The following is a 576716-nucleotide window of genomic DNA, read 5'->3' as shown; positions in this document are numbered from 1 at the left end:
AATGTGAGAAAGTTACTTTTTTTCAAATTCACATAGATGAAAACCATAAAACATCAATAATTTGATGTTGAAAACCAAGAAAACATCCAATAAATCGAAAAGAACACATATCCATTCAAGAAAACAACCATAAATGTGACAAAATTCCTGTTTTTCCAAGTAAGAAAATTCCTGTTTTTTCATTCTCACTGAGAAAACCATAAACCACGTGGTAATGTCACGAGTCGGACCCCCTCCTCTACTGCTAGTTTTGACTATCTTGGAAAGGGGTTAGGTTAGGAATATGAAACTTTCAGGAATAGGTCTACAGGTTAAAGTTTGTCCTGATGAGGTGCTACTACTTCTTCTCTACTGCACTACTTCTCTCTCTAGAGGGTTCTGACGTTTGATGACCTTTCGAAATATGTGTCTTATAAAAGTAGAACCTTGAAAAATAGATCTTCTGCTTAAATGAAGTACAAAAAAATTGTTTTCAGCGTCAAAACTTTGCTCAATCCCAATTTATAAGGTTTTAAAGATATGCTAATAAATTTCCTAAATTTTGAAGAAAAAAAACAACATTGATATGGCTTAAAATTCTTTTCAAAAAACAGGAATTGAATTTTCAGAACTAAAGCCAGAGAAAAAGAAACTGATAACTGAAAATTAAGGGAAAATTTCGTTTTCTCAAAATTTAAATAGGTATAGACCTGTCATGTAGGAAAATTTGAGGACCCTCTAGAGGGAGAAAAAGTGGAGGTAGGTACTTCAAAATACCTTCCCATGAAATACTTTAGCCTTTAGACCTATCTCTGAAAGTTTCATTTTCCTGACCTAACCCCTTTCCACAATAGCCAAAAGTAGCTAAAGTCGAATTTTATCTTGAATTCATTACTTGACGTCTTTTTAATGCTCATTAATAATTTAATAATTGCTTCCGGGGGAAGTTGCATTTTAACCCATAATACACTAAAAGAGCTCAAACCAGCCCATAGCAGCCAAAGGTTTTAAAATTTGTTAAAAAAAAAAAAAAAAAAAAAAAAAAACTGAGAAAGCATCGCAATTTGTAACTGATTCAGGAGTAATTATGATTTTCATTTATCTTAATAGTTATGAAAGCAAATGTGCAAAAAGTCTTTAAAAAAAGCCATAAGCCCATCAATTTTTCAGTCAGTTTTGTTCTGACTTGATTTTTGAAAGGGTTCAGGCTGAACAGTTTTTTTTCTGAACAACTTTCAAACAGTTCGCGGTAACGAACTGAAAGTAAGGAGCGACCTCACTCAATAGTAACCGAAACTCTAAAAAACAGAATTTTGAAACCAATAGATATTTCAAAAGAATCAGATTTTTATGCTGATATCAAATATACAAGTTTTATCAAGTTTAATGTTACTCATCAAAAGTTACGCCCCTGAGAAAATTTGCCTGATTTTTGAAAAAGGGGGAAACACCCCTAAAATATATAGAAACGTAATGAAAATCACACCATCAGACTCAGCATATTAGAGTACCTTACTGTTTAGGTTCCAAGCTCCTATCTACAAAAATGTGGAATTTTGTATTTTTTTGGCAGAAGAAAGGTCACGGATGCGTGTTTTATTTGTTTTGTTTTTTTTCGCAGGGGTGATCGTATAGACCCAGTGGTCCTAGAATATTGTGGGAGGGCTCATTCAAACGGAAATTAAAAGTTCTAGTTTCATTTTTAAGTGACCGAAAAATGGAGGGCAGCTAGGCACCCTCCCAAGCTCGTTTTTTCTCAAAGTCACCCAATAAAATTCTGAGATAGCAATTTTGTTGAGCATGGTCGTAAATATACTAACTATATCTTTTAGGATGACTTAATCCCCAAAGTTCTCGGGGGAAGGGCTGGAAGTTATGAACTTTACCCAATGTTTTCATATAGTATTGCTTATTGGGAAATATACAGACGTTTTCACGAAGAATTTTTTCTGGTAGTGGGGGTGGGGATGGGTTGGGGGTTACGTGGGAGGATCTTTCCATAGACGAAGTTTTCATGGGGAAGGGGCATTGCTATGAAGGGGGCGCTAGATTTCCCTGAATTATTTAAAAAAAACGATCAGAAATTTAATATAAAAAAACAAGCTTTTCAACTGAAAGTAAGGAGCAGCATCAAAACTTAAAATGAGCAGGAATTATTACGTATATGATCGGGGTTTGCCCGCTAGTCAATACCTCACTCTTTACGCCAAAGAGTTTTTAGAGCTTTCATAAGAGCTATTTATTCTAATTAACGGCCTTTGTGATTAAGGGTTATTTTTAAAGAATTGGAACAAAATTCGAATTTTAGCGTATAGACGAGGTATTGACTAGGGGGGGGAACCCTCTAATATACGTATTCAAAATAAATGAATATAGAAGTTCGTTACGTAAGTTAATTCGTAAGTTATGTATATTTATTACTAATAAAAACATTCGTAAATAAAATTAAACAACTTTCGAGGAAGCCATTTAACCAAATAAAAGTAAAATTAATATTCAGATTTCGTTTTAATTATTCATGTACGTTGAACCAAAATCAAAACCTGCATTAATTTAAAAACATTCAGAAATTAAATAAAAAAAACAAGTTTTTTTTAACTGAAAGCAAGGAGCGACATTAAAACTTAAAACGAACATAAATTATTCCTTATATGAAAGGGGATGTCCTCTCCTCAACGCCTCGCTCTCTACGCTTGAGTTAGACTCTTTCTCACCACTCTATCTTTTAAAACAATAAAACACTTTAGCGTAATGAGCGAAGCGTTGAGGAGGGGGCAGCCGCTTTCATATACGGAATAATTTCTGTTCGTTTTAAGCTTTAATGTTGCTCCTTACTTTCAGTTATAAAAAACTTTTTTCTTTTATTTAATACTATTAAGACTAAAATCAAAATTTTAGTTACTATTCCAGAATACACTGCAAATAGAATTTTTTCTCACGAGACAATAATTTTTTTTGTAGTGTGTTTTTGTACTTTTGTTTACTATGAACTATTTTACTTCCCCCTCCCTGAAATTTATTTACTCGTAAATACGTAATAAAGCCCATTAAAATTATTTTTATTTTTGTAAACACCTCTTCCTCCCTCCTGAAAAAAAGAAATTATGAATACGGTATTGGTTTATAGTGAAGTATTTTTATGATATTAAATTAGAAAAAAATTGTTTTGGTTCCAGTCTAGTGGCTGGCCCCTCCAAATTGAAACAGTATACAATTCTGAGAGTTAAAAAATCTAAAAAAGCTTACATAGGCTATAAAATTCATAAAACAGTTCAATCTACTGAGTGAGGTGTTGAAAACTGAGCAATCCACTCAGACTTTATTTCTCAAAATCTTAGTTCAATACAGCTGCTCTTCTACTTTATTTAAAATATTAAGGGACTTTTTTTCGGGAAGGGGTTGTTTACGCTAAAAAAAAAGGAGAAATCAGTAAAATTCTAGACTAGGACTTTTCCGATCTTGGAGAGAAGTTAGGTTAGTTGATGATAAACAGATGTATTACTCAAATGAGGCTCAAGAAAAGTGTTAGGGCCTCATGCCGTTGCTCAATTTGGATTGAAAAGGCCCTGAAGATTTTTAAGTTTAGATATCAAATTTTGGAGAAAACTAGGAACTACACTCTAAAAACTAGGCCAATAAAAAACATATTAAGAACCGAAAATTAATTTAAAACATTCTGTATAAAAATTTATGGTTGAAAACACATTTTAGGAGTGACTTTTGAATGATAATGACAATAAATGATTGATCAATTTTATTCATTTGGCGATAGAAAAAACTATGCACTGTGATACATACTTTCGTATCAGCTATTCATGAGCTGATACCAGGAATAATCCAACAGGAATAATTCAAAATATGTTGACATTGAAATCTCCAGGGAATTAAACCTATATATTAATAGTTGGAAAACACATAACCTGAATAAAACACCAAGGTGAGTATTGAGTAACTATAATTTAACACTTTCGGGTCTAACCCTAGAATTGGAAAAATGTCTTAGACACTCAGTTTAAGTCAATAGTTCACAGTTTAAATTTCACAACATCACATGGGTTTGTTGATCAACATTGACAACTTTTGCTACTTTTGGTTGTTTTGGAGGGGGGTTGGGTTGTGAGGGTGAGGGTTTCAGGGATGGGTTTACGGGCTAGGGTAGCGTGTTTCCCGGAGGGGGTGTTTTGAACTACCTACCTCCACTCCTTCTCCCTCTAGAGGGTCCTGATCTTTGATGACCTTTAAAAATATGTGTGTTGTATGTGAAGCCTTGCAAAATAGATCTTCTGCTTAAATGAAGTAGCCTACCACAAAATTGTTTTCAGCTTCACAACTTTGCTCAATCCAAATTTATAAGGTTTTAAATATATGCCAATACATTTCCTAAATTTTGGAAAAAAAAACCATTGACATGGCTTAAAATTCTAAACCAATAACAGGACTGGTATTTTCAGAACTAAAGCCAGAATAAAAGAAACTGATAACTGAAAATTAAGATAAAGTGTTGTTTTGTCAAAATTTCAATAGGTATATACCTGTCATGTAGGCACGTTTCGGGACCCTCTGGAGGGAGAGGGAGTTGAGGTGGGTGCTTCGGTGCTTTCCCCGGACATGCTTTGGCCTGTTGACCCATCCCTTAGACTTTCTTTTTTTTCGCCTGAACCCTTTCCAGGATAGTCAAAAGTAGCTAAAATAGAATTTTACCTATGAATGACAGTATATATATATGGAATCTTTAAATTAGCTAAAGCCCTTTAAATCTTTAAAGCCCGGCTAGCTCTGTCGGTAGAGCATGAGACTCTTAATCTCAGGGTCGTGGGTTCGGGCCCCACGTTGGGCGTATTTTTCTGGCCTCCCCCAAGCCATTCAGCGTGTCCCCAGGTGGCGATAGGGGAACGCTCTACAGATATGTAGGGTACTTCCATAGGAGGCACGGACCAAGGGTGGGACGTTGTTCCTGGGGGTCCATAATAGAATCTGGGGAACCCTCGCCCAGAATCATAAATACAGGCGGAGGAGGAAGAAGGCCCCTCAAATGTATACTCAAAAGGGCCTAAAAAAGTCCCATGAGTTGCAAACCTTCTCCCAGCAATGGGTTTAATTGCATGGTGATGCAGAACACCATCGCGAGAGGATCCTCTATAGGAGGACAACTGTGGCAGGGCGTAAGATCCAGATCTATGGACAACGGCTTCTGCAAAGGGCTGCCTCGACCTTTTCGGGGTACCTGCAAGACTGGGGACCATGCGGCCATCTCTATTCCCACTTGAGGAGTGGCACCCCTCGAGGAAATTATAGCCTAGTAAACGACACAGCATTCGCACGGGATTCTGACTAATGGACAATTCTTCTGGGCTTGGTATGTTTTGATGGGCGTCTTTGGGCTGAAAAACCTCTTACTAGCTAATTTATCTATTATGGGTTGCCTCCCCGTAGTAGTATAATATTCGTAGGCATGAATATATAATGAGTCGGGGGCAATAGGCTTGAGACTGTCTGTGCAGTATTTCGACTCTTGTTGATAGAAGAGCATCGCCAAGTGCTGAAAACCATGTTGTGACCAAGATGGGTCCAAGATTGCACAAAGCCTCCAGTCATGGAGGTCCCAGGGACTTTTTGCTGTCCAGTTATAAGTTGGCTTTAGCACTTCGGTGTAGAATTGAGAAGATATGTGATCTCCGTCATGCATTAGTATCTGAGATCATTGCTTTTCCTGATGCCATAATAATTTCAATGATTTAAAGAACATTAAAATTGGAACTTGGGATGTTACGGCATAAAAAAATGACTATCGTATCGATATTTTGACTGACAAATTCAGACGATTCGAACTGGACTTATTAGGAGTTTCAGAAACTTATATCCCAGGGGTAGGAAGCATGAATTTAGGTGATGTAGAATTTGTTTATTCAGACAGGAAGGATGGGGACATAGAAAGGGATTAGGCCTCATGATGAATAAGGAAGCTGAAAAGTCTTGTTTAGGGTGGGAAGGTACTAATAATAGAATACTAATTGCTCATTTTATGACTAGAAAGTTCAGGGTATCAGTTATAGTAGTATAGGCCCCTGTAGAACCGACTGACGGAGATACTAGTGACTCAGATGAATTTTACTTACAGTTACAGGAGCAAATAGGCAAGGTCCCTGGTACAAATATCATGTTATTACTGGGAGATTTTAATGCCCAGGTTGGTAGAAATAGGGATAGATGATATCCCAGCCTAGGTAAATTTAGTGTAGGAAAAGAAAGCAGTAATGGATACAGACTTTTGCAATTTTGTAGGTATAACAATCTAGTTATAACCAATACGGTGTTTGGTCATAAAATAGCTCATAAGTTAACAAGGTATTCACGTGATGGTAAGACAGCCAACCTTATTGATTATATTATAGTAAACCAAAAACTGGCAGGATCAATGCAAGATAATAAAGTATACAGGAGTGCCTTTATTAGGCTAATGTTAAAAGTAAAGATCACCTTCTAGTAGGGTCAAGGATTAATTTAAAGCCGAAATATCAGAAGGGTAGCTACCTCCCGGGAAGTTATGATGTTGGTAGACTCCAGGATGAGAATTTGAGAGATACTTTCCAGGAACAGTTGAATATTAAACTTAAGAGTTTAAAATTTGATAATGTGGAAGATGGTTGGAATAATTTTAGAAAAATAATTTGTGAAGTTGCTGAAGGTGTATTAGGGAAGAAAGCTAGAACTGCAGCTAAAAATATTATTGAAAAAGCTTTATGTTTAACAGAAAGGAGAAAGGACTTGTACAAGAATTATCTGAGTAATAGATCGTATCAAAACAAAAGGAATGTAAAGAAAGTGGAGAAACCATTAAAATATGAACTAAGGAGGTTTGAAGTGGAGGCCATGGATAAAATTGCCGAGGATCTGGAAGATGCAGATAGACGGCATAATAGTAAAATATTGTACTGGCACGTTCACAAATTGAGAGGGAGTAGTCAATCCGGACTTGTCCCAGTTAAAGATAGGAATTGGGTCCCAATTAGCGATAAGGAAAAAACTAAAAAGAGATGGGCCGAATATTTTGGGAATTAGCTTAACCGAGATAGAGTTGCAGGAAAAAATATAGAGGAAAATGAAAAAGTTTGTGATACCTTGGATGTGAAGGAAGATTTGTTTTGTGAGGAGAAATTAGCAACTGTACTAAAAGGATTAAAAAATAATAAGGGTCAAGGTGCTGATAGGGTAGTAAATGAGTTTCTTAAATATTGTGGCTCTGAGGTTAGAAATAAGTTATTGAAGATTATGAATATGATTTTTGAAAAAGGGGATTTACCTAACGATTTTAGGAAAATCTTAATTAAGCCACTGTATAAGAAAGGTGATAAAGTGAGTATGGTAATTATCGAGGCATTAGTCTGATCTCTGTAGGTAGCAAATTACTTAGTATTATGATACTTTTTAGACTGAGAGATGCCGTAAACAAAGTTTTAAGAGAAGAACAGTGCAGTTTTAGAAAGGGTAGAGGATGTGTCAACCAAATTTTCACTCTTAGACTAATAATTGAGAAGCGCCTGAGTGTTCAAACACCTTTGGTCCTCAGTTTTATAGATTATGAGCAAGCGTTTGATTCTGTTGATAGAAGAGCTTTAGTAAAGGTTTTATCCTTGTATGGTATACCAGAAAAATACATTAAAGGGGTTAGTGCTATGGACGAGAATAACACTTCTGCAGTCAAGGCAGGAAATGAGGTTAGCAGCTGGTTTTGTATTAAATCAGGAGTTAAGCAGGTTTGTGTTCTATCCCCCTTTATATGGATTATTTTGATGGACTTTGTTTTAAGGAGCACAGGAAAGGCAATGGGAGACAATGGAATTATATGGGGAGGAAAAAGTCTCCTGGACTTGAATTATGCTGATGATTTAAGCATCCTAGATGAAAGTCTGAGCAAAATGAATGAAGTTTTATAGGTTTTGTGAGTTCAGGGTTCTAGAATTGGTTTGAAAATTAATGTTAGGAAGACTAAGTCACTAAGGCTAGGAATAAGTGAAGATGAAAAGAAGGTTTCATAGCCTTTCATAGGTGTGTGCTGTCAGAAAATTATGATTTGGGATTTGTAGTTTGCTTTTTGGACTTGTCATAGCTAGGGTTCTTAGTCCTTCATACGTGTTTGTTGTCTGAAACCTATAGTTTGGGATGAATAGTTGGATATTTCAGGCTTTTTTTAGCTAGGTTTCTTAGTATTTCGTAGGTGAATGTTGTCAGAAACTTATCATTTGGGATATGTAAATTACTATTTCGGGCTTTTCTCAGCTAGATTTCTTAGCCTTTCAGGGGTGTGTGTTGTCAGAAAATTATGATTTGGGAATGCGTAGTTTGCTATTTGGACTTTTAAGAGCTAGGGTTCTTAGTCCCTCATAGGTGTTTGTTGTCTGAAACCTATAGTTTGGGATGAATAGTTGGCTATTTCAGGCTTCTATGAGCTAGGTTTCTTAGTATTTCGTAGGTGAATGTTGTCTGAAACTTATGATTTGGGATATGTAAATTACTATTTCGGGTTTTTCTGAGCTAGATTTCTTAGCCTTTCATAGGTGCGTGTTGTCAGAAAATTATGATTTGGGAATGTGTAGTTTACTATTTGGACTTTTCAAAGCTAGGATTCTTAGTCCATCATAGGTGTTTTTTTGTCTGAAACCTATAGTTTGGGATGAGTAGTTTGCTATTTCAGGCTTTTATGAGCTTGGTTTCTTAGCCTTTCGTAGGTGTGTGTTGACTGAAACTTATGATTTGGGTTATGTAAATTACTATTTCGGGCTTTTCTAAGCTAGATTTCTTAGTCTTTCGTTGGTGTTTGCTGTCTGAAACCTATGATTTGGGATGTGTGGGTTGCTTTTTTTTACTTTTCTGAGCTAGGTTTCTTAGCCTTTCATAGGTATGTGTTGACTGAATCCTATGATTTGGGATGAGTGGTTTGCTATTTTTGACTTTTCTGAGCTAGATTTATTAGCCTTTCAGATGAGTGTATTGTAAGGAAATTATGATTTGGGATGTGTAGTTTGCTGTTTGGACTTTTCAGAGCTAGGATTCTTAGTCTCTCATATGCGTTTGTTGTCTGAAACTTCTAGTTTGTGATGAATATTTTGCTATTTCAGACATTTCTGAGCTAAGATTTTCCAGTATTTTGTAGTTGGATATTGTCTGGAAATTATGATTTGGGATATGCAAATTACTATTTCGGACTTTTCTAAGCAAGATTTCATATTCTTTCATTGTTGTGTTTTGTCTGACACCCATGATTTGAGATTGGTGGATTGCTATTTTTGACTTTTCTGAGCTGGATTTCATAGCCTATCATAGGTGTGAGTTGTCTGAAACCTATGATTTGGTATGGTTAATTTGTTATTTTTAACTTTTCTTAACTAGGTTTCTTAGCCATTCATAGGTGTCTGCTGTCAGAAAATTATGATTTGGGATTTGTAGTTTGCTTTTTGAACTTTTCAGAGTTAGGATTCTTAGTCCCTCATAGGTGTTTTCACGATGTACATTTTTCTTAAAAAACTGGTGTGCTATAAAGTAGTCAAACATGTTTTGGGGGCATGCACGAAATTATGTAACTCAACTTCCGTTTTTATTCGTCCTTGAAATTCCGTATAAAACTTTTTATCTTCATATAAAATAATCACAATCATGATATAACTTTTCATTTCTTCTAATGAAAAATTTATAAGTGAACTTTAAATTTTTTATGTCTTGGGCCCTTTCTTCTTCCGGGAAAATATTTGGAACAGAACTTTAAATTTGACTCTTTGAGAAAGGTCGGAATTGAATTTAAGAAAATTTTGAATTAAAGTGAAACTTTTTATCCTCATGGAAATAATCACAATCATAGTATAACTTTTCCTATCTTCTACGGAAAAATTAAGAAGTGAGTTTTAAATTTTTTATGTCTAGGTGAACTTAAAACTGAAGTGGAAGCTTTTTATTTTCTATGGTGAAGTTAGAATTGAACTGTGTTCCTTGTTAAAATTCAAAAGAGAACTTGAACTTTTTTATCTTCTATGAAAAATTGAGCCTGCTAGAAGTATCATTATCTCTAAAATTTTTGTTCTTAAATCTCTGACCTTTTTAATAGATATTCTGAACGTTTGGCGTTACAGCATACCATAAAATAATGAACACTTAACAAAATAATGCATAAGATATTTTCAATGAAATAACGACATGTAGAATATTAATATAAAAATACGTTAAATAAACTATTATATATTATTATTACACTTGCGCTTCACTTTCCGTCAATTCATCTTTATATTCATTGATGATATTGTCTGCTAATGTCCTTTTTATTCTGCCGGCGATTTCACAGTCTATTGTCACATTATTTTTAGATAGATTGCAGTTTTGGCATATTGATAAGATATGATTTATTATGTTGGTGCGGGAGTAAGCATATCTTCTTTTTTCTTTTGCTTTCATTCGAATGCTAATACCGGAAAGATAGCGAAAAACTCTATCAACGGCTAACATGCTACCAGAACCATTAGCTAGAAATTGTCCCTCTTCATCAACTATTATTTTTAAGTTTGAATTCTCTTTGAGTATTAATTTCTCTGGTAATGTTACCCTCGCATATCCACCGTTTACACGATTGAAATTCTTGGGTACTCCAAAGAAATCTAACTTCTCGCTGTCATGACAACGCATGCATACATTTCCAATAGTGTTACCACTTGCACTCGTTTCATAGTTCAGGTATTTCTCCATGTCAGCATTCAACACGACGATGATTTTATCATGTGCACATACTTTCGTCGAATAATTCATCTTCACTTTTTTACAGATATGAATTGTGTGTTTATCCTTCCACTGCGTAAAAAATACTGATTTAATGCATGCAATATACTAGGTAGTGTCGATAACCTGCCATAGAGTACCAGTGGGAAAGACACATCATGTCTATGAACAAGCACAGAGTACGATATTAGAGCCGTAAGCATATTTCATATCATTTTAAGATTTAAGAAAATTTAGAATTAAAGTGAAACTTTTTATCATTTTGGAAAATAATCACAATCATAGTATAATTTTCCTATCTTCTACGGAAAAATTTAGAAGTGAACTTTAAATTTTTTTATGTCTTGGGACCTTTGTCCTTCCGTTAAAATCTTTGGAAAAGAACTTTAAATTTTCCATTTCTTTGAGAAAAGTCAGAACTGAATTTAAGAAAATTAATAATCAAAGTGAAACTTTTCATCTTCATAGAAAATAATTACAATCATACTATAACTTTTCCTATCTTCTATGGAAAAAAATTTAGAACTGATAGAAAGTTATGTTAGGTTAAGTTAGGTTAGGTTAGGTTAGCCTACGTACGCGCGCGTACGTAGGCTAACCCAACCTAACCTAACTTAACCTAACCAAAACTAACCTAGCCTAACCTAACCTAACCGAACCTACCATAAATTAATCTAGCCAAACCAAACTTAAACATGTAGAGATGTTTACTAGCTAACTTAACCTCCCCCGCGGCCCCGGGGAGGGGGGAGGGACACCGGGACCCCTTCCCTCATTTTTTAAAATAATTTTTGAATTTTTTAACATGGTATGTTTTAAACTTTTTTACGTATCTTAAAATGACATGAAATATTCTTATGGATTTACCAATCGTACTCTGTGCTTGTTCATAGACACGACACGGCTTTCCCACTGGTACTCTATGGCAGGTCATGGACACTACCTAGTTTATTGTGTGCATTAAATCAGTATTTTTTACGCAGTGGAAGGATAAACACACAATTCATATCTGTAGAGAAGTGAAGATGAATTATTCGACGAAATTATGTGCGCATAAAAAAATCATCGTCGTGTTGAATGCAGACAAGGAGAAATACCTGAACTATGAAATGAGTGCAAATGGTAACACAATTAGAAATGTATGCATGGGTTGTCATGAAATCGAGAAGTTAGATTTCTTTGGAGTACCCAAGAATGTCAATTGTATAAACGGTGGATATGCGAGGGTAACATTACCAGAGAAATTAGTGCACAAAGAGAATGCAAACTTAAAAATAATTGTCGATGATCGAGGACAGCTCCTTGCTACTGTTGCTGGTAACACATTACCAGTTGATACATCCTATCATCATATTTCCGGTATTAGCATTTTAAAGAAAAAAAGAAGAAGACAAGCATACTCTTGCAATAAAGTCATTAATCATATCTAATCAATATGCCAAAACTGCTGTCTATGTAAAAAAATAATGTGACAATAGACAGTGAAATCGCAGGCAGAATAAAAAGGACATTAGCAGACAATATCATCAATGAATATAGAGATGAATTGACGGAAAGTGAAACGCAAGTGTACTAATAATGTATAATAGTGTATTTAACGTATTTTTATATTAATATTCTACATGTCGTTATTTCATTAAAATATCTTATGCATTATTTTGTTAAGTGTTCATTATTTTTGAAGATAGAAAAGTTCAAGTTCTCTTCTGAATTTTACCAAAGAACATAATTAAATTCTAATTTCTCCAGAGAAAATAAAAAGCTTCCACGTCAGTTTTAAGCTCACCAAGGCATAAAAATTTAAAGTTCAGTTCTAAATTTTTTTCCATAGAAGATAGGAAAAGTTATAGTATGATTGTAATTATTTTCTATGAAGATAAAAAGTTTCACTTTAGTTCTAAATTTTCTTAAATTCAGTTCCGACTTTTCTCAAAGAGATGAAAAATTTAAAGTTCTGTTCCAAATATTTTCCCGGAAGAAGAAAAGTCCCAAGACCTAAAAAATTTAAAGTTCACTTCTAAATTTTTCCGTAGAAGATAGGAAAATTATACTATGATTGTGATTATTTTCCATGATGATAAAAAGTTTCACTTTAATTCTAAATTTTCTTAAATCTTAAAATGATATAAAATATGCTTACTGCTCTAATATCGTACTCTGTGCTTGTTCATAGACATGATGTGTCTTTCCCCCTGGTACTCTATGGCAGGTTATCGACACTACCTAGTATATTGCATGCATTAAATCAGTATTTTTTACGCAGTGGAAGGATAAACACACAATTCATATCTGTAAAAAAGTGAAGATGAATTATTCGACGAAAGTATGTGCACATGATAAAATCATCGTTGTGTTGAATGCTGACATGGAGAAATACCTGAACTATGAAACGAGTGCAAGTGGTAACACTATTGGAAATGTATGCATGCGTTGTCATGAGAGCGAGAAGTTAGGATTTCTTTGGAGTACCCAAGAATTTCAATCGTGTAAACGGTGGATATGCGAGGGTAACATTACCAGAGAAATTAATACTCAAAGAGAATTCAAACTTAAAAATAATAGTTGATGAAGAGGGACAATTTCTAGCTAATGGTTCTGGTAGCATGTTAGCCGTTGATAGAGCTTTTCGCTATCTTTCCGATATTAGCATTCGAATGAAAGCAAAAGAAAAAAGAAGACATGCTTACTCCCGCACCAACATCATAAATCATATCTTATCAATATACCAAAACTGCTATCTATTTTAAAATAATGTGACAATAGACTGTGAAATCGCCGGCAGAATAAAAAGGACATTAGCAGACAATATCATCCATGAATATAAAGATGAATTGACGGAAAGTGAAGCGCAAGTGTACTAATAATGTATAATAGTGTATTTAACGTATTTTTATATTAATATTCTACATGTCGTTATTTCATTAAAAGTATCTTATGCATTATTTTGTTAAGTGTTCATTATTTTAGGGTATGCTGGAACGTCAAACGTTCAGAATATCTATTAAAAAGGTCAGAGATGTAAGAACAAAAATTTTAGAGATAATGATACTTCTAGCAGGCTCAATTTTTCTTAGAAGATAGAAAAGATCAAGTTCTCTTCTGAATTTTAACAAGGAACACAGTTCAATTCTAATTTCACCATAGAAAATAAAAAGCTTCCACTTCAGTTTTAAGTTCACCAAGACATAAAAAATTTAAAACTCACTTCTTAATTTTTCCGTAGAAGATAGGAAAAGTTATACTATGATTGTGATTATTTCCATGAAGATAAAAAGTTTCACTTTAATTCTAAATTTTCTTAAATTCAATTCCGACCTTTCTCAAAGAGTCAAATTTAAAGTTCTGTTCCAAATATTTTCCCGGAAGAAGAAAGGGCCCAAGACATAAAAAATTTAATGTTCACTTATAAATTTTTCCTTAGAAGATATGAAAAGTTATATCATGATTGTGATTATTTTCTATGAAGATAAAAAGTTTTATACGGAATTTCAAGGACGAGTAAAAACGGAAGTTGAGTTATATAATTTCGTGCATGCCCCCAAAACATGTTTGACTACTTTATAGCACACCAGTTTTTTAAGAAAAATGTACATCGTGAAAACACCTATGAGGGACTAAGAATCCTAACTCTGAAAAGTTCAAAAAGCAAACTACAAATCCCAAATCATAATTTTCTGACAGCTCACACCTATGAAAGGCTAAGAAAATTAGCTCAGAAAAGTTAAAAATAGCAAATTAACCATCCCAAATCATAGGTTTCAGACAACTCACACCTATGAAAGGCTATGAAATCCAGCTCAGAAAAGTCAAAAATAGCAATCCACCCATCCCAAATCATGGGTTTCAGACAACACACACCAATGACAGAATATGAAATCTTGCTTAGAAAAGTCCGAAATAGTAATTTACATATCCCAAATCATAAGTTCCAGACAACATTCACCTACAAAATACTAGGAAATCTTAGCTCAGAAATACCTGAAATAGCAAACTATTCATCCCAAACTAGAAGTTTCAGACAACAAACGCATATGAGAGACTAAGAATCCTAGCTCTGAAAAGTCCAAAAAGCAAACTACACATCCCGAATCATAATTTTCTGACAATACACACCTATGAAAGGCTAAGAAATCTAGCTCAGAAAAGTCAAAAATAGCAAACCACTCATCCCAAATCATAGGTTTCAGTCAACACACACCTATGAAAGGCTAAGAAACCTAGCTCATAAAAGTAAAAAAAAGCAACCAATATCTCCTAAATCATAGGTTTCAGACAGCACACACCAACGAAAGACTGAGAAATCTAGCTTAGAAAAGCCCGAAATAGTAATTTACATAACCCAAATCCTAAGTTTCAGTCAACACACACCTACGAAAGGCTAAGAAACCAAGCTCATAAAAGCATGAAATATTAAACAACTCATCCCAAACTATAGGTTTCAGACAAAAAAAAACATATGATGGACTAAGAATACTAGCTTTGAAAAGTCAAAATAGAAAACTACACATTCCCAAATCATAATTTTCTGACAACACGCACCTATGAAAGGCTAAGAAAACTAGCTCAGAAAAACCCGAAATAGTAATTTATATATCCCAAATCATAAGTTTCAGACAACATTCACCTACGAAATACTAAGAAACCTAGCTCATAGAAGCCTGAAATAGCCAACTATTCATCCCAAACTATAGGTTTCAGACAACAAACACCTATGAGGGACTAAGAACCCTAGCTCTGAAAAGTCCAAATAGCAAACTACACATTCCCAAATCATAATTTTCTTTACACACCTCAAAACATAAGTTTCAGACAACACACACCTATGAAATACTAAGACACCTTAGCTCAGAAAAGACTGAAAGAGCAAACTACTCACCCCAAACTAGAAGTTTCAGACAACAAACACCTATGAGGGACTAAGAATCCTAGCTCTGAAAAGTCCAAAAAGCAAACTACAAATCCCAAATCATAATTTTCTGCCAGTACACACCTATGAAAGGCTATGAAACCTAGCTCAGAAAAGTCAAAAATAGCAAATTAACCATCCCAAATCATAGGTTTCAGACATCACACACCTATGAAAGGCAAAGAAATCCAGCTCAGAAAAGTCAAAAAATAGCAAACCACACATCCCAAATCATAGGTTTCAGTCAACACACACCTATGAAAGACTAAGAAATCCCGCTCAGGAAAGTCCAAAAAGAAAACTACAAATCCCAAATCATAATTTTCTGACAGCACACACCTACGACATACTAGAAAGCCTTAGCTCAGAAAAGCCTGAAATATCAAACTACACATCCCAAATCATAATTTTCTGACAACACAGACCTATGAAAGGCTAGGTAACCTAGCTCAGAAAATTAAAAAATAGCAATCTACCCATCTCAAATCATAGATTTCAGACAAAAAACATCTCTGAGAGACAAAGAATCCTAGCTCTGAAAAGTCCAAATAGCAAACTACACATCCCAAATCATAATTTTCTGACAACACACACACCTATGAAAGGTTAAGAAACCTAGCTAATAAAAGCCGGAAATAGCAAATTAAGCACCCCAAATCATAAGTTTCAGACAACACACCTATGTGCGGCTAAGAAATCCAGCTCAGAAAATTCAAAAATAGCAATTCACCCTTCCCAAATCATAGGTTCCAGACAACACACACCAACGAAAGACTAAGAAATCTAGCTCATAAAAGCCCGAAATAGTAATTTGCATATCCCAAATCATAGGTTTCAGACAACACACACCAACGAAAGACTATTAAATCTAGCTCATAAAAGTCAAAAATACCAAACCATGCATCTCAAATCATAAGTCACTTACAACACAAACCACTGAAAGGGTAAGAAATCCAGGTCATAAAAGTAAAAAAATTGCACCCCATACACCCTAAATCATAGGTTTCAGACAAACCACACCTATGAAGGACTTAGAAATCTAGCTCAGAAAAGTCCAACTAGCAAACTACACATCCCAAATCATAATTTTCTGACAACTCACACTTATGAAAGGTGCAGAAATCCAGCTAATAAAAGTCAAAAATAGCAACCCAGCCACCCCAAATCATAGGTTTCAGACAACACACACCTATGAAAGACTATGAAATCCAAGTCAGAAAAGTCAAAAATAGCAACCCATACACCCCAAATCATAGGTTTCAGACAACACATATCAACAAAGGACGGGGTCCGGGGAGGGCCTTTGAGGGTCTGAGGGGGCCCTTGAGGATTGAGTGGTCTTTTTGGGAGCCCTGTGGACCTTTGGGGACCGGGGGAGGACCTTTGGGGGTCTGAGGAGGGCGTTTGGGGGATAACATTTCGAAATTTTTACTTTTTAGTTTACTTTTTTTTTTGCGGCGCATCCTTGCGCCGTGCGGCCTTTCCTGCGGTGCCTCCCTGCGGCGCATCCCCTACGGCACTTTCCTGACCCGCGGCGCATCCCTGCGGCACATCCTGCGGCGCTTTCCTGGCCCACGGCGCATCCCTGCAGCGCTTCTCTGGTCCGGGGGACCTTTGGGGGCCGGGGGGGCCTTTGGGGCACAGGGAGGGCCTTTGGGGCACAGGGAGGGCCGTGGGGGGTCCGGGGGGGCAGTGGGGGCCGGGGGGAGGACATTGGGGCCCCTGTTGGGCCTTGGGGCGCTGGTGGGGCGTTGGGGGGGCGGGGGTTTGGGCGGTGGGGGTGTGGGGGGGTCTTGGGGGGGGCCGGGGGCCCTTGGGGAGTTTGTGGGGGCCTTTGAGGACCGGGGGCTTCCTTCGGGGTTGGGGTAGGAGGATTGGAACCCTTTGGGGTTGGGTTAGAGGACCTCACAACACTGTTCAAATGAAACTTGTGTATTATAACGACCACAGAGTTTCACCATTAAATTCTCTTCTAAAATCTCTTCAAAAATCATCTTTCAAAATGTCTCTAACTGTTTCGCCGAAATAGTTCCATAACCTGTCTAAAACAGTTTCGCCCAAATAATCCCTAAACGTAATTTCAGCGTGTTACTTTTGTTTTTGGCATCTCTGCGCTAATGTATTTCAAATTAATAAGAAACCTGATTCCCGCGCTAAAACAATTCATCGCTAAGATGTTTCTTGGAGAATTGTTTCCATGGCCTTTGGCTATTAATATCCTTTGGAGTTCGACCAAAAGAGTTGTTTCCGAGGCAATGAAATTAATGACTTGGATCTATTCCTGGAGAATCGTTTCTAGGCGAACATTTTTAAAGTCTGACAGATGATGTCATTGGTTGATTGATCTGTCAAGAAAGGGGAATTAATTTGTTGTTTCTAAGGGGAATTATTGATTCACGATAGGTGAATTGAGGTCGACAGCACAGGTGTTCCAAGGTCGATGTTGTTGTTGTTGTAAGTGCACGCTCTCAGCGAATGTCAAGGTCGATGTTGTTGTTGTTGACTTGGAAATTTAGGTCATTGACCCCATTAACCACGTATTCTCCCCAGTGACTCTATGCCCATATTTGGACTCCCGTCAGTATTCTACGCCCTTATAAGGAGTCCCGTCACGAGTAACACCCCCCATTCTACTAAAGCAAGAAAACCCATGCTCCTAACCATGTACATTCGTGGGATTTTGTTTCAAGATAGGGGGAGCTTTGAAATTAAAATTGGCACATCACACAGAATATAACTGTCCTTGACCGTTAAATTCGTTATTACAGCATTTTTCATTTTGGGCTGTCTCTACATCACACTGGTAGTATCAAGATAGTAAATGACAACAATAGAATCACAATATCCAAAATATTAAAAAAACCAACTAGCATCCCTTTAATATCCCAAGTAAAATATCACTGAATTACCACAAAAACTCCCAGAATCCCTATAACCCTAGTATCTCAAAGATTATCCCTTAGAATAATTATTCTTAATAAATACGCTCAACGGGCAGCCAATTCAGAATCTCCTTTAAAAAATCCTCATCCAATAAAACACTTTCAAGTTACGGCTTTCCCGTCATCCAGCATAAAAAGAAGATCAACTCTTTTTCAAAAGAAATAGCAATTTTGAAAATCCAATATAGCTTTGAGGATACTTGAGATGCATTTTTTTTATTTGATATTGTATAGCATTTATTAAAATATTTGATGTTATAATAACACATAGGCAGTTTACTGATTTATGTCCCGGTGCTTCTGTTTTCAAGCCATAAAATAAATTGGTATTTTTTAAACAGAAAACTTTTAAATTCAAAAATGATTAATTGACTTTTTTCATCCTTGGGATATCTTGCTAATATGCTTTTATGAAGAGTAGCACTTGAAAGCTTTCAGTGAGGAAGGTTTTCCATTCCAAAGGATAATGTTTGGCCTTACGCTTTAATCTCTTAGAAATATTTACTGTGCAGATACTGAAGGCTTTTCCCAGACACTAGTGATTAAATGTGACATTATCTTTGATGGTTTATTGCAAATTGTCAAAACAATATCTTAACTTGATTAAAGCTGGTGCATTTGCGTGGCTACATTGACTTCAGGGAAACCGTTGGTTAATGTGCTGAAAACATGTTTTGAATCAACTTAGAGTTTTTCGGCAACATTAGGGAAATATTGATGTTTTAAGCAAGTCAAACAGAAAAGAAAAGTTTTGCAATGAAAAGTAAATAGCTTTTAAAAGGTAAACAAAAATATTTAGCTTGAAATCGAACGCAAATTAACGTAAGGAATAACTAATAGCGAGCAGATCTGCCGCAAATCAAATTAGTGTGATAATGCTATCCCTTAAACCTAACACCCGTCCTTCTTCACCAAAAAAGGCAGATGTATCATTTGAGCTTCACTGAAGAATATATATGTTTCGAACAGTTTAATTTTTTATGATAGTATTTGAAAATCCAAAATTAATTAATTTTAGTCTAATATTTTATTGGTCTTGTTAGTCTAAGAAAATTAATCAATCAAGATTTATAATTCTAAAATGGAATAAGAAATAAAAGTGTTCCTAAATGTATTTTGTTAAATTTACTTAAGCAATAAATGTGTTCTTTCTTCTTTTCTAGTCCTTTCCCCTCAAATGAATTCTATTTGTACCTTTTTTGTAACTATTTTTTTGTGTTCAGTATAGCACAAAGGATAAACTATTCCCTTTTTGGGTAGGAGGAGGAAAGGTTCAACATTGTAACAAATAACTATGTTTGGCAAATTCGCGATCGTGTTCGGTTTGACTTCATTATTTAATTCAATTACTGTTTGTTTTGATTTTATTTCATTATTCACAATAAGTTTTGCTCGTTTTAAATTCGGTCTTGTATACTATCTAATTTCTGCTCGCCTAATTTATTGTTGGACTTCATGGAAAACGTATATTTAATGTTGTTTTCGGTTTTTAATTTGCATAGTTCCTATGATTCTGGTGGAAATCAAACAGCATTTGTGAATTATGTACTTAGCTTGCATTGATTTTTAACAGCTGTTTTGTAATCATAGTTTTTTTTTTTTTTATCATTAAATAATTTAGGACCATTTCCTAAATAAACTATGAATGAGCATTAGTCAAAAGCGGTTAAATTAGTCTACGTGCAGAATTTCTTAAACCACATTGGCCTGACATCACATAAACAAAGAAAAAACGAACAAAAATGGGGTTTTTTATAGGCCAAATGAAAGTACTGAAAAAAAACACAACAAAGCGAATATTTCGAGAGGACAAAATCATCTCATTTTCAGCGCGAAACGAAATAATGTATCCAAAAACAAACACGGAAAGTCAATGTGAAAAGAACCAAAAACCCAAAGAAAAAAACCAAAAACTTAAAAGATGAATAAAATTAAATAAAAGCCAAAAATTAAAAGAATTAAAACCAAATACCTAACAACCATAAAAGCGAGCTATTCGTCAATATCTGTGATTTGCACAAAATCCAAAAAAATATGAACTGCCATCGACGAATACTAGCTAACAGCTGAGAGAGAAAAGAAAATAATTCATTCACTCAAAAAGCAAAACGAACCAGCACTTAAATAAGTTGGAGAACTATGTCATCTGACTTCGGGTTTTAATTAATGCATTTCTTGTAGACACCCTTTGAGACCTAAGGGGTTGTTCACGTGTTTGATTATATGACTGGGAAAGTGGTTCAAGGTTTATTTCAGGGATTACTAAAGTATCGGCTTCTCTTTTGAGAAAACCGAAATATGAGGAAACACAACTAGCAGTTGATATTTATTGCGCAGAAATTGGACATGCCCTTCGCTGTGCTGAAAAAGCTGCTGTCCCTCTAAGTAGACCCCGTCATCCTATCCTTCCTGGCTGGTGTGAAAATCCAGATTTAGTGGATACCAATTCTAAGTCTATGTTTTGGCTTAAACTTTGGATTTCTTGTGGACGACCCCGTTCAGGGGTAGTCAATTCAATCCGCCTGCTCACAAAAAGAAAATTCGCGAAGGAGCTAAAAGCTCACAGAAAAAAGATGATTGATATCGAATTCACAAGGGCCAAAATTAATCCTTCTCTCCTTTGGCGTTTTCTGTCTTCTAAAAGCGATGAGTCTTTGTCCGCATCTGCTATCCCTGATTCTGAATGGTTCGCGTACTACGGGTCAGAATTTTTATCTCCTGGCCCAGCCCTCAACGAAAGATATGAAGCTGAGTTGGACGACATCTTAGATAATTGTCCTCAGGGTGATTATGTTGTAACAGAGGGAGCTGTATGCAATGCCATCTCTCGCCTCAAACCTAAACAATCTTTCGCGATTGATGAGATCAGTGCACTCCATCTAAAAAGTGGTGGGCCCGCTCTCATTAGTCACGTTACGCCAGTTCCTAAAAAAGGAAAAATCACCATGCAATGCTCCTCTTTCCGTCCAATCACGATTGCTACTTCTCTTTGCAAGTTATTTGAATTTTTATTCGTAGATGAGTTTGAGAAACTGGTTTTACAGTCAACCAAGACAATTCGGATTCCATCGTGGAATTGACTGTGCTGAAGTACTCCATGTCGTTGCATATGAAATCCTGAATGCACGAAAATCAGGAGAAAGCCTAGCGATCGGCGGCTTAGACCTGCAGAGAGTGTTTGATTCATTGATTCATGCGCTTATGTTGCTAAACTCAGCTAAAAGAGGAATGAACTTAATTATCATTCGGGCTTTCTGTGATCTTTACTCTCGCCTTCGCGTGTGACTCAAGCTCCCTATCGATAAAGGCCTTCCACCAGCCCAACAGTCAGCTTTGATACCAGTCCGTAAAGGTGCCCGTCAGGTGGCAGTTTTATCCCCCAATTTGTTCAACAACTACATTTTTGAGCCTCAAGACAGCTGTACTTCGTCATGCATTCTCGGTTCCATTGACATCTCCCTATTATGCTATGTTGATGACCCGCTGAATATCAGCCGGACGCTTAACCGCCTTTCAGAAATATTCTCATGTCTGCAGTCCAATTACGAGAAAGTCGGTCTAAGACTTAACTCCAAAAAGTCAGAAGTCTTGCTTTACAATTGGAAGAATGACCCTCCTACTAATGTCACACTAGGTGATTGCTCAGTAAAACCAGTTGACAAAATAGTATATCTTGGGCTGCCAATAGGTATCTCATTACAGCATAGCCGCTCCCTCCTGATCTCACACCTTGAAAGGTGAATTTCCAGCTCCTATGCTTTGATCGTTAAATCCACTCTGAGATTTGACCGTCCACTACTGGCAAGTATTTACAATGCTACCACTCTGCCACATATATTATATGTGACCTCTTTCTGGAAATTATTGGCAAACCGTGAAAAGTCTAAAATCCGCTCTTTATTTTTCCGTTTTGCCAAGTACCTACTAAAATTGCCACATTAGACAAAAAATAGTTTTCTGATTCGGCGCTACAACCTAGCCGACCCAAATCTAGCTGTTGAGACCCTTATTAGCTGGCAAAAAAACAAAACCAGCAATTCTAAAGCACGAGTGGGCAAGTTTGTTTGTTTAATTTTCCCTCTTGTTTTCCTTTTTTTTTCTCCTTTCAGAAGCTGTTGTCCTTGTTGCTATTTTCGAAGAAGTTGTTGTTTCTGTTGTAATTTTTGAGTATGTTATCTTTCTGTTTCCTCTTCTCGTACTATTTTGTATATTATTTAAGAAGTTGTTGCTTTTGTTGTTATTTTTTAGTAGGTTTTCTTTTTGTTTCCTCTTTTCGCATTTTTGTATACTCTGTTATTGTACATTTATTGTATACGACGGGTTTTCAATATATTATTATTATTATCATAATAACCAGGATCACTGAAAAGAATTAACACATATAGACCTGCTGTCTAAATGGATAACTGGAAACATCTGGGGGGGGGGGGCATGGGAAGCATCGGATGATTTGCCCCTAACAATGCATTTCATTCCCAGCTGAAGGCGAAAATGAGCATATTGGTGTTTAGGTTAAGTAAGTTTCATACGTAATGACAATTATCCCTGAAAGTCTCAACTATTTTGGATTTATTAACGCTATAAAACGAAAGCGTCTAAAATATTTATTTTCAGTAGAGCTCAAAAGACGCTTTGGCCTTAAGAATGGTTGGTTAGCGGCAGCTCTACTAATGTTTGTAGTTATTTATGTTCGTTTAAGTCTGACTCGATTATTCACTTTAATTTCTGTTCGTTCTTTCGTCTCATTTATTCATTGATTAATGTTTTGGTTCGTTTTAAGGCTAAATTGTCATTTGACTTTCACATTTGTCATGACTTTCACTTTGTTTCAAAATATACTCTTTTTTCCACAATGTAAACCCTCCTCCCCCCCCCCCGAATTTACCATTTAATTCCTTCAAAAAAGAAATTATTTTACTAAAAAAAAAGTGTCTTTTCTCATCATGCGTTAAAACCATCAAGACAAAGGCATATCTCTCTTAGAGGTCCAAACAAAACCCTGTGTGATTAAGGTTGTAATCTCCAGCAAGAGAAGAGGTTCGTAAACAAAATCTTTTCGCGCGTGTCTTGTCTAAATTAACAAAACAAGGGTGCTATTCCCACCACAAGAAAGGGTTATTGTTAAGCTTACGGCTTCGCAGAATTCTAGACGGTCTGAAAAAGGGACGAATTTCCACAAAATTAATGCGTAAAAGATATTTTAGGACGTGGAAATTATGTAAAAGGCGAGGGAATGCTAACAGCCCTTTAGTGTGAACATTTTTAGGTACATCTTGAAATGATTTGCGGGAAAACGAGAGCCATTATTCTTTTTCTAGCTTTACTATTGTCTATTATTTAATTCTATACCTTTCTTTCGAAAAAGTTTCTTTTATATTCGCAGGGGAAACGTGAAAACTAAGGTTTTTTTTAACTTTTTCTCCAAGGCTAGAAAGCAATGCCTTTAATTTAGGGAGGTTGGTAAAATTATTCTTGTGTCTCTTGCACTCTAAACGAAAACATCTATTATTAACAAAGCGGAAGGGTTACTTTTGCAGTCGATTATACCATTTGAGGGGGGTGTTCTATTTTCAAATGGCTTTGATGAAGGCAAATACTTCCTTTATGAAGAGAAATAATGGTTTAGGTAAATCTCTGTGTAAAACAGTTATTAAAAATAGATGCAGAGAGGTGATATGTACCCCCCCTTAATAGGGTCACATTCAGACCGTGGCTACAGATAAATTATTCTCTAGCATTTTCCCCTTTAGTATTCGTTTTATTTTTCATTTTTAAAATTCTTATGTGTAAAGAAACGATTTAATATTATTTCTAAGCCTGTTTTTATGCTTTCTTGAAAGAAAAGAGGAACTTATTTAAAGGTGGGATGGGGTAATAACGAAACTATGACTTCCAAGTTTTATTTTCCCGGAAAGGAGAGGGCTGTATATTTTGGGACCTAGATTATTCGGTAACTATTTTATGTTTTCTTGAAAAAGAGAGGACTTATTTTAGACAATTTTTAAATATTTATAGCTTCTGTTTTTCTTCTCTAGAAAGGAGGTTACTAATTTTTCTCTTCTATAACAGGGAGTCATTACTTTATACTAAATTGTCTCTTCTTTTCAGAATTTCCCGGCCCTCACTCCTCCCATCAACCGAGCAAGAGGGGGCGAGGCAACACCACTAAGGCCATCAGTAATTGAATATGCTCCATCCTAAAGGCTCCATCGCAGCGTTCCCAAGGAACATCTGGAAAGGCTTCATCGCTGCCTGCGCAAGTCCCATCCGGAAAGAATCCATCGCTACCTGGTAGAAAATTCAAAAGAGAGTGGGCGGGTAACTACAAAATGGCGACCCCCGCTGGCTCATCTGTGCAAGACAGTGACATCGCTGCCGCATCAACATAATAATAATATTTTTCACTAATTTCTAGTTTACTCTTAGAGAGCTTTTTATCTCGTCAATTCAAGCTAATAATGCTATTTTGCTAGAATATTATAGTTTCCCCCACTCATTGTTTTAAAGACTCTTAAACAAGACTGTTTTTCAACGTTTTTAGCCCTATTTCTTTTCACTATTTTTTTCAACATAATAAAACTTGTCAGCGACATTAAAGGCCCTTTTTCTTTCCTTTTTTAGCCCAATATAGACATTTCCCCCCATCTTCGAGCTTTGAAGGGGATTTTTAAGCTAATAAAATCCCACCAGTTTTATACGTATGGATTTTCGCTAGAATATTAAGGTTTCCATCCTAGTTTCAAGGGTGTTAGAAATAAACTTTTTTTCATCTTTTAAGCACCTACTCACGAGTTTTTGGGGTCTTCTGTGCCTTCCCATAATAAGGCTCTTTTTTAGGATAATTTTTCACATTGTCAGCTTTTTTTTATTCATTTAAGACAAAAGTAGTATTACGGGCGTGAGAGGGGATAGTCTCTAGGGAACATTCATTTTTATAGCTAATATTTATTTTAAGCCAAAATTGAGTGGCTCATGGCGCAATTTATTGGAACAAGAACATTCGAAGAGGCCTCTGACGTTTAAATACAACCATAAAGGGTCTTTCAGAGCCTTGTAACATATATAGTGCTAGTGCGGGCAAACCTTTCAATGCTTCATAATACATACAATAGGTACCCTATGGAAGGGGCATTCTATTTATATTAGTAGTGGGGCATAGGACACCTTTGCATTTAACGAGTAGTGGAGGGCCTACAGTTCTAAGAGGGCATGGGACCCCATCATAATGCAATGATACATTTCAATGAGTATTGGGATGGTCACGGTTCCAAGAGGGCATGGTACCCCTTCATAGTGCTATGAGTTTTAGGGTTCCAAGAGGGCATAGAAGTCATAACCGTTCTCTCTTTTTCATAGGGCAATAGCTTCCAGTGAGCTAATATGCTCTTATTATTTTTCTAGGTTCAAACAGCGACATCGCAGGAGAATATATTATCGTCACCATAACAATTTTGCGAGAATACAAGAAAAAGTGAACACGAGGGTGGTTTAAGTGCGGAGGTGGTTCCGGCTAGTGAGTTTTTCAACATTGATTCAGACACTTTTGTGAGGAATCTCAGCCTCAGAAATGAATTTGTGGACAATTTGTTACATCAATTACCAGCTAAAGACGTCGAGAGGGTTCTAAAAGATGTAGTACACGCCCCTTACAGTGATATGGGACAAAGTGGAGCTGGCTCGCCCCCAGTGTTACCTGATTTGTATTAGCAGATATCGCTTTGCGCAATGTTCATGTCTATAGGGCAAATTTTTGTGACCCATTCAATTCCCTGTCATGTGGTACAATTCAAATGGACCCCATAGAAACCGTACACCTCTACGTCAGCATGATTCGGGCACTTCTCGCAAAACATTTAAGGGATGCGGGAGGGCGAGATTTTTTAAAAGCATCCATTACGTTTGAAATTATTTTTTTTATTGCAAGTCTGGATGTTTTGCGTGACCACCATATTCAAACAAGAATACAGACACTACACCCGACCTACATATTTATGAGGGTGTCTTTTCGGATTGGGTGGGTGACATTTTTAATAGGATGAAGGGGTATAAGCAGAATGGGAGTGGGTTATCAGTATTATTTTTAGAAAAATAATAATTAAATATCACTAAATTTAAAAGGGAATTTGCATTAAGAGGTGGGAGGGAGGCCAGGGGGTTGCAAAATATAATAGTAATTTAAAAGGTACTAAAGGTGTACAACGATTCTCTTTCGATACGGGCTTGGAGTGTTTCAAGTATTCCGTCCTTTTAGCGGGTCATAAACCCCTGCAAAAGGACAACAGTAAGACAAACTTGGAAGATTGGGCAGTAAATGGGAAAGAGGGATCAGATTTTCCAAAAGTAGATTTTAGTTGTTTAAGAGGAAAGTATCCAATAACGCTTAAAGGGATTGACATTTTTGAAAAGGCAAATGAAAATTTAAAAGTTGGGGTTACAGTTTTACAATTTGACGAATAATTTGAAGATGGGAACTTAGTGAGAAAAAAGTGGTAATATATTCTGTAAGGGCACACGTGCTTGAATAAAATCCGTTTCCTTGATTCTTTTAGTTTATTCCCTAACTTCCTGAGCCAATGAATTCAAGTACAGAAAAGTGACGACTTTAATAGTTTCTCCTCCCCAAACAGCACTTTCCAGATGACAAACTGTATGATTTTTTAATATCTGAGGGCATATACCTGTACGAGTACTACAGCTCCGCCTCAAAACTAAGTGATGAAAAATTACCACCCATCCCAGAGTTTTAAGATTCACTTCAAGATCGTCAATGCACCACTTCCGAATATGAATTTGCCTAGAGGGTTTGGGCAAAGTGAGGGTGTAAAAATGGGTGGGATTATTATAAAATATACCTGGCAAGTGATGTATTGATATTTTTGGATATTGTCTGTAAAAACACGGTCAAAATTCATGAAGAATTCGGGTTGTATTTTGGTTATTATTTTTCCACTCCTCATTTGTTGATGGATTTAACTCTTAAAACCAATGGAGCAGAAATAGGTCTGGTCGCCGACGTGGATCAGTACCTGTTTGTAGAGAGATCAATGCGGGGAGGGTAGGTTTTTCATGGGGATCATATCCTTGAAACGGACCCGAATGGACAACGCAGTGATGAAAAATCGGATGCCGTTTTCTTGGATATGAATTCCCTTTATCCGTCGGCAATGTCTCGCTTTGATTTGCCATGTGGGAATTACCAATGTCTTGACAATCCTTCTGCTCCAGATTTCGTTTCACACTGTTGAGGAAAATCGACCACATGGGATGGTTTTTCGAAATTAATGGTGAAATTCCTCTGGAACTTCATGACTCGGTAGAGGAATGTGTTTTCCCGTGCATTAATAGACCGGTGCATAGGGACTCGCTAAGTCCCTACAACTTATCATTAGTAGAAGATAAAGGCATGCATTGGACACCTTCAAAACAAAAGCTTATTGCCGATCTGGAGCCGAAACGGATTATTTTTGTACACCAAGTTATTTTGCTTTGGATGCTTGCCAACGGTTTCAATGTCACAAGGATTCATAGAGCCCACCAATTCGATCAGAAACCTTACATGAAGACGATTGTTGACAAAATTGTCAGCAAAAGGTTTCAAGCAAAAACAAAGGTCGAAAAAGAGATCTTTAAACTCATTTTAAATTCGGCATTTTCTACGATGTGTGAGAGTGTGCAACAGGAGTCGTTGTGACGTTGTGACCGACCCAAAAGAATGTGCAAGAATCATTGCGGATCTAAACTTCACATCATTCACGATCATAGACTCCAATATGGTCCTTTTACATAGGAAAGTAAGAAACGTAATTTTAAATAAAAACACTGCCGCTGGCATTGCCATTTTAGAAATATTAAAGAAACTCATGTTGGATTTTTATTACAATGTATGTAAGCGCCAGCGTAAGTTGAACTTGTTCGGAGGGACAAGTTCAAGTTTATTATGGGGATAGAGATTCTTTATTTTTAAAAGTTAAAACAGATAATTTATTGGAAGATTTGGAAAATGGAAAGTATATTAGCTTTCGGATGGATTACACGAGACGGGATGAGTCCCGCTTTGATTTCCCATGTGGGAATTACCAATGTCTTGAAAAATGTCTTAAATTCGGTCTTTTCTACGATGTGTGAGAGTGTGAAACAGGAGTTGTTTTGACGTTGTGACTGACCCAGAAGAATGTGCAAGAATCACTGCAGATCCAAACTTTACATCATTCACGATCATAGACTACAATATGGTCCTTTTACACAGGAAAATAAGAAATTTAGTTTTAAATAAAAACATTGCCGCTGGCATTGCCATTTTAGAAATATTAATGAAACTCATGTTCGATTTTATTACAATGTATGTAAGCGCCAGCGCCAGTTGAACTTGTTCGGAGGGACAAGTTCAAGTTTTTTATGGAGATAGAGATTCATTATTGTTTAAAGTTAAGAAAGATAATTTATTGGAAGATTTGGACAATGGAGAGTATATTAGCTTTTGGATTGATTATACGAATTGGGATGAGTCCCGCTATTCGGAGCTGGTGAAACGCCAGGTCCAAAATTAGTTGTTAAAATTAAAATCAGAAACGGGAAGTGATTTGGTATCCCATGGTGTATTTCCAGGTCCGAAGGTGTACTGCGTGGAAACGCACAATGAGACTACCGAAAAACTCTGCAAAGGGGTACCATCATACTATATAAAGGAAAATTTCAACATGAGTGTTTATAGGAACTGTATAAAGCAAAATGTAGTCCCAAAATCGAGTGTCATGGCCATTCGCTCTTTAAAATACAAAAACTATACAGTTCGAGTCGACAAAAATGCCATTTCGGCCATATCGGATAAAGTCTATGTACTCGAGGTTGGTGTGAGAGTACTACCACATGGCCATTATCATACTTCAGATCGAGTTGAATGAGTAAATTATGGGAAGCAACTCGGTCTGGAGAAAGTTCTATAGTTGTGGGAGGGGGGAGGGGGCCGTCTGTTAGGGGAGGGGGCCGTTTCCGTCAAACAGCTCAACACTGCCTTTTTTATATCTATAATTTTTCCATCATAAGCTTGGCAGTGCCTAATTTTTGTTAAATTTCATTGCGCAAAGCGGTAATTTTCAAGTTATTATTTTATCTTGTCGCCAGCTCGGCCGCTGGCCACCATGGGTGCCGGCCCGGCCCCTGTTACTGCTGGCTGCCCGATCGTCGTGTTTTTAAAATGTTCAAGTGTTTATTTTTTAATATTGTAAATATATTTTTTTAAATGTTTGTATATTTTTATCTGAATTAAAGAAACCAGTTATTCTATTTCCTTTGAATATTTATTCAGCACATTGAGGTTAGGATACATCAGTTGAATTTTGACACTTGAAAAGTATGTATCAATTTAAAACACCCTTCAGATCATTTCTTTGCGGACCGTCCATGTCTGGCAAAACGACACTTTTAACAAAAATCATTCAAAACCGTGATAAAATGTTTTTAAAGAATCCGAAAAATATCTATTATTGCTATAGTATATGGCAAGAATCTTATGATATAATAAAGAAGATTGATCCAAGCAGAAAATTTATACAAGGACTTGACGTCTTTACTAGTATTGCATAAGCTCGTTGTTGACTATTGACGATATATCTGAGTCTATTGAAGAATGGTAGCGGGAAATGTTACAGTTGTCTACTGTCCGGTCCCGTCACGAAAATATTTCTGTAACTATTGTTCTCCATAATCTTTTTCATCAGAGTAAATGCATGAGAACACTTGCTTTAAATTATACATACTGCAGCATCTATAGAGTTGTTCGTGATTAAAGTTCCCTTATACCTATCAATAAACAAATTTATCCTGGTAAACCTAAATTTTTACTTTCCGCATACAGTCAAGCAACTAATAAACCTTAGGGATACATATTAATGGATCTGAATCAAAACAGACCCGAAGAGTTGCGTGTAGTCACTGACGTTTTTGATAATGAAATTACTGTATCTACCCGTGAACAGTAAAAAAGGTCATTAGTCGCAATCATGACATTGAAGAAGCTACATGAGAACCGACATTTATTTTTCGTGCTAGCCAATTCAAAAACACAACTTGGAAAAGCAATCCTCAAGCATGGTGTTGACAAGGAATTTATTAATCTCTTGTCAGAACTTTGTTTAAATTTAACGGAGGGTAGTGTTCAGCTGTCATATTGTGTTAAGCAACAGACAAGGCAACATCGATCACTTTTACGTTCTTTAGCTTGCAAAAAAAAAAATTTTTTAAAACGTCTTGTTCAAGTGGGTGGTAATTTATTTTCAGTCTTACTACCAATAATCGCAGGACTTGTAACGACTAATCTCTAGAAATGGCTAAACCCTATAAATTGTCCCCAATTGAGCTTGCTCTTTCACCGAAACAGCACTTTGAAGATAATCTTGATAAATTTCTTAACAATGAAACAATTACTGATGATGAAAAGTTAATTTTGCTTCGAAATGTCCTTCGTCGTGTCAACAAACATAAACCTTATTGTGAAAAACCACTTAAAATTAATGTCATTGATCAACCTTCTGATAACAGAGAAACACACAAAAAAGGAAGATTTAATAACAAGTGTTGTAGAATTGTTGCCTCAATCCTATCGTGACCAAAGTCAAAGACTCTTGATGTATCTCGCTGAAAATGAACAAATTGATGAGAAAAAGAATGAAGTTATAATTCAGGGCAAACCTTAGAATTTAATTGATTTATTATCGGATCTGATTACAAATCGTAAAAGAGTCGAATCGTTTGATAGTCATTTATATAATTTTATAAAGTCGTCAAATTTCCGTCAAATTAAAAAAACAGTCCATTAAAGGCAGAAGATGATTTTAAATCTTTCATGGAAAGCACACCTAGTGGTGATTTGACACCGGTAACTAGACAAAAGCGAAGAAATATTGATTAGTCTGGTAGCATAAAAAAAGGTAGCGGACGGTTACGATCTAAATGGATCAAATTTTGAAAGGTGTTTATGAAAATATTGGAGAAACAGGAAGTTAAATTTCTCCAACTACACTTGCACAGGTTACCGGAATTAAAAAGTACCTGCAAAAGAGTATTTACAAAGGGAATCCAGTTAAACTCTTCATCGAAATCATAGGGTTTATGGTAATCACTATCGAAAAACTAAAGCCTTTTACCCTCGGCATATATTACAAGCGGATCTTTTGACTCTAGACGCGATTCAAAGACGTCAAAACAAACCCTACAAGCCTATTTTACTCACAATAAGGTTTATTAGTCGGTATGCATATGCAGTTCCATTGCAGTCAAAGAGAGGTGTTTAAATTGCTAAAGCCCTTAAATCCATCTATGGACAAGATTCGTATAAGAAAAATTCAAACAGACCGTGAAAGTGAATTTGTTAATCTCCATGTAAACAAAGTTTTATTAAAATATAATATAATACTCTATCATAGTCATAGTCCTATAAAGACAGCATTGGCAGAACGTTTAATACGAACCATTCGACTTTTAATTTCAATATATTGTACATTAAAAAATACAGCTGCATTTATTAATGATTTAGATACAATCATGCAAATATACAACCAAGTCCTCATCGACCCTTTTTCAATACTAGCCCTCAGAAAGTTCATCATACTGGCAATACACATTTCCTTAAACCGTATTCCAATGAAAAGGCAGGAAAGAAAAACTTAATGTTGGTGTAACTATTTGAATCAATCGTACAAGAGATATTTTTGAAAAGGGTAATTACTTGTGGTCTACTGAACTATTTAAAATGGCAAAAATCCTAGACACTAAACCTATAACATATCGGCTTCGTGATATAAAAAAAGAAGAGATTCTTGGCAGATTTTATGATTATGAAGTGCAAAAAAATTAAAACACTGGAATGTATCAGATTGAAAGGGTATTAAAGACTCGTACTCGCCAGGGTAAGCGACAGTTACTTGTTCGCTGGCTAGGATAAACTCTGATTTTGATTCTTGGATACCTGCTGAAGACGTTCATAATGTCTGAAGGTTTTTATGTGACATTCATGATCCTCATTCATGAGTTTCTGATCCTCTATATGACGATTTGAATAAAGCGGGTGATTTTTGGACAAAACTTTCCCCGGCTATTAAATTTGAGGGAAGGCATGAAGTGGCTCTTTTAGATTGTATTCTTAAAAACAGATATGATATCCTATAAAAGGATCATACTTATGAGATAAAAATTAGACCCCATGATTGGCCAATTGTTGACGATCAATATGTGATTCAAAATATGAATTCATTTGAAAACCCCTTTGCCAAATTATCATATAAGGAGTTTCGGAGTATGAACAAATTGTGTCTTGCAATCAACAAAAAAAAATTTCGATCGTAAAAATGGTGCATTTCAATTCAATTATTCAAAAGAAGAGGGGAAAATCTACATTAGTTCGCCCATTGACAATGAAAAGGTGGTTATTCTCAATGATAATCTAAGAGAAGTGCTTGGTTTTAAACATAACGTAATCAACGGTAAGAGTGCAGGAAGCGCTAGTGGGCATGAATCGTGTCATTTTCACAAAGTATCCGCCCGCCTTCTCTTCGGGTAGTTGTATATTTCTTTATGCATCCTTTGTTGAGAGATCAAGAGTTGGTAATAACAATGTCCCCCTCCTACGTGTTCTTGCACGAAAAACATCTAATGACCATATTCAGCACTACAATCTAAAGCACCTTCAATACGTTCCAGTCAACACTTCGTAGTTGGACTCATTCGGTGAAATGGCTAATAGAACTCAGTTTGTATGTCCTGATATTGATTGCTATGTTGCTACTCTTGGACCACGCCAGTCGTGCCATGGAGTTGAATATTACAGGGGTTGTTCATCAGCGTATGGGTGCTATCTCGGCTATTTGTTTTCTAAGCTTTTTTCGCTCTGCACTACCCTTGGCTAGAAAATATATTGCACCGGTTGCAACAGATTTTGCGTCCACTACATTACAGGATTGGGGCTTTGGGAAAAATATTGAAGAAAGTATTTCGCAAAATTTCAGGTCGAGTGCATGATCCCTTGGCGAGCGATTGAAACAACGGGGGAAAGCTTTAAAAAGGAGGAGAAAGACCCCATCACTCATCGGTCTAAAGTCAGGCGGGAAGCATCAAAGAAAGTAAAAAGATCCAAAAATGATTTCTTTTTCTAAGATGGCATATCTACCACATAAAGATTCTCACCCTTCAGTCACCTCATCTATAAATCATTTCAATGCAAAAAATGTAGATTTCAGTGTAAAACATGGATACTATGAGAGAAATTATCCGCAAAAACCGCTCTCTGAAAATGTCCATTTTCAAATTTATTCTAATGAAGACTACTTTATCGATTTGAATTCGACATTTATAGATTTAAATGTCATGGATAAACAATCGAACAATGAAAAAACAAGTGCCGCCGAGGGGTTATCCTATGAAAATTGTGTACTACATAATTTATTTCGACAAATAAGCGTCTACATAAATGAAACATTGGTGAGCATAAGCAATAGTCTTTCAAATTATGCAAGTTATATAAAATTCATGTTGATGACACAAATATCCTATAAGCAGTTGAGAGGTATGACTATTGGACTAAAGATTTGCATTTAGTTGGGAAACTAAATTATGAGATATTTAATATATCTACAATGGTTGCCTCCTAATGTAAAAGATTGATATAAAACTACAACTCGCGCCGTCCAATTATATTATACGAAAATTACTGGACGCTGCACCCGATGTAACAGTCTCTCTTACGTTGGCATTAACGAAAACAACATGTTATGAGTCCTGTGGCTTTGGCAATTGAAAAATTTAAAGCTAGTGGTAACAATATCAAATTGCTACTCATACAATCATGAACTAGCGTCATATTGCTACAGGTATGCGAACCTATACCGATTCGTCATTTATCAATGGCGAAATTCCTTCAAACATGGCATTGGCTTTTGTAAAAAGTGCTAGGCTGTTGGATCATGGACAGATTCCCCGCATAAATATGAAATATTTGGCTTTCATCGCTTGTATTTAAAGTAAACCGAATCCCACTCTACAATTTATCCTTTGATAAATCCTACAGGGCCCTATATGAATTGACAATGCAATCCCTAGATCGAGATTCACAATTTTTCGAAAATGGTATAAGTGAAGAAATGTTTGAGAAAACGCATGGAATATTGTGTTAGATGTGTCTGGTACTCAAGATATGAGTATTGTCCGGACGGGAAATGTGCGGATAGAGTGTATATTTGCTAAATAGTTGGAGGAAAGCATTGCATTAATCTCGCTAAATCAATTTGAAACCTATTGGTAAATTACTCCTGATGGCAGTGTTTTATTAGACATGGCGGCATGAACACGAAAAAAACAATTTATGTATGTAACATGGACCCCTATATGTCCAAATATAAACCTTATTGCATACCTTCAAATTTCCTGGAACTCATTCAACATGTTGACAATACCCTACTTATTGTTAATAGCAGCCCATCGAGTGTAAGGACGGGGCATTGGTTATACATCCTCCAAACAAGAATTAATATAGAATTTTTTGATCCACTTGGCTTGCCGTATACATTCTACACAGCTCATATTAATTTTTTTCTTGCGCAGAGCGGAAAATCTATTATTCAAAATCGGAAGCGGGTACAAGATTTATCAACGAAAAGCTGTGGTTTTCATGCCCTACTATATTTTATTTTTCGAAGTCGTGGACATACTTACATTGAATTTATCAAGATTTATGGTGGTAATCCTCGATTAAACGACTTTCTAGTTGAAAATACTCTTTCTTGCCTCTATAATATAAATTTTGGTGCCCTAAAAGTGAAATGCTTTAAGAATGTATATAAATTTTTTTATTGATAAAATTTGTATACAAAACACTTTGTCCTTTAGATTTCTTATTCTACGTAGAGGTTATCATCCGAAACGATAAGTGATGGTAGCTCGTCAGGATTCAACTTGTATTCGTCTTGACGTGCTAAGTCAAGGTCAAATTTTTTACAATATAGGGTAACTTTAATTTTATTAAATCTCTTTGTAAAGTCAATAATACTACTATGATTCATATGACAAATTTCACGTGTTTCAATTTGCTTATTTGAAGCATTGTTGCATACAAAATTCTCGTATGAAGAATCACTTGCTGTAACAGCCAAATAAAAGTCTGTAGGTTTATAATTAAAGTAGCTAGTATCTTCACAGCGATGTCGTGAAAACCAGATTCTTTTATTATTCCAGCAATTGAAGCGTAGACCAGGTTCTTCTTCCCAAAACAATCTAAAGCCGTGACGATACCATCTCTTAAAAATAAACTAAACTCACGCTTAGGGTTTTTCGTGATCAGGCCAGGATAAGTATTTTCCCACTGATCACATTTATCATAGTAACAATTGGAGGATAAGAATCCTGTATTATGAGACTCACAAATCTCTTCAAGACAAGAGTTACAGTCTTTAATTTGCACAGCATATCCTCTATGCCATTTACACGGACTGTATTATTTACACTTTTCATTATAATCATCAGCAAAAGTACAGTTCTCACAGGATGACCAGCTGCCAAAAGTATACAAGCATAATGGACATGTGTAAAACATGTTTCGATGTTGACACTCTCACTTGCAAAAACAAACTGACTCTCAAACAAGAAAAATGTCACATAGGAGCGTTACAAAATGGCCAACTATGCAGTGGTTAAGAGCAAAACCACAATATCCTTTTGTTTTGTCTTAATCAATATATCTATAAATTGAGTAAAAGCCTGGGGACCACAACAACAGGGACCACGACGACAAAGTTTCATACAATAGTCCAAAGAAGGGGAATCGGTTCCCATTTTATGGTTAAGCATTTCTCTAGAAAATATGTTTCTTTGAAGAAATAATTCCAGAAAGTCATCATCTAAAACTAACCACATTTCCAATTTTACTAGATTACGTATGATTTTCTGTTACTCAAATCTATACATTTTAACACTCTCACTACCAAATACAGGCTTTTTTCTATAGATTGTTCTCTTCAATATATTTCACCAGAGTATTTAATCCATCTTGTAGTCTCTGTATATGTGCTATATTCACCTTAGGTGCGAAACACAATTGTTCTTCCGACTTGAATTTGCTAAATGTTATAACATATCCATTATACATCTTGTCCCATTCTAGGGTTAGTCGGATACCCCTTGTAATTTCTACCGCCACCTTACGCACTCTAGGTTCCATTTCATCAACACTTTTAATAATCAATAATGTATAAGCATTCATGTTGACTGTCCCACTTCTAGAAAGAAACTGATCCTCGATCAATAGTTTAAACCACCTGGGAACGTGTCTAGACATGATTTTGCTTAGTAACATGGAAAAGGGTGTGTCACCTAACCTTTGAACTCTTGCCAAGGGCGGAAATGTCGCCTAGAAACAGGGATGCCGTGACGTCAGAGGACTCCACTAGAAATTCAACGTTATTTTCCCTATCTGTGCGCTTGAAATCCAATGCTATTTTTCCTGTGTTAATTTTCCTATCTGACCGCTTGTATTCCGTGGTACTGACGGCTTGAAAGTAGTAAGGCTCCACTACTGATTCTATATCTTTTGGGATCGAGGGGCTGTTAAGCAGAAAGTGTATAGGACAGATACTCTTCAATTACTTTCGAATTTTAAATGGGCACTAAAACTTTCAATTTTCAATTGAATAAGCCCTCTTAAAGAATTTTAGGACCACTCCTTCCATACGAAGTGATATGGTAAAAAAAAAATGTTGAAGCCATATCGCTCTTTGTTTGGGCAGCGCTATTGCGCTACTTATGGTACGTCAGAAATGAATACTGTAAAACAATATCAATGGCTTATGGATGCACATTCACTTTAAACAGTAAGAACTTCAGTTGAAAATATTTTGGAAAACGATCGGCGATTATAACTCTTATGGTATAGTTAACATTTGGCAATATTGTGTTTGTACTCAAAAATGCTTACAGTGTGTGATTAGCAAACTCTTAGCGTCCCCACCAGGGGTTATGACGGACATCTCCCCTCATCTACTGGAGCCTTTTTTATTCGTTTTAAAGTTTCATCTATCTTCATTTGAAGAACTTTTATTTAATATTCAAACAGGAAAGACTGTAAAAACGTTGACCCAGTCTATAAGCTGAGGCCTTAAGTCAGAATTGCCGTATTCCATATCTAGTCAGATTTCCATAAATTAAATAAATTAACACTTTTCTAATATAAAAGATAGATTGAAAGAAAAAGCTATTGTCCCTTTCAATTCAATTTCATATTTTTAAATATTATATAAAAAAAAGTTTTTTTTTAATCAAAGTAAGGATCGACCTTAAAATTTAAAACGAACAGAAATAATTCCGAGGGCTGTCCCCTCCCCAAAACCTCACTCTTTACGCTAAAGTTTGACCCTGTATCGCAAATTTATTTTTAAAACAATAAAAAAGTCTAACGTAAAGAGCAGGCACTGAGGAGAGGACAGCCCATTTTATCTGTTCGTTTTAAGTTTTAATGTTGCTCCTTACTTTCAGTTAAAACAAACTTCTTTTTTATTTAATTTTTGAACATCTTTGAATTAATGCAGCTTCGATTTTGCCTCACCGTACATGAATAATTCAAACGAAATTTGCATATTAATTTTACTTTTTTGGCCAAATGGCTTTTTCGGAATTTGGTTCTAACGTAACTTACAAACTAACTTACGTAACGAACTTTTATATTCGAATGTTTTTATTACATATACTAGGGAGTTCGCCCCTTAGTCAATACCTCGCTATTTACGCTAAAGTTCAAATTTTGTTCCAATTCTTTAAGAATGACCCCTTAATCACAAAGGCCGTTAATTAGAATAAATAGCACTGACGTAAGGACGAAAAGCAAACTTTAGCTTAAAGAGCGAGTTAATGACTAGGGGGTGAGCCCAATCATATACGTAATAATATCTGTTCATTTTAAGTTCTGATGTTTCTCCGTACTTTCAGTTGATTTTTTTTTCTGTTACGGTTTTTAAATAATGCTGGGAAATCCAGCGCCCGTTTCATAGCAATTTCCCTTTCCCCATGAAAACTTCCTCCATGAAAAGATCCTCCCACGCAACACCTGACCCCTCCCTGCCCCCAACTACTAGAAAAAATGCCCCTGAAAACTTCTGTATACTTCCCAATAACCAATGCTATATGTAAACATTGGGCAAAGTTCATAACTTGCAGAACTTCCTCTGGGAACTGTGGGGGATTAAGCCATCCTCAAAGACATAGTTATTTTATTTCTAGACCATGCTGAACAGAAGGGCTATATAAAAATTTTTATCTGGTGACTTTTGGGAAAAAATGTGTGTGGGATGGGGCCTAGTTACCCTCCATTTTATTGGTTACTTAAAAAGGGCACTAGAAATTTTAATTTCCGTTTGAATGAGCCCTCCTGCAATATTCTAGGAACACTAGATTGATACGATCACCCCTGGAAAAAAAAATAAACACGCATCCGTGATCTCTCTTCTGGCAAAAAATACAAATTCCACATTTTTGCAGATAGCAGCTGGAAACTTCTATAGTACGGTTCCCTTATACGCTGAATCTGATGGTGTGATTTTCATTAAGGTTCTATGACTTATAGGGGGTGTTTCTCCCTTTTTTCAAAAATTAGGCAAATATTCTCAGGCGCGTAACTTTGGTTAATTTTATATTTTAAATCAGCATAAAAATCAGATTCTTTTGATGTATCTATTGATATCGAAATCCGGTTTTTTAGCGTTTCAGTTACTATTGAGCCGGGTCGCTCCTTACTTACAGTTCGTTACCACGAACTGTTGGATACTTTTTAATGAACATTTTTGAGAAATATTTGTGACAAGATTATTAAGTGTATATTTTTTTTTCTGTTGTATTGCACAGTATACCTTAAAAATAGATTTGTAACCTATGAAATGCATATAATGGCAGTCTTTACGGTGGTTTGGGACAGGGTGTTCAAAATAGGCGATATTTTCTATTATAGTAGCACTGGGAGTACGTTCGTGTCCAAGATTTTGTTTTGGGGGGATTTTTTACGAAGGGGGTGCAGAAAAAACTTTAAAAATGCAAAAACAACTGTTTGCATACATTTTTGTTACGTTTTTACGAGTTGGAGACTCATTTCGGGGGTGAGGAGGTCAAACCCCAACCCCCTCACCCTGAATAGGCCTTATCTGGGAGTGTTATAGACAATAAATTTGATTTAACCTTCACCAAGTCGACAGAATTGGCTTAAATACGAGACGGAGAAATTGTTCTTTATTTCATTATAAAAACCTAGCAACTCTAACTATAGTTTATTAAAGCTTTGGCGTCTTGGGATACCTTTCTATGTCAATTTCGTAACTTTGCATTAGCGTTACTATTGCAACATAATGTTTAATTACCGATGAATTCCGCTACAAAAATTGGATACCCTGGTAAAAGCTTTAAAGGACTTTTATCTTTATGGACCCATTAATGTGGCACAGAAAGGACAAAGAAAATTCCCTTAATGTTTTTTTAAATGACAAGTTTCTTTATTCAAAAATAATACTAATTTTTACTTCAGACTAAAAAAAAGTCACAACATTAAATTTGTAAAATTTGTATTCATTATAAGTTCATTATTTTGAGCTTGATTAAGCTTCAAATTAGCTTTAGCTGGTATTTTACTTATTCTTTAGAGTATTTTACAAGTGGTTCGGTCAATCTCTGCCAAGTTTGTTTGACGATTCTAACTCTATTTTCCTAATCTTCAAAATGTGTTTATACTAGTCGTTTCTGTGCGTGAACAAAGACTATATATATATATATATATATATATATATATATATATATATATATATATATATATATATATATATATATATATATATATATATATATATATATATATATATATATATATATATATATATATATATATATATATATATATATATATATATATTTATATATATATATATATATATATATATATATATATATATATATATATATATATATATATATATATATATATATATAAATCCAGAAGATTAAAATCTTACTTAAAATATCTATTTTGACTATATCAGAAAGGCTGCCACAGTAGAGAGGACCCTATAACTACAAGGGGGACTCCTTATATGGGCATAGAGTCCCTAGGGAGATGGTTTTTGTCAGGGAGAATGGAAAAACAGTATTTTTCTCACTTGAAAAAACAGGAATTTTCTCACATTGATGGTTGTTTCTTGGACGGTTATGTGTGTTGATCAATTTATATGATGTTTTTCATGGATGTCAACAGCAATTTATGTCTGTTTTATGGTTTTTGTAAGTGAGAATGGAAAAACAGTATATTTCTCACTTGAAAAAACAGGAATTTTCTCACATTGATGGTTGTTTCTTGGAGGGTTATGTGTGTTGGTCAATTTATTTGATGTTTTTCATGGATGTCAACAGCAATTCATGTCTGTTTTATGTTTTTTGTCAGTGAGAATGGAAAAACAGGAACTTTCTCACTTTGATGGATTATTGAGTCTAATGGTTAATGTGGTCAATGACCTCTTTCTCCAGGGGTGTTTTTGGCCAAGTGCCGGTTAGGGAAGAATGTTATGATGTCAGGAAAGAGTATTTGTTGTTTTAAGCTCGAGGCAAATGTTATGAGTTTCCAGGAAACAGTTAGATCCCGTGTTTCCTTCTCAGCCAATCAGCGAGTCGGATACATATCCTTTCTCAGCCAATCAGAGGGCTTGTTACATATGGTTTTCCCTTGAGATTTCGTATATAACGGGCATGCAATGTGATTAAATTATCAGAAAGTATTTTGACACAGTGCAAACAACTAGAATCGATAAATTTGATGAATTAGAAGCCATGCCAACTTCAATTTGCAATGTAAGTACATTTTTTTTATTTTCAAATAAAATTATTTTCCTTGGTCACCCTCCAGTATATTCAGGTAAATCCCCCCCCCCCTCCCACTCTAATACAAACATCACTATGCAATCTTTATGCTCGATAGAAAACATAAAATATGTTCTTTTACCCTCAAAACCTAATCCCCTCCCCCATTGTTTTACAACCAAAATTCTCGCAAAAAGAAATAATTATCTTTTCGATAAATTTAGCTTTTCTCTATTGCGATCTTTTCTCTAACTGAGACATCCGTCACTGTTTTTATTAACCCGCACTGGTTTTGACACAAGGCTCTATGCAAGGCCTAAAATTAGCTGTCACCCCTTTCCTGTTTGAATACATTAGCTGGTTTTAGGCAAACTAGGTTTTCAGTGCTTTTACGTAATTCTGTGTTTGTCTGAAAATATCGGACAGCTAATTTTGTCTGCAAAATTAGCGATAGATATTTAGGACATTGGAATTCTATGTATGAGCGAAACGAGATTATTTCAAGCTTTCTTTCGATAAAGTTTCTTTTATAGTCCCGGGAGGGGGCGTGAATCCAGGATTTTTGTTGGGGATGAGGAGGTTAGCACTTTTAATAGTGACAAAATAGAAATGAAAAGATAATTGTTTCTTACCTTAATTGCTTCTTCGACATTTAGTGATTTTAGCTATAACATTTGAATAAAAGGTAGTAAGATATATTCTTTATTGATACGCCTTTCGCTTTAATATATCGCAAGATTAACTCAATGAGAGGGCAGACCTAGGGGGGTTAATTTTCCTAAATTTAGGGGAGGGGAGCGTGAATCCAGGATTTTTTTTGGGGAGGGGGTTAGCACTGTTAATAGTGACAAAATAGAAATGAAAAGATAACTGTTTCTTACTTCAGTGTCTAACCATTTCTCTTCGACATTTAGTGATTTTAACTACAGCATTTGAATAAAAGGTAGTAAGATATATTCTTTATTGATATGCCTTTCGCTTGAATAAATCGCAAGACTAACTCAATGAGAGGGTTGACCTATATGTATTTTTACTTTTTGCTTTGCTGAAAAAGGGTGGAGGAGGGGGGCTTCTTTGAGATAAATACTTTTCTAGACAAAATTATATGGATGAGGGTACTAACTTTCTTTCTGTAAAAAGGGGGAAATTATTTATCATACTGAATTTTTTCTCTTCTTTAAGGACAATGGTGAAGAATGTGCCCCACCTCCCAGTAAGAAGGCACGGGGTCAAGATAAAACTTCTGCAACAGTTGTTCAATATGGCTGTTGGCCGAAACCCCCCAGATCCACATTGCCGGCCCAAGTGCAACCATCGGTGCAAGCCCCTCTTAATCAAGCCACAATGCCGCCTCGTCAAGTTGCAGCCTCGGCTGCACGAGCCCGGTGTATCGCTAGCCCGACTGTGAAAGTTAGTGATGGACATGATATGATCCATTTGAACCCCAGTCATACAGCAGGGCTTTCAAGACAAGATACAATGCCTGGGCCTTAAAGACAAGCCGTAGGCCAAACATAGGCTCCTTCTCACGCAATATCTGAGCTATCAGCTCTCCATCAAGTTTCAGTGCGCTCTCCTCAACTGTCTCCATCAAGTCCTGAGCCTTCCCAGAAAGATAGAAGGGTTGGCTCCTTCAGGCAAGTCGTAGACCAACCAATGGCTACCTATAATGTAACGGCCAAGCCTCCAGCTTCCAGTCAAGTGGTCGATCAATTTGAAGAGTTGAGTATTTTTTCAATCAAATAAGCTATTTTTTACCTGTTAGAGAGCCTTTTACTCTCTACTTTTGTCTTTTCACTTTAAGAAATATCTAAACAAACAGATTTTTCAACCTAATACAACCTTGTCGAAGACATTAAAATGTTATTTTCACTATAATCCCCCCCCCCAACACCTCATTTTAAATTTCACTGTTCCATCCACTCAGAGATAGCTAAATATAATTTTTTTTGCTTGTCAAACCACTCTTTTCTAATCTTTCCTATCGCCCTATTTTTTCTGCCAACTGTAGTCATCTTCGCCCTTTTTTCAGCCTCATAATAATATTTTTAGGTACCTTTGAAACTCTGTGAATGCTATTTTTCACATAGTTTTAAGAGAGAGATTATTCCTTTTATCTATTGCACATGTTGGCGTTCTAATTTGCACTGAATATTTCTAAATAGCTTACAAACCATTGCATAGATTTTAGCGAGGGGAAACCAAGTTAACGGTTCTCGACATTTAATTCTTGTATTTTCCTACCTGTTGAAGTTCAGTCTTGGAAATTGGAACACTCGCGCGCGATAGGTTACAATAATTGTGTGATGAGTTCATCGAACCAATATGGAATTAGAGAGAAATAGTGACTTATGCAGTCTAAGCGAATATTCCAACTTTTGACGGGCATTATGTAAAGGGGCTGGGAACCACGTGGTGGGGGTTGTGAAGCGCTGCGGGATGTGCCACGGCCCGAAAAGCACCGGGGGAAGCGCCGCGGGCCCGAAAAGCGCCGCGAAAAAAAAAAAAAAAAAAAAAGCATGACATGACACATTGAAAATAAACTATTTTTTGAACAAATTGTCGCCTTCTATGTAAAGCGATGTTTTAGATTGTAAATATATTAAGTTGGAAATTGACCGCTTTCAGTTGAATTAACCAAATGCTACTACTAAGCGCTGACTTTAAATAATAATCCAAATTTTAACAGTAGGGCTGATTTGAACACTTTGAATATAAGCTATTTTGTCATTTATAGGTTGGAGCATTGGTCCCTTATTCACCATCGAGTGAAGGAGAAACAGGTCAAGAACTCATTGAAGGGGCAATGGAGTTTCATGACATTCAGGACAATGAAACATCAGCTATCAACGATAATGACTGGCATGGTATTGTTAATTCCGATGAAATGCCTTTTAATATTGATGAGTTTTTAGTTAATTATTTTAATGTAGAACCTAGCACAGTTGAGCATGGTAATGTTCCTAGTTCAGAGGGGGACTTGCCATTGCTAAGTCCGAACACTTTACAAATTTTAGAGGATTTTACTGGGAACCCTCCTCTATCCCCCACTGATTACCTACTTCCACTTCAAACAACTGAAGTGGAGCATAGCCCAAATATTGTTGAACAACTTGGGGGAGGGGGTAATATACAAGAGGAGGTTACAAATTTTCCCGATTTTCAATTGACAAATTCAATATTAAATAATATAGTTGTTTTCACTGCGACTTTTGGGGATCCTTTTAATTCACTTATGGGGGGAAATTTTGTGTTTGATCCCGTAGAAATTAAATGACTATGTAGATAAAATTCGTGCACTACTGGAGAACCAAATTCAGTTGTGGCGAGGTAGGGATTCAATTAAGGTTTCTATTGTTTTAAAGGTGTTTTATTTAAATGAGGGGAAAAGTGAAGTTTATTATCATTATATACATTCCGAGATGTGCGTGATTTATCCAAATTTTGAAAATTCCGAGGGAGCTTTTTCCGAGTGGGTAGGACGAATTATAGCGCATCTTGAGAACTACTGCGAAAATAGTAGTGTGTTTGTAGTTTTATTTATTGAACATTTAAGCATAAATATTTGTAAATTTAAGAAAGATTTTATGTTAAGAGGGGGGCATAGGGATAAGGGCACAGTTTTAAAATATAACCCAGATCTAGAAGGTTGTCAAGGTGTACAGCGTATTTGTTTTGAAACACGTCAAAAATGTTTCATGTATGCTTTCCTCATGTCAGCTTTCCGACCATTGAAAGATGAAGCTACCAAGATGAATTTAGATCACTGGGCTGTACATGGGAAGGACGGGTTGAATTTCCCAACTGTAGATTTCTCATGTTTAGAGGGAAAATATCCAGTAACGCTACGATATATTGGCATTTTTGAAAGGGCCAATGCCCATTTAAATATTAGAGTTACTGTGGTACAATATGAAACAGAAATTTAAGATGAGACTCGTTCAAAAAAGAAGGGGGTGGTCTTCCCCGTGAGGGGCCCGTCAGTTGATTTGGCCAAACACTGGGTATGGTTGTTGTACACACCACCTAGTCAACCGAATGCAATTGGCCGTTTTAATCCGAGTACCGACCTTAGTATAGTTCTGGGGGCGGGTACACAGGGGCGGGGGGTACGTTTCTACTGTCCAACATGCCTCTCTAGATTTTGGACTGAATTAAAGCTGCAAAATTATATGAGAAACTGTAGACGGCATGGCTACCAGACAGTGGAAACGGTTTCAGGGGATAGGTCCATTCTACGTTTTAAAAATTTCCAGAATACCCTCCTCCAATGCAACAAAATATCTTTAGACTGTGAAGCTAAGCTGGTGGAGGTGAATGATCCCCAATATCCAAACCGAATCAAAGAACACCAAGCTATTGCAGTGTCCTATGCTCATGCGCAAAGAGACAGTTCTAACACCATGCGGTTGTTAGAAATAGTAGAAACATTGGATGAGGGGGAGTGTATGGTCAGGGCATTGACTAAACTACTTGGCACAGCTAATGGTGCTATTTCTCGTTTGAGAAATACGCATTATCCAATGGTGCTGTCTGCAGAGGGTCGTCTCGCGATTAAAAATCAAACAATGTGTTGGGTTTGTAAGGGGGAGTTTGAAGAGGGGGATAAAGGGACTAAAGGGAAAAGAGGGGGAGGGGGAAAGTCAGAGACCATGATCACTTGTGGCAGGAAATATCCTCGGGGGCGAGTAATTTTAGGGCGGTCGCGCATCAATCGTGTAACTTAACTGTTAGCCAACAGTTTTGTATCCCTATGTTAATCCACAACTCTAACTATGACTTAAAATTTATTCGGCCTACACTTACATGTAGGCACAGGGTGAGATTTGGAGTAGACAGTCCATGGGTGAATAATTCATTTACCTACAACATTATTCCCAAATCGGCCGAGAAGTTGTTGCTTCTCGAACTGAAATGGCAGGTAGTAAGTAATGGACATACGTGCTGGAATAAAATCAGGTTTTTAGATTCTTTTAGTTTTTTTCCCAAGGCATTGAGTCAATTGATTCAAGCGCAGAAAAGCGACAATTTTGATAGCTTTCCCTTGCTTAAACAGCACTTTCCAGACAGTGAAATGTATGACTTATTAACCTGCAAAGGCGTATACGCATACGACTACTACTGTTCTGGCGTTCGCTTAAGCGAGGTGAAAATACCTCCAATTGAAGCTTTTTACAATTCACTGACCAACAGTGAATGTACAGCCGAGGAGTATGAGTTTGCCAAGAAGGTGTGGTCCAAGGGGAATTGTAAAAATGGGTGGGATTATTGTAGACTGTACTTGGCCAGTGACATTCTAACTCTGTTGGATATAGTCTGTAATAATACAGACCAAATCTATTCATGGCTCAGGTTAGATATAGGATGTTATTTTTCCATACCCAATTTAGTGTTGGATTTAATTTTAAAAATTAGTAAGGAGGAAATAGGCCTAATCACAGATTTAGATCAACACCTTTTTGTAGAGCGTTCAATGAGGGGAGGGTATGTTTTTCACGGGGACCGCGTCTTGTCAACCGATCCGAGCGAACAAAGCACCGTTGTAAAGTCAAATGCAGTGTTCTTGGACATGAACTCGTTATACCCCTCGGCAATGTCCCACTACTCTTTGCCGTGTGGGAACTATCAATGGCTTGAGAATCCTTGTGAGTTCTCCGACATTAACACCGTCGAGGACAACGGGCCACAAGGATGGTTCTTTGAAATTGACGGTCACATTCCGCTGGCGCTTCACGACTCAGTCAAAGATTTTGTTTTTCCCTGTATCAATCGACCAGTGACCAGGAACTCGCTGAGCCCATACAATCGATCATTGGTTGTGGATATGGGGATGCATTGGACCCCCTCTAAGCGGAAACTGATTGCTGATTTGCACCCTAAGGAGACTTTCGTTGTTCACCATGTGCTTTTGCACTGGATGGTGAACAATGGTTTCAAAATCACCAAAATACACAGGGTCCTACAGTTCAATCAGAAACCTTATTTAAAGACGTTTATTGAAACTTTTGTCGATAAACGCTCAAGGGCAAACTCCAAGGTAGAGAAGGAAATGTATAAACTCATTCTAAATTCAGCGTTTGGCAAAACATGTGAAAGCGCACGCAACAGATCTCGCTGTAATGTTGTGACTGAACCCCTAGAGCGCGCACGAATTATTGGCGATCGCAATTTTACATCATTCACGAGCATAGAGACTAGCATGGTTCTTCTACACAGGAAAAAGCGAAATGTGGTACTGAACAAGAATAAAGCGGGGCGCAGTTCAGTACTAGAAATTTCCAAAAAGCTCATGTTGTCGTTTTTTTACAATGTGTGAAAGGTGCAATGGTCAAGGGAGGGGGAGGTTCAAGTTTACTATGGGGATAAAGATTCTCTGCTGTTAAAGGTAAATGGGACTGAAGATTTATTGGGTGATTTAGAAAAGGGGGAGCACATCAGCTCGCGGATGGATTTCACCAACTGGAATCCATCCTTCTATCCCGAGATGGTGAAACGTCAAGCCCCCAACCAACTATTAATGTTAAAATCAGAGACGGAGAGCGATTTGAAATCCAGGAAGTTGGTCCCGGGTCCCAAAATTTAGTGTACTGAAACACACAGTGTGGAAGAAAACCAAGCGTGCAAAAGGGTACCTACGCATTGTGTAAAGAGCAATTTTAACATGAGTGTGTACACAGACTGTGTAGAGAGTAGCCTAGTGCCGAGAGCAAAAGTGCTTGCAATTCGCTCTCTACAGTATAGAAATTATACTGTGAGAGTGGAAAAAAATGCAATGTCATGTATATCTGAAAAGGTCTATGTGCTCGAGAATGGTGTGAGTGTCCTGCCTCATGGCCACTACCGTATTTCAGACCGAGTTGAATGCATAGACTATCGTAATCAACTTGGTCTGGATAAATTAACCTAACCAACCAACTAGCCTGCTCATAAATTAACTAACCACCACTGACCCAACTAACTAACCCAACCACTAACCTGTAGCAGTGACGACAACTATTGTTTTCGCCCCCGCGGCTCCCGGGGGTTGGGGGGCCCTTCCCGGGGCCAGCTCCCGGGGGGGGGCACCTTTAAATTCACTGTAATGTTCAACTGTGCTAGTTAATGTTCCAAGTGTTTTTTGTTGTTGTACAGAAAAGTGTTGTACAGAAAAGTGTTTAAAGACGCTAAGTGCTGCTGATGGACAAAAGTGTTGTACAGAAAAGTGTTCTTGCTGTTGATGGACAAAAAGTGTTTTTATTGTACATAAAGTGTTATCATTGTTCATGTTGAACAAATAGAGTTTTCATGTTGACCATGAAATTTTTTCAGGTTCTTGTTGAACAAGTGTTATTTTTATCATTGTTCATGTTGAACAAATATTTGTTTTCATATTGCCGAAATAAATGCTGCCATGAAATATTGTTTTTTGTTGTTAACGTACTAGATAGATCAATGGGAAAACTACTACTTATTCATTGGACACATATGGTTTACAATTAGTCGTAACCTAAATGTTGTCAACAGTATGTATCAATTTGAAACGCTATTCAGATCATTTCTGTGTGGGCCCTCAATGTCTGGGAACACCACGCTTTTAGCTAAAATAATTCAAATTGCGATAAAATATTTTTGGAAAAGCCGAAAAAAATCTACTATTGCTATAGTATTTGGCAGGAATCCTATGATCAAATAAAAGCTATTGACTCAACCATACCAACAAAATTCATACAGGGACTTGATGTTTTCAATAGTATTGAATCGAACTCGTGGCTGATTATTGATGATTTGGCTGAATCCATTGAACAGTTCTCACAGAAAATGCTACAACTGTTCACTGTCCGATCTCATCATGAACACATTTCCATAACCATGGTTCTACACAATCTGCTTCATCAGAGCAAATGTATGCGAACCCTTGCCTTGAATTGCACTATCTATATTATCTATCGAGTTGTTCGTGATTCTAGCTCACTAATAACTCTCAATAAGCAGATATACCCCGGCGCCCCAAAATTTATGTTGTCAGCGTACACTCAGGCGACTAATAAACCCTATGGTTACATTTTGCTGGATCTTAATCAGAGCACGCCCGAGGATCTACGTGTAGTCACCGACATTTTCGACAATAAAATTACAGTATATCTTCCGGTGAACAGTAGAAAAGGCTATTAGTTGCCATTATGACACTGAAGAAACTACACGAACAACGGCCTTTATTTTCCCTTTTATGCACTTCAAAACCATAACTAAAAAAAACTAACTCAAACTAAACTAAACTATACTAAAATCTAAACTAGAACATTGAAATAAAACTAAACTAAAACTCTAAACTAAACTCTAGCTAAAATTCTAAAGTAAAATGAGAACTCTTAACTAAAAAAACTAAAAGTAAACTAAAACTCAAACTAAAACTCATAGGTAAAACTCTAGCTAAACTAAAACTCTAATCTAAAACTAAACTAATTAAAACTAAACTAAAAATAAAATCTAAACTACTAAACTATAACTCTAACTAAAACTAAACACTAATCTAAAATTAAACTAAACTAACTAAAACTCTAAACTAAAACTAAACACTAATCTAAAACTAAACTAAAATTAAACTAAAACTGAACTAAGCTACTAAATTAAAACTCTAACTAAAACTCTTATGTAAAACGAAAACTCAACTAAAAAACTAAAAGTAAACTAAAACTCAAACTAGAACTCATAGGTAAAACTCTAGCTAGACTAAAACTCTAATCTAAAACTAAACTAACTAAAACTAAACTAAAAATAAATTCTAAACTACTAAACTATAATTCTAACTAAAACTAAACACTAATCTAAAACTAAACTAAACTAACTAAAACTCTAAACTAAAACTAAACACTAATCTAACTAAAATCTAAACTACTAAACTAACTAAAAATTCTACACTAAAACTAAACACAGATCTAAAACTAAACTAAATTAAACTAAAACTCTAATCTAAAACTAAACTAAAACTAAACTAAAAATAAAGGTAACGAATAAACTAAAAATCTAAACTAAATAACTAATAAAATAATAAACTAAAAATCTAGACTAAACTAAACCAAAACTAACTAAAAATCTAAATTATAACTCTAACTAAAACTCTTAACTCCTAACTAAGTAAAACTCTAAACGAAAACTAAGCTACTAAACTAACTAAAATCTAAACTACTAAACAAACTAAAAATTCTAAACTAAAAATAAATACTAATCTAATACTGAACTAAATTAAACTGAAAATCTAAATAAAACTCAAAACTAAAACTAAACGCTAATCTAAAACTAAACTTAACTACTGAACTAAAAATAAACTCTAGCTAAAAACGCTAAACCAAAACTGAACTAAAACTAAACAAAATATAAACTATAACACTAAACTAAAACTAAACTAGAAATCTAAACTAAACTAAACTAAAACTAAACTAAACTACTAAATTAACTAAAAATTTAAACTGTCTAACTAACTAAAACTAAACTCTAAACTACTAAACTAACTAAAAATCTAAACTATAACTCTAACTAAAACTTTTAACTACTAAAGTAACTAAAACTCTTAACTACTAAACTAACTAAAACTCTAAACTAAACTAAAAATCTAAACTACTAAACTAACTAAAATCTAAACTACTAAACTAACTAAAATCTAAACTACTAAACTAACTAAAAATTCTACACTAAAACTAAACACAGATCTAAAACTAAACTAAATTAAACTAAAACTCTAATCTAAAACTAAACTAAAACTAAACTAAAAATAAAGGTAACGAATAAACTAAAAATCTAAACTAAATAACTAATAAAATAATAAACTAAAAATCTAGACTAAACTAAACCAAAACTAACTAAAAATCTAAACTATAACTCTAACTAAAACTCTTAACTCCTAACTAAGTAAAACTCTAAACGAAAACTAAACTCTAAACTAACTAAAATCTAAACACTAAACTAAGTAAAAATTCTACACTAAAACTAAATACTAATCTAAAACTAAACTAAATTAAACTAGAAATCTAACTAAAGCTCTAAAATAAAACTAAACGTTAAACTAAAACTAAACTTAACTACTAAACTAAAACTATACTCTAGCTAAAAACGCTAAACTAAAACTGAACTAAAACTAAACAAAATATAAATTATAACACTAAACTAGAACTAAACTAGAAATCAAAACTAAACTAAACTAAAACTAAACTAAACTTCTAAACTAACTAACTAAAAATTTAAACTGTCTAACTAACTAAAACTAAACTCTAAACTCTAAACTACTAAACTAACTAAAAATCTAATCTGTAACTCTAACTAAAACTCTTAACTACTAAACTAATTAAAACTCTAAACTACTAAACTAACTAAAAATACTAAACTGAAATAAAAAACTAAACTACTAAACTAACTAAAATCTAAACTACTAAACTAACTAAAATCTAGACTACTAAACTAACTAAAAATTCTAAACTAAAACTAAACACTAATCTAAAACTAAACTAAATTAAACTGAAAATCTAACTAAAACTCTAAAATAAAACTAAAGGTTAAACTAAAACTAAACTTAACTACTAAACTAAAACTAAAACTAAACTCTAGCTAAAAACGTTAAACTAAAACTGAACTAAAACTAAACAAAATATAAATTATAACACTAAACTAAAACTAAACTAGAACTAAACTAAAAATCTAAACTAAACTAAAACTAAACTAAACTACTAATTTAACTAAAATTTAAACTGTCTAACTAACTAAAACTAAACTCTAAACTCTAAACTAACTAAAAATCTAAACTATAACTCTAACTAAAACTAAACTCTAAACTCTAAACTACTAAACTAACTAAAAATCTAAACTATAACTCTAACTAAAACTCTTAACTACTAAACTAACTAAAACTCTAAACTACTAAATTAACTAAAACTCTAACTAAAACTCTTTAGCAAACTGTAGCTAAACTAAAACTCTAATCTAAAACTAAACTAACTAAAACTAAAATAAAAAAACTAAACTACTAAACTAACTAAAATCTAAACTACTAAACTAAACTAAAAATCTAAACTACTAAACTAACTAAGATCTAAACTTTTAAACTAACTAAAATTCTAAACTAAACACTAATCTAAAACTAAAATAAATTAAACTGAAAATCTAACTAAAAATCTAAAAGAAAACTAAATATTAAACTAAAACTAAACTAAAAATCTAAACTACTAAACTAACTAAAATCTAAACTTTTAAACTAACTAAAATTATAAAATAAAACTGAACACTAACATAAAACAAAACTAAATTAAACTGAAAATCTAACTAAAACTATAAAATAAAACTAAACTTTAAACTAAAACTAAAATAAAAATCTAAACTAAACTACATTAAAACTAAATTAAACTGCTAAATTAAAACTCTAACTAAAAATCTAAACTACTAAACTAACTAAGATCTAAACTTTTAAACTAACTAAAATTCTAAACTAAAACTAAACACTAATCTAAAACTAAAATAAATTAAACTGAAAATATAACTAAAAATCTAAGAGAAAACTAAACATTAAACTAAAACTAAACTAAAAATCTATACTACTAAACTAACTAAAATCTAAACTTTTAAACTAACTAAAATTCTAAACTAAAACTGAACACTAACCTAAAACAAAACTAAATTAAACTGAAAATCTAACTAAAACTCTAAAATAAAACTAAACTTTAAACTAAAACTAAACTAAAAATCTAAACTAAACTAAACTAAAACTAAACTGCTAAATTAAAACTCTAACTAAAAGTCTTTAGTAAAACTCTAGCTAAACTAAAACTTTAATCTAAATCTAACTAAAACTAAACTAAAAATAAAGGCAATAAATAAACTTAAAATAAACTAAAACTAAAATAAAACTAAACATTAAACTAAAACTAAACTAAAATCTAAACTAAACTAAACTAAAACTAAACTAAACTGCTAAATTAAAAACTAAACGACTAAAATAGATAAAATCTAAAATAATAAAGTAAATAAAAATAAACTAAAACTAAACACTAGTCTAAAACTAAACTTAACTTAAACTAAAACTGAACTAAAACTCTAAAAGAAAACTAAACATTAAACTTAAACTAAACTAAAACTCTAATCTAAAACTAAACTAACTAACACTAAACTACTAAACTAACTAAAATTCTAAACTAAAACTAAACACTAATCTAAAACTAAAATAAATTAAACTGAAAATCTAACTAAAACTCTAAAAGAAAACTAAACATTAAACTAAAACTAAACTAAAACTCTAATCTAAAACTAAACTAACTAACACTAAACTAATAAACTAACTAAAATTCCAAACTAAAACTAAACACTAATCTAAAACTAAAATAAATTAAACTGAAAATCTAACTAAAACTCTAAAAGAAAACTAAACATTAAATCTAAAACTAAACTAAAAATCTAAACTACTAAACTAACTAAAATCAAAACTTTTAAACTAACTAAAATTCTACACTAAAACTAAACACTAACCTAAAACAAAACTAAATTAAACTGAAAATCCAACTAAAACTCTAAAATAAAACTAAACTTTAAACTAAAACTAAATTAAAAATCTAAACTAAAACTAAAACTAAACTAAACTACTAAATTAAAACTCTAACTAAGACTCTTTAGTAAAACTCTAGCTAAACTAAAACTCTGATCTAAAACTAACTAAAACTAAACTAAAAATAAAGGTAATAAATAAACTTAAAATAAACTAAAACTCCAAAATAAAACTAAACATTAAACTAAAACTAAACTAAAATCTAAACTAAACTGCTAAATTAAAACTCTAACTAAAACTCTTTAGTAAAACTCTAGCTAAACTAAAACTCTAATCTAAAACTAAATAAAACTAAACTAAAAATAAAGGTAATAAATAAACTTAAAATAAACTAAAAATCTAAAATAAAACTAAACATTAAACTAAAACTAAACTAAAATATAAACTAAAATAAACTAAAACTAAACTAAACTTCTAAATTAAAACTCTAACTAAAACACTTTAGTAAAACTCTAGCTAAACTAAAACTCTAAACTAAAACTAAACTAACTAAAACTAAACTAAAAATAAAGGTAATAAATAAACTTAAAATAAACTAAAAATCTAAACTAAAACTCTCAAATAGAATTAAACATTAAACTAAAACTAAACTAAAAATCTAAACTAAACCAAACTAAAACTAAACTAAACTGCTAAATTAAAACTCTAACTAAAATTCTTTAGTAAAACTCTAGCTAAACTAAAACTCTAATCTAAAACTAAACTAACTAAAACTAAACTAAAATAAAGGTAATAAATAAACTTAAAATAAACTAAAAATCTAAACTAAATAACTAATAAAATAATAAACTAAAAATCTAAACTAAATAACTAATAAAATAATAAACTAAAAATCTAAACTAACCCAACCTGCAATCCTCTTTTTCTAAAATTTCTGCCCCCCTGATTGGCTGAGAAAGAAGATGTATCCGACTCGCTGATTGGCTGAGAAGGAAACACGTGATCTAACTGTTTCCTGGAAACTCATAACATTTGCCTCGAGCTTACAACAACAAATACTCTTTCCTGACATCATAACATTCTTCCCTAGCCGGCACTTGGCCAAAAACACCCCTGGAGAAAGAGGTCATTGACCCCATTAACCATTAGACTCAATAATCCATCAAAGTGAGAAAGTTCCTGTTTTTCCATTCTCACTGACAAAAACCATAAAACAGACATGAACTGCTGTTGACATCCATGAAAAACATCAAATAAATTGACCAACACGCACATAACCGTCCAAGAAACAGCCATCAATGTGAGAAAATTCCTGTTTTTTCAAGTGAGAAAAATACTGTTTTTCCATTCTCACTGACAAAAACCATAAAACAGACATAAATTGCTGTTGACATCCATGAAAAACATCATATAAATTGATCAACACACATAACCGTCCAAGAAACAACCATCAATGTGAGAAAATTCCTGTTTTTTCAAGTGAGAAAAATACTGTTTTTCCATTTTCACTGACAAAAACCATCTCCCTAGGGACTCTATGCCCATATATGGACTCCCCCCTGGAGGTATAGGGTCATCTCTACTTGCCACTCCTCTTGGTCCATAGGCACTGGTAAGGGGGTCAGAGAAGCATTCTCTTCCCCGCTTAAGAAAAGAATAAGATTAAAATTTCAATTTGGGAGTTAGGCTGGTTTATATTTGCCACCTTTGCTCTCGAATTTCTGTAAGACTAAGCCTTTTCATTTCATTGAAGATATTGCTACCTTTTAACACTATTTTTTCTTAAATAGCGATTTATTAAATACAAAATCAACAACAGAACCGAAGTTAATAAACTTGCTTGGTTAAACATGGCACTTCACAAAACTCCACTTACTCACTCACTACCTCCAATTTAGTTTCTTACCAAGCTGAAGCTAATTGTCTGGTGTAAACACCGTGAAAACCGGACATTGTCTCATGTTTGCGATACAATTTCTTGAGTGTGTATTATATAACACATTAGTACCAAAATATCAATTAAATAAAAATATAATCAATCGAGAAAGAATTCGCGGGTAGGGATTAATATTCAAATGTAGAGAAACAATGTCCTTTCAGTTCGCCACGAAATTTATGTAGCTCATCAACTGTCGAATCAGCCTGAGCTAAAGCTTCCCACACCAGAGGACAAACATGTATTACCGTATAAGGAAAAGGGATCAATCCAGTCGCGGAACCAGAGGGGCGAGGAGACGCCCCCCCCCCCCCTAATGTAGTCTAAAATAGTGTAATTTAACTAATTAATGTTAGTTTACGTTAATTAAACTTGCTCCTAACACAAGTTTATCGGACCAACCTTTTTTGTGCCCCCCCCCCCCTAAAAAAGTCCTGGATCCACCCCTGGATCAATCAATAAATTAAGTTATTCAATCAATAGATTCAAAATTAAAAAAAAAACATGAACGTTGTCTCCCCCCGTAAGTCTTTATGGCCAGAAAACAAAAACAGGGGAGAAACAAAAAGGAAACAAATACATAAAGAAAAAAACATTTGTCATGATTTCCAACTTTAAGAGACCGAAAACGAGTGAAGAAAAAAAATTACCCACCTAAAACTAAAACAGAACCACAAACTAGGCAGAGAACCACGGCAAGAATTAAAGTTATTTCAAATCGCTTTGTTATAACCTGGGTTTGTCGAACTAGCTGCGATGATCTAACACCATGCATAAGCATTTCACATGAACACCCAGGTAAAAATTCGAGTGCATATCAAACAGTTTCGTGGTAAGTTGTTGGCCACCTCGCGGTCGTTTGTTGGCCACCATAAGGCTTTTTTGAACTTAAGAACATCCCATTGATAATCAGGCTGCTCTTAAGGTTTTATATTTAGTGCTGGATTCGTAGAAATATTTGCTGTAGTGGTTTCAACGGAATTCGACGTCCCCCCGCCCACGAAAATTTATCCCCAGAGAACACCCCGGAAAACAGCCTCCCGGAAACAACAGACACAGTGTCTGCTGTTGCTAAAGCTAAGGAATGGGCATGACATCCCTGGAGGCACAGTTATTAGACCTGTTTACTAGTTTGAACAAAGTGACAATTACAAAATGTTGACCATCATCAAGAACAGGGGGCACATAAAAAGGACAAGGAGGCTGGCTGCCCTCCAATCTCTCTTCATCTCCCACTCAACATACTCTGGAAGTTGAACCTAAGACCAACAGCTATTGCTTAGATATTGCTGATATTCATTTTCCCAACTAGCAGGGACAAAGTATGTACTTAAAAAAATTTGTAAACTTCCGAAGAGAATAATTAAGCCTACCTTTTCATCTTGTTTCTCAATAGTCATCAGTTCCAATCGTAAGACAGCCTTTTGAAGTCTTCCATTTTTAAGAGACATCAGCTAGGGAATGGCCAGAGCGTCATAGAGAGGTGTGTGATAGTTCATTCTAAAGGGAATTAAATTTGTAATTGACCGAAAAGATTTGCGGGCAAATAGGCCCCCCTCCCTACAGCCCCCCCTTGCCCCAACAAGTCGTATAAAAAAATTGAGATAGCCATTTTGTTTAACATAGTTCAAATGTCCAATATATATAGTTCTGATGATGATGTGGCCCTCCATAGTCCTTGGGGAGGGGCTGTATGTGAAATAAGGTGTATTGATATCACACGTATCGGTATCGTGCGTATTGGTATCGCATGTATCGTATCGGGAATATCGGCATCCGCTGTTGTTTTTTTTCAGGCATTAGTAGTAACCGTGTGCACAGTTTCAGTCCTACATTCACGCCTACATGAATATGCGTGTAGTTTAACCGGTACATTGGCTTGTTAGGGTCAGTCACCTATTACTATGAATGGTACTTGTATTAGCAGACGGGTTTTTATGAGGTAACACGCATTTTTTGGGTACAATCTGGTTAGGTGGGTATAATCTGGTTTGTTTCAAGTTTTTCTGACACAATTTACCGGATTTCTAATTCACGGTATACATGACCGGCGCGTCTTGTTTAGCTGCCAATATAATCAATTATTTTATTCCAGTTTTTCTAACCCAGTATTGTCTATAACTTAATTTACGTAGACAATGAACGATATTAATTAATGTTTTGAATAATAGGAGTGTGAATGATTCTAATTAGTGATTGAATTGTATGACGGTGGAGAAAAAAAGGATTAAAATGATTAAGGTAACCCCGAAGGGGTTGTTAACTCAGGTAATTTTTTACTTGACCTAGCTTTACCTCTCGGATGTGGTCTGTATAATACACAAGTAACGTTTGAAAAGTATTGTCAATTTAAAATAGGATCTAACGTTCCCTTCGTTCTCCCATTTCTGAGGGGAAGGGGAGGGTAGGAGAGGGGGAGGGGGAGTTAATTTTGGAGGTATAACAAGTACCATTCATTGCGATCGTAGCTCTATGTTGGCTCGTTTTAAATACTTCAGCTTGTCTATTCATTTGTGTTAAATAAAAATCTTGAATCTGGAAAATGAAAAAATAAGTATTTAAACAAAATGTACGTTGCTGCTAATTAAGGAATAGTAGACTACACTCAGAATTGTTTGCATGAGGGGCCTGTCTGTGTCTCTTTGAGCTGTTTGTGTCTCTTGAGGCTGTGTGCGTCTCTTTGGGCTGTGTGTCTCTTTGGGCTGTTTGAGTCTTTTTGGTCTGTTTGTGTGTCTCTTTGGGCTGTTTGAGTCTTTTTGGTCTGTGGTTGTCTCTTTGGGCTGTGTGTGTGTTTCTTTGGGCTTTGTGCGTCTCTTTGGGCTGTGTTTCTCGTTGGACTGTGTGAGTCTTTTTGATCTGTTTGTCTCTTAGGGTTGTTTGTGTCTTTTTTGGGGTGTGTTTTTCTCTTTGGGCTTGTGTCTCTTTGGGATGTTTGTGTTTCTTTGGGCTTTGTGTGTCTCTTTGGGCTGTTTGAGTCAATTTGGTCTGTGTGTCTTTCTTTTGGTTGTTTGTGTCTCTTAGGTGTCGTGTTTGTCACTTTGGGCTATGTGTATCTCTTTGGGGCATTTGAATCTTTTTGTCTGTATGTGTCTGTATGGGCGTGTTTTGTCTCATTGTGATGTGTTTTTGTATCGTTGGGCGTTTTGTGTATATTAGGGCGGTGTGTGTCTCTTTAGACTGTGTGTGTGTGTCTCTTTGGGCTGTGTGTGTCTCTTTAGGCTGTGTGTCTCTTTGGGCAGTTTGAATCTTTTTGTTCTGTGTGTGTCTCTTTTGGCTTTTTGTGTCGTTTTGGGATTTGTGTGTCTCTGTTGGATGTGTGCGTCTCTTTGGGCCGCTTGCATCTCTTTGAGCTGTATGTGTCTCTTGGGCTGTTTGATTCATTTTGGTCTGTGTGTGTTTCTTTTAGCTGTTTGTGTCTCTTAGAGGCCATGTGTGTGTCTCTTTGGGCAATGTGTGTCTCTTTTGGGGTGTTTGAATCTTTTTGGTATGTATGTGTCTGTATGGGCGTTTTTTGTCTCTTTGGGCTGTGTGTGTGTGTCTCTTTGGGCTTTGTTTGTCTCTTAGGACTGTGTGTATGTCTCTTTAGCCTGTTTGTGTCTCTTTGGGCTATGTGTGTCTCTTTAAGATGTGTGTGTCTTTGGGCAGTTTGAATATTTATGGGCTGTCTGTGCCTCTTTTGGCTGTTTGTGTCGTGTTTGGCTTTTTTGGTTTTTTTGTGGTTTTGGGATGTGTGTGTCTCTATTGGATGTGTGCGTCTCTTTGGGCCGCGTGCATCTCTTTGAGCTGTATGTGTCTCTTGGGATGTTTGAGTCATTTTGGTGTGTGTGTGTTTCTTTTGGCTGTTTTTGTCTCTTAGAGGCCATGTGTGTCTCTTTGGGCAATGTGTGTCTCTTTGGGGTGTTTGAATTTTTTTGGTATGTATGTGTCTGTATGGGTGTTTTTTGTCTATTTGGGCTCTGTGTGTGTCTCTTTGGAATTTTGGTGTCTCGTCGGACTGTTTACACGTCTCTTTAGCCTGTGTGTGTCTCTATGGGATGTGTTTGTATCTATGGACTTTGTGTCTCTTTGAGAAATTCGAATTCTCATGGGATGTGTATTGCTATTTTGGGTGGTTTGGTTTTTTTGGGCGTTGTGTCTCTCTGTTGGAAGTGTGCGTCTCTGTGGGCCGTGTACGTCTCTTTGAACTGTATGTGTCTCTATGGGCTGTGGGTGTCTCTTTGTGTTGTGTTTGTCTCTTTAGGCTGTGTGTGTCTCGTTGGACTGTGTGTCTTTTTGGGGTGTCTGAGTCTTTTTGGTCTGTATGTGTCTCTTTGGGCTGTTTGAGTCTTTTAGGTCAGTGTTTGTCTCTTTGGGTTGTGTTTCTCTTTGGGCTGTTTGTGTCTCTTTGGGCTGTTTGTTCTCTTGGGGATGTGTGTGTCTCTTTGGGCTGGGTGTCTCTTTGGGCTGTTTGAGTCTTCTTTTGTCTGTTTTTGTATCTCTTTTGGCTGTTTGAGTCTTTCTGGTCTGTGTTTGTCTCTTTGTGCTGTTTGTGTCTCTTTAGGCTGTGTGTGTTTCTTTGGTCTATTTGAGTCTATGTGGGCTGTGTGTCTCGTTGGACAGTTTGAGTCTTTTTGATGTGTTCGTGTCTCTTTGGGCTGTTTGAGTCTTTTTTGGGCTGTGTTTGTCTCTTTGGGCTGTTTTTGTCTCTGTGGGATGTTTGTGTTTCTTTGGGCTATGTGTGTCTCTTTGGGCTGTTTGAGTGATTTTGGTCTGTGTTTGTCTCTTTTGACTGTTTGTGTCTCTTAGGAGTCATGTGTGTCTCTTTGGGCTATGTGTGTCTCTTTGGGGTGTTTGAATCTTTTTGGTCTGTATGTGTCTCTTTGGGCTTTGTTTTTCTATTCGGGCTGTGTGTGTCTCTTTAGCCCGTGTGTGTCTCTTTGGGCTGTTTGTGTTTCTTTGGGCTATGTGTGTCTCTTTGGGCTGTTTGAGTCATTTTGCTCTGTGTGTGTTTCTTTCGTCTGTATGTGTCTCTTAGGAGGCATGTGTGTCTCTTTGAGCTTTTTTGGGGTGTCTGAGTCTTTTTGGTCTGTATGTGTCTCTTTGGGCTGTTTGAGTCTCTTAGGTCTGTGTTTGTCTCTGTGGGGTGTGTGTCTCTGTGGGCTGTCTGTGTCTCTTTGAGCTGTTTGTGTCTCTTGAGGCTGTGTGTGTCTCTTTGGGCTGTGTGTCTCTTTGGGCTGTTTGAGCCTTTTTGGTCTGTTTGTGTGTCTCTTTGGTCTGTTTGAGTCTTTTTGGTCTGTGTTTGTCTCTTTGGGCTGTTTGTGTCTCTTTGGGCTGTGTGGGTTTCTTTGGACTATATTTGTCTCTTTGGGGTGTGTGTCAATACGTTTAAGCAATAAATATCTTTAAGCTTAACCCGTCTTTATTCTTTAGAATAGTTCTATTGTAAGCAAGTAACAAACTCTTTCCTGAAGTTACCTCTGGGATAAACAAAGCAGAAACTTCATTGAAGACACTTTGAAAAAATTGTAAGTAAGTAAGTAACAAATTCTTTCTTGAAGTCACCTCTTGGATACACAATACAGAAATTTCATAAAAGAATTTATGAAAAAATTGTAAGTAAGTAGAGTCTTTTTGGTCTGTGTTTGTCTCTTTGGGCTGTTTGTGTCTCTTTGGGCTGTGTGTGTTTCTTTGGGCTTTGTGCGTCTGTTTGGGGTGTGTGTCAATACGTTTAAGCAATAAATATCTTTAAGCTTAACCCGTCTTTATTCTTTAGAATAGTTCTATTGTACGCAAGTAACAAACTCTTTCCTGAAGTCACCTCTTGGATACACAAAGCAGAAACTTCATTTAAGAAACTATGAAAAAATTGTAAGTAAGTAAGTAACAAATTCTTTCTTGAAGTTACCTCTTGGATACAAACTCTTAATTGTTTTCACGACTTAGATATACGATGTAGAAATTTAATTCAAGAAATTATGAAGAAATTCTCAGTAAGTAACAATTTCTTTCTTGAAGTCAACTCTTGGATACACAATACAGAAATTTCATTCAAGAATTTATGAAAATATTTGTAAGTAAGTAACAAACTCTTTTTTGATTTCACCTCTTGGATATACAGTACAGATACTTCATTCAAGAAATTATTAAAAAATCGCAAGTAAGTAACTTTTTTTTCTCTTTATCACAAACAATTTTCACTTAGCTACACGATTTAGAAATTTAATTCAAGAAATTATGAGAAAATTCTCAGTAAGTATCAATTTCTTTCTTGAAGTCAACTCTTGGATACACAATTTGGAAATTTCATTCAAGAATTTCATGACTTAGATACGCAATGTAGAAATTTAATTTAAGAAATTATGAAAAAATTCTCAGTAAGTAACAATTTCTTTCTTGAAGTCAACTCTAGGATACACAATACGGAAATTTCATTTAAGAAATTATGAAAAAATTGTAAGCAAGTAACAAACTCTTTCCTGAAGTCACCTCTTGGATACACAATGCAGAAACTTCATTTAAGAAACTATGAAAAAATTATAAGTAAGTAACAAATTCTTTCTTGAAGTCACCTCTTGGATACGATATACAGAAATTTCATTAAAGAAATTATGAAAAAATTGTAAGTAAGTAGCAAATTCTTTCTTCAATTCACCTGCTGGATAAACGAAAAGACATTTCGTTCAAGAAATTATGACAAAATTCTAAGTAAGTAACAAACTCTTAATTGTTTTCACGACTTAGATATACGACGTAGAAATTTAATTCAAGAAATTATGAAGAAATTCTCAGTAAGTAACAATTTCTTTCTTGAAGTCAACTCTTGGGTACACAATACGGAAATTTCATTCCAGAAATTATGAAAATATTTTTTATTAAGTAACAAACTCATTTTTTTGTATTTCACCTCTTGGATATACATTACAGATTCTTAATTCAAGAAATTATTAGAAAATCGCAAGTAAATAACTTTTTTTTTTCTCTTTATCATTTAGTTAAATAAATTAATAAAAAATTATAATTAAGTAACAAATTCTTAAGTGATTTCACGACTTAGATAAACTATGTAGAAATTTAATTCAAGAAATTATGAAGAAATTCTCAGTAAGTAACAATTTATTTCTTGAAGTCAACTCTTGGATACACAATACGGAAATTTCATTCAAGAAATTATGAAAATATTTGTAAGTAAGTAACAAACTCTTTATTGATTTCACCTCTTGGATATACAGTACAGATACTTCATTCAAGAAATTATGAAAAAATCGCAAGTAAGTAACTTTTTTTTCTCTTTATCCCAAACAATTTTCACTAAGCTAAAAGATATAGAAATTTAATTCAATAAATTTTGAAAAAATTTTTAGTAAGTAACAGTTTCTTTTTTGAGCTCAACTCTTTGATACACAATAAGGAAATATCATTCAAGAATTTTTTGACTTAGACACACGATTTAGGAACTTAATTCAATAAATTAGGAAAAAAATTTCAGTAAGTAACAATTTCTTTCTTGAAATCAACTCTTAGATACACAATACGGAAGTTTCATTTAAGATATTATGAAAAAAATGTAAGCAAGAAACAAACTCTTTCCTGAAGTCACCTCTTGGATACATAATGCAAAAACTTCATTTAAGAAACTATGAGAAAATTTTAAGTAAGTAACAAAGTCTTTCTTGAAGTCACCTCTTGGATACACAATACAGAAATTACATTAAAGAAATTATGAGAAAATTGTAAGTAAGTAGCAAATTCTTTCTTGAATTCACCTGCTGGATAAACGAGAAGACATTTCGTTCAAAAAATTATGACAAAATTCTAGGTAAGTAACAAACTCTTAATTGTTTTCATGACTTAGATATACGACGTAGAAATTTAATTCAAGAAATTATGAAGAAATTCTCAGTAAGTAACAATTTCTTTCTTGGCGTCAACTCTTGGATACACAATACGGAAATTTTATTCAAGAAATTATGAAAATATTTGTAAGTAATTAACAAACTCTTTTTTTTTATTTCACCTCTTGGATATACAGTACAGATACTTCTTTCAAGAAATTATGCAAAAATTGCAAGTAAGTAACTTTTTTTTCTCTTTATCACAACAATTTTCACTTAGCTAGACAATGTAGAAATTTAATTCAAGAAATTATGAAAAAATTCTCAGTAAGTAACAATTTCTTTCTTGAAGTCAACTCTTGGATACACAATACGGAAATTTCATAACTTTTTTTTCTTTTTCTCTTTATCACAAACAATTTTCACTTAGCTACACGATGTAGAAATTTAATTCAAGAAATTATGAAAAAATTCCCAGTAAGTAACAATTTCTTTCTTGAAGTCTACTCTTGGATACACAATACGGAAATTTCATTCAAGAAATTATGAAAATATTTGTAAGTAAGTAACAAGCTCTTTATTGATTTCACCTCTTGAATATTAATTCAAGAAATTATGAAAAAATTCTCAGTAAGTAACAATATCTTTCTTGAAGTCAACTCTTTTATACACAATACGGAAATTTCATAACTTTTTTTTTCTTTTTCTCTTTATCACAAACAATTTTCACTTAGCTATATAATGTAGAAATTTAATTCAAGAAATTATAAAAAAATTTCCCAGTAAGTAGCAATTTATGTCTTGAGGTCTACTCTTGGATACAATACGGAAATTTCATTCAAGAAATTATGAAAATATTTGTAAGTAAGTAACAAGCTCGTTATTGATTTCACATCTTGAATATACAGTACAGATACTTCATTCAAGAAACGCGATTAAACACGTTTTGAAACTACATGCTATTTTTGTTGCCTTTCCTTGGCACCTTTCCAAATGAGCGGGGATTCCCCACCGGCTCCTACACATTGCAAAAAAGTGAGTAGTACGAAAACTCCACGTTTTCAACCAGACTGGTTTTTTAGCTAAATCTTGGGAAACAGCTTCTATTTCTGACCGTTTAAGTTTTGATGTTAAAAAGATTGGATGGTAACTACGCCGCCTCTGACGCCTCTTTTTTCCGAAATCGTGCAGTCAAAATTTGACACGACACATAAACAGAGTCATAGTGAGAGGGATATCCAAAAAGTTGGGTTGATCTAGGTTCACTTAGAGTGGCGCGCCACTCTAAGTGAACCTAGATCAACCCAACTTTTGGATATCTCTCTCACTATGACTCTGTTTGTGTGTCGTGTCAAATTTTGACTGCACGATTTCGGAAAAAAGAGGCGTGAGAGGCGGCGTAGTTACCATCCAATCTTTTTAACATCAAAACTTAAACGGTCAGAAATAGAGGCTGTTTCCAAAGATTTAGCTAAAAAACCAGTCTGGTTGAAAACGTGGAGTTTTCGTACTGCTCACTTTTTGCAATGTGTAGGAACCGGTGGGGAATCCCCGCTCATTTGGAAAGGTTCCAAGGAAAGGAAAGAAAATAGCATGTAGTTTCAAAACGTGTTTAATCGCGTTTCTTGAATGAAGTATCTGTACTGTATATTCAAGAGGTGAAATCAATAACGAGCTTGTTACTTACTTACAAATATTTTCATAATTTCTTGAATGAAATTTCAGTATTGTGTATCCAAGAGTATACTTCAAGAAAGAAATTGTTACTTACTGGGATTTTTTTCATAATTTCTTGAATTAAATTTCTACATCGTGTAGCTAAGTGAAAATTGTTTGTGATAAAGAGAAAAAGAAAAAAAAAAGTTATGAAATTTCCGTATTGTGTATCCAAGACTTTACTTCATTAAAGAAATTGTTACTTACTGAGAATTTTTTAATAATTTCTTGAATTAATATTCAAGAGGTGAAATCAATAAAGAGCTTGTTACTTACTTAAAAATATTTTCATAATTTCTTGAATGAAATTTCCGTATTGTGTATCCAAGAGTAGACTTGAAGAAAGAAATTGTTACTTACTGGGATTTTTTTCATAATTTCTTGAATTAAATTTCTACATCGTGTATGTAAGTGAAAATTGTTTGTGATAAAGAGAAAAAGAAAAAAAAAGTTATGAAATTTCCGTATTGTGTATCCAAGAGTTGACTTCAAGAAAGAAATTGTTACTTACTAAGAATTTTTTCATAATTTCTTGAATTAAATTTCTACATCGTGTAGCTAAGTGAAAATTGTTGTGATAAAGAGAAAGAAAAGTTACTTCATTTCTATTTTTCCATAGTTTCTTGAATGAATTATCTGTACTGTATATCCTAGAGGTGAAATTAAAAAAAGGGTTTGTTACTTACTCACAATTATTTTCACAATTTCTTGAATGAATTTTACGTATTGTGTATCCAATAGTTGATTTCAACAAAGAAATAGTTACTTAATGAGAATTTATTCATAATTTATTGAATTAATTTTCTACATCGTATATCTAAGTCGTGAAAACAATTAAGAGTTTGTTACTTACTTAGAATTTTGTCATAATTTCTTGAACGAAATGTCTTTTTGTTTATCCAGCAGGTGAATTCAAGAAAGAATTTGCTACTTACTTACAATTTTTTCATAGTTTCTTAAATGAAGTTTCTGCATTGTGTATCCAAGAGGTGACTTCAGGAAAGAGTTTGTTACTTGCTTACAATTTTTTTCATAATTTCTTAAATGAAATTTCCGTATTGTGTATCCAAGAGTTGACTTCAAGAAAGAAATTGTTACTTACTGAGAATTTTTTCATAATTTCTTGAATTAAATTTCTACATCGTGTATCTAAGTCATGAAATTCTTGAATGAAATTTCCATATTGTGTATCCAAGAGTTGACTTCAAGAAAGAAATTGTTACTTACTGAGAATTTTATCATAATATATTGAATTAAATTTCTATATCGTGTAGCTAAGTGAAAATTGTTTTTGATAAAGAGAAAAAAAAGTTGCTTACTTGCGATTTTTTAATAATTTCTTGAATGAAGTATCTGTACTGTATATCCAAGAGGTGAAATCAAAAAAGAGTTTGCTACTTACTTACAAATACTTTCATAATTTCTTGAATGAAATTTCCGTATTGTGTATCCAAGAGTTGACTTCAAGAAAGAAATTGTTACTTACTGAGAATTTCTTCATAATTTCTTGAATTAAATTTGTACATCGTATATCTAAGTCGTGAAAACAATTAAAAGTTTTTTACTTACTTAGAATTTAGTATTAATTTATTGAATGAAATGATAAAGAGAAAAAAAAGTTACTTACTTGGGATTTTCTAATTATTTCTTCAATGAAGAATCTGTAATTTATAACAAATAGTTTAAATCAAAAAAAATTAGTTTGTTACTTACTAACAAATATTTTCATAATTTATTGAACTAAATTTCCGTATCGTGTATCAAAGAGTTGACTTCAGTAAAGAAAGTGTTAATTACTGAGAATTTATTAATAATTTCTTGAATTAAGTTTCTACGTCGTATATCTAAGTCGTGAAAACAATTAAGAGTTTGTTACTTACTTAGAATTTTGTTATAATTTCTTGAACGAAATGTATTTTTGTTTATCCAGCAGTTTAATTCAAGAAATAATTTTCTACTTACTTACAATTTTTTCATAATTTCTTTAATGAAATTTCTGTATTGTGAATCCAAGAGGTGACTTCAAGAAAGAACTTGTTACTTACTTACAATTTTTTCATAGTTTCTTAAATGAAGTTTCTGCATTGTGTATCCAAGAGGTGACTTCAGGAAAGAGTTTGTTACTTGCTTACAATTTTTTCATAATTTCTTAAATGAAATTTCCGTAATGTGTATCCAAGAGTTGACTTCAAGAAAGAAATTGTTACTTACTGAGAATTTTTTCATAATTTCTTGAATTAAATTTCTACATTGTGTATCTAAGTCATGAAATTCTTGAATGAAATTTCCATATTGTGTATCCAAGAGTTGACTTCAAGAAAGAAATTGTTACTTACTGAGAATTTTCTCATAATTTCTTGAATTAAATTTCTATATCGTGTAGCTAAGTGAAAATTGTTTGTGATAAAGAGAAAAAAAGTTACTTACTTGCGATTTTTTGATAATTTCTTGAATGAAGTATCTGTACTGTATATCCAAGAGGTGAAATCAAAAAAGAGTTTGTTACTTACTTACAAATATTTTCATAATTTCTTGAATGAAATTTCCGTATTGTGTATCCGAGAGTTGACTTCAAGAAAGAAATTGTTACTTACTGAGAATTTCTTCATAATTTCTTGAATTAAATTAAGGTGACTTCAAGAAAGAATTTGTTACTTACTTACAATTTCTTCATAGTTTCTTAAATGAAGTTTCTGCATTGTGTATCCAAGAGATGACTTCAGGAAAGAGTTTGCTACTTGCTTACAATTTTTTCATAATTTCTTAAATGAAATTTCCGTATTGTGTATCCAAGAGTTGACTTCAAGAAAGAAATTGTTACTTACTGAGAATTTTTTCATAATTTCTTGAATTAAATTTCTACATTGTGTATCTAAGTCATGAAATTCTTGAATGAAATTTCCATATTGTGTATCCAAGAGTTGACTTCAAGAAAGAAATTGTTACTTACTGAGAATTTTCTCATAATTTCTTGAATTAAATTTCTACATCGTATATCTAAGTCGTGAAAACAATTAAGAGTTTGTATCCAAGAGGTGACTTCAAGAAAGAATTTGTTACTTACTTACAATTTTTTCATAGTTTCTTAAATGAAGTTTCTGCATTTTGTATCCAAGAGGTGACTTCAGGAAAGAGTTTGTTACTTGCTTACAATAGAAATATTCTAAAGAATAAAGACGGGTTAAGCTTATAGATATTTATTGCTTAAACGTATTGACACAAACCCCAAACAGACGTAAAAAGCCCAAAGAAACACACAAAGCCCAAAGAGACACAAACAGCCCAAAGAGACAAACACAGACCAAAAAGACTCTACTTACTTACATTTTTTTCATAATTTCTTTAATGAAATTTCTGTATTGTGTATCCAAGAGGTGACTTCAAGAAAAAATTTGTTACTTACTTACTTACAATTTTTTCATAGTTTCTTAAATGAAGTTTCTGCATTGTGTATCCAAGAGGTGACTTCAGGAAAGAGTTTGTTACTTGCTTACGATAGAATTATTCTAAAGTATAAAGACGGGTTAAGGTTAAAGATATTTATTGCTTAAACGTATTGACACACAGCCCAAATATACGCACAAAGCCCAAATACACACACACAGCCCAAAGAGACACAAACAGCCCAAAGAGACAAACACAGACAAAAAAGACTCAAACAGACCAAATAGACACACAAACAGACAAAAAAGACTTAAACAGCCAAAAGAGACACACGGACCAAAGAGACACACACAGCTTAAAGAGACAAATTCATCTCAAAGAGGCACAGACAGCCCAAAAAGAAACACAACCCAAAGAGACAAACATAGACATAAAAGACTCAAACAGCCCAAAGAGACATAAACATACCAAAAAGACTAAGACCCCTCAAAAAAGCTCAAAGATAAACACATGTATCATAAGAGACACAAACAGACGAAATAAACACACAAAGAGCAAAATGACTCAAACACCCCAAAGAGACACACATAGCCCAAAGAAACACAAACAGCCCAAAGAGACACACGAGCTAACGAGACACACACAGCCCTAAGAGACACACAAAGCACAAAGAGACACATACATACCAAAAAGATTCAAACACCCCAAAGAGACACACATAGCCCAAAGAGACACACATGACTCCTAAGAGACACAAACAGTCAAAAGAAACAAACACAGACCAAATTGACTCAAACAGCCCAAAGATACACACATAGCCCAAAAAAACACAAACAGCCCAAAGAGACACAAACAGCCCAAAGAGACAAACACAGCCCAAAAAAGACTCAAACAGCCCAAAGAGACACAAACAGATCAAATAGACTCAAACTGTCCAACGAGACACACATCCCAAAGAGACGCACAAAGCCCAAAGAAACAGAAACAGCCCAAAGAGACACAAACAGCCCAAAGAGACAAACACAGACCAAAAAGACTCAAACAGCCCAAAGAGACACACAAACAGACCAAAAAGACTCAAACAGCGCAAAGAGACACACAGCCCAAAGAGACACACACATCCTCAAGAGACACAAACAGCTCAAAGAGACACAGACCGCCCAAAGAGAAACACACCCCAAAGAGACAAACACTGACCTAAAAGACTCAAACAGCCCAAAGAGACACATACAGACCAAAAAGACTCAGACACCCCAAAAAGACACACAGTCCAACGAGACACACACAGCCTAAAGAGACAAACACAACACAAAGAGACACCCACAGCCCAAAGAGACACAAACAGTTCAAAGAGACATACACGGCCCAAAGAGACGCACACATCCAACAGAGAGACACAAAGCCCAAAACGACAAAAACAGCCAAATGAGGCACACATAGACCATAAGGATTCAAACTGCCCAAATAGACACACAGCCTAAATAGACACACACCGCCAAAAGACAAACACACAGTATAAATAGAAATACACACTGTCCTAATATACAAACAACGCCCAAAGAGACACAAACACACATACCCAAAACACAAAAAACACGCCCATACAGACACATACATACCAAAAAGATTCAAACACCCCAAAGAGACACACATTGCCCAAAGAGACCCACATGGCCTCTAAGAGACACAAACAGCCAAAAGAAACACACACAGACCAAAATGACTCAAACATCCCAAGAGACACATACAGCTCAAAGAGATGCACGCGGCTCAAAGAGATGCACACATCCAATAGAGACACACAAAGCCCAAAACGACACAAAAAGCCAAAAAGCCCAAAACGACACAAACATCCAAAAGAGGCACACACAGACCATAAAGATTCAAACTGCCAAAAGAGACACACAGCCTAAATAGAGACACACAGCCAAAATAGACACACAACGTCTAAATAGAAATACACACTGTCCTAATAGAAAAAAAAAGCCAAAAGAGACACACACACAGCCAAAAGATAAAAAAAACGCCCATACAGACACATACATACCAAAAAGATTCAAACAACCCAAAAGAGACACTCATTTCCCAAAGAGACACACATTGTCCAAAGAGACACACATGGCCTCTAAGAGACACAAACAGCTAAAAGAAACACACACAGACCAAAATGAATCAAACATCCCAAGAGATACATACAGCTCAAAGAGATGCACGGGGCCCAAGGATACGCACACATCCAACATAGACACAAAAAGCCAAAAACGACACAAAAATCCAAAAGAGACACACATAGACCAAAAATATTCAAACTGCCCAAAGAGACACACAGCCTAAAGAGACACACACAGCCCAAATAGACACACACACACAGTATAAATATAAAAACACTGCCCTAAGATACACACAAACACAAAAGAGACACACACACACCAAAAAGAGAAAAAACACGCCCATACAGACACATACAGACCAAAAGATTCAAACGCACCAAAGAGACACACATAGCCAAAAGTGACACACACGACCCCTAAGAGACACAAACAGCCAAAAGAAAGACACACAGACCAAAATGACTCAAACAGCCCAAAGAGACACACATAGCCCTAAGAGACTCAAACAGCCTAAAGAGACACAAGCCCAAACAGACAAAAAAAGCCCAAAAAAGACACAAACAGCCCACAGAGACACAAACAGAACAAAAAGACACAAACAGTCCAACGAGACACGCAGCCCAAAGAGACGCACAAAGCCCAAAGAAACACACACAGCCCAAAGAGACACAAACAGCCCAAAGAGACAAACACAGACCAAAAAGACTCAAACAGCCCAAAGAGACACACAAACAGGCCAAAAAGACTCAAACAGCTCAAAGAGACACACAGCCCAAAGAGACGCACACAGCCTCAAGAGACACAAACAGCTCAAAGAGACACAGACAGGCCCCTCATGCAAACAATTCTGAGTGTAGTCTACTATTCCTTAATTAGCAGCATCGTACATTTTGTTTAAATACTTATTTTTTCATTTTCCAGATTCAAGATTTTTATTTAACACAAATGAATAGACAAGCTGAAGTATTTAAAACGAGCCAACATAGAGCTACGATCGCAATGAATGGTACTTATTATACCTCCAAAATTGACTCCCCCTCCCCCACTCCTACCCTCCCCTGCCCCGCAGAAATGGGGGAACGAAGGGAACATTAGATAAAATTTTAAATTGACAATATTTTTCAAACGTTACTTGTGTATTATACAGACCACATGGGAGAGGTAAAGCTAGGTCAAGTAACAAATTACCTGAGTTAACAACCCCTTCGGGGTTAAGTTAACTGTTAATCAGTTTAATCCTTTTTTTCCCCACCGTCATACAATCCAATCACTAATTAGAATCATTCACACTCCTATTATTCAAAACATTAATTAATATCGTTCATTGTCTACGTAAATTAAGTTATAGACAATACTGGTTTAGAAAAACCTGAATAAAATAATTGATTATATTGGCAGCTAAACAAGACGCGCCGGTCATGTATACCGTGAATTAGAAATCCGGTAAACTGTGTCTGAAAAACTTGAACCAAACCAGATTATACCCACCAAACCAGATTGTACCCAAAAAATGCGTGTTACCTCATAAAAACCCGTCTGCTAAGACAAGTACCATTCATAGTAATAGGTGACTGACCCTAACAAGCCAATGTACCGGTTAAACTGCAAGCATATTCATGTAGGCGTGAATGTAGGACTGAAACTGTGCACACGGTTACTACTGGAATTTTCTAGGCTCATTTTTTAAAGCATGTCCCGACAAGGTATCATGGTTGCAGCGGCAGCTGCAACCCAGTAAAGAGCGAACCATAGCCCTTAGTAACCAAAAGTTAAAATTTGCGTTTTGAAAAAAAAACTTTCTGGTGAAAAAAAAATTCCCATCTAACACTGACTCAGGAATGTTGACTATTATTTCGGATTGTCTTAAAAGTAAAAGTTTATTGCGAAAAGAAGTTTACGGTGATTTCGAAAAAAGCCTCAAACCCCTCGAAAATGGCGTCAGATCAAAATGAAAAATGCACCATTGGAGTCAAAATGGTCAAAACCTTGTACAGGCAAGTTACAGTCCCCCTCCCTGAACAACAACAATGAAAATCACTGATCTGTCTAACACTGATCTGTCTCCCGTTTTTTTTTTTTTTTTTTTTTTTTTTTTTTTTTTTTTTTTCAACAGGTCTAGCGAGCTACCAAAACATCAAAGAGATTCTTAATGGCTCATTCAAGAGTTATTTCTTATATCTACGTGCTTTAAGGTATAAGGAAATATATTTTTACTTTGAAATAAGTTTAGCTTTCTTGTCTGCAAAATGAACATGCAGAAATTTATGTAAAAAAAAATCTTTTAAATTTTACAATTGTGTTTCTTAAATACATTTTTTGTTAGTTTCTGTAAAGTCAAAGTTTATGGCAATTAAACCCCTCAAAAATGGTGTCAGATCAAAATATAAAGTATACCATTGGAATCAGCAAGGTCGAAAACCTTGTGTAGGGAAATTACAGTCCCCCTCCTTGAAAAACAAGGAAAATCACTTTTTTCATCGGTACCACTGATCTGTCTCCCGTTTTTTTTTTCTTTTTTTTCAACAGGCCTAGCGTGCTACCAAAATATCATAAAGAGATGCTTAATGGTTCATTTTAAACCTATTACTTATATCTACGTGCTTTTTATCCATTTTACGATCCATAAGTTCCATATAGCACTAAAATGACTCTTTTGGTGCCACTTCTTAAGTGGAAGAGTTTGGAAGCATAAAACGGTACCATTGCAATAATTATGGTCCAAAGCCCCTAACTGGAGGTTTATTATACCCCTCATACATACTCCCACTCCAGACCCTCTTAGTAAGTTTCATCAATCGCTTACTGATCTTAAAAGCAAAAGATTGTTGCGAAAAAAAAATTAACTTAAACTAAAAAGTTTTCAACTGAAAATCTACCAAAAACTAAGCTTGAATGATCAACAGTTTTGAATTGAACCTTTAAACTTCACTCTGCGATGAAGCCTGTTTGCTAGTTCTAACGGTGGTACTTGAGGAGAAAAGATGTTCTTCCCCCCTTAGTTTTTTGTTCCTGCCTAAAAACATCTTTTTTGGGTCATTTCATTGGAAAAGATACTTTTTTCATTAAACAAAATGGGGAAACAACCGAAAGTGGACTTTATGGGAATGTGCTATCAAGTCAAGCTTATAAAAAGGGATTAGGTATAAATATAAGCTGTTAAATGAGCCCTTAAACAGCTCTCTTTTGTTACAGTAGCCTTCTAGTTTCTGCTAGTCAGTAGGTGATTTACAAAGCCCTGTCTTCATTATGGCTTTTTCAGGGGAAGTCGGCCGATTAAAAACAGTTTTTTGTTCATCGAAAAACAAACGTTCCTGAAAAACATGTATTGTTTTGTGGAGTATGGATGATGAACTTCATGTTATAAACTGACAGTTTTTTGTAGCTGGCAAGGTTGTTTTCAGTATTTTCTATAGGTGTCATATCTCCCCTAGATCGGTGATAATTGAAACTACATTAAAATAAGTTTTCAACTGAAACTTAGGAGTTCCATTAAAACTTAAAACGAACATACATTATTCCTTATAAATAAAAAAGATAATGGCAACGTTGTTTCTACATTAAATTTTAATCATAAAACGAACAAAGATTAATTTAAAAAAACAAAGTTTTTCGAAGGGAAGTAAAGAGCGAAGTTGAAACTTAAAAAGAACAAAAATTATCACTTCATAGCCTATCTAACATATATGAATAAAATTAGTACAAATAAACCAACTAATTATGTTTCCCTATGCTTTTAGGATTATACAAAACTAGCGCTTTACTGAAAACACAAAATTCAAGTATAAAAAACAGGATTATTGATTTAAGAGTCAAAAGTAAGCATGCAGCCTGACAACACTAAACGAATCTATAAAGCTTTCCATAGTCTTACACCAGTTGTGCCATTGGTAACTTTCAGTGTACAATTAAATTATCTTACAAACATAAGCGTAAAACTAAATATGTTTTAATAACCGCAAAGTAATTGAACAGCATACAGAAATATTGGATTGATTTATCAAGCAGCATTTTGCTCTTATCAGCTATAATACCAATAGTGGGTAATATACAGTCTTAAATTGTAAGAAATATGCTTTAGTATCAATTGAAAGGGAGCTCAAATAAGACATAATATAAACTCTGGAAATCCAATTATTTCTCTCTATACAAGAGTGAATTTCAAGCTATGATACAAATTCTAAAGCTAGTCTATAGTCCTATTACTATCAAGATGACCTTACTTCGAACTTGCGTACAAACTAATCATGACAGATTGTCCTTTCCAGAACCAAAACGAGAGCCAGTCATTGAACTGAGCCATTGTGCAGAAGTGATACCAAATTAAACGTAAACTAAATAACATGCTCCTTGCCACTGATTTTTTGTCTTTAATAATACGATCTTTATAACCAAGAACCTCACCTAAATCCTCATTGAGTAATTTTATATTCTCAAATGGATTGGAAATTCTCCTCCGCTCTGCTGAATCTAGAATGTGATGCCACCCTTTTTTCGGCATTCAATGTTTTTGTTGATAACTCGAAACAAATTCGTCATATTGCTGTGTTCCCCCCATAGGGTATAATCGAAAAGGAGTAATAATCAGATTAGAAATTTGCCACCAGACCCTCTTCAGAAAAGTCAGAGGGTGTTACTTTTATATAACATGTACGATCCTTTCTTAGGATTAATTAAAAAAAAAACTTTTCCCACAAAATAGGTTTTTCAAAGAAAAGTAAAGAACTCCATTAAACAAAAAATTAGCAAAAATAAAATCAAATAATCTACCAAGCGTGAAACTACCACAAATAAGCATCGATAAATAAATGAAACCCAAAACGAACCAAATTACAATAACTAACAGAGTAAAACTTAAGACGAGCAGAAATTAACACTAATTGGGCTCAAAACCACTATGCCTCCCCAAGGCCGGAACATAATTTGCACTCTACTGGAAAAAAGTATAATTTTTTTTACTTTTATAGTTCACTCTCCACTCACTTTCGACTATTAAAAAGGGTAATTTCAATTTCCAATCAAATGAGCCTTTTTGAAATTTCTACAGAAGCTTTCTATATAAATGCCCCTTTCTAATCATATTCCCCCAGGGCATAATTTAAAACCCTTGTACTGAGGGCTCTGAGAGGGTTATTATCCTAAAAGACCTAATTTCCATAACTTTCAACTACGTTGAAGAAAATGGGTATCTCAAAATTTTGATTGGATGTGTTTGCAAAAATTGTGGGCGTGAGAGGCGGGTTGGTTGCTCTTCAATCACTTTCGACTATAAGAAGGGCACTAGCCCTTTCAATTTCCAATTGAATGAGCCATTTTTGAAGTTTCTACAAAATGGCTTTCTATTAAAACCTTATATGTCCCCTGGGCATATCGTATAAAATTTGCCCTGACGACTGTGGGGAGGAGTGATTGTCATCCTTAAAGACCTAATTCAAAAACTTTCAACTACGTTGAATAAAATGGCTGTCTAAAAATTTTGATTCGATGTGTTTGGGGAAAAGGTGGGCATGAGAAGGGGTTTAGGTGCCTTCCAGTCTCTTTCGACTATTAAAAAGGGCACTAGCCCGTTGAATTTCCAATCGAATGAGCCTTTTTTCAAGTTTCTACAACAAAGATTTCAATAAAAACCTTATATGCCCCTAGGGTATAACTTATAACCCAGTCCCTGAAGACTGTGGTGGGAGTGTCCGGCTCAAAGGTATAACTTCCTGAACTTTAAACTGCATGGAACAAAATGGCTATCTCAAAATTTTGATTGGATGTGCTCGGGGAAATGGTGGGCGTGGAAGGGGTGTTAGTGGCCTTCCAATCACTTTCGACTATTAAAAAGGGCACTAGCCATTTCAATTTCCAATCGAATGAGCCCTTTTCGAAGTTTCTACGATAACGCGTTCTATAAAAACTTTAAATTCCCCCAGGGCAAAACTTACAAACCACGATGAACAAAATGGCTATTTCAAAATTTTGGTTGAATGTTTTTGGGGAAAAGGTGGACGTGAGAGGGCTGTTAGTTGCCCTCCAATCACTTTCGACTATTAAAAAGGGCACTATCCATTTGAATTTCCAATCGAATGAGCCTTTTTTTGAAGTTTCTACGACAACGCTTTCTATAAAAACCTTATATGCCCCTGGGTATAACTTAAAACCCTCCCCCTGAGGGCTGTGCGGGAGTGTCCTCCTCAAAAACATAATTTGTATCTAGAAATCTAGAAACTACGCTGAACAAAATGGTTATCTCAAAATTTTGATTGGATGTGTTTAGTGAAATGGTGGGCGTGGAAGGGGTTTTGGTTACCTTCCAATTACTTTAGACTATTAAAAAGGGCACAAGCCACTCCAATTTCCAACTGACTGAGCCCTTTTTGAAGCTTCTACGACAACCTCTTCGATACGAAGTGTCCTGGTCTGAAGGAAAAAAATAATAATAAATTTTGCCAACATTGTTTTTATATGCCCCCAGGGAATTACTTAAAACCTTTACCCTGAGGTTGTGGGGGAGTGTACTCCTCAAAAAAAAAATTTATTTGGAAATCAACGACGCTGAACAAAACGGCAATCTCTATCTAAAAATTTTGATTGGATGTGTTTGGGGAAATGGTGGGCGTGGAAAGGGTGTCAGTTTCCTTCAATCACTTTCGACTATTAAAAAGGGCACAAGCCACTCCAACTTCCAATCGAATGAGCCCTTTCCGAAGTTTCTATGACAACTCCTTCGATACGCAGTTCCCTGGTCTAAACCAAGAAGAAAAAAAATAATAATACAGTGTGCCAACCTCATTCTTTACCTAGACAGCGCTATTGCGCTGTCTACGATATCATATGTATTTCAAATAATACAATCAACAATAGCAACTTCATACCTTTCCTCCAACTTAATGGGGAGGGAGAATTTTGTCCAAAATTACTTGTTTTATTCAAATCTTCATAGAGAGGGCCAGAGACATTGGATATGAATGTAAAAAAAAAATCATTAGACATGATGAATGGCTTCAGCGGCGATCCAAACAGAAAATCCGAGTTGTGTCCAAGCAAGAGATAAAGCACTGTCTCTTATCCGTGCGAGTTTGACTCTTTAATACATTCTTAATTTGGTACATTCAATTATTTCCAGTTTTTTGCAATTCATAATCATAAAAACCACCAAGAATCTCATCATCTTTCATATCACGGAGACGATACGTTACGGGTTTAGTGTCTAAGACTTTTGACACTTTAAAAAGTTCAGTGGACAACAAATAATTCCCCTTTTCAAAAATATTTCTTGTTTAGTTGATTCGAACAATATCACCAACATTAATTTTTTTTTCTTCCCAACCTTTTCATTAGAATAATGTTTAAGAATAATGTCAAGTGTATTATTACTGTGATGAACCTAAAGATGACTATCATTGGATAAGGATCGGAGAGTACGTTCAAAGTACAATATCCTGAAATTAAACGTCGAATGGTTCTTATCAAACGTTCAGCCAGTGCGAACTTTATCGGAATACGACTATGTTAGAGTAGTGTGTTATGTTTCAATAAAACAATTTCAGACGTGGATTAACAAATTCACCTCGTCGATCTGTTTGAATTTTTCTATCAGAATTTTGTTCAAAGATAGATTCAAAGTCTCTAGCAACTTTATCGCCTCTCTTTGAGTGTAATGGAGCTGCATATGCAAAGTGACCAAAAACAATTATTGCAAGTAAAATATACTTGTACGGTCTATTATAACGTCTTTGAATCTCGTCTAGAGTCAAAAGATCAGCTCGTAATATATGCAATGGGTGAAAGGCTTTAGTTTTTCGATAACGATTACTGCAGACTCTATGATATCAAAGAAGAGTGTAACTTAGTTCCTTCTGTAAATTAATTTTAAAAAAAACTGTCCGAAAGATAAGTTTTTCATAGTAAAGTAAAGGCCATTTTAAACTTAAGCTCAGCAGATACAAATACCTTTTAAAATACTCAAAACGACCAGAAATTACTATTAAAGAATAAATGAAACCCAAAACGAACAGAAATTAAATAAACAATCATAAAAGCATACAACAAGTAATAATATAAATGAATAATTAGATCTTAAAGCGAGTAATGTTTAGACTGAATATGAAAATCTAGCTTAAAAAGAAAAAAAAATTCCTGTTGAAGTATAAATGAAACTTCCAGACCTAATTTCCAGAACTTAAAACTACACTGAACAAAATGGATATCTCAAAATTATGATTGGATGTGTTTGGGTGAATTATGGACGTGGGGGGGGCTATTTGCCCTTCAGTCACTTTTAACCCTTAAAAAGGGAACTAGAACTCTCAATTTCCATTCGAATGAGCCCCCTTTGAAGTTTTTACAATGACCCCTTCCATATGAAGTCCCTCTAGGAGAAAAATAATAATAAATAAACGAATAATAAAACATTGGAGCGGTATGGCCTTTACTATAGGCAAAGCACTAGCGTTACTTCTGATATTCTTTTGATAGCTTCTTTTCAACTCTACTGACTTTAGAAAGTTTAGTGGGAAAACTTAAACTTCCCACTTCACCAATATTCTCATAAACCCATTTCAGAACTAATCCATTTTAAGCGTAAACACGGTATGAAGCGTCCACTACCCTTTTTTATACTTAATGAGGTGGAAAGACGCTTTCGTTTAATACCCATTAAATCATCAAGCCCGCTTGGCGTGCTATCTCTTGATATATTTTGTGATATTTCTCCAACCTCCATTAATCGTTTTAAAACATGTTTATTCCCAATACGACTTTTTGGAAAATTTGATGACGTTAAAAATTTATATAAATGACTATCAAAGGATTCAAGTCTCTTATGATTTGCAATTAAATCTAATGCTAAGTCAATTAAATTGTAGGACTTGCCTTGGATTATAACTTCAATCTTTTTCGGTTTAATTTCTTCTTTGTCAGTAAGATAAGTCAAGAATATTTTACTTTGCTCATGATAGGAATTTGGCATTACGCCTACAACCCTTTTTAAACCTTTAGATATATCTTCTTTTTGTTTTGGTGATTTCAAAGTCTCAGAACTTTCAGAAGTTGAAGGTTGATTAGTGATATTGATTTTAAGCGGTCTTTCACGGTAAGGTTTAGTTTTGTCGACACGTCGAGGGTATTTTAAAGCAACATTAATTTTTCATCATCGGTAATTGTTTCATTATTAAAAAACTTTATCAAAATTATCTTGAAAGTGCTCTTTTTGTGAAAGAGGGAGTTCAATTACCGTCAATTTGTAGGGTTTAGCCATTTCGAAAGAATGTTGTTAACAAGTACTGCTGTTATTGGTAGTAACAATGAAAATAAATTTCCACCTGCTTGCACAAGCCGTAAAAGTGAACAGTGTTGCTTTGTCCATTGACTAACACCTTCTGACAGTTTAACATTGCCTTCCGTTGTATTTAAACAAAGCTCAGATAGGAGGTTAATGAATTCATGGTCAATACCATGTTTGAGCATAGTTTTCCTAACCCGTGGTTTTTAAATACCTAGGGCAGAAATAAATGTACATTTTTATTTAGCTTCTTCAGTGTCATGATGGGACAGGGAACTAATGGATATTTTTCGGATTTTATAAAAACGTCTTATTGCGATTTTGACTTTTTTTTTTTGTCAAAAGTGTTGTTCTGCCAGACATAGATGGTCCGCAAAGAAATGATCTGAGTGGAGTTTTAAATTTATATATACTCGTCCAGTGGGAAAATACAAATAACTAAAACTAACCTAAAACGGTTGAATAAATAATCAAAAACATAATACATGGTTTGCTTTAATACATAAATAGACTACAATTTCGTAAAAACCTTAAAAGACACTTGAATATATTTACAGACATTGAAAACAATATATTTACAGACAGTTAACAGTCACTTAGAAAAGAGTCCTAGCCGAGGGTTAGACACGACCAGACTCCTCTGGGGGACGTGGTGGCCAGAACGACGGCCGGTGCGATGACAAGAAAAAATACTATAAATTTTAAAATCTATAACGCTTTGCGCAAAAAAGAAATAAATAAACATGCCTAAAAAACACGACTAGAATACACATTAAACGACTAAAAAATACATATTGCAGAGTTGGAGACTAATAGGGGGCATAAAATAGTTTCATCTGATAAACTTGCGTTAGGACCAATTATAACTAACACAAACTTGAGTTAATTAAGTAAATTGCAATACTTTAGACTATTTTAGGTGGCACGCGCACCCCTAAGCCTTCCTGGATCCATCACTTCTCCCGACCATTGGAGCTTACACATATTGTAATAAAATTCCAACATGAGTTTCTTTAATATTTTTAATATGGCACTGCAAGCTGCAATTTTTTTATTTAAGTTAATACTTCTTTTTTCTATGTAAAAGGACCATATTGGAGTATATGATCGTGAACGATGTGAAGTTCGGATCTGCAATGATTTGGACACATTCTTTTGGGTCGGTCCCAACGTCACAACAACCCCTATTGAGCACAATCTCATACAACTTACCAAAGGCCGGATTTAAAATGAGTTTAAAGATCTCTTTTTCAACCTTTGTTTTTTCTCGAGATTTTTTCGTGCCAGAAGTATTAACAAACATCTTCAGGTAAGGTTTTTTGTCAAATTGAATGGCACTATGAATCTTTGTGACATTTAAACCGTTGGCCAGTATCCACCGCAAAAGAATGCAATGTACAACAATTTTCTGTTTCGGGTCAAGGTCGGCAATAAGCTTTTGTTTTGAAGGTGTCCAGGGCATATCCCCATTCTCTACCAATGATAATTTATAGGGACTCAACGAATCCTTAGGCACCAGTCTATTTATGCCCAAGTCCCTTACCAAGTCCTTTACCGATCCCTAAGTCCTTTACAGAGTCATGAACTTCCAAAGGTATTTCGCCATCAATTTCTAAAAACCATCCTTGTGGTCCATTCTCCTCAACAGTGTAGATGTTGGGGAAATTTGAAGCAGAAGGATCGTCCAGTCATTTGTAATTCCCACACGGCAAAGAGAAGTGAGATACTGCAGAAGGACACCGAGAATTCATATCCAAGAAAACGGCATTCGACTTTTCACCGGTGCTTTGTCCAGTCGGGTTTATTCCACGGATACGATCCCGTGAAAAATATACCCTACCCGCATGGATCTCTTTACAAATAAGAATCTGACCGACGTCAGTAATCAGTCCCATTTTCTCATCACTGATTTAAGAATTAAATCCATCACTAGATGAGCAGTTGGAAAATAATACCCCAAATCCCACCCAAATTCCTCATAGATTTTATCCATGTTCTTACAGACAATATTCAACAGAGTCACTGCATTACTTGCCAGGTACATTTTACAATAATCCTTCCCATTTTTACACCCTCCTTTAGCCCAAACTTTCTTAGCAAAGTCAAAATCGGAAGTGGTGCATTGACGATTGTGAAGTGAATCATAAAACTCTTCGAGGGGCTATAATTTTTCCACACTAAGCCTTAAGATGAAGTTGTAGTAGTCGTGCGGGTATAAAGACTTGTGCTTGAATAGATTATAAATTTCATCATCTGGAGAGTGTTATTTGAAGAGGGAGAAACTATTAAAATCATCACTTTTTTGTACTTGAATGAGTTGACTAAGGGATTGCAAAAAAACTATAGGAACCTAAATAAAAGATTTTATGCAAGCGCGTTTTATCATCTTCAATTGCAGACCATTTAAATTATAAAACAGGCAGCTTCTCATATGATTTTGGTATGATGTTATATGAAAAACAACCCTCTACCCATGCGCCATCTACAATTTCACTTTTCTGGAAATGTCCCAACACTAGTAGTATGAGTTTCAAATCTTAGTTGGAATTGTGCATGTAAACCGGTAGAAGGTATTGCTGCCTAAAATATTTACATTAAACGATGTATGCGCAATCCCCTAAAGTTACTCCCTCCCGATAGAATAGGATTAATAAAATGGTTATGTTCGCGGAATTACACATCCCCATCACCCAAAATAATTTTTTTACGAACCCAAAACATATCATGATTTTTAATAGCCAACTCGTCTTCTGGTGATACAGTCACAGAATAATTTTTTGTTGCGCAGCCGTAAAATTTACTTATTCGCTGTTTTACGAAGTGCAACCATAACTGCACCTACAAAATTTTCCCTACCCTATGTCTCAGATACATCTACCAATTGCTCGTTATTACTCGAGTCCCTTTGCCTGAGGGCAAAAGAGACCGCAATAACTTTTTGCTCTTTAACTCGATTGAATTTGATGGATCACAAACATCTTTGAGTTTCGCCTTGATCTCTAATTTATCTTTGCCTCTCTGTATGTGTGAATTTTGGAAGCTTTTGAAACGCAAGGTGGCATTATCACCCGAAATGTCTCCACAGAATGGTATCCATGGCGCATGCAGTGTCTCCAGGATTTTTTTATTTTAATTCACTGTGAAATCTTGAAAGACACATTAGAGAGTAATAGCAGGTACCACTTTTGTTCCCTTTACCCTCATTTAAAATTGGATTAATATACGGAATCAAAGGCAGCGCAATCGAGCTGCCTAAGTAAAGAACGATATTGGCACAATGTATTATTATTTTTTTCTGCTTCTTCTTTTCCATGCCAAGGCACTTCGTATCGAAGGAGTAGTCGTAGGAAATTCGAAAAGAGCTCATTTGATTGGAAATTGAAGTGGCTTATGCCCTTTTCAATAGTCAACAGTGATTGGAAGGCAACTAACACCTATTCCACGACTATCACTTCCTCAAACACATCTAATCAAAATTTTGAGATTGCCATTTTGTTCAGCGTAGTTGATTTCCTGATAGATAATATGTTTTGAGGCGGTAACTCCTTCATAGCCCTCAGGGCAAGGGTTTTAAGTTGTAGCCGGGGGGCATATAAGAAAGATATTGGCACAATATATTATTAATTTTTTTTTTAGGCCAGGGCACTTCGTATCCAAGAAGTTGTCGTAGAAACTTCGAAAAGGGCTCATTCAATTGGAAATCGGAGTGGCTTGTGCCCTTTTTAATAATGGAAATGGCTTGGAAGGCAATTAAAATCCCTTCCATGCCCACCATTTCCCGAAACATATCCAATTAAAATTTTGAGATAGCCATTTTGTTCAGCGTAGTTTATATCCAGATAGAAATTATGTTTCGAGGAGGACACTCCCCACAACCCTCAGGGTAAGGGTTGTAAGTTATGCCCTGGGGGCATAAGAGGTTTTTTATGAAAGCGGTGTCGTAAAAAACTTCAGAAAAGGCTCATTCGATTGGAAATTCAAAGGGCTAGTTCCCTTTTTGTTAGTCGAAAGTGATTGGGGACAACTAACCCCCCTCTCACATCCACCTTTTCCCCAAACACATCCAATCAAAGTTTTAAGACAGTCATTTTGTTCAACTTAGATGAAAGTTCTGGAAATTAGGTCTTTGAGGATGACAACCTCCCACAACCCTCAGGGCAAGGGTTGTAAGTTATGCCCTGGGGGGCATTTTAGGTTCTTATAGAACGTGTGGTCGTAGAAACTTCAAAAAGGGCTCATTCGATTGGAAATTAAAAGGGCTAATGCCCTTCTTAATAGTCGAATGTGATTGGAAAGCAACTAACCCTCTCTCACGCCCACCATTTCCCCGAACACATCCAATCAAAATTTCGAGAGCCATTTTTTTCAACGTTGTTGAAAGTTCTGGAGGATGACAAATCCCCCACACCCCTCAGGGCAATGATTGGCAAGGGTTGTAATTTATGCCCTGGGGGCATATAATGTTTTTTATAGAGAGTATTGTCATAGAAACTTCAAACAGGACTCATTCGATTGGAAATTGAGATGGCTAGTACCCTTCTTAATAGTCGAAAGTGATTGAAGGCAACTAACACCTCTTCCACGCCCACCATTTCCCCAGAGACATCCAATCAAAATTTTGAGATAGCCATTTTGTTCAACGCTGTTGAAAGATCCGGAAATTATACATTGAGCTGGACACTCCCCCACAGTCTTCAGGGCTAGGGTTATAAGTTATGCCCTGTGGGTATGGAAGTTTTTATTGAAATCTCTGTCGTAGAAAATTGAAAAAGGGTATATTCGATTGGAAATTCAAAGATCTAGGGCCCTTTATAATAGTCGAAATTGTTTTGAGGGCCACAAACCCCCCCCCCTCTCAAGCCCACCTTTTCCTGAAACAAATCCAATCAAAGTTTTTAGATAGCCATTTTGTTCAGCGTAGTTGATTTCCAGATATAAATTATGTTTTTGACGAGGACACTCCCCGACAGCCCTCAGGGTAAGGGTTGTAAGTTGTGCCCTAGGGGCATATAAGGTTCTTAAAGAAAGCGTTGTCGTAGAAACTTCAAAAAAGGCTCATTCGATTGGATCTTCAAATGGCTAGTGCCCTTTTTAATAGTCGAAAGTGATTGGAGGGCAACCCTCTCAAGCCCTCTAAAGTCCACCTTTTCCCCAAACACATCCAATCAAAATTTTAAGATAGCCATTTTGTACAACGTAGTTGAAAGTTCTGGAAATTAGGTCTTTAAGTATGACAACCCCCCACAGCCCTCAGGGTAATGGTTGTCAAACTTAGTTGATTTCCAGATAAAAATTATGTTTATGAGAAGGACACTCCCCCCCCCCCCCAGCCCTCAGAGCAAGGGTTGTAAGTTTTGCCCGGGTGGCATGTAAGGTTTTTATAGAAAGTGTTGTCGTAGAAACTTCAAAGAAGGCTCATTCGATTGGAAATTCAATCGGCTAGTGCCCTTTTTAATAGTCGAAAGAGATTTGAGGGCAACTAACCCCCTCTCACGCCCACCTTTTCCCCAAACCCATCGAATCAAAATTATTAAATAGCCTTTTTATTCAACGTAGTTGAAAGTTCTGGAAATTAGGTCTTTGAGTGTGACAACCCCCCTAAGCCCTCTGGGCCAGGGGTGTAATTTATGCCCTTGGGGCATTTAAGGTTTTTATAGAATACGTTGTTGTAGAAACTTCAAAAAGGGCTCATTCTATTTGAAATTGAAATGGCTAGTGCCCTTTTTAATAGTTGACAGTGATTGAAAAGTAATTACCTTTGATTAGAACACTCCCCCCCTCCCCCACAGTCTTCCTGGCAAGTGTTATAAGTTATGCCCTGGGGGTATATAAGTTTTTATTGAAATCTTTGTCGTAGACACTTGAAAAAAAGCTCATTCAATTGGAAATTCAAAGGTCTTGTGCCCTTTTTAATAGTCTCGAAAGTGATTTGAGGGCAATTAACCCCGCTTTCACGCCCACCTTTTCCCAAAACACATCCAATCAAAGTTATTAGATAGCCATTTTGTTCTACGCAGTTTAAAGTTCAGGAAATTATACCTTTGAGCAGGACACTCCCCCCACAGTCTTCAGGGCAAGGGTTATAAGCCATTCCCTGGGGGCATATAAGCTTTTATTGAAATCTTTGTCAAAAAAATTTGAATTAGTGGTCATTCGATTGGAAATTTAAAGGGCTATTACCCTTTTTAATAGGCTCGAAAGTGATTTGAGGGCAACTAGCCCCCCTCTCACGCTCATCTTTTCCCTAAACACATCCAATCAAAATTTTTACATAGCCATTTTATTTAACGTAGTTGAAATTTTTTCAACTCCTCCCCCCATAGCCCTCTGGGCAAGGGTTGTAAGTTATGCCCTGTGGGCATATAAAGTTTTTTTAGATAGCGATGCTGTATAAATTTCAAAAAGGGCTCTTTCAAATGGAAATTGACAGGGCTAGTGCCATTTTAATATTCGAAAGTGATTTAACGGCAACTAATCCTCCTCTCACGCCAACCATTTCCCCAAACACATCCAGTCAAAATTTTAAGATATCCATTTTGTTCAACGTAGTCGAAAGTTCTGTAAGTTAGGTCTTTTAGGATTATAAATCTCATCAGAGCCTTCAGTGCAAGGGTTGTAAATTACGCCCTAGGGGCATTTAAGGTTTATATAGAAAGTTGTTATAGAATTTTCAAAAAGGGTTCAGTTGATTAGATATTGAAATTGCCCTCTTGAAATTAAATAGTCGGAAGTGAGTGGAGAGTAATTAACCTCTCACGCCCACCATTTCCCCCAACACAGTTAATAAAGTTCATAGATAGCCATTTTTTTCAACGTAGTTGAAAGTTATGGAAATTATGTATTTAAGGATGAGAAACCCCCAAGAGCCTCCAGGGCAAAGGTTGTAAGCTATGCCCTGGGGTTATATATGGTTTTATAGATATAGTTGTCCTAAAAACTTCAAAAGGGACTCATTCAATTGGAAGTTGAGAGGGCTAGTGTCCTTTTTAATGCTCGAAGTGATTGGACAGTAACTAACCCCCCTCTTACGCCCACCATTCCCCCAAACATATCCCATCAAAATTTCTAGATAGCAATTTTATTCAACGTAGCATAAAGTTCTGGAAATTAGGTTTTTGAGGATGACATCCCCACCCCCAGCCCTGAGGGCAAGGGTTGTAAGTTAAGCCCTGGGGGCATATAGGGCTTTTATTGAAAGCTTTGTCGAACAAAAAACTTCGAAAGAGCTCATTTGATTGGAAATTGAAAGGGCTAGTGCCTTTTTAATAGTTGAAAGTGATTGGAGAGTGACTAACGCCCCTCTCACGCCCATCATTCTCCCAAGCACATCTAATAAAAAGTTTGAGATAGCCATTTTGTTTAACGTAGTTGAAAGTCCTGGAAATTAGGTATTTGAGGATGACAACCACCCTCACAGCCCTTAGGGTAATGGTTGTAATTTATGCCCTGGGGCATATAAGGTGTTTATGGAAAGCGTTGTCATAGAAACTCAAAAAAGGCTCATTTGATTGGAAATCGAAAAGCCTAGTGCCCATTTTAATAGTCGAAAGTGATTGGAAGGCTTGACATTTTTATAGTTAAGATCGATGTGGGTATAATATATTATTTGTTTTTGTTGTTGTTGTTTAGACCAGGGCACTTTGTATTGAAGGAGTTGTCGTAGGACCTTCGAAAAGGGTTCATTAGATTGAAAATAGAAATGTCTGATGCCCCTTACAATAGTCGAAAGTGATTAAAGGGAAACTATTACCCCTTCCACGCCCACCCTCCCATTTGTCTTTATGTTTAAAAACTAAGTGTATCCTTAAGATTAAATCAAAATTCACTGTGTTAATGCTAAAGTGAATAGCATTTAAAATAGTCGAAAGTGATTAAAGGGAAAGTAATCCTTCTCCCACGCCCATCCTCCCATTTGCCTTTATGTTTAAAAACTAAATTTCCCCATAAGATTAAATCAAAATGCGCTGTGTTAATACTAATTCGCAATAAGGCATCTCAGCAGTATCCTAAGAACGACTGAGGGTATTATGTTCAAACTTTAGGGGCTACTTCTGCTCTTACCGTTTAAGCGAACCAAAATAGCGTAAGTGTATCCAAGCTATCAAAAAAAGTATAAAGATTTTTTGGTTAATGGTATCAAGTTTTCCGTTTCAGCGTCAACTAGAGGAGGTATGAAACTGAATTAAACTCTACTATTTGTGTTCAGATTTTTAAAAGGGTGTATGTTGTTAAAAATTGCTGAAAATGTTTCTCCAACATACAAATAGCAGGCCAAACTATAAAGTTTTAAAAAAACTAAAAGATTTAAAGTATTATTTTCTTTTTCCCTGAAAAGACTATGTCAAAATAAAACGAACATAAATTAATTAAAATTTCCGCCAAATACGTTTTTCAAAGAAAGGTAAAGAACTCCATTAAACCAAAAATGAGCAAAAATAAAATCAAATAACCTACCAAGCGTGAAACTACCACAAATCAACATCGATAAATAAATGAAACCCAAAAACGAACAGAAATTACAATAAATAACTGAGTTAAAGTCGAAACGAGCAGAAATTAATATAAGTTGGGCTCAAAACCCCAATGCCTTCCCAAAGCCAGAACAAAATTTGCACTTTACTGAAAAAAATACAAATGAACGTTCATTGTCAATTTAATATACGTATACTGATATTTAGTAATCAAAATTTTAATATTATTTGATGTATTAAAATTATAAAAGCAAAAACATTTATATTTTTTCAGTAATGTGCAAATTATGTTCTGGCCTTGGGAAGGAGCGATCTTTATAGGTCAGAAGTTGTAAAACAATCGTTAAGAGCCTTAATTTTTGTTTTTGCAAAAGACTTCATGTGCTATGTTTGTAAATCATATAAGCATTAAAACATATAATTGACATCATATAATTTTTTATAATTATATTATAAAAATAATATTGTTGAGTTTCTAACGCGACAGTTATTTATATAATACAATGTCTGTTGGAAGGCCCAAAACGAAAATTTGTAGTTGCAGATACTATAAATGATGATTCTTTGGAACCAACCTGAACTATCAAACGTAATAAAATGTGAAATTTGACAACCTGGACCACCAATTGTGACAATACCCATACGAACAGCAAAATCAAAGGTAATTGCTAAATTGTCTGAAGTAATCAAAATTCAAAAACTTGTCAAAAATGACATTTAGGAGCAAAGATATGGACTGTTCAAAGATATGCAAAAACGACAATTACAGCGTGTTAAAAATGAAAAGCAAAGACATGCGTGGTTAGAAAACATACGACACCAACCAAGTGAGGGAGTCAAAAATGAAAATGAAGAGCAGTGATTCATCGAAAATTAACCTGGACAGCGAGACTCAAAACGTGTCAAAATTGAAAATAATAGCAATGATGATTGGGCTTGGGATTTGGACATAGATAAGGTTATCAATGCCTACCATATCTTAGTTAAAATACGAAAATTCGGTTATATATATTTATAATGACGAAAGATAAGCCGAGGCGTAACAAAGCAAACAAATTGAAAATGATAGTGATGATGATTGAATTTTGGATTTTGACATGCATAAGGTCATCAATGCCTACCATGCCTTTGAAAATCAAAAATAAGGACCGGATAAATCGTTGGAAGAAAAAGAAATTTTCTCCCACAATCTGAACATTTAAAAGAAACAAAGGTTCGGCTATATGTCTTTCATAAAAACAAAGGTTCGGCGATATGTATTTCATAATGACGAAAGATAATCCGAGATGTAACCACCCAAACAAATTGAAAATGATAGCGATGATGGTTGGGTTTTGGATTTTGACATGGATAAGGTCATCAATACCTAACAAACTTTTGAAAATCAAATATATGGACTGGATGAATCGTTGAAAAGAAAAGACATTTTTTTCCCACAACCTGAACAATTAAAAGAAACATAGGTCGTTCATAATGACAAAAGACAAGCCAAGGCAAAAAAGGAAGTTTTGTCCTACCACCTGAACAATAAAAACAAACAAAGCTGGCCGTCAATGCCTGCCGTACCTTTTAAAAACAAAACCTGGATAGATAAATCGTTACAAGAAAAAGAAGTTTTTGTCCCACCACCTGAACAATGGAAAGAAACAAAGGTTCAGGGATATGTCTTTCATAATGACAAGAGACAAGCCGAGGCAAAAGTTAAAGGTCCAATAAAAAAATATAATTATACAAAGGCGCCATTTCAAAATTTAAGGTCCATTTGGACGTCATGACATAAAAAAAAGCCCCAAATTTTCTGCGTTTAGAAGACAAGCGACAGTGAGAATCTATATATAGAAGCCTGCCGCGTGCCGGGAAGGCTTCTGCCTGACAAGCTAAGGAAAAAGACAAGCCCATGCAAAAGAAGAAGTTTTAGTACCACCACCTGAACAATTGAAAGAAACAAAGGTTCTCTGATATGTCTTTCATAATGACAAAAGACAAGGCGAGGCAAAAATTAAAGGTCCAATAAAAAATGTAATTGTATAAATGCATCACGTCTCATTTAAGGTCCATTTGGACGTCATGACATAAAGAAAAGGCTCAAATTGTCTGCGTTTAGAAAAAAAGCGACAGTGACAATTTATATATATAGAAGCCTGCCGCGTTCCGAGCTTCTGGTACAATACTAATATATATATATAATATATAATATATAATATATATATATATATATATATATATATATATATATATATATATATATATATATATATATATATATATATATATATATATATATATATATATATATATATATATATATATATATATATATATATATATATATATATATATATATATATATATATATATATATATATATATATATATATATATATATATATATATATATATATATATATATATATATATATATATATATATATATATATATATATATATATATATATATATATATATATATATATATATATATATATATATATATATATATATATATATATTTAAATATATATATACATAAATGAAAACCCCTGCGGAGAGGGGGGGAGTTCCCCTCCTATTGCTGAGATTGTTGCTGATTTTGGATAAGCATGCTTCATTTCGAAAAGCAAATACAAAAAATGAACAATGTTTCCCAAAGAATTGTTTTGTAAAAGCTAAATATTTATTTAAATATTCAGATTCAGGGGGGGGGGGGCGTTCACTCTCTTCGCATTTAACGGTAAATCTGAGTATGATATCAAAAATGGACATAAATCATGCGAAAAAGAAGCTATTTTAAAATGAGAGTTGAGAACGATATTCAAATTAAAAGTGAACATAAATTATTTCATATAAGAGGAGTGCTCCTCTTTCCTCAACCCCTCACTCATTCCACAAAATTTGGATTTTTTGTCGTATTTCTCTAAGAATGACCGCTCAAACACAAGGACCGTTGAATTGGGATAAAAGGTGTTTTAAGACCACAATAAATATTTAATATACCCCCCCCCTCCGTGCACAGAATGATTTCTGTTTAGTTTGAGTTTTAATGTCACTTATTATTTTTAAATACAAAAAAAAACTTGTTTTTTAATCACAGTAAGAGCAAGTGAATATCTGTATTAACTAATGAAATGATATGAAGTGAAAAGAACACCAGAATCCATTTCTTTAATCTAATAACCAATTAGATAGAATATTAAATAGCCAGTCAACAGTTTTATTTTACTATATTTTTTGGCTGATGCACACTCATCTAGGAAGTGGGGCTAGCCATAAAGAGATTTCACAGCAAGATCTAAGTGGAGTTTCACATTCGTGGCTAAAAAATTAGACAAAATAAAAAGGAAATCATTTTATCTTGGGGAAGAAATTACCCATTTATTTCGTAATAGCAAGGGTTTAGAATAGGAACTGACTAAGTATGTTATCAGCCAATCAACGCTCAAGCTAGGACAGAAGAAAAATTCCCGAAAAAATCCATGAATTTCACTAGGTAGAAATGTGAAAATTGAATTAGACTTGGTAGAAAGGCCGTTTTTCAGCTTCTGGAAGGCTGGTTTAGGGATACGTAATCAAGGTTACAAGTTGTGTTTCTCAAACAATGTTAAAGGATGAGAAAGCCTTAGTGTCATTTTTTTAATCATTACAGCTAAATCAAGCATTTGTATATCGAAGTGTCTTGCTGTATCAATATTTCTATTTTGAACTAGAAAATTATGTTAGCTTTCATTTTGTCTTAAATGCTATTGTACCAGTGTCTCGCTAGGTAGAACAGTAGCAGTAAGCAGCTTCATGTTTTGCATACCTAAGATGTAAATATAAAAATACTATGCTCTTGGCAAAAATCTCCGTATTTTAGAATCAAATATCTACTGGGAGCTTTTTCAAGGAAAAGTCAAAGGATAGCCAGGCTTGGATTTACCAATAGGCCCACTAGGCCTGGGCTTATGGACACACAGCGCCAGGGGAGAGACAAATAATTACTGAGTGAGTTTCTTCTTAACGAAGACTGGACTGATGTGATTTATCGTCAAAAGGTGTACTGTTCCGCCGCACTGCCAATTCACAGAAAAGTGATTGTAAAACAATACGGGAATTTTGTGGCCACTTATAAACCGTCAGATGTCTCCCAAGAATGGCAGCTGAGGGTTCAGCATCACCTCCCTCTTTCAATACTTTTGGCTCATCAATTGCGTTCTGTTGAGTGCTTCCACTATCCCCGAATTTTCGAGGATTTCCCCAAAAATGTTGAAAAAACGGAGTGGCAATAACGTATGGGCCTAGGAGCGTCAAAACCTTAACTCCGGCCCTAGGTATGTCCTTCCTTCAAGGGGAACTAGAGGAGTAGCCTAAGTCATTAACAATTTAAAAATCAGTGAAGTAGTCGAATTTTTTATCAACTTAAACATGTGTTTGAAATCTACAAGTCTGAGTGTTTGAAACTATCTTTGTCTGAAAAATAATCTTCGGATATCCTACTATAAAAAGTTATGAACATTCAAAGCTGGAAGTGAGCTTCCAATTTTCGAAGTATATGCAAACGATGATTGACGTTTTTATGTGTACGACTCGTTCAAATCAATTTCATTTTGTTGAATACCCAAATGAAATCTTGAAATTTAAATTTTTTCAAGTGTCACAGCCCCCCCCCCCCTGATGAGGGAATGTGAGTCCTTATAATCGATGCCAGGAATTGACCAACAGTTTAATTGGAGGGACATATTGTAAACTTCATTGCTAACGGAGGTTGCACATATTAAGCATATTTTAATTAGAATTACAACGCGACAAGAACTAGTTATAGTATATTATTAAATAAAAGAAACAAGTTTTTGAACTGAAAGTAAGGAGTGACTTTAAAACTTAAAACGAACAGAATTTACTCCGTATATGAAAGGGGCTGTCCCCTCCTCAACGCCTCACTCTTTACGCTAAAGTTTTTTATTGTTAAAAAAAAACAGAGTTGTGAGAAATAGTCAAACTTTAGTGAAAAGAGCGCGGCGCTGAGGAGGGGACAGCCCCTTTCATATACGGAATAATTTCTGTTCGTTTTAAGTTTTAATGTCGCTCCTTACTTCCCGTTAAAATAAACTTGTTTTTCTTATTTAATTTTTGAACGTTTTTGAATTAATGCAGGTTTTGATTTTGGCTCGCCGTAGATGAATAATTAAAACAAAATTTGCCTATTAATTTTACTTTTATTTGGTTAAATGGCTTTCTCGAAAGTTGTTTAATTTTATTTACGAATGTTTTTATTAGTAATAAATATACGTAACTTACGAATTAACATGCGTAACGAACTTCTATATTCATATGTTTTGTTACGTATATTAGGGGGTTTGCCCCCAAGTCAATACTTCGCTCTTTACGCCAAAATTCAAATTTTGTTCCAATTCTTGAAAAATGGCCCCTTAATCACAAAAGGTCGTTAATTAAAATAAATAGCTCTTATGAAAGTACTAAAAAATCTTTGGCTTAAAGAGCGAGTTATTGACTAGGGAGCGAACCCAATCATATACATAATCAGTTCTTTTCGTTTGAAGTTTTGATGTTGCTCCTTACTTTCAGTTGAAGAACTTTTTAGTATTTAATTTCTGATCGTTTTTTAAATAATTCTGGGAAACCCGGTGCCCCCTTCATAACAAGGTCCCTTCCCTCATGAAAACTTCCTTCATGAAAGATCCTCCCACATCCCTACCCGTTCTAATTTTCGTTCCAAAGAGCCCTCCCACGATAATAGAGGACCACTGGGTCGATACGATCACCCCTGGAAAAAAAAAAAAAAAAAAAAATAAACACCCACCCGTGATCTTTCTTCTGGCAAAAAATGCATAAGTCCACATTTTTGCAGATAGTAGCTTTAAACCTCTACAGTAGGGTTCTCTGATACGCTGAATCTGATGGTGTGATTTTCATTCAGGTTCTATAACTTTTAGGGGTTGTATTTTCCTTTTTTCGAAAATCATACAAATTTTCTCAGGCGCGTAACTTTTGTGGTTGGACCAAACTTGATGAAGCTTATATAATTGAAATCAGCATTAAAATCTTATTCTTTTTATGTATCTATTGGTATCAAAATTTCATTTTTTAGAGTTTCGATTACTATTGAGCCGAGTCGCTCCTTACTTACAGTTCGTTACCACGAACTGTTTGACTATTTAGTGTTTGTTTCATATTCGCACTGTGTTACAAAAGTACAGTGTGTTTTGCATTTCAAAATGAAGCAGTTGGTTTACTGGCCTTAAATTTATATGATTCATTACTATTGTCAACTGTCATGATAAAAAATAATTTATTTGAATTACAGTCTATTCTATGGCAAATTTTTATTCCATTCATAAATAGAAAGGCAGTGTGGTTCCCAAAGAGTTTACTTTTCAAGTTTGAGTTATCTTCATTTAGCACATCCCTTTATTCCCAAAAGCGAATCAGTATTTTTAATTATGATGTTGTAATGAAACGAGGGTGATTTCCTGCTATTCAATTTATTGTTCATTCACTATTTCACTGTTTAATATTTTTTATTTCTCGTAATCAAGAGTGCTTAATTATCTTGGTGGATGAGGTTAAACGATCTAAGCATCTTTTTCTCATTTTCTTTTTCTGTCCCCCATTTATCAGCACTGGCCTGAAGGGAACGATCGCAAAAAGTATTAATAAACCGCTTAATAACTTCACTTTAGATTGGTATTTGTAACAACAGGGCTTAGCTTTTGGTTTCCTCAAAGAGTGGTAAAAAGATAAGAAAAACGTTATAACATCCTATTGAGAAGATAGTGCGAAAATCCTGAGAATGGAAAAAACAGCCAATAAATGCAAACAAAAAGGTTAGATAAATTATTTGTAAGAAGGTTATTATTTTGTGTATACGACTTGGAAAGAAAAGTAAATTTAACTTCCTTTCCTAGAAAACAAGTGCTCTGTATGGAGCCCACAAGTGAGTAATATGGATTTTCTGAACGAAGGAGATGGTTCAAAAATGGGCTTATGAGTTTATACTGAGCCAGAAATATACCACAGATTAGAAATACCACATATTTGGCCTTTTCTGGCCTTTTTAGGGCAGAAAGGTCTATTCTACACTAAATATTTCAAATATTTATATGTACGTGCTTTCAAAACTACACGGCAGGTGTTTTCAATTAATCGACAACTTCGGAGAAGCCTCTCTTTCCTCACTACTGAAGGGATTCATTACTTAGATAATCTATCAGTTTAGTTTTACTACTGAAGAAGGTCACTGCATATGTGACCAAAATATCTGGTATTTCTGTGAATTTCTATCACTGTTATCATCATCACTGTCTATTAAAAGCATTTAATCCCTATTTGAACTTCTATTTATTGGATTCATTACTCCCTTTACCTGCAACGGTCAATGCTACAGCCTGTTGCACAAACTGACTATTAACTCTTGAATGCAGGAGAAGCCATCATATGAATTCTTTTGGGCCTTTTATGGTCAGTGTTTTTAATCAATCATCACCACAGTAGTTGGGCCATAATATATTCCAGAAGAAAGGTAGTACATTTCCACAGGATTTTACAGATATCCCTAGAAAATTCCCATAGGATTTCCAGCGCATCCCAGTTTCAAGTGCATCCCTGTTTCCATGGGAGTCAGCAGGTGTTTGTTACGTCACACGACACAACCCTGTTTTAAATGGTCAGATAGGAAGATTTTAAAGGATCAATTGGTCTCACGTCACACGACACGTCCCCCTTCCCCCCGGAATACAAGCGGTGCCCTGTTTCCATGACACAGCTGACAATATTAGTAGAGTCCTATGTTCCATTTCTATCGAGACCCTAGGAATTCCCTTGCTATTTGCTTGATGCCCTAGGCATTCCCATACTATTTTCTTGCCTTATGTTCCTTGGTACCTTTCCAGAGCATGTACTTATGGATTTGCTTGCCTTATGTTCCTTGGCGTCTTTCCAGAGCATGTACCTATGGATTTGGGTGGATTATGTTCCTTCCTATGCTATTCCAGGAGCTTATGTTCCTTCCTATGCTATTATAAGGGCTTATGTTCCTTTCTATGCTATTATAACGGCTTATGTTCCCTCCAATGCTATTCTATAGTGCTATGTTCCTTCCTATGCTATTCTATGAATTTATGTTCCCTCCCATGCTATTCCAGGAGCTTATGTTCCTTCCTATGCTATTCTAAGGGTTAATGTTCCCTCCTGTGCTATTCTAAGGATTTATGTTCCTTCCCATACTATTCTATAGCACTATGTTCCTTCCAATGCTATTTGGGGACACTATGTTCCTTCCATTGTTATTCTATGGGACCTCTACACGTGATTAAACACGTTTTGCTTGCCTTTCATTGGTACCTTTCCAAACGAGAGGGGATTCTCCTCCAATTCCTAAACATTGTAAAAAAGGTAGCAGTACGAGCGGGGGATACCCCACACAAGTTTGTTTCAACTCCAAGTTTTTCAACCAGACTGTTTTTCGAGCCAATATCCATTTTTTAAGAACCAATCATAGACATCGGTAGATGCTCAATATACAATAACGCGAGTGGGCATTGATTATAAATAAAAGGACCGATTTTTATTCGTCCTTGAGATTTTGTATATAATGGCCGTACCTTACGATTTACTTTTCATAATTATTTAACATATCATGGATAGTACATTAAATATTATTGACATTGAAGTTATGGATACGTCAATTTACAATCTGAGTACAGTTTACTAAATTTCTTAATTTATGTCCAAATAAAATCATTTTACCATCCCTCCAGTAAATTCAAATTTCAGGGGCATAGTCCCCTCCCCCCAGCAATACAAACCCTACAATATGATGACTATAGTCGCTAGAAAACATAAAGTACGCTTTTTTTCTATTGTGTAAATAAAATACCTCCTCCGTCACTCCTCTGTTTACGAGTTTATTTCATTAGATGTAGTTCTTTTCCTTCAAAAATGTCAGTTTCCTCATTCGTTCTATTAAAATGCCTTTTCTTTATCTTTTTAAATAGAAGCATCTGTGTTACAAGAAACGGTCAGTTTTGGAACCACACATCGTGCGTCTTATCGCATAGATTAATGCTACATGTGTTTGTGATTCAAGACACATTCAAAAATAGAGTGTTTTTTTCGGCCAAATTAGACGAGATATTCTATTTGATGAATGCAAATGGGGTTTCATAGATGATTTAGAGGCATTTATTAAAATATAAGACGGGGAGGGATGGGGAGGGGATTCTACGTGCAGACTATTTTTTTCTTCTGTAAAAAGGGAAATCATTTTTTCCGTACTATATTTTGTCTTATTTTTAAGGAGAAAAATTACTACAATTACTCTCCTCCTCAAAAGAGAGCTAAGGCTAATGGCATTACTCCAATGCAACAAGTGGAGATAACTGGCCCATCGGGAACCACGCGAATACAGTCTGGTTAAAAACCAAAAAGAGAATGGGTGGCTGCTCACAGGATAGTGAACCCCGCTGGCTCATCTATGCAAGATACGGACATCACCGCCCCATCCGACACACAAGTGCAGTCTGAATTTGGAAATGTATGTATTTTTTACCTAATGTACTATACGTTATTGCTATTACAAATAGTTGATTTTTAAAACGAGTAGATTTGTAGGAAAAGGAATCTGATCGCTATTTTTTATGGATGACTAGATTTGTAGGAAAAAAAGAGTCCATTTTTTTTAATGAGCTATTAAGACAATTATTGAGTTGATTTTTTTTAAAATATTTTATTGCTATTAGTCAAACGTTGCGATGTGTGTGCGCGTGTGTGTGTGTGAACGTGTGTGCGCATACGTGTGTGTGCGTGTGTGTGTGTGTGCGTGAGCATGTGTGTGTGCGTGTGTTTTGTGTGCGTGTACGCGTGTGTGTGAACGTGTGTGTGCATACGTGTGTGTGTGTGTGTGTGCGCATGTGTGCGTGTGCACGTGTGTGTGCGCGTGTGTGTTATTAACAAAATTTGTAATTTATTATGCCTTTGTTTTGTAAATAATGCTATAAGCAAAAATTCGTAATTTATTATGCATTTGTTTGATAAATACGAATCCAATTAATAAAAAAAAACAACATTAAACGAGTAGATATGTAGGAAAGGAATCTGATTGCTATTTTTTAAGGATGAATAGATTTCTAGGAAAAAAAAGATTCAATTTTTTTTTATCTATTAAGACAGTCACTATTTTGATTTTTTATTTACCATGTTTTATTGCTATTAGTCAGACTTTTAAACGTGTGTGTGCGTTTGTGTTCATGTGTGTGTGTGAAAGTGTGCGAGTATACGTGTGCGTGTGTGTGTGTGTGTGAGTGTATGCGCATGTGTGTGTGCGTGTGCGCGTGTGTGTGAACGTGTGTGAGCATACTTGTGTGTGTGTGAGTGTGTGCGCAAACGTGTGTGTGTGTGTGTGTGTGTGTGTGTGTGTGTATGTGTGAGTGTCTGCGCTTGTGTGTGTGAGCGTCTACGTGTGTGTGCGTGTGTGTAATTAACAAAGTTTGTAATTTATTATGCATTTGTTTTGTAAATAATGCTATAAGCAAAAATTTGTAATTTATCATGCATTTGTTTGATAAATACGAATCCAATTAAGACAAAAAAAAAATAATTGTTTGATAAATCTGACTAAGAAAAAAATAGTGTGCTATAATTGTGATAAAACTTTCGTCAAAGAAAAAAAACTCAATCCATTCAATTTCTAATTTCAGGGGGAAGCTACAAAAACAACTGCATTTCCTTGTCCGGGACTTCAAAATATTATGGGCAACAGTCCCCTCTCACCGGATGATGTTAGTGAAGGTATGTTATTTAGTATCCCCCTGGATTTTCAATTTACAACTGAAGAAATGGATAGCCTTATGCAAACTGTTGGACCTAATGTTTCCGGGGACACTTTTGACGATGACTTTATAATTAGTGAATTGGATCCTGTGCAAATAGGTGCAGGACATGAAAATAGTGTCACGTCCCCGGAACTACGTGAATTTTATTTGTTGGAATCTGCTCTAGGTCACATGCAAACACATAGGGTAGATTTTAATCCCCCCGAGGAAAAAGTGGTTGACGGGAGCGTCATTTTAACAGACCCTGTAAATATTCTTCATACCTACATCGACCGAATTCGAGCACTTATTGTGATTCAAATTCAGAATTGGGGGGGTCTGGGGGGGATTAAGGCATCGGTAAATCAAAAAGTTTATTTACAAAAAGGGAAATCTGGGGACATTTTTATTTTCATTTTTCAACTGGCAACCAAGCTTTTTACCCTGGTCTAAATGAATTTGAGGGTAACTTTTTCAACTGGGTTAATAAATTAATATCAACTTTGGACACATTTAACGAGAAAGGAAGCGGGTCCACCATTTTATACATTGAACACATGGATCTGAATCTCAGTAGATTTTAAAAAACTTTATTTTAAGGGGAGGTCGGGGTAGAAAAATAAAATGCCACCTAGATTTGGCGGTTACCAAAGGGGTTCAGGGTTTCGGTTTTGACACAGGGCTGCAATGCTTTAAATATGAATTTTTAGCAGCTGCCCATAAAATATTAAAAAAAGATTCATCAATGAAAAATCTCGACAGACTTGCACGTAACGGCGGAGACAATTTCCCTAAAGTAAATTTTGATTTTTTAGAGGGGAAATATCCGGTGTCCTTAAAAGAAATAACCATATTTGAAAAAGCAAATGAAAATCTTGGGTTGGGGGTGGTTGTTCTCCAGTATGACACAGAATTTTTAAATGGGGGAAAGAAACCGAATAAAAAAGGGGTTTTATATTCAGTTAGGACACCGTTGGTAGATAATGTTAAAAACTGGGTTTGGGTTATTTATGAGCCCCCCAAAGATGTAAATTCCTATGGTCATTTTTTCCCCGTTACGGCAATAAGTCGACTCTTATCCCAAGATGTTCAGAAAGGGGAACGTCTCTATTGCCCCATGTGCCTTTCCCAATTTAGATATGAGCAAACATTGACGGATCACATGAGATATTGTAAAATTCATGGCAATCAAAGAATAGAAATGCCGGCAGAAGGCAAAGATATTTTACAATTTAAAAATTTCCTAAATTCCCTGCTACAAGTTGATAAAGTATCTTTGGATTGTGAATCAAGACTGTTGGAGGTATCAGACCCATCAAGGCCAAATATAGTCAAGGAACACAAACTAGTTGCGTGTTTCTATGCACATGCCCGTCGTGATTCTATTAATAAAATGCAGTTTGAAGATTTTTTTGGCTATGGATGAGGAGGATAGCATGGAGAAATTATTGATGTCTTTAATAAAAACAGCGAACGGTGCAATTTCACAATTCCGTCACACCAACTACCCAATGTCATTATCAGATAAGGAGCAACTGGCACTAGAAAAGGGGACAATTTGTTGGGTATGTAGGAGTGCTCTTGCCCCAAAAGACGCGGTCCAGGATCATAATCATCTTATTGACCCCAATTCAACGGGGAAAAGTAACTTTCGGGGGTGGGCTCACAATTCAAGTAATTTAAAAATTAAACAGCAACTCTTTCTTCCGATTTTTATACATAATTCTAACTACGATCTGAAGTATGTGCTACCAGCACTGGCACATCTTCAAAGAAATGGAACAGTGGATGATGCATGGGTGATAGACAGCTTTTCCTACAAAATCATTCCTAAATCATCGGAGAAAATGCTTGTTTTGGAATTTATGTGGAGATATGTTGAAGACGACGTTGAGTACACGAATAAAATTCGTTTTTTAGATTCCTACAGTTTTTTCCCTAAATCATTGAGCGAATTAATTCAAGTGCAGAAAAACGATGACGGCTGCAACGCTTTCCCCCTTCTCAATCAACAATTTCCAAATGATTTATATGATTTGTTGACGGTCAAGGGCATATATCCTTATGATTATTATTGTTCCATGTCGAGATTCGCCGAGGAAACTATTCCCTCGATCGATTCGTTTTACGACAGTCTACACGATCGTAGATGCACCCCCGATGAATACAGTTTTGCTAAAAAAGTGTGGGCAGATGGAGGATGTAAAAATAGGTTTGACTACTGCAAGCTGTATTTATCGAGTGATGTGTTAACTTTGTTAGACATTATGTGTAAAAATACGGACAAAATCTATGGGGAATTTAATTTTGATTTAGGATATTATTTTTCATCTCCTCATCTGGTGATGTACCTTATCCTAAAAATTAGCGGGGCAAAAATTGGGCTAATCACCGACATCGATCAGCACCTGCTCATCGAAAGGTCAATGAGGGTTGGATACATTTTTCACGGGGATCGCATACTAGAGACTGGTATACCTGAAGTAAAGATTATAGCAAAATTAGAATTTGTTTTCCTTGACATGAGTTGCTTCTACCCTCGGAAAAATAACGATATACACTACCCTGTAAGAGCTATAAATGACTAAATGGCCCTCCATCCCTCCGTTTTCCTAACATTGAAATTGTTAAGGAGAATGGGCTGATTGAATGGTTTTTTAAAATTGATGGGGAGATACCAGTTGAGTTTCACGATTCAGTAAAGGATTCTGTTTTCCCATGCATCAATAGACCTGTGACTAGGGACTCTTTGAGCCCCCGCAAAAGGGCATTTAGTCGAGGTGGATGGATTGCATTGGTCACCTTCAAAACAAAAACTTATTGCTGACCTTCTGCCGAAAAAAAATATTGTTGTACATCATTTGGCTTTAAAATGGATGTGCAACAACGGTTTCAACGTCACAAAGGTTCATAGAGCCCTCCAGTTTAGCAAAAAATCCCTATCTGAAAACGTTTGTTGACACTTTTGTCAAGAAACGTTCTGAAGCGCAAACAAAAGCCGAAAAAGAAATTTCTATGATCATTTTGAATTCTGCTTTTGGTAAAATGTGTGATAGTGCTCACAATAGGAATAGCTGTGACGTTTTGACCGATCCCGAATAAGGTGCTCGAATTATTGGTGATCCAAATTACACTTGCTTTACAATCATTGGCCTGGACTTGGTACTATTGAATAGAAAAAAAAAGCATTGTACTGAATAAAAATATTGCTGCAGGCAGTGCGATCTTGGAGATCTCTAAAAAGCTCCTGTTGGAATTCTACTACAATGTGGCTAGGGTACAGTGGCCGGAGAAGGGGCAAGTAGAGGTCTGCTACGGGGACGCAGATTCTCTACTGCTAAAAGTAAGAACCCCAAACCTAATTGATGATTCGGCGCTCGATGAAATCATCAGCTCGCGGATGGACAACATCAACTGGAGTTAGCTTTACCCAGAGCTTTTGAAACGTCGGGTGCAAAATCAAATTTAATTTTTTAAATCAGAAACGGGAAGCGACATGATTTCCCGTGGTATGTTTGTAAGTCCGAAGGTGTACTTTATACAGACACAGGACGAGGAAATCAAGAAACGTTGCAAAGGAGTACCCACGTGCTATGTGGATAAGAATTTCGACATGAACATCTATAGGAACTGTATTGTTCAAAATACAATTCCACGAGCCAAATTGCTGGCAATTCGTTCACTCAACTATAAGAACTTTACTGTAAATATAGAAAAAATTGCCATGAGTACCATTTCCGACATGGTCTATGTTTGTCAAGACGGTGTGACTACCCTCCCCCTGGGGCACTATTTGACTTCCGACCGAGCCGAATGTGTTAGCCATAGGAAAAGTCTCGGTTTGAATAAAGTCCAATACATTTTTCCCAAAACCTTTGGGGGGCCTCGCGGCCTTGGGGGGGGGGGGGGGAGCTCGCGGCCCGGGGGGCTGGACCGCCGCCAGCTGGGGGCGCACCGCCACTACCAAAGTTATCTTTTTTTTTACTTAGCGCAGATTTTTTTCTGTAAATATACATGTTACATTGAAAAAAAAGTGATATTATTTAGCGTATTTTTCATTAAATGTTGTATTTGTAAATATAGTATATTTATTAAAGTGCTTTTTCTAGTGCATTTTTTTTATTATAAATTAAAAAAGTGTATTTTTCTTGGTTTTCTGTAAAGTGTTGTTTATAATACAAGAAATATGATTCTTCATTGATTTTGTTCTTCTCATTATTATTCTTGAACGGACTAGTAGGGAAATTATTTAGCCATTAGACAGCTATAGTCTACAGTTAGTTGTCCAGGTGAACTGTTGAAGGGAACATGTATCAATTTAAAACACCATTCAGATCATTTCTGTGTGGGCCGTCAATGTCGGGCAAAACAACACTCTTAACTAAAATAATTAAAAATTGTGATACAATGTTTGTGGAAAAGCCGGAAAAAATCTACTATTGTTACAGTATTAGGCAGGAGTCGCCAAGGTGGCCGCTGCGGCGGGTCGGGGCGGAGGGGGCAGTAAATAGTGGAAATTGCTTGACCGATGAAAAATCTAAAAAATTCCTCTGGTCTTTGTTTCACCTCTTAGCTTAAACAACGAGGCATTCAATAGTCGTTCTTTTCCATGCTATTGAAAATGCATACCATTGTTGCATCTTTGACCAATGAAAAATCTCAAAAATTCCTCTGGTCTTGATTTCATCTCCTAATTTAAACAACGAGGCATTCAATAGTCGTTCTTTTCCATGCTATTAAAAAAGTGTACCATTGTTGCATCTCTGACCAATAAAAAATCTAAAAAAAAACTCCTCTGGTCTTGATTTCACCTTTTAACTTAAACAGCAAGGTATTCAATAGTCGGTCTTTTCCATGCTATTAAAACAAAATGTACCATTGTTGCATCTCTGACCAATGAAAAATCTCAAAAACTCCTCTGGTCCTGATTTCACCTCTTAACTTAAACAGCGAGGCATTCAAAAGTCGGTCTTTTCCATGCTATTAAAAAAGTGTACCATTGTTGCATCTTTGACCAATGAAAAATCTCAAAAACCCCTCTGGTCTTGATTTCACCTCTTAACTTAAACAGCGATGCATTCAAAAGTCGTTCTTTTCCATGCTATTAAAAAAGTTTACCATTGTTGCATCTCTGACAAATGAAAAATCTCAAAAACTACTCTGGTCTTGATTTCACCTCTTAACTTAAAGAGCGAGGCATTCAAAAGTCGTTCTTTTCCATGCTATTAAAAAAATGTACCATTGTTGCATCTTTGAGCAATGAAAAATCTAAAAAATTCCTCTGGTCTTTATTTCATCTCTTAACTTAAACAGCGAGGCATTCAAAAGTCGTTCTTTTCCATGCTATTAAAAAAAATGTACCATTGTTGCATCTCTGAACAATGAAAAAACTAAAAAAATCCTCTGGTCTTGGTTTCACCTCTTAACTTAAAAAGCGAGGCATTCAAAATTCGTTCTTTTCCATGCTATTACAAAAGTGAACCATTGTTGCATCTCTGACCAATGAAAAATCTAAAAAAACTCCTCTGGTCTTGATTTCACCTCTTAACTTAAACAACGAGACATTCAAAAGTCGTTCTTTTCCATGCTATTAAAAAAAAAGCACCATTGTTGCATCTCTGACCAATGAAAAATCTCAAAAATTCCTCTGGTCTTGATTTAACCTCTTAACATAAAAAGCGAGGCATTCAATATTTGTTCTTTTCCATGCTATTAAAAAAAATGTACCATTGTTGCATCTCTGACAAATGAAAAATCTCAAAAAATCCTCTGGTCTTGATTTCACCTCTTAACTTAAACAGCGAGGCATTCAAAGTCGTTCTTTTCCATGTTATTAAAAAAAATGTACCATTGTTGCATCTTTGACCAATGAAAAATATAAAAAAAAAACTCCTCTGGTCTTGATTTCACCTCCTAACTTAAACAGCGAGGTATTCAATAGTCGTTCTTTTCCATGCTATTAAAAAAAAATGTACCATTGTTGCATCTCTGACCAATGAAGAATCTAAAAAATTCCTCTGGTCTTGATTTCACCTCTTAACTTAAACAGCGATGCATTCAAAAGTCGTTCTTTTCCATGATTTTCTGCCATTTTTGCCACTAAGTGAAAAAACCAAGAGAATGTAAATTCAAAGATAACCAATCGATTGTCTATGGTCTAAACCTGAAATGAGAGGGTTTTAGCTCCCTCCTCCATACAAATCTTTTGAAAAACTACCCCAGAGTTGTGTTGTCTGCCGTTTTCCCACCAAATTAAAAAAAACAAAAGAATGGAAATTCTTTAGGGGCCGCGCAAATTTTAATGCTCTAAGCCCGAAATAAGAGGCTGTTATTTCCTCCCCTCCATACACATCTCTTGCAAAACTATACCAAAGTCGTCTTTTCTGCCATTTTTGCCACTAAGTAACAAAACCAAGAGAATGAAAATTCTAAGATAACCAATCGATTGTCTATGGTCTAATCCCGAAATAAGAGGCTGTTAGCTCCCTCCCTCAATACACATCTTTTGCAAAACTACACCAGAGCGGTATTTTCTGCCATTTTTGCCATTAATTAACAAAACCAAGAGAATGAAAATTCTAAGATAACCAAACGACTGTTTATGGTCTAAGCCCGAAATGAGAGGGTTTTAGCTCCCTCCTCCATACATATCTTTTGAAAAACTACACCAGAGTGGTATTTTCTGCTATTTTACCCACTAGGTGACAAAACCAAGAGAACGGAAATTCTAAGGATTTTCAACTAGAAATAAGGAGCATCATTAAAAACTAAGACGAATGCAAATTATCCCTTATATCTAGCGAGCTGCCTCCTCCGAAATACCTTGCTCTTTATGCTAGGCTTTGAATTTTCATCCCAATTAAATTAAAAAATAAGCATGTTGTCTCTGATCGGCCCTAAAAAAATGGGTGTTGTCTAAAAAACCAGTGCCTTGCACACACACACACACAGACACATTGTTACTTACTTACAATTTTTTCATAATTTCTTGAATTAAATATCTGTATTGTGTCTAGTCCAGGAAGCGAATCGCAAATGCTAAACCCTTTTTTTAGAGCTATGATCGCAATGAATGGTACCTGTTATCAGACAAAATGCCAATTGCCAAAAAAATAAAAAATAAAAAAAAATAAAACACGCCATGCTGGATGTGCTTTAAAAAACCCTTCTGGTTGAAAACATGTTTGTTATCGTTAACCATTTCCAAAGATTGATATTGTTCCAAATTTATAATAAATATCTCGCTTTTCGCAATGTGTAGGAACCGGAGGGGAATCCCCGCTCGCTTGGAAAGGTACCAAGGGGACATAAGAAAATAGTAGGTAGTTTCAAAACGTGTCTAATCACGTGTAAATGTCCCATAGAATAACATTGGAGGAACCATAGCTCTAGAAAATATCTTGTGAGAGAATATAAGCCCTAAGAATAGCATAGAAAGGAACATAGTGCTATAAAATAGCATGGGATAGACTATAAACCCTTAGAATAACTTGGAAGGGAAAATAGACTCCTATAATAGCATAGGAGGGAACATAATCTCCTGGAATAGCATAGGAAGGAACATAAGCTCCTGGAATAGCATAAGAAGGAACATAAGCTCCTGGAATAGCATAGGAGGGAACATAAACTCATGGAATAGCATAGGAAGGAACATAAGCTCCTGGAATAACATAGGAAGGAACTGAAGCTCCCTGAATAGCATATGATGGAACATAAGTTCCTGGAATAGCATAGGAATGAACATATACTCCTGGAATTGCATGGGAGGGAACATAAATTCATAGAATAGCAGAGGAAGGAACAGATCGCTATAGAATAGCATTGGAGGGACCATAAGCCGTTACAATAGCATACGAGCGAACATTAGCCCATGTAATAGCATAGTAAGGAACTAAAGCTCCTGTAATAGCATAGGGTGGAACATAATCCACCCAAATCCTTAGGTACATGCTCTGGAAAGACACCAAGGAACATAAGGCAAGCAAATCCATAAGTACATGCTCTGGAAAGGTACCAAGGAACATAAGGCAAGCAAATAGTATGGGAATTCCTAGGGCATCAAGCAAATAGCATCAGAATTCCTAGGGGCTCGATAGAAATGGAACATAGGAGTCTACTAATATTACCACGACCTGCCCTTTTTTGTGACCATGTGTTACGACCCATGACACACCCCTGTGGATTTCAAGACTTCCAGGTGTAAAATGGATGACACAATCTTGTTTCAGCATTAGAAGGAACACAGGTGGTAAGGTTTCCGCAACATCCAGGATTTTAAAAGTGCCCTACTTTTAAATAGTCAGCAGGTGTTTAGTAATAGGAGTTGACAAAATAGTGCGTGACAAGCTAGACTTCAGGAACCAGTGGGGAATTTCCACTTGTAACTGAGCACGGCAGACACATTGGTCTTATTTAATGACGCCGAACATCTTACGGAATGACAGCGCACAACTCACGTTATGACAGCGTACATCTTATGTAATGACAGCACACCCATCACTGTCACATAATGCTTTTTTGATATCTCATTTTTCGTCGAGACGTTCAAGGTGTTTTTTTTCTTTCAAGGCGTTTGTTTTTCTGTCCTTTCTTTCAAGGCGTTAATTTCTTTAATTCTTATGTAAGGGGAAATGTTTATGGATGATTCATCCACACGCGAACAGTTTTTTTTTCAGATTCCATGAAAAAATCCCCCACTTTTAATTGTTGTGAGATTCTCAAAGGATCATTATATTCTAATAGTTTTTGTCCTCTTTAGGACTCGAAAGATCAATTTCCATCCAACAGAACAATGCCCCGCCAGGTCTGACAGGCTATTTCCAATATTTTGTTCTGGCTAGTATATTCTAGAAAAAGACATTACCACGCAATAAAAATTCCCACGTTTCCCTTGCTAGAATTACGTGTTTCCTACACCTGCGATATTTGAGGTACAGAAGAGAAAATTTATTTCTATAAATTATTGTTTCCAAGGCAAGTATGTAATTAGGGAGACAAGACTATGCAAATGGGAAAAACCAAACATAGAAAAACCTGATATAGGATAAAATATAGACAAAAACATGCGTAAATTGAAACAAAGGTATGGGTCCTAGCAGGCAATTCCAGGGGGCAGGGTTGTTGTTATGTCTTTCTTAGGAAAATGGTTCATTATTGCAAAGCTTATCTTTAACTAGCTGAAAGAGTGAATAAATTCTTCACTTTCAGTCATATAGAACGGGTGCTTAAGGGACAGTAAATATACTTTTCTATTTTTGCGTGCGATTCTTAGGAAAATGGCCTAGCTTTGCAATACTTGGCCTTAACCAGCCGAAAGAGAAGATAAATTCTTCATTTTTACTCGTATTGCACAAATAATTAAGGAACTTTAATATATTTTTCTATTTTTTGTGTCTTATCTTAGAGAAATTGCCCTGCTTTGTTAAACAATAGCTTTTTGGCCTTCTTTCGACTATAATTGTTTTTTAGCATCACAAATCGGCTCCCCGCTTTGTAATTGCACAGTCTTTTTGCCTAAAATAAATGGTTATGGTAACTGTTTATTTCGTAAGATTAGCAGCACACTTTTGAAACGAATGCACCACTTTATGGCACTGCTGCCTCTGAAAAAGGAGGGTCTCAATATGTGTATAGATTTTAGGTAATTCTAAATCACTTGCTTATCTTAGAATATTCGCACAATAGCTTTTCGGCCTTCTTTTGGCTAGAATTTTTGTTTTGTCCCACAAATCGGCTGAAAGCGCTGCTTTGACGTGGCACAGCCTTTTTAGCTAAATAAATGTCTATGTTAACCCTTTAATTTGTAGGATTAGTAGGACCTTTTAGAAATGAACACGCCCCGTTTGGCACTGCTGCCTCTGAAACAGGAGGTTCATTACGTAGATGTTACGCACAGCGCACTCATTACGTACTGATGTGTCCGCTGTCATCACGTAAGATATGCGCTTTCATTACATAATACCCAAGTGTGTTCCATGCTCAGTTACAAGTGGGGTTCTCCCACTGGTTCCTGAAGTCTCGCTTGTCACGTACGATTGCGTCAAATCCAATTACTAAACACCTGCTGACCATTTAAAAGCAGGGCACCTTTAAAATCCTGGATTTTGTGGCAATCTTGCCACCTTTTTTCCTTCTAATAGTGAAACAAGATTGCGTCATCCATATTAGACCTGGGGGTCATACGATAAACAGGTGTTTGTCATGTGACGTAACACCTGGTCACGGAAACAGGGCTTGTCGTGGGAATCTTGCCAGCGGTGTCATGGAAACTGGTCACAATTTTTATTCCGGGGGGGCGTTTTGTGTGACCTAAGACCAATTGACCCTTCAAAACATCTCTACTTGGCCATTAAAAACAGGGGTGTGTGTTGTGACGTAACAAACGCCTGCTGACTCCCATGGAAATAGGGATGCGCTTGTAACCGGGATGCACTGGAAATCCTATGGGAATATGCTTAGGATGCGTTTAGAATCCTATGGCAATCTGCTACCTGTCTTCTGGAATATGCTATGGCCCCACTACTAACCACTGTTTTTTTTGCACTTGTAAAATAAATAGGATTTAGTCTGACTTCAGTCATGATTGTGATTTTTATTTTGTATGGATCTGATAGTGTGGCTCAGCAACTTAAAAATATCTTGAGAAATCACAGTTGCAGTTGTAGCTAAAAAATATCTTTGCCTTGTTCTGAAATAGATGCCACGACAACCCTGTAGGGGGAACTGTTTAATAAAAACAAATCAAAATAGGATTAAGTTGGAATAGTTGATTTAAATCAACTACCGAAAATCTCAGACAGATTTTTGAACATCAAAAAAAAGAAGAACAATAGGGATTTTTTTTCCTAATACGGTGGAGATAATTTAAAGGAATATTTCGGCCTTATGTCCAAGGGCCGTCCTCAGCAAAGCAAAAATATATAAATATATAAAAAGAAAGACGCACAACAAAATGCAACCAACGAAACTAAAATGCAATTTTTTTTAACTTCGCTAGAGTAAGGATGCCAGGACTGTTTTGAGTCCTGGTTAAACTTCGCTGGAGTAATGATGCCAGGACTGTTTTGAAAAAAAATCTGCATTTTAGTTTTATTGGTCGCGTGTTGTTGTCAGTCTTTCTTTTTTTTTTCTTTTTTTATGTATTTTTGCTTTGCTGAGGCCCGAAGTATTCACTCGAATTATCTTCACTGTCTTATGAAAAGAATTCACTATTCTATGTCAAGCAATCTCAAAGTTTTCTATGGCTATCTCAAAATTTTTATCGGGTGACTTTGGGAAAAATGAGCGTGAGAGGGGGCCTAGTTGCCCTCCATTTTTTGGTCATTTAAAAAGGGCACTAGAACTTTTAAGTTCCATTCAAATGAGCCCTCCCATGATATTTCAAGACCGCTGGGTTGATACAATCACCCCTGGGGAAAGAAAAACAAAAAAAAACAAATAAACACGCATCCATCATCTTTCTTCTCGAAAAAAAACGAAATTCCACATTTTTGCAGATAGGAGCTTGAAACGTCTGCGATAGGGTTCTCGCATACGCTGAATTTGATGGTCTGATTTTCATTAAGGCTCTATGATTCTTCTTTTTCAAAAATCAGGAAAATTTTATCAGGCGTGTTGCTTTTGGTGCGTAGGACTAAACTTGATGAAACTTGTATATTTGAAATCAGCATAAAAATTTGTTGCTTTTGATGTATCTATTGGTATCATAATTCTTTTTTTTAGAGTTTCGGTTACTATTGAGCCGGATTGCTCCTTACTTGCAGTTTGTTACCACGAACTGTTTGAAAAAAAGAAGGTTGTCGATTTTCCTGGATCTAAGTTTCTACTAGCCTCATAAGCAATTTTATTATTTAATATATGTGCGTTGTTAACGAAGTAAAATGGAACAGTGAGTCCCAGGATACCAAGGTAAAGTTAATTGAGGCGTGATGAATTTGATAGCGGAGCCTTGATTTTTGACAAGATTTCGCTTTGCTGGAATAGACTCATTGAAAATCAAACAAAAGTAAATTATCTTACACCTTCTTTGGGCTGTGAAGCTTAAATCCAGAAAGCTGAGGGTCATTAGAAAGAAAAATAGTAATTGTAAGTATTTGCTTAATAAATATTTAGTTTTTTCTTGCAAACAAATAGTATACATTTTTTGGTAATTAATCAAAAAAAACATTTCGTACAAAATAAGCTTACCCAAAAAAAGGACAGGAACTCCACTCCAACAAAGCTGAATCAAATTGGAGCTAAATAACCTTAAGAGCATGAAGCAGCCGCACATTAGAAATAAAAAACAATTGAAATCCAATGCCAGCAGAAATTTAAATAATTCAAACTCAAAATGAGCAGAAATTAATGTGAGGATGGTTCTAAGCCCTATGCTTTCTAAAAGCCAGAATATAATTTGTACATCACTGAAAAAATTCAAATGAATTTGCTGAAAAAAATAAGCATAGTCAGTTTTTTAATATACATTTGCAGATATTTATTCCTTAAAATCTTAATTAATTTTTTTTTTCATAAAGTTATAAATGAAAACATTTAAAAGAGTTGTTTTTCAGTAAAGTAAAAATTATAGTCTGGTTTTTAGAAAGCATAGGGGTTTAGAGCCCTACTCATATTCATTTCTGCTCGTTTTGAGTTTGGCTTATTTTAATTTCTGTTTGTTTTGTGTTTCATTTATGTATTGATACTCATTTGTGGTAGTTGTACGCTTGGTAGATTATTTGATTCTATTTTTGTTCATTTTTGGTTTAAAGGAGTTCTTTACTTTTTTTTGAAAAACTTATTTTGTGCAAAAAGTTTTTTTGATTAGTTTCTGCTCGTTTTAGGTTGAAATAGTCTTTTTCAGGAAGAAACACTGAGCCTCTTCTGAAGTTAAACAACCATTCCTTCCATAAAAACCTTTAATACCCCCTGGGCATAACTTACAACCCTTGCCCCTAAATTCTGGGGTTTGTTTCAACCCCGAAAGCCTTGTTATATGATATTTAGACTATTTCGAATGATAGATAGATTGATTAGTTTAGGAGCATTATTGCCTACGTCGTGACTCGGCCAATGGAATAGCTATCTCAAAATTTCTATTATACGTATTTCGGGACAATATAACGTGTGTGTATGTGTGAGAGGGTAGCTGCCCTCTGATCCCTTTGACTCTTAAAAAGAGCACTAGAGTGTCTGATTACCAATACAATGAGCCCCCTTTGAAGTTTACTTGACCACACTTTCTATAAAACTCTATACGTCCCCAGGACACAACTTACAACCCTTGCCCTGAGGGCTGGGAGGATTTGTTATTCTCAAAGACATAATTACCAGACCTTTTTGATAGGCTTAACAAAATGGCTATATCAAAATTTTAATTGGAAGTGTTTGGGGAAATAATAGGCGTGGAGACATTTGGCCTCTGATCACTTTCGACCAATAGAAAAGGCACTAGTCCTAACAATTTCAAATCGAATGAGCCCTTTTTGAAGTTTCTGCGACAAAACTTTCTACAAAAACGTTATATGCCCCAAGGGCATAATTTACGACCCTTGTCATGTGAGCTATGGGGGGAGGGTCGTCATCCTCAAAACCATAATATTCAGACCTTTCAACTACGTTGAAGAAAATGGGCATATCAAAATTTTGATTGGATGTTTGGGGGAATGATGGGCGTTGGGGGGGGGGGCTATTCTCCCCCTGACTACTTTTGACTATTCAAAAGGGAAATAGCCCTCTCAATTTCCGATCGAAAGAGCCCTTTTTGAAGCTTCTACGACAAAACTTTCCATATGGCATTATATGTTTCCGGGGCATAACTTACAACCTTAGCCATGACGGCTGTTGGAGGTTGTCATACTCAAAACCATAATTTCCGTATTATTTTTTCCGTACTATTTGTATCGTAGTAGGACCCCTCAACTACGTTCAACAAAATTGCTATATCAAAATGTTGATCGGAAGTGCTTGGGGAATTGAAGGGCATGGGGGAGGGACATTTGCCCTCCGGTTGCTTTTGACTATTAATAAGGGCACTAGCCCTCTCAATTCCTAATTGAATGAGTCCTTTTTGAAGTTTCTACGACAACGCTGGCAAAGACCTAATTTCCAGAACATTCATATACGTTGAACAAAATGTCTATCTAAAAAATTTGATTGGATGTATTTGGGAAAATGGAAGGCTTGAGAGGGGCGTTAGTTACCCTCCAATCACTTTCGACTATTAAATAGGGCACTAGCGCTTTCAATTTTCAATCGAATGAATCCTTTTTAAAGTTTCTACGACAACGCTTTCTATAAAACATTATATGCCCCCAGGGCATAGCTTACAACCCTTGCGCTGGAGACTGGGGGAAGGAGTGTCATCCTCAAAGACATAATTTCTGGACTTTTCAACTACGTTGAACAAAATGGCTATCTGGAATTTTTTATTGGATGTTTTTGGGAAAATGGTGGGCGTGGGAGGGATGTTAGTTTTCCTTCAATCACTTTTGACTATTAAAAGGGGCATTAGCCCTTCAAAGTTTTCAAAGTTTCTATTACAACGCTCTATAAAAACCTTATATGCCCCTAGGGCATAACTTACAACCCTTGCCCTAAGATGCTGGGGGGGTCATCCTCAAAGACATAATATCTAGAACTTTCATCTATGTTGAAAAATGCCTATCTCAAAAATTTGATCGGATGTGTTTGGGGGAAATGGTGAGCTTGAGAGGGGGCTAGCTGGCCTCCAATCACTTTCGACTATTAAAAAGGGCACTAGCCCTTTTAATTTCCAATCGAATGAGCCCTTTTTGAAATCTCAACGAATACACTTTCCATAGGAAAACTTATATGCCCCCCGGGCATAACTTAAAACCCTTGCCCTGAGGGGCAAGGGTTTTCAATAAAAACCTTTTATGCCCCCAGGGCATAACTTACAACCCTTGCCATAAGGGCTGTGGGGGAGGGAGGGTTTATCATCCTTAAAGATCTAATTTCTAAAATTTTCAACTACGTTGAATAAAATGGCTATCTAAAAATTTTGATATGATATGTTTGGGGAAAAAGTGGACGTAAGAGGCGGTTTGTCATCTTCAAAATCATAGTTTCCAGGATTTTCAACTACGTTGAACAAAATGAATGTCTCAAAATTTTGATTGGACGTGTTTGGGAAAATGGTGGGCGTGAGAGGGGCGTTAGTCGCTCTCCAACCACTTTCAACTATTAAAAAAGGCACTAGCGCTTTCAATTTCAAATTGAATGAACCCTTTTGAAGTTTCTACAACGACGCTTTCAATAAAAACCTTTTATGCCCCCAGGGCATAACTTACAACCCTTGCCATAAGGGCTGTGGGGGAGGGAGGGTTTATCATCCTTAAAGATCTAATTTCTAAAATTTTCAACTACGTTGAATAAAATGGCTATCTAAAAATTTTGATATGATATGTTTGGGGAAAAAGTGGACGTAAGAGGCGGGTTAGTTGCCCTCAAATCACTTTCGACTATTAAAAAGGGCACTACCCCTTTGCATTTCCAATCGAATGAGCTCTTTTTCAAGTTTCTACGACAAATATTTCAATAAAGGCTTATATGCCCCCAGGGTATAACTTATAACCCTTGCCCTGAAGACTGTGTGGGGAGTGTCTTCCTGAAAGGAATAATTTCATGAACTTTGAACTGCGTGGAACAAAATGGCTATCTCAAAATTTTATTGGATGTTTTTGGGGAAATGGTGGGCGTGGAAGGGGTGTTATTTGCCTTCCAATCACTTTCGACTATAAAACAGGGCACTAGCCATCTCAATTTCGAATCGAATGAGCCCTTTTTGAAGTTTCTACGACAACGCGCTCTATAAAAACCTTATATGCCCCCTGGGCATAACTTACAACCCTTGCCCTGAGGGCTGTGGGGGGGGGGGGTTGCCATCCTCATAGACCGAATTTCCAGAACTTAAACTACGTTGGCTAAAATGGCTATGTCAAAATTTTGATTGGATGTGTTTGGGGAAAAGGTGGGTGTGAGAGGGGGGTTAGTTGCCCTCCAATCACTTTCGACTACTAAAAAGAGCATTAGCCCTTTGAATTTCCATTCAAATGAGTCTTTTATGAAGTTTCTACGACAATGCCTTCTATAAAAACCTGATATGCCCCCCGGGCATAACTTACAACCCTTGCCCTGAGGGCTGTGGATGAGTGTCCTCCTCAAAAACATAATTTCTATCTGGAAATCAACTACGCTGAACAAAATGGCTATCTCAAAATTTTGATTGGATGTGTTTCAGGAAATGGTGGGCGTCAAAGGGGTGTTAGTTTCCTTTCAATCACTTTCGACTATTAAAAAGGGCGCAAGTCACTCCAATTTCCAATTGAATGAGCCCTTTTCAAAGTCTCTACGGCAACTTCTTCGATACGAGGTGCCCTGCTCTAAAGGAAAAAAAAAATAAATAATACATTGTGCCAACATCGTTCTTATATACCCCCAGGGCATAAATTAAAACCCTTGCCCAAAGGGCTGTGGGGAGTTTCCTCCTCAAAAACACATATAATATCTGGAAATCAACTACGCTGAACAAAATGGCTATCTCAAAATTTTTATTAGATGTGTTTTGGAGAATGATGGGCGTGGGGGGCAGTTGCCCTCCAATTACTTTCGACTATTAAAAAGGACACTAGCCACTCCAATTTCCAATCGAATGAGCCATTTCCAAAGTTTCTACGACAACTCCTTCAATATGAAGTGCCCTGGTATGGAAAAAAAAAAAAAAAAAAAAAAAAACAATACATTGTGCCAACATCGTTCTTTACTTAGGATAAACTTAATATTAAGAATAAGTAAATACAATAAAAATTGGAATCTTTATAGGTTAGACATAGTCTGGCTGCATGAATAAGAGATCAAGGAGATACTAACAATTTGGAAGACGAAGATGAGCAGAATACAGATCATAGGTATCATGGTTGCAGCATCAGCTGCAACTTAGTAAAGATCGACCACAGCCCATAGTAAACAAAAGTTAAAAAATATGTTTAGAAAAAAACTGCCTTATGAAAAAAAATTGCCGTCTGACACTGATTCAGAAATGGTTATTATTATTTTGGTATGTCGCAAAAATAAGAGTTGACTGCGAAAAGAAACTTTTGTTAGTTTCTAAAAAAAAAACCTAAAACCACTCGAAAATCACGTCAGATAAAAACGAAAAGGGTACCATTTGATTCAGCATGGTCAAAAAGTTTGTACAGGGAAATTACAGTCCCCGAGTCTGGTTAGCACTGATCTTTGTCCCGTTTTTTTTTTTTTTTTTTCTTTTTTTTTTTCTTTCTTTTTTTTTTACCAGGGCTAGCAGGTGACCAGAGCATCATAGAGAGATTTTTGATGGCTCATTCTCATGGAAATTAAAGCTATTAGTACCCTTTTTAAGTAACCAAAAAGATTGGAGGGCAGCTAGCCCCCTCGCTAGTTTTCTGTAATCCTACAAACATAGGGAAATATCACCAGTCGATTCGTTTTTACAAGTTTTATCGATATATGTTAGATAGGCTGTAATAATAATAATAATAATTTATTTTTAACCCGCTAAGGTAACAAAAGCGGAGTATAAAAAAGGAAAAGAAAAAATACATACAAATCGACTAAATACACAGTAAAGACACTAAATCAATGAAAAGACACTAAGACTCAATGAAAAGACACTAGTAAAGACACTAAATCACATACAGTAAAGACACTAAATCAATGAAGGAGGCGTACAAACCCATGATGAGCTGGGAGAGCCTTCACTGTCTGGGGGAGTTTGTCACCAAGCTCAACTAGCTTTTCAGTTATATCTGGAAGCCCAAAAACTGAGACAAGGTTACGGTTCCGGTACCACGGAGGCAAATACAGTAGAAAACGCGAGAACCGAAAATAATAAGAACGTAATGACCGGGTATTTTTTCGCCCAAGAATGGGATAAACACCAGAAAGGAACAAAATTGAATGATCAGTAAAAACAGAATACAATTTAGCAAGGGTCTTCCTACTGTATTTCCCCCGATTGGCAACAATTTTGGAATAAGATACTTGGATCTTTTTCTTACAATTCGCCACGGCTTGTTCTCGGAGAGATTTAAGATTTTTAGCAATATTTATACCCAACCACAGAAAAGAAGAGACACATGGGACAGAAAAAGAAGCGCAATCTAAAGGCGAGTTACAATTACTATTAAACGAAAGATATTCACATTTAGAGAAATTCAGTGATAGACCAATCTTACTAAGGTTTGTTGCAACTGTAGATACAGAAACAGAAAGACCTTTTCTAGTCCTACTAATTAGAAGTATATCATCAGCATACGCTATGTAAGAAAGATTAATCGCCTGAAAAATACAAGTGGTTGGGATAGAAGATAAAACAGAAGAAATGCAAAGTTTAAAAAATAGAAGGGGAAAGGACAGCACCTTGTCTGACACCGCGCCGAACCGGAATTTTAGAATCGGAAATAACCCCTTCAACTTTTATTCGTAGAAAAGAATTGGCATACCAATAACGAAGGAGAGAAACCAGAGAAAGATTAATGCCATGACTAAAAAGGGAAAACAGAGCTTGTGAGTGGACGACGCTGTCAAAAGCCTTGGAAAGGTCCAAGGCGCAAAGATGGAGTTCATATCCCTTTTTAGTCGCATCGATAAGAAGATTAATTAGAACTCGATGGGCTTGCTGGCACCCTACCCCAGACGAAAATCCAAGCTGATTTTCGCCAAAATGTGCACTCGATATGGACGGAAGAAGAACATATTCAAAAACTTTACTGAGATTGCATGACACAGTTATTGGCCGATACGACGAGCAATCGCTAGGAGGTTTCCCTCTTTTAAGAATTGATGTTACAGACCCACATAGGAAGCTATCCGGTACCGCAGACGCACACAAGCACATTTGAAAAAGCAACTGCAGGTGTTGAAAAAGAAGTGGGCAATCAACTTTTAAATGGTTGGCAGAAATGCCATCACAATCTAGGGAATTTGATTTCAACCTTTTTACTGCCTGATGAACCACAGAGAGCTCAACAGACAAAATCTGAGTTTGGCTCAGCGATACGGGAAGTGCGGCAATGAGAAGTTTCGAAAAAACCGAATGGACATGATAATTTACTGAACTAAAAACATTACTGTAATAACTATGCCATCCACCGGCACTAATCGGGCTTGTAGCAAAAGAATCATCAAGTTTTTCAGAATTAATTACCTTTTGCCAATCAGATTTACTTAACGGGAAATTCGATATTTTTGATTTAGTCGAGCGCAGGTATTTCTTATATTCTAATTTTGTCTTTTGCTTTATTTGATGAATAACCCCTTCAGACGGACGACCACAAGAAACCCAAATCCGCAACCAAAACTTTGCTTTATTTTTAATCGATTTCAATTCAGGATCCCACGACCACTCCGGTTTACGCGTGTTTCGCCTGACTCGCTCCTGTGGTACAGCGGTCAATTCAGCTGTTTTAAGGCAAGATACTAATTTTAGATAATAATCATTTAGAGTATTTTTATCATTTGAAGACTTACAACTAAGCTGTAGAAGGTGGAAAGGAACTTGAATTGTAGCAAGTAGCATAGCTAGCGTAGAAATATACAGCGATAAATTTATCTTATTCCAATTTCGACGGAAAACCCATCTTCGTCCTGCTTGTAAAGCATTACGATTAGTACAAATCGGTATTTGAAAAACAAACGAAATCGGTAGGTGATCTAAATCGCAATGATCTTCATGAACAGTTACAGTAGAAACGGGTAGGCCCGGAGAACAAACAACATGATCAATATTACTTTGACTACCGGAATGATGAAGATAAGAATATATACACGTTTTTTCAACCAGCTTAAACTGCGGCAGCGAATCAAATATCAAATCCGAGCGAATATTCGATGACAGCAGGTCAGCGTTAAAGTCTCCAGCGATCAAAAAACGATAACCTTGATTTGAGACGGATTCCAAAAGTTTCTGTAATACACTGCAAGTCTTAGCGAATCTGTTAAGAGACTGAACCGATTTTCTATCACAAGGCAAGTAAACATTTACGATCACTAAATCATTAATCCGCACGGCCAAAATGTTAGGATCACTGTGAAAAAGCACAGGCGAGTAGCAAGCAACACTATTTCGGTTCAGTATACAAGCAAGCCCACCCGCCGGCCGTCCGAACGTAGTTCGTGCCGCCGATACGAAAACGACGTGATTAGCACTTCTTTTTAGCAGGTTTGTATTAGCCGACGATAATAAGTGTTCTTGCAAACAGACAATGTCATAGTTACATGCAAGTTCGTCAATAACATGCTCTTTTTTTCTGGTACCATTTATGTTGTACGAGACAGCTGAAAGGGACTGCATCATTTTCGGGCACTACTCGAAACGCGAGACTTGAGCACTGGACATTTCAAACTAAAGGATGTATGATCACCGTTGCAGTTCCCCCTAAACCCCAAAAAACTAAAGTTTTTAAATTTTAGATGTTATGACGGTTAGTGGTTCTGACGGATTTTTTGTCGATGTTATGACGTTAGTGCTCCTGACGGTTAGATGTTATGACGCCTTCCCATGTGAATTGATGAAGCACCATTCGTGTTTAGATCGAGGTCGGGCTTTCAAACAAAAGCTAATATCTGACATCACAAGTTATGGAGTGCACTGCATTTATTAACCAATTTGTCCTTGCTACCAAGACTCTTTCCAAACCTTTGTAGGAAGGACTCCACTCTGTAATGACAATTGCTAATTGTATCAGGTCTGGTGTTCTAATTACTTGTATTACAAAGTACTGTGCATCAATATTAACTCGGATAATGGATTACTTTTCTACACTCCAATTCCCTGGTTATCAAAAGTAAAGGTTGTCGACCGAAACCTTAAATCAAGAAACGAAACCAAGCAAATAAGATAAGATAGTACCAGTTTAAAAAGTCTTTCACTATCTATATTAGACAGGAACTCACTCATTTTGTATAGTACCAAAAAAAATACACCCAAAAAAAAAAGAAACAACAAAAAAACTAAAAGGATTAATTAATAAAGGAATATGTCAGGTGATCAAACTATATACTAAACAAATATTTATGTCCCAAATTTTGAAATAGATTATACAATCATAAACATAATGAAAAAAGGAGGGAGAAAGAAGATGAGGAGGAGATTCACTTAGCTAACATATCAGTTATGCAGGGGAGCAGGTTTTCTATATTTTTCTTTGGAAAATCTTATTGAGGGTAAAAATGGGAGTTTTTCAATTGGGAGAGGCAAGGTCTAAGGAGGGACAAATGACTAAGGAAAAGCAATTTTTTTCCGGTGAACATTAAGCAACTATGTTTGAACTGTCAGAAAATTTTGGTACTATTTCCTAAAAGGGTAACCTGATTGACACAGCAAAAAAGTACAAGGAAGTTTTGTCTCATTGGAAGATTCTTAGGATTAGAAAAGTAATAAAATTGTGAGTTTATGAGACAATTGAATGATAAGACCTGGATCCAAAGAGTAGCTTATTTATTTGACAGCTTGGAGCAACTAAATAAGCTAAGTTTTAAACTGTAAGGTAAAGAAATTTAAACGATCCACTTCAAAGATAATATCCAGGCTTTCCTAAGAAAACAGCAAAATTGGCATCGTAAAGAAAATTTCGGCAACTTTGCCGTGTTTGAACGTATTTAAGTAAAAATTCAAGAATCGAAAACGAGAATCCTAGATAATCTAAGGGCGAAAATGAATAGCCACCTCCAAGCCCCTGAATCTTATGTTCAACGTCATATCCCGAATTCTCTGAACACGCTTCTGTATATATTTTTTTTTAATCTCTGAACGAGAAGCACCGGTTGAATCTTAAGAGCAAATAAATAAATAAAAAAGTTTTTCAGCTGAAATTAAGGAGGAACTTTAAAAATTAAAACAAACAGATATTATTACGTATATAAGGGGGTTCGCCCCCTCCTCAACACCTCGCGCTTCACGCTAGAGCTATTAATATTTTTAAAAAAGGTCCTTATTTCTCTAATTAAACGACCCTTGTGTTTCAGGAGTTGTCCTTAAAGAATTGGGATAAAATTCAAACTTTAGCGTAAAGGGTGATGGTTTGATGAGGGTTGCAACACCCCTCATATACGTAATAAATTAATGCTGGTCCTTACTTTCAGTTGAAAAAAAAACATTTTATTCATTTATTTTCTGATCGTTTTTTTTTAAATAATAGCAGGAGATCCGGCTCCACCTCCACGGAAAAATCCCTCTCCCGATGGAAATATCCCTTAGACAATTCAATACAGGTGAAAATTTACCTTGGACAACTACCCTTAACATCTCCACGCGTAAGATTGAGTCGGCAAGGGAAAAACAAGACATATAAAAAGAACTTCGCATAAGAGTTCTGGCAAATTCCCCCATTATAAAATTTATCCTAAAAAGTTCAACCCCTGGAAGCTTCCCTTCCCAATGGGGGGGGGGGTTCCCTACGGAAAATGTCCCCATGGAAAATCCTCCAAGCAGAAAATTATCTTTCTTCTGGCAAAAAATACAAAATTCCACCTTTTGCAGATAGAAACTTGAAGCCTCTAGCCTACAGTAGGGTTCTCCGATACACTGAATCTGATGGTATGATTTTCATTAACATTCTTTGAATTTTAGGTGGGGTATTATCCCCTTTTCTGAAAATCAGGCAAATTTTTTTTTATTTTCGTAGCCTTTGATGGGTGATTTTAAATTTAATGAATTTTATATATTTGGAATAAGCATAATAACCCAATTCTTTTGATATATCTATTGGAATCAAAATTCCGTTTTTTAGAGTTTCGGTTACTATTGAGCCGCCTCGTTTCTTTCTTACAGTTCGTTTTCATGAACTGTTTGAAAAAATGAATTATAAGCACATGATATATTGCAAGAAAAGTAGAATTCTCATTCTTGGTGTGCCACACCGCCACACGTCATTTGTAACACTAAAGTCACCATGTTTTTGTTTCCAAATTTGGTTGCCAGTTTCTTTTACTTATCTCTGTGAATGTGTATTTAAACTTCTCTGCAGATTAAGACAAAACAAGGAATAAGCTGGATGTTTAACATACCATATTGGCCTTGAAAGAATTAAATAATGATTAATTTATATCCTGATCAGGTGTAAACTCAATCATTACATTGCTCTGTCATTGCTATCTACTCCTCAAAAACAATTAGGCTATGTTGGAGTGTAATTTAAGGTCACGATGGAAGGGGTGCCCTAAGGGGGAAGGGCAGCCTGAGTTATCGGATGAACCTAAAAGGTATATGAAATTTGAAATGTAGTATACCTCTATTTTTATAACCTGATATATTTTGGAATGCTCAATTTTATATAAATTTAATATATGGATTTTTTTTGAAGAAGTTTTTTTTAAGAAAAGAGTAGGTGACATTAAATAAATTATGAGATACTGTTAAAGAAAATTTTAAAGTCACCGAGAGGAGAGGAGGTGGGAATTTTTTTTTTTTTTTTTTTAAATTAGGCTATGTTGGAGACTGAAACCCAAATATATCACGAGAAAAATATACTAGAAGAATAATCCAAAGCAAAGTAAAAGAATTGCAGGAAGCTTACGTAGAAGGAACATACCTTTGTCAGTTCTGAACTCAATTTAAATTGGAAACAGGAGAGTTTACCAAAAAAATTTTAAAGTCAACAGAAAAAAGATAAATGAGTTCACAAGCGCTATCTACATAGGGTGCTAATAGGCCTGAAGGAGGATATGGATTCTGGGGGAAACACATGGCATGAATATTATGAAATCAAGCAGCAAGTAAAACAAATGGAAGAACAGAATAACGACGATTTCCAGGTAAAAAAATAGACTGCAAGAATTGGAGGAGTCAGGACAGATAACATGGTCAGAATGTTATGATGCAATCAAAGAGAAATGGAAACTGAATCAGAATTGAAAAGCAAAACTGGACAAATAACGACAGATCAAGAGAAAATACTAAAAGAAAATCCTTCCTTTTACAGAACACTATGTAAGATACCTCCACTGGGAAATTATACAGAGTAAATACTTCAGTGAATTTCAGGCTAGATCCCAGGTTACAGAAGAAAACAATGTACAACTGAGTGAAGAAATCACTATAGAAGAAGTCGGAAAGTGATAAGCCTGTTATAAATGAAATATCGGCAGAGATCTATTGGTTTAGCTATTAATTTTACAAACAACTTTAGGGTCAAATTCATGAATTTTTGTAAACATTTGAATGAGTTTGGTCAAGAGGACACTCCGACAGTGAAGTCTCAGTAATATCACTATTACATAAATATGGACCCAGAGAAGACCTGTGGGATTGATGGCCAATCTCCTTAATAAGCTGTGATTACAGAATTTGTGCCAAAGTGTGGGCTAAAAAGCTGGAGAGGTTTGTAAGAAAAATAGTGGGAGACTACCAGTACGAGAGAAGAAAAGGTAAGGAATCTCATCATGTCCTGAAAGCTCTCAGATAGCTAAGCCTTCGATGGGATGCAAAAAAAAAACATGGAAAATAGAGCAGGCTGGATTAGCCTTAGTTAGCGCTGACTTGCGTAATACAGAACATATTTTGACTATTAATCCGGCTCAAGAAGAATTTGAAAAGGAATTGATTGATAAATTTGAAACAATATATTCGGCACCAAAAGTGGTTATAAAAGTGGATGGAAAACACACAACGAAAATAAACCTAGAAAGAGGTGTGCTACATGGAGACCGTTGTACTGGAACGCTATATAAATTATATCTTGATCAACTTTTTACCTATGTAGATGAGAGAATATATGGTGTTCAAGCAGGTGAGAATGTTTTTCTGAAAAGTGCAGCATTCTTGGATGATGGAAATCTTAGCACAGAAAGTGAACAAGAATTGAAAAATGTGTGTAGGGGTTTGTAGTAGTACGACTAAGGATTTTACATGCAAATACACAGGCAAAAGAGCAGTGTGCCACCCTTGAACAAGCGTGCAGATTATGATGACACACACTATAAGAGAATGTTGGCTCCTATTTCTTGTAAAAGTGCTAATTTGGGGACTTACCTCAGGAAACATATTGAAGGCCAGAAAAATTTGTAACGAGAAAGTGAATAAAATAGTCAGGGTATTAAATCATCCCTGAAAAACCTTTTCAGAAAAGTGTTCGAAACAGTGTCTTATGTCAATACATATTGCGTCACACTACTGTTTTACTCTGCATCTTGTTCTTGTATTACCTGAAAACCTTACAAACCATTTCGAAAGAGCCATCTAAAGTTTTGTTTTCGTGGTAAAACTTGAAAAGTTAAAGATGAAAAGGGTATATTTTCATTTGGAAAGGTGAAACACGGGTTGCAGACTTCAGAATAAAATATAAGTTGCTCTGTCTCAGAATTGTTTGCGAACTTGTATTTAAAAAGAAGCAAAGAACTGCAATTAGGTGGCAGTGGTTTCTCCCTTTAGTGAATGAGGATGTAAAAGAGAAGGAAAAAAAAGAAAAAAAAATCCGATCCCTCTACGATGGATTGTCAGCCCTCTGAAACAAGCAAAGGAATTGGGAGCACTGAGAAGTGAATTGGAGCAGGAGGAACTAAATAAGGTATCGCGAATCGTTTTTGGTTAGCAAAAAATAGCCAGATTATAGAGCTAGATAAAAGAAACCGTTCGTTAATTTCCAGTAATCTGTTAAAAATTAAGTGAATTGTCATTTAGAAGGAATATGTGTACTGCATGATTCATTGAATCCTACCCTTTAGTGACAGAGTTTAGTCAAACATTGAGAACCCAAGCGTCAACCTGTTTTATGTGTGGAGATGAAATGCTTGACGGACGGATGTGTGAGTTGATTCGGTTCCTCTTAATCATTGGGTTACCCATAAGATTATTGAAAATATAAGAAAATGAGAGAGTAAAACCTACGTCTATATAAGAAATAAAGAAAGCTGTAGAGCTATCTTTCTGTGTTGATGATAAACTTGGAGATAATGCTTTGTTGTTTATTACTGACTAGTGAAAGCATGCACGCGTGGAAAATGCAGAAATGGCAAAAGCATGTCAAGATTATTTTGGCGAACGCTTGGTTGAGAAGTTATATGAAACTTTTGAGAAGGAGTCGGATGTGGAGAGAGAGAGAGGTTAAATGTGGTATGGATGTATAAAATTGAATTTTAAATGGTCCTGACAAAAGAATTAATAGTAATAATTTTAAGTTTTTTGTCTTTATTTTATAGTTTATTTCCATTATTTTAGAATTCTATCAGCCAAAAGGGTATCCTAAGAAATTCAATAATGTCATTGTGGGTTATTTAAAGGACGATTTGAATAGGAAAACTAACAGTTTGTGAAAGCAAAACCTTATATACCCCTAAGGGTCGATATGGGGTTATAGGAAGACTGGGAAGATAAGGGGAGTTTTGTATTTGAATAAGAACAGGTATTTGGAGGAACAATTTGTGCATATATTATTGATTTATTTCCACGTGGAAGGAGCCTTGTGAAGGAAGAGACACATAATAAAACTGAGGAGGTTAGTTTAGCGGTTTGGTAATGCGTTGTAGTATACCTTGTATTAATCAATTATGTTTGGCTGCACAAAGTCGAAAAATATAACTGATTATTTTACGTTAGTATAGGTGGCATTTAAGTTAAACTAATTTAAATTATTAGGGCAAGCTGTGAACATCTTTCAAAAGTCTAAAAAGGGTTGCGATAAAGGAAAAGTTGGGAACCACTACCTTAGAGGTCTTAAGAGGGGAGTAGTTCCACTATTATTTATGATAATTTCTGCTCATTTTAAGGTTGGTGTAATTATTCATTTTAAGTTCTAATCATTTTAAGTTCCATCTACTCATCCTTACGTTTTATGCGATTATTCATTTTAATTTCTGTTTATTTTAATTTTTATTTATAACAATCTTTGTTCGTTTTGGGCTTCTCTTAATATCTGACATTATCTATGCACATTTTAGGTTTTAATGTTGCTCTTGATTTACTTTGGAATTATTTCGGGAAATGTTGTTTCAGCTTAATTTTCATCAAGAACCCATATCTCTGTTGTGTGCTATCTTTCTTTTTCGTAAAATTATGCAAATATTCTTATACTTACAGTTTTCGAAGGATAGCTTCAAATTTATTGAATTTTATATATTTGGAAGCAGCCTGAAGACTAAATTCTTTTAATCTATCTCTCTTTTCATTTTTTTTTTTTTTTATTTGAATCTTGTTTACTGTTCATAAAGGACATTTTTTCTGACCATTGATAGCCAAGAACGGTTTACTAAATTATTTCGAACCTACTTTCTGTAACGTGCTTTTAGTCTGTTGCACATCTTCTGTTTCTAAACGGCCAGTTTCCCTGCTCTTCTATTCTTCCAAACGTTTATATTTTAGTTCATAGAAAAGTTGTTCTTACTGTTTGCAATAAACAGCATCCCATGGGCCTATGTCTCCCCATGTCTCCCCATGCCTTGTCTCCCCATGGGCCTATGTCAATTATATACATGTATATGTTAATAATAAAATGATTGAACTTGAACCAGTTCAAAACTAAACATCCATAAGCAAATGCTCACACTCATTGCTTTTCTTTCCAAGAACGCTCAGCTTTCCCATTTAAAGTTTCAAAGCCGAAAGAAAATATATAGCAATTCAATTTTAAATGATTTTCAATGAGTTTAATCAAGCAAAGAGAAATCTTTTCAAAAACCAGGGAATCGCTATCAAAATTAATGCGCCTCGATTAACATTATCTTTGAAATCCTGGGATACACTATTCTATTTTAACTCGTTAACAACGTATATATATTAAAGAAAACAATTGCGCCTGGTGGGGCTATTAAGCATTCACATTATTCCCTTCTTGTTTTTAAAGGTTTTGCAACAAAATAAAATAAATGATTATTATTCTTACGTAATTTATAATCATTATTTTCAAAGAATTTTTGTGATTTTGTTCTGTCCACACTGTTATTACTTGTTCGTCATTCCTCTTTTACCCTTTTATTTCAGTTTAAATTATGTATTGAAATCTCTATGGTATTACTTATGGCGAAATGTTCAAGCTTTACCCTCTATTGGCCCTCCTTTGCTTATCTGTTGGCATAATGTAATGATAGTTTAAGACATATTCAAAACTCTCTCTAATGATGGTTTAAGAACTCTCCATTTTCTTCTACAATCTGTATTAAATAAAAGAAATAAGGCTTATAAATGAACTTCCCAAATTCATAATGTTTTAATTTTGATGCAGCACAGTCCCCCATTCAGTATTACCCTGCCATCTATGTCTGAAAAAGGGTAACTGGTTTGAATTATTCTTGTTTTTACTCTAGTCACTGAAAAGAAGTTCGGTTGAAGTGGTCTATTTAGAACCTTGTTTTGTTGGTTATTACTTTACTCTGTAAAGATATAGGCTTTGGTAGGATTCAGAGAGTTTCCATCTGATCTAGGGCAAGAAGGGAGGACTTTAGAAACAATGGTTTATGACCGATATGTAAGCAGAGGTGCATATTTTGTCGACTTTTTTTTATTGTTTGATATGCTTTCTGCTTTGCCCAAAAACACTAATTATGAAATTTCATATTTTTGTGAGTAATTTGCCTGAAAAGAAACTTTTGATTCAAGTTAGCAAGGATCTCAGGAAAATTACCCAAATTTGTTTGGTTAGAATTTCGATGAGAATTAAGTAAGATTCTCCCAAATTTTGCACACTTTCTAAAATCATTCTAAGATGGAAATCTCCATTGAAATTTCAGCAAAACTTCATACAACCTCATATTTTGTACAAAATGTGAAAATAAGCTTTTTATTCGAATTTATCGATGATTCTTCCTTTCATTGGATTTTTTTTTTAATTTTACATCTTACAAATTTCATATGTTAACAACAACCAAACAATTTTGGAGAGCTTACCCAAATTTTGGAAAAAATTCAAAAATCTGGGTGAAATTTAGAAGAGGAACAAATAATATTCCAGTTTTTGCCTGATCTCTTTTCGTATTTGAGACTTATTAAATAAAAAAAAACAAGTTTTTTAAACTGAAAGTAAGGAGCGACATTAAAACTTAAAACGAACAGAAATCATTCCGTATATGAAAGGGCTGTCCTCTCCTCAACGCCTTGCTCTTTACGCTAAAGTTTTTTTATTGTTTTAAAAAATAAAGTTGTGAGACAGAGTCAAACTTTAGCGTAAAGAGCAATGCGTTGAGGAGGGGACAGCCCCTTTCATATACGGATTAATTTCTGTTCGTTTTAAGTTTTAATGTCGCTCCTAACTTTCAGTTTAAAAAACTTGTTTTTTTTTATTTAATTTCTGATTGTTTTTTAGTTAATGCAGCTTTTATTGTGGCTCACCGTCATTGAATAAGTAAACAAAATTTTGTTCTAATTCTTTAAAAATGACCCCTTAATCACAAAGGCCGTTAATTAGAATTAATAGCTCTTATGAAAGAAGCCAAAGACATCTTTGGCTTAAAGAGCGAGACATTGACTAGAAGGTGAACCCAATCATATAGCTAATAATATTAATATATTATATATATATATATAATATATATATATATATATATATATATATATATATATATATATATATATATATATATATATATATATATATATATATATATATATATATATATATATATATATATATATATATATATATATATATAATCTTCCTGTGATGTCTTTAGCCCTTTCAGTCACGAATTTTATTGGAAAGGAAGAAAATTATGAAACCACCGTATTTATGGCTTCTGACGCACCGAGATGATACAGTATTTATCTCAGAATTTTTGCAACTATCGTTGTGCTTGATTTTGAATATACTCTTCTGAGGACAAAATGACACTGTTTATGTCTTCAAATACTACATCTACAAAAATCAGTGAGAAACCAATATTACCAAATACGTTCTTATGACGTACTTATCTACTTTTAAACATATTCTTATATCATTTTACGTTCATTTAAGAGTGTAAAATTTTACAAAGCATTTCTGTCTTCCTCCAGCCGTAAGGGGACCTTGCATTTGATGCAGCCGAAGCGGGTTTTCTTGACCTATTTTCGCACTATTTTCGCACCTGTTTTGACGTTTATGTTTTTTCCCACCAATGAATAAAAGAGTCAGTTTTAAAGCATTGACTTTGGAAACTTGCCTTCTCTTTAAACGATTCATTGATTTCCTCTTCCTGTCGCTGATGGAGGGGGTCGAGCTTGGCCTCCCTCGTCTCATGGGATTCGCATCTTTGCTCATAATCAGACACTTGACTACCTCTAGACGGAAAGTCAATGAATTGATAGAGTTCTTGAACTATTGGGCCTTTTGGAATTCGGTGTATTCAATCCAGCTATTCACTGTCGCCAAGTCGACCATGTGGAACACAAGCCGCAGTATCCACTTCCTGGACGGAATGAAGACTATATAATGCAAAACGGAATGATCAATCTTATTGACTCCGCAGACCGGTTATACACTACGATAGCTTCCGGTTGCCTTACCGGTACTCCAGGCTTGTTTTTTTTTTTGCACCATCTCTTCCCTTCTCCGCTTCCTATCATATTTGAGGTGGTAAGGACTGATCTGCTGTCCATCCACTTCACAAGACACAAGTTGCCACTTACTAATTCATGGTAAGGTCAACTGGCTCTTTTCTTGAGGGCTGTATCAGAATCGGGCTTTGCACCATGTACCCTGTTCGCTCTTATAGTACCTGTACCATAAAAATTCTTCTTTGCCAGTTCTTGTAGCAGAACTGTGTTTTTAAAGAAGTCATCAAAAAAAATTTCATATAAGGAAAGAGGTGCACACGATTTGCCAAGGCTAGAACCATACCTGGGCCTAATCCAAACTCTTTCTGTTCGTCAGTAAGGATACTCTTCTTCCCTTGATAGACATCGAAACTCGGGAACACTCTGTTGCTTTTTCAGCTGAAATGTGTTCAGAAAGTGTGATAATCTCAGTTTTTTGCAGGACTTGGTCAATGAAAGGTCGCACCTTCCACAACCGACCCGGGTTCTGAGGATCCTAGGCAATTTTGTCGACAAAGTGAGAGAAGTTCCGAAGTTGGCAAAATCTGTTGCAATTTATGGCTTCAGCTATAAGGGCACGTAAGTTTGGCTGCTCCCGTACATGCGATGTCTGTGATACTTGAAGAAAATCATAAAAATATGAATTCCAATAACTTTCTTTATTTCCGTAGCAGTAGTTATTTTGTTCTACCGCAAGATCATTTAAGTTTGAATGAAAATACTCATTGAAGTATTTCTCTGGATCTTCTCGTCCAACTGGCCCTGGACTTACTCCGCAATCTAGGACATATCTTTTTTAAATGTAGCGGTTTTCCATTCCGGTCGACGCACCTTCGGATTTGATGCTGGTGAGGCATTGGGTACAGCCCTTTCTTCGTCAACACTTTCTAAAAAATTTTCAGCATCATCACACTGGTTTTTCTTTTTTAGCGGTGTCAGATACTCCTCTTCATCGTAGGATTTTGGCAAGTCGGAGAGCTCAAACAAATAGGAATCTATCTCATCCACTACATTTACAATATCTGGATACCGGACCCTCCTTGCTGGTCGCATACCAGATGAACCCGGAAAAAAGTCTAAGAAGTATGTACATAGACGAGGAAAAAAACACTAAGAAACGAACTAATAAATCGGCACAAAAAAGAAGAATCCGCCAAAAATAACACGAACAAAATCTGCCGAAATTGGATGAAAAGTGGAGCGCGAGTCATACTGTCCTCAGACAAGAACATCAAACTTTGAAAAAATCAATTACCTCTGTTTTTCAGATTTTATTGCCAAAAATTAGTTCCAACAAATGGTTCTGGACTTAAAGAGAAAAAATTAGTAATTGTTTAAATAATTATTCTCACAGAACTGCAGTACGACTAGAGTAATCATACCTGGTACGCCCTTTTCCTGGCACACAATTGGAGTTAAACTTAAAAAAACCGCAACAAATTGAAATTTGACGTAATTTTGATGAAAACTGTACCACTTATGTTTTGAACATCAGTGAGTATGCAGAAAAAATTTACGAAGTGGCACCATCTAACGGGTTCTTGAAAATAGGGCATTTAGAGCATGTCCTCGGGTAAGGGCACAGTGACCAAAAGGGTTAAGACCACTTCTTCTTCTGGCCTAGGTACAATCAAATTTAGCCCCATAAGTAGAAGAATGGATGAAATAACTTTCATTATCCTTTAGTGCCCTTTATCAATTTAGAAGCCAGAAAAACTTTTTCATATGAATTTTCTAAAAAAGTTATGCATTTAAATTAGTAGCTATAAAACTATTTTTCTAAGCAGAAATCGAAGAATTATTTTAAGATAATTCTTCTTCTAAAGTGACATTTCTTCTAAATGAATATTTTAAGTTTATATCTAAACGCTGTCACTCGCAAAGCACAGATAAATATAAAATAAGACTTCTAATAAAATATGCGCCATTAAAACTAAAAAAAAAAATACAAAAAAATTAAACAGCCCTAGCATCATCACTTCAAGGAGATCCGAGAAAATTTTCATTTTTAAAAAGTAATTCCTTTTTGATTTAAGTTTTGTTATTTGTATTATGAAAAGCCAGTGTCTTCTTTGTTGTTATTTATGTTTTACTAAGCTTCCAACACTGCTGATTTCAAAATATTGTGCCCTGAATCTTTACCATGATTCATCATTCATAAAGATTACGAATCAAATTTGAACGGCAAAACTCACCAGATCGTGTTTCACTATTAACGCTTTATTTTTGCATAATTTTGATTTTGTCCACGAGTGTGATATTATGCTTTTTGGTTTGGGTATGAATCAGAAATTGGAAAGTAAATCCAAATTTGATTCTCCCCTTTGTCTTGTTTAAATCAAGATATAAAATGAAGCTCTCGGCAGAAGAAAAAAAAAGACAGTACTCAAGCTTTTCAAATTGGCATTTTACGGAAAAGAGGAAAGTAGAACCACAAATGTAAAAGGAAGAAAATTATTTTGATTTATACTTTTTTTTATTGTTTGATATGCTTTCTGCTTTGCCCAAAAACACTAATTATGAAATTTCACATTTTTTTGAGTAATTTGCCTGAAAAGAGGAACTTTTGATTCAAGTTAGCAAGGATCTCAGGAAAATTACCCAAATTTGTTTGGTTAGAATTTCGATGAGAATTAAGTAAGATTCTCCCAAATTTTGCACACTTTCTAAAATCATTCTAAGATAGAAATCTCCATTGAAATTTCAGCAAAACTTCATACAACCTCATATTTTGTACAAAATGTGAAAATAAGCTTTTTATTCGAATTTATCGATGATTCTTCCTTTCATTGGATTTTTTTTTTAATTTTATATTTTACAAATTTCATATGTTAACAACAACCAAACAATTTTGGAGAGCTTACCCAAATTTTGGAAAAAATTCAAAAATCTGGGTGAAATTTAGAAGAGGAACAAATAATATTCCAGTTTTTGCCTGATCTCTTTTCGTATTTGAGACTTATTAAATAAAAAAAAACAAGTTTTTTAAACTGAAAGTAAGGAGCGACATTAAAACTTAAAACGAACAGAAATCATTCCGTATATGAAAGGGGCTGTCCTCTCCTCAACGCCTTGCTCTTTACGCTAAAGTTTTTTTATTGTTTTAAAAAATAAAGTTGTGAGACAGAGTCAAACTTTAGCGTAAAGAGCAATGCGTTGAGGAGGGGACAGCCCCTTTCATATACGGAATAATTTCTGTTCGTTTTAAGTTTTAATGTCGCTCCTAACTTTCAGTTTAAAAAACTTGTTTTTTTTTATTTAATTTCTGATTGTTTTTTAGTTAATGCAGCTTTTATTGTGGCTCACCGTCATTGAATAAGTAAACAAAATTTTGTTCTAATTCTTTAAAAATGACCCCTTAATCACAAAGGCCGTTAATTAGAATTAATAGCTCTTATGAAAGAAGCCAAAGACATCTTTGGCTTAAAGAGCGAGGCATTGACTAGAAGGTGAACCCAATCATATAGCTAATAATATTAATATATTATATATATATATATATATATATATATATATATATATATATATATATATATATATATATATATATATATATATATATATATATATATATATATATATATATATATATATATATATATATATATATATATATGTATGTATGCTACGATCCGGTGAATGTCCGAAATATTTTTTTTTCTCTTTGGATTTAATAGTCGTTGCCAGTCATTTTTTAAAATTTAATGCAAGGTTTGATGAATGGAGGTTAGGTTAGATTAGATTAGGTTTGGTTAGACGAGGTTAGGTTGGGTTAGGTTAGCCTAAGTTAGGCTGTTATCCCATTTCTAATATTTATAACCAAATTTAACCTAACCTAATCTAACTTAACCTAATCTAAACTAACATAATCTAACCTAACCTAACTAATCTTTACCATCATAGGTTGCATAAGACTGAAAGAGCTGACTCGCAAAGCTAATTGATTCAAAGTAGAGAAAACGGAATTTGGAACATTCACCTGTGAATTTCGACATTAACTAGATTTCGGACATTCACCGTAATATATATATATATATATATATATATATATATATATATATATATATATATATATATATATATATATATATATATATATATATATATATATATATATATATATATATATATATATATATACTCTAAAATGTTATCCTTTCTCCCTTGATCTGTACTATAGGCAACTAAAAATCCAGGTCCCGACAAAAAAAGTGGTGAAGCCGTTAGATTTGTGCCAATATTGAATAATTTAACAGAGAAGACAATGCATGTAGCCTTTTTAGATTTGTTCAAATCTGGAGTCGGTAAATGTTGGGCTGATGTTGACTGGAAACTGAATTGGGACTCAAACATCAACTGACGTTGACAAAACAATACCAGCGAGAAACCTTTAGAAGATCAAGCTGCTGGTAATGCGATTTGAAAATTAATTGAAGTAATTATTGAGGTGTGACCCTTTTTGGCTGAAAATTTTTCCCGATGAGTCGATTCACCAAAAAAAGGGTATGTGGATAGAATCTAATTTAAAAATTAAGGGGGGGGGTTTGTTGGGTTTTTTTCAATAGAAATGCCAAAAATGAGAGTATTTTTCAACGAAAATACCAAAAAGGGTATCTTTCCAAATATATCACGGAAAAAAACTACAGCCCTCTCCCTGATCCCTGTCAAATTTACCTGCCTTCTGTGGGCATAAAGTAAATGGCAATGATTGCGAACTACAAACGGTTTCTAGCTATACAATGTAATGTTAAAAAATTATTAAACAAATTTAGATAATATTTTGAGATTATGAATACAATCGACTTTTATGGGGAAAATCATATTTTTCGTCAATAAAACTTACTTTGATAGGTGCAGGAAGTGTAACTATAAACATACAGTACATATTTTAAAATATCACAAAATTTAAAGGAATGGGTGAGTAAAAACTTCAGCTATAAGTTACCTTAATTACCTTAATTCGCACATCGGAGCGAAATTAAAGTCTATGCAGAATTTGTTCTACTTCGCGCCAATGATGGTGATTTGGAACGTCACTGTGTTACGAGACCAGTGACGTTGCATTAAATGGCAGCTGAGAGGGACAGGCTTGTACCATGAGCAAAATGCGATGTATTTAAAATACCAAAGTTCCTTCTTTTTAAAGATAATTCCGGCTTCCTCTAATTAAGTTAAATCTAGTTTCAAAAATGAAAAGTCCTCAATCAGCAAAGAAAAAAATTGCAGTCACCCCCAGACTAAGAACGGCGCTATCCAAGCTTTAGATTTCGCTAAGAGAGTGAATAATAAAAAATACGCTACGTACAATATTTCTAAGAAAGTTTAAACTATAAGAGCCGTGTGAACACTTGAATCATCAGAATTAATTAAAACAATTCATTGGGCGACAGGTTCACATCCTTGGTCCACGCGGGCCAATGGCGAGCCAGTTCTCACGGCGCAGGACTAAAAAGCTATGTTTGATAGTGGGGTAGAAGTGCTTTTTAAGATGATTAGTAAACCAGATTCTGGACCACTCAGACAAAATTCTTATATTCTTCCATCGTTGTCACCGTTATTGTCATTTGAAGTGACCCATTGCTGTGCACCTAAGCATGTAAGTTCAATAAATTTATTGTCTTTTTTATTTGTGTTTATTTCATTTTATATGTCTGCATCTAGTCTAATAATAGGCAATTAGTTCGCATGTCTCCAAGGTAAATGCTCCCACGGAATTGGATCCCCAAATAGCTCGAGAAAAAGAGGTTACATTTACATGGCTGTACGTTTTATTTTCTCCCAATAATTGAGCGTGGCGCAGGCCTGGTTGGCACAATCTTTAGCGCTGTAAGCAGCGCTATCGGAGAAATTACAAGGTGTAAGTTCACGACCTTTGGGCATAATATTGCCTTTGACGTGGTTAGTATTTAGTACCACATTTAGTATAGCCCACCAATTTCTCATCCCTACAAATAATAAAATTTTTCATTGCTACAAATGGCGCGAGTCGGAAATTGGAGGAAAACTGCGAACTAATTAGGCTATAAAAGCTTTGTAATTTAAATTTAAGTATTGGAGAAATACAGACATATAAATAAAGTGATTGGGCCTATAACCGCTAGTCTACGGCAGAAAACCACTGATATATCATAAGAGATAATAGCCTCCCCCAAAAGAGTTTCAGTAAAATAATAAATTTATTTCAAGTCAATATTAACAAAAAAAAAAAGTATGAAGATTTAGAAGAAAAATTAACAGTGCAAAAGTAAGTCACGAAAAATATATAAATTGCAAAATCTATCCCGGTATACAATATTCAGTCCGATATTGACGAATTTAATACCCAATTGACACAGTTCGTAAAACTCACAAAAACAGAGTTAGGAGTGTTAGTTGACATGCTCCTGCTATGATTAAAAGGCCAGGCTTTAACATTTTTGAATCAGATTGAACATACTATAGGAGACGACGCAGGCTTGCCAATAAATTCGGTTGATAAATTGTTAAAAGCATTCAAAGATAGGTTTATAGACACCAGTTCCATAAACAAATTAAAACACGGAGCAGTAAGCTTAGATTTTTCACAAAATATAAGAGAATTCCAGGATAACATACGCATTTCAGTAGAGGCAAAATATGGAAGTGGTTCAGGACAACTGTATGAAAAAATCATACTAAATACCTTTTTGCAAGGGCTACCCCCAAAACTATATAGAGTGGTAATATCCAAAAATTTTCAGACATTGGATCTTGCAGTTCAGGAGGTAGAGCGATTGATAGAAGTTGATAGGATGGTCGCTAATCATAGTAAAGCAAAAATAAACAGCCTAGACGATTCAAACACGAACCTAATTTTCAAGGGCGATCAGGCATCCCCCAATTTCTTTTCAAGGGATAACTCCCCAATGCTCCAAAGAAATAAAACGCCAGAACCCGCTAGGCAGAAAACAGTACGTTTTCAGCCTATTAGACAATCTAATTACGGAAATAACCCTACAATAATAAGGTGCTGTAATTGTAATCGTGTTGGCCATATCGCGAGAGAGTGCCATTATGTCCCCAATCGCATACCAAGAATTGCTGTCGGTAATACGCAAAATCACGGCAACCATTTGTTCGGAAGAACAAATTTTAGCACCGGTCGTGCAATAGGCTATAGCCAGGGGGGATTGCGCCAATCAGTACCTTACAACGCGTACCAACCAAATTAGTATAACCCTCCCCCCAACAGACAAATTAATTACCGATTTGAAAACCCAAATACTCACCAAAGCCAATATAATGCAAGAATACCATATAGAAAACATGGAAATTCACAAACAAGAAATAAGAATTTTGTAAGCCAACGGCATTTGTAATCAGCGCCATCGAACGGCACTGAAACGACACATCCACGTTACAATAATAAAAAATAGCGAAGGTAGACAAACGTAAATCATTTAAATATGCCTATGGAACTTAACACGTCTGAATACATATTACAGGCACTGGCACATGAAATAAATCCTTAGGGAAATGTTTCAGGCCCCTCGGAAATATAAATTGGACCCAGAGAGTGCCAGGAATATTTAATAGGTCTAAGACAATATTATTGCTGTCTTGTAGTGATAGTAATAACAAGTTACCTATATTTAATGAATTTTGTGTAGTAAATGTTTATTTTAAGGCTCAGGCACAATAATTAATATCATAAACTCTAGCGTATTTAAAAAGTTGCCTCTGTAAGTTAGGCGACCGAGGAATCCTAATAACCTCGATTTAACAAGCGTGATAGGTCATAAATTAAATGCAAAAGGTTCAATTTGCCTAAACGTAAAAAGAGACAATAGAACCTTTATGAAAAATTTTATAATATGTGATAACTTCCCATATGAGGCTCTTATAGGAGCAAATTTTCAAAGGTCTAAAAGAATACTATGAGACGTAGCAAATGAGAGGCATGTCTACCCAGCTAAGATAGGGGAAGAAATGTCTACCCTAAGAAGTCGTGACAGAGGTTGCGAAGACACAGCAACAGTAAATAAAATTTCTGGTGGTATAATGTCGCAGTATTTTGAACCTCACGTCTCGCAAAGACATGTCATAAGTGGAAATTTGTTCAATTACCCTGAGAGATATTGCAGAAATGAAGTAAATTTAAATAATAAAAGTATTGAATCTGCGAAAATAAAAATAGGAGATATGCAACAGTACAGGTCAAACGAAATTAAGAAAATAGTGTAATTGTGGAAAAACATAGTAAAACCCAACGTGACGCCGCAAGATGCCGCAATGGCGCAGCATAGCGCCAGTATGAATATAACAAACAATGAAAATAAAGAGAAATATTACCGATTCGCGATAAGGAAAACAAAAATCCCTCCCAAAACGATACAAAAAATTCAAATATCACAGATGATTGAGCAAGTGATTAGCAAATCAGAAACGTCGTTTGCGATACCATCTGAAATACCCAAAAATCTGCTATGCGAGGAAAAGATTATAACTTATGACAAAGGAGAAGGTTTTGTTTAGGTAAATAATAATCATGAAAATGATACAATTACAACTAAAATGGGAATGTGTCTGGTCCTACTACAAGTTTTAATGAAGAAGGATTTGAATAGATGGAAAAATTCTAAGGCAAACCTAGTGAAAGATATTAATGATTCAAATGACGAATATCCTCTGACCAAATCGCAACTTTTAAACAAATTTAATGTGGCTCATATTGCTGACTCAGAACTTAAGAAAAAATTATGCGAATTACTATGGAATTTTAAAGATGTATTCTCTGCATCTGAAGATAACATCGGGCTAATTCCATTTTTCTGATATTAATTTTGAACGACCGGAAATCTTGTTCCAAAACAAACATATCTTTTACCATATAAACACAAAGAGTGGCTAAAAAATAAAATTCTCGAAATAGAAAAAAGCGAAATTATACGCACTAGTATAAGTCCGTATAGTGCACCAGTAATCTTAGTACCAAAAAAGAATGGAGATCTTAGACTCGTAGTAGATTATAGAGCCCTCAACAAACAAGTAGTTAGCGATAAATTTCCTCTACCAAGAATAGATGAAATTCTTGACTCAATTTCAAGCAAAAACAAAATTTTTACTTCTTTGGACCTTACCCAGGGCTACCACCAAGTGAAAATAGCCGAAAAGGATGTCCACAAAACTGTATTTTCAGCATCCGAATATGGTTCTTATGAATGCTTAAGAGTACCATTTGGACTGAAAACAAGTTCAAGCGCGCTATGTAGACCCCTATTGCACCTGTTAAGAGGATTAAAGAATATAATTAATTTTGTTGATGATGTTATATGCGTGGGAGAAAACACTGGACAACACTTAGCAACATTAGCTAAGGTGTTTGAGTAGTTCAGACTAGGCAATTTAAAATGCCGGCCCGAGAAAGTAAATTTATTTCAACCTAAAATTAAATTTTTAGGAGTAGTAGTAACCCAGGGAGAGATATCCCCAGACCCTGATAAAATAAAATGTGTTGAAAACCTGAAGCCCCCCAGAACTATGAAAGAATTTAGGGGAATTTTAGGTCTTACTGGCTACTTTAGAAAATTCATACGCAATTATGCCCAAATTGCGAAACCCCTCACGGAATTAACTAAAGGGAACTCCCAAAATGTTACCTGGTCCCAGGAAGCTCAAACTTCCCTAGACCGACTCAAAAAGGCGCTCACTTCTGAACCAATTTTATCACTCCCTGATTTCGAAAACCGAAGATTCGTGGTTACAACCGATGCTAGTTCAAAAGGCATTGGCGCAATTCTTTCCAAATAATCCCGGTAGAAAACCCTAATCCTCTAGAGGGAACGCCTAAACAAAAACAAGTAGAAAAAGTTAGATGCTATTTGAGTAGAACTTTATCAAAAGGCGAAAGTAGTTATTCAGCCTCAAACTTAGAATTAATTCTATTATCTACCACTTGGACAAGTTTAGACATTATTTAATTGGTAGAAGATTTATACTACGATCAGACCATAAAAGCTTGCAGTACCTGCGCACATTTAAAAACCCCACGGGAATTCTAGCTAGATGGATTATGAAAATCCAAGACCTATATTATGAATTTGAACATTTAAAAGGTAAACAAAACGCAGCTTGTGACTTTTTGAGTAGATACCCAGAAAATATTCCGTCGGAAACTGAAGAAAATGAAGTTAATGCTATCAATGCTAAAAGCAAACACAAATGTAAGAAAAAATAAAGTCAAAGACACAGTAAAGGAAAATAAGATTAACTATTGTCCCTTGTCCTTTGAAAAAATAAAAATAAAGCAAAAAAGGACGAAATCTGTGTAGCACTAATTGATTATTTTGTGAATGATGATGCGTTACCGGATAAATTCAAAACTCTTAGAAAAGAGATAGATAATTTTTACTACGATCTTGAAAAAGAGATACTGTGTAGAATCATGACTTCTGAGACAAACAGAAACCAAACCTCAATAATACCTGTATTACCACAAAACTTGATAGGGCCTGCATTTGAATATTTTCATTCGGATACAGGTGGACATTTAGGAGTTATGAAAACGTTCCATAAGTTAAAACAATACTTTTACGTCCCGTCGGCAATGACAAAACTTAAAGAATTAGTAAGTACATGCGAAGCATGTAACTTGAGAAAAATCCCCCCAGCTTATCCAAATCCTCCAATGGGAAGGTTCCCGGTAGCAAAGTACCCCTTCGATATTATCTCATTTGACCTATACGGAACAAGTGGAGGCTTACCTATTTCTAGCAGAGGCCATACTTGTATTCTTTCGGTTATAGATCAGTTTTCCGGATTTACTTTTGCAAAAGCTTTAAAAAATCAAGGTGCTTATGCCACAAGTAAGGCATTAGCAAAATTATTTTTACAATTTGGCATTCCTAATAAAATTTTGAGTGACAACGGGAGCAATTTCATTTCAAATGTAACAAAAAATTTGATGAGTTTCGTTAACATAGAGAAAATGGTGACAGCACCGTACCATCCCCAAGCCAATGGCAAAATAGAAAACAGGCATATAATATTTTCGAACGTATTAAGTATTAATACAAAAGACAATAGGAGCGAATGGGATAAATTCTTACATTATTTAACTAACGTAATCAACACGGTTTATTTCGAAGCAACCAAAGACAATCCATTTTATTTACTTTTTGGTCGTGATTTCAGAATCCCGTATAATGAGATTATTGAATCTCGGCAGTATTATAATAGCTCGGAAGATTATAAACAAGAATTCATTAATAGGATAAAGAAAACTTATAAAATAGTTAGGCAAGAGTTAGAAAAATGTAAAATAAACCAACCCAAAGTCAAGGGGAGAATAGATTTCAAAGTAGGAGACTGCGTCTACCTTAAGAACGAAGCAAAAACGGAAGGCAAAAAACTTTCCAACAAATATTCTGGACCGTACAGAATAGTCAAAAAGTACGATAACGATTACACTTTTAAAATAGAGAACCCTAATAGCGGATGAACTTACAAGGTACAGGTTAGCCGAAAAAAAAGAGCAAAATTTTCAGAAAGATGGTATCACATCCCTCCTCTACTGATTCGTCAGATGCAGAAAATGAGCCCCATAGGTCAAGACTTGCAGATCTAAACCCCTTTGATTTCAAGCAAGAGTATTTTGAGAATGACAGTAATGAACAATACTTTGAAGAATTTTTAGCAATAAAAAATCTAATTGTTCCTAAGAAAAACTCCCTAATACCAGGATTCTGTCCTGAAATAAAAACGCCAAAAAGTCCAAAAAGTAAATCATCGGCGAGCGCAGGAGATTTAGATTATACAATATCTCCAAAAACCCAATTTTTCCCCGATAGAATTTCGACCCCATGTCCCCCCAAAAGATTTCTAGACGATATGGTTTCCCCTGCAACACCAATAGAAAGGCCCCTGTCTTTACGGGAAGAATTAAACAGAGCTGTAGAAACCCCCGGTATTACTGTAAAGAAAACTCCTCCCAAAGATTTAACTAAAACAAACCTGCGAGAAGCTATGGATTTCATAAATTTTCACATAAAAACGAGTCAAAGTACATTGCTCGAGAATAAAACTCCAAAGGATGACCAGCAAGATCAATATCATGATATAACGGTGTCCAAGGTCAAACCTAAACAGTGGACTTCGTGGAGGGAAACCTTAGTGCAAAGAATGCCCCATCCACCTGAGGACATGGCATTCAAACAATGAAGGAACCCCGCAAAAACTCTTGATTCCTCCCAAAGCTCTCAAGAATCTTTCAAATCTCCCGAATTGAGGACTCAAGGCGAGGACTTAGGGAATAAACTTTCTACTTCCAGAGGAGTAGAAATTTACGAGGGAAGGGCAGGTGATACCTCAAAAAGTGCCACCTCTAAAAGTTCTAATCCGGATTCGTCGGAAACTAGTTCCAAAGAGTCTGATGGCGAATCAGACCATACAGTAGCTAAAGAAATAGGGAAATCAAGACCGACCTCAGCAGCCAAACACGGGAAACAAACGAAATTAAAAGGGCAAGAATTTTTGAAAAAAACAATACAATAAGTTTGACTTTATTTCGCTAGAAAAACCGAAAAAGAAAAAACCGAAAGAACCCGAGGAGAAAATCACGACACAGTCAGGTAGAACGGTTAAAATACCAGACAGATGGAAATATCTCTAATTAATGTTAAGACAAATATGAAATTCCTTATGAGAATCAATTCGTGATCCACCGTAAAAAATTTAACAGTTTGCAAGTAAAGTTAACCAAGTAAATATTAATGAAAAAAATAATAATACTAATAATACAAGTGATGTCAAAACGTCGACGATCACAGAAAATAACCAAATGTAGGAAGCTAGTGGTCGACTTAAAACGACATGAGGTGTTGGACCATGTTTTGTGGGAAGCCTGGGGAGGAACACAAAGCCTATGCAGATTTTAATCTGTTGTGGGAGTGCTTTCCTTTAGATCTTCTATGAAAAATCGACCCATGTCCTAACCAAGATGGATATTATCCAAAACAAGAAATTATCAGTACAGAAACGTCTAATTATATGAAATATTTTGTGCTAGTGCAGATTATAATTGTTTTAGGCCTACACATAAAATAGGATACCAGTGTAAATACGTGCTGCACGCTTGCTTATTCTTGTGTTTCTTACTCGAAAAATATAATGTTTCGTACTCGAGAAATATATGTACCAATAGTTGGCTATTGGTACGTTTATATGTAGAATTTCACGGCGGATGTGGAATTATATCTCAATAATGATATTTAAAATTTTAAAACCATTTGATCAGTTAAGTTATATGGATTGAAACCCTATGTATGTCCAATGGCGACTAAGTAAAACCCACAAGGAATTCCCGATTAATGTGAAGGTGTTTTTCGCCTAATGGATCCTAATAAGACTTTAATATCACATTTATTTACTTAGTTTAGAATTATGTGATCAAACAATCGCCTTCTAAAAAGATAATGATGTCAGTTCTTCTTTACGCTTACATTCTTTCCCAAGCCTCAACCGGAATCAACGCGGGGAGACTTGGAAATCCTGCATCTAATTACCTTATTTGTAAGGCGAATATCATGCACCGACGTTGAATTCTAATTACGGAAAAATCCTTAGAATGAGAAAATGAAAACCAAGAGAAGACCACGGGGAAACAGCTAAAATGCATAGGTTAAACTCGACAACCCCTGAGATCGTCTAAGCCAAGAAATAGGGAAGACATTAAAAAAACGAGTGGGTAGAGAGGTCTCCACTCGTCCTTGTTATGTCTTGTTCCCTCATTGTAGTATCGTTTACGTAAACCTTTGTGGTTATAACGCTGCAACATGCATTTCTTAAACAGCACAGACGTGCGTGAACAATGCAGGCATGAAATATGTTGTAAAATTAGACCTCAAAAAAAATTAACCATGTAGCATAAACTCTGTTTAAATGATTATTTTAAATCTAATGTAAAATTAACTAACTGTTAAAAGAAGTTAAAATAAAGTGTATGTAGTAGTGTATATTAGAAAGTATAATAAGAGACCATACTTAAAGTTGAAGAATTAATATTTTATAAGAAACTTCTATGTATTGAATTTCCCACAATGTTGTTTTATTATAACCCAATTAATGCGTAAATTATTGTATGAGTATTTACTTCAAAGAACGTGTGATTCTGCCTCCTTATTTTTATTACAGGAAGTAAATGGACACATTGGTTATTGAGAATTACAATGAGCTGCCCAGTACAGATACAACCTAGTAGCATCTATTTTCATCATATCTCAACCAACGAAGAGTACTCACCATAGACTCCAGGCAATCTTCATCCCAGCTTCGTCCACGAAAACAACAGTTACCCTTGATCATTGTTTCTTCGACCATGAACCATATTACGTATCAGGTAACACTATATTTGAAGTTTAATTCTGAGAACCCCATCAATAAGTACAAGATAAACGATATTTAACAATATTTGAAGTTAAATGATATTTAAAGACATTTGAAGATATTTGAAGCTGAAGTTAAAGACAATTTGAAGTTTAATTCTGAGAACCCCATCTATCAGAACAAGATAAACGATATTTAACGATAATTGAAGTTAAATTATATTTAAAGAAATTTGAAGATATTTGAATCTAAAATTAAAGAGAATTTGAAGTTTAATTCTGAGAGCCCCATCTATAAGTAAAATATAAACGATGTTTGAAGTTAAATGACATTTAAACACATTTAAAGATATTTTAAGTCAAAATTAAAGACAATTTGAAGTTTAATTCTGAGAACCCCATCGATCAGAACAAGATAAATGATATCTAATTATATTTGAAGTTAAATAATATTTGAAGATGTTTGAAGTTCAAGTTAAAGACGATACGTTAAAAAAACCACTATAGTTTGATGAAAACCCATCCTAAATCCAAACTTCAATTACCCCGTGATTAACCGAGGAATCACCGCAAAGGCTAATCGACGCAAGCCATGAGCTAACAATTTTATAAAAGGCACAAATGAACAATTTTAACGCGAGAATACATTCTCTATGTGCCTCAAAAAATCCTAAAAATGATATGCTGAGAAGAAAAACACCAAGACCTGTAGTGGGAAGCATCATTTCCCAGTTGACTATTAGAGAAAACTTGTCGTGTAAAGACAACCAGGCTCGAACTGTTCCATGAAGAAACCATAACGTAAATGCTTCAAAGTTTTTGCCAAGACAAAAAGAGTGAAGGACAATAATTTACAACAGAACGGTGTAGTACACTAAGGACTCGAAGGTGATGAATAGATGTGAATCTACATGTGTTACTTCCTAATAACTTTGATAATTCAAAAATGCCAATAGTGAAAGTGTTTTAATGTTACCAGTGAATATGGTAAACCCAATATTGTTTGTTATAAATCATTCATGTATGTACCGCTAGATGTTCAAGTAGAATTAGGTGTAGTGTTATCATGTTATCCATTTAATGTAGTGTAGATAGAAAGTAGTGTACCATATAGACAAAAAAAAAGTGAATTAAAAAAACTAATGTAAAGGTAGAATAGCCCCAACCTGGTTGGAAATGTAGAATTAATCAGTGTTAGATGTAAAAAAAAAATCTTTAGTATAGTAGCTAGCCTAGAACTATGAATAATCTTAGTCCGGTAGATGTATTTTAGATAGGGATGTAGAAAGAAAAAAGAAAAACAAAAGTAATAGAGAAAATTTTTAGCCCTCCTGATTAAGCCATAACATAAATATAAAGTAATTATGTAAAAGAAATAGTTAATAAATGGCGAACAGTTAAAAGCCCAAAGGCGAGCAATTGCTAATGACGGGACGTCATTAATTGTTGGTAAGGGTAATATGTACCATGAGCAAAATGTGGTATATTTAAAATACCAAAGTTCCTTCTTTTTAAAGATAATTCCGGCTTCCTCTAATTAAGTTAAATCTAGTTTCAAAATGAAAAGTCCTCAATCAGCAAAGAGAAAAAGTGCAGTCACCCCCAGACTAAGAACGGCGCTATCCAAGCTTTAGATTTCGCTAAGAGAGTGAGTAATAAAAAATATGCTACGTACAATATTTCTAAGGAAGTTTAAACTATAAGAGCCGTGTGAACGCTTGAATCATCAGAAATAATTAAAACAAATCATTGGGCGACGGGTTCACATCCTTGGTCCATCGGGCCAATGGCGAGCAAGTTCTCACGGCGCAGGACTAAAAAGCTATGTTTGATAGTGGGGTAGAAGTGCTTTTTAAGATGATTAGTAAACCAGATTCTGGACCACTCAGACAAAATTCTTATATTCTTCCATCGTTGTCACCGTTATTGTCAATTGAAGTGGCCCAATGCTGTGCACCTAAGTATGTAACTTCAATAAATCTATTGCCTTTTTTTATCTGTGTTTATTTCATTTTATATGTGTGCATCTAGTCTAATAAAAGGAAATTAGTTAGCATGTCTCCAAGGTAAATGCTCCCACGGAATTGGATCTCCAGATAGCTCGAGAAAAAGAGGTCACATTTGCATGGCTGTACGTTTTATTTTCTCCCAATAATTGAGCATGGTGCAGGCCTGGTTGGCACAATCTTCAGCGCTGTAATTGGCGCTATCGGAGAAATTACAAGGTGTAAGTTCACGACCTTTGTGTATAATATTACCTTTGACGTGGTTAGTATTTAGTATAGCCCACCAATTTCTCATCCCTACAAATAATAAAATTTTTCATCGCTACAGGCTGTCCTATTTATATTTCCATGGCTTGTTGTTCCATTCTTTGTCAAGCCTTGACTTGAAGGAGGCACTAGTGGGTACAGTCATGATTTCGTCTTGCAGATTGTTCCCGTTGTAGGAAACACACTCGGTAAAAAAGTTTTGGCACACTCTGGCCTTCACTCTTTGGTTTGCTAACTACTGCGAGTGTCCTCTAGTGTTGGATTGACCTGTATGTTTCGTGAGGAGGGTGCTGTTTGGTTGATTATTATATTTGTAGGTCCACATCATACCACACCTACGACGTCTGAAGACCAGCATTGGTAGATTTGAGTGCTCCAGTCCCTTATCATACGGCATATTTTGTAGACCCGTGATGCATTTGGTGGCACGTCTTTGAACTCTTTGAATTATTCTGGTGTCATGCTTGTAAGAGGGGAGGTCAGGCATGTTCCAAAATCCAAGAACGGCCTAACAATAGCCTTGTAAAGTCTCATGAAGACTGCACGGGAGCGGCTGTTGATAGTGCGTTTCAGCAGGCCTAGACTTGAGTTAGTTTTCTACACCGCTTGTTGCCAATGCCCATGGGACTTCAGTTGCTCATTAACATGTACTCTCAAGTCTCGTTCTTCATGGCTGGTTTCTAGGTGAATATTGACCTGCGACTTTTCGTCACGCATGGTATACTGGTGGTGAGGATTGTTATTGCCAAAATGGTGGACACTGCATTTATTGATGTTGAACTCCAGAAGCCATTCACCGGTCCACTTCCGGATTCTCTGGAGGTCTGATTGCAGGCTTTGTTCAACGACCGATCCGTAAAGCTTGGAGTTATCGTCGTAAAGCGTGGTTTTATTTGTGACTTCCTTTGTCATCTCGTTCATGTAAATGAGGAAAAAGGTGGGGCCTAAGTCGGTACCCTGAGGAACTCCACTGACAACGTCACATAGTTTGGAGAATACTGACTCCCTAATTGTTCTTTTATACAGTACGAAAGACATAAAATGCTTTCAGTCACCCTTTGGGGTTGGAGGGGGATAGCCATATGCTTCCCCCAATCTTTATTTTTTAGCTTCCCTGCATTATGAAATAATCTCAGGAATTCATAAGGTTTCACATTGTGTAATTTCTTATTTTAGTTATTATCAATAAAAAAAACCGTCACAGTGATATTTATGTTTAGTTTATTTTCTCTGGTAATAATACTCAAGTCTAAATTTAAATACAAAAGACATCTTTATAGAGGAGGGAAGCTCACCGAGTTAATTAATGTTTTTCAGTGAAATGGAGAAAGATTTATAGTGGATATTAAACACAGTTATTGGGTCAGTGGTTCATTTTTGACTGATTTCTGGCATTTTATTTCATCCTTACCAGCGCTAGAACTGCAAGTGTGTAATTTTGAATTTGCTAAACATGGGATTGTCAAGGGATAAGAAAGCCGAACTTGGGAGACTTGTTGATGAACTACAAAGAAGTACTTAATAATAAAATCAAATAGATTCGTATCATTTTGAGAAAAATTTGTGTCTCTTTCCTGTATTGATTTTTCTTTTCAACTGAGTTAGACTAACCTTGGAATCAAGGGTGCTGTTGAAGTAGGCTAGACTAGCATCTTTTATAGTGTTACTGGATAAAAGGCTTCTTTTTCTAATATTGGTGAAGGATTTGGATAAATTTCAAGTGTTCTATATTACTTGGCTAGAATCAAGATGAAGACATTGCTTGGTGCAATTTTCTATGCTCTTTTTATATACAATACCCTAATTGGTTCCAATCCAATTACCCCACCTCCCCCCTGATAGAAAAATTTAATCCCTAAACATACATACTTGTTGTGTTTTCTACTGTGCAACTTTCTTCTTCTAATTAATTTGACCTTAAACATTATAAACAAGCCCCAGAAAGACAACATCTACAATATTGTAAATGTAATGAGTATATATAAGTTGAGCTTTATATTCTTTCATTAAGGGAGGGATTTGGGGTAATTGCTTGGGAACTAATTATTTTATACAAAAAGTGTATAAAAAAGAGGTAAAATTCTACTTTAGTTACTTTTGGCTATCTTGGAAAGGAGTTGGGTTAGGAAAATGAAACTTTCAGGGATGGATGTACATGCTAAGGTTTGTCCCGGGAAGGTACTTTGAAGTACCTACCTCCACTCATCCCCCCTCTATATAATGGTAAATTACTGCACATTACTAGTTGTTTTTAACTCATATTTCATCCTATATTACTATCATAAATATAAATCACTGCTTACCTTACACAACTTCTGCTTTTAACCTTGTTCATTAAAATATATTCCAAAATCCTATTTAAATCCTAAGCCATTTAATTTTCAAACCATGCTGACTTTCTTTATGGTATATGAAACCCGGTTAGTTGTGATGTCACACTTGCCTTATCAGACACCCTTACCCTTAAGGGTAGCAGGCACATGCAAAACGACTCTGTTGATAAGACCATTTAAACTGTATTAATTAGGGAAAGGATTTCACAAGAGAGATCAGTAAAAATAACCTAATCCTTTTTAGAGGACAAATTATGTCATAGGAAGATGTTTAGGAAGCATTAATAGATAAAGTGCTAAAAACATCAGAATCGACTTCAGAGGACACGTTATATCACGGAAAGAGGTTTTTAAAATCCCCCTTCCACCCAAACTCAAAATATAAAAAAATATAATATACAAGAATTTAAATATATCTAAAGCACTAATAGATAGAGCGCTACAAGTTTCAGAATTGACTTCAGAGGACACGTTATATCACGGGAAGAGGGTTTTAAAATCCCCTTCCCCCCTAACTCAAAATTTTCCAAAATTTTATTTTAAAAGCTTTTTAAATATTTCTAAAGCACTAATAGATAGAGTTCTAAAAACATCATAATCGACTTCAGAGGAAAATTTATTTAAAGGGTATATTGTTTGATAATCCCCCTTCCCCCCAAACTAAAAATTTTTCAAAATTATACTTTAGATGCTTTTTAAATATTTCTAAAGCGCTAAGACATAGAGTGCTAAAAACATCAGAATCGACTTCAGAGGACACGTTATATCACGGGACGTGGTTTTGAAAATCCCCCTTCACCCCAAACTCAAAATTTTCCAAAATTTTACTTTAAAAGCTTTTTTAAATATTTCTAAAGCACTAATAGATAGAGCGCTACAAGTTTCAGAATCAACTTCAGAGGACACGTTATATCACGGGAAGAGGGTTTTAAAATCCTCCTTCCCCCCAAACTCAAAATTTCCAAAATTTTACTTTAGAAGCTTTTAAATATTTCTAAAGCACTAATAGATAGAGCGCTACAATTTTCAGAATTGACTTCAGAGGACACATTATATCACGGGAAGAGGGTTTTAAAATCCCCCTTCCACCCTCACTCAAAATTTTCCAAAATTTTATTTTAAAAGCTTTTTAAATATTTCTAAAGCACTAATAGATAGAGTGCTAAAAACATCAGAATCGACTTCAGAGGACACGGTATATCACGGGAAGAGGTTTTGAAAATCTCCCTTCCCACCAAACCCACAATTTTCCAAAATTTTACTTTGGAATCTTTTTAAATATTTCTAAAGCTCTAAGACATAGAGAGCTAAGAACATTAGAATTAACTTTAGAGGACACGTTATATCACGGGAAGAGGTATTTAAAATCCCCCTTCACCCCAATCTCAAAATTTTACAAAATTTTACTTTATAAGCTTTTTTTAATATATATAAAGAACTAATAGATAGATAGCTACAAGTTTAATAATCGACTTCAGAGGACACGTTATATCACGGGAAGAGGTTTTTAAAAAATCCCCCTTCCCCCCAAACTCAAAATTTTCAAAAATTCTACTTTAGAAGCTTTTTTAAATATTTCTAAAGCTCTAAGACATAGAGTACTAAAAACATCAGAATCGACTTCAGAGGACACGTTATATCACGGGAAGAGGTTTTTAAAACCCCCCTTCTCCCCAAACTCAAAATTTTCTAAAATTCTACTTTAGGAGCTTTTTAAACATTTCTAAAGCGCTAAAACATAGAGTGCTACAGGAAGAGGTTTTGAAAATCCTCCTTCAAGGAGGATTTTCAAAGCACTCTACGGAAAGAGGTATTGAAAATCCTCCTTCCACCCAAACACAAAATTTTCCAAAATTCTACTTGAGAAGGTTTTTTAAATATTTCTAAAGCGCTAAGACATAGAGTGCTACAAATATATGAATCGACTTCTGAGGAAATATTATGTTATGGGAAGATGTTTATGAAATCCCCCTTCCCCCCAACTCAAAATTTTCCAAAACTTTACTTTCGAAGCTTTTTTCAATATTTCTAAAGCGCTAAGACATAGAGTGCTACAAAAATCAGAATCGACTTCAGAGGACACATTATATCATGGGAAGATGTTTTTGAAATCCTCCTTCCCCCCAAACACAAAATTTCCAAAATTTTACTTTAGAAGCTTTTAAATATTTCTAAAGCACTAATAGATAGAGTGCTACAAGTTTCAGAATTGACTTCAGAGGACACGTTATATCACGGGAAGAGGTTTTTAAAATCCCCCTTCCCCCCTAACTCAAAATTTTCCAAAATTTTATTTTAAAAGCTTTTTAAATATTTCTAAAGCACTAATAGATAGAGTGCTAAAAACATCAGAATCGACGAGGATATTTACATCTGTTAAGAAGCGACTATTTCAAATGCAGGAAAAACCCATACTAAGTTGACTGATCTTTCCAATATATTCATAACCCAATTCACTGTTATCTTTGTTCAACTATTCCCGCCGTTTAACAATGAAACAATTAATTAAAGCCGCAATAGATATTACGAGTTACAGCTTCAGTCTGTAAATGACAATTATTGAGATATGTCTTGCAATTTTTGTGAAATAAATTTCTGTTGTGGTATCGTTCAATTTTCTACTGTTGAGGCAGTCTTAGAGTTGTATTAAAACCATGGCATGTTATTGAGAAGCAGGAATTGCGATATTTGTGGCCAGATTTGCGTAAAATATAGAAAATCGTTCCGTTGCCAGAAGTCTAGGCTTATACCTATCCGAGGTGGCCGTGAATATTCTCAGGTTAAGTGTAATTTTTCAAAATCGATCTATGACAAAACATGGATGGCTCGTTCACACCTTTCTGAGCTAGAAAATTTCCGTTTTTTGAGGATTTGGCTTCAAATACCGCCTCCAAGGGAGGATTTCATGATCAACAATGTTACTTGTTGTAAACAAACCTTTGTGGATTGGAGCCAGTTCTGCAGAGAGGTTTGTATGTACATATGTCATTCAAACTTCGTTCCTTTGGGAGGAGAAGGAGTCATTGTTGAGATAGATGAAGCCCATTTTGGGAAGCGTAAATATAATAGTGGTCGGATTGTCAAGGGTAAATGGGTATTTGGTGGAATAGAGCAAGGAACTGGTAATTCATTCATGGTTTCTGTGCCAGATAGAATTAGTGCCGCATTGTTGGGAATTATCCAAAAGATAATCCTGCCAGGGACAACAATTATCAGTAACTGTTGGAGGGCCTACAATTGTCTGGCTAGCCAGGTCTATCAGCATTTATGCATCGACTACTGTATAAATTTTGTTGACCCTGCAACAGGTGCTCACACACAAAACATCAAAAGACATTGGTGTGAAGTTCGAGACAATATACCCAAATATGGCAGAAAAGAAGAACATATGGACGGAAATCTGGCAGAGCACTATTTAAAAAAAAAATATTCAATCTCCTCGAGAATGCACCATTTCATGAAATATATATCGGAGCTTTATAACCCCAACTAATTTGTTTTTTATGGGTATTATTTACTAATTAATGTTTAAAAATTTGTAACAGAAAATTTGGCAATTTACATTATCTAACCTCATTTGTTCTTAAATCAATTCAACTGTTTTTGTCCAAATAGTTTAGTATAGCAAGCTTTATCCTGGAAGTTACAATACGTTATTAAGGTGTAAATCGGGAGGGGGAGAGAGTGGGCAGAAGTACATATTTGACTATAGATTATTTGGTACTTGTGTATTATAAATAACCCACCACTATACACGAAAGAAGTTAAGTTTGTTTAATGTTAATGAAATAAAATAAAATAGTATGAAAATATTATATTTTAGAAACAAATTTGGTCTATATATTTGCACTTTAGGGGGTGGGGGGAAAATCATAGCATATATTAAATACGTAACCTAACCCAGGTACCTTTTTCCCTCCCTAAACCCAAAAAAACCACAGTTTGAATATTGTAAACGCAATAAGAACTCACGCTTTGCGATCCATTTGTCTAACAAATACCTGTTTGTCTGGTTTCCTTGTACAGTCTATAGTGGTGGGATATTTATAATGCACAAGTACCAAATAATATATATTCGTTTTTATTATTCTTTTTGGAAACCCCTTAACATTTTGAGTTGAGTAACCACATAAAACATATTCAAATAGCTTAATCCTATAATGTTGAAAAATTTTGCTTTTATTTTTTACATCAGCAATTTAAAATATTTAAAAAATGTTGGAACTTATATAAAAATTTTCTTTCGAGGGTGCGAAGGTTAGTTGAAAGGAGATTTGATAGCGGGGGAGGGGGTGGGTGGGGGCGGTGGTCAGCGACCTGCTCGCGGTGCCCCTGCTTATACTAATCTAAGCTGACCATGTCGTTGCAACGTGTTGCACCGGAATAATACTCTAAAATCTGGTTGATAAATTGCCTGTGTAACAAATTTGTCTGAGTTTCGTAAAAGGGGAAACAACCCCTAAAAGTAAAAGATTTTAATAAAACTCATACCATCAAATTTGTGGTTCTTGGCGAATACCCGCCGGAAAATCCCCCCGGAAAATACCTCCCCGCAGAAAATACCCCCCTCCCCACGAGAAATACCCTCACGGAAAATCCCCCTCCCCCCAAAAAAATACCCCCGTGGAAAATAAGGCTTTTCAAATTTCAAATTATCAACCAGATTTTAGAGTATGAAGGGGGAATGGGATGAATGATAAGGGGGATTTCTAAAACTTTGAGTAACCTTTAAAAATTTGTGAGTTATAGCAACGGAACCTTGCAAAATAGATCTTCTGTTTAAATGAAGTACAACAAAATTGTTTTCAGCTTCAAAATTTTTCTCAATCCCAACTTATAAGGTTTTAAATATATGCAAATACATTTCATAAATTTTGGAAATAAAACATTGATATGACTTAAAATTCTACTCAAATAACTGAAATTGCATTTTCAGAACTATAGCCAGAGAAAAAGAAACTGATAACTGAAAATTAAGGTAAAATGTTGTTTTGTCAAAATTTCAATGGGTAATGGGTATTTCAAAAACATCTTCCAATGACATAAAAAACATCTTCCCATAACGTAAATTGTCCTCTAAAGTTGATTCTGAGGTTTGTAGCACTATATGTCTTAGCGCTTTAGAAATATTTAAAAAGCTCCTAAAGTAGAATTTTAGAAAATTTTGAGTTTGGGAGGACGGAGTATATTCAAAGCCTCTTCACGTAATATAACTTGTCCTCTTAAGTAGATTCTGATGTTTTTAGCTCTCTATGTCTGTTAGATATATATATATAATAATAGAATAATATATAAAATTTTGGAATAGTTTGAGGTTGTGAGGAAGGGGATTTTCAAAACATCGTCCAGGGATCTACCGTGTACTCTGACGACAAGTCTGAAATTTTTATCCCTCTCTAGAGGCTAGGTGTATAAATATTTATATAGAGTATAAAGTCTATTTTTGGAAATTTTTGAGTTTGGGGGAAGGGGGATTTCAAAAACCTCTTCCCGTTATATAACGTGTCCTCTGAAGTCGATTCTGATGTTTTTAGCACTCTATGTATTATTGCTTTAGAAATATTTAAAAAGCTTCTAAATTAGAATTTTGGAAAATTTTGAGTTTGGGGGGACGGGGGATTTTCAAAACCTCTTCCCGTGATATAACGTGTCCTCTGAATTAGATTCTGATGTTTTTAGCACTCTATCTATTAGTGCTTTAGAAATATTTTAAAAGCTTCTAAAGTAGCTTTTTGGAAAATTTTGAGTTGGGGGGAAGGGGGATTTAAAAAACATCTTCCCGTGATATAAGGTGTCCTCTGAAGTTGATTCTGATGTTTTTAGCACTCGATCTATTAAAGCTTTAGAAATATTTAGAAAGCTTCTAAAGTAGAATTTTGGAAAATTTTGAGTTAGGGGGGAAGGGAGATTCAAAAAACATCTTCCCGTAACATAATTTGTCCTCTGAAGTCAATTCTGAAATTTGTAGTGCTCTATCTATTAGTGCTTTAGAAATATTTAAAAAAGCTTCTAAAGTAAAATTTTGGAAATTTTTGAGTTTGGGGGGAAGGGGGATTTTAAAAACCTCTTCCCGTGATATAACGTGTCCTCTGAAGTTGATTCTGATGTTTTTAGCACTCTTTGTCTTAGAGCTTTAGAAATATTTAAAAAGCTCCTAAAGCAGAATTTTAAAAAATTTTGAGATTGGGAGGAAGGGGGATTTTAAAAACCTCTTTCCGTGATATAACGTGTCCTCTGAAGTCGATTCTGATGTTTTAGCACTCTATGTCTTAGCGCTTTAGAAATATTTAAAAAGCTTCTAAAGTAGAATTTTTGAAAATTTTGAGTTTGGGAGGAAGGGGGATTTTCAAAACCACTTCCTGTGATATACCGTGTCCTCTGAAGTCGATTCTGATGTTTTTAGCACTATATGTCTTAGCGCTTTAGAAATATTTAAAAAAGCTTCGAAAGTATATTTTTGGAAAATTTTGAGTTTGGGGGAGGGGGGATTTCAAAAACATCTTCCCATAACATAATTTTTCCTCTGAAGTCGATTCCGATATTTCTAGCGCTCTATGTCTTAGCGCTTTAGAAATAGTTAAAAAACCTTCTCAAGTAGAATTTCGGAAAATTTTGAGTGTGGGGGGAAGGAGGATTTTCAAAACCTCTTCACGTAGAGTGCTTTGAAAATCCTCCTTGTATCAATATCTGGCAGAGATAATGAGAAAGAAATACCCAGCTCCTAACTGATTTTGGTAGAAACTATTGATTGGGGGGCGTAGGGGGGTTTATAAAACATTGTCACAATAGAGACCGAAACATCGGAATTCAAGTCGTTTGTTTGTATAAATCGCGGTATGATCACTTCAGACTAAGTAAAAATTTATTCTATAGTAGAAATTTGGAAAGTATTGAGTTTGGGTGGAAGAGGGATTTTAAAACCCTCCTCCCGTGATATAACGTGTCCTCTGAAGTCAATTCTGAAAATTTTAGCGCTCTATCTATTAGTGCTTTAGATATATTTAAAAAAGCTTCTAAAGTAAAATTTTGGAAATTTTTGAGTTTTGGGGGAAGGGGGATTTTAAAAACCTCTTCCTGTGATATAACGTGTCCTCTGTAGTCGATGCTGTGTTGTTTAGCACTCAATGTCTTAGTGCTTTAGAAATATTTAAAAAGCTTCTAAAGTAGAATTTTTGAAAATTTTGAGTTTGGGAGGAAGGGGGATTTTCAAAACCACTTCCCGTGATATAACGTGTCCTCTGAAGTCGATTCTGATGTTTTTAGCACTCTATGTCTTAGCGCTTTAGAACTATTAAAAAAAGCTTCGAAAGTAAAGTTTTGGAAATTTTTGAGTTTGGGGGAAGGGGGATTTCAAAAACATCTTCCCATAACATAATTTTTCCTCTGAAGTCGATTCCGATATTTCTAGCGCTCTATGTCTAAGCGCTTTAGAAATATTTAAAAAACCTTCTAAAGTAGAATTTTGGAAAATTTTGAGTTTGGGGGGAAGGAGGATTTTCAAAACCTCTTCCCTTAGCACTCTATGTTTTAGCACTTTAGAAATATTTAAAAAGCTCCTAAAGTAGAATTTTAGAAAATTTTGAGATTGGGGAGAAGGGGGTTTTTAAAAACCTCGTCCCTTGATATAACGTGTCCTCTAAAGTCGAGTCTGAATATTTTAGTACTATCTGTCTTAGAGCTTTATAAATATTTAAAAAGCTTCTAAAGTAGAATTTTCTAAATTTTTTTGTTAGGGTTGAAGGGGGATTTCAAAAACCTCTTCCCTTGATATAACGTGTACTCTGAAGCCGATTCTGATATTTTTAGCTCTCGATCTATTAGTGCTTTGTAATTATTTTAAAAGCTTCTAATGTATAATTTTTAATAATTTTTAGATGGGGAGGAAGTGGGTTTTTCAAACCAACTTCCTTTGATATACCTTGTCCTATGAAGTTGATTCGGATGTTTTAAGCACTCTCTGTCTTAGCTATTTAGAAATAATTAAAAAGCTTGTCAATTAGAATTTTGAGAAATTTTTTTTTATGGGGGAAGGGGTATTTTTAAACAATCTACCCGTGATATAAAGTGTCCTCTGATTTCGATTCTGAAGATTTTAGAACTCTATCTATTAGTGCTTTAGAAATATTTAAAAAGCTTTTAAAATAAAATTTTGGAAAATTTTGAGTTAGTGCGGAAGGGGGATTTTCAAAACCACTTCCCGTGATATAACGTGTACTCTGAAGTCAATTCTGAAACTTGTAGCACTCTATCTATTAGTGCTTTAGACATATTTAAAAGCTTCTAAAGTAAATTTTTGGAAAGTTTGAGTTTGGGGGGAAGGGGGATTTTAAAACCCTCTTCCTGTGATATAACGTGTCCTCTGAAGTCGATTCTGAAGCTTGTATCGCTCTATCTATTATTGCTTTAGAAATATATAAAAAAGCTTCTAAAGTAAAATTTTGGAAATTTTTGAGTTTGGGGGGAAGGGGGATTTTAAAAACCTCTTCCCGTGATATAACGTGTCCTCTGAAGTCGATTCTGATGTTTTTAGCACTCTAGGTCTTAGAGCTTTAGAAATATTTAAAAAGCTTCTAAAGTAGAATTTTGGAAAATTTTGAGTTTGGGGGGAAGGGGGATTTTAAAAACCTCTTCCCGTGATATAACGTGTCCTCTGAAGTCGATTCTGATGTTTTTAGCACTCTATCTATTAGTGCTTTAGAAATATTTAAAAAGCTTTTAAAATAAAATTTTGGAAAATTTTGAGTTATGGGGGAAGGGGGATTTTAAAACACTCTTCCTCTGATATAACGTGTCCTCTGAAGTCTATTCTGAAACTTGTAGCGCTCTATCTATTAGTGCTTTAGAAATATATAAAAGCTTCTAAAGAAAAATTTTGTAAATTTTTAGTTTGGGGGGAAGGGGGATTTTAAAAACCTCTTTCCGTGATATAACGTGTCCTCTGAAGTCGATTCTGATGTTTTTAGCACTTTATCTATTAATGCTTCCTAAACATCTTCCTATGACATAATTTGTCCTCTAAAAAGGATTAGGTTATTTTTACTGATCTCTCTTGTGAAATCCTTTCCCTAATTAATACAGTTTAAATGGTCTTATCAACAGAGTCGTTTGGCATGTCCCTGCTACCCTTAAGGGTAAGGGTGTCTGATAAGGCAAGTGTGACATCACAACTAACCGGGTTTCATATACCATAAAGAAAGTCAGCATGGTTTGAAAATTAAATGGCTTAGGATTTAAATAGGATTTTGGAATATATTTTAATGAACAAGGTTAAAAGCAGAAGTTGTGTAAGGTAAGCAGTGATTTATATTTATGATAGTAATATAGGATGAAATATGAGTTAAAAACAACTAGTAATGTGCAGTAATTTACCATTATATAGAGGGGGGATGAGTGGAGGTAGGTACTTCAAAGTACCTTCCCGGGACAAACCTTAGCATGTACATCCATCCCTGAAAGTTTCATTTTCCTAACCCAACTCCTTTCCAAGATAGCCAAAAGTAACTAAAGTAGAATTTTACCTAAAAAACATATAAAAGGGTATATTCACTTTGATTCTTGCTAAGTAATTCAGGGATCTTGTAGACTTTTTAAGTATAATGTCATTTTTAGATAGAAAACACTTTTGTCACTTCTGCAAATTCTTGGAACAAGATGTGGCTGCAGTGTTTAAATGAAATAATGGTAGAAATAAAATTTGACATAGAAAACAGCAAAAAGGCCTTTACTTCTTAAATGCTTTGAATTCATAGTGGGCCCTAGTTCTTGGCCAGTTTTGGAAACTTTTCCAAATGTGCCAAAGATACAAAATTGTATGTTACAAGATATAGTATAATTGGTTTTTCTTATGATAGGCAAAACCCAACTTGATTTGAAGTCCCTTAAATCCTCTTTTACTCAACAAAGCCACTCAAAAGTTTTGCCCTGCTATATGTATTAAATGTTTAAATGTTTGAATCCATGAAGTTTTTTTTACAGAGATAAATCACAGGTTTTATCATAAAGATTGAACAATATTTTCAATTTGAAAAGTATGTATTTTGTATAATCATATAAAAAATTGATGGGATACTTATTGGTTATATAACAAACACTCAAGAATTTCAATTGTGAATGATGAAGTATTTAGTTGGTATTTTGGTTAGGTTAGAATTGGTTTGTTTAGGTTATATATTTAATATATGCTATTCTTTACCCCACCCCCCTAATGTGCAAATACATAGCCCGAATTTGTTTCTAAACTATTATATTTTCATAATAATTTTGTTTTATTACACTAGCATTAACCAAACTTCACTTTTCAACTGTTTATTATATAACTGATAAGTATCAAAAAAGATGTCTTCAGCTTATATTAAAAGACTTGACTTTAATTGCCTGTGATTAGAAATATTATAATATTTTGTCAAAAGTAGATCCATGAAACATGCTGCTTTTTTTGTATTACTGTTTTTGTGTTCTAACTCAAATCCTTTGTCAAACTGTATGGTTTTCTACTTTTTTTAATGGCATCTCTACTTTTTGATCCCCAGGTAAAGCAGCAATTCACATAGGGCTTAAGCCAGTCTTTATTTGGTACTTTCTACAAAAAATTGAATTTTGTGGAAAAAGGAACATTGTCAGTTCCTTTTTTTGCCAATCCACAAAAATGGAATAGAATACCTGTTTCTACTGTAAAAGAATCTGCATTTTCCTGTTCCATCTTTGTATAAAGTGCTAAATAGAGACTGACTTTTAGGCATAGTCACAGTTGAGCCTAGATTTTAGGTTTCTTCAATGAAACACTCTAGTGATTGAACCCATATGGACAAAAAAATTTTGCAAAGCTGTAGTCATATTAGCAGCTTTGAGTATTCCTAAACCACATGTAAATTACAAGTAATGAAGAAAGTCACTATTTACTTAAACTAATATGTCAAGCCAAAGGAGGTAAAATCCTTGGTGCATTTTGTGATCTTGGACAGTAATTGAGGCAAGGGAAATCTTCAAGAGTGATCTAGAGCCTACATCATGTCCTGAAAAGGTTTTTTGAAGTATCTACTCCTATTCCCAGTGTTTACCTCTATATTTGTTTGTATTGTCTTTAAATACCCAAATTAGAATGCAGATTTCTTTAGAAGTGGCCACCCGCTAAACTGATGTAATTTTTTCAATGAACACACTAAAAACAGGCATTTTCCCATGAAAACACCTCCTCCCCCCCCACACCAACCTAAAAGTATTTTTCAAAATCTGGAGGGCCCTTTACCCAGATATCTTGGAATTGCTTACAATTTCTTATTACTTCTTGTATTTTTGTTTTTACACTTTCCAAAGCTTATGGTAAGCACCATGTTTTTTTTTCAATTATTTATGGGAGTCATTGTGTTATTGAAGGTAAATGAAAAAAGTACCATTTTGACACCCAACACTTCTGTTTGACATCTTTTTTGTCACCTATATTGTCAATATTATTGATATTGGCTAGGGGTTTAAATTCTTCATAATTTGCCTTTACAAACCACATATATTAATTTTTCACTTAAAAAGTTGCTTTGGATAGCCAAAATTATAATTTAACAGGAGCACTATCCAAATTTTAAGAAGCTGCTTTAGGATGTGCAATTGAAAATTTCCATCCCAGTAGCACACAAATTGATTTTAATACAGTCTACTGAGACTATAGCACAATCTATTTAAAGTAATCTACTCAGTTTTAACTAAGCCTATCTGCATTCTTTTATGTTCTCATTGTATCTTTGACACAACTAGTATTTACTATATATTATATTGTAGATTTGTTTTAAATGTGTTGTAAAAATATTTGTGTTCATTTACTATTTGAGTTGTTTCTTGTTTAATATTTATTATTCATTGTGCCTGTTTGATTGTGCCTATTTATTGTGATCTATTTTCATTTTAACTTTTCAGAGACTAGTGAGAAGTTCCCATCAGGAAATGCAAAACAAGCTCTTCAGTTATATAAAGACTGTCATTATCTTATGTCAAAGATTATACACATTGAAGAAGGTATTTTTGTAATACTATTTTCTATGTTATTCATTTAGAAAACAACAGTGGAACAAATACACAATAATATGGTAAAATTCCAATGGAAAATGGTATTCTTCATGTTGTTCAGGCACTCATGGAAATTTACCAAACAATAATTTGGACTTTTTGGAAATGGTTAAAAATGGTAAAATTGTCTTAATCTAATGAAATCATTTGTATATGACAAACGTTAAAAGTTTGCCAGATTATTACTATTTTAGTTATGGTTAGAATTAAGACAACTTTAAAGTAATGCAATTCTGCTTAGCAAGGCCCTATCTTGTGGGTAGGAAAAGAGGGGTTTGTTGAGAGAGTGTTGTATTAATTAAAATATTTTTCTTTTCTTTGCTCCTTGAGAGCTATTGATGTGTAATTTCTTTTTCTATTCTTTTATTGTTAGGGGAGACATAACAAGCTACCTCTCTGTCTCCATTGTATAAATTTATGTATAATGTTTTTGTTGAATAAACTTTCAATACTTTCAAATAAAGTTCAATACTTTCAATGTTTTCATATTAAGTAGTTGCTTAGATGTAATCAAGTATATATGATAAACTCTTTTATATCACAATAAATTCAAGTTTAGGTTTCACAAGAGAGAAACAGAGGAATAGCTGGTAAACATTCTTATAACTGAAAGGCATCTTGTTCGTTTTACTGGTTTGAAATTTCACATTGAAGATCAAATCAGATTGAATATAACTTTTTGTTTGTTTACCAGCTTAGGATTTCACAAAGGGAGCTTATTTGTCTTCCCATATGGACTATGCTTAAGGAATACGACAATTGACTTACAAAAACACATCACAGAATCAAACCAGTGAAATTTAATTCCCCTTACTTACCACAGAATTATAGGAATATCACCTCACTTTTTCTCTTTGGCTGTGTTGGTAGATTACAAGTGAAATAATTCTTTCAAATGGTGTGGAAACCAAAAGCCTTTTCAAAAAATTTGTAAGACTGCTTGAAGAAAATTTAGCAAGAACTCTACTGATTGATAATAATAAGAACAGAAGAGATTTGTCTCAGTAAGCCAAGTTTTCTAGTAATCAGCAATATCTTCAAACTGATTTTGATGGTTTCAATCCTTTAGGGGTAAAATATTTCTTACAGTGAGAGATTTCTAACACTTCCAAAATAGGAAATTGTGCTTTTTTTGGCATTTGTTTCAGCATTCATATGGAAGAAGAGGATGAAAACAATCTTGGGATTAAAGGGTCCCCTATCTGTAGGTATGTCATCTGTCATAACTAATTAGAAAAGGTTTTGCTTGCAACTGGAGATAATTTCTAAGAGAAATATAACCTAATTAGTATGAAATTAGTGCTGTTGAGTTTTTGGGCCCCCTCCTAAGCTAAAATAATATAACCAATTTCAAGAAAAAATATGTTTTCATAGTAATCTTTTTAATGCAGTCATTGATGCCTCCCATTTGAGACATGTCTTATTTTGATGGTTGTCTCTCATAGGTTCTAAACGATATCTGTGAAATTTTACTCATGTGTTAGGAGGATTGAGTCCTTGACGTTACTAATGTTCATTAACTAAACAAAGACAAACTTTAGAAAAGTCTCATGCTAAGCACAGTGGTCTGTTGCTCCAAAATGTGCAGTAACATTGAGTTGTGCTTTAGCAGTTTCCACAGTATTCAGTAAAAGTTTTGCCTCAACAGTTGCTTGAGGTAATGACTTTTGTTAAAGAATTTATTCCTATTAAGGGTAGCTTTGATCCCCCCCCCCCAAGTTATAAGTGCTAGCTAAATTTTTTTCAATGGCTGTTTTTTTTTGTGTCTGTGCTTTACCATTTACCTGGGGGTCTATGCTGCTATCAGAGAAGTCTATGGAAAATGTATGTTTACCTTGATAGTAGCCTACAGGTAAACTAGCCAAAAATATGGGTCAATCCCCAACATATTGCAACAGAAATGATTTTTATACCATATTGTAGAGAAAAGAAAGCTTAATAACATATCCAAAGTTGTACATTTTAGGTCGACGCAAGACTAGTTTTTTTTGCTTTTTGTGTCAATTTTTCAGTTTTTTTCTAAAGAAAGGAAATATCGGTAAATGTTCATTTTTCTGTATATGAAGTGCCGTCCTGATGTAAAATGAAGAGCTGAGCCCAAAAATGAAAGCAAATTTGATGTACAATGTACCAGAAAAAGTTTCATAATCATCAATATGTGATTTTACCCTTCTCATTGTTGTTACCTCTTTTTCACAATATTATCAGAAGGCAACTATTCTGATATAAAATGATGAGCAGAGCCCAAAAATCAAATTAACCTGATGTAATATCTACTAGAAAACCCGTTTCATATTCATCAACATGCACTTTTTTATTTTCAGTTAATGCTTAATGTTAGAAGACCAGAAGGCAACTACACCACTTTGATGACATCCGTATGCAATAAATAATATCAACGTTTTATCCCACGCTTTGTCCAAGTGATTTCCCGTATAAAGCTGTAAGCTAAAATTTCACAATTGAAAATTACCTGGAGTAATCCTTTATTAAGTCCCGTTAATGCCCATGTTTGATGTCTTGCCATCTATAGATACAAAAAATTCGATTTTTCTGCCATGTAACAAGCTAAAACGGCTCTCCACGGATCTTGTCGTTGAGCAGGAGCTCATGCGTTGTCTCAAATCGGCCGGTGGCCTTACGGATGGAAGTGGTATGACAGAGGTTCAAAGGGCTTTATTGCTTTCTGTCTCGACCAGTCTGCTCTGCACTAAATCTTTGATGGAAGGTATGTCACAAGTTATCTATGGAACTAGTTAACAACATAAGGAAACATCCGAGCCGAGGTAGGGAAAAGATTATAAAGACACCTAGATCGCTATCGATTTCTAACAAAAGAAATCGCTATCTAATGAGGATCTTTAACTAAAAAACGTCACCAACGGTCTGACAGCCTACGAATCTGGTAACATTGGTTCTTATTGAGCTTTACGCTTAAGAGTCATTTTCACCATGTCTGGAAAGCGGGTCGTTGATTTTATGTTTTGACGAAAACAACAGGCAGTTCAATTTACTACAAAGCAGAATCCAGATGGATATTGAAAAAGACTGGACCCCACTCTCCTTTTTCGGAGGTTCATCACGCTAGCAAAGAGGATCAATCTCACGGAATCTGAGTACTTTCAACACAAACTGTGTTTCTATCCAGCATCACTTTTTGACAGATCTTGCATGCTCCGGTCTCCGAACAAGCCAGAGTTTGCCAAGGCTATAGCAATGGTTTGCAATTTTGAGGAGCGCTCTACTCCTCTTCCCAAAGACATTCGATATATCATCGACGGTAGAGCTCTTTTGTGCAGAATTCCATGGGCCAAAAACGAACAATACTCCGAAATGTTGTACTATTATGCTACTTATGTAACTCAAAAGTATTCATCTGCCATTATTGTGTTCGATGGCTACGATTGCGGAGCCACCATAAAGGATAGGGCCCAGTCGAAGAGAAGTAGTATAATCGGCCTTGAGATCTTCTTCACATCAGATATGCAGCTGAAGACAAAAAAGGATTAGTTCTTGTCCTGCAAGAAAAACAAGGCCAGGTTTATCTGTGCGTTGGCTGTTTATCTCCGATCAAAGGGCTTCGTCATAGTCCAGGCACCAGGTGATGCAGATGTCCCAATTGTGCAAGCTGCTGTTGATTATTCCCGGTATTATGAGACTGCCGTCATTGGAGATGATACTGATCTTTTGGTTCTATTGTGTTATCATGGTGACATATCAAGCAAGAAACTATTCTTTGCATCTGAGCCAAAGTTGAACAAAGCTCCCCGAATATGGGTCACAAATTGAAAGAGAATCTGGGCCAAGAGATATGCCATCTGATTCTTTTTGCTCACGCCATCTTAGGCTGTGACTCTACTTCACGGATTCACAGTGTGGAAGGTCTTGCTCTGAAGAAGCTAATGACGGATGCCGATTTTCGTACATCAGCTGTAGTTTTCATGCTGAAGTCAGCTTCGAAGGAGGAAGTAAGAGTAGCTGGGGAAGACGTCTCTGGCTCATCAAAAGGGGGAAATCTGAATGAACTCCGCAGGGAAGATTTTAAAAAGAAGGTGACCACTTCTAGCACGTTCGTCCACCCAGAATAGTTACCACCAACTTTTGATGCGGCTAAATTCCACAGTTACAGGGTTTTCTACCGAGTTCAGGTATGGAGTAGAGATCCTAATTCTGAACTTAAAGTCGAGGAATGAGGTTGGAAAAATAAAGATGACTTCTTTTATCCATTGTCTACTGACGTCCTACCAGCCCCTCGTCTGCTTCTGAAAATCGTGAAGTGCTCCTGTCAACTGGAATGTAGCTCAACAAGATGTAGCTGCTTTAAAAACGGCTTAGCTTGCACTGCAGCATGTAAAACGTGCAAAGGGACAGCATGCTCTGACTCCAAGACTCGAAAGGTATAACGATGAGGAGACCGTCGAAGCTTAGATATCTGAATTAGAAGAATAAATTGTGAATAATAGTTGGAGTTTGATTCTGTCTTTCAAATGTTCATGAACTTGATTCGATAATTTTATCAGTTGTGAAGACTAGTCAGTGTGTTCATAATAGTTTATTCTAAGAGGGATTTTAAATGTCGGCTGCTGAAAACTAGTTTCATAGATGATTTCCGTTTTCTAATATTTTTAATGTTTTAATAAACATCTTGTAATCATTTTTTTTAGGCCAACCCATCAGGTGATAGAACCAGCGACGATTAGATTCAGGCCACAGTTTATATAATAATACAATAAGTGTGCCGCAGATGATTTCTGGCTTTTCATTCTAGGTACGATCAAAAAACTCTTCCCACTAATTTGGGCACTTATTGCCCACTTATTGGTGAGCTGGCCAAGTGCTTTTGTCAGTATTTGTTCCATAGGTGATTATACATTGCCTACCCATGAAAAAATCTAATGTCGCTTATGTTAATAGGTTCTCTGGAGCAGTCGCACCTCGGTCCGGGTTTTTATAATGGGTGAGATAGGGAAAGATCATACTGCTAATTATATAAACTGTGATTCAGGCTAACTAATTATTAGATCTCAAAACTGACAATTTAGCCAGCAAAAGATGGTCTGGTAAAAAAAAAAATGGGGGTCACGACGACGAGAAGCGTAAAAATCTCATGTTGATGATTATGAAACTTTTTTATATACCGTAGTAGCAGGTAGCCTACATTTTGCCTTTTGGTCAACCGAATATTTCACTCATGATACCCCAGAAGTTTCCTCTTGATAAGATAATGCGTTCTAAAATATTGCTGATACGCCTATATCAGCAATCTGCATGAACATAATATGCTTAGATTTAGTTCAACGTTTCCACTCAACGTTTCCTCAGATGTTTATTTCCATATGCTTATACTTAGCAGTACCCGCTACAGAAGAAGTAGTGTTTGTGATAGTAATAGTAGCGTGCAAATATTACCCTTTTTGTCAATTGATCATCTCTCTTATGGTATTGTTATATGTAGATTAATTTGTTTGAAAATGGATGTCTCACGATTTCAATTCGATGCGACTCATGAAACAAATGTAGTGAGCAGGGGGGGGGCCTAGTAGACCTCCATCACTTTTCGCTCTCATATGAGAACTATAACTTCCAGTTTTCAAAAAAATGAGCCACCTCTAAAGTTTATACAACGATTCCTTCCGTATAATCCTTAAATGCTCCCACGGCATATTTTACAACCCTTGTCCCAAACTCTGGGGGTTTGTAACAAGGTCAAAAGCCTATTTTGAATACATGACTGTCTCAAAATTTTTATTGTCAGCATGTCGGGAAAACAAGACGTGGGGGGGGGCGGTAAAGTAGCTGCCCTCGGATCACGTTGACTCATAAAAAAGAAAGTGAGACTTCTGGGTACCCATTCAATAAGACCCATGTGAAGTATATACGACCACCTTTTCTATAAAAAAAATTAAGTGCCCCTAGGACATAACTTAAAACACTTGAAATGAGGGCGTTGGGGTGGTTCATCCTCAAAGAAGTCAAGTCTGGTCTCTTTAAATGTGCTGAACAAAAAATTGCTATATTAAAATTTTGATTGGATGTGTTGGGGGAAATGATGGGCGTGGCTATTTCACAAATTCAATCAGATGCATTTGTTGAAAAGAGGGGTAGTCGGGGGGAGGGGGCTAGTTGCGCTTCTTCACTTTTGACGCTTAAAGGGGAACTATAATTTCCAACTTTCAACCAAATGAGACTTCTCTAAAGTTTATACAACTTTCCCTTACATTAAAATCTTAAAGTCCCCAAGGGCATAACTTAAAACCCTTTCCCCCAGACTTTCGCGGTTTGTTTCAACCCAAATAGCTTTGTTATAGGATCTTTGAGCTAATTTAAATAAAATTGCTACCTCAAAATTTCAAGTGGAATCCCTTTGGGACATTAAGACCTGTGTGAGTTTGGGGGGGGGGGAGATACCCTCTGTCCACTGTTACTCTTAAAAAGGGCACTGGAACTTCTGATTACCAATCCAATGAGCCACCTCCAAAAATAATTCTATAAAAACCTTGTATGCCCCCAGGGCAAAACTTAAAACCCATACCCTTTGGGCTCTAGGGGGGGGGGGGTGTCGCCCTTAAAATAAAATTTTCGGAACTTTCAAATACGCTGAACAAAATGACTATCTCAAAATTCAAATTGGATATGTTAAGAAAATTATGGACGTTGGGGGCTAGTTGCCTTCCAATCACTTTTGACTATCAAAAAGGACACTAGCCCTTTCAATTTCAAATCGAATGACTAGTTTTTGAAGTTTCTAAGACAACTTCTTCTGTAAGAAATGCCCCGGTCTAAAAAAAAAAATAATAATAAATAAATAAATAATACATTGTGTCAACATCGTTCTTTATTTTGGCAGCCCTATTGCGCTGCCTGTGATAAAAAGATATTAACAGATATAAAGTCAATCTACAAGGTTAGAATAAATTCAAGAGTGATAAATTTGTGACAAGATCCTGACAGAATGTGGAAGAAACGAGTTTGGCCATCTGGTGCCTTTACACAGTACTCGCTATCTTCATAAAACGCAACGATCAGCGAAACTATCTTTTCAGGGATTCCGTAATGGAGTACGATCTTCCACAGATTTTGGCGGTCTACAGTGTCTAATGCCTTCTCAAAGTCGATGAATATCATATAGATTTTGGAGCGCCATTATCTGCTTTCTTCCGTCAGTAGCCGTAGAGCAAATATCAGGTCTGCACAAATACGGTTCGGTCTGAATCCATGTTGCTCGTGGCGAAGGTGTCTGTCGAGCTGCGAGCTGATTCTCTGCAGTAAAATGTGCGTCAGCAATTTGCTGGGTATGGAAAGCATGCAGATTCCTCGCCAGTTGCCTGGGAAGGACGCATCGTCTTTCTTAAAGGTCCTCACAAGGGTGCTGCGTTTCCAATCCGTAGGTATTTTGGCGGTCGTCTGGATTACTGCGAACAGCGCTGTCCAGAACTTGAGGCAGGTCATAACAGTCGCTTTGATTATTTCCACGGATATCCTGTCTTCACCAGGCGACTTCCAATTTTTCAGCTTCTTTGCTGCTGCTATAATTTCAGTCGACGGCGGAGGATCCGTGCTGATATCTAAGGAAAACAGTGTTGTTGCTGTGATCTCTGGGGGATCGTCTGTTGGAGATCTATTCAACACCTTCTCGAAGTGAATGGCCCAAACTTCGTTTACGTCAGACTGCTGTGTTATCAGAATGCCCGAGGGGTCCGTTACTGGTCCATGTTGAATAGAGGATTTTTTTCCAATAATCCCATTAGTGATTTTATTGACGACTCTTGAATCACCTCTCTTCGCTGCCTCTTCTGCCTGCGCTGCTTTTCGCTCCAGCAGGTTTCTCTGGTCTTTTCTGGCACTCTTCTTTACCTCTTTATCCGCAGCTCTGTATTCATTGTTTCTGAGGATCTGTTGGTCGGGGGTTTGTCTTTGGATAAGTGATGATTTTACTTTTTTCCTTGTCTCTATGAGTTCCCATGTTTGGTCAGATAGCCACTGGTCTTTTGGGCTCTTGCGGTACCCAATGGTGGCTTTCGCGGCGTAATGAAAGCACAACTTTATGCTTTCCCAATGTTGATTGCTATCAACATCATCTAGTAAAGACAAGGCTTCCAATCTATTCCGCATCTCTAGTTTAAAGGCTTTGTTGAATTCTCTCAACCTCAGTTTCTCCGAGTCAAAGACTGGGTTCAAGGGAGCCTTTTTTGCGTTTCTATTTCTTTTCAATTTGAGGTGGTTTTTGGCTGCCATCAGATTATGATCTGAGCCGTCTTCAGTTCCTCTATATCCCCTTATATCAAGTAGGCTTGATCTCCACTTCCTGCTCCAAAGACAATGGTCAATCTGATTTCGGATGTGGCCATCGGGAGATATCCAAGAATATTTGTGTACATCGCGATGAGAAAATAGGGTACCTCCGATTACTAGGTTGTTAAGGAGCGCGAAGTCGATAAGTAGTTCTACGTCTTCGTTTCGCTGGCCCAGGCCATGCTTGTCGAGAACCTCTGGGGAAAATGATCGGTTATTCCCTTCTTTCGCGTTAAAGTCTCCTAGAAAACATGCTATGTCAAGCCGTGGTGTGTCGTTTGCTACGGAGTTGAGAGCTCTGTAAAATTCGTCTTTTGATTCGTCGGTGGCGTCATTGGTGGGTGCGTAGCATACTATTACTGACAGTTTCGCATGCGCCCGATGAAGCGGGCTTTCAGGATTCTATGTGACACCGGTGTTCACTGTAGTAGAGCTTGGGAAGTCTGTTTTGTCATCATTAGGGCTACTCCGTATTCACGCTTTTGCTGCGATCCACTGTGTATAATGGTCACATCTCCATCCAGTTTATTTGATCCAGATCCTAGCCATCGAACTTCCGACAGAGCCAGAAGGTCGAGGTGGTAATCTTCCAGTGCTCTTAGCACTTGTTCAGTCTTGGAGTCTTGAGACATTGTGCGGACGTATCAGAAACCAAATTTGAGGTATTGTTTCGCATTCATAAATCTTGTCCGTGGGCATGCAGAGGTCGTCATCAAAAGGGGGTTCGAAAATCCGAGGTTCAAACTTGATGTTTCGATTGCAGTTAGGATATCCCCCGAGGGCAGGCCTTTGAGGTCCCGGGTGTGGGTCGCAAGCTCACAGCCCAACCCTCCCTCTTTATCCTGGCTTGGGACAGGCTGCATACGCAGGCAAGGCACGGAAAGCAAAAAGAACTAGTTTTGCGTCGACCTAGAATGTGCAACTTCGCATATACTGTTCAGCTTTTTTTTTTCTCTACAATATGGTTTAAAAATCATTTCTGTTGCAATTTGTTGGGGATCAAACTCTAGTTTGCATGTAATATGAATAAGTTCTTGCTTTTCTTACTCTGTTTGTCCATTTTCAATTTTCATTCCTTTGGAGAAATCTTAGGGGCAAATTATAGTGTGCAACCCTGTTAGTGGTTTTTGTTTGTTGTTGCCACATGTCTTTTGCATATATTTTGTAACAAAAAAGAATAAAAAACAGAGATAGTTTATTCAAGGTCCTTTTACTTACAAGCAAGAAGACCATTTCCAATGCTATTGTTACTAAAATCTGTTATCAACTTTGTCATGAAGAATGAAAATATGATGTGCTGTACAATTTAAAAACGAAACTGAAAAATATAAATAACAAAACTATACAGCATATTACATACTACTACTTACAGACCATTCCAGCATCAAGCCGCCTAAGACCAATGCAGCTGAGTAATCTCCTCCTCCATTTCAATCTATTGAAAGCTTCCTTCTTAACCCCCTCCCAAGGCTCAACTTGCATTCGAAAAGTAAATTTGACGAGATTCATGCTAAATATATTCTGATTTGGCTTGATCATTAGCTGCCTCTTATTTGATTGTTAAGCAAAGGGTTAAGGTTACGTAATAGCACAGAGATCAGATAGAAAAAACAGAAACGAATATACCTTGAAATTCTTCGATCAATGCTCTCCAAATATAATAATCACTGATGTTGGAATTGTGTCCCAGTCACCTTTTCATGTTCCTTATAGGGTCAGTTCACTATATACAGAATTTAGCTGATTTTTTGGGCTTGACATTATTTTTGAACTTATTCCTCATCAATCGGTTCATAATTCTAAGTTAAAAAAAAAGAAAAAGATACTGAAACAGCAAACTTGTGTATTTTAGCTTTAGTATATATCAAACTTTTGTATATAATGTATATAGGCTATATATTGTCTTATTAGAAGGGCTGGAAATACAACTCTGGCAGCAGTAATTATTGTATTTGGAAAGAGAACTGAATGGGAATCGAATGTCATTTTTTTTCCTATCTGATTTATGTAGTGCAAGTAACCTTAACCAAGCTAGTGACCGAAAACAGCGAGCTTTATCAGGAGAAAAAAACAACTTGGTGGTTGTATGAATTGGATGTTTAAAAACAAAAAAAATTTTAAACAAGAAAAACGGGTTTTAATTTTCTATAAAGCAGTGAAATACAAAACAATTAATTATGCACAAAAGCTCCGAATATTTCGGCCCCACATCCGGGATCCTTTCTCAAAGGAAAAAAATAAAATAAATAAATAAAATAAAAAAACTTAACTTACCTCACAATAAAACATACTAAACACATAAAGAGAAATAAAAAAAGAAAAAATAAAAATAAATAAGAAAAAACAAAACTCACATATTAAATAAACACTTCCATGCACTGAATGTCTATAATGATTCAACTCGCCTCCTCCCAGTATATAAATGGAAATATATTAAATAAACACTTCCATGCACTGAATGTCTATAATGATTAATATTGTTGTATGAAAAATCAGGCTGTTTTATAAATCCCGACTCATCTGTCTGATTAAATTTTGGATTATCTGAAGGTTTTATAGAACATTTCTGTAAACAAAAAAATATTTTGTCAAACTGCGGAAATCTGAAGTATGATTCCACTATTGTGCTTTAATAAACTAATGTAATACCGTTTTACAGTTTATTTGTAAACACAATAGCATAAAAAAATTGCTTGCTTTTTCACAGTGACTAACAGTTTTACTAATTACTTTTAATTTTCTAATATATGTTTAGCCTTTATATTTTTCTTATACCTATTCCTTATATTCTAAAGCTTGGTTTTTAGATTGTACTACAAATCATGATTTATTCCACATGACCAAAATTCAGGTTAGTCAATATTATGATTTCCAATACCAGAGAAAAATATTGCTAACAATTGTCAGCACCAATGGCGTGGAAGATACCTTCTAATGTTTCTCTATGAAAGAATACAAAGGAGGCTTTCATGAATTTTAAACTCAGGTTTGTGAGAAGGAAAATTATTTACTCCATCCCTGATCCGAAACCGAAATTAACCAAATATCTGATCCACGACGGAATCTTTCATTTGGCAGCAGGGGTAGCAATACAGCATTTTTTAGTATGAAACACTGGTTAGCCAGGTTAGCAGGTTAGCACCTGTTAAATGGCAGTTTTAAAATTGTAATACGGCTAATTTCTATTGATTCTATGGGAGAAGGGGGGTTACCTTACTTGAACCCGTATGTGACAGAAGGAAAGCTGTAGGAGTAACTAAAGTTCTGATGGACAATGATGGATTTTGTCCAGCAAAACGACCAAACGATGTTTCTATGTGAATTTTAGCTATTACATCTGAATAAAACTATGATTTTCTTAAATCTATCTAGCATGTATCCTCTAGAACTCACCTTCCCTTCTGCAAAATGTTAAAATAATGCCTCAAATTTCGCTCTCATGTTTTGATCTCCCCCTTAAAGATTGGAGCTGTGTGAACCTATATCCCAAACCAAATACATGCCCAAACAAAGACATGTTTTATCATGTTTTTTTTCTCTCTAGAGCTATAGCAAACGTCAGATAGATTTTTTTTATTTTATTGAAGCAAAATACCTGGGCAGCTGACAAAGTAGCTACCAGGTAAAGGCGTAACAATGACAAAAAATGTTTTTGATTATTTATTTTATAAGTAAAGAAATTTAATCATGGAAAGTAGATAAGATATACAAGACAAAGTAAACATTTGTTTTTACGTTGGGTTGCTTGGGATTATCTTATAAAATTTTCTCCTTTTTTTAGAGGTTTCCAAGACGACAGACAAATGTTGTGACAGGAGGAAAGACAATGGGCAACTGGTGAAGTGGCTCCAAGATAACGGCGCGAAAATTGTTAATTTAAAAATAGAAGAATACGATGGACTAGGCAACGGACTGAAAGCCACTACAAAGATAAAGAAGCAAGATTTGTCAATTCTCATCCCTAAGAAAACTATGATTACGTCTGAAAGTGCAATCAGTTCAACTATAGGTGAGGTCGAAAATACACAAGACGTTTAAAATACACACAAAAAAAAATATTCAGGTGAATAACCTTGGATCAAATAACCAGAATATGTACAATTCCTGATAATATTCAGCCTGTGATCTGCCTTTTTAGTGTTTATCTAATTTATTGTAAACATTCATATTTGACCTGGTTTAAGCCATGTCGTTATGAACGAATTATGATCGATTATGAATGAATGATTATGAATGAATGATTATGAGATTATAAATGATTTACCCCTGTGAACGTACTTAGTGTGCTACTTAAATTTTTTACACTGGTAACGAAAGCACTAAATAAAAAGGCAAAAGTGTATCCAGGATTTTGGTTCGGGGGGGGGGGGATTAAAAAAAAAATTATGAAACACATCAAAAACATGTTTATATGCATTCTTGTTGCGTTTTTACGAGTCGAACAATTCAATTCAATGCTATCAAATACATACTATTATCCGCCGATATACTAATTTTAGCTTCAAAACTGTAACAAGTCAAATGCTTATCTAATTTTGTAATACTTGACAAATAATTTGGAGTCCGCTTCCGGCTGTATCGCCATGAATCGTAGCGTTGTTCAAAAGAGAGTCGCGTCATCTTATCAATGCATCCATAAAATTAATTTAAAAAGCCAACGAAAGCAGTCTTATTCGGATGCAGAAAGAGGTGGAAACAAAGATTCAATTATTTACCTTGTGGCTGTTAATCATGGCAGAACTAAAGTTCTGCCTAAAGTGTCTAATACCCTATTATTCTATGACATCAAATAAAGGTTTATAGTATTTGGTCGAAAACAGATTTTTGATATTTACTTTTTTTTAGTCCTGCCTCATTCCTGCACTGCCGCAGTATGTATGTCGCTTGCCGCACTGCCGACAGTCTCTACTGATTCTTTAACGCTTATTGCCAAGTCAACAAATGTCCTAAAAAACTTCAAACCCCAATGAGTCTTGAAAAGGGGTTTTAAGTTATGCCCCGTGACATATGTTTTATGAAAGGGGTGGTATATGAGCTTTAGAGGAGGCTCATTTGACTGGAGATTGAAACTTTTTAATAATCAAAGTGATCGGAGAACAGCTAGCCAGAATTTTCTGTCAGCCAGATAACAGATAGGTGGAATTTTTTATGCGGAGGGGGGGGGGCTGAAACTCTAAAACCCCCACCCTCTCCCTACGGATACAGCCTTGGATATAAGAAGGGTTCACTCATAATGGATTTGTAAAATAGGTAGGAAAAATTATTAAGGGTCTAATTCTTCATAGCTACCTTTATTACGGTATGATTATTCATAGCCCTTTGGAAAATGATATTCAGAGGGCTATAACTCAGCCTATTTAAAATTCTCTTGAATAACTCAACCTATATCAAAATGCAGAGGATGGTTCAGAAACTAAGTGGAAAATAATTGAGTTAATTTATTTTTATAGAAATTAACACATATTAATTTATATATGGTAACACAATTATTATACAATGTGAGCATCTATTTTGCTCTTCTTAGATTCACTTTGGAAGTTTTTTTTTTTTTTTTTTTTTTTTTTTTTTTTTTTTTTTTTTTTTTTTTTAGCACCGAGGACGACTTTGGTGGAGGGTCATTGTCGAAATATTTGCTTATTCTTCGTCTTCATATTTTTCTATTGGCAAACAAAATCCTCTTTTTCTCACCTATTTGATTTTATTTTTCATTTTTTATATTCTTTCCTGTCTTGGTTTCGTACAACACAATTATTGCAATAAAAATTGATTTTATTGAGCATTATAATTAAAAAGTACCCCAATTTTCTAACTACTGTCATTAACAATTTAAACGTTTTTAAATAAACAAAAAATCGCGAAGAAAGGAAACGAGGACAATTAAGAGCCAGTGAAAAAATTGAAAAATTATGCAAATATTTCGGTCAAGACCTCCGCTTGACCGTCCTCAGTGCAGAAAAAAACTGATAAAAATATAAAAACCAAACCTTAAAATAAAAACACGAAACTAAAATTGGACGACCCTTTCCTAGTAGCGGTGAAAGGGTAACTGAATAAAAAACACAAGTCTAAATGGCATTTCAGAATTTCATTTTGCGTAAAGCATTTTTAAAGGCTGATCGCTTTCCAGTTTGATTGTTATCGGAGACTCTATTCGATTGCACAATATAACTTTGTGGGTGTATGTAAAAACGATCAGAATTAATAATTTTGTCATAAATGGGACTTAGAAAAATTTCTCCAGTGTCTCTATTGAGAGCTACCTTTTGGTGAATGTGCTGTTTCAACTGCCTCCCTAAAAACTTACGTGAGACCTTTAACGGGGGCAACGATAGAGGCCTCGTCAAACAAAATGAAATGGTATGGACTCTCGTACACATGTTGCGCCAAGGCGGAATCAAAAACCTCAGGCCTTTGGAGTAACCTCATTGCCTTGTCGATTGAGGACTTGTGCTCAGATAACCTCTCCCCTAATTGCTGTTGGGTTCTACCAACATAAAAACAGCCACAAGAACAAGGAATTCTATAAACACCACTACCCAGAATGGGGCTGGTTTTATCTTTGCCGTTGTTAAAAAAGTTCTGTGTAATATTTGAATTTTTAAAGGCGACGCTAAGTTTATGTTTTTTAAGGATTCTTTTCAATTTGTCACTCAATTTAGGAATGTAGGGTAGAACAGGGAAAAGTTTCTTATCATCCACCAATGGGACGGTATCTGTTGGGGCTTGTGGACCTGATGCACTCCCCTCTGCCTTTTTTCGTCTTCTGTCTATAATGGTCTCAAGTAATTTTATAGGGTAGCTATTGCAAAATAAAATGTCCTTAATATAGTTCAATTCTGAGTCTATGTGAGGCTCTGAGCATATTCTTATTACTCGGTCAACCAAAGAAATAACAACTCCTCTTTTTATGCAGGGAGAGTGGTTGGAGGAAAAATGCAAATACCTATCGTTATGCGTAGGCTTTCTATAAATAGAAAATTCAAGGCCAAGAGACTTATTGAAAATTAAAACATCTAGGAAAGGAAGTTTGTGGTTATGTTCTAGTTCTAAAGTGAACTGAAGGTTAGAGTCCAAAGTGTTTAGATGAGTTAAAAAGAAGTTAAGTGACTCTCCTCCATGCTCCCACAGAGAAATAACATCATCCACAAACCTACCCCAGAGACGGTGTTTCATCGGAAAATTTTCCAGAGCAGAGATTTCTATGAATTCCATATAAAAAGTTGCCAAAAATGGTGAAAGACTTGTACCCATGGGTAAACCCATAATTTGGGTGAAAAATTGATTATTATATCGGAAATATGAGGAGAACCTGTTGCAAAGACGGACGAGACGCATAATAGTTTATATATCCAGTGTTTTGTAGTCTATTTGATCAATATTATCTTCTAATTTCCTTTGAAGAGCTAGTTCACATTTTTTAATATCGCAAGACGTATACAAAGAAATGGCATCGAAACTGGCCAAAATTGTATCTTTTTTTATTTCAATGTCTTTTAATTTTTCAACAAGGTGAACTGAATTTCTTATGTATGAAGTTTGTGTTTGCATAAGGGGGCGACGTTTTTAAAGTTTACCCCTCTTACTTAGACTAGCATCTCTTGCGCATGTCTTTATTTATTTCTTCAAGTTTCTCCATTTATTCATTTCTCGTCATATTTATTCTTTATTGTAAACTGTATTCTTCAGTGGTTCGTAAAAGAAAAGATCCATTAGGGATAAGCAAGATGAGCATGTTGGCCTATTTGTTTGAGATACTTCGAGCGGACCGAAATGTGTAACGAACTGCTCTTCAAAATTGTGGAAGTCTTGTTGGAGATGAAGATAATCTGAATTAGTTTGTTGTGGTAATTGTGGAGTAACTTCATACAATAACGTTTTTTTAGATGATTATCACCTGTTAATGTTTGATAAAAATTACCTTCTGTCTGCCTACTTTTGGACAACTGCGTTTCTGCTTCTTAAGAGTTCTCAGGCCAATATTTTCTAGAAAATTCTTCATTTCTTTTACTTTTTTGTCCTTCCTCTCATGTTAGTTTTAATAGTATCTAATCGAAAAGTTCAAAAGCACAAATCATTTATTTCAGGTGCAAATAGGCTATTAAATTTCAAATTTGTCAAAATTTGGAGATAATTATTGCCTGTTACTGTTCTGAAAAAAATTCCTTACTGTCAGCTTACTCTTGGACCTTAGTGTTGCTCTTTAAGACTGTTCAAATCTTTAATTTCTAGAAAATCCACAATTTCTTATTTGTTTACCTGTCCTAACTCTCAGGTTGATTTTAGCAAAGAAGCAAGTAGAATAACAGCTCAAAACCCTAAATCCGGCTTTCGCCAACGACATAATGTTCTTTTGCACTAGGGTGCAACTTGGATCCGTTTAATTTTAGGATTTTATCACCTGTTACTGAGGTGCAAAAACATATCTAATGTCAACCTGCTTTTGGACCACAGAGTTTCTTTTCAAGATTCATCAAATCTTTTATTCCTAATTTTTTTTTTTTTTTTTATTTTTTTTTGTCATAACTTTTACGTTGAGTTTTAGTAGAAAAGTGTCTAATTTTCAAGTTCAAAAGCGCAAGTCATTTGATTCTGGTGAAAATATTGGATTGTCTTGGATGCTTAGATAGACAGTTTATCATATACGTCTGATTCGTTTAATTTCAGCCCACAAGAGCTTTTGAAAAAAGCTGCATTATTTGTAACTTAAAAAGTTACTAAAAAACCACTTAGCAGACAAGAGGCTAGAAGAATAAGTCAACATTGTATGTAACATATTAGGATAAATGAGTTGTGTCGTTTAAATGACCATAATTTAGCTGGTGAGAGAAGAAATAATGAAAACTGAAACAAGTTTTCTGCACAATTGCTTCGCCTCTCCATCGATTTGTGAGGTGTGTGAAATCTATCGATGCTTCTACTTCCATACTGCTTTCCTTTTCATTGATTTCCAACCAATATTTCTCAATTAAAAAAAAGAAGTAAATTAAAAAAAATTATTTCGGTAGGGGGCAAAGCTGAATCTTAGCAACTGAAGGACTGCGAAATCGTTATGTTGGAAATATAAAGCCGTAGGACTGAAAAATACAGCATGTCAAGACTTGTAGAGGGATCATAAACCTCGAATGCTCTGTGACAGTACTGCCATCTATTTATGAAATCACAATATAGAGACGGCGTTATAATTCTGCATTGAATTGTTCCAAACGGGTTCCGTTACGCTAATAGATATTCAAAAGGAATGAGCTATTAAAACTTAAAAAAAAAAAATATAATAATAATGCCAAAGTATTGATAGTATCTTGGGCCACTAGGTGCTTTATCTCCCTCAGAGAAGCTAGAGTTTTTAGGAAAAAAAAAATTGGCAATACGGTTCCGGATGATGAATCGGACACATAACTCTTATTTTATGGCAGAAAACACACACACACAGATAGGGCCTTTGTATATAAACCACTTTCACCAGAGTGCCATTAGTACTTCCAGGGGCGCCAATACACGAAACTATAAAGGGGAGACAAGGATTTTTTTTTAATAAAGATACAAAAAAACTGATTTTTTTAAAATTCGGAAAGTGGGAATTTTTTGTTTTTCTATTTTTTCAATTGAAAAAAAATAATTTTTCAAAATCTTGGGGGGGGGGAAATTGCCCTCCTCCCTCTTTCCTTCAAATTGACGCCTCTTGGGCGCTTTGGTAACAAGAAAACGTAAATCCTTCAACACAGGGTTTACATCCTTTTACTGCTGGATATTCCAGGCTAAGAAAGTTTGATAAAAAAAAATTCCTATGTTTTTTAGGACATATAATAAAGGCAGATATTCTTCTTGGTCAAATGCCAAACGTAAGCCTAGCGTTATATCTAGTCAATGAATCGTTAGATCTAAGTTCATTTTGGACCCCTTATATTAAGACCCTGCCAAGAGAGTTTACTACAGTGTTTTACTTTGAAGAAGAGCATCTGGAACTTCTTCAAAAATCAGCCTTCTTTGGTAAGCTTTTCAATTTCTTCCATTCTTTTCTGATTAAGTTCATTGTTTTCCCTCTGTGCACGAAATAGCGTTGATTGTAAGCAGTGGCGTCGTTTGGGGGTGGCAAGGGGGGGGGGACAGTTGACCCCCCAATAAATTGGAAGCTATAATATAGCCCATGCCCCTTGAATCTATGGATGTGGAACTTTTTTGCCCCCTCAATAAAAATGCTGGAGCTACGCCCCTGATCACTCAATAATTTACAGCTAAACATGAAGTATAGTATAGGTTTGATAAATAAGTTAAAGAACGTAAAATAATAGGGTAATAGCTTGTATGAATTAGTTTGAGTTTTTTATGTATCCACTATACTCTCTCTCTATATCCACTATACCGGCAGCTACTAAAAGAGCAATTCTTCCCACTTGGAAAATCAGATGTAAAATCATCATAGGAGGTTGTTACTCCTATGCACATAATAAATAAATGAAACCGAAACAAACAGAAATTAAAATAAGTCAAACTGAAAACGAGCAGAAATTAATCTGAATAGGGTTCGAAACCCTATGATTTCTAAGAGCCAGAATATAATTTGTACTTTACTGAAAAAAAAAATTTTTCACTTTTATAACTTTAAGAAATAAAAAATTAATTAAAATTTTAAGGAATAAATATCAGCACATGTATATTAAACTGACGATGCACATTTTTTTCCGTAAAGCCGTTTGAACTTTTTTAAGTAAAGAAGTAATTATGTTCTGGATTTTCAAAAGCATAGGGCCTAGAACCTTATTCGGATTCAAATCCAATCGGTCTCAATATAAATTACTTTATTTTCTGTAAGTTTTGGGTTTTATTTTTTTGTTGACACCGATTAGGGGTTTTTACGTGCTTGGTAGATTATTTGATTCTATTTTTGTTCATTTTTGGTTTAATGGAGTTCTTTACTTTTTTTTGAAAAACTTATTTTGTGCAAAAAGTTATTTTAATTAATAATTTGAAAAGGGTAACTTTACTTTCTTTACTTATTCGTAATAATAGAAGTGATTCGAATTTTTGTTATCCAGTGCTTTGGAACGAAAATACTAACAAATAATTGATTATCGTTAATTATATATCGTGCATATTATATATCGTTAATACTATAATTACAGCAGAATAACTACCAGGAATAAATATAAAAACAATAAACTGTATTACATGGATTGTTGATGAAACATTTGGAGATAAAAGTGTTTTATAAGTTTTTATATTTAATTTACTTTTATTTTTGGCCTGTATGATTATAAAGTGGACACTCGGAGATAGGTGTTAAGTTTGAGTAGAAAAATACTATTTTTTTCAACAAAATATAGCTGCATGGTGATAGACTCCAGCACTTTCGATGCGTCCTTAGATAAACTAGATCTTATTTCGTTTTTCTAATGAATTCTCACCAAAATAAGCTCTTGAATGATATTTTTTGTTCCATTATTCTGGTTTCTTTTTATACTACAAAATTCATAGCGCCAGCCAATTCAAAACTTAGGGCCTGGTATACTACTATTCAACCATTCATCTAGTTCTTCTGTCCAAAGTTGTGTCTGTTGAAGTTTCTTTTAAAGGAATCAACAGAAGGGCTGCCTCCGGTCTGTTGACACAGCAGGGGTTGGACACGGAATTTTTATTTAGGGGAAGGGGTTTTCTTGAACCTTTACATGGTCTTGAATTGGGTATTTTCGTTTACAGTTTCGTTCATTATGGGGTTTGGATTCAAACACGGCTTTGATTATGATCTCGATTGTATGAAACAGTGGTTCCCAAACTATACTTAATCTTGACCCTTTTTGTATATTAATTAACAAACTTTTTCCACAAAATAAGTTTTTCATAAAAAAAGTAAAGAACTACATTAAATCAAAGATGAACAAAAATATAATCAAATAATAAACCAAGCATATAACTACCACAAATCGCTATCAATAAATATATGAAACACAAAACAAACAGAGATTAACAACATTTTCTATAAAAACCTTAATACCTAATTTCCAGAACTTTAAGCTACGTTGAACAAAATGCCTATCTCAAAATTTTGATTGAAAAAAGGGCACTGACCCTTTCAATTTCCAATCGAATGAGCCCTTTTTGAAGTTTCTACAACACCACTTTCTATAAGAACCTTATATGCCCCCAGGGCATAACTTACAACCCTTACCCTGGGGGCTGGGAGGGACGGGTGTGGTCATCCTCAAACACCTAATTTCTAAAACTTTCAAATATGTTGAAAATAATGGCTATCTCAAAATTTTGATTGGATGTGCTTGGGGAAATAGTGGGAGTAAGAGGAGGGATAGTTGCCCTCCAATCACTTTCTAGTATTGAAAGAGTACTAGCCCTTTCAATTTCCAATCGAATGAACCCTTTTTTAAGTTTCTACGACATTCTGCAAAAACCTTATATGCCCCAAGGGTATAACTTGCAACCCTTGCCCTAAGGGCTGTTGGGGGGGGGGGGGTGGGTGTCATCCTGAAGGACATAATTTCCAGAACTTTAAACTATGTTGAAAAAAATGGCTATCTCAAAATTTTTGATTGGATGTGTCTGGGAAAATGGTGGGCGTGAGAGGTTTTTGAAGTTTCTGTGATAACACTATCTATAAAAACCTTATATGACCCCAGGGCATAACTTACAACCCTTGCCCTGAGGGGTGTGGGGGGTTTGTCATCCTCCAGAACTTTCAACTACGTTGAAAAAAATGGCTCTCGAAATTTTGATTGGATGTGTTTGGGGAAATGGCGGGCGTGAGAGAGGGTTAGTTGCCCTCCAATCACATTCGACTATTAAGAAGGGTACTAGCCCTTTCAATTTCCAATCGAATGAGCCCTTTTTGAAGTTTCTACGACAACCCTTTCTATAAAAACCTTACATGCCCCCAGGGCATAACTTACAACCCTTATCCTGAGGGCTCTGGGCGGGTTGTCATCCCCAAAGACCTAATTTCCAGAACTTTCAACTACGTTGAACAAAATAGCTATCTCAAAATTTGGATTGGATGTGTTTGGGGAAATAGTGGGCGTTAGAGGGGGATTAGTCGCCCTCCATTCACTTTCAACTATTAAAGAGGACACTAGCCCTTTCAATTTCCAATTGAATGAGCCCTTTTTGAAGTTTTTACGAGAACACTATCAATAAAAACCTTATATGCCCCCAGGGCATAACTTACAACCCTTGCCCTTTGGGGTGTGGGGGGTTAGTCATCTTCAAAGACACAATTTACAGAACTTTCAAGTACGTTGAACAAAATGGCTATCTGAAAATTTTGATTTGATGTGTTTAGGGAGATGGTGAGCGTGAGAGGGGGGGGGGGTAGTTGCTCTCCAACCATTTTCGACTATTAAAAAGGGCTCTAGCTTCTTTAATTTCCAATCAAATGAGTCCTGTTTGAAGTTTGTACGACAATGCTTTCTATAAAAAACATTATATGCCCCCAGAGCATAACTTACAACCCTGGCCCTCACGGCTGCGGGGGGGGGGGTGTCATCCTCAAAGACCTCATTTCCAGAACTTTCAACTACGTTGAACAAAATTTCTATCTCAAAGTTTTGATTGGAGTGTTTTGGGAAATGGTGGGCGCGAAAGGGGGCGTTAGTTGTCCTCCATTTCTTTCGACTATTGAAAAGGGCACTAGCCCTTTCAATTTCCAATCGAATGAGCCCTTTTTGAAGTTTGTGCGACGACGCTTTCTATAAAAACCTTATATGCCCCCAGGGTATAATTTATAACCCTTGCCCTGAGGGCTGTGGGGGGAGTGTCCTCCTGAAAGACATAATTTCCAGATTTTTCAACTACGTTGAGTAAAGTTGCTATCTCAAAATTTTAATTGGATATGTTTGAGGAAATGATGGGCGTGGAAAGGGTGTTAGTTCCCTTCCAGTCATCATCGGCTATTAAAAAGGGCACTATCCCTTTCAATTTCCAATCGAATGAGCCCTTTTTGAAGTTTCTACGACAACTCCTTCGATACGAAGTGCCCTGGTCTAAAAACCAAACAAAAAATAAATATTACATTGTGCCAACATCGTTCTTTACTTAGGCAGCGCTATTGCGCTGCCTATGATACCAGATAAATATATTAAAGTGATGATTACTATTTACGAGAATAACATTGCTACGGTTACGGTAGGAAATGAGGTTTGCAGCTGGTTTCGTATTAAATCAGGAGGTTGGCCGGGTTGCGTTCTATCCCCATTTATATGGATCGTTTTGATGGACTTTGTCCCAAGGAACACGGCCAAGGCTAAGGAAGATCATGGAATCAAATGAGAAGTAAGACTCTCCTAGACTTAGATTATGCTGATATATATATATATATATATATATATATATATATATATATATATATATATATATATATATATATATATATATATATATATACTCAGGCGGTGTCCTAACTATCTCAACCTTTCTCTCATTATAGCCCAAGAAAACTGGATTGACCCACATTTTTCGTACAGTTTATTTTGTGAGATAGGGTCAGTCGGTTACCCAAACAATCCATAGGCAATTTCTCTTGAAAACATCTAGCAATCCTTCTCCATTGTTCAGACCGCCAACGTTTCAGAACCATACTTGACCACTGTCATCCCTGTGGCTTACAATATTCTATATACAATAATCTTGGTGCTCAGACTTATCTTCCAATTCTTCCAAACTATTTTCAATTTTGAAAAAACCCTTGGGTCATGGCTATTCTACTTTTCATATGTTCAATGTAACCACCGTCTTTACTAATAATACTACCTAGGTAATATATATATATATATATATATATATATATATATATATATATATATATATATATATATATATATATATATATATATATATATATATATATATATGATTCAAACAGAATTCATATATATATATATATATATATATATATATATATATATATATATATATATATATATATATATATATATATATATATATATATATATATATATATATATATATATATATGAATTCTGTTTGAATTCTATCCCAATTCTTTAAGAACGACTCCTGAAACACTATGTTCGTCTAATTAGAACAATAAGAAGCTTTTATATTTAACTACTAAAATACTTTAGCGACATGCTGAGGAGGAGCAACCCCCCTCATATACGTAATAATATCTGTTGGTTTTAAGTTTTAATGTTGCTCCATACTTTCAGTTGAAAAAACTTGTATTTTTATTTAATCATTTAAAGAATCGGTCTTGAGGGGCCTTAACCTTCCTCACAATTACTGCAACCCTAGGTATGGTATGAAACGGAGCAGAACATTTTTTTTTCCTTTTGTGAATTTTTATGATAAGAAAACGAAAACAGTATGATAAGAATTTACGAAAGCAGTTATGGATACAAACTTTTGCAATTTTGTTGGTATAACAATCTAGTCATAACCAACGCGGTGTTTGGTCATAAAATGGCTCATAATTTAACAGGGTATTCACGTGATAAGACAGCAAGCCTTATTGATTATGTTATAGTAAACTGAAGATTGGTAGGATCAATACAGCATACTAGGGTATATAGGAGTGCTGTTATTGATGTTAAAAGTAAAGATCACCATCTGGTTGTGTCAAGGGTTAGTTTAAAGCTCAAATTTCGGAAGGGTAACTACCTCCCGGGAAGTTATGATGTTGGTAGACTCCAGGATAAGAATTTGAGAGAAACTTTCAAGGAACAGTTGAATACTGAACTTAAGAATCTAAAATTTGACAACGTGGAAGATGGTTGGAATAATTTTAGAAAAACAAATTGTGAAGTTGCTGATGGTGTCTTAGGGAAGAAATTTAAGACTTCAGCTAGGAATATTAGTGAAAAGGCTTTGTGTTTAATAGAGAGGAGAAGGGGCTTTTACAAGAATTATCTGAGTTATAGATAATATGAAAACAAAAGGAATGTAAAGAGAGTGGAGAAACCATTAAAATATGAACTAAGGAGATGTGAAGTGGAGGCCATGAATAAAATTGCCGAGGATCTGGAAGATGCAGCTAGACGGCATAATAGTAAAATATTGTACTGGCATGTCAATAAATTGAGAGGGAGTAGTCAATCCGGACTTTGCCCAGTCAAAGATAGAAATGGGGCCACAATTAGCGATAAGGAAAGAATTAAAGATAGATGGGCAGAACATTTTGAGAATTTGCTAAACCGAGATAGATTTGCAAGAAAAGATATAGAGGAAAATGAAAAAGTTTGTGATACCTTGGATGTGAAGGAAGATTTTTTTTGCGAGGAAGAATTAATGACAGTACTAAAAGGATTAAAAAATAATAAGGATCCAGGTGCTGATAGGGTACTAAATGAGTTTCTTAAATATGGTGTCTCTGAGGTTCGAAACACGTTAGTGAAGATTATGAATATGATTTTTGAAAAAAAGGAAGTAGCAATTGATTCGAGAAATACATGAATTAAGCCAATTTACAAGAAAAGTGATAAAAGTGAGTGTGGTAACTATCGTGGCCTTAGTCTAGTCTGTTTAGGTAGCTAATTATTTAATAACATTATACATTTTAGACTAGGATGATACCGTATAAAAAGTTTCAAGAGGAGAACAGTGTGGCTTAAGAAAAGGTAGAGGATGTTTCACCCCAAATTTCACTCTCAGGTCAATAATTGAGAAGTTCCTTACTTTTCAATGACCCTTGATCCCTAATTTTATAGTTTATGAGCAAGCGTTTGATTCTGTTGATAGAAGAGTTATATAGCAAAGGTTTTATCCTTGTATGGTATACCAGACAAATATATTAAAATGATTAGTGCTATGTGCGAGAATAACACTGCTGCGGTTAAGTAGGAAATGAGGTTAGCAGCTGGTTTTGTATTAAATCAGAAGTTAAGCAGGGCTGTGTTGTACCGCCCTTTATATGGATTATTTTTATGGATTTTTTATTAAAAAGCTCAGGAAAGGCAATGGGAGACCATGGAATCAAATGGGGAGGAACAAGCCTCCTGGACTTAGATTATGCTGATGGTTTAAGCATCCTAGAGGAAAGTGTGAGCAAAATGAATGAATTTTTAGAGGTCTTGCGAGTACAGGGTGCTAGAATAGATTTTAAAATCGATTCTAGAATAGATAATGTTAAGAAGACTAAGTCACTAAGGCTAGGAATAAGTGAAGATGAAAGGTGACGTTGGGTAATGAAAAGATTGATCAAGTGGGCAGCTTCACTTGCCTTGGTAATATTATTAGTTGAGTCGGTGTGAGAAGTGAAGATGTTAAAAGAAAAATAAACAAGGTTCAGGGTGTTTTTTTCACAGTTAAAAAGAGTTTAGAAGAACAGGAAGATAAGTATGCAAACCAAAATTGGAACATTGGAAGGTACAGTAATGAAAGTAGTCAAACATGGCTCTGAAGAACGGGTGCTTTGAAAGGCGGATGAAGATTTGCTAGATGTATTCCAGAGAAATTGCTTAAGGATTGTTCATGGTACCCGGCTGACTGGCCGTATTTCAAACAATAGGCTGTATGAAAAATTTGGTTTGATACTGCTCTAGGACTATTAAAAAAGAAAGGTTGAAGTGTCTAGGGCATGTTGCGCGGACGTAGGCTTACAGATTACCGAAGATTGCTCTTTTTGGCCAACCGTCAAAAACTAAACAGAAAGCAGGTTGTCCTCTTTTAGGGTGGGAGGACGTCATAAAGAAAGATTTAAAGGAAATGGGAACTTCCTGGGAGGGTGTAAAAAGGGAGGCTTTGAATAGATTGGGATGGAGGAGGAGTGTGTGTAGCTGTGTTGGCCTCAGGTGGCTTGGTGCTGCGGTGAGTTGTTAGGAGTAGTAGTAGTATGATAAGAAAATCCTTAAATTTCACAATTTTACCCTTGAAAAATGTTACTAAACATAAATATTTTGCAGCTTGTAAGTTTTGTTGACTATATTCAGGCCCATTCGCATGACTTTTCGTGACAGAGGCAAAACTTTGCAAAATGAATAAAATTGGGTGAATTATATGGAAACTAGACCTTTATAGTAATAATCCTATAACTATAAATATTTAGATTTTTAGGTTATCTCTTTGAAGCTAACATTCCCCAAATCTCACATTACAAATGGGAGTCATTAACTGTTAAATATACTTCGTTAGATAATGGTAATATAACGAGATTTGAATGTTTATATATTAAAATGCTAAATATTAATGTTAGATATATTTTTTTTTATGGGTTGGAGGCTTATTGTAAAACTCGAATTCCGTAATTTCGAATTGTTACTTAAGATTATTAAAATCAAATATCGTATTGACGGCAATTCACTGTCAATTTTCAGATGCAAAATTAAATTTGGGTCAAAGAGGGCTTGGGGTAGGTTATAATTGGAATCTATTGAAGATAGTCATTTAGTTACATATGAATGATTAATATATAGTTATTTGGGACTACTCTCCACCCTGAATGTCCCTAAATAAGGTCCTCGAATTTCACAGACTACATCCTTATGATTGGGTTCTGATTTTACATCCTTCCCTTTTTCAACAAAGTGTAGTATCATTACTCGCTTCGTGTCATGTAGCTTGTAATTTAGATTATAGCTTTTAATTTAAACTTTTGCGGGTTGGATGGTTTCTGTAATGCTAGATAATATCATTTCTATGCTGATTGGATGAGTTATACAACCTATAGCTCCTCTAATTTTGAAAAACGGGAAATTTACATAGCTTAGGGCCTTTAGCCCTGGGGCTGCGTGTGTTTTGTCATTCTCAGAGAGATATTTATTGGATTTTCAATTGTTTGAGCAAAATGGTTATCTCAGGTTTGTTATCCGATGACATTGGGGTATATGGAGGGTGTGCGTGGGGCCTTGGAGGTTTTGGGCGTCAGAGATACATTTTACACTTTGAATAATGCGTATTCAAGTTCCTCACAAAGCTTCAGTTTTAACTGTTTAAGATATGGCTTCCTTTTCTACGAAAATATATCTATGTAAAGTGGGCCATCCGCATTGGCAGTCACCTTTGGGCTGTATGGCCATATCCCCAATGGAGGCACATCTTTGGGCCTTATAATCTTTCTCAGGGAAATGGATATCTCAAAATTTTGCACAATGCCATGGGGGTGCCAGGGGTAAAAGAGCGCAGGAGGAGGGCTATGTGCTCTCCAATAAGTTTCGGTCCTTAAAGAGAGGCTAGAATTTTGAATTGTTGATTGGCTAAGGTCACTCCAAAGTTTATACAACCACCCTTTTTGCAAAATGACCGGGGAAAAATAATATTACATAAGAGACACGTTGCTCTTTGCTTAGTCACCGGTAGTGTTTTGCTGTTCACGTATTTCTCTTCAGTCAAACTCAAGGTAAAATTAAACTGCCTTGATTTTGGCTTTCTTGCTTCTATGTAGCAACCGTGACAACCCTGTTAGTTTTGCTTTGAGCAGTTTTTCTTGTCAGATCACGACATATCCATTAGCTGCTATAATTGACTTCCTGTAATCAATGTCCGCTTTAGAGGCTAAAGTTTCTTACAGATGAACACAATTTTAAAATTATCAATAAAAGTGAAAGTTTTAAACAGCGGAAAAGAATGAGTTTTTCATAACGAAAGTTGTCAAAATAAGGTTCTTCTGTAAAAATTCTTATTTGAATTCGGTTTAAAACCCTTGGTCACTTAAAAATTTATCTCACCAAATGATACACTATAGTTCACAACGACTGCGGTAACACAAAATGTGTTACATGCTAAAAATATAATTTTTTTTCAAAACGTCGGGAAAACATTGCTTCGATTATCCCCGATTTTTTTGCGGTTGCTTTGAATTTCCTCACATGATAATTGGTTTCCTCGAAATTTTTCCAAAGATAAACGTTTGAAAACACACGAAAGCTAAAGCGAAATATAAGTTAATAGTCATTGTTAATATCCGGGGAGATTTCAGAGGTTCCCATTTTCTCTAGATGAAATCCATGGAAATCCAGAAGAATCAGGGGTAGAGGAAGTACTGACTGAACAGTGTTTGAACTGTTCTCCGGGTTTTTTTTTGGTTTTTTTTATCATTGAGACCTATAATTTGTTCAAAGAAATTTTAGTTTCAGGTACATAGAAAGGCGGAAAAAAATTCTGGTGCCAACGGCTCTGTTTCCCAACTACTTACGTGAGTAGGGAAAGAGGCTCCCTACTCAAATATATTTCGGAAAAAAATTGAAACTGCTAAATATCTGAGAAACAAAATAAAATCTTCGAAAATGTATGAGATCGGTCGGTAAAGCTTGCTTACTTGGAGGAGAATGACATTAAATTCCCGTTCTAGAAAATATGCTACAGAACTCCTTTTGAGTCACCTCAGAAGACCTTGTTGAAGAAAGCCATAACTAAAAGTCTTTTGACTTGCTTTCATTTTCTTCAACATATTTTAGGCTGATATAAGAGGATACTAATGAAGCATGGATTGCCCTGATTGGTTGAAGATAGATTGAATTTCCCGAAGCTTCGTTTGGTTGATCTAAGAATGTCTCCTTGAATCATGGATTCCCCAAGCTCGCATGCCAGATATAAACCGTTTTTGAAGATGAAGCCAGTATCTAGACGACCCATTCATTTTTAAATAATAATAACGACTAAAACTACACAAGCTACAATCAGGGCCGCATTTGGGGCCGGGGGGATCAGTTTGATGCCCCCCCCCCCGAAATGTGTCTGTGACTCATACAAAACTAACGGACATACATGTAAACAAATTTTGTTTCGTTTTGGAAAGTTTTTTTTTGGAAAAACCACGAACAAATATGCTGAATACGGCCGTGACTGCAATAATAATAATGCTAGCTTAAAAGTTTGCTTTTTAACTTGCGTGTAAATAACATGTTATGTATTACTGAAAACCTGTCAGGTTAAAACATTCTAGGAATTGCCTTATATTAATAAATTAAATTCTGATATGTTCTTTTTCCTTTTCTAGAAGAAATCGTGAAGATCTATGTAAGCATAGCTAGGCAGTATTCTTATATCTTCAAGGTTATACAGGTATGTAATATTATATAAACGTAGAGTAAAATAAGTCGCACCGTCTAGCTGTCTAATGGACTAACCCATTGTTTTTCTTGATGAAAGAAATTCTCAATCGGAATTTCGCCTTTCCACAGGCAGTTCCTTGTAGAAAGTTGTTGATCATTATGGATATCTTGTCTCCCAGTTACAGCCAGCAATATGTAGCCATCGGTATTTAGAGTTCGTTCTGCCTTAAGAACGTATAAAGTAGCCTACTTATAGTCTCCGTCACGCCTAAAGGTCATGTCTCTTATTTTTCCCTGTTCTGAAATAATTACTAAAAACCATTTGCTAAGCTGTTCTCAATATCAGAATAAGCAGTGCAATGTTAATCAGGAGGATCGGAGTTTAATTGAACATGCATTACCCTGCTGATACTCCCTCCGAGAACAACCTTGAAAATATTTTTGGCAATTATAACAAAAGTTTAAACATTTCTGATATATCTTTTAGGCGTGACAGGAGGGTTACTTTGCGTATTTTTGCAGGTTTAACATTGTTAGACGATTTTGTGATGTAATTGGGAACCCACAAATGTTTTTTTTTTTTTTAATAAAATTCTATGAAACAGTAGCATTTTTTTGAAAAAAAAAATACAAGCGTTATGGTGATCACCTTCGAACATTTTTACAAAAAAGGTTACTATCTTATAATTGTGACCTATAGGCTGTTCCTGACTGATTTTGTCTTACAACCCTTTACCTTTGCTTGCCAAGTTACTCCTTAACTTATCAGGTTACTTGTTAACTAACTCCTTTATCTGTCTCTCATTTACTCCTTTGCTTGTCGAGTATCTTTTTAACTTAGGATGTCACTTATTAACTCATTTGTTTACCTTCATTTTCTAAATATTTACTCCTTTGCTTACTCCTTTGTTTGTCAAGTTAATTCTGAACTTACCAAGTTACTTTTTAACTTGCTCCTATACCTCTTGCTGACTTACTTGCTCGTTGCTCATTTATTTTACTTGTGTTGCTTACTTGCTTTGTTTGTCAAGTTACTTCTTTACATACTCCTTTACCTGTTACTCATTTACTTATTTATTTGCTTGTCAAGTTGCTTCTTAAATTGCAAAGTTACTCATTAAATTACTCAATTACCTGTTACTCATTTTCTCCCTTACTTGCCAAGCTGCTCCTTAATTTGTCAAACGGCTTTGTAACTTGCTCCTTTATCTGTTACTCATTTACTTATTTATCCACTCCTTTGCTTTTCAAGTTACCCCTTAACTTGTCAAGCAACCTGTTAACATGCTCCTCTACTCTTACTCATTACTCCTTTTTTTAATTTGTTAATTGTCTTTTGTTATGCTTATGTATAAAAATGCAGTGATCTTGAAGACCTCATCTTCGGTTGCAAGTTTTATTAAGATAGGTAACAACCATCATCGTTTTTATAGGCAACAACCATGGACAATCGTTTTTATGAGGAATGTATGTGAAGTTTCAAGTTAAAACTAAGAAAAGCACAAAGATATGTGGCTTTGGATCATTTTGCTCTGAAAGGATGTAAATTATTTGATTTTGTTTCCTGTTTTTTTAAGGGAAATATAATAAATTCCTGGGTCACTTCGCGTTTACGAAACGACGTAAACGCAAAGTGAAAAAGAAAGCATTGTTGCACTGACCAGATGTTGGAAATTTACAGCAAACTTCGCTTTCGCAGCAAATACATGAGTTAGATGCTCAAGTTAGAATGGAATAAGAGCCAAATATAAATAATAAATCAACCATAGGCGGCTCAACAAATAAAAATAGGAATGCTTGTTTCATTTCAGTGCTACTTTTTTTTAATCTGTTATTAACACGACTTGGCGCAGATGACGTGGTTTTACCCTACTCATTGCGTCTAGTGTGAAAGAGCGGTTTAGACGACTTATGTATCTAGATTGACGGGGACCGTATACCAAAATTGCCTCTACTAAGTAGCCTGCATGGTGGTAAGAGAAAGGATGGATTTACATTATTTGTAACCATAAACCACCGATCCGTTAATATGAGTCGTTTTTAAGCAAGATTATTTCTACTTTGATAATCTCTCTCATATGACTCTAACTTCTAAAATTTTGTACTTTTCATTGTCTCGGTACATTTCAGTGTTCTGGTTCATATTGTGTTTCCCAACATTTCAGTGTTTCTTTGTTACGAAAGTCCATAACCCTTGGAACAATGCTGTTGGAAGTGTAGCTATATACTTCCCTTAGGACAAAGGGGTTGGAAGTGTATCTATAGCTTACACACATTATATAACCTATGCAGAAAAAAAAGTCGTGAAGTAGAAAAATAGTTGTATGTAACTGCACATGGAGGCTGGAAAAGTGGTATAAGGTGCATCATCATATCTGCAAGGTGGTTTGAAAAAAAGCACACCTCCCGAATTTTTCTAAGATGACAGTTATAGCTTAAGCCGTCCTATTTATTTATTCTTTATTATTTTATTCCAGAAAATTGAAAAAAAATTGTTATTTTTATGCGCCGCAATGCTTAGAAATATTTCAACTTCAAGGCTAATGCACAAATTACTGATATGTAGAGGTAACTATTCCACAGAATTACATAAATGGACAGGATTTGCTTTAACACTCATCCCTCCAATTATATTTTGAGATGTCTGGAATTCACTATTGATAATTAGTTAGCTATGAGACACTAACATAGTAAATGGAAAAGTGGAATGGAAAAAAATATTCCACGAGCCTGAGAGGAATGCTCATCAGATTTTGTGAGAGCTTAGAAGGCTTCTGTTTTCTGTTATTTGTCCTTGTTGTATTGGTGCAGGGTAAGGAGCAGGTCAGGCTTGCGGAATACCGACCTTTCTCAGAAAAGTTGAAAATTCGGCTTTTCTTTGCGGTTCATGTGTAAATTGCTCTCCTATCCCCCCTCCTCCGCAATCAAGGTGAGTCAGAACATCATTAAATAATATTCTAGTTCTGTTTCTCTGTGAATGCTCCAAGATGAAGTTAAAGAAAATATAATTTGGTTCTACCCTCGAATTATGTCATGCGCGATATTTTTCAGTAAAATCTTGCCATTTCCCGTTATTCTTGCTTAATACGCGTCTCTCCTATCAAGTCTTATTTTTTACAGATGTCAACTAACGCAGGGCTCAAAAATCTTAGGAGTGGTTTTACTTATGATCGATTTCGGTAAGTTGCTATTTTTGGCTTCCAATCGTTTTCCTTCTTTTTCTCCTCTTTTATTAATTGATGTAAGCAGGTCAGGATTTACCAATAGGCCCGGGCCTTGGGGCGCACAATGCCAGGGGGGTAATAAATTATCACTGATGGATGTGTTTTCTTAGCAAAAACTGGACTTGCCAGGTGCACTCAGCCGCCACGCAGCTTATTCACAGAAAACTGATTTTAAAACAACAGAGAAATTCCTTGCTCACTTGTAAACCTTCAGATGTCTCCCAAGAAAGGTAGCTGAGATTTCAGTATCACCTCTCTCTTTACTTACTTTTGGCTCATCAGTTGTGTTCTGTTCAGTGTTTCCACTATCCCCGATTTTCGGGGATTCCCCCGAAAATCTCGCAAAAACGGACTGACGAAAACGCTTGGGCCTAAAACCGTCAAAGCTTTACCCCTGGCTGTAAGGAGCTAAGCTGTTTTCAACACGATTTTGAAACTTAGGAAATGGGTTTAGTTCTCTGCTACTAAGGTAACCACGGCTAAATCAAGGGAAGTCTTTAGGGATAATATCATCTGTATTTATCTCGTGGGAATGTTTATTTTAAAACCCCTTCCTCCCTAACACTTGAGTTTCTATTTTCAGATCTCTACTCGCCCTTTTGTTTTGTTATCATCTTTTCTGTTTTGGGTTTTGCGTATTAAAATACAAATTAAGATATACGATACTATGTTGCTTATCTTCGGTTTTTAGTTAAGTTGTTTCTTCTTCACACTAAGCTGGATAGTAGTTTTGCAAGGGTTTTTGAGTATTATTTAGACCTCCTTTTTTCCTCTTTTTTTCTGTTATGCTAATTAGAATACAAATGAAGATTAGATTCATGATACTTTTTCGCGTGTTTTTTTAATTTTTAGTTAAAGTTTTTCTTTTTAATACCATTAAATTAGACACTAGGTTTAAATGTGTTACCACCGCTATATATTTGAAGTCTAGAATGGAATACAAACACAAGCTGCAGACAGAATAAATTATAATATGACAAAAAAAAACTTGGAACACGACTATCATTTATTTTCGGCCTTTCTTGTGCGCTATACTTGTTGCACCTATTTGTTAAAGTCAGTATCGGCTCACTGGTTTTTACTTTCTCTGCTGTAATTAACGAAAAAAAATCTCATGTGCACGTTTAAACAATTGCCAAGGACGACTTTATAAGCCACTAGAATAAATAGCAAAATACAACTGTTTCTTTAATACATATTGGTGTTGCCAGATATTGTGTATTTGTCGTTTAGGCGCTTTTAAGGTGGTCGCTTACTGGATTACTCAAGTTTGCATGAATATTTTTCTTTTTGAAAAATGGTACCTTTGGTGCGTTTTAAATAAAAAAAAATAGTGCTTTTTCGCATTTTTCATTTTTATCGCTGTGTTATCTGATACCATGCATCTGGCAACACAAATTTATATATTTATATCACAAATTGTGAGTCTTTACTTGATCGAAAACATTTTCGTCTAGTTCTAATTGGTAGTTTTGATTACATCTAAACCTTACAATTCATATTTAACCACTTAATCACTTCCAAACAGATCGCCCTAACGTTCCCCAGAAACCATTTTTCCTATAGCTAGAATTGACGTTAAATATTGTATCAGAGGTACTTGACGTCTCTGAATCACCGTTCCCTGCCAGAGTGGCATTTTCGATGGCACGCCTGATTAAGTGTGATGCCCTAACTCCAGATTGCACTTTACGGTTCCTCTTCCACAAAATTATAAATATAACTAAAAATACAACCAGTGCAAATACACCAATAGCTGAACTGGCAATAATAGCGCCGCGTATTTCCACCGGTATGTCTATAAACTTTGTTTTTTCTGCTTCGTCCTCGTCATCAAGGATAAAGTTTGTAGTATTTGGGATAGTTGTTGTCTCTACCTCCTCGCTTTCTTCTATAGAAGTAGAGTCTGTCCTATAAAAAGTCTTTTGAGTTCGATTGGATATCATTGATTTCTCGTCGAGGCGTTTTCTATGTATTGGGCGATGACTTCCGTATGAGTGGCCACGTCCAGCATCAAACTGTCCATATTCTCCAACACTACCTGGCGGACTGTACTGTTTTAGAATTTTCTTTGTTGATGAGAAATTAATTGTTTCTGTGGTTGTAGGTGATTCTTCATCTTCTTTAACTTCTTGAAAATTAGTTCTTGATTTTGTTGTATTCGCCTCAGGTTTGGTTCTAGGAGACCATCTGCTTTTATTCGTTGCTGGGATTTCAGTAGTTGTACTTATTTCATCTGATTTCAGCGTTGTTGTTGTGTTTCTGTCAAAAATTGCAGCAAATAAATTTGAAGGTTTTTTCAAAAGAATTTTAGTATCGCTACTGGACTTTAAAAGATCAGAAAGACTTACAGGCTTTATTTGTGTCATATCAAAAGCAGGTTTTTTGTTCTCATGCCTTTGTGTTGATGATTGAAGAAGCACTACAGAAGTTGATGAGTCTTCCCTTTGATTTTGTTTTTCTTTTGTTTTGGGCTTGACTCCTATTTCTTTTTCTACTTCTGTTTCGATTCTTAATCCGTTTTTTAAGAACTCTGGTAGTGATAAACCATTTCTTTGAAGAATTTCACTTAAACTTTCTCCTTGTGAACTTTTCAGTAAAGACTTTACGTCTCCTGGTTTTATAATAGTCACTTTTTTTTCTTTTTCCATCGAATGTGGCGAATGTTTCGAAGGCACTTCATTATTTTCCTTGTTAGTTTCAACCTTATCTTTCTCATCATTATCTGTGTTTCCTTCACTTCCCCCTGGTTTTGTGTCTTTCCTTGCTTTATTGTCTCCAATCCCGCTTGTATTATCCTTTTGAATGGGCTTCACGCTACTTTTTAAGAAATCTTTCATATCTTCCATGTCATCGTTTTTGTCATCTTTAGTTTCTTCTGATTCCCCGATCCGTTTACTAGCTAATTCAACGTACGCTTGAGAAGTTTTCTGTTTCACAGTAGTAGCCTCTATTTTTGGATCTTCTATTTTTCCCTCACGAGATATTTTCTTATAGTTGCTTAGATCTCCAGCTCCCCTGGCATTTGAAGGTGTTGCTGCTTTAGACTGCTGAGAGTAAATAATCGCGGCCTTAAATGTTTTAGCCAGCGGCAGATCTTCTTCATCAGCTTCTGTTAGAGAATTTATAGTTGTAGCAATGATATTAGTGGTTTCGTCTCTATTTACTCTGCTATTCGTACTTGCAGCTAAATTTAAAAGCGGATCTGTACTTGAAGATGATAGGTTCCTCATATTTTGCTCTTGTTCTTCCGAATAATCATCGTCATAGTATTCTTCTTCACTTTCCTCTTGAATTGGTTTGTGGGTATAGAGATCACGAACAGGGTGGTGAGTAAAATTGTTAGGGATTGTATCTCCTTTGATGTGGGGTTTTATTCTTGCAAAAATAGATGCTGCACTAAGTCCATAGTCAGGTCTGTGATGTCTGTTATAGTGCTCTTGATTATGTTTAGGCACCCCATTGTAAAAAGAGCCACGATTAGCTGCAGGCGGTCTTGGAGGGGGAAGAAGGGGTAGCTTTGTCCACGTAGGCGGTATTCCTGTTGCAGCTACTAATGTTGGTGACTTTGGGCTTGTCTCTTCTGAAAAATATTCTTCTTCATTTTCCTTTTCTTCGATGTTCTTATCTTCAGAGGAACCTAACTCTGTTCTAGTTGTTTTGTCGAGATGCCTCTCTTTGTTTCCTCGTTCTTGCACTGTCTCTTTGCTTGAGTTTTGCGATAGTGCTTCGTCTTCCATCATAGAGGTAGAATCTAAATCACGGTTTTCATACTCTTTTTCTTCAGTTCTGTCTTTCCATGGATTGTCTTTGATTTCTGTATCTAAGATAAACGGCTTTTCGAGGTTATTACCAACTGATGAAGCGTGACCTAGCAACTGTAAAAGCTGCCTTTCGGTTGAAGAGATAAATATCTTTGAGTTTTCTGTTTTTTGCTCATCATTTAGTTGATCCTCTAGAGATTCTATGTTTCCTGCTGTGTATAAAATTTGCCCTCTAATCCCTGGTGCAATTGCTTGTCCTGTCGGCACTTTAATCGGCACTCCGTTTTGTTGAAAATACCTGTCGTCATAGATGTCTTTCTGAAAGTCATCAAGAGGCGATGTCAGGGATCTAAAGTTGTCTCCCTGTGTTCTGTAGAAAGGACTATGCTGGAAAGTAGAATGCCAAGGGTCGATTGATTGGGTCTTCTGTCCAAATTGGGGATGGTAATAAGGTGAATGGGTTGAAGTAACTCTGATAGGCCTGAAAAGAAATATCATGTATATATAGTATGGACTAGAAGGTCAATATCATGTATATATAGTATGGAGTAGAGGGTCATTACGCCATTTTATAATGACCAATCATCATCAGGCATATCATTAATTGTAATTTATAATCGTAGTTACGAACCTTGCTTAGCGGGAGGACTAGGGGGTTTCAGAAACAGAGATGGGATGAAATAACTAAAAAGAAACTTTCGAGGCCCAATTCTTTAAATTATCCCTGGGGGGGGGGTGCATAGACCAAGGTCGTTCCTAGATGGAAAATAAACCTCTTCACCTTTTTTAAACCTTGGCCGTGGTGCCGAACAAAAAAAACAACTTATACAGTCAAAATATTCCATTGAGAAAAAAAATTATTTCAAAAAAATTGACATGCTATCCACTTTCAAAAATGATTGCTCATTTTTGCTCGGCGACACACGAAAAACAGATCAGTGCCTTAGGGAAACAAGAAAAAAAATGCTAGCCCCAAAACCAATCGGTACTATGGGAAAAAACGATCGGTTTTCCCATGGTACCGATAGGTTTTAGAGCGTTTCCCCACGCGCCTGATTGGACTGTTAATCTTATTTATGGTAATTTTTGTTTATTTTATGTTTGGCTTGATTACCGTATTCATTTTAATTTCTGTTCATTATTGGTTTTGATCTATTTGTTCATATGAATTTCGGACTATTTATTCCAAAAAACCGTTACTTTTATATTATTATTTATGTTATTGGTACTTGTCGGTTATTCGAAACACATCCAAGAAGTGAAGTTAGATTAATCCTAATGACATATAACAAAACATGATGATAAATTAATACCTTAGAAACAAAATTATGGAAACCTAACCCAATCTAACCTAACCTAACCCCCACCTCTAATGTGCAAATATATAACCCAAATTATACAAGCCCAATGCATTCTGTCTAAGTCCAATGCATTGTATCTAGACACCGGCGCCGCGCTTATGAGGGAAGACCGGCGGTGGCGGGGCCCAAAACAGTAGCGGCGGCGCGCCGCCGTAACGCCGCCGGTAAGATGTTGGCGGCGCGTCGCTCGCGCAATCAATGTTATCATCAATCTTTCTCAAATCACAGCTTAAATTGACAAATTTGCTTTCTCTACTCATTGACAGTGCACTTTCATAGGATACTCCACCTAGTAGCTACTGGTAGTAACCAAACTGTCATATTCTTGTTAACGTCTCTCACCTCCCTTCACACTCCCTTCTGTATTTTTTTTTAAAGCAGCCATATAATGTTCTATGAGATCCGTCTCTGCTTTAAATTAAAGAAATAATTAACATTTTGGCATTCCTATTTTAAAAAATAAATAAACTTGAAATATTATCATTTAAATATAATACCTCCCTAACCCCCCCCCCCCCCCTCTGGATACCACCTTGCCACCTTAATAGAATACCGTCTCTACTTTGAACTAAAAAAAAATAACTTTTTGGCATCCCTGCTTTCAAAAAAAAAATTCAAGGTACTATCACTTAAATATAATAACTATGCCCCCCCTCCCTCTGGATACCATCTTGATATGATACCGTCTCTGCTTTAAATTAAAACAAAATAATTAACTTATTGGCATTGGCATCCCTGCTTTAAAAAAAATCGAGGTATTATCATTTAAATATGATAGCTTCCTATCAGCCCCCCCTCTGGAAACCACCATGATAGGATACCGTCTCTGCTTTAAATTAAATAAAAGTAATTAACTTTTTGGCATCCCTGCTTTAAATAAAAAATTCGAGATATTATCATTTAAATGTAATGCCTCTCTACCCCCCCCCCCCCCTCTTGATACCACCTTGATAGGTTACCGTCTCAGCTTTACATTAAAAAAATAATTTACTTAATAATTAACTAGGTCAATATGGTTCAAACAAACACGCGAAATAATGTTAAACAGCTTAGTGTTCCTTGAAAAAAAAAATTGAGCGTAAGAGTAAAGGGGTACAAAGACAACAAAAAAATGTCGAAATTATTCAGAATATACCTCAAATTATTGGAAAACTGAGTCATAGACCTAATGACTCCCGTACGCACATAATTTATTCAAGGATTATCGATCGAGTCTAATGGGGTCAAGGTCGATTTATTTGTTGTTGTTCGTCTAGGTGTAATGACTCCAGGGCGAAGTTTGCACATGCGCATTGACGGGGGGAGATATGTATTGATCTAGGACAAGAGGGGGAAGTGGATTTCTGAGAAATTGATTGCATAATCGAGGGGAATTATTGATTCACGAAAGGGGAATTGATTTGCGTAATCGAGGGAAATTATTGATTCACGAAAGGGGAATTAATTTGTTGTTTCTAAGGGGAATTATTGATCCACGAAAGGGGAATTTGTTTGTTGTTTCTAAGGGGAATTATTGATCCACGAAAGGGGAATTAGTTTGTTGTTTCTAAGGGGAATAATTGATCCACTAACGGAATTAGAAATGACATCACTTGTTTCCTAGGAATTATACGGGACTCTAAAGAGATAGAAATTATATTTTTAAATATGGCTTTTCTAGCCTTTAGACTTAGTGATAAATTGTTTAATATTCTATCGAAGTCATCGGAATTGGAAATAACATCACTTTTTTCCTAGGAATTATACGGAACTCTAAAGAGATACAAATTATATTTTTAAATATGGCTTTTCTGATATTTACTGATAGAGATAAATTGATATTCTATTTTTAAATATGGCTTCTCTGCTCTTTAGGTCAGAGATATAAATTGATATTCTATCAAAGCCATAATAGTGTAGTAAGGAACACCTTCGAGATGAAGACAGATTGAATATATTTTATGCGGGAAAGGGTTTCCTAGGAATTTCAAATGTGACAGCGCAGGGATGCCGAAACAGAGGAACACGCAGAAATTACTTTTAGGGGATTATTTGGGCGAAACCGTTTGAGACATTTTAGAAGATGATTTGGCCGAAACCATTAGAGACATTTTAGAGGATTATTTGGGGTGAAACTCTGTGGTATTTATAATACACTTACATTTGAACAGTGTTGGGAGGTCCCCTACCCCAACCCCAAGTTCCCCATCCCCCGGACCCCCAAAGGGGTCCTCTCCCTCCGGCCCTCCAGAGGCCCCTAAAGGCCCCCCGGGCCCTCAAAAGCCCCCGAGCCCCCAAAGGTCCCCCGAAGGCCTGCCGAGCCCCCCAAGACCCCCCCGGGCCCCCAAAGACCTCCCGCGCCCCCAAAGGCCCCACGAGCCCCTCCCTTCCTCCCTCCCTTTTTTGAATTTTTTAAAGTTTTTTCGGACTGAATTTTTTAGACTTAGAAATTATCCATAATTTTTCCGGTTTTTTCTTTAACACATTGGCATAGAGTTTAAGCCTAGAGTATTAGCTTAGTTTTATTTAGAGTTGAAGTTTAGTTTAGTTATAGTTAATAGTTTAAAGTTTTAACTTAGAGTCTTAGATTAGAGTATTTGTTAGAGTTCTAGTTTAGTTTAGTTTTAGTTAAGAGTTTATAGTTTTAGCCTAGAGCCCTAGATTAGAGCTTTACTTAGAGGTGAAGTTTAGTTTCGTTTTAGTTAAGAGTTTAGAATTTTAGCTTATGATCTAAGCTTAGAGTTTTTGTTGGAGGTCTAGTTTAGTTTTAGTTAAGAGTTTACATTTCAGCCTTAGCTTAGCGCCTTATAAATGGTTGAAGTTTATTTTAGTTATAATTCAGAATTTAGAATTTTATCTTAGATTCATTGCTTTGAGATTTAGTTAAAGTTAAAGTTTAGTTAAGTTTTAGTTGAGACTATGGTGTCTTAGCCTAGAATCTCATTTTATAGTCTTATCTTATATTTTTTGATTAATTTCTTATTAAGTTGAGTTTTAGTTCAGATTTTAGAGTTTTAACTTAGAGTCCTAGATTAGTATGTTTGTATGAGCTCTAGTTTAGTTTAGTTATAGGTAAGTGTTTTGAGCTTTAAATTAGATTCTTACCTTAGAGTTTTAGTTAGTTGAAGTTTACTTTGGTTTTAGTTAAGAGTTTAGAGATTTAGCTTAGAGTCTTAGCTTAGAGTTTTTGTTAGAGTTCTAGTTTAGTTTAGTTTTAGTTAAGAGTTTAGAGTTTTTAGCTTAGAGTCTTAGCTTAGAGTTTTTGTTTAAGTTCTAGTTTAGTTTAGTTTTAGCTTAGAGTCTTAGCTTAGAGTTTTAGTTAGAGTTGAAGTTTAGTTTAGTTATAGTTAAGAATATAGAGTTTCAGCTTAGAGTCATAGCTTAGATTATAGCCTAGTTAATTTATATTTTAGATCTTCAAGTTTTTAGATTTTAGTCATAGATTATAGTTATTATAAGCTTTGTAGTTTAGTTTAGTTATAGTTAAGTGTATGGAGTTTTTAGCTTAGATTATAGGCTTAGTGTTTTTGTTAGAGTTCTAGTTCAGTTGGGTTACAGTTAAGAGTTTAGAGTTTTAAACTGTATCATTAGATTAGAGTTTTATTTAGAGTTGAATTTTAGTTCAGTTATAGTTAAGAGTTTAGAGTTTTAGCCTAGAGTCTTAGCTTAGAGTTTCAGTTAGAGTTCTAGTTTAGTATAGTTAAGAGTTTAGGGTTTAAGACTAGAGTCTTAGCTTTGAGTTTTTGTTAGATTTCTAGTTTAGTTTAGTTTTAGTTAAGACTTTTGAGTTTTAGATTAGAGTCTTAGCTTAGAGTTTTAGTTAGAGTTGAAGTTTAGTCTACTTATAGTTAAGAGTTTAGAGTTTTAGCCTAGAGTCTTAGCTTAGAGTTTTAGTTAGAGTTGAAGTTTAGTTTAGTTATTGATAAGAGTTTAGAGTTTTAGCTTAGAGTCTTAGCTTAGAGTTTTAGTTAGAGTTCTAGTTTAGTTTAGTTTTAGTTAAGAGTTTAGAGTTTTAGCCTAGAGTCTTAGCTTAGAGTTTTTGTTAGAGTTCTAGTTTAGTTTAGTTTTAGTTAAGAGTTTGGAGTTTTAGCTTAGAGTCTTAGCTTAGAGGTTTATTTAGAGTTGAAGTTTATTTATATTTAAGAGTTTAGAGTTTTATCCGAGAGTCTGATATTAGAGTTTTATTTAGAGTTGAAGTTTAGTTTATTTATAGTTAAGATTTGAGAGCTTTAGCCTAAAGTCTTAGCTTAGAACTTAGTTAGAGTTGAAGTTTAGTTTAGCTATAGTTAAGAGTTTGGAGTTTTAGCTTTGAGTTGAAGTTTAGTTTAGTTATAGTTAAGAATTTAGAGTTTTAGCTTAGAGTCAATGCTTAGAGTTTTAGTTAAAGTTGTAGTTTACTTGAGTTTTATTTAAGAGTTTAGATTTTTAGCCCATAGTCTTAGATTCGAGTTTTATTTATATTTGAAGTTTAATTCAGTTATAATTAAAAGCTTAGAGTTTTTAGATTAGAGCCTTAGCTTATAGTTTTAGTTCGAGTTGTAGTTTAGTTTAGTTATAGTTAAGAGTTTAGAGTTTTTAGCTTAGAGTCTTAGCTTAGAGTTTTTGTTAGACTTCTAGTTTAGTTTAGTTTTAGTTAAGAGTTTAGAGTTTTAACTTAGAGTCTTAGCTTGGAGTTTTAGTTAGAGTTGAAGTTTAGTTCAGTTATAGTTAAGAATATAGAGTTTCAGCTTAGAGTCATAGCTTAGAGTGTAGTTTAGTTAAGTTTTAGTTGAGTTTAGAGTTTTAGCCTAGAGTCTTAGCTTAAAGTTTTAGTTAGAGTTGAAGTTTAGTTATAGTTAAGAGTTGAAAGTTTTAGCCTAGAGTCTTAGCTTAGAGTTTAGTTAAGAGTTGAAGTTTAGTTTAGCTATAGTTAAGAGTTTGGAGTTTTAGCTTTGAGTTGAAGTTTAGTTTAGTTATAGTTAAGAATTTGGAGTTTTAGCTTAGAGTCAATGCTTAGAGTTTTAGTTAAATTTGTATTTTAGTTTAGTATTAGTTTAGAGTTCAGAATTTTAGCCTAAAGTCTCAGCTCAGATTATTAGATTAGAGTTTTTGTTGAAGTTCTAGTTTACTTTAGTGTTAGTTAAGATTTTATAGTTTTAACCTATAGTCTTAGCTTAGAGTTTTAGTTAGAGTTGAAGTTTACAGTAGTTTTAGTTAAGAATTTAGAGTTTTAGCTTATAGTCTTAGCTTAGAGTTTTTATTAGTGTTCTAGTTTAGTTTAGTTTTAGTTCAGAGTTTAGAGTTTTTAGCTTAGAGTCTTAGCTTAGAGTTGTTGTTGAAGTTCTAGTTTAGTTTAGTTTTAGTTAAGAGTTTGGAGTTTTAGCTTAGAGTCTTAGCTTAGAGTTTTAGTTAGAGTTGAAGTTTATTTATATCTAAGATTATTGAGTTTTATCCTAGAGTCTTATATTAGTGTTTTAGTTAGATTTGAAGTTTAGTTTAGTGATAGCTAAGATTTGAGAGCTTTAGCTTATAGTATTAGCTGAGAATTTATTTAGAGTTGAAGTTTAGTTTAGCTATAGTTAAGAATTTGGATTTTTAGCTTTGAGTTGAAGTTTAATTTAGTTATATTTAAGAATTTAGAGTTTGAGCTTAGAGTCATTGCTTAGAGTTTTATTTAAAGTTGTAGTTTAGTTGATTTTTAGTTAAGAGTTTAGAGTTTTAGCCTATAGTCTTATCTTAGAGGTTTAGTTAGAGTTGAAGTTTAGTTTAGCTTTAGTTAAGAGTTTGGAGTTTTAGCTTAGAGTATTAGCTTAGAGCTTTAGTTAGAGTTGAAGTTTAGTTTAGTTATAGTTAAGAGTTTAGAGTTTTTAGCTTAGAGTCTTAGCTTAGAGTTTTTTTTAGAGTTCTAGTTTAGTTTAGTTTTAGTTAAGAGTTTAGAGTTTTAACTTAGAGTCTTAGCTTAGAGTTTTAGTTAGAGTTGAAGTTTAGTTCAGTTATAGTTAAGAATATAGAGTTTCAGCTTAGAGTCATAGCTTAGATTGTAGTTTAGTTAAGTTTTAGTTGAGTTTAGAGTTTTAGCCTAGAGTCTTAGCTTAGAGTTTTAGTTAGAGTTGAAGTTTAGTTTAGTTATAGTTAAGAGTTGAGAGTTTTAGCCTAGAGTCTTAGCTTAGAGTTTAGTTAGAGTTGAAGTTTAGTTTAGCTATAGTTAAGAGTTTGGAGTTTTAGCTTTGAGTTGAAGTTTAGTTTAGTTATAGTTAAGAATTTGGAGTTTTAGCTTAGAGTCATAGCTTAGAGTTTTAGTTAAATTTAAAGTTTAGTTAAGTATTGGTTTAGAGTTTGGAATTTTAGCCTAGAGTCTCAGTTTATAGTCTTAGCTTAGAGTTTTTGTTGAAGTTCTAGTTTACTTTAGTTTTAGTTAAGAGTTTATAGTTTTAAACTAGAATCTTAGCTTAGAGTTTTAGTTAGAGTTGAAGTTTACAGTAGTTTTAGTTAAGAATTTAGAGTTTTAGCTTAGAGTCTTAGCTTAGAGTTTTTGTTAGAGTTCTAGTTTAGTTTAGTTTTAGTTAAGAGTTTACAGTTTTTACTTTATAGTATTAGCTTAGAGTTTTTGTTTAAGTTCTATTTTAGTTTAGTTTTAGTTAAGAGCTTAGAGTTTTAGCTTACAGTCTTAGCTTAGAGTTTTAGTTAGAGTTGAAGTTTAGTTTAGTAATAGTTAAGAGTTTAGAGTTTTAGCTTGGAGTCTTAGCTTAGAGTTTTTGTTACAGTTCTAGTTTAGTTTAGTTTTAGTTAAGAGTTTAGAGTTTTAGTTATAGTTGAAGTCTAGTTTAGTTATAGTAAGAATTTAGAGTTTTAGCTAAGAGTCATAGCTTAGAGTTTTAGTTAAAGGTGTAGTTTAGTTAAGTTTTATTTGAGTTTATAGTTTTTAGCTTAGAGTCTTAGGTTAGAATTTTTGTTAGACTTCTAGTTTAGTTTAGTTTTAGTTAAGAGTTTAGAGTTTTACCTTAGAGTCTTAGCTTAGAGTTTTAGTTAGAGCTGAAGTTTAGTTTAGTTTTACTTTATAGTTTTAGCTTAGAGTTATAGTTTAGTTTAGTTTTAGTTGAGTTTAGAGTTTTAACTTGGAGTCTTAGCTTAGAGTTTTAGTTAGAGTTGAAATTTAGTTATAGTTAAGAGTTTAGAGTTTTAGCTTAGTCTTAGCTTAGAGTTTTAGTTAGAGTTGAAGTTTAGTTTAGTTATAGTTAAGAGTTGAGAGTTTTAGCCTAGAGTCTTAGCTTAGAATTTAGTTAGAGTTATAGTCTTAGCTTTAGTTAAGAGTTTGGAGTTTTAGCTTTGAGTCTTAGCTTAGAGTTTTAGTTAGAGTTGAAGTTTAGTTTAGTTATAGTTAAGAATTTAGAGTTTTAGCTTAGAGTCATAGCTTAGAGTTTTAGTTAAAGTTGTAGTTTAGTTAAGTTTTAGTTAAGAGTTTAGAGTTTTAGTCTAGAGTCTTAGCTTATAGTCTTAGCTTAGAGTTTTTGTTGAAGTTATAGTTTAGTTAAGTTTTAGTTAAGATTTTAGAGTTTTACCTTAAACTCCTAGATAAGTGTTTTTGTTAGAGTTTTACCTAAGATGGTCGTTTTTAAAGAGTTTAGAGCTGCAACTTCGAGACCGAGCTTACAGTTTTAAATAAAAATGTCTATACCATCGGATATGGTTAAGAGTCTAGAGTTTTTGAAAGGAGTCTTAGCTTAGAGATGTTTCAAGTCCTCTATTGTAGGTTAGCTTTTTTTAAGAGTTTATAGTTTTTATCTTATAGTTTTAGCTTAGATTTTTTGTTGAAGTTCTAGTTTAGTTTAGTTTTGGTTAAGAGTTTAGATTTTTAGCTTAGATTCTTAGCTTAGAGTTTTAGTTAGAGTTGAAGTTTAGTTTAGTAATATTTAAGAGTTTAGAGTTTTAGCTTAGAGTCTTAGCTTAGAGTTTTATTTAGAGTTCTAGTTTAATTATATTTAAGAGTTTAGAGTTTTAGCTTGGAATCATAGCTTAGAGTTTTAGTTAGAGTCCTAGTTTAGTTTAGTAACTAAACTAAACTTCAACTCTAACTAAAACTCTAACCTAAGACTCTAAGGTAAAACTCTAAAATGTTAACTAAACTAAACTAGAACTCTAACAAAAACTCTAAGCTAAGACTCTAAGCTAAAACTCTAAACTCTTAGCTATTACTAAACTAAAATTAAACTCTAACTAAAACTCTAAACTCTTAAATAAAACTAAACCAAACTATAACTTCAACAACAACTCTAAGCTAAGACTCTAAGCTAAAAACTCTAAACTCTTAACTAAAACTAAACTAAACTAAAACTCTATCTAAAAGTCTAATCTAAGACTCTAAGCTATAACTCTAGAATCTTAACTAAATCTAAAGTAAACTTCAACTCTAACTAAAACTCTAAGCTAAGACTCGAAGGTAAAACTCCAAACTCTTAACTATAACTAAACTAAACTAGAACTCTAACAAAAACTCTAAGCTAAGACTCTAAGGTAAAACTTTAAACTCTTAACTAAAACTAAAGTAAACTATATTTTCAACAAAAACTCTAAGCTAAGACTATAAGCTAAGACTCTAGGCTAAAACTCTAAACTCTTAACTAAAACTTAACGAAACTACAACTTTAACTAAAACTCTAAGCTATGACTCTAAGCTAAAACTCTAAAGTGTTAACTAAAACTAAATTAAACTTCAACTCTAACTAAAACTCTAAGCTAAGACTTAAAGCTAAAACTCCAAACTCTTAACTATAGCTAAACTAAACTTCAACTCTAACTAAATTCTAAGCTAAGACTCTAGGCTAAGACTCTTAACTCTTAACTATAACTAAACTAAACTTCAAATCTAACTAAAACTCTAATCTAAGACTCTAAGCTAAGACTATCAACTCTTAGCTATAACCAAACTTCAACTGTAACTAAAACTATAAGCTAATACTCTAATTTAAAATTATAAACTCAACTAAAACTATACTTAACTATAACTCTAAGCTAAAACTATAAAATAAAACTAAACAAAACTTTAACTGTAACTAAACCTCTAAGCTAAGGCTTTAGGGAAAAACTCTAAAGTCTTAACTAACACTAAAATGAACTAGAACTCTAACAATGACTCTAAGCTAAAAACTCTAAACTCTTAACTATAACTAAACTAAAATTCAACTCTAACTAAAGCTCTAGGCTAAAACTCTAAACTATTAACTAAAACTTAACGAAACTACAACTTTAACTAAAACTCTAAGCTAAAACTCTAAATTTTTACTATAACTAAACTAGACTTCAACTCTTACTAAAGCTCTAACCTAAGACTCCAAGGTAAAAATCTAAACTCTTAACTAAAACTAAACTAAACTAGAACTCTAACAAAAACTCTAAGCTAAAACTCTAAACTCTTAACTATTACTAAACTAAACTTCAACTCTAACTAAAACTCTAAGCTAAGACTCTAAGCTAAAACTCTAAACTCTTAGCTAAAACTAAACTAAACTAGAACTCTAACAAAAACACTAAGCTAAGACTCTAAGCTAAAACTCTAGACTCTTAACTAAAACTAAAGTAATCTTCAACTCTAACTAAAACTCTGAGCTAAGACTCTAAGGTAAAACTCTAAACTATTAAATATAACTAAACTAAACTAGAACTCTAACAAAAACTCTAAGCTAAGTAAACTCTTAAGCTAAAGTAAACTTCAACTCCAACTAAAACTCTAAGCTAAGACTCTAAGGTAAAACTCCAAACTCTTAACTATAACTAATCTAAACTATAACTATAACAAAAAACTCTAAGCTAATACTCTAATGTAAAACTCTAAAATCTTAACTAAAACTAAACTAGAACTCTAGCAAATCCTCTAAGCTAAGACTCTAAGCTAAAACTCTAAGCTCTTAATTATAACTAAACTAAACTAGTACTCTAACTAAAACTCTAAGCTAAGACTCTAAGCTAAAACTCTAAACTCTTAACTAAAACTAATGTAAACTTCAACTCTAACTAAAACTCTAAGCTAAGACTCTAAGCTAAAACTCCAAACTCTTAACTTAAACTAAACTAGAACTCTAACTAAAACTTTAAGCTAATACTCGAAGCTAAAACTATAAACTCTCAAGTATAGCTAAACTAAACTTCAACTCTAACTAAAACTCTAAGCAAAGACTCTAAGCTAAAACTATAAAGTAAAACTAAACTAAACCTCAACTCTAAATAAAACTCTAAGCTAAGACTATAAGGCAAAACTCTAAACTCTTAACCAAAACTAAACTAAACTAGAACTCTAACAAAAACTCTAAGCTAAGACTCTAAGCTAATAACTCTTAACTATTAACTATAATTAAACTTAACATCAACTCTAAATAAAGCTTTAAGCTAAAACTCAAGGCTATAACTATAGACTCTCAACTAAAACTTAACTAAACTACAAATTCAGCTAAGAGTCTAAGCTATGGATATATGCTAAAACTAAAAATGGGTAAATATAACTAAACAGAACTTCAACTCTAACTAAAACTCTAACCTACGACTCTTAGGTAAAACTCTAAAATGTTAACTAAACTAAACTAGAACTCTAACAAAAACTCTAAGCTAAGACTCTAAGCTAAAACTCTAAACTCTTAGATATTACTAAACTAAAATTCAACTCTAACTAAAACTCTAAACTCTTAAATAAAACTAAACCAAACTATAACTTCAACAACAACTCTAATATAAGACTCTAAGCTTAAAACTCTAAACTCTCAAATAAAACTAAACTAAACTAGAACTCTAACGAAAAGTCTAATCTAAGACTCTAAGCTATAACTCTAGACTCTTAACTTAATCTAAAGTAAACTTCAACTCTAAATAAAACTCTAAGCTAAGACTCCAAGGTAAAATTCCAAACTCTTCACTAAAACTAAATTAAACTAGAAATCTAACAAAAACTCTAAGTTAAGACTCTAAGTTAAAACTCTAAACTCTTAACTAAAACTAAAGTAAACTAGATGTTCAACAAAAACTCTAAGCTAAGACTATAAGCTAAGACACTAGGCTAAAACTCTAAGCTCTTAACTAAAACTTAACGAAACTACAACTTTAACTAAAACTCTAAGCTATGACTCTAAGCTATAACTATAAATTCTTAACTAAAACTAAACTAAACTTCAAATCTAACTAAAACTCTAAGCTAAGACTTGAAGCTAAAACTACAAACTCTTAACTATAGCTAAGCTAAACTTCAACTCTAACTAAATTCTAAGCTAAGACTCTAGGCTAAGACTCTTAACTCTTAACTATAACTGAACTAAACTTCAACTCTAACTAAAAATCTAAGCTAAGACTCTAAGCTAAAACTCTAAACTCTTAGCTATAACTAAACTTCAACTCTAACTAAAACTCTAAGCTAAGACTCCAAGATAAAACTCTAAACTAAACTAAAACTAAACTAAACTAGAACTCTAAGCTAAAACTATAAAATAAAACTAAACTAAACTTCAACTCTAACTAAAACTCTAAGCTAAGACTCTAAGGTAAAACTCTAAACTCTTAACTAAAACTAAACTAAACTATAACTCTAACAATTACTCTAAGCTAAAAACTCTAAACTATTAACTATAACTAAACTAAACTTCAACTCTAACTAAAGCTTTAGGCTAAAACTCTAAACTATTAAGTAAAACTTAACGAAACTACAACTTTAACTAAAACTCTAAGCTAAAACTCTAAATTCTTACTATAACTAAACTAGATTCAACTCTAACTAAAGCTCTAACCTAAGACTCCAAGGTAAAAATCTAAACTCTTAACTAAAACTAAACTAAACTAGAACTCTAACAAAAACTCTAAGCTAAAACTCTAAACTCTTAACTATTACTAAACCAAACTACAACTCTAACTAAAACTCTAAGCTAAGACTAATCTAAAACTCTAAACTCTTAACTAAAACTAAACTAAACTAGAACTCTAACAAAAAGTAGAAGATAAGACTCTAAGCTTATAACTCTAGACTCTTAACTAAAACCAATATAAACTTCAAATCTAACTAAAACTCTGAGATAAGACTCTAATTTAAAACTCAAAACTCTGAACTATAACTAAACTAAACTAGAAATCTAACAAAAACTCTAAGATAAGTAAACTCTTAAGCTAAAGTAAACTTCAACTCTAACTAAAACTCTAAGCTAAGACTCTAAGGTAAAACTCCAAACTCTTAACTATAACTAAACTAAACTACAACTCTAACAAAAACTCTAAGCTAAGACTCTAAGTTAAAACTCTAAACTATTAACTAAAACTAAACTAGAACTCTAGCAAATCCTCTAAGCTAAGACTCTAAGCTAAAACTCTAAGCTCTTAATTATAACTAAACTAAAGTAGAACTCTAACTAAAACTCTAAGCTATGACTCTAGGATAAAACTCTAAACTATTATCTATAACTAAAGTAAACTACAACTATAACTAAAAATCTAATATAATAATATAATGTATACCTCAAAACTACAAACTAAAACTAAACTAAACTACAACTATAACAAAAACTATAAGATAAGACTCTAGGCTAAAACTCCAAACTCTTAACTATAACTAAAATGAAATATAACTCTAACTAAAACTCTAATCTAAGACTCTAAGCTAAAACTATAAAGTAAGACTAAGCTAAGCTTCAACTCTCACTAAAACTCCAAGCTAATACTCTAAGGCAAAACTCTAAATTCTTAACTATAACTAAACTAAACTAGAACTCTAACTAAAACTATAAGCTTATGCTATAATCTAAAAACTCTAAAATCTAAAAAACAACGAAACTTAACTTCATCTATAACAAATACTTTTAACTATGAATATATTATTAAACTATAGACCCTTAAATAAAACTTAAATAAATTGTAAACTTAGTTAAGAGTCTAATCTATTAATTTAAGCTAAGACTAAAAAGTGTTAAATATAACTAAACAAAACTTCAACTCTAACTAAAACTCTAACCTACTACTCTTAGGTAAAACTCTAAAATCTTAACTAAACTAAACTAGAACTCTAACAAAAACTCTAAGCTAAGACTCTAAGCTAAAACTCTAAACTCTTAACTATTACTAAACTAAACTAGAACTTCAACAACAACTCTAAGCTAAGACTCTAAGCTAAAAACTCTAAACTCTTAACTAAAACTAAACTAGAACTCTAACAGAAACTCTAAGCTAAGACTCTAAGCTAAACCTCTAAACTCTACTAAAACTAAAGTAAACTTCAACTCTAACTAAAACTCTAAGCTAAGACTCTAATCTAAAACTCAAAACTCTTAACTATAACTAAACTAAACTAGAACTCTAACAAAAACTCTAAGCTAAGACTCTAAGGTAAAACTCTAAACTCTTAACTAAAACTAAAGTAAACTAGATTTTCAACAAAAACTCTAAGCTAAGACTATAAGCTAAGACTCTAGGCTAAAACTCTAAACTCTTAACTAAACTGCAACTTTAACAAAAACTCTAAGCTATGACTCTAAGCTAAAACTCTAAATTGTTAACTATAACTAAACTAAACTTCAACTCTAACTAAAACTCTAAGCTAAGACTTAAAGCTAAAACTCCAAACTCTTATCTATAGCTAAACTAAACTTCAACACTAACTAAACTCTAAGCTAAGACTTTAGGCTAGAACTCTCAACTCTTAACTATAACTAAACTAAACTTCAACTCTAACTAAAACTCTAAGCTAAGACTCTAAGATAAAACTCTAAAGTCTTAGCTATAACTAAACTTCAACTCTAACTAAAACTCTAAGCTAAGACTCCAAGCTAAAACTCTAAACTCAACTAAACTAAAACTAAACTAAACTAGAACTCTAAGCTAAAACTATAAAGTAAAACTAAACTAAACTAAACTTCAACTCTAACTAAAACTCTAAGCTAAGACTCTAAGCTAAAAACTCTAAACTCTTAACTATAACTAAACTAAACTTCAACTCTAACTAAAGCTTTAGGCTAAAACTCTAAACTATTAAGTAAAACTTAACGAAACTACAACTTTAACTAAAACTCTAAGCTAAAACTCTAAATTCTTACTATAACTAAACTAGATTCAACTCTAACTAAAGCTCTAAGCTAAGACTCTAAGGTAAAACTCTAAACTCAACTAAAACTAAACTAAACTAGAACTCTAACAAAAACTCTAAGTCAAGACTCTAAGCTAAAACTCTAAACTCTTAACTATAACCAAATTCAAATCTAACTAAATCTCTAAGCTAACAATCTAGGGTAAAAAACTAAACTCTTATCTAAAACTAAACTAAACTAGAACTCTAACAAAAACTCTAAGCTAAGACTCTAAGCTAAAACTCTTAACTAAAACTAATGTAAACTTCAACTCTAACTAAAACTCTAAGCTAAGACTATAAGCTAAAACTATAAACTCTTAGCTATAAATAAACTAGAGAAAAACCCTAACAAAAAACTCTAAGCTAAAACTCTAAGGTGAAACTCTAACCTCTTAACTAAAACTAAAGTAAACTACAACTTCAACAAAAACTCTAAGCTAAGACTATAAGCTAAAACTCTAGACTCTTAACTAAAGCTAAACTAAACTTCAACTCTTAAGCTAAGACTCTAGGCTAAAACTCTCAACTCTTAACTATAACTAAACTAAACTTCAACTCTAACTAAAACTCTAGGATAAGACTCTAAGCTAAAACTCTAAACCTTTAAATATAACTAAACTTAAACTCTAACTAAAACTCTAAGCTAAGACTTTAATCTAAAACTCTAAACTTTTAACTAAAACTAAAATAAACTAGAACTCTAACTAAAACTCTCATCTAATACTCTATTCTATAACTCTTAACTCTTAGTAAAAACTCTAAGCTAAGACTCTAGGCTAAAACTCAAAACTATAAACTAAAGCAAAAGTAAACTTCAACTTTAACTAGAATTAGAACCTATAATTATAGACTAAAATAATATATTAAAACTAAACTTCAACTCTAACTTAAACTGTAAGCTAAGAATCTAAGGTCAAACACTAAACTCTTAACTAAAACAAAACTAAACTAGAACTCTAACAAAAACTCTAAGCTAAGACTCTAAGCTATGAATCTGAGCTAAAAACTCTAAACTCTTAACTAAAACTAAACTAAACTTCAACTCTAACTAAAACTCTAAGCTATGACTCTAAGCCAAAACTCTAAACTCTTAACTGAAACTAAACTAAAACTACAACTTTAACTAAAACTCTAAGCTATGACTCTAAGCTAAAACTCTAAATTCTTAACTATAACTAAACTCAACTTCAACTCTAACTAAAACTCTAAGCTAAGACTCTAAGGTAAAACTCTGAACTCTTAACTATTACTAAACTAAACTTCAACTCTAACTAAACCTCTAAGCTAAAACTCTTAACTAAAACTAAACTAGAACTTCACAAAAACTCTAAGCTACAAACTCTAAACTCTTAACTAAAACTAAACTAAACTAGAACTATATCGCAAACTGTAATCTAAGACTCTGATCTCATCAACCTAAACTCTAAAAAATAACTAAAATAAACATCCTCAATAAATAAACCTACAAGCTAAGGTTATAGGATAAAACACTAGACTCTTAACTAAAACTAAAGTAAACTACCACTTTGATTAACACTCTAAGCTCTGACTCTAAGCTGAAACTATAAATGGTTAACTATAACTAAACTAAACTTCAACTCTGACTAAAACTCTAAGCTAAGACTCTAAGGTAAAACTCTAAACTCATAACTAAAACTAAACTAAAATAGAACTCTAACAAGACTCTAATCTTAGATTCTAAGGTGAAACTCTAAACTCTTAACTATAACTTAACTAAACTACAATTCTAACTAAAACTCTAAGCTAAGACTCCAAACTAAAATTCTAAATTCTTAACTAAAACTAAACTAAACTAGAACTTCAACAAAAACTCTTAGCTATGACTCTAAGCTAAAAACTCTCAACTCTTAACTTAAACTAAACTAGAACTCTAAATAAAGCTCTAAGGTACGACTCTAAGCTAAAACTTTTAACTAAAACTAAAGTAAACTTCAACTCTAACTAAAACTCTAAGCTAAGACTCTAAGGTAAAACTCCAAACTCTTAACTATAACTAATCTAAACTAGAACTCTAACAAAAAACTCTAAGCTAAGACTCTAAGGTAAAACTCTAAGCTAAGACTCTAAGGTAAAACTCTAAACTATTAACTAAAACTAAACTAAACTAGAACTTCAACAAAAACTCTAAGCTAAGACTCTATGCTAAAACTCTAAACTCTTAACTAAAACTAAACAAAACTAGAACTCTATCTAAAACTCTAAGCAAAGACTCTAAAGTAAAGCTCTAAACTCTTAACTATAACTAAACTAAACTTCACCTATAACTAAGCCTCTAAGCTAAGACTCTAGGCTAAAACTCGCAACTCTTAACTAAAACTAAACTAAACTAAAAATCTAACAAATACTCTAAGCTAAGACTAACGTAAAACTCTTAACTCTTAACAAAAATTAGAACTAAAATTCAACTCTAACTAAAACTAAGCTAATACTCTAGAATAAAATTCTTTGCCAATAGGTTAAAGAAAACACCGGAAAAATGTTGGATAATTTCTAAGTCTAAAAAATTCAGTCCGAAAAAACTTTAAAAAAATTCAAAAAAGGGAGGGAGGAAGGGAGGGGCTCAGGGGCCCTGGGGATCTTTGGGGCCCCAGGGGGGGGGGGGACCCCTTTGGGGGTCCTTGGGATGGGGCCCTTGGGGTTCGGGGTAGGGGACCTCACAACACTGTTCAAATGGAACTTGTGTATTATAACGACCACAGAGATCCACCCCAAATAATCCTCTAAAATGTCTCAAATGATTTCGGCCAAATCATCTTCTAAAATGTCTCAAACGGTTTCGCCCAAATCATCCCCTAAAAGTAATTTCTGCGTGTTCCTCTGTTTCGGCATCTCTGCGCTGTCACATTTGAAATTCCTAGGAAACCCTTTCCTGCGTAAAATATATTCAATCTGTCTTCATATCGAAGGTGTTCCTAACTACACTATTATGGCTTTGATAGAATATTAATTTATCTCTCTGACCTAAAGAGCAGAGAAGCCATATTTAAAAATAAAATATCAATTTATCTCTGTCACTAAAGATCAGAGAAGCCATATTAAAAAGTAGAATTTCGATTTCTCGAGAGTCCCATGTAAGTCCTAGGAAACCATTGATGTCATTTCTAAATCAAATTGATTTGATAGAATATTCAGGAATTCAGCAATAAGTCTAAAGACCTGAGAAGCCATATTGAAAAATAGAATTTCTATCTCTTTAGAGTCCCGTATAATTCCTAGGAAACAAGTGATGTCATTTCTAATTCCGTTAGTGGATCAATAATTCTAATAAGAAACAACAAATAAATTCCCCTTTCATGGATCAATAATTCCCCTTATAAACAACAAATTAATTCCCCTTTCATGGATCAATAATTCCCCTTAGAAACAACAAATAAATTCCCCTTTCGTGGATCAAAAATTCCCCTTAGAAACAACAAATTAATTCCCCTTTCGTGAATCAATAATTTCCCTCGATTGCACAAATCAATTCCCCTTTCGTGAATCAATAATTCCCCTCGATTATGCAATCAATTTCTCAGAAATCCGCTTCCCCCTCTTGTCCTAGATCAATACATCTCTCCCCCGTTAATTCGCATGTGCAAACTTCGTCCTGGAGTCATTACACCTAGACGAACAACAACAAATAAATCGACCTTGACCCCATTAGACTCGATCGATAATCCTTGTATAAATTATGTACGTACGGGAGTCATTAGGTCATTCCTACTGCCGTGGCATTCAATAAGATCCAAAGAATCTAGTTAAAAGGGAGCACACACAAGGGCCAAATTAGGCCAATAGCCTATGAGAAATTGCAAAATACCCAAGACATTGAACAAGTCCCAATGGAGGGCCCTGGGTCTGTCAAAATATTTCCCAGGGAATTTGATATCATTATCTTCCGTCTGTACTTCAAATGAAAAAAACAATTATCTTTTTGGCATCCCTGCTTTCAATAAAAAAAAGAAAAAAAAAGGTATTATCATTTTAAAATGACAGCCCTCTATCCCCCCCCCCTATAGGCAATAATTTACAATTTTTTTTGAATATTTTTTTTGGGGTAACCTCCGTTTCAATCTTTGATTCCCCAACCTTGTACATACCTTATTCTATAGCTAATTTTCTCTCAATAGAAGGTTGTTTTTTTTTTTAGGGGGGTAAAAAATTTTCAGAAAGAAGATTGAATTTTCTTTAATCTATCAGGCGTTCAACAATTGTGTATTAAACATTAAGAAAATCTTAACTGTGTATATTGCAATTGCATCTGTCTGGTTTTTATGCAAAGTAACAAAAGAGACGAAAATTAACAAACAAGAGAGTAGTGAAGAATTATGGTATGCAAAGTATTATTTGGCAGGGAAAGTCACTGGTGACAAATCGCTATGGGTGGCACCGTGATTGGGTGATTTTTGAAGTTTCGGGAAACCTAATTTTTTTTCGGGATGACGTATAGATTTTCGGGAAAATACCAGAAAATTGGGGATAGTGCAAGCCCTGCTTGATTTCTAATCAGGAAAATCGAAATACTAAACCACACGAGAAAGAAAAGCTCCGACTTTGCGGTTGACGTAATAAAGAATTGCCGCAAAATTAATTCAAAGTCAGCCGAACGCCACCGCCTCTGCCGGCGGTGGCGCGCCGGTGGCGTAGCGACACTTCGGCGGCGGTCGACCGGGCTTCTCGTCGGCAGCGTTCGGTCGATCCGCCGGAACGGCGCCGAGGTTCAATTGTATCATCCGTGACTCTTTTTTGTAGCTATGAAACCGGTTTTCTGATATATAATCTAAGCGTAATTCTTTAATGTGTTTCGAATAACCGACAAGTACCATGCTATTTTAAGTTATGTCATTATTGTTATATCATCGTCATACCATCAAATTTAGTCTTACCCATCAAAAGTTACGAGTTATGGAAAATTTGCCTTATTTTCAAAAAAGAGATAAACGCCCCCTAAAAGTCATAGAATCTTAATGAAAATCACACCGTTCAGATTCAGCGTATCAGCTAACCCTACTGTAGAGGTTTCAAGATCGTATCTGCAAAAATGTGGAATTTCGTATTTTTTGCCAGAAGAAAGATCACGGAAACGTGTTTATTTGTTGTTTTTTTTTGCATGTTTTCCCCAGGGATGATCTTGTAGGCGCACCGGTTCTAGATTGTCTTGAGTGGGTACATTCAAATGGAAATTAAAAGTTCTAATGCCCTATATAAGTTACCAAAAAATTGTAGGGTAGCATGGCGCCTTTCCACACTCATTTTGCCCAAAGTCACCGGATCAAAATTTTGAGATTGCCAGTTTGTCCAGCATAGTCGAAAAATCTAATAAATATGTCTTTGAGGATGACTTGATCCCCCACAGTCCCCGGGGGAAGGACAGCAAGTTGTAAACTTTGCCCATTGTTTACATATAGTATTGGTTATTGGGAAGTATACAGACGTTTTCAGGGAGATTTTTTCTGGTGAGGGTCGGGGGTTACGTGGGAAGATCTCCCATGGAGGAATTTTTCATGGGGAAGAAAATTTCCCTCAGGGGGTGCTGGACTTTCCAGCATTATTTAAAAAATCATCAGAAATTAAATAAAAAAACAAGTTTTTTCAACTGAAAGTAAGGAGCAACATTAAAACTTAAAACAAATAAAAATTATTACGTATATGAAGGGGTTTGCCCCTTAGTCAATACCTCGCCCTTTACGCTAAAGTTTTTTTTAGTACTTTCAAAAGAGCTATCTATTCTTATTAACCGGCCTTTGTGATTCAGCGTTTTATGATTCAAAAAAAACTCAAACTTTAGCGTTAAGGGTGATGTATTAACTAAAGGAAAATTCCCCAATATACGTAATAAAAACATACAAATATAGAAGTTCGTTACTCAAGTTAATTCGTAAGTTACGTCATAACAAAATTTCGAGAAAGCCATTTAGCCAAAACAATAAAAGGGCACAAAACAAGTTTTTTTCAAATGAAAGCAAGTAGTAACGTTAAAACTTAAAATGAACAGAAAGTACTATTTATAGGTGAGGGGGTTTGTCACCTCTTCAATACCTTGCTCTATGTTTTAAAGTATACTTAGTGAACTCAAAAGATCTATTTATTCTAATTAATTGACTTTTAGGATTTTAAGGTCATTCCTAAAGAATTGGAACAAAATTTAAACTTTAGTGTAAAGAACGAGGTATTGACGAGGGGGTGAACCCCCTCCCCCTGTATACGTAATACAATTATACGAATATAGAAGTTCGAAACGTAAGTTAATTTGTAAGTTACATATATTTATTACTAATTTATTATGTATCCCAGCAAAGGGTTGACAGATTTGAAGCTGCCCTCGTGTTTGGACCATCTGATGTATTTTCACTTTTTATAATCTTTTAAATTGAATGAATTTAACTTGCCAACTTGTTTCTTCTGTAAAAGTGGCTGGTGTAATCTAGGCTGTTGTAAAGTAATTATAAAATCATTAATAATTGCTAAAACTTGCGCAAAAGTTGTTCATTTACGACTGTTATATTTTTTTTACAAACTCCTTTAAAATAAATATCATTGTTTAAATCCTTTTAGGGGAGGGGGGGAGGGTTGCTTTAAATTTTGAAAACCACAAAAACTGGTGAAGTATAGAAATTTCAGAAATTGTGGGGTAAACTGTAAAAATGTTTAAATTCTGGGTGACGGATGGGTTCTGGATCCTATATGTTTTGAACACCTTCGGTAATCATCGCACTGTAAATATATAGCATGAGCTCCGTAACTACTTGTAAATTTTCTTCTGGAAATCGCTGAAAGTCTATATGAGCTCCAAAGTTCCGTAAAATAATTACTAGATTTACCGCTATTGAAAGCCCAAGTTCCCCCTTCCCACAAAAAAAAACCTTCAGAGTAATATCAGAGGCAACACTTTAGCGCTGCCTATATTAAAGGCCATACGGCTCAAATGTTTCTTTATTTTTTTTCCCAGAGGCACTTCATATGGAAGGGTTCGTCGTATTAACTTTAGAGGGGGCTCATTCAATTGGAAATTGGAAGTTCTAGTGCCCTTTTTAAGAATCAAAAGTGATAGGAGGGCTACTAGCCCTCCTGCGCCTTTTTTCCCCGAAATACATCCGATAAAAACTTTGAGATAGCCATTTTATTAAAAATAGTCAAAAGATCATATAACAAAAAAACAGGGTCGACAAAACCCCTCAGGGCCCAAGGCAGGCGTTGTAAGTTATACCCTGGGGACATATATGGTTCTTATAGAAGGATGCTCGTATAAACTTCAGAGAGAGCTCATTTGATTGGAAATTGAACGTTCTAGTTTACTTTTTAAGAGTCAAAAGAGATCAGAGGGCTACTAGACCCCCCCTCTGAGAAGTTTTTTTTCCCCAAACCCATCTGGCAAAAATTTTGAGATAGCTATTTTGTTAAAAATACTTCAAATGTTAGATAATAAAAACTCTGGGGTCGACAAAACCCTCAGTGTCCAGGGGCAGGCGTTGTAAGTTATGCCCTGGGGGTATATATGGTTCTTATAGAAGAGATGCTCTTACAAACTTTAGAGAGGGTTCATTTGATTGGAAACTGATAGTTCTATTTCACTTTTTAAGAGTAAAAAAATATCAGAGGGCAACTAGCCGCCCAACGCCCTTTTCCCCCAAATACATCCGAGAAAAAAATTGAGATTGCCATTTTGTTAAAAATAGTTCAAACATCGTATAACAAAAACTCCGGGGTCGACACAACCCCCCTGGGCGCAGGGGCAGGCGTAAGTTATGCCCTTAGGGCTTATATGGTTCTTATAGAAGGGATGTTCATATAAACTTCAGAAAGGGCTCATTTGATTGGAAATTGAAAGTTCTAGTTCACTTTTTGAGAGTCAAAATAGACAAGAGGGCAAGTAGCCCCTCATGCCCTTTTTTCCCCAAACCCATCCGATAAAAATTTTGAGATAGATATTTTGTTAAAACAAGTTCAAACATCAGATAACAAAAACTCCGAGGTCGAAAAAAAAAACCCAGGGCTCGGGGGCAGGCGTTTTAATTTATGCCCCGGGGGCATATATGGTTCTTAATGAAGGGATGCTCGTATAAACTTCAGAGAAGGCTCATTTGTTTGGAAATTCAAAGTTCTAGTTCACTTTATAAGAGTCTGAACCAGCCCCTCTCGCCCTTTTTTCCCCAAACCCATCCGATAAAAATTTTGAGATATTCATTGTCTTAGAAATAGTCCAAAGACAAGATAATAAAAATTCCAGGGTCGACACAGCCCCCAGGGTCCGGGGGCAAGTGTTTTACGATATGCCTTAAGGGTATACAAGGTTTGTATGTAATGGGAGGTCGTATAAGCTTCAGAGGCGGCTCGTTTTATTGGAAATTGAAAGTTCTAGTTACCTTTTTATGAGTCAATATCTAACCCCCTCTCCCACACACACACGCCCTCTTTTTCACAAATGCATCCAATCAATAGAAGGGATGCTCGTAAAACAGTCATTTGATTGGAAATTGAAAGTTCTAGTTCACTTTTAAAGAGTCAAAAGAGACCGAAGGGCAACTTGCACCCCTCCCCAACGCCCTTTTTTCCCCAAACCCATCCGATAAAAAATATAGATAACCACTTTGTTAAAAACAGTTCAAAAATCAGATAATAAAAATTCCGGAGTCGACGCAAACCCCCAGAGCCCGGTGCAGGTGTTTTAAGTTATGCCCCGAGGGCATATAAGGTCTTTATGTAAGGGGAGGTCGTATAAACTTCAGATGTGGCTCATTTTATTGAAAATTAAAACTTCTAGTGACTTTGTTAGGAGTCAGTATCCCTCCCCCCTCCACACACACACCCTCATTTCCGCAAATGCTTCTGATCAAAATTTTGAGATTGCCACTTTGTTTTAAATAGTCAAACGATCAGATAATTAAAATTTTGGGGGCAACATACCCTCCTCTCCCTAGATCCCGGAGGAAGGGTTGTAACTTATGCCCTTGGGACATATAAAGTTGTTATGGAAGAAGTAGTCGTATAAACCTCGGAGAGGAATCAAACGATTAGAAATTGTAAGTTTTAATTCCTTTTTTAAGAGTCGAAAGTGATCCGATTGCAACCACCACCCCACCCCCTCCCCCCGCCAACTCCCTTTTCCCCAACTCCGTTTGACTGAATTAATATAACTATTTTGTTCAAAATAAGCCAAAGATCATGCAACAGAGACTCCAGGGTTAACGCAGCTCACCAAAACCTAGGGGCAAGTGTTGTAAATTACGCCCCGGGGGCATGTAAGGTTTTTAAGGAAGGGATGGTGGTATAGACTTCGGAGGGGGCTCATTCGATTGTAAATCAGAATTTTTAGTGCCCTTTGTAAGATTCAAAACTGATTGGAGAGCAACTAGCCCTCCCCCCGTCAAGGCCCTTTTTTATCCCAATTGTATCTAATCAACATTTTGAGATAGTCATTTTGTTCCAAATAGTTTAAAGATCAAATTACAAAAACTCAGGGGTAAAGACAGTCCCCCCAGAGCCCGGGGGAAGTGTTGTTAGCTATGTCTTGGGGGCAGATAAGTTTGATTGTAAGGAGTAGTCGTATAAACATTTGAGGTGGCTCGTTTGATTGGAAATTCAAATTTCTAGTTACCTTTTTAGGAGTCATCAAAAGTGGTCGGTGGGCATATACCCCCCAATCTACCCCCCTCTTTTCCCCGAATGCATCCGATCAAAATTTTGGATAGGCATTTTGTTTGAAATTAATAAAAAAAAAAATCTTTTTACACAAAATAAGTTTTTCAAAAAAAAGTAAAGAACTCCATTAAACCGAAAATGAACAAAAATAGAATCAAATAAGCTACCAAATATACAACTATTACAAATCAGTATCAATAAATAAATGAAACCCTCCCAAAAACAGAAATTAAAATAAATAACATAGTCAAACTCAAAACGAGCAGAAATTAATATGAGTAGGGTTCTAAACCCCATGCTTTCTAAAAGCCAGAATATAATTTGTACTTTGCTGAAAAAAATTCAATCGAATTTACTGAAAAAAATGTGCATTGTCAGTTTAATATACATTAACTCATATTTATTCCTTAAAATATTAATTAATTTTTGATTTCTTAAAGTTATAAAAGTGAAAACGATTAAAAGAATTTTTTTCAAAAATACAAATGAATGTGCATTGTCAGTTTAATATGCATATACTGATATTTAGTAATCAAAATGTTAATATTATTTGATTTATTAAAGTTATAAAAGTAAAAACATTTACATTTTTTCAATTAAATGCAAATTATGTTCTGGCCCTGGGAAGGCATAGGGGTTTTGAGCCTTACTCATGTTAATTTCTGCTCATTTTGAGTTTGAATCGATTATTTATTGTAATTTATTTTCTTTTTGGGTTTCATTTATTTATCGATGCTGATTTGTGGTAGTTTCACGCTTGGTAGATTATTTGATTTTGTTTTTGCTCATTTATGGTTTAATGGAGTTCTTTACTTTTGTTTTAAAAACATATTTTGTGGAAAAAGTTTTTTTAATTAATTGCAACAAAATGTCTATATCAAAACGTTGATCGGAAGTGTTTGGGGAAATGATGCGCGTGGGGGGCATTCGCCCTCCGATCGCTGTTGACTATTAATAAGGGCACTAGCAATCTCAATTACCAATCGAATGAGCCCGTTTTGAAGTTTCTACGCCAACGCATTCTATAAAAACCTTATATCCCCCCAGGGCATAGCTTACAGCATTATCCCTGGGGGCTGTGGGAGGAGGGGGGGGGGTTGTCATACTCAAAAACATAGTTTCCGGACCCTTCAACCACGTTCAGCAAAATGGCTATATAAAAATGTCGATCGGAAGTTTTTGGGGAAATGATGGGCGTGGGGGGGGCATTCGCCCTCTAATCGCTTTTGACTATTAATAAGGGCACTAGCCCTCTCAAATACCAAAATGAGCCCTTTTTGAAGTATCTACGACAACGCTTTCTATTAAAACCTTATATGCCCCAGGGCATTACTTAAAACCTTTGCCTTGGGGACTGTGGGACCAAATTACTGGACCTTTGAACTACGTTGAACAAAATGGCTATCTCAAAATTTGGATTGAATGTGTTCGGGAAAATGGTGGGCGTGAGAGGGGATTAGTTGTCCTCTAATCACTTTCAACTATTAAAAAAGGCACTAGCCCTCTCAATTTCCAATCGAATGAGCCCTTTCTTAAGTTTCTACGACAACATTTTTTTGTTTTTTAAACCTTATATGCCCCCAGGTCATGACTTACAACTCTTGCCCTGAGGGTTGTGGGGGGGGGGGGCTGTTGTCCTCCGCAAAGATCTAATTTCCAAAACTTTAAACTACGTTGAACAAAATAGTTATCTCAAAATTTTGATTGGATGTGTTTGCGGAAGTGTTTGGCGTGAGAGAGGGGTTTGTTGCCCTTCAATCACTTTCAACTATTAAAAAGAGCATTAGCTCTCTCAATCTCCAATTGAATCCGCCCTTAATTTCCGAAAGTCTCAACTGCATTGAACAAAATGGATAGCTCAAAATTTTGCTTGCATGCGTTTCTTGAAATGGTGGGCGTGAGATGGGGGTTAGTTGCCCTCCAATCACTTGCGACTGTTAAAAAGGGCACTAGCCCTTTCAATTTCCAATTGAATGAGCCCTTTTTTGAAGTTTCTACGACAACGCTTTCTATAAAAACCGTATATGCCCCCAGGGCATAACTTACAACCGTTACCCTGAGGGCTATAAGGGGGTTATTATCCTCAAAGACCTAATATCCAGAACTTTTAACTAAGTTGAACAAAATGGATATCTCAAAATTTTGATTGCATGTGTTTGGGGTAATGGTGGGCGTGAGAGGGGGTTTAGTTGCTGTCCAATTACTTTCAACTATTAAAAAGGGCACTAGACATTTCAATTTTTAATTGAATGAGCTTTTTTTGAACTTTTTACGACAAAACTGTCTGTAAAAACCTTATATGCCAGGGCATAACTTACAACCCTCACCCTGAGGGCTGTGGGGGGTTTGTCATCCTCAATGACCTTATTTCCAGAACTTTCAACTACGTTGAACAAAATGGCTACCTCAAAACTTTGATTTGACGTTTTTTGGAAAATGAAGGGCGTGAAAGAGGGGTTAGTTGTCCTCCAATCACTTTCGACTATTAAAAACGGCACTAGCCCTTTGAATTTCCAATCGAATGAGCCCTTCTTGAAGTTACTACGGCAACGCTTTCAATAAAAATCTTACATGCTTCCAGAGCATAAGTTACAACCCTTGCCTTGACGACTGTGGGGGGAGTGTCCTCCTCAAAGACATAATTTCTAGATTTTTCAACTACGTTGAACAAAATGGCTACTTCGAAATTTTGATTGGACATGTTTGGGGAAATGGCGGGTGTGGAAGGGGTGTTAGTTACCTTCCAATCACTTTCGACTATTAAAAAGGGAACTAGCCACACCAATTTCCAATCGAATGAGCCCTTGTCGACATTTCTACGACAACTCCTTCGATACGAAGTGCCCTGGTCTAAAGGAAAAAAAAACAATACTTTGTGCCAACATCGTTCTTTACTTAGGCAGCGCTATTGCGCTGCCTATGATATTCCAACGATCAGATGACGAAAATTTGGGGTCCACACCCCCCCCCTGAAATCCGAGAGAAGGGTTGTAACTTATGCCCGGGGGGGATATAACATTTTTACGGAAAAGGTGGTCGTGCAAACTTTGGAGGGGACTCAAATGAATAGAAATCGAAAGTTCTAGTTACCTTTTTAAGAGTCAAAAGTGGTCTGATGGCAACTAGCCTCCCCCCAACAACCCAAGGCCATAAGGCTCCAATTTTTTTTTCTCCAGATGCTTTTCATATGCAAGGGATGATGTTATAAACTTCAGAAGGGGCTCATTCAATTTGAAATAATAACTTTTAGTGCCCTCTTTAAGAGTCAAACATAATTGGAGGGCATCAAGCCCCCCCCCCCTTCCACGCCGTTTTTCCCCCAATCGCATCCAATCCAAATTTTTAGATGGCCATTATGTCTGAAATTGTCAAGAAGTTAAGTAATTAGAATAATTATTTCTCGGGGGTACAAAACGTCTTACTGACCAGAGGGCAAGGGCTGTAAGTTATGCAAGCTGTCCATTGTTCATATATAAGGTTTGTATTGAAGGGGTAATCGTATAGCTTCGGAAAAGCCTCATTAGATTTAAATTGAAAGTTCTAGCTCTATTTTAAAAAGTCAGGAGTAATCAGACGGTATGCAACCTCCCACCCACCCTTCCACGCTTTTTTCGCAGTAGGTTTTAGACCTATAGTGAGAGAGGTAGGCAAAACCCAAACTCTTGTTTGTAGTGATTTTTGTTCGTTTCAAGCTTGATTTCCAGTTTAAGTTTCACTCTTTTTAAGATTTGTTTATTCATCTATATGATGAATAAACAAATATTGAATGTTTATAAACAAACCTATTGTATGTTTGTTTGATATGATTGTTTATTTAATTTCTGTTCGTTTTGGGTTTCATTTATTTTTTAATAGTTATTTCTTTGTAATGTATTTATCTATATTGGTACTTGTTGCATGTTTTTTTTTTTGCAATAATTGTTTATTTAATTTTTGTTCGTTTTGGGTTTCATTTATTCCTTGATAGTAATTTCTTGTCGTTTCTAGTCTGAATTTTAACAGGTATTTTTATCTGCTGATCTTATGTTTAATATGGCCTTTATTTAAAAAAAAAATTCTTTTGCGGAGTTTTTTTTAATTCATTTCAAAGAAATACTTAAAGTCATACGGTGCTCTCAGGTCTGTGTTACTGAGAAGCTTAAGCTGAAATTTATGCTTAAATGCACTTTGTAATCGGACTATTTTCTTCAACCTTGACTGTTATTTATTTCTTTATCTACTTCTTTTGTACTACGTACATTTATGGAGCAGGGGCGTAATTTGCTATGGAGCAGGGGGGCAGTTCTCCCCCAGACCCCTGTCTGCTCCAATCTTATCAAAACTAAGATAGGCCTACATAAATCAAGCATCCACAGAAACAGATCAGTTTTCTTTAGTATACCTTTGTCTTTATGGTACTATATGGCTTATTTTTCATTTTCTCTGTCATTTTCACCTGACTTTAAAAAATCGGCTCCAAATTTGCCCCCTCCCCAGTGTTTTGACGAAATTAATCCACTATTAGGGAGAATGAGTATCAGTGACCATTTCCTGAATAGTTTCTGAATGGTCCTGGTTTGAAGTAGTTGTAACTTTTCTATGTAGACTATGGGGTCTGGAGAAATTCCACCCGGGAAATTCTACCAACACCCCGAAAAACTCCCTCGTGGAAACCTCCCCCCCCCCCCCAGTGAGACCCCTCCCCTGCGCGGGAAATTTCCCCCGACAGTTCATCCCTGGAAAATTCGCCCGACTTATAAAATTGATTAGCCAAAGGGAAATAAGACAAGTAGAAAAGAATGAAGAAAAGAAAGGATTAACGAAATTCTGTATATATTCCAAATTAGCCTAAATGTAAAATATATGATGTAGAATCAAATAGTTGGGGGCAACGAATTGTAAGGAAGGAGCGACTTGGGCTAATAGTAACCAAAACTCTTAAAAAATAGAATTTGGATAAAAGCTTATATATCAAAATAACTTTTTATGGTTATTCCAAATATATAAAGTTCGTTAAGTTTAATGTTACACATCAAACACGAAAGTCCGAAAAAATTTGCCCGATTTTGGAACAACTGGGGAAACACTCCCAAAAAGGGAAGTGACAACGAAAATAGTACCATTAGATTGAGCAAATTATAGAACCATACTGTTATTTTCTACATAGTCAGTGATCCACGGACGGTTATCTTTCAAGGGGTGGCTCACATTCGACACAGTTGGTCTAAGGGTAGATTCCTGGGTAATCAGGGGTGCTGATAACGAATATCGGGGTGCACGAGTTCGCACGCGTGTAAAAATGGTCATTTTGGCCTATAAAGTCAAATTTTGCCTATAATGACGTCATACTGCTTTTGATTTTTTTACACGGTAAAATAAACTGAAAACTTAGTAAACTTGACATATCCTGAATCCTAAGAACGAGTACGTTCACCTGGTGTCTTTAGTTTTTCATCACAACCTTTATTTTTTTAGTTAACCCCTATTTAATTTTGAAAACAAGGTTTTTTAATATACTTTTTATTAGTTTTTTCTGTTTTTCTTAAATTTTTGCCTGCATAAGTATATTTTTTTATGCTTTATTTGAATTCTACTCGTTTTACAAGTCAAACCATGTGCCTCTTTTCCAAAAAATCTTAATTCTTGAGCAACTATTTTGTTTTTCTAAATAACGTCATAGCTTTCAGAAATTAGCCTACAATTACCAGGTTTTTTTAATTTTTTGTTAACTATTCCAAAAAAATGAAAACGAATCAAACTGTACATCATTCGAACCGTCAGAATGTTCTTTACACGTTGTTAATGAAAACAAAATCGAGACTTGAATCTGTAAGAATATATAAGCGTTTGAACAAGAAAATTACCCCCCCCCCAAAAAAAAGAAAATTTTCTGAATTGTGGGGTTTTATTCGAAATACTCTTCAACACAACCTATAATGTTTATCTCACCAAACGGTAGATCGCTCTTTTCTGAATCAAATCATGTATTTACATTGTATACAACTAATATTTTTAACCAGGAAAAAAACTACTAAAACTATAGTAGTAGATACAATCTGGCTTACGTAGGCTCATATACAATCCCCAGCATAGCAGGGGCCAATGATCCAATTGGTTGGATCGAGTCAACGGCCACTGAGTAGTAAATGGTATCTTTATGATCAGCTGAAAGTAAGGTTTAACGACTGCATTAGCAGTTTAATATCAAGAGAAATAAAAAATCAAATATTTAAAACTGAACATGGAACGGTGGCTCAAAGCCCTTTCTCTTCTTCATTTTTGTCTTGGGACTAATTCTGATTCACATCGGAGAGTAGGCATTTTTTGGGAACAGCTCCACACTTGCATGCGCTGTCACAGAAACCTATTTTGAAGCATATGCAGCGCGAGCTGCACCTCGTCTTATCACAGTTACAAAAAGAAAGCAATGCTAGCCCATGCGGCATCACAGAAACTAGGTCTGGCTTCAGTTCATGATCTTCAACTCTCCAGCCAATATCGGTAGCCTGAGGCAAATCAATACGGGGCTTGTGGCTTTGGATCCAAATCAGTGACTGGAACATGTACCTTTTCAAATGAAGCAGAAACGAGATATCTTTTGGTGGTAAACGCTGCAAATCCTCCAATCTTGGGTACAAATGGGCTCAAGCATCATTCAGACTATTGAAGTTAGTCACACTTCTGCCATACACTGTAACTACAAGCTGCTTACAAACTTTTACTTAGTCATCACTTTGCACAGGAGATGGCTTCTCTGCAAGTGCTCAAACTTCATCACCTAAAGACCCCAACAAAGTTTCCGAAGACTCCGCAGCTCTAAAAAAGCGGACCTTTCCAAGTCCATACCGAAAGCTTTCGATGTTACATCCACTCAAGCTGTGGACAAGCGGCAAGGCGTTGCAAAATGTTACTCCTAGTTTTTGTGCTGCCGTATGAATAGGTATGCAGTAGGACGGAAACTTAACCCAGAGCTGCTTGAGCCCGAGACTAGCAAGATACTGGAAGTAGTGTGCAGCTGTATTATGCGTTGGCTTGTATTATCACAAATGTGGTCTTTCGTATTGCGGCAACTGCTGTGTGGTATAACACCCGAGTGTCTGCTTCCTCATGGCCAGACGAAAGATCGTCATCAACGGATCTTTCATGGGGCGAAACGGTAACAGCTCTATGTCGACTTTCGAAACCTAAAGCGAGGTGAACCATCAGACGGGTCGAAATTATGTACTCTCAGACCTCGAAAAGAACTTTCAAGAGTTGGCCTTTGGCTGAACGACTACTGAAAATCCCGTCCCAGACTGTTGCAACTTTGCTGGAGGAAGTGAAAGGGCTGGAAATATTTCCTCTAAGATCTCCTCTTCTTTCTCGACAGCCAGATACTTTTTTGAGGTTGAACGAGTAGTCATCACGGTTCTATTGTCACTAAGACCGTCATAACTGTCACCAATCAAATGGATAGACTGACAAGCTTTGGGTATGTTCCTAAGAATCCCACTGTAAACTCTTATTCCAAAATCTGCTAGCGTCTCATTTTGTTCTGGTCGATAACACCTTATGACACTCATGACATCAACTATATAATCAGATCGAGGAGAGTCTTCATAAAGCGTATGTGGAATCATTTTTGGCCATGACTGCAAGCCAGACTGTTGCAGAATGTAGTTCAAGGCTGTTCCCTTTGTACCAGTACGTAGCTGAGGCTCCCTAAGACTTGGTGATAATACTGTAAGTGATTATATGGCTGTAGTTCGTACTTCAGCAGCTCAAAGAGGGACGAAGTTTGTGTTGAATCTGCAAGATGCAGAGCTCGTTTAAGCAGCTCAGTTTCCCCAAAATTTTTTTTTTGTGGCTGTTTCTTTTTTCTTTTTTGGCAACAGAGGCGAAAGCTTGCACTATGCCAATTTTACTTTCGTGGATGTCTGTTCGGGATATGAGCTAAAGGCTTCGAAGCCTATGTCTCTGAAGTTCAGCAGACTATTTGCTACGGCTTCTGGAGCTCTATCTCCTGCCATAAAGCTGCGCAGCTCTGTTCTCGTCGTCTTGAATGGGTTTCCGAGCAACTCTATCAAGTCCATAACCCAATTTCTCCGTTTTATTGTCAGATTCGTAAACGCAGTGGTATCTTCATGATGCTTCATTGCTTCGTCATCCATTTCAGGTTTGTTTTCAGCGTTCTGGTGACTGCTGCGAGAAAGGGGAGAGTAGCCAGATATCGATCCCTGGCATTTTCGTTCGTTGCCGCACCAGCGATACCAGAAACTCCTCGATGACCTTTGATGTCCAGATTCACGGTTGACTCTAAAGCCAGATCACATGCAAGGCTGCAAAACGGCTTGGTTGTTTTCCTAACAACAAAGTTGCCACTTACAACTCTCTGTGAACTTCTGGTGCTTTTTCAGGCAGGCGTAGCATTTCTTCTAGGTACTTAAGCGCAGCTGCGGCGTTTTTATTTTTTGCGGGTGCGAAGAAAATCGGAATCATCTCTTTTGTGGTTTTTAAGTGTGATCCCCAGTCCGCAACTCTTTCAGCATAAAGATAGTCGTTTCCGGTATGGATAATATATAAATAGTTGGTCCAGAGGCTGTTATTCCTTATAGTAGATCTGGACTCGTTGTGCTTCGGGAAAAGCGGAACAATGCTGTCCAACGCATTTCCTATCTGTTTACATGCTTCAGAACTAGTTGTACCAACATAGGTGTGCCTCACGCAAGACAACTGACACCCCCCTAAAATCGTTGTTGCCGAGATCCTTACCTTTAGCTAGATCAGATAAATATTCCAAATCCTTTCCTTTTATGTCCTAGTGTTCAGTACTTTAAACGCAAAGGTATTCTCATGATTCTTCATTGCCTCGTCATCCATATTCAGGTTTGCTTTCAGCATTCTGGTGACTGTTTTAAAAAAGGAGAGAGTAGCGAGCTGTAAATCCAGGACATTTTCAGTCGTTGTTGCACCAAAAACACCAGTAGCTCCTCGATGACCTTTAATGTCCAGATTCACGGTCGACTCTAAAGCCAGATCGCATGCAAGGCTGCAAAAAGGCATGGTTGCAAAATTGTCCCTTACAAACTCTCTGTGAAGTTCTGGTGCTTTTTCAGGCAGGCATAGCATTTCTTTTAGGTAGAAGCGCAACTTTGGCGTTTTTATTGTTTGCCGGGGCGAAGAAAATCGGACTCATCTCTTTTGTGGCGTTTAAGTGTGATCCCTAGTCCGCAGCTCTTTCAGCATAAAGATAGTCGTTTCCGGTACGGATAATATCTAAATAGTTGGTCCAGAGGCTGTTATTCCTTATAGTAGATCTGGACTCGTTGTGCTTCGAGAAAAGCGGAGCAATGCTGTCCAACGCATTTCCTATCTGTTTACATGCTTCAGAACTAGTTGTACCAACATAGGTGTGCCTCACGCAAGACAACTGACACCCCCCTAAAATCGTTGTTGCCGAGATCCTTACCTTTAGCTAGATCAGATAAATATTCCAAACCCTTTCCTTTTATGTCGTAGTGTTCAGTACTTTATACGCAGTGGTATCTTCATCCATATTCAGGTTTGCTTTCAGCGTTCTGGTGACTGCTGTGAGAAAGGGGAGAGTAGCGAGATATCGATCCCTGGCATTTTCATTCGTTGTCGCACCAAAGACACCAGAAACTCCTCGATGACCTTTAATGTCCAGATTCACGGTCGACTCTAAAGCCAGATCGCATGCAATGCGGCAAAACGGCATGGTTGCAAAATTACCCCTTACAAACTCTCTGTGAACTTCTGGTGCTTTTTCAGGCAGGCATAGCATTTCTTTTAGTTAGAAGCGCAACTTTGGCGTTTTTATTGTTTGCCGGGGCGAAGAAAATCGGACTCATCTCTTTTGTGGCGTTTAAGTGTGATCCATAGTCCGCAGCTCTTTCAGCATAAACATAGTCGTTTCCGGTACGGATAATATCTAAATAGTTGGTCCAGAGGCTATGATTCCGTATAGTAGATCTGGACTCGTTGTGCTTCGAGAAAAGCGGAGCAATGCTGTCCAACGTATTTCCTATCTGTTTACATTCTTCAGAACTAGTTGTACCAACATAGGTGTGCCTCACGCAAGACAACTGACACCCCCCTAAAATCGTTGTTGCCGAGATCCTTACCTTTAGCTAGATCAGATAAATATTCCAAATCCTTTCCTTTTATGTCGTAGTGTTCAGTACTTTATACGCAGTGGTATCTTCATGATGCTTCATTGCCTCGTCATCCATATTCAGGTTTGCTTTCAGCGTTCTGGTGGCTGCTGTGAGAAAGGGGAGAGTAGCCAGATATCGATCCCTGGCATTTTCATTCGTTGTCGCATCAACGATACCAGAAATTCTTCGATGACCTTTGATGTCCAGATTCACGGTCGACTCTAAAGCCAGATTGCATTCAATGCGGCAAAACGGCATGGTTGCAAAATTGCCCCTTACAAACTCTCTGTGAACTTCTGGTGCTTTTTCAGGCAGGCATAGCATTTCTTTTAGGTAGAAGCGCAACTTTGGCGTTTTTATTGTTTGCCGGGGCGAAGAAAATCGGACTCATCTCTTTTGTGGCGTTTAAGTGTGATCCATAGTCCGCAGCTCTTTCAGCATAAACATAGTCGTTTCCGGTACGGATAATATCTAAATAGTTGGTCCAGAGGCTATGATTCCTTATAGTAGATCTGGACTCGTTGTGCTTCGAGAAAAGCGGAGCAATGCTGTCCAACGCATTTCCTATCTGTTTACATGCTTCAGAACTAGTTGTACCAACATAGGTGTGCCTCACGCAAGACAACTGACACCCCCCTAAAATCGTTGTTGCCGAGATCCACACCTTTAGCTAGATCAGATAAATATTCCAAATCCTTTCCTTTTATGTCCTAGTGTTCAGTACTTTATACGCAGTGGTATCTTCATGATGCTTCATTGCCTCGTCATCCATATTCAGGTTTGCTTTCAGCGTTCTGGTGGCTGCTGTGAGAAAGGGGAGAGTAGCCAGATGTCGAGCACGGGCATTTTCATTCGTTGTCGCACCAACGATACCAGAAACTCTTCGATGACCTTTGATGTCCAGATTCACGGTCGACTCTAAAGCCAGATCGCATGCAATGCTGCAAAACGGCATGGTTGCAAAATTACCCCTTACAAACTCTCTGTGAACTTCTGGTGCTTTTTCAGGCAGGCATAGCATTTCTTTTAGTTAGAAGCGCAACTTTGGCGTTTTTATTGTTTGCCGGGGCGAAGAAAATCGGACTCATCTCTTTTGTGGCGTTTAAGTGTGATCCCTAGTCCGCAGCTCTTTTAGCATAAAGATAGTCGTTTCCGGTACGGATAATATCTAAATAGTTGGTCCAGAGGCTGTTATTTCTTATAGTAGATCTGGACTCGTTGTGCTTCGAGAAAAGCGGAGCAATGCTGTCCAACGCATTTCCTATCTGTTTACATGCTTCAGAACTAGTTGTACCAACATAGGCGTGCCTCACGCTAGACAACTGACACCCCCCTAAAATCGTTGTTGCCGAGATCCTTACCTTTAGCTAGATCAGATAAATATTCCAAACCCTTTCCTTTTATGTCGTAGTGTTCAGTACTTTATACGCAGTGGTATCTTCATCCATATTCAGGTTTGCTTTCAGCGTTCTGGTGGCTGCTGTGAGAAAGGGGAGAGTAGCCAGATATCGATCCCTGGCATTTTCATTCGTTGTCGCATCAACGATACCAGAAACTCTTCGATGACCTTTGATGTCCAGATTCACGGTCGACTCCTAAGCCAGATCGCATGCATTGCGGCAAAACGGCATGGTTGCAAAATTGCCCCTTACAAACTCTCTGTGAACTTCTGGTGCTTTTTCAGGCAGGCATAGCATTTCTTTTAGGTAGAAGCGCATTTTTGGCGTTTTTATTGTTTGAGGGGCGAAGAAAATCGGACTCATCTCTTTTGTGGCGTTTAAGTGTGATCCATAGTCCGCAGCTCTTTCAGCATAAACATAGTCGTTTCCGGTACGGATAAGATCTAAATAGTTGGTCCAGAGGCTATGATTCCTTATAGTAGATATGGACTCGTTGTGCTTCGAGAAAAGCGGAGCAATGCTGTCCAACGCATTTCCTATATGTTTACATTCTTCAGAACTAGTTGTACCAACATAGGTGTGCCTCACGCAAGACAACTGACACCCCCTAAAATCGTTGTTGCCGAGATCCTTACCTTTAGCTAGATCAGATAAATATTCCAAATCCTTTCCTTTTATGTCCTAGTGTTCAGTACTTTATACGCAGTGGTATCTTCATGATGCTTCATTGCCTCGTCATCCATATTCAGGTTTGCTTTCAACTTTTTGGTGACTGCTGAGAGAAAGGGGAGAGTCGCCGGATATCGATCCCTGGCATTTTCATTCGTTGTCGCCCCAACGATACCAGAAACTCTTCGATGACCTATGATGTCCAGATTCATGGTCAGCTCTAAACTAGATCGCATGCAATGCGGCAAAACGGCATGGTTGCAAAATTACCCCTTACAAACTCTCTGTGAACTTCTGGTGCTTTTTCAGGCAGGCATAGCATTTCTTTTAGTTAGAAGCGCAACTGCAGCGTTTTTATTGTTTGCGGGGGCGAAGAAAATCGGAATCATCTCTTTTGTGGCGTTTAAGGGTGATCCCTAGTCCGCAGCTCTTTCAGCATAAACATAGTTGTGCTTCGAGAAAAGCGGAGCAATGCTGTCTAACGGATCTCCTATCTGTTTACATGCTTCAGAACTAGTTGTACCAACATAGGTGTTCCTCACGCAAGACAACTGACACCCCCTAAAATCGTTGTTGCCGGAATCCTTACCTTTAGCTAGATCAGATAAATATCCTAAATCCTTTCCTTTTATGTCGTAATGTTCAGTACTGTATGCAATAGTCAGAAATCCAAGGGTCGCTATCGTTCAAAAAAAGGGAGGGGGTGGTTCACATCAGCTGCAGTTGGTTTGAGTACGAATTCTGGGGTAATCTAAGGTGCTTAAAACGACTATCGGGGTGCACATGCTCGAACTTATGTAGAACTTGACGATTTTAGCCTATAAAGGAGAAATTAGTCTTTTATGGCCAAGTACTTTGTGCAACTAAAACCCGATATGTAAGATGCTCGGCTTTTTTTATTGCTGTGGAAACCGAATTCGCGCATGCGATCGTAGAACGAGGCATCTGTTGTTTTTTTGTTGTTTTTTTTTTCCTGGTTAAAAATATTAGTTGTATAGAATGCAAATAAATTATTTGATTCAGACAAGAGCGATCTATCGTTTGGTCGGATAAAAATTAAAGGTTGTGTTGAAAATATTTCGAGTAGAACGCCACTATCCAGAAAATTTTCTTTTTTTGGTAAGGGAGGGATTTTCTTGTTCAAACGGTTTTATATTCTTACAGATTCAAATCTCGACTTGGTTCTTATTAACAATATGTAAAGAACATTCTGACGGCTCGAATGATGTGCAGTTTGATTCGTTTTCATTTTTTCTTAACAGCTATCAAAAATTAAAAAAAAACTTGCTCATTGTAGGCTAATTTCTGAAAGCTATGACGTTATTTAGAAAAAATAAATAGTTGCTCAAGAATTGCGATGTTTTGGAAAAGAGGCACATAGTTTGACTCGTAATGACAAGCAGAATTCAAACAAAGAATAAATAGGCTAAGTTTACTTATGTAGGCGAAAATTTCAGAAAAACCGAAAAACTAAGAAAAATTACCATAAAATCCTAGTTTTCAAAATTGAATAGGGGTTAACTAAAAAAATAAAGGTTGTGGGGAAAAACTAAAAATACCGTGAAAGTACTCGTTCTTAGGATTCAGGATATGTCAAGTTTATAAATTTTCAGTTTATTTTACCGTGTAAAAAAAAAATCAAGAGCGGTATGACGTCGTTATAGGCCAAATATGACTTTATAGGCTAAAATGACCATGTTCTGCACGGGTACGAACTTGTGCACCCCGATATTCGTTATCAGCGCTCCCGATTACCCTAGAATCCACCTTCAAACCAAATGCGGCTGATTTGAGCCACCCCCTCCCTTTTTTTAACGATAGCGAGCCTTGGATCACTGACTAACAAAAATGTGGGGTTTGCAATTTTTTCCTAGAGAAAGATCACGGATGCGTGTGAATTTGTGTTTTTTTTTCCTTTATGAAGTTATTTTAATAGCAATATCATCTAAATCTGTCACAAAAAATGACCTACCATTCATTACAATTCATTTCCCGTCCTCTCCCCCCCCCCCTACAATTTTACACATCAGTTTTTCCATTCAATTGCTCCTAGACGAGTCTTAAAATAATTAAATAAAAAAATGAGTTTTTTTTTCAGTTGAAATTAAGGAGCAACACTAAAACTTGAAACAAACAGAAATAATATTATTCTATATATTCTCATATATATTCTTTATATGAGGAGGGCTACCCCTCCTCAATCCCTTGCTCTCCACGCGAAAGTTTTTTAAGTACTTTAAAAAGCTTCTTATTTCAATTAAACGACCCTTATGTTTCAGGAGTCGTTCTCAAAGAATTGGGACAAAAGTCAAACTTTAGCGTAAAGAGCAGGGTATTGAGGAGGGATCCACCTCATATACATAATAATTTCTGTTCGTTTTAAGTTTTAACTCATTGCTTTCAGTTGAAAAAAAATTGTTTTATTTAATTTATTCTGATCGCTTTTCAAATCATGCCGGAAATCCCCCCCCCGTAGAAATTTTTCCGAGACCCCCCCCCCCAGTGAAAGGTTTCTTCCGCGGAAAGTCCCTCCAACGGAAAAACCCACCAGACTTCCAACCGAGCTGAAAATTTCCCCAGGACAATTCCCCCGGAACATTTCCACATGGAACATTGAGTTACCAATGAGAAATTGAGACAATTAAAATAACTTATTACAGAAACTCTGGCAGAAACCTTCCCCTGTGTAAAATTTTCCCTGGAAATCCCACCCCCGGAAATTTCTCTCCCCACTGAAAGTTCTCTTTACGGCATAGTCAATTTTTTTACGGAAATATCCGGTTGCGTTTTTCGGCGGTAAGTATCCGGGGGGTGAAGTCTTCACGCTATGGAACCTTTAAGCTAGTCCCTGAAGTATTTTTCCAGTTATATTCTTTTCGCCCCCTGAAAGAGGAACGAGGGATGTTCAAAATATGGTGTCCGCCAAAACATGGTGTTTTACCTACTCGGAATATTAGTTTGTGAAACTCAAGATACACAATCCTTTTTATATTTGAATTACAGCTTTAGCCAATCGATTGGAGAAAATTCACTGAAAATTAGAATATATTAGTACATTAAATCAACCTTGATTTCTACCCATCCCTATGAGTTTCCAAAAATAATGTTGCTGATTAGTAGCCAAATATTTAAACTCAGGACGTAGATAGGAAGTTTTTCTGGGGAGAGGCAGAGGGTTTTAAAAGTGGTTAACGTTGAACAGCAGCAGTTGTCGAGTATGTTGAGCCTGTTACTTGATAGAAAAGCGATGTCTTGCTTAGTGATTACTGTGTGTGTGTGTTTGATGTTATGTATGCATATTTCGCTAAGAATGGTCAGTGTTGCAAACTGAATCCAAATTTTTGTAATTTTTTTAGAAAACACATTAAGCCCTCTGCACCTCCCCTCCCCCCCTAATATATGTATTTTCTTAAAGTTTATTGTTAAATCTAGTAATGTTCTGTCAAATAACAACCTCTACCATATTTCTACGATAGTTCATTCTGTTTGATGAGGTCAAGAAATAAACTAATAAAACATAAGAGACACTTTACTCCTTACCAAGTCTACACTATTGTGTAGATTAGTGTTAAAGGTATCTGTAATTTAAAAAAAAAATCAAAACATAAAATATCCAATTTTGGCATAGTTTTTACACATCAGAATGATGTTACACATAAATATTCGTCAGTATACTTACTGTGGAGTTTGGAAAAAGGCTTGTCTACCCTCATTCTCAGGTGGCTGCCTTGGCCCTCGATACCACCGGGAGAGGTCGATCTTCGATTCCTGAAAGAAAGATCAAAATATGTTTTATGGATTGCTAGGTTAATTATCTATTATTGTATGCAAACAAATAAAAAAGTCTGGCTAATTCCAGATCGTTCAAGTAATGGGATTTATTAATAATTTTGATCACTCATAGTGAGTTCCAAGTAAATGCACATCTTACAAATCAGGTACCGGATGTCTAGTAAAGTTAAAAACACATTTTTATTTTTTATACATATATACATATATATATATATATATATATATATATATATATATATATATATATATATATATATATATATATATATATATATATATATATATATATATATATATATATATATATATATATATATATATATAGGCCTATATATAAGAGAAAATAAGACAAATAAAAGAATTCCGAATGCGAATTCTGAAAAATTCCCTCTGTGTAAAATTTTGCCTTGAAAATTCCCCCGGAGACTTTCCTCCCCACGGAAAGTTCTCTCCTTGGAAAATCCTGCCCGTAAAAAATTTCACCAAAAAATGTCTGCATATTTTCCAATAACAAATACTATATGTAAACAATGGGCGAATTGCATAACTTAGTGCCCTTTCCTCTGGGGCTACGGGGATCATCCCCAGGGGCATAGTTGTTGGACCTTTCAACTATGCTGAATCAAATGGATATCTCAAAATTTTGATCGGATGTCTTTGGGTGAAAAGGGGCGTGTGTGGGGGTGGGGGGGCTAGTTGCCCTCCTATCTTTTTGGTCGCTTATAAAGGTCACAAAAACTGTTAGTTTCCGTTTGAATGAGCCCTCTCCTTATCTTGTAGGATCATTGGTTCTATATAATCACTTCTGGGGAGGAAAAAAAATAGTAAACACAAATCTGTGATCTTTCTTGTTGCAAAAAATACAAGGTTCTACAATTTTTATACCTAGGAGTTTTAATCTCTATAGCTAGTAGTTATATCCCTGGTAAAACAAACGGGTCACAATTAAAATCGTTAAAAAAGAAAATTGCCACCTCCTCTAACAAATCAAACAACTTGGCATCATAATTAAGCACAGAACGCAGGAAAGACTAAATTGTCATTTGTGCTTTACTGAAAAGTAAAGGCGCAGAACACAATTGTAAGTTGTATTTACTCATTCAATTTCCTATAGATTTAAAGAGGTTTTAGATGGACAAACATTGAAAACTCAACGTATTGATCTTAAAGCATTTAAAGTCAAACATACGAGCACTCGTGTACCCAGTGTAAATCAAAGTATAATCCCCTACGGAACAAATACTGACAAAACCTGACAGCAACCTGACAAAACCTATCCTCTCCACACAAAAAAGTGACCCTTTGTCCGCGTCTCCGGAGACGATTCCATACCTGGCAACTGAATACCGAGTTACACAATTCAATACAACTTTCCCGGTCACTCGTCGCCTGAATCACGCTCTAGCATAATTTATTGGCTCGTAGCAAAGTACTTTGGCTCGGAGCGATTAAGTAGTAAATCACTTTGTGTCTAGAGGCGCTGAGGTACGCGGGGTCACTTTTGGAGAGTTTTGTCAGTACTTGTTCTGTAGGTGATTATACTTTGGTGTAAATAAACTACAATCCGGGTTGGGACCAATACAACAGATGAAACAAAATGCTAAGCAAAACTCCCGCTGGTGGGGATTGAATCCACAAACTCTAGTGCTCGAGGTGAGGCTTCTATCAAGGTTGTGTAAAAGTGACAGAGTGGCTAGTGAAGTAGCTGAGTAAAATCAGAATAATAATAAAGTTTAATTTTAACTAAACACAATAACATAAAATCATGCAGTAAAAAGCCCAAATGTGTAAAGTGAAAAATAAACTACTTAATGATCGTAAAAAAAAACCTTTAACGATTTTTTTAAATAATTTTTACTTGTTGTCTTTTTGTCCATATCATTCACATTGAAAATTAGTTCTTTAATTTGGAAATGATTTGCAAAGTTTGTAGTTGTTTATTCCAGTTCTGTGAGCTGCAGTCCTATTTTTCTTTTTATTATTTATGTATTATTATTATGTATAATGGAATCACGCTCTAGCATAATTTATTGGCTCGTAGCAAAGTACTTTGGCTCGGAGCGACTAAGTAGTAAATCACTTTGTGTCTAGAGGCGCTGAGGTACGCGGGGTCACTTTTGGAGAGTTTTGTCAGTACTTGTTCTGTAGGTGATTATACTTTGGTGTAAATAAACTACAATCCGGGTTGGGACCAATACAACAGATGAAACAAAATGCTAAGCAAAACTCCCGCTGGTGGGGATTGAATCCACAAACTCTAGTGCTCGAGGTGAGGCTTCTATCAAGGTTGTGTAAAAGTGACAAAGTGGCTAGTGAAGTAGCTGAGTAAAATCAGAATAATAATAAAGTTTAATTTTAACTAAACACAATAACATAAAATCATGCAGTAAAAAGCCCAAATGTGTAAAGTGAAAAATAAACTACTTAATGATCGTAAAAAAAAACCTTTAACGATTTTTTAAAATAATTTTTACTTGTTGTCTTTTTGTCCATATCATTCACATTGAAAATTAGTTCTTTAATTTGGAAATGATTTGCAAAGTTTGTAGTTGTTTATTCCAGTTCTGTGAGCTGCAGTCCTATTTTTCTTTTCATTATTTATGTATTTGTTCATCTATTATTTGTTTGTATTGATGGCAGAAATACATAGATTTTGTCTAAATACGCCACTAGTATTAAATAATCATCATCTAACTATGAGGCTACTGAGCCGTTTAAAAAGCTTTTAAATTGATGCCAGATACGAATGAAAATATAAATATATGTTTTATTTACCCATGTGCAGAATACTTCTAATCTTCTATATGCCTCAAAGCCACCATCCATTATTGCTTAAAATAACCTCAGAATACTACCCAACCTCAGGTATTAGTCTTCGAGTTGAAATTTTTCAGTTTAACGTACAAAATAAAATGACGTTCGACAGACTTGCTAAAACACATTGTTTATAAGTAGAACTTTCAATTTATGTCGGATATAAATAGAAAAAAAACATATTTCTTTTATTGTAGCTGTTTCTATTCAAGCACGTAATATTTCCCTATCTTCAAGTTCATTTAATTTCTCATTAAATCACTACAAGACAAAATAACACTTTTACAATATGAATCAATGGAAAACAAAATATTTACAGAGGGTGCCTACACAGTGAGTTATACTCGAACATTGCCGTCTATCTATCTCTATCACTGCCTGAAATAACTTCCGAATACTGCCCATAGTGCCCAACCTCAGGCATTAACCTTCAAGCTGAAAGTTTTCAGTTTAACGAACAAAAATCGATCGTTGGCAGGCTTGTTTAAAGACATAACTTGTGAATAACTAGTTTTCTATCGCAGTATTTAAGATTTTCCTCTCCTAAAGCGACAGCGTCTTGATTGTCCAGTTTTTGCATCATTTTTAAATGACAGATTTAGTATCCTTGAACAGTTTATTGTACACTGATTCTTTACTAACCCACTTTATGGAGGAACAAAATGTACATCTGTGATGTGAAACTTGGTCTTGATTAATAAGCTTCCAGACGGCAATTTTCATGAGAGGTTTAGTTGTATGAAAATATAGATAAATACCAATCAAATTTCCAAGGAGTTGCCCATTTTCAAGAATTGTGTATACCATTGCGCTCTCCACGCATGGCCCGAAGTTTACCATGTGTGGTGCAAAGAGGCACAGTGTGTTGGAACAAGTGGCGCTCCAATATGTACACTAGAAGGCGGAGGGGGGGGGGGGGGTAATTCTTAACAAATTTCATATGCTTTGTGTTTTAACGAAAAGTGTCTTTGTTAAATTTGCATGTAAATTAGAAGCATAGAAAATATAATATTTTCATTTAAATACCGCTACGATTCCTGTTGGTTTTATTAGAAAGTAGCTGTCTAAACGACAAAAAAAAAGTGCAACAACTTTTTTTTAGTTGCAGAAGAATCTAAGAAGGAAAAGAGAAGTTTCTTTTATTGATTATACAGCAAACATGAACTTGAATGAGTTGTACTTACATAATTTTCCTGCACCAAGGAAAAAGCAGTCCAAAAACAACACTATCCACACAACAACCTAGGGCGGGCAAGGTCGTGCTTAATAAGTACAAATTTAGCACTTCTGCGGAAGCAGGGGGCATCAATTGGGAGGAAGTTGGAATTTTGCCTCTCTAGGTTTACTTTTCCCTCCACGAATTTGAAAATTGCTTTATTTAGTTACTTGAAAAAAAAATCGAAAACGCAACAACAATTGCCCCTCCTCCATGAGCGCCGGGAGGGGGAGGGGCCATGTCCCCTGGAAATTTGGTACTATAAAGTAATTATAAGGAAACCAAAAGAAAAAAGGCAGAATGTGGAAAACCATGGAAAAAATGTGTGTCGCCCCATTGTTGACTGCCTGCAAATAGATTTTGACCCTATAACGTAAGTGTAATAGCCTGATTATTGACAACACTAAATCAAAGAATCAGCTATTTATGGCGATCCTAAATATGTATTTGTTTACTAGTAATAAGTGCAGTTATTAGTACACAAGAAAGTTCGTAGAATTAAAGAAAACACAAGGAAAACAACTTAATAAGGGGCAATTTCGGTAAAAAAAAAAATTGCCGTCAACTTTTGCTTGCATTGCCAGAGTACCCATGAGCTGATATATGAAGACACTATAATCAGAAATGTTTTCCCTGAACGGAATGCTGGGAATTTTTGTATTTCCCTCTGAACGGATACGTTTTTTGTGTTTTGTTATCATTTATCTATTTTTCCAGGAGTGATTGTATTTATCTAGCTGTCGCTTTGAAAAATATTTAATTTTTATGGTTATGAAGTATGAAGGTATCAAATATATTGGTTGATTTTCTTCTTACTATAAGAAAGTAGGTGCTTATGGATTGGTGAACCATCTGCAATTAAGATATAAATTCTTAAACTGCCAGTTTTACTGTCAGTTTTGCCACAGCTTGCTTTTAACTTTTTTTCAATTCTTTTTTTTCCTTTTTTTCAGAGAATTACTCTTTGTTACATTTGGCTAGAATGTTTTATTCTTGAATTCCCAATATAAATTTTAATATGAAACAATGGCATTGCTTTACCCGGGTGACACTATCGCAACCATTGTCATGAATTAAATAAAAAAAACAAGTTTTTTAAACTGAAAGTAAGGAGTGACATTAAAACTTAAAACGAACAGAAATTATTCCGTATATGAAAGGGGCTGTCCGCTCCTCAACGCCTCGCTCTTTACGCTAAAGTTTTTTATTGTTTTGAAAAATAAATTTGTTAGAAAGAGTCAAACTTTAGCGTAAAGAGCGAGGCGTTGAGGAGGGGACAGCCCCTTTCATATAAGGAATAAATTATGTTAGTTTTAAGTTTTAATGTCGCTCCTTACTTTCAGTTTAAAAAACTTGTTTTTTTTATTTAATTTCTTATCGTTTTTTAGTTAATGCAGCTTTTATTTTGGCTCGCCGTCATTGAATAAGTAAACTAAATTTGCATAAAAATTTAACTTTTCTTTTGCTAAATGGCTGTCTTTAAATTTGGCTCTGACGTAATTTAAAAATTAACTTACGTAACGAACTTCTATATTCGTATATTTTTCTTCTGGCAAAAAATACAAAGTTGCAGATTTTTGCAGATATGAGCTTGAAACCTATGTTATAGGGTTTTCTGATACGCTGAATCTGACGGTGTGATTTTCATTAAAAATTTTTCACTTTTAGGGGATGTTTCCCCCTCTTTAAAAAATCAGGTGAGTTTTCTGAGGCTCGTAGCCTTTGATGAGTAATACTAAACTTAATAAAATTCATATATTTAGAATCAGCATTATAAGCCCATTCTTTTGATACATTTATTGACATCAAAGGTCCGTTTTTAAAAGTTTCGATTACTATTGAGCCGTATCGCTTGTTTTTTTTTATTGTTTTTTTTTATTACGTATATGTTATTACGTATATGATGGGGTTCTCCCCGTATTCAATACCAAGTTATTTAAGTAAAAAATAAAAAAAAAATTTAATGAACAAACACCTGAATAACACAGGTCGTTTAATTAGAATAGATAGCTCTTTTGAAAGAACTAAAAAAAAACCTGTAGCGTAAAAAGCGAAGTATTGACTTGGGGGAGAACCCCCTCATATACGTAATAATTTCTGTTTATTTTAAGTTCTAATGTTGCTTCTTACTTTCAGTTGAAAGTACTTGTTTTTTTTAGTTTAATTTCTGATCGTTTTTTAAGTAATGCTTGGAAATCCGGCGCCCACTTCATAGAAATGTCCCTTACCCCAAAGAAACATCCTCCACGGAAAGATTCTCCCGAGTAACCCCTCCTCCAGCCCCCCCCCCTCCCACCAGAAAAAATTCTTCCTGAAAATGTCTGTATACTTCCCAATAACCAATACAATATGTAAGCAATGGGCAAAGTTCATAACTTGCAGCCCTACCCCTGAAAACTGTGGAGGATTAAGTCATCGTAAAAGACATATTTATCAGATTTTCGACTATGCTAAACACAATGGCTATCTCAAAATTTTAATTGGGTGACTTTGAGAAAAAAATGAGCGTGGGAGGGGGCCTAGTTGCCTTCCCTTTTTTTTGTCACTTAAAAAAAGGGCTCTAGAACTTTTAAGTTCCGTTCCAAGGAGCCCTCATACGATATTCTAGGACCACTGGGTCAATACGATTACCCCTGGGAAAAAAAAACAAATAAACACGCACCCGTGATCTTTCTTCTGGCAAAAAATGCAAAATTCCACATTTTTGTAGATAGGAGCTTGAAACCTCTGCAGTAGGGTTATCTGATACGCTGAATATGATGGTGTGAATTTCATTGAGGTTCTATAACTTTTAGGGGGTCTTTCCCCCTTTTTTCGAAAATCAGCCAAATTTTCTCAGGCGCGTAACTTTTGATGGATAAAACTAAACTTGATGAAACTTATATTTTTGAAGTCAGAATTAAAATCTGATTCTTTTGATGTATCTATTGGTTCCAAAATTCCGTTTTTTAGAGTTTCGGTTACCATTGAGCCGGGTCGCTCCTTACTTACAGTTCGTTACCACGAACTGTTTGATATATATCACTACCACCTCCGGTTCAAAGAAAGCAAGTCCACCGTCATTTCGATCGCAAATAAACTGACAACTCATGCTGATGCTTTACATAGTGAGAGATCTTAGCCATCTTTCACCAACATTACTCTGAAAAAAAAAAAAAAAAAAAAAAACAGTGACGAGTTTTGCATCAATGTTTTTTAAAAGCATCACAGGCTTTCAGGCTTCCAAAGTGTACCAATTCGTTTTTTCGTTCTGTTCCCTTTCTTTCCGTTTAGCTGCCGGGTGTTTTTCTCGACAGTGTTTTCAAATACAAACATGAAAGACAAGACAAAATCCATGAATCTACCGATACAAAAGAAGGGAGAATACTCAAAACTTGAGATTCGAAAAAAGAGAAACTGTTTTTTTGCATATTTTAAAACTGAAAAAAAAATTAAGAAAGTATCAGTATATCCAACGTCGAATAATCTTATTTTATACTGAAAATATGCACGAGCTTTACTCGCAACTTTTTATTATTAGCCGAACAAGCCGAGAAAAATATATTGATAAAGAAGAAAAAGCGAGGATATTTCCTGCTAATGGTATTTTTCACTAGCTCGACATATTCTTGTTTTTTCTTCTTTAAGGATACCTTTTTCTCATTTTGTCATGTTAAGCCAATTAATTAAAAAAAACTTTTTCCACAAAATAAATTTTTCAAAGAAAAGTAAAGAAATCCATTAAACAAAAAATGAGCAAAAATAAAATCAAATAATCTACGAAGCGTGAAACTACCACAAACCAGCATCGATAAATAAATGAAATCCAAAACGAACAGAAATTAAAATAAATAACCAAGTCAAACTCGAAACGAGCAAGAATTAACATAATTTGTGCTCAAAACCCCTATGCCTTCCCATGGCCAGAAAATAATTTGCACTTTACTGAAAAAAATAGAAATGAATGTGAATTGTCAGTTTAATATACACATACTGATATTTAGTAATCAAAATCTTAATATTATTTGATTTATTAAAGTTATAAAAGTTAAAACATATATGTTTTTTTCAGTAAAGTGTAAATTATGCCATTTCAATTTCTAATCAAATGAGCCGTTTTTGAAGTTTCTACGACAACGCGTTCTATAAAAACCTTATATGCCTCCAGGGCATAACTTACAACTCTTGCCATGAGGGCTGTGAGAGGGTTGTCATCCTCAAAGACCTAATTTACAGAACTTAAAACTACGTTGAATAAAATGGCTATCTCAAAACTTTGATGGGATGTGTTTGGAGAAAAGATGAACGTGAGAGGGGGGTTAGTTGTCCTCCAATCACTTTCGACTATTAAAAAGGGCACTAGCCCTTTGAATTTCCAATAGAATGAGCCTTTTTTGAAGTTTCTACGACAACGCCTTCTATAAAAACCTTATATGCCCCCAGGGCATAACTTACAACACTTGCCCTTAAGGCTGTGGTGGAGTGTCCTCCTCGAAAACATAATTTCTATTTGGACATCAACTACGCTGAACAAAATGGCTATCTCAAAATTTTGATTGGATGTGTTTGGGGAACTGGTGGGCGGGGAAGGGGTCTTAGTTGCCTTACAATCACTTTCGACTATTAAAAAGAGCACAAGCCACTCCAATTTCCAGTTGAATGAGCCCTTTTCGAAGTTTGTACGACAACTTCTTCGATACGAAGTGCCCTGCTCTAAAGGAAAAAAAAAATAATACATAATATATTTTGCCAAGTTCGTTCTTATATGCCCTCAGGGAATAATTTAAAACCCTTGCCCCGAGGGTTGTGGGGGAGTGTCCTCCTCAAAAACATATTTTCTATCTGGAAACCAACTACGCTGAACAAAATGGCTATCTCAAAGTTTCGATTGGATGTGTTTGTGGGAATTATGGGCGTGGGGGGAGCTAGTAGTCCTCCAATCACTTTCGACTATTAAAAAGGGCACTAGCCCTTTGAATTTCCAATCGAATGAGCCTTTTTTGAAGTTTCTACGACAACGCGTTCTAAAGAAACCTTATATGCCCCCACGGCATAACTTACAACCCTTGCCCTGAAGGCTGTGGGGGAGTATCCCCCTCAAAAGCATAAATTCTATCTGGAAATCAACTATGCTGAACAACATGGCTATCTCAAAATTTTTATTGGATGTGTTTCGGGATATGGTGGGCGTGGAAGGGGTGTTAGTTGCCTTCCAATCACTTTTGACTATTAAAAAGGGCACAAGCCACTCAAATCTCCAATTGAATGAGCCCTTTTCGAAGTTTTTACGATAAATTCTTCGATACGAAGTGCCCTGCTCTAAAGGAAAAAAAAATAATAATGATACAGTGTGCCATCATCGTTCTTATATGCCCTCAGGGCATAACTTAAACCTCTTGCCCAGATGGTTTCGGGGGAGTGTCCTCCTCAAAACATATTTTCCATATGGAAATCAACTACGCTGAACAAAATGGCTATCTCAAAATTTTGATTGTATGTGTTTGGCGGAATGATGAGCGTGGAGTGGGGGGCTAGTTGCCCTCCAATCACTTTCGACTATTAAAAGGGCACTAGCCCTTTGAATTTCCAATCGAATGAGCCTTTTTTTGAAGTTTCTACGACAATGCCTTCTATTAAAACCTCATATGCCCCCAGGGCATAACTCACAACTCTTGCCCTGACGGTTGTGGGGGAGTGTCCTCCTCAAAAATATATTTTCTATCTGGAAATCAACTACGCTGAACAAAATGGCTATCTCAAAATTTGGATTGGATGTTTTTTGGGAAATGGTATATATATATATGTATATATATATATATATATATATATATATATATATATATATATATATATATATATATATATAATAGTCGAAAGTGATTGGAGGGCATCTAGCCTCCTCCCCCGCCCATCATTCCCCCAAATACATCCAATCAAAATTTTGAGATAGCTATTTTGTTCAGCGTAGTTGATTTCCAGATAGAAAATATGTTTTTGAGGAGGACACTCCCCCACAACCCTTAGGGAAAGGGTTTTAAGTTATGCTCTGGGGGCATATAAGGTTTTTATAGAAGGCGTTGTCATTGAAACTTCAAAACAGGCTCATTCGCTTGGAAATTCAGATGGCTAGTACCCTTTTTAATAGTCGAAAGTGACTTGAGGGCAACAAGCCCCCCCCCCACGCCCATCATTCCTTCAAACACATCCAATCAAAATTTTGAGATAGCCATTTTGTTCAGCGTAGTTGATTTCCAAATAGAAAATATATTTTTGAGGAGGAAACTCCCTCACAACCCTCAGGGCAAGGGTTTTAAGTTTTGGCCTGGGGGCATATAAGGTTTTTATAGAAGGCGTTGTCGTAGAAACTTCAAAACAGGCTCCTTCGATTGGAAATTCAAAGGGCTAGTACCCTTTTTAATAGTCGGAAGTGATTGGAGGGCAACTAGCCCCCCATGCCCATTATTCCCCCAAACACATCTATTCAAAACTTTGAGATAGCCATTTTGTTCAGCGTACTTGATTTGCAGATAGAAAATATGTTTTTGAGGAGGACACTCCCCCACAACCATCAGGGCAAGGGTTTTAAGTAATGCTCTGGGGGTATCTAATGTTGCTGTAGAAGCTGTTGTCTTAGAAACTTAAAAACAGTCTCATTCAATTGTAAATTCAAAGGGCTAGTAACATTTTTAATGGTCTAAACTGATTTGAGGGCAACTAGCCCCCCCCACGCCCTTTATTCCCCCAAACACATCCAATCAAAATTTTGAGATAGCCATTTTGTTCAGCGTAGTTGATTTCCAGATAGAAAATATGTTTTTGAGGAGGATACTCCCCCACAACCCTCGGGACAAGGGTTTTAAGTTATGCCCTGGGGGTATATAAGGTTTTTATAGAAGGCGTTGTCGAAGAAACTTCTATGAAAGCTCATTCGACTGGAAATTCAAAGGGCTTGTGCACTTTTTAATAGTCGAAAGCTATTGGACGGCAACTAGCCCCCCCCCACACCCATCATTCCCCCAAACACATCCAATAAAAATTTTGAGATAGCCATTTTGTTCAGGGTTGTTGATTTCCAGATAGAAAACATATTTTTGAGGAGAACACTCCCCCACAACCCTCAGGGCAAGGATTATAAGTAATGCCCTGGGGGCATATAAGGTTTTTATTGAAATCTTTGTTGTAGAAACTTGAAAAAGGACTCATTCGATTTGAAATTCAAAGCGCTACTACCCTTTTTAATAGTCGAAAGTGATTTGAGGGCAACTAACCCAATCAGGGCAATGAGGGCAACTAAAGGCAAACACATCCAATCAAAATTTTTAGATATCCATTTTAGTCAACTTGAAAGTTTTGGAAATTAGGTCTTTAAGGATGACAACCCCTCCCCCCACAGCCCTAGGGGCAAGGGTTGTAAGTTATGCCCTGGGGCATATAAAGTTTTTATTGAAAGCGATGTCGTAGAAACTTCAAAAGGGCTCGTTCAATTGGAAATTGAAAGGGCTAGTGCCTTTTTTAATAGTTGAAAGTGATTGGATAGCGACTAACGCCCCTCTCACGCCCACCATCTTCCCAAACACATGGAATTAATATTTTGAGATATCCATTTTGTTCAACGTAGTTGAAAGTTCTGGAATTTTTTTTCTTTTAGGATGATAACCCCCTCAGAGACCTCAGTGCAAGGGTTGTAAGTTATGCCCTGGGGGCATATAAAGTTTTTATTGAAAGCGTTGTCGTAGAAACTTCAAAATGGCTCATTCGATTGGAAATTCAAAGGGCTAGTACCCTTTTTAATAGTATATATATATATATATATATATATATATATATATATATATATATATATATATATATATATATATATATATATATATCTATATATATATATTAGACACACACACATGAATTTCCTCAGGAGATTGGGCTAGTAATCAAGAACAAGTTTTAGTTGATAATATGAGTGAGAATTGCCAAAAGTATTGGATTTCGGGGGGGGGGGGTGTCAGGCCTTTAGGCCCTTTGACTTGCTTACGTTATTATTGCATTATACATGTAAATTAACAAGTTCTAAAGTATGGTATTCTGAATTTGTGTATAGTGTTATCTTTGAAATAATAGAGATAGGAGGTCACATGTAATGGGTATAGGACCACGAGATAAGGACCCTTTACCTTCTCTCCTCGTCCTCCTTTGCAGTCTTTCCAGATTAATGCATATATTTTTCTGCATAAGAAGAGTAGGTTTTGTTAGGTTAATAAACGATTTTTGAGAACACATTGACGTAACATGACAAAACGAGAAAAAGGTATTCGTGAAGAAGAAAAAACGAGAATATGTCGAGACAGTCAAAATGCCATTAGCAGGAAATATCCTCGCTCTTTCTTCTTTATGAATATATTTTTCTCAGCTTATTCGGCTAATAATAAAAAGTTGCGAGTAAAGCTCGTGCATATTTTCAGTATAAAATAAGATTATTCGGCGTAGTATATACTGATTCTTTCTTAATTCTTTTTTTCAATTTTAAAATATGCAACCAAACATTTTTTCTTTTTTAGAATCTCAAGTTTTGAGTATTCTCCCTTCTTTTGTATCAGTAGATTCATGGATTTTGTATTGCCTTTAATGTTTGTTTTTGAAAACACTGTCGACAAAAACACCCCGCAGCTAAACGGAAAAAAAAGGGAGCAAAACGAAAAAACGAATTGGTACACTTTGGAAGCCTGAAAGCCTGTGATGCTTTAAAAAAACATTATTTTTTTTTCAAAGTAATGTTGGTGAAAGGTGGCTCAGATCTCTCAATATGTGAAGCATCAGCATGAGTTGTCACTTTATTTGTGATGGAAACGACGGTGGACTTGCTTTCTTTAAACCGGAGATGGTAATGATATATATTCATGACAATGGTCACAACGGTTGCGATAGTGTCACCCGGGTAAAGCAATACCATTGTTTCATATTAAAATTTATATTGAGCATTCAAGAATAAAACATTTTAGCCAAATTTAACAAAGAGAAATTCTCTGAAAAAAGGAAAAAAAATAATTGAAAAAAGTTAAAAGCAAGCTGTGGAAAAACTGACTAGTAAAACTGGCAGTTTAAGACTGTTAAATCTTAATTGCAGATGGTTCACCAATCCATAAGCACCTACTTTCTGATAGTAAGAAGAAAATCTCCCTCAAGATTAGCTTGAAGGCCCGTTTCAGTGAAAACTTTAAATTATTGCCTAAAGTTTCATTTCCCGATATTTCAGACCCCTCTTCGAAAAAATCTTCTACCCCCCCCATAAAATTTTGGCTGTAAATGTATACATATTCTTGCGGTCATCCCTAAAGACTGTATCCGCCATTTTCACATTTCTTAGATAAATTCCAAAAATCATTTGCTAAGCTGTTCTCCAAGGGAGGACCAGCAGTACAGTATCATGGTTGCAGCGGTAGCCTTAACCTAGTAAAGAATGAACCACGGCTCATAGTAAAAAAACGGATTTAAAAAAACAGCAAGTGAGAAAAAAATGACATTTTTAGCTTATTCAGGAAAGGTAAATATTATCTCGATTGATCTAAATAGTAAAATGTTATTACAAAAAAAAATTATATGAATCTTGAAAAATAGCCTGAAACCCCATAAAAAATGGCGTATTGAAACAAAAAGTACGCCCCATAGGAATCACCATGGGCGAAAACTCTATAAGGGAAACGTACAGCCTCCTGGCTTAAAAAAACAATAAAAATCACTTCTTTGCATGGATAGTACTAACGTGTCCTCTTTTTTCTTCTAGTTTTTCGCCACTGCCAGCTGGGCACTGGAAGTTCATAGAGAACTGCTTAAGGACCGACACTGCCCGGCTAAGTACGTTTACCCGGCTAACGGGACTGCTTACCCGGCTAAGTAAGGAGCGACCCGGCTCAATAGTAATCGAAACTCTAAAAAATAGGAATTTTGATACCAGTAGATACATCATTTAATCAGATTTTCATAGTGATTTCAAATATTTAAGTTTCATCAAATTTAGTCTTACCCATCAAAAGTTAAGAGCCTGAAAAAATTTGCCTTATTTTCGAAAAAAGGTGGAAACAACCTCTAAAAGTAATACAATCTTAATGAAAATCGACGTATCATATTCAGTGTTTCAGTAAATCCTACTGTGGAGGTTTCTAGCTCCCACCTGCGAAAAGATGGAATTTTGCATTTTTTGCCAGAAGAAAGATCACGGATGCGTGTTTATTTGTTTTTTTTTCCCAGGGGTGATCACATCGATCCAGTGGTCATAAAATATGGCGACAGGGCTCATTCAGACGAAGATTAAAATTTATAGTGCCCTTTTTAAGTGACCAAAAAAATTGGAGGGCAACTAGGCTCTCTCCAACGCTCATTTTTCCCCAAAGTCACCCGATCAAAATTTTGAGATAGCCATTTTGTTCAGCATAGTCGAAAACCTAATAAATATGTCTTTGAGGATGACTTAATCCCCCACAGTCCCCGGGGGACGGGCTCCAAGCTATGAACTTTGCCCATTGTTTACACATAGTATTTATTACTTGGAAGTATGCAGACGTTTCCAGGAGGGATTTCTTCTGGTGGGGTGGGGAGTCGGAGGAGGAGACTACGTGGGAGGATTTTTCCATATAGGATATTGTCATGGAAAAAGGGACATTTTGTGACGGGGGCCGCCGGATTTCCCATCATTATTTAAAAAAAACGATCTGAAATTAAATTAAAAAAACGAGTTTTTTCAACTGAAAGTAAGGAGCAACATTAAAACTTAAAACGAACAGAAATTATTACGTATATGAGGAGTTGTCCCCCTAGTCAAAACCTCGCTTTTTACGCTGAAGTTTTTTTAGTACTTTCAAAAAAGCTATCTAATCTAATTAAACGGCCTTTGTGATTCAGGGGTCATTCTTAAAGAATTGGAACAAAATTCGAACTTTAGCGTATAGAGCGAGTTATTAACAAGTGCGAAAGCTTCTGATTTACGTAATAAATATACAAGAATCTAGAAGATTATTCAGTAAGTGGTTTGGCAGTTTCCGCCAGATCCAAATTTCAAGAATGTTAATTAGCCAAAAAAAAAGTAAAATTAATATACAAATTAAATTTTAGTTATTCATGTACGGTGAGCCAAAAATCAAAGATGCATTAATTCAAAAACGCTCAGAAATTAAATAAAAAAAACTAAGTTTTTTTAACTGAAAGTAAGGAGCGACATTAAAACTTAAACCGAACAGAAATTATTCCGTATATGAAAGGGGCTGTCCCCTCCTCAACGCCTTGCTCTTTGCGCTAAAGTTTTTTTTTTTAAATAGAGTTGTGATAAAGAGTCAAATTTTAGCGTAAAGAGCAAGGCGTTGAGGAGGGGACAGCCCCTTCCATATACGGAATAATTTCTCTTCGTTCTAAGTTTTAATGTCGCTCCTTACTTTCAGTTAAAAAATCTTGTTTTTTTTTATTTAATTTTAAAAGAAATTGCTATATACGTGCTTTTGTAAGTACTAAAACATATTCTGACACTAAAATATATTTTTTGACAGATACAGAGGATCAATGTGTGATTGAACAAAGATTTTCCTGCTGACTCATCCTATGGGAATAGCTCGGTAAAAATCTATAATGTTAAAATATCAGAAACGGCGTAACAGCAACAATATTCTTATTATTCAACAATATGTAGTACATATAAACGTATTATTTTATTGAATGGGTATTTTTTACTTGTGCTGTACATCAGGCAGAAAAAAAATTACCGCTTGCCAAAATGAAACAATACACGTATTTTGCTAATTTGCTTACTTACTTACTTACTTACTACTTAGGAGTAATCTTGCTCTAAATAATTTATAAATATTCCATAAAATAAAGTTGAAAAACAAAAGAATATGCTTACTTTAGAATATTTTTCATCTATATAAACTAAAATCTTTATTTGAATTACAAACTTTATACTTTTGGGGGTAAGGATTTGATAGATATCTAAAATTCCAATATTTTTTATAAAGTTTTTCAGAGGAAGCACAACAGTTAAGCACCTGCTACAATTTTAAGCTTCGATGCCTATCTTCAGCACACAGAAAGTTAATATGGTCGCAAATTGTTGTTTGAATACCTGTAAGTCTGTAGGCCTAAGATTTTTGCAGATGTGAGTCAATTTTCATACTTGTACACGTATGGCTTAAATAGGACAAGACACAAATAACTCACATTATTCTTGTGAGTTATTATACTCACAAGTGTCTCACAAATAACTCACATTATTCTTGTGAGTTATTATACTCATAAGTGTCTCACAAACAACTCACATTATTCTTGTGAGTTATTATACTCACACGTGTCTCACAAATAACTCACATTATTCCTGTGAGTTATTTTACTCACAAGTGTCTCACAAATAACTCACATTATTCTTGTGAGTTATTATACTCACAAGTGTCTCACAAATAACTCACATTATTCTTGTGAGTTATTATACTCACAAGTGTCTCACAAATAACTCACATTGTTCTTGTGAGTTATTATACTCACAAGTGTCTCACAAATAACTCACATTATTCTTGTGAGTTATTATACTCACAAGTGTCTCACATTATTCTTGTTAGTTATTATACTCACAAGTGTCTCACAAAAAACTCGCATTATTCTTGTGAGTTATTATACTCACAAGAGTCTCACAAATAACTCACATTATTCTTGTGATTTATTATACGCACAAGTGTCTCACAAATAACTCACATTATTCTTGTGAGTTATTATACTCACAAGTGTCTCACAAATAACTCACATTGTTCTTGTGAGTTATTATACTCACAAGTGTCTCACAAATAACTCACATTGTTCTTGTGAGTTATTATACTCACAAGTGTCTCACAAATAACTCACATTATTCTTGTGAGTTATTATACTCACAAGTGTCTCACAAATAACTTACATTATTCTTGTGAGCTATAATACTCACAAGTGTCTCACAAATAACTCACATTATTCTTGTGAGTTATTATACTCACAAGTGTCTCACAAATAACTCACATTATTCTGGTTAGTTATTATACTCACAAGTGTCTCACAAATAACTCACATTATTCTTGTGAGTTATTATACTCACAAGTGTCTCACATATAACTCACATTATTCTTGTGAGTTATTATACTCATAAGTGTCTCACAAATAACTCACATTATTCTTGTGAGTTATTATACTCACAAGTGTCTCACAAATAACTCACATTATTCTTGTGAGTTATTATACTCACAAGTGTCTCACAAATAACTCACATTAGTCTTGTGAGACACATTCACATGTGTCTTGTCCAGGACAAGACACAAATAACTCACAAAACATGCCGAATTTTTTCAGTCCAAACTGTAAAAGACAGTATCTGTTGATGCCAAGAACTGAAGGAGGGGGCCCTTGGGCCTGTTTCCTATTCCCCTAAGGTCTAGTTTTTCCGATTCTTCTAACATTCCCTATTATTTTTCGAATAAGTCACCTACTTTGGGTGGTTTTGATGAACTCGCCTCGCCTCTTAGTGTAAGCCCATCTTCAAAATAAATAATTCTTTACGTGACTCGTCGTAAATATGTACACTACTGTATAATTAACTGTACTATCGTGCCAAAGTATTTCAGTGGTGGATCCAGGGGGACCCCGGTCCCACCAATATTTTTTCTGGGACCCTCATTCCTTGCGTTTTTCCTGTTTTTCACTCTTTTTTAAAATAAATCTGTCGATTCGGTCAATTATTGGCACCCTTGTCACATTGCCCCCCCCCCCCCCATATTTACCTCTAGGTCCGCCCCTCAAGTTTGCCTATCTAATAAAATAGCAATAATATTACAAATAATAATATAGGTATCATTAGTACATGTATTTGTGATGGGGAAAGGGTACCAGAACAGAAGAAAAATGTATTTTATATAATTTTTTAATGAGTAAACGTATTTTGCATAATTTTTTCAATATTCCTTGAGAGAGTCCTTTGATCCGATTCATAAAGCAGGAGTAGTCATTTGTAGAATTCTGTTGCCCATCTCCTGGAAAATGTTTTGTGTATTCAATTCATCATTTGTAAAAACATAAGAGATGGATTCGCGCATTTGTATCGTGATTCAATGTTTAGGTCTTAATGGGACCCAAAAGTTATTGAGCCAAAATTTGACATTGTAAATCAGTCCAAAACCAAAATCAGTCCATTTCTGAGACCATACTGGCGCGGGGTGGCTCATTCTGTCCCTAAACACATGGAAAGTCCATATAAAGTGAAGGGCTACTGCAGATATTAGATCGATAGATTCATATGAACGAGGTCATAAATTTGAGACTTCATTTATTTGTTTTCAGTATTGTACAATTGCACATCAAATTATAAGGACAGGGGTTGCCGGAAGCCTGAAAAAGAGCATATTTTGGTCCAAGGTTCCAACTCTTCAGTAAGAGGTCCTTCAGGTTAACTATCAGGAGGATAGGGGGTAATTTTTCCCTAATTTTTGCAAGTCCCGTAAAAGTAAAAAAAATTGACTTATTTGTAGAAATTATACAAACTATATGCGAGATATTCAAATAATTCAATACCTTGTAGGTATTCAAACAAGAAATTTACGACCAAATCAACTTTCCTTTCAGTCTGGGCAAGATATTAAAGTATGTTGAGAACAGGCAACCAAGCTTAAATTTTTGGCAGGTGGTTTATCGGTGTGATTGCTATAAAACCCTAAATCATAAAAATTAAAATTAAGATGGCTATCAAACCCTAACCTAAAACGGTGACTGATGTGTTAAAATGAAAATTATACATGTTAATTGAGATTCAAGGGAGATGAAGTGCATATAATTTTGCTTCTTTTTTAACGGATGTTACACTTTCCCTAATTATGTCAGACAAGCATTGTTACCTTTTTGCATTAAATCATATCGATTTAAGAGTTAGTATATTATTCTAACAACATATATACAATATATATACAGCAATATACAATCTTAAATTGTAAGAAATATGCTTAAGTATTACTGATGTCACAACCGGTGTAAGACTATAAAAAACTTTAAAGATTAGTTTATTGTTGTCAGGCTACATACTCACTTTTGAATCCCAAATCAATATTTCCGTTTTTTATACTTGACTTACGTGTTTTAAGTATGTCTTTTCAACTGGCAGTATCAATAAGGTCTACAGTGTGGCAGTGGTTAGCCTGCCATACGATTTCTACTCGGAAATATATGTCCGAGAAAATGATTTATTATCACAGGAAAGGTTCTTAGAGCACATTGCTGTGTGATGTGAATGTAATGCCGCAGGGGGTATCTTAAAGAAAATTGGAAGAACTGCTTAAAATGCTCTCTTTTTCTATGACCTTTTTGAACCCAAATTAAAATTTTTATCTAGTTTACACGCATTGTAAGATAATCAGTATTTGTAGGCAACTGGTTCATTTACAATGCGTGTAACCTAGGCATATGTTTTAATTAAGTTCAAAAAGGTCAACACATAAAGAGAGGAATTTAGGCTGCTTTTCCCGTTTCAAACAGTTCGTGGCTCAATAGTAACCGAAACTCTAAAACACGGAATTTTAATATCAATAGATACATCAAAAGAATTAGATTTTTATGCTGATTTTAAATATATAAGTTTTATCAAGTTTAATCATCTACAAAAGTTACGAGATTGAGAAAATTTGCCTTATTTTAAAAAAAAAGGGGAAAACACCCCCTAAAAGTCATAGAATCTTAATGAAAATCACACCATAAGATTCATCCTACTAGAGAACCCTACTGTAGAATTTTCAAGCTCCTATCTGAAAAAATGTGGAATTTTGTATTTTTTGCCAGAAGAAAGATAACGGATGCGTGTTTATTTGCTGTTTTTTTCCCGGGGTGATCGCATCGACCCAGTGGTCCTAGAATATTACGAGAGGGCTCATTAGAACAGAAATTCAAAGATCTACTGGCCTTTTTAAGTGACCAAAAAAAACGCAGCGCAACTAGGCCCCCTCCCACGCTCATTTTTTTCCCGAAGTCACCCGATCAAAATTTTGAGAGAGCCATTTTGTTCAGCATGGTCGAAAAATACAATTACTATGTCCTTGACAATGACTTAATTTCCCCACAGTCCCCGGGGGAAGGTCTGCAAGTTATGAACTTTGCCTAATGTTTACATATAGTATTGGTTATTTGGAAGTATACAGAAGTTTTCAGGGGGGATTTTTTCTGGTATTTAGGGGGGGGGGGGGTACGTGGGATGATCTTTCCATGGAGATAGTTTTCATAGGGGAAGGGACATTGCTTTGAAGGTGGCGCCAGATTTCCCACCATTATTTAAAAAAAGATCAAAAATTAAATAAAAAAAAATCAACTGAAATCTTATCTTGAAGAATTGAAAAAATTTCAAACTTTAGCATAAAGAGCGAGGTATTGACTAAGGGGCGAACTCCCTAATATGCGTAATAAAAATATACGAATACAGAAATTCGTTACGTAAGTCAATTCGTAAGTTACGTCAAAACAAAATTTAGAGAAATCCATTTAGCCAAAAAAAGTAAAATTATTATGGAAATTTCGTTTTAATTATTCATGCACGGTGAGCCAAAATCAAAGCTGCATTAATTCAAAAACGTTCGGAAATTAAATAAAAAAAAACAAGTTTTTTTTAACTAAAAGTAAGGAGGGACATTAAAACTCAAAGCGAAAAGAAATTATTCTGTTCTATTCTTATTCTATATACATATATATATATATACATATATATATATGTATATATATATATATATATATATATATATATATATATATATATATATATATATATATATATATATATATATATATTATATATATAGAATTATTCTTATTCTATATATATATATATATATATATATATATATATATATATATATATATATATATATATATGTATATATATATATATATTTATGTATATATATATAGATATATATATATTTAGTAGCTAGCCATCCAAATGGATAGCCCATATCTGTACCGATCCATACATGCTCTGCCACGCAATTGTACCACATCCGGAATAAAAATGTAATTAGATCTAGGAATAGAATCGAAATGAAACTTGGGCAAAAATCGGGACATAATTGAAACCGAAGGAGAACAAAAAGAATGTTTTAAGGGTGGGCGTAGGCATGCAGGCAGAGGAGGACTTCAGGATCGTACTGACTTCAGGATCAGACTTCAGGGGTAGGCGTTGTAAGTGTTGTCCTGGGGGCGTATATGGTTCTTATGAAAAGAATACTCGTATAAATACAGCCAAATTAGATGGTTTGGGGCTAATTAAAATTTGGTCTCTTTTGATTCTTTAAAATTGAACTAGAACTTTTTATTTTCAATCAAATGAGCCCTCTCTGAAGTTTATACGAGCATCCCTTCTATAAGAACAATAAATATCCCCAGAGTATAACTTACAACGTCTGTCCCTGGGCCCTAGGGGGTTGTGTCGATCCCGGAGTTTTAAGTTTTTTTGTCCCTGGGATTTATACTATATATACTCCCCGTACTGCACCAAAATTTTCGGACTTTAGCGAATTTCACCATAGGCTTTCCAAGTAATTACCATATATATTCTTCAAAATTACCATACCTGTTTTCAAATAATTCACCTGCTGCTGGAGATGTTTTACTCTTAATTCCTTCAAATTTAGGATGAGCTCCGATGGCCCATTCTGCTATATGTTCCAATGGCAAGAATTTAAGGGCCCCTCCGACATAAAGATCGTATTGGCTCCTGATTACTAAAAATATTATTAGCACAACACTTCCTATTTCTCACAAAGGTGACGTTTAGTTAATATTCGAGAATCCCTTTTGGTAAATGTCGCGAACACATATATAACGTACCCCTTCCCCACTTAGTTTGGGCAAAATCGTCAGAAACCCAAAACTAGGACCAGGAACTTTCCCATGGGGGGGGGGGGTAATCTCAGGCCTCTCCTGAAATCGTAAGTCCTGTCGAATTTTTGAACGCTCCTTATTCAAAGTATGAAATAACATTTAGTTTTTTGTATTAGTTCCCCTGACCCCCACCCGTATGTAATTCATACGGGTGGACTCTTGTAATGACGTATGTAATTCATACGTCTCAGAGTAGGACTCTTACTTTTACTTTCTTCCATGTACGGAACTGATAAACTGTTGAGATTGAGATTTGAGAAACTGTTCTTATGTCTATCTTGGAGAGCTTTTCTGTCACGTGACTCAACTAAATACTCATATCTCCCAAATAAGTTAAAAATTTAAACCAGGGCTTGTACGATTTTTTTTTTTTTAGTTTAAAAGGAGATACTATCCCAGATACATATTGATATTCTTGTTGTTTTTTTCTTCCTAGGGAGGGGGGATAAGAAGGGCGCTGCACATTCATTGGGCGTAAACCGTAGTACTGGTTGTGGGAAATTAAAATGATGATTTAAACGTTTTTCGTTTTAATCCCGCGAGATCAAGGTCAGTTTGTAATTAATTGAAAAAGTTTTTTTTACAAAATAAGTTTTTCGAAGAAAAGTAAAGAACTCAATTAACTAAAAATGAGCAAAAAATAAAATCAAATAATCTACCAAGCGTGAAACTACCACAAATCAGCATCGATAAATAAATGAAACCCAAAACGAACAGAAATTACAATAAATAACCGAGTCAAACTCAAAACGAGCAGAAATTAACACAAGTTGTGCTCAAAACCCCTATGCCTTCCCATGGCCGGAACATGATTTGCACTTTACTGAAAAAATATAAATGTTTTTACTTTCATAACTTTAATAAATCAAATAATATTACCATTTTGACTACTAAATATCAGTATACGTATATTAAATTGAAAATTCACATTCATTTGTATTTTTTTCAGTAAAGTGCAAATTATGTTCTGGCCTTGGGAAGGTATAGGGGTTAAGCCCTACTCTTGTCCTGTAACTTGTAACCCTTGCCCTGAGGGCTCTGAGGGGGAGGGGTTGACATCCTCAAAGACCTAATTTCCAGAAATTACAACTACGTTGAACAAATTGGATATCTCAAAATTTTGATTGGATGTGTTTGGATAATTGATGGGCATGAGAGGGGGGTTAGTTGCCCTCCAATCACTTTCGACTATTAAAAAGGAACTAGCCCTTTGAATTTCTAATCGAATGGGCCCTTTTTCAAGTTTCTACGACAAAGCTTTCAATGAAAACCTTACATGCCCCTAGGGTATAACTTATAACCCTTGCCCTGAAGACTGTGGGGGGATTATCCTGCTCAAAGGTATAATTTCCAGAACTTTCAACTACGTTGAAAAAAATGGCTATCTCAAAACTTTGATTGTATGTGTTTGGGAAAATGGTGGGCGTGAGAAGGGGATTAGTTGTCCTCCAATCACTTTCGAATATTAAAAAGGGCACTAGCCCTTTGAATTTTCAATCGAATGCGCCTTTTTCAAGTTTCTACGACAAAGTATTCAATAAAAACCTTATATGCCCCAAGGGCGTAACTTGTGACCCTCGCCCTGAGGGCTCAGAGGGGGGGGGTCGCCCTCAAAGACCTAATTTCCAGAACTTACAACTATGTTGAACAAAACGGCTATCAAAAAGAGCCCTTTTTCAAGTTTCTACGACAAAGCTTTCAAGGACAACCTTATATGCCCCCAGGGCATAACTCATAACCCTTGCCCTGAATGACTGTGGGGCGAATGTCCTGCTCAAAGGTATAATTTCCAGAACTTTCAACTACGTTGAACAAAATGGCTATCTCAAAATTCGATATGATGTGTTTCGGGAAATGGTGGGCGTGGAAGGGGTGTTAGTTGCCTTCCAATCACTTTCGAGTATTAAAAGGGGCCCTTTTTAATTTTCAATCGAAAGAGCCCTTTTTGAAGTTTGTGCAACAACGCTTTCTATAAAAATGTTATATGCCCCCAGGGCATAACTTACAACCCTTGCCCTAAGGAATTTTGGGGGGTTGTTATCCTCATAGATCTAATTTCCAGAATTTTCAACTACGTTGAACAAAACGGCTGCCTCAAAATTTTCATTGGATGTGTTTGGGGGAAAGGTGGGCGTGAGAGGGGGCTAGTTGCCCTCCAATCACTTTCGATTATTTAAAGGGTACTAGCTCTTTGAAGTTTTAATCGAATGAGCCTTTTTTGAAGTTTCTACGACAACGCTTTCTATAAAAACCTTATATGCCCCCACGGCATAACTTACAACCCTTGCCCTGAGGGCTGTGGAGGAGTTTTCTCCTCAAAAACATAATTTCTATCTGGAAATCAACTACGCTGACTAAAATGGTTATCTCAAAATTTTGATTGGATGTGTTTCGGGAAATGGTGGGCGTGGAAGGGGTTTCAGTTGCCTTCTGATCACATTCGACTGTTAAAAAGGGCACAAGCCATTCCAATTTCTAATTGAATGAGCCCTTTTCGAAGTCTCTTTGAAAACTTCTTTGATACAAAGTGCCCTGGTTTGAAGGAAAAAAATAATAAATAATACATTGTGCCAACATCGTTCTTATATGCCCCCAGAGCATAACTTAAAACCCTTGCCCTGAGGACTCTGGGGGAGTGTCCTCCTCAAAAACATAATTTCTGTGTGAACAAAACGGATCAAAGTGTCCTGCACAAAGGTGTAACTTCCAGAACTTTCAACTACGTTGAACAAAATGGCTATCTCAAAATTTTGATTGGATGTGTTTGGGGAAAAGGTGGGCGTGGGAAAAGGGGGGTTAATTGTCCTCCAATCACTTTCGAATATTAAAAGAGGCACTAGCCCTTTGAATTTCGAATCGAATGCACCCTTTTTCAAGTTTCTACGACAAAGCTTTCAATAAAAACGTTATTATTATTATTACTATTATTTATTGGAAAACCCGTCATACAAAAAAGGAAAAGACGGAGCAATAAGCAAAACAAAAAAAAAGCAATACACATAAACTTAGGAGCTATACATGTGGTTTGTAGTGACGAACGCTGGAGCTAAGATCTAAATCAGCACTTAAAACAAATTACACAAAACGAGAAGGAAAAACACAATTATACACTGCTCTGTAGGTACGCGACATGTTTCTTTTCTTTTTTTTAGGCTCCTAAATACTGAACAAACATACATAATATGAAAATCATTTAATAAAGCCTTATTTTTTAAAAAAAAAACAAAAAAAAAACCAAACAATCAAAAGTTGATTAGAAAAGATATAATTAAGAAAATCATATTAAATTGTCTATGTAATACAAGGACCTTTTAAAAAAGTTAAAAGAAACTTGTACCTACTGGTCTTGAACTCAGATCACTCTCAGCAATGATTGATTTACTCTTATATACATAAATAAAAGAAACAAGGAAATTATTCAATCACGGATCATTAAACAACTTTACTTAAAGAAATATGCTTAAAAGAACCGATAATTAATAAACAACTCTATTATTAGTAATATACGCAATATATTATCAAAGAAAAATTGACACCAAAATTGAGAATAACCAGCGTCACTTAAATTGGACTCATACGAAAAGAGACTAAATCATCGGTCAGTTTAAAAACTGCAACAATTACACTAACCGAGAAAACAAACACTTAAAAAAAATAAATAAAAAAACACAACAAATACATATTAACTAATGGGTTAATACTGTCGACCGGGGATGATTCAATTTCATTAAATTTGAATTATAGGCACGAGTTTGCTTTTCCACAGCTATAATGGGGTCAGCAAGGCTGAATTTTCTAATCAGATAAGAGTTGCGCGTCCAAGAGAGAAAACGTAAAAGATATTTTGCGAACCCGAAGAAAACTGAACGAACTTTTCACTTATCAGAATTTTTTAGCATTTTCCAAAACGGCGATATGTACAGATAATGTAGTAGAGCAACAGAGTTGAAGAGTTTCGAAAGAAGATGGCGGTTGAACCGTAACTTATTAGTTACAAAAGAAGCATATGATAACCCAACTTTACGTTCAACGTGAGCAATTAATAGTTGTCGCGTGTGCATTACTGACGAGCCAATGGGAAGACCGAGGTACGTGATATGATCTACTTGCTTAATCCTACTATTTCCGAGAGGAATATCCCTAGGCGACGCTTGCTTCCAATTGAAGAATACAACTTCAGACTTTTCAGCATTGAACTGAAGACCTAGTTTTGCATACTCAGATTGTAGCGTTGCGAAAATCTCGCTTATGCGCTGGATAGTGCGGCTCACATTCAGAATGTCGTTTTCATAACATACGAGATATAAATCAAGACCGGCAAAGATGAAAGATGTGGGAACAGCTGACTGTGCATCAAGAACTCCATTATTGAAGAGTGAAGGGGAAGAAACAGCAACTTGACGGGTACTTTTTTCGACATTGACAAAAATATTGGGGGTTAATGCGTACACTTGAGAGCCGTCGACTTTACTAAATAGGTGAAGTATTAGGCGAACTTTAAGACGATAATACATGTCTCGAAGGGCTCTGCTATATGAGGGGCTCACTCCACGTTTTGCTGGATGGAGTAGCATAGCGGCATGAACGAGAGAGTCGAACGTTGTACGAATATCATGCCCAGCCAACACGAGAGTTTCACCTGATGTATCAGCATCAATCAATGCGTTCGCGACAACCGACAACGCGAGGGCACAACTGAGACCTGGCTGGAATCCAAATTGGTTAGGTGGAACATAGCATTTTGCGTTCAGTTGGTCAATGAACAGAAGTTCAAAAAGCTCACAGAAGGTAGTAGGCACTGTTATAGGGCGGAAGGACGAGCACTGGGTTGCGAGTTTACCTTTCTTTTGAATTGGAGTGAGATCTCCGATTGAGAAAGAAGACGGTACAACTCCTTGGGTAACAATCATCTGCATCAAAAGATATGCCCCCAGGGCGTAATCTGTGACCCTCGCCCTGAGGGCTCTGAGGGGGAGGGGTTTTCACCATCAAAGACCTAATTTCCAGAACTTACAACTACATTGAACAAAATGGCTATCAAAAAGAGCCCTTTTTCAAGTTTCTACGACAAAGCTTTCAAGGACAACCTTATATGCCCCCAGGGCATAACTCATAACCCTTGCCCTGAATGACTGTGGGGAGAGTGTCCTGCTCAAAGGTATAATTTCCAGAACTTTCAACTACGTTGAACAAAATGGCTATCTCAAAATTTTGATTGGATGTGTTTTGGGAATTGGTGGGCGTGGAAGGGGTGTTAGTTGCCTTCCAATAATTTTCGACAATTATAAAGGGCACTAGCCGTTTCAATTTTCAATCGAATGAGCCCTTTTTGAATTTTCTGCGACAAAGCTTTCTATAAAAACCTTATATGCCCCAAGGGTCTAACTTACAGCCCTTGCCCTAAAGAATGTGGGGGGGGGTTGTCATCCTCAAAGACCTGAATTTTCAACTACGTTGAACAAAATGGCTGCCTCAAAATTTTGATTGGATGTGTTTGGGGAAAAGGTGGACGTGAGAGGGGGTTAGTTGCCCTCCAATCACTTTCGACTATTTAAAAGGTACTAGCTCTTTGAAGTTTTAATCGAATGAGCCTTTTATGAAGTTTTTACGACAGAGCGTTCTATAAAAACCATAAATGCCCCCATGGTACTGACTACAACCCTTTCCCCGAGGGTTTTGGTGGAGTGTTCTTCTCAAAAACATGAATTCTATCTAGAAATAGACTACGCTGACTAAAATGGTTATCTCAAAATTTTGATTGGATGTATTTGGGGAAATGGTGCGCGTAGAAGGGGTGTTAGTTGCCTTCTGATCACTTTCGACTATTAAAAAGGGCACAAGTCACTCCAATTACCAATTGAATGAGCCCTTTTCGAAGTCTCTTTGACAACTTCTTCGATACAAAGTGCCCTGGTTTGAAGGAAAAAAATAATAAATAATACAGTGTGCCAACATCGTTCTTATATGCCCCCAGAGCATAACTTAAAACCCTTGCCCTGAGGACTCTGGGGGAGTGTCCTCCTCAAAAAACATAATTTCTGTGTGAACAAAACCGCTCAAAGTGTCCTGCTCAAAGGTGTAACTTGCAGAACTTTCAACTACGCTGAACAAAACGGCTATCTCAAAATTTTGATTGGATGTGTCTGGGGAAATGGTGGGCGTGGAAGGGGTGTTAGTTGCCTTCCAATCACTTTTGACTATTAAAAAGGGCACTAGTCATTCTAATTTCCAATCGAATGATGCCCTTTTCCAAGTTTCTACGACAACTCCTTCAATACGAAGTGCCCTGGTATGGAAAAAAATAATAATAATGCATTTTGTCAACATCGTTCTTTACTTAGGCAGCGCAACTTTGCGCTGCCTATGAAAAGGGGGAAAATAGAAAGGTCACATTACCACTCTGTCTTGGACATCTCTTTCCCATGTGTATCTATCATTCGGCTCGAAAGGATTGCCACAGGTACAAATCTTTATTAAGACTAATACGATGGATAGATATAAATATATCATCATTCAGCCTTCAAATATAAGGATTACACCTGTTGTCATATTCTAATGCCGAAAGGGACTGAAAAAAAAAGAAAATATATTATCATACAGTATTTATCGCTCGGCTTCTTTTTTTGAATTTAAAGTTTCTAGAATGAGGTCTGTAGTCTTACTATCCCCTAAAGGAACAATTTCTAAACTTTCTTCGGTTTTTCTCTGGAGCAGTTTACTTTAACCTTTTTACATATTAAATACAAACAGGTAATTCACGAAAAATAAAAGGAACGAAAGGGAAACTTGAAAGGAAAATAAATTACACAAAATATGAGGGGATATGCTGTTACCTTCGATCCCCTGCTCATTTTTGTAAGCTTCTAGTTTTGATTATACTTTTTCGGCAATGAATGTAATTTTTCTGGTGTATTTGTTTATAGAATAAATACATTTTTTTTTGTCAAGTTCATTAACAGTTAAATTTTAGGCCACTTTTATTTCTGTTCATTTTATTTTAACGTCGCTCTTTACTCTCATTTAACAAGAATTTTTTTTCAGTTTTTTATGTGGTAATAGAACTTCAGGTAATTGTGAAAAAATAACAGCAAGTAAAATAATTGGGAATTTACCTAAGACAGTGATGTTTGTTTAAACCTTAAGAATATTTCGGCTCTATATCCATGAGCCGCCCTCAGCAAACTACACATATAAATAAAGTAAAACTTAAAACAAATGGGATCTTTAAAACTGAAATTGCAAAATAAAAACACTTTCAAAATCATTACTTCAATCGAGTTCAACCAGGACTGAAGATGAAATCATACGAAACGAGGTTATTCATTCATGTATAAATTATGAACATATTTCTAATGATCTTAATTAAAAAAACAAATTTCCACAAAATAAGTTTCTCAAAGAAAAGTAAAAAACTCCATTAAACCAAAAATGAGCAAAAAATAAAATCAAATAATCTATCAACCGTGAAACTACCACAAATCAGCATCAATAAATAAATGAAACCCAAACCGAACAGAAATTACAATAAATAACCGAGTCAAACTCAAATCGAGCAGAAATTAACATGATTAGGGCTCAAAACCCCTATTCCTTCCAAAGGTCAGAACATGATTTGCCCTTTACTGAAAAAATATAAATGTTTTTACTTTCATAACTTTAATAAATCAAATAATATTAACAATTGAATTGTAAATACCCCCTTTTAAATTTCGGACGCAAATAATAGTGTTTTATTTAGTTTCATACCTCCTCTAGTCGACCTGAAATAGAAAACTTGATACCATTCGCAAAAAAAATCTGTTTACTTTCTTTGATAGCTTGGATACACTTTTGCTATTTTGATTTGGTTAAATTTTAAGTGCGGAAGTAGCCCCGAATGTTTGAGCATAATACTCTCAGTCGTTCTTGGGATATTGCTGAGATGCCTTACTGGGAATTACAATTAAAACAGTGCTTTTTGATTTATTCTTAAGCAAAAATTTTTTTTTAAAACTTTAGGGGCAAAGGGTTGGGGGGGGGTGGGTGGGGGACTAGTTTCCCTCCAATGTCTTTTGACTATTAAAAAGGGCATTAGCCCCTTCTATTTTCAATCAAATGAGCCTTTTTCGAAGTTCCTACGACAACTCCTTCAATACGAAGTGCCCTGGTATAAACAAAAAAAAAACAAAAATAATAATACATTGTGCCCAGATGCCTTCCAATCACTTTCGACAATTAATAAGGGCAACTAGCCCTTTCAATTTCCAATCAAATGAGCCCTTTTTGGGTTTCTACGTCAACGCTTTCTATAAAAACCTTTTATAACTCTAGGGCAAAAATTAAAACCCTTGCCCTGAGGGCTGTGAGGGGGTTGTCATCCTCAAATGCCTGATTTCAAGAACTATCAACTACGTTAAACAAAACAGCTATCTCAAAATTTTGATTGGATGTGTTTGGGGAAATGGTGGGTTTGAGAGGGGGGTTAGTTGCCCCTTAATAATTTTAGACTATTAAAAAGGGCAGTAGCCCTTTCATTTTCAAATCAAATGATCCCTTTTGAAGTTTCTACGACAAAACTTTCTATAAAAGCCTTATATGCCCCAGGGCGTAACTTATAACCTTTGCCTTGAGGGTTTTGGGGGGAGGTTGTCATCCTCAAATACCTAATTTCCAGAACTTTCAACTACGTTGAACAAAATGAATATCTAAAATGTATTTTGATTGGATGTGTTTGGGGAAATGGTGCGTGAGAGGGGTGTTCGTTGCTCTTCAATCACTTTCGACTATTAAAAAGGGCTTTACCCGTCTCAATTTCAAATCGAATATGCCCTTTTTGAAGTTTCTACGACAACTCTTTCTATTGAAAACCTCATAAGCCCCCAGGGCATAACTTACAACACTTGCCCTGAGGGCTGTGGGGGGTTGTCGTCCACAAAGACATAATTTTCAGAGCTTTCAACTACGTAGAAAAAGATGGCTATCACAAAGTTTGATTTTATGTGTTTGGGGAAATGGTGAGCGTGAGAGGGGAACTAGTTGCCCTCCAATTACTTTCGACTATTAAAAAGGGGACTTGCCGTTCCAATTTCCAATCGAATGAGTCTTTTTCCAAGTTTCTACGACAACTACTTCAATACGAAGTGCCCTGGTATGGAAAAAAATTAATAAATAAATAATACATTGTGCTAACATGAAGAGCGACTAACGCCCCTTATATGTTTAAAACCAAATCTTTCAATAAAAAGGGCAATTTTCAATCGAATGAGCCCTTTTTGAAGTTTCTACGACAACGCTTTCAATAAAAACCTTATACGCTCCCATGGCATAACTTACACCCCTTGCCCTGAGGGCTGGGAGGGGGGGGGGGGGCTGTCATCCTCAAAGACCTAATTTCTATCTGGAAATCAACTACGCTGAACAAAATGGCTTTCTCAAAATTTTTGATTGGATGTGTTTGGGGAAATGGTGGGCGTGGAAGGGATGCTAGTTGCCTTCCAATCACTTTCGACTGTTAAAAAGGGCACTATCCGTTTCAATTCCCAATAGAATGAGCCCTTTTTGAAGTTTTTGCTACAACTCCTTCGATACAAAGTGCCCTGGTATGAACGAAATAAATAAATAATACATTGTGCCAACATCATTCTTTACACGGGTAGCACGATTGCGCTGCCTATGAAATGTCAAGCCTTCCAAAGTAAAATATGCTAATATTTTTTTCCGAAATACAAAAAGAATAATTTAAAAATGTAGTTGGTCTTTTACCACTTGTAGCCTATACACAGATAATTCCTGAGAACCCCTATCTTTCCAAGTATATCTGAAAGGAAACAAAATAACGAGAAGGAGATATGTCCTAAAGCTTTATTGTTGGATACATGAGTCCTATAAAGGGTTAAATATACTAATTTTTTTCCAAAACACAAAAAGAATAATTTAAAAATAGAGTGGGTTTTTTACCACTTGTAGCCTATACACAGATGCTTCCTGAGAACACCCTACCTTTCCATGCATAGCTGAAAGGAAATAAAATACTGAAAAGCCGACATATCTTGAAGCTTTATTGTTAGATACATGAGTCCTATAAAGAGTTAAATATGTAAACGAGAATATTTAAAGAAAAGGAAGCCATCAATCCGTTTCGCCCAAATAATCCCCTATTATACCGACCATCGCCTAGAAGTGAAGCTAGGTCAATCGACTTGTGAAACCAAATTATCCTATTTGTGTGGAAGGATCTCAGCCCAACTCAACCCCCGAATTCGCATCCTTCTCAAGTCTACCACATTTACAGATACTTTAAAACTCACACATTAAATATATTCAATCTCCCTCAATTCTTCTCAATCTGTTTCGTCCAAATCATCCCTTAAAATGTCTCAATCTGTTTCGCTCAAATAATCCCCATAAAATGTCTCAATCTGTTTCGCCTAAATAATCCCCTAAAATGTCTAATAATTTCTGAAGGTTCCTTTGTGTAACTACAACTATGCACAGATCCATTTAAATTCCCATGAAGCATTATTCTATGCACGCGTAAGAATCTTAATTCCTTTCCCCTTGGCTCAGTAACAACTTGATTTTTCTGTCATATGCCTATTGCGTAAATCTAGGCTAAAATTCTTGGAAAGGTGGATTCCAATCAGTATTCATTAGGCTTAGAAACATCTCTGATTGGCCTAGAAATGGGTGTGTGATCTTGTTCGCCCTGGGGTAATACCTCTCCCTCTACTATCTTTTTCAAACAGGTTCATCGATGTGATGTTTTTGGTGTATTTGTTTACAGAATAAATACAATTTTGAATTTGTATTGCGTATAAAGCATTGAGTAAATACTTCCCACAATCCCTATTTAAATAAGTATTATTATTTAGGTTAAGTTTAATTTCAGTTGCCTCGCGTATAACTTCTTTAATTCCCAAATCATTGCTAAGGAAGGAGTGTATTCAAAAGTACTTCATGGCTGCGTTTTCAAAAATATGACTGCCTAGAGAAGAATCAAAAGAATTATGAATACTATTTGCATTTTAAGCCTTGTTTACATCATCCTTATGCTGCTGCAGCCTTTTTTAAATGTTCATGGGTTATGCCCACATAGTAATTGCCTCAGTCACATGATATTTGATAAACCCATCTTTGGTGAGTAACTGGGGTTTTATCTTTGCCAGAGTTTAGAAAAGGCATGATTTTTGAAATACTAGCAAAGACTACATACATATTATTTTGTGTACAAACTTTTTTTTAATTCCTAGAAACTTTTGGAATGTACGGAAATACACCCCAAAAATGAATCTTTGGATACGTTATCTTTTGATAATGTTTTATTCTCTATTCCATTTATATGATGGCGGCATTTCATCTCGAAGTTCGAATTCTGCGTTCATCATAGACCATTAGCGTATAAATTTCGAAGGCATACATGGCAACAGAGACAGTTAGCCGATAGAAAATTCGTATTTTCAATTGCATCGATAGGTGCTCGGCTTTAAAGATTGGGTGTAACCTCGTGTTGCTTGTACTTCCTATGACGTGTCAGCTATCTATTTCATCAGAACGGTTGTCATCTCCCTAGTAGCCTCCCTACGTACAAAATTTTGTCACCGGTTTCATTCCATCGTCACTCACTACAATGAGAACAGGGCATGGGTTTGAGTCTTTTGTGGTGTGCTTCACTATTGTCTTCTTTTGAGTTATACACATGTCGAAGTTATTTGTAACAGGTTCAAATTCTGACGCTCAGGGCTCTAGATTAAGTTTCGTTTCCGCTAGCTTGTAGGACTAGTAAATGATCAAGATAAGGTTTTGGCCACATTGTAGCAGGAAGGATGGTTAATTAGAGAACTCAAGTTTCTGTCTTTTATGGAACTAATATATAGTTGTAAACGGTGCTCTGTACTTCAAATAGTTTGTCTTCGTCTCAGTTCATCCTTCTCACTTCCAATTTGAGGACAGGACTCGCGGATGGATATTTAAATACTATCAACATTCGTTGTCCTTTTTGTTTGTTTTATGTCTCCTTCGCTTATTTAATTCGTTAGCTTAAATATAAACTGTAGCATTAGACCTCAAATTCTTAAATGATTCAAAGTAGGCCTTGGGAATCCATTCCCGAGGTCACGAGCTGACGTATTAATTAACCAAGCTACCGACGATAAATCTAGCAAGAGGGGAGCAACCCTGCCAAGTACATTTGGTGAAGTTGTGGGTTCGCAAAATGACTGCCTTTAAAAATTAAATGATGAAATCTGTTTCTACTGGCTGGTAGAATTATGTGCTCTCTGGCTTTTGTGTTTGTTTTCAAGATGCTTCTTCTGTACGATACGTCCAAACAACGGTATTTAGATGACGGATCTGAGCAGGAGTATCATCAAAGGAACCAGGGTATTAATATTTACTATTGTTTGTCTGATATTTCAGCTTAGACTCTACCAACGAAAGGTAAAAAAAAAAAATACAGGAGAAACACCATTTTTTTTTTTTCCTCTCAAAGTTAAATTTTACCATTAAGGATGCCAGGTGTGGCACGGGGAAGCTCAAAAGCAAACAAAACCTGACTTGAGACCGAAAGAGGAGTGTCGGGGTTATTCGTTTCAATGGAAAATCAGATTAAAAAAAATCAAAAACAGAAGACTATGCAAAGTAACAGTTTAAATAGTAGATAAAGTAGTTTTTTATTTCCAAATAAGGATTTTTGATCACAATTTCAGTTTTTCAGCGAAATTCCGTTTTTGGTATAAATTTTTTTTCTTCTTGAAGCGGTTGACGAGCTATGAAAAACTGTGTCTTATCTCAAGATGCCCAACGCGTCTTATTGGTGTATAGCCTATCGCTATTGACCACCGATGTTTTTATGATTCCCGGTTAAATTTTGGGGGCTTTAGTTATTTTTGGTGAAATGTTGGTAAATATTTTTAGTTGTGGTGGCATAGGTAGACTATTTTAAAAACTAAAAGGATTTGTCCCTATTGAACTGTTATTTGTATGTTGTGGTGGTAACCCTGGTGTCGATACCCTACCGATTTTTTTCTTTTTAGTTGGATTATATTAAAACATCAGCTTCAATATTATAATCAGCAAACTCGTAAATCTTTCATACAAACTGTTAAAAATCAGAAGCAGCAGGCTACATACTGTGTTTGAGGATTCTCATATTGCAACCGTAAACTTTTTCTCGTAATTAAGGCTTCAAAACCCTTAAATACCAATTCAAATTAACATCATTCGTGAAATATGCACTTTCCATATTTTTATTTTTGACCTTTATTCTTCAGTATTCACCTTGTAATAAATAAGCTACAAAATGCTTCAATACAAATTGTTGCAGAACTTTGAAGCTGTTGTGAAAGGGGGGGGGCAACATATCTTGGGCGGGCTGGCTCAAGGGAGTTGACATTTTGCATATTAAGTACTTAACTGTGCTCGTATAAAATGTTGCCCGCTACACTAACTAAACTGTGCTTAACTGTGCTGTACTTAAATGTGCAGTTTAAATTTGCCCGCTTCTTCTCTCTTGCATACGTGCTCGAAGGCGGTGTAAGTAGGTATAATCATCACAGTATTTGTCTGATGTAAAGTTCCAAAAGTGTTTGAAATTTGGGTCTAAATACGAACTTTTGTTAGACACAAGTTCTTCTTGGAAAAGTCCTTTGATTCCCCTTAAACTTTTGGTAATGCTGAAGTAGATTATCTAAAATATTATCTTATTTAATAATTTGCATTGTACAGAGCTTAACACATGGGGGTTCCTCCTGAAATACACATGGGGGTTCCAACTTGCACACGAAAAGTGTGCAAGTTGGCAACCCTGCTCCCGACTTTCCGCAACCAGGTAGCCTATCGCCCTAGATATCGGAACGTCACTGGTTCCATCATACTTCGTCCACACTACAACCTCTTTGCGCCCCTCGTAGCTCTAAATTATCTGACAGAAACCGGTTTGCCTCTCTGGGATCGATCTTGATTTGATAATTTTGAGTGAAAAAAACTACGATATATGTATATTTTTATTGAATATTTAATATATAGAGGTGGTTAGGCGTTAGCTTGGGTATTTAATATAATGCAATCTGCGCGACCTGCTCTCTATAATTCTTTGTCATAGTTTCCATAATTATGTTTCGACAGTATTATACTATCATCATGTTTTGGTATATTTCATTAGGACTAACCTAACTTAAATTCTTGGGTGGGTTCTGTTTAACAGACAAGTACCCAAATTGGTTTATAGTTATTTCATATGTAGAAAAATGACTTACCCAATGCTTTGCCCCTGTGCAGCTACTCGAGCTGTGCGGTAGAAGTCAGTATTAATACTACGTATGGTAACCGATCGAAGCAGCAAACCACCTTAGGCAAACACAGCACAGCAAATTACTTTTCCATCCTAATATGCTTAGGTTTTCTGTTTTTACTCCCCCTCATAAAGGTGGCATTTCCTTAAAACACTTTCTTATCCCGTCCCATTCGAGGGCAACCTGCTTTTTGTTTGGGCCCATATGGATGGCCAAAAAGAACGATTTTTGGCACTTCTTACTTTTGATATGACATAGTCATCTTAATCTTCCTTTCAATATAGACCTAGAAAGGTGGATCGAACGAAATTTTTCTTACAGCTTGTTTTTTCATGGACGGTCATTTAAACTAGTGTGACACTATCCTTTGAAAATGTTTCTGGAAAACATCCAGCACATCCTCAACCTCTTTTCAGCACTCGGAACTCTTTGAAAAGGATCAGGGATAAAATTCTAGATGAGGGACTATTGTTTATCCTGGAAAGGTGGTGAGGAAGAGGAAGGAAATTCTTAGGAATGAATCCAGAGCCCCAATGTTCACTAAAGACAGGCACGTATGCAGGAATTTGTTTCAGGGGGGGGGGGGGACCAAATCCATCAAATACTTTATTCTTTGATAAGTTTCAGAAAATTATGGGAAAATAAAAAAAAAGTATGAGATTTCTGGGGGTGGTCCGGAGCCCCCCCCCCCACTCCCTGCGTACGTACCTACCTAGAGAGGGTATTTTGAAGTGCTACTTCCACCTGTCCCCTCCAAAGGGCACTGACTTTCGATAACGTTTTACAATCTTGTTGTATGAAACCTTGAGTAATGGATTTACTGCTGAAGTGGAGGCCCCAAGAAACGTGTTGTGAGCCTCACCTTTGGTCAATCCTGATTTATAAGGTTTAAAAGTATAGAAAATATAATTCGTGAATTTAGGGGAAAAGCCTTGACATATCTTAAAATCCTGCTAAAATAATAGGAATTGCATGTTCAAAAACTAGAGCCAATAAAAAGAGATTGAAAATCCAAAATTAAGGTAAAATGTTTTTGTAAAAATTTAGATTGTCGTCTATGCAATCCTCTAAGACCTAAAAACTAGGAAAGGGTAAAGATATCTTTATAACAGCTTCATATTGTATATTTTAGAACCTGGACCCATTCCTGAAAGTTTTATTCACCTAACTCAGCTACTTTCTAATGTATTAAGAAGCCCCTCAACTAGAACTTGTTCATGATTTAGAGGTATGCTTGAGCACTGTATTCTAATACCGCAATCTTAGTTTTAGAACGTAGGCTATCTTTTTATCCTTCCAACCTTTTTTAGCTGAGAGAATACGCTATCTGCCTTGATGAGGTGCATTTTTTGTGCCTGTTCCTTATTTTGTTTTTATTTTTCTGTCTACAAACTTTGACCAGTCCCCCCTCCCTCTACCTCCCTTGTTTTCGGTTTTAAGCATACCAATGTTTTATCAAATATACCTTGTGCTTGTGTTTGTTGTATTTATTAAGACTATATATATATATATATTTTTTTTTTTACTTTAAAGATTAACGGGAAGAAATATTGAATTTGAAGATTTTGTTTAGGCCTATTTACTTATTCATTTTCTTATCTCGAAATAGTTTAGGATAATTAATATTTACCTTTAAAACACACTTTAGTATCCATAGAACGCTTCAATATCAAACTTATTCACAAATGCAATAACAGATAACAATATCCAGTTGTGTAAAAGTGAAACTGATGCTAATTAGTTAAATTCACAAAAACGTTCTTGAACACTTACTGTTGAAAAGTTACTTGAGAACAAGCGGTATAAAGTAAAAGTGAAGACATAGTCCGCTCATATACTTAGTTATTTGAACATATGCGCAATAAGGCCATTCTTTTATATGCATGGCCAGACACAACTGAGAATGGGTATGACTTTCATGACGTATCATTACAAATTACAAAAAAAAAAAATCATTTATCCGAAAATTATGGTGAACTAGTAAGAGTGGCAACTGGTGGTGGTGTCAGCAAAATCGCCAACGCCATCTAGTGTTTGGCATTTTTTGCGCAAATCGTAGTTCTTTGAGCTTAAAACACATTACTGGGGAAACATTTCTATGAAGGGGCGCCGGATTTCCCAGCATTATTTAAAAAAAGATCAGAAATTAAATAAAAAAAACAAGTTTTTCAACTGAAAGTAAGGAGCATTATCAAAACTTAAAACGAACAGAAAGTATTACGTATATGAATGGGTTCGCCCCCTAGTCAATACTTCGCTCTTTAAGCCAAATATTTTTTAGTACTTTCATAAGAGCTATTTATTCTAATTAACGGCCTTTCAATCAATCAATCAATCATTTATTACCCACAACTAACAAAAAGTAGTACAAGTGGAGTACATAATAATAAAAAAGAAAAACAAAGAACTCAACAAACACTAGCAGTTAAATTAAACTACGAAAAGAACTGTAAAAGACCGTGGTCAGGACCAAATTTACAAAATGCATCTGCAGAAAGCTATTTGTGTAGGTCACCGAGCTTTTGAGTTACATCCGTAACATAAAATTTTTTAACTAGATATCGATTTCTAGTCCATGGCGGCAGAGAAAGTAGAAATTTGCAAAATTTGAAATATGTAACTTTAATCTTTTTCAAATCCTTTAGCTTAAGAACAGAATGAACACCCAAAAAATAAAGTACAGAATGATCAGAAAAGGTCGAGAACAAGCGCCCAAGAGCTCTTCTGTTATATTTTCCACGGTTTGCTACAATTTTGAATAACTGAACTTAATTTTTCTTACTGAATCAGCAAAAATCTGTTTACGAAAGAGAGCTAGAGAATTAGAAACAGTAATACCAAGCCAACGAAAGGAAGAGACAGAAATTACAGAAAATTCATTACATACCAGTGGAGTAGACGAAGACAGATTATAAGATAAGAATTCACACTTGTCAAGATTCAGGGATAGACCAATATTTAGGAAAGACTGAAAAACTAAGGAAACCATCGCAGAAAGGGCTGACCTAGTACGACTAATCAACAGAATGTCATCAGCATAGGCAATGTAAGAAATATCAGTAGAACCGGAAAAATAAGTGCCTGAGATCTTTTCCAGAACAGTAGAAATACAAATTTTGAACATGGTTGGTGATAAAAAACCTCCCTGCCTAACACCACGAAGCACTTTAATAGTTGTTTCTGGAGAAGATTTCAGGCGGAGGTAAGAATTAGAATACCAAAACCGTAGAAGGTAAATAACCGAAAAATTAATACCAGAAGAAGCCAAAGAAAAGAAAAGCTGGTTATGAACAACAGAATCAAAAGCCTTTGAAAGATCAAGTGTACAGAGATATACGCCTTTACCCTTAGAAGAATTAGAAAGTAGAATAGAAGAAAGGACACGATGAGCATGTTGGCACCCCACACCAGGTATGAAACCAAGTTGATTTTCACCAAAGAAAGAAATATTTCGAGTTAAATTAGGTAAAAGAATATACTCGAAGACCTTGCTAATATTGCAAGAAACAGAAACTGGACGGTAAGAAGAGCAATCTGTTGGTGGTTTACCTCTTTTTAAAAAGGTAAACCTTTGTGATTAAGAGGTCATTTTTAAAGAATTGGAACAGAATTCAAACTTTAGCGTAAAGAGCGAGGTATTGACTAGGGGGCGAATCCCCTAATATACGTATTACAAATATATGAATATAAAAATTCGTTACGTAAGTTAATTCGTAAGTTACTTATATTTATTACTAATAAAAACGTTCGTAAATAAAATTAAACAACCTTCGAGAAAGCCATTTAACCAAATAAAAGTAAAATTAATATGCAAATTTGGTTTTAATTATTCATATACGGTGAGCCAAAATCAAAACCTGCATTAATTCAAAAACATTTAAAAATTAAAAAAAAGTTTTTTTTTAACTGAAAGTAAGGAGCGACGTTAAAACTTAAAACTTGTTTACGATGGCTGCAAATCCATCATTATACAGCTTTACAACTACTATAAAAAAAAGAAAAGAAAAAATAAATAAAGAGAAATAACATACAACTTCCTAATCTTTCTCAATTATCACCCAAAAGGTAACGCTTCAATCTACTCTTAAACTGGCTTACATTTTCTGCTTGCCTAATACTATCTGGGGGGGGGGAATTCCACATCCCCGGTCCTGCAAAACGAGGCAGAAACTTAGCACGTTTAGTACTCCGGGCTCAGATGCAGGGACATATGCATTTCTTGTCTCATAACTGTGGTAAGATGAATTAGCTCTAAAACTTTCCCAAAATACCTCCGGTGAACACTTAGTCAAACATTGATAAATAAAAATTGCTAACTGGTAATTCCGTAACTAATAAATAGTTAAAATTTTCAAACTTGTAAAGCAATTCAACGTGTTTTTTTTCAAACTGAATATAATTACCTAAAATAAGAACTATTTTATTCTGTAAAGTTTAAACCTTTCTAAAGCTTGAAATAAAACTACTAGTCTATAGCATACAACCATACGATAGATAACGGCTAACAATAGAATGATACAGTAAAAGTAAAATATTTGTATCATTCAAGCATTTGAATGATCCAGTAAAAAGTAAAACAGTATCATCTATTATACTATCAACGATAGTATAAATAGGTATCATCGCTGTTACCTCTAAAGGTCTTATCAGACATTTTCAAACTTCGGAAATAATCTACAAAAATCGTTTACTGATCAGAATTCAGAGGGAGGATCAGCAGAGAAATGTATGTTGAGTCTCACTCCGATCCTCCTGATGTACAATATCCTACTCCTCCTGTCTTTGAAAACAGCTTAGGAAACGGATTTTGACAATTAGTTTAGACGTGTGAAAATGTCAGAAACGACTTTTAAGTGTAACAGCGAGGATGCATACAGTACCATAAGCTCATATTTTCTCATTCAAGGATTTCAGGTCATACCGAGCCCGAGCACCCATCTTTTGCCCCCCGTCTAGCGTCCCAATAACAAAATGCGCCAATCCAATTCAGTTCTAATTTGAAACCAAGGTGTTTTATTTTGAATAAAAGCCTATTAAGAGCCGACTTTATTTTTAGAAAATTAAAAATAAAACATTAAAATTGCAAAAAAAAGTATGTTGAGACGCATAATTGTTGCACAAAGAAAAAATTATTTTTGAAAAGTAATAATTTTTTTTGTAATCAACTGTGATTTTTTTTTTTTCTAATTACTTTGCTTCTTGGAGCACCGAGGAATCATAAAAACTTGATATTGTGTTTCCAACTAAGATCTTATCGGTATTTTGTTGAAGTGAAATAATTCTGGCAAATCTGTGTTTTTTCAAAAAAAATTCACGAGTTTTCTAACAATGATATATGTCAGGATGGCGAAATTCCCCAAAATTAGAAGAAAGGATCCCCAGAAATCCTAGATATTAAAGATCCAAATTTCAGGATCTTCAGCCCCTTCCCATTGTAAAATTTCTGATTTTTTCCTCTAAGTTAGATCTGTGTACAGCCTATCTGGATCGACAATAATAAAATCAAGTTTTCTTCGTATCTCTTGAAATGTTCAGATGGCTGTTTAGAAAAGTAAATTACGTTTTGGAATTGAAATGATATAAAGTGAAAAAAAATTCCTATTCTAATGACATGGAAAGTACACTTTTAAAATAAAGCTCGTCAAAGTTTAAATTGATGTACTTGTTGCAACGGTTAACTAGTTTATAGACATCCTCTTCACAAATTTTGCCACTTAAGATTCTATGATGAGTGGTACCAACCACCACGTGGTACCCCTGAGCATAGCGTCCAGCCGCCAGCCGTCCTGCCTAGTGTCTGTCCATGAGGCAAGGTATTTTGAGGAATATGCTGCGAGGATTGGACGGATTAAAGCCAGTAATGACTGCCAAAACCAAGCCCGGAGGTTTAACTCCCCCGGATATATGAATCCTGGCTATACCTTCCGGGAAGCTTGGTAGACTCCGGGATGAGAATTGAGACCAACTTTCTAAAGTTGAATACTTAACGGGAGAGTTTGAAATTTGACGATGTGGAAGATGGATGAACTAATTTTAGAAAAATGATTTGCGAAATTGCTGATAGTGTCTTACGATGGAAAGTTAGAAACACAGCTAGTAGTATTAGTGAAAATGCTTTATGTTTAATAGAGAGGAGGAGTGGCTTGTAGAAGAACTATTTGGGTGATATATCATAAGGAAATAAAATAGATTTGAGGAAAGTGGAGAAACCGTAAAAATATAAAGATGATGATTATGATAAAATACCATTATTTGGTCTGACTGGAAGATGCAGCCAGAAAACTGAGTGTGCTTGAGCATGTGGAAGGTGCGCGTTAGAAAACTGAGAGCGAATATTCAATCTGGAGCAGTTCCAGCTAAAGATAGAAACGGGGCCGCAATTAGTGATAAGGAAAGAGTTTAGAGAAATGGACAGAAAATTTTGAGACCGTGCTAAACCGTGATAGAGTTACAGGAAAAGATAAAGAAAAGAACAAAAGGTTTGTGACACTTTGGAAGTGAAAGATGGTTTATTTCATGAGGAAAAGTTAGTGACAGTACTAAAATGATTAAAAAAATAAGGCCGCAGGTGCTGGCAGTGTCGTAAACGAGTTTTCTTTAAAATATGGTGGTTGTGAAGTTAGAGACAAATTACTGGAGATCACGAAAATGATTTTTTTTTTTTTTAAGGGGAAGTACCAAACGATTTTAGGATAACCTTAATTAAACCTTTCTTTTAAAAAGGTGATAAAAGTGAGTGGGGTAATTAAAGAGACATTAGCTTGGTTTCTGGAAAAAACGAATTACGTGGTATGATGATACTTTTAGACTTAAAGATGCTGTGGATAATGTTTAAGAGAAGAACAGTGTGGTTTTAGGAAGGGGAGAGGATGTGTCGACCCAACTTTTTCTCCTCTCAGATTAACAATTGTAAGTGCCAGAGTCATCAAACCCCTTTCGTTCTTAGTTATATAGATTGTGATCAAGAGTTTGATTCAGCTGATAGAAGAGCTTTAGCGAAGGCCTTATCATTGTATGGTATACCAGATAAATACATTTAAAGTGATTAGTGCTATGGACCTTCCTAGCTGAGTGGTTAGGGCAATGGACTTGAAATCCTGAGAACAGGGGTTCGAGTCCCAGTGTCACTAGCTATTTGGTATGGAAGGGGGTCAATGGGTTGACTCTGTAAACTCATCCAGAGTCGACCGAGCTCTAAATGGGTACCTGGAGAAATCTGGGGAGAAAACACAGGAAGTGTTGGAGGATTTGCCCCCAACCACGCATTGCACTTCCGGCCGAAGGCAGTGAATCAGGAGATCGGTACCTGCGCTACGCAGACCATTGGTCAGCATGCGAAAAAGTTAAGTTTTTTTAAGATTAGTGCTATGTACGAGAATAATATTGCTGCGGTTAAGGCAGAAAATTAGATTGGTAGCTGGTTTTGAATTAAATCAGGAGTTGATCAGGGTTACGTTCTATCCCCATTTAAACAGATAATTTTGATAGACTATGTTTTAAGCAGGTCAGAAAAGGCAATGGGAGAGCACGGAATCTATCGGAGAAGTAAAACTCTCCTAGATATAGATTAGGCTGATGATTTGAACAGCCTAAATGAAAATGTTAACAAAATGAATGAATTTTTAGAAGTTTTGAGAGTTCAGGGTGCAAGGATAGGTTTAAAAATTAATTATTAGAAGACTAAGTCGTTAAGACTGTGAATACGTGAAGGTGAAGAGGTGATTTGCAGCAACGAGAAGATTGATCAAGTGGACAGCTTAACTTACCTAGGTAGTGTTATTTGTGAAGACGGCGGGTGCAGTGAAGATATTAAAAGTAGAACAGTAACGGCACAGGGTGTCTTTTCACAGTTGGAAAAAGTTTGGAAGAATAGGAAAACAAGTCTGCAAACCAAGATTAGAAGACTGGAAGCTAGAGTGATGACAGTGTTCAAGTATGGTTCTTGACGTGGTTACATAGAACGGTAGAGGAGAATTTGCTAGATATTTTCCAAAGAAATTGCCTATGGGTTGTTTTGGGCACCCGACTGACTGACCGGATTTCAAACAGTAAACTGTACGAAAAATGTAATTCAATCCGGCTTTCTAGGGCTATCATGAGAGAAAAGTTTTTATAGCTAGGACACGTTCTGCGGATGAAGGATGGCCCATTGCCAAAGATTGTCCTTGTCGACCAACCATCTAGGGCCAAACGAAAAGCAAGTCGTCCCCGAATGGTTGGAAGGATGTCGCAAGGAAATATTTAATGGAAATGGAAGCTTCTTGGGGGTGACTCTCCACTCTCTTTTGACGGACGAGTATTGCCTGGCCAAGTCGGTCTGGACCGGGGGGGGGATTTTTTTTGTCGCAAAAAAATAATGGCGGACGCCTTAACACTATCAAAGAGGGTTCTTTTATAAAGGGGACAACAAGATAGGAAAGCCCTATCTCAAGATACTACACCCAAGAGGCACCAATGGCCTAGCGAATATTACTATATTTTTTTGGTCGTTGAGGCAACGGGCCTTTGTTGCTTTAGCCTTGACTTTCGACTTTTGAGTCTTGACTTGACTTTTGAGCCTTGACTTTTGTGTCCCAACTCGACCGATTAATTTTTGTATGCCAACGACAAATAATAAAAAAGTTTGAGCATTGGAAAAGTTCGGATATTATCATTGATGAATAAGTATTCGATTTAATAAGCTCAGACACAAAATAGGTGACCTAAACTTCACCATTCTCGTCTCCATATTAAAACAAACTGGTTGAAGTCACAAGCGACAACATTTTCTGAAGAGGATATCAACAAGATGGTGCAACATTCGAAACGGGAAGGCGTCAGGACACCAACGCGTCAGGACCACTACCGTCAGGACATCGACAAAATCCGTCATAACCATCGACAAAAATCCTTCAGAACATCGAAACGTCAGGACATCGACAGTCACAAACGCTACCCGTCAGAACATCGACAGCCATAACATCGACAGTCACAATCACTACCCGTCAGAACTTCGACAGTCATAACATCAATTTTTTTTTTTCATAAAGAAAATCCGTCAGAACCACTAACCATCAGGGCGTCACCAGTCATAACATCGATACGTCATAACATCTAAAAATTTTTCATAACATCTAAAATTTTAACTTTAGTTTTTTGGAGTTTAGGGGGGAAAGGTGCCTAGGTTAGGTTAGGTTACGTATTTAATATATGTTATGCTTCACCCCCACCCCCTGATGTACAAAAATATAGTCGAAATCTGTTTCTAAAGTATTATATACTTATTACTATTATATAAACTTCTAAATTTTTTACATAACGAAAATCCGTCAGAACGTCGAGAGTCATAACATCGCACGTCATAACATCTAACAATTTTTTAGATGTTATGACTGTCGACGTTCTGACGGGTAGCGATTGTGATTATCGATGAACTGACGTGTCGATGTTATGGATGTCAACGTTCTGACGAGTAGCGATTGTGACTGTCGATGTCCTGACGTGTCGATGTTATGACTGTCGATGTCCTGACGTGTCGATGTTCAAACGGTTTTTCCTTGTCGACGAAATGACGTTTAGTGCTTGTGACGGTTGTTCGAAATGGTAGCACACCATTCGAAACGCGTTTCAATCTGAACAGGAACTATAATGATCTGTAGCGTAAGACCGTAACTGTAAAATATATACAATTAAGAATGATCACTTGGCCAAGTTTTCAGTTTTATTTTAAAATCTTAATTACAAATGCTTTCAAAACAACGCTCATAGCCCCCGGGTTTATGCACGATTACAACCTTTTATAGAATTACATAAACATCGGTTTAACGGAATTAAGCGGCTCAATAATAAGATACAAGAATATAATTCGTCTATATGTATATTATAAGTACACGAAGAGCATCTTTACTATCTGGGCGAAGCATAAATGAAACGAAAAATGAGTCGACACTTGCATAAATGAATCGACACTTTTTTCTTATAAGAAAAACATTTTTTTATATAAAAACGATACGTGCCAGATATACCATTGAGTACTATTAACAGTTCGTGATTAGTTGATTACTTTCTACCCAGTAAATAGCTTATAACTACTGCTCACACGAGCATATACAGTCCAAAGCAGATGACACAAAGAAGAGCTTCGTCAGGTAATATGATTCTTAAATTAGACTAGGGTGCGAATAGGACCTTAGACTAGGAATAAATGACAACGAAGAAGACATGTTAGGTAATGAGAAACTCGATCAAGTGCACAGCTTCAATTGCCCAAGTAGCATTGACGAGGGGGCGCCAACTTTCAGACACCACTCGCCGAAGATGGCGCGTGCCAAACGTGGGGCAAGTGTGCCAAGCATTGCGGGAACTTTGTCAAGCATGGAGGAGCTGGCGCCACGTGTGGCAGAAATGTGTGGCATAAGTGGTACTCCAAGATGTAGGCTACACCGGGTGGAGGAGAGTGGGTGAACCCTCGAAGGATAGTGAATGCAATGAAGACGTAAAAAGCAAAATAGCCAAGGAGCATGGTGTTCTGTCGAAGTTGAAAATTTTTATGAAGGATAGGAAGATACGTATTCCAAAAAAAGATTAAAACATTGGAAAAATGGTAATGACAGAAGTAAGGCTTAGCCCTGGATTGTGAGCGATTCGAAGCAGTAAGTAAGATATGCTAGGTGTTTCCAGAAGAATTGTGTAAAGATAGTCTCAGGTAATCGTTTGACTCACCAGATATCAAACAAAATCTCTACAAACTGGTATGTTTCAATCCGACTTTCTAGGATATTAATCAAAGAAACTTCAAGAGGGCTAGAAAAGTTTTACACAAGCAGAGTGATAGATTTTCAAAAATCCCTCCGGCCATCTATCTGGGGCCAAATAGAAACAGGTCACTTCCAAATAAGGTGCGAAGAAGTTAAACAAGGATTTAGTAGATGTTAGAACTTCGTGGAAGGGGTTAAAGAGTGAAGCTTTGAACATAATTGGGGCAGAGGAGGAGTGTGCAAAGCTGTGCTGGCCTTAGGCGGTTTTGTGCTACAATGAGTTGTTAATAGTAGTAGTAGTTGTAGTAATTAGATGATTGTTCTATGTATTAAATAAAGAAATAATTTTTTTCAATTGAAAGTAAAGAGCAGCATTTGAACTTTAACGAACATAAATTTTTCCTCAAGGGAGGTTGGCTGCCCCCTTCTTAGACGCCCCGCTCATTGCGTTAAAGTTTTGTAATTCTTTACTGAAAATATAAATTCAACTAATGCAGTTAATGCGTAATTGCAAGCGTTTTACTTTATCAATTGTCTTTTAAAACATTTCAACTGAGAAATTTATTATTCAAAGCAAATACGCATCATTAAGCTGTTCGATTATTGAAGTATTGTGTTCCCAGTCCAATTTCCCTTGTATTTGAGGATTTCTCCTTAAAGCAAGGGGCAAAAAGTCAAAACTCAGCGTTAAGAGCATGTGGTTAGAAAGGGAGGCAGCTCCTCATATAAGGAGTACTGTCTTTTTGCTTTAATCTAACTTTAATATAATTGAAGGAAATTTGTCTTTTTGTTTTATTTCTGTTTGTCTTTAATACCATACTAAGGGTTATCCTAAATATGAGGAGGGCAACTATCCTCTTTACGTCAAAGTTTTACTTTACGAGCTCTTTAAAGTAAAACTTTGACGTAAAGAGGATAGTTGCCCTTCTCATATTTAGGATAACCCTTAGTTGGCGAAGTGATCATTCTTAATTGTATATATTTTACAGTTACGGTCTTACGCTACAGATCATTATAGTTCCTGTTCAGATTGAAGCGCGTTTCGAATGGTGTGCTACCATTTCGAACAACCGTCACAAGCACTAAACGTCATTTCGTTGACAAGGAAAATCCGTTTGAACATCGACACATCAGGACATCGACAGTCATAACATCGACACGTCAGGACATCGACAGACACAATCGCTACTCGTCAGAACGTAGACATTCATAACATCGACACGTTCATAATTGTTAGATGTTATGACGTGCGATGTTATGACTCTCGACGTTCTGACGGATTTTCGCTATGTAAAAAATTTAGAAGTTTATATAATAGTAATAAGTATATAATACTTTAGAAACAGATTTCGACTATATTTTTGTACATCAGGGGGTGGGGTGAAGCATAACATATATTAAATACGTAACCTAACCTAACCTAGGCACCTCTACCCCCTAAACCCCAAAAAATTAAAGTTAAAATTTTAGGTGTTATGAATAAATTTTAGATGTTATGACGTATCGATGTTATGACTGGTGACGCCCTGATGGTTAGTGGTTATGACGGATTTTCGTTATGAAAAAAAAAATTGATGTTATGACGTTTCGATGTTATGACTGTCGACGTTCTGACGGGTAGTGATTGTGACTGTCGATGTTATGGCTGTCGATGTTCTGACGGGTAGCGTTTGTGACTGTCGATGTCCTGACATGTCGATGTTCTGAAGGATTTTTGTCGATGGTTATGACGGATTTTGTCGATGTCCTGACGGTAGTGGTCCTGACGTGTTGGTGTCCTGACGCCTTCCCGTTTCGAATGTTGCACCATCTTGTTGATATCCTCTTCAGAAAATGTTGTCGCTTGTGACTTCAACCAGTTTGTTTTAATATGGAGACGAGAAGGGTGAAGTTTATGTCACCTATTTTGTGTCTGAGCTTATTAAATCGAATACTTATTCATCAATTATAATATTCAAACTTTTCCAATGCTCAAACTTTTTATTATTTGTCGTTGGCGTACAAAAATTAATCGGTCGAGTTGGGACACAAAAGTCAAGGCTCAAAAGTCAAGTCAAGACTCAAAAGTCGAAAGTCAAGGCTAAAGCAACAAAGGCCCGTTGCCTCAACGACCAAAAAAAATATAGTAATATTCGCTAGGCCATTGGTGCCTCTTGGGTGTAGTATCTTGAGATAGGGCTTGCCTATCTTGTTGTCCCCTTTATAAAAGAACCCTCTTTGATAGTGTTAAGGCGTCCGCCATTATTTTTTTTGCGATCAAAAAAATCCCCCCCCGGTCCAGACCGACTTGGCCAGGCAATACTCGTCCGTCAAAAGAGAGTGGAGAGTCACCCCCAAGAAGCTTCCATTTCCCTTAAATCTTTCCTTGTGATATCCTCCCATCCCATTCAGGGACAACGTGCTTTTCGTTTGTCCTTAGACGGTTGATCGACAAGGACAATCTTTGGCAATCGGCTATCCTTCATCCGCAGAACGTGTCCTAGCTATAAAAACTTTTCTCTCATGATAGCCCTAGAAAGCCGGATTGAATTACATTTTTCGTACAGTTTACTGTTTGAAATCCGGTCAGTCAGTCGGGTGCCCAAAACAACCCATAGGCAATTTCTTTGGAAAATATCTAGCAAATCCTTCTCTGTCGTTCTATGTAACCACGTCAAGAACCATACTTGAACACTGTCATCACTCTAGCTTCCAGTCTTCTAATCATGGTTTGCAGACTTGTTTTCCTATTCTTCCAAACTTTTTCCAACTGTGAAAAGACACCCTGTGCCGTTACTGTTCTACTTTTAATATCTTCACTGCACCCGCCGTCTTCACAAATAACACTACCTAGGTAAGTGAAGCTGTCCGCTTTATCGATCTTCTCGTTGCGCAACATCCCCTCGTCACCGTCACTTATTCCCAGTCTTAACGACTTAGTCTTCTTAAAATTAATTTTTAAACCTATTTTCGCCCTGAACTCTCATAACCTCCAAAAATTCATTCATTTTGTTAACATTTTCATTTAGGCTGTTCAAATCATCAGCCTAATCTATATCTAGGAGAGTTTTACTTCTCCGATAGATTCCGTGCTCTCCCATTGCCTTTTCTGACCTGCTTAAAACATAGTCTATCAAAATTATCTGTTTAAATGGGGATAGAACGTAACCCTGATCAACTCCTGATTTAATTCAAAACCAGCTACCAATCTAATTTTCTGCCTTAACCGCAGCAATATTATTCTCGTACATAGCACTAATCTTAAAAAAACTTAACTTTTTCGCATGCTGACCAATGGTCTAAATTGCGTAGATATTGACCCTCTTATTCTGAGCCTTCGACCAGGAACGTAGTGTATGATTGGGGATAAATCATTTGACGCTACCTGTGTTTTCTCCCCAGATTTCTCCAGGTACCCATTTAGAGCTCGGTCGACTCTGGATGAGTTTACAGAGTCAACCCATTGACCCCCTTCCATACCAAATAGCTAGTGACACTGGGACTCGAACCCCTGTTCTCAGGATTTCAAGTCCATTGCCCTAACCACTCAGCTAGGAAGGTCCATAGCACTAATCACTTTAAATGTATTTATCTGGTATACCATACAATGATAAGGCCTTCGCTAAAGCTCTTCTATCAGCTGAATCAAACGCTTGATCACAATCTATATAACTAAGAACGAAAGGGGTTTGATGACTCAGGCACTTACAATTGTCGAATGAAAGATCTTAAGCCGAACCGGCCAGCCATGACAAAAAAAGCCATGACGTTTGTTTGTTTTTTTTTTTTTTTTTTTTTTTTTTTTTTTTTTTTTTTTTTTTTAGAGATTTTTCTCTTTGTTGGTTTTTTACTTACAATTGTTAATCTGAGAGGAGAAAAAGTTGGGTCGACACATCCTCTCCCCTTCCTAAAACCACACTGTTCTTCTCTTAAACATTATCCACAGCATCTTTAAGTCTAAAAGTATCATCATACCACGTAATTCGTTTTTTCCAGAAACCAAGCTAATGTCTCTTTAATTACCCCACTCACTTTTATCACCTTTTTAAAAGAGAGGTTTAATTAAAGTTATCCTAAAATCGTTTGGTACAACCCCTTAAAAAAAAAAAAATCATTTTCGTGATCTCCAGTAATTTGTCTCTAACTTCACAACCACCATATTTTAAAGAAAACTCGTTTACGACACTGCCAGCACCTGCGGCCTTATTTTTTTAATCATTTTAGTACTGTCACTAACTTTTCCTCATGAAATAAACCATCTTTCACTTCCAAAGTGTCACAAACCTTTTGTTCTTTTCTTTATCTTTTCCTGTAACTCTATCACGGTTTAGCACGGTCTCAAAATTTTCTGTCCATTTCTCTAAACTCTTTCCTTATCACTAATTGCGGCCCCGTTTCTATCTTTAGCTGGAACTGCTCCAGATTGAATATTCGCTCTCAGTTTTCTAACGCGCACCTTCCACATGCTCAAGCACACTCAGTTTTCTGGCTGCATCTTCCAGTCAGACCAAATAATGGTATTTTATCATAATCATTATCTTTATATTTTTACGGTTTCTCCACTTTCCTCACATCTATTTTATTTCCTTATGATATGTCACCCAAATAGTTTTTCTACAAGCCACTCCTCCTCTCTATTAAACATAAAGCATTTTCACTAATGCTCCTAGCTGTGTTTCTAACTTTCCATCGTAAGACACTCAGCAATTTCGCAAATTATTTTTCTAAAATTAGTTCATCCATCTTCCACATCGTCAAATTTCAAACTCTGCCGTTAAGTATTCAACTTTAGAAAGTTGGTCTCAATTCTCATCCCGGAGTCTACCAAGCTTCCCGGAAGGTATAGCCAGGATTCATATATCCAGGGGAGTTAAACCTCCGGGCTTGGTTTTGGCAGTCATTACTGGCTTTAATCCGTCCAATCCTCGCAGCATATTCCTCAAAATACCTTGCCTCATGGACAGACACTAGGCAGGACGGCTGGCGGCTGGACGCTATGCTCAGGGGTACCACGTGGCGGTTGGTACCACTCATCATAGAATCTCAAGTGGCAAAATTTGTGAAGAGGATGTCTATAAACTAGTTAACCGTTGCAATAAGTACATCAATTTAAACTTTGACGAGCTTTATTTTAAAAGTGTACTTTCCATGTCATTAGAATAGGAATTTTTTTTCACTTTATATCATTTCAATTCCAAAACGTAATTTACTTTTCTAAACAGCCATCTGAACATTTCAAGAGATACGAAGAAAACTTGATTTTATTATTGTCGATCCAGATAGGCTGTACACAGATCTAACTTAGAGGAAAAAATCTGAAATTTTACAATGGGAAGGGACTGAAGATCCTGAAATTTGGATCTTTAATATCTAGGATTTCTGGGGATCCTTTCTTCTAATTTTGGGGAATTTCGCCATCCTGACATATATCATTGTTAGAAAACTCTTTTCTTTGTGCAACAATTATGCGTCTCAACATACTTTTTTTGCAATTTTAATGTTTTAATTTCAATTTTCTAAAAATAAAGTCGGCTCTTAATAGGCTTTTATTCAAAATAAAACACCTTGGTTTCAAATTAGAACTGAATTGGATTGGCGCATTTTGTTATTGGGACGCGAGACGGGGGGCAAAAGATGGGTGCTCGGGCTCGGTATGACCTGAAATCCTTCAATGAGAAAATATGAGCTTATGGTACTGTATGCATCCTCGCTGTTACACTTAAAAGTCGTTTCTGACATTTTCACACGTCTAAACTAATTGTCAAAATCCGTTTCCTAATCTGTTTTCAAAGACAGGAGGAGTAGGATATTGTACATCAGGAGGATCGGAGTGAGACTCAACATACATTTCTCTGCTGATCCTCCCTCTGAATTCTGATCAGTAAACGATTTTTGACGATTATTTCCGAAGTTTGAAAATGTCTGATAAGATCTTTAGAGGTAACAGCGATGATACCTATACTGTTTTACTTTTTACTGGATCATTCAAATGTTTGAATGATACAAATGTTTTACTTTTACTGTATCATTCTATTGTTAGCCGTTATTTATCGTATGGTTGTATGCTATAGACTAGTAGTTTTATTTCAAGCTTTAGAAAGGTTCAAACTTTACAGAATAAAATAGTTCTTATTTTAGGTAATTATATTCAGTTTGAAAAAAACACGTTGAATTGCTTTACGAGTTTGAAAATTTTAACTATTTATCAGTTACGGAATTACCAGTTAGCCATTCTTATATATCAATGTTTGACTAAGTGTTCACCGGAGGTATTTTGGGAAAGTTTTAGAGCTAATTCATCTTACCACAGTTATGAGACTAGAAATGCATATGACCTTGCATCTGAGCCCGAAGTACTAAACGTGCTACGTTTCTGCCTCGTTTTGCAGAACCGGGGATGTGGAATCCCCCCCAGATAGTATTAGGCAAGCAGAAAATGTAAGCCAGTTTAAGAGTAGATTGAAGCGTTACCTTTTGGGTGATAATTGAGAAAGATTAGGAAGTTGTATGTTATTTCTCTTTATTTAATTTTTCTTTTCTTTTTTTATAGTAGTTGTAAAGCTGTAAAATGATGGATTTGCAGCCATCGTAAACAAACCTTCGGGTTTTTGTAGATGGTAGCTGTAAATGGTAGCTGTAAATAAATTAATTTGATCTGATTTGATCTGTGTGTTCTACACGGAAAGCTGCGAATTTTGAATGTTCTTGCTTTTGACAAAGATTCCCTGTGGGGGCTTTAAGTTTAATCTAAAGTCCCATTTTTCAACTTTTAAGTTTTTTTTATCTAAATGGGGAGGAGTGTTTTATTTAGAAACCAATTCACAATATACACCTTCCCATGTTCGGGCTTACCGTTTGAAAAAAGTGGGGAAAAATGCGTCAGCGAATCCCCTACTCAAAGATACTTTTTTTAAATTGTCTCTAATTGTTAATTCCGATGTTAAAATAGTTACTTATTCGAATCAGCAGATAATTAGGTATATTTTACACTAACGAAAATAAAATAATACCTCTCAAAAAAACAAAAGATAAGCGAAATATTTAATTTTGAAGCCAGGACAAAAAAAAAATTGTTTACTGAACCTATAGAATCCAAACTTCAATTATTTTTGTGAGGGAAGAGGCATATAAAATTTGATAGAAAGCTGATGCCCAAAACTAGTTCATGTAAAGAAAAAAATATTTTTGAAACATCTGAAGTCAGTATGTTAGAGCCTGCGTTTTTTTTTTAATAAAGTTTTTAAAAGGTTTTAATAATTTTTTTAGTAATCTTTTTTCCTAATAACAGAAAAAATATGAGCTCTCGTTTTTCTTATAAAAAAATACTGTTAATCCTCACCTTTTTTTCAATCTTTTATTTTCTTCTTTAGGCCCGTAATAAATGAAAAACAAAACAAAGTAATAAGTTTTGTTATTCTGGCTTTCAAATTATCTTCGTCAAGAAAAAAATCGGTGTTTTTAGTTTATTGTGAATTACATAGCCCCCCTCCCCTCCCAAGAAAAGAGCACTAGAAAATTTAGATCTTTCAAGCCCTATATTTTTTTTTTCACTTTCAACCTAATATAGTTATTTGCCAAAAATATATTATGTTTCATCAGCTACGTAATTTACTTTTTGTTTATTTGATTGTTACTTGAGGCGAAAATACTCAACCCCACTTCTTGCATATAATTTCACTCTCATATTTTATGAACGGTTTTTGTTTTTATACCAAATCTTCGCCAAACCATCAATTAATTTTAACTTTTGACCGTTAATCTTTTCTTTTTTTTCAAAATACACTTTCTTCAATATCCTAAATTACTTCTAACCCAAGGGAAAACTAACAGACCACGGTAGAGCTGACTAAAAGAGTATATTTAGTATTGGGTTATTACTTTAACTTTTGAGATAGTTAAAATAATGTAAATTTTGAGATAGATTGAAATTAATACCAAACTTTATTTGGTAAATATCTTGAAGATTACATTACGACCGTGTTTAATTAAATAAAAAAACAAGTTTTTTCAACTGAAAGTAAGGGAAATATTAAAACTTAAAACGAACAGAAATTTTTCCATATGTTAGGGGGACTGCCCCTTCCTATTCCCTTGCTCTTTACGCTAAAGTCTTAAAGTTCTTAAAAAAAATACTCTTATTCAAATTCAATGAGTCCTGTGTTTCAGAAGGCGTTCTTAAAGAACTGGGACCAAAAGTCTAATTTTAGCGTAAAGAGCTAGGAATAAGAAAGTGTTCCCCTCATATGCGGAATAATTTCTGTTCATTTTAAATTTTAATGTGGTTCCTTACTTTCAGATGAAAAAAATGTGTTTTTTTATTTAACGTCCGACCGTTTTTTAAATCGTCCCAGGAAATCCACCTCCCCCCTTGTAGAATTTTCCCAAAAACAATTCTCTCCGTGGAAAATCTTCCGCAGAAAATTAACCCGAAAAATTTCCATAAATTTCTCAAAAATAAATTCCTTTTTTTAGTTTCGGTTACTATGGGCCGTGTCACTTCTTACTTACATTAAATAAAAAAAACAAGTTTTTTAAACTGAAAGTAAGGAGCGACATTAAAACTTAAAACGAACAGAAATAATTCCGTATATGAAAGGGCTGTCCCCTCCTCAACGCCTCGCTCTTTACGCTAAAGGTTTTTTATTGTTTTAAAAAATAAAGTTGTGAGACAGAGTCAAACTTTAGCGTAAAGAGCGAGGCGTTGAGGAGGGGACAGCCCCTTTCATATACGGAATAATTTCTGTTCGTTTTAAGTTTTAATGTCGCTCCTTACTTTCAGTTTAAAAAACTCATTTTTTTTATTTAATTTCTGATCGTTTTTTAGTTAATGCAGCTTTCATTTTGGCTCACCGTCATTGAATAAGTACACAAAATTTGCATAAAAATTTTACTTTTCTTTTGCTAAATGGCTGTCTCTAAATTTGGTTCTGACGTAATTTACAAATTAACTTACGTAACGAACTTCAATATTCGTATATTTTTCTTCTGGCAAAAAATACAAAAGTTGCAGGTTTTTGCAGATATGAGCTTGAAATCTATGTAACAGGGTTTTTACATATACTGAATCTGACGGTGTGATTTTGATGGGAGGTCTTTCACTTGTAGAGGATTTTTCCCCCCTCTTTAAAAAATCAGTTAAATTTTCTCAGGTTCATAGTCTTTGATGACTAATACTAAACTTAATAGAATTTACATATTTAGAATGAGCATTATAACCCCATTCTTTTGATACATTTATTGACATCAAAATTCCGTTTTTAAAAGTTTCGATTACTATTGAGCCGTATCGCTTGTTTTTTTAATTGTTTTTTTTATTACTTATATGTTATTACGTATATGAGGGGTTCTCCCCTTTGTCAATACCACACTCTTTACGTTAAAAGTAAAAAAGAATTTTAATTCACAAACCCCTGAATCACAAAGGCCTTTTAATTAGAATAGATAGCTCTTTTGAAAGCACTAAAAAAAAAACTGTAGCGTAAAGAGCGAGGCATTGACTTGGGGGAGAACCCCCTCATATACGTAATAATTTCTGTTCATTTTAAGTTCTAATGTTGCTTCTTACTTTAGTTGAAAAAACTTGTTTTTTTAAAATTTAATTTCTGGTCGTTTTTTAAATAATTCTTGGAAATCCGGAGCCCCCATCATAGAAATGTCCCTTACCCCAAAGAAACATCCTCCACGGAAAGATTCTTCCGAATAACCCCCTCCTCGAGCCCCCCCCCACCAGAAAAAAATCCTTCCTGAAAACGTTTGTATACTTCCCAAAAACCAATACTATAAGTAAACAATGGGCAATTTTCATAACTTGCAGCCCTTCCCCTGGGAACTGTGGGGGATTAAGTCATCCTAAAAGACATATTTATTAGATTTTCGACTATGCTTAACAAAATGGCTATCTCAAAATTTCAATTGGATGACTTTGAGAAAAAATGAGCGTAGAAGGGGGCCTAGTTGCCCTCCATTTTTTTGGTAACTTAAAAAGGGCACTAGAACTTTTAATTTCAGTTCCAATGAGCCCTCCTACGATATTTTAGGACCACTAGGTCAATACGATTACCCCTGGGGAAAAGAAAAATTAGGGTCGTAACTTTTGATGAGTAATATTAAAGTTAATGAACTTTCTATATTTGGAATCAACATAACAGTTCAATTCTTTTGATGCATCTGCTGTTATCAAAATTTTGTTTTTTAGAGTTTCTGTTTCTATTGAGCCGAGTCACTCCTTCTTTACAGTTTGTTGTCTTGAACTGTTAAATAAAAGAGAAAACCTTCAAAATGTAGTAAACCTTCAAAAAAAGTGCAAAATGCTTTCTCCTTACTCCTCTTGTTGGCATTATCCTTACTCCTCTTGTTGGCAGTTTCTGCACATTCTGAGTTTGTCTTAATTATTTATTGTGATTTTCTATGTTCGTTATGTTCGGGTTTCAATTATTTATAAGGATTTATTTTTTTCTCTTGAAAAATTATTTGACATAGAAACGGCCAAAGGCACTTTAATTAAATATCGGCCAATTTTCCGATTAACTTACCAATGAGATAGCTAAGAAATATACATGTTTAGAATCAGAATTTCATCCTTAATCATAACATTCATTTTCTTTGGAAATGGCCTTTGCTTCATCTTTTATCTTCAAACAGTTCGTCAAAATAATGGAAAATTCATCGCATATATGCAATACACGGTATATATTTGCACATTGGGGGGGGGGGGGTATGCTTATTTCTGACGGAAATAAATATCATATTTGGATTCAGGATCAAATTCTGATTCTAAAAATATGTCAATTTCATGGCTAGCTCATTAGTGAGTTAATCGGAAAATTTACCTAAAAATTGCTTGTATTTCCTCCATTTTTATTCAGTGTCAAACAGTTCGTGGTAACGAACTGTAAGTAAGGAGCGACCCGGCTCAATGGTAACCGAAACTCTAAAAAAGGGGATTTTGATACCAATAGATACATCAAAAGAATCAGATTTTAATTTTGATTTCAAATATATAAGTTTCATTAAGTTTAATCTTACCTATCAAAAGTTACGTGCCTGAGAAAATTTGGCTTATTTTCGAAAAAAGGGGGAAAGACCCCCTAAAAGTTATAGAACCTTAATGAAAACGTCACAATCATAGACTGTGTATCAGAGAATCCCGACGTGGATGTTTCAAGCTCCTATGTCCGAAAATATGGAATTTTACATTTTTTGCCAGAAGAAAGATCCCTAATGCGGCTGTAGGTGTTTTTGTTTTTTTTCCCTAGGGGTGATCGCATTGACCCAGCGGTCGTAGAATATCGTGGGAGGGCTCATTGGAACGGAAATTAAAAGTTCTAGTGCACTTTTTAAGTGACAAAAAAAAATGGAGGGCAACTAGGCCCCCTCCCACGCTTATTTTTTTCCCAAAGTGACCCGATCAAAATTTTGAGATAGCCATTTTGTTCAACATGGTCGAAAATATGATAAAAATGTCTTTTAGGATGACTTGATCCCCCAAAGTCCCCAGGGGGAGGGCTGAAAGTTATGAACTTTACTTATTGTTAACATATAGTATTGGTTATTGGGAAGTATACAGACTTTTTCAGAGGAGATTTTTTCTGGTAGGTGGGGGACGGAGAGGGTCGGGGGCTATATGGAAGGATCTTTCCATGAAGGAAGTTTTCATGGGGGAAGGGACATTGCTATGAAGGGGGCGCCGGATTTCCCAGCATTATTAAAGAAAAAGATCAGGAATTAAATAAAAAAAAACAAGTTTTTCAACTGATCAACTGATTGTGATTAAGAGGTCATTTTTAAAGAACTGGAAAAAAAAATTCGAACTATAGTTTAAAGAGCAGGGTATTGACTAGGGGGCAAACCCCCTAATATACGTGTTAAAAATTTATGAATATAGAAGTTCGTTACGTAAGTTAATTCTAAGTTACGTATATTTATTACTAATAAAAACGTTCGTAAATAAAATTAAACAAGTTTCGAGAAAGACATTTAACCAAATATAATATGGAAATTTTGTTTTAATTATAAATGTACGGTGAGCCATAATCAAAACCTGCATTAATTCAAAAACGTTCAAAAATTAAATAAAAAAAACAAGTTTTTTAAACTGAAAGTAAGGAGCGACAATAAAACTTAAAACGAACAGAAATTATTCCGTATATGAAAGGGGCTGTCTCCTCCTCAACGCCTCGCTCTTTACGCTAAAGTTTGACTGTGTCTCATTAGTTTATTTTTTAAAACAATAAAAAAAATTAGCTTAAAGAGCAAGGCGGTGAGGAGGAGACAGCCCGGTTCATATACGGACTAATTTATTTTCGTTTTAAGTTTTATTGTCGCTCCTTACTTTCAGTTTAAAAAACTTGTTTTTTTTATTTAATAACATACAGGACCGGATTTAAACCTTTGACGCTTCTAGGCCGACGCGTTTTTGCCGCTCCGTTTTTTCCAGATTCTCGGGGAAATCCCCAAAAATTCGGGAATAGTGGAAGCACTGAACAGAACGCAATTGATGAGCCAAAAGTGAAAGAGAGAAGTGACACCGAACTCTCAACTGCCATTCTTGGGAGACATCTGAAAGTTTATTAGTAGTCACGGAATTCCCGTGTTGTTTTAAAATCACTTTTCTATGAATAAGCAGCGCGGCGGCGCAATGCACCTGGCACTTTGACGATAAATCACATCAGTCCAATTTTTGTTAAGAAAAAAATCACTCATTGATAACTTATTGCCCCCCTGGCATTGTGCGCCCCTAGACCCGGGCTTAGTGGGCCTATTGGTAAATCGAGGCCTAGTAATATAACCTCTACATTGGAAGTTCTTCAATATACAGACTTCTAGTTTGCAGTTATATAGCATTGTTTAACAAGAGAGGAGTTCAGGGTTGTCCGCATTATAATTTCAAATATCAATTTATTATATTCAGTGATCAAATCTTACATGCATTTCACTACTACTTTTTTTCAATGAACTTCGTTCTCTACGTTTTGATTGTTATTATTGTTGATCGGATGATTTGGCCTTTGGTGACTGTGAAATCTTTTTTTTTTCAGGTTTAATTTGTGGTTTGCATACCACAATTTATATTTTAAAACATAATTATCTGAAATTTCCATTAGTTAATGCCAACATTATGAAAAATTTAGTTTTTATTACTATTATTATTGGAAAATTTGTGGTGCCATCAGTTAGTTTATGATATTCATTGATTAGTTGTTTCTTTTTCTCTTTTTTTATGATTTGCTGCGCTAAGCATAACGAAAGCCTCCGATTAGATGCTAGGTATTTTTCTAATTGAGTTTTTCTGAGGTTTTTCTGAGGGAAGTAAAGAGCGAAATTGAAACTTAAAACGGACAAAAATTATTACTTCACAGCCTATCTAACATATATCAATAAAACTAGTACAAATGAACCAACTAGTTAGGTTTCCCTATACTACTAATAATACGACTAACAACTCACCGCAGCACCAAGCTGCCTGAGGCCAACACAACCACGCACGCTCCTCCTCCATCCCAATCTATTAAAAGCTTCCCGTTTTACACCCGCTCATGAAATTCCCATTTTCTTTAAATCTTTCTTTATGACGTCCTCCCACACCAGACGAGGACGACCTAATTTCCGTTTAGCCCTAGACGGTTGGCTGAAAAGAACAATCTTCGGCAATCTGTCATCCTTCAACCGTACAACGTGCCCTAGCCATCTCAACCTTTCTTTCTTTATAGCCCTAGAGAGCGGTATTGAACCACATTTTTCGCACAGACTATTGTTTGAAATATGGTCAGTCAGCCGGGTACCCAGAACAATCCTTAAGCAATTTCTCTGGAAAACATCTAGCAAATATTTATCCGATTTTCAGAGTGCCCATGCTTCAGAGCCATATTTGACCACTGTCATCACTGAAGCTTCTTATATTCTAATTTTGGTTTGCAGACTTATCTTCTTATTTTTCCAAACTTTTTTTTAACTGTGAAAAACACCCTGAGCCTTGGCTATTCTACTTTTAACATCTTCACTGCTCCCATCTTCACATCTTTACTAATAATACTACCAAGTTAAGTGAAGCTGCGCACCTGATCAATCTTTTCATTTCCCAACGTCACCTTTTCATCTTTACTTATTCCTAGCCTTAGTGACTTAGTTTTCTTAACATTAATTTTCAAACCTATTTTAGCACCCTGAAATCGCAAGATTTCTAAAAGTTCATTCATTTTGCTCACACTTTCCTCTAGGATGCTTAAATCACCAGTGTAATCTAAGTCCAGGAGACTTTTTCCTCCCCATTTGATTCCGTGGTCTCCCATTGCCATTCCTGTGCTCTTTAATACAAAATCCATCAAAATAATCCATATAAAGGGGGATAGAACACAACCCTGCTTAACTCCTGATTTAATACAAAACCAGCTGCTAACCTCATTTCCTACCTTAACCGCAGCAGTGTTTTTCTCGTACATAGCACTAATCACTTTAATGTATTTGTCTGGTATACTATACAAGGATAAAACCTTATAATCTATAAAACTAAGGACCAAAGGTGTTTGACAACTCAGGCATGCTTTTAGGGTTATAGAAAACTAGCGCTGTACTAACAGAACCGCGCCTCTAATAATCTAATTTAATATATTGATGTTTGTAGGACTTTAATTGCGTAGCTTGTTATGGGGGCCTGGAGGAGAAACATGTGGGAGGTGTTCATGCAAACGTCCAGTTTAGGGTTCTGGACCATAATTATTACAATGATGCTGTTTTATACTTCCAAGATTTTCCACTTAAGAAGTGTCACCAAAATTGTTGTTTTCAGTACTATATCTCACTTACGAATGGTAGAATTGATAAAAAGCACCTACATATGAGCAAAAGTGATCAAATCTGCCATTTGAAACTTGCAGATGGTTTGCACTGCACCCGCCGTCTTCACAAATAACACTACCTAGGTAAGTGAAGCTGTCCGCTTTAACGATCTTCTCTTTGCGCAACATCCCCTCTTCACCTTCACTTATTCCCAGTCTTAGCAATTTGGTCTTCTTAAAATTAATTTTTAAACCTATTTTCGCCCTGAACTCTCATAACCTCCAAAAATTCATTCATTTTGTTAACATTTTCATTTAGGCTGTTCAAATCATCAGCCTAATCTATATCTAGGAGAGTTTTACTTCTCCGATAGATTCCGTGCTCTCCCATTGCCTTTTCTGACCTGCTTAAAACATAGTCTATCAAAATTATCTGTTTAAATGGGGATAGAACGTAACCCTGATCAACTCCTGATTTAATTCAAAACCAGCTACCAATCTAATTTTCTGCCTTAACCGCAGCAATATTATTCTCGTACATAGCACTAATCTTAAAAAAACTTAACGTTTTTGCATGCGGACTAATGGTCTAAATTGCGTAGAGATTGACCCTCTGATTCTGAGCCTTCGACCAGGAACGTAGTATATGATTGGGGACAAATCATCTGACGCTACCTGTGTTTTCCCCCAGATTTCTCCAGGTACCCATTTAGAGCTGGGTCGACTCTGGGTGAGTTTACAGAGTCAACCCATTGACCCCCTTCCAAACCAAATAGCTAGTGACACTGGGACTCGAACCCCTGTTCTCAGGATTTCAAGTCCATTGCCCTAACCACTCAGCTAGGAAGGTCCATAGCACTAATCACTTTAAATGTATTTATCTGGTATACCATACAATGATAAGGCCTTCGCTAAAGCTCTTCTATCAGCTGAATCAAACGCTTGATCACAATCTATATAACTAAGAACGAAAGGGGTTTGATGACTCAGGCACTTACAATTGTCGAATGAAAGATCTTAAGCCGAACCGGCCAGCCATGACAAAAAAAGCCATGACGTTTGTTTGTTTGTTTTTTTTTTTTTTGTTTTTTTTTTTTTTTGTTTTTTTTTTAGAGAGATTTTTCTCTTTGTTGGTTTTTTACTTACAATTGTTAATCTGAGAGGAGAAAAAGTTGGGTCGACACATCCTCTCCCCTTCCTAAAACCACACTGTTCTTCTCTTAAACATTATCCACAGCATCTTTAAGTCTAAAAGTATCATCATACCACGTAATTCGTTTTTTCCAGAAACCAAGCTAATGTCTCTTTAATTACCCCACTCACTTTTATCACCTTTTTAAAAGAGAGGTTTAATTAAAGTTATCCTAAAATCGTTTGGTACAACCCCTTAAAAAAAAAAAAATCATTTTCGTGATCTCCAGTAATTTGTCTCTAACTTCACAACCACCATATTTTAAAGAAAACTCGTTTACGACACTGCCAGCACCTGCGGCCTTATTTTTTTAATCATTTTAGTACTGTCACTAACTTTTCCTCATGAAATAAACCATCTTTCACTTCCAAAGTGTCACAAACCTTTTGTTCTTTTCTTTATCTTTTCCTGTAACTCTATCACGGTTTAGCACGGTCTCAAAATTTTCTGTCCATTTCTCTAAACTCTTTCCTTATCACTAATTGCGGCCCCGTTTCTATCTTTAGCTGGAACTGCTCCAGATTGAATATTCGCTCTCAGTTTTCTAACGCGCACCTTCCACATGCTCAAGCACACTCAGTTTTCTGGCTGCATCTTCCAGTCAGACCAAATAATGGTATTTTATCATAATCATTATCTTTATATTTTTACGGTTTCTCCACTTTCCTCACATCTATTTTATTTCCTTATGATATGTCACCCAAATAGTTTTTCTACAAGCCACTCCTCCTCTCTATTAAACATAAAGCATTTTCACTAATGCTCCTAGCTGTGTTTCTAACTTTCCATCGTAAGACACTCAGCAATTTCGCAAATTATTTTTCTAAAATTAGTTCATCCATCTTCCACATCGTCAAATTTCAAACTCTGCCGTTAAGTATTCAACTTTAGAAAGTTGGTCTCAATTCTCATCCCGGAGTCTACCAAGCTTCCCGGAAGGTATAGCCAGGATTCATATATCCAGGGGAGTTAAACCTCCGGGCTTGGTTTTGGCAGTCATTACTGGCTTTAATCCGTCCAATCCTCGCAGCATATTCCTCAAAATACCTTGCCTCATGGACAGACACTAGGCAGGACGGCTGGCGGCTGGACGCTATGCTCAGGGGTACCACGTGGCGGTTGGTACCACTCATCATAGAATCTCAAGTGGCAAAATTTGTGAAGAGGATGTCTATAAACTAGTTAACCGTTGCAATAAGTACATCAATTTAAACTTTGACGAGCTTTATTTTAAAAGTGTACTTTCCATGTCATTAGAATAGGAATTTTTTTTCACTTTATATCATTTCAATTCCAAAACGTAATTTACTTTTCTAAACAGCCATCTGAACATTTCAAGAGATACGAAGAAAACTTGATTTTATTATTGTCGATCCAGATAGGCTGTACACAGATCTAACTTAGAGGAAAAAATCTGAAATTTTACAATGGGAAGGGACTGAAGATCCTGAAATTTGGATCTTTAATATCTAGGATTTCTGGGGATCCTTTCTTCTAATTTTGGGGAATTTCGCCATCCTGACATATATCATTGTTAGAAAACTCTTTTCTTTGTGCAACAATTATGCGTCTCAACATACTTTTTTTGCAATTTTAATGTTTTAATTTCAATTTTCTAAAAATAAAGTCGGCTCTTAATAGGCTTTTATTCAAAATAAAACACCTTGGTTTCAAATTAGAACTGAATTGGATTGGCGCATTTTGTTATTGGGACGCGAGACGGGGGGCAAAAGATGGGTGCTCGGGCTCGGTATGACCTGAAATCCTTCAATGAGAAAATATGAGCTTATGGTACTGTATGCATCCTCGCTGTTACACTTAAAAGTCGTTTCTGACATTTTCACACGTCTAAACTAATTGTCAAAATCCGTTTCCTAAGCTGTTTTCAAAGACAGGAGGAGTAGGATATTGTACATCAGGAGGATCGGAGTGAGACTCAACATACATTTCTCTGCTGATCCTCCCTCTGAATTCTGATCAGTAAACGATTTTTGACGATTATTTCCGAAGTTTGAAAATGTCTGATAAGATCTTTAGAGGTAACAGCGATGATACCTATACTGTTTTACTTTTTACTGGATCATTCAAATGTTTGAATGATACAAATGTTTTACTTTTACTGTATCATTCTATTGTTAGCCGTTATTTATCGTATGGTTGTATGCTATAGACTAGTAGTTTTATTTCAAGCTTTAGAAAGGTTCAAACTTTACAGAATAAAATAGTTCTTATTTTAGGTAATTATATTCAGTTTGAAAAAAACACGTTGAATTGCTTTACGAGTTTGAAAATTTTAACTATTTATCAGTTACGGAATTACCAGTTAGCCATTCTTATATATCAATGTTTGACTAAGTGTTCACCGGAGGTATTTTGGGAAAGTTTTAGAGCTAATTCATCTTACCACAGTTATGAGACTAGAAATGCATATGACCTTGCATCTGAGCCCGAAGTACTAAACGTGCTACGTTTCTGCCTCGTTTTGCAGAACCGGGGATGTGGAATCCCCCCCAGATAGTATTAGGCAAGCAGAAAATGTAAGCCAGTTTAAGAGTAGATTGAAGCGTTACCTTTTGGGTGATAATTGAGAAAGATTAGGAAGTTGTATGTTATTTCTCTTTATTTAATTTTTCTTTTCTTTTTTTATAGTAGTTGTAAAGCTGTAAAATGATGGATTTGCAGCCATCGTAAACAAACCTTCGGGTTTTTGTAGATGGTAGCTGTAAATTTTTTTGTATTTTTTATGTTAAATAAATTAATTTGATCTGATTTGATCTGTGTGTTCTACACGGAAAGCTGCGAATTTTGAATGTTCTTGCTTTTGACAAAGATTCCCTGTGGGGGCTTTAAGTTTAATCTAAAGTCCCATTTTTCAACTTTTAAGTTTTTTTTATCTAAATGGGGAGGAGTGTTTTATTTAGAAACCAATTCACAATATACACCTTCCCATGTTCGGGCTTACCGTTTGAAAAAAGTGGGGAAAAATGCGTCAGCGAATCCCCTACTCAAAGATACTTTTTTTAAATTGTCTCTAATTGTTAATTCCGATGTTAAAATAGTTACTTATTCGAATCAGCAGATAATTAGGTATATTTTACACTAACGAAAATAAAATAATACCTCTCAAAAAAACAAAAGATAAGCGAAATCTTTAATTTTGAAGCCAGGACAAAAAAAAAATTGTTTACTGAACCTATAGAATCCAAACTTCAATTATTTTTGTGAGGGAAGAGGCATATAAAATTTGATAGAAAGCTGATGCCCAAAACTAGTTCTTGTAAAGAAAAAAATATTTTTGAAACATCTGAAGTCAGTATGTTAGAGCCTGCGTTTTTTTTTTAATAAAGTTTTTAAAAGGTTTTAATAATTTTTTTAGTAATCTTTTTTCCTAATAACAGAAAAAATCTGAGCTCTCGTTTTTCTTATAAAAAAATACTGTTCATCCTCACCTTTTTTTCAATCTTTTATTTTCTTCTTTAGGCCCGTAATAAATGAAAAACAAAACAAAGTAATAAGTTTTGTTATTCTGGCTTTCAAATTATCTTCGTCAAGAAAAAAATCGGTGTTTTTAGTTTATTGTGAATTACATAGCCCCCCTCCCCTCCCAAGAAAAGAGCACTAGAAAATTTAGATCTTTCAAGCCCTATATTTTTTTTTTCAATTTCAACCTAATATAGTTATTTGCCAAAAATATATGATGTTTCATCAGCTACGTAATTTACTTTTTGTTTATTTGATTGTTACTTGAGGCGAAAATACTCAACCCCACTTCTTGCATATAATTTCACTCTCATATTTTATGAACGGTTTTTGTTTTTATACCAAATCTTCGCCAAACCATCAATTAATTTTAACTTTTGACCGTTAATCTTTTCTTTTTTTTCAAAATACACTTTCTTCAATATCCTAAATTACTTCTAACCCAAGGGAAAACTAACAGACCACGGTAGAGCTGACTAAAAGAGTATATTTAGTATTGGGTTATTACTTTAACTTTTGAGATAGTTAAAATAATGTAAATTTTGAGATAGATTGAAATTAATACCAAACTTTATTTGGTAAATATCTTGAAGATTACATTACGACCGTGTTTAATTAAATAAAAAAACAAGTTTTTTTCAACTGAAAGCAAGGGAAATATTAAAACTTAAAACGAACAGAAATTTTTCCATATGTTAGGGGGACTGCCCCTTCCTATTCCCTTGCTCTTTACGCTAAAGTCTTAAAGTTCTTAAAAAAAATACTCTTATTCAAATTCAATGAGTCCTGTGTTTCAGAAGGCGTTCTTAAAGAACTGGGACCAAAAGTCTAATTTTAGCGTAAAGAGCTAGGAATAAGAAAGTGTTCCCCTCATATGCGGAATAATTTCTGTTCATTTTAAATTTTAATGTGGTTCCTTACTTTCAGATGAAAAAAATGTGTTTTTTTATTTAACGTCCGACCGTTTTTTAAATCGTCCCAGGAAATCCACCTCCCCCCTTGTAGAATTTTCCCAAAAACAATTCTCTCCGTGGAAAATCTTCCGCAGAAAATTAACCCGAAAAATTTCCATAAATTTCTCAAAAATAAATTCCTTTTTTTAGTTTCGGTTACTATGGGCCGTGTCACTTCTTACTTACATTAAATAAAAAAAACAAGTTTTTTAAACTGAAAGTAAGGAGCGACATTAAAACTTAAAACGAACAGAAATAATTCCGTATATGAAAGGGGCTGCCCCCTCCTCAACGCCTCGCTCTTTACGCTAAAGGTTTTTTATTGTTTTAAAAAATAAAGTTGTGAGACAGAGTCAAACTTTAGCGTAAAGAGTGAGGCGTTGAGGAGGGGACAGCCCCTTTCATATACGGAATAATTTCTGTTCGTTTTAAGTTTTAATGTCGCTCCTTACTTTCAGTTTAAAAAACTCATTTTTTTTATTTAATTTCTGATAGTTTTTTAGTTAATGCAGCTTTCATTTTGGCTCACCGTCATTGAATAAGTACACAAAATTTGCATAAAAATTTTACTTTTCTTTTGCTAAATGGCTGTCTCTAAATTTGGTTCTGACGTAATTTACAAATTAACTTACGTAACGAACTTCAATATTCGTATATTTTTCTTCTGGCAAAAAATACAAAAGTTGCAGGTTTTTGCAGATATGAGCTTGAAACCTATGTAACAGGGTTTTCTGATACGCTGAATCTGACGGTGTGATTTTCATTAAAATTCTTTCACTTGTAGAGGATGTTTTCCCTCTCTTTCAAAAATCAGGTAAATTTTCTCAGGCTCGTAGCCTTTGATGAGTAATACTAAACTTAATAAAATTTATATATTTAGAATGAGCATTATAACCCCATTCTTTTGATACATTTATTGACATCAAAATTCCGTTTTTAAAAGTTTCGATTACTATTGAGCCGTATCGCTTGTTTTTTTAATTGTTTTTTTTATTACTTATATGTTATTACGTATATGAGGGGGTTCTCCCCTTTGTCAATACCACACTCTTTACGTTAAAAGTTAAAAAGAAAAATTTTAATTCACAAACCCCTGAATCACAACGGCCGTTTAATTAGAATAGATAGCTCTTTTGAAAGCACGAAAAAAAAAACTGTAGCGCAAAGAGCGAGGTATTGACTTGGGGGAGAACCCCCTCATATACGGAATAATTTCTGTTCGTTTTAAGTTCTAATGTTGCTTCTTACTTTAGTTGAAAAAACTTGTTTTTTTAAAATTTAATTTCTGGTCGTTTTTTAAATAATTCTTGGAAATCCGGAGCCCCCATCATAGAAATGTCCCTTACCCCAAAGAAACATCCTCCACGGAAAGATTCTTCCGAATAACCCCCTCCTCGAGCCCCCCCCCCCCACCAGAAAAAAGTCCTTCCTGAAAATGTCTGTATACTTCCCAATAACCAATACAATAAGTAAGCAATGGGCAAAGTTCATAACTTGCAGCCCTTCCCCTGGGAACTGTGGGGGATTAAGTCATCCTAAAAGACATATTTATTAGATTTTCGACTATGCTGAACAAAATGGCTATCTCAAAATTTTAATTGGGTGACTTTGAGAAAAAATGAGCGTGGGAGGGGGCCTAGCTGCCCTCCATTTTTTTGGTCACATAAAAAGGGCACTAGAACTTTTAATTTCCGTTCCAATGAGCCCTCCTACGATATTTTAGGACCACTAGGTCAATACGATTACCCCTGGGGAAAAGAAAAATTAGGGTCGTAACTTTTGATGAGTAATATTAAAGTTAATGAACTTTCTATATTTGGAATCAACATAACAGTTCAATTCTTTTGATGCATCTGTTGTTATCAAAATTTTGTTTTTTAGAGTTTCTGTTACTATTGAGCCGAGTCACTCCTTTACAGTTTGTTGTCTTGAACTGTTAAATAAAAGAGAAAACCTTCAAAATGTAGTAAACCTTCAAAAAAAGTGCAAAATGCTTTCTCCTTACTCCTCTTGTTGGCATTATCCTTACTCCTCTTGTTGGCAGTTTCTGCACATTCTGAGTTTGTCTTAATTATTTATTGTGATTTTCTATGTTCGTTATGTTCGGGTTTCAATTATTTATAAGGATTTATTTTTTTCTCTTGAAAAATTATTTGACATAGAAACGGCCAAAGGCACTTTAATTAAATATCGGCCAATTTTCCGATTAACTTACCAATGAGATAGCTAAGAAATATACATGTTTAGAATCAGAATTTCATCCTTAATCATAACATTCATTTTCTTTGGAAATGGCCTTTGCTTCATCTTTTATCTTCAAACAGTTCGTCAAAATAATGGAAAATTCATCGCATATATGCAATACACGGTATATATTTGCACATTGGGGGGGGGTATGCTTATTTCTGACGGAAATAAATATCATATTTGGATTCAGGATCAAATTCTGATTCTAAAAATATGTCAATTTCATGGCTAGCTCATTAGTGAGTTAATCGGAAAATTTACCTAAAAATTGCTTGTATTTCCTCCATTTTTATTCAGTGTAACAGACAGGACCGGATTTAAACCTTTGACGCTTCTAGGCCGACGCGTTTTTGCCGCTCCGTTTTTTCCAGATTCTCGGGGAAATCCCCAAAAATTCGGGAATAGTGGAAGCACTGAACAGAAAGCAACTGATGAGCCAAAAGTATTGAAAGAGAGAGGTAATACCGAACTCTCAACTGCCATTCTTGGGAGACATCTGAAAGTTTATAAGTGGTCACGGAATTCCCGTGTTGTTTTAAAATCACTTTTCTATGGATAGGCAGTGCAGCGGCGCAGTGCACCTGGCACTTTGACGATAAATCACATCGGTCCAATTTTTGTTAAGAAAAAAATCACTCAGTGATAACTTATTGCGCCCCCTGGCATTGTGCGCCCCTAGACCCGGGCTTAGTGGGCCTATTGGTAAATCGAGGCCTAGTAATATAACCTCTACATTGGAAGTTCTTCAATATACAGACTTCTAGTTTGCAGTTATATAGCATTGTTTAACAAGAGAGGAGTTCAGGGTTGTCCGCATTATAATTTCAAATATCAATTTATTATATTCAGTGATCAAATCTTACATGCATTTCACTACTACTTTTTTTCAATGAACTTCGTTCTCTACGTTTTGATTGTTATTATTGTTGATCGGATGATTTGGCCTTTGGTGACTGTGAAATCTTTTTTTTTTCAGGTTTAATTTGTGGTTTGCATAACACAATTTATATTTTAAAAAAGAATTATCTGACATTTCCATTAGTTAATGCCAACATTATGAAAAATTTAGTTTTTATTACTATTATTATTGGAAAATTTGTGGTGCCATCAGTTAGTTTATGATATTCATTGATTAGTTGTTTCTTTTTCTCTTTTTTTATGATTTGCTGCGCTAAGCATAACGAAAGCCTCCGATTAGATGCTAGGTATTTTTCTAATTGAGTTTTTCTGAGGTTTTTCTGAGGGAAGTAAAGAGCGAAATTGAAACTTAAAACGGACAAAAATTATTACTTCACAGCCTATCTAACATATATCAATAAAACTAGTACAAATGAACCAACTAGTTAGGTTTCCCTATACTACTACTACTGCTACTAACAAATCACCACAGCACCAAACCGCCTGAAGCCAACACAACTATGCACGTTCCTCCGCCATTTCAATATATTAAAAGCCTCCTTCTTTACATCCGCCCACGAAGTTCCAATTTTCTTTAAATCTTTGTTTATGACGTCCTCCCACACCAGACGAGGACGACCTAATTTCCGTTTAGCCCTAGACGGTTGGCTGAAAAGAACAATCTTCGGCAATCTGTCATCCTTCAACCGTACAACGTGCCCTAGCCATCTCAACCTTTCTTTCTTTATAGCCCTAGAGAGCGGTATTGAACCACATTTTTCGCACAGACTATTGTTTGAAATATGGTCAGTCAGCCGGGTACCCAGAACAATCCTTAAGCAATTTCTCTGGAAAACATCTAGCAAATATTTATCCGATTTTCAGAGTGCCCATGCTTCAGAGCCATATTTGACCACTGTCATCACTGAAGCTTCTTATATTCTAATTTTGGTTTGCAGACTTATCTTCTTATTTTTCCAAACTTTTTTTTAACTGTGAAAAACACCCTGAGCCTTGGCTATTCTACTTTTAACATCTTCACTGCTCCCATCTTCACATCTTTACTAATAATACTACCAAGTTAAGTGAAGCTGCGCACCTGATCAATCTTTTCATTTCCCAACGTCACCTTTTCATCTTTACTTATTCCTAGCCTTAGTGACTTAGTTTTCTTAACATTAATTTTCAAACCTATTTTAGCACCCTGAAATCGCAAGATTTCTAAAAGTTCATTCATTTTGCTCACAGTTTCCTCTAGGATGCTTAAATCATCAGTGTAATCAAAGTCCAGGAGACTTTTTCCTCCCCATTTGATTCCGTGGTCTCCCATTGCCATTCCTGTGCTCTTTAATACAAAATCCATCAAAATAATCCATATAAAGGGGGATAGAACACAACCCTGCTTAACTCCTGATTTAATACAAAACCAGCTGCTAACCTCATTTCCTACCTTAACCGCAGCAGTGTTTTTCTCGTACATAGCACTAATCACTTTAATGTATTTGTCTGGTATACTATACAAGGATAAAACCTTATAATCTATAAAACTAAGGACCAAAGGTGTTTGACAACTCAGGCATGCTTTTAGGGTTATAGAAAACTAGCGCTGTACTAACAGAACCACGCCTCTAATAATGTAATTTAATGTATTGGTATTTGTAGGACTTTAGTTGCGTAGCTTATTAAGGGGGCCTGCAGGAGAAACATGTGGGAGGTGTTCATGCAAACCTCCAGTTAAGGGTTTTGGATCATGATTATTACAATGATACTGTTTTATACTTCCAAGATTTTCCACTTAAGAAGTGTCACCAAAATTGTTGTTTTCAGTACTATATCTCACTTACGAATGGTAGAATTGATAAAAAGCACCTACATATGAGCAAAAGTGATCAAATCTGCCATTTGAAACTTGCAGATGGTGGAATTTATAGGAAGAACGTAGATATGAGCAACTTTTTTTATATGAGCTATCAAAAATCTATTCAAGATGTTCTTGTAGCCTGCTAGCCCCACCGGTTGAGAAATGGCATAAAAAGTACCATTTTTCGTGCCATATGGCACTTGCAGATGACGGAATTTATATAAATCACGTAGACATGAGAAATAGCTTTTGAATTAGCTCTTAAGCATCTCGCTATGATGTTCTAGTAACCCGCTAGGCCTGGAAAAAAAGAAGAAGACAAAAGACCGTTTTATCGTTTTTTAACTTTTAGTTACTATGGGCTGGGGTTCGCTCTTTACTAGGTTGCGGCTAATGCTTCAACCATGACAAGGAATTCATTGCAAATTCTCCCCAGAAACTAGTTAACATTGGAATCTGTGAAATCCAATAGATGGTAGAAATTTGTAAAAACCTAGTAAATATAAGCAATAGCTTTTAATTGAGCCATTAAACATTTATCTAAGATGGTGTGGTAGCCTGCTAATGTTTCAGTTGCTTACTGGTTAGCAGACGATTTAGGAAACTTACTAAGGGGGCCGGGAGGGGGACTCTAGGGTAGGGGCTCTTGTAAACCTCTAGTTAAGGATTTTGGAACATAACTATTACAATAGTACCTGTTTTGTACTTCAGAGTTTTTTCACTTAAGAAGTGGCATCAAAAGTGTTGTTTTCAGTGCTATATCGCACTTACGAATGGTAAAATTGAAAAAAAAACTATATATGAGCAATAGATTTCAAATGGGTCATAAACCCCTTTGGCAAATAGCCTTTGAATGAGCCATTAAGCATCTCTCTATGATGTTCTGGTAACCCGCTAGGCCTGAAAAAAAAGAAGAAAAAAACAGAAAAAAAACGGGAGACAGATCAGTGCTTCCGATGCAAAAAAGTGATTTTCCTCGTTGTTCAAGGAGGGGGACTGTAATTTCCTTGTGAAAGGTTTTCGATCATGCTGATTCGAATGGTATACTTTTCATTTTGATTTGAAGCCATTTTTGAGAGGTTTCAGGCCTTTTTTCAAAATCATCATAGATTTTCTTTTCGCAATAAACTTTTACTTTTAAGACAAACCGACATAATAGTTACCATTTCTGAATCAGTGTCAGATGGCAATTTTTTTTTCTACGCAGTTTTTTTAAAAACGCGTTTTTAACTTTTGGTTACTATGGGCTGTTGTTCGCTCTTTAATAGGTTGCAGCGGTCTGCCTCTACTGGAACGGCGTTCTACTGCGAGTAGGTTTTTGTTCAGAAGTCATTTTGAATGAAAAACTCCGTTTGTTTTGTAATTTTTTCCTAAATTAAACGGGAAATTATGTAAGTAGAGATGCCTCAGGAGGTCCGATCACGCACCCCTGCTGCCACCTACAACTTTTTTTAACACCATATATGGGCATAGAACCACGTGGTTTATGGTTTTTGTCAGTGAGAATTTGAAAAACAGGAATTTTGTCACATTTATGGATGTTTTCTTGGATGGTTATGGGTGTTGGTCAATTTATTTGATGTTTTTCATGGATGGCTATGGATGTTTTATGGTTTTTGTCAGTGAGAATGAAAAAACAGTATTTTTCTCACTTGAAAAACAGGAATTTTCTCACTTTTATGGTTGTTTTTATGGTTTTTGTCAGTGAGAATGAAAAAACAGGAACTTTCTCACATTTATGTCTGTTTTTATGGTTTTTGTCAGTGAGAATGAAAAAACAGGAATTTTCTCACATTTATTTCTGTTTTTATGGTTTTTGTCAGTGAGAATGAAAAAACAGGAACTTTCTCACATTTATGTCTGTTTGTTGTCAGTGAGAATGAAAAAAAAGGAATTTTCTCACATTTATGGATGGATGGATGGATGGATGGATGGATGGATGGATGGATTGATGGATGGATGAATGGATGGATGGATGAATGGATGGATGTATGGATGCATGGATGGATGGATGGATGGATGGATGTATGCATGTATGGATGTATGGCTTGATGGATGTATGTATGTATGTATGGATGTAAGGATGGATGTATGGATGGATGGATGGATGGATGGATGGATGGATGGATGGATGGATGGATGAATGGATGGATGCATGGATGGATGGATGGAAGTATGGATGGATGGATGGATGAATGGTTGGATGGATGAATGTATAGATGGATGTATGGATGGATGGATTGATGAATGGATGGATGGATGAATGGATGAATGAATGTATGGATGGATGGATGGATGGATGGATGGATGGATGGATGGATGGATGGATGGATGAATGGATGGATGGGCCCCCGGACCCCCAAAGGCCCTCCCCCGGTCCCCAAAGGTCCACCGGGCTCCCAAAGGACCATTCGGGCCTCAAGGGCCCCCCAGACCCCCAAAGGCTCTCACCGGGCCCCCAAAGGCCCTCCCCCGGTCTCCGAAGGTCCCCCGGGCTCCCAAAGGACCACCGGTACCCCTTCCCTCCACCTTTTAAAATAATTTAATTTTTTAACATGGTATTTTCTTTAAACTTTCTTACGTATCTTAAAATTACATGAAATATGCTTACGGCTCTACCAATCGTTCTCTGTGTTTGTTCATAGACACGACGTGGCTTTATCACTGGTACTCTATGGCAGGTTATCGACACTACCTAGTTTATTGCATGCATTAAATCAGTATTTTTTACGCAGTGGAAGGATAAACACACAACTCATATCTATAAAAAAGTGAAGATGAATTATTCGACGAAAGTATGTACACATGAAAAAATCATCGTCGTATTGAATGCAGACAAGGAGAAATACCTGAACTATGAAACGAGTGCAAGTGGTAACACTATTGGAAATCTATGCATGCGTTGTCATGACAGCGAGAAGTTAGATTTCTTTGGAGTACCCAAGAATTTCAATCGTGTAAACGGTGGATATGCAAGAGTAACATTACCAGAGAAATTAGTGCTCAAAGAGAATGCAAACTTAAAAATAACTGTCGATGATCGGGGACAACTCCTTGCTACGGCTTCTGGTAACACATTACCTGTTGATAAATCCTATCATCATCTTTCCGGTATTAGAATTTTAAAGAGAACAAGAAGAAGACAAGTATAATCCTGCACCAACAGCATAAATCATATCTTGTCAATGTGTCAAAACTGCTATCTATGTAAAAATAATGTTACAATAGACAGTAAAATCGTAGGCAGAATAAAAAGGACATTAGCAGAAAATATCATCAATGAATATAAAGATGAATTGACAGAAAGTGAAGTGCAAGTGTACTAATAATGTATAATACTGTATTTAACGTATTTTTATATTAATATTCTACATGGCATTATTTCATTAAAAATATCTTATGCAATATTTTGTTAAGTGTTCATTATTTTTAGGGTATGCTAGAACGTCAAACGTTCAGAATATCTATTAAAAAGGTCAAAGATGTAAGAAAAAGAATTTTTAGAGATAAAGATACTACTAGCAGGCTCAATTTTTCATAGAAGATAGAAAAGTTCATGATTTCTTCTGAATTTTACCAAAGAACACAATTCAATTCTAATTTCTCCAGAGAAAGCAAAAATCTTCCACTACAGTTCTTTATTTCACAAAGACATAAAGAAATTTAAAGTTCAATTCTAAATTTTTCGGTGGAAGATAGAAAAAGTAATGCCATACTTGTAAATATTTTCCTGGAAGATAAAAAGTTCTAGTTCAATTTAAATTATCTCAACGAAGTGAAGAAAAGTTCAAGTTCTCTACTGAATTTTACCAAGGAACACAATACTAGTACTAACAACTTATACGGAGTTCTGAAAGTGGAAGTTTATTAAATTATTAAGAAGGCTATTATTTCTTTGAAATATGCATTTACACAACAATTTCCATGTTTTTGATTTTATATTAACGTAGAATTTAAACTTAGCTTCAATTAACTATTTTTCACAATCAAACTACAAGATTACATTTTATTGAACCAGAGAAATGTATGGTCATATGATTTTATTGTAAAAGCCACTATATATTAATAAAATTCCCTTTTTCATGTTTCGTCTCCTTAACAATTCCTGAAAGTTTCAAATTAATATACCAAATCATACTTGACTTCGGGCTTCATTACGGAGTTCTGAAAGTAAAAGTAAATCTTTAGTGAGAAATAATAATAAAATTTAAACTTACATTAAGATCAGCAGCTTGCATGATAGGTTCGGACATCGCTTGACGGGGGGTTGAGGCTTATTGTGGCATTGACATGGAAGGGTAGGGATTTTCTTGATTGGTAGTCATGATAGGGCCAGAATATTTGATGACTGTTCCTCTTGAAGGGCCGGCGACTTCACCGTCTTGTATGCGGAGCATAGATGGGTTAGCATATCTAAGTAAATCTTTAGTGAGAAATAATAATAAAATTTAAACTTACATTGAGATCAGCAGCTTGCATGAGAGGTTTGGACATCGCTTGATGGGGGGTTGAGGCTTGTTTTGACAGTTACAGGGATGGGTATGGATTCTCTTGATTGGTGGTCATGATAGGGCCAGAATATTTGATGACTGGTCCTCTTGAAGGGCCGGCGACTTCATTGTCTTGTATGCGGAGCATAGATGGGTTAGCATATCTCCTCTGAAAGTAAAAGTTTATTAAATTATTAAGAAGGCTATTATTTCTTTGAAATATGCATTTACACAACAATTTCCATGTTTTTGATTTTATATTAATGAAGAATTTAAACATAGCTCCAATTAGCTATTTTTCACAATCAAACTATGATATTACATTTCGCTGAACCAGAGAATTAGGTTTAGACTTTTCTTAAAAGCCTAAACAAAAACTGAAATTGTAAAACAGCAAAATTTCGGTAACATGAGTTAATTGATTAGGTTTAGAATTTTATCAAAAGCCTAAATGGGAAATTAAAATTATGCAAAAAAAAAAATGTCACTAGTGTCATTAAATTAGTTACCATTAACTCAGGAGCTATTCAAACGGGATCACTTGCGTGAATAGTACACACTTTGTCCCCATTCCAGATCCGCCATTCAACTTCTCTCCAAATTCAGGGGTCTTATCCTGCCACCAGACACCAATTGTGGCAACTTCTACTGCAGCAAGCAATAATTAGAACCCAAGCTCTAAAATTGGTCTCAATCAGAAACCCTTATCGCTGTCTAAATTCACCAAGTGTAAAGATTTTCAAACAGAGGTCTTTATTCCACAAAGTTCAGGGAAGGTCTGACAATTTCATACGAGCAAAAATTCATTCAATACGAAACTGGCCTATATTTAATCAAAGATGAACAGAAATAATAACGAATAATTGTTCAAACGTAAACTTATGTCCAATGACATACTAGTTAAAGTGTCAAAAAACTTTCCCACAAGAGGACACTTTTCAACTAAAAGTAAAGAGCTACCAGACTAAATCAAAGATATCATGAAATAAAAACGAATAATTGTTCAAACTTGAATTTTCTGTAAAGTTATGTTTAGCGATAAACTTATTATAGTGACAAAAACTCTTTCCCACAAGAGGACACTTTTCAACTAAAAGTAAAGAGCTACCAGACTAAATCAAAGATGAGTAGAAATAATAACGAATAATTGTTCAAACTTAAATTTTCTATAAAGTTATGTATAGAGATAAACTCGTTAGAGGGACAAAAACTCTTTCCCACAAGAGGACACTTTTCAACTAAAAGTAAAGAGCTACTAGACTAAATCAAAGATGAGTAGAAATAATAACGAATAATTGTTCAAACTCAAATTTTCTGTAAGGTTATTTGTATATAAACTCGTTTGATTGACAAAAATTTTTTCCCACAAGAGGACACTTTTCAACTAAAAGTAAAGAGCTACAAGACTAAATCAAAGATATGATGAAATAATAACGAATAATTGATCAAACTTAAATTTTCTGTAAAGTTATGTTTAGCGATAAACTGATTAGAGTGACAAAAACTCTTTCCCACAAGAGGACACTTTTCAACTAAAAGTAAAGAGCTACCAGACTAAATCAAAGATTAGTAGAAATAATAACGAATAATTACTCAAACTTAAATTTTCTGTAAAGTTATGTATATATAAAAACTTGTTAGAGTGACAAAAACTCTTTCCCACTAGAGGACACTTTTCAACTAAAAGTAAAGAGCTACTAGACTAAATCAAAGATGAGTAGAAATAATAACGAATAATTGTTCAAACTTAAATTTTCTTTAAAGTTATGTATAGAGATAAACTCGTTATAGTTACAAAAAACTCTTTCCCACAAGAGGACACTTTTCAACTAAAAGTAAAGAGCTACTAGACTAAATCAAAGATGAGTAGAAATAATAACAAATAATTTTTCAAACTTAAATTTTCTGTAAAGTCATGTATAGAGATTAACTCGTTAGAGTGACAAAAAACTTTTTCCCCACAAGAGGACACTTTTCAAATAAAAGTAAAGAGCTACAAGACTAAATCAAAGATATGATGAAATAATATCGAATAATTGTTAATACTTAAATTTTCTGTAAAGTTATGTTTAGCGATAAACTTATTAGAGTGACAAAAACTCTTTCCCACAAGAGGACACTTTTCAACTAAAAGTAAAGAGCTACCAGACTAAATCAAAGATGAGGAGAAATAATAACGAATAATTGTTCAAACTTAAATTTACTTTAAAGTTATGTATAGAGATAAACTAGTTAGAGTGACAAAAACTATTTCCCACTAGAGGACACTCTTCAACTAAAAGTAAAGAGCTACTAGACTAAATTAAAAATGAGTAGAAATAATAACGAATAATTGTTCAAACTTATATTTTCTGTAAAGTCATGTATAGAGATAAACTCGTTAGAGTGACAAAAAACTTTTTCCCACAAGAGGACACTTTTCAACTAAAAGTAAAGAGCTACCAGACTAAATCAAAGATATGATCAAATAATAACGAATAATTGTTCAAACTTAAATTTTCTGTAAAGTTATGTTTAGCGATAAACTTATTAGAGAGACAAAAACTCTTTCCCACAAGAGGACACTTTTCAACTAAAAGTAAAGAGCTACTAGACCGAATCAAAGATGTGCTGAAATAATAACGAATAATTGTTCAAATTTAAATTTTCTGTAAAGTTATGTATAGAGATAAGCTTGTTAGAGTGACAAAAACTTTTTCACAAGAGAACATTTTCAACTAAAAGTAGAGCGAGGGTTGAGGCGGGGACAGCCCCATTCATATACAGAATAATTTTTGTCGGCTTAAGTTTTAGTGTTGCTTCTTACTTCCAACTGAAAACTTTTTTTTTAATTTGATGTTTTACCTTTTTCAAATCATGCCATAAATATGTTTGAATAGACCCTCTCTTATCAGTTTAATTCGATTTGACCCAATATTTTCATTGTAGTTTGTATATTTTCTTTAGAAAACACATCGAAAAGACACATCAAGAGCTAAATTTCTGAGTTTTTTTTTCACTGACAATTCCTTTTTTTTGCCAAGCCTTAACCCCCCTAATTGAAAGATATTAAATATAATCAAGGAACATAGTTCATCATATTTTACATATTTTTGGATGGAAAACAAACTGAAAAGACATATTATTTGAACTCACATCAAACGTTGGCGGGCTTGCATTTGAAGAACCTTCCATTATTTTCTATCTTGTCCTATATTTCAGCCTATACTGACTTTTAAACCTTTCAAAGCCCTAAAATATACTAACTTAACGGTTATTTATTTACGAAATCGTGCAAACTGTTGATTTTAGAACAATAATTGCTTTTCTATATATCACTTAACACTCACTAGAATTGCCACTTATCACTCACGGAGAATGGATTCAAAACAATACTTCTTACATCACATAGTCTAATTGTGTCAAACGAGAAATCTTCAATGCAGATTGATTAATTGTTTCGTTCGATTTTGTTTTGGACATAGGAAAGCATCGATGGGGGTGAGAATTTCTGTAAAACTATCAAAGATTGATCAACTCTGTGATTTCACACTTCTTGTGTAATCAGAAAGAAAAAAGAAGAAACGCGAGGGGAGGGGGAATCAGGTTTAAGAATATCCTGGATATATTATTTTATATTATCTAAGTACTCACAGAAGCAGTCATCACAGAAACTTTGAAAATGACTCATTTGATTGGGAATTAAAGTGGCTAGCACTCAGTTCACAGGAGGGGGCGTGAAAACTATGGTTTTTAACTTTGATATGCAAGACTAGAAAGAAAAGTTCTTAGGTGTGGGGCTGCCCCCGCCTCAACCCTCGCTCTTGAATTCCCCCCCCCAACTCAACTTTTCCAGAGGATTTCAAAATCCCCCCCCCCTCCAAACTCAATAATTTCTAGGAACGTATTTTCAGCATATTTAAATATTTACCTACGTACGCATCACTTAGGTTAGATTAGATTAGGCGAGAGACAGGCAAAAAGTTAGGTGTATGGTTAGGTTAGGTTAGATTATGTTAGGTTAGGTTAATTTAGGTTAGACTAGGTTAGCCTACGTACGCGTGTTAGATTATATTAGGTTAGGTTAATTTAGGTTAGCCTAGGGAAGCCTACGTACGCGCGCGTACGTCGGCTACCCTAGTCTAACCTAAATTAACCTAACCTAACATAATCTAACACGCGTACGTAGGCTAACCTAGTCTAACCTAAATTAACCTAACCTAACATAATCTAACCTAACCTAACCATACACCTAACTTTTTGCCTGTCTCTCGCCTAATCTAATCTAACCTAAGTGATGCGTACGTAGGTAAATATTTAAACATGATGAAAATACGTTCCTAGAAATTTTTGAGTTTGGAGGGAGGGGGATTTTGAAATCCTCTGGAAAAGTTGAGTTGGGGGGATTTCAAGAGCGAGGGTTGAGGCGGGGGGCAGCCCCACACCTAAGAACTTTTCTTTCTAGTCTTGCATATCAAAGTTAAAAACCATAGTTTTCACGCCTCCTCCTGTGAATTGGGTGCTAGCCACTTTAATTCACAGTCACATGACTCATTTTCCAAGTTTATGTGACGATTCCTTCTGTGAGTACTTAGATAATATAAAATGATATATCCTGGATATTCTTAAACCTGAGTCCCCCTCCCCTCGCGTCATTTAAGTTGTAATAGCTCTGATTTTGGGGCATATTTCAAAATATCTTTTATCAATTTTTCTTATTTTTTCTTTCTGAATGCACAAGAAGTGTGAAATCACAAAGCTGGTAAATCTTATATAGTTTTACAGAAATTCTTACTCCCATTAATGCTTTCCTATGTCCAAAACAAAATTGAACGTAACACTTCATTAATCTGTATTGTAGATGTCTCGTTTGACACGCTTAGACTATGTGATGTAAGAAGTATTGTTTTGAATCCATTCTCCGTGAGTGAAAAGTGGCATTTCCAGTGGGTGTTAAGTGATATATAGAAAGGTAATTATTGTTCTAAAACAAACAGTTTGTACGATTTCGTAAATAAATAACCGTTAGGTTAGTATATTTTGGGGCTTTGAAATGTTTAAAAGTCAGTATATGCTGAAATATAGGACAAGATAGAAAATAATGGAAGGTTCTTCAAATGCGAGCCCGCCAACGTTTGATGTGAGTTCAAATAATATGTCTTTTCAGTGCGTTTTCCATCCAAAAATATGTAAAATATGATGAACTATGTTCCTTGATTATAATTCATATCTTTCAATTAGCGAGGTTAAGGCTTGGCAAAAAAAAGGAATTGTCAGTGAAAAAAAAAACTCACAAATTTAGCTCTTGATGTGTCTATTCGATGTGTTTTCTAAAGAAAATATACAAACTACAATGAAATGATTGGGTCAAATCGAATTAAACTGATAAGAGAGGGTCTATTCAAACAGATATTTATGGCATGATTTGAAAAAGGTAAAACATCAAATTAAAAAAAAAAGTTTTTAGTTGGAAGTAAGAAGCAAACACTAAAACTTAAGCTGAAAAAAATTATTTTGTATATGAATGGGGCTGTCCTAGCCTCAACCCTCGCTCTACTTTTAGTTGAAAATGTTCTCTTGTGAAAAAGTTTTTGTCACTCTAACAAGCTTATCTCTATACATAACTTTACAGAAAATTTAATTTTGAACAATTATTCGTTATTATTTCAGCACATCTTTGATTCGGTCTAGTAGCTCTTTACTTTTAGTTGAAAAGTGTCCTCTTGTGGGATAGAGTTTTTGTCACTCTAATAGGTTTATCGCTAAACATAACCTTAAAGAAAATCTAAGTTTGAACAATTATTCGTTATTATTTCATCATATCTTTGATTTAGTCTGGTAGCTCTTTACTTTTAGTTGAAAAGTGTCCTCTTGTGGGAAAAAGATTTTGTCACTCTAACGAGTTTATCTCTATACATAACTTTACAGAAAATTTAAGTTTGAACAATTATTCGTTATTATTTCTACTCATCTTTGATTTAGTCTAGTAGCTCCTTACTTTTAGTTGAAAAGTGTCCTCTTGTGGGAAAAAGTTTTTTGTCACTCTAACGAGTTTATCTCTATACATAACTTTACAGAAAAATTAAGTTTTAACAATTATTCGTTATTATTTCTAATCATCTTTGATTTAGTCTAGTAGCTCTTTACTTTTAGTTGAAAAGTGTCCTCTTGTGGGAAAGAGTTTTTGTCACTCTAACGAGTTTATCTCTATACATAACTTTACAGAAAATTTAAGTTTGAACAATTATTCGTTATTATTTCTACTCATCTTTGATTTAGTCTGGTAGCTCTCTACTTTTAGTTGAAAAGTGTCCTCTTGTGGGAAAGAGTTTTTGTCACTCTAATAAGTTTATCGCTAAACATAACTTTACAGAAAATTTAAGTTTGAACAATTATTCGTTATTATTTCATCCTATCTTTGATTTAGTCTAGTAGCTCTTTACTTTTAGTTGAAAAGTGTCCTCTTGTGGGAAAAAGTTTTTTGTCACTAACGAGTTTATCTCTATACATAACTTTACAGAAAATTTAAGTTTTAGCAATTATTCGTTATTATTTCTACTCATCTTTGATTTAGTCTAGTAGCTCTTTACTTTTAGTTGAAAAGTGTCCTCTTGTGGGAAAAAATTTTGTCCCTCTAACGAGTTTATCTCTATACATAACTTTACAGAAAATTTAAGTTTGAACAATTATTCCTTATTATTTCTACTCATCTTTGATTTAGTCTGGTAGCTCTTTACTTTTAGTTGAAAAGTGTCCTCTTGGGGAAAGAGTTTTTGTCACTCTAATAAGTTTATCGCTAAACATAACTTTACAGAAAATTTAAGTTTGAACAATTATTCGTTATTATTTCATCATATCTTTGATTTAGTCTGGTAGCTCTTTACTTTTAGTTGAAAAGTGTCCTCTTGTGGGAAAAAGTTTTTTGACACTTTAACTAGTATGTCATTGGACATAAGTTTACGTTTGAACAATTATTCGCTATTATTTCTGTTCATCTTTGATTAAATATAGGCTAGTTTCGTATTGAATGAATTTTTGCTCGTATGAAATTGTCAGACCTTCCCTGAACTTTGTAGAATAAAGACCTCTGTTTGAAAATTTTTACACTTGGTGAATTTAGACAGCGATAAGGGTTTCTGATTGAGGCCAATTTTAGAGCTTGGGTTCTAATTATTGCTTGCTGCAGTAGAAGTTGCCACAATTGGTGTCTGGTGGCGGGATAAGACCCCTGAATTTGGAGAGAGGTTGAAGGGCGGATCTGGAATGGGGACAAAGTGTCTACTATTCACGCAAGTGATCCCGTTTGAATAGCTCCTGAGTTAATGGTAACTAATTTAATGACGCTAGTGACATTTTTTTTGTTTTGCATAATTTTAATTTTCCATTTAGGCTTTTGATAAAATTCTAAACCTAATCAATTAACTCATGTTACCGAAATTTTGCTGTTTTACAATTTCAGTTTTTGTTTAGGCTTTTAAGAAAATTCTAAACCTAATTCTCTGGTTCAGCGAAATATAATATCATAGTTTGATTGTGAAAAATAGCTAATTGGAGCTATGTTTAAATTCTTCATTAATATAAAATCAAAAACATGGAAATTGTTGTGTAAATGCATACTTCTAAGAAATAATAGCCTTCTTAATAATTTAATAAACTTTTACTTTCAGAGGAGATATGCTAACCCATCTATGCTCCGCATACAAGACGGTGAAGTCGCCGGCCCTTCAAGAGGAACAGTCATCAAATATTCTGGCCCTATCATGACTACCAATCAAGAGAATTCCTACCCTTCCATGTCAATGCCACAACAAGCCTCAACCCCCCGTCAAGCGATGTCCAAACCTATCATGCAAGCTGCTGATCTTAATGTAAGTTTAAATTTTATTATTATTTCTCACTTAAGATTTACTTAGATATGCTAACCCATCTCTGCTCCGCATACTAGACGGTGAAGTCGCCGGCCCTTCAAGAGGAACAGTCATCAAATATTCTGGCCCTATCATGACCACCAATCAAGAGAATCCCTACCCTTCCATGTCAATGCCACAACAAGCCTCAACCCCCGTCAAGCGATGTCCGATCCTATCATGCAAGCTGCTGATCTTAATGTAAGTTTAAATTTTATCATTATTTCTCACTAAAGATTTACTTTTACTTTCAGAACTCCGTAATGAAGCCCGAAGTCAAGTATGATTTGGTATATTAATTTGAAACTTTCAAGAATTGTTAAGGAGACGAAACATGAAAAAGGGAATTTTATAAAGTATAGTGGCTTCTACAATAAAATCATATGACCATACATTTCTCTGGTTCAATAAAATGTAATCTTGTAGTTTGATTGTGAAAAATAGTTAATTGAAGCTATGTTTAAATTCTACGTTAATATAAAATCGAAAACATGGAAATTGTTGTGTAAATGCATATTTCAAAGAAATAATAGCCTTCTTAATAATTTAATAAACTTCCACTTTCAGAACTCCGTATAAGTTGTTAGTACTAGTATTGTGTTCCTTGGTAAAATTCAGTAGAGAACTTGAACTTTTCTTCACTTCGTTGAGAAAATTTAAATTGAACTAGAACTTTTTATCTTCCTGGAAAATATTTACAAGTATGGCATTACTTTTTCTATCTTCCACCGAAAAATTTAGAATTGAACTTTAAATTTCTTTATGTCTTTGTGAAATAAAGAACTGTAGTGGAAGATTTTTGTTTTCTCTGGAGAAATTAGAATTGAATTGTGTTCTTTGGTAAAATTCAGAGGAGATCATGAACTATTCTATCTTCTATGAAAAATTGAGCCTGCTAGTAGTATCTTTATCTCTAAAAATTCTTTTTCTTACATCTCTGACCTTTTTAATAGATATTCTGAACGTTTGACGTTCTAGCATACCCTAAAAATAATGAACACTTAACAAAATATTGCATAAGATATTTTTAATGAAATAATGCCATGTAGAATATTAATATAAAAATACGTTAAATACATTATTATACATTATTAGTACACTTGCACTTCACTTTCTGTCAATTCATCTTTATATTCATTGATGATATTTTCTGCTAATGTCCTTTTTATTCCGCCTACGATTTCACTGTCTATTGTAACATTATTTTTACATAGATAGCAGTTTTGACACATTGACAAGATATGATTTATGATGTTGGTGCAGGAGTATGCTTGTCTTCTTCTTGTTCTCTTTAAAATGCTAATACCGGAAAGATGATGATAGGATTTATTAAGAGGTAATGTGTTACCAGAAGCCGTAGCAAGGAGTTGTCCCCGATCATCGACAATTATTTTTAAGTTTGCATTCTCTTTGAGCACTAATTTCTCTGGTAATGTTACTCTTGCATATCCACCGTTTACACGATTGAAATTCTTGGGTACTCCAAAGAAATCTAACTTCTCGCTGTCATGACAACGCATGCATACATTTCCAATAGTGTTACCACTTGCACTCGTTTCATAGTTCAGGTATTTCTCCTTGTCTGCATTCAATACTATGATGATTTTTTCATGTGTACATACTTTCGTCGAATAATTCATCTTCACTTTTTTACAGATATGAATTGTGTGTTTATCTTTCCACTGCGTAAAAAATACTGATTTAATGCATGCAATAAACTAGGTAGTGTCGATAACCTGCCATAGAGTACCAGTGGTAAAGCCACGTCGTGTCTATGAACAAACACAGAGTACGATTGGTAGAGCCGTAAGCATATTTCATGTCATTTTAAGATACGTAAAAAAGTTTAAAGAAAACACCATGTTAAAAAATTCAAATTATTTTAAAAGATGGAGGGAAGGGGTACCGGTGGTCCTTTGGGAGCCCAGAGGACCTTTGGAGACCGTGGGAGGGCCTTTGGGGGCCCGGTGAGGGCCTTTGGGGGTCTGGGGGGCCCTTGAGGCGCGAATGGTCCTTTGGGAGCCCGGTGGACCTTTGGGGACCGGGGGAGGGCCTTTGGGGGTCCGGGGGCCAATCCATCCATCCATCCATCCATCCATCCATCCATCCATCCATCCATTCATCCATCCATCCATTCATCCATGCATCCATCCATCTATCCATCCATCCATCCATCCATCCATCCATCCATCCATCCATCCATCCATCCATCCATTCATCCATCCATTCATCCATTCATACATCCATACATCCATCCATCCATCCATCCATCCATCCATCCATCCATCCATCCATCCATCCATCCATCCATCCATCCATCCATCCATCCATCCATCCATCCATACATCCATCCATCTATTCATCCATTCATCCATTCATCAATCCATCCATTCATCCATCCATTCATTCATTCATCCATTCATTCATTCATTAATGCATCCATTCATCCATCCATTCATCCATTCATCAATTCATTTATCCATCCATTCATACATCCATCCATCCATCAATCCATTAAAGTGAGAAAGTTCCTGTTTTTTCATTCTCACTGACAACAAAGAGACATAAATGTGAGAAAGTTCCTGTTTTTTCATTCTCACTGACAAAAACCATAAAAACAGACATAAATGTGACAAAGTTCCTGTTTTTTCATTCTCACTGACAAAAAACATAAAAACAGACATAAATGTGAGAAAGTTCCCTTTTTTTCATTCTCACTGACAAAAACCATAAAAACATCCATAAAAGTGAGAAAATTCCTGTTTTTCAAGTGAGAAAAATACTGTTTTTTCATTCTCACTGACAAAAACCATAAAACATCCATAGCCATCCATGAAAAACATCAAATAAATTGACCAACACCCATAACCATCCAAGAAAACATCCATAAATGTGACAAAATTCCTGTTTTTCAAATTCTCACTGACAAAAACCATAAACCACGTGGTTCTATGCCCATATATGGTGTTAAAAAAAGTTGTAGGTGGCAGCAGGGGTGCGTGATCGGACCTCCTGAGGCATCTCTACTTATGTACTAGCTCTTGCCGCAAATACACATTTTGCACATTTGAACTCTTTTGATTCGAATCTCCAGTTTACAATGGAACTCGAAGATTCAGGTAAGCTGCCTTTCTTAGATGTTTTGATTATAAAAACTAATCCTAGTCTTGAATTCTCTATATATAGAAAGCCGGCTCATAATTATCGATATCTACATTCCTCTTCCCATCACCCCCCTTCTGTGAAAAGAGGGGTAGTAATCTCTTTAGTCGACAGAGTTTTAAAAATTTGATCCCGTAATCATATAAATTCTGAACTAAATTATGTCAAGGATATTCTTTTCTGCAATGGTTGCCCAATCAAACTCATTGAAAATATAATAGATAGACGATTAAAAAAGATAAAAGAACAATATAGGGACCTTGTCCCCCTTGATTCAGTTAGACCGGCAATTGAGAAAAAAAGTTTCATTGCTTTACCTTACATCCCGAAACTTGGCGATAAACTCGGGAAATTTTAAAAAAAAACATAATCTCTCTGTTTCTTTCAAAACTGAACACAAAGTTGAACACTTTTTCAACTCAGGAAAGGATAAAACAGACCCTGTACTGGGTAGTGGTGTCTACAGAATCCCGTGTTCTTGTGGAAAATTTTACATTGGTAGGACCCATCAACAACTAGGTGAACGTTTGCATGAGCACAAAATTTCAATGGATAAGTCCCTGAGATTAAAAAAAAACAATGACAACTTTGATTCGGCATTGGCTTCGCATATTTTCGTAAATCCGACCCATCTAGTTCTGTTTGACGAGGCCACCTTAATATCAACTGTAAATGGCGTACCACAAACTTTTAAAGAGGTAATTGAGATAAAAAAATATATGAACCAAAATTTAGCAATAAATAGAGATACTGGAGATATTTCATTAAGCCCAATTTACGACAGTTTAATCTTGAAGGACTCAATCAATATTTTCACCTGAAAAACTTAAAACAACCTATTTGCATATCTAATGAAAACCGAAATTGTAGATCAGCTAAAACTATTGCAAGACGAAAGATCCTTGCCCAATCATCTTGGTAAATTCATTTTCATTGATTCCTGCCTGGTTTTTATTCAGTGTCTGTTCTGTCTTTGTATAGTAAACTTCGAAAGGTTAGATTTTCGTTGTTTTTTTTTTCTTTTTTGTTTAGCACTGAGGACGACTTGGCAGAGGTCCTTGTCGAAATATTTGCTTATATTTTGTCATCTTCATGGTTCGCTGGCTGACAAAATCCTCGTTTTTTCACCCTTTTTGATTTTATTTTTCATTTTGTTACTTTCTCTCCTCTGAGTTTCACTAGCCCTTGCTTATTTCCCTTGCTTGACTTTATTTTTGTTCAAACTAGAGCTTATTTGGAAAAAACTATGACGTATCGCTGTGAGTTTGACACTCTTATCAAACAGTTCGTGGTAACGAACTGTAAGTAAGGAGCGACCCGGTTCAATAGTAACCGAAACACTAAAAAATAAAATTTTGATACCAATAGATGCATCAAAAGAATCACACTTTAGTGCTAATTTCAAATATATAAGTTTCATCAAGTTTAGTCCTACCCATCAAAAGTTACGCGCCTGGGAAAGTTTGGCTGATTTTCGAAAAAAGGGGGAAAGACCCCCTAAAAGTTATAGAACCTGTATGAAAATCACACCATCAGATTCAGCGTATCAGAGAACCCCACTGAAAATGTTTCAAGCTCCTATCTACAAAAATGTGGACTTTTGTATTTTTTGCGAAAAGGAAGATCACGGGTGTGATTTTATTTTTTTTTTTTTTTTCTTTTCTTTCCCAGGGGTGATCGTATCGACTCAGTGGTCCTAGAATATCTTGGGAGGGCTCATTCGAACGCAAATTAAAAGTGTTAGTGCCCTTTTTAAGTGACCAAAAAAATGGAGGGCAATTAGGCCCCCTCCCACGCTCTTTTTTTCCCAAAGTCACCCGATGAAAATTTTGAGATAGCGATTTTGTTCAGCATGGTCGAAAATATGATAACTATGTCTTTTAGGATGACTTAATCCCCAGAAGTCCCCGGGGAGAGGGCTGAAAGTTATGAACTTTACCCAATGTTAACATATAGTATTGGTTATTGGGAAGTATACAGACATTTTCAGCGGGGATTTTTTCTGGTAGTTGGGGGGGGGGTCTGGGTTTATGTGGGAGGATCTTTCCACGAAGGAAGTTTTCATGGGGGAAGGGACATTGCTAAGAAGGGGGTGCCGGATTTCCCAGCATTATTTTAAAAAAAGATCAGAAATTATATATAAAGAAAAAAGTTTTCAACTGAAAGTAAAGACCAACATCAAAACTTAAAACGTCACAAAACATTACGTATATGATTGGGTTCACCCCTTAGTCAATACCTCGCTCTTTAAGCCAAAGGTTTTTTGTACTTTAATAAGAACTATTTATTCTAATTAACGGCATTTGTGATTAAGGGGTCATTTTTAAAGAATTGGAACAAAACTCGAACTTTAGCTTAAAGAGGAAGGTATTGACTAGGTTGTGAACCCTCTAATATACGTATTAAAAATATATGAATATAGAAGTTCGTTACGTAAGTTAATTCGAATGTTACGTATATTTAAAAAGTTTTCAACTGAAAGTAAGGAGAAACATCAAAACTTAAAACCACAGAAAACATTACGTATACAATTGGGTTCACCCCCTAGTCAATACCTCGCTCTTTAAGCCAAAGATTTTTTAGTACTTTAATAAGAGCTATTTATTCTAATTAAAGGCTTTTGTGATTAAGGGGTCATTTTTAAAGAATTGGAACAAAATTCGAACTTTCGCTTAAAGAGCAAGGTATTGACTAAGGGGTGAACCCTCTAATATACGTATTAAAAATATATGAATATAGAAGTTCGTTACGTAAGTTAATTCGTAAATTACGTATATTTATTACTAATAAAAACGTTCGTAAATAAAATTAAACAAGTTTCGAGAAAGCCATTTAACCAAATAAAAGTAAAATTAATATTCAAATTTTTTTTTTATTATTCATATACGGTTAGCCAAAATCAAAACCTGCATTTATTCAAAAACGTTCAAAAATTTAATTAAAAAAACAGTTTTTTTAACTGAAAGTAAGGAACGGCGTTAAAACTTAAAACGTACAGAAAATATTCCGTATATGAATGGGGCTGTCCCCTCCGCCACGCCTCGCTCGTTACGGAATAGTTTTTTATTGTTTTAAAAAATTGAGTTGTAATAAAGAGTCAAACTTTAGCGTAAAGAGCGAGGCGTTGAGGAGGGGACAGTCCCTTTCATATACGGAATAATTTCTGTTCGTTTTAAGTTTTACCGTCGTTCCTTACTTTCAGTTAAAAAAACTTGTTTTTATTTTATTTAATACAAGTAGCATCCAGGTCCGAAATTTTGTATTCCCTAATCTCGTGTGATTAGAAGGGATAGTCGTACTAGTTAATCATTCCCAAAACGAGGAAGTGGATGTGATCCTATTGACAGGGGCTTGCATTTACATTTATGACTAATATATTTCTCTAAATATATGCACCAATCAAAAACTAAAAACAGAAACATTAAAAACCCTGTATCTATCAGTAACTGGTGAGAAAATTATGCTCTCCTGATTATATGGATAATTAGGCTCGAACTGGTATTCAACTCAAGGGGGTTGTGTTTTTATCAAGTCTTAACGGGTTTAATTTTGAAAGCCTTTATGTCTTATTAAGACTTTCTCAGTTGTGTGTTTTTTTTTTTTTTTTTCGTTGAAAGTTCCAATGCGTAAAAATTCTTTTCTTGCAGCTAAAGTGTAGTTTTTAAGTATTATTCTTGAGGCTTCTTTTTATGCAACAAATTTGCAGCTTAATTTTGACAGTCCTTCAGTTTTAATCAAACTTCTCTAGTTCTGTATCTTCTCTTGAAAGTTCTTTTACGACAACATTCTTGTCATAGTAAGAGTTTGGTTTTCCAGTAGCTTTTTAGACCGCTTTTACATTGCACATTTGCAACTTCATTTTTAAAATCCTTAAGATTTAACCAAAGTCTCATAGTTGTACGTTTATTTATTTGTAAACAATAAAAGAAAATCAAATATTACTTGCAGTTAGCAACTGCAAGTAATATATATATATATATATATATATATATATATATATATATATATATATATATATATATATATATATATATATATATATATATATATATATATATATATATATATATATATATCGTACACTATTTATTTGAAAATTAGACACTAGAGCAGCAGACACTAGAAATGAAATATTCAATATATCCATGGCAAGGCTGTAGGTCAGGCGAATGTTGTATGGTAGCTTAAGTTGAAATATGTTTTGAACAGACAAGGACATTTTCCCTTTGTTTCTAAACACGATATGATTCTTTAAAGCTGACTCTTATTTAAGTTTTGCAATTAGCACAACTGTGATAATCAATCACAGAAGTTCAGAATGAAAAATAAACGGAAAAAGTCAAGCAGAAGAGTAAAATACTAAATTGGAAAAGAGCCATGTATAATTTAAAAATAGAATAAAAATATACCTTCACACAGGGTCTAGGGAGGGGGAAGAAGCAAGTTCCTTCCTTGGGTGGTTCACACGACGCTTCTGGATGCTTTAAAATGTTGGCTTGAAAGCTTCCTTGCTATTGTCACCCTCAGACGCTAGAACAATTCCCTGATTCACAGACCCGTGTCGACGTATGTTCAGAAAGCCTCAAAGGAGCCCAGCATCCAAAGAAACTTTTACCGAGTAAGATCAAACCACTTTATTGATAACGAGTAGCGTTTGGCACCTCATCAGTAACCTTTGTGCCTCAAATCGACGTTCAATAAACATCTCTGAAAAAAAATTCATTTCATCTTGCATGCCTTTCTTTAGTCATGGTGCTAAACTACAGTCATAATTGTTGTATCGAGTACCTTTGAGTTTTTATCTTATTCTAGCCCTTTAAGAGATTAAATAAAAAAAACAAGTTTTTTTAACTGAAAGTAAGGAACGACGTTAAAACTTAAAACGAACAGAAATTATTCCGTGTATGAAAGGGGCTGTCCCCTCCTCAACGCCTCGCTCTTTACGCTAAAGTTTTTTATTGTTTAAAAAAATAAGAGCTGTGAGAAAGCCAAACTTTAGCGTAAAGAGCGAGGCGTTGAGGAGGGGACAGGCCCTTTCATATACGGAATAATTTCTATTCGTTTTAAGTTTTAACGTCGTTCCTTACTTTCAGTTAAAAAAAACTTGTTTTTTTTATTTAATCTCTTAAAGGGCTAGAATAAGATAAAAACTCAAAGGTACTCGATACAACAATTATTTAATTTTATTTAATAACAATACACAATACTATACAATACACAATACAATAATAATTGTCATAACAATAACAATAACAATTTTATTTAATTTTTGAACGTTTTTGATTCAATGCAGGTATTGATTTTGCCTCACTGTATATGAATAATTAAAATAAAATTTGCACATTAATTTTACTTTTATTTGGTTAAATTGCTTTCTCGAAACTTGTTTAATTTTATTTACGAACGTTTTTATTAGTAATAAATATACGTAACTTACGAACTAACTTATGTAACGAACTTCTATATTCGTGTATTTTTAATACGTATATTACGGGGTTCGCCCCCTGGTCAATACCTCACTCTTTAAGCTAAAGTTCGAATTTTGTTCCAATTCTTTAAAAATGACCCCTTAATCACAAAGGCCGTTATTTAGAATAAATAGCTCTTATGAAAGTACTAAAAAATATTTGGCTTAAAGAGCGAGATATAGACTAGGAGGTGAACCCAATCATACACGTAATATTTTCTGTTCGTTTTAAGTTTTGATGTTACTCCTTATTTTCAGTTGGAAAACTTGTTTTTTTTATATTTACTTTCTGATCTTTTTTCCAAATAATGCTGGGAAATTCGGCACCCCCTTCATAGCGATGTCCCTTCCCCCATGAAAATTTCCTTCATGGAAAGATCTTCCCACATACCCCCCGACCACCCACCCCCTACTACCAGAAAAAATCACCCCTGAAAATGTCTGTATACTTCCTAATAACCAGTACTATATGTTAACATTGGGTAAAGTTCATAACTTTCAGCCCTCCGCTCAGGGACTTCGGGGGATTAAGTCATCCTAAAGGACATATTTATCATATTTTCAACCATGCTGAACAAAATGACTATCTCAAAATTTTATCAGGTGACTTTGGGGAAAAATGAGCGTGGGAGGGGGCCTAGTTGCCCTCTATTTTTTTGGTCACTTAAAAAGGGCACTAGAACGTCTAAATTACGTTCCAATAAGTCATCCCACGATATTCTCGGACCACTGGGTCTATACGATAACCCCTGGAAAAGAAAAACAAAAAAAAAACAACAAAAAAACAAATAAACACGCATCCGTGATCTTTCTTTTGGCAAAAAATGGAAAATTCCACATTTTTGTAGATAGGAGCTTGAAACCTCTACAGTAGGGTTCTCTGACATGATGAATATGATGGTGTCATTTTCATTAAGGTTCTATAACTTTTAGGGGGTGTTCACTCTTTTGTCGAAAATGAGCCAAATTGTCTCAGGCGCGTAACTTTTGATGGGTAGGACTAAACTTGATGAAAGTTATATATTTGAATTCAGCATTGAAATTTGATTCTTTTGATGCATCTATTGGTATCAAAAATATGGTTTTCTAGAGTTTCGGTTACCATTGAGCCGGGTCGCTCCTTACTTACAGTTCGTTACCACGAACTGTTTGAAAACCAAAACAATTTAATCATGACAGACCGTGATGCAGCACCTAGAATTAAAATGTCAGGAGTTAAAAGTGGACTTACATTCAGTGGTATCAATCTGAGAGTGGGCAGGGGCTATTTGCCACTCTCTCCACTCTGTCTTCTTCGCCCTTAGATTTTGAAACATATCCTCTTTTTATATTTTTATCGAAAAATGGCTTTTTTGGTATTTTTATTGAAAAATACACATTCTCGCCAACCATCCTCTCCTCTACATGTCCGTGCACTGAAGCCACTGCTTGTATTGAAAGGTTCTGGGGAAGACCCATCCTTACTCCCAATCTTTCGAGATTGTTCTATAAATCTGATCTCTGCTAAAACGTCATTGTTTAAAAATATACTTCTATTAAAGGCGGCTGGGAAAGACACAATCTCCTCCTAACCTTTCAAGACTTCTTTGCTGAATCTTTCCGTCGCTGAACTTCAAAAGTTGTGCTTATATTTAAGTGAAATGGGAAAGCTGCAACCACCTGTTAGTCTTTCAAAATTTCTTTGTTAGTCTTTCAAAATATTTTCTCTGCTAAAACGTCAAGAGTCAAAAATGGACTTCAATCAACGAAGGCTGGGAAGGCCATACCCCCTCCTTCCAGCTTTTAAAGATTCCTTCGCTGAATCTTTATTCTGCTGAACTTTAAAAGTCAAAAGACGTATCTATATTTAGGCGAAAAGCCACGTCTTTGACTTTCAAAATGTCTCTGCTGAATCCGTCTCTTTCTTTATTTTTCTTCTTCTTTTCCTTATCAATTTACTTTAATCTTGATAAAGATTAGCTTAAATAAGAGACAAAATAAATGAATTTCATTTGTCTTCTACATAATCTGCAAATGAGATCAAGGTTAGACGCTATCAAGTGTATTTCTTTGTACCTCAAGATAGTTGCCCATCACGCAATGCTTTTATTATTATTATTAGATGTTTAAGATTATTTATTGCGTGGATCAGCTTAAATGCTGGATTATATTTTGGCCTCTATCTGTGTGTATGTTTTGTTCTGGTCTATTTAGCACTGGGCGTGTTAAAATCTGGACAGAACCAGAATTTAAGTTTATTTTTTGCGAAAATGAAATTTCTTTTTCTTTGGTGTTTCTATTTTGAAAAACAAATAAATTTGAAGGTTAAGATCAAAGGGTAAATTATTGAGCTGTCACAAAAAGGAGATGGAGCAATTATGTTAATTCTAGTCTTTTGCTTTACAAATCCTATTTTAGGAAGGGCCAGACGAAGGTTAAGATGATTTTTTTTTTTAAAGAAACTTTGTTTAAAAATATGCATTTGAATTGCGTCAGTGGTATCAGGTAATTGCAGTGATGAAAGCGAAAATATGCCAAAATCCTCAGTTTTTAGCGAAATTGCGCCAAATTGTCGAACAAATTCGCTTTTAAAAAATATGCCGATTTCAAGAATCGTATGTATAAGCTCCTAAAAAGCGCCCATTATGACATAAATGCACCCCACCCGGCACTGCATTCTGAACGCTAAAGTTTTTTATTGTTTTAAAAAATAAAGTTTTGAGACAGAGTCAAACTTTAGCGTAAAGAGTGAGGTGTTGAGGAGGGGACAGCCCCTTTCATATACGGAATAATTTCTGTTCGTTTTTAGTTTTAATGTCACTCCTTACTTTCAGCTAAAAAGAACTTGGTTTTTTTATATTTAATTACTGAACGTTTTTGAATTAATGCAGCTTTGATTTTGGCTCACCGTACATGAATAATTGAAGCGAAATTTACATATTATTTTACTTTTTTGGCTAAATGGCTTTCTCGAAATTTTGTTCTGACGTAACTTACGAATTAACTTACGTATCCAACTTTTATATTTGTATGTTTTTATTACGTATATTATGGAGTTCGCCCCCTAGTATATGCCTCGCTCTTTACGCTGAAGTTCGAATTTTGTTCGAACCACAAATCCCTGAATCACAAAGGCTGGTTAATTAGAATAGATAGCTCTTTTGAAAGTACTGAAAAAAACTATATTGTAAAGAGCAAGGTATTGACATGGGGGCGAGCCCCCTCATATACCTAATAACTTATGTTCGTTTTAAGTTTTAATGTTGCTTCTTACTTTCAGTTGAAAAAAACTGGTTTTCTTATTTAATTTATGATCGTTTTTTAAATAATGCTGGGAAATCTGGCGCCCCCTTCATAGAAACGTCCTTTCCCATAAGGAAACATTCTCCATGGAAAGATCCTCCCCCGTAACCCCCTAATCCGTTCTCCTCCCTCACCAGAAAAAATCCCTCCTGAAAACGTCTGTATACTTCCCAATAACCAATACTATGTGTAAACAATGGGCAAAGTTCATGACTTGCAGCCCTTCCCCCATGAACTGTGGGGGACTAAGTCATCCTCAAAGACGTATTTATTAGGTTTTCGACTATGCTGAACAAAATGGTCATCTCAAAATTTTGATTGGTGACTTCGGGAAAAAAATGAGCGTGGGAGGGGCCAAGTTGCTCTCCAAATTTTTTTGTCACTTAAAAAGGGCACTCGAACTTTTAATTTCCGTTTGAATGAGCCCTTTCACGATATGCTAGGACTACTGGATCGATACGATCACCCCTGGGAAAAAAACACGCATCCGAGATCTTTCTTCTGGCAAAAAATTCAACATTTTTACAGATAGGAGTTTGAAACTTCCACAGCAGGGTTCTCTAATGCGTTGAATCTGATGGTGTGATTTCCAGTAAGGTTCTATGACTTTTATGGGCTGTTCCCCCCTTTTTTCGAAAATAAGGCAAATATTCACAGGCGCGTAAATTTTGAAAGGTAAGACTAAACTTGAATAAACTTATATATTTGAAATCATCATAAAAATCTGATTCTGCTCATGTATTTTTTGGTATCAAAATTTCGTTTTTTAGAGTTTCGGTTACTATTGAGTGGGGTTGCTCCTTACTTACAGTTGGTTACCACGAACTGTTTGATTTAGATATTGTTATATTGTCGTATTAGTTATATTAGTCCTTGAAAAAAAAGGGAGGGAAAAAGATGAAAGAAGTTAGGTATTTTATTTATTCGGGGTATAAGTTTACAAGTTCAGGAAGGTGAACTATCAGGTTCAAATGGCAGAAAAGGACGGACGGCCTCATGGGCATTACTGAGGAGCCCCCTTAGACATCTAGGACCAGTTCGGGTTTCTAAACAGGAGAAAAATCTAGAGAGTGTATTTGAAATTTTTAAGATTAAACAGGAAATTCAATAGTTTGGCTTTAAACAGGGGATAATTATCTTTAACTGATCAAAATAGTAAGCTTTAGGGAAAAGGTCATTAGTTTTTTTAATATTAGGTTAATGAAATGCAGCTTATCCGGACGTTTTGCAGGATAGGAGGATAAGCTCATGGACTTCATAGGCAAGATCAATTTTAAATTGTTTTGAAATAGCAGTCAGGTGTTCGGAATGAAGTGTTGGGGATAATTTAGCAAAATTAGTAAAGGATGTGTTGGAATACAAGGAGAGTATAGTCCTAGGTACCATTTCTGGGCCTTTACGTTCCTTCCGGTTTTTCTGGTAGTCCTATTCTACAGGGGCATTACACCCTTTCAATGAGAACAGGTTTTTCTGATAGGTAAAGATTTCTACAGGTCATTACACCTTTCAAAGAGACGGGTTTTCTATTGTGACATCGATTTTTTGGAAGTCAAACTCATGGATACATGTTTATTTATTTATTTTTAGTGTTAACTGGGCAATGACTAAAGGAACATTTGAAGGTGGAGAAAAAAAAGTGGTAATTAGCGATTGGATAATTTTAACAAGAAATTACTAAAAAGTGTTTTGGTTTGCACAGTGTTGTCAATTTTAAATAGTTTAGAAATAAAAAAATTAACAAGAAATTGCTGAAAATTGTTTTGAGGGAGTTGAGTTGCACGAGGGTTCAGTTACATGCGGATTCAGTTACACGGGGATTAGTTAAATGGGGTCGAGTAGCACGGAGGTTCAGTTACATGGGGGGTTCAGTTGTACGGGGTTTCGGTTATACAGGGGTTCAGTTACATGGAGGGTTCAGTTATACAGGGGTTCAGTTACATGGAGGGTTCAGTTATTTTTTCTGATTTTGTGTGTTTTCGCAAGAACATAACTGGTCTTTTAGCAAACTTAGCCATAGCTACCTGAATTGATAGGTGATTTGAATAAAAGGAATTCAAATATTTTGTCTATGAAATAGAAGCTAACTCAATTTGCGAAAAGATATTCCATTTGAACAACTCTGATCTGATTGAATTGTTGCCGACAATGAGGTTTAATCGCTGCTATGCCTATTGTTATTGCGAAAAGGGTTACTCAATTTACTTCTTAGTGTTAAATGACAGATTTCCAAATACGATCATTTTGAAAAGCAGACAAAAAAATTGGTTTGTCCCCTCATTTCTGTAGGGCAGGAGATAACTTAATTTACTTAGACTATGAATGATATTAATTAGTGATTGATTGTATCAGTGGAGAAAAAAAATGATTAAACTGATTAACAGTTAAGGTAACCCCAAAGGAGCTGTTAACTGAGGTAATTTGTTATAAATTTGAAAAATACCTAACGACGAATCGGAAACGTTTGATTAACATTTGCGAAAAAAAGGAGTAATGGGATTTGCGAATTGGAGGGGTGGGGTGGTTATGCACTGAATAATACACAAGTGATGTTTTGGAGAGTTAGGGGTCGTGTATGTTTCTTTGGGCTATGTGTGTCTCCTTGGTATCATTTGAATCTTTTGATCACTAAAGTATTATATTTTCATCATGTTTTAGGATATTTGATTAGGATTAACTTAACTTCATTCCTTGAGTGTTGTCGGGGGTAACATGTAAGTACCAAATTTTGATTTCACTGCAGGGGATTTTCCACAAGGAGAATTTTCCATGGGGAGGGAATTTTCCAGGAGGTGAATACAAGTTTCACAGGAAATCATCCGTACATAGGTTTTTTCCAAATTTTTAAAGAAAATTTTCAAATGAAAAGAGGATTTTTGCACCAAACTTATGTTAATTTCTGCTCGTTTTGGGTTTTGATTCGATTATTTCCTACATTCTTTACAGTCTCATGAAATGTAATTAAACAAATATAAAAGATTTTTCAACTAAAGTAAGGAGCAAGTTTTAAAACTCATAACAGATTTTCTTTAAGAATTTGGAAAAAAAGCCAACTTCATAATAAAGAGTAAGGAGTTAAGGATGAGACAGACTTTTGATCTTTTACATAATTAAATAAATAAAACGGGGGGGGGGGGGGTTAAGTTGTACAGGGTTTCGGTTATACAGGGGTTAATTTAAAGAGGTCTCACTTGCACGAAGGTTCAGATGCATGGGGATTCACTTGCTTAGGGTTCAGTTACACGGGGATTCAGTTACAATGGAACCCACACAAAAACAATGGGAGGCACACACAAAAGCCAAATTAGCCCAGTGCCCTACGAGAAATCATGCGTTGCATGGGGGGTTGACTTGCACGAGGGATTCAGTTAAAGGGGGTACAGTTACACGGGAGTTTAGTTAAATTGGGTTGAGTACAAATATAAAAGATTTTTCAACTAAAGTAAGGAGCAAGTTTAAAACTCATAACAGATTTTCTTTAAAAATTTGGAAAAAAAAGCCAACTTCACAATAAAGAGTAAGGAGTTAAGGATGAGACAGACTTTTGATCTTTTACATAATTAAATAAATAAAAACGAGGGGTTCAGTTGTACAGGGTTTTGGTTATACAGGGGTTCAGTTAAAGAGGTCTCACTTGCACGAAGGTTCAGATGCATGGGGATTCACTTGCTTGGGGTTCAGTTACACGGGGATTCAGTTACAATGGAACCCACACAAAAAACAATGGGGTCACACACTACCGCCAAATGAGCCCAGTAGCCTACGAGAAATCATAGGTTGCATGGGGGGTTGACTTGCACGAGGGATTCAGTTAAAGGGGGTACAGTTACACGGGGGTTTAGTTAAATTGAGTTGAGTTGCACGAGACTTCAGTAGCACGGGGGGGTTCAGTTGTACAGGGTTTCGGTTATACAGGGGTTCAGTTAAAGAGGTCTCACTTGCACGAAGGTTCAGATGCATGGGGATTCACTTGCTTGGGATTCAGTTACAATGGAACCCACACAAAAAAACAATGGGGGCACACACAAAAGCCAAATTAGCCCAGTGGCCTACGAGACATCATAGGTTGCATGGGGGGTTGACTTGCACGAGGGTTCAGCTAAAGGGGGTACAGTTACACGGGGGTTTAGTTAAATTGGGTTGAGTTGCACGAGGGTTCAGTAGCACGAGACTTCAGTAGCACGGGGGGGGGGGGTTCAGTTGTACAGGGTTTCGGTTATACAGGGGCTCAGTTAAAGAGGTCCCACTTGCACGAAGGTTCAGATGCATGGGGATTCACTTGCTTGGGGTTCAGTTACATGGGGATTCAGTTACAATGGAACCCACACAAAAAAACAATGGGGGCACACACAAAAGCCAAATTAGCCCAGTGGCCTACGAGAAATCATGGGGTGCAGGGGGGGTTGACTTGCACGAGGGATTCAGTTAAAGAGAGGACAGTTACACAGGGTTTTAGTTAAATTGGTTTGAGTAAAAATATAAAAGATTTTTCGACTAAAGTAAGGAGCACGTTTAAAACTCATAACAGATTTTCTTTAAAAATTTGGAAAAAAAGCCAACTTCACAATAAAGAGTAAGGAGTTAAGGATGAGACAGACTTTTGATCTTTTACATAATTAAATAAATCAAAACGGGGGGTTCAGTTGTACAGGGTTTCGGTTATACAGGGGTTCAGTTAAAGAGGTCTCACTTGCACGAAGGTTCAGATGCATGGGGATTCACTTGCTTGGGGTTCAGTTACACGGGGATTCAGTTACAATGGAACCCACACAAAAAACAATGGGGGACAGTTACATTTTCTTGATTTTTCAATGTTAATTTGATATTCTTTCGTTGAAATGCAAGAGTTGGAATATTTCAGTAGTGTTTGGTTGTGGTTTACCTTGTCACAGTTACCTTTTATTGATTTTTCAAAGTTCATTCTGAATATATTTCATTGAAATGCAAGAGTTGGAATATTTCAGTAGTGTTTGGTTGTGGTTTACCTTGTCACAGTTACATTTTCTTGATTTTTCAAAGTTCATTTTGAATTTCTTTCGTTGAAATGCAAGAGTTGGAATATTTCAGTAGTGTTTGGTTGTGGTTTACCTTGTCACAGTTACATTTTCTTGATTTTTCAAAGTTCATTTTGAATTTCTTTCGTTGAAATGCAAGTTGTGGTTTATCTTGTCACAGTTACATTTTCTTGATTTTTCAAAGTTCATTTTGAATTTCTTTCGTTGAAATGCAAGAGTTGGAATATTTCAGTAGTGTTTGGTTGTGGTTTACCTTGTCACAGTTACATTTTCTTGATTTTTCAAAGTTCATTTTGAATTTCTTTCGTTGAAATGCAAGAGTTGGAATATTTCAGTAGTGTTTGGTTGTGGTTTACCTTGTCACAATTACATTTTCTTGATTTTTCAAAGTTCATTTTGAATTTCTTTCGTTGAAATGAAAGAGTTGGAATATTTCAGTAGTGTTTGGTTGTGGTTTACCTTGTCACAGTTACATTTTCTTGATTTTTCAAAGTTCATTTTGAATTTCTTTCGTTGAAATGCAAGAGTTGGAATATTTCAGTAGTGTTTGGTTGTGGTTTACCTTGTCACAGTTACATTTTCTTGATTTTTCAAAGTTCATTTTGAATTTCTTTCGTTGAAATGCAAGAGTTGGAATATTTCAGTAGTGTTTGGTTGTGGTTTACCTTGTCACAGTTACATTTTCTTGATTTTTCAAAGTTCATTTTGAATTTCTTTCGTTGAAATGCAAGAGTTGGAATATTTCAGTAGTGTTTGGTTGTGGTTTACCTTGTCACAGTTACATTTTCTTGATTTTTCAAAGTTCATTTTGAATTTCTTTCGTTGAAATGCAAGAGTTGGAATATTTCAGTAGTGTTTTGTTGTGGTTTAACTTGTCATAATTAAATTTTCATGATTTTTCAAAGTTCATTTTGAATTTCTTTCGCTTAAATGCCAGAGTTGGAATAGACCAGTTGTGATTTGTTTTGGTTTAAATTGTAAAAGTTAAATTCTATTGATTTTTCAAAGTTCATTTTGAATTTCTTTCGCTGAAGTAAAAGATTTGGAATATTTTAATAGTGTTTGCTTATGGTTTACCTTGTCACAGTTACATTTTCTTGATTTTTCAAAGTTCAATTTGAATTTCTTTCGTTGAAATGCAAGAGTTGGAATATTTCAGTGGTGTTTGGTTGTCATTTACCTTGTCACAGTTACATTTTCCTGATTTTTCAATGTTAATTTGGATTTCTTTCGTTGAAATTCAATATTTGGAATATTTCAGTAGTGTTTGGTTGTGGTTTACCCTGTCAAAGTTACATTTTCTTGATTTTTCAAAGTTCATTTTGAATTTCTTTCATTGAAATGCAAGAGTTGGAATATTTCAGTAGTGTTTGGTTGTGGTTTACCGTTTCACAGGTACATTCTCGTGATTTTTCAAAGTTCATTTTGAATTTCTTTCTTTGAAATGCAAGAGTTGGAATATTTCAGTAGTGTTTGGTTGTGGTTTACCTTGTCACAGTTACATTTTCTTGATTTTTCAAAGTTCATTTTGAATTTTTTTCGTTGAAATGCAAGAGTTGGAATATTTCAGTAGTGTTTGGTTGTGGTTTACCTTGTCACAGTTACATTTTCTTGATTTTTTAAAGTTCATTTCGAATTTCCTTCGTTGAGATGCAAGAGTTGGAATGTTTCAGTAGTGTGTGGTTGTGGTTAACCTTGTCAGAGTTACATTTTCTTCATTTTTCAATGTTCATTTTGAATTTCTACCGTTGAAATGCAAGAGCTGGAATATTTCAGTAGTGTTTTGTTGTGGTTTACCTTGTCACAGTTACATTGTCTTGATTTTTTTAAGTTTATTTTGAATTTCTTTCATTGAAATGCAAGAGTTGGAATATTTCAGTAGTGTTTGGTTGTGGTTTACCTTGTCACAGTTACATTTTCTTGATTTTTCAGTTTTGCATGACGGTTATTGGCACCTTTCCAAACGAGCGGGGATTCCCCGCTGGTTCCTACACATTGCAAAAAAGTGAGCGGTACGAAAAATCCACGTTTTCAACTAGACTGGTTTTTTATTGGTTGTGGTTTACCTTGTCACAGTTACATTTTCTTGATTTTTCAAAGTTCATTTTGAATTTCTTTATTTGAAATACAAGAGTTGGAATATTTCAGTAGTGTTTGGTTGTGGTTTAAATTGTCACAGTTACATTTTCTTGATTTTTCAAAGTTCATTTTGAATTTCTTTCGTTGAAATACAAGAGTTGGAATATTTCAGTAGTGTTTGGTTGTGGTTTACCTTGTCACAGTTACATTTTCTTGATTTTTAAATGTTCATATTGAATTTCTTTCGTTGAAATGCAAGAGTTGTACTGTTTCAGTATTGTTTGTTGTTGGTTCAACGTTTCAGATTTAAATTTTCTTTATTTTTCAAATTTAATTAAGTATATAATTATATTAAATGAAAGAGTTTGACTATTTAATTAGTGTTTTGTTGTGGTTTAAATTGTCACAGTTACATTTTATTTATTTTTCAAAGTTCATTTTGAATTTCTTTATTTGAAATGCAAGAGTTGGAATATTTCAGTTGTGTTTTTTTGTGTTTTAAATTGTAAGAATTACCGTATATTTATAATTAAAAGATAATTTTGAATTTATTTAGATGAAATGAAAGAGTTTTAATATTTAAGTAGTGGTTGATTGTGGTTTACATAGTCACAGTTACATTTTCTTGATTTTTCAAAGTTCATTCTGAATTTCTTTCGTTGAAAAGCAAGAGATGGAATATTTCAGTAGTGTTTGGTTATGGTTTACCTTGTCACAGTTACATTTTCATGATTTTTCAAAGTTCATTTTGAATTTCTTTCGTTGAAATGCAAGAGTTGGAATATTTCAGTAGTGTTGGTTATGGTTTACCTTGTCACAGTTACATTTTCTTGATTTTTCAAAGTTAATTTTTATTTTTTTTCGTTGAAATGCAAGAGTTGGAATATTTCAGTAGTGTTTGGTTGTGGTTTACCATGTCAAAGTTACATTTTCATGATTTTTCAAAGTTTATTTTGAATTTCTTTCATTGAAATGCAAGAGTTGGAATATTTCAGTAGTGTTTGGTTGTGGTTTAACTTGTCACAGTTACATTTACGTGATTTTTCAAATTTAATTTTGAATTTCTTTCGTTGAAATGCAAGATTTGGAATATTTCAGTAGTTTTTGGTTGTGGTTTACCTTGTCACAGTTACATTTTATTGATTTTTATAATTTCATTTTTAATTTCTTTCGTTGAAACGAAAGAGTTGGAATATTTCAGTAGTGTTTGGTTATGGTTTACCTTGCCACAGTTACATTTTCTTGATTTTTCAAAGTTCATTTTGAATTTCTTTCGTTGAAATGCAAGATTTGGAATATTTCAGTAGTGTTTGGTTGTGGTTTACCTTGTCACAGTTACATTTTCTTGATTTTTCAAAGTTCATTTTGAATTTCTTTCGTTGAAATGCAAGAGTTGGAATATTTCAGTAGTGTTTGGTTGTGGTTTACCTTGTCACAGTTACATTTTCTTGATTTTTCAAAGTTCATTTTGAATTTCTTTCGTTGAAATGCAAGAGTTGGAATATTTCAGTAGTGTTTGGTTGTGGTTTACCTTGTCACAGTTACATTTTCTTGATTTTTCAAAGTTCATTTTGAATTTCTTTCGTTGAAATGCAAGAGTTGGAATATTTCAGTAGTGTTTGGTTGTGGTTTACCTTGTCACAGTTACATTTTCTTGATTTTTCAAAGTTCATTTTGAATTTCTTTCGTTGAAATGCAAGAGTTGGAATATTTCAGTAGTGTTTGGTTGTGGTTTACCTTGTCACAGTTACATTTTCTTGATTTTTCAAAGTTCATTTTGAATTTCTTTCGTTGAAATGCAAGAGTTGGAATATTTCAGTAGTGTTTGGTTGTGGTTTACCTTGTCACAGTTACATTTTCTTGATTTTTCAAAGTTCATTTTGAATTTCTTTCGTTGAAATGCAAGAGTTGGAATATTTCAGTAGTGTTTGGTTGTGGTTTACCTTGTCACAGTTACATTTTCTTGATTTTTCAAAGTTCATTTTGAATTTCTTTCGTTGAAATGCAAGAGTTGGAATATTTCAGTAGTGTTTGGTTGTGGTTTACCTTGTCATAGTTACATTTTCTTGATTTTTCAAAGTTAATTCTGAATTTCTTTCATTGAAATGAAAGAGTTGGAATATTTCAGTAGTGTTTGGTTGTGGTTTACCTTGTCACAGTTACATTTTCGTGATTTTTAAAGTTCATTTTGAATTTCTTTCGTTGAAATGCAAGAGTTGGAATATTTCAGTAGTGTTTGATTGTGGTTGACCTTGACACAGTTACATATTCTTGATTATTCAAAGTTCATTTTGAATTTCTTTCATTGAAATGCAAGATTTGGAATATTTCAGTAGTGTTTGGTTGTGGTTTACCTTGTCCCAGTTACATTTTCTTGATTTTTCAAAGTTAATTTCGAATTTCTTTCGTTGAAATGCAAGAGTTGGAGTATTTCAGTAGTGTTTGGTTGTGGTTTACCTTGTCACAGTTACATTTTCTTGATTTTTCAAAGTTCATTTTGAATTTCTTTCGTTGAAATGCAAGAGCTGGAATATTTCAGTAGTGTTTGGTTGTGGTTTACCTTGTCACAGTTGCATTTTCTTGATTTTTCAAAGTTCATTTTGAATTTCTTTCGTTGAAATGCAAGAGTTGGAATATTTCAGTAGTGTTTGCTTGTGGTTTACCTTGTCACAGTTACATTTTCTTGATTTTTCAAAGTTTATTTTGAATCATTCAAGAAACGTGATTAAACACGTTTTTAAACTACATGCTATTTGCATGCCTTTCCTTGGAACCTCTCCAAAGGAGTGGTCATTCCCCACTGGTTCCTATACATTTCAAACAAGTGTGCAGTACGAGAACTCCATGTTTTCAACCAGACTGGTTTTTTAGACAACACACCCACAGAGATGACACACACACACATAGAGACGAGACACGCACAGACACGACACACAAACAGAGTCATAGTGAGAGAGATATCCAAAAAGTTGGGTTGATCTAGGTTCACTTAGAGTGGCGCGCCAAGGTCACTTAGAGTGGTCACTTAGAGTGGCGTGACAAGGTAAACCACAAGCAAACACTACTGAAATATTCCAACTCTTGCATTTCAACGAAAGAAATTCAAAATGAACTTTGAAAAATCAAGAAAATGTAACTGTGACAAGGTAAACCACAACCAAACACTACTGAAATATTCCAGCTCTTGCATTTCAACGTAAGAAGTTCAAAATGAAATTTGAAAAATCAAGAAAATGTAACTGTGACAAGGTTAACCACAACCAAACACTACTGAAATATTCCAACTATTGCATTTCAACGAAAGAAATTAGAAATGAACTTTGAAAAATCAAGGAAATGTAACTGTGACACGGTAAACCGCAACCAAACACTACTGAAATATTCCAACTTATGCATTTCAACGAAAGAAATTCAAAATGAAGTTTTAAAAATCAAGAATATGTAACTGTGATTTGGTATAACAAAAACTATCACTACTGAAATATTCCAACTATTGCATTAAATCGAAACAAATTCAATCTGAACTTTTAAAAATCATGAAAATTGAAAATTGACAATTTTAAACATAAGAAAACACTACTTAAACAGTACATATATTGCATTTAAGCTAAATAAATTCAAAAATGAACTTTGAAAAATCAATAAAATTAAACTGTGACAAGGTAAACCACAACCAAACACTACTGAAATATTTCAACTCTTGCTTAGCAACGAAAGAAATTCAAAATGAACCTTGAAAAATCAAGAATATGTAACTGAGTCAAGGTAAACCAAAATCAACCACTATTGAAATTTTCAAAATCTTGCATTTCAACGAAAGAAATTTAAAATAAACATTAAAAAAACAATAAAATGTAACTTCGACATGGTAAACAACAACAAAACACCACTGAAATATTCCAACTCTTGCATTTCAACGAAAGAAATTCAAAATGAACTTTGAAAAATCAAGAAAATGTAACTGTGACAAGTTAAACCACAACCAAACAATACTGAAATATTCCAACTCTTGTATTTCAACGAAATAAATTCAAAATTAACTTTGAAAAATCAAGAAAATGTAACTGTGACAAGGTAAACCACAACCAATAAAAAACCAGTCTAGTTGAAAACGTGGATTTTTCGTACTGCTCACTTTTTTGCAATGTGTAGGAACCAGCGGGGAATCCCCGCTCGTTTGGAAAGGTGCCAAGGAACGGCATGCAAAACTGAAGAATCAAGAAAATGTAACTGTGACAAGGTTAACCACAACCAAACACTACTGAAATATTCCAACTCTTGCATTTCAACGAAAGAAATTCAAAATGAACTTTAAAAAATCAAGAAAATGTACCTGTGACAAGGTCATCCACACCCAAACACTACTGAAATATTCCAGCTCTTGCATTTCAACGAAAGAAATTCAAAATGAACTTTGAAAAATCAAGAAAATGTAACTGTGACAAGGTAAACCACAACCAAACACTACTAAAATATTCCAACTCTTGCATTTAAACGAAAGAAATTCAAAATGAACTTTGAAAAATCAAGAAAATGTAACTGTGACAAGGTAAACCACAACCAATAAAAAACCAGTCTGGTTGAAAACGTGGATTTTTCGTACCGCTCACTTTTTTGCAATGTGTAGGAACCAGCGGGGAATCCCCGCTCGTTTGGAAAGGTGCCAAGAAAAGGCATGCAAAACTGAAAAATCAAGAAAATGTAACTGTGACAAGGTAGACCACAACCAAACACTACTGAAATATTCCAACTCTTGCATTTCAACGAAAGAAATTCAAAATCAACATTTAAAAATCAAGAAAAAGTAAATCAGCCAAGGTCATCAATCATCACAAACTACTGACATATTCCAGCTCTTGCATTTCAAAGAAAGAAATTCAAAATGAACTTTGAAAAAATCAAGAAAAAGAAACTGTGACAAGGTAAACCACAACCACACACTACTGAAATATTCCAACTCTTGCATTTCAACGAAAGAAATTCAAAATGAACTTTGAAAAATAAAGAAAATGTAAATGTGACAAGGTAAACCACAAACCAAACACTACTGAAATATTCCAACTCTTGCATTTCAACGAAAGAAATTCAAAATGAACTTTAAAAAATCAATAAAATGTAACTGTTACAAGGTAAACCACAACCAAACACTACTGAAATATTCCAACTCTTTCATTTCAACGAAATAAATTTAAAATGAACTATTAAAAATCACTAAAATGTAACTGTGAAAAGGTAAACCACGACCAAACGCTAATGAAATATTCAAACTCTCGAATTTCAATTATATAAATAAATATTTAAAATTTAAATTTATATAAACATTAACTGTTAAAATTAAACCAAAAAAAATCCAATACTTAATTTTTCAAAATATTTATTTAAACCTAAAGAAATTAAAATTAACATTGAAAAATCAATAAAATCTAACTTTGACAAGGTAAACCACAACAAAACACTACTGAAATATTCCAACTCTTGCATTTCAATGAAAGAAATCCAAAATGAACCTAGAAGAATCAAGAAAATGTAACTGTGACAAGGTAAACCACAACCGAACACTACTGATATATTCCAACTCTTGCATTTCAACGAAAGAAATTCAAAATGAACTTTGAAAAATCAAGAAACTGTAAATGTGACAAGGTAAACCAAAAACAGACCCAAGTGAAAAAAGACAACTCTTGCATTTAATCGAAAGAAATTCAAAATGAACTATGAAAAATCAAGAGAATGTAACTGTGACAAGGTAAACCACAACCAAACGCTACTGAAATATTCCAACTCTTGCATTTCAACGAAAGAAATTCAAAATAAAATTTGAAAAATCAAGAAAATTTAAATGTTACAAGGTAAAACGCGACTAAACGCTACTGAAATATTCCAACTCTTGCAATTCAACGAAAGAAATTCAAAATGAACTTTAAAAAATCACGAAAATGTAACTGTTACAAGGTAAACTACAACCAAACACTACTGAAATATTCCAACTCTTGCATTTCAATGAAAGAAATTCAAAATGAACTTTGAAAAATCAAGAAAATGTAACTTTGACATGGTAAACCAAAACCAAACACTAATGAAATATTCCAAATCTTGCATTTCAACTAAATAAATTCAAATGAACTTTTAAAAATCAAGAAAATTTAACTGTTACAATGTAAACAACAACCAAACACTACTTAAATATTCCAACTCATGCATTTCAAAGAAAGAAATTCAAAATGAACTTTGAAAAATCAAGAATATGTAAATTTGACATGGTAAACCACAACCAAACACTACTGAAATATTCCAACTCGTGCATTTCAACAAAAGAAATTCCAAATGAACTTTGAAAAATCAAGAAAATGTAACTGTGACAAGCTAAACCATAACCAAACACCACTGAAATATTCTAGATCTTACTTTTCAACGAAAGAAATTCAAAATGAGCTTTGAAAAATCAAGAAAATGAAACTGTGACAAGGTAAACCATAACCAAACACTACTGAAATATTCCAACTCTTGCATTTCAACGAAAGAAATTCAAAATGAACTTTGAAAAATCAAGAAAATGTAACTGTGACAAGGTAAACCACAACCAAACACTACTGAAATATTCCAACTCTTGCATTTCAACTAAAGAAATTCAAAATGAACTTTTAAAAATCAAGAAAATGTTACTGTGACAAGGTAAACCACAACCAAACTCTACTGAAATATTCCAACTCTTGCATTTCAACGAAAGAAATTCAAAATGAACTTTGAAAAATCAAGAAAATGTAACTGTGACAAGGTAAACCACAACCAAACACTATTATATTCCAACTATATATTCCAACTCTTGCATTTCAACGAAAGAAATTCAAAATGAACTTTGAAAAATCAAGAAAATGTAATTGTGACAAGGTAAACCACACCCAAAAAATACAGAAATATTCCAACTCTTGCATTTCAACGAACGAAATTCAAAATGAACTTTTAAAAATCAAGAAAATGTTACTGTGACAAGTTAAACCACAACAAAACGCTACTGAAATATTACAACTAATGAATTTCAAAGATAGATATTCAAAATGAACTTTTAAAAATCATGAAAATGTAACTGTGACATGGTAAACCACAACCAAACACCATTGAAATATTCCAAATCTTGCATCTCAACGACAGATATTCGAAAGGAACTTTGTAATATAAATAAAATATAGGTATGACATGGTAAACCACCCCCAAACACTGCTAAAATATTCCAACTCTTGCATTTCAATGAAAGAAATTCAAAATGAACTTTGAAAAATTAAGAAAATGTAGCTTTGACAAGGTAAACCACAACCAAACACTGCTGAAATATTCCAACTGATGCATTTCACCTAAAGAAATTCAAAATGAACTTTGAAAAATCAAGAAAATGTAACTTTGACAAGTTAAACCACAACCAAAAACTACTGAAATATTTCAACTCTTGCATTTCAACGAAAGAATTTCAAAATGAACTTTGAAAAATCAAGAAAATGTAACTGCCCCCCATTGTTTTTTGTGTGGGTTCCATTGTAACTGAATCCCCGTGTAACTGAACCCCAAGCAAGTGAATCCCCATGCATCTGAACCTTCGTGCAAGTGAAACCTCTTTAACTGAACCCCTGTATAACCGAAACCCTGTACAACTGAACCCCCCGTGTTTATTTATTTAATTATGTAAAATATCAAAAGTATGTCTCATCCTTAACTACATAAACTTTATTGTGAAGTTGGCTTTTTTTTACAAATTTTTAAAGAAAATATGTTATGTGTTTTAAACTTGCTCCTTACTTTAGTTGAAAAATCTTTTATATTTGTACTCAACCCAATTTAACTAAACTCCCGTGTAACTGTACCCCCTTTAACTGAATCCCTCGTGCAAGTCAACCCCCCAGGCAACCCATGATGTCTCGTTGGCCCCTGGGCTAATTTGGCTTTTGTGTGTGCCCCCATTGTTTTTTTGTGTGGGTTCCATTGTAACTGAATCCACATGTAACTGAACCCCAAGCAAGTGAATCCCCATGTATCTGAACCTTCGTGCAAGTGAGACCTCTTTAACTGAACCTCTGTATAACCGAAACCCTGTACAACTGAACCCCCCCGTGCTACTGAAGTCTCGTGCTACTGACCCCTCGTGCAACTCAACCCAATTTAACTAAACCCCCGTGTAACTGTACCCCCTTTAACTGAACCCTCTTGCAAGTCAACCCCCCATGCAACCTATGATTTCTCGTAGGCCACGGGGCTAATTTGGCTTTTGTGTGTGCCCCCATTGTTTTTTTGTGTGGGTTCCATTGTAACTGAATCCCCATGTAACTGAAACCCAAGCAAGTGAATCCCCATGCATCTGAACCTTCGTGCAAGTGAGACCTCTTTAACTGAACCCCTGTATAACCGAAACCCTGTACAACTGAACCCCCCCGTGCTACTGAAGTCTCGTACTACTGAACCTTCGTGCAACTCAACTCAATTTAACTAAACCCCCGTGTAACTTTACCCCCTTTAACTGAATCCCTCGTGCAAGTCAACCCCCCATGCAACCTATGATTTCTCGTAGGCTACTGGGCTAATTTGGGTTTTGTGTGTGCCCCCATTGTTTTTTGTGTGGGTTTCATTGTAACTGAATCCCCGTGTAACTGAACCCCAAGCAAGTGAATCCCCATGCATCTGAACCTTCGTGCAAGTGAGACCTCTTTAACTGAACCCCTGTATAACCGAAACCCTGTACAACTGAACCCCTCGTTTTTATTTATTTAATTATGTAAAAGATCAAAAGTCTGTCTCATCCTTAACTCCTTACTCTTTATTGTGAAGTTGGCTTTTGTTCCAAATTTTTAAATAAAATCTGTTATGAGTTTTAAACTTGCTCCTTACTTTAGTTGAAAAATATATTATATTTGTACTCAACCCAATTTAACTCAACTCCTGTGTAACTGTACCCTCTTTAACTGAACCCCTCGTGCAAGTCAACCCCCCATGCACCTCATGATTTCTCGTAGGGCACTGGGCTAATTTAGCTTTTGTGTGTGCCTCCCATTGTTTTTGTGTGGGTTCCATTGTAACTGAATCCCCGTGTAACTGAACCCTGAGCAAGTGAATCCCCATGCATCTGAACCTTCGTGCAAGTGAGACCTCTTTAAATGAACCCCTGTATAACCGAAACCCTGTACAACTGAACCCCCCCCCCCGTTTTTATTTATTTAATTATGTAAAAGATCAAAAGTCTGTCTCATCCTTAACTCCTTACTCTTTATTGTGAAGTTGGCTTTTTTTTCCAAATTTTTAAAGAAAATCTGTTATGAGTTTTAAACCTCCTTACTTTAGTTGAAAAATCTTTTATATTTGTTTAATTACATTTCATGAGACTGTAAAGAATGTAGGAAATAATCGAATCAAAACCCAAAACGAGCAGAAATTAACATAAGTTTGGTGCAAAAATCCTCTTTTCATTTGCAAATTTTCTTTAAAAATTTGGAAAAAACCTATGTACGGATAATTTCCCGTGAAACTTGTAGCAATTCACCTCCTGAAAAATTCGCTCCCCATGGAAAATTCTCCTTGTGGAAAATCCCCTGCAGTGAACTCAAAATTTGGTACTTACGTGTTACCCCCGACAACACTCAATGAATTAAGTTAAGTTAATCCTAATCGAATATCCTAAAACATGATGAAAATATAATACTTTAGTAACCAAAATATTCAAACGCTCCCAAAAAGACACACATAGCCCAAAGAGACACACACGACCCCTAACTCTCCAAAACATCACTTGTGTATTATACAGTGCATAACCATCCCATCTCCTCCAATTCGCAAATCCCATTACTCCTTTTTTTGCAAATGTTAATCAAACGTTTCCGATTCGTCGTTAGGTATTTTTCAAATTTATAACAAATTACCTCAGTTAACAGATCCTTTGGGGTTACCTTAACTGTTAATCAGTTTAATCCTTTTTTTCTCCACTGATACAATCAATCACTAATTAATATCATTCATTGTCTAAGTAAATTAAGTTATCTCCTGCCCTACAGAAATGAGGGGACAAACCAATTTTTTTGTCTGCTTTTCAAAATGATCGTATTTGGAAATCTGTTATTTAACACTAAGAAGTAAATTGAGTAACCCTTTTTGCAATAACAATAGGCTTAGCAGCGATTAAATCTCATTGTCGGCAACAATTCAATCAGATCAGAGTTGTTCAAATGGAATATCTTTTCGCAAATTGAGTTAGCTTCTATTTTTCCCGTGAAACTTGTAGCAATTCACCTCCTGGAAAATTCCCTCCCCATGGAAAATTCTCCTTGTGGAAAATTCCCTGCAGTGAACTCAAAATTTGGTACTTACGTGTTACCTCCGACAACACTCAAGGAATGAAGTTAAGTTAATCCTAATCGAATATCCTAAAACATGATGAAAATATAATACTTTAGTAACCAAAATATTCAAACGCTCTCAAAGAGACACACATAGCCCAAAGAGACACACACGACCCCTAACTCTCCAAAACATCACTTGTGTATTATACAGTGCATAACCACCCCATCTCCTCCAATTTGCCAATCCCATTACTCCTTTTTTTTTCAAATGTTAATCAAACGTTTCCGATTCGTCGTTAGGTATTTTTCAAATTTATAACAAATTACCTCAGTTAACAGCTCCTTTGGGGTTACCTTAACTGTTAATCAGTTTAATCCTTTTTTTCCACTGATACAATCAATCACTAATTAATATCATTCATTGTCTAAGTAAATTAAGTTATCTCCTGCTCTACAGAAATGAGGGGACAAACCAATTTTTTTGTCTGCTTTTCAAAATTATCGTATTTGGAAATCTGTCATTTAACACTAAGAAGTAAATTGAGTAACCCTTTTCGCAATAACAATAGGCTTAGCAGCGATTAAACCTCATTGTCGGCAACAATTCAATCAGATCAGAGTTGTTCAAATGGAATATCTTTTCGCAAATTGAGTTAGCTTCTATTTCATAGACAAAATATTTGAATTCCTTTTATTCAAATCACCTATCAATTCAGGTAGCTATGGCTAAGTTTGTTAAAAGACCAGTTATTTTCTTGCGAAAACACACAAAATCAGAAAAAATAACTGAACCCTCCATGTAACTGAACCCCTGTATAACTGAACCCTCCATGTAACTGAACCCCTGTATAACCGAAACCCCGTACAACTGAACCCCCCATGTAACTGAACCTCCGTGCTACTCGACCCCATTTAACTAATCCCCGTGTAACTGAATCCGCATGTAACTGAACCCTCGTGCAACTCAACTCCCTCAAAACACTTTTCAGCCATTTCTTGTTAATTTTTTTTATTTCTAAACTATTTAAAATTGACAACACTGTGCAAACCAAAACACTTTTTAATCATTTCTTGTTACAATTATCCAATCGCTAATTACCCCTTTTTTTTCTCCACCTTCAAATGTTCCTTTAGTCATTGCCCAGTTAACACTAAAAATAAATAAATAAACATGTATCCATGAGTTTGACTTCCAAAAAATCGATGTCACAATAGAAAACCCGTCTCTTTGAAAGGTGTAATGACCTGTAGAAATCTTTACCTACCAGAAAAACCTGTTCTCTTGGCAAAGGTGTAATGCCCCTGTAGAATAGGACTACCAGAAAAACCGGAAGGAACGTAAAGGCCCAGAAATGGTACCTAGGACTATACTAAGGAGATCCAGAAATGGAGGTGCGAAGTCGCAGCATTGATGTCCTTCGGAGTTTCCTCGCGATGAAAAAAGGTCTGGGGGTGTAATGTCTATTAAAGCATGTTTAAATAGTAAAGAAGTTAAGCGGTGTATGTCAGGGAGAGATAATTTTTAGCACTTGGATAAAGAAGGAAATATTTATGGAATAAATGAATATTTAGGGATTTTTTTTAGAAAGATATTTTTCAAACAGAAAAAGATTTTTGTAGGGAAGGGGAGTGGTGAGTGCTGTAAGTTATGTTGGAACCACTATCTATCAACCTGTGTGGGGATGGCATCCATCTAAAAGAAAGGAAAAAATCTTACACATCCACGATGGCGGTATCATTTCATCAATATAGTAAAAAGAAATCTACTATGTTAATCTATCCACTAGAGTATACCTGAAAATTTAACAAAGAATATTACAAAAAGATTTACACATAATGATCCGAGTTTATAGACATGTTTAAAAAAAAAATAAATACGAAAAAATAGTCAGACCGTCCCGCAAAAATGAGCTAAATTACAAATTTAAGAAATCTATATAGTTTGTGAAAAATGTATGTTATAATATTCATATTGACCGTGTTCTAATGCATTTTTCTATAGCAATTTATTCAAAGATACACTGCAAATACCCAGGTTTCAAAATATACTTTAATTAATAATCCTTTGAAAGACACTTGGCAATGTATGCAGGACATAATTAGCACCTATTGTATATAATGCGCAACCCCTTAGCTCCAATTTGGAGTTAATGACTTTTAGAGACATCGGGATTTTAATGACAGTTTACTTACTGTTTAGGCATAAAAATTTCAAGGTTGGCCATTGTCGTATATTTTGCTTTCCCTATAATTTGCTAAAGAAAATCTACTTTACATTTATTTAGTAAGCTCGGTTGGCCAGCCGCAGAGCCTTCAGTATGTGAAAACGCAATACTAAAGAAATTTGGTTTGGAACGAGTCAGGGTACTCCCCCATATACAAAATAATTGATATTTGTTTTCAGTTTTTATGTCGATCTCTACTTGAATTTGAAAAAAAAATCATCACATCCTATTACGAATTATCTTTAAATTCCAAGAACACCAAATTAAAATACCCCCCCCCCTGGACCCATGTTAGGTTTTTTTTTTCTTTTGTTTGTTTCAAAATTCTGATGTTTTTGGGGTTGTACCCTATTTTCGCCAGTGCTGCCATGTAGAACCATGAAAAAAGACAAGCAAATCTAGTTAGCTAAATTTAACAAAGCTTTTCGTCCGTAAATATTCAAAAATTGGCCATGCGTTGTTTCCCAAAGACAACCACACTTTCAAAGAGAAGCTGCGCATTCTTCAGGTGTTTGGTTCCATGTCTTTTTAGCTATTTTTTGCTGATTTCTCATCCTCATTTTTTCTCCTTTTTTTTTAATGTGGCGCTTGCTACTACCAGAAACTACATATGTCCGATGTGTGGGGAAGATGATGAGGATATTTTTCATGTTTTGGGGAATTGTAAGGAATTGGCGGATCTTAGAAATAAGTGTTTTTCGTTAGTATTGGCAGATAGAAGGAGGGTGGAAGGGATTGTAGGATCACGAGTTAAAATGACATTAAGGAATTTGGCTAAGTATGTTGATGAAGGGCTGATACATCGTGAAAGATGTATCTCTTTATAAATATTTTCTTGAAGATTCATATATAAGTACGTTTTTTCTTTAATTTATTTGTGTTTTTGTTGGTTTTGTTATGTTTATGTTCTGTTTTTGTTTTGTTTTGTTTTTTTCCTATGGCCCGATGCCTTTTTTTGGAAATACATACATACATATTGAAGTCTTTGATATCAAAAATGAGTTCCTTATTTAGCCTAATCTATTAGGATATATGTCATTGTGTAGGTTTCCACTTCAAATTATCCACGGAGGATCCTGATCTTCTACGGTATTCCTGAAAAGCTGGTTCACCTTATCACAGCAGTGTACGAAGACACGGAATGCTGCGTGACAAACTCCGAAGGAAATACAAGATATTTCAAAGTGACGACAGGTGTCGAACAAGGGTGCTTATTGTCTCCATTTTTCCCTATCCTCATAGTGGACTACATATTTAAACAAATTGATGGATACGGAATCAGAATTGCAGGCGAACTAGTCAAAGATCTCGACTTTGCAGACGATGTTTGGGTTACATATCAACGCCCCTAAAACCAAAGCGATGTCAACCACTAACTCACCGATGAATATCCAGCTGGGGACTGAAAGCATAGAGCAAGTCACCGAATTCCGATATCTTGGTAGCACCCACTCCAGCTAAAACTTTGCCTTTTCAGAAGCAACGTCCTTTCGATCTTGACGTACGCGATGAAATGTTTAAAACTCACAGCTGAGAAAGGAAAACGACTTACTGCATATGAAAACAACTGTCTTCGACGTATCATGAATACTAACTGGAAGGATGGGATAACAAACTGAGATGTTCGCGACTAAACAAACCACCCTGATGTCACTGATGCAGTCTGGCAACAAACTTGATACTATCTTGGCCATGTTATCCGTATGCCAGGATCGAGACTATCGAATATGCTTCTCCAGTGGCAACCAGACGACACGCGTCAACGAGGAAGGCCCAAAAACACGCTTCGCGGCCATATGAGCGGGACAGGAGAGCCCTTCATGCATCCTTAGTCCCAGAGTGGGAGGACATCTACGCTGCAGCTCATTTCCGGGATGATTGGAGGTTGTTAACGGACGCCCTGTGTGCCTCTGGAGGTACAGGAGGAGCTAAGGTCTAAGGTAAGGTATATGGTATTCAGATGCATAATATGTATAACTATATGCTATGTTACTTTCTTCTTAGCCAGTTTAGCCAATTGGCTGTGTAAGTCTTTACTTAATCAATTCAAACTATCAGATTTCAGTTTTGCGGTACTTCAACGCTAGTTTGTAGGTTATACATAAACTTTAAATCTGGCTGATAAATGATTACATGGTTTTGTTTCAGATGGGCTGTATCTGTGGTGATGACTCGTCAAAATCCAATTTTAGATGAAAATGGTCAATCAATCCTGGCTTTAATTCCATTTTTTGATCTGGCAAATCATGAAAGAGGAGAGGTATGTGTAAAAACCTACTAAAATTTTCAAAGAAGAAATTCAAGCTTTTTTCTTTGAACTGTCTGTCTGAACAAGCCCTAAGTCTGGGCTCTAAATTGGAATTCTTTCTTTGTGTATGGTAATAACTAGCGTATGAAAATTGTTTAAATATTGAATTTATATAGTTCTGCCAATTTTACTTTATTTATAGGATAGTATAATAATGAAAATAATATTCAAAGTGTATCAGGTTGGCCCTAAAAGGTGTACAGTCGTTTTAAATGATAATAAAAACATTGTCTCCTAGCCATGTTGTTTATTATGAGTTGTCTCTCCATTCTAATATAATTTTTGTAAGAATGAATATATAACCTGTTGGAGGTATTCAGCTTGAGATTGTTTGCGAAGGATGTCGATTCTTGTTTATAGGAGCCTATTGTTGAGGGCGAAAAACCAATTAGTTGCCAAGGTGAATCCAAGCTTTTACACTATTATTACTTTTAAAATACTCGTGTCTTTCTGTATATGTAAAGCTTCTAAACGAATGGCCATAATTCGTCGTAATTTCTTTGTCGTTTATAATTAGTCGCTTAGCCACTAGGAATTTCTTTGTCCCTATATACTAAGCACAGTGTTATTATCACACAAAAATAGGTGTTATATCACTATCACAAAGCCTCCAGTTGACTGGCCGGGGCGCAGGATTTCTTTTCTTGTTAGAATAGGAAGGTAATTTGGCAAACTGAGATTAGAATATTGGAAGCCACGGTCATGACAGATGTCATGCTTGTCTCTGCAGCGTGGGCAGCAGGTCATCCACGAACGGGTTGATGAGAGGTCGTGATAAAGAGTTTGAATGAACTGGGACTAACATGGGATGGGGGACTGCTGTGTTGGCCTCAGGTGGCTTTGTGCTGCCGTGAGATATTAGTTGTAGTATTAGCATTTGTTATATGGCAATTAATCGCTTCTCAGAAAATACTTTCTTTAATGTTTAAGCAAACTCATACAGCAAGCCAAAGAAAAGGAAATGATCCCCTCAGTACTACATAACTTCCAATATACACTATAATGGCACAATCGTCATCTCTAAGACTTTTAACAACTGAGCAAACCGAACCTCTGTTTAATTTTGCAATACTTGAAAATTAATTTAACGCCCACTTCGGACTAAAGTGCTTAAATCGAACCATTTTTTGAAATATAGTTGCGTCGTTTTTTCTAGTTTGGAAAAATATGGAAAAATGCTCTTAACTCCGAATGTGTCTATAGCCGTATTTCTTTTGATTAGGTCTAGTATTTATCTTTACTGGATATGTTTACAAGTATTTTCCTCAAAAGACACATTTTTAATACATCAAAAAAAGAATTATCTGTGCTTATGAATCAGCTAAATTGATGAGTTTCTTTATACGTACAATTAAATTCCCATCCCCGTTTAAGAAAGAATGGTATTAACAGAGCGACTCGTTTCATTTCAGACAATTTTAATTTTACTTATCTCCCCACTTGGAATAGTAAAAGTATAGTTGTTCATAAATGTGTTGCCAACATGTAACAAAAAATTGACCACGTTGCACAGAAAGATGTTTAAAGCAAGTTTTATAGAAGCACAATGTTTCATATAAGGCCATGAAATTCTGAATCTAAGAAAATTAGTAAATCACTTAAAGTACTCTCTAAGTACAGGAGTTCCAAATGTCTCTTAAATTTTTTTTTTTTTTTAGCCGCACTCTGGAGTAATTGCGCTTTTTTTTCAAAACGCTGTCATGTTCAGTACAAAATTATGTTTCCTATTATACCTAATTTTTAATATGTCATTGATTTGAAGATATTGCTCAACTGTTTAATATAACTTTTGACTTTTAAGATGAATTGCAGAAATTCGCAAGGAAGAAAAAGAAGTATCAGAGTAAAAATACAATTCAAAATCGTTCTAGACAAAAATGTCATAGTTGAAATTTCACAGTTTATAGTTGAAATTTTATAGTTTACTATAATCATTGATATTTGACTGAATTCAATCCCAAATGATTTTTTTAGACCGTCGTTTGGGGATGAATTAAGAAAAAAATCGCGATTATAGTGAATTATTCTGAAATAAAGTTTCAATTATGAGATTTTTTGCTCTCCGAGTTTGACTTTTGTTTGACCAAGTTTATTTGACGAGTTTGACCAAGACATTCTGCCTTCCTACCAAGACAGTTTTTGAATCAATACTACGCTAATTAATACTACTAACTAGACAGAATACCGATAGACTGTTATTAAAAAATATATATATTTTCGAAAGCAAAAAGATTCCGTAATTTCTTTGTACAGTATTTTATTCGTCATTTTGACAATGTTGTATATTGGTTGCTATTTCTTTGTATCCTATGTTGACCTAATTTTGTTTGTATAGGGATATACTCGTTTTAGCTTAAAGTTAATGAAGCTCGTAAATATTGGTAGACATAATTTAAAGGGTGGGGGAGGGGGATATTACGCAACATAACTTTTACACGGGTTACCCCTTTGTGTGACATTCAACATGTGTGACATGTGAACAACACAAAAAAATAAGACAAAAAATAATGATAACTATCACAGCAAAACAGCTGAATATTACTACTGTTGCCTCATCTATTTGAATAATATTCCCCCTTCCCATCTATCCAAAATTCTGCAATAGAAGTATTATTAGAATTTATTGCAATATTGCGTCTGATAAATAAATAGCAATTCATAAGCAGAAAAATCGACAAAACTTAACAAATGTTTGTTTTATTAATGAATACAAAACCATGTCAACTAAAAGTAACAGAAATTAATTTTTAAAAGTATTTTACAAAAAAGAAGTCAAACAATAATTCAAACTTAAAATGAACGGAAGAACTATCAATGAAAAAACGAGACCAAAAACGAACAGACATTTCAATGAATGATCAGGTCAAACCTAAAACGAAAAGAAATTACCACAAATAGGAATAGGGCTAACGTCTCCTGAGCCTTCGAAATGTCAGAGCGTCATTTCCGCTTTAATGGAAAACAAAATATATTTTAAACATTTTCTTTTTTATAACGTTAATATCAAAATTGCTAAAAGTTCCAGGAAATGGATACTAAATATTCAGTCTACTTTCATTAGATTCTCGTCAGTAATTTTGGTTATTAATGTTAAGAAGACTAAGTCACTAAGGCTAGGAATAAGTGAAGATTGAAAGGTGACGTTGGGTAACGAAAATATTGATCAGGTGGACAACTTCACTTACCTTGGTAGTATCAGAGGCAACGCTGTAGCGTTGCCTATAGCAAAGGCCATACGGCTGCAATGTTTTATTATTTTTTTTTTTTCCCAGAGGCACTTCATATGGAAGGGGTCGTCGTAGAAGCTTCAAATGGGGCTCATTCGATTGGAAATCGAGAGTTCTAGTGCCATTTTTAATAGTCGAAAATGATTGGAGGGCAACTAGCCCCCCCCCACGCCCATCATGCCCCCAAACACAACCAATCAAAATTTTGTGATTGCCCTTTTGCTCAGCGTCGTTGTTTTTCAGATAGAAAATACATTTTTGAGGAGGATACTCCCCCACAACCCTCAGGGTAAGGGTTTTATCATTCCCCCAAACACGTCCAATCAAAATTTTGAGATAGCCATTCTGTTCAGCGTAGTTGATTTCCAGATAGAAAATATAATTTTGAGGAGGATACTCCCCCACAACCCTCAGGGTAAGGGTTTTAAGTTATGCCCTGGGGGCATATAAGGTTTTTATAGAAGGTGTTGTCATAGAAACTTCAAAACAGGCTCTTTCGATTGGATATTAAAGAGCTAGTGCCTTTTTTAATAGTCGAAAGTGATTGGAGTGTAACTAGCCCCCTCCCCCCCCCCCACGCCCATCATTTCACCAAACACATCCAATCAAAACTTTCAGATAGCCATTTTGTTCAGCGTAGTTTATTTCCAGATAGAAAATATATTTTTGAGGAGGACACTCCCCCACAACCCTCAGGGCAAGGGTTTTAAGTTATGACCTGGGGGCATATAAGGTTTTTATAGAAGGCGTTGTCGTAGAAACTTCAAAACAGGCTCATTCGATTGGAAAATAAAGAGCTAGTGCCGTTTTTAATAATCAAAAGTGATTGGAGTGTAACTAGACCCCTTCCTCCACCCACGCCCATCATTTACCCAAACACATCCAATCAAAATTTTCAGATAGTCATTTTATTCAGCGTAGCTAATTTCCAGATAGAAAATACATTTTTGAGGAGGACAATCCCCCACAACCCTCAGGGCAAGGGTTTTAAGTTATGCCCTGGGGGCATATAAGGTTTTTATAGAAGGCGTTGTCGTAGAAACTTCAAAACAGGCTCATTCGATTGGAAATTAAAGGGCTAGTGCCCTTTTTCATAGTCGAAAATGATTGGAGGGGAACTAGCCCCCCCCCCCACGCCCATCCTTCCCCCAAACACATCCAACCAAAATTTTTATATAGCTATTTCTTTCTGCACTGTTGTTTTACATATAGAAAATATGTTTTTTAGGGTGATGCTCCCGCACAACACTCGGGGAAAGAGTTTTCAGTTATTCCCGGGGGGCATATTTGGTTTTTATAAAAGGCGTTGTCTTAAAAACTTCAAAAAAGGGTCATTTGATTGGAAATCAAAGGGCTAGTGCCCTTTTTAATAGTCGAAAGTGATTGGAGTGTAACTAGCCCCCTTCCCCCCCCCACGCCCATCATTTCCTCAAACATATCCAATCAAAATTTACTCCCTCACAACCCTCAGGGCAAGGGTTTTACGTTTTGCCCTAGGGGCATATAAGGTTTTTATATAAGGCGTTTTCTTAGAAACTTCAAAAAAGGCTCATTCGATTGGAAATTCAAAGGGATAGTGCACTTTTTAATAGTCAAAAGTGATTGGAGTTCAACTAGCCCCCCCCTACGCCCATCATTCCCACAAACACATCCAATCAAAATTTTGAGATAGCCATTTTTGTTCAGCGCAGTTGATTCACAGATTGAAAATATATTTTTTAGGAGGACACTTCCCCACAACCCTAAGGGCAAGGGTATTAAGCTTAGTCCTGGGGGCATATTCGGTTTTTATAGAAGGAGTTGTCGTAGAAACTTCAAAACAGGCTCATTCGATTGCAAATTAAAGGGACAGTGCCCTTTTTAATAGTCGAAAGTGATTGGAGGGCAACTAGACCCCCCCACGCCCATCATTTCCCCAAACACATCAAATCAAACTTTTGCGATAGCCATTTTGTTCAGTGTAGTTGATTTCCAGATAGAAAATATGTTTTTGAGGAGGACACTCACCTACAACCCTCAGGGCAAGAGTTTTAAGTTATGCCCCGGGGGCATATAAGGTTTTTATAGAAGGCGGTGTCGTAGAAACTTCAAAACAGGAACATTCAATTGGAAATTTAAAGGGCTAGTGTCCTTTTTAATAGTCGAAAGTGATTGGAGGGCAACTAGCCCCCCCCCCACGCCTATCATTCCCCCAACCATATCCAATCAAAATTTTGAGATAGCCTTTTTGTTCAGCGTAGTTGATTTCCAGATAGAAAATATGTTTTTGAGGAGGACAATCCCCCAAAACCCTCAGAGCAAGGGTTTTAAGTTATGCCCTGGGGCATATAAGGAAACTTCTAAAAAGGCTCATTCGATTGGAAATTCCGAGGGCTAGTGCCCTTTGTAATAGTCGGAAGTGATTTGAGAGCAACTAACCCCCCTCTCACGCCCACATTTTCCCCAAACACATCCAATCAAAATTTTAAGACAGCCATTTTATTAAACGTAGTTTTAAGTTCTGGAAATTAGGTCTTTGAGGATTGCAACTTAAGAGTCAAAAGAGATTGAAGGGCAACTAGCCCCTCTCCCTCCTCCATGCCCTAAATGCATCAGATAAAAATTTTGAGATAGACATTTTGTTGAAATAGTTCAAAGTTCTTATAACAATAAACTCCGGGGTCGACACAGCCCACTAGGGCCCAGGGGTAGGCGTTGTAAGTTATGCCCTGTGGCATAACTTATTAAGGGGGGTTTATAACTTATGGGAAGGGGTTTTGTATGGGAAGAACACATAGGAAATATATTATAATTATCCAATTATAAGGTTAAAATACATACTCTGTGATAGATGCAAAATTGCTTCGGCACACAAATTCATATTAAGGTCAATTCCAAACAGTCGTGATCCCTTTGTGTCAGCAAGTGAAATGGTCCAAACCCCTTTATTGGAGATATGTTTTCAATCCATTCAATGTTGTCAATTGCTGTCAACAAGTTATGTAAGCTGTCTATTGTTCATATATAAGGTTTTTATCAAAGAGGTAATCGTATAGACTTTGAAAAAAGCCTCATTCGATTTAAATTGAAAGTTCTAGATCCGTTTTTTAAAGTCAAGAATAATCGGACAGTAAGGCCCCCCCCCCTCCCATGCCATAAAAACTCGAAACTTTTTGCAATCAAAAACGAACAAAAATTAATTGAAAAAAAAACTATCCGAAAAATAAGTTTTTCAAAGAAAAGTAAAGGCCATTTTAAACTTAAGCTCAGGAGATGCAAATACCTGTTAAAATTCAAACTCAAAACGACCAGAATTTACTATTAAAGAATAAATAAAACCCCAAACGAACAGAAACCAAATAAACAATCATAGCAAAAAACATACAACAAGTAACAATATAAATGAATAAATAGATTTTAAAGTGAGGAATGCTTAAATTGAATTTGAAAATCAAGCTTAAAACGAAAACAAATATTTTGCTATTAAAGTATAAAAGAAACTTAAAACGAACAGAAATTAAATAAACAATCAATGCGAACAAACATACAATATATATTAATATAAATGAATAAATAAATCTTAAAACGAGTGAAACTTAAATTGAAAATGCAACTTGAATTGAATAAATTGAATTGAATTGAAATCAAGTTTGAATCGAATAAAAATAACTACAAACAAGAGTTTGGGTATCGTCTCACTGCAGAAGCCTTAAACCTACTGTGTCATTGGCGCTTTACTGAAACGAATTATATTACAAATGTTTTCTTTTGTACTTAATATTGAAAATAAATGTTAAAATTACAGTAAAATTTTGAACTGATGAGTTTTTAGAAATTAATATCATTATGCATCAAATATTCAGATTAATTCATTAGTTCTTTTCAAAACTGGTCAATACAAATATAGTTTCACTACAAGCAAAATTTGGTTACTGTCCCCTTCTTTAACTGTAAAAACCTAAGGCCTTCTGTGTCATTGGTGCTTCACTGAAAACGAATTACTCGTATATTAGCAATTAATATCATTATGCATCAAATATTCAGTTTAATTTATTAGTTCTTTTCAAGATTGGTCAAGACAAATATAGTTTCACTACAAGCAAAATTTGGATACTGCCCCCTTATTTAACTGTAAAAATCTAAAGCCTTCTGCGTCATTGGTGCTTCACTGAAAACGAATTACTCCTATATTACAAATTTATTATTTTCCAGTTCTTACAGCATTGAAAATGAAAATAAAAATTACAGTGAAAAAAAATCTTGAATTGATGGATCTTTGAACAATTAATATCATTATATATCTTATATTCTATTAGAATCTCTTTATTCTCTCCAAAATTGTTCCAGGCTCAAATAAATTAGCGAATTTTTTAACTCTGCTTTTTTTTGGGACATATCGTGTTATTTGTTATGAATACGTTCTTTGACTACTAGGCATTTCTATTTGAGTGAAAAAATACACTTCAAACTTTGCAGAACGTGCATTTTCTTACCTAACATTTCGGAGCATAATACACTGTAGATTCTCGGAGTGTCCCACCAACCGCAATTATCCACTATGTGAACTTCCGAGACCGCAAATGTAATCCAGGGGGTGGAGGGTATACGATTATCTTATGCATCCCCAGTCCGTCGAGTTCTTATTAACATTTTCAACACTTGGCGTCCGGACTATCATATAATCTACCAAGCATGCTACTACCCCAAATCAGTATCAATAAATAAATGAAACCCAAAACGAACAAAAATTAAAATAAATATTAGAGCCAAGCTCAAAACGAGCATAAATTAATGTGAGTAGGGTTCAAAACCCCTATGCTTTCTAAAAGCCAGAATATAATTTGTACTTTACTGAAAAAAAAATTCAAATGAGTTTACTGAAAAAAAAAAATGTGCATTGTCAATTTAATATACGTATGCTGATATTTATTCCATAAAATCTTAATTAATTTTTGATTTCTTAAAGTTACAAAAGGCAAAATATTTCAAACAATTGTTTTCAGTAAAGCGCCAATGACGCAGTAGGTTTTAGGCTTCTGCAGTGAGACGATACCCAAACTCTTGTTTGTAGTTATTTTTATTCGATTAAAACTTGATTTGCATATTCAATTTAAGTTTCACTCGTTTTAAGATTTATTTATTCATTTACATCAATATATAATTATGTTCGTTCGCATTGATTGTTTATTTAATTTCTATTCATTTTAAATTTCATTTATGCTTTAATAGCAAACAATTTTTTTTTTCGTTTTAAGCTTGATTTTCATATTCGATCTAAGCATTATTCACTTTAAGATCTATTTATTCATTTATATTATTACTTGTTGTATGGTTTTTCCTGATTGTTTATTTAATTTCTGTTCGTTTTGGGTTTCATTTATTCTTTAATAATAATTCTTGGTCGTGTTGAGTTTGAATGTTAACAGGTATTTGTACCTCCTGAGCTTAAGTTTAAAATTGCCTTTACATTTCTTTGAAAAACTTATTTTTCGGACAGTTTTTTAATTAATTTTTAGTAAAGACGGTGCGAGCAGCGAAGATGTTAAAAGTAGAATATCTAAGGCTCAGGGTGTTTTTTCACTGCTAAAAAAGGTTTGGAAGAATAGGAACATAAGTCTGCAAGCCAAGGTAAGAATATTGGAAGCTACAGTGATGGCAGTGGTTAAATAGGGCTCTGAAGTGTGGGGGCTCCGAAAAGCAGATGAAGATTTTCTAGATATTTTCCAGAGAAATTGCCTACGGATTGTTCTGGGTACCCGGCTGACTGACCGTATTTCAAACAATAGGATGTACGAAAAGTGTTGTTCAATCCTGCTTTCTAGGGCTATAATGAGAGAAAGGTTGAGATGGCTAGGACATGTTCTTCAGATTGCCGAAGATTACCCATCTCGGTCAACCGTCTTTGGCTAAACAGAAAGCAGGTCGTCCGCAGTTGGGGTGGGAGGGTGTCATAAAGAAAGATTTAAAGAAAATGGGAACTTCCTAGGATAGAGTCAAGAGGGAGGCTTTGAATATATTGGGATGGAGGAGGAGCCAGCTGTGTTGGCCTCAGGCGGCTTGGTGCTGCGGTGAGTTGTTAGTAGTAGTAGTAGTAATAATTTTGGTTATTATTGTGATTCTCTTTCTTTCTTTTTGTGATTGTTGATGTTTTGACAGAGAAAAACCACATTGCTTTAAATGAAAATTGCTTCAGTATAGTACAAATGACGCTCTTGCCTTTAGAAGGTCTATATGGCGTTAGTCCTACTCATGTCTTTTGTGGTAATTTCTGTCTAATTTCACTTTAATTAAACTCGAACCAGTGACCCTTCACTTTTGAGTTTTGCGTGCTAATCATTCGGCCAGGACGGACTAAGGAGGGTGTCATCACCACTGTGACGCAGCAACTATTAAGAATAATGCTGCTAGATAATTAAAAGGACACAAAAATGGCAATAATGGTTATATTGTGATAATTTTTCCGTTTTAGGTGTCTTCAGAATTTGATGCTAATGAAGAGTGTTCCAAGTGCTACGCAATGAGAGATTTTGAAGAAGGAGAACAGTTCTTTATTGATTACGGAAAGAGAAGTATTGCTGAACAATTTCTTCACAACGGATTCATTTCAGACGACCAATATAATCAACTACCACTAAATGTAAATTAAGTTTTATTAGAGTTGATGACTAACTATTCACTAGGCTTACCATCTGAGGAAAAACATCCGCCCTGGCTTCTGGGAATGGCTGGGCTAACGAGCTAACAAAGTTTTTAAAGAAAGGCAAGAAAACACCTTAAAAGGTTGTTGTTTTTTTTTTTTTTTTTTTCACTAGGGAAAGAGAAGCGTTGAAGCATTGCTGAACAAACTCTTCACAACAGATTCATTTCAGACGACCTATGTAATCAACTTCCACTAAATGCAAATTAATTAGAGTTGATAATTGAGTTTTTGCTAGGCCTACTATTTGAGGAAACGTTTCCGGGCTGGGGTAAGAAGCTGAACTGACACAGTGTTTGTAGAAAGGCGGGAAAACAATTCTTTATTGAAAATTAGATATATTTTTCAAATGAAATTAAATAGCGGTATCAAAACTTAAAACGAAAAGAATTTATTCTTTATATGAGGGGGGGGGCTACCATCTTCTCAATCCCCAGCTCTGTACGCTAGTTTATAGTAGTATGCTGAAAGCAGGCCCGTACGCAGGAATTTGTTTCGAGGGGGGCCCAATTTGTTTCGGGGGGGGGGGGGAAATCCTTCAAACCCATTATTCTGTGAGAAAAATCAGAAAATTATGGGAAAATGAAAAAAAATCGTGAGATTTCGGGGGGGGGGCTGGAGCCCCCCCCCCCCCCTGCGTACGTCCCTGGCTGAAAGCCTTTATGAGTGCAACAAGTGTAGTTAATGGAGAACTCAAAGTGTTTATTTACTGATTGCCCTTAAAACGTTTGAACTAGAAGTTTTATTGTTTAAAGCAAATGGGCGTTAATAATTTCTTCCAGTCCTGAGGTATCATGAAAAATATTTTTCCCATTCCTATTGCCGTTGCACTTGCCCAGCTGTCCAAGCATCTGAGACAAAAAGTCAAAATTTAGTGGAAAGAGCGGAGAGGTAAGAAAGTGCCTCCCCCCGCCTGGTAGTACCGAAAAATGTATGTCTGTTTGACTTTTACTTTCGCTTTTTAAGTTCATTTGATTCTCTTTTCGTTTATAATACCATATATGTGATCATGTATCGACTAAGTATCATTCTGTGTCACAAGCAACAATTTTGGTCAATTATGGCCGCAATGCCATTAAGTGAAAATTCTGAGATAGTCAATCTAGCTCCGTCAATCTCAGTTCTGAGATAGCCAATTGACAGATTGACAGAAAAAATCTCAGATTTCTTTGACGATTTTTCTATAATTCCGTTTCCTAAGAAATTAACAGTTCGCTTGATGCTCTATCTAAATATTAAATTTTTTAAAAAGGAAGTTTTATCAACTGAAAGTAAGGAGTGACATTAAAACCTAAAACCAACAGAAATTATTACGTATATAAGGGGGGTTGTCCCCTCCCCAGTACATCTCTTTACGCTAAAGTTTTACTTTTTGTTCCAATCATTTAAAAATGACTCCTGAAACACAGGGGCCGTTTATTTAAAATGTTTCAAAAGTTCTAAAAAAAAAAATATGGGAGTTCAGCACGTTTAAAAATAAAATTTTTTTGTCCTCTCAAATTTATATTTGAGAGAAACAAATTGGCGTCATTAGGGAATGCCACTAGCCACTTAATTTCTATCGGTTGAATAAATCCAGATTCGAATTAAAACAGAACATCACTTGTTATCTTGGAATTATGCGAGAGTCTAAAGAGATAGAAAAATCCTTTTTTTAAATACGGCTTCTTCCATCTTTAGGTCAGAGGGATAAATTAATATTCTATCGAAACCATAATAGTGTAGCTAGGAACACCTAAGAGATGAAGAGATTAACACGGGAAAGGGTTTCCCAGGAATTTCAAATGTGACAACGCAGGGATGCCAAAACAAAAGGAACACGCAGAAATTACTTTTAGGGGATTATTTGGGCGAAACCGTTCGAGACATTTTAGAAGATGATTTGGGCGAAACAGTTTGATGCATTTTAGAAGATGATTTTAGAAGATGATTTAGAAGAGGATTTGAGGGTGAAACTCTGTGGTCATTATAATATGCAAGTTCCGTTTAAACAGTCTTGTGAGGTCCCCTACCCCAACAACCTCCTACCCCAACCCCAAAGGGCCCCAACCCCGAAGGAACCCCCCCAAACCCCAAAGGGTCCACCCCGGGCCCAGAGGCCCCCGGGACCCCAAAGACCCCCCCCCGGGCCCCAAAAGGCCCCCGAGTCCCCATTTTTTAATACTTTTTATTTGCACTTGAGACATAGAAGGGCCCCCACATTTCAAGAGGCTTTATTATATCTTTTCAGAACAAGTTCTTTACGTAATGTCCTTCCTAAACCAATTTTACAAGTTGAAGTACTCATCGTTTTCCACACAACTTTACTTTAAGGCTTTTTGAATACCCCAACGCCAAGCAATACTTTTCAAAAGACTTTTTTTATGTTATTTCAAAACAAGTTCTTTACGTAATGTCCCTCCTAAACCAATTTTAAAACTGTACTCATCCTTTTCACCCACAACTCTACTTTATGGCTTTTTAAATATCCCATCACCAAGCAATACTTTCAAAAGGCTTTTTTATATCTTTTCAGAACAAAAATCAAATATTATTAATAAAATCACATGTATTTTAAATGTTTGCATCAAAGTAACAACAATCTTCTTTAATAACACCAAATGTTTACTGAAAAAACAAAAATTTCTCTTAGAAATAATATTTTTCATCAATGATAACACTTCTTCTGTTTTAACTACCAAGTTTTCTGCCAGAGACACCAAATATTTTCTTAGAAGTAAAATTTTTTTACTTAGTTAACAACTTTTCTGAAAAAAGTAAGATATTCTGGCTAACTTTAACAAAACTTCTCAACAAAATAGCGATATTTGCCCCTAAAATCCACATGCTTTTACTGAACAAGCGCAAATTTATCGTAGAAATATTATTTTTCATCAACGATAACACTTTTTCTGTTCGAAATAGCAAGTTTTCTACCAAATATACCAAATTTTTTCTTAGAAGTAACATTTTTTTTCATTGTGATAACAACTTTTCTGTCAGAAGTAGCAAGTTCTTCTAAACACTAACAAATCTTCTCATCAAAGTATGGACATTTTACCTTAATACTACCATACTTTTAATGAACACACACAAATTTCTCTTAGAAATAATATTTTTCATCAATAATAACACTTTCTGTTCGAACTACCAAGTTTTCTACCAAAGATACCAAATTTTATTTAGAAGTAACATTTTTTTGACTGTGATAATAACTTTTCTGTCAGAAGTAGCAAGTTCTGCTTAACACTAACAAACCTTCTCATCAAAGTAACGACATTTTACCTTAATACTAACATACTTTAACTTAACACACACCAATTTTTCTTAGAAGTAACATTTTTTTGATTGAGATAACAACTTTTCTGTCAGAAGTAGCAAGTTTTGCTTGACACTAACAAACCTTCTCATCAAAGTAATAACATTTTACCTTAAAACTAACTTACTTTTAATGAACACACACAAATTTCTCTTATAAATAATATTTTTCGTCAGTGATAACACTTTTTCTATTCAAACTAGCAAGTTTTCTACCAAAAATACCAAATTTTTTTTTTTTTAGAAGTGACATTTTTTGACTGTGATAACAACTTTTCTGTCCGAAGTAGCAAGTTTTGCTTAACAATAACAAACATTCTCATCAAATTAACGACATTTTACCTTAATACTAACTTACGTTTACTGAACACACAGAAATTTCTCTTAGAAATATTATTTTTAATCAGTGATAACACTTTTTCTGTTCGAACTAGCAAGTTTTCTACCAAAGATACCAAATTTTTTCTTAGAAGTAATATTTTTGATTGTGATAACAACTTTTCTGTCAGAAGTAACAAGTTCTGCTTAACACTAAAAAACCTTCTCATCAAAGTAACGACATTTTACCTTAAAACTAACATACTTTTACTGAACACACACAAATTTCTCTTAGAAGTAACATTTTTTTTATTGTGATAACAGCTTTTCTGTCAGAAGTAGCAAGTTTTGCTTAACACTAACAAACCTTCTCATCAAAGTAACAACATTTTACGTTAAAACTAACTTACTTTTACTGAACACACACAAATTTCTCTTAGAAATAATATTTTTCATCAGTGATAACACTTTTTCTGTTCGAACTAGCAAGTTTTCTACCAAAGATACCAAATTTTTTTTAGAAGTAATATTTTTTTACTGTGATAACAACTTTTCTGTCAGAAGTAGCAAGTTTTGCTTAATACTAACAAACCTTCTCATCAAAGTAACGACATTTTACCTTAATACTTACATACTTTTAATGAACACACACAATTTTCTCTTAGAAATAATTTTTTTCATCAATGATAACACTTTTTCTGTTCGAACTAGCAAGTTTTCTACCAAAGATACCAAATTTTTTCTTAGAATTAATATTTTTTTGACTGTGATAACAACTTTTCTGTCAGAAGTAGAAAGTTCTGCTTAACACTAACAAACCTTCTCATCAAAGTAACGACATTTTACCTTAATACTAACATACTTTTAATGAACACACACAAATTTTTCTTAGAAGTAACATTTTTTTGATTGAGATAACAACTTTTCTGTCAGAAGTAGCAAGTTTTGCTTGACACTAACAAACCTCCTCATCACAGTAACGAAATTTTACCTTAAAACTAACTTAATTTTACTGAACACACACGAATTTCTCTTAGAAATAATATTTTTCTTCAGCGATAACACTTTTTCTATTCGAACTAGCAAGTTTTCTACCAAAGATACCAATTTTTTTTCTAGAAGTAATATTTTTTTACTGTGATAACAACTTTTCTGTCAGAAGTAGCAAGTTTTGCTTAACACTAACAAATATTCTCATCAAAGTAACGACATTTTACCTTAATACTAACATACTTTTACTGAACACACACAAATTTCTCTTAGAAATAATATTTTTCATCAGTGATAACACTTTTTCTGTTCGAACTAGCAACTTTTCTACCAAAGATAACAAATTTTTTCTTAGAAGTAACATTTTTGATTGTGATAACAACATTTCTGTCAGAAGTAGCAAGCTCTGCTTAACACTAACAAACCTTCTCATCAAAGTAATGACATTTTACCTTAAAACTAACATACTTTTAATGAACACACACAAATTTTTCTTAGAAGTAACATTTTTTTTATTGTGATAACAACTTTTCTGTCAGAAGTAGCAAGTTTTGCTTAAAACTAACAAACCTTCTCATCAAAGTAACAACATTTTACTTTAAAACTAACTTACTTTTACTGAACACACAAAAATTTCCCTTAGAAATAATATTTTTCGTCAGCGATAACACTATTTCTGTTCGAACTAGCAAGTTTTCTACCAAAGATACCAAATTTTTTTTTAGAAGTAACATTTTTTGACTGTGATAACATTTAATGAACTTTTAATGAACACACACAAATTTTTCTTAGAAGTAAAATTTTTTTGATTGTGATAACAACTTTTCTGTCAGAAGTAGCAAGTTTTGCTTAACACTAACAAACCTTCTCATCAAAGTAACGATATTTTACCTTAAAACTAACATACTTTTACTGAACACACACAAATTTCTCTTAGAAATAATATTTTTCATCAGTGATAACACTTTTTCTGTTCGAACTAGCAAGTTTTCTACCAAAGATACCAAATTTTCCACATCAGTTCAGATTTTTCACAAAGAGATGAAAAAATTTAAAATAATGTTCCAATTTTTTCATAGAAGATAGAAAATTTCAAGTTCAATTCTGAATTTTACCAAAGAACATAATTCAATTCTAATTTCTCCAGAGAAAGTGCAAATCTTCCACTCCAGTTTTAAGTTCACCAAGACATAAAGAAATTTAAAGTTCTGTTCTAAATTTTTAAGTAGTAGATAGAAAAGCTATACCATAGTTGTGAATATTTGCTATGAAGATAAAAAGTTCTACTTCAATTTTAAATTTTCTCAATGAAGTGAAGAAAAGTTCAACTTCGATTCTGAATTTTCTCATTGAAAAGAAATAAGTTATTGATCAATTCTATTTTTCCAAAATAATATAAAAATTTTCCAATTCAATTCAGATCTTTCTCAAAGAGATGAAAAATTTTTAAATACTGTTCCAAATTTTTCATAGAAGATAGAAAAGTTCAAGTTCTCTTCTGAATTTTACCAAAGAACACACTTCAATTCTAATTTCACCAGAGAAAATAGAAGCTTCCACTTCAGTTCTTATTTCCACAAAGACACAAAAATTAAAGTTCCATTCTAAATTTTACCGTAGAAGATAGAAAAAGCTATACCATAGTTGTGAATATTTTCTCGGAAGAAGAAAAGTTCAACTTCGATTCTGAATTTTCTCAACGAAAAAGAAATAAGTTATTGATCAATTCTATTTTCCCAAAATAATATAAAAATTTTCCAATTTAGTTCAGATTTTTCTCAAAGAGATGAAAAAATTTAAAATACTGTTCCAAATTTTTCATAGAAGGTAGAAAAGTTCAAGTTCTCTTCTGAATTTTACCAAAGAACACAATTCAAATCTAATTTCTCCAGAGAAAATAAAAAGTTTCCACTTCAGTTTTAAGTTCACCAAGACATAAAAAAATTAAAGTTCAGTTCTAAATTTTTCCGTAGAAGATAGGAAAAGTTATACTATGATTGTGATTATTTTCCATGAAGATAAAAAGTTTCACTTTAATTCTAAATTTTCTTGAATTGAGTTCCGACTTTTCTCAAAGAGATGAAAAAATTTAAAGTCCTGTTCCAAATTTTTCATCGAAGATAGGAAAAGTTATACTTTAATCGTGAATATTCAAGTTCTCTTCTGAATTTTACCGAAGAACACAATTCAATTCTAATTTCTCCAGAGAAAATAAAAATCTTCCACTTCAGTTTTAGGTTCACCAAGACATAAAAAATTTAAAGTTCAGTTTTAAATTTTTCCATAGAAGATAGGAAAAGTTATACTATGATTGTGATTATTTTCTATGAAGATAAAAAGTTTCACTTTAATTCTAAATTTTCTTAAATTCAGTTCCGACTTTTCTCAAAGAGATGAAAAATTTAAAGTTCTGTTCCAAATTTTTCATAGAAGATAGAAAAATTATACTTTGATTGTTAATATTCTTCATGAAGATAAGGAGCCCCACTTTAATTCTGAGTTTTCTCAAAGAAGTGCTAAATGCTCAAGTTCTCTTCTGAATTTTCTTAAAGAAGAGAAAAAAGTTAGCTCAATTTGAAATTTACCAATGAAAATGAAAAAAGCTTCCATTTCAGTTCTTAATTTCTCAAAGACATAAAAAATTTAAAGTTAAGTTCAACATTTTTCCGTAGAAGATAGGAATGGTTATACTATGATTGTGATTATTTTCCATGAAGATAAAAAGTTTCACTTTATTTCTAATTTTTCTTAAATTCAGTTCCGATTTTTCTCAAAGAGATGAAAAATTTAAAGTCCTGTTCCAAATTTTTCATAGAAGATAGAAAAAGTTATACTTTGATCTTGAATGTTCGCCATGAAGAAAAGCAGCTCCACTTTAATTCTGAGTATTCTCGAAGAAGTGCAAAATGTTCAAGTTCTCATCCGGATTTTCTTAAAGTAGAGAAAAAAGTTAGTTCAACTCTGAAATTTATCAATGAAAATGAAAAAAGCTTCCACTTCAGTTCTTAATTTCTCAGACATAAAAAATTTAAATTTCAGTTCTAAATTTTTCCGTAGAAGATAGGAAAAGTTATACAATGATTGTGATTATTTTCCAATGAAGATAAAAAGTTTCACTTTATTTCTAAATTTTCTTAAATTCAGTTCCGACTTTTCTCAAAGAGATGAAAAAATTTAAATTTATGTTCCAAATTGTTCATAGAAGATAGAAAAAGTTATACATTGATTGTGAATATTCACCGTGAAGATAAAATGTTCCATTTTAATTCTGAATTGACTCAATGAAGCGCAAAATGTTCAAGTTCTCTTGTAATTTTCCCAAGAAAATAGAAAGGTTCCTCTTGAGTTCTGTTGTTTTTCTCAAAGAGATGAAAAATTTAAAGTTCTGTTCTAATTTTAAATTAAATTTTAGCTCCTTTATCTTATGGATTTACCCTCAAATACGGGCCTACGTACGCGCGCGTACGTAGGCTATCCTAACCTAACTAAACCTAACCTAACTTAATCTAGCCTAGCCTAACCATACTCGCCGGAAAATCCCCCCACGTTGACTTTTTACCCTGTTTAAGTTAGGTTGGGTTAGCTTATCATGAGCGCTCATGATAAGTTAACCTAACCTAACTTAAACATGGAGAAATTTTTCTATTTATTTATTAATATTTATTTATACCTAACCTAACCTATTGTTTTGGAGGTTAGATGAACGAGTTTGAACGATTGCCTTTAATAATAGAACGAGTAACCCATTTTCTAATTTAAGAATTTTAGGGTAAATCCATAAGACAAAGGAGCTAAAATCCCTGCGTTGTCACATTTGAAATTCCTAGGAAACCCTTTCCCGTGTTAATCTCTTCATCTCTTAGGTGTTCCTAGCTACACTATTATGGTTTCGATAGAATATTAATTTATCCCTCTGACCTAAAGATGGAAGAAGCCGTATTTAAAAAAAGGATTTTTCTATCTCTTTAGACTCTCGCATAATTCCAAGATAACAAGTGATGTCATTTCTAATTCCTGACACTAAAGATCAATGAAGCCATATTTAAAAATAGAGCATTAATTTTTCTCTCTGACCTAAAGACCGTTTATCCCTCAAACCTAAGATCAAAGAAGCCATATTTGTTTCTTTATTCCCCTTTCGTAAATCAATACATTCTCCCCACCGATTATGCAAATCAATTTCTCGGAAATTCACTCCCCTCGATTACGCAATCAATTTCTCGGAAATTCTCTCCCCTTCGTCGATCGATAATCCTTGAATAAATTATGTCCCGTCGGCGTTAGATTCAATTGTAGATGGCAGCACATGTGTTCGTTCCGGAGCTCATGATAGCTTTCTACTCTTCTAAAGTAGAATTTTAGAAAATTTTGAGTTTGGGGGGAAGGGGGATTTGAAAAACATCTCCCCATGACGTAACTTGTCCTCTAAAGTCGATTCTGATGTTTGTAGCGCTCTACGTCTTAGCGCTTTAGAGATATTTAAAAAAGCCTCTAAAGTAGATTATTTGGAAAATTTTGAGTATGGGGCAAAGGGGGATTTCAAAAACATCTTCCCATGACATAACTTACCCTCTAAAGTCGAGTCTGATGTTTTTAGTGCTCTGTGTCTTAACGCTTTAGAATATTTTAAAATACTTCTTAAGTAAAGTTTTGAAAAATTTTGAGTTTGGGGGGAAGGGGGATTTTAAGAACATCTTCCCATAACATAACTTGTCCTCGAAAGTCGATTCTGATATTTGTAGCGCTCTATGTCTTAGCGCTTTAAAAATATTAAAAAAAGCTTCTAAAGTAGAATTTTGGAAAATTTTGAGTTTGGGGCAAAGGGGGATTTAAAAAGCATCTTCCCATGACATAAATTGTCCATTGTCCTCTAAATTCGATTCTGATGTTTGTAGCGCTCTATGTCTTGGCGCTTAGAAATATTTAAAAAAGCTTCGAAAGTGGAATTTTTGAAAATTTTGAGTTTGGGCCGAAGGGGGATTTCAAAAAAATTTTAACTTTGGGGGGAAAGGGGAATTATTGTAGAATTAATTTGGCCTCTAAAGTCGATTCTGATGTTTTTAGCGCGCTATCTATAAGTGCTTTGGAAATATTTAAAAAGCTTCTAGAGTAGAATTTTTGAAAATTTTGAGTTTGGGTGGAAGGGGGATTTCAAAAACATCTACCCATGACATAACTTGTCCTCTAAAGTCGATTCTGATGTTTGTAGCGCTCTATGTCTTAGCGCTTTATAAATATTTAAAAAAGCTTCTAAAGTAGAATTTTGGAAAAGTTTGAGTTTGGGGCGAAGGGGGATTTCAAAAAAATTTTGAGTTTAGGGGGAAGGGGGAATTATTGTAGAATTAATTTGGCCTCTAAAGTCGATTCTGAAGTTTTTAGCGCGCTATCTGTTAGTGCTTTGGAAATATTGAAAAAGCTTCTAGAGTAGAATTTTAGAAAATTTTGAGTTTGGGGGAAGGGGATTTCAAAAACGTATTCCCATAACATAATTTGTCCTCTGAAGTCGATTCTGATATTTGTAGCGCTCTATCTATTAGGGCTTTAGAAATATTTAAAAAGCTTCTTAAGTAGAATTTTAGAAATTTTTGAGTTTTGGGGAGGGGGAATTTTAAAAACACCTTCCCATGACATAACTTATCTTCTAAATTCAATTCTGATGTTTGTAGCGCTCTATCAATTAGTGCTTCAGAAATATTTGAAAGCTTCATGAGCGCATGGACCTATTAAAATAAAAACATTTTCTCATAACATAATTTGTCCTCTAAAAACAATTTGGATTTTTTTTATTGGTCTATCTCTTGTCAAATCCTTTCCCTAATTAATAAAGTTTAAATGGCTTATCAACACAGAGTTGTCTTCTACCTCATGGCACCTGCATGCTACTGTTAAAAGGGGGTATGATAAGCAAAGTTGTGACATCACAAACGGGTTCCATAAGAATGTCAGCTAGATAGTAAATCAAACAGTTCGTGGTAACGAACTGTAAGTAAGGAGCGACCCGGCTCAATGGTAACCGAAACTCTAGAAAACGGTTAGCTTATCATGAGCGCTCATGATAAGTTAACCTAACCTAACTTAAACATGGAGAAATTTTTCTATTTATTTATTAATATTTATTTATACCTAACCTAACCTATTGTTTTGGAGGTTAGATGAACGAGTTTGAACGATTGTCTTTAATAATAGAACGAGTAACCCATTTTCTAATTTAAGAATTTTAGGGTAAATCCATAAGACAAAGGAGCTAAAATCCCTGCGTTGTCACATTTGAAATTCCTAGGAAACCCTTTCCCGTGTTAATCTCTTCATCTCATAGGTGTTCCTAGCTTCACTATTATGGTTTCGATAGAATATTAATTTATCCCTCGGACCTAAAGATCGAAGAAGCCGTATTTAAAAAAAGGATTTTTCTATCTCTTTAGACTCTCGCATAATTCCAAGATAACAAGTGATGTCATTTCTAATTCCTGACACTAAAGATCAATGAAGCCATATTTAAAAATAGAGCATTAATTTTTCTCTCTGACCTAAAGACCGTTTATCCCTCAAACCTAAGATCAAAGAAGCCATATTTGTTTCTTTATTCCCCTTTCGTAAATCAATACATTCTCCCCACCGATTATGCAAATCAATTTCTCGGAAATTCACTCCCCTCGATTACGCAATCAATTTCTCGGAAATTTTCTCCCCTTCGTCGATCGATAATCCTTGAATAAATTATGTACTGTCAGCGTTAGACTCAATTGTAGATGACAACAAGGTGTTCGTTCCGGAGCTCATGATAGCTTCCTACTCTTCTAAAGTAGAATTTTAGAAAATTTTGAGTTTGGGGGGAAGGGGGATTTGAAAAACATCTCCCCATGACGTAACTTGTCCTCTAAAGTCGATTCTGATGTTTGTAGCGCTCTATGTCTTAGCGCTTTAGAAATATTTAAAAAAGCCTCTAAAGTAGATTATTTGGAAAATTTTGAGTTTGGGGCAAAGGGGGATTTCAAAAACATCTTCCCATGACATAAATTGTCCTCTAAAGTCGATTCTGATGTTTGTAACGCTCTATGTCGTAGTGCTTTACAAATATTTAAAAAAACTTCTAAAGTAGAATTTTGGAAAATTTTGAGTTTGGGGGGAAGAGGGATTTCAAGAACATCGTCTCATGACATAATTTGTCCTCTGAAGCCGATTCTGACGTTTGTAACACTCTATGTCTTAGTAATTTGAACATTTTTAAATAAGCCTCTAAAGTATATTTTTGGGAAATTTTGAGTTTAGGGAGAAGGGGGATTTAAAAAACATCTTCCCATGACATAAATTGTCCATTGTCCTCTAAATTCGATTCTGATGTTTGTAGCGGCTCAATGGTAACCGAAACTCTAGAAAACGGTATTTTGATACAAATAGATTCACCAAAAGAATCAGATTTTAGTGCTTATTTGAAATATATATGTTTCATCAAGTTTAGTCCTACCCATCAAAAGTTACGTGCCTGAGAAAATTTGGCTGATTTTCGAAAAAAGGGGAAAGACCCCCTAAAAGTTATAGAACCTTAATGAAAATCACACCATCATTTTCCGCGTATCAGAGAACCCTACTGTAGAGGTTTTAAGCTCCTATCTACATAAATGTGGAATTTTTCATTTTTTGCCAGAAGAAAGATCACGGGTGCGTGTTTATTAGGTTTTTTTTTTTTTTTTTTTTTTTTTTTTTTTTTTTTTTTTTTTTTCTTACAGGGGTGATCGTATCGACCCAGTTGTCCTAGAATATCGTGGGAGGACTCATTGGAACGGAAATTAAAAGTTCTAGTGCCCTTTTTAAGTGACCAAAAAAATGGAGGGCAACTAGGCCCCTTTCCCACGCTCATTTTTTTTCCAAAGTCACCCGATCAAAATTTTGAGATAGCCATTTTATTCAGCATGTTCTAAAATATGACAACTACGTCTTTTAGGATGACTTACCTCCCCGAAGCTCCCGGAGGGAGGGCTGATAATTATGAACTGTACCCAATGTTAACATATAGTATTGGTTATTGGGAAGTATAAATACTTTTTCAGAGAAGAGTTTTTCTGGTATTGGGGGGGGGGGGTGGGTGGGGGGTTATGTGGGAGGATCTTTCCATGAAGGAAGTTTTCATGGGGGAATGGACATTGCTATGAAGGGGACACCGGACTTCCCAACATTATTTAAAAAAAGATCAGAAATTAAATATAAAAAACAAGTTTTTCAACTGCAACAGCAGCAACATCAAAACTTTAAACGAACAAAAAATATTACATATATGATTGTGTTCAACCGCTAGTCAATACCTCGCTCTTTAAGCAAAAGACTTTTTAGTACTTTCATAAGAGCTATTTATTCTAAGAGCCTTTGTGATTAAGCGGTCATTTTTAAAGAATTGGAACAAAATTCGAACTTTCGCTTAAAGAGCAAGGTATTAACTAGGGGGCGAACCCCCTAATATGCCTATTAAAAATATATGAATGTAGAAGATCGTTACGTAAGTTAATTCGTAAGTTACGTATATTTATTACTAATAAAAACGTTCGTAAATAAAATTAAACAAGTTTCGAGAAAGCCATTTAACCAAATAAAAGAAAATTAATATGCAAATTTTGTTTTAATTATTCAGGTACGGTGAGCCAAGATCAAAACCTGCATTTTTTCAAAAACGTTCAAAAATTAAATAAAAAAAAAAAGTTTTTTTTACTGAAAGTAAGGAGTGACATTAAAACTTAAAACGAACATAAATTATTCCGTATATGAAAGGGGCTGTCCCCTCCTCAACGCCTCCCTCTTTACGCTAAAGTTTGACTTTCTCACAACTCTATTTTTTTTTAAACAATGAAAAACTTTAGCGTAAAGAGCGAGGAGTTGAGGAGGGGACAGTCTCTTTCATATACGGAATAATTTCTGTTCGTTCTAAGTTTTAATGTCACTACTTACTTTCAGTTAAAAAAAACTTGTTTTTTTTATTTAATAAGTTAAAGGGATGGACTTTTAAATGAAAATAGGATTTTGGAATAGGCTATATTTCAATGAACAAGGTTAAAAGCTGAAGTTGTGTAAGGTAAGCAGTGATTTATAATTATGATAGCAATATAGGATGAAATGTGAGCTAAAACAACTAGTAATGTGCAGTATTTAGCATTATATAGAGTGGGAGGAGGGGAGGCAAGTACTTCAAAGTACCTTCCCGGGACATACCTTAGCATGTAGATCCATCCCTGAAAGTTTCATTTTCCTAACCCAACCCCTTTCCAAGATAGCCGAAACAAAAGTAGCTTAAGTAAAATTTTACCATAATAATTTTTTTTCTACATTATTGGGGATAGCCCCCCCCCTCCCCACCCTTTGGATCTGCCTGTAACATAACGTTTTTTAAATTGCTAATAGGAAGTCTAAGGATAATTTAGTTTTGCCTCATTACAGCATCAGCTGTATTAATGTTCGAAAATATCAAGGGGATGTAGCTCAGATGGTAGAGCGCTCGCTTAGCATGTGAGAGGTACGGGGATCGATACCCCGCATCTCCATTTTTTTTCCAGAGTCTCATTATCAATGATATAATACCTATAAAATATTAGCAATTACATTACATCTTTTAAATATCGTAGTTCTTAAGTTGCGGCCCATTTTTTTTTAGGATTAAATATCAATATATAATTTTGTTATTACTTGCTAATAACTAAAAAAAGCTAAAATATCATCGGAAATCAGTTACCATGGAAAAGAATTTCAAAACCTAAGGCGTCACTAGGGTTTATCTATGGATATGGGTTTAGTCTGTAGGTTTTTATATTTAATAATCAAGGGGTCTAAAAAAAAAAAATACTAGTGAATTAAACATTGACTAAGAGCGCAATAACAGTAAAAAAATAATTAAAAAAGATGATTATCCAAACAGAGGTTGAACCAAGAGGAGTTGTAACCGTCTGCTTTTACCGCCTATGATCAAAGCTGTCAATAACGCATTTATGTTTCTTATCTTTTTTCCTTTTTTTAGTTGCTGACTCAATTAGAATTTCTAGGACGAAGATTTCTGTTAATAGAAAGCAAACAACTATAGAAATGTTAGCCTATCCCTTTCCCTTGTAATGTGAAAATAATAACTGCCTTGCGCATGTGAATGGGCGCAAATTAGAGAGGCAGGGTGCAATGCCCCACCCCTTTAGATTTTGAGAAATTCCTTTTTTGGCGATTGAATTTTTTGAATTGAAAAAAGTGGTCGTCCCCCCCCCCTTTCTGGATTAAAAAAAAAGAATCATCTTTTTTGTATGTTCATTAGAACCAAAATCCTTGCCCATACCAGGGGCGTAATTTGCTATGGGGCTGGGGGGGGGGGGGGCTGCCCCATATATAACTCGCCCCCTCCCCAGATCCCAGTTTATCCCCCAGCTGAAATTTAGTTTATTCTAAAATCTTGTCAAAACTAAGATAAACCTGCATAATTTAAGCATCAACAGAAACAGATCATTTTTTTAGTACATATTTACCTTTATAGTACTATACAGTACCTTTATAGTACTAAATAGCACCTTTATGGTACCAGAATGGCTTATTATTTAGTTTCTGCTGTCCTTTTCACTTGTTTTTTGAGAGTTGGCTCGAACTCCCCCCCCCCCTCCCAGGATTTTGACGAATTTATGCCGCTGTCCCAGATCTTACATTTTCGGGAATTTGCGTCTCTGCATACGTCAAGAGCTTTTGCCATTGATTGATAATTTTTGAATTATTTACACTTGTTATTTTCAGAGATTCCTAGGTCTATAATGCACTTAAACGAGGGGATCTCTACTTTCCGTTACCAGGTGTACATCTCAGAATGTCGAGTGTTTTCCGCACAGCTCAGCCATGCTTGGCACAGTTTTCACCACACTTCCGCTACACTTGGCTTGCATCACCAGTTTTGCGTGATTTTCGGAAGTGGATGCCTCTCTCACACTTTAAAAATTAGAAAAAATGGTTAACAAAGGAGTAATTTATCAGTAAAAATTCCAGTTTTGTACTTGTAATCAGTGCTCGATTGCAATATGTTTGGCAGTTTTACAATTGTATCATGGCTTTTAATATACGTATCGTATTTGAATAGACCAGGTATATGATAGATGGATAATAGACTGAGTTTTGACTTTTCAGCTTTCGGTGAATAGTTCCAGATTCCGGCTTTCATTACACACATTTCTATCTTTATTAGATCTTGCGGTAGCACAATGAATTGACCTCTGCTTGGCAACACGGGACCCTGGGATCTACCTTGGCTGTCACAAGATGGGGCAACAGGCTTGCTACCTGTCCCCAGAAAAAGATCCAGCAACTGAAACTTTGACAGTTGTCGATGCCCTGTATACCAATTTCTTTGAAGGGTTTTTATCCTTTTTTAGATTTTAGCTATATTGTACCTTTGTTTCTACTTCCTTTTCGTCATTTTATGATTATTTTTTTTTTATCTTAGACTCATAGTATCCCATTTTATGTAAAACCTTTTACATTTTTTCTTCTTTTTTTTCAGATTCCGTTAAGCAAGTCAGACCCTCTTCAACGAGCTAAAGCCAATTATATTTTGAAATTTGATCTTGGAGGACCTTACCTATTATGCTCGGACAAATCTCTCCCCTTTAGCTCAAAGTTATTAGGATTTTTGAGGATTTATGTCATGAAAGAAGGTGATAGTTATAAATAAGCTTGAACACCTTAACATACATATATTTCAAAACGCTGTTTAGCAATTGTAAAAATTTCTGTAAAATCATACGTCAGTTTGTTTTTGTTTTTTTAACACATCCATGCTAATAGGTTAGTTGGTCAAATAGAATTTTTTAGCCTTAATACTATAAATGGAATGAACATGTAGAAGTATATAGCAACAGTTAAAGCTTTTAATTAAGACACTACATAAAATACGAAAAACCGAATGTCCCAAAATCTTTATTGATCGGGGAAAAGGAAAAAGTAGGATATATAGCTAAAGTATACAAGAAAAGAGCATAAGAATATGAAAAGAGAATGGAAAGAGAGAGAAAACTAGAATAAACTTAGACAATTAGAATAAAAAGTAGAATAAACTTAGATAAAAAGATAAAAGATAATAGAAAACATCATAGAAACGTGAAAGTATCTGTATAGAAAAGAGAAAGAGATAAATAAAAACTAGAATTGAAAAACTGAAACATTCAAGGAAACAGCATAAGAAGATAAAAAGTAGAATAAACTTAGATTAAAAGATAAAAGATAATAGAAAAGATCATAGAAACGTGAAAGTCTCTGTATAGAAAAGAGAAAGAGAGAAATAAAAACTAGAAGTGAAAAAACTGAAAGATTCAAGAAAACACCATAAGAAGATAAAAATAATTTTATATAAAAAAAGAGAAGGAAAGAAAAAGAAATAATTAAAACCACATCTGAAAACTTTTATAGTTGCTGGTCAAAAGTGCTGAACAACGGTAACAAACTGAACAACCAATAAGGGTGAAACGACAATAATGCACTGTTCCAACTGAATAATCGTTCTGGACTACTTACAAACTTAAAAAAAAAAAAAATGCCATTCAGTTACCTATTTCATGAAAAATGTAGGGAGAAGCAAAAAAAATTTCGATTTTTTTTTATGAAGATACAAAAATTAACTTCTAAGTTTAGTGGGGGGAGGATGTTCAACTTTTTAAATTTCTTTTAATGAAAATACGAGAATTTGTTCTTATTTTTTGACATAAATATTATATTCACTTTTGATTGCGGGGGTATTTACCAAGTCATTTTTGTCATCAGTTTTCGCTGACAGAAATTAATTAAAAAAAACTTTTTCCACAAAATAAGTTTTGCAAAGAAAAGTAAAGAACTCCATTAAACAAAAAATGAGCAAAAATAAAATCACATAATCTACCAAGCGTGAAACTACCACAAATCAGCATCGATAAATAAATAAAACCCAAAACAAACAGAAATTACAATAAATTACCGATTCAAACTCAAAACGAGCAGAAATTAACATAAGTTGGGCTCAAAACCCCTATGTCTTCCCAGGGCCAGAACATAATTTGCACTTTACTGAAAAAATACAAATGAATGTGTATTGTCAATTTAATATACATATACTGATATTTAGTAATCAAAATGTTAATATTATTTGATTTATGAAAGTTATAAAAGTAAAAACATTCATATTTTTTCCAGTAAAGTGCAAATTTTATTCTGGCCTTGGGAAGGCATAGGGGTTTGGAGCCCAACTTGTGTTAATTTCTGCTCGTTTTGAGTTTGACTCGGTTATTTATTGTAATTTCTGATGTTTTGGGTTTCATTTATTTATTCATTTGTTTCTACGACAACGCCTTCTATAAAAACCTTATATGCCCCCAGGGCATAACTTAAAACCCTTGTCCCGAGGGTTGTGGGGGAGTGACCTCCTCAAAAACATATGTTCTATCTGGAAATCAACTACGCTGAACAAAATGGCTATCTCGAAATTTGATTTGATGTGTTTGGGGGAATGATGGGCGTGGGGGGGGGGGCTGTTTGCCGTCCAATCACTTTCGAATATTAAAAAACGGCACTAGCCACTCCAATTTCCAATCGAATGAGTCCTTTTCGAAGTTTCTACGACAACTCCTTGGATACGAAGTGCCCTGGTATGGAAAAAGAAAACAAAAACAAAAAAATAAAAATACATTGTGCCAACATCTTTCTTTACTGAAGCAGCGCGATTGCGCTGCCTATGATAGGTAAATTTAAAATATTACTAGAAGAAGGATAAGATGGCGTTTGAGCCATTGGATGAAATAAAAAAAAAAAATCACCTTCAGAATTCTTAGTGTAACAATGATAATTCTGATATACATTTTATTGCTTCCTCTTTTATTGTTATTTATTTGGTTTAACAATTATTACTATTTAAAGATAAGCTGAAAAAACTTGCATGTTTGGAAGACTCGACAACGCTTACAAGTTTAGATTTGTATGACAAAGAAACAGATGAAAAGGCGTGGAAGTTTCTTCTTGATCGGTGTAAGATTCTTCTGATGATTCATGGCATAAAACCTGGGGTAAGGTTTCTGTTTCTTCTTCTTCTTCTTCTTTGTTCCGAGCATTCTCTTATCATTTATAACGAATTATTTAGCATAAATAAATGAATTCTGGGAATGTAGGTGGGGTTTAAAACCATTAAAAAGAAGAAAACAAAAGATTGGAACAATTGAAAAATAAGAGAAAGTGACTCTGATGAAGCCCTATCGAAACTTGGAAAAGTGTCCCTGAATTTTATGAATTTTTTTCAGACAATTGGAAAACACTTTGATAATTAACTTAAAAAGTGAAAACTTGGATAATAATCAATTGTTGTCTTATCCATTTTGTCTTTTTTTAAACTGCTTCAAATTGTTATTAAAGTTGTTGTTATCATTGTTGCTGTTGTAAACTGTTGCTGTAAAGTTGTTGTAAAATTGTTATTCAGAGTTGTTATTTGTTACTTAAAGCACACTTTGTCTCTTTAAGCTGCATCAAAACGTGAACATTGTCGCAAGGTATATACAATATTTACATGTGTGTATACAGTATAAGTTCTACAAGTGATGTTTAGTACATTTTGGAGGTCAGACTTTCAAGGAAAATTGCTTTAGTTTTCGAATGATACCTCTTCTGCATCTCTTCTATGATTACTGATAAATCATATAATTTTATTAAAGCCTTATTTTGGCCATTTACAGAAGATATAGTAAGTGGTACATGTATCGACACTATATTGCTACACGCAGATAAAAAAAAAATAAGATCAGCGTGATTAGACATATATATAGAATTGAGAGCTGAGATCAGAAGATACTTTACTAAGTATATAAACAAGTGTTGGCTGGATCATGTAAATAGCAATAACTTTATAGTCCGTTCATGTTTAGTCATACATGCAATATGTGTACTGCTCAACCCGTTCTGCAGCGTTAGTGATTGTACAGCAAGACCTAACCAGAGAGGCATTAGGTCGAGGATGGGCTGCTCTGTTCAACAGATTCTGGAACGCAGTTTTAATCACGAGTAAGATACGAATCTAGGTGCTTATTTACTTTATCACTCCGTTTGACTCTATAATGCGATGCACCCAATAGAACGTCCTGGTGAAGGTCGGATTATCTGATAAGCTGATCAGCCTAATCCAGACATAGTATATGGGCATAAAAGCTCAAGTCAGTGCTGACAGAAGCCTGTCGTCACTTGTGATATTGAGCTGGGAGTAAGACAGCGATGTTTCTTGTCTCCAACCTTGCTTAACTTCATAAGAGATTGGATCCTCATTGTAATTGAGCAGTATCAAGGAGAAATGACAAGCGCTGCTCTCTCAGTAACCGATCTAAATTATGCCGATGACGTTGATATGTTTCCTGAGTTCGTACAAGAGACATATTCTATACTTGATGGTCTATTCAGTCAGGGCAAGCACGCTGGTCTCCATATAAATTGCCAGAAAACAATGCCAGTAAGGACAAGTTGAATCGGAGACACCCCTCTTTGATGGAAATCCCAGTTAAGATGTTAACTCCTTCAAATACTGAGGCTTTCTGATTCGTCCCTATGGTAACGCCTCAGACGAAATCCAAGTTAATGCTATTTCCGCTCTGGTTATTTTTCCCCTTGCGAGGAAACATCGGTAAAACGAACATTAAGTCATTATATAGACAAAACTGTGAATATTTGAGACAATGGTGGTGTCTGTACTACGATTTGGCTGTGGACAAAAAAGTGGCCGAGAAAACTGTTGGGTACCCGAGATCTGGATGTTTTCAATAGGTTCGGTGATCAAAAAAAAGTAGCAATGATGCCAGCTATAGTTGAACTGGAAACCGTTCTCCCATATCAAATGTCGGCAAATGCAGAGGCCACTGTTGGTTGGGCCACGCACTAGGACGCCCTGAAGACGCGATATCGAAGTAATCCCCTAAGTGTCTCCCTTGGTCTCGTGGAGGATGTTAGCCTTAGGTCGTAGGGTTAACTGGTCATCTACCATCAATTCTGATTTGAAGCTGCTTGGTGGGCCCAGAAGTTATGGTAGACGCTTGAATTGAGACTGATTGTCAATAGTCGAGCCATCAACTGCGAACAGAACTCCCTGGACCCAAACATGTCGCTGTATATTAGACATATTTACTAATATGTCTGTGTATATTAGTTGTCTAATGTATACTAATATTAACTAGCTAACTAGCATGCATTTTTTAAATAAGTTAAGTAACTAAGTTAAAATAAGCTAAGATACTTTTAATTAAAGGAAACCCAAAGCTTGAATTAAAAAATCACGACAAATGACAAAATAAAAATTAAGTTATCCTTGCACACGAAAAACAAAGAGGTGACTGGACAATAACCTATCTTTGCCAGAATATCTGTTATTTGATAATTTTTTTAGTCCTTTACAGTGTTTCCTGTTGTTGGTTCCTTTTTTATGGGTTCCGGTGATTTTCCCCCGAGAAAATTTCCCCGCGGAGATTTCCCCCCGGTAATTCCCCCCTCCCCCCGGAAATTTCCCCCCGTAGGAGATTCCCCCTCTGGTTATTTCCCCCTCAGAAGATCCCCCCGTAGGAAATGTCCCCCCCCGTCATTTCCCCCACTGAAAATTCTCCCCCTTCCCCCTCTCGGAAATAATCGCCACCAGAGACTACCCTTGCCTCCGATCTGGGCACGAATGCAAGAGCAGTTAGTATTTGGACGGAGACTGCAAATTCATCAAGGTGTCTGTACCTCGTCTGAAGGCCAAGGTTTTGTACTGTTCTCTTCAGTGGCTGGAAAGCTTTTCCTGAAGGAATTCTGCACGCCCAACTCGAAATCAGACAATATAGATGTTGGACCTCTAATCGTCAAATGAAACTTCAGTCTCATTTGACGGGGGGGGATTTGCAGGGGAGGGGATCTCCTATGGGGGACATTTCTGGGGGGAATCTCCTACAGGGGAAATTTATGGGGGGGGGGGATCTCCTACGGGTGGAAATCTCCTAGACCTCTTTTTTATATCACTTCTTTACTTCTTCTATATTTTTGAAATAAGGCTATGCACATTCTTCGTGTGTCTATTAGTGTTTGGTTCTTTTTTCCTATATTAAATGCCACTCATTGTTTGGGAAATATCCTATATGGTAACTTAGGAAGCCTTTTAGCTCACTTTTTCAGTCTATATTGCTACGATCGTGAGTTCTGTGTTCCCTGCACTACTCCCGGCTATGCAAAAAGATTCTCTTTTTTTGTTTCCTTTTATTTATTCTTTTTAGTGTTTATAGCCAGTCTAAGAATTCATTTATTCAAAACTACTCATGCTACAAACAGTACAGGTACTCAGTCAAATTTAACAGAATGAAATAGTCGAGTCGAATAGCATTAAACATTCTAAGTTGTGGTCTGACCGGAGTCGAACTTCAGTTTGTTTGGATCAGAGTTGGAAAGTTTTTTACCCGGTCAGTGAAACCAAGTTTAAAGGAGACAAAAGTCCTGTATATTTACTCCTAAAATTTATTATATTGGAATTCTGTTTTAGATTCTCCTTTTTTCGAAAAATCGTCTACCTAACAAAAAAAAATCTAAAAAAAAATCTCAGCGAATTTTACTCTCAATAAAAAATGCCTGTCGGATTTCTCAAAGAAAGGTTTTGATCGTTTGATACGAGAGCGTTTTCTCTTGACAAAAAAAAAATTGAAAATTTTTTTTTTTTTTTCCCCAATTGAGTTGTTAGCCACGGATATGAGTTTTTTAATTTCATCATTTTTGGTTTTTACCTTGGTGGTATAGAAACCGAAAGATTATTGATATGTTTGGTGCTGCTGATATTTAGATATCTTATAAAAACGTCAGAATGAAAGTCAAAGTACCAAAGACATTAAAATGAATACATTTTTGTTTTGTCGACCCATCAGGAGGGTCATACACCGTTCGGTCAGACACTATCGTCAAAAATGACGATAGATACCGTTTCGATACCTTTTGGAGTGGAAGACAAAGGGGTTGTCAAGGTGAAGGGAGGATTCCTCTACATGTTTTTGGCCAACTGGTTCATGGTTCTTGAAAATCCGGTAGAACTTTGCGATGGGGATCAGAGTTTAGGAATATTTTTCCAAAATATTTTTCAATGGGGCCACCATCGTAAGATGGTGGCGCCATTCAGGTAGGTTTTGAAGCCTCAGTGTCTGTAGGCTGTCCTCATATTATGTGAAGTTTGCCCCAAGCCTTGTTTAGCACGCTCATTTCTGGATATTTTCAAGCTTTTTGGTTGGATAGCAGTTAGGCCTGGGTGCCAAACTTGACAAGCCTAATCGGTTTGTGATAAGATATTCATACAGTATAGACAGTGCATATTGGAAATTTAGATGTTAAAGTGAGTGAGGTATTCAAATGATTTAAGTCAAAATGTTTTTGGATCTTTTCATTTATTTTATGTTTTTCCACTTTTTGTGTCTATAGAATTGGAAAACTTTCATCTATAGGTTTATGACACAATACCTAAATGCCTTAATCTTTCAGAAATTAACAATTTCAAAATTTCACTGAAGCTAATTTGAATATTTTCAACAGAAAAAACCTCAACCGTAGTTTAAACTTCTAAAGATCTGGAAGCCTGGTCTAGGGAACAAAGCTCTGTTGTCACTTGCTTTGACTTCCAAGTTTGCCCTTTTCAAAATCTTTAAATCTCTGAACTTGTTTCCCCTTTTTTCTTTACTTTCTCTCTTTTTTGAATCTATGGAAAAGTGTATTCTTGAGAACCCTTGTAAAGGATTGCTACTGAACCTTTATATAAAATTCATATTTTTGCAAAATGGAAATCTTTAGAACAATAATTTAGGTAATGGGTAAAGGATATGGGTATTTATCAAGGGGGAGATGTCTTCCTGCCTGTCCTCTTTGAAGTATAAAAATTTGGTGACTCCCTCCCTAAATTCATCTATGTTTCTTACAAATTCCCAATTTCTAATTTGCATTTTCAATCCTTGATACAATCAGATACTGAAAATGAAATGAAATAGTAAATACAGATAGTAAAATGGGAAACTAAACAAATATTTTAATTTAATAGATCTGTTCCTTCTTGTTTTTTCTGTTTTTTCTCTGTGTCTTATTTCTCTCTCCCCTTTCTTCCTCTGTCTCTTTTTATCTCTCTCTCCCTCTCCCTATATCTTTTTCAACCATTAATAAGTAACTGTATCCAAAGATTACTGTTCCAAAGATTTTGTTCCAAAAATTACTGTTCCAAAGATTTTCTCTCTCAAAAGCGTGAATGTTTTCTCAAAACTAATGGGGAGGTAATTTAGGAATTTTTTCAATGGATATATCAAAACAAGGTATTACTGGATTCCAGTAATACAAAGATTTTTTATCTAATGTAATGATTCTAAATGTTTTGAACTTGCAAAGTTAAATATTCTTGCATTTTTTGAACTGGATAGGGTTTTAATTGAATGGATTAAAGTTGTCCTCTCGCCTCTTTTTCTTTTTAATAGTCGAACTCTCTCTCTCTTTCTCTCTCTCTCTTCTCTCTTTCTCCCTCTCTCGCTCTCTCTCCTTCTCTCTCTCTCTCTTTCTCTTTCTCTCTTTATTTCTTACCTATTGAAAGAGAGAAATTATTACCAAAATTTTTACTGGATGTCAATAATGCAAAGATTTTTCTATCTATTGTACCGATCCTACGTTAAAAAATAAAATAATATTTTATTGGTAACTAAAATTCTACCAGAATAAAGAAATGTTGCAGCGGCTGAGTAATCAAACGAATCCAAGCAATGTTGTTTGTACCATAAACGGGTAACGCTTCTTAAAAGTTAAACAGTGCAGTGGATCATTGATACCAGTTTTAGAATTTCAAGTTGTGCCAAGCATATGTTTTAATCTAAAGTCATACTCATTTTTGTTGCAGCGGCATGTTGCAGCGGCTGAGTAATCAAACGGATTCAAGCAACATTGTTTGTGCCATAAACAGATAACGCTTCTTAAAAGTTAAAGAATACATTAGATCATTGATACCAGTTTTATAATTTCTCATCTTATTCTTTTTACCCTTAGGCATCATTTTTAGATGAAGAATTGGCAAGAATAGAAAACGAAAAGTCACCGTCCAAGAAACTGTGCCTTCGATTTTTGGCTCATGAAAAACAGCTTTTAAAACAAGTTGTGGACTTTGCCACAGACAGGCTTAAAAGTTTGTGAACTGCTAATAGCATTTGTTTTCTAATTTACACTTTTATTTGTTACCAGAAATTGGGTTGGTGGGTTTAATACTAAAATTTGAAACAGTTTATGTGAATTATGGCGGAAAAATACTGAAATGAAAATGAATTTATGCCATAACTCATTTTATTGAAAAGTGAAATAACCACTGAAGAAGTTTTATCAACTATAAGATTTTGTCTGTGTTCGTTACTCTTTCAGTTCTGCTATTTTAAATGAACACATAGCTGACAGTGATGATATTATTCGACAACCCTGCTTTTTCAAGTGATACTAACAGTATTACAAGTTCGTTCTTTAATGATTTGTCTAACAAAGCTTTTAGTAAACCATAGTGCTATACTGTTTTTATGAACGCTTTAGCTCACATGGATATTATAGGCTCTACAAATACACTATTGCTTGAACGTCTCAAGTTGTATCAGGCATATGTTTTAATCTAAAGTCATTCTCATTTTTGTTGAGACAACCTGTTCCATCTATTTTGTATACTCTTGGAATTAAAATTTGTCCCTGTTTGCCCTTAAATGAGATCCCTGAAAGTATGTTCACTCTTATCCTACGACATCACAGATTAACGTAGTTGTATTTTTTTTTATTGGGGATGGGGATTGCAGAGTCAGGATAGTTTTAAACAGGGGGAAGGGAGTGTATGTTACCCCAGAACCTTTTTATTTGCCAAGATCTCCATGGATACCCCTAACTCTGGTATAAATAAATGCTAATTACTCACCACATCTAGAAATAGTTCCTTTGGTGAACGTTATTTCATACAACCCTGTTTGAACTTGAATTCAAAAAATTCTTATATTTTTAAACAAAAATAAAAGTGGCATTGTAAAAACTAAAACTTTACACCATGAAACAAGCAACAAGTATCGAACGTGGAGAGGGTGGGGTCCCTTCCTCATAACATTTTGGTAGTTGCTTGTGCTTAAGTTGAAAACTACTAGCCTACAATACAGGAAATTCCCAATTAATAACTGTAAACACTTTATTGTTTTTCTAAAAAATGACGTATTTTCTGTTATCAACGAAAATGCCAAAAATTAAATGTTTTCAGTAAGGCTCTAGCCAGCACATGAACGTTACGAGTGAGGCTCCTAGAGGAAACAAACCCTCTTCCGTTCCAAGTATTTGTGGTTCGTTTTAAGCTTTTGCATCGCGCTTTATTTATATTTGAAACATTTATTTCTTTATTTTATATTGATGTTCGTTTTTTCTTTTGTAGCATGGAATAGGTTCTTTCCACAAAAAAGAGGGTTCCTTATTTATGAGGAACAGTCTTTTACTTTCAACTCTAAATTATCATTTTTCTGTTACTGAAAAGATACAATGGTCTCAACAAGATATGTGTTTTTTAATCTATTGTTTTAATGTTAGGATATATAATAGGAAATGCTATATATTGAAAATATGTATAAAAAGAATTATATCTTACACTTCAAAATATGGTCTTCATTTAGTCCACTTATTTATATTGAAATTGGAAAAGCAACCCTAAGACTGCCCGCTCCTTTAATAATTATGATCAAATGATTTGCAGGCCAGCACCTGTAAAATGACTCCAATACAATGAGCTAGAAAATGAGTCTACATTAATTTTGTTTTAAGTTTTAATGATAAATAATTAGAGTTAAAAAGAATAGTAATCAGAACGCCGTCCTTTTACGATATAAACATTTCATGTTTAGAACGCCTGATGTTTTAACAGCTATAACTAATTTTAGTAATTAGTGCGTGATAATCCATTGCCTGTTTTTACGATATAGAACTATGAAACTTATAATTATTCTATTAAAATTTGTATAATTATCACACACAAATTTAATGAAATACTAATTATCAAATAATAATTATGTAATAATTTTGTAAAGATTAAACCAAACTTTATTAAATATATATTTATGAAGCAAATAAAGAATTATAATTATGACACGTGAAATTTACAATTATCACATGGTAAATGTGTGATAATTTGAATAATAAAAAGAAATGTGAATATCTTTATGATATTGCTTTTCGACTTTGTGTTTCGGTTCTACCCAGCGGTGGATCCAGGATTTTAAGGGGGGTGTCGCTCAAACTAAGAAATATAGGAGCAAATGAAATTTGAATCGGATGTCATACCACCAAAATTATTCGTCAACAATGTGGAAACAGAATGTGCTGTAGCACCTAAATTTCTAGGAGAATACCTGGATCCAAGTTTCTTGAAACTTGGCAAAACTTGGCAATGTTTTGCCAATTTGGTAAAATCAACTGCGTAAAAAATTCATTTATACGAAGGTTAAATCCTTAAGCGCCTGGCGGGGTCAAAGAGGGCTAATTCCCAATAAATACTTTGTGATTTTTACAAGAGATGTATTCGTTTAATGATTAAGTATGCCATTGAATCATATGGAGAATGTAGTAAGACTAATCTTGCGGAATCAGAAACAATGCAAAATATGGCTAACAAAATTGCCCTAGGGCTTCATGCTCAGTGTCCCTCTAACAAAATGAAACACTTAACCTGTCTGGCCTCTATTTTAGAAAGACAGACTACTCTGACCATCAAATATTACAGTGAGGTACAAGCTATAAGTCACGAGAATAATATTTTTAAGCTCACATTTGCCAAAGATGGTATCTCGCATAGTTTTACATTCATAAGGTCATTGACAATATTTAACGAGCTTGTCCCAGCTTGGAAACTTGACTCACCCTGTCTCAGTCATTTTCTTGTCCCCCCCTGGATGGCAAATATCACCTCCAAGTGTTTCACTGGAGTTAATTCCCTTGCAAAAGACAAACTACCTGTCAATCGAAATTCAGGCGTTTTTTCATGAGAAAATTACCACTTTGTATCCAGATTATCTCCAAATTTACACTGACGGCTGAATCAAAGGCAGAAAATGCGGCCCTGTGTCTGTTATTCCAGGTTATTAATTGAATATGAAAATCAGACTTCCTGATAATACTTTCATCCTCACGGCAGAGCTATCGGCAATAAAAGAGGCTTTAAAGGTCATCAATATTATTCCACTGGCTTCCGAAAGAATAATATTGCTCTCAGACTCTAAAGGCACCCTTCAGCTCATTGATAATATCCATTGGATTGCAATGGATACAGAGTATGGATACCTGATATAAGGTCATCTAGGATGTCATACACGGATACCCGAGGACAATCAGAGATCAATTAATTAGTCTCCAAAACAAAGTCAAGTTTCAGCATATCCCCAGCCACCAAGGCATCAATATAATGAGGTAGCAGACCAGCTAGCTAGTAGCTCCTTGGATAATCCAATTAACCCCAATTTGAAGGCCCAGACCTTTAGAGACATATTCAGAAGAAGATTTTGTTAAAAAAAAATGTCCATTCCATCCTTATTTCCATCAAGGGCAGATAACATTCTTTATTATTGAATCAAAAGCAACTCTTTGATCCTAACAAAAGAGGAGTTTACTTGGCAGAACTGAGCCGATCCATATTGCAGACTTTGCGACTCATTTCCAGAATCCTATAACCACCTGATTTTTGAATTTCAATGCATCCAGCAGGAAGTAGCCTCCAGCCTGACATCAACGTGTTGCTGCTCTCAAGCCTACCAGCTAACACTGAAAGATATCTGCACAAATGTATTTTCGATTTCCTTAGACATATAAATATCTGCGAGTAGATCACATGATCACAGAGATGGTAGCAAGACTTATGCCTGACCCATCATCATTTGAAGGTTAAAAATCGTCGTGAAGCCAAATGGAGACCGAATTGGACTCAAGAAGGCTTGGCTTTCCAAGAAGAAGAAAAGGTTTTAGAGACAACCATGTCACCACGTAGTACTATATTCTCAAAAACTCTGATGTGAATTATACGGTGTTTCAACAATGCTGAATCAGCTGGGTATCACAGAACTTTACTGGGTGAAATTTCGGCCTTTGTTGGGCCATCTCCTGTGGGTTTGCTGTGCAAGATGGCCTATAACGACACTCATTCATGGCACAATCAATGACGATTTTGACTGCATGAATAGAAATATTAACTTTCATATTTTTATTTACCTCTCTTCGACTTTCCAAAAGCCTGCTAGATCCAGACGAAAATAACGGAGGCACATCAATGCTACTCACGGACAGAGCAATTTGCGCTGGTTCTCAATGTTGGGGACTAATTTTCCGCTGGAGGAACGATGATGACTTTGATGTTGCAGTTTTTTTACTTAGAGTCATGATTTAGTGATTACCCACTTTTATTTGAAATTACTGAAAATTTGTTTTCATAATTGTATCAGTGAAAAATTTTTTTTAATCAGTGTTAATTCGAGACTCTATTGTTACCGGACAAGGTAAGCCACTCTGAGATTTTAATTTCTCCGAATTTTCTCCTACCTGAAAAAAACTCACCCCGAAATAACTTCGTACTCAAATGATCCTCAGCTCTTTCTGGTATTAAAACATTTATGTTGTTTCGTTTTGGATCCAAATACTAGCGGATAGAAGATGTGTGGGTTAAAGTGGACTGAGAAAAGAGTTAAAGAAAATCTGTATTTTGTAAAAAGGATTCACGGTATTATTTTCCAAAAAATTATATAAAATATTTAGAAATTTTGCTTAGTTTTGAAGAGATAATATGATTATCTATCAATATTCAAAGTTATTTGATTTCTAAAAAGTTTAGCTTCGGAGCTATCATCAAATAATTTATTGAATTAAAATCAAGTAATTGTGGGCATCAAGCCACGGCTAATTGTAGAAAGTGCAAAGACAGATAGTCCGAGTGAGTGAGAGGCAAATCAGGTATAAGTCCTTTTAGGATTGTATAAAAATGATGTCATTTCGTTTGTTGATAGATAAGTCTATCATAAAAGATGAAAAGGATAGAAAAGATGGGGATTTTTTCATTTTTGATTTCTATCTCTGCAATTATTAGAGAAGTTACCAAAGCTATGTTTATCATATTTAAATAACCTTTTACTTCTAAAGCAACCCTAAATGATGATTCTGATTAACAATATAAATATATAACTATGTCATCATTATTTTTTAACTCTTTGGTTTTAAATGCTATTTTTTTTAAACTGAAGTTATATTCAAGCCTGTTAAAAAAGAAAAGAAATGTGTTCTATTTTTTTTTCAAATCAGACACTTTTCTGACATATTGTTGTTTCCTTGATTTCGTTTGGTACCAAAATTGATTTAGATTTTTGACGAATGCCCATTTTCAATACATTGTTTTTAGGTTACGCTAATGCGTCAACATGAAAAATATGCTGTTAAGCCTGTCAAACTAGTAAAATTAGAGTTGCGCTATTTGTCCAGCTTGAAGTGTTATCGCAACTTTTAATCAGCATCGAAAAAAACCGCTTGCTAAACCTAAACACGTTGGATACAATCTTTGGTGGCAAAAACAACCGGGTAAACTTAGTCTCTTAGAGGAAATCTATTAATGTGCTCTTCGGACGAGACGCAATAATAACATAAGTTTTATTACTTATCTAATGCACCCTTTACTAATACAGCCCTTTAGTAACAAATAATCTTAAAAAGAATTATATTGCGCTTCCTATATTATCTGCAATATAGATGACGTTAAAACATAGGAAATTCAAAAAGTAAAAATGCTGTAATTCTGCAGACGGAGCACGGAGATTAGAAACAATTGCAATGGTTTCAACCTGAAGACAGCTTTTGTAAAATATGGTGAAAAACAATAGGGTTCTGGTTTTTGGCTTAAAAGGCAGTGGAAAAACGACGATCTTGGAACAGTTATTATATCAAAATGTCACAAAAGACAAGGTTAGGTCTAAGTGCAGATGCTGCTTAGTAGGCTAGCTTAATCTAAATTAATTGTAGGTTACTATACAGCTCATGGTAAATATATACCAAATCATATTATTGAGTTAGGAATAAAGTGAATACACCATTTGATGCCTTTTTTATGCTGATTACAAATATAATAATCATTTCTATCGGAAATGAATTTCGGTCCCCCCCCCCCCCTATAGGCTATATGCCAATTAAGGGTATATATTTCTAAATTAGGAGTGTTGGGTCAAATTTTGTTTCTGATGTAAATGGGTGGTAATTTTAAAATTCCCCCCCCCCCTAATGTAGAAATATATACCCTGAATTGGCATATATAGGGGGGGAGGCTGAAATTCTTTTCTGATAGAAATGATTATTATATTAATAATCAGCATAAAAAAAGGCATCAAATGGTGTATTCACTTTATTCCTAACTCAATAGCCTAATATGATTTGGTATATATTTACCCAGCTCATTTCTGGTAAAAATGCTAGGTATTTAATTTTCACTATTGAAAATTTGCAGCCTAATATATTAACAATACTTTAAGGAAAGGATCCACATATAATGGTAAATTTGCAGTTTAGACTACAACATAATTTACCTAGGATGAAAGTTAATACATCACTTTATGTCTTTTTTTATGTTCCTTCACAATTCAATAATTGAATTCACAGTTCAACAATTCAATGAATTTGTCACATGATGTCTTTTTAATGCTCTTTCACAATTCAGTAATTGCTTCTGGGGCAAATTACATCTTGAGCCCTTAAAGGGGCCTTAAACATATCTTATTTTTGTATCCACACAAAGATGGTATCAATGCTAGTAAAGGTTTTGAAAAGTGGTTAAAAACACACAAGTAGTTTGTGAATAAATTGTTCAAAATTGGTATACTCCAAAGGTATCTATTATAAAAGTAAAATTCCACAAAATTTTATTTTAAAAAATGTTAACATTTTCCTAGCATTCACAAAAAAGGTACATTTCTTCTGTGTGAAAAGAAAAAGGTTACAAATCTGTAAAATTGGATATAAACATAAGAAGGTCTAGAAAGCAACAGCATGGTATTCAGCTGTTGAGTTTGTCATAAAAATCAAATCTCTAAACACATTCTGGTCACTGTTTGTTGAGATGATCCTTGCACTATCTCTTTTCACAGATACACAGATCATGGTCCTCTTCCTGTCCGGTGAACAAGGACAGAGAATATGCTCATTTTTGTGGACAGAACATAAAACTTCAGTGTCTAAACTACTTGTACACTCAATTCTAACAATATTAGACCCTAACTTTCAAAGTTTTTGAGGAAGGGAGTAAACAAATGCTCTAACCATCAAATGAGGCTTCCTAAGGGATAGTCCTAACTGTGTACATATTAGTTGGCACTAGAGTATATTTTTTTGAATTCTTGTTCTGTTGATGATTACTCCTGTATTTATGCCTACAATATCTAGCATTGCAAGTGACCAGTGGTGACATCAACAACTGAGAGGGTAGTCAGTATATATGTGATCTAAACTGTCAATGCCAGATTTGTTTACATTGTAAAACCTGACTGTCTTTGGCTTGCCTGAGTTTGCATCTATCATCTTTGTGTTGTGCATTGAAGAGACTAAAGTTACTATTTTGTCCTTCTTAGGCACATACAATAAAATAGTGTTCTTCTTAGCAAAACCAAATATTGCAGAACCAGGCTCACAATCCCTGTGTGGAAGAAATGCTGCTGGAGCTTGCTCATGTTCTTGCTGAGAGAAGGGCTACTACCCTGGGTGGCCCTTGAACACATCATAATTGTGATATTACATTGAAAGAGTGAGTATGTGAAGTTGCCAATGGCTGCTTGGACTGTTTTGTTCTGCTGTCTTTACTGATAAACATACTCATCAACTTCTACCAGCTTGCAAGAGGAACATCATCTTTGTGACACATACTCAAGGTCTGGGGTAACTGTACATCTAAAGAACAAATTTGATGGGTGTCTACCTCCTCCTCTTTGTTACTTTCTACTTCTATGACTTCTTCTTCAATCTGAAAATTAGGATCCCTATAGTAACCTACATGTGTTAGATCTAATTGATCTCCTTTGGCTTCAAGGAGCTCCATAAATTCCTCCTCAGCTAGTTTCTTGTGGCTATTCATTTGGGGTTCCTAAAAAAGTAAGGAATAAAATGGAAAGGTAAAGGAGGGTGAAAATATTCACCTTATTTGCAACAACTACTTTTGAACCAGTAGGAATGCTATATTTCCTGCTAAAAAGGTTGAAAGATCATCAGTATCTCTATATAAGAAAAGAACCCCAGTTACCTCCTTTCTGTATAGATGCTGGAAATCAGTTGACTCACTGATGATTCTTTGTATGGTGTTCAAAGATTACATAGAACCGCAATAGCATAGCCCCAAGAGTTATTGAGAAATACCAAATTCCAGCAGGGCCCACCATAATTGCCATGAAATTCCGTAGAATTCCAGAAGGATGGTCCCTGTATAAACTGGAACTCTTACCAGTGACAAATATACTAATTCAGGAGGTACACTTAGATCCCAAAGGTTATAATCTTTTATTGTTAATTTTTGAAAATAAATAACTACATAATATCTTAGCAACAGAGATATATTGAAGCCAAAACCCTGAATTGTCAAATCGGAAATGTTTCAAAGTTTGTTGTTCTATATAAGTTTACAGGGAAATTTTTACTTTTAGAGGGTATGCAAAATATTTCTTAAGATGGCTTAAGATGACTAGAACTTCTAATTTCCATTCAAATGAGCCCTCTCTGAAGTGTATATGAACATCCCTCTCATAAGAACCATATACAGCCCCAGGACATAGCTTACAATGCCTGCCCCCTGTACCCTGGGGGTTGTGTTTACTCCAGAGTTTTGTTATCTGACCTTTGAACTATTTCGAGAAAATGGCTATCTTAAAAGTTGTATTGGATGGGCTGGAAGAAAAAAGGGCGTGGTGGGGGCTAGAGGTCCTCCGATTTCTTTTGACTCTTAAAACCTGAACTAGGAATTTAAATTGCCAATCAAATAAGCCTTATCTGAAGTTCGTACGAGCATCCCTTCCATAAGAACCATTTATACCCCCAGAGCATAACTTGCAACGCCTGTCCCCGCGCCCTGGGTGGTTGTGTTGACATCAGAGTTTTTTTTTTTATTCTGAGCTTTGAACTATTTTTAACAAAATGGCTATCTCAAAACTTTTATCAGATGCATTTGAGGGAAAAGGAGCATGGGGGGATAGTTGCCATCTGATCTCTTTTGACTTTTAAAAACTTAACTTGAACTTTTAATTTCTAGTTAAATCAGTCCTCTCTGAAGTTTATACAAGCATCCCTTCCACAACAGCTGTATATGCCCTCCAGGCATAACTTACAATGCTTACCCCAGGCCCTGAAGAACTTTGTCAACCTGGGAGTTTTTGTTATATGATCTGTGAACCATTCTGAAAAAAAATGGCTCTTTCAAAGTTCTTATCAAATGGGTTTGAGGAAAATAGGATGTGGAAAGAGGGGGCTAGGCTAGTAGCTCTCCAGTCTCTTTTGACTCCTAAAAAGGGAACAAGAACTTTTAATTTCCAATCATATGAGCCCTCTCTGAAGTTTATACAAGAATCCCTTCCATAAGAACTATATATGCCCCCAGAGCATTACCTACAATGCCTGCCTCTGTGCCCTAAGGGTTGTGTTGACCCCAAAGTTTTCATTACATGATCTTTAAACTGTTTTTAAAAAAATAGTTATCTCAAAGTTCTTATCAGATGGGTTTGAGGAAAAATGAGCATGGACAGGGGGGGGGGGGGCTAGTTGCCGTCTGATATCTTTTGATTCTTTAAAAATGAACTAGAACTTTAAATTTTCAGTCAAATGAGCCCTCTCTGAAGTTTATGCAAACATCTCTTCCATAAGAACCTTATATGCCCCCAGAGCAATACTTACAATGCCTGCCCCAGACCCTGGGGGGTGAGTTTCTCTTATCTTACTTTTGAACTATTTTTAACAAAATGGCTGTATGTAAAGGAATTTTTGTTATATGTCCTTTGAACTATTTTTAACAAAATGGCTACCTTGAATTTTTTATCAGATTTTTTTGGGAGAAAGGGCTTGGGGGGGTGGCGAGTTGCCCTCCGATCACTTTTGACTATTAAAAAGGGCACTAGAAGTCTCAATTTCCAGTCGAATGAGCCCTTTATGAAGTTTATACAAACATCTCTTCCATAACAACCATATATGCCCCCATGGCATAATTTACGACGCTTACCCCCATGCCCTGGAGGGTTGTGTTGACATCAGAGTTTTTGTTATCTGAACTTTAAACTATTTTTCACAAAATGCCTATATCAAAATTTTCATCAGATGGGTTTGGAAAAAGAAGGCGTGGGGGGGGGGGATTTAACTTTGGATCTATTTTGACTATTAAAAAGTGAGCTCCAACTTTCAATTTCCAATCAAATGAACCCTCTCTGAAGTTTAGCCCCCTGTCCCGGCCCTGGGGGACTGTGTTGACACTGGAGTTTTTGTTATCTAAACCTTGAACTACTTTTAACCATATGTCTATCTCAAAATTTTTATCAGAGTCATTTAGGGCGTGAAGGGAAGAGGGGCGGGGTGCCCTCTGATCTCTTTTGACTCTTAAAAAGTGAGCAAGAAATTTCAATTTCCAATCAAATGAGCCTTCTCTGAAGTTTATAAGAGCATCCCTTCCATAAGGACTATATATGCCCCCAGAGCATTACATACAATGCCTGCCTCCAGGCCCTGGGGGGTCGCGTCAACACAGGAGCTTTTCTTATCTGATCTTTGAACTATTTTTAATGAAATTGCTATTTTAAAACTTTTATCAGATGGGCTTGTGGAAAAAAGAGTGTGTGGAGGGGGGGGGGGGGCTGGTTGCCCTCGGATATCTTTTTACTCTTAAAAAGTGAACTAGAACTTTTAATTTCCAATCTAATGGGCCCTCTCTGAATTTTATATGAGAATCTCTTTTATAAGAACCATATACGCCCCCAGGACAACACTTACAATGCCTACCCCCCAGGGAGTTGTGTTGACACTGGAGTTTTTTTTATCTAATTTTTGAACAATTTTCAAAAAACTGGCTATATCAAAATTTGTAGCAGATGGTTTTGGGGAAAAAATGGCGTTGGGGGGGGGGGGGCTAGTTGTCCTTAAATCTCTCGACTCTTAAAAAGTGAAATAGAATTTTCAATTTCCAATCAAATGAACCCTCTATGAAGTCTATATGAGCATCCCTTTCATAAGAACAATACATGTCTTTAAGGCATAACTTAAAAAGCCATCTCCTGAGCCCTGAGGGGTTGTATTGACACCAGAATTTTTTATCTGACCTTTGAACTATTTTTAACAAAATGTCTGTCTCAAAATTTTCATCAATTGGGTTTGGAAAAAGAAGGTGGGAGGGTTAGTTGACCTCAGATCTCTTTTGACTAGTAAAACTTAACTCAAACTTTCAAATTCCAATCAAATCAGCACTCGCTGAAGTTTATACAAGCATCCCTTTCATAAGAATCATATATATCCCAGGGCATAATTTACAACGCCTGCCCCTGGGCCCTGGGGGGTTATTTCGACACCTGAGTTTTTGTTATCTGACCTTTGAACAATTTTTAACTTAATGTTTATCTCAAAATTTTATCAGATGCATTTGGGGAAAAGGGGGCGGGGGGGGGGGGGCGAGTTGCGCTCTAATCTCTTTTGACTCTCAAAAACTGAACTAGAACTTTCAATTTCCAATCAAAAGTCCTCTCTAAAGTTTTTAAGAGTATCCCTTCTGTAAGAACCATATATTCCCCCAGGGCATAACTTTCAAAGCCTGCCCTTGGGCCCTGGGGGGCTGTGTTGACCCCAGAGTTTTCTTTATATGGTCTTTGAACTATTTTTTTAAAAAAAAATAGCTATCTCAAAGTTCTTATCTGATGGGTTTGAGGAAAAAAGGGCATGGAGGGGGGGGGGCTAGGAACCTTCTAATCTCTTTTGACTCTTTAAAAGTGAATTAGAACTTTCAATTTCCAATCAAATGAGCACTCTTTGCGGTTTATACAAGCCCTTCCATAAGAACCATATATGCCCCCAGGGCATAACTTACACTGCCTGCCACTGGGCCCTGGGGGGTTGTGTTGACACTGGAGCTTTTGTTATATGATCTTAGAACTATTTTTAACTAAATAGTTATCTCACTATTTTATCAGATGCATTTGGGAAAAAAGGGCGTGGGGGGGGGGGGCTGGTTACCCTCCAATATATTTGACGCTTAAAAAGTGAACTAGAACTTTTAATCAAATGAGCCCTCTCTGAAGTTTACACGAGCATTCCTTCCATAAGAACCATATATTACCTCAGGGCATAACTTATAACCCTTGCCCTGAAGACTGTGGGGGGAGTGTCCTGCTCAAAGATATAATTTCCAGAACTTTCAACTACATTGAACAAAATGGCTATCTCAAAATGTTGATTGGATTTGTTTGGGGAAATGGTGGGCGTGGAAGGGGTGTTAGTTGCCTTCCAATCACTTTCGACTATTAAAAAGGGCACTAGCCATTTAAATTTCCAATCAAATGAGCCCTTTTGAAGTTTCTATGACAACGCTTTCTATAAAAACCTTATATTCCCCCAGGGCATAACTTACAACCCTTGCCCTGAGGGCTATGGAGGAGGGGGGGGGGTTGTCATCCTCAAAGACCTAATTTCTAGGATTTTCAACTTCGTTGAACAAAATAGCTATCTCAAAATTTTGATTGGATGTGTTTGGGCAGAAGGTGGGCGTGAGAGGGGGGTTAGTTGCCCTCCAATCACTTTTGACTATTAAAAAGGGCACTAGCTCTTTTTATTTCCGAAAGCACTGAAAGCTCATAGTTCAAAATTTTACTATAATTTTAGTGTTTATTTTCAATATTAAGTAGAAAAAAAATATTTGTAATAAAATTGGTTTTCAGTAAAGCGCCAATGACGCAGTAGGTTTTAGACTTTTACACTGAGAGAAGGAGGCGATACCCAAACTCTTGTTTGTAGTGATTTTTGTTCGTTTCAAGCTTCATTTGCATATTAAATTTAAGTTTCACTCGTTTTAATATTTATTTATTCATTTACATTAATATCAATTGTATGTTTGTTTACATTGATTTTTTATTTAATTTCTGGTCGGTTTAAGTTTCATTTATGATTCAATATCAAAATATTTTTTTTTCGTTTTAAGCTTGATTTTCATATCAAATCTAAGCATTACTTGACTTAGGGTCTATTTATTCATTTATATTATTACTTGTTGTATGTTTTTTGCTATGATTGTGTATTTAATTTCTGTTCGTTTTTAGTTTCATTTATTTTTTAATAGTAATCTCTATTGTATGTTTGTTTGCATTGATTGTTTATTTAATTTCTGTTCGTTTTAAATTTCATTTATTCTTCAATAGCAAATTTTTTTTTTCGTTTTAAGCTTGATTTTCATATTCAATCTAAGCATTACTTGCTTTAAGATCTATTTATTCATTTATATTATTACTTGTTGTATGTTTTTTGCTATGATTGTGTACTTAATTTCTGTTCGTTTTTAGTTTCATTTATTTTTTAATAGTAAGTTCTGGTCGTTTTTATTTTAAAATTAAATAAAAAAAACAAGTTTTTTAAACTGAAAGTAAGGAGCGACATTAAAACTTAAAACGAACAGAAATTATTCCGTATATGAAAGGGGCTGTCCCCTCCTCAACGCCTCGCTCTTTACGCTAAAGTTTTTTATTGTTTTAAAAAATAAAGTTGTGAGACAGAGTCAAACTTTAGCGTAAAGAGCGAGGCGTTGAGGAGGGGACAGCCCCTTTCATATACGGAATAATTTCTGTTCGTTTTAAGTTTTAATGTCGCTCCTTACTTTCAGTTTAAAAAACTTGTTTTTTTTATTTAATTTCCGATCGTTTTTGAGTTAATGCAGCTTTTATTTGCTTAAAAATTTTACTTTTCTTTTGCTAAATGGATGTCTTTACAAATTAACTTACGTAACTAACTTCTATATTCGTATATTTTTCTTCTGGCAAAAAATACAAAGTTGCAGATTTTTGCAGATATGAGCTTGAAACCTATGTAATAGGGTTTTCTGATACACTGAATTCTGACGGTGTGATTTTCATTAAAATTCTTTCACTTGTAGGGGATGTTTTCCCCCTCTTTAAAAAATCGAGTAAATTTTCTCAGGCCTGTAGCCTTTGATGAGTAATACTAAACTTAATAAAATTTATATATTTAGGATCAGCATTATAAACACATTCTTCTGATACATATATTGACATCACAATTCCGTTTTTAAAAGTTTCGATTACTATTGAGCCGTATCGCTTGTTTTTTTATTGTTTTTTTATTACGTATATGTTATTACGTATATGATGGGGTTCTCCCCTAAGTCAATACCATGCTCTTTACGTTAAAAGTAAAAAAAAAATTTAATTCACAAACCCCTGAATCACAAAGGCCGTTTAATTGGAATAGATTGCTCTTTTGAAAGCACTAAAAAAAAACTGTAGCTTAAAGAGTGAGGTTCTGACTTTGGGGAGAACCCCCTCACATACGTTATAATTTCTGTTTGTTTTAAGTTCTAATATTCCTTTTTACATTTCAGTTGAAAAAACTTTTTTTTTATTTAATTTCTGATCGTCTCATGATCGATTTAATTTCTAATGCTTTGGAAATCCGGCGCCCCCTTCATAGACATGTCTCTTACCCCAAAGAAACATCCTCCATGGAAATATTCTCCAGATTAACCCCCTCCTCTAGCCCCTCCCAGAAAAAATCCTTCCTGAAAATGGTTATATACTTCCCAATAACCAATAAATAATGCTGGCAAGTCCGGCGCCCTCTTCATGGCAATTTCCCTTCCCCCATGAAAACTTCCATCATGAACAGGTCCTCAAACATAACCACCGACCCACCCTTACCACCCCCTAACCGAAAAAAAAACCTCCTGAAAACTTCTGTATACTTCCCAATAACCAATACTATATGTTAACATTGGGTAAAGTTCATAACTTTTAGCCCTCCCTCTGGGAACTTTGGGAGATTATGTCACCCTAAAAGACATATTTATCATATTTTCGACCATGTTGAACAAAATGGCTATCTAAAAATTTTGATCAGGTGACTTTGGGAAAAAAATAAGCGTGGGAGGGGGCCTAGTTGCCCTCTATTTTTTTTTGTCACTTAAAAAGGAAACTAGAATTTTTAATTTCCGTTCCAATGAGCCCTCCCACGATATTCTAGGACCACTGGGTTGATACGATCACCCCTGGGGGAAAAAAAAAACAAATAATAAACACTCATCCGTGATCTTTCTTCTGGCAAAAAATGTAAAATTCCATATTTTTGTAGATAGGAGCTTGAAAACTCTACAGTAGGGTTCTCTGATACGCTGAATATGATGGTGTGATTTTCATTAAGGTTCTACAATTTGTAGAGGGTCTTTTCTTCCATTTTTGAAAATCATTCAAAAAGTCCTAGGTACTTAACTTTTTATGAGTAACACTAAACTTAATGAAAATTATGTATTTGAAATCAGCATTGAAATCTGATTCTTTTGATATATCTATTGGTATCAAAAAGCCGTTTTCTAGAGTTTCGGTTACCATTGAGCCGGGTTGCTCCTTACTTACAGTTCGTTACCACGAACTGTTTGATTTAACAGGTATTTGTATCTGCTGAGCTTAAGTTTAAAATGGCCTTTACTTTTCTTTAAAGGAAATGGGAACTTCGTGGGAGAGTGTAAAAACGGAGGCTTTGAATAGATTGGGATGGAGGAGGAGCTTGTGTAGCTGTGTTGGCCTCAGGCGGCTTGGTGCTGCGGTTAGTTGTTAGTAGTAGTAGTAGTATAGTTGTAGGATACTAGTGGGTAAGTTTTTAGGTATTTCAGTTAATAAATTATTAGAAATGTTCAGGTAATCTAGCACTTGGTTTGAAATAAAAGCATTTTCTTCAATGAAAAATATATCTATGTTGCTGTGTCTTTGCTAGGAACTAGGCCTAAAAAGTAAACTCAATATAGAATAGAGTAACTTTTTATTTACAATAAAACTTAAACACTGTTAAAAAAAAATGCAAATGTCTTATGGCATAATTAAGCATATTATCTGTTACAAAAAAAGAAGAAAAACAGCTCAAATTCAGACAGTTCCCAACAAAAACAAAAATAGAAACATTATGAAAACATTTTATATTAGAATATTTATTGATTGTGAAATTTTATTGTTATAAATAGGTACCATCAGAATATATTACTTTTGAGCAATTTATTTATTAACTAATGGTATGTTTTTAACCTCTTTTCAAAACCATTACTAGGCTACTGTTGATAACTTTCTTGTGTGGTTACAAAAATAAGATACCTTTGGGCCCCTTTAAGGGCTCAAGATGCAATTTGCCCCAGAAGCGATTTTTAATTGTGAAAGATCACAAAAAAGACATCAAGTGATATATTCACTTTCATCCTAGGTAATTTTTTTTGTAACCTGCAAATTTACCAAGATAATACCCGTGATGCTTGAACAGTGGCTAATTTTGATTAAAATGTGTCTTTATGAACACGAAAAGCAAATTTCTAATCTTGGATACAGTTTATATAGGATAGTTGGGATTAAGATTGGCTGATGGTTGGGACTGTGCTGGTTAAGATTTCCTAACTACAATTTAGGAAAATATTGGTCTTTAGCCTATCATTTGAACCTGGACATAAGATACCCTTGTATCCTATCCTATTTAATGCGCTAAATAAAAAACAAAACTGTCTAGTGGAAAACATTCCCTAATTTGTGTTGATTTAGAATTTACTGATTTGGAGTTTTTTGTTTCAAGACTTTTTGAAATAATATTTTGCAATTGTGGAATTTTTATAGTTCTAACTATGAAAATTTCTGTGAAACTTAGGATAGAGCCTAAGACCCCTTAAACATGATAGATAGATAAAATTTTATTTTCACCAAAATCTTCATGGCACTGCCAAATTTATTCGGTATAGTCACATTAAAAAGCATTAGTCACATTATAAAAGCATAGTCACATTATAGTCACATTAAAAATTGAATATTAAAAAAAACGCTAATCAATCCTCCTGATTTTCATTGTACATATTTACAAAACTAGGTGTAAAACTTTTCGCTAACCGCTGATGGGCACAGCATACCGGCTGAAGTTTCTCGACAGGAACTGCAAGCCTGCACCGGAGTCGTTTTGTTGTGGATTCAGGGGGGGGGGAAGGGTTGGTGGATTAGGTGGATCAGAGACTGTCTTCCGAAATCCATGCAGAGTTTCTCTTCTTTTTTTTCAGAGTTTGCATTTTAAACTTTGTTAGCAGCTCTTCATACGACATTTCTGCCTGCTTTGATGCTGTCATTAGAGCTCTTTTCTAAGCTCTTTCGATCCTGGTGCTTTGCTCAGTCGTCAGTCCAAAATGTCATATAGAAGTTGCATGTTCCTGAATTGGGCGAATAAAAGATGTAAATATTCAGAGGAGACCCTTAACCTGAGTTCTACAGTCCCCAGTTAGGGCTGCAGCAATATCCATTACCTAACGACCTCACACTCAACTAAGTGGATATACTATTAATATTAGTGGTGTTTTAGATTAATGAAGCTTGAAACATTAGCTCAGATAGTAGTTATGGTTGATGCATCTTGGCTAAAAAAAATAATGCCAAAGCATCAAAACATAGTTGAAAAATATTCAAATATTAGGAAGAAGCCTAACAATACCCTTCCCTTCTAAGCCACCAAGTATATTTATTTACTGGGTAACAAGGGCATTCATATGAGAAGTAAAACAGACTTTAATCCCCTGAAAGACTTAAAATATGCCAAAAAATGCTTGCTATTGTAATATCTGGGAAACGAAAATGCTTTTTTGAACAGTTTTTTTTTAAATCCTCCCCCTCTACAATAGTTGATTAACCGCCCCCTCGTATGCCTGGGAAATACTGACCATGGACAGTTGTCTTCCCCCAGAGTTTTTTGCCTCTTTCCTTAGACTTCGAAAAATACCCTTTTTGGCATTTTTATTTCCCCCCCCCCCCCTAGACCTATATTTGTGTGGACTGACAACTGTGACCAGTACTGCTGCTGTGTAGCTTAGAAAGCAATCAAATTTCTCAAACAGTCTATTTTTTTTTCTTTTAACCATGGTTTTCAGTTTTTTACCCAGTGCATTTTCTGGCCTGAGTTTTTTCCTTCATAAAATGTGTTGTAACTTGTAATTTTTGAGCTAATCTGAATTTTGAATTAGTGAAGCACTGTGTCCTACTACTTGATAAAACAACAGAATTCTATCATTTAGATGATGCTTATACGACTTACTACCCAGGGTGCTTTTCCTATCGTTACAAATAATCTATTTTAGTTTCTTTGTTCTTTTACTTTTAGTTGTAAGCAGGCAAGAACCCTTACAATGTATAAAAGAAAAAGAATTAAAATTACAGACACTTTCCAAATAAAACAAATTTTGAGCATTGTAGCTATAAAACTACATACTGGAGATATTTGAAAAGAGTGGGTGAGTCTTCAGTTGAATTTGAGGGAGATATTCTATTCTCTAAAAAAAAGAATATCAAAAAGAAATACAAAACGAAAACTGTCTGAAGGGAACTTGGGTATCCCAAGGTTTGTGATAACCTTTTTGAGTAAACTTATTTTATTTTTCTGTCAATCCACAACTAGTTATTTTTTCTTCATTTTTTCTTTGTTAATTTATTATTTGCTCAGTGCATTAAAACAAGGAACAGGTTTTCTTTTACCATTTAGGGCTATTGATTTCACTGTCCACAGTGTTTACTGTACCTCATTTAGTGTGCCACTTCATAGCTGAAAAATGGCATGAAAAATACATATACTTGAGGGGTATCACTAGCTGTTTTACTGACTTGTTGGTCACTTTTGCTGAATGGTTTTGGTGATATTGCTGTTAAAATTGCTTATTTTTTTTTACCAACTGAGACTTCTTTCGCTGATTTTTTTTTTCCTGTATTTCAATCAATCTATTTACCCCAGTAAAGAACAATTGAGCCTGTAAAAATTAAATAAAAAAAACAAGTTTTTTTAAATGAAAGTAAGGAACGACGTTAAAACTTAAAACGAACAGAAATTATTCCGTATATGAAAGGGGCTGTCCCCTCCTCAACGCCTCGCTCTTTACGTTAAAGGTTGTTTATTGTTTAAAAAAAAAATAGAGTTGTGAGAAAGTCAAACTTTAGCGTAAAGAGCGAGGCATTGAGGAGGGGACAGCCCCTTTCATATACGGAATAATTTCTGTTCGTTTTAAGTTTTAACGTCGTTCCTTACTTTCAGTTAAAAAAACTTGTTTTTTTAATTTAATTTTTGAACGTTCTTGAATTAATGCAGTTTTTGATTTTGGCTCACCGTACATGAATAATTAAAATAAAATTAGAATATTAAATTTACTTTTATTTGGTTAAATGGCTTTCTCGAAACTTGTTTAATTTTATTTACGAACGTTTTTATTAGTAATAAATATACGTAACTTACGAATTAACTTACGTAACGAACTTCTATATTCATATGTTTTTAATACGTATATTAGAGGGTTCGCCCCCTAGTCAATACCTTGCTCTTTAAGCTAAATTTCGAAGTTTGTTTCAATTCTTTAAAAATTACCCTTTAATCACCAAGGCCGTTATTTAGAATAAATAGCTCTTATGAAAGTACTAAAAAATCTTTGGCTTAAAGAGCGAGGTATTGACTAAAGAGTGAACCCAATCATATACGTAATAATTTCTGTTCGTATTAAGTTTTGATGTTGCTCCTTAGTTTCAGTTGAAAAACTTTTTTTAAAATTTAATTTCTGATCTTTTTTTTTTAAATAATGCTGGGAAATCCGGCGCCCCCTTCATAGCAATGTTCCTTCCCCCATGAAAACTTCCTTCATGGATGGATCCTCCCATATAATGCCCAACCCCCAACCCCCCCCCCTCCCCCAACCAGAAAAAATCTCCCCTGAAAACGTCTGTATACTTCCCAATAACCAATACTATAGGTTAACATTGGGTAAAGTTAATAACTTTCAGCCCTCCCCCAGGGGACTTCGGGGGATTAAGTCATCATAAAAGACATAGTTATCATATTTTCGACCATGCTGAACAAAATGGCTATCTCAAAATTTTGATCGGGTGACTTTGGGAAAAAAATGAGCGTGGGAGGGGGCCTAGTTGCCCTCCATTTTTTTTTAGAAAAAGGGCACTAGAAATTTTAATTTCCGTCCAATGAGCCCTACCGCGGTATTCTAGGACCACTGGGTCGATACGATCACCCCTGGAAAAAAAAAACAACAAAAAAACAAGCACATATCTGTGATCTTTCTTCTGGCAAAAAAATACAAAATTCCACATTTTTGTAGATAGGAGCTTGAAACTCCTGCATTAGGGTTCTCTGATACGCTGAATATGATAACGTTTAGGGGGTCTTTCCCCCTTTTTTCGAAAATCAGCCAAATTTTCTCAGGCGCGTAACTTTTGATGGGTAGGACTAAACTTGATGAAACTTATATATTTGATATCAGCATTAAAAGCTGATTCTTTTGATGTAACTATTGGTGTCAAATTTCCGTTTTCTAGAGTTTCGGTTACCATTGAGCCGGGTCGCTCCTTACTTACAGTTCGTTACCACGAACTGTTTGAATGGCACTTTGTGCCACTATTTTTTGTTTGGTTACCAATTTTTTTCAACCAAGTTTTTTTTTATGTTTTTTTTACCAACTGAGAAAGAATTTTTTTCACTGTTTTTTTTTTATATATTTCATCAGCTTATTAACACTAATACTAATGCAAAAAAAAACTTGATTAAAAAACTTAAAATAGTCGCACTTTTAAAAATATCTTAAAATTTCCTTATAAGGGTCTAAAATAGTGTTCCTAGAAAATGTCACAAGAAAAGTTGTATTTTACTTAGAAGTAAAATCTAAGTACTTCTAAGTAAATCTAAGAAGATATTGGTACTTTGTAAAGGAGAAAAAATCTGAACTTTTGTCATCTATAAAATTGGTAAGTTAAGATTAATTCAAGAAAATATAATTAAATTAGAAAACGAACTAAGATCATCAGCTCGCTCTTTCATCCTACTGAAATTTTTTTTGTTTACTAATATTGTGTTGACATTCTCATAGGATTAAATTTTCCACAGAATTCCATTCAAATTTGTTGACCACAATTAATGGGTTTCTGAACACAGACACAAATTATGTAATGTCTAGAAAAATCAATGGAAGAAAAAATTGATGAAAGGTTGTTAGATAGAGAGGCCCATCAGTGCAAGAAGTTTTTTTTATGATTAGGTTATACTTTAGTTTTAATAAGTAGATTTAATTTAAAAAACCCTGCCCTGAAAATAGAAAATTTCCTGACCATACCGCCTAAGGCCAACACATCACAAAGCTGTGCCATTTTCTAGGCTATATTTTCATCAAGGATCACCACACTTCTAGAGAGAAGGCATTAATTGTGGCAAGTTTTAACCACAATCTCTATAATTTCTGGATGCCCCTTGATCCATTGTGATGTTACAAGGCCATCAACAGTTGTGTATTAGGAACTTTTTTTTTTATTGAACATTGGCTGTCTAGAGTAGAGCAAATACTTATTTTAGATGTGACCAGGGATGTAAAAAAAGATTTGTTTATTTTTTGGATTTTTATTTGAATAACTTAACAAAAAAGTTACATTGGAGACAAGTAACAGAGAATGTAAATAACCATTAATTGATACGTGACTACCTATATTGCAGAATGTATTTCCAGAAATTACGAATAATTTTTGCTGATCAAATTTAGAAGATAATTCTGTCCTTTCTTTTATCCTACTGAAATGTTTTTGTTCGCTCCTTTAACAAATAATTGTGACAATACAGAAGACACTGAATTTAACAAACTTTTTTAGCCATCCCCCTTCTCTGGTGTATTTTAGGGATCTTTCAAGAAAGGTTGTAGTAGTGTAGTGAATTGATGCTCTCCTGAGCAATACGGAGCCCGGGGTTCAATTCCCGCTGCTGCAAGGGTGAGGGACAGGCCGACTACCTATACCTGTAATAAAGGGCTAGGAACTAAAATGTCGATTCAACGCCCTGTGCGTCATCAATGTCCCTGGAGGATTTGTGTCTTTTTTTCCGGAAGGTAAAGCTCGTGGATTGGAAGCCCTTGCTTTAACTAGTCCCACAAATATACAAATTATATTCCTTATTTGTCTTTTCTTTAAACATTTATTTATTCACTTTTGTCAATTTTTTTCCAGGTTTTTCATCCTACAATCGAAGATACTTACAACATAATGATTATTAATGACAAAGGAAGTCAAGAAGGGATTATATTTTACGACACGGGTGGCTCTTCTGGCAAAAGTCCAGAAATACCAAGACACTACCTATCTTCAATGGATGGTTTTGTTCTTGTTTATGCTGTTAACAACCAAGAGTCATTCAATATGATTGATATATTAAAAAGAGACATAGATAAGAATAAAGAAAGAAAAGATGTAAGTCACCCTTTATAATATCGTAATGTTAAAGAATGGAAGGATCAACTAGTAGTTTTTGCTTGTATAATTACTTATTTATTCCCTTATTAATTACTATATTACTTATGTTTAGTTTTCAATTACAAAGGTTTCAATGATGATAAAAAAGGGTAACTTTCAGTGAAAATATCCCCAAGACCTAAGGAGAGGAAAAATCTGGAGTATGCTTTTCTATGCGATTTTGTGGTGCCTCAAGAAATTGATGATACTTCTGTAAAGTAGTCTTTCTTCTTATAGCGTCTGTTTTAACAAATTTAAAATGTTTGCTAAGAAAATGCTGTCTTTTCTGTGAAAACCAGTTGGTCATTTTCTATGCTCTTAAAACATTTGAAGAAAATATTGCATTTAAGCAGCAGTAGATCGGGAATAATATAGTAATTAATAAGTAATTATAATTAGTAATTATAGTAATTAATAAATAAGTAATTATAATTATAAATATAAGCCATGCCAAGAAATATCAAGATACTATAATGGATGGTTTTGTTCTTGTTTATGCTGTTAACAACCAAGAGTCATTCAGTATGATTGATATACTAAAAAGAGACATAGATAAGAACAAAGAAAGAAAAGATGTAGCCTAAGTCACCCTTTATGATATTGCAATATCAAAAATGGAGGGATCGACTAGTAGTTTTTGCTTGTATAATTTTTTCTTAATTACTTATTTTGATCGTTTATTCAATTGTTGCTCAATTAGTAATTTAACTATTACGTATTTGCTTATTTAATTTTGATTTTTAACTTGCTTAATATTAAAGTTATTTAATTAATAAGGAGGTTAGTTTTTTCTAAAACAAAGTTATTTTAATTATCTACTTTATTATTTAAATATTATTTTTATTGTTTACTGGATTGTGTTTTTTCAATTATTATTTACTTAATTTAATAAAAATCAAAATTATTAGTATGAAGTACTTTGTTTTTAAAATAAGCTGTTGTATTACGAGTCTTCCAGTCAGTAATTATACTGGTTACGTTTGCAAAGTTTTTTTTTCGCTTTATCACAGGTAAGAAGGACCAGCGGTAATTTAGGATTTATACTGTTTATGAACATATGGTTCAAACGTAGATTCATTTACTACATGCATAAATAATGCCAAATTATTCAGCAATGCGTTGTTTTTTTTTGCACTTTAAATAATATTTTTGATTTTTTGAGAGTTACTATTTATGTAATTTCATTATTATCAAAATTCTGTTAATATTAATTAATTTTATCTAAAATTAATTATTATGCTCCCAAGTGTATTCTAGTTGGGTGCTAAACACTGGTCAGATTTGTAGAGCTCTTTATTTGCTTCATTAATTTTTTTGCATCTTTTTTTTTATTTTTGCGTCATATCAACATCAAAGGTTGGTTAGACCAGCCGGAACTTAAGAATAAAAATGAAGTACATCTGACTCAAACATAATTTTGTGTATCTTTCATGCACAAATGCTACCACATTGTTTGACTTCACGTTGTAACTTTTATTGTTTAAGTATTATGATTTACAAAATTGGTTAGTTAATTAATATTTATTTAATTTAATTAATATTAAAGCTATTTCAATATTAAGTACTTTAATCTAAAAGTAAATTATTGCATTCTTAAGAGTGTTTTAATTGGGCACTAAACACTGGTTACCTTTGCAGAGGTATTTTTGCTACTTCAATGGTAGGGAAGACCAGCCGCAACTAGGGACAAAAATTTCTCTGTGTATCTCTCTCAGACAATTTTTTTTTAATCTTATATACAAAAAAAGAAGCCACATTATTTGGCTGCACATTTAAAATTTGTGTGGTTTAAGTATATGATATACTAGATTAATTACTTAATTAATATCTATTTAATTTAGATAATATTGAAATGGCATTAATATTAGGCTAAGTATTTTTTTCTCCTGAAATATATTGTTGCGCTTCCATGAGTCTTCTATTTAGTCACTAAACCGATCATCTGTACAGTTTTTTTTTTTTTTTTTTTTTTTTTTTTTTTTTTTTTTTTTTTATACCAAAAGTTGAGAAGACCGGCTGTAATTAGGGGCCAGAGAATGTGTTTCTACATCTTGTCAAAACACTATTCCGTCTCTCCGACATACAAAAAAGAAGCCACATCATCGGGCTGTACATCTTTTTACTGTCTCTCCAATTGAAATCCTAAAAAAATAAAGTTTTTGTCGCTATTTGATTACAGCTTGTTATGATAACCGCAGCTATGTGCTCCGTGGCTCTCTTGAATGGGAGGTAGGCCGCCACCCCTCAACCCCTGTTGTTAATATTCATATCATCCCTGACAGAGGTAAAAAAGGGCAAAGAATGCGGCATTGGACTTTACAGTGCCAACCGGCGATTCTGATCTCTGTTTCACGACCCTTCAACCAATGTCTAGAATTTGGGGCTGGGGACCAGCCATCTTGTAATTTTAGCACACTGTTCCTGTTTACCTTCCTCAGATTTCTCCTGGTACCCATTTAGAGCTGGGTCGACTCTGGCTGAGCCTACAGAGTTAAGCCACTGTCCGTTCCAAACTAAATAACCAGTGAGGCAGGACTTGGTCCCTGTCTTCACGGACAAAGATTTCAAGTCCAGCGTGCTAACCGCTCGGCAAGGACGGCTTTTTTCCCTGACAAAGGGGCCTATTAAAATGTTTCTTATGGGTTGGGATTTAAAAAAAAATTCAAGATGATGATTTTCAACGTTTTTTTTAGACGAATTCTTAAAAAAATTATTTTTCTTTATGGACAAAATAATTATTTTGAGCAAAACAAAACTTTGTTATTACTTACCCTGTAAATTTCAAAAATAATTAAGAAAAATTAAGAGTTAATGCCTTGATGGATAACGAGGCCTAGGAAATCAGAGCAATCCTCTATTAAGCTCTTCTATGTGTTTGATAGTTTTCACTCACTGTTTATTATTGAGAAGTGGTGTAACAATGGCTAATGTAGCCATCTCAAAGATGGCAGGTTACAAAATATAAGGAGAAATGCAAGATGTAGTACTTAGAGTAAATTGTAAGATTCTTTACTTACAACTAACTGGTAATGTGTTTGCTTATTGACTGGTGGACCAAGCTAGCTAACCTATTGAAAGGTTCACCAAAGATGTTGATGGCGTGAGGCCCTCTGTCCTAAACTAAATATTATATGTCTTTCTTCAAGGCTGGAGTTCTTTTTGTAGCATAGAAACTGGTTGATCGGACTGAAGCAAAATGGAAAATGGTTTGCGCATATATAGATACCTTAATTTCAAAATAGCATTATCCAGTGAATTCAAGCTAATACTAATCTACTATAGTTTTGACATACAATAGAGATCAGGACTATCCTGTTAGTAGCACTTCAGAACTGAGCAATTTCACCAACAAAAATTATACCACAGAACGGGTCCTTATACAACATTGAAAATTATACCACAGAACGGGTCTTTATACAACATTGAAAATTATACCACAGAACGGATCCTTATACAACATTAACGGGGTCCATGGCCTTTCGCCTACTAAGCCGAACTTAAAAAACTGATATCAATTATATTACAGTTCTGAGAATTTTTACTAACTATTCCATCCCTGTTTGATCCCTATTTAATCTAACATTACCGGTGCACCCGTAATGTTGCACTCCGGAGTACACATAACTCCCAGAGTAGGAGCACCTAGTCCTCAAATGGGGATAACGGTGACAGCCTTCTTATGGTACCCCTGAAAGGGGTAGGCACAGGAAGGGTTTGCTACTGCTAATTTCAGTTAATATCTAGCCACTGGCTGTCCTAACCAGTGTGTGACCATGAGGCAAGGTATATTGTGGAATATCCTGCGGAGATAGGATGAATTGAAGCCAATAGCGACTGCCAAAATTACACCCGGGGGGTCAATTCTCTGGAAATGTAAAACACCTACCGTTGTGAAAGAAATTATCCTTTGAGGAGCATTCCGAGCAGGAAGAAAGATGTTTTCATGCTATTACCGGTTCTGAGGATAAAGTGCTACTTATCGCTGACGAGTGGTGAGTGGCTCTCCCCTCTGTTTTGAGGAATGAGTGTTACCTACCCAAGCTGGTCTCAGTCTGGTGGATCGAGTTCTCGGGATTGGGAAAACAATGACGGACACCTTGACTACAAGGAAAGCCCTTGTCACAAAGGGGAAAAATAAAGGGATAGCCAAGTCCTATCTCAAATTTTCATGCCCAAGAGTACACCAATAGCCCAGGGGCTATTGGCGCTATTTTTTGTGTGGAGTCGATGAGCCTTTCTAGCCTGAGCCTCGACTCCGTTTTGTGAGTCTGCCCATAACAGTAATACTAGGTCTCCACCGGGGGAAGGAATTAATACATGAAAAAGAAAAGGTTTTCTGACCGCTCTTTTTAAGTTTTTCAGATAGCTTCTTGCTTGAAAAAAGTGCCTGGAAAAATGATGGACCATGTCTGAGAACTAACGTAACAATTCCAAAGAATTAAGCCAAGAAAACAATAAGACTTGGATTAAGTTAAAGGTGCTTACAAAAGAATATTCAGTGAACTATGCTGATAAAAAAAAGTATTAATTTGGTTGTATTAATAGTTAGTAGACCAGGAATAAAGTATTGTAATAAATGAAGCTCTGTCCTTTTAGTTTTCTGAATTTGTATTACAAGGTCAGATCAAACCAAATGAAAAAATAGATTTTCTAATAAGAAAAAAAATTGATTGCATTTAAAAGTGCTTTTAGCAATGATAAGACAAAAAATCGGCATCAGTGTTTGTCATAAAACTAAAATTCAAAATTTTGTTTAAAAATGCTTTTACAACTACCACTAACAATTTACTGCAGCACTAAGCCGCCTGAGGCCAATACATCTACACAAGCTGCTCGTCCGTCCCAATCTATTTAAAGCCTGCTTCTTTACAACCTCCTAAGAAGTTCCAATTTATCTTAAATCCTTCTTTAATACCTGATCCCACCAAATTCGGGGACAACCTGCTTTTCGTTTGGCCCTAGATAGTTTTCTGAAAAGAACGATGTTTGCAATCTATCATCTTTCCTCCACAGAACATATCCTAATAATCTCAACATCTCTCTCATTATAGCCCTAGAAAACAAGATAGAATCATTTTTTTCGTACAGCTTACTGTTTGAAATGCGGTCAGTCAGAGGAGTAACCAAAACAATCCGTAGACAATTCCTCTGGAAAACGTCTAATAAATACCCCCCCCCCCGTCTTTCGGAGCGCCCATGTTTTGGAACCATATTTGACCACTATGACCATTGTAGCTTCCAGTAGTCTAATCTTGATTTGAAGACTTATCTTCCCATTCTTCCAAAGTTGTTTTAACTGCGAAAAAATGGCGAATTAAATATTTAAAAGAAATAACTTCAGCATTCTGCTCCGTAAATTTTATTTAGGGAATAGAAGTATGTCAACATTTTCAACATAAATGAAAAGTATGCAAGCATTACTGCACATAGGAGAGGCTAAATTATTCTACCCTAGATTCTGTCAAAAAGATAATATGAAAAAGTAGTTTATTAATGATAATGAAATCATTATTATATTACATAAAAGATTATTTTATATTTTATAAAATAAAAGATTGTGATCCCAGAATTTTGTTTTTGAACCTGAAGAACGTTAGTTTGGCCTTACCTGAAATGTTATGAAAGCATAAATGGGAATATTCAAACATTCGAAAATACTCTAGTAAAATTAATTGAAACAATAATATATTTAAAAGTAATAAATCGAAGATAATGCTCGCTGAAAAATAATAGGCTCCCTAAAAGAATATTAGTTTAAAGTTTCCTGAAATGAAATAAAAATGGCAAGGAAGTAAAGATTTTCCAAGGAGGGGTTACGTCAATCTGAAATCCGCCTTTGCTGCTCTCATAAAAATGATTGTAAATATAATTTGGTAAAAGCAATTAAGCTAAAGATTAACCCCTCCATAGGAGCCGGTAAATTAATCTACAATTTTCCTTTAGTCCTGCTATAGAAAAAGTTATTGAAAAGTATATATATATATATATATATATATATATATATATATATATATATATATATATATATATATATATATATATATATATATATATATATATAATGAAAAAACCTTGTTTTGTTTTATTAATTTTTTCGTTTAAGTTAATATAATAAGTAATTAATAAACTATGCATTAATTTGCTGAAGAACAAAACCCAACACCTAATGGGAGTTTGCTCTTGGAAACAGGTAGATTTTCATTAGCCCTTTGACGTCTCAGCCGAAAGTCCTATTTTTTGTTGAAATATGCATTCGAGAGATGTTTTCAAACGGACATCTGTAACAGCCGTACATTTTATATAAACTACATATATTGGTTTGGGAAAAAATGGACTGCTTTTCGGCTTTGTACCTCTAGAAATTTGAAAATTTTATACAAATGTTCTTGATTGTCCTATGCTGATTTCTTTTTTTTTCGGTCGACTTATCCCCCTAAGTATATTCTGCATTTCATTTTTTTGAATATTTTGGCCTTTAATTTAATCTAGAAAATTGTAGTTCTTCTAGAGTAAAATTGGCCGTCCCTAAACATGGCTATCTCAGAATTTCGGTTCGAATTGTTTCCTTGGAAATGAATTTAGTAGAAATCACCCCAACTCAGTAGAACTATAAAACTTAAAAAAAAAAAATTCCGAATGAGTCCTGTTTGACGTGATCAAACAGCTCGTGGTTACGAACTGTAAGTAATCCCAGCTCAATGGTAACCGAAACTCTAAAAAACGGAATTTTGATACCAATAGATACATCAAAAGAATCAGATTCTAATTCTGATTTCAAATATATAAGTTTCATCAAGTTTAATCTTACCCATAAAAAGTTCCGCGCCTGAGAATATTTTGCTGATTTTCGAAAAAAGGGAAAAGACCCCCTAAAAGCTATAGAACCTTAATGAAAATTACACCATCATATTCAGCGTATCAAAGAACCCTACTGTAGAGGTTTGAAGCTCCTCTTTGCAAAAATGTGAAATTTTGCATTTTTTGCCAGAAGAAAGATCACGGATGTTTTTTTTTTCCCCAGGGGTAATTATAACGACCCAGTGGTCCTAGAATATCGTAGGAAGGCTAATTCGAAAGGACATTAAAAGTTCTAGTGTCCTTTTTAAGTGACCAAAAAAAATGGAGTGCAACTAGGCCCCCTCCCACGCTCATTTTTTTCCCAAAGTCACCCAATTAAAATTTTGAGACAGCCATTTTTTTCAGCATATTCGAAAATGTAATAAATGTGTCTTTTAGGATGACTTAATCCCCCACAGTTCCCAGGGGAAGGGCTGCAAGTAATGAACTTTGCCCATTGCTTATATATTGTATTGGTTATTGGGAAGTATACAGACATTTTCAGGAAGGATTTTTTTCTTGTGGGGGGGCCTGGAGGAGGGGGTTACTCGGGAGAATCTTTCCGTGCATGAAGGCGGCGCCGGATTTCCAAGCATTATTTAAAAAACGATCAGAAATTAAATTTAAAAAAAATAAGTTTTTTCATCTGAAAGTAAGAAGCAACATTCGAACTTAAAAGAAACAGAAATTATTACGTATATGAGGGGGTTCGCCCCCAAGTCAATACCTCGCTCTTTACACTACAGTTTTTTTTTTGTGCTTTCAAAAGAGCTATCTATTCTAATTAAACGGCTTTTTTTATTCTTGGTTTTTTTAATTAAACAAAATTTTAACTTTTAACGTAAAGAGGGTGGTATTGACTAAGGGGAGAGCCCCCTCATATACGTAATAACATATACGTAATAAAAAAACAATAAAAGAAACAAGCGATACGGCTCAACAGTAATCGAAACTTTTAAAAACGGAATTTTGATGTCAATAAATGTATAAAAAAAATGAGCTTATATTGCTGATTCTAAATATATTAATTTTATTAAGTTTAGTATTACTCATCAAAGGCTACGAACCTGAGAAAATTTACCTGATTTTTTAAAGAGGGGGGAAACATCCCCTACAAGTGAAAGGATTTTAATGAAAATCACACCGTCAGATTCAGCGTATCAGAAAACCCTATTACATAGGTTTCAAGCTCATATCTGCAAAAATCTGCAACTTTGTTTTTTTTTGCCAGAAGAAAAATATACGAATATAGAAGTTCGTTACGTAAGTTAATTTGTAAACTACGCCAGAACCAAATTTAGAGACAGCCATTTAGCAAACGAAAAGTAAATTTTTTATGCAAATTTTGTTTACTTATTCAATGATGGTGAGCCAAAATAAAAGCTGCATTAACTAAAAAACGATCAAAAATTAAATAAAAAAAACAAGTTCTTAAACTGAAAGTAAGGAGCGACATTAAAATTTAAAACGAACTGAAATTATTCCGTATATGAAAGGGGTTGTCCCCTCCTCAACACCTCGCTCTTTACGCTAAAGTTTTACTTTCTCACTACTCTATTTTTTAAAACAATAAAAAACTTTAGCGTAACGAGCGAGGGGTTGAGGAGGGGACAGCCCCTTTCATATACGGAATAATTTCTGTTCGTTTTAAGTTTTAATATCGCTCCTTACTTTCAATTTAAAAAACTTTTTTTTTTAATGTAATTTCTTTGAAAGGTTGAGAAAGATATGCTGAATGTTTTCCAGAGAAAAAGTCAAAGGTTAGTTTTCGCTAGGTCACCTTTCGCGGCCGAAGGATAGTAAAGTGCTAAAAATCATCCAGGGCTAAAGAATAAGTATGATATCCTCCAATAAAGTAGGAATAATTCAAATAAAAGTTTACAGGAACTAGGAGCTTCATGGGGAGGGGGTAAAGAGAGGAGCTTAAACTGAAATAAAGTAGAGAAGGTGTAATAGTAGTTAGCATCTTCAATAGGTAAAAATTGTAGTTTTTTTCCTTTACTAAATGCTTTGTTTTGTGAACGACTGTAAATAACTTAAACTGACATGACATCGCAAATAAATTTTGATTTTTTCCTTCGTATAACAGATGCAATATGATCCAAACATGGTGTCGTTTTTGTTCTCTTTTCGTTTTGTGACCTTTGACATCTGAATGGATCAAATAAAAGTTAGGTTTATCAACGGCATGGTTTACTAACTATTTCATACACAGAAAGATACAATTGAGAGAAATTAAGAGACAATAATATTTTGTTTCAAGAGAAGTCGCGAGGTGCAAGAAGGCCTACTTTTTAGTTCAGAAACTCTGTAAATGTTAGTCTAAGATACGGCGACTAAATGTAGGAAATAAATTATAGATTAAATCCGAGTATTATATTGCTGCCATTTTTTCTACCCGATAGAGCTTAAATATAGAAAATAAATAAGCTGCCTACATTCTGCTTATGCTAAAAAATACTCATGGTATATCCCTATCGACAGGGGAACAAAACTGAAAAAAGCTATATTTTTATTCTATTTTCATGGTATTCAGAGGTGTAAATTGGGGGAGGGGTGATTCTTCACCCCCCTAGATTTTGAAAAAAAATATAAATTGAAAAAAAAGTTAAGTTGACCCCCCCCCCCCTTTAGATTTTGAAAACACATTTTTTGGCCTTCATTAATAAAATGAACAAAAATCCTTGCCTCGCCTTAAATTTCATGTATTGGCACCCCGGACAGTCTTTCTTCTTTTGGCAAATATCCCAGGAAACCAAAGTATAATCATCTACTGAACAAGTACAGTCAAAACTCTCCAAAAGTGACCCCGCGTACCTCAGCGCCTCTAGAGGGAAAATGTTGTACTACTTAATCGCTCCGAGGCAATAAATTAAATTTAATACAGCTTTTACGGAACAAGTATAATCCCCTACGGAACTTGTGATTTAGTCGCCAGGTTCGCATAGGTATGGAATCGTCTCCGGAGACACGGACAAAGGGTCACTTTTTTGTGTAGAGAGGATAGGTTTTGTCAGTACTTATTCAGTATGTGTCTATACTTTGCAGGAAAGCTATGATACCCCTATTAACTCTTCTTATTGCTATTGCTAGTTTCTTCGCTTTAATACTAAAACCTCAACTTATCTATCACCCTCAAATAGTTTCTTCGATAACTATTAAATTTATTTTCTAGGCTCCAGTAATTATAATAGGCACAAAATTGGATCTTGTGGAGGAACGTCAAGTTGATTATAGTCAAGTCCTTGCTTGGTCTGCCAAAGAGAAAACCAAGTGCTATGAGTTATCAGTTTTTGACTTGAATTCTTTGCATGAACCATTTATACATCTGTCGTCCAAAATTAACCCACCTCAGGTCAAAAGTGGGTTTTCTCAGATGACAATGAGATCAAAAGCTAAAGATTGATGAGAGCTAGTGGTTAGTTTCAAATTTTATTGTTCTATTTATTATTAATTCCGGTATGAGAAATTAAACTATATTTAAAGATGATGAAATTGAATGGCTTAAAATATTTTGGTTATATGGATCACTTTAAGCTAACTGAGATTAAAAAAAGACACTAGAGTAGATTTACTGCGAATGGCTATTGGCCGCGCTGTGTCGACTGTTGATATGCAAGAAACTCTATTGCCTCTGATGCGATATTCACCACTTCGTAAGACAACCTCCATACCCTCTTTATAATATGCTCCTCTGATATGCTTGACAGGATTCTTAGCTCCTTGATTCTACTGAAAAGAACAGTTGAAGAAACTTTGTATTCTATGGTTTATCTCTGAAAATGAACAGTTTTACCATTGACTAGGCTCCCCTATTTACTTTATGATAAGGTTTCAAAGGCGACATATTTGCATAAATATTAATATCAAACATATTAGGAAGTGTAATGGACCTCTGTTTTTTGCTTTTTTTATATTATAAACTAGTATGGATTTATTAATAAAATTATCTGTTTTTTTCGCCGAATTTTTGAGCAGGAAGCCCCCCCCCCCCACAAACGACGCCACTGATAATGTGAGTTAATTCTATGGTACCACGTGCCTTATTATGTGTGAAGTTTTTTGTGCAACTGTTATGTTATTTTATATCATTATGTCTTAGATAGTGTAAATAGATTAAAATAGCCTTCAATGTTAGTTTCCATCAAAAGTAAATAAATCATATCCTCCTGTAGGGGTCCTACTAGGAAAGCAGAATTCAGTGATTGAAGTAACATATAAAATTTTGGTAGCCTTTATTTCTTTATAACAAATTAATATTTATCTCATTTCATCATTTAAATCCCCTACCCCTGACACCCAAAAATTCTCAGGTAATGTGCAATCAAGAAATCAGTATACGAGAATAGAATCAAGTAGATTTTTAATTTGCCAGGGGGGGGGCGTCAAATATGCAAACATGTTTGAATTATCTGAATTATTATTAGAGATTATCCTCTTTGGAGGATAATCTCTCTCCAAAGAGAGATTATCCCTGAGAACCTGTCTGTCAATCCCTTTAAAAGGAAGTTTAACTGACACAGTTCTTAGGGGAAGAAACAAATAAAAATTTAACTAGTGACTTATCGGTTCTTATTTTAGGTTCATGCATTCAGTTCTTGTGGTATGAATTTTTTCGTTTTCGATTAAATTTTTAACTTTTTGATATTGATAAAGTTTGAATTATTTGTTATTGATTGTTTTGGGTTGTAATACTGGAGTTTGTTTGGTTGTGTTACATTGTGCTGTGATTGCGCAGGAATTGGCAAAAGAACTGAACTGATTGGAACCCTTTGCTAATTTTCATTTCGCACTCAATGGTGCATGGTGCAAAAACGGAAACTTTTTTGAATGAAATAATTTAACTTTTTCATATTGATAAAGATTGAATTACGATATTTGTTATTGATTGTTTTGGGTTGTAATACTGGAGTTTGTTTGGTTGTGTTACATTGTACTGTGATTGCGCAGGAATGGGCAAAAGAACTGAACTTATTGGAACCCTTTGCTAATTTTCATTTCGCACTCAATGGTGCATGGTGCAAAAACGGAAACTTTTTTGAATGAAGCAATCAAGTCTTTTTTTTATGCGAAGTGCAATCATTGAAACAAAGAAAACACCATGAAAAGTGTTCAAAATCTCGGTTTTAATGAGCAACTTTGGCAAAGTAAGAAATATTACCAAACCTCTGAAAGTCTGCTAAAGAGAATAAAGAGCTTCTGAAATTTGTCATTCCTTATCCTGACGATGTGCCAAATTGTGGTGATGTGATCGCTGCCGCAATTATTGTAAAACTAAATGAAGCCCATAAAAAGCAGGACTGTGTTGCTAAACAGCTTTAGGTAGCCCTTACTCTTGGCCTTTCATTATGAGGCCTCTTTCCAGTGCCTCTTATCAAAAATCAAAGCCCAAAGACGTCCCTCTGCCATATCCTGTTTTCTTGGACCTATAGGCTCTAAACTTTAGCATTGCCCGGAATCATTTTAATTTGAATAAAGTTTTAGAAGGACTTTTGTGGTAAGTATATTTTCAGGGGAATGATAACACCCATTTTACTGCAGACAATTAGTGAAGAAAAACTTTCCTGGACTTAGATTATGCTGATGATTTTAGCATTTTCTATGAAAGTGTGAGCAAATGACAGTGGTCAAATGTGGTTCTGAAGCACTGGCATTTTGAAAAACAGAGGAAGATTTACTAGATGTTTTCCAGAGAAATTGCCGATGGATTAGTTAATAATTTCGGAGACCACGCTGCCTTTCCAAGACGATAAATAAAAGCTCAAATAGAGATAAAATCCTTTTAATAGCCAGTGCTTCACAAACAATGATAGAAATCAGAGGCAACGCTATAGCGTTGCCTATAGTAAATGCCATACGGCTCCAATGCTTTATTATTATTTTTTTTCCCAGAGGTACTTTATATGGAAGGATTCATCGTATAAACTTCAAAGGGGGCTCATTCGATTGGAAATCGAGAGTTCTAGTGCCCGTTTTAAGGGTCAAAAATGATTGGAAGGCAACTAACACCCTTCCACACCCACCATTTCCCCAAACACATCCTATCAAAATTTTGAGACAGCCATTTTGTTCTACGTAGTTGATTTTGACATGGAAATCATGTATTTCAGGAGGACACTCCCCCCCCCCCGCAGCTCTCAGGGCACAGGTTGTAAGTTATGCCCTGGGGGCATACAAAGTTTTTATAGAAAGCTTTGTCGTAGAAACTTCAAAAAGGACTCATTCGATTGGAAATTCACAGGACTAGTGCTCTTTTTAATAGTCTAAAGTGATTGGAGGGCAACTAACCCCCCTCTCAGGTCCACCTTTTCCCCATACACATCCAATCAAAATTTTGAGATAGTCATTTAGTTAAACGTAGTTGAACATTCTGGAAATTAGGTCTTTGAGGATGACAATCTTCCACAGCCCTCAGGGTAAGGGTTGTAAGTTATGCCCTGGGGGCATATAAGGTTTTTATAGAAAGCGTTGTCGTAGAAACTTCAAAAAGGGCTCAATCGATTGGAAATTTAAATGACTAGTGCCCTTTTAAATAGTCGAAAGTGATTGGACTAACACCCCTTCCACGCCCACCATTTTCCCAAACACATCCAATCAAAATTTTGAGATAGACGTTTTGTTCAACGTAGTTGAAAGTTCTGGAAAATATATCTTTGAGCATGACACTCCCCCAACAGTCTTCAGGACAAGGGTTATAAGTTATGCCCTGGGGGGTATGTGGTTCTTATGGAAGGGATCGGAAATTGAAAGTTCTAGTTCACTTTTTAAGAGTCAAAAGAGATTGGGGGGCACCTAGCCCCTCCCCTCCACGCCTTTTTTTCCTCAAAACCATCTGAAAAGAACTTTGAAATAGTCATTTTTTTTAAATAGTTCAAACGCCATATGACGAAAACTCTGGGGTCGACACAGCCCCCCAAGGCTCGAGGGCAGTCGTTGTAAGTTATGCCCTGGGGGAATAGACATAGACATAGACATAGGCATATAAATATACATATACATTTTTTTATTAATATATAAAAGCTTAGCAATGGATATTGTATGTCTTATTTAAAAAAATATGAGAAGAAAAAAAAAAAAAAATACAAAGAACACTAAAAAAAAACAAAAACATTAATTCAAATAACACAAATTATTGTTGTATGATTCAACGAAAAAGGGGACAAACGTGTTTTTGTAGCGGTTGGTCCTGCAGACAAGGGGTTGTAGCTTCGACTGGGATCTGGTTCTTTGGTTAACAGGAGCATCAGGTGGGAGGATCAGTCTGTGATGGGGCGAAGATAGCAGTGACTTGCCGAGGGACATGATCAGTGATAATCGTCTGTCGCTGAGAGATTCAAGGTTCAGTTCTTGCAAGAGTTTGTTGTAGTCGTCACTTCTGTTACCAACGATTATGTTAACAGCTCGTTTCTGCAAAGATTCAAGGTCATCGCAAAGGTAGTGGATGCTCTGGACAAAAGGTCCCCAGACAGCGACGGCATATTCGAGTAGAGGTCTCACATACGTAATATAGGCATTTTTTAGGCTTTGAGTGTCGCAGCCAAACCTGCGCATCAGGACTAGTGTCTGAAGTGATGCATTGCCAGCCTTAATAACCTTCTCCACGTGTTCGGTGAATGTGCAGTCCATCGATAATGTGACTCCGAGGATTTTTGCAGATGGAACAATAGGGAAAGGGACTTGCGGGAATTCCAGATCACGTTTTAAGGGGCAAAACCTGAGGATCGTTGATTTATCTGCATTCGTGTCAGCTTGTAACGTTCACAGTCCTCAGAGAAGGATGCCAGAAGGGTCTAGTTGAACTGACGTTCGATTACACCTTCTCTCACGAGGTATTTGAGGAAAAATGATGAATCGTCGACGAATTTGAGTCGCTCTTCGAAATTCTGAAGGAGGAAGTTGATGAGGGAGATAAATATGAAACCAGCAAGTCTTGTACCCTGAGGGGCTCCACAGGTAAGTTTAGACCAGTATGAGATCAAGTCACCTTCAAACAATGGAAATACACACTGCGTTCTGTCCTGAAGGAAGCTCATCACTAATGCAAGAGACCGCTTCTGTGCGCCCATTGCTCGCATATTTTTTGCTGCCGTAAGATGACAAATCAGGTCAAATGCCTTCCTGAAATCGGCGAGAGCTAGGTCGATGAAGGTACTGCCCTTGTCAAGCCACTTAAAGATAATGTCGACTAGGCGCACGAGGTATATCGAGGTATTGCAACCTTTGAGGCCGCCATACTGGTAACGGTCTATGTTTTCCCGCGTTTGCTTGAGCAATTCACGCAGGATGAATGACTCGGTGATTTTTGCAAAGGTAGATGTGATTGATATCGGTCGTAACTCGTTGCAAGATTTGGGTGTTTTAGTCTTCGGTATAACACGCACACATGCGCGTTTCCAGCACGACGGGAAAGTTGACTGGGCGAAACATTCGCTGATGATGTGTCCAAGTGGCTTGGCAAGGAAAAGAGAGAACTCTCGTATTAACCTTATAGGTAGCTCTTCAGGAAAAGAGCTACTGGATGGACACAACTTGTTCAGCTCATTGAAAACTTGATACTCAACTATTTCGATTTCACCTTCGTCAGGGCATATTGACAGTAGATTCTCTATTTCAGTGTTAGTTGGGGCAGGAAAGGATGTACAAATGTCAGTAAAGTAATTGTTGACGTCATTTGCACTCACGAGTGACCCATCATCGTTCAGAATACGGATACTGGATGATACTGTTTTTCCAGCAATCTGCCTCACTAGACGGTGCCATTTACGGGGATCCTTTTTTATTTCAGTGTCCAAAAGGGATTTTCCGAAGGACTTTCTTGCCTCGCGACAAAGGCTAACGATTTTGTTTCTTAATAATCGTAACGACGTTGCGTCACCACTTGACTGCCTTACAGTGGTTTTTTTGCGAATCAGCTGTTTTATTTTTGGAGTGATCCAGGGCTTGTCAGATTCGCTCACGACAAATTGCTTCTCCGGGAAAACTTCTAAGTATTTCTCATAGAGTAGGGACTGAAATATTTCTGCTTTCCTGTTGACATCGCTTTCGTTGTATATTTCGCTGAAGCAGTGAGTACCGACCCACATTCCGTACGTATTAATAGCAGACCTCGTGATAGGTCTCCGGAGTACTTTTATTTTCTTAAGCTTCCTGATTTCACTTTTTGCCTTCATCAGCAGAGTGTGATGGTCCGATTTGCCCAATGGCCCGTTCGAAGACACGTCTTTGTAATATGGAGCAAGGTTTGTAAGAATAAGGTCAAGGGTACTCCCGGTCACATGGGTGGGTATCTTGACCACTTGTGACATACCCAGCGCATTAGCAAGCCATTGTTTCTTTGTTTGGTTGAAGTCACCAGCTATTATGAAGCCCAGGCAGCTATACTGCTGATGTAATGTGTCTAACGTAGACTGACGGTAGGATACCAACAGCCGTCTGTTCTTGGCACTTTCAGGATAGTAGATACTTGCAATAATGATGCAAGAGACATCTCGTGGTAAATGTTTTGGCTTGCATAATGCCCAGATCGCTTCATGGTCAGGGTCATTGACGTTATCTAAATATTTGCAGGGGATATCATCGCATACATACAGGGCAACACCTCCGCCAATCCTGTCTGTTCTAGTGTTCAAGAAAATCTTGTAACCAGCCATCCTTCCACTTGTTTCGTCGAGCTGCCATGTTTCGGTAATTGCGGCGATATGGATGTTATTCTGACGTAGAATGACATCTAACTCATCTACTTTATTCGTTAGTGAGCGGACATTGCTCAGAAGGAAGTTGGGAAGTTGGTGTTTACAAGAGAGAACCTGCGGCGATAATACTGGAGGACAATCAGACCCGAAATCATTGGTAGGATCATTGTTGTCAGGGATCAGCCGGGGCGGTAGGCTCACGCGCGGGATTGAGACTAAACAACTCTCACGCTTAGGCTTTTGGCTGGCCAATCGTCTGTAGGTGACTAACACGTCAATCTTAAATTTCTTTCTGCCACCTCTGCATCCTCTTCTTGTTCGCTTGCGAACGAAGGGAACGTCATCTATATTTTTATAAATTCTTAGTGTGACGAGTGTGGCTATGACAGATGGCGCCAAAACAGCAAAAGAAATGAAAGTACCTTTTTTGCATTGATCAATCCAGTTTTCAGCAGCAGCCTCAGTCACAAAGAATAGCACTATTAATACAGTTTTTATTAATACCACTTTCATCGCAAAGGGAGGAGTATTTCAAGGCACTGAACAAGTTAAACTAGGATAGAATGACTTGCAGCCTCAACGGCGCGAGAGCCATCTATCATCTATATCTGGTTCTTATGGAAAGGATGCTCGTAAAAACTTCAGCGAGGGCTCTTTTGATTTGAAATTGAAAGTTCTAGTTCATTATCTGAGAGCCAAAAGAGATTGGAGGGTAACTACCTCCCCCCCCCCCACGCCCCCTTTTCCCCAAATGTATCCGATAAAAATTTTGAGATAGCCATTAAGTTAAAAATTGTTCAAAAGTCAGATGAAAAAAAGTAAGGTGTAGACACAACCCCCCAGGGCTCGGAGGCGGGCGTTGTAAGTTATGCCCTGGGGCATATATGGTTCTTATGAAAGAGATACTCGTATAAACTTCAGAGAGGGCACACTTGATTGGAAATTGAAAGTTCGAGTTCACTTTTTACTAGTCAAAAGAGATCCGAGGGCAACTAGCCCCCCCCACGCCTTCTTTTTCTAAACCCGTCTGATGAATATTATGAGATAGAGATTTTGTTAAAAATAGTTCAAAGGTCGGATGAGAAAAACTCCGGTGTCAATATAACCCCTCAGGGCCCGGGGGTAGGCATTCTAAGTTATGCCCTAAAGGCTTGTATGGTTGTTATGAAAGGGATGCTCGTATAAACTTCATAGAGGGCTCATTAAATTGGAAATTGAAAGTTCTAGTTCACTTTTTAAGAATCAAGAGATTTAAGGGCAACTAGTCCCCCCCCCCCACGCCCGTTATTCCCCAAGCCCATCCGCTACAAATTTTGAGATAGCCAGTTTTTTTTAAATTGTTCAAAAATTAGATAACAAAAACTTCGGTATCCACACGACCCCCCAGGGCCCGGGGGGAAGGCGTTGTAAGTGTTGTGCTGGGGGCGTATATGGTTCTTATGAAAGGGATGCTCGTATAAACTTCGGAGAAGACTCATTCGATTGGAAATTGAAAGTTCTAGTTCCTTTTTAAGAGTCAAAAAATATCCGAGGGCAACTCGGACACCCCACATACTCTTTTTTCCCCAAGCTCATCCGATAATATTTTTAAACTAGCCATTTCATTAGAATGGTTCAAAGGCCAGGTAAGAAAAACTCCTGTGTCGACTCAACCCGCCAGGGCCTGGAGGCAGGCGTTGTAAGTAATGCTCTGGGGGCATATGTGGTTCTTATGGAAGGGATGCTCGTATAAACCTCGGAGAGGGTTTATTTGAATTGAAATTGAAAGTTTTGTTCACTTTTTAAGAGTCAAAAGAGATCGGAGGGCAACTAGCCCCCCCCCTTCCACGTCCTAAATACATCAGATAAAAATTTTGAGATAGACATTTTGTTAAAAATAGTTTAGAGTTCAGATAACAAAAACTTCGGTATCGACACAGCCCCCCAGGGCCCGGATGTAGGCATTGTAAGTTATATGGTTGTTATTTAAGAGATGTTCGTATAAACTTCATAGAGGGCTCATTTGGTTGGAAATTGAAATTTGTAATTCACTTTTTACGAGTCAAAAGTGATCGGATGGCAGCTAGTCTCTCCCCACACTCCATTTATTTTTTCTCAGCGGCACTTTATATAGAAGGGGTTGTCGTATAAACTTCAAAGGGGGCTCATTAGATTGGAAATCGAGAGTTCTAGTGCCCTTTTTAAGAGTCAAAAGTTATCAGAGGGCAACTAGCCCCCCCCCCCCTTTTTAAGCCCTTTTTCCCCAAATACATATAGTAAAAAATTTGAGGTAGCCATTTTTTTAAAAATTGTTCAAAGATTATATAACAAAAATTCCTTTACGTATGGCTATTTCGTTAAAAATAGTTCAAAGGTCAGATAATAAAACCTCCTGCATTAACATAACCCCCCAGAGCCGGGGCAGGCGTTTGAGGTACTGGTTTGACGGTTTGTATGCTTCTTCAGGAAATTATACTCGCATGACCTTCGGACAGGGTTCAATTGGTTAGAAAAGAAAAGCCCTAGTTCAATCTTTAAGCGTCATAAGATATGGGAAGGCAACTAGCCCCCCCCCCTCCATGACCTTTTATCCTCAAACCCATCCGATAAGAACTTTGAGATAGCCATTTATTTAAAAATAGATCAAAGATCATATAATGAAAACCATAGGAAAACTCTGAGGTCAACACAACCCCCCAGGGCCCAGAGGTAGGTGTTGTATGTAATGCTCTGGAAGCATATATAGTTATCAAGTCAATAACCGTCGTAAAAACTTCAAAGGGGGCTCATTCGATTGGAAATCGAGAGTTTTAGTGCCCTTTTTAAGGGTCAAAAGTGATTGGAAGGCAACGAACACACCTTCCACGCCCACCATTTCCCCAAACACATCCAATCAAAATTTTGAAATAGCCATTTTGTTCTTTATAGTTGATTTTGACATAGAAAGTATGTGTTTCAGGAGGACACTCCCCCTCCCCCACAGCTCTCAGGGCACAGGTTGTAAGTTATGCCCTGGGGGCATACAAAGTTTTTATAGAAAGCTTTGTCGTAGAAACTTCAAAAAGGACTCATTCGATTGGAAATTCACAGGGCTTTTCACTTTTGGAAATTCACTTTTTAAGAGTAAAAAAATATCCGAGGGCAACTCGGACACCCCACATACCCTTTTTTTCCCAAGCTCATCCGATAATATTTTTAAACTAGCCATTTCATTAGAATGGTTCAAAGGCCAGGTAAGAAAAACTCCTGTGTCGACTCAACCCGCCAGGGCCTGGAGGCAGGCGTTGTAAGTAACTCTCTGGGGGCATATGTAGTTCTTATGGAAGGGATGCTCGTATAAACTTCGGAGAGGGATCATTTGATTGGAAATTAAAAGTTCTTATTCACTTTTTAAGAGTCAAAAGAGATCGTAGGGCAACTAGCCCGCCCCCCCCCGCTTCCACGTTCTAAATGCATCAGATAAAAAATTTGAGATAGACATTTTGCTAAAAATAGTTCAGAGTTCAGATAACAAAAACTTCGGTGTCGACTCAGCCCCCCAGGGCCCGGGTGTAGGCGTTGTAAGTTATATGGTTGTTATTTAAGGGATGTTCGTATAAACTTCATAGAGGACTCATTTGGTTGGAAATTGAAAGTTGTAATTCACTTTTTAAGAGTCAAAAGTGATCGGATGGCAGCTAGTCTCCCCCCACACTCCTTTTATTTATTTTTCTCAGAGGCACTTTATATAGAAGGGGTCGTCGTATAAACTTCAAAACGGGCTCATTAGATTGGAAATCGAGAGTTCTAGTGCCCTTTTTAAGAGTCAAAAGTTATCAGAGGGCAACTAGCCCCCCCCCCCCTTTTTAAGCCCTTTTTTCCCAAAGATATCTGATAGAAACTTTAAGGTAGCCATTTTGTTAAAGATACTTCAAAGGTGATGTAATAAAAACTATTTTACATATGTTCCTTTTGTTAAAAATAGATCAAAGATGATGCGAGAAATACTACTGTACTAACGCGACCCTCCAGAGCCCGGGACAGGTATTGGAAGTGTTATTCTGGGGGCATAGATGGTACTTTAGAAAGAGATGCCCTTGTTAACATCGGAGAGGGCTCATTTGATTGGAAATTGAAAGTTCTAATTCTTTTTTAAAGAGTCAAAAGGTATCGGAGGGGAACTAGCCCCCCTTCCATGACCTTTTTTCCTCAAACCAATCCGATAAGAACTTTGAGATAGCCATTTATTTAAAAATAGATCAAAGATCATATAATGAAAACTATAGGAAAACTCCGGGGTCGACACAACCCCCCAGGGCCCAGAGGTAGGTGTTGTATGTAATGCTCTGGGGGCATATATAGTTATCGAGCCAAGAGAGATCGGAGGGCAACTAGCCCTGCTCTCCACACCCTATTTTCCTCAAACCCTTCCGATAAGAGCTTTGAGATAGCCATTGTTTTAAATGCCTTAAAGATCATGTAACGAAATCTCCAGGGTCAACAAAATCCTTCAGGGCCCAGGTTAGGCGATGTAAGTTATCCCTGGGGGGCATATACAGCTGTTGTGAAAGGGATGCTCGTATAAACTTCAGAGAGGGCTAATTTGATTGGAAATTGAAAGTTCTAGTTCAGTTTTTAACAGTCAAAAGAGATCAGAGGGCAACTATCCCCCTAATGCATCCGATAAAAATTGTGAGATAGCCATCTTGTTATAAACAGTTCAAAGGTCAGACAAAGAAAAATCAGGTGTCGACACAACCACACAGGGCCCGGAGGCAGGTGTTGCAAGTTATACCCTGGGGGCATATATGGTTCTTATGGAAGTAATGCTTGTTTAAACTTCAGAGTGGGCTCATTTGAATGGAAATTGAAAGTTCTTGTTCAATTTTTAGGATTCAAAAGAGATCGGAGGGCCCCTAGCCCCCACGCCCTTTCCCCAAACAAATTTTGAGATAGCCATTTTTGTAAAATAGTTCACAGGTCAGATAACAAAAACTCCGGTGTCGACACAACCCCCCAGGGCCCGGGGGGTAGGCATTTAAGCTATATCCTATGGCCGTATATGGTTCTTATGAAAGGGATGCTCGTATAAACTTCAGAGAGGGCTAATTTGATTGGAAATTAAAAGTTCTAGTTCAGTTTTTAAGAGTCAAAAGAGATCAGACGGCAACTATCCCCCTAATGCATCCGATAAAAATTGTGAGATAGCCATCTTGTTATAAACAGTTCAAAGGTCAGACAAAGAAAAATCACGTGTCGACACAACCACCAATGGCCCGGAGGCAGGTATTGCAAGGTAAATCCTAGGGACATATAGGGTTATTTTAGAAGTGATGCTCGTATAATCTTCAGAGGAGGCTGATTTGATCTGAATTTGGTAGTTCTTGTTGAATATTTAGGATTCAAAAGAGATTGGAGGGCACCTAGCCCCCACGCCCTTTCCCCAAACAAATTTTGAGATAGCCATTTTTGTAAAATAGTTCACAGGTCAGATAACAAAAACTCCGGTGTCGACCCAACCCCCCAGGGCCCGGGGGGTAGGCATTTAAGCTATATCCTCTGGCCGTATATGGTTCTTATGAAAGGGATGCTCGTATAAACTTCAGAGAGGGCTCATTTGAATGGAAATTAAAAGTTCTAATTCATTTTTTCAGGGTAAAAAAAGATCGGAGGGCAACTAGCCCCTCCTGCTCTCCACGCCTTTGGGTTTATCGGATTTGTAAACCCATCCGATACAAATTTGAGGTGACCATTTTTTTAAAATAGTTCAAACATCAAATATTAAAACTCCGGGGTCGACCCCCCAGGACCCAGGGACAGGTGTTTTAAGTTATACTCTGGGCGTATATATGGTTCTTATAGAAGGGATTCTCGTATAAACTTCAGAGAGGGCTCATTTGATTGAAAATAGAAAGTTCTAGTTCACTTTTAAAGAGTCAAAAGAGACCAAAGGGCAATTAGCTCCCCCCTCCACGCCTTTTTTCCCCAGACTTATCCGATAAAAATTTTGTGATAGCCATTTTGTTAAAAATAGTTCAAACATCAGATAATAAAAACTCCGAGGTTGACACAGACACATTTTTTTACTTTGATATTGTTACTTTGATACCAGTTTTGATACTTTGATGAACATTTGATTTTTTATTTTTTAAGTTTGATTTAGAAATAAGTAATTTTTAAAAACTTAAAACTTTTGGTAATCAAAACCGAACAAAAATTAATTAAAAAAAAACTTTCCGGAAAATAATTTTTTCAAAGAAAAGTAAAGGTCATTTTAAACTTAAGCTCAGCAGATTCAAATACCTGTTAAAATTCAAATTCAAAACGACCAAAATTACTATTAAAAAAATAAATTAAACTTAAAACGAACAGAAATTAAATCAACAATAATAGCAAAAAACATATAACAAGTAATAATATAAATGAATAAATAGATCTTAAGCGAGTAATGCTTAGATTGAATATGAAAATCAAGCTTAAAAAAAAATATTTTGCTATTGAAGTATAAATGAAACTGAAAACGAACAGAAAATAAATAAACAATCAATGCAAACAAACTTACAATAGATATTAATTTAAATGAATAAATAAATCTTAAAACGAGTGAAACTTGAATTGAATATGCAAATCAAGCTTGAAACAAACAAAAATCACTACAAACAAGAGTTTGGATACCGCCTCCTTCTATCACTGTAAAAGTCTAAAACCTACTGCGTAATTGGTGCTTTACTGATAAATCAATTTTATTACAAATATTTTCTTTTGTACTTAATATTGGAAAATAAACATTAAAATTATAGTAAAATTTTGAACTGATGAGCTTTCAGTAATTAATATCATTATACATCAAATATTCAGTTTAATTAATTAGTTGTTTCTAAAGTTGTTCAAGACGAAAATTTGATGCTTAACTGTAAATATGTTCCTATAACTGTAAATATTTCCAGACGAAATGTCTGGTATTTTTTGTGAGTTTCTATCACTGCTTGTGAAACACTGTTTATTAAAAAAAAAAAATTATCCCTAGTTGAACCTTTATTTATCGTCGTGCATTAGTTTGGGTACCCAACTGACTGACCATATTTCAAACAGTAGGCTGTACGAAAAGTATGATTCATTCCTTTTTTCTAGGGCGTTCTGTGGATGAAGGATGACAGATTGCTAAAGATTGTCCTATTTGCCCAACCATTTAGGGTTAAACGGAGAGTAGGTCGTCCGCGGTTGGAGTGGGAGTATGTCGCAAAGGAGGATTTGAGAGGAGTGGGGACTTCCTGGGAGGGTGTAAAGTGGGAGGCTTTGAATAATTTGAGATGGAGGAGGAGGGTGCGTAGCTGTGTTAGCCTCAGGTAGTTTGTTGCTGCGGTGAGTTGTTTGTAGTAGTAGTGATTTGTAATGCACCCTGTTATTGCTATGAAAGCTCTGGAGTATTTTACACTGTTTGTCACTACACATCTTTGCCAGTAATCCTTACAAAATACACGAAGGTATACTGTGTCTTGTGCTCTAACAAAGCCATACAAAACTTCATTCAAAAATAACATTGAATCGCAAAGGAAAACGTCGCACGGCGAAATCTACTGTTTGAAGACAAAGCAAAATTATAATAAAATGAAGAAACTTGTTGATTTAGCGTGCAAGATTCTCTGAAGGATAAACATGAAGAACGAGCAGAATTCACGCCAGAAATATTTAATTCCATTGAAATTGCTGATTTTCACCCTAGAATAAAAAGTGTTTTTTTTAGCGTCTGCAAAGATACACAGGATGGAGAAAATGAATTAACGCCTAAAAAAATCATGTGATTGACGTCACATTTATAAACATTCAAAGCGCAAAAATTGTCATTTTTCTCCAGGGGTTGTCGTATTGTTTTTATGTCTATGAAGCATGCAAAATTGACAAAGATGATAAATGTCTCCGAGCAGTTAAAGAAAAAGACATGGAACAAGAAACAGCAAGAATCACATTGAATTTCAAACAAAAATGTTGCACAGCGGAATCTACGGTTAGAAAGTAAAGCAAGATTGCAGTGGAATGAAGGAACTTGTTAGTTCAGCGTGTGTGAGTCTGTGGAGGATAGACAGGATGAAGGAATTAATTTTTAGTATTTATGACACGTGCAAAATTACAAAGATGACAAATTACTTTGAACAGATAAAGAAAAAGGCCTGGCACAAGAAACAGCAAAATTCACATTGGATTGCAAACGAAAATGTAACTTAAAACTAAGAAATAACAGGATAATTATGCTATCTTATAAATTAGATATTTCAGAAATTAAAATGAAAAAATGAGCGTTTTTTTTTAGAGGTTGTAAAGGATAAACAGGAAGGAGAAATTAAATTCACCTGAGAGTTTTAATGTTTGATTCAGCTATTTCAGAGGGCATTGATTGGAAAATTCCTGGTTGTTTCTGAATTATGTGACAACGCAATTAAAGCAGAAGTACAACGACTGGGGAAAAGCTGGGAAAGAAGTGTTTTTGGTATCTATGACGCCATGGGAAATTAAACATGATTTTGAATGAATCTGAACAGCTAAAGTAAAGGGCACGGCAAAATGTCTGAGGTAAACATGCACGAAAATGAAGCGCAACGAGATCTGCGGCTAGAAAACATGCAACAATAAGCATCAAAACGAATCCCGGATGAAAATAATGGACAGAGAAAATATCAATTTAGAAGATAGGTGACAGGGATGATCACATCAAATCGTAAACGAAATCAATATTTAGAAGAGAAGCAACAGTGAGAATCGCAACGAGTTCCAAGACAAAACAAATCCTAATTTGATACATTTACTGGAAGGAGGAATCGAATTGCCGCGAAAATTTCTTAATTCAATTGAAATTGTTCATTTGACACCTCATGACTTAAAACTAAAGAATAACGCCATGACCTTACAATTGCGTAATTAGAGAATAAATATATACAACCTTGCCGAGTGCCGGGTCCTGGGTGAAGCCAGGGATTCCGGCACTAGACAATATATTATCTATAAATTACTGTTAAGACTTGGTTATGGTGGTAAATGTTGAATATATAACCCCTGTAAATGATATGGGGAGGGGGTTGCCCCCTCCCCATATCATGGGGAGGGGGCAACCCCCTGGGGAGTCCTTGCATGGGGAGTCCCTGGGGAGTCCTGGCAACCCCATGGGGAGTCCTTGTATATTTGATTGTGACCCTGGCAATCACTGTGCACAAAGTATCAGCAACTCAGGTAGTAAGTTGTCCGTGCAAATATACCAGTTAATTGCTAAGAAGAATTGAAATGCTGTTCATATTTTGTAATGAGATTTTGACGTCCGAGCAAAAGGTTATCCAGCTGCGATGTTCACGGATCAAAAGTTAATAAAAATAAAATTTTCAATTATTAAAAAATATTTTGAAATGTACATTAATGCAAAAACTGATTTTTATTTTCATTAGAAAAAATTATGTAATACTTGACTTTGGAACCTGAAGGTCGAATGAAGGAAAAACAGAATAAATTTGAAAAAATATCTAATGTAAAAATATTCAATTTTTACAAGGTTTTATGATTACTACAGTGCAACTCCAACTTCAGCATCTATTAATAAAAGAGTAGTCTTTGGTTTTATGATAGTTTATACTTGAACGTTACACACTGAGTCTCTGGGGAAGTGTCATAAACTAAGAAATCACTCATACTTTGCTCATTATTTTCCAAAAAGAGTGAAATGATTATCATTCGCAAAACATATACTTGGCTCATTTTAATTTGGGTGTCTATATTCCAATATTATGCTCAGAGTTTAGTATAACCCTTGCACATTCGTTTTGGTTAACAATTTTTAAAGGCACCAAAATTTTAACAGAGTCGAACTAAACCTTTATGGGGAGTTGGAGCAAGCGTATTAGTTAAGACTCTTGGGGACGGTGACTATATGCAACCTTTGTGAGGAGGGAAGAATTTATGAATTCATATCATCAGGATCTCCCCAGAAAGGACTGTTGAAAATTAAAGAAACCTGATTAGTGTCTTTAGATGAACTTCTTATAATGAAAGAGCTAAAGAAATAGTTAGGCTTTTTGTGAATTTTCACACTAACAAACTTTTTTACTGCCGTCGCCCTTTTGACAACCTCCGTCCAAATAATCTGTTTTGATGGGCTCTGTTCTTTTGTGCAATAATTTAGACAAAACCTAATGTATATATCACACACAAGAATAAGCCTTCAGCTTTTTTGTTTTTTAGCAGGAAACAATAAAGAACGAACTGGTTGCCATCACTTTTACCCAAGCCGTCCTTTAAAATGCTATGATTATGATGTTATTCTTCATCTTGTGTACGAAGATGCGTTTTTTTTTTTTTGTAAAAATAAGTGATTTTGGAAAAAGAAGGTTTCCACTTCTACCTATTTTTCGGGAGAATTACTGAAAAACAGAATATTTTACCATAGAGCCGACATAATTAATGTGCTTGAATTCTCCTAGACTGGTTTAAATTTTAAATGCAGTAGTTTTTATGAAACTACAACTTACTGCATAACTAGCCACCTTGGTGTGAAACAGTTCAAAGTTAAATTGAACGATAAGAGAGTGAACGATATACCTTGTTTTTGTCTATAATTGACTTTGTTTTTGTTTTTTTATAATCACTTTGTAGTCCCAAATTTCCAGGGGGGCATGCCCCCCGTGCCGGCGCCCATGGAGTCAATCTTATTTTAAGGGCTCGGCACACGTAGCTGAGTTCGAGAACCGATTTCAGCATCAGTGGACAAACGATAGCGGTAAGAAAAATTTATTGCGGGAGATTTTCAAAACAAAGAATCATGGACACAAATAGTCAACTGGAGTTTATTAATAGTTGCATGATTGATCTCAGCTCAGTAGAGGGGTCTTTCACCACATACATCTTTGGCTGACTATTTATTTGTATCCCTATTTTTTGTGACGATCATGATGAAAATCGGCGCTGATTTTGTAAATCGGCGCCGAAAATTAGAAAAATTTTCAAGCTCAAGTCGATGCCGATTTCTTTTAAAATCGGCGCTGATTTAGAAATCAGTTTCCGAAATCAGCTACGTGTGTGCCCAACCCTTTAAGCAAGAGGCCAAAGATTATAGGGGTTTTCCCGCCGTCCAACCGAAAACTGTTAGCTAACATTTTTCCCAACAATCGTTTTTCCGCCATCCAACTTAAAATTGTTAGCTAACATTGTTAGAGGATTTCTCTAATAAATCGAATACTTGTTGAAGGAAATCGTTTGGGAATTTAACGCGAAATATTCAAAAATAAGCCAAATGGGTACTTTTTATGGCTACAAAATTGATAAAGAATCGAGGACTGATTCTATTTATTATTTTTCTTCCTTTCCTTTTCTAGTTTTTTAGAACTGTCTTTTCTGGTAATCTCAGTGAAAAAAAAAATCAACCCTTCCGTTGAAAATATAGGAAAACAACGAAATTACCACGTAGCAATAGCAATTTGATACGATCAAATATCTAATGATTTCACTTATGCAATAAAACTATTTTTTTACTAGGTTGATCCACTTCTTCCATGCATGGAAGAATTTATGTAAATGCACTAAACAGTTACTTTAAGAAAGCTTAAACACTGGTGTTCTAAATTTCGCCTAAATTCAATGTACTTAGCCAATTAATAAAATGTTTTGTGCCTTTGTTTCTCTTGCTGGCATTAATAGTTATATTTTTTTTCTATAAGATATTAACACTTTGAAATATCCTATTCTTGAATTTCTAAGCTTTGGTGTCAGTTGGGTATTATTAAGCTGAGATAAACTCACATCTTGGTCAGAATTTTTCTTGGAATTTCCTTTTCAATATCATGTTTCTGCGAATTGTGATATTATCGCCAGCCAAATAAAGGCGCACATTTTAAATGAACATTCACGTAGTAGAACCTAGTTAGAAGAAGGAGCATAGAACGAATAAAAGCCACTACTTTTAATGTAGTAATGTCTGATTTCAGCAGTCTCAGGCGAAAAGGCTATGCTGTAGCTTTGATTTATTTCCTTCTTTATACATTTATTTATAGATGGTAACTTTTTCTTTGTAAAAAGACTTGCAAACAGGGTAGCCTCTTTTGGAAACTCTCAGGGAATGATCTGAAGTTTATATGATACAATGTTAAGATACTTTGGTAATATTGATACAGGGTTCTTTTTGTGAACTAGGTAAATTTCTACCAAATCATATTATTGACTTATGCATAAAGTGAATATACCCCTCGATGCCTTTTTTTGGTCAATATCTACCAAATCACATTATTGAGTTAGGACTAAAGTGAATACACCATTTGATGCCTTTTTTTATGCTGATTACGAATATAATACGCATTTCTATTGGAAATGAATTTCAGCCCCCTCCCCTATATAGGGTAAGACACCTAGTAGTCAGACACTTTAATCACTTTGAAAACTTTTTGACATTTCAACTACTCTAATTACTGTATTATACCACCTAGAAACTTAATTTTTGTATAAAAAAATTTCTGAAGAATTTCTGAACAAGCAGGTTACTAATTCAAATAGTTTCACTTGTACAGTGCCTCCTATTTTTGAATTTACTAACAAGTGACAATTCTGCCTAAACTTGGTCATACAAAGGGCTCATTGTAAATAGTGATTAAAATAGGCCTAGTATAAAAGATTATGTCCAAGAATAGGCAGGTGGCCGACTACTGGGTGTCTTACCCTATGCCAATTCAGGGTTAGGTATAGCCTATATAGGGGAAGGGGCTGAAATTCATTTCCGATAGAAATGCTTATTATATTTGTAATCAGCATAAAAAAGGCATTGAATAGTGTATTCACTTTGTTCCTAACTCAATAATATGATTTGGTAGATATTGACCCTTTTTTTTAAGCTGATTACAAATAGGCCTATAGTAATCATTTCTATTGGAAATGAATTTCAGCCCCCCCCCTATATATTCCAATTCAGGGTATATATTTCTAAAACCTAACCTAACCCTGAATTGGCATATATAGGGGGGGGGCTGAAATTAATTTCTGATAGAAATGATTATTATAAGCAAATTTAAACAAAAAAAGATAATAGGGGGTCATATTGTTGTTTAAAAAAAAAAAGATATAGGGGGGGGGGGGGCTTAAATTCATTTCCAAAAGAAATTATTATTATATTTTTAATCAGCATAAAAAAAGGCATCAAATGGTTTATTAACTTTATTCATAACTCAAAAAAATGATTTGGTAGAAATTTACAGTGAACTATTCTAAACACACTAATAGCAATACCATTCAGCACCCAAGAGTATCCTAGCCTACTCTAATAAGATTGCCTGCCTTTCAGCAGTTTCCATGTAGCCTAGCCAATACCAGGCTAGTTGTTAGGCTACCATGACCAATACATCCCATTACCAAAACCCCCAAATGCCTGAATATAGGTAAAAAACCAGTATCCAATTGAGTAAAATTATGTAAGACCAAAACCCTCATATTGTGCTAAAGAGGAATTGAGAAGAATTGAAGGTAATGTTTTACCAAATCATATTATTGACTTACAAATAAAGTCAATATACCACTTGATGCCTTTTTTTATGCTCTTTATTAATATAATAATCATTTTTGTCACAAAAGAATTTTCGCCCCCCCCCTCCCCTCAATATATACAAATTCAGGGTATATATTTGCACATCAGGAAGGTTGAGGAAAAGTTTTAACTTACCTCTCATTTACATCAGAAATAAAATTGATACCCACCCCTCTAATGTACAAATACATACCCTGAATTGGTATATATAGGGGTGGGGGTATAATTCATTTCTGACAAAAATGATTATTATATTTGGAAAGAGCATAAAAAAAGGCATTGAGTTGTATATTGACTTTATTCATAAGTCAATAATATGATTTGGTAAAAATTTGCCAAATTGTATATAGGCTATCAGAGAAAAGCTAATAATCTAAGCTATACATTGATATGGTTTTTATTACAATTATTTAAGATCAAATGCTTGAAATTATTAGATTATTGACTTACCTACAAGGACCTCTTTTTGGAAATACCAATCATCCTATTTTGATGTATATATCCTTTCGGTGTTTCAGTCTTATTCACATATTAACAAAAAGCGACTATCCTCTGATTCTAAAAATGTAACTTTTATTGCTTGATATTTACTCCATAAATCACAAATATTAAATATAATTTTCCTTTTCAATTGCTTGTCAAAACAGAGACAACATTTTTAATTTATGCTGACAAATTATTGGTGAAAATTTGCCCAAGAATTTGAAGTTCTTATTACTGCCCTCACATTGCATCATGCTATAGTAAAATAGGGGGTAAATTTTTACCAAATCATATTATTGACTTATGAATAAAGTAAACATACCACTTGATGCCTTTTTTATGCTCTTTCCAAATATAATAATCATTTTTGTTGGAAGTGAATTTTACCCCCACTCTTATTTATACCAATCCAGGGTATATATTTACACATTAGGGGGGTGGGGGGAAAGTTTAATCTTACCTCTCATTTACATCAGAAATAAAATTTACCCCACCCCCCTAATGTGCAAATATATACCCTGGACTATGTATATATATATAATCCATATATATGATGCATATATATATATATATATATATATATATATATATATATATATATATATATATATATATGCATCATATATATGGATTATATATACCTTTGTTTTTTAACAAAAGTATGGTAGGCATTGATGACATTATCCCTGTCAAAATCCTAAACCCACTCATCAGTGCTATCATTTTCAATTTTGACACATTTTGATTCTTACAGTCCAGGTTGATTTTCATTGACCTGCTTTTCTTCATTTTCATTTTTGACTCGCTCACATGCTTGGTGTCATATGTCTTCTAACCGTGTGGATCTTTGATCTTCGTTTTCATATTTAACACGCTCTATTTGTCGTTTTTGCATATCTTCTAACTGCCTGTGTCTTCGCTCTTCATTTTCATTTTTGACACGTTTTTAGATTTTGATTACTTTGGACGATTTAGCAATGGCCTTTGCTTTAGCTGTCTGTATTGGCGTTGTCTCAATAGATGGTCCAGGTTGTCAAATTTCACATCTTATCATGTTTGATAGTTCATGTGTTGGTTCCAAAGAATCATCATTTATAGTAACTTCAACTGCAAATTTTCGTTTTTGGGCCTTCCAATAGACTTGTATTATATAAATAGCTTATGCATCAGAAACTTAACAATCTTATTTATGCTGTGTATGACATCATATAAGAAATGCTCATTTGCAAAAACCAAAATTCAGGCTCTTAACAATATTTCTCAGACTTCTAACCTATCTAGATCATTTTTTTTTATGCAAGAATATCCCAAGATACCAATTTTCTTGAAAAAATGTGGGCTGTTTTCAAGAAATAGAATGCATACATACATACCAGCTCTTTCTGGATATGGGAAAGAGAGGTGTACCAAAGGGCATCCTACTACCCATTAAAGACATGTACGACCACCTACAGGCTGAACTCCTACTTCCTGGCCATGGTCAAGCCCTCACTGAATATACACCAGACATGATGCTGTTCTACCAAGGGAATCCTGTTGTCCAAGTAAAAAAGGGTGCTCAACAAGGATTAGTCACATCTCTTTGTGCCTTTAATAATTGTATTATTGAACCATATTCTACTAACGAGACAACATGCATAGCTCATGGCATAGACGTTACAATGATAGCCTATGCTGATGACATCCTGAACCCCAGCCGCACAGTCGCAGGTACAGAGACCACCTTCTCCACACTACAATCAAATTGCAGTCGCATCAGCCTTGAATTTAACCTGCAGAAGTCAGATATTCTTCTGTTGAACTGGCACCAAGAAGAAGTCTTGTCTGTGAGGCTGGAAGAACTGTCTGTAGCCCCTGTCCCGAAAATTATTTACCTTGGTTACAAATTGGAAAGTTTCACTCATTTTAAGATCTATTTATTAATTAACATTAATATCTATTGTATGTTTGTTTGCATTGATTGTTTATTTAATTTCTGTTCATTTCGAGTTTCATTTGTACTTCAATAGCAAAATGTTTTTTTCATTTTAAGCTTGATTTTTATATTCAATCTAAGCATTACTTGCTTTAAGATCTTTTTATTCATTTATATTATTACTTGTTGTATGTTTTTTGCTATGATTGTTTATTTAATTGTTTGTTTATTTAATTTCTGTTTGTTTTGGGTTTTATTTATTTTTTAATGGTAATTTCTGGTCGTTTTGAGTTTGAATTTTAATAGGTATTTGTTTCTGCTGATCTTAAGTTTAAAATGGCCTTTACTTTTCTTTGAAAACTTCTTTTTTGGAAAGTTTTTTTTAGACAGCCTTAGACAGCCATATAATGAAGAAAATATGATATAGGAAAATACTTATATGATGCCATATATGATGTCATAAGAAATGCTTATATGATGTACTAACATATTACATGACATCATTTGCAAAAACCAAAATTCAGGCTCTTAACGATTTTTTCTCAGACTCCTGACCTATCTAGATCGTTCTTTAATGCAAGAATATCTCAAGAAACCAATTTTCCCAAATTTTGCTTTTTCTTCTTCCATGCCTTTTTGTTTAGTATTTCAGAGTAATTTCTCATGTTCTGTAATTTTTCATGCGTCATTGATACTAAAAATCATATGGCCATTCCTGGTGAAAAAATTATGTAATTTTTGCTCTTGGTGTGTTTATAACTGTGATGTCAGTCACATGAGTTTTCTTTTCAAAACTAAGGCCCTAAACAAATTTGATCAAACTCCTGACCTATTTAGATTGTTTTTTTTTTCTGGCTAGAAGATCCCAGGGTGCCAATTAAAATAAATATGTATGGAGTCATTTTCCCATAAAATCAATGGTAGTTTACCATGTGAGAATCCTGATCAGCCCTCAAACATAGTTTACCTCCCTTATCTCCCAAAAATCACTACGAATCTTAAAAAAGTGTGCACACAAAATAATCTGTATATTGTCTTTACCAATAATTTCAAAATCATAAATGTCCTAAATTCTGGTAAAGATAAAACCCCAGTTACTCGCCAAAGAGGGGTCTATCAAATACCATGCGATTGTCACATGTACTACATAGGAAGAACTCACCAGAAATTAGATTAATGCCTGCAACAGCATAAAGATGATATTACCAAAGCTCTAAATTCTAATATTGCTTTTGTTTCTTTTGATTCTACCTTAGACAGCCATGTTTTCCCAAAATCCTAGCCACAAAGTACTTTTTGAAGAATCTGCCTTTATTAGCAATGACCTAGGCGTAAAACAGATAGTTTGAGAAGCAATTGAAATCAGACTTGAGATCAATAGAAATATTTCCTTAAATAGGGACTTAAATATAGACACCAAACTCGAAACATGTATCATTTTGGTGCAACAGAACATCTAAGAAACAAAGACGCCTCTTTACCTCTGATTCCTGAGTAAATTTAAGTTTTGGATCCAAGGAGTTGAGCAAGTAAAGAAAAGAACCCAGAGACTCGTCACCATGCTCCCACAAATAAAAATATCATCTTTAAAATGAACCCAAAATTCAGGTTTACAAAAACTTTGCAAAATTGTCCTTTCTTCAAGGTCTTCCATGAAGGTATCAGCCTGTATTGGTGAAAGGGGGCGCCCATGGAAAGCCCATATTTCTTTCTATAAAAAATGCCTCTATAATGGAAGTAAAAGATGTTCTGGTGCAAAAAAATGATGAAATGATGCATGTTTCAAGTTTGGTGTCTATAGAAAACCCACAAATAGTGACTGTTACTTAAACTATTCCTCTAATGCTGTGAAAAGAGGAGTGGTCACTTCTCTAGTTGACAGAGCATTGAAAGTTTGTTCACCACGTTTCCTGGATTCAGAGCTCGACTACCTTAGAGATATTTTATTTGGGAATGGTTATCCAATTAGTTTAATAAATTCTTTAATTGCAAAACGTATTAAAAAATGATCAGATAGTTCCACAGAAAACGCAAATCAAAGGGAAAATTCAGTTTACCTTGGTCTCCCATATGTTAAAGGGGTTTCAGACCACATTTCAAAAAGTATAGACCCAGAAAAACTATTAGTTCCCAAATTTATCTGAGGCAACGCTATAGCGTTGCCTCTAGTAAAGGCTATACAGCTCCAATGTTTTATTATTTATTATTATTATTATTATTATTTTCTTCCCAAAGTCACTTCCTATGGATAGGGTCGTTGTAGAAACTTCAAAGGGGGCTCATTTGAATGGAAATCGAGAGTTCTAGTGCTCTTTTTAAGGGACAAAAGTGATTGGAGGGCAACTAGCCCCCCACCTCCACGCCTATCATTTCCCCAAACACATTCAATCAAAATTTTGAGATAGCCATTTTGTTCAGCGTAGTTGATCTCCAGATAGAAAATATGTTTTTGAGGAGGACACTCCGCCGCAGTCCTCAGGGCAAGGGTTGTAAGTTATGCCCTGGGGGCATATAAGGTTTTTACAGAAAGCGTTGTCGTAGAAACTTCAAAAAGGACTCAATCGATTGGAAATTCAAAGGGCTAGTGCCCTTTTTAATAGTTGAAAGTGATTGGAGGGCAACTAGCCCCACCCCCACGCCCATCATTCCCCCAGACACATCCAATCAAAATTTTGAGATAGCCATTTTGTTCAGCATAGTTGATTTCCAAATAGAAAATATGTTTTTGATTAGGACACTCCCCCACAACCCTAAGGGCAAGGGTTTTAAGTTATGCCCTGGGGGCATATAAGGTTTCTATAGAAGGCGTTGTTGTAGAAACTTCAAAAATGGCTCATTTGATTGGAAATTCAAAGAGCTAGTGGCTTTTTAATAGTCGAAAGTGATTGGAGGACAACTAGCCCCCCCATGCCCATCATTTTCCCAAACACATCCAATCAAAATTTTGAGATAGCCATTTTGTTCAGCATAGGTTAGTTCATTTCCAGATAGAAAATATGTTTTTGAGGAGGACACTCCCCCACAACCCTCTGGGCAAGGGTTTTAAGTTATGCCCTGGGGGCATATAAGATTTTTTATAGAAGGCGTTGTCTTAGAAATTTTAAAACAGGCTCATTCAATCGGAAATTCATAGGGCTACATCCCTTTTTAATAGTTGAAAGTGATTGGAGGGAAACTCGCCCCCCCCCCACGCCCATCATTCCCCCAAACACATCCAATCAAAATTTTGAGATAGCCATTTTGTTCTGTGTAGTTGATTTCCTGATAGAAAATATATTTTTGAGGAGGACACTCCCCCACAAGCCTTAGGGCAAGGGTTTTAAGTCATGCCCTGGAGGCATATAAGGTTTTTATAGTAGGAGTTTTCGTAGAAACTTCAAAAAGAACTCATTCAATTGGAAATTCAATGGACTAGTGCCCATTTTAATAGTCGAAAGTGATTGGAGGGTAACTAAACCCCCGCTGACGCCCACCTTTTCCCCAAACTCATCCAATCAAAATTTTGAGATAGCCATTTTATTAAACATAATTTTACTACTACTACTACTACTAACAACTCACCGCAGCACTAAGCCACCTGAGGTCAACACAGCTACACACGATCCTCCTCCACCCCAATCTATTCAAAGCCTCCCTTTTTACACCCGCCCACGAAGTTCCAATTTCCTTTAAATCTTTCTTTTATGACGTGCTCCCACCCCAGACGGGGACGACGTGCTTTCCTTTTAGCCCTAGATGGTTGGCCGAAAAGAACAATCTTTGGCAATCTGTCATCCTTCATCTGCACAACGTGCCCTAACCACCTCAACCTTTCCTTCATTATAGTCCTAGAGAGCTGTATTGATCCACATTTTCGTATAGCCTAATGTTCGAAATAAGGTCAGTCAGCAAGGTACCCAGAACAATCCTTAGCAATTTCTCTGGAAAACATCTAGAAAATCTTCATCCGCTTTTCGGAGCGTCCATGCTTCAGAGCCATATTTGACCACTGTCATCACTGTAGCTTCTAAGATTCTAATCTTGGTTTGCAGACTTATCTTCCTATTCTTCCAGACTTTTTTTAACTGTGAAAAAACACCCTGAGCCTTGGCTATTCTATTTTTACATCTTCACTGCTCCCACCATCTTTACCAATAATACTACCAAGGTAAGTGAAGCTGCCCACCTGATCAATGTTTTCATTACTCAACGTCATGTTTTCTTTTTTACTTATTCTTAGCCTTAGTGACTTAGTCTTTCTAACATTAATTTTCAAACCATTTTTGCACACTGAACTCGCAAAACCTCTAAAATTTCATTCATTTTGCTCACACTTTCTTCTAGGATGCTTAAATCATCAGCATTATCCACATCCAGGAGACTTTTTCCTCCCCATTTGATTCCGTGGTCTCCCATCGCCTTTCCTGTGCTCATTAAAACAAAGTCCATCAAAATAATCCATATAAAGGGGGATAGAACACAGCCCTGCTTAACTCCTGATTTAATACAAAAGCAGCTGCTAACCTCATTTCCTACCTTAACTGCAGCAGTGTTATTCTCGTACATAGCACTAATCACTTTCTTGTATTTGTCTGGTATACCATACGAGGATAAAACCTTTACTAAAACTCTTCTATCAACAGAATCGAACGCTTGCTCGTAATCTATAAAACTGAGTACCAAAGGTGTTTGAAAACTCAGGCACTTCTCAATTATTAACCTAAGAGTGAAAATTTGGTTGACACATCCTTTATCTTTTCTAAAATCACACTATTCTTCTCTTAAAACTTTGTCTACAGCATCTCTTGGTCTAAAAAGTATCATATTGCTAATTAATTTACTACTTACAGAGACCAAACTAATGCCTCAATAATTGCCACACTCACTCTTATCACCTTTCTTATACAGGGGTTTAATTAAGGTTTTTCTAAAATCGTTAGGTACTTCCGCTTTTTCAAAAATCATATTCATAATCTTCAATAACTTATTTCTAACCTCAGACCCACCGTATTTAAGAAACTCATTTACCACCCTATCAGCACCTGGAGCCTTATTATTCTTTAATCCTTTTAGTACTGTTGCTAATTCTTCCTCACAAAACAAATCTTCCTTCACATCCAAAGTATCACAAACTTTTTCATCTATATTTTTTCCTGCAATTCTATCTCGGTTAAGCAAGTTCTCAAAATTTTTGGCCCATCTCTCTTTATCCAGCAATTTTATCCATGGCCTCCACTTCACACCTCCTTAGTTCATATTTGAATGCTTTCTCCACTTTCTTTACATTTCTTTTGTTTTCATACAATCTATCACTCGGATAATTCTTGTACAAGTCCTTTCTACTTTCTATTAAACATAAAGCTTTTTCACTAATATTCTTAGCTGCAGTTCTAGCTTTCTTCCCTAATGCACCATTAGTAACTTCGCAAACTATTTTTCTAAAATTATCCAACCATCTTCCACATTGTCAAATTTTAAACTCTCAAGTTTAGTATTCAACTGTTCCTGGAAAGTTTCTCTCAAATTCTCATCCTGGAGTCTACCAACATGATAACTTCCCGGGAGGTAGTTACCCTTCTGATACTTCAATTTTAAACTAACCCTTGACATTACTAGATGGTGATTTTTAATTTTAACATCAATTGCGTCGCTCTTGTAGGCCCCAATTTACTTCATTGATCGTTCAGGTGATCTGTTTACTATAAAGTAATGCGTGAGGTCTTCTTTCTTAATGTTACGTGAAGACTTAGCTATTCTATTAACAACTTAGTTATCAAGCACCTTGTTGGTTATAACTAGATTGTTGTACATACATAATGGCAAAAGTGTGTGTCTATTTCTGTTTTCTTTTCCTAAACTAAATTTACCAAAGTTAAGATATCATCTATCCCTATTTCTACCAACCTGGGCGTTAAAATCTCCCAGTAATAACATCATATTTCTACCTGGGAACTTGTCTATTTGCTCCTGTAACTGTAAGTAAAATTCATCTGAGTCCCTAGTATCTCCGTCAGTCGGTTCTACAGGGGCGTATACTACTATAACTGATACCCCGAACTTTCTAGTCACAAAATGAGCAATTAGTATTCTATTATTAATACTTTCCCAGCCTAAACAAGACTTAGCAGCTTCCTTATTCATCATGAGCCCTGCTCCCTTTCTGTGTACCCCATCCTTCCTGCCTGAGTAAACAAATTCTATATCACCTAATTTCATGCTTCCTACCCCTGGGATATGAGTTTCTGAAAGTCCTAATAAATCCAGTTCGAATCGTCTGAATTCGTCAGTCAAAATGTCGATACTATAGTCATTTTTTAATGTCGTAACATTCCAAGTTCCAATTTTCATGTTCTTTAAATCATTGTAATTATTTTCGCCTCAGGAAAAGCAATGATCCCGGATACCAGTGCAGGACGGGGATCACATGTCTTCTCAAATCTACACCGAAGTGCTTAAGCCGGCTTAGAACCGGACAGCAAGAAGTCCCTGGGACCTCCATGAATGGAGGCTTTGTAAAACGTAATTTTAAGTTCTGGAAATTAGGTCTTTGAGGATGACAACTCCCCCACAGCCCTCAGGGCAAGGGTTGTAAGTTACGCCCTGGGGGCATATAAGGTTTTGTATAGACAACGTTGCCGTAGAAACTTCAGAAAGGGCTCATTCGATTGGAAATTCAAAGGGCTAGTGCCCTTTTTAATAGTTGAAAGTGATTGGAGGGCAACTAGCCCCTCGCCAACGCCCATCATTCTCCCAAACACATCCAATCAAGATTTTGAGATAGCCATTTTGTTCAGCGTAGTTGATTCCCAGATAGAAAATATGTTTTTGAGGAGGACACTCCCCCATAACCCTTAGGGCAACGGTTTTAAATTATGCCCTGAGGGTATATAAGGCTTTTACTGAAGGTGTTGTCATAAGAACTACAAAAAGGGAAATTTTAATTGGAATTTCATAGGGCTAGTGCCCATTTGAATGGTCGAAACTGGTAAAAGGGCAACTATCCCCCCTTTTATGCTTATCTTCTCTCCAAACACATCGAATCAAAATTTTAAGATAGCCATTTTATTAAACGTAATTTTAAGTTCTGGAAATTTGGTCTTTGAGGATGACAACTCCCCCACAGCCCTCAGGGCAAGGGTTGTGAGATATGCCCTGGGGGCATATAAGGTATAAGGAAATTATAAGGAAAAGCATATAAGGAAATTTAAATGGCTAATTCCCTTTTTAATAGTCGAAAGCGATTCTAAGGCAACTGACACCCCTTCCACGCCCACCATTTCCCCAAACACATCCAATCAAAATTTTGATATAGCCATTTTGTTCAACGAAGTTGATAGTTCTGGAAATTATATGTTTCGGCAGGACACCCGCCCTACAGTCTTCAGGGGCAAGGGTTATAAGTTATGCCTTGGGGGCATATATGGTTCTTATGAAAGAGATGCTCTTATAAACTTCAGAGAAGGTTCTTTTGATTGGAAATTGAAAGTTCTAGTTCACTTTTTAAGAGTCAAAAGATATCCGAGGGCAGCTAGTCCCCCCCACACACCCTTGTTCCCCAAGACCATCCGATAAAAATTTTATATGAGCCATTTCATTAACAATAGTTCAAAGGTCAGATAAGAAAAATTCCTGTGTCGACGGAACCCGCCAAGGCCCGGAGGCAGGCGTTATTACCCCCCTTTATTGAACCAAAATCCTTGTTGCGGCACTGGTAGTAGTAAGAGGCAATTTCTAATTAAGACCGGTCATTTTTTTTTTATTATTAAGCCTAGTTACCCACTGTACATTTTGAATTAAGACCCATTATTGGATTTCTTCTTTTCACGTGTGCTGACTGGAATGCCCAACATGTGCAATCGGATTTTACGTTTATTGTGCAATCGGATTTGACCGAAAAATTAAAAATGAAAAAATACTGAAAATGATTAAAAAAAAGAATGCGATGATGTTGAAAAGAAATAAATGTTATGTTTTTATTACAGAATTTACATCCAGAATTAATTGATGTAGATCTAGAGTCGCTCTTTACATCCACCCTCGCCCCTTCCTTTGAACTAATTCTGTATAGGCTATGCCTGAATATCAATGAGAGTTAGAATGTTTTGGTATTAACACACACCTAGTAGGCATCTGCCCTCCTCCCTATCAAAAGAACAAGTCAAAATCACAAAAAAAAAAATCATATATAGCCTATACCGTGTGTCTTAACTTTTCTTGATTTCGCAGAGTTCAAATATAAGTAAAACCAATAAATCGGATCCAAACTGGATATAAGATAACAATTTGTCTTTGAAACGCTCTTTATTTCGTATTTTAAACGAAATTCTTGAATAAATACCAAAAATCACTGTATTGTTTTTACATTCAAATCGTAGTCAAATTAGTCCAAAGAAATCAATAAGAATCGAAAGTCAGAATTTAAAAAATGAAACGAAAATAGTGAAAATTTTTAGTTTATTTAGCAGTAACACAGGTCTTTAAACTCCCCCTCCCCCAGAAGTCTCCCCCAACCGTCGTAAAATTTCCCCGGGAAAATCGCCCATTGTAAAATCCCCCAATTTTCCTTTCATAAAAACAGCCTCGACCAGAAATACGAGAATCAAGAGGGATGAAATAGCACCCCCCCCACCGCTTCCTTTGAACTAATTCTGTTTATACCTGAAGGTTCAATGAGAGTTAGAATGTTTTGGCACTAACACACACCTATTAGGCCTCTGCTCTCCTCCCTAACAAGGAAAGAAACAGAGAGTGTAAGGCAGTGACGGATCCAGGGGAGGGTCGAGGGGGTGTGCGCCCCCCTAACGTAGTCTAATGTAATACAATTTACTTAATTAACGCAATATTGCGTTAATTAAACTTTCTCCTAACGCAAGTTTGTTGGATCAACCTATTTTGCCCCCCCCCCTTAAAAAATCCTGGATCCGCCCCTGGTGTAAGGGCGCTATAACTTGTAATTTGTAATTCAATGAATCCCGTTCCAAAGTTTATGCGACCACCTCTTGCACATAAAGTGTCCCTGGAAAAATAAATTCATTGAACTCACTGGGACAATATATATATATATATATATATATATATATATATATTGTCCCAGTGAAGCAGCACCGTTCATTTACATTATCATCTACTTTTCGCAAATTTGGCATAGTTGTTTGTGTCTCGCAATATTTCTTCCAACAGATCGATTAGGCTTTGAGAGATCCCATAATTTAAAGGATGTGCAAAGCGTTTTTCAACAGCTTCATCAGGGTCTAAAAAGTACATTTGACCATATGAACCTGGTTCAAAATCACCTTCAGGGGTTTGTGGTGGGTGTGCTGCTCAATTGATTTTGTGATAAATTTGTCCAGCTACTTTGAAGCTGAAAATATTACAACTGTTGTTGGTTGGATAATCGCTTTCGTTGAATGTAGCTAAAGGAAAACATAAGTTCAAGTTGGGGGTCGTTTGTGGAACTCTTTAAAGAGCAACTGACGTCCTAAAAAAGGCAAGCCAATTCATTTGGAAATTGTAGAGGTGGCCTCGTTGTCATTCTTACTGTCACATATCTTTTAACCAAATATTTCTTTGTTCTTCAGTTTTCTTTTTGATTCTTTCTGACCCTCGTTGTCGCATGTCTTGCAACCGCACATTTTTTTTTTTTTGCTCTTCAATTTCGTTTTTGACTCATTGTAATTCTCATGGTCGTTTTTTTTTTGAGTTATTATGGGTGACGAGCAACTCCGACTCCAAACATTTCCAATATACCGACTCCAACTCTGATAGCGACTCCTGAAACTTTAAACATAATTGCTTTAACTCTAGCTCTGAATTTCATATTATATGTATATTTTTCAATGATGATACAAATGATTGAATAAATTGTTTCTGTGGTAGTTCTGTCGTATTATGGTACGAAACAGTTCTATTCACTACAATTAGCCTACAGAATTAATTCCCTTTATTCACTTTTTAGTAGTGTTTAAGTATTCTTGACTTACTCCAGCCTTTTTCTGTTTTCACAGCTCCGACTCCAACTCAAAAAGGTCTTGCATTTCTGTTACTCCAACTCCATCCAGGAAAAATTTACTAAAACTCTAACTCCACCTCCACAGCCCTGGTTCAACCTCTAACCCCCCTGGATATGACCTTGTGCCCTGATATGACTTTTTGACAACTTGGATGCACCTAGTGTCTCTTGATCTAGTGTAGCCTCCCCACAATATTCCCTAAAATTTTCAACTTGATAACCTTAGCCATTCGCGACATATTGCAGATAAGCCCTTTTAACAGCCTGGATGAACTATGCTATTTTGACAAGCAGGATACAGTAAAACTCTTTTGAGATAGTTTAATAGTTCTAGTTGAATGGTAGAAGTTGCAGTAGTATTTGCAGTTACAGTCGCAGTCACAACAGTAGCAACTAACAGTCGGAAGCAGTAGTAGTTACAATCGCAATTAGTAGCAGTTTCAGTCATGAGTCGTCACACTCGCAGTCGCAAGTAGTCACAGTCACAAATAGCCACAGTAGCTATCGAGTTGCATTCATAATTGCAGTCACAAGTAGTTATAGTCACAGTCGCAAGTAGTCGCACCCTTAAGTAGTCTCAGTCACAAGTAGTTGCAGTTCAAGTCACAAGTAGTCGCCATAGCGAACAATCTCAGTCACATTTACAAGTAGTTGCAGTATAAAAAATTACATCTTTTCATGGTGATAAATCCTGCATGTAAATAACGATTTAATTGCATAATTACTTTGCAACAGTCAATGTTGAACAGAAGGAGGGGGGCCTGGTTCCCTCCATTCACTCGTCAACATACCCCTCAACAAATCCTTAAAGGTTTCAACTAAATACCCTCAGCCATTCCTCAGATTTTTCCTGATATACCGTTTTGACAACCAGCATTTACATAGTGTGTTTTGATTGTGTTTGACACCCCTCTCTACATTGCCCTAAATTTTCACCTTAAACCATAACCCTTTTTAGAACCCAAATTAAGTAGTCACATATTTCGAATGAAAACTTTATACATTAACAATTGACAATATCCATAACTTATGCATGAAATTTTCACCTTAATACATTTACCCATTCCGAACACACACAGAATCAAACATTCCCCCTTTCCTATTGATAAATCCTGTATTTAAATGATGGGTTAATTGCATAATTTACAATCCTTGCCAGGACTGTGAGGGGCATGGCATCACCAGAGCATAGTTATTAGAGCTTTTGACTTTTTTGAATAAAATGGCTTTTTCAGAATTTTTATCAGTGTTGAGAGAAAGGGGCATTTAATAAGGGCAAGGGGGCTGGTTGCCCTCCAATCATTCTTCAATATACATCCCTCAAAATAACCTGAAACCTTTAACTTAATAATTTCTTAAACCACATTGGCATGACATAACATAAAAAAAGAAAAACGAGCAAAATGGGGTTTTTGAAGGCCAAATGATAATACTGAAAAATACAATAAAGCGAATATTTCGAGGGGACAAACGCCTCTCTTTTTCAGCGCGAAACGAAAAAACATAAAATCAATGCGAGTGCCGAAGAACAAACCAAGACATAAAACGTGGAGATTCAATGCGAATGTAAAAAAAAACAATGAAAAAAAATATATATATATATATATATATATATATATATATATATATATATATATATATATATATATATATATATATATATATATATATATATATATATATATATATATGTATATATATATGTATATATATATGTATATATATATATATATATATATATATATATATATATATATATATATATATATATATATATATATATATATATATATATATATATATATATATATATATAAATGATAATAACATCATAAATAAATTATTATATTGCTTGGTATTAGGTATTCTTATTTATCTCTGCTTAGGCGTTATTTATGCTCTCACGAGATTTCTTCGCCCAAGAAAAAAGTAAAAATTCACAAGATTGACGAAATGACAGTGTGGACGAAATGACAGTGTGACGAAATGTGTGGGTGGACAGGGCTTTTGACCGGGCCCCAAGAACATTCCAATTATTGTAAGAGTTTCACCATGTTGTACTATAGTTTTTCTGACTCTGGGATTTTGGCAAACTACGCTTCCCCCTCCCCCAAGAGTAAACTGGTATACATCCAGCAGCGTCAAGTATGCCACGTAGTTCCGCCAGACATGCCACAGTCCCCAGTACTATGGGCACAGTTCCGCCATGCTTGGCACGTGCCACCTGGTGCTCTTGATTCCTGAAAACTCGTGCCCCTCGTAATCAGCCGCAATAAAAGTGATATTTTCATCATTGTTCCCAGGCAACGTTAGCATAATCATAACTATATCTGCATTTTTGTTTAGTTTACATTTGGCGCTGATACGACTCTATCTCACCAAAAGTGTGTAGCTACTGATCTGACTCTTGAATTTGTGCGTTCAAAAACTGAATGTGAATCGTTTTTTGGGGTAAAATTTGCAAAGACAGAAACGCTATTAGAAGTAGGAGCATAGCCCCCAGAGGTTTAGGTACTAACAGTTGTGTGCATATCCATCCAAGACAAATAACGTGTTGACTCATCTCTCTAATGGGAGTAGTGTCAAGTATGACTTAGATTAGCAATCTGACTTTTGGGAGTCAAGCCTAACTACTGTTTTTGTTTGGCTACTAATTAGACTGAAGTATAGTTTTTCAAAAGAAAGATTGGGGTTATTGTTCTTGAAATAAAACAGTCGCTGTTATGTTTTTCTCAAGACCATTCAATATCAAACGTAGTTAGACTTTAGACAACTCTGGAAATATCATTTTTGACAAGCTATTATTTGATCAAGTTATTATTTAATAGTGAGTACTAGTAGTGCCTAGATACGTCCCCCAAGTTCTAGGAGTGGTCCAAATCCCGTGATATCTCCCCTTTTTTCCCTTGTGTAGTAATGGATAATTCTGGGATTATAATCTGTGTTTTTGCGTGCGTTGTAATAAGCTTATCCATTTTTGTACTGCTTATTCAAGCTAAAACATTAAAGGACTCTGGAAGAAATAATGAGCTTTTACATATTTATGTATCACTTGTATGTTTGTCGAATTCTGTTACAATTTACATAAGCGCTTCATTTTTGCTAATGTGGTTCTATGAACTACCAGATATAGTTTGCATAGTTTATAAAGTGACCGAACAAATTGGGCTTATTTTAGTCCAAACATACTTATTTGGCCTTGAGTTAGCTGTGCTCTTTAAGATCTACATTCCTAGAATTAGTAGTTCTTAGACAGGAAGAAAATTTAGGGCTACTGCTATGCTTATAGGCTTTCTAACAACTCTCCCCTTTTTTGGGGGCCTCTCTATGTCCCGAGGTCAATTAGTGTGGTCACTGTGCACAGGTGGGCTTCAATCATTCCTTGATAGAAGAAAACAAGCGCAAACTGAAATCAACCGGATGTTGATTGGACTTTTTGTACCATATTTGTTGTTTTCAATAATTGCGATAGGAGCTTCTAGCAAAAGCATAACCAGATCCAAAGAGACGAGGTCAGACTATGTCCCTGAATTTCAAAAAGCTTTAGCAGTTCAAGTAACTCTCTTCGTCACATGTGTTTTCTATAGGGCTGTTTTTCTTTATATTGTACCATCTGAGATTGGTGTAAGAGGTTATAAATTCTTATTTTGGCTTGTTTCTTATAGCACTTTTTTAATACTTGGTCCAACTTCGAGTATTCTTGTGCTGATGTATAATAAAAGTTATAGGGAAAAAGTATTGAGCTCTTATAGACGTAGCAGTGTAGCCCCTTCAACAGAGACCTAGTTGGATCAACCTGCTCGACTCTGAAACCGCAAGATATTAAATGAACACATTTCTATTGCCCTCGACAAGATACCGGTTTTGCATTTCTACATCGTATGTTTCTCATACACTTTCTCTGTAACTATTTCTTCGCTTGTTATAACCTTTTGAAATTAATGTCCACTTTGAATGACTTAACAGGTGTGAAATGATAACCTACTTCTTGGTTAAGGAAATAAGCATTTCTGGGGTGATGCCTACGTTTGATAACAATGATGCCTCTCGAAAGGATCACTATGAGCCATTGTCATTGGAGGAGGGTGGACAGGGTACCCTCCAATCGCTCGTTCAATAAAAAGGGTATGAAAACTTTACGTTTTTATTCAAAGTTTATATACTGGTATATACTGTGTTCATTAAGCTTCGAACAGTTAAATTTTTATATAAAGGCCGATTATTACAAATAAAATAACTGAATTTAAATGTGTTCATTTCGAAATTAGATATAGGCTAGCAATAAACCAAGGATATTACTACTATTAGGCTAATATTACAAGTAGCGATTGTCACAAAGGATAGAAATGAAGAGGGTAGGTGATAAGGCCGTACCCAGGATTTTTTTTCGGAGGGAGTTTTACTAAAAAAAATTTTTGGGGGGGTTTTACACAAAAAAGCCTCAAAAAATGCATACGAAATTTATTTATGTCCATTTTTGTTACGTTTTTACGAGTCAGACAAACATTTCGGGGTCGGGGGGGGGGGGTTCAAACCCCCGCCCCCCTGGATACGAACTTAGTAGATGATATTGCTACCTCCCCAAAATAATGAAGTAAACTCTTATACGGATGGTTTTCGAGCTCAATGAAAATAGGGGATGGACTACTGACAGGTAGTTTTGGTAACTACCAAAACTTTTTTTTTATTTTATTATTTGTATTGAAATTACGACCTTCTTCTTTAAAACACTCGTTAAAATTATTTGAAACAGATTATTTTGCTGATTGATGCCATCTACGAAGATAGGCATTTTTCTTTTGTGTCATTAAATAAAAAAAACAAGTTTTTTTAACTGAAAGTAAGGAGCGACATTAAAACTTAAAACGAACAGAAATTATTCCGTATATAAAATGGGCTGTCCCCTCCTCAACGCCTCGGTCTTTACGCTAAAGTTAGACTATTTCTCACAACTCTATTTTTTAAAACAATAAAAATCTTTAGTGTAAAGAGCGAGGCGTTGAGGAGTGGACATCCCCTTTCATATACGGAATAATTTCTGTTCGTTTCAAGTTTTATTGTCGCTCCTTACTTTCAGTTAAAAAAAACTTGTTTTTTTTTATTTAATTTCTGGACGTTATTGAATTAATGTAGCTTTGATTTTGGCGCATCGTACATGAATAATTAGGATGAAATTTGCATATTAATTTTACTTGTTTTGGCTAAATGTCTTTCTCGAAATTTTGTTCTGATGTAACTTACGAATTAACTTAAGTAAAGAACTTCTATATTTGTATTTTTTTATTACGTATATTAGTGAGTTTACCCCTAGTCAATACCTCGCTCTTTATGCTAAAGTTCGAATTTTGTTTGAATCACAAACCTCTGAATCACAAAGGCTGGTTAATTAGAATAGATAGCTCTTTTGAAAGTACTAATTAAACTTTAGCGTAATGGGCGAGGTATTGACTAGGGGGAGAACTTGTCATATACGTAATAATTTCTGTTTGTTTTAAGTTTTAATGTTGCTCCTTACTTTCAGTTGAAAAAACTTGTTTTTAATTTTTTATTTTCTGATCGTTTTTTTTAAATAATGCTGGAAAATCCGGCGCCTCCTTCATAGAAATGTCTCTTCCCCCAAGGAAAATCCTTGTTGGAAAGTCCTTCACCGTAGCCCCCTCCTCCGACCCCCTCCCACAAGAAAAAAATCCCTCCTGAAACGTCTGTATACTTCCCATTAACCAATACTATATATAAACAATCGGCAAATTTCATAACTTGCAGCCCTTCCCCGGGGAACTGTGGGGGATTAAGTCATCCTCAAAGACATATTTATTAGATTTCGACTATGCTGAACAAAATGGCTATCTCAAAATTTTGATTGGGTGACTTCGAGAAAAAAATGAGCGTGGGAAGGGGCGAAGGTGCCCTCCAATTTTTCGGTCACTTAAAAAGGGAACTATTAACTTTTAATTTCAATTCAGATGAGCCCTTTCACGATTTTCTAGGACTACTGGATCGATACGATCACCCTTGGAAAAGAAAACAAACAAAAAAACAAAAAACAAACAAATAAATTCCCCCCCCCCCAATAATGTGGAGAAAAAATATTATACATCCCATGCCATTTGACTATCGAGATATGGACCCCTCTTGTCCCCCTAATAAAAATGCTGGAGATTCGCCCCTGCATATACGTAATAATTTTTGTTCGTTTTAAGTTTTGATGTTGCTCCTTGCTTTCAATTGACAAACTTTTTTTTTTATTTAATTTCTGATCTTTTTTCTAAATAATGCTGGAAAATCCGGCGCACCCTTCATAGCAATGTCCCTTCCCCCATGGAAAGATCCTCCCACATAACCCCTGACCCATTCCCCCCACTACCAGAAAAAATCCCCCCTGAAAACGTCTGTATACATCCCAATAACCAATACAATTTGTAAACATTGGGTAAAATTCATAACTTTCAGCCCTCCCCCCGGGGACTTTGGGGATTTAGTCATCAAAAACGACATTGTTATTATATTTTCAACCATGCTGAACAAAATGGCTATATCAAAATTTTGATCGGGTGACTCTGGGGAAAAATGAGCGTGGGAGGGGGCTTAGTTGCCCTCCATTTTTTGTTCACTTAAAAGGGCACTAGAACTTTTAATTTCCGTTCGAATGAGCCCTTCCACGATATTATAGGACCACTTGGTCGACACGATCACCCCTGGGAAAAAAAAGAACAAATAAACACGCATCCGTGATCTTTCTTCTGGCAAAAAATACAAAATTCCACATTTTTACAGACAGGAACTTGAAACCTCTACAGTAGGGTTTTCTGATACGCTGAATCAGATGGTGTGATTTTCATTAAGGCTCTATGACTTTTAGGGGTGTTTCCCCCTTTTTTCGAAAATCAGGCAAATTTTCTCAGGCGCTTAACTTTTGCCGGGTAGCCTTAAACTTGATGAAACTTATATATTTGAAATCAGCAAACAAATCTGATTCTTTTGATGTAACTATTGGTATCGAAATTCAGTTTTTTAGAGTTTTGGTTACTATTGAGCCGGGTCGCTCCTTACTTACAGTTCGTTACCTCAACTCTGATTTCTAAGTCATGTATTTATTCTATGGTAGGGATGGTTCAGTATTCGAAGAGGTTTCTAATCTTACTTGGGAATAATTGTTTTTTTTAAGCAGTATTAAGTTATGACATTGACGAAAAATGAAGTAGAAAATATCGGTTAAATTTCTGGACTGAAACTTATTTATTATGACCAGGGAGGAACATGTGAGTATGAATATGGGCAGAGAATGGAGGGTTTAAACTTTAGGTAGTTTTCTTTCCGGAGGAGAATTTATCGGCAAATTATATCGATATTGTATCGTTACGCTACCGATATATCGGTATCGGTTCGGGACCTATTTCCAAGTCTAAGTTTGTGGTTTTTTGTAGTTTCTTTAGTCTTACCGAGTATTCGTATTATACATACATCACGTGGTACTCTCCTTAGATCTGAAAGTGGCTAAAGTTTGAAACTGTGGGTAAAATGAACCCTTTATGGATTGTCTGGTGTATTATTTCTTCGATTTAAGTTGTCTTAACTCTCACTTTTGTCAAGTTTTCAAGAACATTTAAAGGAATTTTTAATGTTTGAATTTTTATCGTACAGCCTTTACAACTTTGAACAGTAGGCTACATAAATAAATAAAAAATAAGAAAAAAATAGTTGAGACCATTTTCTTTTCCCAGTAAGCAAAAATGATAAAATGAGAATCCGTAGTCTTTCTCCTTGAGAAAAAAGAGGAAAATTCCAAGGGCAGATCCAGTATTTTTTTCGGGGGGGGGGGGGGTTACTAATTTTTTAATTTTTCGGGGGGGGTACTTATTTTTGACTCAGTTTTCGACTAATTATACTGATTTTTACTTAGGTTTTACTAATTTTTGACTTATTTTCGACTCGGTCAAAAATTTCGGGGGGGAGGGGGTTCAAACCGGGTAAACCCCCCCCCCGGGATACGGCCTTGGAAAATTCCTCATATTGTAGATAGGATGTCAGTAGTAAGTTATATAAAGCTTTCAAACTTACATGAAAACTTACATTGAATTGCATAAGAAAACCCATGCCTGAGACACTACACTTACACGTGAACATTTTACAAAGCTGGCAAGGTTTTTTGTTATTGATAGGAATTGCACAATGAATCTACCGTATGACGTAAACATTTTTTAGAGCCAATGGAAGATTACCTTAATTCGAGAGTATTTTTTAATTAAAAAGTTGAATATTGCAATCGTAATTATTTGATTGAAATTTGCAAAAAAGGGGTTAGAGATTTACAGATTTGTTTGTACCTAGACAGTAGTTGTTATTAAAAAATTGGACGCTACAATCAGAATTGTGTAATTGAAATTTTCAAAAAAGGGACAAGGGATTTGCGAATTGAATTGTATGAAGGTGAAAAAAAAAGAAAAAAAAGGGTTAAACTGATTATTAGTTAAGGTAACCCCTCGGAGTTGTTAACTCAGGATATTTGTTATAAATTTGAGACAACATCAATCTATGAAAATGGTTAATGATGATAGAGTGACATTGTGAATTGACCTAGCTTTACCTCTCCGATGTGTTCTGTATAATACACAAGTTGTGTTTGAACAGTGTTGTCAGTTTAAAATAGGGTCCAACATTATAGTATACTAAAAATTTGATACTAAGAGAGATGTAGATGGCAAGAAAATAATTTTAATAAAGAAATTCAGAACAAACCTTAGAAATCCTTGCAAATGAAGTAGTAAGGTGTATGTGAGTACGAACCATCAAGGATCATAAGCACCAATGAACCTAACCAGCAGAGACATCAACCCCCCAAAGGTCCCCTATCCTCAAACTCGAAGGGTGCCCCTCCCCGCCCACTTTTTGGCCCCCTCCCCCCATTTTTTTGTTTTTTTTTTTTGGCAATTGATATTTTTTCTGATAACAAGTATAATTAATTACGATCTTATCATTGAAATATGAAAATTTAGTCCAGTTCTTGATCGAAAAATAAAATCTTTATGTAAAATCAGAGTTAGTAAGGGTTTTTGACCTTAAACACTAGTTTTTTGTAAGAAAAGTATGGAAAATACAATTCTCTGGTTCAAATGTGAAACTTAAGTTCATTTTTTGGATCGAAAAATAAAACTATTTCCGCAAAATCTGAGCTAATAAGGGTTTTTGACCGTAAACTCTAGTTTTTAATAAGAAAATTATGAAACAATACAATTCTCTGGTTCAAATCTGAAACTTAAGTCCAGTTTTGGATACTCTTAATGATGAGGACTGATGGTTCTAATGCAATATTTTTTTCATAAAAACAAACTATTGTTTTTTTTAAACTTCGAAATTATTCAACTTTATTTATTTTTATTTTTTTTTGTACGTATCTTAAAATGACAAAATATCTTTCTTGAATTCACCTCTTGGATGCACAATACAGAAATTATAAAAAAAATATTTGTAGTTTTCAGACTTCATTTTCATGCAATAGATACCGAGAGTTCTATGACTCCTCCCCGCAATGAATTCTAAGGGTTTTATGACTCCTCCCCACAATGAATTCAGATGGTTTTAGAAGTCATCCCCATATCCATAACTCCGTTCAACCTTGAGCGAAGATATAAAAATTTGATGATGTACTTCTCTACTTAACAACTACATTAATAGCTTCCAAGATGATAGAACTGTATCACACAGAATTTAATGGTTTGAAAAATACAATTCTCTGGTTCAAATGTGAAACTTAAGTCCATTTATGGATCGAAAAACAAAAATATTTCCATAAAATCTAAGCTAATAAGGGTTTTTGAACGTAAACACTAGTTTTTTTGTAAGAAAATTATGGAAAATACAATTCTCAGCTTAAAATGTGAAACTCAAGTCCATTTTTGAATCAAAAAATAAAACTATTTCCGTAAAATCTGAGATAATTAGCGTTTTTGACCGTAAACTATAGTTTTTTGTAAGAAAATTATGGAAAATACAATCTCTCTGGTTCAAATGCGAAATTCAAGTCTATTATTCGATCGAAAAATAAAACTATTTCCATAAAATCTGAGCTAATTAAGGTTTTTGACCGTAAATTCTAGTTTTTGTAAGAAAATTATGGAAAATACAATTCTCTGGTTCAAATGTGAAACTTAAGTCCATTTTTGGATCGAAAAAAAAAACTATTTCTGTAAAATCTGAGCTAATAAGGGTTTTTGACCGTAAACTCTAGTTTTTTGTAATAAAATTATGGAAAATACAATTCTCTGGTTCAAATGTGAAACTTAAGTCCATTTTTGGATCGAAAAAAAAAACTATTTCTGTAAAATCTGAGCTAATAAGGGTTTTTGACCGTAAACTAGTTTTTTGTAGGAAAACTATGGAAAATACAATTCTCTGGTTCAAATGTAAAACTTAAGTCAATTTTTGGATCGAAAAGAAACTATTTCTGTAAAATCTGAGCTAATAAGGGTTTTTGACCGTAAACTCTAGTTTTTTGTCAGAAAATTATGGAAAATACAATTATCTGGTTCAGATGTGAAACTTAAGTCCATTTTTGGATCGAAAAAATAAACTATTTCTGTAAAATCTGAGCTAATAAGGGTTTTTGACCGTAAACTCTAGTTTTTTATAAGAAAATTATGGAAAATACAATTCTCTGGTTCAAATGTGAAACTTAACTCCATTTTTGGATCGAAAAATAAAACTATTTCCGTAAAATCTGAGCTAATAAGGGTTTTTGACTGTAAACTCTATTTTTTTGTAAGAAAATTATGGAAAATACAATTCCTTGGCTTATAGGTGAAACTTAAGTCCTTTTTTGGATCGAAAAATAAAACTATTTCTGTAAAATCTGAGTTAATAAGGGTTTTTGACCGTAAATTCTAGTTTTTTGTAAGAAAATTATGGAAAATACAATTCTCTGGTTTCAAATGTAAACTATTTCCGTAAAATATGAGCTAATAAGGGTTTTTGACCGTAAACTCTAGTTTTTTGTAAGAAAATTATGGAAAATACAATTCTCTGGTTCAAATGTGAAACTGAAGTCCAGTTTTGGATACTCTTAATGATGAGGACTGATGGTTCTAATTCAATATTTTTTTTTATAAAAACAAACTATTTTTTTAAACTTCGGAATTATTCAACTTTATTAATTTTTTATCTTTTTTTGTACATATCTTAAAATGACAAAATATCTGTCTTGAATTCACCTCTTGGTTACACAATACAGAAATAAAAAAAAATTGTAATTTCCAGACTTCATTTTCATGCGATAGATACCGAGAGTTTTATGACTCCTCCCCGCAATGAATTCTAAGGGTTTTATGACTCCTCCCCACAATGAATTCAGATGGTTTTAGAAGTCATCCCCATAGCCATAACTCCGTTCAACCTTGAGCGAAAATATAAAAGTTTGATGATGTATTTCTCTACTTAACAACTACATTAATAGCTTCCAAGATGATAGGACTGTATGACACAGAATTTAACGGTTTGAAAAATACAATTCTCTGCTTCAAATGTGAAACTTAAGTTCATTTATGGATCGAAAAATAAAACTATTTACGTAAAATCTGAACTAATAAGGGTTTTTGACCGTAAACTAGTTTTTTGTAAGAAAATTATGGAAAATACAATTCTCTGGTTCAAATGTAAAACTTAAGTCTATTTATGGATCGAAAAATAAAACTATTTCCGTAAAATCTGAGCTAATTAGGGTTTTTGACCGTAAACTATAGTTTTTTGTAAGAAAATTATGGAAAATACAATTCTCTGCTTCAAATGCGAAACTTAAGTCCATTTATGGATCGAAAAATAAAACTATTTCCATAAAATATGAGCTAATTAGACTTTTTTACCATAAACTATAATTTTTTGTAAGAAAACTATGGAAAATACAATTCTCTGGTTAAAATGTGAAACTTAAGTCTATTTTTTAATCGAAAAAATTAACTTTTTCTGTAAAATCTGAGCCAATAAGGGTGTTTGACCGAAAACTATAGTTTTTTGTCAGAAAATTTTGGGAAATGCAATTTTCTCGTTCAAATGTGAAACTTAAATCACTTTATGGATCTAAAAAAAACTATTTCCGTAAAATATGAGCTAATAAGGGTTTTTGACAGTAAACTCTAGTTTATTATAAGAAAATTATCGAAAATACAATTCTCTTGTTCAAATGTGAAACTTAAGTCCATTTTTGGATCGAAAAAATAAACTATTTCTGTAAAATCTGATCTAATAAGGGTTTTTGACCGTAAACTCTAGTTTTTTGTAAGAAAATTATGGAAAATACAATTCTCTGGTTCAAATGTGAAACTTAACTCCATTTTTGGATCGAAAAATAAAACTATTTCCGTAAAATCTGAGCTAATAAGGGTTTTTGACTGTAAACTCTAGTTTTTTTGTAAGAAAATTATGGAAAATACAATTCGTTGGCTCATAGGTGAAACTTAAGTCCTTTTTTGGATCGAAAAATAAAACTATTTCTGTAAAATCTGAGTTAATAAGGGTTTTTGACAGTAAACTCCAGTTTTTTGTAAGAAAATTGTGGAAAATACAATTCTCTGGTTCAAATGTGAAACTTAAGTCCATTTATGGATCGAAAAATAAAACTATTTCCGTAAAATCTGAGCTAATAAGTGTTTTTGACCGTAAACTCTAGTTTTTTTATAAGAAAATTATGGAAAATGCAATTCTCTGATTCAAATGTGAAACTTAAGTCTATTTTTGGATCGAAAAAATAAACTATTTACGTAAAATCTGAGCTAATAAGGGTTTTTGACCGTAAACTCTAGTATTTCGTAAGAAAAGTATGGAAAACACAATCCTCTGGTTAAAATGTGAAACTTAAGTCAAGTTTTGGATACTCTTAATGAGGAGGACTGATGGTTCTAATTCAATATTTTTTTCATAAAAAAAAACAATTTTTTTTAAACTTCGAAATTATTCAACTTTATTTATTTTTCATTTTTTTTGTACGTATCTTAAAATGACAAAATATCTTTCTTGAATTCACCTCTTGGATACACAATACAGAAATTATAAAATAAAATTTGTAATTTCCAGACTTCATCTGCATGCAATAGATACCAAGAGTACTATGACTCCCCCCTGCAATGAATTCCAAGGGTGTTTTAACTCCTCGCCAAACTGAATTCAGATGGTTTTAGAAGTCATCCTCATAGCCATAACTTCGTTCAAATATGAGCAAAAATGTAAAAGTTTGATGATGTACTTCTCTTCTTAACAACTACATTAATAGCTTCCAAGATGATAGGACTGTATGACACAGAATTTATTGGTTTGAAAAATACAATTCTCTAGTTCAAATGTGAAACATAAGTCCAGTTTTGGATACTCTTAATGATGCGAACTAATGGTTCTAATCAATATTTTTTACATAAAAAAAACCAATTTTTTTTAAACTTCGGAATTATTCAACTCTATTTTTTTTATCTTTTTTTTGTAATTTTGTTAATATGACGAAATATATTTCTTAAATTCCCCTCTTGGATACGAAATACGGAAATTAAAAAATAAATTTTGCAATTTCCAGACTTCATTTTGCATGCAATAGATACCGAGAGTACTATGACTTCTCTCTACAATGAATTCCAAGGGTTTTATAACTCCCTCCCCAAAATGAATTCAGACGGTTTTAGAAGTCATCCTCATAGCCATAACTTCGTTCAACCTTGAGCAAAGATATAAAAGTTTGATGATGTATTTCTCTACCTAACAACTACATTAATAGCTTCCAAGATGATAGGACTGTATGACACAGAATTTATCGGTTTGAAAAAATCATCTTGTGGTGTTATATTTGAATATGCATTTTTATTATTGTCAACGGAACTCGAAGAAATTGACTGTTATCATTGGATACTGAACCATAACATGTTTGAGTATGATAAAAGCTTGTGGAGTACTACATTACATCTTATAAACAGACTGGGATTCTACGATGGAGTGATTACATCACTTAATAATAGTGGTCAGGAACTGGGAAATGTCCAGGAGGAAGTCAGTGACATTTTCAGCTTTTTCGGGGTTGAAGCACTACGTAAAGGGTAATGTACCTACAGATAAAGTTTTAATCCAAAATTGTGACCCTAGGATTCCACTTTTCAATCTAGAAGAATTTAAGTGTCCTAAATTTGAAGGGGTTTATCACCATCCTGAAGACGAGGTCAGGTTCTTCGCGCAGTGGATACCTAAGGACATACCTGATCGTGATAAATGCATAAGACATGGTAAAAACTATTCTATATCATGGGACCCATCGTTTCTGGATGTTTAAGAGTGAACTTGTCTATGACTATGTATCATAATATATTTTTGTATTAATATTCTACATAGCATTATTTCATTAAAAATATATTATGCATTACATTGTTATGTGTTCATTATTTTTAGAGTAAGCTAGCATATCAAAAGTTTAGAATGTCTATTAAAACATTGGGGATGTGAGAAAAGGAATTTGCATACATCTATTGTCAGACACATGGGATAACATTGACAAAATCTAGGTATCAGAATGAATAAATTCTTTATCAACATCCGTTGTTGGATATGTCATTGTGAGAAAATTGTAAGTAAGTAAGAATTAAGTAAGTAAGTAAGTAACAAACTCTTTCTTGAATTCACCTCTTGGATACACAATACAGAAATTTTATTATAGGAAATTATGAAAAAAAATGGAAGAAACTCTATTAACATTCATTATCGATTGAAGTCGCTTCCTAGACAGACAATACAACAATTTCACAAAATCTAAGTATAAGAGTGATTAAATTCTATATCAACATCCATTTCTCGCATACATAGGAAAAAGTTGACAAAATCTAATTGTTAGAGTGAAAAAATTTTATTTATCAACATCTTTTGTCAGATACATCGAATAAAATTGACAGAATCTAAGTGTCAGAGTTAATAATTTTTTTTTTCAACATCTTTTGTCAGATACATCAAATAAAATTGACAAAATCAAAATTTTAGAATGAATAAAATATTAAATGCAAATTCATTTTGATTTTGAATTTCGTTCATTTTTATAGAAACTGCAATAGTTTCCCAGGAAGCATCTTTCAGCGTGTTTTAAGTTTAAAAGAAAAGCATTGAATGGAAACTCATTTTGATTTTGATGTTGGGTAAAAATTTAGTCATTTTTATAGAAACTGCAATAGTTTCACAAGAACTATCTTTCAACGTGTTTTAAGTTTAAATGAAAAGTATTCAATGAAAATTAAACTTGATTTTGATGTTGGATAAAAATCCATTCATTCTTGTAGAAACTGCAATAGTTTCACGGGAAACATCTTCTGATTTAATACATGCAATAAACTAGCTAGTGTCGATAACCGGACAATTCTTTTTTCTCTTTTTTATCACAAACAATTTTTAATGTGTCCAAGGCAGAGAAATTTCTTCATAAATTCCACTATTTAATGCCCCTCTCCGGGCCCCCCCCGCCCCCCCCCCCCTGACCGCCGCAGCGGGCCCCGTGGTGCTTCCCGGCCCGCAGCGGGCCCCACTGCGGCGATGGGAATAACATTGACAAAATCTAGGTATCAGAATGAATAAATTCTTTATCAACATCCGTTCTTGGATATGTCATTATGAAAAAATTGTAAGTAAGTAAGTGAGTAAGTAGGTAAGTAAGTAACAAACTCTTTCTTGAATTCACCTCTTAGATACACAATACAGAAATTTAATTCAGGAAATTATGAAAAAAAAAATTTAGACGGGGTTACGTGCGCGCACGTAACCCCGCGCATGTTATTCCCATCGCGCGTGTTATTCCCATCGCCGCAGGGGGGCCCTCTGCGGGCCGGGAAGCACCACGGGGCCCGCTGCGGCGGTCAGGGGGGGACGGGGCGGGCCGGAGAGGGGCATTAAATAGTGGAATTTATGAAGAAATTGTTCGGCCTTGGACACATTGAAAATTGTTTGTGATAAAAAAGAGAAAAAAGAATTGTCCGGTTATCGACACTAGCTAGTTTATTGCATGTATTAAATCATAAGATGTTTCCCGTGAAACTATTGCAGTTTCTATAAGAATGGATGGATTTTTATCCACCATCAAAATCAAGTTTAATTTTCATTGAATACTTTTCATTTAAACTTAAAACACGTTGAAAGATAGTTCTTGTGAAACTATTGCAGTTTCTATAAAAATGACTAAATTTTTACCCAACCTCAAAATCAAAATGAGTTTCCATTCAATGCTTTTCTTTTAAACTTAAAACACGCTGAAAGATGCTTCCTGGGAAACTATTGCAGTTTCTATAAAAATGAACGAATTTGAAAATCAAAATGAATTTGCATTTAATATTTTATTCATTCTAAAATTTAGATTTTGTCAATTTTATTTGATCTGACAAAGGATGTTGATAAAAAAAAAATATATACTCTGACACTTAGATTCTGTCAATTTTATTCGATGTATCTGACAAAAGATGTTGATAAATAAAATTTATTCACTCTAACACTTAGATGTTGTCCAATTTTTCCTATGAATGCGAGAAATGGATGCTGATATAGAATTTAATCACCCTTATACTTGATTTTGTGATTTGTTCTATTGTCTGTCTAGGAAGCGACTTCAATCGATAATGAATGTTAATAAAGAGTTTCTTCAATTTTTTTTTCATAATTTCCTATAATAAAATTTCTGTATTGTGTATCCAAGAGGTGAATTCAAGAAAGAGTTTGTTACTTACTTACTTAATTCCTACTTACTTACAGTTTTCTCATAATGACATAATGACAAATCCAACAACAGATATTGATAAAGAATTTATTCATTCTGATGCCTAGATTTTGTCAATATTATTCCATGTGTCTGACAATAGATGTATGCAAATTGCTTTTCTCACATCTCCAATGTTTTAATACATTCTAAACTTTTGATATGCTAGCTTACTCTAAAAATAATGAACACATAACAATGTAATGCATAATATATTTTTAATGAAATAACGCTATGTAGAATATTAATACAAAAATATATTATTATACATAGTCATAGACACGTTCACTCTTAAACATCCAGAAACGATGGTCCCATGATATAGAATAGTTTATACCATGTCTTATGCATTTATTACGATCAGGTATGTCCTTAGGTATCCACTGGGCGAAGAACCTGACCTCGTCTTCAGGATGGTGATAAACCCCTTCAAATTTAGGACACTTAAATTCTTCTAGATTGAAAAGTGGAATCCTAGGGTCACACTTTTGGATTAAAACTTTATCTGTAGGTACATTACCCTTTACGTAGTGCTTCAACCTCCGAAAAGCTGCAAATGTCACTGACTTCCTCCTGGACATTTCCCAGTTCCTGACCACTATTATTAAGTGGTGTAATCGCTCTATCGTAGAATCCCAGTCTGTTTATACGATGTAATGTAGTACTCCACAATCTTTTATCATACTCAAATATGTTATAGTTCACTATCCAACGATAACAGTCAATTTCTTCGAGTTCCATTGACAATAAAAAAATGCACATTCAAAAATAACACCAGAAGATGATTTTTTCAAACCGATAAATTCTGTGTCATACAGTCCTATCATCTTGGAAGCTATTAATGTAGTTGTTAGGTAGAGAAATACATCATCAAACTTTTATATCTTTGCTCAAGGTTGAACGGAGTTATGGCTATGGGGATGACTTCTAAAACCATCTGAATTCATTTTGGGGAGGAGTCATAAAACCCTTAGAATTCATTGCAGGGAGGAGTCATAGAACTCTCGGTATCTATTGCATGCAAATGAAGTCTGGAAATTATAATTTATTTTATAATTTCTGTATTGTGTATCCAAGAGGTGAATTAAAGAAAGATATTTTGTCATTTTAAGATACGTAAAAAAAAGATAAAAAATAAATAAAGTTGAATAATTTCGAAGTTAAAAAAAAATAGTTTGTTTTTATGAAAAAAAATATTGAATTAGAACCATCAGTCCTCATCATTAAGAGTATCCAAAACTGGACTTAAGTTTCACATTTGAAGCAGAGAATTGTATTTTTCAAAACAATAAATTCTGTGTCATACAGTCCTATCATCTTGGAAGCTATTAATGTAGTTGTTAAGTAGAGAAATACATCATCAAACTTTTATATCTTCGCTCAAGGTTGAACGGAGTTATGTCTATGGGTATGACTTCTAAAACCAACTGAATTCATTGTGGAGAGGAGTCATAAAACCCTTAGAATTCACTGCGGGGAGGAGTCATAGAACTCTCGGTATCTATTGCATGCAAATCAAGACTGTAAATTACATTTTTTTTTATAATTTCTGTATTGTGTATCCAAGAGGTGAATTCAAGAAAAATGTTATGTAATTTTTAAGATACGTACAAAAAAAAGATAAAAAATAAATAAAGTTGAATAATTTCAAAGTTTAAAAAAAATAGTTTGTTTTTATGAAAAAAATATTGAATTAGAACCATCAGTCCTCATCATTATGAGTATCCAAAACTGGACTTAAGTTTCATATTTGAATCAGAGAATTGTAGTTTCCATAATTTTCTTACAAAAAACTAGAGTTTACGGTCAAAAACCCTTATTAGCTCAGATTTTACGGAAATAGTATTTTTTCGATCCAAAAATAGACTAAGTTTCACATTTGAATCAGAGAATTGTATTTTCCATAATTTTCTTATAAAAAAAACGAGTTTACGGTCAAAAACCCTTATTAGCTCAGATTTTACGGAAATAGTTTTATTTTTCGATCCATAAATGAACTTAAGTTTCACATTTGAACCAGAGAATTGTATTTTCCATAATTTTCTTACAAAAAACTAGAGTTTACGGTCAAAAACCCTTATTAACTCAGACTTTACAGAAATAGTTTTATATTTCGATCCAAAAATGGAGTTAAGTGTCACCTATAGGACAACAAATTGTATTTCTCATAATTTTTTTACAAAAAAACTAGAGTTTACAATCAAAAACCCTTATTAACTCAGATTTTACGGAAATAGTTTTATTTTTCAATCCAAAAATGGACTTAAGTTGCACATTTGAACCAAATAATTTTATTTTCCATAATTTTCTTACAACAAACTAGAGTTTACTGTAAAAAACACTTATTAGCTCAGATTTTACAGTAATAGTTTATTTTTTCGATTCAAAAATGGACTTAAGTTTCACATTTGAAGCAGATAATTATATTTTGCATAATTTTCTTACAAAAAACTATAGTTTACGGTCAAAAACCCTTATTAGCTCAGATTTTACAGAAATAGTTTTTTTTTTTCGATCCAAAAATGGACTTAAGTTTCACATTTGAACCAGAGAATTGTATTTTCCATAATTTTCTTACAAAAAACTATAGTTTACGGTCAAAAACCCTAATTAGTACAGATTTTACGGAAATAGTTTTATTTTTCGATCCATAAATGGACTTAAGTTTCACATTTGAACCAGAGAATTGTATTTTCCATAATTTTCTTACAAAATACTATAGTTTACGGTCAACACCCTTATTAGCTTAAATTTTACGGAAATATTTTAGGTTTTCGATACATAAATGGGCTAAGGTTTCATACTTGAAGCAAAGAATAGTATTTTCTATTACAATGTTACAAAAAAACTATAGTTTAGGGTCAAAAACCTTAATTATCTAAGATTTTAAAGTAAAAGTTATATTTTTCGGTCCAAAAAGGGACTTACGTTTAACATTTGAACCAGAGAATTGTATTTTTCAAACCATTAAATTCTGTGTCATACAGTTCTATCATCTTTGGAGCTATTAATGTAGTTGTTAGGTAGAGAAATACATCATCAAACTTTTATATCTTCGCTCAAGGTTGAACGGAGTTATGGATATGGGGATGACTTCTAAAACCATCTGAATTCATTGTGGGGAGGAGTCAAAAAACCCTTGGAATTCATTGCGGGGAGGAGTCATTGAACTCTCGGTATCTATTGCATCTAAATGAAGTCTGGAAATTACAAATATTTTTTTATAATTTCTGTATTGTGTATCCAAGAGGTGAATTCAAGAAAGATATTTTGTCATTTTTAGATACGTACAAAAAAAAGATAAAAAATAAATAAAGTTGACTAATTTCGAAGTTTAAAAAAAATAGTTTGTTTTTATGAAAAAAAATATTGAATTAGAACCATCAGTCCTCATCATTATGAGTATCCAAAAATTGACTTAATTTTCAAATTTGAACCAGAGAATTGTATTTTCCATAATTTTCTTACAAAAAACTAGAGTTTACGGTCAAAAACCCTCATTAGCTCAGATTTTACGGAAATAGTTTTATTTTTCGATCCTTAAATGGACTTAAGTTTCACATTTGAACCATAGAATTGTATTTTCCATAATTTTCTTACAAAAAACTAGAGTTTACTGTCAAAAATCCTTATTAGCTCAGATTTTGCGGAAATAGTTTTATTTTTCGATCCAAAAAATGAACTTAAGTTTCACATTTGAACCAGAAAATTGTATTTTCCATAATTTTCTTACAAAAAACTAGAGTTTACGGTCAAAAAACCTTATTAACTCAGATTTTACAGAAATATTTTTTTTTTCTATCAAAAAATGTACTTAATTTTCACATTTGAAAGCTACTATCTTAATGAATGATACTTGTTATAATAAAAATGTAAATTGCAAAAAAAAATAAAAAAAAATAAAAAAAAATGGGGGGAGGGGGCCAAAAAGTTGGAGGGGAGGGGGCCAAAAAGTTGGAGGGGAGGGGGCACCCTTCGAGTTTGAGGATCGGGGACCTTTGGGGGGTTGATGTCTCTGCTGGTTAGGGTCATTGGTGCTTATGATCCTTGATGGTTTGTAATCACATACACCGTACTACTTGATTTGCAAGGATTTCTAAGGTTTGTTCTGAATTTCTTTATTAAAATTATTTTCTTGCCATCTACATCTCTCTTAGTATCAAATTTTTAGTATACTATAATGTTGGATCCTATTTTAAACTGACAACACTGTTCAAACACAACTTATGTATTATACAGAACACATCGGAGAGGTAAAGCTAGGTCAACTCACAATGTCACTCTATCATCATTAACCATTTTCATAGATTGATGTTGTCTCAGATTTATAACAAATTGCCTGAGTTAACAACTCCGAGGGGTTACCTTAACTAATAATCAGTTTAACCCTTTTTTTTCTTTTTTTTTCACCTTCATACAATTCAATTCGCAAATCCCTTGTCCCTTTTTTGCAAATGTCAATCAAACAATTCTGATTGTAGCATCCAATTTTTTAATAACCATCTACTGTCTAGTTACACTCCATTCTGTAAATCTCTTACCCCTTTTTTGCAAATGTCAATAAACAATTCCGATTGCAGTATTCAATTTTTTAATTGCAAACTACTCTCGAGTTAAGGCAATCTTCCATTGGCTCCTAAAAAATGTCTACGTCAAACAACACAATCTTCTGCAATTCTTCTCAATAACAAAAACCTTGCCTGTTTTGTAGAATGTTCACATCTAAGTGTAGTGTCTCAGGCATGGCTTTTCTTATGCAATTCAATGTTAGTTTTCACGTAAGTTTGAAAGCTTTATATAACTTACTACTGATGTCAAAAATCTAGTACATCGTCTCGGACCCGCAACTTTTGACGCGTTACTTTAAACTTTATGAATTTTATACATTTAGAATAAATATCAAAGCCAATCTTTTTTGTCAGAAATGTTATCAAAATTCCACATTTTTAGAGTTCCGGTGACTTTTATCCCGAGGTGTTCCTTACTTACATTTTGCTACCATGAACTATTTGATACTTGGGTCATTTGGCCATAATATCGAAGTTTGGGTCAAACCTACTTAATTTTTGGAGCTTGATTTGGAAGAAATGAATATTTTTAACGCTGTGTTTGCATTGAAGGTGGCTGGTGATTATTGACATTCTGGTTTAAGATATTTCCTTCTTTCTGTGTCCGTGTTTATATATTCAAATGTGTGGCATGGTAAATAATAATTGAATAGGGATAAGTTATTTTAATAAGTGTTCAAACATTTTGGAATATTTAAGATTCCCTCCTGGGCCCTGAATAGTAATTGCGTTAATGTTACTCAACAAGTGGGGTCGTTTATGCGGGTTTTCCAAAGACTTTCAAGACTTCTCAAGGACCAAAAAAGTCATTTGTGACAACAGAAAATGATTAACCTTATTTATGCCTTTCGGATGAACCTCGTACCTGATTATACCATTTTAGCAACATCAGCCACCTGTGCTGTGGTTGTTCTTGTTTTGACAAAATAATGATCACCATAAAGAGAACCAATGTGCACAGCAACAGCAGCAGCTATATATGTGGCTGATGATTACAAGAGGTCCTGCTAACAGCTACCTATAGCATTAGATTCATCCGCAACTGCCAGGTTGATGCCATCTAGATCAATGTTTCAATTTGTAAATCATTTTTTCAACCAGACCTATTTCTCCTCAAACTCACAGCAAGTCGTTAACTGGCTTCGATAAATATTATGTGACACATCAGTCCACATACAACTGTACACCTTCTGCCAACTGGATTGGAATGAAGGACCCGATGAAAAGGAATATCCCAGTTTTCGAATTCCGGAACAGCCAAGTACAAGAATTTGTTCACCGACTCTGATATTGATTAAATAAAAAAACAAGTTTTTTAAACTAAAAGTAAGGAGCGACATTAAAACTTAAGACGAACAGAAATTATTCCGCATATGAAAGGGGCTGTCCCCTCCTCAATGCCTCGCTCTTTACGCTAAATTTTTTTATTGTTTAAAAAAAATAAAGTTGTGAGACAGAGTCAAACTTTAGCGTAAAGAGCGAGGCGTTGAGGAAGGGACAGCCCCTTTCATATACGAAAAAATTTCTGTTCGTTTTAAGTTTTAATGTCGCTCCTTACTTTCAGTTTAAAAAACTTGTTTTTTTTATTTAATTTCTGATCGTTTTTTAGTTAATGCAGCTTTTATTTTGGCTCGCCGTCATTGAATAAGTAAACGAAATTTGCATAAAACTTTTACTTTTCTTTTGCTAAATGGCTGTCTCTAAATTTGGTTCTGACGTAATTTACAGATTAACTTACGTAACGAACTTCTATATTCGTATATTTTTCTTCTGGCAAAAAATCAAAGTTGCAGATTTTTGCAGATATGAGCTTGAAACCTATGTAATTGGGTTTTCTGATACGCTGAATCTGACGGTGTGATTTTAACTAAAAAATTTTCACTTGTAGGGGATGTTTCCCCCCTCTTTAAAAAATCAGGTAAATTTTCTCAGGCTCGTAGCCTTTGATGAGTAATACTAAACTTAATAAAATTTATATATTTAAAATCAGTATTATTATAAGCCCATTCTTTTGATATATTTATTGACATCAAAATTCCGTTTTTAAAAGTTTTGATTACTATTGTGCCGTATCGCTTGTTTTTTTTTTATTGTTTTTTTTATTACGTATATATTATTACGTATATGAGGGGGTTCTCCCCTTAGTCAATACCACGCTCTTCACGTTACAAGTAAAAAAAATTTAATTCACAAACCCCTGAATCACAAAGACCGTTTAATTATAATATATAGATCTTTTTAAAGCATAAAAAAAAACTGGCGCTTAACGCGCGAGGTATGGCCTTGGGCGACAGCCACCTCATAAACGTTATAATTTATTATTAGTTTAAGTTCTAATATTTCTTCTTACTTTCAGTTGAAAAAACTTGTTGTCTTTTAAATTTAATTTCTGATCTTTTTTAAATAGTGCTGGGAAATCTGGTGTACCCTTCATAGAAATATCCCTTACCCCAATGAAACATCCTCCACGGAAAGATTCTCCTGAGTAACCCCCTCCTCCAGCCCCCCTCCCTCCAACCAGAAAAAAATACTTCCTGAAAATGTCTATACTTCCCAATAACCAATGCAATATGTAAGCAATGGGCACAGTTCAAAACTTGCAGCCCTTCCCCTGGGAACTCTGGGGGATTAAGTCATCCTAAAAGACATTTATTAGATTTTTGACTATGCTGAACAAAATTACTATCTCAAAATTTTAATTGGGTGACTGAGAAAAAAATGAGCGTGGGAGGGGGCCTAGTTGCCCTCCATTTTTTTGGTCACTTAAAAAGGGCACTAGAACTTTAATTTACGTTCCAATTAACCTTCCTATGATATTCTAGGGCCACTGGGTCATTACGATTACCCCTGGGGAAAAAAAAAAAACAAAAAAAAAACAAATAAACACGCAGCTGTGATAATTATTCTGGCAAAAAGTGGAAAATTGCACATTATTGTAGATAGGAGCTTGAAACCTCTACAGTAGAGTTCTCTGATACTATGAATATGATGGTGTGATTTTCATTAAGGTTCTATAACTTTTAGGGGGTCTTTCCCCCTTTTTTCGAAAATCAGCCAAATTTTCTCAGGCGTGTAACTTTTGATGGGTGAGATTAAACTTGATGAAACTTTTATATTTGAAATTAGAATTAAAATCTGATTCTTTTGATGTATCTATTAGTATCAAAATTCTCGGTTACCATTGAGCCGGGTCGCTCCTTACTTACAGTTAGTTACCACAAACTGTTTGATAATAGAGTTGTGAGAAAGTCAAACTTTAGCGTAAAGAGCGAGGCGTTAAGGAGGGGACTGCCCCTTTCATATAAGGAATAATTTCTGTTCGTTTTAAGTTTTAACGTCGTTCCTTACTTTCAGTTAAAAAAATTGTTTTTTTTTTATTTAATTTTTGAATGTTTTTGAATAAATGCAGGTTTTGATCTTGGATCACCGTACATGAATAATTAAAACAAAATTTGCATATTAATTTACTTTTATTTGGTTAAATGGCTTTCTCGAAACTTGTTTAATTTTATTTACGAACGTTTTTATTAGTAATAAATATACGTAACTTACGAATTAACCGACGTAACGAACTTCTATATTCACATATTTTTAATACGTATTTTAGGGGGTTCGCCCTCTAGTTAATACCTTGCTCTTTACGCTAAAGTTCGAATATTGTTCCAATTCTTTAAAAATGACTACTTAATCACAAACGTCGTTAATTAGAATAAAAAGCTCTATGGAAGTACTAAAAAATCTTTGTCTTAAAGAGCGAGGTATTGACTAGGGGGTGAACCAATCCGTGAACTTCGGGATATTAAGTCATCCTAAAAGACATACTTATAATATTTTCGAACATGCCGAACAAAATGGCTATCTCAAAATTTTGATCGGGTGACTTTGGGAAAAAAATGAGCGTGGGAGGGGGCCTAGTTGCCCTCCATTTTTTTTGGTCACTTAAAAAGGGCACTAGAACTTTTAATTTCCATTCCAATGAGCCCTCTCACGATATTCTAGGACCACTGGGTCGATACGATCACCCGTGGGAAAAAGAAAAAACAAAACAAAAAACAAACAAATAAACACGCACCCGTGATCTTTCTTCTGGCAAAAAATGCAAAATTCCACATTTTTGTAGATATGAGCTTGAAACCTCTATAGCGAGGTTTTCTGTTACACCGAATATGATGGTCTGAATTTCATTAAGGTTCTATAACTTTTAGGGGATCTTTCTCCCTTTTTCCGAAAATCAGCCGAATTTTCTCAGGCGCTTAACTTTTGATTGGTAAGACTAAACTTGATGAAACTTATATATATGAAATCAGCATTAAAATCTAATTCTTTTGATGTATTTATTTGATGTTTTGATGTATCAAAATTCTGGTTTTTAGGGTTTCGGTTACCATTGAGCCGGGTCGCTCCTTACTTACAGTTCGTTACCACGAACTGTTTGATGATCTTCAATTTGACTCCACTGACGGGTGTAACGTGCCAAATTTTCGGAGTGACAGATATTTTTTGGAGTGAAAAATTGAAAAATAATGAATTTTTATTAATTATGTTCACTATTATTTTTACATATAAACATAGATAATATAATAATAATAATCATAATGATACCACTTGCACATTGTAAAACATATAATACTAACAATAAAAAATAACGAAATATAAAAATAAAATCATAGAAAAATATTTATTTCACTAGTACGATATTTATTTCTCCACTTTTTCACTTAGATTTTGCAAGTCAATCTCAATTTTGGTTTTTGCACATCACAATTGGTATTGCAGGTTAGCGTCCGTTATGTTTGAGCGTGTTTTGTGTTTGATGAATTTCATTTTCGAAAAAAAAAATGTAAGTTGAACCAAATTTCTTTTGGTGTAAGTTGAACCAAAAGCGCTGACAACTTTCGTGCCAAATTTCTTAAATTGGACGTAAATGTGACGTAAATGTTTCTTTTGTAACGTAAATGTAAAAAAAAAATCGATTTTTGATTCTGAATTTTCAAACATGCGTTTTAATTCATTATTGCACTGTATTCAACATGAAAAGGAGATGAATCTATTTTAAAAATTTTGGTGTATTTTTTCCAACTGTACATTATTGAACCGGCTTTCAAAAGCATCTGCAAGTTTTCTTGTTTCTTTTGTATATTTGATATAATTGTTACATTTTGATTTCTTAAATTCTTTCAACATTGGAAAGTGGTGAGCATTATTAATTTTCCATTACGAGTCAAATAATAACATTTTTTTCTGAAATGCTCTGATATGATTAAATGTATTGACCATGAGGTTTAATCATTTCTTAATTCTGGCGCAGGTATTTTTTTCTCATTCATTTTTTGTCGTTTATCATTCATAAACAAATCAATTTCTTCTCGTAACTGATAAAATCGCTGTAAAAATCTTCCATGACTTAACTATCTGACTCGACTGAAGTACACAACATTACCGCATTCAGAATCTAATTTTTCAGAAAATCCTTAAGTTGTTGATTCGTAAGTGCTGATCGAATGTAATTCACTGTTTTTATAACTACTAGCATAACATGATACATTGATAATAGGCCTACTTGGTCTGACTCGACTGAAGTACACAACATTACCGTATTCAGAATCTAATTTTTCAGAAAATCCTTAAGTTGTCGATTCGCAAGTGCTGATCGAATGTAATTCACTGTTTTTATAACTACTAGCATAACATGATACATTGATAATAGTATAGTGCTAAGTTATACTTCTATGGAAGCTATAGGAATTACCATGCTATTCTATGGAAGCTACAGGAAAAACATTTCTATGGAAGCTCTACACCTTTTCAAAGAGAATCAGAACTCCCTCACACAGTTTCACGTGCACATTGCAAAAAAGCATGCAAAAACCTATATAGTGATTAAACACGTTTTGAAACTACATGCCATTTGCTTACCTTTCCTTGGTACCTTTCCAAGCGAGCGGGGACTCCCAACTGGTTCCTAAACATTGCAAAAAAAAACGAGCAGTATGAGCGGGGATTCCCCTTGCAAAAAGCGATATATTTTTTTGGACAATTGCCTTAACTCGAGAGTAGTTTGATTAAGAATGTAACATGTCTAGAATTGATGCCAATATGCTATTGAATCATTTACCAAAAAAAACTCTATCTACAAAAAAAAGGGTTTAGCATTTACGAATTGAACTCTATGAACGATATTAATTAATGTTTGAATAATAGGAGCGTGAATGATTCTAATTAGTGATTGCATCGTATGAAGGTAGAGAAAAAAAAGGGGATAAGGAATTCGCAAATTGGACTATACAAACGATCTTATTTGAATAATAGGAAAAAAAACAGAGCTAGATAGTATTTGCGAATTGGATTGTATGAAGGTGGAGAAAAAAGGATTAAACTGATTAGCAGTTAAGGTAACCCCGAAGGGCTTGTTAATTCATACCTTATTTATTATAAATTTGGAACAACATAAATCTATGAAAATGGTTAATAATGATAGAATGACATTGCGAGTTGACCTAGCTCTACCTCTCCGATGTGTTCTGTATAATACACAAGTGGTGTTTGAACAGTGTTGCCAGTTTAAAATAGAGTCTAACGTTATAGTATACTAAAAGTTGATACTAAGAGAGATGTAGATGGCAAGAAAAGAATTTTAATAAGGAAATTCAGAACAAACCTTAGAAATCATTGCAAATCAAGTAGTAAGGTGTATGTGAGTACGAACCATCAAGGATCATAAGCACCAACAACCCTAACCAGCAGAGACATCAACCCCCCAAAGATCCCCTATCCCCAAACTCGAAGGGCGCCCCCCTCCCCTCCAACTTTTTGGCCCACCCCCCCTCCCCATTTTTTTATTTTATTTTTTTTAACATGATATATTTTTTCAACTTTTTTTTATATGTCTTCGAATGAGATGAAACATACTTAAATTCAGTAGTGTTTTGTCGTGGTTTACCTTGTCACAGTTACATTCTCTTGATTTTTCAAAGTTCATTTTGGATTTCTTTCATTGAAATGTAAGAGTCGGAATACTTCAGTAGTGTTTTATTGTGCTCTACCTTGTCACAGCTACATTTTCTTGATTTTTCAAAGTTCATTTTGGATTTCTTTCCTTGAAATGCAAGAGTTGGAATATTTCAGTAGTGTTTTGTCGTGGTTTACCTTGTCACAGCTACATTCTCTTGATTTTTCAAAGTTCATTTTGGATTTTTACATTCTTTTGATTTTTCAAAGTTCATCTTGAATTTCTTTCATTGAAATGCAAGAGTTGGATTATTTCAGTAATGTTTTGTCGTGGTTTACCTAGTGTCTGTCTTTCTCTGTTTATGTGCCTGATTCTATTTGTTTGCATGTCTGGGTTGGTGTTTGCAAGTCCAAGTATTTGTCTTTGTTGGTTTGAATCTCTAAAGTGTCTGTATTTCTCTGTTTGTGTGTATGAATCTATTTGTTTGCATGTCTGGGTTGATGTTTGCAAGTCCAAGAATTTGTCTTTGCTGGTTTGAATGTCTAAAGTGTCTGTCTTTATCTGTTTGTGAGTCTGATTCTATTTTTTTGCATGTCTGGGATTGGTGTTTGCAAGTCCAAGTATTTGTCTTTGTTGGTTTGAATGTCTAAAGTGTCTGTCTTTATCTGTTTGTGTGTCTGATTCTATTTGTTTTCATGTCTGGGTTGGTGTTTGCAAGTCCAAGTATATGTGTTTGTTGGTTAGAATGTCTAAATTGTATGTATTTCTCTTTGTGTGTGCTTTATTATATTTTTTTTCATGTCTGGGCTTATGTTTGCAAATCCAATAATATTTCTTTGGTGGTTTGAATGTCTAAAGTGTCCGTCTTTCTCTGTTGGTATTTCTGATTCTATTTGTTTGCATGTCTGGGTTGGTGTTTGAAAGTCCAAGAATTTGTCTTTGTTGGTCTGAATGTCTAAAGTGTCTGTTTTTCTCTGTTTGTGTGTCTGATTCTTTTTGGTTGCATGTCTGGGTTGGTGTTTGCAACTCCAGGTATTTGTCTTTGTTGATTTGAATGTCTAAATTGTCTGTCTTTCTCTGATTGTGTGTTTGATTCTATTTGTTTGCATTTCTGGATTGGTGTTTGTAAGGCTGAGAATTTGTCTTTGTTGGTTCGAATGTCTAAAGTGTCTGTTTTTCTCTGTTCATGTGGCTGATTCTTTTTGTTTACATGTCTTGGTTGGTGTTTGCAAGTCCAACTATTTGTCTTTGTTGGTTTGAATGTTTAAAGTGTCTGTGTTTCTCTGTCTGTGTGTCTGATTCTATTTTTTTTAATGTTTGGGTTGATGTTTGTAAGTCCAAGTATTTGCCTTTGTTGGTTTAAATATCTAAAGTCTCTATCTTTCTCTGTTTATATGTCTGATTCTATTTTTTTGTATGTCTGAGTTGGTTTTTGCAAGTAAAAGTATTTGTCTTTGGTGGTTTGAATATCTAAATTGTCTGTATTTCTCTGTTTGTTTGTCTGATTCTATTTGTTTGCATGTCTGGTTTGGTGTTTTTAAGTCCAAGTATTTGTATTTGTTGGTTTGAATGTCTAAAGTGTCTGTCTTTCTCTGTTTTGTGTGTCTGATTCTATTTGTATGCATGTCTGGGCTGATGTTTGCAAGTCCAAGAATTTGTCTTTGTTGGTTTGAATGTCTAAAGTGTCTGTGTTTCTCTGTTTACATGTCTGATTCTATTTGTTTGCATGTCTGGGTTGGTGTTTACAAGTCCAAGTATTTGTCTTTGTTGGTTTGAATGTCTAAAGTGTCTGTCTTTTTCTGTTTATGTGTCTGATTCTATTTGTTTGCATGTCTGGGTTGGTGTTTGCAAGTCCAAGAAATTGTCTTTGTTGGTTTGAATTTTTAAAGTGCATGTCTGTCTATGTTTGTGTGTCTGGTTCTATTTATATGCATGACTGGGTTGGTGTTTGCATGTCCAAGTATTTGTCTTTGTTTGCAATACCAACCTTTTTTTCAAGTAACTGTATTCACGTTAGGTTCGTTTGGGTTCACTTAGCGTGGCGCGCCATGCTAAGTGTGGCGCGCCACGCTAAAAATATTTACGGTGGGCCGCATGTGGCCCGTTGCCGCGGGTTGGCCACCCCTGCTCTAAACAATGGGAAATTTGCATAATTTAGGGTTGTTACCCCTGGGCTGCGTGAGTAAAATCATACCTGGTGGTAAATATATTTGATCTTAGACTATTTTGAGCAAAACGGCTATGTGTAAATTTTAATTCGATGCCATGAAAAGGTTATGAGGACAAGCGGGATAAAAGAAGGACACAGGGGGGGGGGGCTGGACACCATCCAGTCTCTTTTGCTCATTAAAAGGGACACACGGATCTTACGTTTTAATGAGCTCCCTACCAACTTTCTAAGCCCCTCCCCCCGCTCATTCGAAGTGGTAAGGGGAATATGGGAGACACTTTGCTTTTTGCTAAGTCAAGGCTAGTGCATTGATTCTGGCTCTTCCCAGCCCCTTCTTAGGATGTTACAAAGCGTTTAATGAATTGATTTTTTAATATTGAAATGTTTCTTTGTGTGTTTTCGTCTGAATTTTTCTGAACTTCAAAAAAGGCTCAATCGATTGGAAATTCAAAGGGCTAGTGCCCTTTTTAATAGTCGAAAGTGATTGTAGGGCAACTAGCCCCCCCACGCCCATCATTTTCCCAAACAGACCCAATCAAAATGTTGAGATAGACAAATGAATGTGCATTGTCAGTTTAATATACATATACTGATATTTAGTAATCAAAATGTCAATATTATTTGATTTATTAAATTTATAAAAGTAAAAACATTTATATTTTTTCAGTAAAGTGTAAATTTTGTTCTGGCCTTGGGAAGGCATAGGGGTTTTGCGCTCAACTTATGTTAATTTCTGCTCGTTTTGAGTTTGACTCTGTTAATTATTGTAATTTCTGTTCGTTTTGGGTTTCATTTATTTATCGATGGTGATTTGTGGTAGTTTCACGCTTGGTAGATTATTTGATTTTATTTTTGCTCATTTTTTGTTTAATGGAGTTCTTTACTTTTCTTTGAAAAACTTATTTTGTGGAAAAAGTTTTTTAAATTAATGTATCTAGTATTTAGTTTAGAGCACATAAATTGGATTAACACTCTTTTTTTTATTTATGATAAATAGGCTTTGATTTTTTTAAGGTCAAGGCTGGGGCTAATTTGGGCCCAACTCCTCATACTTCAAACTTCCTTGAATTTCTGGGCAGTTCCTAATCAGATCTGTTTTTCTTTTTTTACTTTTTTTTTTACAATATCTCCCTTTCTCCCCTGGAAAAGAAATCTATTTATGACTTCCATTTTAGTTTCTTTTTATGATTAAATAAAAAAAAACTTCGAAAAACAAGTTTTTCAAAGAAAAGTAAAGGCCATTTTAAACTTAAGCTCAGAAGATACAAATACCTTTTAAAATTCAAACTCAAAACGACCAGAAATTACTATTAAAGAATGAATGAAACCCAAAACGAACAGAAATTAAATAAACAATCATAGCAAAAAGATACAACAAGTAATAATATAAATGAATAAATAAGATCTTAAAACGAGTAATGCTTAGATTGAATATAAAAATCAAGCTTAAAACGAAAAAATATATTTTCCTATTGAAGTATAAATTAAACTTAAAACGAACAGAAGTTAAATAAACAATCAATGCAAACAAACATACAATATATATTAATTTAAGTTAATACATAAATCTTAAAAAGAGTGAACCTTAAATTGAATATGCAAATCAAGCTTGAAACGAACAAAAATCACTACAAACAAGAGTTTGGATACCGCCTCCTTCTCTCACTGTAAAAGTCTAGAACCTGCTACGGCACTGGCGCTTTACTGAAAACCAATTTTATGACAAATATTTTCTTTTGTACTTAATATTGAAAATAAACATTAAAATTATAGTAACATTTCGAACTGATGAGCTTTCAGCAATTAATATTATTATACATCAAATATTCAGTTTAATTTATTAGCTCTTTTTAAAGTTGTTTAAAGTTGTTTAAACCGCTTTTTAAAGCGGTTCAAGACGAATATAGTTTCACTACAAACAAGTGTTTGGATGCTGCATGCTTTCCTAACTGTAAATAAAAACCAAAAACCTACTGCGTCATTGGCGCTTAACTGAAAACTAATTATATTAAAAATATTTTTTTTTTCCAGTTCTTACAGCATTGAAAATAAAAATACAATTACAGTGAAATAAATTCTTGAACTGATGGATCTTCCAACAGTTAGTATTATTATACATCAAATATTCAATTTGATGTTGTTTATACTTTCCAAGACTTTTAAAGACGCATATGGTTTTCATTAAAGCGCCAATGACTCATTATGTTTTAGAATTTTGCAGTGAGAGAAGGTGGTCAGATCCAAACTCTTGTCTGTTGTAATTTTTGTTCGCTCCAAGCTTGATTTGTATGTTCAATTAAAATTTCACTCGTTCTAATATTTATTTATCCGTTCACATTAATATACATTCTATTTTGGTTTGCATTGATTCTTTATTTAATTTTTGTTCGTTTTAAGTTTCGTTTATACTTCAGTAGCAAACTATCTTTTTTCGTTACAAGCTTGGTTTTCATATTCAATCTAAGCATTACTCGCTTTAAGATCTATTTATTCATTTATGTTAATACTTTTTGTATATTTTGCTATTATTGTTTATTTAATTTCTGTTCGTTTTGGGTTTCATTTATTCTTTAATAGTAATTTCTGGTCGTTTTGATTTTGAATTTTAACAGGTATTTATATATGCTGAGCTTAAGTTTAAAATTGCCTTTACTTTTCTTTTAAAAACTTATTTTTCGGAAAGTTTTTTTTTAATTAATTTTTGTTCGTTTTTGATTGCAAAAAATTTCAAGTTTTTAAAAATTCCTTATTTCAAAATCGAACTTAAAAAAAAATCAAATATTCATCAAAGTATCAAAACTGGTATCAAAGTAACAATATCAAAGTGGAAAAATGGGTTTGTGTCAACCTCGGAGTTTTATTATCTGATGGTTGAACTATTTTTAACAAAATTGCTATCTCAAAATTTTTATCGGATGGGTTTGGGGAAAAAATGCGTGTGGGGACTAATTAAGCTCGGTCTCTTTTGGCTCTTTAAAAGGGAACTAGAACTTTCTATTTTCAATCAAATGATCCCTCTCTGAAGTTTATACGAGTATCCCTTCTATAAGAACCATATATATCCCCAGAGTATAACTTACAACGCCTACCCCCGGGCCCTGGGGGGCTGTGTCGACACCGGAGTTTTTTGTTATCAGAATTTTGAACTATTTTTAGCAAAACGTCTATCTCAAAATTTTTATCTGATGCATTTAGGGCGTAGAGGAGGGGGGGGGCTAGTTGCCGACCGATCTCTTTTGACTCTTAAAAAGAGAACAAGAAATTTCAATTGTCAATCAAATGAGCCCTCTCCGAAGTTTATACGAGTATCCATTCCATAAGAAGTATATATGCCCCTAGAGCATTACTCATAACGCCTGCCTCCGGGCCCTGGCGGGTTCCGTCGACACAGGAGTTTTTCTTATCTGGCCTTTGCACTATTTTTAGTGTAATGGCATTCCTTTCATAAGAACCATAGCCTATGCGCCCCCAGGACAACCCTTACAACGCCTATCCCCCGGGCCCTGGGGGGAGTTTTTGTAATTAATTTTTGGATAATTTCCAAAAAACTGGCTGTCTCAAAATTTGTAGCGGTTGGGTTTGGGGAAAAAAGAGCGCGGGGGGGGAGGCTAGTTGCTCTTAACTCTCTTGACTTTTAAAAACTGAACTAGAACTTTAAATTTCCAATTGAATGAGCCCTCTATGAAGTTTATACGAACATCCGTTTCATAAGAACCGTACAGGCCCTTAGGGCATAACTTAGACCGCCTTCCCCTGGGCCCTGGGGGATTGTATTGACAACGGAGTTTTTCTTATCTAACCTTTGAACTCTTTTTAAAAAAATGTCTATCTCAAAATTTCCATCAGATGGGTTTAGAAAAAGGAGGCATGGGGGAGAGCTGCCCTTGGATCTCTTTTGACTATTAAAAAGTGAAGTTTGAACTTTCAATTTTCAATCAAATGATTCATCTCTGAAGTTTATACGAGCATCCCTTTCATAAGAACCACATATGCCCCAGGGCATAACTTACAACGCCTGCCCCCAGACCCTGGGGGGGTTGTGACGACACCTGAGTTTTTGTTATCTGACTTTTGAGCAATTTTTAACTTAACGGGTATCTCAATATTTTTATTGGATACAGTTGGGGAAAAAGAGGCGTGGGGGTCTAGTTGCCCTCCAATCTCTTTTGACTATAAAAAATTGAACTATAACTTTCAATTTCCAATCAAATTAGCCATCTCTGAAGTTTTTACGAGCATCCCTTCAATAAAAACCTCCGATCACTGGCACTAGAACTCTCGATTTCCAATCGAATGAGCCCCCTTTGAAGTTCATACGACGACCCCTTCTATATGAAGTGCGTCTGGGGAAAAAAAAAATTGAATGTGGAGAGAGGTTAGCTGCCCTCCAATCACTGTTTACTCTTAAAAAAGTAAATTGCAACTTCCAATTTCCAATCAAATGAGCACTCTGTGAAATTTATACGAGCAACCCTTCCATAACAACCATATATGCCCCCTGGGCGTAACTTCCAAGGCCTACCCCTGGGCCCTGGGAGGCTGTGTCGACACCGGAGTTTTTTGCTATCAGAATGTTGAACTATTTTTAACAAAATGTCTATCTCTAAATTTTTATCTGATGCATTTAGGGCGTAGAGCAGGGGGTGGGGGGAGTTAGTTGCCCTCCAATCTATTTTGATTCTTAAAAAGTGAACAAGAACTTTCAATTTCCAATAAATTGAGCCCTCTCCGAAGTTTGTACGAGCATCCCTTCCATAAGAAGTATGCATGCCCCTAGAGCATTACTCATAACGCCTGCCTCCGGGCCCTGGCGGGTTCCGTCGACACAGGAATTTTTCTTATCTGACCTTTGCACTATTTTTGGTGAAATGGCTATTATAAAATTTTTATCGTATGGGCTTGGGGGACAAAGGGTGTATGTGGGGGGGGGGGGCTAGCTGCCCTCGGATATCTTTTGACTCTTAAAAATTGAACTAGAACTTTCAATTTCCAATCAAATGAGCCCCTCTGAAGTTTATACGAGCATCCCTTTCATAAGAACCATATACACCCAGTACTTTTGCTAAAAGTAGTACTTTTTCAATACTTTTTGTAAAAGTAGTACCTTTTTAAAATTCAATGCTCATTAGCAATCTCTTTCCCCGTAAAAAAGGAACTTCATCCGGTTTTATTCACAAGCATTTGCTCAACCGGATGTAACGCATAACATACTTACATTTTTCATTAATCGATTTTTCTCTTTTGGATGCTAAGAAAACATATACGCTACATTACATGTTACAGACAGTATTTCGATTTTTGTTCAGTCATACACTCTAGAGAGCTACAAAGAAAGAAATATAATTTTATAGATATACTATACAAAACAAGAATAGGTAGTAGAGATTATAAGAAGTTATTTTAAAGTAAAACATAAGCAGGGGCGTTGGTTTTTTTTTGGGGGGGGGGGCAGTTGCACCCCCCCCCCAATAATTTAGAGAAAAAAAATATTATACAGCCCATGCCCCTTGACTATCTGGATATGAACCCCTCATGCCCCAATAAAAATGCTGGAGATTCGCCCTGATTATAAGACAGACAATGTATTATTAAAATAATGGGGAGGGGGGAAAGCTTCGGTGCCTTTTATCCGTTTTGTCTAGTCTCTTCCAGTTTAACCGTTTACGCCCCTCCCCCTACCTTAATGCTTGTATATAATCTAAGGTCATACGCAAAAGTTTTTTTTTCATTTGGCATTTGGGTAATTTGGCTGCTAGTAAGAAATGAGCTAACCGCAAAAATGGTGGAAACTGTCAAAATGAGTTAATTTTCGTTTGTAGAAAAGGCTATATATAGGTTTCAATGACGTAAATTGGAAAACGGGCTATCCCCCTTAGATCTTGAAAAAAAGTTCTTGAGGGATGCTTTTATTCCTTTTTGCAGATTCAGTGAAAAATTTGCCCCCCCCCTCTAGAACTTGAAGGTATATTTTGTGCCCCCTCTGTATTTTTTTATTTAGCACCATTTCCAAGCATTATTGGAGGGGGGGTGAGGTACTTAAGCCTGAAGTGACTTTGAAATCCAAGAGATAGCAATTTTTGGGTATAAGCAATGCATTAGGAATATTGAAATACGTTACGAAGCAATTACTTACCTAATTACTTACGTTACTTACTTCATAATACGCAGAAAAATTGTAGTTAAAAAAACGTTTTAAATGTTCTTCCACTATATCTTATCCTGAACACCCCCTAATGCGTAAATATATAGCCAAAATTATATATTTTACATCAGGGCCCGGAAAAGGGTAATTGGAATGATTGGGCCCAAAAGGGCCCCGTGTTTGAAAGGGCCCCGTGCTGCCATCAAAAAGAACAATTGGTTTTCAAAATTTCGAAATGTTCTTAACAATTCAAGTAAGCGTTGCTTCTGGAGAGAGATCATTTTCCAGGCTAAAACCAATAAGAATATCCATTTGATATCAAAATTAAATCAGGACAGACTAAATAGTTTAGCAATTATGTTGATTGAAAGTGAAGACACAAGGAAAATATATTTTAAAACCGTTTTAGAAGCATTTGAAGAAGAAAAATTTAGAAATATGTAAATTTATGCGCCCATATTTGGTGATTTAAATTTCAAAAGGTATTTTAAGCAGTTTCTTAATATATAGGAGACTCATACGTAAACTAACATAAGCACAAAATGAGTACAAAAAAGAAGAAAAGAGGACTAAAGTGTAAGCTAAAATGAACAAACTGGACCATCAAATGAGACAAGATCAAGAGAACGACCTGAGAAATGTAAATGTATGGGTGATACTGAACAACCAATACCATCAAAAGTGCCTGACAAATCCAAGCAGCTGAGGCAAAAGGCATCGAAAAAATGTCTGAAGCAATGGTAAACGAAAATGAATATCCAAGAAATAAGTAGTTAAAATATTAGCGAAAACGACTATTAGAACAGATCAAAAACGAAATTGAACAACATAGAAATGTATAGTTAAAAGATAAGTGGCAGCGAGAATCATACCGACTCAAAAACGAAAGTGAAGAACAAAAAAAAAAAAAAAATTCGGTTACAAGACATGCGGCAATGAGGATCAGAACGAATCAAAATGAAAATTAAGAACAGAGAAAATTGTGCTTAGAAGATATGCGACAATAAGAACAAAGAAATTTGCACTTAGAAGATAATCAGCAGCGAGAATTACAAGCAACAACGAAAATCAGACTGTGTCAAAAATGAAAGTGAAGAATAAAGGATTGTAGGGCTAGCAGACACTCTAAAGCTAGTATCAGAAAGGGTCAAAAATAACCGTGAAGGACAAAGAACTGTGCCGTTAGAAGAAAGCGAGAATCAGAATAAGTCAAAAATGAAAGTGCAGAAGCAAAGAATATTATATTAGAAGAACAACACCATCTCAATTTTCGATGCCAACAAAATGTGGCGTAAAACCCAGTAAAAACCTACAAAGGTGCCGTAAACTACGCAAGTGTGAATTACAAGTCATTGAGGGATTGAGACCCTTCAACTCTGTATGTATTCACTGTGGAGTCCTCCATTATCCCGCAGGAAAAGCAGCCAACAAAGATGATTTGCTTGGGGGCTGCTGTCGGCTTGGTCGAATTGCATTCACACATCGATTTTCTAAATGAAATTGTTCGGCCTGTTAGAGGACATCACTTGCTCTCTATAAAGACTTCCACAAATAAATACGAAACTGGAACTCATATTTTGCTTTAGCTTCATTCAACGTAATCGATGACTGAACCATAAATAGTCTCAATTGCTTCAGCTTCAAAATAGCTGAATAGATTTATCAAAAAAATAATTTACTGGTACACCCATCACAGACTCCTGAAGGTGATTTTGAACCATATTCATATAGCCAAATGTACTTTTAAGATGTTAAACGCCTTTCGCATCTTTTAAATTATTAGATCAGTTGTAAGCCAACAGAACTCTTGGAAGAAATATTGCTAGACACAAACAGCTATGCTAAAGGTCACATGAAAATCCGATATATATATATATATATATATATATATATATATATATATATATATATATATATATATAATATATATATATATATATATATATATATATATATATATATATATATATATATATATATATATATATATATATATATATATATATATATATATATATATATATATATATATATATATATATATATATATATATATATATATATATATATATATATATATATATATATATATATATATATATACATACATACATATATATATATATATATATATATATATATATATATATATATATATATATATATATATATATATATATATATATATATATATATATTTAAGCTATATATTTACACTTAAAAATTTTACTTAAAAATTTGATATGTAGAGGGAGGCCCGCAGAAGAAACTTCAATCGGGCCCCGCACCTAGTCGATCCGGCCCTGTTTTCCATTCATTTTGCCATCAGTCACTCTTGTTTCAACCTGATCAGACTTAAATTGAATCAACACTGACGAAATCAAGAAACAGAAAAACACGTGGGAAATATATTATTTGCAAAGTATATTTTAAAAAGTAGTAGGAATGTATTCAACTGCGTGTTATGAAGTAAGAATTATTTTCTTAACAAGTTTCCTTCTCAATAGCCCCAATTCTAAGCTTACACTACTTTTGAATGTAAAGGAATTGGAATTTTGTTGGAATAGTATTTACTTCAGAAGGACGTATAAAACAGACTAGCAGCCTTTTTTTGAAAAAAAAGATAAGTAGGCCTGTATTCGTTTTGGTACGAACAGAGGAGGAAGGGACCTTTGAGCTCGGCAACCTTAAAACTCCAAACTTTTGAATTTCTAGAACAAGGTTAAAATACTGATTAGTATCAGTCTAACATTTTTCTTTTTTCAACTGCAACGCCTGTCAATAAAAATTAAATTTGGATTTTTTAAGGGGTTTCTGGGTTTTTCGAATATTGCTCTGTGTTTCATGATTAATCCTTACTCCAAACTGAAAAAGACATTAATCTGTAATAGGTTAAAACTGATCTGAGATACTGTGTTAATAATTTCTAACGCTAAGAGAAGGTACTGTCTTTAAAGGAAAAATGATTCTCCCAGGGCTGAAAGTAAGAAATGTTTTGTCAAAGTTTCAAGATAGTGTCCGTTTGTTGGTTGAAAAATTGCTGCTCGTTTTAAATTAATATTATAAGACATCGAATCCATATAGTAGTACTTCAATCTTCTTCTAGTCCACACAATTAAAAAAAAAGTTAATTAGATCTGGTATTTTAATTAGCTAGCGTATAGCTGGCACAAAACTGCAACCGCTTTTCCCTATTGGAGCGTTTGTGCCCATGACCTATGCTATATCTATTTACATTAACTTGAGAGGAATGTTTGGAGTTGACTCCCATTGAAGTAGTAATGCAATTTCATTTAGCTTAAAAAAATTTCTTTTTAATTTTTTAAAAGGTTAAGAGGTGATTTGACAGAGCTAAAAGGGAATTGGAAGCAGTGGGTAGGGGGATTGTAAGAGAGTTGCAAAGGCTCTGAATGCTTATGGATGATTATAATTCTTCTTCGAGAATGATGCTCTTGATGATTGCTAGAAGAGGGTTCTTGGGTCTAAATTGGGGAACATGATTGTACATGATATCTTTTGCAGTCTTTGTATGTTTGGTAGCTTATGTTGGGTCGACTGTGGTTTTTGTCGCCAATCCACCTACTTCTTTTTTCGAGAGGATCATCAGTGAATCAAAATATGCTGGAAACTTATTTCTACTTCCTCTGTGTATCGTTTAATCTCAAACTTTTCTGATTTGTTTAACCAGTAGTTTTGTAAAATAGCATTTCGATGGTTGACCATTTCCAAGAACAATTTTTATCCATAAATCCGGGTTGATCATACAAACAACACGATTGAGCAACAACATCCAGCTAGAATAGATGGCAGCTCAACAGTATTATGAGAACAGGCTTTATAATACATGTAATTAAGTACAATTATTGGGAGTTTTGAGATACTGCTGGTATGGAAAAAAAAAGTTTTAAAGGAAGGTTTCAATTTAAGTATAAGTTAATAGTTTAAATCTGAGAATTTGGATACAACTAGGCTATATACTAATTGCTTACCACTTCATTGAACAAAAATGCTGATTAAAAAAAGGTGCAAATCACCAACAAAATTTCTCCGGGTGAGTACCAGGAGTTTGGTTTGTAAAAGAATTTTAATGGGAATGTTTCTCATTTTATTATTTTTATATTTTTTAATATCTTGTCATTTCCTAGAGGAGGGCATCTTTCCCCTGATACTCTTAGGTGGAACCCATGATCTAGAGACATGCAATTCTTTCCCGTGTACAGTGATGATTATAATGATTTTCTTACCGTTTTTGCCCATGTCCAGAGTTTCGGTCTTTAAGATTTTTTTTTTTTTTGGGGGGGGGGGGTATATACCTATTGTGGGTGTTCAGAAATCTATAAATATATGTAATTACATAATTAGGAAAAATTACTACTACTACTAACTACTAACAACTCATCGCAGCACCAAGCCGCCTGAGGCCAACACAGCTACGCACGCTCCTCCTCCACCCCAATCTATTCAAAGCCTCCCTTTTTACACCGGCCCACGAAGTTCCCATTTCCTTTAAATCTTTCTTTATGACGTCCTCCCACCCCAGACGGGGAAGACCTGCTTTCTGTTTAGCCCTAGATGGTTGGCCAAAAAGAACACTCTTTGGCAATCTGTCATCATTCATCCACATAACGTGCCCTAGCCACCTCAACCTTTCTTTCATTATAGACCTAGAAAGCGGTATTGAACCACATTTTTCGTATAGCCTATTGTTTGAAATACGGTCAGTCAGCCGGGTACCCAGAACAATCCTTAAGCAATTTCTCTGGAAAACGTCGAGCAAATCTTCATCCGCTTTTCGGAGCGTCCATGCTTCAGAGCCATATTTGACCACTGTCATCACTGTAGCTTCTAAGATTCTAATCTTGGTTTGCAGACTTATATTCCTATTCTTACAGACTTTTTTTAACTGTGAAAAAACACCCTGAGACTTGGCTATTCTATTTTTAACATCTTCACTGCTCCCACCATCTTTACTAATAATACTACCAAGGTAAGTGAAGCTGCCCACCTGATCAATCTTTTCATTACCCAACGTCACCTTTTCATCTTCACTTATTCCTAGCCTTAGTGACTTAGTCTTCCTAACATTAATTTTCAAACCAATACTAGCACCCTGAACTCGCAAAACCTCTAAAATTTCATTCATTTTGCTCACACTTTCATCTAGGATGCTTGAATCATCAGCATAATCTAATTCCAGGAGATTTTTTCCTCCCCATTTGATTCCATGGTCTCCTATTGCCTTTCCTGTGCTCCTTAAAACAATGTTCATCAAAATAATCCATACAAAGGAGGATAGAACACAACCCTGCTTAACTCCTGATTCAACAAAAAACCAGCTGCTTACCTCATTTCCTATCTTAACCTCAGCAGTGTTATTCTCGTACATAGCAATACTCACTTTAATGTATTTGTCTGGTATGCCATACAAGGATAAAACCTTTACTAAAGCTTCTCTTTCAATAGAATCGAACGCTTGCTCATAATCTATAAAACTGAGAACCAAAGGTGTTTGAAAACTTAGGCACTTCTCAATTATTAACCTAAGAGTGAAAATTTGGTCAACACATCCTCTACCTTTTCTAAAACCGCACTGCTCTTCTCTTAAAACTTTGTCTACGGCATCTCTCAGTCTAAAAAGTATCATATTACTAAGCAATTTGCTACCTACAGAAACCAGACTTCAATAGTATGTTATAGTATAACATACTAAGTCTGGTCATTAGGAAAAATTAATAAGGAAGAATTAACCATTCGAATAAAATAAGTTGTTTAATGAATATTTGGATTTCAATACAAATATGCATCTATTTCTATGGTAAGCCTGAGTAAGGTATTTTATGTTTTCTAGGTTTAAAAGCTGTCAGTACTTTGGACAAGTCCGTAATCTTAGCAAGAATAATACTTTTGACATCATAATTTTCACACAGCAATGGCCAGCTTCCAGTTGTGTCTTGTGGGAGGATATGAATCAGCACAACTTGTGTGTTAACAATGACCTCTTCCACTATTGGACAATACATGGAATTTGGTATTTTATCCTTTTTCTAGGCTATTTACTATTGAACTTTGGACTACGATTAGAACGAATGTTTAACTTACAAATGTGATAATATGTCCTAGCTATTGTTTTGTCCTAGCTATCATACATATATAACATACTAAGTATAAAAAATATCTGTGTCTTAGATTCAAGGCTCTTCATTGACACGGGAGGAGTTGCCAGGCATTCTCCACCCCCTCCCAGACAATAAAAACGTGGTGAATGTACGTGTTTCATATTTAGGTAATGGCTCAATTTGTAGCTGACGATTATTCAGCTACTAGACATATAGGGCTGTTGAGTTGATGACTCTCAGTCGAACTACCACTGCCTCTTCTCCCACTCCTTGCCACGGTGGTATTTTAAAGACTGAATGGAGGGATCGCTGACGTTCGAGTTGAGTCCAGTGGTTTATGACTCTTCTTAAGAAGCAAATTTGGTTGGTTCTCGATTGGGACCCTAACTTTGACAGATTCTTCGAGTGTCTTCTTGTGTAGTGATGGTTGGTGCTAACATTACTTCTGAAAATGGCTGAGGTTTCTTCTCGATGTGTCTCAGTATCATATTCCTGACTCTTTAATAAACTCATTTCTAACTTAAATTGTAACCAAAAGTTCAATGTAGACTTTAATTTAAATCAAGTTGGTGTTTTGTTTTGGACAACAACCCCTTATCCTGGACAAATTTAATTGCCTCTTTTTCAGTCCTTGGGAAATCCCAAATCTTCATTTCAACACTCAAGGTTAGACAGTATCCTTTATCACTATACATTGAAAACTGAATACAGGCAAACAGGTTTTTGGATTACAGAGAGTAATTCTTGAGTGTGTTTCCAATAACCAACAAGTACCGAAGTGTCTGAACAATGGATAGTAGATAGAACAATAGGATGGATCGACGCCATCAATGCAACCGGCCGTTGTCATTACAGTAAACGAACGGCAAAATAAAAGATCGTTTATTTTAATGCTCACTGTTGTTTTGCATTTCTGTCATGGAATGGGATTGACTTAAATGGGTGTTGAGTTGTATGTGGGTTGAGTTAAACGTGGGTTAAGTTAAACGGAGATTACTCAGATTTTTTTTTCGGGTAGAGGGCTACACAAAAAAAAACATAAAAAATTTGTTTATATACATTTTTGTTACGTTTTTACGAGTCAGACAAAAATTTCGGGGGGGGGGGGGGTTCAAACCTTCCTAAAACCCCCCCCCCCTAGGTACAAAAAAAAGTAAAGGAAAGTAAGGGAAGTAGAGAAGGCATTAAAGTGTGAATTAATGATGCATGAAATGAAGGCTCTTGATAGAATTACCAAGGATTTGCCAAATGCAGCCAGGCAGCATAATATTGCTTGTTGAGAAATTGTAAGGAAGTAGTCAGTCTGGATTTGTTCCTTAATGACAGGTAAGAGATAATACACTTTGTCAAAAAAAAAAAAAAAAAAAAAATCTTGTATTATAAAGAAAATACGAAAACACTGCGAACTTATTCCCCAACATATTATTCCCAAAAATACTTTTAATGTGATTAAAAGAAACAAAATGACACTTAAGGTTATATTATTGAGCTGGAGAAAGGGAACAAACTGACGGTTTAGGATTATGTTTTGTGTTCATGGGCGTAGGCAGCATTAGGCAGCATATTGTCTAGGGGGGGGGGGGCAGTCGATAGTGTGATGTAGTTTTATCAACTGCTTTTGCCAAACCATCTTCTTTTTCAGCCATATCTAATGTAAATTTGAAGCTCTAGGGGGGGGGCAGCTGCCCCCCTCCCTACGCCCATGTTTGTGTTGTTGTTTCTTTAGACTTATAGGTACTTGCTACCCGTTTAATAGTATTGCGTTATAATTTTAAAGCTAAATCTTAACTAATTATAACTGACATTGCTATTTTATAAAGGTAGATGTGATTACACCTTCTTGTAAGTAAACAGTTTTAATTTCTTATGTCTAATAGACATGATTAATTGCTAAAGAAAATATCGTAATTACTCTGCACGGCAATCAATTGTAGTGACAGTAAAAATCTTTTTTTAGAGGAATTGAATAACTTAGAGTTTTATGAAAAAAAGTGTATACTTTGAATTTACGCTATTGAAGTAATCTTAAAATACCATGTCAAAAATGAAATTTTCATTACTGTTCTACCAATTTGCTTACACGTAGAATGAATTTAAAAAGAAAATTATTTCATCAAAAAAACCTGAGCGTTTAAAAAAAAAAATTTCAATTCAATAAAAATATGAAATGCTATGAAAATTAGATTAATAGATTGCTGAAAATATGTTATTTTTAAGGCCAGCAAGAAGTTCAAGCAATGGGCCTCAGTTCTGCAACAGCAGCGCAAAATTTGATACCAAAGATGTTGATAGTATAATAATTTCATTGGATAATGATTGGCCAAATATCAGAGAAAATTTTACTGAAGCCTCTTTATGGGAACACGAGTGGAATAAGCATGGCACTTGTTTAATATCACATCCTACTCTTGGAGGAGAGAATAATTATTTCTCTTCGGGATTAAACCTAGTAAGCTTTTTACTGATATTTTTTTCGTCTCTTTTTCTAGGATGGCAAGCTAATAGCAGGCCAGTACGTAGGGTCTTCGGGCTGATACACAAAGTTTCGAGAATTCAATTTTTCCTTCATAATTTTCAATATGTTTTATCTATTCACAGATTTTGATCGAATCTCTATCCCTTTACGTCCCCAAAAGCATTGTGCCCTCACTGGATTGCATTCCTCTGTCCACATTTGGCTAAAAGTAGTCATTATAGCATTTGGATATGTTGCTTCTTCTCCAGAATTTTATCTATTTGATTGTTTTTTGTTTTCTTTTCTTATCGTGATAATCGCTTTACAAGAAGAGATGTTTTCTTTATGTTTTTATTAGAAGAAGAAGAGATGTTATTTTCTTTATGTTATTATATACAAGAAGAGATGTTTTTATTAAAACCAATTGGTGTGTTGCTACTAAGGTTGACTATCAGCCACCGAGGGGTGGTGACTTCGCAGAGCTTGAGCATGGTGAATGCCGCCAATAACCGGCTCTCAATCCTTTTTCAAGGTCCACCACTCTTGGCGGAGAGAATAAATATTTTTCTTAAATCTAGTAAATTTGTTACTAACATTTTTTTTTTGTTTCTTTTTCTAGGATGGTAAGCCAAGAGCAGGCCCGTAAACAGGGCAAGGGCCTTCGGGCCGATGCATAAAGTCTCGAGAATTCGAATTTTTCTCTTCTTAAGTTTTCCATGTAATTTATCTATTTTCGGTTTTTTTCTGGACCCCTGTCCCTATCCGGCTCCAAAAACTTTTGCTTTCAGTGGAATATATTCCTGTGTGAACGCTTGGCAGAAAGAAGTCATCCTAACATTTGGATGTGTCTCTTTCAAGAAGAGCTGTTTTATTGTAATAATAGGTATGCTCCCTCTATGGTTGACTCCAAAGAGCCACCGAGGAGTGGTGACTATCTGTAGAGCTTGAGCATGGTGAATGCTGCCAGATACTGGTTCCCCAGTTCCTGTAAGGGTTACTAACTAGATCCCTTCAATTTGAAGTTTTAGTGGGTTTTTTTTTCTGGGATATGGGGTAACTACCCATGCAGCTTGTTTTTGTTTAAATACCAACACCAGCTGAATGTTACCGATTATTTATGGCCCTGAAAGACTTGCAAAAAAGCAAATTATCTCAGGAAAGAAGATCACTAGGCAATTGGAATGTCTCATTAACATATTAACTGAGGTCAAATAACAACAGAACCCAATAATCTAAAATCCGTGGCGCTTCATTTTCCTGAAAATTGTTTGGCCCTTGGAAATATTAATTTGTGTTTCTAAGATCGCTGGTATGATAAATCACAAGTATTTCACTCTGTAACTTGGTATATTCTTGCTCTCTCTGAATAAGCCATATTTTAGATCGCTTTCTTAAAAAAAATTCCAAATACTTAAAAAAAAGATGAATACTCAATTTGAGCGATATGGGATGGAAAAAATTTAACGGTAGATTTAAATAAAATTCTGTCATATGGTGGTACAGTGGAATTTATCTCTGCTTTTAATGAGGGACCTGGAGTTCGGTCCCAGCTGCCACTGGGACAGAAATGGGACAAATCGCCACTGAGACCGAAATGCTTGCTAAGTGATGCTAAACATCAATATCCATAACAGGTAAATAATAAAACGCCCCTTGAAATGATGGACCTGCCCCCCTGCCCCCTTCAAGTTTGTATGAAGCGGAAGTTTGTTGTGGACATTCTTCATATTTTGAAGCTCTGAAAACATAATTTCTACCCGTGTTTCCGCATAAAGTGCTTGCTGGGAATTTGTAACAGAGCGTAAGTGGGATTTCTTTTTGTTGTGCTTAAACCGTAAAGCACAAAACCTCCTAGGCTAAAGGTTGGATTTTTCTTCGATGTCGTGTTGGTTGAAATGAAGAAATCATCTGATTCTTCAAGCAGTTTGACAAGCAGTTTTGTTGTCACTGCTGCTACTGTTCAGTGTTTTTGATGGACCTTGGTTTTTCTGTGGGGTTTGATGTGCAATCTGCTTCTTTTCGACTTGAGTAGTAACTTTTAATGTTTCTTTTTTAGGTGTATCAGTGAGTACAAAAAATCTTCCCCCGCTTCCAAGAGGGTTCTTGCCGTCCAATAATATACGTCCTGCAGTGCGCCCTTACTGCTTCAGTCGAGCCCAATCAATCCTCTCCGTTTTTTTTAAACTTCTTTGGACGAAGATGAAGCCTGTGTTGGTCTGGTGCCACCTATGTTAACGTTCAGGTATTCTCTGTCGCTCACCCTAGCTGTGTAAAAAGTCAGATTTTTACGAAAATATTTCTGTTGGATGGTCAAATCCTTTCTATCTTGATCCCAGCTGTTAATTTTTTTAGATTTGGCTTGCTCAAAACTGACTCTTTGCAAAGCTGAGCTGTCTTATGAATAGAAATGTGCTGACCATGGCAAAGCTGGACCACAAGCATATTTTCTCTCTATACACTTCAACAGCCAGTACACTGAGATTTGAAGTGATTAGGTAATATGAACCGTGTGAAGATAAGTTAAAGATGTTGATACCGTGGTGTTTGCAGAGTTTCCCGAGCTCAACTAATATGTGGCTCCACGATTGTCAAACAGTAGTAATACTGAACCATCCTTTGGGGGGTTTTACCTGCTGTATGAAAGACACAAAGTTAGGAGAGGCCATAAAACTTCTTAGATGCAATAATTGGCCGACCTTCTCAAAAAGTGCTCCTCAAAAAATGCAATCATGGACTTTCATCCTTGAAAGGATGATGACTGGCAGTATCGTTAGAAAGATAGCCAACCAGAATCCTGACATTGTCATATGCCTTTCTGTGTATGTACCGTTTGAGACGTCTGCTTTGAGCATTTCTTTTCAGCTAGTCTAGGAAACCGCAAAACAGTCGATACACGAATTTCATCACAGTTCTCGGTGCCATAAGGATGGAAATGAAATCGCCCATATAGTGACTTCAGCTTGGAGAGCAACATACCCGCTACAACTGGTGTGAATCCAGCTGCTCGAACGTTGCCTGTGTTTTTGGGCTTTTAGATTGACAGTTTGCTATTTTGTTTAAAAAGGCTTCAAGACCAGCCCAGCCAGTGTAACTTAAGCCAGCCTTTGAAAAGATTAAGGGAAGTTATTCTGCCACTAAACTTCTTGTATGGTTAGGTGTCAAGCCATTGTTGAGTATTTGGAACTTCTGAGGATATACACTAAGCTCACCTTCTTGATTCTCTGTGAAGACCATTATTTCATCAATGCACTCTTTCAGAATCTTAACTGCACAGTGGTCTCAATACGGTTTATGGCTGAAGATTCTCCCAGTGCTTTTCTGCACTGCTTCATAGTATGTGCAACACTGGTCTTTCTTACTTTGTATGACTCACCAGCCTTAGGAATGGACAGCTGATTATACATTGCTTTGCAAGTTGTTTTTGGAACAGATTCTAGCCCAGGAACTTTCTAATATATTTGCCAACCATGTCTAACCAAAAATAGAAAAGGCTTTTAAAAGTCAAATCAGATGTCATTAGCTATGGATCGTATATAGAGTTATGGATGCTTATTTGCGGATATAAAAAAAAAATATGTTGGTAACTAAATATAGATTTCTCTGTTGTTGATTCCTTTCGATACGTCGTCTTTTTGATGAATCACTGTGTTTTTAAAAGTTTTTAATCTTTTCCAGTCTATATTTTATGCCTCGATTTTTTTTCTTGCATTTCATGTGTCGAGCATTTTCTCTGTTGAAAATGGTTGTTTATAGTTTTTTTTTATTTCTAGGCATCGGAGTATAACATCACAAATTTTCTTGCAAACAATGGCATATTACCCAGTCTTTCTGTTTCTTATAATGCATCACAGATATGGAACGCAATTCACGACAGCTTGGAAGTGCAACCTAAATTAGATTGTATTTATGACAAAGTAAGTAATAGGTCTATGGTCTTTGATATTGCTTGGAAGGGTCGGTGCTGCTATAAGATACAGGAAATGCTATTATGCACCAATTGGCGACTACTTGCGACGCTTAGTTCGCGTTTTTATGTGTATTTATTATCCAGGTGTTCTTGTAAAATATTAATTCTTAATATAAGCGTACTTTTATATGTACGTGTAAAAGTGCGTGTAGACTGTAAATTCGTTACCTGAATAGATATCAGATGATACAAACATTCCAATACGCGAGTATGTAAACAGGCACCAAGCGTCTATCAAGAATAGTTGCAGCCAATGGTTAGAAAAAAGAGGCAGATTTAAATATCTGCTTTGACTGGCTTCAAACGCCTTAGGGAAGCTTTACTGTGGACATGTAATAAAACGCAGAAGGAGCTATATTATATTGTATTTATATTATTATTTTATATAAAATTATTAAGAAACATTTATTCTTAATAATATTGGGTATATTAATAGAAAATATTATTAGTTGGGAAACCGTTGCTGGTGGCACGGAAGAAAAAGCAAAAAGTCCTCGCCAAAATAAATGCTGTCTGTAGTCTATTATGGAATAGTCATTCTGCTCGCTAACTTCACCTATAGACTATCTATAGATAGTCTGCCTGCTGTATCCAATCTATCAAGAGTAGTTGCAATCAATGGTGACAGTACAGAAGGAGACATAAATATCTGGATTTGCTTGCTTAAAACTCCTTAGGAAGTTTAATGGTGGCATAGAAGAAAAATCGTGAAGCGTCACCAGCGGTAACTTGCAACCTACCAAGAGACGATCACGTCCAATACTAAGAAATACTTTAGCCCATAACTCCTAAAAAGAGTTTGATCGTAATACAAAGTATACTATTAGAATCATATTTTCCGAAACCCCTATTTATATTAGAACCGGTTCTAAAAAACCGGTTAGACCATTATAAATAACTTTTTCTTAATAACTTGTTAAAACACCTTGGGGGCCTTTGGTGGTGGCGTGGAAGGTCCTCGCCAAAATGTATGCTGACCGTAGTCCATTATTAGTTAATACGTCTGATTTTACCTAGGCTATAAATTGAAGTTGATTTTTATCTGTTTTACTATAACTGACATCCTAACTAATGTTCCGTTCCTATCGGCCGGAAAAAGGCCGATAGGAACGATTGGGCCCAATCGGGCCCCGTGTCGCCATAAAAATTGACAATTGGTTTTCAAAATTTTGAAATATTCTTAACAATTCTAGTAAGTGTTGCTTCTGGAGAGAGATCATTTTTCAGGCTAAAACCAATAAAAAAAACTATGTGATATCAACAATAAATCAGGATAGACTAAATTACTTAGCAATTATGCTGAGTGAAAGGGAAGACACAATAAAAATAGATTTTAAACCTTTTTAGAAGCATTTGTAGAACAAAAATTTAGAAATATGTAAACTCATATGTCCATATTAGGTGATGCAAATTTCAAAAGACATTTTCAGCAGTTTCATAATGTCTAGGGGACGCAAATGTTATTTAACGTTAGCACAAGATGAATACAAACAAGAACAGAAGAGGACAAAGAAAGCTCAAATTGAAAATTCTGGACCATAAAATGAGACAAGGTCAAGAGAACGGCATGAGAAATGTAAATGTACGACGGGTGATAATGAACAACCTAGACCATCAAAAGTGACAAGATCAATCCAAGCAACTAAGGCAGAAGGCACTGAAAAAATGTCTGAAGCAAGGATAAACGAAAATAAAGATCAAAAAGATATGTAGTTAAAATATTAACGAAACCTACAAGTAGAACAAGTCAAAAACAAAATTGAAGAATATAGAAATGGGCAGTTAAAAGATAAGTGGCAGCGAGAATCACAACGGCTCAAAAACGAAAGTGAAGAACAAAAAAAAAAAAAATATTCGGTTACAAGACATGCGACAATGAGGATCCGAACGTATCAAAATGAAAATGAAGGACAGAGGAATGGGTGGTCACATCATTAGAAGTTATACGACCGCGAGAACAAAGAAATATGTAGTTAGAAAATAATCATCAGCGTAGGGTTAGCAGACACGCTAAAGGAAGTATCAAGTGTGTCAAAAATAACACAAGTGCAGAAAAAAAGGTACTTGTGTACATAATGATACACACTTGAGAAAAATCGGTTTTATCTGTCTGTATTAAGAGACAACTAGCTTACGCTCAGTGGAAAACAAGTGACGGGTGACAGAATATATTGGACTTATATAATTTGGGCTATATATTTGCAAATTAGGGGGGGGGGGGTGAGGGTAAAGTATTTGGACAGCGTGAAGATAGAAAACAATTCTTGCTTCGTAATATGCAGAATAATTGTAGCTAACACACTTTGCATGCAGACCCGCTATACTTTACCACCCCCCACCTTAATGTTCACATATATAGCCCAAATTTATTTCTAAAATATTATATTTTCATTATATTTCGGTATATTTCTTTTCGGGTCTGTACCATTATACGCACCAGTACCGAAAAAAATATTGTTTTAGAAGAACAGCGCCAGCAGAATCTTCGATTGTGATGGTGCATATTGTGGCATAAAACCAGTAAAAACCTACAAAGATGCTGCAAACTACGCAAGTGTTATATACAAGTCACTGGGACCCATCAACTCTGTATGTATTCACTGTGGGGTCCTCCATTACTCCACAGGAATAGTAGCCAACAAAGATGATTTACTCGGGGGCTGCTGCCTCTTTGGTCGAATTGCATTCCTGCATCAACAATTTCCAGATGAATTTGTTTACCCTGTTATAGGATATCACTTGCTCTCTAAAGAGTTCCACAACAAATATGCAACTGGAACTCAGGTTTTAATTTAGCTTCATTCAACGTACGCAATGATCAAACCAAAAATGTAACCTAGCCCCAGATGTAACCTAGGTATTGAGGATGTCGCTCATATTCTCACCGAGTGCCAGCAACTTTCTCTATTAAGGGAAAAGTGTTTTGAGGGTGTTAACTTTGTGTGCCGGGGTATCCTGAAAACGACTGTAAAAAGGTCAATCAGGCAGTTATGTAAATATGTAAATGAAGCGTTGACATCAATGAGTGAAACTTGATATTTATGTTATTTTTCTTGTGGAGTGTAATTAAGAATACTGTTCTGTATGGCCTGTTTTTTGGCTTATAATAAAATTATTATTATTATTATTATGATCAAACCAAAAATAGTCGTTATCTTTTGTAAGATTACTTAATATTATATTGGGCCAAACTATGTGGGACTGGTTGTTTAGGGGGATAGTGCGTGGACGGAGCTGTATTCAATACTTCCTGAATTTGATCCCTTTGTTAGATCCTTTGTAAAACGATTCTTTGTCAGCCAAGCTTTTAAATATGGCAAATTTATTAATTTACTAAAATGTATATTATGGTCGTTCTACTTGAATGATTTGTTTAAAGCGAAGATATGATAAACCTATGGGCAGTATAATAAAGTTTGAGTGGATCTGCTTGGGGTTCGACACAGAAGAGGAGAGGAATGAAATAAAGAAACGGAAGAGTCAAAGAGCCTGAATAGGAGGATGGGACTACGCAGGTGCGTACGCACCCTCCCCCCTCCAGAAATCCAATTATTTTCACAATGCTGTGTGTTTTTTGCTGTTTGGTTCACGAGGACCTCCTTTGAATAACTTTTATCTTATTAGACTGCTATTATGAAAGGCCAGGATGCCGAATTAAACAAGCATGCTCAAGCAAAGTGTGAAATAAAGAAAAATAAATTTTAGGGGTTCAATTTAGGGCATTTAGATTTATTTCGAGAAATTTAGATTTACTTATCTAAATTTATTATGACCTTTAGCCCAAAGGGGACGTGACAGGGTAAGTCTGCTGGAGGGTAGTACAAATGTTAGCCATTCCTTTATGTTTTATGTTCAGATGCGACTATAAGACCGAGTAGCTTGATGGAGTCCCAAGTAGTATCAATATTTTAGGGATTAGGGAGGGGGTTCAAGTAAACTATTTTTGTTAAGATTGATTTTAAAGGATAAACTTTCCTATTAGAAATCTATTTATTTACGGCAACATTATGGAGAATGTCTATTATGCTGTTTTTTCTCCAATTTCATAGCAGGCTCCCCTGGGTCACGAAATCATCAGTTATTATTTATTAGTGACTGTGCGTATTTTTAAAGGAATTTGTTGAACAGTGTGTACATCCTATAGACCGGTCAATGGAAAGAGGACACAATTGTTTGTGCTGTGTGCTGTTTGTGCTGTTTATCCTAGACTTTGGAATCCTTCTTTCTACAAACAACTGGTTTTTAGTAAAAGTAAAAACATCCGAAATGTGTTTTTCAGTTTTTTTGGTTTCCTCCAAATTAAATACTATATTAGGTGACGCCAATAAAAGATCTAACGCGAAACTCACCAATCGTACCAACAAAAGTTCTCACTAAAATCGGATCTTTGTTACCCGGGTTGGTGCTCTATGGGGTCTCAATGCAGGGTAGTAGTTTTCTAATTTTGGAACCAAAAGGTGTATAAAATACGCATACCCGCTTGCTAATTCGGATACCTTAGAAAAATAAAATAAGGTAATGGATGATGCGGTTTTACCTCTCTGCATAAATGGTAGTGGATGAGTATGGTGAATTTTGATTACCGTATATATGTCTCTAAGTGAAGGGAAGTTAAGTTGGATAGCCCCTCCACATCGATCTGAAGGATCTTATACACAAAAGAATATATTTAGGTATGAGATGTGAAGCTCCGCCATACCGATGTCGGCCTAGAGAAAAAGAGGTGATTTATGTAAGTAATGGCATCCGGATTAAGAGAAAGACTCGGTATTACGTAAAAGGTTAAGCATTTTCTTATGTTTTTTTTAGAAATAAGGTTTTGCCCAAGCTTAAGATCCAAGCTTACTCTTTAGAATTTCAAATTGATAAAACGGGAAACTCATTTTTGGGTATCGGTGCTGGCCTAGGGAAAAATATGGTTACTGATTGATCGATGTGTTACGTCGATAATGGCATCCGAAGGTAAATGCTCGAAATTGCTTAAAAGACAATTGTTTTGATTAAATCCTAGTTATAAAGATCCGAGCATAATTTTTTCTTTTAAAAAGTGAAATAAAAATTTGTAATGAAAACTGTTACGAAAGGAAACTCAAAGTTTTGGGTAGATAGAAACCTAGAACAAGCAAATGCCATCTATGATTACATAGAAAGACAATGAAGATTGGGGTAAAAACCTAAATAAGAATACATGCTTTATCTATTTTATTCATATCTGTTTTGAAATGAGCCCAAGTTCATAGACCCACATTTGTCAAAGGGGGAAATTAGGCATATTTGTGTATATTTTCCCTTGAAATAAAACGTATCATCGCCTGACTATGAACTTTTGATGGCTTCAGAATTCTTTACCTTTATTTTCAGTTCGTTTTTGTTATATTCTAAAACCATTTCTTCTCGTTATAAATAAACGGTATTATTCGGCTTCGTTGTTTAGCTCTCGTTTTTAAAAATGGGTTAAATGTAAAGTTCTTAAGAGCCAATTTTTTTTTTTTTTAATCAGTGGAATTTCCAAAAATCTCATTTGTCGAACTAATGTCTGATTTACAAATTTGAATGAATTAGGCAAAGGCAGAACAGGTATAAACGTATATATGCTTTCAAAATGGAGCACCTCTTGTGGGTACGGAGAACAAATGCAGAATTCCTTTTCTTAGAACTGGCTTCCAATCTCTTCTCGCATATTTAGCGTCATACTGGTAAATCATGAATAGGGGAAGGATATTTCTTTGACAGCCAAGTGAAGGGTGTACGATACTCTATCTGATATCTAGAATCATCAAAACGTTTGGAATCCCTCATCTAACTTTAAAGGCTCTGTAGCACATTAAGATAGAATAGAATTTATTTGCGCTTAAGGCTTATATGCCCTGGCAAAATATGTAAAACAAACAACAATTACACTTAAATTACACAAACCCTAACATAATATTACGGTAATCTAGCTCTATGATCCTCGCAAGACATAGGAATCGTACCAAGTTATATTACACTCATAAACCATTCATCCGCACACATTCTCACCAACCACTCAAAATCAAATTCCTCCCAACCAAATACTTAAATTCTCCAATGATTCAGTTCTTCACGTTCACATATCAAGTGATATACACTTGCATTCAAACCTCCACACATAGAACAAAACTACCGACCAGCCGATGACCCTTCCCTTTCAATAAACTTTCTTCTTTGGCCCGCCCCCGGTTAGTTGTGCATTTAAGTATTTATTATTTTATTTTCTATTATTATTTATTTATATTACCGTCGCATATTTTATATCTGTTATTGTTTTATGTTAATATTATTATATATTGTTATACATTTATTGTTATTTTAGCACAAATTTCATTTTAGGTTTTCAAAGAGCATTTATTGTGGCAAGTAAAGCTTTGCTTTTCCAAGGACCTCCAACTAATTGATTGTCCAAGGAGCCAAGAAAATAACCATTTTGGAAGTTGCCCAATCACTAAACCCATTTACTTTCCTACCCGAGACATAATTAAGCTTAAAAAAATTGTTCGTCATCGTCTTACTATGAACTTTTTGCAGGCTTCTCTGGATTTTCTTAATTCTATGTCTTTAATCTAAGTTCTCTTATTATATTCAAAAGCCATTGCTTCCTACTATACATAGATAGGTAAATATTTTGTTAGGTTAAATCTTTTCTATTAGTTTAAACGGTTGTATGCATAGGACTACAGACGAAAATTCTAGGGATGTCAGGGAGCTTTTACATAGGGAGGGGGGGGGGCAAGGACACTTACAGTCATGTTCGTAGGACTCTGCTTTGGGTCTGGCCTCAGCAAGGAAAGTACTTTCCTTTATAGTAAGTTGTTTACTTACGCACCAAGTCAGTAATTTAAAAAGGGTTAAAGAAATTTGAGGTTAACGGATCATGTATCACAAAATCATGTTTTTCCCCAGGGGTGATCGTATCGAACCAATGGTTCTAGAAGATTGGGAAATAGCTCATTCAAATAAAAATCTAAATTTGTATTGCCCTTCTTAGTGATCAAAAGACTGGAGGACAACTAGCCCCCCTCATATGCCCCTTTCTCCCCAAAGACATCTGATAAAAATTTTGAGATAGCCATTTGGTTCAGCATAGTGGAAAGACCCAATGACCATGCCTATGGAGATAGCATGACCCCCACTGCTTCTGGGGGGAAGGGCTGTCAGTGATGCGATTCGCTTGTCGTTTATATATAGTATGTAAATGTAAAAAATACAAATTTATTGTGGTATCTAGTTCAATTTGTCTACTGGCCAAGCTCTTTGCATCTACTAATTGAAAATGATATGTGTTTATGATTCAAGTATTTTCCTTCAGTATCTATCATTTTTATAAACTCGGCAGTCAAAACGTTGGGTGTCGTCTCTTTCCTTAATTCAAATAGCAATAATTTCCTTTTTTCCCAATAAACGCCTTTAGTTTAAAACTTTGATCCATAAATTGACAAATTTATCAAGGCGCTTACTTGATCACTGCTAGGACAGGCACATATTCAAATCTGTTTGTATATATATATATATATATATATATATATATATATATATATATATATATATATATATATATATATATATATATATATATATATATATATATATATATATATATATATATATATATATATATATATATATATATATATATATATATATATATATATATATATATATATATATATATATATATATATATATATATATATATATATATATATATATATATATATATATATATATATATATATATATATATATATATTTATAAATATATCATCAATAAAGAGATTGGATATATTGCTTTAGTTTTATTTTCATAGAATCCATGATGAAAAAGAAAAATTTGCTAGGTTTAGTGTTTATTTCTTCAGTACATTTGCGGTTATTTTATATTTTGTTGTAGTTTTAAAATTGACTTATTTATTGAGAAACATCGATTTATTGGTTAGTTTGCTATTTCTGAGTCATCGGGACTGAAGTCTCCCTTGAAAGATTCAGCTTTATACGTTTTTTTTCTAAATTTCCCTTTTTTTGTACAACGCTTCTTTTCTGGAATCCCCGAAATAAATTGGTGTGTACGAGCCTGATATCGCATTTACTAGCATTAACTCGAAGCAGAAAAATTTCTTTACTCTTGAGCTAAGAAAAAACTGCAATCAATTATACTTTCATATTGTCTTTCACCGGACAGCAGAGGCGGCTCTAGGCAGGGGAGAGAGGGATCACTTGCTGATGAAATTTAGGCCACAAAATTCAAAATTAATAGTCTAACAGTTATTGTAATTTTTGAAATTTCATTTTCATCAAAATAAAGCAGAGGGCGCAGTTGGCAGTAAGTAAAAGCAAATCGAATAAAAATTTTTCATTTTTTCCTCATCTTCATCACCGTTCCAAAGTAACGAAAATTTTGTTAATAAATGATAATTTTGCAAATTTTTGGCCAGACAATATTTGGGGAAAACAGGACAAATGGGGGAGGGGGGTTTAATCAATATTTTGCCCGGGGTGCAAGAGAGGCAAAAACCGCCACTGCCGGACGCTATAAATGCCAAACCAGGTTTACTCCATTAAAAAAATGAGAGGATTTGTACGTGGCAGACCCTTCTGGTGTCTAAAGAAGCGATTTATACCTGGTATAGATACCAGTTAAAAGGCGATGCATTGCCCTAGACACTGTTAAACTATGCGAAAATACGCTTTGGATCTTTTTATCTTTGGATCGCCATAAATGCTTATTTTTACTTTTTTTTTATATTTTGGAAGGGATACTCGATTGGTTTTCAATGTACAACAGAGTTCACTTCTGGATGAGCAAAAGTACGTCGTAGGTTTGATAAATTATTTATAATATAGGTTGTGTGCAAAATATTTGTTTTTATGTTGTAGTTTCTCCTCTCCCTTTTCATAACAGTCGCTAGAAACATCGACTTTAGATTAGGGAATTCCCCCCCCCCCACCCCCCGTCTTTTCTCAAAATCTAGAAGCCCTCAGTTTTTGCTGAATTTGCATTTTTTTCGTTTTTCGGAAAATTGATTGAATAAAAATTTTCACGAAGATCGTGCTAAATAATAATTTTTATGAATTTATCAAAATTGATGAATTTATTAATATTGAGCAAATTGGCTATATTGCTGCGAATTTATTACTTATTTTTAATCTTGTTTATCGTGTTTCTTTTTATTTCTTCTTTTCTGTCATTTTGTTTTATAATGAAAGTTCAATGTAAGAATTGTAAACAGTAATTTATTTTTCAATGTGTACTTTTTTTTCTCCCCTCCCTATGTATCTTCTGAAAATTGGAAAATGTCTTGTTGAGTTCAAGTTTCTAATTTTTTAGTTGAAGTTTTCACTTCGTTTACAAAAACCGTGTGCTAAATTTTCTGTGCAATTAAAAAAAATTAATGTTTTAAATATTCCTATTCCAAAATTCAACTAATTTTCCTATTGAAGAAAATCCTGTGTTTGGACTTCAGGAGGTGTTTTGCTATTTCTGCAAAAGTTTCAATTTGTATGTGCTTTTTGTAGGACCAAAGCATAAAATTAGACTTATAAAATTCGAAAATTTTCCTCCTATCTCTCGTACAATTTTGTCTTTCTGTTTTATTTCTTTTTTGTGTGCTAAGCTAAATATTTTGTTAGTGTGACTACAATTTGTGAATTTTCTGTCAATTTTTTGGCAAATTGTGTTTTGGCAAATAAGTTGATATGGAAAGCAACGTTATATCAAAATATACTAATTCTTAACTATCTGTTTTTTTACCTTTGTGTGGCTAAATATTTTGTTAGTGCGACTACAATTTGTGAATTTTCTGTCAATTTTTTGGCAAATTGTGTTTTGGCAAATAAGTTGATATGGAAAGCGACGTTATATCAAAATATACTAATTCTTAACTATCTGTTTTTTTTTACCTTTATGTGGCTCCACGGTTAGCTGACGATTGTATCTAAAACTCTGTCAATAGGCCAACTTGGGTGCCTAATCAGAGTTGAATGTTTAAAAATATGAACTCTTTCCAGTCCACTTTCCAGTTGATTAAAGCATTTCTGCTGAGGGAATAATGCACATGCATGAGAAATAAGGCTAGTCATGTATTGTATTGTTTTCAGAAGATCCATGTTGAAGAAGGGAGGATGGGGGGAGGGGGAGGTGGTGGGGGGGGGGGGCTACCCAAAGCATAAAATTTAGACTTTTATTCTAAAATGTCCCTTTTATCTCTCGTGGAATTTTGTCTTTCATTTTCTTCTTCTTTTTTTTTATAGTGCGAAGCTAAACTTTATATTACTGTGACTATAATTTGTGTACTTTCTGTCAATGTTTTGTTGTATTTTGGTCCTCAACCCCTTGACGAAACTTTAAACATTGCACTATATGTAACTACATAAGTAGAAGAGGGTTTCACTTACATTTTTTGCCAATTTATATTTCTAACACTGAATGATATATCTTAGAGTCATATTTCCGAATGGTGGCAAGTTTATATTCCCCAAAAGTCAACTTTTTATGTGAAAAATAAGTCTTTTTGCCTCGAAATCCCTGTGAATTAGTTCCTTTTCAACATTAAAACTCTTTAATTTTTTCTTATGAGTTGAATTTTTACTCGGTTTTGAATGCATGTTAATGGTTTATAGCGTGAATTTGACTTTGATTGCAGTAAATGCTAAATGGTGATTCAATCCGCAAAATTACTAAATAATAATAATAATCTTTATTCGTTCCCTTTATCACGCTGCAATAAAATGGGTATCGTAAAAAAAAAAAAAAAAAAAACAAAAAAGGAAAAGGACAAAAAGACACAACACCAAAAAACACGAATGATGAGCCATCACCTCGACTTCAGGACACTGTTGTTGTAACACCTGACTTAGTAGGGCAGAAAGAAGTTTAAAAATCTTGTCGTCGAGTGTGTAGGTGACAGTTTTTTTTCCCTTCTTTCAGAGTTACCAACCATGTTTTGTTTGTGTGGGTCTCTGAAGTAAACGGAGGCAGATACCTCGGTGTGTTGAGGACTTCATGATGTCAGCTCCAAACTTCGTCAGCATTTCATGCCTCCTTTCATCCAGGGCTGGGAGCTTGAGTTGGCTCAAGCTTTGTTCATAGTTTTTATAATTTGGCTCAATAATTATTATTTTGTAGGCACTCTTCTGAATTGTTTCCAGTTGGTCTCTGTGCTTCTCTGTAAGCGACCGGTGCCAGACAGGACAGCTGTACATTATTACGGGCATTATAAAAGTTTTATAGCATGAAAGAAAGAGTTGCTCTGTCATTTCAAAGCTTCTTAGATTTGCGAAGGATTTTAGAAATCCAGCTGATTTTGCTGTGATCTGGCTGCTGTGATCTCCAAACGAGAAATCGTCACTTAATGTGATACAAAGTATTTTTACTGATTTCCTTGTTTGGAGAGGTGCATATTCGTTTATACTTTCCTTCTACAGGAAGTATACACGCATTACACAGTTTTTTTTCAAGGCTTATCTGGAGCTTCACTTGATCGGCTTGATCTTGAAGCTCTGCAACAAGGGGTATGAGCTGATTGGGTGTTTGTGGCAGGAATTGCAGCAGGCTTAGCGAAAGATCATCTTAAAATTAACACCTTTGTGTGTGGTGCCTCCTCTTCCGGTTCATGACTGTCACTAATAGGATTGGAAATAAATCGATTCCTTGGACAGTTTCCCTCGAGGTGTATTGGAAGACGGATACTTCCCCAAGTTTGAATTCTACGTACTATTGACGACTATACAGGCTTGCAATGGTAGATAAGAGAAACTGCGAGACTTTCAGGGCACGGGCTTCGTTGATTACAGTCTCATGATCAAGCAGATCGGCAGCTTTCACGGAATCAGATATAATTTTTTCAGCAAGGGCCTCGGGATTTTCTAGGTTTTCTAGTAGATCATGAAGTAATCTGACCAGATAGTGAGTTGTACTGTTTCCTCGACAAACTGCATAGGATCGATTTTGTGTAAAATAAAATCTTTAATGTAAAATAAAATCTTTGAAGACTTTTGAAATGATGGGCGTCTTTGAAATTGGCCTGAGATCGGATGGTGAGATTGGTGTTGTTTTCTGTGGAATTGGTGTGATAAATGCCTCTTTGAACTTATCTGGGAAAATGTCTTCCAGAAAGTACTGGTTATACCCCATAGACAATGGTGTAGCCAATAAAGGGGAGCATGCATGTATCAGCCTTATAGGAATTTCACCAGGATACGAGGCTTTCCTAATGTCTAGGTTTTCAAGTTTTTATTTGACCTGGGAAACTGTGATAATAGGGATGGTTTCGATTGGACCATTATGTGGCAAAGTCTTGAGGGGAGGCTGTTGGCGGAAAATATTTGAAAAATGTGCATTAATTGCTTCTGTGGTTACATTCTCTCATTGCTGGTCCCTCAGGATGGATTTAGACTTCTGCTGTCCCATTAGTTTCCGTACAGTGGTGTGGAACTTTTTTGGGTCACTGGCTGACAACTTAACAAAATTTTGGTGTCCATACTGACGTCTACCTTGCTTTAGTAGTCTAACTACTATGTTTCTCTTCCGTTTATATTCGTCAGAGTGTGGCTTTGTCTCATAAAGCATGTCTCGCTCTGCCATTGCTGCTTTAAATGTCGGAGTAACCGATGGTTTATTCTGTACCCTAATTGTAACTCGCTTTTCAGGGAAGAACCGTTCGTACTCTCGAATCGTTTGTTCATAGAGGAGTTCGATCATGCTGTTTGCGTCTTTGTTTTCGAAAAGGCGAAACCGGCATACTGAGTTGAGCCATTCTCTGTAGCCAAATATACCTTCTTCTGTAAGTGGACGGTAGGTGAACTGGGCTGGTTTAGTAGGTTTCATTGTTGACTTTGACCGTAATATAACTGTTGCATGGTCACTGGTTGAGAGTGGTGCTTCCGCCGAAGGATCTAAGTAGAAATCACCAAGTGTAGTGAAGATCAAGTCAAGGGTATTTTCACCCAGTGTTTTCACTTTAACTATTTGATGAAGGGCTGTAGAGCTTTCGATCCAGTTCGGCCTCAAGTCCCCACACAGAAAGATTCCAGCTTATGGATATTTTGTTCTGATGAAGTCGCAACTTTGTTGAAGGTATTCCACTAGTTGTCGCCGATATGGTCCTCTTGGTGGAAAATATACCGTGGCATATATCAATGACGACACTTGACGAGGTAGGCCTTTTTGTCGTGCCCACAGCTACAAACTTTGATTTCATGGTCCTTTCGTACTGCGACATCCAGAATCCTATGAGATACGTTTTTTTGCATTAGAAACCGACACCGCCACCGTGCGTCATGGGGTCTCCCAATGCACTGCAGCGTGGGGAAATATAACAGGAATTATCGTTAATCATGGCCAAGGTAGGAGACGGTATCCATGTTTCTGTCATGCACATGATGTCAGTGTCATGTTTCCTTAGGAAAACTTCCATATCCTCTGCCTAAACATTCCCTAATCGGTTGTAATGTAACAAAAGATTTATATTTCGTCATGCTTAACTTTTCTTTTTTTGTTATAACAGACATTGCTGAGGGTCGCAAAGCAGCGTGTTAAAATTCATGTGTGTCAGTGGGCTGCTGACTCGTAATTAACACTTGAATCTCCTCCCTCTCTCCCACAAAAACTTGAATTTCAGTCGTTCCACTAGTAAAATTTAATGTGCTGTATTATAAGGTCTTGGTCAGTCTGAAATATTTCGTCATTTTCAATTTTCTGAACATAGGAGGTCTACTGAAGAAGTATTACGAAATACGGGTTTTCATTATCGTTTTTTTTTTTATTCTTAAATATCTACTTTGCCCCCTTCAGAGTAATCCCCACCAGATATTACACACTTTTTCCAACATTTTTTTCCAATCGTCGAAGCACTTCAAAAAATGATTTTTTGTGATCTTTTTCAGCCCTATCTTCGATGCCGTTTTCACGTCATTGATCGTAGCGCAGCGTCGTCTTCAAATGCCTCTTCAGTTTCAGGAACAAGAAAAATTACAGGGGTCAGGCATGGGGAATATTACAGGGGCCAGGTATGGGGCCACGGTACTGCTAGTTTGCTGTTTTTGCCAAAAATTTTTGCACAATAATGGATTTGTCAGCACGGGCGTTAAAGTTGTGCAAAAGGTAATTTTTGTTCTTCCACAAATTTGGACATTTCTGGCCGATTGATTCACGCAACTGGCGCATAACTTGCAGATAACATTCCTTATTGACAGTTTTACCCTGTGGGAAGAACTCGTGATTCACCACGTGCCTGCAATCGAAACTAAGCAAAATATTCAAATATGGCCGAACTTTGCGAACTTTTTTTGGAGCTGCCTCATTCGGCACCTCCCGTTGGAATAATTGAACTTTTGTTTCCATATCATAACCATAAACTCATGATTTTTCCCCAGTCATGACCCTCTGGAACAATTTGGGCCCTCGCGGACAGAGTCTATGAGCTCTGTAGTAATATTGATGCGATGCTCTTTTTGGTCGAAATTTTGGTATGAGTTTCGTGGAGACCCGTCTCATGCCTAAATCACTGGTAAAATTGATTGGGAGAGCCAATCGAGATGTTTATATCCTCACACAACTTCTCTAAAGGTGATTTGATGATTGATCCAATACTATTTTCTTCACCTCAGTGTTTTCGTCTGTTCGTTGACGTGCTCGGGTGCCCGGGTGTTCGGTTGTCCGGCATGGATCTTCGTCGTTCACATTTGTTCTGCCCACTGACAACATTTTATACCGCCGATAAACACTGCTTCGGTCCAAGGTAGCTTCATCATATGCCACAGTCAATGTTTGATATGCTTCCACACACTTAATTTTGTTTTTTCATACACAGTTGACACAGATTCTTTTATCCAAGAAAAAATCGAAGACGAGTCAAAACACGTACAAGAAAAGCAGCTGTGAAAAATTAACGGATTATTCAAGCTTTCCTTGATCATTTTGTGGATCTGACCCGAATATGTGCTATCATTTACTTGAAGCTGTTCATGGAAATAAACGGTAGATAATGAGAAAAAAAAGAATAGAAACTGAAACAGTAAAAGTTGAAGTTTGATAAGATATAGGCCTATGCATCAAAATAATTTGCTCTTTTGTGCTAATTCCTCATTTGTATTGTTCATTACCTTAAAGTTACCCATTAAAATCTGTGACCACATATTATAATTTTACAAAAGTTCAAACATCCTTTTCAAAAAGGGTTCGATTTGGACGAAAATTAAACCACCGAATTTAGTGTGAATGAGAATCCTAGAGCGGAGGGCTCTAGTCCTATGTACAAAAATTTAAAATAGCGTTGATATTGTCCTGTGGAGGCGCAGTGGTTTTGATCTCAGCTAGGTTACATGCGGCTTAGAGTTCGACCTCAGCTGTAGCAAGGCAGAGCAGGGACGACGCATAAACCTTAACAGTCAAGAAGCATCGTTAACCGTTACCATGCAATACAGTTAGCGCTGATAAATAGTAATGTGTCTCCTATGTACTATTCTTTTTAGGTGGTGTTATGCCTCACACTAATCGTACAGAACAAATAGCTGTAGAAGTCAGGGATGGGATCGCGAATTCTGAAGCTTTTCTTAAGGGCTGAAATCGGCTGGAAGGGAACCAACCACCGCTTTAGCGCCCAATTTGTCCCCACAGCCTCGAATGACTGTATGGCTGTGTATGAATAAAAATTTCAATACAGCTATTTTATTCATGATGGTCGAAAGTTCCATGGTTTATCCAGGGGTGACATTTTAAGTGCGGTCCCATCAGTGACACTGAATTATGCAAATGAACCCCATGAAATAGTTGTTTCATAGATATATTTTATTAGGAATGTTGAAACGCCGTTGAAATCTCAAGAATGCTATAGTTTTCAATCTGTATGATCGGAGCCATGTCAGGACCCTAGGCACATGTCCCTCATAAAACCCCGCTTTCAAATTTGTAAATAATGGCTTGTTATAATTATGGTTAATCTAAATGTTACCGCTTTTGGTACAATCCCTTTATATGGGTTTCTCTAAAGAAGCCCAACAAGAGAAGTCAAACGGCAGAGACGCTTTGAAAAACCCGTTTTTACAAGATAATTCAAGACACCGCTGAGAGAAATACTTTGTCTAGCGTGGTTTTAAGATATTTAAAGTGATGTTTTTTGGAATTTAGATGGGAAAAAGGTACCTAGGTTAGGTTAGGTTACGTATTTAATATATGCAATGCTTTGACCCCCATCCCCCCTAATGTGCATATATATAGACCGTGTTTCTAAACTATTATATAGTCATCCTAATTTATTTTATTTCATTGGCATTAACCAAACTTGACTTTTTAGAAAGGCCCATATAAAGGAATTGTACCCCGCTTTATTTATTCACGGTCATTCGGAAGGTATTTAAGCAATGGCCTGGTTTAGCACAAATTTCACCAATAGCGTCTGATTTAGAGAATTCTCCCTTTATCATCCGTTCTCCCTTCATTAATTCTAATCCCGGATTCACAAATACAGACGTTTCAATGTAGATGCACTTGTTTCCATGTATGATCTGAACCCCCGCCTCACCTTAGAGTCAAATCCTGGATAATTCTATCATTTTTTTTATATTCACAAGAGTGTCGCAAGATGTCAACTTTGGTTATAAGTTTGGTAAAGAAATTTCTCGTCAACGTCTATTTTTTGCCTTTATCTGACGCCCAGTCTATACAGTTTAATTTTTAAACCCCATTTTAGTATCAGAAATTTATTTGTAAAATCCCAGGGACAATTCTTAAATTTTATTTTCAAGGACGCTCATCTTAGGATAAGAGTAGATTGCCATAAGCTGTTCTATCTGAAAATCTATTAGGGCCAAACGAAAGACCAGTGAGAGTGGACGGAGAACGAGCGCAATTGTATACATACTGTAGTGAGTTTTTCGTAGTAGTCTTAAGATAATTTGGATGGGTGCTGTCAATATCACAGGCATGCATCCCTAAGAGAAACGAGAGACAAAAGAAAATGGCGAGATATAACAATAATTTATGTTAACACAAGCAGAAACGACAAATAAAATTCATTAGCGAAGTGTATACGTAATGGAAAGTATCTAGAGAGTAAGAAAAAAAAAATTCAGAATAATTGTCACTGGTTTGTTTCTTTTTCAACATTGGTTGCTTTATCCGAAGTTCCATCTTTAGATTGAAGTCTCTTGTGTCTTATGTCTTTTCGTGTATTATAACCTGAAAAAGAAATATTTGACGTTGAGTAAATTCTATGACAAGTTCATCTTAAATTAAAGGGGGGGGGGTGAATACTGAAAGTTTCGATTCGCTCGATTGAACATTTTGTTTTGCCAAAGAGTAACTGTTTTGGAAAAGGCCTGGGATACTTACTGACTAACGAGCTAAAGAGCCTGTCAACCCAGAGAAGAGCCAAGACAAGCATAAAAAGAAGAAATAACACCAGTGAGTTAGCCTCTTTACCTTCTCCCCCCTCCCCCCCCCCAAAAAAAAAGAAATTACCCAAGTGATGAATCGGATGAAAAATTGTTTGTAACTTACCGTCTGACTGTGAAACCTAAGCAAGATTTTAGGAAAAAGATTAAAGTATCTTTGTCAAAATTACCTTAACAGACTTCTGGAAAACTCTTCTTTAACAAAACATTTCTTTGTTCCGCTTGTAACACCTATTTGAAGCCATAAAAAAATAAATCTCTTCTGATTGAATATTGCTCAACAGTGATCCTGATGCTGGTGGGTAAAACGATAATATAAAGGTATTTATTCAAAGGCTTTTGTAACACATGGCAGGTCAACAAAAGTGGCTCCACTTTTATCAACTGATAAGAACTAGGAAAGTTGGGTAACTCCTAGCTGATGTTGAAACACCCTTTTACAGTTCTAAATTACTATTAATCAAGTATTACTCAGCAATGACTCAGGTGCAGGAGGGGTGCAACGGTAAAATAGAGGCTTTTTTTTCAAAGGTTTGTGTAGTCCATGGAAACTTCTGATTTGCTATAGCAAGATAGTTCCACTCTTCTCTATTGGTAAGGCAAAAAAAAAATTTGGGAACAAGAAACTCTAGGAAGTGTATCCACTTCTGACTCTCAGCTATGACGCTGATGCAGGAGGGTATGCAAAGATAAATTGAAAGATTTTATTCAAAGGTTTTGGTAACACATGCCAACTTCTGATTGTCTATAGTAAGATGACCCCACTTTCCTCAACTGGCCAGGCAAAAAGAAGTTTGTGGTAATATGAAACTCTTAGTATCTTCTTCTGACTCTCAAAAAGGATCCTGATTTGGGAGGAGTAAAACAGGAAAATTGACGCTCTTCTTTTAGTTTTCTTTGTAACATATTACAAGTCCTTTTTTTCTATAGCGAGACAGCTCCGCTCTTCTCAACTAACCATCCAAAAAGTGGATCACGAAAAAATTAAACTCTAGGCAGTGCATCTACATTTAAGATCGTAACCTTTCTGAATCTTTCTACAGTTCTTACATTACCAGTTCTCATTGTTCGTTACTGAGAACTAACGAATAATGAGATGTATGGTATACATTACCAGATATTGCTTGAAATATCTCAATGGGATTCTAGAGTATATTATCAATGTCATCACAGTTTTCAGATAAGAACAACTGAAATACCTCCAGAAACATTTTAAATACATTGCAGATGGACCGTAAAGAAAGACAGTTGGCAAGGCAATTGCGCATATTCTATTGTGCATATATGATTAGTTAAAAAAGGTGCTCATATACAATCAGAATTTCTAAACCAAATATTTACGTCATATTGTTTATCAGCACTGTTGTGTGCTTATACTGTGACGAGTTACTGGTTGCTGCAGTAGAAGTACTTTTGCTTATCAAGATAGGCGAATTGCAGTATTTCTGCTTTTGTTTTCTTTTATTACTGTTAGCACTGGTAATTTTCCTGCAGCTTTTCAAAAGTGGTCCAAAATGGAAACGCTGATTCCTGGAAACGTGACTAAAACACAAAGGGAAAACATTAAGAGTGTGTTCCAGAACCCAACTGTCACTAACGACAGTTGATTGTTTGTTATCATTTTTTTTTTCAAGAAAAGATAGATAACAAAAAAGTATAAAGCCCATTCATGATGAGAGATTTTACCAATAGCGACGTTTAGCTAGGAATAATTTGAATCAATTACATTTTTCTTAGAATTTTATGATTTGCTGAAAAATTCCATAAAAGATTCTGATTGGCTCAAATTAGCATTTACTAAATCTCGATAGCAATAAAGTATAATTTTGAATGGGCTTTGAGCTACTTCTATTATTAAAAGTGGAGAGCAGACTACAATGTTTGCCCCTTTTATACATTAAGGGCTAAACATGTAAGGGCTAATACATTAAGGTTTTAACATGTAAGGACTAAATTTGTCGTAATACACCATTCTAGACTGGAGGTAATGACAGATAACTCATGATCAGTAACGATTATTAAGCTCTTGAACTATTTCCTAAATATATTACAAGGCCTTTAACAAAAAAAAACAAACTATAAGACATGATCGTTTTATTCACAATAGAAACTCGGAAGCAAATTAGTATTTCTATCAGAATTAATGTTAGGGACATAAATCCATGGGTGACAAGAACATCTAAATATAATACTAAATACTGCATTTGAAGCTATGTTTGGGTTAAAAGAGGAAGTTATATAGACGTCTATTAACCGTAACCGTCTTAAATAATAATATTTTGATGAATTTTTAAGAGAAGAGCTTTTAAATTTGATACAACTAATCGTTTTCTCACGGAGTCCAGTAATTAAAAATTACTTTAGGATAGAGATGTTGGAAGTTTTACTTGTAAATGATTAAAGTTACTAAACGTCAATACATTTTAAGTAAACTTGATGTTTCCATTAATCAAACAGTTCGTGGTAACGAACTGTAAGTCAGAAGCCACCCGGCTCAAAAGCAACAAAAACTCCAAAATGCGAAACTTCTATGCCATTAATTATTTCAAAGGAATAAAATTTTTGAGCTAATTCCAAATATATAAGCTCATTCGTGTTTAATTTTATTCATTCACCGTTATATACCCAAGAAATTTTGACTGTTTTCCAATAAAAAGGGGAAACACCACTCTAAAATTTATAGAACTTTAGCGAAAATCACATCATCGGATTCAGCGTTTCGGAGAACCCTACTGTAGAAGTTTCGAGCTCCTCTCTGCAAAAGTGTGGAATTTTATATTTTTTGTCAGAAGAAAGATCACGGATGCGTGTTTATTTACTTTTTTATTTCCCCAGGGGTGATCGTGTCTATCAAGTAATCCTAGAATATCGTGAGAGGGCTCATTCGAACGGAAATTAAAAGTTCTAGTGCCCTTTTTAAGTGACCAAAAAAATTTGAGGGCAGCTTGGCCCCCTCTCACGCTCATTTTTCCCGAAGTCACCCAATTAAAATTTTGAGATAGCCATTTTGTTCAGCATAGTCGAAAATCTAATAAATATGTCTTTGAGGATGACTTGATTCCCCACAGTTCCTGGGGGTAGGGCTCCAAATTATGAGCCTTTCCCATTGTTTTCATATAGGCTAATATTGACTATTAGGAAGTATACAGACGTTTTCAGGAAGGATTTTTTCTGGTGGAAGGGGGTTGGAGGAGGGGGTTACTCGGGAGAATCTTTCCGTGGAGGATGTTTTATTGGGGTAAGGGACATTTCTATGAAAGGGGCACCGGATTTCCCAGCATTATTTAAAAAACAATCAGAAATTAAATTAAAAAAAACGAGTTTTTTCAACTGAAAGTATGAAGCAACATTAGAACTTAAAACGAACAGAAATTATTACGTATATGAGGGGGTTCGCCCCCAAGTCAATACCTCGTTCTTTACTCTACAGTTTTTTTAGTGCTTTCAAAAGACCTATCTATTCTAATTAAACGGCCTTTGTGGTTCAGGGGTTTGTGATTTAAACAAAATTTTAACTTTAACGTAAAGAGCGTGGTATTGACTAAGGGGAAAACACCCTCATATATGTAATAACATATAGGTTATAAGAAAACAATAAAAAAAACAAGCGATACGGCTCAATTGTAGTCGAAACTTTAAAAAACGGAATTTTCATGTCAATAAATGTATCAAAAGAATGGGCTTATAATGCTGATTCTAAATATATAAATCTGCAAAAATGTGCAACTTTGTATTTTTTGCCAGAAGAAAGATCACGGTTGCGTGTTTATTATTATTATTTTTTTTTTTTTTAGGGGTAATCGTACCGACCCAGCGGTCCTAGAACATCAAGAGAGAGCTCATTCGAACGGAAATTAAATGTTATAGTGCCCTTTTCAGTGACCAAAAATGCTGGAGGGTAACTTGGTCCCATCCCACGCCCCTTTTTTCCCAATTTCTTCTGATTCACAAGGAAACAATTTTTTTGTACTTTCGTCAGAGACATTTATTCTAATTAACGACCTTTGTGATTAAGGAGTCATTCTTAAAGAATTAGAACACGATTTGAACTTAACTTAAAGATTGAGGTATTGACTAGGGGGCGAACCCCATAATATACGTAATAAAAATATACGAATATAGAAGTTCGTTACGTAAGTTAATTTGTAAATTACGTCAGAACCAAATTTAGAGAAAACCATTTAGCAAAAGAAAAGTAAAATTAATATGCAAATTTTGTTTTATTTATTCAATGACGGTAAGCCAAAATGAAAGCTGCATTAATTAAAAAACGATCAGAAATTAAATAAAAAAAGACAAGTTTTTTAATCTGAAAGTAAGGAGCGACATTAAAACTTAAAACGAACAGAAATTATTCCGTATATGAAAGGGGCTGTCCCCTCCTCAATAGAAATTACTTTATTTATTTTATTAACAAATAGTAATTATTTTTTTTAATAATAGAAATTATTTATTTATATTTCCCAAAGACAATACTGGTTTTCTCTTAAAATTTATTCTGTAGCATCCCAATAGTCAAACAAGTCTTTACAAAATTCTCTTTTTACCGAAATCAAGCCAGTGACTTTACATTTACTATATTCACTTTTATCACATTTTGGATCTCCTCCGCTGAAAGCTAGTATCTAAACAAATATTCAACTTTTAATTAATGATGAACAACCCTCTAACCTCGTTTGGAAACCAAAATTTTTCTATCTCCTATGCTTGCCGAGATGCAACCTAGCATATACAGGGGTACAAAACGTTTCCCCGGCTTTCCACAATCACAACCGAGTGTAACGTATTCAAATTACAAAGCCTAGCTTTTACGCAGTAGAAAACGGAGTGGACAAGACGGCAAGAAACCAACATCTGAAAACCTAATGAAAATATTCTATATCATCCTTTTTATCCCGTCCCCCCCCCCAAAAAAAAAACTATTTTTCGATTTTTTAAAAACTGGAAAAACGCAGATACTAGGTTTTGGCAGAGGACAGACAATTTCCGATATGAAAGCTTAATTAATTTCCCTTAAATCATTAGGAACTTCTCCTTAATCAAAAATGATAACACTTTCTTAAAATTTTCAGCTCAACTATGCTTAAAACCGTCTTCACCTTAAATTTGAAATCCTTGTTCATTTCTTTTACTGGAATGGATTCAGGCAGACCTCCCAATTTTTCCACCATGTCAATATACTATTCGTATTGAGAATGTCTATTATGTCATCTAGCTATATCCTCCATATCCTTAGTAATTAGATCGATAGACTTTTATATCACTTTTCCTAAATTCACAGTTTAATGCCTTTCTTGCTTTCTCTTTGTTTTCATGTGACCTTTGGTGGCACAGATTCAAGAAATAGTAGGGGAGGGGGGATGAGACAAATATTCTTCGATTGTTTAATGAATATACAAAAGATGGAGACTTTTAAAATTTAAAGGGGGTGAAAATTTCTTTTTGTAATTTGAATACAAAACAAAGGGCTTTTCAAAATCCAGAGAGGATAACTGCCCTTCCCTTATTGAAGCCCATGGTGGGTTTGAATTCTACAAAATTTAAAGTTTTTCCACACTAATGACAGCTGCTTTTTTAATTTCCCTTCCTATATCATTTGCTACTTAAAAAGCAACTTTACTAACAGTATTCCATCCTTCTGCATTAACGAACACAAATACAAACAGAGTTTATATTTCTACTAGATTTTGGATTTATTAATGCTAAATTAAATAAAAAAAACAAGTTTTTCAAACTGAAAGTAAGGAGTGACATTAAAACTTAAAACGAACAGAAATTATTCCGTATATGAAAGGGGCTGTCCCCTCCTCAACGCCTCGCTCTTTACGCTAAAGTTTAACTTTCCCACAACTTTATTTTTTTAAACAACAAAAAACTTTAGCGGTAAAGAGCGAGGTGTGAAAAACCTGATTTTTGAAAGAGGGGGGGGGGAACACGATTTGAACTTAATGTAAAGAATGAGGTATTAACTAGGGGGCGAACCCTATAACATACGTAATAAAAATATACGAATATAGAAGTCCGTTACGTAAGTTAATTTGTAAATTACGTCAGAACCAAATTTAGAGAAAACCATTTAGCAAAAGAAAAGTAAAATTAATATGCAAATTTTGTTTTACTTATTCAATGACGGTGAGCCAAAATGAAAGCTGCATTAACTAAAAAACGATCAGAAATTAAATAAAAAAAAACAAATTTTTTAATCTGAAAGTAAGGAGCGACAATAAAACTTAAAACGAACAGAAATTATTCCGTATATGAAAGGGGCTGTCCCCTCCTCAACGCCTCGCTCTTTACGCTAAAGTTTTTTATTGTTTAAAAAAATAAAGTTGTGGGAAAGTTAATCTGTGGGAAAGATACTAGATTTCAGCGGAGGAGATCCAAAATGTGATAAAAAGGAATATAAATTTTAAGAGAAAACCAGTATCGTCTTTGGGAAATATAAATAAATAATTTCTATTATTAAAAAAAATAATTACTATTTGTTAATAAAATAAATAAAGTAATTTCTATTTGTTAACATATACAATAGAGTGGATTAGTGCGCCAGATTTACGATCCTTTGTCGGAGAGGACGAGGGTTCAAATCCTAGTGTATCCAATTATTTGGTTTGGGAAGGGGGTCAGCGACGCGACTCTGTAAGCTCAGCCAGAGTCGACCCAATTTTAAATGGGTACCTGGAGAAATCTGGGGAAGGTAAACAGGAAGGGTGTGTGAAAGCACAGGATGTGAAAGCCGCATTCTTTTTTTCTATTTTTTTAGTCCTGGATGTTATAAACGGTCGGCAGTCTGCTCAGTCTGCTCTAAACATTTAGTGGCGAACTTATCCTTATTTGGTACACCAGATTTAGCATATTAGAATTATTAGTGATGTACGTAAAATGGATATTCTTATCCATTTCCTACGAAGAGTCGTTATTGCATTTAGCTTCGAATTTTCGATGGCTTTTGCCGTAAGTGTCGGGGTAAAGGCTGCACGGGAATACGGAGTTTGAAGCAAGTTAAAACATTCTTAGATGTAGATTGTCCGGATGATTTGAGTGTCGTACGCCAAAGTATGAATCAAACAAAAAAAATTGTTGAAGGCTGTGAGAGTCAAAGATGGGAGAGTAGGTTTAAAAATGAATATCAAGAAGACTAAGTAGGTTGAATTTGGAATGAATGGGATGGAAATGGAATGAATGAAATGAATTTGGAATGAGGCAATAATAAGTACTAAAAACGATCTAGTTAGATAGCTACTTGTTACATTTTTAGTCAGAAAGGTGGATGCTGTGGAGATGTGAAAAGTTTAATAGCCAAAGTAATTTTTTTTTTTTTACAGCTGAAAACAAAATCAGAAGAATGGAATTGAGATTATGCTGCTAAAAGCTATAGTAATGACGAACATAAAAGTATAGCTCTTAAACGTAGTCGCTTCGAAAAGTAGTAGAAGTTAATTTTAGATGTCGTTTAAAGAAAATGCATAAATAGCCTTAGGCAATCACTCAAGTGACTGCACATAAGAAAGAAAGGTTAAGCAGGAAATGTCACATTCCACGGATGAAGGATAAAAGGCTAGAAATATTTATCAAACAGTTCCTGGTAACGAACTGTAAATAAGGAGCGACCCGGCTCAATGGTAACAGAAACTCTAAAAAACAGAATTTTGGTATCAATAGATACATCAAAAGAATCATATTTTAATTCTGATTTCAAATATATAAGTTTCATCAAGTTTAGTCTTACCAATCAAAAGTTACACGCCTGAGAAAATTTGCCTGATTTTCGAAAAAAAGGGGTAGACCCCCTAAAAGCTATAGAACCTTAATGAAAATCAGACCATCATATTCCGTGTATCAGAGAAACCTACTGTAGAAGTTTTAAGCTCCTATCTACAAAAATGTGGAATTTTGCATTTTTTGCCGGAAGAAAGATCACGGATGCGTGTTTATTTGTTTGTTTGTTTTTTTTTCTTTTCCCCAGGGGTAATCGTATAGGCCCAGGGCTCCTAGAATATCGTAGGAGTGCTCATTGGAATAGAAATTAAAAGTTTTAGTGATCTTTTTAATTGACTAAAAAAATGGAGGGTAATTAGACCCCCTCCCGTGCTATTTTTTTCTCAAAGTTACCCAATTAAAATTTTGAGATAGCCATTTTGTTCAGCATAGTCGAAAATCTAATAAATATGTCTTTTACGATGACTTAATCCCCCACAGTTCCCAGGGGAAGGGCTGCAAGTTATGAACTTTGCCCATTGCTTACATATTGTATTGGGTATTGGAAAGTATACAGACATTTTCAGGACGGATTTTTTTCGGGTAGGGGGGGGGCTGGAGGAGGGGGTTACTCGGGAGAATCTTTCCGTGGAGGATGTTTCTTTGGGGTAAGGGACATTTCTATGAAGGGGGCGCCGGATTTCCAAGCATTATTTTAAAAACGATCAGAAATTAAATTAAAAAAAGTAAGTTTTTTCAACTGAAAGTAAGAAGCAATATTAGGACTTAAAATGAACAAAAATTATTACGTATATGAGGGGGTTCTCCCCCAAGTCAATGCCTCGCTCTTTACGTTACAGTTTTTTTTTAGTGCTTTCAAAAGAGCTATCTATTCTAATTAAACGGCCCTTGTGATTCAGGGGTTTGTGAATTAAAATTGTTTTTAACTTTTAACGTAAAGACCGTGGTATTGACTAAGCGGAGAACCCCATCATATACGTAATAACATATACGTAATAAAAAAAAAAAAAAAAAAAAAAACAAGCGATACGGCTAAAAATCAAACTAAACTTTTAAAAACGGAATTTTCATTTCAATAAATTTATCAAAAGAATAGGCTTATAATGTTGATTCTAAATATATGAATTTTATTAAATTTAGTATTACTCATCAAAGGCTACGAGCCTGAGAAAATTTATCTGATTTTTTTAAGAGGGGAAACATCCCATAAAAGGGGAAGAGTTTTGATGAAAATCTCACCGTCAGATTCAGCCAATCAGAAAACCCTATAACTTAGGTTTCAAACTCGTATCTGCAAATAACTGGAGCTTAATATTATTTATCGGGAGCAAAATATACGAATACAAAAGTTATTTACGTGATGTAATTTTTAAATTACGTCAGAGCCAAATTAAGAGACAGCCAGTTATCAAAAGAAAATCAATATTTTCATGAAAATCCTGTTTGATTATTCAGTGGCAGTGAGCCAAAGTAAAAGCTGTATCAACAGAGAAATGATCAGTAATTAAATAAAAAAAACAAGTTTTTTAAACTGAAAGTAAAGAATGACATTAAAACTTAAAACGAACAGAAATTATTCCGTATATGAAAGGGGCTGCCCCCTCCTCAACGCCTCGCTCTTTACGCTAAAGTTTGACTCTGTCTCACAACTTTATTCTTTAAAACAAAAAAAAACTTTAGCGTAAAGAGCGAGGAGTTGAGGAGGGGACAGCCCCTTTAAAATACGGAATAATTTCTGTTCGTTTTAAGTTTTAATGTCGCTCCTTACTTTCAGTTTAAAAAACTTGTTTTTTTTTAATTTATGTTTCAAGGTAGCACGTTCTTTGGAATGAAAAGAGGTTAAAGGAATAGATTTTGAGGAACTGGGAACTTAACGAGATGGATAGAAGAGTGAAGCTTTGAGCCGATTGGGGTCAAGAGGAGTTTCTTTTAGATATCTTGGCCTGGGCTGGTTTGGTGCTACGATGATTTGCTAGCAATAATAGTAGTAGTAGTAGTAATAGCCGTTAAAAGTAAAGTTATATGATTCCAATAATGTAACTGCAGCTTGGCATTGGCATAAGGACAGTTGTCACTGCTTAACGGACGCACTGTGCGTACTAACCTCGATATGCAGCTTGAATTTTCGTGGCTGCACAGTGTTCTCGTGTGTTTGATTCATATTCGTCTTCCTCTGCTGACCTTGTTTTTCTTGGTGATCGGTGCATGTTCTTTCGAGTTTTGTAACCTGGAAAAATTATGAGCCAGATTAAAAACCTGACAAATTAGGATAAGTGTTTCACTGTCTTTACATTTCTCTTTTAGATGTTTTTTTTTCTTTTAAAATATGTCTATTTATCGGTTTTTGATTACTTTAAATTTAACAACAGGTATGGTATAAAGACTTAAAAAAATTAATCAGTTTTGTAATTTTTATTTGACTACCAGCAAGCTTCTAGCACTTGACAGGCAAGTACTCCAGCGCTTTAAAGCTTCTAGGGTGGATGTTTTGTGTGTGAAGTATTAAATGAAGTTCTAAGCACAAAATAAGTCTAATGAAGTAAAAACACGTTCTAAAATAGTTTTTAAAATTGTCTAAAGCTTTGAATATTCTCAGATGTCTGATATTTTCGGACGAAGAATCGATTGAGCTTAAAACACTACAAAAAGCCTACTGAGACTAACCTAAAATATAAGCAGTTAAGAAGTTAATGAAGTTAGTTAACTTCAGAAACTTAAGAAGTCAAGTTTCTCATTTTTTCAGAAATGAGAAAATTTTCTGAAGACAGTAATTAAAATTTGATTTTGAGTTAATATTTCAACTAAATGACAAATTACTAAAGCGAAGAGACTAGCAAAAATCTAACTCATTCAAATTTCTGTTTGTAAAATAACAATGAAGTAAAAATCATACAAAAATATTAAATTTAGACAAAACTTTAACTTCATTACCTCGTAGGATTTAGCTAAGAGTCTAAACGGTTGTAACGCCCAATTTATCTGGATCTGTTATATAACTAAATAAAAAAACAAGTGTTTTTAACTGAAAGTAAGGAGCGACAATAAAGCTTAAAACGAACAGAAATTATTCCGTATATGAAAGGGGCTGTCCCCTCCTCAACGCCTCGCTCTTTACGCTAAAGTTGTTTTTATTGTCTTAAAAAATTGAGTTGTGAGAAAGAGTCAAACTTAAGCGCAAAGAGCGAAGCGTTGAGGTATTGAAGCATATGAGGTAAACCCTACAGTAGCGTTTAATAATACGCTGAATCCGATGGTATCATTTTCATTAAGGTTCTATGACTTTTAGGGGGTGTCTCCCCCTTTTTTTGAAAATCAGGCAAATTTTCTCAGGCGCGTAACTTTTGCCGGGTACTAAACTTGATGAAACTTGTATATTTGAAATCAGCATAAAAATCCGATTCTTTTGATGTATCTATTGGTATTAAAATTCTGTTTATTTTGGAGTTTCGGTTACTATTTTGCCGGATCACTCCTTGCAGTTCGTTACCACGAACTGTTTGATAAATAGGGGGGGTGCAACAGTTATGTTCAATAGGCTATTGAAAAAATATAGGCTAGTGATAATTTTTCAAAATTAAGTAATGAAAGTGATATGATTTTAAGACGAACATAAGAATTCTATGAATTTATCAATTAAAGGGATAATTAACTAGACCGGATGAATTGTCTAAGAGTAGCCTTAGGTACGCGAATGACTGGTGATATATCAAACAACAAGCTGTACGAAAAGTATGGTTCGATTCCGCTTTCTACGACTATTTTGAAATAAAGGTTAAGATGGCTTGGCCGCCTTTTACGGATGAAGGATTACAGCTTGCCAAAAATTATGCTTTTATGGCCAGTCATAAGGGGCCCAAAAAAAGTAGAATAAAATCCTCCTCGAATAAAGTGGGAATTGGTCACCAGTAAGGATTCAATGGAAACTGTAACTTCTTAGGAAGGAGTAAAGAGTTAGCCTTTGAATAGGCTGGGGGAAGAAGGAGCTTGGTCAGCTCTGTCGAAATCAGGCGGCTTGGTGCTACAGTAAGTAGTTAGTAGTAGTAAAATGTTTTCAGATCTGAATATTAGTGATTGGCGGAGAGTTATCAACATAATTGATTATATAGGTGAATGGTAGTCAATAATGACTGTGTGTTTTTGTTTTCCTTCTTGTTAGATAATAATACTCGGCCATAAGAATTGCCTATGGCTGCCATTCTTTATTAAATAACCCATATAAATACAAAATATGCAAGAGTAGAAACAATATCAAAGCTATTTACCTCTGAAATAGGCTTGTATAATTGTAGCAGCAACTACTTCATGCATGGAACCCAGCTGTCTTGAGAATTCTGCTGGATTGAGGTTCAAAGGAGGATCACTTGAATGGCGAGGTAAAACATCACTGTGCCTTCGGTTACTTTTTCTTACATAGGCGTATATACCTCGATTTGCTGAAACAAGACGTAAAATTATTTAGCATTCCTCACGAATCTTTACATAGTTTATTACGTATTTTGGTATCACATCTTTGATTTTCTTTCTTTTTTGCTTTATGAAATAGGCTCAACAAAAAGAACACAGGACATTCGATTATTCAATTCGTCCCGACAGACTCAAAGATGAGCCCGATAAACTTACTTAATAAAAGCAATTCGGACTATGACCTCATTTTCTACTTAGTATCGCATGGAATGTAAAAGACAATACTGTACGCTAAAAGACAAAAACCTAAATAGCAAAACACAATGCCTCTTTGCATACCCACGCACAAGACTGTCCCCCTTTTCAGTAATAATAGTGAAAAAAAATCCCACCTACAAGATACTTGCAAAACTATTCTGATTTGGGATAGCCCAGAATGGAAAGACTCCATTTGAGGTGCAACATGGAAACTCCATTCCACAAAGCACTATTTGTTTAAATATTAATTAGAAACATTATCCTCATCTGTACGATGGTGCACTCCAATCAGCACTCCATGGTGCAGCTCGATCATCGGCACATCGACCGAATTCAATAACACTCTACCTGAAAATGCTCACCTCTTTTTAGAAAAACTCCCAACCACACCATCTTGACCTGGGCTGTATCCAGGATTTTTGTGCGGAGGGGAGAGTATTACAAAAAAGCATCGTGGGTTGTATCCAGCTGTTTTAATGCATTTTTATTACGGTTTTACAAGTCAGACAAAAATCTCGGGGGGGGGGGAAGGGTTTCAAACCCCCTAAAGTCTCCCCTAAATACGACCTTGCTCTAGACCTTCTTCTCCCATTTACTATTGCAAAATAAAATGTTGGTCAAACTGATATACAACGAAGTTCTGAAAATTTCAATTTTAAGTTGGATATTTGTCGCAAAAAAAAAACATTTAAGGATAATAATATCATCAAGTCATACACAATATAAAGGAAGGAAAATAAATAACTTGACTTTCCCTCCCTAGACGCCCACTCCTCCCAGAATAATCCCTCCTCTTATTTTTGTCTGACAGAGACTGCTCGCCATGCTATAACTGCATGCCTACACGAAGGACTATATATCAATACCTCACCCCTCCCCCTGCAACACACCAAATCCTGTTTTTGATGTTGTCCTGCCATGGAAGGGTCCCATGCGCCCATTTCCAGCCCAATTATTCTATTAGCTTGGGACTGGATGATAAGCAAACCAACGACCGAAGAGTATTTCAGTACAGGTTTAAAACAATAATTTTTGTTATGATAAAAGCAAATAGTACTTATTTGAAGTTAAATCAATGAATCCAAGGCTTTGAAGCGAGAAATATGTAAAACCGCACTGATTAACTGTTCAGAGCCAATCTCTTTTGGTATTTCTGGAAATCTGCAATCACGGATTTTATGTAACTATTCACTTTTCGTTTTCAGCAATGATGCGAAAAGAAGCAATGTCTAGGGTTGCAATCTATACTATCATGCAAAACTTGAACGTGACTTCAAAAGAGGAGTGTTGATGCCCTGACCTAGTTTTCCCCCACCCCTATCCCAAAAATACCTTTTGGGGGGTCTTTCATTGCAAATTTTTTTTTTGTTTTTGCAGTTTTATAAAGAAATGAATAAAAACAAAAAATTTACCACTCGCTTTATGCTTAGAAAAAATCTATTTTGCCCCTGCCCTCTTAAATTTTCGTGAATTGACGCCACTGAGCTTCAACCATAATTCTTGTCTTTATTTGAAAAAATTGACATTTTCCTTTCCTTTCTTTGGATTTACCAATTAGAAATTGTCTTCTTCGTTTTTTCACTGTATTACATCGCAAGACTATTGCATAATATATCATCAGACTAATAAACTCTTTTGAACTTGTACTTTACCTTGTTTTCAGAAATGCACTTAATCCCTGTATAGTTACATGCTGCGTTTGCAGGTAACAGTGTGGTCTTATGAAATGCCATTTATTTCAAAGGTTTGCTAAAAACAGACATTTAAATCCATAGAATATTTTGTCTTATGCCGGAAAACGAGTCCAGGAAATTTGAGTCTACTTTTGACTAAATGAAAAAATTTTCTTTTTTAATTAAAATTAAGAAGTAATATTAAAGTTAAAACAAAAAAAAAATTAATCTGTATTGAAAGGGGTTGCCCCCTCCTCAATGCCTTGCTGTTTATGCCAAAGTTTTTTACTGCTTTGAAAAAACTTCTTATTGAAAATCAACGGCTCTTGTGTTTCAACATTCGTTCTTATAGCATTGGCACCAAAAAAAATTCAAGCTTTAGCGTAAAGAGCAAGGGATTGAGGAGGTGCCAATGCCGTTCATATACGCGATAATTTCTGTTCTTTTAAAATTATAATATTACTCTTTACTTTAAATTTGAAAAAAATGTTTTATATTTATTTTCTGATCATTTTTAAACTCAGGCCTGGAAATTTTCCTTCTCACTCCGTGGAAAATCATCCATAGAAAATTCTCCCTTAAAAAATTAACGTATATTTCACTAAAACAAACGCTATATGTAAACAATGGACAAATTCCATAACTTAGAGCCCTTTTTCCTGGGACTTTGGGGGTTACGTTAACACCAGGGGCAGAGTTATTGAATCTATCAACTATGTTGAACAAAATGGTTAACTTAAAATTTTGATCGCTTGCCTTTTGGGAAAAAAGGAGCGCGACGCAGGGGTTCGTTACCCTCTAATTTTTAAAGTCACTTAAAAGGGGGGTTAGAACTTTTAATTTCCATTTGAACAAGCCCTTTTCAAATCTTGTCGGACCCTTGGTTTTATACAATAACCTTTGGTAAGTAAAGAAAAAAAACAAAAAAAAACCCCAGAAAATACAAAATAAGAAACAATAACAAATTAACACGCAGCCGTGATCTTCCTTCTGGCAAAAATAAAAAAAAAATCCGAATTTTTGAAGATAGAAGCAGAAATCCTTTGCAGTAGTTTTTTTTTGATATGCTGAACCTGATAGCGTGGCTTTAATTAAGATTGCTACATTTTCTGGGGGTGCCCCCCCACGTTTTCAAAAATCAGCCAAATTTTCTTTGAATGTATTAATTTTTATCAAATTACCTTTTTGAGAGTTTCGGTTACTATTGGGCCGACTCGCTTCTCACCAACAGCTTGTTATCACGAACTGTTTGAACCTGACTATTGATGAATTAGTTTTATCTTTCGGGTAAAAAAAAATTAATGGTAATTCTTTTTCTTTTGTAGGATACTGAAATCTTAAAGATTATTACAAAGGGATGCCCAATGATTTCTCAAAGAAGTCAGTTTTTCATTGTGAATATCCATGTATATTTATGGATTTTGATCGTATTTTGCTTTAAAAGGCACTTCTTAGTATCTTACCCAGTAGCAACATACCCATGCCCTCTACTTAATTCTTGGTATGAATATTATATGCTATTGACTTTAAAAATTACTGTTTTGGGTTTATTATCAAGCAAATGCACCTTTAGTATGTAACATACGGTTTCAGAATAAAACCGACAAGCTTAGGATATCTTTTTTAGCATTTGCTGTGGCATCAATTTGTTTCAGTTAGTATAGTCGTACCAGCTTGACACGATTTTCCTGCAGTATCAATGATACTACTGTATTTTTTTATCAACGTTTCGACCTCGGTCGGCAAAACAGCAAGAAGTGATGTACAGCCAGTCGACAGAAGGTCACCTGATGGACTTTGTAGAAAGCTATCTATGCTAGATACATTGTTTTCGGCAGTTCATGTGGGAAAGATGGGAAGCAGGGGTAATTCAGCTTGGCCTGCCACTGCTAAGGTGTCGAGCGCGTATGTTTTTTCGGTAAAAACAGCTTGTGAATTTTTAAGATAAGGTTTGATGGTTCATTTCGGAAATAATTATTTTCAGTCATTTGAAGTGAGATATGAAGTGACTTTTTAGGCTTACCTCCGCTGCTCCTCCTTCGTTCACGTCTTAAAGATCGCATGGCCCTCCTGACCAGGAATCCTCGTACTCCAGCTTGTATTTTAGTTGCTGCTTTCTGAAGCTCTGTACAATCTTCAAAGCCGTGTAAATTAGGTACTCTCTGGTTGTCTTGCAATGTATTTTGCTGGCTTTCCCTATATGATAAAGAGCAAATAGTAAGTTTAAAAGTATGCTATTTTGGTAACATTAGTCGGATAAAAACCATTGTTTCCATTCTATAAAACTTCTTAAAGTACCGCTGAAAAAAAAATGTACTAAAAAATATACTCAGTGAGGTGACTATAAAAATAAATCTTTAAAAGAACTTATCCATTCTGGTTTAGATTTAAAAATTCAGGATTTCCTAAATTTTTAATTTTGTTTTCTAAATGAAAAAAAATTGGAAATATAGAATTTTATGCTCTCCTCTGTGTTTTGCACCTAGATTCAAATTCTTCTAATTTACTCTCCTCTAATTTTATCTTTTTTTTTGTTTTTAAATAGACGGTCCATTTATAAGATTGATATTCTTCTTGTAATTTACATCAGCGAAAAGTCACGTGGTCCCACTAAAGCTTGATATCCAATATAAAAGCTAACTAGTAATAAGACAAAGAGCAACCAAAGATAGGTTTCAGTCTCCCAACCATCTGGGAGACCTAAAATATACAAAATTGATAAAAATTATGAATATGGACTATTTTGCCTTTTCAGGAAAAATAGCCTATCTTTGGACTTTAAGCCCTTCTCCTCAAGAAAGTCGTTTTACAGCCCTTCAACCCATAGCTGATAAATTTTCCAGTGCCCTTGGAACGCATCTCTGTGATTTAATATAATGAATTTAAGTGAAGTTTGGTATTCTTCCATCTATTTTCATAAGTCCATTGTCCTACACCCTCAGCCTATTAGTCAACAAATTTGGTAGGAGGGATACTCTCATATATTGCTATGGCTTGATAATAAAGGCACGGTCGTGGGGGTTATCCGATTTGAGCCCCCCTCCCCCTTAATTTTTGGCCGACTCGCACAAACGTAACAAAAATATGCGTAAACAAATTTTTATTGCGTTCTGTAAACATTTTGCTATGGTAGCCCCCCTCCCTCCTTCCGAACAAAAAAATCCTCTCCCCGAAAAAAATCTTGAATATGGCCCTGAATGAAGTGCTCTGAATTTCTGGCCTTAGTTCAGTTGCAAACAATTGAGATAGATTAAACTTCTGCGCTGGCTCTTGTACCCGAATGCAAATTCTGATAGAGTATCAGAGTTCAGGCTCTGAGTGCTCTTATAGAAATTAAAGCATCAGAATACAGCTTTAAATGAGTAATACTCTGAAATATGGTAATTCTGGCTATACCACCTCCTTTCTTCTGGTTCATAAGCTCTTGTGGTGATTCAAAATCTATTAAGATTTCTTTGTTAAAACCTTTTGAAGCAAACCTAATTTAACAGAGAGCTTCATAATGAAATAAAACTAAAATTCTAGATTAAGGAAATATTAAATGGATGTTGTTCTGTAGCATTGTGTACTAAAAGTCCCTCTTATGTTGATGATTTTTTATCTTCACAATATGCGGTGATGATATTATGCAGTAGAGAGATAAACCTTAAATATGTTGTTTATCATTTTTAATTTCCTAGGACCGCTTTGTGCGGAAAGGGTACTTGTAGAAACTCTGGAGGGGGCTTAATTAATTACAAACTGAAATTTTGGGCGCCAATTTTAAGAGTCAACAGTAGTTGAGGGAAAGGAGCCCCCCTTTACTTTTTTCTACACCTCCCCTGCCCTTCAAAGATAATTTATCAAACTTTTGAACTAGCCAATTTGTTCATGATAGTCGAAAAGTTAAACAAATCCGCCTTTGGTAATGGTAAGACCCCCAAAGGCCATAGGGTGACGGCAATAAATACTTGGCAATTATATACTTCTCAGAAATTATATATGTTTGATATGATTGGCAATCACATCAAACTTAGAGATAACAAATACTACAATAGGTGAATAAATGAAGCTTAAAAATAAAACAACAGAAATTGAAATGATTAATCCAGTAAAACTTAAATCAAACAAAAATTATTATAAATAGGACCAAGGCTACTGCCCTTTAAACCTTCTACAAGCCATAACATCATTTGTACTTTACTGAAAACTACTTGTATTTTGAACAGCGGGTTTTTGTTTATGATAACATCAACAGTAACCAAAAAAAATATTACAAGGCTAAAGGAGATTTTCGAATAATAGTGGTGTTCTTCCCTCTCCCTCCTAAATCATCTCAGAAAAGCGAATATGTTAAGACACAAAAATAATTATTTGCAATAGTTATCTACAGAACAATACTACAATACGAGTTTTTGTGTAACAATATCGATACATAGTTTTGTGTGACCATGTGTGCTTCATAATTAATTTATGTGAAGTTTATAACTAATGATTAACCCAGGGTAATATTATAAGTAAAATAATATTAAAAGGATATTCAAGGTTTCCAAATAAGAGCGGTGCTACTCCCCTCCCTCCCAAATCCTCTAAGTGGCTTGACTATCATTTGCATTTAATTCAAAACAGCATGTATTTTGAACAGTGTGGTTTTTATTCATCGAAGCGTCAAAAAGAAGAAAAATAAAATAAAACTACCATAATAATCAAGAGGATTAGGAAGAGTAGACTGATTGTTTAGTATATAACGATATTAATTCCTGGAAATCTCAGCTATTTTGATTTTTCAAGTTACAGTTACAAAAGAGCAATTGCTTAGAACATTTTGTTTTAAGTAAAGCATAAATGATGCTATGACCTTTAAAAGGTTTAGGAAGCAGTAGCCCCACTCATGTTTCTTGTAATTTCTGTTCATTTTAAGTTTGAATGGATTATTCATTTAATTTCTGTTAATTTTAGCATTCTTTTATTCGTCTATAGCAGCTTATGTAATAATAGAATACTAATCGCTCATTTTATGACCGAAAATTTCAGGGTATCAGTTATAGTAGTATATGTCCCTGTAGAACCGACTGACGGAGATACTAGTGACTCAAAGGAATTTTACTTACAGTTACAGGAGCAAATAGACAGGGTCCAAGCTAGAAATATGATGTTTTTACTAGGAGATTTTAACGCGCAAACCCGTAGAAATAGGGATAGATGGTGTCCTAGCCTAGGTGAATTTGGTGAATTCACCTAGAGTTCACCTAGAATTCAAAAGAATACAGTAATGGCTACAGACTTTTGCAATTTTGTAGGTATAACAATCTATTTAGAAACAATACGGTGTTTGGTCATGAAATGACCCATAAGTTAACGTATTCACGTGATGGTAAGACAGCAAACCTTATTTATTATTTTATTGTAAACCCAAGGCCTTACCCAGGATTTTTTTTTGGAGGGGGTTTTATTCAAAGATTTTTTTGCGGAGGGGGGGGGGGTTGCACAAAAAAACCTCAAAAACGAGTACAAATTTTGTTTATATCCATTTTTGTTACGTTTTTACGAGTCAAACAAACATTTCGGGGGGGGGGGCTAAAACCCCCCTACCCCCCCCCCCTCTGGGTACGGCCTTGAGTAAACCTAAGACTGACAGGATCAATACAAGATACTAGGGTATATAGGAGTGCTGCTATTGATGTTAAAAGTAAAGATGGGGGGTTAAACCCCCCAAGCCCCCCCCCTGGGTACGGCCTTGAGTAAACCAAAGACTGACAGGATCAATACAAGATACTAGGGTATATAGGAGTGCTGCTATTGATGTTAAAAGTAAAGATCGCCATCTAGTAGTGTCTAAGGTTAATTTAAAACTGAAATTTCGGAAGGGTAACTACCTCCCGGGAAGTTATGATGTTCGTAGACTCCAGGATGAGAATTTGAGAGAAACTTTCCAGGAGCAGTTTAATAATAAATTTGGGAGTTTAAAATTTTACAATGCGGAATAGGGTTGGAATAATTTTAGAAAAACAATTTGTGAAGTTGATGATGGTGTCTTAGGAAAGAAAGTTAAGACTGCAGCTAGGAATATTAGTGAAAAAACTTTATGTTTAATAGCGAGGAGAACGGGCTTGTACAAGAACTATCTGAGTGATAGCTCATATGAAAACAAAAGGAATTTAAAGAATGTGGAGAAAGCATTAAAATATGAACTAAGGAGGTGTGAAGTGGAGACCATGGATAAGGTTGACAAGGATCTGGAAAATGCATCTAGACGCTGAGGTTAGAAATAATTACTGAAGATTATGAATATCATTTTTGAAAAAGGGGAAGTACCTAACAATTTTAGGAAAACCTTAATTAAAGCACTGTATAAGAAAGGTGATAAGTGTGAGTGTGTTAATTATCGAAGTATTCGTTTGGTCTCTGTAGGTAGCAAATTGCTTAGTAATATGATAATTTTTAGACTGAGAGATGCTGTAGAAAACGTTTTAACAGAAGAACATTCTTGCTGGTTTTGGAAGAGGTAGAGGATGTGTCGACCAAATTGTTATTCTTAGGTTAATAACTGAGAAGTGCCTGAGTTGGCAAACAGCCTTGGACCTCAGTTTTATAGATTATGAGCAAGCGTTCGATTCTGTTGATAGACGAGCTTTAGCAAAGGTCTTATCCTTGTATGGTATACCAGATACCAGACAAATACATTAAAGTGATTAGTGCTATGTACGAGAATAACTCTGCTGCGGTTAAGGTAAGAAATGAGGTTAGCAGCTGGTTTCGTATTAAATCTGGAGTTAAAAAGGGTTGTGTTCTACCCCCCTTTATATGGATCATTTCATTGGATTTTGTCTTAAGAAGCACATGAAAGGCAATAGGAGGCCACTGAATCAAATGAAGAGAAAACACTCTCCTGGACTTAGATTATGCTGATAATTGAAGCATGCTAGATGAAAGTATGAGCAAAATGAATGAACTTTTAGAGGTTTTGCGAGGTTAGGGTCTATAAGACTAGCCCTAATTTAGTCTTAGTTGGAAATAGATGTATAAAATTTGTGCCCAGAGGACTCTAGATAGGAAATTAAATCTTTCACAGGGACTTGTTTTGGAAGAAAAGAGAATTTTGGACCTTTTTCGAGAATTTGAATTTCCTTTGGTTCAAGCGTTCTAGAGGATAGATTAACAACAGCCAGTCCCGGAGTGAATGTTGGAGTATAAGTAGGGCTATTCCTCGAAAATTCATATCGTAGGTTTTCCAATTTTTTAATAAGTCGTTCCCTTAATAAGCGGAAATCATGACTAAACAAATTTCTTTCCAATCTAGCAACCTGACACTCAATCAATGACCCCTCTCATATATGTAGTAATTTCTGATCGTTTTAAATTTTAATGTTACTCTTACTTTCTGTTGAAAATTTTTGTTCTTTTATTTCTGATCATTTTCTTAAAAAATGCTAGGAAATAAGGCTCCCCCTCCATGAAAAAAAAATGCAAAATTCCACATTTTTGTACATAGGAGCTTGGAACAGTAGGGTTCTCTGGTATGCTGAATCTTATGTTGTGATTTTCATTAAGATCATATGATATTTTGGGGTTCCTCCCTCCTTTCAAAAATCGGGCAAATTTTCTCTGGCTCGTAACTTTTGACGGTAACTTTAGATTTGATGAATTTTACACATGTTGAATAAGCTTTAAAATTTAATTCTTTTGATGTATCTATGGTTATCAAGACTCTGTTTCTTAGAGTTTTGGTTACTATTGAACCGCATCACTCCTACTTACAGTTTGTAATAATAAACTGTTTGATCCTTGCTTAGCCTTGTAATATTTTTTTTTCGAGGTTTAATTAAACCTCGCGATTAAGGAAGTTGAAATCGTTTTTTCAGTCTCCGGTATATTTTTTTTAGATTTCTTCCCTCATCGTACAGGCAAGACAGTGTTTTTTTGTGCTTTTTTTAAACTTACACTAATGGCTTCACTTCATATGCATAGATAATTAAAAATTCAGTTCTGAATTACCAGTTCTGATGACTCGGATATTCAGTATTAGACACATTTTTTTGCTGATAGCCTTAAAAAGACAGATATGTTCAAGAGTTAGCAAGGTCATACAAAAAACAGGAGCAATAAAAATACATAAATAAAGCCATCATAAAGAATAGAAAAATAATAAAGAAAAAAGAAGCAAAGCAGTAATCAAATACGGGAGACTTAGATTCTAAACAGTAAAATAAAAAGGAAAGAAAGAAAGTACCTTCGTTCTCTATTTTGAGGATTTTTATTCTGCAAATACTTCTGTCTCTTAAGCCTCTGCCGAACCTTGTATCCTCTATATTGCGCTTGAATTTTTGTTGCTGCAACATTTAGCATATCTTGGTTATCGTTCTTTTCCACATCAGACCAGTCAGAACTATGGTCTGTTTCTTCTTGACTGTCTGTCTCGTCTATTTCAAATTTCTCAATACCTGCATTAAATTTAAATATATCGTCTGAAGTGGGTTTTTCATAGACTGGTGATTCATGAGCTAAAGCAATAAACTCCACTTCTTCTACGGCTTTGACGATACTATCAATCATTTCCGATGCTTCTTTTGTTGCTAGATCTTCGTCTTGAAAACTTTTGTCGTCGCAGATCTCTGATGTGCTTGTCGAGCCCCTATCTTTCCGATTTTCTATCAACAAAATTTCTTCTTTATCCATTATTTGAGGGTCAACATTGATTTCTTTTTGTTTATTCAAGTTGCAAACTTTTCCATCAATCGTTGAGTCTTTGGGAAATCTTACCCCATTAATATCGCGTATAAAGTCACTTATTTCAGAAGCTCGAAGATCTGATTCTGAAAAGTCGGAAGCCAATGAATTAACTGCTAAATCCTCAGCTTTTTCTACTGCATCTATTGCTTGCGCTGGCTCCTTGACGTTGTCCTTTTGAAAATGATTTCCTACAGGGTTATCGAAAACTTTATTTCCAACAGATTCTACTTCGCATTCAGCATGTGGAAATTCATCATTAAGCTTGGATAAATTGTTCAATTCTTCTGCGCTTCCTTGCTCAATATCCTTATTTAAAGAATCAAACGTCAAAAGCTCCGATGCCAGAAATTGAGCTACAATGTCATCTTTAGTCAGAGCTACTGCATCTGTTTCTTGGAATTGTTCCTTAAAATTGACATTTTGACAGATATTTGTAGACATGTGCGTTAAAGACTCAAGATTGTTTACAAGGTCATCAACAGATTTAATTCCAATAGCTTTTACTTCAAGTTCACTGTTTGAATTTTCATCATTAATCTTTTCTAAATGGTCCAAATCTTCTGCTTTTACTTCTGTGCTATCCTTATTTAAAGAGCTACACAAAGCGGTCACTTTTTCTTCCGAGACTTCAGGTGCTATTTGACATAATCCAGTCTTCGTCTGATCTGACTGTCTTGAATTTATTATGCTCTCATTTTCTGTAGCCTTTTCAGATTTTATTATGTTGCTTGTCTCTTCTTGAGGTTTTACATTTCCACTTATAGGGTTCAATATGTCTGTTGGGTAACAAGTTTCAATCATAGGGGGTATTACATCCGGCATTTGTTGATTTTTATACACTTGATTATCCTGGGAGCTTTCTTTAATTTCGAAAACTTTTCTCGTTTCTAAATTCTTCGTAATAAACTCTTCCTCTATGTTTTTCTCTAGCTCTGCAAAATCTTCAAGGGAATTTGATTTAGCAGTAGGTAAAAAGAATTCAGATTCTTTGACATCAGTTGTGCTAAGAGAGAGTCCTTGTAGTGAAACATATGGTAGTACCTGCCCTCGACTCAAATCTGTGCAATCAGGCGCTATAGAAGTCTCATCAATATGCCCTTGTACTTCCGGAAGTTCTATATGGCTTCCTTCGGAAACATCGGAAACAAGTGATATTGCAGGAAAGGTTTCGTCATCTAATAGTTTTTCTTTTAAATAAATCTTATCGTCATTGCAAACTTCTAAAGAATCAGTTGGCATTCTGTCAGCAATGCTTAAGCTGTCATGTTCGAATTCCAGAGAATTCATAAGATAGACTAAAGGAACTTCAAAATTTTCGCTCATTCTGTTTATAGGGTTAACTTCAAGACTATCTAAGAATGTGTTTTCATCTAATTTTTCATCTGCAGTCTCAAGACTATCTGGGGCGAAGCTGTTGGTATCCAATATATTTATATGAAAATCCTCTTTATATTTTCCTTGAGATGAAACTCCAGGCAAGATACTAGTTGTCAAATTTTTAGAAGCTGTCGATTTTGTTCTATTATCTGACTTCACAGTTACTGACATCATTTCATTTTTATTGGTCGAATCATCAATTGTTTCTTCCTTGATGGCTCTTGAAACTTCTTCCAAATCCCTAATATGTATCCTATCCACTGTAGGAAATGATTCACCCGTCTGGTTTTCTAAAGCCCCGTCTTTTGATGCTCCTTTACATACTTCTTCATCAGACTGAGATACGCTAGTAAACAAGTTTTCATTTATAAGCTCTGCTGTTGAAGGTTCGCTGTTGTCTGTATTCATACTTTTTACTACTGGAGAACGCTCGTTAGATGAATTTAAGTTGATCTTTGCACTGATATTTTGGAGGGGTGGGCTTACAACCACACTGGTAGGATCGACAGGACTGTTCTCTGAGTTCGATGACGGAACGCTTCGTAAATTTGAAATGGTCTGGGAAACTGTTGAAAATTCAAATAAATTCCCATGCATATCGTTTTTATTCTGTAGCTCAGCGAATCTTCTTGAATTCTCACTGCAGTCTTTTGTGACAGAAGAGTCTTCTTCTCGGTCAGCATCTTTTATTCTTGCTATCGGAAAATAATCAAGGCTCTCCGAAATTTTCGTCTTTGGTTCAGATTCCTCAAAGTTGTCAATAAGCCCTCTGTGCTCTGGATCCTTCTCGTTTGTTGGTGCTTCCTGTTGTATACTGTCTCCCCGGTCAAAAATATATACCTTTGCCTCCTTCATAGCTTTCTTTAGTTCATTATTTTCCCTTTCTTGTGGCTTTACTCCTATTTTTGCAGATTCACTGAATAGTGTGCCATTACCAAAGTCTCCATTGTTGTGATCTCTTCCGTGATCATCTGGTTTTGGGACAATATTTGGTTGTGGTTCTTTGAAGTCGATGGAATCAACCTTTTCTTCCGTTAATTTGCTTTTTGGGGATAGCGCATAATTACTTTCTATGCTAGGGATTTTTATACCTGATTCATAATTCTCGAAGCCTTTTCTTGCACTAAAATCTTCCGAAGGCTGCTTACTTTCTTCTGCGGAATTATTTTCAGATTTGAACTGCTTGTTGTTGCCACGTTCTTCCATGACTTCATGATGTCTTTCAGGTATTCTATCTATTATCTTCTCTTTATTGTTTGATTCTTCAGAAAGAATCTCAGTTTCTTCGTTTGTTTTGTTCGAAGACTCTGGTTCAGTTTTTGTTTTATTGGTCTTTTCTTTCTTTTCTTCGTCCAAAGAACACGGCAGATCAATTTTTCCTTGGATTCTTTCAGGGAAGTGAACTTCAATCTCATCAGTTTCTTTGAGGGTAATTCTTTTTCCAATATCTCCATTGCTATGTCTGACTTTTGATTCATCCATGTTTAGAACGAAATATTCAGGATTTAATTCAATATTTATTATTGGGTTTTGAATGTCTGCTATATTCTTATTCATCTCATTTACTCCGGTTGTTAAGGGATTTTGTAGTATTGTCTGGGTGAGTAATTCGTTTGCTTCATCATCGTTTTTTTCTTCTCTTACTATTTCTTTGTATGAAATTGCCCTTTCATCCAAGTTTTTTTCACTAGCGGCTTCTTTTTTTAGACTTTCTGTGGATAGTAATTTGTTATGAACGTCTTCTTTGCTGCAAAGTTTTGAATTATCCTTACTATCTAAGTGAAGCAAAAGTTCCCTTTTAAGATCAGGCTCTGGATCTTCACGCATTGATTCTACTTCAATGTTATTGTCAGAACAGCTAGTGTCAGTTGTTTCTACTTTTTTTTCTTGAAATTTTGACATTAGTTCTGTGTCTTTATCATTTACTTGAAATTCACTGTTTTCTTCTCTTAATATTTGTTTTTCCTGAACCTTTGTATTATCACATGTTTTTTCAACGGAAGTTCTAGAGTCTATATTGTGTTCCCGTTCAAAACTGTATTTTTTCGTGATTTCTTTCACACTTCCCTCATTTGCTGGAATGATTGTTTTTCGATCCATTAATCTTTGCTCATCTAAATTGTTGATTTTAACATACATTTTGTCAAAGACAGTGTCCAGATCAATGTTTTTATCTTCATCTCTCCCTTCCCTATCAGTTTCTTCAGTGAATGCTTCTTGTTTTTCTGTTGGCATTTCTGTATCTTTCTCATTCAATTGAGAGCTAGTTTTTCCATTCATTAATATTGCTTCTTTTACATGGTCTATTTTACCACTTGTTTTGTCACTTGCAGTGAAGTTTCCGGGATTTTTAATGTGTTGTAAGGATTTGCCATCTTGATCTCTCCCTACACAAGGATCTTGGTTTCGGGAATCGCATTCACTGCTTTTTGGATTAAATTCTGAAGTAACAAACACAAATTCTTTATTAGGACCAGGGTTTTCTCCTGCGATCAGTAGTTGATCGTTGTTGTTTGTTACAATTGTGCACGCTCTAGTTTTACTATCTGGGACTGCGACATTTTCTAATTCTTCTTTTGATTGTCTATCACTTGATTGTCTTTTAATTTCACTGTTGTCAAGTACCTTTTCTTCTGGACAATCATTCTGTTCCAGGCTTTTTTTGTGGCAATCTTTTTCTGGTTGTGAGCTTTCTTTGCATTCAGACTGATAGACATCTTCTGCACAAATAATATTTTGAGGACCTAAGTTTTCAATATTAGATGAAATCCCATCACCTATGATCTTTGGAACAAATTCAACATCATCCCTAATATCATTTACATTCGTTTTCTTTTCCGTTTCAGAGAAGGTTTCATTTCCCATGATTTCAGCGGCTACACATACTTCTAAAGCATATTTTGTTAGGTCTGGAACTTTTTCATAAGGCATATTTAAATCATGGCTCTCAATAAATGATTCCTGGCTGCAATAATCAGAAATTGAGTCTGTTTTATTGTATTTTTGAATATTTTGGATTTCCAAATCCTCTAATAGTATATCCTCATGTATTTCCTTTTTCTTCAAATCTAGGTTTTTCTTATATTCATTGCTGTTTCTTTCTTCATCTCTTTGGCCGATTTTTGTTTCTCCTTGCCGTAAACACTCGTGATAACTACTATCTTCGGCTTCAGTCTCATTTATCTTCAAAGTTAATTTGCTTTCAAATAATGTGTTGCCTTCGTCTAGCCCCTTAGAATCGCTTGTTTTAATTATTTCAATTGCACTACTATCAAATTTAGTGATTGAATCGTTTTCTTCAAGCTGTCTTCGTGCCATATGTCCACGGAATGAAGCTTGGATTTTAACAGCTGCTTTATTTTCTATTTCATCTTCGCAAAGTGGAGCTTTTACCTCTTCAACGGTTTTTTCATTTTGAGCATTGGTATTATTTAGTAGATTATTTTCTAGTGATTCCTTCCCTATCTTCTGTTCATCAAAATCAGCTTTGACTTTAACAGCTGGTTCATTTTCGAGTACATCATAAGTATTTTTGCCAAGTGGTACTTCAACATCTTTAACAATCTCACCGTCTTTGGCAGCGGAACTGCCTAATAAATCTACAAGCTCCCTCCGTATCTTGTGCCCACGAAAGGCAGCTTGAATTTTAACAGCTGCATCGTTTTTTATCACCTCGTGATCATCTTCGTCAAATGCTAATTTTTCGGTTTCAGCAGTAGTATTGCTAATCAGATCAGCTTCTACCCTCCTTGTCCTGTGCCCACGAAAAGCAGCTTGTATTTTCACAGCTGCTTCAACTTTGCTTGAATAAAAGGTCGGTTCTGGGGAACAAAGTTTGTTTTCCAAGTTTTCTTGTGAAGAACTGTCCTCTGTTTGCAGATCATGGATATTTGTTGGAAGGTCTGTTTTATTAAATTCTTCAAGTTTTTCATCTTTCAATGTCTCTTGCTGTTTTCCACCGAATTGTTGTTTTTCAGTAGAATCGTGGTTCTTCTTCTTTTCATTGTTGCTGTCTTGAGTTTGAAAGTTTTGTGCCTCATCATCAAAACTGCTGGTTTTATCTGTGACAGAACCTTTATGGTCTCTTTCACTTTCCACAGTTGAAAAGAGTCGGCTAGCTTCATCCTCTGCTGGAGCATGATCAGTGTCACTGAGAATGTTGTCTTTTAATGAAGTATTGTCAAAAGATTTAATATCTGCCTCAAAACTTTGTTCGAAGCCTTTATAATTGCGGTGTTTATTCAAAGATTTTAATGCACCGTTATTTTTATCTTTGAGCAATAGCTTTGTCTCACTAGCAATAAAATCAGGCTCTTCATTGCATCGCAAACTTGGTGTCTCTTTTACCAGGCAATCTGTCTTCTCAATGTTTGAATTTGTTTGACCTTCAATGTTATCAAGCATACTGCATGACTCTTGTAAGTCTAAGTTAAGTTCTTCGTCTTCTTCAATATCTAAGTTGTTGGTAGTATTTTCTTTTTTTGAATCGTCTTCCAAGTCACGTCTTGTCAAGTATCCTCTATATGTTGCTTGAATTTTAGTTACTGCTTTGATATAAGTATCATCCTCGTCCAAGGATGAGTAGCCCTGTAGCTTGCGCCATATGTACTCATCCTCGTCCATGTCATCTGCCCTTATTATGATTCTTGGAGTGTCTGTTCCTAGCGGATTTTTTATTTCAATATTTTTATGCAATAGAGAGTGGGAACTTGAACACTGTTCTTTGTATTCGGGTATCAAATCAGATGGAATAATAGTGCTAACCTCATCATCTCCCTTTTGTGGGCCCATTGATTCAAGGGTCTTACCACTGAAATTAATATTGATTTCGACATCAGGAAAGCTCCTATCATTCTCTGTCCCTTCTGTTGTGGTAAGGCTCTCATCGGCAATACTAGGCTGGCCAGACCTGATCTGATCCTCAAGAGGAATGTCTAACAGCTCAGTAGATTTAGGACTTTCATAGGAGCTATAGTTCTGTGACAATTCTGTAATTGTTTCCTGATAGCATGGCTCTTGCCTATCAGTTTTCCCAAGACAACATTGGCTCTCATAAATTTCTGGATTTTCCACCTTTTTGTCAAAGACAATGTGATTTGGTTGTATGATCAAAGAATTTCCATCACTTATCGCTTCATCTGTCACGCTGTTTACAATTTCAGAATAATTAATTGCGCGATCGCAACTCTTTGCACGAATATTAGGTTCCCCTGTATGCGTATTCTTATATTGTAAAGCTTCATGTTTTCTTTCAAGGTGACTAAGGTTTGTGTCTATTGTCTCTGCATCTAAGGGTTCAAGGCTCTGGTCATAATTTATAATTTCTGCACAGCTAATACTAGGCTCTTCTACATACATGCTAATTTCTTCCATTTGCTTGGTTACATTTTTTGGTCCTTTTTCCTTTTGCTCTATTAAATCGATTTCAGAAATATGAAAAATAGGGTCAACGCATTTTGGGTCAGACTCATTAGTAATAGGCAGTTTTGTCTCCCCAATTATAGCTACTTGGTCCAATGCTGAGTCTTTACCTTTAATTTTGATAAACTGACTGCTAAGATCGTTGCGCCTTACGTTTGAGCTACTATAAGTCACTGGTAAATTATGGATGAGTGGATCATCACCGAAGTCTTCACGATAGGAAGAACTTGGCAACATAGATGCTTCTGTAGAGGATGGATGATTTTCACCACTACCTAATGCTGTTAATATGACATTAGCAATTTCATCATCTAAGTCAGTTGAATTTTTAATTATTATTTCTACTTCATTGTCATTTTCATTTTCCGTTTGGTCATCAGGTGGGTTTTTAATGCCATTTGACATGGTATTTTTATCCAACTCGTGACTCTGAATCTCAATTCCCTTATTGTCTAAAATATTGTCTGAATGAGAGTTCTTATTTCTCTCAGTGTTCAGTTTATGACATTTTTGCGAAGCATTAGGAATATTGGAGTTGGTCGAGGCATTAATCTCTGTTGTTAACTCTAGGGGAGAAGCAGAACATGGAACTGATGGCTGATTATCGTCGTGAACTATGTCTTCAGCTTCTTCCAAAGTTTCTCCCATTGCTTCAACACTTTTATGCGTAGAAGCAGCATTAAGAAACTGTGAATCATAGCCAGAAGCTATTTGACGAGATCCTGCTACACTTTGATTATCTACAAATTGTAGTAAATCATCGACTTCTATTGATTTTGGTTCCGGTTTGATTGTTTTTTGTCTCACTGGTTGGTTCCACAGCTCACTAGGAACTGCTCTGGCGTCAGATTTTGGCATAAAATGTCCAGATGATAAGCTTGACGAACAATCCTGAGTGTGTTCAACGTAATTTTCAGATTTTATATTATGCTCCTTCCCAGTGTACGCAAAGTCTTCTTCTGTAGTGGTTATTACTTTTCCTTCAACCTTCTCACTATAGGTCCCCTCATTATTTGCTGTGCTTATTGCTCTTTCCAGAACTGCATAATTTTCTTTGTCAGATGGACCGTTGTTTTCGTTCTTGTCTGAATAATTGTTATGCTCATCAGAAATATCTAGTAATGCACTTTTGATTTCCCGATTCGATTTGAAATGCAACACCTGCTCTTCAGCATTTACTGAAATACTACTACTGTCTTGTCTGTCATCGTATTTGAAACTATGGTTTTCATAGTGCGCAGTGGTTTTTGTTTTATTTTTGACTTTATTATCATGATTTTTGTGTTCATCATGGGTCTCATGCTCAGAATAATTAGAATTAAGTTGGCAAACAATCTTTTCGGCTCTAATCCTTACATTTTCTTTTCCATTTTCAATGTTTATTATTGAGACTTCTGATTTCTTTATAGGCTCATTACTATGGTTAGATATTAAATCACTTGATACGTTTCCAGTTTCAATTACTTGAATATTTTCTTTTTCAACGTTCTCTGATAAGGTCTTATTTGAAAGTAATGGCTGCTTTGGGTCTATTTCTACTTTGAACTGCTGTCTATATTCTTCACATGCATTAGTGAAATCAATTAAACAATTGTTTGTGTAGTCATTCGGCTCTTCATCGCTCTCATCCTGAATAAGCGGGTCAGTGTCGTCTCCTGTTTGTAGACGAGAAAAGTTTCCTTTATCCTCCTTAGGATAATCTTCTGGTTCACTAACCTGATAAGACGATGACTCTGGAATATTCAAATTTGAGAATGAGGCTTCTTCCTTTAGTAAATAATAGCCATTTGTTGAACGCATATTTTCTGGCTCATGGCTGCTGTCTCTTGAGTTGATAATGGGAGATACGGAGCCAGTTGTGCTAAGGTTCTGATTACTTGAAGCCGCAGAAGGTTGAAGTTTTTGTGTATCTTTCTGTAACGGAAAAAATCCAATTCCCACAGCACCAGCAATGGCAGCACCTGTTGCCAACGCTTTTCTTGTTTTGAAGCCTCGATAGGACGCTTGGATCTTTGTAGCAGCTTGCTCATCTTCAGTTGTGAACTAAAAATTAGGGAAAAGGTAAATAAGCCGGAATAAGACAGATAATATCCTATTGTTGAGAATTAACTCCATCTTTTTTAGATGTCATTTTTTGTGTTTGTAAAAAAAAGTGTTTTTAAAATCGTACGAGTAATTCGCTATTCTACATAGAAATATATATATTTTATATTTTGCAAATAATAATAAAAAATGAACCCTAGGGAATCAGGCAGTAGTCACCCAAATATGATATAATGCCCAAATGACATCATTTTGTACATAAGGATGCAGTTTTATCAACAATTATATTTGATTTTAATACAGTGTTCTGTTACTTAATAAAATAATGCAAATATAACAACTTCTTTTCAAATGAGTTCTTATATTGCTGTCTATGGGTACGCTTATTCAGGAGTACGCTAGTAGTGTAAAAGAAAAAAAAGAAGCAAGAAAAAAAGAGAAAATCAGTGACGCCCATGCAAAAACGTGTTTTTCCTCGTTTTTTAGGAGTTGGGGGGGGCGCTGAATTTTCTGAATTGGTTTTCTGCAAGTGAAAATCTAATGATGGGGTCTTAACTTCGATCTTACGCCATTTTGAGGGGTTTCAGGCTATTTTTCGAGTTTTTCATAAATTATTTTCAAGATAACATTTCAATACAAAGACTAACCGAAATAATATATTATTCCTCAGTCAGTTACAAATACAAATTTTTTCTCACTACACAGTTTTTGTCTTAAATGTGTTCTTAAAAGTTGGTTACTATTGGCTGTGGTTCGTTTTTCACTATGTTGCAGCTACCACACCAATCACGATTTTAATATCTGATTAAGGTTATTTTGTTTTTCAACGTTATTTTCAAGACTAAATGAGGTCCTGATGTACAGTATGTAATGTAATACATTGGTAGTGAAGTGGAATAAAAAAGAAAAAAAATTTTTCAAGCGAAACAGTTTGGATAATATTAATTCATAATAAAAAAAAGGTTCTTGTCTGTTAAACGAAATACACTCAAGAATTACGCTCTGTAAGATTTGTTGAATCTGCGATGAACTGGTTTTCTATCTGTATCGACAATTAGCTTTGGCTCATTGAAAAACTAAGATACAAGTATATTTATTAAATATTTAGTTGGTATTCTGGTTATGTTATGTTAAGTATTTAAAATAATGCGTTCTGGGTGGCCTGCTTTCCATAATTCCTCGTTGTAGTTTGAAATATTTTCTTAATAAAGTATTATATTTTCCTCATATTTTGGTATATATCATTAGGAGTAACCATTAAGCAAACAGGTTTTGTCTTAAGGAGCGTAATTCTTGAGTGTGTTTCGTTTAACAGACAAGTACCAAAAAAGGTTATTGCAAAACTTTATGGATTTAAAAACTGTGATGCGGAAATCTTGTATCTCAAAATCAGAGAGTTTGTATAGTTTTTTACAAATTCTTTATCATAAAAGACCTGATCTAAGCCATTCGACTTTCTAGAAAGGGAACTAAGATGGGAAATGAATGAATTCTTAGACTAAGTCAAATCGATGACGACACAGATTTGTAAAAAATTATTTTAAATATTTAGTGAATTTATGGGAACACTAAGGTGTCTTGATTACACTGACCATGCAATATATCTAGAAAAAATACAAAAGAAACACTTCTTTTGACGATAAAATTTGTTTCTAATTCTGGCAAAATTTGCAATTTCGGTTTTCTTTATATTGTATCTACTTAAGTGTCAGAAATGTACAGCTTAGAAAGAGCGGCCTTACTGATCCATCCAAAGAAAAGTGATTAAAAAGAAAACAGATATAAAAAGTAATTAAACTGAAAGAATCTTCACCTTAGAATAAAAGTTTATCAGCTTCCGAACCAATATTCTAATTAGCTATGTTCATCTTTCCCAAATGAATAATCGAGGTAAACTATTACTTTCTAATAATTTGTATACTCTTTATAAAAACTGACTTTCGAAAATGTTTACCACTTCGATATAATACAGCATGTGACAGAAAAAAGATAGAAATTAAAGTATAAAATGGGATAGGTTAACTTAATATGAAACAGATTAGAAATCAAACAAAAGGTTAGTAATGAAAATATGGAAGGAAAACGGAGGTTTACTTTTACATCTTCTGGATCTGTGTTTACTTGGATCTCTTCTCTTTCAATTTCCTCCTTTAGCACCAAATACTGCTGGCTTTCTAAACAGCCATCCTTATAACTAGGCGTGTAAAATGAATTCTGTCGACTATTGTCTTCAAATGAGTCTCTAATTTCGTAATTCGACTCTTCTATTTGAGTTGTGACAACATTTGTAATGCCGATAGGTTTTTTCTTTGTAACGGTAAGGAATACTGGAAGTTGTGGAGGACCATCGGCTGGTGACTCTTCATCAATCGCAGGAAGATCAATATTTGCCTACAAGATTGAAATCTATATTTATTTGAAGTGTCGTATTTCGTTATATTAAGTGCTTTTGTTTATATGCAATTATTTGTGATTACATTATTTACATTTAATAATTAAATTTAAACACTTTGCTCAGGAAACGGTATACATGAGACGGTAATGGGTCAACAAGATCTTTTTTTTTTTTTTTTTTTTTTGGTGAATATGCACATTCTTCAGTATTCTGTATTTCATCTACCTCATATCGCCGTGCCAGCCTTTGCCGTACCAGGCAAAAAATGTTCAAATAAGAATAAGAAGTAAGTGCTAAATAAGAAGTTATCAAGTGCCTGAGATACAAAGATTGGTTAATTTTCTATATAACTAATTGAAACAGCAGTAAATACCATCATAACCCGCACATCCGAACTGCAATAAAATAAACTAGATGTTTTGTGCTTGAAGGGTGGAGGGCCAAAAAGTTCTTGGACTGTGGAGAGCCAAAAAGTTCTTTTTTTAAAGAAGGCAAAACGAGTAAAAATCCTCCTTATGGTGTCTAACAGCATCGAATCTCCATCATTTTTTTCCTGCACAATTAATATTGTTCAAAATATCACCCTTTGGCTGTCCACGGAAAGTTTATAAATAAGAGATTTGGTAATTATTAATTGAACAAAACACACTCATCAATTATGCTCATGTTAGATCTGAGAAAACTGGTTTCTCAGATCTAAATCTAAACTGCACATTAGGAGTAGAACCCTATCATGAGGTCCGATTGCTCACCCCTGCTGCCATCTACAATTTAGTTTAATGCTGACGGGGCTCCTAATATGGGCATAGAGTCCCTAGGGAGAACACGTGGTTAATGAGGTCAATGACCTCTTTTTTCCAAGGGTGTTGTTGTTTTTGGCCAAGTGCCCGCTAGGGGAGAATGTTATGAGTTTCCAGAAATAGGAAACAGTATTTGTTGTTGTAAGTGTATGTTCGAGGCAAATTTTATGATCCAGAAATAGGAAACAGTATTTGTTGTTGTTGTTGTAAGTGTATGCTCGAGGTAAATGTTATGAGTTTCTAGGAATAGGAAACAGTTAGATCACGTGTTTCCTTCTTAGCCAATCATAGGACTGGTTACATATTAGTGGCGGAGGATTGCAGAGAATATAAGGAAAGGATTTTTGCTATAGTTTTATTAGTCTGTGAATAGAATTCAAAGGAGTGAGAAGAACAGTTTGACTGTACTCATTTGGATATATATTTGTGACGGCGATGAGTGGAATGTTTACCCTCTTAGAAGTTGATAGTGGAGTTGATGGTAATAATAAAAGAGCACCAAACATTGCGGTGGAAATCACGAAATGGTAGCGGCTTTGTCTGGAATGGGATGCAGTATATGCAAGATATGTGATATCCTTGAGCAAATTTAAAATGGAGGATCAATTATGTTTCGCCGCAAAAGTTGATATAGCACATGTGAATAGACTTCAATGTGCTTTAAGTGCATTAGTGAAACATATCGAAGACAATAAACTCTATCGCTAATTGTACATGCTTTTCTGGTTAGGACTAACGAATTTGGGGCAGTCTAGAGTCAGCAGTCACAGTGAAATGATTGAATAATGAATAAATTTGAGAAAGAAAGAATTAAACAAAATCTAGTGTTTATGGAAAAACATTTGATTTTGGATGGTGATTTTCTCTAGTTATCTCTTCAACGCAGGATATTCTCTCAGGGAACACTTGACAATATAATGAAAACTGATTCTCCCCCATTTGACTATTGTATGAAACTTCTAAAATGTGATTCAAATTCTTATACTCAATTTATTGATATATTAATTGGAACAAAGCAGAATCATATTGTGGATACACATTTGCCAATTGATTCAATATAGATGGCTCAACCATTCGAAAGAGGTAACGTCGCAGAGTTACTCCTCTCCCCATTCCCCCCAGTGAATTTATCGTGTAAGGACGTTTAGTTCTGTTTTGGCTGTGAGAAAGTTGATATTAGAAACCAAAAATGTTCTATATAAGTCCATTATGAATGTATACTCTTGGCAGTCGGACTCAATATGAGAATTGTACAATTATTGCTGACTATAGTGAAAAGTACAAATTATGTAATCCTTGTAAATTACATAGAGGCTTTGCAGTAAAAATTAAAGGATGTAATTCATGTCTTGAAGAGATTTGTGACTCTCACCCTAGAGGGCACCTGTGCTCCAATTGTCACCATGATAAATGTGATCAGTGGGAGAATACTTACCCTGCTATGATTGGGAAGAATCCTAAACGTGATTTTAGTTTATTTCTACGAGATTGGTATCGTCGTGGATTTAAATTATTCTGGGAAGAGGAATCTGGTCTACGATTCAACTGTTGGGGTAACAAGACAATTTGGTTTCTACGTCATCGCTGTGACGACACTGCCTACTATGACTATAAACCAAGTGATTTTTATTTGGCAGTTACCGAATGTGATTCACCACTTGAAAACAGTGTATGTGATATTACTTCAAATAGACAGATTGAAACTCGTGAATTTCATAATATGAATGCAAATAGTATCATTGAGTATGCAAAGAGATATGACAAGAGTGAAGTTACATTGTACTGTAGAAAATGTAACCCTGACTTTGCAGTCAATCAAGATCAATATGCAGTTAATCCAAATGATTTACCAGCATCAGTGGTTTACGACAGTTGTCTATACACAGATGAAGAAATCGAAAATTAAGATTTGAAGCCATTGTTGTATATGTACATTTTATTAATACACAAACCCACAAGCATTTTTTAAGCATTTTATTCTTAGGGCACTGAAATCAATACTGTATTGGTCTGAGAAGATATTTTCCACTAGAAAGTCGTTCAGACGTGGATTGTCACCATAAATGTGGAGAAACTGCTTGTAAGTATAGCCGCAACATCGGAACACAAAATATAGTAGTGCATGGAAGCCACAGCTTTTAGTCGTTAGATCCTGCACCCTCTTCCGATTTTGAATAATAGTTTTCCCACTGCTCTCAATATAGTTGCTGATGTGGAGTGTGTAAAATGTATAGGGTAGCCCAAGAGGATCAAAAAATTCAATCGTTTTCATTGTTTGAAAGATGCACAGCCAATGACCCGTCAGCACAGTCGATGGACTGCTATTAACAATAATCAAGGTATTGTTGACACTTTGAATTTTTCCAAGAAAGTGTGAGGCTAGACAATAGGATTTGTACTGGGACTTGTACAGTAGGGGTCCATATTAAATACATTGATTATTTGACTGGTGTTCATGGTGCCAAGTCTAGTAGAACACTGCCTTCGGGAGTGATTTCCCAATAGGTTTCATATTGATTTAGTGAGATTAGTGCAATACTTTCAGCCAATGGGTCGGCAAATGTACACTCTAAACGCACATTCCCCGTACGTACTATACTCATATCCTGTGTGCCAGACAAATCCAGTACAATGATACCATGTGTTTCAGCAAACATTTCTTCGGTTATACCATTTTCAAATAGTTGAGAGTCATGATCTAGGGTTTGCATGGTTAACTCATACAATATTCTATAGGATTTATTAAAAGATAGATTTTAGAGTGGGATACCATTTACTCTACATACAAGAGATGAAAGTTTAAACACCTCGAATTTATGTGGGAATCCAGTCCACGAACCTATTGCACTAATGCATTTTAAAAATGCCAAAGTAAATTTTGACGGAATTTTACCATTGATAAAGGATGTGTCGGTGAAGGTGCGTCAGCCTACAGCAATAAGACGTTGATTGGTGATTGTGTGAGGAACAAATAGTTTAATATTATTTCCATTGGCTCTCAGTTTTTCCACTGCCAAAGCAACAGAACTCATGATCTGTTGTTTGCGTACATGAAGTGTTGCCGAGGTGAGGGAGAGGCTTACATCGGGATTGGCAACAAGTTCCTTTCTCAATATGAAATTGGAGGGTGCAAGCGTCAGTTTTATATCCACTTTAACATTGGGCGGCAGCCATTGGGGTATATTAAATATTTCATGATATATTTTTCCAACTAGATGTAATTCACTAGTTGTAGCATTTTAAGTGCATCTGTACTATCAGTATTAGTAATATATTCATATCCATTGGAGGTGCCTCTCAATTCTTTGTATGACTTGGGTGTCATCAACATGAATTGTATATAGCTTGTATAATTTGAGAGATTGTTGCTTGTGCTCACCAGTGTGCCATTGATGTAGACACTAATTTGACGAAATAAATTATGTAATATACAATTTTCATATGATATTCCATCGACCCGAATTGGCATTGTATTATCGGATTTCCGGACTTTCATTTGTAAATCTATAAATGTTGAAGACATGTCCATAAAGTAGTCTTCATTGGAATAAATTTGAAAGTGGATATTATCGGAGAGGGGTTGTTGCTGATAAAATTATTCATAGTATCCATGCTTGACACTCACATCAACATTTTCAGCATTGAATAGATTCAATGACGCGGTGATTGAAGGTTGAGAATCCTTATGCGGTAGGTAGGACATTTTAGGAGAAGAAATCTAGTTTCGATCTAACAATTTTCTTCCTGGGGCTTCTGTTTACAGTACGTGTCGGCTTTTTCTTTCTTTTCTTTGACAAGAGGGATGATGTCTCTCGTTTCCGACCTGAGTGGAGACTGATGAGTGATGCATTGTTTCTTGACCTTTTTAAGCCTTTACCATTTTGTTTTAATTTCTCCCCAAGGGTTCGCGCACTGGACCTAAGATTTTCCGTAGCACTTTTTTAAAAATCCTTACCAGAGCCCCAATCGTATAGTGTAGAGGATTCAAAATCTGTCGCAGCCGGTACAAGATATTTTCTAGCCAGTGGTAGTGAAGAGCGAAACAGCTTAGCAAACCAACTGCCAAGACCATAGCCAGACAGTGATGAGCAACCTTTATAATAGTCCATGCCATTGCCACGTTGTCTTGGTCCAAGATTATTAACATAGCAGTCAATATCAGGACAAATGAATACCACTTTATTATTAGACATTTTGTTGAACGATGGGACGGAAATGGCATGTAATCACAGCCAAACCTTTTGAAATTGCTATGGGATCACCCAATTCAGTTCTTAGTGTTAACTGACAGAGTTCCAAATAGGAAGTGTTTACAGGAATATATTGAAGATGCTTTATATTGTAGTGGTGAATATGTTCTTGATTGGTTTTTCGTTCAAGAGCTCGTAGGAGGGGAACATTTGAATTACCAACCCGAGATGTTTCCACAAATGAAGCGTAGAGAAATATACAAGTTTCCGTGGAGAAGGCAGGTGGGTAGTCAGCAAAAATGAAACTAGTGCTTCTGGCACTTTTACCATTGATTATATTGAGCTTAAAGCCAAGAACATCCTTTAGATTACCATTGAGAATAATCTTTTCACTGGCAATAGGTGAACTAATATAGATCTTACCCTCCTCCTTTGAATAGTTGAAATGAAAAGCTCCCTTTTTACGAGCGGAAATTCTTTTATTCATAGTACGACATAAATCATTCATACAGATGAGCTCCTTTTAGGGTAATTCAATATATGGATAATTCATCCAATTGGTTTTTTTAATTTACTCTTGATTATTTGAGGATGTTGGTGGCGTACAATCATAGGGTCTAATTTTTACATCATATTTACTATCTTTTCTCAGGATGTCATAGGTATTTTTGAGAATACAGTCGGCAAGAGATACTTCATACATTCCGTCATCGAATTTGATGGTGGGGGAGAGTTTTGTCCAAAAATCACTTGTTCTATTCAAGTCATTGTATAGAGGATCGGAAACATTGGACATGAAAGTCATATAGAAATCATTGGGCATTGTTAATGTCTTCAGCACTGAAACAAGAATCAAAATCTGAGTTGTATCCTAGCCAGCAAACAAGCAACTGTCTCTTGCCTCTACGAGTACGACTCTTTAATATCTTTTCAATTTGCTAAATTTCACTAGTGTTTCTTACTTTTTGCAATTCATATTAATAAGAACCACCGAGAATCTCATCATCTTTGGTGTCTCGCAGTCGACAGGTCGTGGACTCGGTATCCATGATTTTGGACACTTCTAAAAGGTCAGTGCTTCATAAATAATTCCCCTTTTCAAAAAAATTGGTGGTTCTATTAATTCGAACAGTATCACCAACAGTGACTTTCTTCTTCACATTTTTTTTCTCTTTTTCACCATTGGAATATTGCTTTAGAAAAGCATCAAATGTATTTTCATTGTAGTGAACATCCCGAGGGCTTGAGTTGGACAGAGATCGATGAGGTCGATGGTTGTATATCCGCATGATTTTATCTAAATCATGAATAAAAGCCGATGTATTTTTCAGGGTACAATATCTTGAAATTAATAGACGAATCGTTCTTATTAATCGTTCAGCCATTGCAGCCTTTATTGGGCTTTGACTATGATAAAGTGTTGTATTATATTTCAAAAGAACCTTTTTCACATGGGGATTAACAAATTCACTGCCACGATCCGATTGAATTTTTCTATATGAATCCTGTTCAAGAATACTTTCAATGGCCCGAGCAACTTCAACACCTCTCTTTGATCGCAGTGGAATGGCATAGGCATAGCGACTAAAGACACTGATTGCCACCAGAATATATTTGTAGGGTGCATTGTGACGCCGTTGAACTGCGTCTAAAGTTAAAAGATCCGTTTGCATTATATGCAGAGGGAAAAAGGCTTTAGTTTGTCTATATTGTTTGCCGCGAAGCATGTGATTCCGGTGCAGTGTGTAACTCGGTTGATTCTGAAGATACTCCTTTTCATTTTTCAATATGGTGCCGGAAACAAATTTGGAAAGTGTTTTGGTGGAACTTAAACTTCCTGCCTAACCAGTATTTTCATAGACACCTTTCAGAACTTCATCCATTTTGAGCGCAGACACGTACTGTAATGTCCACTCCCCTTTTGGACACTGGAGGGTGAATCAATTCGTCTTCGCTTTTGACTAGCAGCCACAGATGTTATAAAATCATTGGTGCTGCTTCTGCTGCTGCTAGTATTTTCAAATATTGAATCTTCTTCTTCTTTTTTAAATGGCGTTGGTGTTGGTGGGGGACTATATTCTCTTAGTTTCTGTAGAATTTGCTTATTGCCAATAAGACTTTTGGGGAAGTTTGATACACTTAGAAAGGTGTATAGATTATTGTCAAAGGATAATAGTCCTTTACGATTCGTCACCATATCACAAATTAAATCAACTAGATTATAACTTTTTCCCTGAATTATAATTCGTTTCCCTGTGCTATCGACTTGAACTTGATGTTCAGGAGTTTCCAACATGAGATAAGATAATACTCTTTTACTCTGTTCTCGATAGGTCACTGGCAATAGGTTTCCAATTTTCATTACAATTGAATTCAATTCCTTCTCCTTTGATTCTGCTGAATCTTGAGGAGATGTTTTCTTTTTAGAGGGATCGGTGGCGGCGGCGACGGTGGGTCTCTCACGATAAGGTTTATGTTTGTCCAAATGTCGCAATGCATCTTGAAGTAAAAGTAGTTTTTTGTCATCGGCAATATTCTCATCGTTAATGAATTTGCTTAGATTGTCCTCAAAATACTCAATGGGCGAGAGGACAATTTCAAATGGAGTCAATTCATAGGGTTGAGACATTTTCTAAATAAGCCTGTTTATAATTCAAGCGATTATTTGTATTATATGATAAAAAAACATACTACCTACATGAAGGAGCCGTGTCGCTCATCAAAATGTCTCTTTTTTTTACAATCGAAGGCACGTGAATTTGTCAAGTAATTCTTTGTCTTCTGTCGAACAACGACTGGCAGTTTAGCATTGACCGCGGTTAAATTTATAAAAAGCTCATCTATTACATTAAAGAAATCATTGTCCACACCATGTTTGAGTATAGCCTTCCTAAGCAAGGGTTTTGAAGTGCTTAAAACGGGAAATAAATGCCGGTGTTGGTGTAGTTTCTTCAGTGTCAAAATGGCAACCAATAGCTTTTTCTACTGTTCACTGGAAGATATAGTGTAATTTCATCGTAGAAAATGTCATTGACTACGCCTAGATCTACGAACGTGCTCTGATTATGATCCAGCAAAATGTATGCGTAGGATTTGTTAATCGCCTGAGTGTACGCTGACAACAGAAATGTTGGGGCGCCTGGATGGATTTGTTTATTGAGAGTTATGAGCGAGCTAGAATCAGAAACAACTCGATAGATAATATAGATAGTACAATTAAAAGCAAGGGTTCGCATACATTTGCTCTGATGAAACAGATTGTGTAGAACTAGGTTTATGGAAATTTGGTCATGGTGGGCGTCAACAGTGAAATGTTGCAACATTTCCTGTGAGATCTGTTCAATGGATTCAGCAAAGTCATCAATAATCAACCAAGAGTTCGGTTCAATAATCTTGAAAACATCAAGTCCTCGTATGAATTGTATTGGTATGGTTGTGGCAATAGCTTTTATTTGATCATAGGACTCCTGCCAAATACTATAGCAATAGTAGATTTTTTTAGTCTTTTCCAAAAAAATTTTCTAGCAATTTTGAATTATTCTAGTTAAAAGTGTTGTTTTCCCCGACATTGAGGGACCACACAGAAACGATCTGAAGGGTGTTTTAAATTGATAAATGCTGCTGCTGCTGCTGTTGACAACAGTTGAACTATAACCAACTGTAAATCATACATGTCAAATGAATAAGTAGCTATAATCTTCCCATAGATCTATCTAGTACGTTAACAACAAAAAAAACAATATTTCATGGCAGCATTTATTTCGATAACATGAAAACAAATATTTGTTCAACATGAACAATTGACAACGATAAGAATAACACTTGTTCAACAAGAAAAGTTGACAACACTATTTCATGGCAGCATTTATTTCGGCACTGCATGAAAACTCTATTTGTTCCTGACATGAACTGCAATGATAAAAATGACACTTTATGTACAACATAAATAAAAAACACTTTTGTCCATGAAGAGCAACACTTATTGTCTTTAAAAACACTTTTTGTCCATCAACACTTTTCTGTACAACACTTATTGTCTTTAAACACTTTTCTATACAAGAGCACTTGAAAAAAAAAACACTTGGAAATTGAACTAGCACAGTTGAACATTACATTGAATTTAAAGGTGGGGTCCCCCCCACCCCACGGGAGCCACGGGCCGAAGGCAAGCCGCGGGCGGGACCCCCCAACCCCCCGGGGGTGGCCGCGGGCGGGACCCCCCACCCCCCGGGCGCCGGCCGCGGGAAGGGCCCCCCCACCCCCGGGAACCGCGGTGGAAAAACAGTACAATAGTTGTCGTCACTGCTACAGGTTAGGTTGAGGTTGGGTTAGTTAGATTAGTTAATTTATGAACGGGTTGGTGGTGGTTAGTTGGTTAGTTGATTAGTCAGGTTATGTTAATTTATCCGGACCAAGTTGATTGCGATAGTCTATGCATTCAACTCGGTCTGAAATACGGTAGTGGCCATGAGGCAGGACACTCACACCATTCTCGAGCACATAGACTTTGTCAGATATACATGAAATTGCATTCTTTTTCTCTCTCACAGTATAATTTCTATACTGCAGAGAGCGAATTGCAAGCACTTGTGCTCTCGGCACTAGGCTACTTTCTACACAGTCTCTGTACACGCTCATGTTGAAAGTGATCTTTACAAAGTGTTTAGGGACCCCTTTACACGCTTGCTTTTCATCCGCACTATTAGTTTTAACGCAATAAACTTTAAGGCCTGGGACCGCCCCTATGGATATCAAATCACTCCCCGTCTCTAATTTTAAAATTAATAGTTGGTTGGGGGCTTGATGTTTCACAAACTCGGGGTAGAGTGATGGATTCCAGTTGGTGAAATCCATCCGCGAGCTGATGTGTTCCCCCTTTTCTATATAACCCAATAAATTTTCAGTCCAATTTACCATTAAATTCAGAGGATATGAATCACCATCGTAAACTTGAACCTCCCCCTCCCGTGGCCATGGCACCTTGCGGACATTTTAAAAGAACGACAACCTGACCTTTTTTGAAATTTCCAGTACTGAACTGCCGCCCGCTATATTCTTGTTCAGTTCCACATTTCGCTTTCACCTGTATAGAAGAACCATGCCAGCCTCTATGCGCGTGAACGATGTAAAATTGGGATCGGCAATAATTCGTGCTCACTCTAGAGGGTCAGTCACGACGTCGCAGCGAGATCTATTACGTACGCTTTCAAACATTTTGCCATACGCTGCATTTAGGATGAGTTTGTACATTTCCTTCTCCACCTTTGAATTTGCCCTAGAGCGTTTATCGAGAAAAGTATCAATAAACGTCTTCAAATATGGTCGCTGATTGAACTGCAGGACCCTGTGTATTTTAGTGATTTTGAAACCATTATTCACCATCCAGTGCAAAAGCACATGGTGAACAACGATATTCTCCTTAGGGTCCAAATCAGCAATCAGTTTCTGTTTGGAGGCGGTCCAGTGCATCCCCATATCCTCAACCACTGAACGAGTGTAGGGGCTCAGAGAGTCCCTGTTAACTAGCGGATTGATACAGGTACAAAATAAATATCTCACGGAATCGTGAAGCACTAGCGGACTGTGAACGTCAACGTCAAAAAACCCTCCTTGTGGCCCGTTGTCCTTGACGTTGATAATGTTGGGGGACTCACAAGGATTCTCAAGCCATTGATAGTTCCCACACGGCAATGAGTAGTGAGACATTGCCGAGGGGTACAATGAGTTCATGTCCAAGAACACTGCATTTGACTTTACACCGGTGTTTTGTCCGCTCGGATCGGTTGATAAGACGCGGTCCCCATGAAAAACATACCCTCCTCTCATTGAACGCTCTACAAAAAGGTGCTGATCTACATCGGTGATTAGGCCTATTTCCTCCCTACTAATTTTTAAAATCAAATCCATCACCAAATGGGGTGTAGAAAAATAGTAGCTTATATCTAACCCGGACTCTGAATATATTTGGTCTGTGTTCTTACAGACTATATCCAACAGAGTTAAAACGTCACTTGCCAAGTACAGTCTACAATAATCCCACCCATTTTTACAATCCCCCTTAGACCACACCCTCTTGGCAAACTCATACTGCTCGGCTGTGCATTCACTGCTGGTCAGTGAGTTGTAAAAAGCTTCAATTGGAGGTAGTTTCACCTCGCTTAAGCGAGCGCCAGAACAGTAATAGTCGTATGCATATACACCTTTGCAGGTCAATAGGTCATACATTTCACTGTCTGGAAAGTGCTTTTTAATCAAGGGAAAGCTATCAAAATTGTCGCTTATCTGCACTTGAATCAATTGTCTCCATGCCTTGGGAAAAAAACTAAAAGACTCTAAATATCTGATTTTATTCTAGAACGTAAGTCCATTATCCACTACTTGCTATTTTAGCCCGAGAAGGAACAGCTTCCTGGCAAGGTTGGAGCTAACGCTTTAGTTAATTGAACTGTTTACCCCTGGGATATCTACTCCCCCTCCCTCCCTATGCATACGTGCCAGTGGCGGTAAAATAAATTTTAAATCGTAATTTGAGTTGTGAATAAAAACAGGGATAAAAAACTGTTTTTTAAATTGGCTAACATTTAAATTACACGATTGATGCGCTACCCCTCTAAAATTACTACCCCCAGAGGATTTTTCCTGCCACAAGTGATTATGATCTCTGACTTTCCCCCTCCCACCAGCACCACCTCTTTTCTCTTTAGTCCCCTTATCCCCCTATACAAACACCCCCTTGCAAACCCAACATATTGTTTTATCTTTAATCGCGAGACGATCCTCTGCAGACAAAACCATTGGATAATGGGCATTTCTCAAACGAGAAATAGCACCATTAGCCGTTCCAATTAGTTTGGTCAGTGCCTTGACTATACACTCGTTCTCATCCAATGTTTCTACTATTTCTAACAGCTGTCGGGTGTTAGATCTGTCTCTGTGTGCATGTGCATTGGACACTGCAACAGCCTGGTTCGCTTTGACTCGGTTTGGAAATCGAAAATCATTCAACTCTACCAGCTTACCGTCACAGCCTAAAGATATTTTTTTGCACTGGAGGAAGATATCTTCAAAATTTTTAAAGCGTAAAGTGGACTTATCCCCAGAAACGGTTTCCACTGTCTGGAAGCCATGTTATCTACAATGCTTCATGTGATTTTGCAACTTTAATTCAGTCCAAAATCTAGAGAGGCGTGTCGGCGAGTAGAAACGTGTTTCCCTATTCTGTCCCTCCCCCAGAACTCTACTAATGTCGTTGGGAGGGTTAAAATGACCAATTGCCTTCGTTAGCCCAGGCGGTGTGTACAACAACCAAATCCAGTATTTGACCAAATCAACTGACCGGCTCCTTAGTAGGAAGACCACCCCCTTCTTTTTTAAACGAATCCCATCTTCAAATTCAGTTTCATACTGAACCACAGTAACGCCGATATTTAAATGGGCATTAGCCCTTTCAAAAATATCAATAGATCGTAGTGTTACTGGGTATTTTCCTTCTAAACAAGAGAAATCTACAATTGAGAAATTGGACCCTTCCTTCCCATATACAGCCCAATCGTCTAAATTCGTCTTGGTAGCGTCACGTAATAGAGGCTCGAATGCTGATATGAGGAAAGCATACCTGAAACATTTTTGACCTGTTTCAAAACAGATCCGCTGGACACCTTGACAACCTTCTAGATCTGGATTATATTTTAAAACTGTATCCCTTTCATACCCTGTCCCCCCTCTTAAAATAAAATCTTTCTTAAATTTAAAGGTATTAACGCTTAAATTTTAAATCACTAAAACGACAGCGCCGCTCCCGTTTCCACTAAAGTTCTCAAGATGCGCTATAATTTGACCTACTCAATCCATGAAAACACCCTCAAAATTTTCTAAATTCAGATAAACCAAACGCATCTCGGAATGTACATAATGATAATAAACTTCGCTTTTCCCCTCATTTAAATAGAATACCTTTAAAAAAAATAGAAACCTTAATTGAATCCCTACCCCCCCCCGACTGAATTTGGGTCTCCAGCCGTGCTCGACTTTTATCTACGTACTCATGCACAATTTCTACGGGATCAAACAAAAATTTTCCCCCCAGGAGTGAATTAAAAGGATCACCAAAAGTGGCAGTTTAAACAACTATTGCATTTAAAATTGTGTTAGTTAATTGAAAATTGTGAAAAGTTGTACCCCCCTCACCCTCTGGTATATCACCTCCTCCCCCTCCTCCAAGCTGTTCAACAATATTTGGGGTATGCAAAGTTCTACTTCAGTTGTTTGAAGTGGATTCATTAGGGTATCGGAGGCTGGAGGAGGAGGAGGAGGGTTCCCAGTTAATTTATTTGTGAAATCATTTAAAAGCTGTAGTGTATTTGGGCTCAAGTCCCCCTGCCCAACTGCACTATAATCTACATTTAAAATTTTTTCTATAAACTCATCAATATTATCTGGTATTTCCACTACCGAGTCGCTCCATGGGGAATTGCTATGTAAGTCCACCGATGCGTCCACTCCTTCACCAGCTGATGAGGACAATGGTGAATAAGGGACCAATGGTCGTCCAACCTATAAATGAAAAAATAGCTTATTTTCAAAGTGTTCAAATCATCCCTACTGTTTTTAAAATTTGGATTATTATTTACACATGTGCTTAGTAGTAGTAGCAGTATGCACATAGTAGCATTTAGTTAATTCAACTGAAAGTTCCAAAATATCAAACTTAATATAAGATAGGCCTATTTACAATCTAAAACGTCGCTTTACATAAAATTGACGATTTGATTTTGTTCAAACAACTCCCTTTCAATTTCCAATATTTAATGCTCCCCCCCCTCCGAGCCGGTCCTTGAGGCGCGTTCCCGCGGCGCGTCCCGTGGCGCTTCGCGGGCCCACCGGCACTTCCCGGCCGCGACGGGGCAAAAAAGCTATCTTTTTCTCAGCGAATTCTCGACCCCAAACCCGTTCACCAACGCGTGAAGAAACAGTTATTTTTTAATCACTTTACAATGAGGCGGTGATAGAATTGTGGCATGTCCCCTCCTTTCACCAATGTCCTAAACATATTGTTAGACCTTAATTTGAAAATAACAAGATTTCACCGGTTCTCCAGAAAATAGAGATTGCATAGGCATGTGCTTAATAAATTGCAATTGTCTGCATGAAACCGTTTTAATTTGAAAGGAGAAAAACAACCACCTCCCCCCTTGTCAGCAATGTCATAAATAACAATTATTATTTTTGGGGATATAACTTGTTTTGCTCTTACATAGAATTCCAATGTCCTAAATATCTAACGCTAATTTTGCAAACAATTCCGCTATTTTCAGAAATAAACACAGAATTATGTAAAAGCATTGAAATCCTAGACTTGACTAAAACTGCTAATGATAGAACAAGTCAGAAAAAGGGGTGAAACAGATCTATTTATATGCTTATGCGGAGCTTTATGCCAAAGATTAAAACTAGACAATATTCAATTGTGAAAAATAGCATTTTGAGTTTCATAGTGGTGAGAGATAGCAGTAAAACTAGAAAATTACCTAAAAATATTCGATTATGAAATATCGAAGCAATAGCAACAGAGAAAATAGCAAAGACTAGAAAAAAAGAGCGGTTTCTTTGCAAAAAAATTACATTATATTTAGATATCTCCGAGGGAGGGGGGAGCAGAGAAAACAATGGTTGGGGGCGAGGGGTTAATATTTTAATATCCCGCTGAGATATACTTTTACACAGTGTTGAAAAATAGTGAAAGGAAAAGACATTGGATGAAATAGATATATATATTTCTATAAGATAGGTAGGGAAAAAATGCTCACATTTGCAAATCCTGACTGCACTTGGGTGCCGGATGGTCCAGGTAACGTGTGTTCGAGGGCAACCTCACGATCTTGTGCAGCTGAGCCAGCAATGTCACAGGGCTGTGCAGCCGGGGCAGCTCCTGAGACCCTTGAAAATGCATGATGAGAGACAATCTCATGATCTTGCGTAGGTGGGGCTTCGGCATTGAAAGAAGTTATCCGCCCACTCTCTCTTTAACTTTCTGCCAGGCTGCATTGGGGTTGCCTCACCCTCCCTTGCTCTCTTTGATGGAGGGGGCACACATTCTTCACAATTGGCCTTAAAGAAGAGAAAAAAGTTAGTATCGAAAATAATTTCCCCCTTTTTACAGAAAGAAAGTTAGTACCCTCATCCATATAATTTTGTCTAGAAAAGCATTTATCACTAAGAAAGCACAACGTAAAAAATTTTCGTGAAATATACTAGTCACATCCTTTTGAATCTGAGAAAGAAGAATTACGGCTCACTGAGCTGTTCAAAATTCAGCCTATAAAAGTCGGCCTAGTTTGTTTCTAAGCTGTTTGAAGAATTTCTTATTTTTAGGCATTTCTGTTCTTTTCTGGTTTTAATGTGCATTGAGCATGCCTTGTTTGATGCATTTAAAGTATTAGCGGTATTTTTTATCTTTCCATATCCTTTTTCGGTAGCTGGTATTTACCCCACCCCCCGAAAAAATAAACCCGAGGACAATAGTCCCCATGGCAAATATCCGTGAGAAAAGATATGGAAAAATACCCCCTATCCCCCCGAACGAGATCGCATCCTTTTGAATCTGGGAATTACGGCTCACTGAGCCGTTCAAAAGTCGGCCTAGTTTGTTTCTAAGCTGTTTGAAGAAAATTCCCCCTAATACTAAACGTTGAAAATGTGAATATTTAGCCAAACATCGAAGCATTGATCTAAGCTATGGTTCTTCTTCAGTTATCCAATAAATAAAAACATGTTTTTAGTCGCATCCTTTTGAATCTGTGAAACCTTTGGAAACTAAACTGCTAACGAACAGGAAGTGCTTTAAAAAAGGGTCGGAGCTAATTATAGGCCTCGCGCTGGAGCCTTGTGTCAAAACCAGAGTGGGTTAATAACAACAGCGACGGATGTCTCAGTTAGAGAAAAGATTACAATAAAGAAAAGCTATAATTTTTCGAAAAGATAATTATTTCTATTTGCGAGAATTTTGATTGTAAAACAATGGGGGATGGGTTAGGTTTTGAGGGTAAAAAGAACATATTTTATGTTTTCTATCGAGTATATAGATTGTATAGTGATGTTTGTACTAGAGTGGGAGGGGGGGGGGGGAGGGGATTTACCTGAATATACCGGAAGGTGACCAAGGAAAATAATTTTATTTTGAAAATAAAAAATGTACTCACATTGCTAATTGTGGCTGTCAAGGCTTCTAAAGAGTCAAATTTATCCATTCTTGTGTAATCAACTATGTCAAAATTCTTTCTGATAATTTAATCACATTGCATGCCCGTTATATACGAAATCTCAAGGGTGAATTGTTATGTAACGGGGAAAACCATATGTAACCAGCCCTCTGATTGGCTGAGAAGGGGGACGTAACCGACTCGCTGATTGGCTGAGAAGGAAACACGTGATCTAACTGTTTTCTATTTCTGGAAACTCATAACATTCGCCTTGAGCGTGCCAAGAACAACAACAACAACAAATACTGTTTCCTATTTCTGGATCATAACATTTGCCTCGAGCATACACTTACAACAACAAATACTGTTTCCTATTCCTGGATCATAACATTCTCCCCTAGCGGGCACTTGGCCAAAAAAACAACACCCTTGGAAAAAAGAGGTCATTGACCTCATTAACCACGTGTTCTCCCTAGGGACTCTATGCCCATATTAGGAGCCCCGTCAGCATTAAACCAAATTGTAGATGGCAGCAGGGGTGAGCAATCGGACCTCATGATAGGGTTCTACTATTAGGGATGTGGGGGTAAAATATAGCGGGTCTGCATGTTGTCTAAATGCTTTACCCCCTTTCCCCCCTAATTCACAAATATATAGCTCAAGTGATATATTTCCCATCTATTCTGTCACTTGTCTTTGCGGGTATGAAACCGGTTATCTCAGATCTAACCTAAGCGTATTTCTAGCTCAAAGCTACCTGCCGTCCGTATGTAGGTTGTCAAAAGGGCATAATATCTTAGGAACAGTTTCGTGTGTGAAATTAAAACTTACAACGCTTGTTCTTGGGGATGTTGAACTAACCATAAGACAATATTTGCATCATAATGCTAATGAATCTACTCCTACAACTACTGCTACTATTACCATTATTAATATTAACTGTACTCCTACTTGTGTAAGTAGAGGAGGGGGTACCAGCGCGACGATCACCACGTGGTTTATGGTTTTGTAAGTGAGAATGAAAAAACAGGAATTTTATAACATGAAAAACCATGAATTTTGTCAAATTTATGGTTGTTTTCATGGATGGTTATGTGTGTTGTTCGATTTATTTGATGTTTTTCTTGGATGTCAACATCAAATTATGGATGTTTTATGGTTTTTGTCAGTGAGAATTTGAAAAACAGGAAAGTTGTCACATTTATGGATGTCAACAGCAATTCATGTCTGTTTTATGGTTTTCTCAGTGAGAATGAAAAAACAGGAACTTTCTCACATTTTTGTATGTTTTTATGGTTTTTGTCAGTGAGAATTTGAAAAAACAGGAACTTTCTCACTGAGAAAACCATAAACTACGTGGTGCTGTCATGAGTCAGGACACCTGTGCTGTCGACCTCAATTCACCTATCGTGAATCAATAATTCCCCTTAGAAACAACAAATTAATTTCCCCTTTCTTGACAGATCAATCAATCAATGAAATCATCTGTCAGACTTTAAAAATTTCCGCCTAGAAACGATTCTCCAGGAATAGATCCAAATCATTAATGTCTTTGCCTCGGGAACAGTTCTTTTGGTCGAACTCCAAAGGATATTAATAACCAAAGGCCATGGAAACAATTGGGCAAGAAACATCTTAGCGATGAATTGTTTTAGCGCGCGAAAAGGTTTCTTATTAATTTGAAATGCGTTAGCGCAGAGATGCCAAAAACAAAAGGAACACGCTGAAATTACGTTTATGGATTATTTGGGCGAAACCGTTTTAGACAGGTTATGGAACTATTTCGGCGAAACAGATAGAGACATTTTAAAAGAATGATTTTTGAAGAGATTTTAGAAGAGAATTTAATGGTGAAACTCTGTGGTCGTTATAATACACAAGTTTCATTTGAACAGTGTTGTGAGGTCCTCTAACCCAACCCCAAAGGGTTCCAATCCTCCTACCCCAACCCCGAAGGAAGCCCCCGGTCCTCAAAAGCCCCCAAGCTCCCAAAGGCCCTCCACCCGTCCCCAAATGTCCCCCAGGCCCCCAACTGTCCCCCCGGACCCTCAAAGGCCCCCCAAGCTCCCAAAGGGCCACCGGCGCCCCCCAAGGCCCACCCAGACCCCCCAATACCCACCCCGGGCCCCCCCAAGGCCCAGCGCGCTCCCCAACGCCCCACCGGGGCCCCAAGGCCCACCCCCGGCCCCCAACTGCCCCAAGGCCCTCCCGGTCCTCAAGGTCCCCCAAAGGCCCTCCCTGTGCCCAAAGGCCCTCCCCGGCCCCAAATGTCCCCCAGGCCCCAAGGCCCTCCCCTGTGCCCCCAAAGGCTCCACCCAGACCCCCAGAGACCAGCGCCGCCAGGCCCATCAGCACCCACAGCACCAACAGGCACAACACACCACCACACACACACCACCAGCCCCCACACACACACACACACACCCACACACACCCCACACACACCCACCAACCCACACACCCAAACACACCACCCAACCACACACACCCCAAAACACTCACCCAAACACACACACACACACACACACACACACACATACACACACACCCACACACACACACACACACACACACACACACACACACACACATACATATAGACAAACATACACACATAAATACACACACACACACATCCACATACACACGCACACACACACACCCACACACCCACACACACACACGCGCACGCACGCACGCACAAACGCACGAAAGAACAAGAACACAAAAACACACAAACAAACACACACACAAAATCAATAAAACACAAACAAACAAAAACACACACACAAATACACACACATACATACACACACATACATACAAATATACACATACATAAACATATATACATACACACACATACACACACAGACACAAAAAACAAAACACAGACATACAACCACCTCAACAAACAAACTATAAATCCCAAACAAAAACAAACACACACACAAACACACAAACACACCCACAAACACACACACACACACACACACACATAGGTGTGTGTTGACTGAAACATATAATTTGGGATATGTAATTTGCTATTTCCGACTTGTCATAACCAGATTTCTTAGTCTTTCATAGGTGAGTGTTGTCTGAAACCTATGATTTGGGATATGTAATTTGTTATTTTTGACTTTTCTGAACTGAATTTCTTAGTGTTCCATAGGTGTGTGGTGTCTGAAACCTATGATTTGGGATGGTTTATTTGCTATTTTTGACTTTTCTGAGCTAGATTTCTTAGCCTTTCATAGGTGTGTCCTTTCAGAAAATTATGATTTGGGAGGTATAGTTTGCTTTTGGACTTTTCAGAGCTAGGATTCTTAGTCACTCATAGGTGTTTGTTGTCTGAAACTTCGAGTTTGGGATGAGTAGTTTGCTATTTCAGACTTTTCTGAGCTAAGGTTTCTTAGTATTTCGTAGGTGAATGCTGTCTGAAACTTATGATTTGGGGTATGTAAATTACTATTTCGGGCTTTTCTGAGTTATATTTCTTAGTCTTTCATTGGCGCGTGATGTCTGAAACCTATGATTTGGGCTATGTAATTTCCTTTTCTGACTTTTCATAACCGGATTTCTTAGTCTTTTGTAGGTGTGTGGTGTCTGAAACCTATGATTTGGGATGTGGGGGTTGCTATTTTCGACTTTTCTGAGCAGGGTTTCTTAACCTTTCATAGGTGTGTGTTGACTGAAAACTATGATTTGGGATGGTTAATTTGCTATTTTTGACTTTTCTGAGCTAGATTTCTTAGCCTTTTATAGAAGTGTCCTTTCAGAAAATTATGATTTGGGGGGTATAGTTTGCTTTTTTGGACTTTTCATAGCTAGGATTCTTAGTCA

General features: G+C 35.2%; 5 protein-coding genes and 2 non-coding genes across 8 annotated transcripts; 5 read left to right on the top strand and 2 right to left on the bottom strand.

Annotated features, from left to right (window-relative positions):
- Positions 1 to 4743: 4743 nt before the first annotated feature.
- On the top strand, positions 4744 to 4816 carry TRNAK-CUU (transfer RNA lysine (anticodon CUU)). Its single transcript has one exon. It is a non-coding gene; the product is annotated as a tRNA-Lys (tRNA).
- A 143169-nt stretch (positions 4817 to 147985) lies between these two features.
- On the top strand, positions 147986 to 391743 carry LOC148950660 (actin-histidine N-methyltransferase-like). The gene is made up of 11 exons (XM_089092544.1): positions 147986 to 148047; positions 160774 to 160872; positions 172997 to 173224; positions 179011 to 179202; positions 190109 to 190173; positions 193284 to 193342; positions 356553 to 356664; positions 366388 to 366555; positions 382724 to 382877; positions 385105 to 385250; positions 391234 to 391743. The coding sequence occupies exons 1-11, from the start codon at positions 147987 to 147989 to the stop codon at positions 391375 to 391377; spliced, it is 1428 nt and encodes a 475-aa protein (XP_088948670.1). The 5' UTR covers position 147986; the 3' UTR covers positions 391378 to 391743.
- Positions 193581 to 276193, bottom strand: LOC148950662 (uncharacterized). Its single transcript, XM_089092543.1, has 4 exons — positions 276000 to 276193; positions 266499 to 266670; positions 238080 to 238168; positions 193581 to 197632 (listed from the first exon to the last, which is right to left on the bottom strand). Exons 2-4 carry the CDS (start codon positions 266613 to 266615, stop codon positions 194902 to 194904), a joined length of 2937 nt encoding a protein of 978 aa, XP_088948669.1. The 5' UTR covers positions 266616 to 266670; positions 276000 to 276193; the 3' UTR covers positions 193581 to 194901.
- On the top strand, positions 380675 to 380747 carry TRNAA-AGC (transfer RNA alanine (anticodon AGC)). The gene has a single exon. It is a non-coding gene; the product is annotated as a tRNA-Ala (tRNA).
- Positions 391744 to 397004: 5261 nt separating the features above from the next.
- On the top strand, positions 397005 to 424556 carry kappaB-Ras (NFKB inhibitor interacting Ras like 1). Its single transcript, XM_089091694.1, has 3 exons — positions 397005 to 397179; positions 413472 to 413711; positions 423766 to 424556. The coding sequence occupies exons 1-3, from the start codon at positions 397081 to 397083 to the stop codon at positions 423994 to 423996; spliced, it is 570 nt and encodes a 189-aa protein (XP_088947820.1). The 5' UTR covers positions 397005 to 397080; the 3' UTR covers positions 423997 to 424556.
- Positions 424557 to 442144: 17588 nt separating this feature from the next.
- RNaseX25 (Ribonuclease X25) lies at positions 442145 to 512779 on the top strand. 2 transcript variants are annotated; one of them, XM_089091692.1, is made up of 5 exons: positions 442145 to 442269; positions 498591 to 498770; positions 501076 to 501307; positions 505084 to 505227; positions 511632 to 512779. In XM_089091692.1, the coding sequence occupies exons 1-5, from the start codon at positions 442187 to 442189 to the stop codon at positions 511863 to 511865; spliced, it is 873 nt and encodes a 290-aa protein (XP_088947818.1). In that variant the 5' UTR covers positions 442145 to 442186; the 3' UTR covers positions 511866 to 512779. The 2 variants fall into 2 exon arrangements, with proteins under 2 accessions (XP_088947818.1, XP_088947819.1); XM_089091693.1 differs by having other exon boundaries at positions 442186 to 442225.
- Positions 512780 to 522255: 9476 nt separating this feature from the next.
- LOC148950657 (uncharacterized) lies at positions 522256 to 559404 on the bottom strand. The gene is made up of 7 exons (XM_089091914.1): positions 559336 to 559404; positions 556385 to 556681; positions 544950 to 554290; positions 538764 to 538936; positions 534668 to 534838; positions 532510 to 532632; positions 522256 to 522471 (listed from the first exon to the last, which is right to left on the bottom strand). Exons 1-7 carry the CDS (start codon positions 559402 to 559404, stop codon positions 522374 to 522376), a joined length of 10272 nt encoding a protein of 3423 aa, XP_088948040.1. The 3' UTR covers positions 522256 to 522373.
- Between the last annotated feature and the right edge of the window lie 17312 nt (positions 559405 to 576716).

The sequence above is a fragment of the Artemia sp. Qi Xiang Cuo genome, chromosome 7 (assembly GCF_049724085.1).
Source record: "Artemia sp. Qi Xiang Cuo chromosome 7, ASM4972408v1, whole genome shotgun sequence".
Lineage (NCBI taxonomy): Eukaryota > Metazoa > Arthropoda > Branchiopoda > Anostraca > Artemiidae > Artemia > Artemia sp. Qi Xiang Cuo.
The sequence above is the reverse complement of the archived record's forward strand: the minus strand, read 5'-3'. Positions and strand labels throughout refer to the sequence as shown.

Excerpts from the sequence above, each read along its gene's own strand:
- LOC148950660 (XM_089092544.1), top strand. The coding sequence starts at position 147,987 with ATGGGATTGTCAAGGGATAAGAAAGCCGAACTTGGGAGACTTGTTGAT. Across the intron at positions 173,225-179,010 it reads TGCAATCAGTTCAACTATAG|GACATATAATAAAGGCAGAT; the intron begins GTGAGGTCGAAA and ends TATGTTTTTTAG. Across the intron at positions 193,343-356,552 it reads TTTACTTATGATCGATTTCG|ATGGGCTGTATCTGTGGTGA; the intron begins GTAAGTTGCTAT and ends GTTTTGTTTCAG.
- LOC148950662 (XM_089092543.1), bottom strand. The coding sequence starts at position 266,615 with ATGATGATATATTTATATCTATCCATCGTATTAGTCTTAATAAAGATT. Across the intron at positions 238,169-266,498 it reads GAGATGTCCAAGACAGAGTG|GAATCGAAGATCGACCTCTC; the intron begins GTAATGTGACCT and ends TCTTTCTTTCAG. Across the intron at positions 197,633-238,079 it reads GCCTTTTTCCAAACTCCACA|GCCTATCAGAGTTACTTCAA; the intron begins GTAAGTATACTG and ends ATTTCTTTTCAG.
- kappaB-Ras (XM_089091694.1), top strand. The coding sequence starts at position 397,081 with ATGGTGAAAAACAATAGGGTTCTGGTTTTTGGCTTAAAAGGCAGTGGA. Across the intron at positions 397,180-413,471 it reads AAAATGTCACAAAAGACAAG|GTTTTTCATCCTACAATCGA; the intron begins GTTAGGTCTAAG and ends ATTTTTTTCCAG. Across the intron at positions 413,712-423,765 it reads AGAATAAAGAAAGAAAAGAT|GCTCCAGTAATTATAATAGG; the intron begins GTAAGTCACCCT and ends TTTATTTTCTAG.
- RNaseX25 (XM_089091692.1), top strand. The coding sequence starts at position 442,187 with ATGTCTGATTTCAGCAGTCTCAGGCGAAAAGGCTATGCTGTAGCTTTG. Across the intron at positions 442,270-498,590 it reads TATACATTTATTTATAGATG|GTTTAAAAGCTGTCAGTACT; the intron begins GTAACTTTTTCT and ends TATGTTTTCTAG. Across the intron at positions 498,771-501,075 it reads TGGACAATACATGGAATTTG|GCCAGCAAGAAGTTCAAGCA; the intron begins GTATTTTATCCT and ends GTTATTTTTAAG.
- LOC148950657 (XM_089091914.1), bottom strand. The coding sequence starts at position 559,404 with ATGGCTTCAAATCTTAATTTTCGATTTCTTCATCTGTGTATAGACAAC. Across the intron at positions 554,291-556,384 it reads CAGATCCAGAAGATGTAAAA|TTCACAACTGAAGATGAGCA; the intron begins GTAAACCTCCGT and ends CCTAATTTTTAG. Across the intron at positions 522,472-532,509 it reads AATTCAAGCTGCATATCGAG|GTTATAATACACGAAAAGAC; the intron begins GTTAGTACGCAC and ends TTTCTTTTTCAG.